The 576,716-nt window shown below is 40.9% G+C and overlaps 1 protein-coding gene across 1 annotated transcript; it reads right to left on the bottom strand.

Annotated features, from left to right (window-relative positions):
• Positions 1–76,540: 76,540 nt before the first annotated feature.
• On the bottom strand, positions 76,541–409,795 carry LOC124616405 (acetylcholine receptor subunit alpha-type acr-16-like). The gene is made up of 13 exons (XM_047144709.1): positions 409,768–409,795; positions 408,851–408,990; positions 407,401–407,445; positions 389,974–390,083; positions 383,521–383,701; positions 381,028–381,103; positions 377,772–377,966; positions 377,415–377,609; positions 375,623–375,709; positions 373,163–373,246; positions 294,578–294,687; positions 76,862–77,062; positions 76,541–76,693 (listed from the first exon to the last, which is right to left on the bottom strand). Exons 1-13 carry the CDS (start codon positions 409,793–409,795, stop codon positions 76,541–76,543), a joined length of 1,605 nt encoding a protein of 534 aa, XP_047000665.1.
• Positions 409,796–576,716: the final 166,921 nt, after the last annotated feature.

The following is a 576,716-nucleotide window of genomic DNA, read 5'->3' on the forward strand; positions in this document are numbered from 1 at the left end:
AAGAAATATTCTATTGTTCGTCGGTAACAGTCTTATCAGTTTGTGTTAACTGATCAATTGTTTATCTTTTATCTTATGCTCGGTTAGTTTCGTTGAGCAGTGAAATCTTGATTCTTAATCCTATCATTACGGTGGTTTTTTACATCATCCTTAGCGCGGATTAATAATTGCTGTTCGTAATTCCGTTGCTATGCCGTTGCTACGTCAGACTGATAACAACAGTCCAACGTAACTCCAGAGATCACTTATGTTGAAGTAACGTCCTTGTAAGACGCCGTAATGCTGATTATTATATTATTCACCCTTCACTGTCTGTTATTCCTGTCTTCACACAATCACTTGAAATGTTTAAAGGATTCAATCACTAGTATGAACATACGTAATATTATTCCTTGAATCATGTAGGCGACACATCTGATTTATCTCTTGACTAATAATTTATTAATCCTTTTGTAATTAATTGTTTGTCCCTATCACGCACACACACCGATATGTCATTCGAGATTAACTTCTCATCAGTCTAGTAATCGAGACGTTGACAACAACTTTTTATTGAACGGCGTATTGGTTTTTCTTCATGACTGTGTATTATTGTGTCCTAATCAAGACTACGAATAGTTTTCGTGTCCCTGATCCATTACTATCAAGTTCGCAACTGTTCTTCAGTCCTAATGTGAAGTTCAGTAAATCAGTATCACCAATTAAAATCACCGTCGCGTTGATATTGGTAAAGATTACTTTATTCAGCCGAATGACTGAGTATGGCTTTAGTCTCTCTCTCTCGAACTATCGAACTTTCACAACTGGTTGCTTCCAGAAGACTATCGCAAATGTAGTCTAGAACGACTCAAGAGCAACTAACTAAATATTTCCATATCCCAGTTGCATTGTAGGCGGAATGAGTTTCCTTTTCGATGCGGCTACAATTCTCTCCCATAGTAAATGGCAAGGAAAGCGTTTCCGAAGAAGAGATATTTGTTAACATCGAGTATAGATTTAAGTGCCAGGAAGTCGTTTCTGAAAGTATTTCTATGGAGTGTAGCCATGTATGGAAGTGAAACATGGACGATAAATAGTTTGGACAAGAAGAGAATAGAAGCTTTCGAAATGTGGTGCCACAGAAGAATGCTGAAGATTAGATCGGTGGATCACGTAACTAATGAGGAGGTATTGAATAGAATTGGGGAGAAGAGGAGTTTGTGGCACAACTTGACTAGAAGAAGGGACCGTTTGGTAGGACATCTTCTGAGGCATCAAGGGATCACAAATTTAGCATTGGAGGGCAGCGTGGAGGGTAAAAATCGTAGAGGGAGACCAAGAGATGAATACACTAAGCAGATTCAGAAGGATGTAGGTTGCAGTAAGTACTGGGAGATGAAGAAGCTTGCACAGGATAGAGTAGCATGGAGAGCTGCATCAAACCAGTCTCAGGACTGAAGACAACAAACACCACCACCACCAGTAAATGTTATCTTCGACCGAATTACCTCCTTGGATTTAACCTTCGTTCATATGAATTTAAATTGATTCTGTATATGTTTAAATGATAATGCATGACAACCCTTTCCTTTCATCTGCTCTTTTTGTATGTTATTCCAAGTATTTAAGTGTTGGAGTTGTTAATCAAAACATTATCAGTGTAATTAATTTTTTTATCACCAATAGTTGTTGTCACTGTCAAGGTGACTCACTTCCCTACTTTAAGTTTTCACAAAGTTTGTGAACTGGGGTTTTATGTCCTTGGGACGTTACACTATTTAACATGTTACATTCATCACTGCATCATTTTTAACGCTCTCCTTTTACACGTAATTCTGTATGCGATTAGAAAATAGGTGACACATTATAAATTACAAGATGTCCTGGTTATTGTGTGTAGCACTATATTAATCGCTAGAAAAACTACTCACAGTGCGTACGTTTCCTGCAAAAGTTCATTACAGCCTTGCCAAGGGAAGAGCAATGGTTGGCGCTCGCCGCCATCCCAGCGACAGAAATGGCGTCACCTAGGCGGGACTGTCCCGCTGCAGCCACCGGCAGCAGGCAGCAGGCAGCAGGCAGCTGGCTACTGCATATTTCGGCAGTCGCGTGCCTGCGACTTCAAAGAGCCGCAGCGGCGCCAGGTATGCCACCTCCTGCTTCTTCTGCTTCCCTCCACCCCACTCCGGCCCCAGAGCCCGGCTCTGCCGCCGTCACCGCCGAGCTCGTAGCCAAAGCCTTCCTTTGTGGCGGCGACATCACAGGCATCCCGACGAACAAGGAAAGGCCAACGCTAGTGAGCGTGCCTCGGCGAAACAAAGCTGCTCACGTCTTATCGGATTCTGCGCCCACTACCAGCCCACCAGCCTTCGGCCCCGGCTCGGAGGAAGTCTCGCTTATTAAACTACGGAATTCCCTCAGAACAGAGCCATCTACGAGTGGCAGCTGTATGCTGCTCTGGTGCAAAAAGAAGGAACTCCTCAATGAACTGGTCACTACTTTAGCTGGATGGCTCAGAACGTGCGTCTCACGATCGCCCCATAGTCAAGAACATACACTGATTAGTCATACGGATATGTCCAGCTGTTTAATACCGTGTTGGTCCACTTTGGAACGCAAAGCAGCAGTGGTTCTACGTGGTTTGTATTCGACAAGTCCTTGGTATGGTACTCAAGGTATGGAGCACCAGATGTCTACGAATGAGTCACGCGATTCCCCAACGTCAGGGGCGACAGTTTGTGAGTATGGAACTGAATGTTCCCCCAAACCATGGTAGCACGAGTCTGCCCTTGAGATACGTAGACAGTTATCCTCCTGCAAGATGCCATCACCTTCGGGAAAAATATCTACACTACTGGCCATTAAAATTGCTACACCAATAAGAAATGCAGATGATAGACGGGTATTCATTGGACAAATATATTATACTAAACCTGACATGTCATTACATTTTCACGGAATTTGGGTGCATAGATCCTGAGAAATCAGTACCGAACAACCACCTCTGACCGTAATAAAGGCCTTGATACGCCTGGGCATTCAGTCAAACAGAGCGTGGATGGCGTGTACAGGTACAGCTGCACTAGCCAAGGCTGCCTTCAAAGCATTGAAGGACGCCTACTGTGTCACATTGGTATCCATCTCCATTCCGCTGCGACTACTGAAGAGAAGCTGTCAGAAGGGCAAAATTGGGGATCAATTTTCGAAAGAAATTCACCATCCTGATGAATCTGGCAGCCTCCTCTTAGCCCTTTGGCTGCTCGTACAGTGAGTGCCCTTGATACGCTTATTCTCTACTCCATCAGCAGACACCTGTAACCAGTAAGGCAAAATTGGAGATGAATTTTCGAAAGAAATTCACCATCCTGGTTAATCTGGCAATGTCCTTTTAGTCCTTTGGCTGCTAGAACAGGTGAATGAAACTGGTGCGCTCATTATCTACTCTAACCCCAACAGCAGACATCCTGTAACCAGGTGGGAAAAATTGAGGATGAATTTTCGAAAGAAATTAGCCGCCCTGATGAATCTAGCAATGTCCTTTAGTCCCTATTGTGGTTGGGTACGAAAAACAATGGTGATGTGTAGGAGGACACCTAAAGCCTGACTATGTCATCAGCCACAAGTTGGTGGATAATTTTGCACAGTTTCTTCTTCGTGGAAGGCGACAAGTGACAAAGAGACTGGTGAACCAAAACCTCATCCATAAGCAGAATTTTATACTGAATGTTATCAGACACTCCCTATCTGTCAGACAGTACCTCCAGATATTGTCCCGAAATCTCCAGCAGAGACCAGGGCTGTTCTCTGTACAAATGATCGAAGGGCGACTCCTTAGCCTTAACAGTACACGTTTCGTGGTGGCATACGTGTTCGCACAAAATATGCTTTTCACTCAGCAGAAATTTAAACATAACAATCGTATTTACTTAATTCAATATGCACCCAGTCCTTGCATAAGTGCATAACATCTTTACAATAGTAAATTCTATGCGCCAGGACAGTTCCCTGCAATAGCCAATGGCTTTCCATTAATAGTTTATTTAGGTTGAGGATTAACTCGGTTTATTCACAAATAGTGATCCTTATTTTATTGAAAGTTTAACCAATAATCCTTAAAATCATTTCTTGAAATGTTTCTCTCATACATTTTATTTATCTTACTTACATGGCCTGTTAATCTGTTGCTGTGCAACTTACATTGCCCCCATGCAAACTCCGTCTAAAAATTTTTACATTTTCGTCGTCTATCCATTAGCTCGAGTATTTCCTGAGTCATCTGTGGTTTCTTTGTTTCTACTTTGCCTATGCATTTAGTGTCCTGTATAGCCTTAGTTATTTCCTTGTTTATTATATACCTCTTGTCTTCCACTTCTTTTTTGCAGTTAGGTTCCCGGAAAATAGGATTGTAGAATTTCACAATAGATCGGAGCTCCTACGTAACTTCATCTTATCCTTATGGGCTTGACCTGCAGACTCTTGCGTGCAGGATGACAACCTGAATCAGCAAGGTAACAAGACTCAGGTGGTGCCCAATTCGCTATAACATCAGATAAACTGCACTTTCAGTGTGTACAGGAAATCATATATCGTATAGAGGATGCTAAACGGTATCGAAATGTTTTGCACCATTTTTCAGCTAAACCTGTATTTCCTACTTATAACGTTTCGGTAGTTCTCATACGACAAGATGTAATTTATAAATAAAATGATCACATTATGAAAACTTCAACGAGTTGTTACACCTAAACGAAGCACGTGGGGTGCAAAATGTACGAAAAGTTTCAGCACTAAACCAAATGAAAAAAAGTAGTAACTGACGAAAAATTGTATTTGCTCCTGGCATAGTTTGTAGCGCTACTGGGCGAATGTCTTCCAGTGAATGTAGCATACTATTCCTTGAATGAATCCGCCCCATTTTGCCAACACGAACCAGGAAGTCTCGTGGACGGCTGCTTGTACCATTATCTGCCCACGGTTGCCTGTTCGGCCGTAGGTGCTGATCGAAGTTTCTATAAACAAAAGAGTGATTTTGACATTAATTATCGCTTAAACCTTTGGCAGACGAAAGCAATGACAAAAGCGTGTTCATGTTGAAGTTAACCGTGCTTTCTACAGTCGAAGTTTCCATACATATCGAAAAGTCATTGCGTATGTGATCGATAGTTTATTAGGTGCAATACTGCATGTCGCACTTGGCCAAGCAACGCTGCAGCTAATGCAGCCCTACCCAAAATCTATATTGACATATCCAACACATTCTTGGTGAAGGTAACTATGGCAGTGAGAGTGACTGACGAACAAAAGTTGGGTGTACACTTTCGTTGTCCTGCAGAATTTTGCTGATGTACTGGCGGAATTTCGGGGACTGCTGATTTTTTTTCCATTTCTCCTGAATAGATATTTCTGAGTGAAGCGATCGAGCACACAGCGGTTGTTTTAGTTCAGACTCACGAGAGTCGAAGGGATGCAGGTCGAAACTCTGAGGAGAAGGAGGAGGAGATTAGAGTTTAACGTCCCGTCGACAACGAGGTCATTAGAGACGGAGCGCAAGCTCGGGTGAGGGAAGGATGGGGAACGAAATCGGCCGTGCCCTTTCAAAGGAACCATCCCGGCATTTGCCTGAAGCGATTTAGGGAAATCGCGGAAAACCTAAATCAGGATGGCCGGAGACGGGATTGAACCGTCGTGCTCCCGAATGCGAGTCCAGTGTGCTAACCACTGCGCCACCTCGCTCGGTTCCGAAACTCTGAAAGAACAAACAAATTCACTGAAACCTGGTAATTAGGAAAGGCGGGACTGGGTTACAATTGTGGACGGGGCCCGAATCAATTACTATTTGTTTGCTTTGCAATTTCACTCATTTATTTTAATAAGTATTTTTTTAAAACAAGCCAATGAGGTCACAATCAGACTTTTAAGGCACGTAACCACAATAAAGGCTAAAGGCCTTTAACACCAAAATGGCAATTGTAAAAAATTTAACAAATATACTGTCAAACGGTGAATGGCATAGCTAATGTTAATTTAAAAAAAAGCAACACATCACCAAACAGGTGAGACAATTGATGGTAAATAATACAATAATAAAATAAAACACAAGGGGCAGTCAAAGACGGTGCTCCAGGAATCGACCTCTGAGTAGGTCACACCAAAAACACTTTTCCGGGCGGATAGAAAGGAAGTCAAGAGTTTTAAGATCACAAGATGGTAACTCAGACTAGTGGCAGTCTAACGAGAGACTAATGATAATCTTGGTGAGGCTACCTGACGTCCAACAAAACAAAGGCAAGATGTAAAATTACGCCAAAGCCGGAACCGGTGGTCTGGGCTCCGCCCACAGAATACTGTGCTTAGAGCGTCCGGAACAAGAAGGAATGACTCCTGTTGTGACTTGGCAAGACAGCCAAGCCACTATGAGATAGCCGAAAGGCACGCGTTTAAGCTCACGCAGGCTGGCGTGAGGTCTGGAACAGTTAAAGGAGTTGAGTCTAGTAAAAAAAGTACGTAGCTTCTGAAATACTTAACTTTAATCCATAATTTGTAAACATCGGTCTGACGGTACATGCATCACAAGATAAATAGCAAATGATAATGGCGCCTTGCTAGGTCGTAGCAAATGACGTCGCTGAAGGCTATGCTAACTATCGTCTCGGCAAATGAGAGCGTAATTTGTCAGTGAACCATCGCTAGCAAAGTCGGCTGTACAACTGGGGCGAGTGCTAGGAAGTCTCTCTAGACCTGCCGTGTGGCGGCGCTCGGTCTGCAATAACTGATAGTGGCGACACGCGGGTCCGACGTATACTACCGGGCCGCGGCCGATTTAAAGGCTACCACCTAGCAAGTGTGGTGTCTGGCGGTGACACCACAACTCCCACTAAGGCAAAAGAACGCCACCCAACCTACAATCAAGAATCTCTCAAACTTACACGCGTCACCGGACAGCGGCGGCAAGGCGAGGATATGTACACTGCTGTTACATACACTAATCCCCAGGGCAGGTAACTGGGACGTTAGCGGCGACAAGACAGAAAAATAGCGTTGGTTGAACTTAACAATGTAAGAAGCTGAAAATAGTAATTAGAAGCTCAGGAAGGCTATTCACATCCACGTTCCCCAGGTACTCCAGTAGCTGCTTCTCTCATCGGCGACACTACGAGTAGCAACACAAACCCAAGGCACTGGAGAATCGCGAGATTTCACAATGGTGGAGGTTTCTCTAAGCGAATTACAATGCACTCAACTTAAACATGCAGGATCCGGTTTCGACGAAGTCGTGCCCCCTCGTGACCACTGCCCTTGAATCTGGCAGTCGATACACGCCGCCAGCGGTCCCGGCGTGTTGTTGCTCTGTGTGGACCTCGCTGCTTCTGCGTCACCAACCGAACTCCACACTCACACCACACTGAAAAAGAACGAGGTCGCCCCAAAGATAGGGCAGCACAACTACATATCGATAAGCGCCGCTGTTGCCACTAGCGGAAAGGCAACGCTTACGAAACACAGTGGCGCCAGTGAACATGAGAAGACAAACAACGCAATCATGGCAACTAAACGATAAAGTCTGACAGAAACTTACACACGACAACAACGCGAGCTGCAGCACGGCTTATTCACCTGGATTTCTACGAAGAATGAAGCAATGGTTCTTCAGTGTCAACAGTTATCATGTAAGGTGTCAGGAAAATCCAACACCTTCCATGAAAACCCTAACATGATAAGCAAATCCAGTAGTATGTCACATAGCTCCGAATAAATCGTGACATTAAATTAACCAAAGTAATACGAGTAACAAGTGAGCAAATGGAATACCACAGACCAACACAAGAATGCCTAATGCATGTCATACCTCCTCACCGTGAGACAGACGCAGTTCCGAGGGGAGAAACGAGAACAGAAGCCGAGAGCAGAACTGTGTTAAGCTGGAAGGCCCTACGATAAGGGACGGACACGCACGTCGCCAGCTAACCGCTAGGACCACACCCCAGCCGCAAGTTTTAGCGTGAGACTTTTTCACGTCTCTGTTACGTCAGGACCACCCCCAGCCCATGTTAAAAGATTGAGCCCTCCAGAAGAACAGTATAGATCTTACGATAACACAAAAAGGGCTACCCCAGCTGCAAGTCTTAGCGTGAGACTTTTTCGCGTCTCTGTTACGTCAGGACCACCCCCCAGCCAATGTTAAAAGATAGAGCCCTCCAGAATAACAGTATAGATCTTACGATAACACTAAAAGGACCACACCAGCTGCAAGTTTTAGCGTGAGACTTTCTCGCGTCTTTGTTATGTTGCAAACTTTAAAAACATTGCCCCACCACGAGAAGTATAACGTTTCTCATTGGATGGACAGAATTTTTGTAGGCGGAGCTTAAGGTTAACATTGAGACCCTGACTGGTCAGATGAAAACACAGCCAGATAGTTTTTTTTAAACCAACTTCGGTAAATTGTAGTAAGGAGAAATTAGGAGAGAGTTGCTTCCGAGGAGGCGAGGTGAACGGAGCTGTGCTGTCCGCCGCCCCCTGATGAACACCGACAAGCTAATGAACGCACGTGATGCCACATAACAGCGCATAAAGCTTCACTCAGAACTGCAGAAGTCTCATCTGTTACACCCCCTTTTTGCGTAATACTAGTGTCGATCATCAATTAAAGCTCATGGTGTTCACATTTGCCACTTGAAGTAAAAATCTGGAACGCGATGATTTTTCTGTTATACAGTTATTGAGAAGCCACATCAGCCACAGTAATTTACGACAAGTTAGATAAGTAGTTAAAGATAATTGAGGGTCACTGTAGACTATTTTGATAGTTTTCTCTTTTGTGAAACTTAATGTAAACCTAGATTATAGATGTGATATGGCATAGGTCATCCTTCGATCCATTGTAGAACTTGGAAACCCAATCAGGGAATATTTGTTCACATTTTTGTTGAACGCAGTTGGTTTTTACCATCCTGTATTAAAACATTTCCTTTTATCAATAGTGCAATTTATAAACAATGTTTTGTGAGTAGAATAAAATTTGCAATGGTAAACTTAACTGCTTTTTCGACGTTATTTTACCAGCTAACTAAAAATAGGAAAGCATTGAACCCCTTCCACTAAATTTAGTTAGTATTAAGATTCTTTTACAGTGAGTTCAGTGGAGCTGACGCTGAAATCATTAAGTATTTGGTTATATCATCGCTAGTCTCACTGAACTCTTCTGAATTCTACATGTCATGTGTGGTCTGGCGTCTCCTTACCAGCAACAGGTCCCAGGTTAAAACTAGCCAATTCCCTAAAAAACACACTCAGAGCGTCGTTGCGCGAAAGTGGTAAGGAGACACAATATAGAACAACAGACACCACGCAGAATGTTAGAAAATGGCGACCCTGCCAGGATAGTAAAATACTGTGATTGAAGGTCGACCACATGCCTAACTAGGTCAGAAAAATATCCTGCTGAAAAATATTCATAGTAAAAAAAATTTTCTTAAAGTTATACATAGTCGAAAACAGTAGCTGCAGCGATAGATAGTAAGAAAGTATTCAATAAAAGTGAGACATTCTTGCAGAGAGAATAGCATAATTAAGTTATGAATTTTAATATTGTTAGAATTAAGTTTTCTCTCCAATGCAAGCGCACAGGTGGCGGATACATCGTTGACAAGTTGGTTCTGACCCAACAAGTAAGTGAATTGATTGTCAAGTCGTGTGAACGAAAAGTTTATGAAACGCTTGAGATCGTATGAGCGCATGTTGACTCGAAGTAGGGCGCGTGAATTGCTTTTAAAACAGAAAATAAGGGATTCGGAAAGATTATCAATGGCAGATCGAGACCTTGACCGAATTGAGGTAGAGACCCAGCATGAAAGTGGACAGAGAATAGAGGACAGTACAACAGACGATGCGGTATCGCGAGAAATAGGACTTATAACCCACGATAACGAGGATAATGTACGTCGACATAGAAAACGTAAATCAGCATACGTCAGAGGAGCAGGAAAGTAGAGAGACAGTCGATGAGGATTCTAACTTGCGTCTTGAATACGTAGAACCCATAGTACAAGTAAACAGAGCTCCCTCACCACAGATTACAAGGAATGCGAGGAGAAACGTGTCACAGCACAGTTCAATGCAATCGGTTGCGAACCAACACTTGGGCGTAAACACAGAGCGTAGGACGTCGGAAGAAAACGCAATAGGACCCACCAATCTGGCAGATTTATTACAATTAATAACGGAAACCATGACAAGAGGGAATAAAGAAATTGAGAACCAAATTAAAATTCAGAACGCAGAAACCACGAGACAAATGCGTGAGATTAAAGAACAAAACAAAAAAAATACAGTTACACCTAAGTCATATTGAAGACGAGGCAAAAGAATCTCGAGAAGTGATAGGAAACTTAATAACAGGTCACAATCAATTGAGAACAGACACTGACAAGGTACAAGCGGACGTACAAACATTGCGTAGTGACATTCAGGACGAGATCAAAACATTACGTAACAACACCCAGGGAGAAGTCAAGAAACTAGAGAAACAGATAAACGAAATTACTAGACAAGCAGCAGGTACAGCGCGTGAAGTTGGTGAAAACAGTGTGTTACACAAACGTATCACAAAAGCAGCACTGAAAAGATATGATAACCGCATAGTCAAAATAGAAGCGCAAACGAAGCGACAACTTCAGAAATTGCGAACAGAGTTGTTCCAAACCATTGAAGAGCGTAGTGAACAGGATCGAACAAGCACAGAGTCTGCAACCACATCCGTATCTGTAACAGCGCCGAAAAAACAACCAATTAACGAAGATATTACGCATTTGCGATTCCAATCACAGGCGGAAAGTAACATACGTGAAATCATACAGCCTGCACAGCAACAAACACGTTTCGAAATTCTTGATGAACAAACGTCATCACAAACACATGCGGAACCACAAACGTATATTTCAAGACAGTTTGGATCGTGCAATGAAGCGGCAAGGTTAGCCGGACAAGATACCCAACCAATACGTGATAATGGAAAGCCAGGTCGCGAAGAGTACAGTGCAATGCATTCAGCTACACGTTCACAACCGATGGAAGAAAATTTTTACGTACCACTCCAACGATACTACGCAAGGGTACGCGAAAGCTACAGTGGACAATATCCAATGGATCTACCACAACCGGAAAGATCGACGGGAGAAATTATCAGAAACAAAAGTGGCGAAGAATCGCGAATTTAATATGGAACTATGACGAAGTACGACAACGATCATTTCCTCACAGTCAGAAAATTTCAACACTTTCGAGACGGAAACTCATTACATACACGAACTTTTATTCATCAATTCCGAGTAGGATTACCAGAACACTGGACGCTAGCACACAAATTAGACTTTATATGTGCACACATGTCAGGAACAGTCGCAGAAACATGCAGAATGTTGCAGCGACATGCCGATCGTACGAAGATTTCAGAGAGAAGTTTCTCTCACGATATTGGTCCACCGAAGCACAGAACAGAGTGAAGTACGAATTATTACAGAACCCATATTTTGAAAATTCAGGAAAGAAAAGTCCCGTGAAATTTTTCGAATTGATGGCAAAGAAAAATCAATGTTTAGATGTACCATACAGTGACGGAGAGTTTATTAAATTATGCACGATGAAGCTACCATTGAAATACCAGCAATCATAAGTAGGTCGCGGAGGCAATGACGTCGAAGCATTTAAAGGTATTCTAAGGGAACTAGAGTTCATATTTTCGGAAGATGACGCAAGAAAAAAACGAAGCGCATGTGAAAACGAAAGCAAAAAGCAGTGGAATCCACAAGACACAGTACGAAGAAACAATAATTACGAACCATGTGATAACTTTGCACTAAGAAACGACAATAGATTTCAACAAAGAACCGGTTGTGGATTTAGAAGAGAATATGGCAATAACTATAATTCACCCAGGAACGGCAACAACTATTACAGAGGGAATAACGACAACCAGAACGGGTACTGGAGAACCAATAGACCGACAAATTATCAACAAAGAAACCAGTATCAACAAGCTGACCAAGAAAAGAGAATACAGATAGAAGAGGTGGAGGTAAGACCACCAAACCCCGATAAACGTTCGAATTGACAGCTAAGCGCCCATGCCAAAGAGAATGACGCACCGACCCAGGACAATTGCAGCACCTGGAACAGAGAAGTAAAAATCTTATCACGAGAAGAGAAGGAAGAAGCAAATCCGCAGGGACCAGATAAAAACGAAGACAAGAAAATAACAATATCGTGTTGGGACGAAATTAATTGGGAGAATACTGACGTGGAAGATGAATTACCAGAGGCATGCACAACAAATGTAGGAGGAAAGGACGAAGTAACGAGTATTGCAGAGCTATTTGAGATGGAAACCAGGGAAAGCGAATTCAATGAGGATAATGCGCAGTCAACAGAAGTTGAAAATAAGTTACAAGTGGCACACAACCCAACATATATAATGAAGGAAGTTATGAAGCAATAATTAGAGGATTTAGATGCGATTATGTGGAAGTAGCGACGAAGAAGGAGAAGATAGACGAGGATGAGGAAAAAGTAGAGGATGTTGAAGAAAGCGTAAATGAAGGAAGAAATAGAGAAGAGGAAATAAAAGAGAGAGAAGTATCAGTCGAAGTTTATCCTACAGAAAGTTTGAATTCACAAGAGAAATTCCTAAAAAGACTCATGTATGATTCAGTGGAGGATTCGTTGATGCAAGAAGAAGAAGAAAAGAACTAACCCTTTCAAATTCAACCAATTGTGAAGGCCATGGTAAAGCATATCCCAGTTAATATTGTAATTGATAGCGGAAGTGTACTGCGATCTCAGAAAATTTATTCATGCGGTGTAATGCGAATGAGGAATTGCCAGTTCTGAAAACACGTAAGATTAAAGTAAGAGGTCCTATTAGAAACAATGCTGCGGAAGTTACGAGACAAACAAGGTTAACTCTTTCATGCCAAGGTCAAAAGATCGAAGCCAACTTCGTGATTATACCTAAACTAACTGTAGATTTGATTATAGGTGCAGATTTTTTAAATGAGAGACGAGCAATAATAGATATGGGGAAAGGTAGCGTAGCATTCGGGAATGTCACACTTCTCTTTGAGCAAAAGCTAAAATTAGAAGAAATACCAGTTATAAACAAACAATTAAGAATGATGTGAGATAGAGAGGATGAAGAATTAGAATGCTATGCACAAAAGGGGGAATCGCCTCAACTCACGTTAGAAGTTCATAAAGAAATCGACGAAAAATTGCAAGAAGTTCAATGTATTTCGGAACACACTAAAAGAGAATTAGAGGGTATTTTACGAGATAAAGCAGAGGTATTTTTACCTAAGACTGGCAGTATTAAACACTTTCAGTACAAGTTTGAAGATTAATTTTATTACTGGTAAATAATCAGCACAATATTTCAAGATTATGTTGCAGATAAGATCGTCAGGAGAAAGAAGAATGAAGAGAGAGGAAGGTGGGAAAAAGAAAGTAGTTTCAATAATAACAAAAACTAAAATAACACCAATAGTACCATTAGAGTGAAGGGATAAAGCGTAAATAGTCTAACAGCATGAAATACTAAAATGCTATACACCACGACACTACACAAAAAATAAAAAAAAGAATTTGAGGATTTTTGTAGAAGTTAAGACTCAAAATATCTTAGAATTGTAAAATGGAAAGGGCGCCGAAATTTGTAAAGCTTTTAAGAAGGCGTGTAACAATGTAGGTACTACACATATGTTAGATGATTATAAGTAAAACTTTTTGTAAGAACCATTGTAAAAACTCCAGTAAGGACGAGATGCAACGACCCACAAGTTGCAACGAGAAAAGTATCAAGAAAGAAAAGGATGTAATTAGCAAGACACGATTCCTACAAACCAGAAGCGTCGAGAGAAGGGAAAGGACAGCAAGACCAACAGAAGGCCCTTGTATCGGAAGTGGGCCGTAAATCTGCCCGCTAAGTGGAACCCTGCTGGGACAGAACATGGAACCACACAGTGGCGGAACCCTGCAGAGACATGACAGGACACCGAACACCAGAAGGGACCGGTGCAGGGACTGACAAGCAAACACCGGACTTTCACCACTCGTAAACCCCAGGACGCCCCCACTCAGTGGAGCGAGCAAAAAACAGCCCAATGAGAAGACCGCTTGGGCAAGCCACCACTGGCAAAAAAATATTTGTAAAAGTCATACTACTGCTATTAAACAGCATGCTGATGCACGAAACTGAAGAAAACTTCCACAAAGTAAAAATGACACACCCAAACAATTTACCAGACTGTTATTAAGAGAAGAACTTCAAAGCGACTAGTTATCAACAAATATTTCCATATCCTGCTCAGAGAAGAACTAAGAAGCAAATAAGAAGCAGAGAAAAAGCAGGAAGAACAGAAGTTGAAGATTCGCAAGATTGAGACCAAGAAAGAAGATGGGTGAAGAATAGACGACATACCTTCCCAAATCCCTATCCTATTGTAAACTAGTCGTCTGCCAAGTATTACAACGAAAAACGACCGCTTTCAGCGATACATAACGATGACTTTCACGCATACAAAGCCAGTAAACCACGAGATTCTGCACTCACAGCTCCATTTCATTATGGGACCTCCACAACAGCAACACACACTTGCAAAGAAAACAACGAACGACGAATGATGTGTACATCAAATACTTGACCACATCCATCTCGCTCAAGTCCATCACCTTCATGCAAAAACATTCGCCAACCTCATGCTTAAACATTCATAGGATAGTGTGAATGTGTGAAATCAAATTATGTGATGTAGGAATTGTGCAAAAGAAACGTGTGAAAAACTGAATAAGTAAGCACACCAGACGGCTAATAAACTACAAAATAACAGTCATGGACTATGGACTTAAGTAAAAAATAGACTATCGACAAAAATAAGTCATTAGTTCTGAAATGGACTGTATATAAAAAACAAAAGTAAGGCATAATAAACACTAAAACTATATGCCACTTATTTTCTCCTCATAAAAAATAAAAGAATAACTATATTTTACTTATTTTCTCCTTATAAAAACAAAGAATAAAAAATTATCTTGTTGGATGTTTTCCTTTTTTTAACATTTGTACCATTTGTTAGGATAATATCTCAATACTTGTGTATGTATATTTCTTTGTCAAAGCAATTCTTGGAAATAATTCTTATTTGTTAGTGTAACAATGTTGAAATGAGTGTCTAGAAACAAAAACATTTTACATGTACATGATATTTACAAAATGAGTTAGGAATAGATTTTACTTAATTACTACATTTATAAAAATATTTCTAAGAAAATCGATGTGAAAGACTCCTCACTTTCGATAACAAACTTCTTAAAAAACAAGCATCACAATTAAATAAAGAAAGAAAATAATTAAAAAATAATGATTATAATAGAATAAAAATATTCTTCCCTTGTCAATATAAACATATTTTGATAATAATGTGGAAGAATATAAAAATATAGTAATACAAACTAGCATAGAACAGAATAACGTGGCTGAACAGTGGGCAACAAAATTTAGATAACGGAATAATTTTTGACTGACTTGGACAGCGATTCAATCATTGCCTAACTTCAGTGCAAAAATTAAGTTCGAAGGGTGGTGATATGTAAGGTGTCAGGCAAATCCAACACCTTCCATGAAAACCCTGACATGATAAGCAAATCCAGTAGTATGTCACATAGCTCCGAATAAATCGTGACCCGTTGTCTAGGGGTAACGTCTTTAATTCATAATCAAAAAAACGTCTTCGGTCCCGGGTTCGATCCCCGCCACTGCCTAAATTATGAAAAATAATCAGCATTGGTGGCCGAAGACTTCCGGCATAAGAAGTCAGCCTTATTCTGCCAACGGCCTTGTCAAAGAGGGCGGAGGAGCGGATAGAGGTTCAGGGCACTCTCTTGTCCTAGGGGTGGGAAATTGCCCCTAAAGGCGGAAGAATCAGCAATGATCAACGACATGAGGATGCAGAAGGCAATGGAAACCACTGCATTAAAGACAAGTAACGTGTATCCACAGGACATGTGGCCTGTAATTGAAGAAGTGTCATGATGATCTCTCCATTGGCAAAAGATTCCAGAATAGTCCCCCATTCGGATCTCTGGGAGGGGACTGCCAAGGGCGAGGTTACCATGAGAAAAAGATTCAATAATCAACGAAAGGATAACGTTCTACGAGTCGGGGCGTGGAATGTCAGAAGCTTGAACGTGGTAGGGAAACTAGAAAATCTGAAAAGGGAAATGCAAAGGCTCAATCTAGATATAGTAGGGGTCAGTGAAGTGAAATGGAAGGAAGACAAGGATTTCTCGTCAGATGAGTATCGGGTAATATCAACAGCAGCAGAAAATGGTATAACAGGTGTAGGATTCGTTATGAATAGGAAGATAGGGCAGAGTGTGTCTTACTGTGAACAGTTCAGTGACCGGGTTGTTCTAATCAGAATCGACAGCAGACCAACACCGACAACGATAGTTCAGGTATACATGCCGACGTCGCAAGCTGAAGATGAACAGATAGAGAAAGTGTATGAGGATATTGAAAGGGTAATGCAGTATGTAAAGGGGGACGAAACTCTAATAGTCATGGGCGACTGGAATGCAGTTGTAGGGGAAGGAGTAGAAGAAAAGGTTACAGGAGAATATGGGCTTGGGACAAGGAATGAAAGAGGAGAAAGACTAATTGGGTTCTGTAACAAGTTTCACCTAGTAACAGCGAATACCCTGTCCAAGAATCACAAGAGGAGGAGATATACTTGGAAAAGGCCGGGACGTACGGGAAGATTTCAATTAGATTACATCATGGTTAGACAGAGATTCCGAAATCAGATACTGGATTGTAAGGCGTACCCAGGAGCAGATATAGACTCAGATCACAATATAGTAGTCATGAAGAGTAGGCTGAAGTTCAAGACATTAGTCAGGAAGAATCAATACGCAAAGAAGTGGGATACGGAAGTACTAAGGAATGACGAGATACGTGTGAAGTTCTCTAACGCTATAGATACAGCAATAAGGAATAGCGCAGTAGGCAGTACAGTTGAAGAGGAATGGACATCTCTAAAAAGGGCCATCACAGAAGTTGGGAAGGAAAACATAGGTACAAAGAAGGTAGCTGCGAAGAAACCAGGGGTAACAGAAGAAATACTTCAGTTGATTGATGAAAGGAGAAAGTACAAACATGTTCCTGCAAAATCAGGAATACAGAAATACAAGTCGCTGAGGAATGAAATAAATAGGAAGTGCAGGGAAGCTAAGACGAAATGGCAGCAGTAAAAATGTGAAGACATCGAAAAAGGTATGATTGTTGGAAGGACAGACTCAGCATACAGGAAAGTCAAAACAATCTTTGGTGACGTTAAAAGCAGCGGTGATAACATTAAGAGTGCAACGGGAATTCCACTGTTAAATGCAGAGGAGAGAGCAGGTAGGTGGAAAGAATACATTGAAAGCCTCTATGAGGGTGAAGATTTGTCTGACGTGATAGAAGAAGAAACAGGAGTCGATTTAGAAGACATAGGGGATCCAGTATTAGAATCGGAATTTAAAAGAGCTTTGGAGGATTTACGGTCAAAGAAGGCAGAAGGGATAGATACCATTCCATCAGAATTTCTAAAATCACTGGGGGAAGTGGCAACAAAACGACTATTCACGTTGGTGTGTAGAATATATGAGTCTGGCGATATACCATCAGACTTTGGAAAAGCATCATCCACACAATTCCGAAGACGGCAAGAGCTGACAAGTGCGAGAATTATCGCACAATCAGCTTAACAGCTCATGCATCGAAGCTGCTTACAAGAATAATATACAGAGGAATGGAAAAGAAAATTGAGAATGAGCTAGGTGACGATCAGTTTGGCTTTGGGAAAAGTAAAGGGACGAGAGAGGCAATTCTGACGTTACGGCTAATAATGGAAGCAAGGCTAAAGAAAAATCAAAACACTTTCATAGGATTTGTCGACGTGGAAAAAGCGTTTGACAATATAAAATGATGCAAGCTGTTCGAGGTTCTGAAAAAAGTATGGGTAAGCTACAGGGAGAGACGGGTCATATACAATATGTACAACAACCAAGAGGGAATAATAAGAGTGGACGATCAAGAACGAAGTGCTCGTATTAAGAAGGGTGTAAGACAAGGCTGTGGCCTTTCGCCCCTACTCTTCAATCTGTACTTCGAGGAAGCAATGATGGAAATAAAAGAAAGGTTCACGAGTGGAATTAAAATACAAGGTGAAAGGATATCAATGATACGATTTGCTGATGACATTGCTATCCTGAGTGAAAGTGAAGAAGAATTAAATGATCTGCTGAACGGAATGAACAGTCTAATGAGTACACAGTATGGTTTGAGAGTAAATCGGAGAAAGACAAAGGTAATGAGACGTAGTAGAAATGAGAACAGCGAGAAACTTAACATCAGGATTGATGGTCACGAAGTCAATGAAGTTAAGGAATTCTGCTACCTAGGCAGTAAAATAACCAATGATGGACGGAGCAAGGAAGACATCAAAAACAGACTCGCTATGGCAAAAAAGGCGTTTCTGGCCAAGAGAAGTCTACTAATATCAAATACCGGCCTTGATTTGAGGAAGAAATTTCTGAGGATGTTCATCTGGAGTACAGCATTGTATGGTAGTGAAACATGGACTGTGGGAAAACCGGAACAGAAGAGAATCGAAGCATTTGAGATGTGATGCTATAGACGAATGTTGAAAATTAAGTGGACTGATAAGGTAAGGAATGAGGAGGTTCTATGCAGAATCGGAGAGGAAAGGAATATGTGGAAAACACTGATAAGGAGAAGGGACAGGATGATAGGACATCTGCTAAGACATGAGAGAATGACTTCCATAGCACTAGAGGGAGCTGTAGAGGGCAAAAACTGTAGAGGAAGACAGAGATTGGAATACATCAAGCAAATAATTGAGGATGTAGGCTGCAAGTGCAACTCTGAGATGAAGAGGTTAGCACAGGAATGGAATTCGTGGCGGGCAGCATCAAACCAGTCAGTAGACTGATGACAAAAATGAAATTTAAAAAAAAATGTAATCGAAGTAATACGAGTAACGAGTGAGCAAATGGAATACCACAGACTAACACAAGAATGCCAAAATGCATGTCATACCTTCCCACCGTGAGACAGACACAGTTCCGAGGGGAGAAACGAGAACAGAAGCCGAGAGCAGAACTGTGTTAAGCTGGAAGGCCCTACGATAAGGGACAGACACCCACGTCGCCAGCTAACCACTAGGACCACAACCCAGCTGCAAATTTTAGCGTGAGACTTTTTCACGTCTCTGTTATGCCAGGACCACCCCCCAACCCATGTTAAAAGATAGAGCCCTCCAGAAGAACAGTATAGGTCTTAAGATAACACCAGCTGTAAGTTTGAGCGTGAGACTTTTTCGCATCTCTGTTATGTTGCAAACTTTAAAAACATTGCCCAACCACGAAAAGTACAACGTTTCTTATTGGATGGACAGAATTTTTGTAGGCGGAGCTTAAGGTTAACATTGAGACCCTGATTGGGCAGATGAAAACACAGCCAGATAGTTTTTTTAAACCATCTTCGGTAAATTGTACTAAGGAGAAGTTAGGAGAGAGTTGCTTCCAAGATGGCGAGGTGAGCGGAGCTGTGCTGTCCGCCGCCCCCTGACGAACACCGACAAGGTAATGAACGCACGCGATGCCGCATAACAGCGTATAAAGCTTCACTCAGAACTGCAGAAGTCTCATCTGTTACACCCCCAGGCGCGCAGTCCAGAACCGTGCGACTGCTACGGTCGCAGGTTCGAATCCTGCCTCGGGCATGGATGTGTGTGATGTCCCTAGGTTGGTTAGGTTTAAGTAGTTCTAAGTTCTAGGGGGCTGATGACCACAGTGGTTAAGTTCCATAGTGCTCAGAGCCATTTGTTACACTCCATTTTTGCGTAATACCAGTGTGGATCGTCAATTAAAGCTCATGGTGTTCACATTTGCCACTTGATGTAAAAATCTGAAACGCGATGATTTTTCTGTTATATAGTTATTGAAAAGCCACATCAGCCACAGTAATTTACGACAAGTTAGATAAGTAATTAAAGATAATTGAGGGTCACTGTAGACCATTTTGATAGTTTTCTCTTTTGTGAAACTTGATTTAAACCTAGATTATAGATGTGATATGGCATAGGTCATCCTTCGATCCATTGTAGAACTTGGAAACCCATTCAGGGAATATTCGTTCACATTTTTATTGAGCGCAGTTGGTTTTTACCATTCTGCATTAAAACATTTCCTTTTATCAATAGTGCAATTTATAAACAATGTTTTGTGAGTAGAATAAAATTTGCAATGGTAAACTTAACTGCTTTTTCGACGTTATTCTACCAGCTAACTAAAAATAGGAAAGCATTGAACCCCTTCCACTAAATTTAGTTAGTATTAAGATTCTTTTACAGTGAGTGCAGTGGAGCTGACGCTGAAATCATTAAGTATTTGGTTATATCATCGCTAGTCTCACTGAACTCTTCTGAATTCTACATGTCATGTGTGGTCTGGCGTCTCCTTACCAGCAACAGGTCCCAGGTTAAAACTAGCCAATTCCCTAAAAAACACACTCAGAGCGTCGTTGCGCGAAAGTGGTAAGGAGACACAATATAGAACAACAGACACCACGCAGAATGTTAGAATCATACCATTTCAACTGGCCATTTCATGTTCAACAACGTTTTCGCTAGCACATGTAACCATTTTGCAATTCGTCAGAATATAATGGTTTGAGCCAAACATAGAATGAAACTTCAGGTAAACTCCAAACAGCACTCAAGTTCATATGCCCCTATTCTGTGTCCCACATAGCATATAAGTACGTAGCAATTCACAAAACCTTATCCTTCCTTTACAAACAAATGACGACATTTTGTGACCTGTGTCTTCTAGGCAGCAGCACCATCTTGAAAATTCAGTCTTACTACATCATTATTCAAATGGAACTATGATTCAGGTCTCAAACATCTTTAATGAATATATGCAGGCTGAAAATTTGTCCGACGCCAGGATTAGAACCCAGGTCTCCTGCTCACTAGGCAGATGTGCTAATCGCTACACCACCCTGGCATACTGAGTTTGCACAACTGCACGGACTGCCCTATCACCACTCCCTCCTCAGTGTAAGGCGTGAATAGAATGTGGATTAAGGAGGATGGCATGATAGGATGGTACGTGCAATTGTGCAAAGTCACTGTGCGGCGATGGCGTAGTGGTTAGCACCAGAAACCAGAGTACTGCAAAGCGGCCCATCACACGGTTGGGTGCTGAGCTGCTCCGCTCTGGGCTTCAGCAGTCTCGGACGAATCTAGCCCGTGACGTCACCGTACGGGCCGGACTAGGCCATCTGCTTGTCACCGGAGTGTGGCGGGCCGGCGTTGCCCTCTCAATTGTTCAAATCAGTCCGGCCCACGGGCTGAGACCGCACTGCTCCGCACTGGCCAATAGACTATCAGACGAAGCGAGACAGTGTCGACAGTGCGTGGGCCGGGCTGCTCCGCACAGTTTTTAAAACTGTTCTCAATAATTTTGCCTTTTAATCTCACAATTAGGAACTCATACTTCATTTTCTAGTTAGTTTATATGATTCTACACTGAAGAACCAAAGAAACTGGTACACTTGCCTAATATCGTGTGGGGCCCCTGCGAGCACGCGGAAGTGCAGCAACGCGGCGTGGCATGGACTCGGCTTACGTCTGAACTAGTGTTGGAGGGAATTGACACCATGAATCCTGCAGGGTTGTCTATAGATCCCTATGAGCACGAGTGTGTGTAGATCTCTTCTGAATAGCACGTTGCAAGGCATCCCAGATACACTCATGTTCATGTATCTGGAGTTTGGTGGCCAGTGGGAGCGTTTAAAATCGGAAGAGTGCTCCTGGAGCCACTCTGTAGCAATTCTGTACCTGTGAGGTGTCGAATTGTCCTGCTAGAATTGCGCAAGTCCGTCGGAATGCACAATGGATATTAATGGACCCAGATGATCAGACAGAATGCTTACATACGTGACACCTGTCAGAGTCGCATCAGATGTGTTATATCACTTCAATTGCACACGCCCCAAACCATTACAGAGCTTCCACCAGCTTCAACAGTCGCCTGCTGACAGGCAGGGTCTATGGATTCATGAGGTTGTCTCCATGCCCATAGCCGGCCGGGGTGGCCGAGCGGTTCTAGGTGATACTGTCTGGAACCGCGCGACCGCTACGGTCGCAGGTTCGAATCCTGCCTCGGGAATGGATGTGTGTGATGTCCTCAGATTAGTTAGGTTAAAGTAGTTCTAAGTTCTAGGGCACTGATGACCCCAGAAGTTAAGTCGGGCTAGTGCTCAGAGTCATTTTCTCCACGCCCGTACACGTCCACCCGCTCGATACAATTTGAAACGAGACTCTTCTGACCAGGCAACATGTTTTCAGTCATCAACAGTCCAATGTCGGTGTTGATGGGCCAAGGTGAGGCGTACACCTTTGCGTCCTGCAGTCATCAAGGGTACACGAGTGGGCCTTCGGCGCCGAAAGCCCATATAGATCATGTTTTGTAGAATGGTTCGCGCGCTGACACTTGTTGATGGCCCAGCACTGAAATCTGCAGCAATCTGTGGAAGGATTGCCTTCTGTCGTGTTGAACGATTCTCTTCAGTCGTTGTTAGTCTCGCTCTTGCAGGATTTTTTACCGGCCGCAGAGATGTTGGAGATTATATGTTTTACCGGATTCCTGATATTCGCGGTACACTCCTGAAATGGTCGTACGGGAAAGTCCTCACTTCATCGCTACCTCAGATATGCTGTGTCTCATCGCTCCTGCACCGATTGTAACACCACCGTCAGACTGACTTAAATCTTGATAACCTGCCATTGTAGCAGCCTGACCTGACAACTGCACCAGACACTTGTTGTCTTATATAGGTGTTGCCAACAGCAGCAGTGCATTCTGCCTGTTAACATATCTCTGTATTTGAATACACGACTTTCTCTGGCACTTCAGTGTATTTCAGGAATAGCAATTTAATAAAAACTACACGTCGTGAACGTCGCCTAACGTAGTATAATTAGAGCTCTGTTGGAAAGAACGGTTCAGTTAATATATGCAACTCGTTTATGTAACAACAACAATTACGGCTCGCTACCACATCGTAACGCTCAGTTTAATTCTTATTATAGTTATCTATTAGATTTTTTGTTAATTTTACTATTCCAAGGTTTCTGAAACTTTGTATAGTTTATGTAGTGTCTGAAGCTGAAATAAGATGAAGTCAGTTGTAAGAAATCCTACTGTGTCGTGTTACGTGTATTTGGATTGCAAAAAATCCAGTAGACTATTTTCTTATTTGGTAGCTTTAGCAAATATTTGCTGCTCTTGGAAAAAGCTATACGTTTGGCTCCATGTACGCTAATGCTTTAAATAACCATCATTTCTACAAAACTGTATGCATTGTAGCAAAAGAAAAAAATCGTAGAACTCAATACATGTGATCAAATATATAACGTATGAAATATCGCATGGAATGTAAAAGAAAGATAATTTTGACACGATTAGGTAGCAAAAGTTTGCCATGGTTACTGTAAAAGGAAGCCAAATCGATAAATGTTAAAAATCGTTTGTTTAAAGAAAAATAGAGACAATTTAGTTCGGTCAGGAAAGTACGTCGAGGAATTCACTACTGAAGAGTCAAAGATATTATTTTGGCTTTATTTGCGAACTGAGAGAGTGCCTAAAATTTGTGTCGGTAATTATCAAAGGAAGCTATTTTTACTAATGACCCTGCGTCAAAATATCAACAAACATACACGGATGTGTGTCTAGTTATCTTCCTGGTACAGCGTAGAGCTATTATCAGTTTCATCAGATGCATCTGCAGCCGTCATTCAATTGGAAATTAACTGTTTTATTGTTTAGATGTACACAGTCATACTATAACACGTCCCCTCTCTTTTCTAAAGTATCGTTATTTTTTTCTGAGCCCACTTTCCTCCCATATACATTCTTATTATTTCACGTGAATCTAGATCGTTATCAGATACAGACTATCTTCCCTTCTCAACTTATTGCGATCTTTGTGTTCTTACAAGATAAGTATTCTGTCTCAAATAGTGGAATCTTACTTTAGAGTTTAATTCAAAGGACTACACGACTGTTTCTATTAATTTACGCAGAAGCACTCGTAGAAAACTGTCATTCTGTATTTTGCAACTTGCTAGTTCTTAGATCGTTGCCGTATTTCTTCACATTGGCTACCTTATTGCCTCCCTTATGACAGTAATCGCCTGGGCTATTTTCAAGCACACGATTTAAATTTATTTAAATTTTTATAACTACGATGGCGTCAGTTGTACAACATTGTAACGTCTTCATACTTCTAAAATAGATGCTTTGTGACACAGCTGCCCCAACAAAATTAGCAGCGATGGGGCAATAAATGACGCGCGAATAGTTAATAAATTCTAGAAAATTGTTTACAAAAGTTCGTGTTTAATTTTTTGCGAATAAACAATGTGTTATTATCTGTGCATGTTTTTCTTACTATATAGAAGATAAGTGCAGAAGCTGCAAGTGGTTCGAAAAGAAATGAAAGTATATCGAGAAAACTGGAAATAAAAACTAATGGCTGGTGAATGCAGAACCGTAGAGCCTGATCCAAATCTCAAAAGTTCAATTTGGTCAGTTTTAAGCCTGTAACAGATGGTGATGGCAACGCATATTTCACGCTATTTGTGTCTCTTTAAAAAACAAGTGACATGTATTGACTAAAAACACCTTCCCCAGTTCTGCTCAGAGCAAGATTACTGTTAAGTGCGTGGCTGTATGTGCTCGAGATTTGAGATCTTATAAAGCTATTGAAGGTGAAGGATTTTTGGATCTGGCTCAGAGGTTATTCGACACTGAGGCGACTTGCGGAAAAGGGTCCGCCAAACGCACTATGCCTCACCCCATATTTGTCTCACGACACACCACGGAAAAAGCGATAAACCTTAGAAATAAAATTATACTTGAAGTAAATCGTTACTTGAACGAAGGTGAATGCTCAGCGACGACAGATATGAGGACTTGTAGCGGAAGGAGGAATAATTACCTGACACGTTTAGTTTGTTATTTTGTTAACTGGGACCTCAGATCACGCTTCTTGTTCACGATCCGGTTTCCAGACGAGCCTGAAACATTAGAAAGGAATTGCCGGGACTAATTATTTCCTTTGGTATTCACGAGAATAGTCTCATGAGTCCTCTTCAACCTTGCGTGAGAGAAAGTGGTTAGGGAGAGTAATTTACATCTATACAATTCGAACACAGTGAAGTAAAACTCCTGGATAATGCAGATGATATAGTGTTGCTGAGTGAAACTGAAGAAGAACTGAAAGAGATGTACAGATCTCTCAGGCACAGTGCCAGCAAAATCGGGCTTTTGATTAACCAAGAGAAAATCTAATATATGGAAATAGGTCGAGTCATAAAACCAAATCCTTACTTTGAAATTGACCAGCATTCTAAATTCAGAAATGTTCTGCAGTTTAAATACCGTCGATCACGTTTCAATATCATAGCAATGGATATACATGAAAGAATAGCCTCAGGGTCAAGATGTCTGTACTCACCAATCAACCCACTCAAAAGTAAAATCTTTGCCAATCACTACAAAGATGAAGATATACAACACTATTATCTGCCCCAAAGTACTGTACGGTTCAGAAAGCTGGACGCTTAAAAAGAATGAAAGAGAAAAACTGAATGTTTTTGAATGAAAAGTAATGAGAAAAATCTGGGGACCTGTGTTGGAGAATGGCGTATGGAGAATTCGAAAGAACAATGAAATTTATCAGTTAATGAAGCAACCCACTATCATCCAGAAATTCAAAAGTAGGAGACTGCAATGGGCTGGACATGTGGCCAGAATGGAAAACAACAGAGTCACGAAGAAAGCATTTGAAGGAACTCTCCAGGCAACAAGACCATTGGGCCGACCTCGTACAAGGCGGAAAGATGACATAGGGAAGGACATCGCAGCTTTAGGAATGTCAACAGGGTGGAGAGAGGCTGCGAGAGACAGAACGCGGTGGAAGCAGATCGTTGATGCAGCGCGTGGTCTACAGGGCCTATGATCGCTGAGAAGAGGGAGAGAGAGAGTCTCGAAGATGACTGACCAAGATGTCAACATTATCGCTGCTCTTCGTAGATATTCTAGACTCAATTGTTCCCGCCAGATGCTAAACACAGTGATAGGAAATGCGTTTAATATGCAGTATATGTCATCCAACTGCCTGCTATTTCATTTTATTCTGACTATAGTGAAGGAACTTGTGACAATTGCAAAACAAAGTTGCTAGCCTAGAGAGAACACTGGAGCAGATGACTCTGTCGCTGAGACACACGATTGACCATATTTGAATCGGTGAAAAGGCAGTATTCTGTATTGCTTAAAAAGTTCTCTGAGAAATGATAAACAAAGAGAAAAAAAGGAATTGACATCACGTTGATAGACGAGCTGATTTCTATTACGACGGCATATATGCTGATGTGAATTTATGTTAAACTGGTATACATTAGCCGTAAATTATTTCAGGAACTATAAAGCAGGGCCGGATGGAGTGGCCGAGCGGTTCTAGGCGCTACAGTCTGGAGCTGCGCGACCGCTACAGTCGCAGGTTCGAATCCTGCCTCGGGCATGGATGTGTATAATGTCCTTAGGTTAGTTAGGTTTAAGTAGTTCTAAGTTCTAGGGGACTGATGACGGCAGAAATTAAGTCCCATAGTGCTCAGAGCCATTTGAACCATTTTTTTTATAAAACAGGGATTTTTCTGACATTCTTCAAGGAGACGCAACAACAACTGGAAACGTAAAAATCGCCTACACTGCCTCTCCAGTTCCCATGGAACATGAGGTCCCAGAAATACTTAAGTGTTTAAGCCTTGCGAATCCGCCTGAAAATTTATGTAGTGGGAATGACAGCATGAGTTAGTTACTTTCCTATAGTTACCATTACGCCATCTGAAAATGATATCTGAATCTCAAAGGCGTGAAGTCAAGGGAGGGGTAAAGCATACGGTTTACTAACTACCAAATCAATAATTCCAAGTGACCAGTCATAAAAGTCGCTCCCTCGTCAAGTGCCGTCAACCGAACAAAAGTTAAATTCGTCTACACAAAAGACGGCTATCTTAGGTATATTCTCACATAAAGAATAGTCAAATATAAATGTGAACTGTTTGTCAGATTGTCCAAGTATAATGTGAGAGCAACTTGGGAGAAGTACTGAAACACTAGAAAATAATTCAAGTATTTTTAAGAACGGAACATTTGATTTTGTTTTCAGTAGTACTTTTACATTCTGCTTGACCTGCCAATTATATACAAACAGTCTTTGTTTTGCCACTATGAACAAAAGTATAGAAATTTGTTTTGGTGTCAGATATTGACGACAAGTCGACTTCCACACATGAATTACATAGGCACTTAAACCAGAATTGTAAATTGATCGAAAATGTGGCTTCTTATTGGAATGAAAACGCACAAATGTTTTCGACTCTCCAGAAGATTGCCAGAAAAATTTTCTGAGTACGGTCATCCTGTTGTGTTGGCAGAAGAGCCAACACCGTGTTACTAGAGGAGGCCGAAACGCACGCGTTTTAGCTCTCGCAGGCTGGCGTGGGGAGGGAAGAACTGTTGTGACTTGGCAAGACTACCAAGTCACTATGAGAGGAAGCCGAAAGGCACGCGCCTAAGCTGACGCAGGCTGGCGCGAGGTCTGGAACAGTTAAGGGAATTAATAGTAGCAAATAAAGTACGTAGTTGATGTAATACTTAACTTTAATCCATAAGTGGTGTACATCGGTCTTGATGGTACACGTTTTATAATTTCAATATTAACTGGTAATGGCGCCTTGCTAGGTCGTAGCAAATGACGTAGCTGAAGGCTATGCTAACTATCGTCTCGGCAAATGAGAGCGTATTTGTCAGTGAACCATTGCTATTCACGTCGGCTGTACAACTGGGGCGAGTGCTAGGACGTCTCTTTAGACCTGCCGTGTGGTGGCGCTCGGTCTGCAATCACTGACAGTGGCGGCACGCGGCCGATTTAAAGGCTACCACCTAGCAAATGTGGTGTCTGGCGGTGATACCACACATCCAGCTTTGCATAAATTTTACTTCTGCAGGTTTCATTCTAAGTGCACGACAGTCATTTTTGGCCCAGAGAATGTTGATACTCTTCCATTTTTTCAAAGCAACTCCAATATCAAAATGGCGAAGGAATACATTACAAAAATTGTTTCTCATACGAACCGAGAGGGGTAGTGGCGTGGTTAGCACACTGGACTCGTATTCGGATGGACGACGGTTCCCGTGTACGGCCATCCTGACTTAGGTTTTCCGTGATTTCTGTAAATTGTTTACAGCAAATGCCAGGATGGTTCGCTCGAAAGTGCATAGCCGCTTTCATTTTCCAGCCTTCCATAATACGAGCTTTGTTTCCATCTCTAATGTTAAACACTAATCTCCCCCTATCCTTCCTCCTTTTTCACACCACATTTTGTTTTATGTTGTCTCTAAATTGGTTGTCGATCATTTCATCTGTTTGTAGCTTTCATTTATGTAAACTCCTTTAAAATTAGTGTTGATTTATTGCAGCCAGAAGACTAGCCTGTTTCTTTGTGTATTATTATTGCACTGTAGACAATATGTTGAAAATTTTATCGCAGCCCAAGACAACATGTTTTGAAGTTAGTGCAATGACAATCGCTTCACATGAAGAAATTTAGCGCGACCGCTACGGTCGCAGGTTCGAATCCTGCTTCGGGCATGGATGTGTGTGATGTCCTTAGGTTAATTAGGTTTAAGTAGTTCTAAGTTCTAGGGGACTGATGACCACAGATGTTAAGTCCCATAGTGCTCAGAGCCATTTGAACCATTTTGAAGAAATTTAATTTGTGTAAGCTGTTGACATGAAATAGTACCGAGGACACAGCACAATGCCATACTCAGTTTTTCTTTAGCATGAAACAAAAAGTTCTGACACTACAATAATCACCTTCTCTGGAAAGCTAGATATTCAATAACTGCTTAACGCAGGCAACACTGAGAAGTTTTGGTCTTATTTTTGGCCATTTGTTCGCTGGTACTGAACAAACAATGCTGGTTTTGGGGAAGTTCAGGTACCGCAAGAGTCAGTACATTTCGTTTTATTAGTTAGATCGTTAGTTTTCGAATTCGGTTCTGGATGTGTCGAAACGTAATTGATATATACCGGGTGATCAAAAAGTCAGTATAAATTTGAAAACTGAATAAATCACGGAATAATGTAGATAGAGAGGTACAACTTGACACACATGCTTGGAATGACATGGAGTTTTATTAGAACCAAAAAAATACAAAGGTTCAGAAAATGTCCGACAGATGGCGCTTCATCTGATCAGAATACCAATAATTAGCATAACAAAGTAAGACAAAGCAAAGATGATGTTCTTTACAGGAAATGCTCAATATGTCCCCCATCATTCCTCAACAATAGCTGTAGTCGAGGAATAGTGTTGTGAACAGCACTGTAAAGAATGTCCGGAGTTATGGTGAGGCATTGGTGTCGGATGTTGTCTTTCAGCATCCCTAGAGATGTCGGTCGATCGCGATACACTTGCGACTTCAAGTAACCCCAAAGCCAATAATCGCACGGACTGAGGTCTGGGGACCTGGCAGGCCAAACATGACGAAAGTGGCGGCTGAGCACACAATCATCACCAAACGATGCGCGCCAAGAGATCTTTCACGCGTCTAGCAATATGGGTTGGAGCGCCATCCGGCATAAACATCGTACGTTCCAGCAAGTGTTTATCAGTCAGGCTGGGGATGATGCGATTCTGTAACACGATTGTCATGCGCAGTCACTGACGTTTTGCTGTTCAGCTCCATCTGTCTGACATTTTGTGAACTCTTTTTTTTTTTTTTTTTTTTTTTGTTATAATAAAACCCCATGTCATTCCAAGCACGTGTGTCAATTTTTACCTCTCTCTCTACATTATTCCGTGGTTCTTTACGTTTTCAAATTTATACTGACTTTTTGATCACCCGGTATAATGACCAAGAAATCTATAGAAATACTACCCACCATTTCGCTTTAAATGAAGATATTCAAAGTGTGAAAAAACGTATCTGAGCAGATGTATTAGCAAATGCCTGTGTACATTTTAGAAGTAAACAGCATTTCAAAAATATACTTCGAATGTGTTATTTAGCTTTTATTTCCTATGCATCGTGTAAAATAAATTTCTTTTAACAAAGAAAAATATTTCGGCAACATCAGTTTTGTGTAAACAGTTTCAAGGTACCTAGGAAAATCCCCGACTGAGGCGAGGTAACAGCACGTCAATTTTTTTTTTTTTTTTAATCGTTGTTGATCGTTGGGTTTGGTCGTTGCGGGCGTCACATGACATCCGTTAAAGTTCGTTTTTTGTTGATCCTTCCACTCAGTTTTTTTATTACAGAGGCCAACCAGCTCTCTGACCCAACACGCTGAGCTACCGCGCCTGCTGTAGAGTGGTGGAGGTCGGTACGCAGCGTTGGATGTATGTTCGACAGGCGGCCCGGCCCATCCAATTATAATAAATTGCTTAAGCCCGCGTTAGTCGACTTTTGGAACAATACAACAGCGATACTGCATCACATGGTTTCGAAAAGTCCTTGGTAGGTTTTCGGAAGTATGTGGCGCCATATGTTTACACACAGGTCATGCCATACCAAAAATTATGAACCGATTGCTTGCAGGCGTGGAGCTGGCGTCGGATAGCGTCCCGGTTGCGTGTTCAGATCAGGCGAAGATGGTAGTCAAATTCGTAGTCGAACAACAACGTGAGTTCAGTATGATGATTCTCAAACCACTGTCGCACGATTCTAGTATTGTCAGACCGAAAGTTATCCTGCTGGATGATGCCATAAAGCACAAAGGGACACAAGTTGTCGACAGTAATGTTCATGTAGTCTATAGCTATCGTGGTACCTTCGATTACTACCACACGTCCCATTGAGCCCTAAAGGAATGTCTTCGATTACATAATACTGCAACCACAACTCTATGTGCTTACCGCGATCCACGTCTCCAACAGCCGTTCGCCTGGCTGAGGGATTATATGGTCACGATCATCGACCACGTGTAACTAAGTCGTGTTTCATCCAAACAGGTGACAAGTTGCCATTGATCTATAGTCCGGTCTGTGATTCAGCGGCCGGCCGGTGTGGCCGAGCGGTTCTAGGAGCTTCAGTCTGGAACCGCGCAACTGCTACGGTTGCAGGTTCGAATCCTGCCACTGGCATGGATGTGTGTGTGATGTCCTTAGGTTAGTTAGGTTTAAGTAGTTCTAAGTTGTAGGGGACTGAAGACCTCAGATGTTAAGCCCCTTGGTGCTCAGAGCCATTTGAACCATTTTTTCTTTTGTGATTCAGCACCCGCAGCAAACGTAATTGACAACGTCTTTGAGAAAACATAGAAAATTGTAGCGGTCGTCCGCTGCGGAGCCCGATGTTCAACATGTGCTCTTAACGGTGCGCTCCGAAATACTAGAGGCTGCACCAACGTTATATTCTGTCTTTAGATCTGACGCAGATGGTTGCCTATGCTGCTTTACAGACCCTGCAAGGCTCCGACTTGAGCGTTCTGTGATGGGCGCGGACGTCCGTCATCTTGTCATTTATGAAGAAAACGCAAAAAGTGCCGTCACCCGTTTTCTTAGGTATTTCGCTCAGTGGAAGAACACGTGTCTTGGCTTATCCGTAGATACTCGACCGTTTCTGAGAAAACGGCGCTCAAACTTTTCGTGGTATTTTTCGAGGAACTTTACGTGTCTTTTACCGCGTAATACACTCAAACGAAATGGTAGCTCAGTGCTTAGCACTGAGAGGTTTCCTTCTTTGCCTTTTTTTTTTAGGCCTTGCGCTCAATGTTCGAAACCTGATTATTGTTTCATTTGTTTTACTGTATTTTTATTGTTTTCAGTTACCTACGAAAGTCCGAAGGAGGTTACTACACGAATGTTTCTTATCAAATTTGGGGATACAAAGGCGTTATATTAATTGCAAATTAAATATATTAGTTGCAAAATTAATTTCACAATTAAGGGGCTACAATCTTTTTAAATTTTCATGTTCTGATATTTCATTCTCATATAAATTCTTGTAGGGCTATTAATTCTTACATTTTATTCATATGTGTATTCTTCAGGAAGATTTGTTGCATTTCCTTGGATGATACTGATCTTAGACACATTCTAATCATATATTCCGAACACTTGCATCGCGTGAAGGCATGTTTGGCGCAGTGATACTTCTTAGTATGATTCTCACTCGGGAAAGAAATGTCGTTAACATTAGTGAAGATTTCGCGTGTTGGCCTTGATTTCGCGGCAAACGATGCACCACGGATCACTTTCACGAAAACTGCAGCTTGCAACAGATTGTGAATCGATATCACTACAGGGATTTCACCGGAAACAATTTGATATAACTTTCCTACTTTTTTTAATTCCTTCATCTGACATAGAACGAGTAGACGATTCTGGACAACGTTATATCAATATAAACTTCTACAGACCGGGATTATTAAATGAAAAACACAAATAAAAGTGATAATAGGGTTTCGAACACAAGTCGCAAAATTAAAAAGAAGCTGCGACGTTAATCATTGTGCCATCGTTCGTCTGAATACACCGCGCCGTAAAAGTCACGGGAAATACCTCTAAATACCTCGAAAATTTTGACGGTAATTTTTTTCAAAAATGGTCGCGAATCCATGGATAAAGTCGAGACAGGTTTTCGCTTATTTTGGCCCTTCTTCCGCTGAACAAAGTTTTAGGAAAATCGGGTTTGGCGCTTGCCGTGTTCTCCTCGTTAAAGTGATTTCACCGTTCTACATCCAATTTCCGTAGATGTTCACGTCAGCAGTACGCGAACAGACGACCAACTTTCCCATTGCCGATACGCTTCTTCCCAGACGTCAGACCTTAAGAACCTGCACCTTGACAAAAGCGTTTACGTAAGTGGATTTGCCCGTATAAGGCCCGTATCGCCTCTCGATTGAGCCTCTACTCGTCTCTGCTCCCCTTGGATGCTTTCATCACGTCACGAGCTCGAAACGCCACCAAGTGGCATTCAGTCCCGCTGTGAGCAGTGTCACAACATTTTGGCTACTAGCGTATAACCTGACGTCGCAGCGATTCCATATGGTAGCTTTTTCGGACCGCGTTTGCCGCACTTACCAAGTAAAGAACTTAGCTCCTATCGAAGTTGTCACCATGGCTGTCTATACACAGTTGCCAACGTTTTCGGAGGTCTTGGAGGCAAGCAGGGAAATTTTTCACTGCCATGCATGTAAGCACATTTGTCACCGCCCATTTAATGTCTGCGGTATTTCGATGAAACTTTCCTTTCAGTTGTTTTCTCACTCGTGGAAACAAGAAAAAATCACAAGGCCAGAGGTCGGGAGAGTATGACGAATGTGTGATGGCAATAACAAACTGTCTGGCCAGATAGTCGGTGAAAGATAAAGCAGTACGCGGACTTGCGTTGTCATGCGGTAAGAACCAGTCCTGAGAATTCCACAAATCAGGCGGTGGTGTCGAATTGCTTGTCGCAAACGTTTCAAGTCTTCAGTGTAAAGTGTTCAGTTCACTGTTTGACCTGGAGGAACATGCTCATTGGGAACTGATCCTTTACTATCAAAGAATGCGATGAACATTGTCTTTGTTCTCTAAGGTTGTTGTTTGACTTTTTTCGTGGTTGGTGATCCATGACTCCGCCGTTCAGTGCTTTGACACTTCAAGAGAAAATCATATAGGTAACACCAACTTTCGCTCCAGCAATAATATTTGACAGAAATGTGGGATCACATCTGGCTGTATCCAGTAGTTCAGCAGAGATTCTTCGTCTTTCCTCTTTCTGTTCGTCTGTTAGTGTATGAGGGACGAGTTTTGCAGTAAGTTTGCGTTTGCCTAAATCCTGGTTTAAAGTCTTATGACACACATCACTATTCAACTTAAGTTCTTTTAATATCGCACGCACAGTTACATGAAGGTCTTCTTGCAATGACTTCCTTACACCCTCCACGTTTGCATCGGTATGTGCCATAGACAGACGACCAGCTCTGTGACCCCTTGCACTGAATCTGTGCCTTCACGAAATCTTTTGCGCCACTCGAAAACACTTCCAGGAAGTGTCTCCCTTGCACATATTGCTTAATCATTGCTCTCGTTTCGCTAGGTATCTTCCCGAGCTTATCGCAAAATTTAGTGTTCACTCTTTGCTCACAATTGCATCCGTTGTATCACCGTAACTAATGTCCCAAGAACCTGAGTAGTGTGTTGTTAAGGATAGCCCTGCCACTTTGTGAATTTGCGCGGAAACATGACCAAGGTCCTGCAAAGGATTCGCACATAGGTACCAGGTAACATAAAAATAACATTTTTTCCATTTTAATACTGCAAACTCAGAAATAAAAATAAAAATAGGTAGTGGAACTTTTCTGACAAAGGAAGTATGTCTGCTGTCTTGTATGATTGTGACTTCGGTGGCCCGACGCCCTTAGCTTACAACATTTTAGTTTCGTATGCTCCTTACTGGGCAGGAGGTGCTTGCTGCAACGGTCCACAGACCTGCACTTGATAATTACAGTACTCGCCATTAAAACTGCTACACCACGAAGATGACGTGCTACAGACGCGAAATTTAACCGACAGGAAGAAGATGCTATGATATGCAAATGAGTAGCTTTTCAGAGCATTCACACAAGGTTGGCGCCGGTGGCGACACCTACAACGTGCTGATATGAGAAAAGTTTCCAACCGATTTCTCATACACAAACAGCAGTTGACCGGCGTTGCTTGATGAAAAGTTGTTGTGATGCCTTGTGTAAGGAGGAGAAATGCGTACCATCACGTTTCCGACTTTGATAAAGGTCGGATTGTAGCCTATCGCGATTGTGGTTTATCGGTATCGCGACATTGCTGCTCGCGTTGATCGAGATCCATTGACTGTTAGCAGAATATGGAATAGGTGGGTTCAGGAGGGTAATACGGAACGCCGTGCTGGATCACAATGACCTCGTATCACTAGCAGTCGAGGTGAGAGGCCTCTTATCCGGATGGCTGTAAAGGATCGTGCAGCCACGTCTCGATCCTTCAATCAACAGATGGGGACGTTTTCAAGACAACAACCATCTACACGAACAGTTCGACGACGTTTGCAGCAGCACGGACTATCAGCTGGGAGACCGTGGCTGCAGTTACCCTTGACGCTGCATCACAGACAGGAGCGCCTGCGATGGTGTACTCAACGACGAACCTGGGTGCACGAATGGCAAAACCTCATTTTTCGGATGAATCCAGGTTCTGTATACAGCATCATGATGGTCGCATCCGTGTTTGGAGACATCGCGGTGAACGCACATTGGAAGCGTGTATTCGTCATCGCCATCCTGGTGTATCATCCGGCGTGATGGTATCGTTTGCCATTGGTTACACGTCTCGGTCACCTCTTGTTCGCATTGACGGCACTTTCAACAGTGGACGCTACATTTCAGATGTGTTACGACTCGTGGCTGTACCCTTCTTTCGATCCCTGCGAAACCCTACATTTCAGCAGGATAATGCACCACCGCATGTTGCAGGTCCTGTGCGGCCTTTCTGGATACAGAAAATGTTCGACTGCTGCCCCGTCCAGTACATTCTCCAGATCTCTCACCAGTTGAACACGTCCGGTCAAGGGTGGCAGAGCAACTGGCTCGTCACAATACGTCAGTCACCACTCTTGATGAACCTGCACACGCCATCCAATCTCTGTTTGACTCGATACCCAGGCGTACAAAGGCCGTTATCACACCCAGAGGTGGGTGTTCTGGGTACTGATTTCTCAGGATCTATGCACCCAGATTGCGTGAATATGTAATCACATGTCAGTTCTAGTATAATATATTTGTCCAATGAATGTCCGTTTATCATCTGCATTTCTTCTTGGTGCAGCAATTTTAATGGCCAGTAGTGTAGGTACACCGGACGCTATACTACCGGGGTGTGGAATCCTGGTCTCTGAGAGCAGAACTTCGGCATGCTTGGAGTTATGAAGACATTTTAAGTCATCCAGCCTTGTGTTTAAGGATAACTGGAAGTGATAATTTCCTGCCCGGCTTCCTACTGCGTTAAGCGGCGTAAAATTGTAGTCTTCTTCGATGTTTTCTATCAACGTTTCTTCTCCTTTTTTGTAGTTTTCTTTGCTTCACCTTAAACGATAGTCCTGTAAAACGAAAGGTCGACAAACTACAAATATTTGAATCTTCTTATTTATTTCTGCTTGTAATAGAGATGTCATCTACTGGAAACCAGCCTGAAGTGGATAACTATCAGATCACTACTATATTCGATGTATAAAGACTAATTCATGTATAAAGATTAATTCATGTAAAAGATACAACTTCGGACGTTATAGTACAGAAATAAAAGGTACTCAATTAGTTTCTGTGTCTGATTATAATCTTTTTCCAGCCGCAGAATACAAACACCTTGATACGATATTTCAGGGTTTCATCTGGTCGCAAGCATCAGGAGTGAACACTGTATTCTAAGTACTGCCGGGTCTAATATCTACCATGAACGGCGGTCCTTTAACACGCCGCCGGCCAGAGTGGCGCTACAGTCTGGAACCGCGCAACCGCTACAGTCGCAGGTTCGAATCCTGCTTCGGGCATGGATGTGTGTGATGTCCTTAGGTTAGTTAGGTTTAAGTAGTTCCATGTTCTAGGGGACTGATGACCTCAGAAGTTAAGTCCCATAGCGCTCTGAGCCATTTTTTAACACGCCATGAATACCAACAACGCGTGCTGCCCCCTAACATAAAGTGAATGTACAGCGGTGCACTTGTGAAAGCTGGCAGAAATGATGAAGTGTTACTGGCTATGTGGGTCAATGCATTCTGCCGGCCAAATATTTGAACGTCAGGCGAAAACAGGATTCCAGATTTACTATACAGGGTAGCCTTTGTCTCTACTTACAGTATTAGCTGTTACTCCGATTTCAATCGATTCCTTTAAGACCAGTCGCACTAGCGGGACGCAGGAACCTCTATCTGTGTCTCATCGTACATCATTCTGTGTCTCTTATTTAGACAGTAGTACTTCACCACTAGAGATTTATCAGGTTATAGTTACTGTGTGTGATGGTGTTGCTCAATAGATTTGTCGTAGATGATGCGGTTTATCTGGACAATACACAAGCAAGTGATTTTGTAAACACAGGACTTCTTCAGCCCCAGATCGTCTTTAACACAGCCATGCAGTGCTCAAATGTTGGCTTTCCGACGAAACGCATTTCTATTTTACAGCTCTTTAAAATCTATCCTGTCTTTGGAGACACGCTTCCAGCATACGATAGGAGAGCAGTAGATCTACACACATCTTCTACTGGTTCCGGCGAAGGTCTATAATCCAGAGCACAAGGTATCTTCTACAAAAAAATGTTCAAATGTGTGTGAATTCCTAAGGGACCAAACGTCTTAGGTCATTGGTCCCTAGTCTTACACACGACTCAAACTAACTTAAACTAACTTACGCTAAGAATAACACACACATCCATGCCCGAGGGAGGACTCGAACCTCCGGTGGGAGGAGCCGCGCAGTCCGTAACACGACGCCTCAAACCGCGCGGCCACTCCGCGCGGCTATCTTCTACAAATCAGATATTGTGTAACACTGGTACACACACTGAAACATATCGACTTCGACATCCAGTTTCTGTAGGAAATTAATGTTTATGGTGGGAAAGGTTTTATCAAGAATTTGTGAACAAATAACCCCTCCCCCACCTATTATGGCGGTTCACCAGCTTGTTGAATCACTAGAAAAGAAATCAGATGCTTTCAGAGCACACTTTAAAGTGCTTCGATAAAAGTTTCGACAGTTTAGGTAAAATTTGCTAAAACCGTTCACAGTTGCGGTGTATCTACGAAAATGCTGTAAGTTGAGATACCGTTGTTCCTTAGATACACATTTTTTGTAATTAGGGAAATTCTTTTTGCTCACTCTACATTAACGTGTGCGTCAGACTTCAGGGCTTTGATGAACGCGACGGTAATCCTCGACAGACAGAAAATGGTGGAAAGGAAGTGACGCCTGTGGGCAAAGTGTGAACAGAATACTGCATAATATTGTCCAGTTGTGTACCATAACAATCTCCATCGTCAGCAGAGGAAAGAGAATTATACTTTGTTCACTGTCGTCTGCAGCGTCTCGAAGACAGCTCATTGACCAACTCTACTGATGCGGAAAAGAGTGAAGTTACGGCAGAGTCACGACACTGGCGTACGTAGGCGAGCACTTACCCTGAGATAGACTGCCGCGCTGGAAAACAATTGTCGTTCCGTTTCACTTTGTCGTTAAAGCATGGAAATCCTTGAGAGACCCTTCCTTTTGACATAATGTGTCGCAAGAGTCGCATGGGGCAGAAAATGGGTTGAAATGGTTCGCCACTAACATTATATTGACATTATTTGCCGGAACACCTCCAATTCATATTTTCTTACTATTGAAAATTATTATTGTACATTATGCCTCGCACTTGAGAAACAAAGATAAGGAATCAACAATGACACTACAGTGGAATCTATTCCTTACACAACACTACACGAAGTTGTCACAGTTACAGAACAGACAAGAGTCAAAACAGTCTTGACAAAATGAAACCGATTTTGTACTACTTCTGCTGTTACCAGGGATTTACATCGATGTAGCGTTAAATTTCTGCGTTACTTGAACATTTATTTTTTCAAAACTTGCAAGCGCTAGAATTTTTCATTTGTGTTAGCATGGTGTTCTAGTCGCTGTACAAATTCTTAGGGTATTTGAAATCCGTCTGACTATTAAACTTTACATTATGAGCTACCATCCCCTTCGTAACTACGCACTAGTGTTCATACAAGATTATGAACACAGTTTACGTTCTCAAGTACAGCCCCAGACAGTCAATATCACCTACTGATAATACGATCTGAGTTTTAGCTAGCAATTGGAGATGGAAAGTTACGCGAACAGCGACGAAAAAGGGAGAAGTTCTCGGAAGTAACACAATTGAGTAAGTAACAGAATTGAATAATGAACACGTTTGTGAACTGCGGACTACATATTATACGGCTTCAGAATATATTGAACTGTTCTTTATAGGTCCTATTTGTACAAGAAAGCCGGCCCTGTGACCGAGCGGTTCTAGGCGCTTCAGTCCGGAACCACGAACCTGCTACGGTCGCAGATTCGAATCCTGCCTCGGGCATGGATGTGTGTGATGTCCTTAGGTTAGTTAGGTTTAAGTAGTTCTAAGTTCTAGGGGACTGATGACCACAGATGTTAAGTCCCGTAGTGCTCAGAGCCATTTTTTGAAGCGCCTAGAACCGCTCGGCCACCGCGGCCGGCGGAGAAGGGTTTAGACCAACAAGTGTTCTGAAACAGACGCAAACACGGACAAACACCCAGTACTCGTCACGAAAAATCCGCATGTAAGAAAGAACGCGAAAAGACGTGACTTTACCTAATTTGGATGATAATCGCTAAACTCGCGGCTTGCTACGTCTCACCATTACACACAAAGTCGCTGATCGAATGCGTTAATACACTGAAGCTCCGAAGGAACCGGTATAGGCATGTGTATTCAAATACAGAGCGTGCCGTGAATATGAGGAATCTGGTAAAACATCAAATCGCCGACACCGCTGCGGCCGGAAAAAGATCCTGGAGGAACGGGACTAGCGACGACAGAACGTCGTCCGCAAATTGCTGCAGATTTCAACGCTGGGCCATCAACAAGTGTCAGCATGCGAACGATTCAACGAAATATCATCGATGTGGCCTTTCGGAGCCGAGGGGCCTCTCGTGTATCCTTGATGACTGCTCGACACAAAGTTTAAAACACTTGCTTAAAACTCTTCCGCTGGTGACCAAACTCCTCAGACACGAACATTATTGAGCTTATGTGGTATGCCTTGCAACGCGCTGTTCAGAAGAGATCTCCATCCCCTAGTACTCTTACAGACTTACGGACAGTCCTCAGGATTAATGGCGTCAGTTCCCTCCAGCTCTACTTCAGACGTTAGTCGAGGCCATGCGACGTAGTGTTGCGGCACTTCTGCGTGCTCGCGGGGGCCCTACACGATGTTAGGCAAGTGTACCAGTTTCTTTGGCTCTTCAGTGTCTCAGCCACAAGACAAATGTCTGAAGCTCTGCTTGCTTCAGTGTGCTGTTCACGGCGGGGGATGAGGCGAGAGTGCCTTCTGCTTCGGAGCCCGATGGATTCTGTCGCTTAGCTTTCTCATTGGCCGGCTCTAGTTACAGTTTTGGCCTCTTTTATAACAAACGTGAGTCCCCTTCGCAGTCAGAGGCAGCGCGTGACTGACTCTCTGTGATCAACATTGACTTACGACCGAGCGTGTTGCAGTTCCGCGATGCATTTAGTAACAGTAACAATTAACATTTACATTTTTGTTCGTCTTTATGATGATCCATCAGTAGCTAAGTATATGGAAAATTTTTTGTCTTAAACTTTTTTGTGTTGTACAAAATATACTTTTATTGTATCCTACTGTGCCTACGATTTCTCAAATAAACAAAACTTTAAAAATAATGTTACACTGAGAAATTACGAGGATATAACTTAAGATCGTATGGTTAGAAAGGAAAAAAAGGTAGTAATAAAATTGTAATATTTAACCAGCAATGTCATTCCAAATGCGAGGACATTAGTATTACACTTCGAGCCACTCAACTCTGCATGGCCTATTGTTTTCCATTCCTAGTGATGGACTGGCTCCAAGAAAGCATCTCAGGATGAATGTGTTGTCTGTTTTATATCTGTCTTCCACGAAACCCTAATTACTATTCTACTCTTTTGTAATCTAGGTCCTTGTATCGTGTTCTATGTGTTTGGTAATGCGACGCCGCTTCCCTCCTTCTCCACTCGCCCGGAGGAGACGCGACTCGGTAACGATGTTCGTCCCCTTCGGTGTGACGTGGAACGGCACCTGTAACTCTCATAAGGGCACAACTCCTCGCGTGTTTAGAAATATTGTGTTATCTGTCCGCAACAGTCTTTTCTGTTTGTGTGAAGCTGTAAACTGTATTCGTTTATTTTTATGCCCAGTTAGTTCCGTGATGAAATAAAATCTTGATTCTTGATTTCATCATTACGGTCGTTTTTCACATCTTAGTTAGCGAGGATGAAATTTTTCTGTCTACTGTTCCGTTGCTATGCCGTTGCTACGTCCAGTTATTAACAACGGTTCGACGTAACTCCAGAGATAACTAATGTTGGAGTAAATGATTTTTTTTTAATACGCCGTAATACTGGTTCAAACTAACCACTCTTCACTGTCCATTAATCATGTACTCATTTAGTCACTTTAAATGTTGAAAGAGTTAGGCGACACGTAAGATTTATCTTTTGACTCAGAATTTATTCTTCTTTCTGTAGTTAATTGTTTGTCCCTACAACACATGCACACCGATATGTCATTCAAGATTAAATTCTGTTCAGCTCAGTAATCGTGACGCTGACGACAACTTTTGACTAATCGTCGTACTTGTCTTTCTTCGTGTCTTCGTTTTATTGTGTCCTACTCAAGACTGCGAATTGTTTTTCTGTCGTTGATCCATTGCTCTCAAGGTTTGTAACTGTTCATCAGTACGAAGGCTAAGTCTGATACAACAATATTACTCAGCTGAAGTCTAACACTCGTCTTACTACACCGTCACATTGAGAAGGGTAAAGATTAACTTTCATCAGTCGACTGACTGAGCAATACTTCAGTCTCTACCTCACGAATTACCAAACTTCCAAAACTGAAACAGTCTAATAGCGTTTGCGTCGAGACAAATATCGCAAAACTACTCTAGAGCTACTCAAGAGCAACTAACTATCTAAACATTTCCACATCCGAGTTGCATTGTAGTTGCATTCAATTACCTTTTCGATGCAGCTACAACTCTCTTCCATGGTAAACGTTATCTTTGACTGAATTACTTTCTTGGATTTAATCTTCGTTCATCTGAATTTGAATTTGTTCTATAGGTATGTGATAAAGAATCTATGATAAACCTTTCCTTTTATCTCCCCTTTTTGTATGCTATTCCCAGTATTTGAATAATACAGGGTGTTACAAAAAGGTACGACCAAACTTACAGGAAACATTCCTCACACACAAAGAAACAAAATATGTTATGTGGACATGTGTCCTGAAACGCTTACTTTCCATGTTAGAGCTCATTTTATTACTTCTCTTCAAATCACATTAATCATGGAATGGAAACACACAGCAACAGAACCTACCAGCGTGACTTCAAACACTTTGTTACAGAAAATGTTCAAAATGTCCTCCGTTAGTGAGGATACATGCATCCACCCTCCGTCGCATGGAATCCCTGATGCGCTGATGCAGCCCTGGAGAATGGCGTATTGTATCACAGCCGTCCACAATACGAGCACGAAGAGACTCTACATTTGGTACCGGGGTTGCGTAGACAAGAGCTTTCAAATGCCCCCATAAATGAAAGTCAAGAGGGTTGAGGTCAGGAGAGCGTGGAGGCCATGGAATTGGTCCGCCTCTACCAATCCATCGGTCACCGAATCTGTTGTTGAGAAGCGTACGAACACTTCGACGGAAATGTGCAGGAGCTCCATCGTGCATGAACCACATGTTGTGTCGTACTTGTAAAGGCACATGTTCTAGCAGCACAGGTAGAGTATCCCGTATGAAAACATGATAACGTGCTCCATTGAGCGTAGGTGGAAGAACATGGGGCCCAATCAAGACATCACCAACAATGCCTGCCCAAACGTTCACAGAAAATCTGTGTTGATGACGTGACTGCACAATTGCGTGCGCATTCTCGTTATCCCACACATGTTGATTGTGAAAATTTACAATTTGATCACGTTGGAATGAAACCTCATCCGTAAAGAGAACATTTGCACTGAAATGAGGATTGAAACGTTGTTGGATGAACCATTCGCAGAAGTGTACCCGTGGAGGCCAATCAGCTGCTGTTAGTACCTGCACACGCTGTACATGGTACGGAAACAACTGGTTCTCCCGTAGCATTCTCCATACAGTGACGTGGTCAACGTTACCTTGTACAGCAGCAACTTCTCTGACGCTGACATTAGGGTGTCTTCCGTAATTTCACTGCAAGCGTGAAGAATAAGTCTTCTGAACACCATTAGATTACGTGGACGTTTCGGGCAAATTTTTTTCTTTAGGTACCCCCAAAGAAAATAGTGACATGGATTGAGGTCCGGACTATTTGGGGGCCAAATTCTACATCTACATCTACATCCATACTCCGCAAGCCACCGACGTTGTGTGGTGGAGGGTACCCTGAGTACCACTATCGGTTCTCCCTTCTGTTCCAGTCTCGTATTGTTCGTGGAAAGAAGGATTGTCGGTATGCTTCTGTGTGGGCTCTAATCTCTCTGATTTTATCCTCATGGTCTCTTCGCGAGAGATACGTTGGAGGGAGCAATATACTGCTTGACTCTTCGGTGAAGGTGTGTTCTCGAAACTTTAACAAAAGCCCGTACCGAGCTACTGAGCGTCTCTCCTGAAGAGTCTTCCACTGGAGTTTATCTATCATCTCCGTAACGCTTTCGCGATTACTAAATGATCCTGTAACGAAGCGCGCTGCTCTTCGTCGGATCTTCTCTATCCCTTCTATCAACCCTATCTGGTAGGGATCCCACACTGCTGAGCAGTATTCAAGCAGTGGGCGAACAAGCGTACTGTAACCTACTTCCTTTGTTTTCGGATTGCATTTCCTTAGGATTCTTCCAATGAATCTCAGTCTGGCATCTGCTTTACCGACGATCAACTTTATATGATCATTCCATTTTAAATCACTCCTAATGCGTACTCCCAGACAATTTATGGAATTAACTGCTTCCAGTTGCTGACCTGCTATTTTGTAGCTAAATGATAAGGGATCTATCTTTCTGTGTATTCGCAGCACGTTACACTTGTCTACATTGAGATTTAATTGCCATTCCCTGCACCACGCGTCAATTCGCTGCAGATCCACCTGAATTTCAGTACAATTTTCCGTTGTTACAACCTCTCGATACACCACATCATCATCTTTAAAAAGCCTCAGTGAACTTCCGATGTCATCCACATGGTCATTTATGTATATTGTGAATAGCAACGGTCCTATGACACTCCCCTGCAGCACATCTGAAATCACTCTTACTTCGGAAGACTTCTCTCCATTGAGAATGACATGCTGCGTTCTGTTATCTAGGAACTCCTCAATCCAATCACATAATTGGTCTGATAGTCCATATGCTTTTACTTTGTTCATTAAACGACTGTGGGGAACTGTATCGAACGCCTTGCGGAAGTCAAGAAACACGGCAACTACCTGGGAACCCGTGTCTATGGCCCTCTGAGTCTCGTGGACGAATAGCGCGAGCTGGGTTTCACACGCCGGATATCTCGAAAACCATGCTGATTCCTACAGAGTAGATTTCTAGTCTCCAGAAAAGTCATTATACTCGAACATAATACGTGTTCCAAAATTCTACAACTGACCGACGTTAGAGATATAGGTCTATAGTGCTGCACATCTGTTCGACGTCCCTTCTTGAAAACGGGGATGACCTGTGCGCTTTTCCAATCCTTTGGAACGCTACACTCTTCTAGAGACCTACGGTACACCGCTGCAAGGAGGGGGGCAAGTTCCTTCGCGTACTCTGTGTAAAATCGAACTGGTATCCCATCAGGTCCAGCGGCCTTTCGTCTTTTGAGAAATTTTAATTGTTTCTCTATCCCTCTGTCGTCTATTTCGATATCTACCATTTTGTCATCTGTGCGACAATCTAGAGAGGGAACTACAGTGCAGTCTTCCTCTGTGAAACAGCTTTGGAAAAAGATATTTAGTATTTCGGCCTTTAGTCTGTCATCCTCTGTTTCAGTACCATTTTGGTCACAGAGTGTCTGGACATTTTGTTTTGATCCACCTACCGCTTTGACATAAGACCAAAATTTCTTAGGATTTTCTGCCAAGTCAGTACATAGAACTTTACTTTCGAATTCATTGAACGCCTCTCGCACAGCTCTCCTCACACTACATTTCGCTTCGCGTAATTTTTGTTTGTCTGCAAGGCTTTGGCTATGTTTATGTTTGCTGTGAAGTTCCCTTTGCTTCCGCAGCAGTTTTCTAACTCGGTTGTTGTACCACGGTGACTCTTTTCCATCTCTTACGACCTTGCTTGGCACATACTCATTTAACGCATATTGTACGATGGTTTTGAACTTTGTCCACTGATCCTTAACACTATCTGTACTTGAGAGAAAACTTTTGTGTTGAGCCGTCAGGTACTCTGTAATCTGCTTTTTGTCACTTTTGCTAAACAGAAAAATCTTCCTACCTTTTCTAATATTTCTATTTACGGCTGAAATCATCGATGCAGTAACCGCTTTATGATCGCTGATTCCCTTTTTGTCCGTCATTGAAGCAACTTGGAAACCTGAGAGAGATGATCCACATGTCGAAATGCTCGTGTAAAAACTCCAACACAGTGTGTGCGGTATGTGGCCTTGCTCCATCTTGCATGAACCACTGCGTGTTGAAGGGCAAGGCAGTAGCAAGAAGCTGTGGAATGAAGCTATTGCGAAGCACGCTCAAATAGCGTTCGCTGTTCACAGTTTCTTCAGAGAAAAAGGGTCCAATAAGTCCGTGACTGGAAATTGCTACCCACGCTGTAATCCTCGGAGCATAATGCTGTCGTTCATAAAGCACTTGTGGATTTTCAGTGGCCCAAAAGCGTACATTTTGTTTGTTAACCACACCGTCTAAATGAAAATGCGCCTCGTCTGAAAACCAAACGTTGTTGAGAGTTTCATCCCTATCCTCCACCCACTGAGGAAACAGTAGTCTCTGCTGCTCGTGTTCTTCAGTGAGCTTCTGTGCACAGGTCATCTTGTATGGGTACATATGGAGGTCACTTTTAAGAATGCGTTGAACGGAGCGTCTAGATATCCCCATTGCACTGAAGCCTTTCTACACGATTTCCTGTGACTTCTCTGTACAGCAACTCGTACCGCTTCAGTATTCTCCGGCGAACAAACAGGGTTAGGCCGAGGTCGCTTCGCTTTCAATACTGTTCCTTCCTCTACAAATTTATCGTACAACCTGTGGATCGTCTTCTTGCAAGGGACTGTTGTCGAAAACGCCTCTGAGCCACAACAAGGCTTTTTTCGTTTCATGAAAAAGTACGAGGGTTATTCCAAAAGTAAGGTCCGATTGATTGCCAAATTGAAACCACAGTGAACATCAGAAATGTTTTACTTGTAACAATTAGCTACACCTTTTAGCTACTTCTCTACGTAGTCGCCGTTCTGACTTAGACTTTTGTCATAGCGTTGTACCAACTTTTCAATAGCCTCATCATAGAAGGCAGCCGCCAGTGCTTTCCGCCAATTCTCCACGCTGGCCTACACCTCGTTGTCTGTGTCAAAATGTTGTCTTCAAAGACATCTTCATTGCCCCTGCAGAATGCGGCTGAGAATTGTCGTGAAGACGAAACAGCACGACGGTTATGTAATGTTGGCTGCATAGCTTCAGGCGAAATTTCTCACCAGGCCCTCGTACTTGGCGGCAGACACTATTTTCTAGACATCTTTACGCACTCACTGCGAGCTCAGAAACGAGAAGAGCGACGTGATGCTAACTGGGGTTATACTAGAGACACTACCCAACACATCTGTGCAAAGCTTTATCGGATTTTCATAGTCTTTTCCATTTCGCGACCGATCGGACCTTACTTTTGGAATAACCCTCGTAACACAATTGCCGATCGTTGCTGTTTCGTCACTCTTCCATTGCCAGCCATTGCTGTTTACTAGTCTCCTAGCGGAAGTATCCTGAATTACACGTCATTTCGTAATTCATCTGTTTTCCAAGCTCTGCTGGTACTGCTGTGGGATATCTAATGTGCGTCGTAAATTGTGAAAGAAACAGTTGCTAACACATTTCGTGCGCCACCCTGTATGTTGTGACCTGTGCCAGCTCTTATCAATATTGCGCACGATTTGTTATTTGGTTGTTACCCAACAATGGCTTCATGTGTGGCGCCTGAGAGGGCATGCACAGCTACATCCGAGCCGTTTACAGGCATATCAGGCTCCCGGAGAGGAATCTCTGGCTGGTGGTGAAGGCTGCAGGTTCCAGCCGGCAACAGAAGGGCAGAGCCTACTCTCAGAGGGAAACATGAGTGGACGCGTCCTTAGCCGCACATAGCCATGAAGCCAGTGCAGTGGTCTCGCGAGTGTGCAGACAGGAGGCAAAGTGACTGGCTGTTCGTCGAGTGAGGGAATTGTCAGGTCATGCGGCATGACCGAAGGATTGGTTGGTGAAACACTTGCCACCTGAAACAACTCCTGATTAACAAGAAAGAGGTGAACCTGACGAGCATGTTCCAGAACAGAATGAGATTTTCACTCTGCACCGAAGTGTGCGCTGATATGAAACTTCCTGGCACATAAAAACTGTGTGCCGGACCGAGACTCGAACTCGGGACCTTTGCCTTTCGCGGGCAAGTGCTCTACCAACTGTGCTACCAAACACGACTCACGCCTCCTCCTCACAGCTTTACTTCTGCCAGTATCTCGTCTCCTACCTTCCAAACTTTACAGAAGCTCTCCTGCGAGCCTTGCAGAACTAGCACTCCTGAAAGAAAGGATATTGTGGAGGTATGGCTTAGCCACAGCCTGGGGGATGTTTCCAGAATGAGATTTTCACTCTGCAGCGGAGTGTGCGCTGATATGAAACTTGCCCGCGAAAGGCAAATGTCCCGAGTTCGAGTCTAGGTCCAGCACACAGTTTTAATCTGCCAGGAAGTTTCATGTTCCAGAACATTTCCTGTTGCTTTGCGCTTGGGTTGCGGACCTGACTTTAACTTGCAGTTCGGTCTGTTTATTGCTGGTTATCAGAACTTCTCTCCCTGTTGGTCTGCATTCGGTTTGGTACGTGCAGTCTGTTATTGGTGCCAACAGAATTGACATGAGTTGATAATTCATTGTTTTGTGTAAGATTTGAAAGGGAACTCTCCTATTTAGCATATCGAAGTTGCGAATCTGATAAATGCACCCAACAACTGTAATATCGATATAAATGTATTCTTTGTAAGTCTATTTCTGAGAGTACAGAGATTGGTCAGAGAGGTCAGTTTTACTCTGTCAGAGTTCCAGTCAGTGTGTCTTAGAAAGTCTGGCAATGTACTTGGTTTGAAATGGATAGAAGCCCGCCTGCCGTGCGTTGGAGGCAGTATTATTTAGAAAGAGTTTTCTAATAACATATTTTGATGAAAAAATATTAAACAGGATTGTGTTAATGAAGGAATTATGTAGGCCAATGTGTAAGATAATCCAGTTTTTCATATTTGTAGTTGTGTAGTTTATTATTGTTAGAACATTGCATGTGATTGAAGTTTGGTGTGTAATTTTATAATGCAAAATATAGTTTTGTCTTATAATCGAAACAACTGTAAAGGGAAGTAGTTGCACACAGGAAAACTGTTAAGATGTATTTTGTTAACTTGTCTCGTTGTGAGAACTTTATGAAAGGATATTTTGGTGTTCTGGCATAATGTAGTAACAGGTTGCATAACAGTCGAGCGTTCCGTGAGCGCAGGTGGGCAAACACATTTAATTATCAGAAAAATTCATGTCCACTGTAAGTTACAGTGATTGTCGGAAAGATTTGTAAAAATAACATATCATTTCAGGTGTTTGAAATGAGTTAAAGGTTTCAGAAACGTGGTATCTTGTAATTTTATCAGAGGATAGATGCATTACGATTTATGTTCATTTACTGTATGATTAAATTAACAGTGCTGGTACAAGTCATTGTTTACCAGACTAAAGATAGAAATTAGCAATATTCAGGGCCAACATTTTTATCTGAGTCTTTTGTTTTGCAGTGAGTCAGCATAGGTAAAATTAATAGAAAACGACTTACTCTCTCGCAGACGAATTGTTTAATGTAGTGGCTAGTCTGAATTTCGCATCGTGTAACGTGAGTGTCACATATTTCTGGGCAAATTTCAATTTCAACACAGTTCTGTCTCCCGGCATTGAGAATTACGTATTTCGATATGAAAATAAGTTTCACACCAATTTTTCAATTACCAGCCAGACACTTGCAAATACGAGTTTAGAAATAGAACATTAAACTTTCAAATTGATTCTGTGCTTTAATTAGTGCTTGTTATCACGGGGTGTAATTAAACATTATTTGATGTACCTTTAGACCGGTCCACCTTTGTGAAATGGTTATCATGTATTCTATTTATATGTTTTACAAGTATCAACCACTGCGCTATTTCACCAGCATCCTGTAGAACGCCGCATCCATTACTGTAAACTGGTGCTAGGTTTGATACGTTCCCACATTTGCTTGATTGTCAAAGGAGGCTAATTGGACAGTTGCTGCTATTTATATAAGTATTGTAAGCACTTGGGCAACTATTTTTATCTTTTTACTTAACTAGCAGAGTAGTGGCATATTTAAATAAAACTGTTATTGTACAAATTATGTTTATTTGATGGTCCAGGCCTACACTCCCCAAGTGCCAAGTTCACAGCCATTTCAATGGTAGCAGAGTGTGGTTCTCTAGGAGCTAAGCAAGTTAACAGTATCAATTAAGCATCACTTTTGACAACATTTTTGTACAAATGACACAAATATTTGTTTCAGGTACATAGCCAACAGGGAGAGGGTAGCATTGCTAACCTAGGTGCTCGGCGATGTGGTGTAGCGGCATGTCAATGGAAGTCACTGCCGGCAATGTTGGTGAGGTGGGTGCCGCTCTATGTTTTTCTTCCGGCTCTGTCTAAAGTGTTGGGGAAAATAGTCGGTTCTAGGAGTGTAGTAATCCATCGTCCTGTGTGCAGGTAAATCGAGTGCAAGTGTAGTCATTGGTATATTCATATACATCACTTGGGAGTAGTTATTATGAGGAATAGGCTGCCATGATTAATGGATTGCGGAAGAGTTGTTGTTGTTGTGATCTTCAGTCCAGAGACTGGTTTGATACAGCTCGCCGTGCTGCTCTATCCTGTGTAAGCTTCTTCATCTCCCAGTATCTCCTGCAACTTACATCCTTCTGAATCTGTTTAGTGTATTCATCTCTTGGTCTCCCTCTATGATTTTTGCCCTCCACGCTGCCCTCCAGTACTAAATTGGTGATCCCTTGATGCCTCAGAACATGTCCTACCAATCGATCCCTTCTTCTAGCCATGTTGTGCCACAAGTTTCTCTTCTCCCCAATTCTATTCAGTACCTCCTCATTAGTTATGTGATCTACCCATCTAATCTTCAGCATCCTTCTGTAGCACCACATTACGAAAGCTTCATTTCTTTTTGTCTAAACTATTTATCGTCCATGTTTCACTTCCATACATGGCTACGCTCCATATAAATACTTTCAGAAAAGACTACCTGACACTTAAATCTATACTCGATGTTAACAAATTTCTCTTCATCAAAAACGCTTTCCTTGCCATTGTCAGTCTACATTTTATATCCTCTCTACTTCGACCATCATTAGTTATTTTGCTCCCCAAATAGCAAAACTCATTTACTACTTTAAGCGTATCATTTCCTAATCCAATACCCTCAGCATCACCCGATTTAATTCGACTACATTCCATTATCCTTCCATTATTTTTCTTTTGTTGATGTTCATCTTATATCCTCCTTTCAGGACACGGTCCATTCCGTTCAACTGCTCTTACAGGTCCTTTGCTGTCTCTGACAGAATTGCAATGTCATCGGCGCACCTCAAGGTTTGCAGAAGAGTTATGGAATTGCAAATGAAGCTGAACGCTTTATAGTGCGGCGCCAATTCATCTGGTGATAAGGAGGAGCTCTCTCTCTCATGAAAGTACGTGTGACATTAACGGTGGGATGAGAACTAGTGTTAGCGAATGTGTACGCCCTGCCCTCATTCATCTGATTGTAAAAGGAAGCTAACTGGACACCTACTGGCATTAGTAATTCTATTGCAAACTTTTGGGTAACCATTTGTAACTTGCTACTTAATGAACTCTGTGTTGGTTTATTTTAATACAACTGTTATTCTGCGGATTATTTTTATTTGACAGCCTCGCCAGGTAGTGAGCTTGTGTTTCAGGCACCATGTGCCCACCCTGTGTAGAGAGGCACTGGCTTTGGTTACCAGTTCTCTTCTTGAGTTGTCTGACACCACAGCTAACAGGTCGTCAGTGTAAGCAACAATCGCATCAGTCTGTGTATCCCCGACTGTTTCTGTTAGAAGGCTCTCAATGGAACTTGGGCCCATGGATTGAACCCTCTGGGATCCTCCTTTGCGATTCTCTACATCACTTCCAGTTTACCCACCCACCATTCAACTTCTCTATTATTGCTGTAGTTAATAGTCTACTGTAAAAAATTGCCAGTACCTGCAGTTCCAGTAGCCTCGTGAACATCCTGGGTCAAGAGAGGTTATCAAATTTCCTGGCAATATACTTGTGTTTGACCTTGTATGCTAAATCGAATGCTCGGTTAGTTGTATTTTCTATCGACTTACATTGGTGAAACCCATACTAGTTAGAGATGATATTCAGGAGCCGTCTGTGGTCCTGAAACTGGCTACCCAGAGGCCGCTCCTGGACCTCTGCCCAAGCGTTGATCCAGTAAAATGCCCTATACAACTTCGGACTAGCCGGGTATTTGTCTCTGTCTTTCTAGTTGTTTAATGTACTTGCCAACTTCCAAGCTGCAGGCACTCTTCTCAGTGTTACGGCTACATTTATTATCTCATTTGAAATGGGGTAGTGAGAGGTGCTATTGTTATAAGGATTTCTAGTGAATGCCGTCCGATCATGGTGTTTTTTTAACTTTTACTATGGATAGCGCCACCTCTTCCCGTGCGAAGGGGCAGCTGATGGTCTCCGTTTTGTATTCTGTCTGTGTCAGAGTTCTTAAACTGTTGTTGTGAGAATTGTGTTGTGCGTGTCATCGGGAAGAAGCTTACAAAGCAGAAATTCCCCTGTACGTTTCCACCCTGCGTAAAGGTTCTATAATCCAGCCTACGTGTGGCTAGCACAAACGATGTTTTTACCCTCTCGGTGATCAGTTTGTACAGTTTTTTGCATAAGCTGTCGCTTAACAGTGTCTAAACATATTCATGACAATGGTGTCTCTTCGTTTGCAGCGTCAGGTCTTTGTACTGTCGCTTCGCCTCCCTAAACTCTTCGAATCGTAGAATTTTTAGCATATTGCAGCCCCGTCAGCAACTGTGATAGACTAATATTTTGAAGAATCAGCCTCAGTTGCGCAAATTTTCTGGTCTTTACCATGTTTCGGCTAAATTAATCTAGCCTTCTTCAGAAGCATAACATTACTATAACATGCCAAAGTAACGCACAGTCAACATTAAAATTAAAACCTATAGCACCGTAGTACCATGTCGAATTAAAACTACTTAACTGAAGTCCAGCCCCGGCATCTCTTTACCACGCGGTCGGTTGCCAGCGGCAACTACGTTGGCACTGACACTTGCAAAATATTGTTCGAATTGTGTTTCTCTATCTCTCCCTATCTCTCTCTCTCTCTCTCTCTCTCTCTCTCTCTCTCTCTCTCTCTCTCTAACTAGCAGTTACTGTCCTCAGTTCTCCAATCCACTTTGACAACGTTAAGTCTGTTCGAGTAGGGTATTCTACTTCTGTTCTTATCTTATACTGTTCTGGTGGCTTTATCTTGTGCCTCTTGCAATATCTCTGTCAGTCTACGTATCTTACAGTCAGTTCTGCCTTCAATCTGTGAAACCTCACACGCCGCCAGAAATTACTGCAATTCCTACCAGCCCACTTTACTAAAGAGAAACCGCTTGTTGTATGTTTGTTGTGTAGTACCTGTGCCAAATTTTGCGATTATGACGTTATGATCTCTGTGTTTAGACCCTTCACGTACCTCCAATGATGTGATGAAGCCGATGTACCTGTATTTTACACACTGAAAAAAATAAAATAAAACCGACGCACCACGAAGGAATTTCGCGAATGTGACGGCAATCGCTAGATGTGACATACATGTAAAGAGAAAAAAATTATTACAGTCTCAGAAAAATTGAATGATGTATTCAAGATAGAGAGCGTCAAAAATTGAGCAACTCAAAAACGCAATGGTTCACCTCAGGCCCATATGTATGCATTTATTCGGTCGGTATTGATAAGAGCTGTTGGATGTCGTCCTGAGGAATATTGGGCCAAATTTGTGCAACTGATACCGTACATCGTCCAAATCCCGAGCTGACTGGAAGGTCCTTCCCACAATACTCCAAACATTCTTAACTGGGGAGAGATTTGACGACGCTGATAGTGAATGTAGGATTTGGAAAGCACGAAGGCAAACAGTATAAATTTTCGAAGTATGAGAGCAGGCTTTTTTTTTTCTTTTTTTCAGAATAGTTTCATGCAGCCCGCCACAAATTCCTCTCCTGTGCAACATTTCATCTGAGAGTAGCAATTACAACCTACGATCTCATTTATTTGCTGCATGTACTGTAATCTCTGCCTTCCTCTACAGTTGCTGGATACTGCGGTAAGGAATAGCACAGCAGGCAGTTCGGTTAAAGAGGAATGGACATCTGTAAAAAGAGCAATGACAGAAAGTGGCAAAAATGTTCAAAGAAATGTGGGAAAACAAAAATAGAAGTCACTTAGAAACAAAATAAATAGGAAGGGGAGGGAAGCTAAGGCGAAATGTCTGCATGAAAAATGCGAAGAAATCGAAGAAGAAATGTTGTCAGAAGGACCCGGCGTGGTTACATGTCTGATCACCTCTTGTTCACATTGACGGCACTTTGAACAGTGGACGTTACTTTTCAGATGTGTTACGACCCGTGGCTCTACCCTTCATTCGCTCCCTGCGAAACCCTACATCTCAGCAGGATAATGCACGACCGCATGTTGCAGGTCCTGAGCGGGCCTTTCTGGATACAGAAAATGTTCGATTGCTGCCCTGGCCAGTACATTCTACAGATCTCTCACCAACTGAAAACATCTGGTCAATGGTGGCCGAGCAACTGGCTCGTCGCAATACGCCAGTCACTACTCTTGATGAACTGTGGTATAGTGTTGAAGCTGCATGGGCAGCTGTACCTGTACACGCCATCCAAGCTCTGACTGAATGCCCAGGCGTATTAAGGCCGTTATTACTGCCAGAGGTGGTTGTTCTGGGTACTGATTTCTCAGGACCTATGCACCCAAGTTGCATGAAAATGTAATCACATATCAGTTCTAGTATAATATATTTGTCCACTGAATACCTGTTTATCATCTGCATTTCTTCTTGGTGTGGCAAGTTTAATGGCAAGTAGTGTAACTGCGCGATCACAGCGCCGTATTCTGTTTGTTTACATATCACTGTAATTGAATACACATGCCTATATCAGTTTCTTTGGCGCTTCAGAGCAGGATCACCTGTACTCTGTTTAGCAACATAATACTTTCTTGTTTACTTTTTATTTGGCTGCCTCTTAATTACTTTCTTTATTTTTACTGTTGATAAAAACAATATAATACTTGTAACAAAAGAAAAATGTTGAGGCTTTCGTGGCCACTCTGATCTATTGTGTTTTGGCTTTCGTCTTGAAACCCGCGGGCGGCCTTTATTTAACGATTTGTCTGACTCTACCAGCGCGACTGACATTGATAATGCCAACCACTCGTGCTCCAGAGCCAAAATGCGTTATCTGCAGTGCTGTATCTTTATGATATGTGCTAGAAAATACGTTTTATGCTTGTATGGCCTTTAGGCATAAAACCAAGGAAAGAAAACACGTTTTGAAGAACATTCTGTTTTGATTGTAAAAGCAGTTGTAGGTTGCGGATTTTTAATTTGTTTGTTACATTTTTTGCTGTGGTGGGGCTCTATCAGATAATATTAAAATTAATTAAAGCGGCGGGTATCACGTTAAAATTAATACCAACAACATAAGTCACATGGATAGGTATACCATAACTGAATGTACTCTGGTACGACGACAAATCTTAAATATACGACTGTTTTTACAATCAACTTACTTTAAAATTACTGTAACCGTCCGCCACTACGGCATGAAACAGATTTTTATACTCTGTTTTCTTTCCTACCTCTTATTACTTTTGGTCGAGGCCGTTCTTCCAGTATGGGTGTTCACTCATAATTTCTACGCAGTAGCTTCATCTCAGGAAAAATATCACTCAGTAAGAGCGTTTGAGAAGCTGCCACATCATGGTTTCACGTCACCCTAAACAGCCATGCACTGCGTCTAGTGGTGTGGAATCTTGCGTCTCATTTAAACTGTTTTCATAATAAATAACGACTGAGCAACCAATAAGATCGAACACTACACAAAAAAATTAACAGCTTAAAAAATTGAGACTAGTTCTCCAATATGCAACTATTTTATTATCAATTCTTTTTTCTGCTCGTTTATTCACACATTCTCTTAAATTTGATGCTGTGATACTATAAACATTTACGATAGTGTAAATATGGATGCTATTAGAGGGTAATGAGTGTCAACTGATACGGTGATGTAAAACAGTCTGTCCTTTCAAGACATCAATCAAAACTAACGAACTGACGTTCAGTTATAATCAGTCTCCACATCCAAAATAAATTTGTAAGTAGTAGGCCTCCATCGGAAGACACGATGTACCCTGCGACGAGGCATAATAATCTGTTCGCATGGAGACGCCCATTAATCACTGTGACTACCATTACCCTGAACACATGGTTGAAATGAAAATAAGCAGCAAAAAATAATTGTAACATGATGGTTCCATTTTTGATTTGATTACAGATAAGCATGAAATGAAATTGTAACAAATTGCCCTATTTTATATTCAGTTGCGACTTACAAACAGTTTGATGTAACACGGTAATGTGTGGGGCAAGATATATGGGCCGATTGGTTGCAATTTTATTTCTAGCAATGATGATGAGTGGAGACAATTTGTTACGATTTTTCTATACTCTGTTGATGGAAGGGGCGATATGTTACAATGCTGCTATAACATGGCGATGAATTGGGAAATTTGTGATGTAGTAGCTGACATCCACCATCAAGTTATAACATAAAAATGTACATACAAGAAACTTATGAACGTAGCAAGTAATGGGACAGTCCTGCAGATTTATTAGTAACAAGGTGAAGCTAATGATGAGACCATCAGCGATTAACATCCACATGAGATGTGTCTCTGACAGCTTCATTTGCAACTATGCCCAAGTGAGAATACGAGTAGACAAGACCATCAGTCAGAAGGATGGTGTTCTGAGTCACTGAAACTGGTTGCCATATAATAAAATAATATAAGAACTACGGCTGCAGGTGTTTCATTTTATTACACAAGTGAACAGCCAAAGTACCAGTGACTATGGGTCACAAGGATGGATATACAAAAGCTTGACGTACCGTACCAGGTAAAGGGCCAGTCACGCAGATTTATTAGTAACAAGATCAAGCTAATGAAGACAGCATCAGCCATCAACTTCAACAAGAGATTTGTCTCTGATGGTGGCACTCCCAACTACTCCCAATGAAGAATAAGAGGAACCCGTCAGACAGAAAGCCTGAGGATGAGCTACTGAGTCCCACGAAGTGGTTGTCATACAGCATACTAACATCAAAATGACAGTTGCTGGTGTGTCACTTTGTTTTCTTTTTTTAAATTCAGTCCATCGATTGCAGAAATCCACTTTCCCATTTGTTGTCTTAAAATAATTTCGTCACCTGTGAGGTTATGACACGCAGCCCACGGAATTCATTCCTTTCCTGATTCAGAATATAATAATTAATTCAACTGAACCACACTAGTGACCAAATCCCCATACATAAAGCTGAAAGACAAGTAAGATAGAATTAAGAAGGAAACATCCTGCTGAATTTTAGTGGTAGTATCACCTACTTCTGATTCCATTATCTATCCACCCAAGTTCAAACTTTGTTGACATCACTGAGTGATCAGTCTGTTGTTTGTTGTTTGCCTCTTAGTACCGGTAATTAGATTTGAAAGCCTGATAAGGAACGCTCACTTCATCGGAAGCGTAACATGAATGTTGAAATTACAGTATATATTCGTCCACGTTACCTGTTATCTGATTATATGCTATTTTTTCACAGTTCGGTTTAAAAAAAATCATCGCAATAGTATAACTATAGGAAACCTGAAACATTAGTCAGTGCATATGTACATACTGTTCTCATACATTGCAAGCCATACCCCTTGTTTAGAGCGTCGTCATGCCACTTCCGTTTTCTTGGAAATAGAACAATTAGAGAGCATTTAAAAACATTAATCCACTAACCTTGACCCATCAGAGCTTGTTGCGTCAGGTGAAAATACCTTCATATGCACAATGGTGGGTTTTTTACATTGCTCCAGGAGGAGACCGAGTGGATACTATACCACACATAAAATACTCGTTCACTTTATTATAACATAGATAGAGGAATTACTTGACTTTGTATAGTCCATTTCCACAGGAATGTCATGGGTCTTTAGAAGTGTCTCTGAATACTAAGAAATCACTTATACAGACGAAATAGTCTCTCACTCATAGTACATTTAACTATAACTTACACGTAGACTTCTGCCAGATGGACCGCTAGAAAAAGATTCTGTCATCTTAACTGATGACAGCGGACTGGGATTTAGCAGTGCTTCGGCCATAAGTAGAAGCACAGTTGCGATGGCGTAGCGAATGTCTTACGGGTGAGCCTACACTGATGTCACATATTCGTTGATGTACCTTCCAGCGGCTGTATCCTCTGTGGTTGCGTTGCGACGTACCAACTATGCTTTGGCTCACCGTTATTAAGACAAAACCATAGAGACATTTTACAAAAGCGCTACCATATTTCGATATCACCATCACATCCCGGTAATTTTGCTGCCAATCACATTCTTTTTATCAGTTTTTTTTCTTAAGTCACATCCCTTGATCACTCAGAGAGATTTTAGGAAAACACACAAATATTTACATCTTTCAATAAAACCCAGTCTTTCACCTTTTCTTTACTCCATTTAAGCCCCAACTTTGTGACCACCTTTTGAAAATATCGTAATCTAGTTTGGTACTTTATATTTTAAAATTTTGAAAAAAACATTATTGCTTTCGATGATTTCTTATACCAGATTCCGTAAGTTTTATTTTTAATTTTTCACTAAAGCTTAACCCCAAAATTTAATTCTTAGTAGTGAATATCACTTTTTGCAAAAATATCGTATTCATATTTTCAGATTCATGGCCCTTCTTCTACATCTATATAATTTAAAGAGTATGTTGTTTGTGAAAATTTGTGACAATGAATGAATTTCGCATTTTCTAAAAAAATTTGATGGTGGCCACGATGTACCCCTCCACTCAATGTAAATATTAAGGAAAATGTGTTGGTGTTGCTAAGATGTTGTAAAATGTATTTTCTGGTTCTGTACCCTACCTATACATTAGACTTATTTAAAAAGTATGTTGTTAATAAAAATTAAACACATTTAAAGAAATTTGTTGTGGTAAGTGCAAAGTACTCTCCCACTTTGGTATTACACGTTATGGAAAATGCATATTGCTAGAGTTATAAGATGGAGTTAAAAAATGTGATTTACTGCTGAAATATTGGGCTGTGGTTGGAGCATCTAAGTATGGGAACGTTTTTTTTAAAAGCTTCTGACTGGCCTGTTTCCAAGAAAACGACTGTGGCGTGATGATGTCATAGAAATAGGGCTTGGCTTGTGACACCATGGATTCAGTAAGTACACATATATGTATGTATGCAACTAAATGTGTTCAACGACGTCAACAGAAACGTCTTGCTGTCAGCTGCCCTTATAATTTATCAACAGAAAGTAAGATATAATTAGCAAATTGGTAATAAATGCTGAACCAACAGTGTAATGAGTATGCAGTGGCTAACGACAATTTGAGCCAAACTGAGATTCGAACACGGCCTTCCTGCTTTTCCCACATGGTTTCTTGTTTCTAACGCGTTTTTACTCATATTATTTTACGTCGTTCCCTCTTCATTGTTTTCTTCTCACAGTGATTTGAATAATGAAGTTACTACACCAGTGACGGTTTTCATGCGTAGCGTAATGCACTCCTAGAATAAATACCAATTTTCGAATACTATGAGAGTTTACACCAGAAAAAATTGCTTCAGTCTGTTGTCGCGACTATAGACTAAACAAATATTTTTTTCTGTTTGTGTTGGTTACTGTTCCCACCGACAGTGTGCTCGGAATATGACTTTACATTGCTTTTGAATAAAATGTCTCTTATGTGCTGTAATTTATATTATAATACTATATCGTCCATGTACGTGAATTCCTGCATGATAAAGGGCTTAAAATATCATAAGATGATACACATGAACATTATATACATAACTTACGTAAATTCCCACAGCACTCGCAAATGGGATTCATAATGTTCTAGATGGTATGTACTAAGCATGAAAACCCTAACAGGTATAAGGGGCGTTCAAAAAGAAACAAGCCGGAGGCATAATTACAGAAACCAGTACCTGTATGTTGGAAGTATTCACCCTGGCTGTTAAGACACTCCCACTGTGACACAAGCCGGAGAATGGCTGCCTCATAAAATTCCCGGGACTGCGATGTTAACCAGTTCCGCACGTACAGCTGGACGTCGTCGTCCACACGAGTGCAGTAAAGGTTATGCCGACGTTCTTCTTTGACCAAGACAGCCCCCTTCGGATTCACGGGACGTACAGTGAATGCCCAGCGTTACTCGCCAACCTTGACCATCCTTCGCCAAGCGATCAAATAAAAACGACCATGAAATCTCACCCGTGGGGTCATTCTGCTCCACGACAATGCAAAGCCTGATAAGGCCAACACAGTCGCGGCACTGCTGCAGAAGTTCAGATGGGAGGTTCTCGGCCACCCTCCACACATTTCGGACCTCTCTCCCTGTGATTACGCCATTTTTGGTCCCCTTAAAAAGGCTCTGAGGGGAAAACGATACACCTCGGGCGACAACGTCCAGCTGTACGTGCGGAACTAGTTAACATCGGAGCACCGAGAATTTTATGAGACACCCATTCACTGCCTTGTGTCACAGTGGTACAAGTGCCTCAACAGCCAGGGTCAATACTTCTAACATACAAGTACTGATTTCTGTAATCATGCCTCCGGCTCGTTTCATTTTGAAGGCCCCTTATACAATATGTATATTACTTAAATGAGCTAAGACAAAAATTTCAACATAGCTCAGAAATGACAATGTAATATTAACTTGCTTTCTTTTCTGGTGTGTGGCGAATGTACTTCGTGCACCATTGCTATTTTCCAATTTTCCTGTACAAGTCGCGAATGTTTTGCTGGTAAGCCTCCATGTGAGCTCGAATCTATCTAATTTCTACCTTCATGGACTTTTTGCGAGATATACGTAGAAGGGAGAAGTACATTGCTTGACATAGATATAGAGAAACAGAAATAAACTCGATATTTACTACATGTGTCTAGTGTAATCTCTCCAAAATGCTAGAAATCGATTGAAAAATCCCACATACACGAGACTAAAAAACAGAATATAATTATTTGAATAAAAACTTTTGATGTAATGTGTTTTTAAAATGGATTAAAAATTATAAAATAAGTTCCCTAATCTTATACAGATTCCTAACCCCATATGTACAGTCCTGAAACTGTTTGTCGATTTTTACTAGCTATGACGATGCTTCTAAAAATTAAAACGAAAAATATGGACCTACGCGACATATAATACACTCCTGGAAATTGAAATAAGAACACCGTGAATTCATTGTCCCAGGAAGGGGAAACTTTATTGACACATTCCTGGGGTCAGATACATCACATGATCACACTGACAGAACCACAGGCACATAGACACAGGCAACAGAGCATGCACAATGTCGGCACTAGTACAGTGTATATCCACCTTTCGCAGCAATGCAGGCTGCTATTCTCCCATGGAGACGATCGTAGAGATGCTGGATGTAGTCCTGTGGAACGGCTTGCCATGCCATTTCCACCTGGCGCCGCAGTTGGACCAGCGTTCGTGCTGGACGTGCAGACCGCGTGAGACGACGCTTCATCCAGTCCCAAACATGCTCAATGGGGGACAGATCCGGAGATCTTGCTGGCCAGGGTAGTTGACTTACACCTTCTAGAGCACGTTGGGTGGCACGGGATACATGCGGACGTGCATTGTCCTGTTGGAACAGCAAGTTCCCTTGCCGGTCTAGAAATGGTAGAACGATGGGTTCGATGACGGTTTGGATGTACCGTGCACTATTCAGTGTCCCCTCGACGATCACCAGTGGTGTACGGCCAGTGTAGGAGATCGCTCCCCACACCATGATGCCGGGTGTTGGCCCTGTGTGCCTCGGTCGTATGCAGTCCTGATTGTGGCGCTCACCTGCACGGCGCCAAACACGCATACGACCATCATTGGCACCAAGGCAGAAGCGACTCTCATCGCTGAAGACGACACGTCTCCATTCGTCCCTCCATTCACGCCTGTCGCGACACCACTGGAGGCGGGCTGCACGATGTTGGGGCGTGAGCGGAAGACGGCCTAACGGTGTGCGGGACCGTAGCCCAGCTTCATGGAGACGGTTGCGAATGGTCCTCGCCGATACCCCAGGAGCAACAGTGTCCTAATTTGCTGGGAAGTGGCGGTGCGGTCCCCTACGGCACTGCGTAGGATCCTACGGTCTTGGCGTGCATCCGTGCGTCGCTGCGGTCCGGTCCCAGGTCGACGGGCACGTGCACCTTCCGCCGACCACTGGCGACAACATCGATGTACTGTGGAGACTTCACGCCCCACGTGTTGAGCAATTCGGCGGTACGTCCACCCGGCCTCCCGCATGCCCACTATACGCCCTCGCTCAAAGTCCGTCAACTGCACATACGGTTCACGTCCACGCTGTCGCGGCATGCTACCAGTGTTAAAGACTGCGATGGAGCTCCGTATGCCACAGCAAACTGGCTGACACTGACGGCGGCGGTGCACAAATGCTGCGCAGCTAGCGCCATTCGACGGCCAACAGCGCGGTTCCTGGTGTGCCCGCTGTGCCGTGCGTGTGATCATTGCTTGTACAGCCCTCTCGCAGTGTCCGGAGCAAGTATGGTGGGTCTCACACACCGGTGTCAATGTGTTCTTTTTTCCATTTCCAGGAGTGTAGTAAGGAATGTACAGAGGTACTGTCACTGAGAAAATATCACGTAACGGTTCATATCGGTTGCAGTGCAAAAAAATTGTTAATGACTCTGGTGAACAATCCATGTATGAGTATCTATTGCATACGCCCCACGTTTTTCTTTCTAAATTTTAAAAGTATTATCATAGCTATTCTAAGTTCGCAATTACAAACTTTTAGGACGATTTGTTGAAGTTAGTAATCTGTATGGGTCTACGAGGAATTACTTTATTCTTTTTACCCGTTTTAAAAACGTGCTATATTAAAATTCTTTCTTGTTTTATCAATTATTTTTGTGAATGAAATTAAGCTAATCCCCACCATAATTCGTCTGATACAATGACTTGTTTTAGTGCAACTCACAGCCGTTCACCGACAACGTTTCCCCAACGGTTTTCACTTTCAGATGAGATTAATTGTAAAAACAAGGTAACGTAACTTCGGGTCCTTTTCTGACGTTTGCGGAGGTGTTTCAAGGATCTGAAGTCGTTTTTAACTTAACTGTCAGTACAGACGTCTGTCAGGGGCGTGGCATATTGCCGTTATCAAAGAATGCTGTATTGAGCTGTATTGATCAATGATTGTAAATGCTAATGCAGCTCCCCTTCAAACATCAATTTATGCTGAGCCATTCGCCTGGAATAACATAGTAATTATCATACTGATGTATACATCAGTTCGAAATCGTAGCAGTCGCCAAAGAAGGCCGAGCCCACAGAGAAAAGACAGCACATTTTCTCAAATGTGATGAGGCAGAAGAAGTTCAGACCGCAAGAACTGCTTTGTCTTTAGTTGTGAGACACGCCAGTTTTTCCTGAATCGGTTTCCGGTAATATCGAATCACTGATTTCATTTATTCATATTTTTGACAGAAAGAAGTAGGAGTTCAAATGTGAATAATACTAACGTGAAAGGAAACGTAAAATCAGACCCGATAGCAATCCATTAAGAATGTAAGTACATATTGTACAGGTTTCTAAGAAAAGAGATTGACACGAAGTTCAAAATAGCAAACCAGGAATGCCTTGACGAGAAATTCAAAGCTGCAAAAGACCAAATTATGAGAAACATAGATACCGCACATAAGACAATCAAAGGAAGCCTGTGAGAAAAGAAAATAAGCTGTATTAAAAGCTAGGTGGCAAACCAGTACCAAGCAGGGAAGGGACGGCTCAGAGGTGGCAAGCATTATACCAATAGGTGGGCTACCCAAAGGAAATAGTCGTGAAGACAATATAATTTAAAGTGAAGAGGAATTAGATGCAGAGGAGATGTGTTATACTGAGAAAATAAATGGACAAAGCACTAAGAAGCCAAAATTTGACAGGGTTCATGGACTAGAGGATATGCCGTGGGAATCATTGAGGTCCTAGAGAGAACATTCTATGACAAAAGTATTTCATCTGGTATGCAAGACGTCCGAGAGAGATGAAATACCGTCAGACTTCAAAACCAGTGTAATAATTCCAACTCCAAAGATGGCATGTGCTGACAGATGTGTATATCAACGAACTATCAGTTTAGTAACTCATGGCGGCAAAATATTGACACGAATTTTTTACGGAATAATAGAAAAACTTCTAGAAGCCCATCGTGTGGAAGATGAATGCAGGTTCTGGAGAAATGCGGAAACACGGCAGGCAGTACTGAACCTACGATCTAACTTAGAAAATCGTTTAAAGAAAGTCAAACCACCATTTATAGCACTTTTATACGTAGCGGAGACTTTTGACAATGTTGACTGGAACACACTTTCTGAAATTCTAAAGATAGCAGGAATAATATACATGCCAGCGGAAAGCTACAAATAGCTTGTATAGAAACCAGACAGCAGTTAATAGTCGAAGAACATTTAACGGAAGCAGTAGTTAAAAATAGTTGAAAAGAGATTGAGACAGGTTTGTAGTCTATCCCCTGTGTTATTCAGTCTGTGCGTTGACCAAGCAGTGAAGGATACCAAGGAGAAATTTTTGTAAGGGAAATAAACACGAAGAAGATATAAAAACTTTGAGAATTGCCGATGATACTGTAACTCTGTGGAAGATAGCAAAGGACTTGAGAGACTACTTGAACGGATTGGATAGAGTTGCAAAAAAAATGTCATAAAATGAATCTGAGCAAAACGAATATAATGGAACGTAGTCAAATTAAGTCAGGTGATGCTGAGGGAATTAGATTATAAAATTAGTCACTAAAGGCAGTAGATAAGTTATGCTGTTTCGGAAATAAATAATGATGTAAGAAGTAGACAGGATATAAGACGGGGACTGGTGACTATAGAAGGGAAACCATTTTTGAAAAGTGTGATTTCGTTAAAATGGAATATAAATTTATCTGTTCTGAAGTCTTATTGGCAGGTACTTGTCTGGAGCGTAGCCCTGTACAAAATGATAAGAGGGCGATAAGCAGTTCAAACAAGAAGGGGCTAGAATCTCTTGAAATTCGGTGCTAAACAAGTATATTGAAGTCTCGATGCGTACATCGCGTAACTAATGAGGAGGCACTGAATAGAAGTGGGAAGAAAAGAAATTTGTGGCACAGCTTGACCGAAAGAGCGGATCAGTTGGTAGCACACATTCTCAGATACCAGTGAATCGTCAGTTAAGTACTGGAGGGAAGTGGGCTGAAAATTCTGTAGGATGACGAAGATTTGAATATAGCGAGTAGGCTAAGACAGATTTAGTCCGCGGTAGTTGTCCGGAAGTTAAGAGGTTTGCACAAGATAGACCAAAGTGTAGAGTTGCGTCAGTGTTAGGATTGAAGACGACAACAACAACAACAAGTATAAGACGAAAATGCTTTGTGACATATGCATTTAAAGGAACTTAGTATTATAACAATGAAGTCATAAAAGTAGATGACTTTTTGTGTTCTGGCCAGCTGAAGACACCGTCTAAATTGACAGAGACGTAAGTAAACGTAACAGTAAAAATGGCTTAAAGCACTTTCGATAAACTAAACAGGATTGTCAAAATCATGCGTCAGAAAAGCAAAGCTTACAAATCTGTGAGAGTGTGGCTTACTAATTTTGGCTTATGACAGTCAAACATTTAGAAAACTATTCAAAACAGAGTGATGCTCAGGGCATAAGCCTTGGGGATTACCCCGAGAGAAAAACAAAGAAATGGATCAGAGAACAGAGTGTATTGAAAGATGTAATTAGTCGTATCAGAAATGAAGCTGAAATGGAGGTGATCACAATATCCAGCCAAATTTAATCAAGAAACCCTCTTCTGGATTAAAAGGGACAATGAAAGACTGAGATAAAGACTTGATGGAAGTTAAGTAGGCGACATCAAGAAGCATGCAGAAGCAACATGAATGAGACCATGATGCATAGAAATATCAGCACTTGTATAACACTGAATACGAAGTACCTGCTATTGATTATGACGATTATAATAATGATGATGATGATGCAGTGATTTCTGGAGCGTTTATAACTGCAATGCTCTGATCAAAATAAACGACCACTCTTTCAACAGGTCTAATAATGTTAGGATAAGCAATTTCATATTTCCATCATAACTTTTAAAGCTGTCTGAATTTTATTCCGTATATGCTAAATTGTAGACGCCATCCAAAAGTGTTCTCTGTTCCGAGCATTGATCTCTGAAAGCATAACTGTCTTTGATACACTCAATAGGAATATATGTGGAAACACTTTGGCTTGCTGTAGCAGCAGCCAATCAGGGGCGAGAGCGTTGCGTTCACTGCGAATATTTAGTTTACACGAAATAGAGTGTTCTACTTCGATGCTGTCGGTCTGTGTAGGTTGGTGTGCAGAGACACTGCTATGGTTGAGTGAGATGTTAAATAAAATTGAATATCATTCCTGTTGTGATCATTTATTGTGCCATATGTGTCACACAGGGATGTTGTGAGTCATGGTCACTGAAACTATGCTTTCATCCCTTGTCTCTGTTATACGATTCTGGTATATTTTCGATAGAGTGTGCACTCTGAAATATTCACCGAACTATCATACGTAATGTTACTGATTTTCTTCCTTCACTAGAGATACACATCTTCCTGAACCAACATTACCATAAGTATACACGTTTTGAAAGCTATAGTCAGCAGTACACTATGATTATTCCTTTGCATACTTTTCGGACGAGAGTGTAAATCAGCTAGAGATCTAGAGAGCTAGAGGTTCATCCCTTTATGGTATACATGACGTGAATTCTACATGTCTTTAAATTTCAGATTCATAAAAAGAAAAGAACAGACTAAGCCAAGCATGCTCACTGCACGTAGATGACTATAAACAGGGCTGCTTACAGGTGGTTAAGGCCAGGTCATGAGTTTTCCTTTAGTAAGTTTCCCTTTTCTCTTACTAGTATTCAAGCCTGATGTTGGTTTGCAGTGGTACTCCGATCCTCTGTTCTGTGTCCCTTCCTCTTCATTTACGCGCATGTAATGTATCCCATCATTCATAATCTTGAGCATGTTTGACATCCTGGAGCGTCTCTGACGATTCCTTCCCTCAACAGATCCTTTTTACTGTTGTTCCAGTGACTTTGTTGTGGCTTAAATGTGTTCTGCTGGTTTGTCTCTCTTTATTTGGATGTATCTTCAAAGTGATCTCGTTTACTGAGCTCTGGAAATTCTATTTCTCCATATGCTCATCCTGCAGTAACAACATATCTTCAGGGCTTCTAGCTGTCTTCTCTCGTGTTTTCCAGTGGTCTGAGTTTCGCATCCGTATAGGACTACACTCCAAACAAATCCTTTCATTATCAATTTTCTGATTTCCAGGTTGATGTTCTTTCTAGAGAGTAAATTATTCCACAAATTAAATGGAATTTTAGCCTGCTGTATTATGCTCACAATTTCTTACTGGCTTCTACTATCCGCTGCGATGCTGATTTCCAAATAGGTCAAGTTCTCTGCCGCTTCTAGCTCCTCTCTTACAATTCTTATACTTAAAGTTTCATCCTCTTCTTCAGCATTGGGCACCATCACTCTAGTCTTTCGATTGTTGACTTTCATATCATTCTGATTACAGAAAATGCTTTCCATTCGGCTGAGGATCTTCTGCAGATCTCCTTTCATCTCTGCGAAAACAGATACAAGGTCTGTGAAACGTAGCATCTCTATCACCTACTCATTAATTTCGATACATACCTCAGTAGTTTTGTACACTAGGTCTATACATTCCTGGATACATGCATTGAGTATAAGTGGTGAGAGAGCATACCCTTGTTCATGCCTTTAGAAAATTTTGCTTCTTGTTCTTGATGAAAATTGCTAATCAACCTTAAGAATTTCTTATGGAAGCTACCACGCCCATGTCTTTGTACTTTAGTCCTGCTTGTTCAGCACTCTGTACTGTCCTAGAATGTGAATTATCTGTAGTGCACGCCAACTAGTATCCAGAATGCTAAACAGTTAGTTTTCAGCAAATGCCCATGAACCGTCTCCAATTTACTCTACTCGCCATTAAAGTTGCTACACCAAGAAGAAATGTAGATGATAAACGGGTATTCATTGGACAAATATATTATACTAGAACTGAAATGTGATTACATTTTCACGAAATTTGGGTGCATAGATCCTGAGAAATCAGTACCCAGAACAACCACCACCGGCCGTCATAACGGCCTTTATGCGCCTGGGCATTGAGTCAAACAGAGCTTAGACGGCGTGTACAGGTACAGCTCCCCATGCAGCTTCAACACGACACCACAGTTCATCAAGAGTAGTGATTGGCGTATTGTGACGAGCCAGTTGCTCGGCCACCATTGACCAGCCGTTTCCAGTTGGTGAGAGATCTGGAGAATGTCCTGGCCAGGGCAGCAGTCGAACATTTTCTGTATCCAGAAAGGCCCGTACAGGACCTGCAAAATGCAGTCGTACATCATCCTGCTGAAATGTAGGGTTTCGCAGGGATCGAATGAAGGGTAGAGCCACGGGTCGTAACATATCTGAAAAGTAGCGTCCACTGTCCAAAGTGCCGTCAGTGCGAACAAGAAGTGACCGAGACGTGTAACCAATGGCACTCCATACCATCACGCCGGGTGATACGCCAGTATGGCGATGACGAATACGCGCTTTCAGTGTGCGTTCACAGCGATGTCGCCAAACACGGATGCGACCATCATGATGCTGTAAACAGAACCTGGACTCATCCGAAAAAATGACGTTTTGCCATTCGTGTACCCAGGTTTGTCGTTGAGTACACCATCGCAGGCGCTCCTGTCTGTGATGCAGCGTCAAGGGTAACCGCAGACATGGTCTCCGAGCTGATTGTCCATGGTGCTGCAAACGTCGTCGAACTGGTCGTGCAGATGGTTGTTGTCTTGCAAACGTCCCCATTTGTTGACTCAGAGATCGAGACATGGCTGCACGATCCGTTAAAGCCATGTGGATAAGATGTCTGTCATCTCGACTGTTAGTGATACGAGGCCGTTGGGATCCAGCACGGCGTTCCGTGTTACCCTCCTGAACCCACCGATTCCATATTCTGCTAATAGTCATTGCATCTTGACCAACGCGAGCAGCAATGTCGAAATACGATAAACCGCAATCGCGATAGTATACAATCCGACATTTATCAGACTAGCAAACGTGATAATACGCATTTCTCCTCCTTACACGAGGCATCACAACAACGTTTCATCAGGCAAAGCCGGTCAACTGCTGTTTGTATGTGGGAAATCGGTTGGAAACTTTCCTCATGTCAGCACGTTGTAGGTGTCGCCATCTGCGCCAACGTTGTGTGAATGCTCTGAAAAGCTAATAGTTTGTAAATCACAACATCTCCTTCCTGTCGGTTAAATTTCGAGTCTGTAGCACCTCATCTTCATGGTGTAGCAATTTCAATGGCCAATAGTGTAAATTCCGACAGATTTCAGTAAAAGACTACTTCTGTTTTTCAGTTCCTGATGCCAGCACAGTGGATGGCGACCATGTTTTTGACTTCTTCGACTTCTGTCTCAGCCGCAGAATTCCCCTTTTCTTTAGAGCAGACTTGCGCTGGATAAAAACCTACGAGAATGAGTTTTAGACATCCACTGGTTATCCACAACGTTTCATTTGACGAGCGATCCATTTTTATCACATGAGAAGATTGTGCCTTGGTACAAGGCAATGGGCTCCGCTTTTCTAGCCAAGCAGCTCATTCAAATGACTGCCAGAAGATGCAGTGTTTTGATAGTTTTTATTACAATGATTTAAAAGTAAATGCTCGGTCCAGTTAAATTCGAGATATTTATGTGTGTAACTGTGTTCCAGCAACTCCTATTTAATAATATACCCACTCTCCCCCAGAATTCTCAAATTCATTTAATGGGGACTATTTGTTAATGGACTCGGATCTAGTTCTCATAGAATCCGTTTGGAGAGCTGGTATTAACTGCTGTGATTTTGGCTACCACATTTTCAAAATTCTGCCCTTACCTAGGCCAAACTATCCTTGATGACTGTTGAGGAAGGTTTACATGCGATTGACATTATTCGTGGGAATGGAATTTTTAATTCTGGAGCTTTCTGAATTTAATGAGTCTTAGGAATCAGTGTAGACATTCAACAATGGTATCAGTTTCTTTGTACACTGACCCATTCTGAGACCTTATCTATGTTCATCAAAGTTGTTGACAAAATTTCTACCACTGGTTAAATTTCTGGTGCAACAACTACGGTTATACTGATCGAATTAGCTCGGGTTACTGCATGAACTGAATAGACGGACAAATATAATGCCGCTACATTGTTGAAGAATCCACTGTCAGACTCTTCCAGCACTTTTATATTAGCTCTATAAGAACTCTTGAGGCATACACATATTATATATTTGTTGAAGTTTCTGCAATAATGGTTAGCTAACGTCTTAAAATTAAAATTGTTAATGGATGCAGTTCAGCAAGTGGGTCGCTAACTTACCAAGCACAGGATTCGAAACATTTTTAACACCTCTATTCTTCCAGTTACGGCATCTCACAAATGTTTCTCTGAGACTCTCAAATATGCTCCCGAAGACGTATAAATCTTTTTTGGCGCTCTCTCAACTATCATAAACTCAGTGAAGGTGTAACCCTTCATTATCTTGTAGATGATCGAAGAAAAACTGAAAAATATTATTGCTACCAAATTCTGGTGAGGAGAGCTAGCATGCACTGCGGTTAAAATCTGTCATGCAACTTATCGTTGCATCATATCAGCTACCAGCAATAGAAAATGTAATTTCTGAGAAGGTGATTCACTATACCTTAACTAGCTTTTCTGACTGTTCTTTAAATTATTTCAACTTAAATACTTGTACCAGATTCTTCCTTGGTTCCAGACAGACTTGAACGTCTCATTTGTCACTTTCTAGCAGACTAAGTGTGTGTGTGAAACTGGAACACGAAACCGTAACGTTCAGCTATCCTGTGCGAATGATCTACGCACTGAGCTATCCAACACGACTCGCGACCCACCCACCCACCTTCGAAATTTTCCTTCAGCGAGTTCTGGCACCTCTCTTGTGCTGTCCGAACTTTGAATTTTGGAAAACTCTCTCATGGTTGCTGGCAAAAAACCCTGACATAACAGCAAAAAATTACTAGACCACAATTTCCGTGTGACATTGTATCAAGTTATAATCATGAAAATATTGCTCTGAAACAAAAGTAACTATGTGTCATAGCTTTCTGGAAGACAGTTAACTTTTGATGATGGTGAGAAAGCTAGAATATAGTTTGTTTATTTCTGTGTATGAGAATATTACACTGAAGTGACTTCTTTTACTTAGCTACCGAATCATATTAAATCTTAATTGTCCCTAGTATACCACTGTCAGCATTCAACAGTATTTGTCAATGGTTTCCCGTTTGTCTTTCTTGTGACTGTAATACGACTACTCACTTTTTGCTTATGCGAATAGAGGCAGAGTGTTAAGTACAATTAATAACAAAAAGCAAAGTATGTTGAACTTGAATTTTGTGTAGTTCTTCAATTTAATGTTGCTAGAAACTCCATGAAGTTTCAAGCGTGAACCACTGATCAATTTTTAAATAACATATTTGATTACTGTAAAGCATTTGGAAAAAATATGCAGACAAAGTTTTCAGTTCAGGACCCAGAAATGAACTTCTTATAAAATTCGTAGTATCATAACAAAACAGTATTTTACTTACAAGGATAGATAATTAAATATTACTTCTTACATAATATGTCTCAAGTGTATTTTCGTAGTATTGTACATTATGATTACATTACATCTCTTCTCTGATTAACAATTCTTTCACCAAATATGTACAAGGGAGAACACTATGAGCAATTGGATGATGAAAGACAGTACCTTACAGATATTTGTCATGCAGACTGGTGAGATGACGAAGAGCTATGTAGAAATTGTCTATGTCATTATAAAATTGTACATAAAAGAAGCATCTCACAATTAGAAATCTCATTTACAGCCACTATTTCCCTTTTGTTTCATGGAAGGTTCACTAATGAATTTTTAGATGTTGGCAGTATCATTTCAACAAATTTGTGTTTAGTATATTGCAACAAAAAATACTAGGCATCATATAGATATACATGTTTTATTTTTCTAAGCAGATCATGTTATAGTATATAAGTACATACTTAGCTTTCATGAACTTACTTCTGTAAATTACAGTATTTCTTTGTGATTTTATTCTTATTATAACTATGTAACAATTTTTCTTTAAACTGTAATATCAACTACATCATTAACAATGACAAACATTATGATCACCTGATGACCTTTTATACTATTAAACTCAATACAAACAACAGGTCAAAACGGTAACCTGCTGAAGCACCATCAGTGTTTATGCGAAGGGAAGTTTTGTAGATTGTCATAGAGAAATAGAAAGAGGTGTTAGGAATGATTCATGATTTATAGGTATCCCTGCTCAATTGTGTATCTGAAAAGTACCCCAGCTGGAAGTTACTAAAACAGATTTCTGGACAGTAATTTGCTTTAGTGGTGGTGCATAAATTATTAACTCAGGATTGGGCAAAACCAAGAAGAAGACTTAAATTTCGACTTCAAAACACAGAATGGAACAAAAAGCATTTAACTTATGCTGCAAATTACAGGGTAATGCCAAACAAATTTTAACATCTGAACAACTACTGCAGGCACATTCAGATAAAGAAATTCATAACATAATCTATGAAGAAATTATGTGATATCCCAGTGTGAAAATGAACTGATAACATAGATTGCATATCCAAATTATTTGTCTCTCAAAACTCTTTACAGTAGATTGTGGTATACAAAAGGGAAACAACCAGTTTAGATTATTGCAGAATTTATAGCAACAGATATAACCAATATTATTTTGAAAAATTTGTATAAATTTTGAGAAAAGTAAAAATCTCTATTTTCAGTGCCATTGTGAGGTTTGCTTGCATCATTTCAGTTTATTGCAGTAAATTATTTTGGCTGTAGTCTAAAAAGCTATATATACCAACAGTGTTATATTTTTACATCAAACAACTTTTTTTATAAATTCTGTGGAGTAAAATCAACTTATCATAACAACAATACAATTTCAAATGTGTTAAACATCAATCAAGAATAAAATCGAGAAATTATTTCTTATCTGCTCTGGTATTATACATACTTTAGTTTCAAATTCAAATATTGAACATGTTACATCAGAAATAAAGCTGGTGTTATGAAATATGTGATGGACAAAGTGTTCAATTTTACCGATGAATTCTTGCAGGATAGCAGGATTTTTGGAGCTAAAACGCTCCTACAACATACGAGATGAAAGAAGATAAGTTGACAGTATTACAAAACCCCATTAGAATTCAGGTAAAATTGCAATTCCATTCTATTAAATTCAATAACAATTTTTACATGGCAATTTGTTATATTTTCCCATTTACGAAGTTGAGCATTTATTTAAGTATAAAAATTATTGAAACTGTTTAACACTTCGGTTCCTATAATATCTAGTCTCTCATCAGTTCATTTGTCTTCTGTGTTCCTGGGAAAGATCCATTAACACTAACACAATTAAAATTAAGCATAGCATTTCATAAATATGATTATGATTTGTGTCTCACCATAAAGCTTTTCACCGTAACCAATTTAGAATTCACAAACAAAATTTCACAGAAATGTGCTGATGTATTCAAAAGTATTAGTAATTTTAACATTATGTCAAATGAAATTTAACATGGAGGCTTGAGTCAACACTTTGAATCCCATTTAGCATCACACCAGACCGTCGAACACCCTTCTATATTCACAAGGGTTCTAAAAGATGTAACAGATACTAGTATACTACATATAGTTTTATGAAACAACTCTGTAGCTTTACTGTTGCCAGAGTGCAATATGCATAAACACATATATTATGCATTGTAGCATACACAGAAATGTATAATTCCTGCTTTTTGTGGTAGTTGTTCTTTCAGGGTATATACTAACACGAAAATCTATCTGGCAGTCACTGTACATGTTAAAGAATAAGAACAGGTGTTTGCACACATAGCCCTTGGCAACTTCATTCGCTACTAGAGTTAAGTGGTGTCAGCCCCTATTACTGTAACCTCTTGAGAGTTCACCAGTACTAATTAATATAAGAACATTTTTTAAAAAATCATTTCTACTCTACTTACTTTTAAGTGACTAGGACGAGATTTACAGAAATATATTGCTCTCAGTGCTACAGCTCTCAACTAAGTATATAGATTAATCTCTTGTCCTCATAAAGAGGCTAATGGTATCAGTTCGAAGAAAGGAAGTCCTTCTAGAGCTGCACGACCCTATCAAGCACGTTGTTTGCTTTCCTAGGCCCTAAATACTATGTTAGAAGTGTATGAATGTTTAGATTAATAGAGCAATAGTAAGTATAATCTTGTTTTTTAGCAAGTTGACAAGAGAAACTTTTTTACAGTAATCATATTAAGTCTCACTGTCTAGAGAGTTTTAGATTTTTATCTGTTTGCTTTAATCTTTTAATGACAGAAATCTGATATGTAGAATTTCATATTTAAATTACAAAAGTGATATGGCAAAATATGTATTTAGCATCATTTAAAGGATGTCCATCTAAATTACTTTTACTATGGAACGGCATGCAGAAGGCATAACCTCATTACTTATGTTCAGGGGTACAAAATACGCGCAACTTACAGCAAGCTCTAGAAGTTCTTTTTTTTCTACAATGCTTCTACTGAGGCAAAGAGAGCTTTCCACAGTTTGTTAATTTGTGTTTCGTAGCTCCTGTTTTTAAACCTTGATAGGAAAGTATAACATCAGAAATACAGAAAGTCTTGTTTTCACTTCTCTTGTTTTCAAAGAATAGTAAATCAGTGTCAGATAACCGCAAAGTGGAGATTTGCAAGTACTTTTCTTTGTATCGAGCACTTCGTGACTTCATAACGTAGAGAATAAAAAAGTGCGTAAAATGTTTTGTAAGTCGTTCGACAAGCTGCCTGGAAATTAACTCAAAACTCCCACGTGTAAATACCGTTCGGAAATTGTCGAATTATCACATGTGATCAAAGAAGCAATCTACCTACATTCTATAGTTCTGAAATCGGCTGCTCTTTTACACGGAAGAATTTTAGAGCGTAGGAAGGTACTAGAGGAGACTGAGCTAGATGACTATTGAGCGACAGCTACTGAGCGACGGTCTGGAGTAATGCTCTACTGCATTTAATGGCCTCAATCACATCACTTTGCATGGCATCAGTTCTCAAAATGGGACACTTGGCAAACATTTTGGCACACATTCGCGCAAATGATTTCATGCCACAGAAGTAAGACCACAGCGCAGAATACTTATCAGTAAATGCATATTTACAAAAAGAGCAATATTTTGATTCACTTCTACTAACGTTAAAAGATTCCATCCTCACGCATGTAGTTTATGTCCATGAGGGTGGGGGATCCGCCTATCACAACAAATTTTTTCGTCTATTTTGAATAAATTGCAACAACTGTCGTCACAAAATAATACTGTTGTTCAAAAATATGACTGCCCTCTACAGAAAGTCTTGCGTTGCTAATCCCTGTACGCAATTCACTGGGTTTAAAAAGTGTCTCCCCTAGAAACATCACTATCTCTGATATGACGTAGCTTGCCATTCACAGAAAGTGTGGAACCGCGGTATGTTGCAGACATCCACGACGCGTTTCTAGTTTGATGGAGTACATACATGCAGGGAACTTGTCGATTCTACAACAGGCACTCGCGTAATCTTTATAAACAAACAATACTGACAGTGGAATACAAGATTTAATTCGACGACTGCTCTCCTAGGCGGATGTATTGAGTGTACTTCGCATTTTAAAATAAACTCGGAGGTCCTGAGCAACTGAACCTGCTCTGGAATGAAGCTCCCCAGATAGTGTCACTCGGTTACAAGTTATCAGTTGGCGACCACTTCAGTTTTTAGCACGAGTGATCACTTAGCGGCTTCGACACCCTTTTTTCTCACGTCTGTTAAAAAAAATGACTGTTCCAGCCAGTCCTGCGAAAGAAAAAATTACACTACTTCATCACTTAGCCCGTCATGAAGCGAAGGTTGAGTAAAAGAAAAAGGTAATAGAAACGAAATAGCTTCCAACAGTAGCCCACGATTTTTTTAAACGTACGTTTACTCCAAGTCAATTCGCTAGTGTTTCTAAAGAAATTGAGGCCCAATACAGCGTCAAAATCACAACCGAAATCTAGAATCGAAGCTTTACGCTTCAGAGTTCATACGAAACGGTCGCGGTCGGCGAATGTTAGTGCCCCGCGATCTTTCGTATAGCGATTAATATTAGTGCAGCGCTTCTAGATTGTAAGGACGCTGGCGCATCGGAGGTACCTAACTTTCTCATGTCCTACTGGCTGGCTTGCAATGTCACGAGAGTCCACTAGCTATACCAATTTGTGAATTTGTTGGGAAGACTTGTCGGAAAGTTTCGAGATGCCTACTCCACTCGCAGTCGAACACCCGGGGCAACCTCGGCCAGCGCGGCCGCTGGGTCCGGGTGCGAGAGCGGCAACGACCCGGTGCCCCCGTCCGGGGTCGGAGGGCGACGGGCGTCAGAAAGGCGTCGCTGCCGGGCGCGGTGGAGCGGCCCCGCCACTGACGTCACCGCCCAGCAGCGCCACGCGCCGAAGTACACTTTGGTGTCACGAGAGACGGTCCAGCCGGGGCCGAACGTGACCGGTAGCCCCCGCGCCGTCTGCCGCCCAGCGGCGGAGCGAGGGCGGGGAGACAAAGAGACATGGCGAGGAGGTGAAGACAGAGAGACAGACAAGAGAGGAGGCGGCCCCGGCGCATTACGTGACGATGATGTGCGGCGCCGAGAAGAGCACGGCTATAGTCGCGATGACGGTGAAGAGCGTGAAGACGATTAGGCACAGGCGGTCGACGACCATGGCGGCGAACTTCCAGTCGTTGGTGACCTCGGCCGCCTCGTCCTCCTTGCGCAGCTTGTCGGTGATGACACGCAGCTCCTTGAGGATGAGCGTGAGCTCGCGATGCGGGCCGAGGCAGGATCCGGCGGCGCCCGCCCCGTGCAGCAGCGTGCCGCCGCCGGTGCTGCTGGAGTCGTCGCCGGCGCCCGCGCCGCCGCCGCCGCCGCGGAGGAAGGTGCCGGCCGCGGAGCCGCCGTGGTGGCGGAAGTCGTCGTCGATGTCGAGCACGTTGGCCAGCAGGCTCTTGGAGGAGCGCTCCTTCAGCTCCAGCTCGCGCAGCTGCAGCGTCTTGTTGCGCGCGCCGCCGGCCGCCGCCTCCGCCTCCATGCCAGGCCGGCTCATGCGCAGCACGCACGGCAGCCAGTGCAGGAAGATTGTCTTGATCTGTGAACACCGACACGCCAAACGTCACATCTCGAGCAGGAATCCATACGTGGGAGATTAAAAAAAGATGGGCACAAATCAACTAATTTTTGTTATAGTAAGGACAGTCCGCTGGTTGCAATGGATTTTATAGTCGAATTGACCATGGTTTCGACTCTTAAACTAAGGGAGTCTTCATCAGAATCTATATTACCTAAATAAGGAGGATACAAAGTTAGTCATGAATAAGAAAAATACAAAACAGTAATAATTAATATTCGTATATAAAGATGTACTTACATATGTAAGAAGTTGAGCATAACAGCTCTCGTCATACAATTTTATGCTCAACTTCTTACGTATGTAAGCCGAGTGGTGGCGTCGTCTTGTCGCATCCAATCTTCTGCGGACGCCGCTGCCTTCAGATCGGAGCGTTCCTGACGTATTTGGTCAATTGTGGGATTCCACGCTGCACTGAACTGAAAACCGCTATCCCTGTTTACTAAATTGTTGTGCAGACGTATCGGTTGGCACAGCACAGCCTACTCGCTTTTCTCTGGTTTCCTTTACTCTTTTCTCAATGTACAGATAGAATAACATCGGGGATAGGCCACCGCCCTGTATCTATCCTTTCCTAATTCAGAGTAATAAAAACAAAGATGTAATGAAATTTTAGATTATCAAGCACAACTCTATACTACTACACAGGTTGTTTATTTTAACTGAGGACATTGAAATACCTCGAAAGCTACACATCGGATCAAAGAAAGTTATGATTCCAATTTGCCTTGGAAGGGGACACCCAGTGACACCACACTCGACCCGCCACCCCACCCCTAGCGTGGGTGGATGGGGTAACTTTGAAATCTTTGTTGGGAAACCACATTTTTTATTGGAGACCGCAATTAAGGCAAAATCTACATACGTTTCGTGTGAACCACTGTCTTGGTTTCGCCATAGATGGCGTTGTAATCGGAGGAATAGAAATAGGTGTAGTACCGTAATTTACGATATGCTACTCAATGGCCCTTGTGTATTCGGAGGGCACGTGGGAACTCAGCTCCATGCTGCGAGGATAGGAAAGTTCAATATACAGGTCAATATTTCATAACATGTGGTTGGAAATCCCATTTGCAACGTTGTATTAATACGAGGCCGTGTAGCGAACTACGGTGTATCATAACAGGCAGTACACTGCGACCGGAGCTCACGTACGGTGTAGACGTAGAAAAGATAGCGGCTCTAAACATCATAAAACTTGCGCAGTGTTTATTGCCTGCACACCCACTTATCATTAGGAGAAAAGACGTGCAAGTGGTCGATGAATGTTGCAACCGCAGAGTTGGGGCTGCTGTTGCCTTGTATGCCGAGCGTTTTCTGGAGAAAGGTTGCTCTCGTTCGTTCTTTTACAAGGTTGTGTTTACGTCAGATGGCAGCATACAGACTGGCAAAAGACCACGAAGCAAACGTGTTGCAGGAGAAACTAATGAAGTAGCTGTACTAGCGGCAGTGCACCACAACTCACGGATGAGCGCCCGGAAATTACACCGCGATTCCGGTATATCCGCAAGTAGTATTGTCACAATACTGCATCGTTATACATAATATCCACGCCACGTGTCAGTGCATCAAGAACTCGATGGCGCCGATTTTCATAACAGGGCAGTGTTTTGTGAACGGGCACGTCAACAAATCCAAATAACCCCTACGTTCTTTGCTGAAGTATTATTTTCCGATGAGTCTAGACTCACAAACCATGGTAGCGTTAACCGGCATAACATGCATTACTGGAGTGTTGATACTCCACTGATTACGGCAAGTTGAAAAGTGACGTCCTTTGTTGGTTAACATATGGTGTGGCATCATGGGGAACAAATTCATTGATCAGTATTTTAGCGACGGCACGATGAATGGAACAGGAACTACACATACTACTGCATGATGTTTTCCAGGACATTTCGACAATGTATTTAGTTTCAGTAGGACGGTTGGCTAGTGCATTATTCAAAGCCCGGTGGATCGGCATAATGTGGCCCTATTAATTGGACCCTCTAAGTTGCCGGATTAGACGCCGCCGAATTTCTTTCTGTGAGCATATTTAGAAGATAAGGTGTACCAGCAAGTGCCACAGGGCGTGAAAATATGGTCGACCGTATCGGAAATGCTCGCGATGATATTCCGGCAGATTTGCTTCTGTCCTGCATATGGTCATTTGAAACGCAGATCACTAAGTGTACTGAAGCTGCGGTACTACATTTGAACACTCTTACTCTTATTGGGAAAGTGGAGTAGCGTTCGCCTCGAACCAAGACCACAGTGACGCGTCGAGTAGTCCCCTGTTCGATATGTCGGAGGAATACGTTGCGAATAGGGTTTCCAATTACAAGTTATCAAACACTGGCGTGTCCTGCCCTCGCAGCAAAGAGTTGGGGTCCCATGAGCCACTGGATACTCAAGGGACATTGAGTAACATGTCGTCAGTTACAGTTGTTACCCACTTCTATTACTCCAATTAGAGCGCCATCTGTGGCGAATCGAAGAAAACGCTTCAGACAAAACGTATGTAGATTTTGCCACAGAATCGTAATATGCAATAAAAACGCGGGCCGCCACTGCGGATTCCAAAATTTCTCTGTGCCACCCACGCACTGGGTGGGGTGGCGGCTCGAGTGTGGTATCATTGGATGAGACAAACGAATTAGAATTGTAACGTTTCTTGATCCAATGTGTAGTTTTCGAGATATTTCAATGTCTTCAGTTAAAATGAACACCCAGTATAAAGACAGGTCATTACTTAAGGTCATTAGGTCGTTACCAAAAATCTCGGAAAGTACTTCAGAGATTTCCTTCAAAGTTTTGCACGATCCTCTATCAAAAATACGAACGGGCATAGGCTACATATATTTACATATATAATATATAAAGGGGAAACTTTATACTAATGTTTATACAACTTTCGCTCCCTGTATTTTGCTCCTATCTTCAGAACTTCAAAGGTGTATTCAAGCCACATTATCAAAAGCTTTCTCGAAGTCTACAAATGTTATAATATCGATTTGCCTTTCCTTCTGAGAGATGGGGCAAGCTCACTGTTTCCTCACATGTGCCTCCATTGCTTTTAATAACATCTGTAGATATATAAGTTTCAAATGTGAGTCCAGCTCCGTGCAAATATCTTCAACCGATGCAATTTCAGTAACGGGAAGGTCAGCTTAAATTGGTGCGCTCTCCCATAGTGGAACTCAGGTCCACCATGCAAGTCAGTGGTACTGTTCAGCTACTAAGGGGATCATCATATTTCTGACATGATCAAAGATATAAAAATTCAAGAAAAGGCAACTATTACGTGAAGGAGCTGGTGGGGTGGAAGTGAGAAGCAAATATTATGTTGCTTGAGTGGAAAAATTTCTCGAACCGACCCATTGTCAGTGATACATTTTAATGTTAGTCACATGTGCCTTACTTTTTCTGTTAACATTCGACAAGGAAACTGCAGATTCTGTCCTGTGGCAAGTAATACCATCTAAAAACCGTTACAAACGTTAAGTAAATGAAATGTAAGAAGTCACGTGATGCACTTCTCTTTTATTGTTCATTTCAGTTGTCATGTGCTCAGTTATATATGTTCAAATGAGCACTATACTAATAATCTCCGAATATACATTTAAGGCACGTAGCATCAGATGATGACTAGAATACTGCACGGATGGTGACTCCACAAGCTTTAGTATCTATGAACAATAGTGTATAAGTACAAATGTATACTATGCTTGAAAAACTAATAGTACTTTTGAAGTAGCATTTACATAATATCAAATGGTTACAGGTACGTAAATGAGAGTGTATGCAAACAATAGTAAAGCATGTATTTTGTTTATCATGTGATAAATTAAAGTATGTAACATAACGAATTCACTATTAAGAGGAAGAAAACTGTGATAGAACCCATCAATTTATTAACATTTCATAACTGTTCAGCGCCTGTGGTTAATATGTAGAAAAGGCGTATAAAAATATTGAATTAAAGTGATGCCATTGAGTGGAAATTGATATGTGCCCTGTATTACAGTAGTTGTATATGTTCATTCTGATTTCTTCAGAGATTCTTCACTTTCAAATGATTTACTGCTAACACACTCAAAGAACTAGACTGTTTCCAGTTAATACAGAATGTATCTCAAACTACATAAAAATATTTCTGATAAATGGCAGTATACCAATAAGAAGACACAAAAATTAAGATGGTTTATTCATGTAAATTACGTACCTCTGAAATTTGTTTATCAACAAATCGCTTGTAAGGTTTTAGTGTAGGTAAGGTGCGTCAGGGTGGCTGACGAAATCAAAGAATCAAGAAACTTTATCAAGAAATACGTTAGGAAACTGATGTTCCAAGTTTGTTTTCGAAATCATGCCTTCCAGTTATATCTCTTATTGTAAGCTAAAAGTATTTTTCATTAAGAATTACACATTTGGCAAAGATTTATCATTGTTCCTCACTTTCTTGTCCTATAAATAAATAAAATTCCACAACATATTGCTCATACAGTATTGCAAACGTCTTTTCTTTCAATGATTATCTTTTATTTCAGTAACAGCAGTGATAATGATAATGTGAACTACAAATCAGAATTTTCATTGTAACGAAAGACTATAAGATGGCATCATCACTTTAATCTGATTCTGTATATGAAAACCCTGAAACTTTGACACAAGAACTCAAATTACATATTGTTTCATGTAAAATTGCTGTATTCCCTAAATGTCCACAGAAGACTCACAGATGACTACACCCCATATTTAAGTGAAAAGAAACATTAATATAACTTACTTTCTCAATGAATTTATATATTAAAGTTTGTACTTAATGAAACAATTTTTTTTATGTTTAAGAATCTCAAGACAACAAACAATATAGAGAGAAGCAACTACTTCTCTTCAAATTCTGTACACTTCATTTAAAAACGTGTTATCAGTACAAAGCAAATTTTATTTGGGTAGGATATTAAATATATATGGATGTTGGAACATCGAGTCGTCTATAAGTGAATCAGTGGTGTGGAAACAAAAATCGAGATTTCTGTTATGATGATGATAATATATGACTTTCTATAGGGTCGTACATTTCTCAATATATATATGTATATATATATATATATATATATATATATATATATATATATATATATATTGGTGAAGAACTATTCGAAATTACAAGTCACTGTAATATGGGATATCATCAGGCGACATCTTCAGCCTCCTCCACAACCAGCATTAACCTTCCCTGTATTCACCGGCTAAGGGCTACAGGCATGTAACTCCATCCCAAAAACTGACGCCTGGCACCTGCACGACACAATGTATGCACGTCTGCACTCTTCCATTCAATACCCCACCAGTTACGCCGCTCATTAATGTACCAACATTTCACATTTACAGTGGCTTTTCTCGCGTTTACAGTAATCTGTGATTTTGCAGAATTAATTACTTGAATATGTTACCTAGACAAACGCATTCCAGAAATGTCATTACTCTACGTTAATTATTTGTTGGTGCTAGAATACTTTTCCGTCAGTATATGCGCTGAAATACTATAAATATTTAAAAAAATATATGTAGCCTATTTTCATCTCAACAATTATTAGAGAATCGTGTAAAAATTTGGAGTAAATCTCTGAAGACTTTTTCCAAAGTTTTCCTAACAATTTATCCATATTAAAATATGTAGCCTTTGGAATATTGCTTGAGTGGAGACAGGTGTGATGATCGAGCAGCCAAGGAAGTATTCGACATGCTTTGGAGGCTGTTCTGTTACAACAGCGTTATGAAGATGAGAGTTTTCCTATTGGAAAACACCCCCTGGAATGTTGTTCATGAATGGCAGCGCATCAGGTGGAGTCACTAGACTGACGTACAAATTTTCAGTGAGGGTGCGTGGTATAGGCATGAGATTGTTCCTGCTGTCATACCGAATCACACCCCAGACCCTTACTCCAGGTGAAGGTCCTGTGTGTCCAGACTGAAGACAGATATGTTGTGGGTGCTAACCTGGGCTCTGTCATGTGAAAGTTCGAAATCAACTGGTCAAGAAATATCCGATATTTTGGCTAACATCGTTCCCCTTTATGTATTACGTACTTATTTATGTAACATATATATTAAAAATATGTAGCCCATGTCCATCAGAACGTTTATTTGAGAATCATGTAAGAATTTGAAGTAAATGGGCCAAGAACTTTTTAGCTTTTTCCTAATGATATTCACCTTTTACATACTATTCATTTATGCGCTGCATATATTAAAGAAATATGAAGGCTATGTCCATCTGCACCTGTATTAGAGTCTCATGTAAACATTTGAAGTAAATCAGTTAAGAACTGTTCGAGATTTTTGCTAACCTATACATGTGTGTGTGTCTGTGTGTGTGGATGGGTGTGTGTGTGTGTGTGTGTGTGTGTGTGTGTGTGTGTTTACATATATTATGTACATAATTAAAAATATTCATTCTGTATCTGTCCAATGTCTTATTAGAGCTTTGTATACAAGTTTCAAATAAATTGGTTAAGATCTTATGAGATTTTTGCTAATAAGGTTTCCCCTTTGTGTATTACACATACATTTACATGCCATATAGCATATCTCCTATGTCCATCCGAAAGTATGTCAGTGTATTATATAAAAGTGTGAACTAAATCGGTCATGACCTTTTCGAAATTTCTGCTAACAACGATTCGCCTTCATGTGTTTGACATATATCTATATACAATAAGTAATAACAACATAAAGCCTGGGTCGGTCTGCACATTTAATCGAGAACACTGTGAAACTGTGAATTGAATCAGTCAAGAAATTTTCAAGATTTTTGGATCATTGTTACAACGACCTATCTTTATATAGTGATACAACTTAGGTTTTTATATATTACATATATTTAAAATGTATAGGTTATGTATGTCCAAACGTTTGTTATAGCATCGTGTAAATATCTGAAGTCAATCGGTAAATAATTCTCGAGATTTTCGCTAACAACATTTCCCCTTGCATGGTGGATGTACATATATTTATGTATCACATATATTAAAATGTGTAGCCTACTTCCATCCGAACGTTTGTTGGAGTATCGTGCAAAAATTTGAAGTAAATCGCACAAGAACTTTTCCGAGAGTTTTGGTGATAACGTTTAACTACAGCTTGTCTCTGTATAGTAGTAAAGATGAACCAGAAACGTTGTTAGCAAAAATCTCGAGAAGACCTTGACCGATTTACTTGAAATTTCTTTCACATAGCCTAATAAAAGTTCAATAGACATATGGGTATAGAGGAACGCTAATATACAATAAGCAAATAGGAAATGTTATTGGCAGCAATCTCAAAAATATCTTGACCGACTTACTACAAATTTTTACATAAAACACTAATAGACGTCTGTCTCAGAGCTGTAGCAAACCGTATGTATTCGGTACTGAGTAACGAATACTTTGGCTGACTCGAAGTACCGAATCGTTACTCATAAATACATTTCGTTACTCGTTACCGTACTCCGCGTTCGGCTCGTATCGCTCGGCTCTTCACGCCCCTTTGCGGAAGATTTAAGGATGCACGCCCGTCGGCGCAGTAGTTACAATTTAGAGAATATAGTTACTGTTGCACAAGCCTTGTTATCGCGCAAATTTAGTTTGATTGATATAGTTTTTGGGATTGTAATATTCTGTGTTAATACTTATTGAGAGATCAGTAATTTGTATAGACCTTCTTGACGAATTTGACGTTCGTGGCTCTATGATTTAGATGGTTACTGTTATAAAATATTTTCGATCTTACCTCTTGGTCCGTGTCTGCAGATTAATCCTCGATGATCTCAGGTCCACCACCATTAATACAAACACACATTTTTTTTATTTTTTCCAGGAAATGTTTCAGTTTAATGGTTACCATTTTTTTTGGTCTCGTTGTAATTGGGGTCCTCCTTTGAAATAAATGGCAGTGTGTTTTTTATTCTATTTAGTTGATTGAATCATTGACATTATTTTCATTTCGCTGATCAGTTACTTCAAATACATACGTTATATCTTGCATTTGTAAAAAATTGTTTTTATCTTCCACATTAAATAATTTAAAACTTACTATTTATTTAATTTCATTATTACACCCACTTCTAACGTATTCAAGTATAAAAAGTACATCATAGTACCAAGATCATGTATACAGTACTGAGTAACGTTTACTTTGGCGGACATGAAGTACCGAATCGTTACTCATAATTTCGTTATTCGTTGCCGTACCGTGCTTTGCGGTCGGTTCCACTCGGCCGTTTTTGGAAGATATGCGCGCTCATCGGTGCAGTAGATGCTATTTCGACATTATGGTTCCTGCTGTACAAGCTTTATTGAGTAAATTTTGCTTCATTTGAAATATTGTTTTTGGAATATTCTCTGTTAATATTTATTGTGAGCTGAGTAATTAATATAAGCATTCTTGACGAATTTTAAATGATTTAGATGTTTATTATTTGTTACTTCACATCCCTTCAGAGGCGGATGTGGCTGTAGTGTGGGTAGCCGCAAGTTAAGTCGTGGGTGGGGGAGCGTTGACACACCACCGAATCAGAGCTGCCAACCTAGAAGCTAGGAAGTGCGCCTATACCATATAACTGCAATGATATAATGGATTCATGAATGTGCATCATACAGATTGTCATTTTCAAATGCGATACTTTTGCACTAATGTCGATATTATTCTAATTGTTAATGTCACAAAACACAGCACAACAGTCCCGAGGTTCGCAAATGTAGTCATACAACTAAGATCGGGCACACTGGTAGCAATGAGAAACAGGCGACAGTCGTCACGAAATATTCCGATTGTTGCTGAAATTCCATGAGCGAACTTCGGGCCAAGCCTTCAAGATAAAATGCGGGAACAGTACTTAGCGTTCTTACTCGTTTCCTGACTCTTGTGTCAATCAGGACGATTGTTTAACAGTTATGTATTGTTCTTTTCAGTGTAATTTACAATGAACAAGAAAAGAAGCAAACTGTGGAACTTTTCCACTAAAGTTACCGATGATAATGCAAAATGTGATCTTTGTCATACCTTATATTCCGTGAAAGGTGGCTCTGCATCAAATTTTAAAAAAAAAATCTTATAAAAAACATCGATTATCATATGAGACCATAATTACAATTTCACCAACTCCACTAGAGCTCACCAGATCCCAAGGTCGAGAATTTTCTTCTGAAATGCCAGTATCGTTTACATCAACATCTGAAGTCACTTCATTAAAACCTCAACCTCGACAACAGCAAACAACCATTGTCACCTCTATAAAAAAAACAGTGGTGCAAGAGAAAAAAATTACTGAACTATTTTTCAGTATGCTAATTAAAGATTTGCATCCTTTTTCTGTGACTGTAGATGCTGGCTTCGAAGCTTTAATTGAATACTTCGAGCTCAGCTGTAAATTACCATTAAGGTACATACTAAGCACAACATTACTGGATGCTCAGTATGTAAGAGGGAATAATAAACTAAAGATCGAACTGGGAGCTGCGTCTCACATTTCCATCACGACCGATGGTTTAGCTTCTCGGGAACAACGTCCCCTCTAGCAGTTACATTACGCTACATCGTAAACTGGGAACTGAAGTCTGCATTATTAGGATGTTTTGAATGTAATGAGCAGCAACAGCTGACTATATTAAAATGGAATTATGTAATTTATTATGTAAGTGGGAAGTACAAGACAAAATATATGTGTGTGTTACAGATAATGCCGCTAACATGAAATCAGCAATTCGGTTGGTGAGCTATGAACATCTGCCTTGTGTCGTGGATACACTTAATTTACTAGTGTGTTCCGGACTTAAGAGCATTGAAACCATTACACAAAAATCAAAACAATCGTACAACACTTCCATAGAAGTCCAGTGTCTACAAAAAAATTAACATTAATACAAGAGCAGCTCAGGCCTGGACAAAAGCCTTTAAATCTGAAAATGGACGTTGCAGCTGGGTGGAACAGCACACTGAATATGCTGGAAAGGAATTCTATTCTACAGGAACCCCATGAAGCGACACTTGGCCTTCTTCACAATCCTGTTGAAAGTCTCCTTGAAACTGAATGGTTAGCTCTACCAGAAGTTATCAAAATTTTATAGCCTTTTAAACAGTTTATAGAAGAAATGTCCTCGCAAACGAAAGTGTCTATTTCAAACAGTGCTAGCAGCCACCGATAGTGTAGCGGGGATATTTGACAGTTTGCATATTGATTTAAGTACAGAAACAGCAAAGAACTTTCTGTTTAAGTTGAAGACAGTATTTAATAACCGGTTTAAGAACTGTGCTAGACATCCAGTCCTTTCGAAAGCGGCCCTATTAGATCCAATATTTAAGATGGTTGCTTATATAGACAAATATGCTTACGAGTTCGCCAAAAGCGCATTAAAAACTGAATTCGAAACGAATATTCATTCAAGAACACCACCTGAAGCAGAGTTGCTCGAGTCTGTATCGGTCATTCCTTTTGACAAAGTGGACTCAGTTTGGAAAGAATTTGATGCTAAGGCAACGTCAAGCTCTACATCAGGTGTTACCAGCATAATTTCGATGTGGCAATACATCGAAGAAAAGTTATTAAGCAGGCATGAGTGTCCTTTGAAATGGTGACAAGCACGAACATTTCTCTGTCCTGAGCTGTCACGGTTAGCACAAAGATATTTATGTCATGGCTACTTCAGTACCGTCAGAAAAAGCATTCTCGAAGTCAGGCCAGATATTCTCTGATGGGCAGAGTTCCCTGAAGACGAAATCCATGGAAAACATTTTATTTTTAAATTTGAAGCAAAGGTTTCTGTAAGACATTTCTCTGTACATTTTCTGTTTGTTGTATAGGCTACATATTATGTTGATTATAGCACCGTTATTTCTTTCTAGTGCATTTGCAACAAATTGTCTGTAACTGTCACATTAAATAATTCACGATTTACTGGTTTTCGTTTTCATTCAGTACAAAAAATACACCAAAGTACCAAAATGTAATCGTACGAATGCGACTGGACTCCATAAAAATTATACGGTACCGTCTGTAACAAAGGTTACGAATAACGATACGTTTGTACCGAGAATTGATGTCTGTAGTAACGAATACATACGGATACACATTTTTTCTACACTTTCGCAACTCTAGTCTATACTGACATAATTAACATTTGCTTTTTATTCATAATACATAGGTTTTCTGTCAAAATCAACTGCTAGAAAGAAAATGCGGCCGTAAGTATGATAACAAGTTATATAAACCACTAGACAAATTGTTTCTCCCATATATATTCTTTCTCCTTATACATAATTTTATACAAAAACAGTGTGCATAACAATGTACTGTTTTATTTTCTTCCTCTGCATTGGTTCTACAGAAAACATGGAGCCGGCCGGTGTGGCCGAACGGTTCTAGGCGCTTCAGTCTGTAGCCGCGCGACCACTACGGTCGCAGGTTCGAATCCTGCCTCGGGCATGGATGTGTGTGATGTCCTTAGGTTAGATAGGTTTAAGTAGTTCTAAGTTCTAGGGGACTGATGACCACAGATGTTAAGTCCCATAGTGCTCAGAGCCATTTGAACCATTTTTTGAAAACAGGGAAGTGGTTTTTATGGCTTAGCGGTTTCTCATTAGAACCCAGCTCCACAATATGTATCGTCTGATACTTTGTGATCCTCCGAACTCGTAGATTAAAACTAAGTGGAATACTGTCGTTGAAGTTACTATCCTCACAGATCCAGCAGCTGGGGGGGTCTCTCCCATACGACCCACATACCAATGATCCCAATAGGTTTACCTATTCATTTTAAGCGAATTCCACTCCCAGTCATGGTTTTGTTTCCAGTACTAATTAAAACAGGTCAAATGCCACAGAGAGGGAAGGAGAGTATATGTACAGGCGAGGGAGGAAGAAAGAAATGGAAATAGAGAGGGGTAGGAGAAAATAGACAGAGAGAATGGGGACGGAGCGTAGGAGGAATATCCAGTTCCCAAACACATTTAGCAATTGTGAAAGGTTACCGGGTTCCCTAGTATGATATAATGTGCCATTATTGCGTACAACACACTTGCGGAACAATGACTTGCGTTTTGACATATCATCTGGCGTCAGCATTAAGTTGTGCTTGATCATAGCAAGTGAGCATGCGTATGAACCAGTTTGAAGGACAGCATAGCCAAGGAAAGTCTGCAACATAGTAAGTGCTTACCAATTATAATATGAATTGTACTGAGGTGTTTCTTATAGTCATGAGAGAACAGTGAATTCTTAATAGTGAACAGCACTCATAACAGTTGCATACTAGTATCACATTCCAACGTCTTTCGCTATATAAAGTGTAACAGCAGAACTTGTTTAGCACACATTGTAGCTCAGTACAACCTGATTTATCTAGAAAAACTACTAGCCCTAAAAATTCCAAATGTCACACGAAGCTGAGGGCGGGAGGACAAGAAATGTTAGACATGTTTGAACTTGCACTGTCATGGTTATTTTTAGCTCTTTTTATCGTCTCTGTGCTATCCTTAACTTGTCTCCATGTTGCTATGTCTGTCTTATACATACTGAGGTAGCCGAAGCTTATGCTTTAGACACACGTGGAACGGTTGCTTCAAGTAAATACATCGAGACGCATATTTCCGGAAATTGTAGCGATAGTGTGGCGGATTTACTTTACCTTATTTAGCCAGAGATGATGGAAGAATTTCATTGATGAAACCACCAATCTTTTCTTCAGTTCCCGCGATCAAGTGAGACAAAAAAAAAAAGATCAGCCAGTCTGATTATTGCATATCGACATTTGGTCAAACTATTATGAAGTAGTAATTTCTTCCATTTTCTGACATACCATTCTAGAATTTGAGTTCTCTTTCATCATACGTCACTTTTTATCGTAGTAATTATAGTTTTAACTGGATGTTCTACTTACTTTTTTCTGACGAGTTTGTTATCGTCAGTGACACTATAGACAGGGTAAGAGAGCCTCTAATTTCTCTCACGTAAATTTCTGTTTCACTGAAATTTGGTTTTGTGGTTCCATTTCCATAGGAAAATATATTTTCTTGTTGCTTGCACTTTTATTTATCGTGTTTCTGTATGTATTTGCATTTATGTATTTTAATTACATGTAGCTCTGATTTTTGTCACTCTCCACAACTGTAATTTCTAAGTGTGATAATTGTTTTTGTAGCATCTAGCTGCGAGTTGGCTTTCTCTGCCTGTGTCAATTCCTCTTGGTCACACTCTTCATTTAGCACGGTTGAGTCTGTACCTTGTCACGACGATTTTGGGACAGTACTCAAGCTCGTCCCTTACTTCATTTGGCATTAGTCTAGTAAAACATACACTATGTCTTACTGAAACTTTTATTATCTTTGCCGTAGTTTCCTAGATACGACGTCGGAATTAACTATCAGTGTATTTCAACATTTGATCTTCTTATTATGAGTGATTAATATAGGGTTTTTCATAGTTACTAGCAAAAACTGACAAGAGTGAATGTGTGCGCTATTAAAAGCGACAACATGCCAGGAAACATTGGTCCACAGATAAAGCCGTTTGCGAGATAGTTGTGAGCGTGTGGTGACAAGTCGCAACTGACTTCATTGACCTGACTTGATACCAGTGTATTTGAAATGTAAACACAGCGATTATATTTTCGTCTAATTAGCGTTAAATTACACCAATGGCCGCCGTGTGGGATTTACTGTTGAGCCGTTGATGTAAGACGACATTTAATGCGCCAGTATGGTTCAGGATGGCTAATTAGATAGATTGGAGCCTGTGCCTAGACCTCCGAGATCACCTGACTCAATCCTCCAGCTATTTCTGCCTTGAGCTGTCCGAAAAGTGAAGTGCAGAATATTCCCAATGATAGAAGTGAAGAACCGGAGCTGCAAATTGTACATTTTCATTAAGGTTTAGAATTTTCCAAGCCTGCTTCATAGTATTCGAAACTTAATGTGGAGAAGAGAGTAGTACTGCATAAAAATGCATTGAAGACATGTGGAACGCAGTTGTGAACCGGTCTGAGTGCACAGTAAATTATTGTAACATTTAACACGCTGAAGCAATATTGTATTCCTTGTTAACATAAGTCAGGGGAACAGCTGAAGCTCTTTCAGACAGTGGCGTAATCGAGAAGATTACATTTATAATACCTTTGTACTAAATGGGACAATGTTCCATACTAAGGTCAAGAGGAGCTCACAAATTTGCAATTATTTCTCAAAGGGTTCGTTTACGGATCCATCCTTTCGTTAATTTCGTTGCTTCTAACACAGCATATTTACTCCCATGTCAGCTTTCGCTATGTATATTTCAGCTATTTATCAATTACTGCTGGAAATAGGCCCATTCCAGAAGCCTTCATTGATTACAATTTTAAGCTTCCCACATCCAAGTTTGTTTCTTTGTGTCTACAGTCCATTTCCATTAGGTCACCCGTTTGGCTTCTTCTTTTCACAAGAAACCTAACCCAGAATCTGGTTAGTTCATCTCCCACCATTTCATCTCGTTATGAATACACTAGAGTGGTTCTTATTATGTACTTTTTAAATTTCTTGATAGTTTAACAGGCTACTTTCCAGTTGGGTTCCATTCCAAGTATGCACTATGTGAAATTTGGCCTGAGTAGGATAGTGGGAAATATGACCTTTGCCCTTCAAAATCGGAAAATCCAGAAAAAATCATCATAACAAAACTAAATCTGCATTATAATTCCATTCTTTATTTAACACAAGTAAACTGTTCACTTCAATCTATTTAACTGATTGGTAGATGGTGGGAAATTTAAAAATTAATGGTGGAAAATTAAAGAAAAGAGAAAATATACATTCAACATGGTGTAACAAACTCAATTTTGCTTTGTAACCATTCCCCTCCCCGTCCTCTCTCCTTTCAGTGACAGTGCAGTATGCTAGCAGGCATTAAAATGAAACAGTCAGTCACAATATAGCCCATAGTAATCATCTTGGCCATGCTGAAAAGTATCGTAATGATTTGACCATTTTTTGAAAAATTTTCAGAAGTGCTCGTCCAAAAAATTATATAGATGGCGTGTGTGTTTTTAGATGTAGAAATACTCCAAGTTACACCCTGAAAATCTTTTAAAAAATGGTCAAGTCTTCATCATACTTTTGAGCACAACCAAGATTATTACTATAGGGCTATATTGTGATTGACTGTTTCACTTTAATGCCATATATATATAATCTTTAAATCATGATTTTACAAGTGATGTAGCATTTTCAAATGCAAAGTTCAATATCTGTGCCATATATGATGTAAGCCACAACGAATCGTCAGATTAATTGTTTTTGGCATCTAAATTGTTTGTATATACTTGTCAAGTGTCGTAACGTTCTTTCCAAGTCTAAAAGTCTCTAAAAATACGTCACCAGAAAAGAAGAGAATCGTGTACAACGAATTTCAGAATGTTATTTTCCAACCAATAGCATGTGCATCGCGCGCACACACACACACACACACACACACACACACACACATACACACGCACACGAATTTCCGCCAAAACTGATGCCTAAGGTGTGGTTGGTAGTGCTCACTAAAGTAACTGCATGCTATTTCCAAGTCTAAAATATCTGCGTTACTTTTGTATAACAGTGTAAAACATATGTAAGTAGGCAGTTACAGTTCCTCCTAACCCTATGTGAGAATATGTCACTGGCAGTACAAAAAGGATGTATCATTTATAAAAAGTATGTAAACACACTTGCAGCAGTACTGTCAGTGTCATTGCTATGTCTAAATTGTTCTGTAAAACAAACGTTAAGCTAACATAATATGTCAGATACTGGAAGAATGCGAGAAATGTGTGACTTACACAAACATTACTGTGAACTGTCAAATTAAATGCCACAATGCTATTTCTGTGCCTAATTTATCTGCATTATTTTTACATAACAACAAAAAACACAAAAAGCATACTAAACAGTTCATTCCAGACCTAAATGAATGTAGAAGTAGAAAAACGAAGTAGTAGAAAAACGATGTATTATTTATCAAAAAAATGTATGAACCCACACACAGTATTTATATCAATAAAGAGTACCATGTCTAAATTTTTCTATAAAATTGGTGTTCAGATAAGTGTGTAAAAAATTGGAAAAGTGAAATCATCATATGACATCTAAAACGTGAGTGTAGACTCTCAAATTAAATACCACAATGACATGTCCACATTTTAATTTTTCTATTGCAGTAAAAAGCGTATGTAGTAGGCAGTTTACTCCATGGCTATTACTGGTTTTTATCACTTCTCATCTCCAACATACCTGGGTAGCAAGGTTATCTGCAGACATTGCTTTTCAGTCACTTCAACAAATGTAACTTCATAATACAAAATCTTTATAAAAAGTACTACATGACCAGAGATTACAGTGGTGGTGGAACAAGGCAGATATGAAACTTTACCAAATACTGTGGTCGATATCATAAAAAAATGCATCTTTGACATTGAAATAGAATTGTTTATCACAATAAGTAGCGTATCGGAGTACAAAAGAACTGCAGATTTCTTATCGTAATATGTAAGTGTAATTATAGGTTTCTGATCACGTGTCAAAATTCAAACTTCGCACCAAAATAAATAAAATTGTATTATTTCTCAAAATGCACAAGATTTTGAGCACAAAATACACATGACGTTACCGCTGTAAATTACTTATTTTACAAAATTTAAAAGTGCACATGGCTTGCATACTGGTACTACTGATAAAACTTGTTCAAGACCGAAGTCTTATTATTGGACCACACTTTGCAGGCACAACACACCTTCAAATTAAACATTTTCATGTCTACAGTATCTGTATTACTGATATCAATCATTGGTCACTAAATAATCTTAGTTCGATCTTCGTAATGCACATAATCATGGAAATACATGGTTTCATAACATTGGAAAACACACATTGGCACTTCTGTTCATCAACATATTGATTAAAGTGCACTTGTTAGTGAGAATGACCAGTGTAAACAATGTTAATCCCACGTCTACATTCGTCAAAACATCGTCTCTTAGACCTATATCAAAGCAAGCCAAACATTATAATAACCAAAAGACACCATGTGAACTTCAGATTTCAGTCCACTTCATTGTAATGTTCTACTGCTACACAACAGAAGCTACATGACAGTTCAAAGAAATAGCATATTGAACAATAATAATACACTGCCTTGCTTGAGTACCTCAATTGCAATAGCACTTGCCACAAAGGGCAAAGATCACAGGTTTGAATCCTGGTTCAGCATACAATTTTAATCTACCAGGGAGTTTCATATGAAGTCACACCCTGCTGGGAATGAAAATTCATTCTGGAAAGAAATCTCAACGCTGCAGTTAAACCATTACTTGGCTATACCATTTCTGCCAGGAGTCCTTGTCCCGTAAGATATGCAGGAGAACTTCGTCATAGGTTGGAAGGTAGGAGATTAGCTGCCAGAGGAAGTAATGGTATGAGGATGAGCCATGTGTCATGTTTGGAAGATCAGTAGGTAGAGCACTTACCTACAAAAGACAAAGGTACCAGTTTCGAGTTCTGGTCTGGCACACAGTTTTAATCTGCCAGGATGTTTCAGTAACACATGCAGATACACAGGAAAGCTGTGCTTTCGAAGTCACCGAAGCACTGTCACAGTCCCATGTCAGAGTACTAAGTTTATCTTGCTGTGCAAAAATCTTGCCATCTCCTGCAGACAGTGTCAGACATTCCAGTACAGCAGTAATTTAAGCCATAGCCACTGGCATCCACTGCACATATACAGTGTCAGCTTTTGGTTTTAGAATACTACTAAAATCCAGTAGTTGACACCCACATTACCTCCTCAGTATCAGCATATTGTCACAGAATACTATGTAAGATCGAGTAGCTGGCACCCAGACAAGGTGACAGCCTCTGCAACTGACACTCCCAGCAGTAAACATCCCCAGTAGCTGGCACCAACAGTGGCTGATACGCCCATTGTGTCAACAAGTCTAGACTTGTCTGACAAAGCATATATGTATTTGTGTTGACTCAGAAATTTGACATGCATAGAGATTGCATCACTGTGCTTTTGCAGATGTCAGCACTTGCACATTATGTGGTGAGACAGATCTTAAAAGTTAGGCTCTCGCTGATAGCAAGTTATGTATATTGTTGTTATCCTGTGTGAAAAAATTAACAAAATCATAACAGTTTCTGCTACTTCTGACAAACGCGCATTGAAGGCAGTAATTGATTATTAAAGTAGCGGAAACACAAGAACATTGCAAGTTTTTAAGTAAGAAGCATCTTCTTTACCTCAAACTCTTCCATTCAAGTCTAGTAAAAAAAAAAGGTCTATTGTAAAACGTTGATCTTTGCTTCAGACATTGCCTTGCTGTCTTCAGCATTCTGAAATGCATGAACTGCGAAGATGTTAAGATGTTACATCTGCAACGCTATGGGTTCAACAGTGGTTATGGAAAGGAGGAAGTTGCTGCAGATTCTTACACTGCATTTTTTTGTTCAAATGGATTAAATCCCTACATGTATGCAAATAACTTTTTAAAATTTGTAAGAAAGTTTGAGAAGAATGTCATAAATTGACTGCTGTTGACTACCATTTGTCTCAGAACAGTTAATATACATGTATGTGATATTGCACAGGCTGAAACCTTAGCACTCACTATGAACTTTGTTATGAGACAAATGAATACAAGGAGTCAGACTGACAGTCCACCTAAAATCAAACTGAATTACACAGGTTGAAAAGAGATATTTTGAAGAAATCAGAAGAGCAACATTAATTATAATGAGTTTATTTGTTTTTACACAGTAAAATAAAATGCAGTGTATATCTTTCTTCTTTCTTTTACATTTAGTGACCCTGTGTTAGGGTATTAACTTTACCTTCCCATGAAATACATTTGAAATCTACTGCTGATACTGCTAACTTATGCTGAGACTCGGTGACATCTGTGTACATATATTTGATGCAATCTCCAAGGGTGTCGTATGTCAACAGGCAGACATAAATGTACGTGTGCTTTCTCAGGCAAACTGAGACTTGCTGACAACTGTACAGTCGGGGTAATGGCAGTCACTACGTTAACTGACACTCATTACCACATGAATAGTATCCACCATGCTTTTGGGAATTTGTAGTCACCATGATTAGGGTAATGGGGAGTATAATCTATCGAGGATGTTAGCTACTTGGGACATCAGATGCTGGTGATGTCAGCTACTTGGTGCATGATCTAGTGAATATGAGTAGCTTTATATCATTAGAAGCTGATAATGAGTGTATGCAGTAAGTATTAACTTCTGGATAAGCATAAGCTGACAGTGTGTAGGTCTAGTGAATGTCAGCTAATGCAGCTTAAATTAATAGTGTGCTGTAATGGTTAATAATGTCAGCAGAAGATGCCAAAAGTTTTGTGCTGCAAGAAAGGGATAATAGCCTTGCATGCAGATGCTGTAATGTTTCGGTGACTTTGGAAGCATAGCTAACCTCGTTTCTTATGTACACAACTATGTATCATCATGAATGATGACATCGTTTTGTATTGCAGTATGAATGTCATACCTTGGTGACAAGTGCACTTTACTCTGTAAGTTAGGTCACCAGTAGTGTTCATGTAAGTTTTACAGTACTGTAGTACCAATTTTATGTATTTTCATGAATTTATGCATGATATTGCTATGTGGTACACATATTGAATTACAATCATTTCCTGGGGTCAAATTTATTTCAAGAGTGTCAATAAGTGAGCCATAGTTTACTAAGCAATTCAGACAATTTAGATGTGGAATTGTTTAATTTGAAGGTCAATTGTGCTTGCAAAGTGTAGTCCAAAAATCAAACTTTAGTTGTCAAAACGTTTTATCAGTAGTACTAGTATGCAAGCCATGTGCACTTATTAATCACGTTAAATAAGTAATTTATAGCAGTAGTGCCATGTATGATTTGTTCTTGAAATTTTGCATAACTTAAGAAATAACACATTTTTATTAATTTTGGTAGCAGTTTTCAGATGTGATGAGAGATCTGTGATTATACTTGCATATTATGACAAGAAACCTGCAGTTCATTTGCATGGAAATTCATGACTTATTATTATTTAGATGCTAAATATTCTATTTTCGAGATACTGACCATTGTCTTTGGCCTTGTTTTTCGTTCTTGTTCCACCTCCAGCATCATCTCTGGTTGTTTCATGTTGAAGGTAAATATTTTGTCTATCTCAGAAATATGTTGTTTAAGCGATACAACACATTGCCAGTGGCTTCAAAACACATTCATTTTAGTTTGGTTTGTTGTCCTGAAGTGTCACAAAATGTGACGTCTGTTGATAGTCTCACTATCCAGGTATTTTCTAGAGCAAATGTAATAAAAAAAAAAAAACAATAATAGCTGTCAAATATTTCCTAATTTCACAATATGAGTTTTGTTCTGTTATGGAACATTTCGCATCTTGAATATAATTCTGGCAATTAATTTGAGGGACTACAATCACATTTATATATGTGACACACAGATTTCATTCTTCATATAGTTGGCACTTTATTTTGGCTAAACATGAATTTTATAGACCAATTTAGTCTTGGTAATCACTGTGCTTTTATATTTTTGATAATACATTGTGTCTTTCTGCCAGTAACATACTCTCATTTGGGTCTTGTATTACGTGATAACTGCCTGTTTAGCATAGTTCACGTATTTTTACACGTTATATAAGAGTAGTAACTACAATTTATACATTGCAACAGCATTCTGGTACTTAATTTGAGAGTTCACACTCACTATTTTAGGTGTCACAAATTAATTGCACTATTTTAGTAGTTTACATACTATTTTAACTAAAAATGAGTTTCATAGAACAACTGAGATATAGTAATCACATTGACATAAGCATGGCACATGTGTTCATGTATTTTTGATAAAAAGTACATAGTGTTTGTACTACCAATGACATACGCCCATTTAGGCTAAGGAGAAACTGTTCATTGCCTGCGTAGCATCTCATATTTGGTTTGTACTCCCATATAAAAATAAGACACGTAGTCAAGACATGGAAGTAGCATAGTAGCACTTAATCTGAGCATCCGTAAGCATCTTTTAGGCATCAGTTTAGGTGGATGTATCAGAGGGTGTGTGTGTGTGTGTGTGTGTGTGTGTGTGTGTGTGTGTTTGTGTGTGTTGGTTGTTGCCTCACTGAAGTATTTTATATGTGGAAATATTGCAAGTAAATTCTGCACAAAATTTTCTGGGTAAATGCTTTTGAGAATGATGCAAAAAATGTACAGATCATTTAGGTACTGCTGTGCACAGGAAAGATGGATCAATTGTGACTGACTGTGTCATTTGAATGCCCACTATTGCATTGGGAGGGTTGGGAAGGGGAGGGTTTACAGAGTGCAACAGGGCTAGTTTCGATATCTTGCATTTGTGATTGCTGTTTTATAATCACTCTCCATCTTGGATTTTTGAATTTGCAATCACTGCCATCTTTGACTTTTAAATTTCTTACAATCTGCTATCATGGATATTTAGATTTCGTACCATTTATCATCTTGGTTTCACACTTTTTAGTTCGCTGATGATGTCATTGTCCCTACCATGTAGGCAGCCACATTGTTGCTCTCATATTAGTCAAGTGAAACATGTACCAGAGTGTCCATAGCCATACTACTCCCAGAAATGAAGTGTACTCATTTGAGGCAGCATTATCAGCACCCTCAGAATGTGAAAGGGGTCTAATTGTGTGTCCCCATTTGACTAACGTAAAGAATTGTGGATTATCCAGATTCTTGGAGCATTTAGATGCGGCAGTGGGCTGATGCGGGGTTGCATGGAAACATGAGGTCACATCTATTCGTCTTCAACATTTTCGTAGACCAGGTTTGACCACCACAAGCCAGTAATGAAGTGCTTGCAATGTTCTGTGGCATTCCACACCACTGGTGAAAGACCATTAGCAGCAAGAATAGATAATTACCAACTCACACATGGGCTACCACTTACTTCACAGTACAAATGGCTGTATTAGGAGTGGTGCCATGATGGAGAAGCATTGACTGTTGATCAGTGGTGTTGCAATTTGCTCAGTAGTGAATTACAGTTCCATACTAGCCTGAATTGCCATCGTCAGCGAGTTGAGTGGTTACCTGTTTTGGAGAGGCACAGCAGTTTTACTCCCAGCATCTTGGTGCATAGAGTCATCATGTAATGATTGAGAGAACTCTGACAACAACAACTGTATGTCACAGACATCAAGTCCCTAAGTCTGTCCCTGATAGAACGTGTTTGGGTCCAGACGTCAGGTCCTTTCCAGTGCCAACATCAGGACATTAAGGACCATTTACTCACACAACAGGTGTGGGTTGCTTATGTCAGGAGAGGATGCTACAGCGTTATGACGCCCTTCCCAGTCAATACATTCATCCAGTCCAGATGGATGCTATGTCACACTGATAAGTGGCCTCATACTGCCAAGTTAATTGTATACTTTATTCGATTTTGTAATCATTGAAACAATTTCACATATCCTTTGAACACTTGAAGTTTCATTTAATTTCCTGCTCTTCCTTTGGGTGCTCCACTGTTTTCGTCAACTGGTATACCTGGCAATCAACAGTTACATGTCAAATAAATGTAAATCGTTTTCTTTTACAATTTGATGGCGTATATATTAACTGTTAGTCAAATTTCTACACTAGCTGCATGGGAAGCAGTGATTAGTTGGGAAAATGAACGCACTCTGTCGCAGAACCTGAGAGTGTACCGAAAGCAGAAAGTTTGTATCAGTGATAGAAGCAGCTATAAAAAACATGTTTTAAGGTCACCAGAAGGTTGGGAGCATTCATTGTTCACCTGTATACCCGACTGACGTTCCTGTTAGGCAGGGTGGCAGCTCATTTTGTTATTTTTAAATCTTTACACTTCTTTGTGAGGGTGGTCCTACAGTTCCACCATTCTGGCCTGCTGGTATGACTTTGTTAAGATCTCTGTGTGTTTATCTGGTTCGATGCATGCTTCAAACTATCACAGAGCCGTTTTATGTCGTTTCTTTTTTTAATTTTGTAAAAGGGAAAGGTGTCTGCGGGTCCAGCTGATTCAACACGTGCTGCAGTCTAGCACAGAGCCGTAATGTGGGCTTCAATATATTGTAAAAGTAAAATTTTAAGGTAATCCGAAGACACCCCACGAAGGCGAAACGCGATGTTAATACAAGAATCAGCAGCAACCAAGACTGTGTCTCTTAAATGTTGTCACTGCTATTCTTACTCTTCTACATCAACAGTCCGATCTCTGATTTTCTTGTTATTGATAAAGCCTACTCGTTAGTGCCCACTTTGGTCTGTGTCTCCGTTAATGCAACTTAATCTGATCATTTTCCTTTGTCCATAGCACAGGTACTCCTATAATATCTCTCTTGACATTATTTAGTTCCGCTACCAGCCCCAACTGTCTATTTTCAGTCTTACTGCATTTCATGATGTCTATATGAACGGTTGTAAAATCAGTCAAGATAAATTGTATTAATATGACTTCTTGCAGTAAGATGTGGATGCAGACGTAACTGTCGTGCCCCATGTTTCAAATACAGTGCTTGACTTCCCTCAGTCTATTGCTTACAACAAGCATTCATTCAGGCCAGGATATCTACAATCCAAGAATTTGTACACAGGAGCAGGTCGTCCGATAACTTCAGTTATGGTACACAAGATACATATACAGTGAAGGAGAACTCTGTCCAGTTTCAGCCAGTCCCTCATCACTTCTAAAGGCTGAGAATGGTGACCTGTTCACGAGCTGAAATGCGCCGACAAAGGGTCAACCTGTCACGTGGAGTCATTGACAGTCAGTCAGTTCTCCAATATTGAAATCAGTATGGTCTGTCAAGAAGTGTGCAGACGATTACTGCGCACACCATTTTTGATCCGGCTTGGATGATTGTCCTTCTGTATCTAACCACCTAACTGAAATCTACCTGGGTTGGTGTGACGTAGGATTGTTGTGTGAAAGATTAAGGGGAACAGGATGAGGCGTGAGTGGTGGGACACGCTGTCAGATTCATCTGCTGGGCCACTCTAAGATTGAGAGGCCTTATGACCATTAATTATGCTTGTAAACCTATTGTGTTTCATATGTACTAAAAAGTTTTACGTAGTATGAATGTAGGTAATTTATCCAGTACAATCCTCTCTAGGGACATATACAGTGCGATTTTCATTAACGCTTGAAAACCTACTAAGTGAATTAAGTGGTGAGACTGGTAATTTAATATAAGACACACGGAACTTTAAGTGTCGGAAATACCCCAATAATGGATGACAAATGTTGAACATATGACGTCACCAGATGACGTACGTTGCCGCACGTGCAGCGATTGAGCTCGTCGATTCTACCCTCGCCGCTAAGGGTAGTGCTACACATTGCTCCGCTAGGCTACGCTGTTTTCCTTCTTGCATTATCCGATGTGGTACGGCAGTGCTCGTGGCAGTGGTAATACAAGACTATGATGAACTGGTTAACATGTCATGAGCTGGCACGCATGCAACTATGTTATGGTGTTGCTAATTCCAATGCGCTAGCAACAAGACGCACTTACACAGAACGTTTCCTACAGCGTGTTTTAACTTCTCAAGAACCGTTTGCCGCTGTGGATTGTCGAATGCGTGAAACTGGGATACTTTGGATAAATAGACACTGGAAGCAAAGCAGTATTGAGAGAAGGTAACACAATGGTCAGACATGTCGTGTTGTGAAATCAACGATAACTGTCAGACAAGATCTAACATAAGAAACAATTTCTACTTTGTTCGTTCTTGTTTTATGAGTTTTTATGTTAAACCTTAAGAAACGTGTTTTGTAAATACTTACAGTAGCTTACAACCTTGTTTTTTCTCGAGTGTTTAACGTAACAGTCGCTATAACTGTATTTCATGATTTTCTCATTGCATGTGGATGTTTATAATTAATTTTAGCCTTCCAGGATATCGAATGTACAGGTAATGTTGGCTCTCGTTCCCATTTAAGAGACCAAATGGAGGAAGTTACTTTGCCATGGATCAGTTGGGTCTTCAGAAGTCAATGGAATGTCTTGTGTGCAACGGGGAAGCGCTGAAAGCGCACCACAAAGCTAAAGTTCACAAGTTGTCCGTTAGAGAATATGTGCGTCATATTGAAATTTGCCAATGTTTTTGTGCAGGATAGTCACTTGGCCCTAATTTTATTTCTGTTGTTATGTTTACCGAAGAAGCTATATTTAATGAAGAAGGGATCTTCAATACCAAAAATAACATTTATTAGTCCAGTGCTAACTTTCATCAAATGTACGAGCATGTTCGTCAAGACACATTTATGGTTAATGTATGGGTGGGAATTTTAGGTGACCAAATACGAGGACTAGACTTTTTACTTGATAATGTAAATAGACAGAAATACTCAGTCTTTTTGAGGAAGGTTCTGCCAGAGCTACTTGAAGATGGTCCTCTGGAAATAAGAGCAAACATGTGGCTAGAACAAGAAGGAACTCCGCCGCACTATGCCATAGCAAAAAGAAATTTCTTTAATCAGATGTATCCAGGTACGTTGATTGGATGACGTGGACAACCTAGTGTTCGGATACTTTTGAACAGGTAGTGTACACGTGTATAAGCGATACTCGTTTCACGTAAGTCTTGTCTCAGATGCCGATATACCGTGAATGCGGAGAATTATGTTCTGTGCGCATTAGCATTTGAGATATAGTTTCATTTTAATATCCTAACTCTTGTATTTCGCCCCAGTTTTGGCCTGCATTTTCACTTCGGTAAGATAACTTCCATTATTTGAAACTAAGGATTAATCTTTTTAACTTTATGGCCCTAATGTCCTCAGCCTCGTATAATATTATGTTGATTATTTTCTAGTTATGTTTATATGCGACTGAATAACACCAATTTTATCATGGAAAATTCGTTTATCTTTTATGTTTCGAAAATGATCGTCAGCGGCCTGAAATATGTACGTATTGTTTAGGTAATTGCAAATTTGCGTTACTTACTAGACACTAGCACTTTCTGACTATGTATAAGGAAATAATGGTCCAAATTTGCACAAAAGGTTTGCAGACGCCACGCTATAATTATGTATGCTTGCTTTGCTGGTTGTATGGCTGTTCTTCTGGCTTCATCCTTTCAAAATTTCATCGCTGCACTGAGAGTATGGACACATGTTCTTTCCATATCCTGTTTTGAATGGTGTTACCAAGTGTCGTATGTTGTTGTTAACAATTGAATTATTGGCAAATATCCGGTATATATTTTATAGAAGTATACATTTCATCATTGTTAGCAGAATGTTAGTTTCTATATTCCTCTAGTCGTTTATCACTTCTTCGTTCTCTGAAACACCATTGCGAATATGTTAATTTTCTTCTACTGTGGTAAGGATTTTGTTGCTGTTTTTTCTCCTGATTGTATTCATGTCATATTCTACATAGGGGGAATAATGATTTTAATCAGACTGGAATCCATATGACCACTTTGTGTGCAGTGATCGCTGAATACAGATAATGGAGGAAAGAACAGCAAACGATAGCGAAATCCGTCGTTTTGTTACAGCAGATGTACATTTCAACTATTACTTGGTCATTTTCAGTGCATATAACAATAGGCGACACTAATGCAAAGTATCACGTAATAATTAATATTGGTTACTGTAGAGCATACTAGAATCTAACATGAATGCATGTGTTCATGTTAGAGTCTTGTATGCTCTACAGTAACAAATATTGGTTATTTCGTGACACTTTGGACTAATGTCGCCTGATGTTATATGCACTGAAGATGACTATGTAATACTTGAAATCTACATCTGCTGTAACAAAATGACAGATCTAGTCATGGATTGCTGTTCTTTTCTTCATTGCCGCCGGCCGCGGTGGTAGTGCGGTTCTGGCGCTGCAGTCCGGAACCGCGGGACTGCTACGGTCGCAGGTTCGAATCCTGCCACGGGCATGGGTGTATGTGATGTCCTTAGATTAGTTAGGTTTAAGTAGTTCTAAGTTCTGGGGGACTTATGACCTACTACGTTGAGTTCCATAGTGCTCAGAGCCATTTCTTCATTGCCGGTAACGGTTACAGTTTTCTCTGTGCTCTTCGAATGTGGAATGAATACTTTCACACTTTCAACATCTGACGTATCCTTTGTAAGTGTTTTGAAATTTCTGCTTGTCATTCCCTTACATATTGCAGCAAAACTTTGGCGGTCAACTTAACATATTCCTGCTTCTTGTGTTTGTCCCTCTAGATTGTTAGTTGCCTAAACTTGGTTTGAGGAGTTCCCACAGTTTTAAAAGGTAAATGAAGACCCTGTTTCATTGGTGTGTTGGCCGCTCTTTGTGTTGTTTAAGGTGTGTAAATCATAATATAGCATTTCCCATGTTTCTATTTGGTGTTGTCATTGTATTTGTTTGTTGTATGTATTTTTGGGTTGGGGGCCTGTGAATTTTCCTACACATTTTTTATATGTTTGCTTTGAAGCTGTGTTTAAATTTATGATTGATTCTGCGTATCAAACGTGTGTCATAGCCATTGTCTCAAACTATTTGTGTGGTTGTATGCATTTCAGTTTCATCAGTTCCCTTATTGTATATAACAAGTAACTTACTGCAGTGAGCTTCTGATCATAGAGATGGTTTGGTGTGAAATGCTTTATTGTGTCTGTGGCTGTTGGTTGTTTGCATATGTCGAACGACAGGCGAAATGTGAATGGCATGATAAGATTGGTTTTATTCAATTGCACGTAGATATAACCGAAAAATTATCAACCTAATAACTATCAGTTTATACGATTCAGATAAAGTTTTTTTGATCACACTTTTTCCATTCTGTACAAGTAGTGATCACATGCTTGTTCTGGCTGTTGTCAACACATACCGCAGAAACAGCTAGGTATACCTGACTCTTACGTTCGAATAAATATCGAGTATCAGACAGACTATAAGAAAATTTGTCGTGGCTGGGGACCTCTGTTTCAGAACCGGTGTGAGCGTGGTAGCTATCCATTTGGAGGTAAAATGAAAATTTCTGAGAGGTGAAAACATAAAACATTTGTTTACAGTTTATCCATGACTCTAAATTATTTAAAAAATAATTTGCACTATCATATATCATCAGATTGAAATATTTAAAAGATATCTTTCATCGTCATTGTCATAATTATCAGTCATTTCATATCCATAGTTAACGGTCTGCTCTAGAATTTCCTGGTCAGTGCACTCCTCACCAGTGTGCTAACATGTCTCTCAAGTACATTTCTACAGTTGTTGGCTTGCGCATTTCCCATTTTGTTACCATCGCAATATATATTACCTCTAAGTACATATTATCTACTGGCCTGATTAAATACTTCCTTTTCATCACAATAATAGTTATGTCTTCCACTTCAAACACTTCTGCGATTCGTTTCTTTGTTTTCCTCTCTTTCATAATGTTTTCTGTCATGCAATCCTCAGTTTTAAAAGGTTGCTGCAGGTAATGCCGAAGTCTCTTTGTTACGTGGCATGGCAAGACTGTTTATACACAGTGATTGTAAAGTTCCAGTTTCAGACGCACTGCAAGACCTGTTTTAAAAATTATATTGTTTCCCTAGTGCATCCGTGGAAAATTTTACCTTTTCTTCTTCTTCTTTTTTTTTGTTTTTTTGCTCATTCAGATTTGGTAGTGAGAAGTTGTCGCCATTAATAAATTCTATTTGCAATAGAGACTGAAGAAATAATTCGGTCCAGCCTACTACTTATCCTATAGTTGGTGTCTAGCGCCGATATTTATAGAAATGAAAAACTTAAGAATACCGATGCCATACAATACAACCTGCTGGTATGAAAGAAGACTTTCCTCTATGGTAGCAATGGATATAAGAGAGAGGCAGCAAGTGGACTTCAGACATTACTTACAACGTGCGCTGGCACACCAGTGACTCAATATTTGTTGGCTTAATAAAACACATACTAATGTGAATGTGTTTCGCTGTTTGAACGTTGACTATATGTTAACTATCGTAAGCCACTTTAGAGAATTGTATAAAACTGGAATACTTCGCAGAGTTAAAAGTTTGAATCTCTATCTATACAAAAAATGCAGGACAGAAATTGATATCACTGCCATCAATAAAGAAGCCTGAATAAGAAGAAGAATCCGAGAATGTAGTCCTCGCTATCTACATTTAATTTTTTAATTTTTTAGTAGCATGTGCAATACAACAATGAAAAACTAAGACAAAGTGCTCAGTATCCGTCCTGTACAAATGGATTTTATTCGATTTGCTGATAATATAGACTTCCACAGGTCTGAAGCTCCAGCCCACCACAAAATGAAAATAAACACAAACAACACTAGATTAATGATGGCAGATAGCTAGAAAAGACAAGTAAGAGTAAACAAGGTGATAGGAAAATACAATGCCAATGCTAGCAAATGAATTTTGAAACTGAGGAAATTCATTAACATATACAAGAGAAGTACAGTATCCATTAAGAAACAAATTTCAGCGACCAAATGGGTCTTGAAAAATGACAACAGCTTATTAAGAGACACCTTATTAGAAAAAAAGAAACATGGCAATGAAGACTTTCTTCAAGAAATTTTTAAGTTATAGTTGCGAAGGTGGTCAACGAGTTAAATTAACGGAAAGAAAAAAAACCACAACTCAACAATATTTATCCAGACAAAAACACAACACTTTCAATTAAAAAATAATAAATGACAAGAGACAGCAAAGGTTTCCTTCTTGGACGTACATATTCTCCAAAATAGAAAGTTATGAAAAATCTTAACACTTCTGCTAAAACATTTAGTTTTAGCTGCTTCCCCTGCAGCCTAAATTTCCAGATTTGTTACATTTAAATTGTAAGTTAAATTTTCCATATTTTCACGGTTGGTAATACTTTTAAGTAACTCCATCGGTGGCACAAAAGGGAGTAATTAGAAATACTTGTGGGATTCATATGTGTATATGACTTAAGTATCTATTTAAGCATTTGCGAATATTACAGACAAATTTAGAATCCATTCATTCACTGATCAACAACTTATATGAATTTGAGAGAAATATAGATGCTCTGAAATGCGATACTGGAAGAAAAAGAAAATATCTGAACAAGCTTGTAATGAATCTAACTTTGGATATAAAACTCTTTGGCAATCTACTAATGCACGGCTATAAAACTCTTTGGCAATCTACCTCCGTAATGCAACTAATGGGAGAGAGCGGAAGTATTGCGAGATACAGAGTAGAGCTGTTTCTCATTGTCAGTTCCTAACTTAATACAGAGGAATTCTTCAAAAAAGGTCCTGAATAGCCGCAAATTTTCTCAGATGTTGATATGTTCCCAGTTCTCCATGACTATGACGAACGGAACACGTAAGTAACTAAACGTACTCTCCCATCAGCGCACAGAACAGCTACTTGATAGAATTTTTACAAAAAATGAAATTTTCTGTCAAGGTCGAGGAATTACTTTAATTTATCTTAGAAGCTACGAATAGTGCGTAACTAGCGATGCATTATATTCGAACTTGGTCGACAACCTTCCTCAGATATTAAATACTAACAGACTTACGAGCACTAGTCTTAAACTAAAACAAATAAGCGTCTACGTTCTACTGATTGCATAAAAGGTTTAAGAAGAGCGAAGGTTACGTGGAGTCTTTTAGAGCACCTGCCGTAACCTTTCGTTGTAATTATATATTTAAGCAGACGGCCTTCTCTTTTACAGATGTAGTAGAATAAAATCACACTAACTGACAAAAATGATTATAGAAATAATAAATAAATAATAATAGATAAGAACCAGCCGTTATATGCGGCAAGAAAAAAATTGTGGAGAAACAACAAATGGAGTGCATACCTAAAAGATATAATAAACATACAGGAGAGTTCAGTTTTGGCATACAACGTGAGACTGGAAAAAGATTAATAGCTAGGCACGAGCTAATAGACGCGAATACATTTCCGCAGAACTCCTTGAGAAGGAAGTACGTGCAGAAAGTAAAAAGAAAAAACCGGCTGACAAAATTCTGATGAAATCAAAGTTCAAAAATCAAAGTAAGAGTTGCAAGACAAAACCAGTTTAAAACGTTGATAGTTTCAGTAAATAAGAACTAACGAGAAATAATATGGGCTCGTTGAACACGACTACGTGCTATCCTGAATGCTGCTTACGATATTCCATGAGATGCTATTAGATACATGGTTCGCCTTTGATCTTAGTTTCCAGTTTCATTGTTCAGTTTAGATTTTTTTTTTAGTAGCACGCTCACAGGAATATAAAATCAAAGAATGAAGGACAAAGATTTATTACAGTACAATTAACTTGTGGAATCATGAATTATTTACTGCATTCGAAATCAAATGTGTCATGAAGTTTTCGTTCGTGAATCTTTGCTGCTCGTTACACCAGAGCTTCGTCTGCATATTTACCCGTATTTCCCTATATTCTTATAACGAAGAAGAGAAACAGCGATAGCAGCAGTGTTCTGCTTGTCGGCCAATTCGATTCTGACTAGATAATCGTACAATTTTTCGGACTGTTTAAGGAGAACTTTGAAATGTGTCCACTATTATCGTACAAGACGAATGATCATTAAGTAGCGTCTCATCTTCTACTATTCGAACGTCCACTTTACAATCCAGAACTGGCACCTGCAGACACCAAGACGTCAAAGGAATTCTCAAAGCACACATCTGGCAAACGTTAAAATACGTGCGACTTCTTCGCTTCCATCAATTTCAAATGAACCATTTGCCGACAGCAGCTTGAAAAACCTTATCAAACATGTAATTTGACCAATGGAGATTCCTTTGAAAACAAATAACCGTACTTTGATTATACTAGCGTTATTATTAATGGAAAACGAGTTTATTTCTCCGGTCATTACAACTAAAGATGAAAAAAAAATTATTTTACAACTTGTAACAGAAAGTTACAGCCAAACTTTCAGTAAACATTCCTCACACACAGAGGAAGGAAATATGTTTTGTGGACATGGGTCTTACTTCGCAAGGAATAGCCCAGGAAACTGACGTCATTGTAACAGCCATTGATTCAAGAATGAGTATGAAATTTGCATGATCTAGTAGCTTACAACAAGTAGTACGGTTTGCTGTATTGAGGGAGAAGACAAGCTAATTTGTGTCAGCTGCAAGCTGTTCAACTGATACTTGCCACGTTTACGTAAGCAGTGCCCAGTGTAGTCACTGCCAGTGACAGGGACAGTGTGCACACGGCTGCTGAGCTCTGTGTTCCACATACGGCAGAGAAGTAGGTAATATGCAAAAAGCATGCCTTAGGCTTGAGTACTAGCAAAAGAGGAATATGCCTTGTGTTAGAGGTGGCCGCAGAGGAAATACACTCCTGGAAATGGAAAAAAGAACACATTGACACCGGTGTGTCAGACCCACCACACTTGCTCCGGACACTGTGAGAGGGCTGTACAAGCAATGATCACACGCACGGCACAGCGGACACACCAGGAACCGCGGTGTTGGCCGTCGAATGGCGCTAGCTGCGCAGCATTTGTGGACCGCCGCCGTCAGTGTCAGACAGTTTGCCGTGGCATACGGAGCTCCATCGCAGTCTTTAACACTGGTAGCATGCCGCGACAGCGTGGACGTGAACCGTATGTGCAGTTGACGGACTTTGAGCGAGGGCGTATAGTGGGCATGCGGGAGGCCGGGTGGACGTACCGCCGAATTGCTCAACACGTGGGGCGTGAGGTCTCCACAGTACATCGATGTTGTCGCCAGTGGTCGGCGGAAGTTGCACGTGCCCGTCGACCTGGGACCGGACCGCAGCGACGCACGGATGCACGCCAAGACCGTAGGATCCTACGCAGTGCCGTAGGGGACCGCACCGCCACTTCCCAGCAAATTAGGGACACTGTTGCTCCTGGGGTATCGGCGAGGACCATTCGCAACCGTCTCCATGAAGCTGGGCTACGGTCCCGCACACCGTTAGGCCGTCTTCCGCTCACGCCCCAACATCGTGCAGCCCGCCTCCAGTGGTGTCGCGACAGGCGTGAATGGAGGGACGAATGGAGACGTGTCGTCTTCAGCGATGAGAGTCGCTTCTGCCTTGGTGCCAATGATGGTCGTATGCGTGTTTGGCGCCGTGCAGGTGAGCGCCACAATCAGGACTGCATACGACCGAGGCACACAGGGCCAACACCCGGCATCATGGTGTGGGGAACGATCTCCTACACTGACCATACACCACTGGTAATCGTCGAGGGGACACTGAATAGTGCACGGTACATCCAAACCGTCATCGAACCCATCGTTCTACCATTCCTAGACCGGCAAGGGAACTTGCTGTTCCAACAGGACAATGCACGTCCGCATGTATCCCGTGCCACCCAACGTGCTCTAGAAGGTGTAAGTCAACTACCCTGGCCAGCAAGATCTCCGGATCTGTCCCCCATTGAGCATGTTTGGTACTGGATGAAGCGTCGTCTCACGCGGTCTGCACGTCCAGCACGAACGCTGGTCCAACTGAGGCGCCAGGTGGAAATGGCATGGCAAGCCGTTCCACAGGACTACATCCAGCATCTCTACGATCGTCTCCATGGGAGAATAGCAGCCTGCATTGCTGCGAAAGGTGGATATACACTGTACTAGTGCCGACATTGTGCATGCTCTGTTGCCTGTGTCTATGTGCCTGTGGTTTTGTCAGTGTGATAATGTGATATATCTGACCCCAGGAATGTGTCAATAAAGTTTCCCCTTCCTGGGACAATGAATTCACGGTGTTCTTATTTCAATTTCCAGGAGTGTAACAACCCGAAATTGTGGGAACGCATCGGGAGCTGGACCACTCCACTGCCCTGCCCCCAGATTAACGCAGTTGATCAGAGAATTACATAGGAAGATACCGTAGTGCAGGTGCGTTTATTATTCTTGTGGTAGCCTCGCTGTCATCTGATTGGATTAGAAAGTGAAACAATACGCCCTGTAGCCTTGCCGTGAATACCCGACGAAAGCATAATGTTCTACCAGTCGAGGCGTGGACGGTCAGAAGTTTGAAAGTGGTAGGAAACCTGGAAAAGCTGAAAAGGGAAACGCTAAGATTAAATCTAGATATATCAGAGTGCAGTGAAGTGGAATGGAAAGACGACAAGAATTTCTGGTCAGACGAGTTTAGGGTAACATCAACAGCAGCAGAAAATTGTATAGTAGTAGTAGGATTACTTATGATTAGGCAGGTAGGACAGAGGGTCAGTTTCTGTGAACAGTTCACTGATAGGGTTGTTCTCATCAGATTCGACAGAAAAACCAAAACCCACTACATTAGTTCAAGTATGGATGCCGACGTCGCGAGCAAAAGATCAAGACATAGAGAAAGCATATGAGGATATTTAACGGGTAATCAAGTATATAAAGCGAGATGAAAATTTGATAGTCATGGAATATTGGAATGTGGTTGTAGCGGAAGGAGTACAGCAAAGGGATAAGGGAGTATTTGGGCTTGGTAGTAGGAACGAGAGAGGAGAAAGACTAATTGAGTTCTGTAGTACATTTCAAGTGGTAATAGTGAATACAACCACAAGAGGAGTAGGTATACATGGAAAAGACTGTGATATACAGGAATTTTTAAGCTAGATTAAATCATGTTCTGACAGAGATTCCTAAATCAGATTTTGGATTGTGAGGCGTACCAGGGGCTGATATATACTTAGATGACAATCTGGTAATGATGAACAGTAGGTTGAAGTCTCAGACAAAACTAAGGAAGAATCAGCGTGCAAAGAAATGGGATACGGAAGTACTAAGGAATAAAGAGATAAGCTTGAAATTCTCTGAGTCTATAGATACTGCTGTGATGAATGGTTCAATACGAAGTTCAGTTGAAGAGGGAAGGACATCTCTGAAAAGTATAACCACAGAAGTTGGAGTGAAAAATGTAGGTACATGGAATGTAACTGTTAAGAAACCATCGGTAACAGAAGATATACTTCAATTTGATCTGCGAAAGAATGAATAACCAAAACGTACAGGGAAATTCAGGTACATAAAAACACAAGTCACTTAGGAATGAAATAAACAGGAAGTGCAGGGAAGCTAAGGTGACATGGCCACATCAAAAATGGGAAGAAGTCGAAAAACAAATGATTGTCGGAAGAACTTCGAAAATGGTTCAATTGGGTCTGAGCACTATGGGACTTAACATCTATGGTCATCAGTCCCCTAGAACTTAGAACTACTTAAACCTAACTAACCTAAGGACATCACACAACACCCAGTCATCACGAGGCAGAGAAAATCCCTGACCCCGCCGGGAATCGAACCCGGGAACCCAGGCGCGGGAAGCGAGAACGCTACCGCACGACCACGAGCTACGGACTCGGGAGAGCTGATCAGCACATAGAAAAGCAAAAAAAAAAACTTTTGGTGAATTTAAAAGCAAGAGCTGTAGCATTAAGATGCAGAGGAGAGAGAGGATATGTGGAAAGAGTACATTGAAGGACTCTCTGATGTATTAGAAGAAGAGACAGAGGTCGATACAGAAAAGATATAGAATCCAGTATTAGATTAAGAATGTAGAAGAGCTTTGATAGACATAAAATCAAAGTCCGGAGGGATAGATAACATTCCATCTAAATTTCGAAAATGTTTGAGGAAAGTGGTAACAAAATGATTACACACGTTGGTGTGTAGAATCTATGAGACTGGCGGTATATCATGAGGCTTTAGGAAAAACATCATCCACACAATTGCAAGACTGTAAGAACCGACAACTGTGAGGATTATCGCACAATCAGCTTAATAGCTCACGCATCCACGTTGCCGACAGGAATAATATACCGGACTGTATTAGATGACGATCAGTTTGGCTTTAGGAAAAGTAAGGCAGTTCTGACGTTGTGGTTGATAATAGAAGCAGACACGTTCATAGCATATGTGGATCTGGAAAAAGTGGTCGGCAGTGAAAAGTGGTGCAAAATCGTAGAAACCCTGAGAAGAATGCGGGTAAAACATAGGGAAGACTGGCAATGTACAAGAACCAAGAGGGAACAGTAAGAGTGGACGCCAAGAACAAAGTGCATGGATTAAAAACGGTGTAAGACAGGGGTGTAGTCTTTCGCCCCTGCTGTTCAATCCATTCGTCGAACAAATAATGACTGAAATACAAAAGAGATTCATGAGTGGGATTAACGCAGGTGTTAAGATTCGCTGATGATTTGTGTAACATCAGTGAATTGCTTCGTCTGTTGAATGGAATGAACAGTTTGGCGAGTACAGAATATGGATTGAGAGTAAACTGAAGGAAAATGAAGGTAATGAGAAGTGGCAGAAATGAGAACAGCGAGAAACTTAACATCAGGACTGGTGATCCCAAAGAATATGAACTCTTCTACGTAAGCAACAACATAACGTATGACGGACACGACAAGGAGGACACAAAAAGCACAGGCAAAAGGGGTATTCCTGGACAAGACATTTATACTAGTTTCAAAAATAGGTCCTAATTTGAGGAAGACATTTCTGAAAATTTACCTTTGGAGAAGGACACTGAATGACAGTGAGATATGTGTTGTGGGAAAATGGGAACAGAAGAGAACCGAAACATCTGAGATATGGTGCTTCACAATAATATTGAAAATTAGGTGGTCTGATAAGGTAAAGAATGAGGAGGTTCTCCGCAGAATCGACTAGGAAATGAATATTTGGAAAATACTGACGAGAAGAAAGGGTGATGGGAGACCTTTTAAGACTTCAGGAAAAATCTTCCATGATACTAGAGGGAATTGTAGAGTGGAAGAACTGTAGATAAACACAGTGACTGGGATACATCCAGTGAATAATTGAGGACGTAAGTTTCATGTGCTACTCTGAGACGAAAAGATTGGCGCAGGAGAGGAATTTGTGGTGGACGACATCAGGCCAGTCAGGAGACTGAAGACTAAAAAAAAAAGACTTGAGAAAAATTGATTTGATGATTCGTAAAGAACTATTTGCATTTAAGGTAGAGAAACTATCACTGGACAATCTACATTTTGAATGTGCTTCTAGAGAATAATTTAGATGTGCTTCTAAATAATGATTTCCTGCATTCATCATGCAGCTGACTTTGGGTCACGTACTGTCCAAAGAGTAGACCTCAGAATTATTATTTTGCAGCTACAGTACTGGCTCGTGTCTGAGAAGAGTGAAAAAGGATCCATCCTACCATTCTGAGAAGACTGAGGCACTTCAGTGCTTAAGTCAGCTGATTGCGAAACTATATGGGGTGGAATGGGAAGGGTTCTCTGCGTGGACGTTAAATCTAAATTTCTCATGCACACAGTTACTCTGGTGGTTCCTATGCCCAGGAAGAAGTTGCTCAATGAGTTTCAAGAGCATGTGAAAAGAAGTATGTGTCAATTGGTTTTACTGAATGAACAAATATTTTTGCCAGTCAGTATTGACAGTTTTGGCAGAACAGATGTCATGATACCAAAGAGAACAGTTTTAGCAAGTAAACAAGAAACCTTGAAATGGGAATACAAGGGAAAAAGAAAGAGCGTGAGAGAATTAATGTACGAGTATATGTACATAATGTGGACGTCACACTCCTCTTAAACCGGAAAGTTCAAGAAAAGTTGCCGCATCTGCCTAAGAAGGATATAAATGTGCTGTATTCGTTAATTGAGGATTTGTGCAGCTTCTGAAGAACGTCCGGATTTGCTTGCTACAAATTGAAGCGACATGAGACTCCCATTGAGTTGCTTGGCCATCAGTGAAAAACTATATAGAATTCCAGCCTGTTGTTGAACAGAGCGTTAGAAAACAGCTGAGGGCGGGAATAATACGTCCGGCATGCAGTCTCTGGTCTTTGCCTATCATCCTCATGAAATGGACAGTATATGGAGTAAAAGCTGATTGAAAATGCGTCATCACGCAAGCTTCGTCTTAAGTAATAACTCCAGAATCATACCCTCCCCAGAACAGACAAAACATTCGACCATTTAGGCAAACGCAAATATTTCAGAATGAATTCTGGCTATCTCCAAACGCCTCTCAACCCAGCAGATAATGGAAGGACTGCATATGTTGTACCATCAGGGCACTGTGACTATCAGGGGACGCATTTTGGATTATGAAACACCCCCTCAACATTCCAGAGGTGGGGATTTATTGCTGAGGGGACTGAAACCTTCCATGCATCTAGTGTATCTAGACAATATCATCGTGTTGTTCAGTGTCTAGATGTACAAGCACAATGACTAAGAACTGTACCTTTACATACACATAATGAAAATTTCAGCCCCTAATTAGGGAAATGCAAATTTGCAGAACCACATGTCAATTATTTGGGCCACATAACTACGGCTGTTGGCGTAGAACTCGATCCATAGTTATCTGATGTAGTCAAAGACTTCCTCTCTCCTCGTAACGTGAAAGAATTACAGTCTTTTCTCGGTCTGCGGAACTGTTACAACTATTTTGTACCAGAATATGCCGCTATTGACAAAATCTTTTACCAAATTGTGAAAAAAAGGTAATATTTGTGTGGACTGCTGATTGTGAAATGGCAGTGTTCGTATTAAAAGAAATTCCACCACAGTCACCTGTTTTGACATACCCTGACTTTGAGAAATCAGTTATATTCTGAAGTGACACCAGCTATTTCGAAATTAGTTGCGTTCTTAGGAAAGTACATGGGGAATTTGAGGCTCCTGTTGGGTATATATCTACGAAATTAAATGAACCAGAGCTCAACTATAGCTTAACAGAGCAGGAGCTAATAGGTCTACCAGATGAAATGAACTTTTATAAACTTTACTTATTTGGGAGATAATTTACTGTTTTGACTTATCATACTGCCTTAACGTGCTTGTTGAGCCTCAAGGACCCTAGCAGCAGAATGAGTAGGTGGGCCTTAAATTTAGTAGTTATGATTACTCAGTAAGGCACAAGCCAGGAAAACTCCAATCCTAGTGCTGATGGTTTAAGCCGGTGTATAAAGGCCAACGAGGTCCTAGTTGCTGAACTAGATAAAGAGCAGCAAGAGGACGATGGATGCAAGTAATCTGCAGCTTCTCCAGACTCTGTGTTTCTAAACAAACTCCTCTGTTATAAAAAACACCCCAATGCAAGCAGAAAGTTATTCCGAAATGTCTTAGAGAAAAATTTTCCTGCAATCACATGATAGTACACAATCAGGCAACAGTGGTAAGGAGGCAACCAACGCATGAACAGCCTAGGAATTCTGGTGGCTTATTAGTAAGAAGGAAGTCGAAAGCTATGTACGGTCTTGCTTATCATCTGCACAAAGCGCTCAGTATGTAAAACCAAAACTTCTCCCTGAGATTCTTCTAGAAGCCACTAAACCACTTGAATGGGTTGCCCTTGACTTCGTGGGACCATTCTCGATTTCACTTAAAAATAATAAATAAGTTTTACCAGTTACTGACAAGTTTTCTGTTTTTTAATTATGGCGACTCTGGCAGATATGACTGCAGAAATAGTCACATAGCTTTCATGACAAATTTTGTTGCATGGATAACTTGAAGCCATCATAACAAAGCAAGGGAGTAACTAATTGTGATGTATTTTTTACACATCTTTCGAAGTAATTAAAATCGAGAAGTGACGGACTTTTCTCTTCCTTCCAAAAAGTGTAGAGCACGTGCACAAATCTGTTCTTGAAATGCTGTCGTATTATATCAGTCAGACCGATGAGAGTTGGGTGAGAAACCTCTAGTTCATTGCTGCTTCGCATAACACAAGAAAACATGAATCAATTGGCATCATTCCATTACAGGTGATATACGGATGCAAAATGGGTTCGCCATTCAGACTAGTTAACTTGCCCCTAGCAGTTGATGAAACAGTGAAAAAACAACTATCCCGATGCTTGAGAACTGCTTGGAAACAGGTACAGAAAAACAATGACGCTGCTGTCGCTAGCCAAGTTACATGAAGTCAAAAGAATGCGAGAATTCCCAATAATCAGCCTGTGCAATGTGTTTTAGTCAAGAATCTGGCTTTAAAAAACGGCCAGAATAAAAGTTCACACCTCTCTGGGAATGTTACCATCGAATAATCTGCTTATCATCGCTAGTAAATACGTAATTACAACTGTGACATCAGGCAGTCGTAGTTCACTTTGACAGGTTGATGCCAGATATAATAGTCACACGATTAAGATAGTTATTGCTAGCTGCCAGAAGAGCTATTCTTTCTAGTGTATTTAATTATAGCTTGTGTAGTGGCAGTGCTGAGAAATGAGAGTCAAGCAGACTCACCTCTTTCTTTTGCTTGTAAAATGGAAAAAATAATCCAGTTTGGGTTCTGATCTGAGTTTTTGGATTTCTTTTGATTTCTTCATAACCTCTGAGACAAAGCCTCGTATATAAAAATAGCCTTAATGTACCCGCTTCTTTCCAATTTTTATGGACTTCAGGATAATATCAAAACCATATAGGTATAATAAAACGACCTATGATCATGTGCTCCTTGAAGTCGAAACTTAACTCGTAATCATTCATTACAACCAAATAACTGCTTAACGCAGCAGTACAATCTCGCGTTCTCGACGAGAGGAAAGTAGCCTGATTTGCCAGAAAGACTGTTTCTTCAATCCGTCGCGATTTCACATACGTATTGGATACCGTCCTCACATAGCACGTCTTCACTCTTTTAAAAATGTTTTCACTAAACCAGAACCAACAGTTCTCATATTTATATTGTGACCATTTCCGCTTTACTCATTAATATCAGACGTACAATGTAGCTAATGAGACCACTATCATTTAGAACCCTCTGACCAGGCAATAATATTACTAAGGTTCTTCTACAACCATTGATAACAGTTCTACACTACGTTCCCTCGTTTCCCACAGACGAGCAGAACAGCAGTGCAATAAATAGCAGAAACTACTAACGGTGTGCAATAGCCTTTTCGCGTTGGATTTTTCAGCGTTGAATACATTTGTTGTGCGTATGCTGCTCTTACACACAAGGTTCGCAGTGTAATAAACTCAATGCTACCACATAAATTAGCTGACTGTAAACCTTTTGATGGGCCAAAAAGCAATGGTAAAGTTTTAATTGTCGTCATGGGAGTTAAGGCGTCTTAACTTGTTGTATTAGTGGCTCATTTCATACAGAGAAGTTGGAGAACTGATAAGGATGTTAGTATACGGTTTTTCTGTACGTGTGGATTTCTGAAAAAATGTTGTATTCTGGATGCTGCGAGACTTACTGCTAGTACTAGCAGAGCGAGCGGCCAAAGATGGTGCAAGTTACGTTTGCATTATCAGCCTGCTGTAAAAATTACATCCATCGGGAGCTGGTCACAGAAGCAAGAACCGAAAGCTGCAAAATGTAATGAATTAATTGTTAAAAGTAACGGTAGCGTTGTATGTTTATTTGCTGAATAGTTTTAGAATTGGGGCTAATGGCCTTTGGAGTATCGGACCTTGAGCAGTTCAGTTGGATATCAGGTCTTGTACAGGGCAGTGGAGTTACGGCACAGAAGATTGACTGGTCAGCTGTCGTGTCGATGGTCATCGTTTAATTGCTCGATTCAGTTTGTTCAGAGGAACAGTTTCTGAATAAATTCAAGGTTGTATTTGGAGGATATTGTATGTCGAAGATTAATACTGACTACCAGTAGTCGTCAGATGGTGCAACGAATTCTGATCGTTGTAATTAAGTCATGATCAATGGGATATCTCTACAGGTAATTGTAGGTCTCACAGGATGTACGAATGGATTGATAGTTTACTACAGTGTATAATAAATGCTGTACCTAGACGACATATGATGACTGATGCTTAGGTTGCATTGCAATCAGTCGTCATACTGATTGGTTCTGCGCATATTAACTAGTGATCTAGTCTGTGCACTCCAAGAAATTTACATTTTCATAATACATGCATATATGTGTGTAATTCGGTTGTCAGCGCATTCCAAACGTGAATGGTTGCAGTTTTGTTGGTTTTATTTGAACACAGGGAAGTAATAGTTGAGTGCCATAATTTTGGATAGGTGGACTTAGAATTATTATCGAGCACAGGACTCAAATTTGTTGACTTAATTTGCAAACAGACTCCAGTATTTGCGATAGAAGAATTCCAGAATTGTGGTCGTAAAGCAGAAGCCACCTTTTAATAGCTGGTATTTTCCTAGTAATAGGCAAACCACGCCAAACTGGAGCCATTCGAGCAAATGCATGGCTACTATTACTGCTAACTTTAAGCGACAAGTTGCCAATTAAAATTGGGCATGATTGTGGGTTAGGGCAGAGCGTACACCTAAAGAGCCTAAATTTCGTTTGTATCATATAAGTTGAGGGCAAATGCGGTGGCACATAGGCTTTTTGTTCTCTTTTTTTTTTAAGTACTATTGATTCATGAAGGGTTAATTTTTTATGTCTCTCGATCGTTGTTTCGTCAATGTACTATTGAAATAAAGAGCTCAATAAAGCCTAAGTGTTCAAAAATAAATTTAGTGTCCCCGAATTCCCACTGCAAATAAATTGAACTTCCCCTTAACATTAATTGAAGTCCCAAGAGAAGAAATATAACTTAAAATTCGAAAGAAACATAACTAAAAAAGAAGGAAGCATAAGAGACGCTGAAATATAGCAAAACCTAAAGATATAATATTATATGAAAGAAAAGGTAGTAGTAGTTATCGCGTGTTAGATTTTTGCGAAAAAAGTCACAGGCATTCTTTGCTTGGTGAACTTCAGTGAAGACAAAATAATTTTATTAGGTATTTTACTTCAACCAGTAATAAAAGGAAGTTATTATATTGCCAGTATGGTAATGTGACTGATAATGGTAGTCTTTATAATAGTACTGTCATATAAAGGAAACAAAGGTAGATGTAATAACACAGGATACGGATAGAACGCTGGCTTAGCAGTGAAACATATGTCTGACTATTGACGCGATCGCTAACTGAGGCACTAGAGAATTTTTACTTTATATTTATTGTGAGTAAAAATAAATAAATAATCGATAGGTTGTTATTAACTGATCAGCGGCTTGTGTAAGCTTTAGGAAGAGATATCTGAAGATAGATAATTTCAAGCTATTGGCAGAATCGTTTCGCCTAGCCAGCGATGTACGCATAGTCTGTTGTAGCTTCGGAATGTGTTAGTAAAGCAAACTTGTGATTTAATTGTCCAAGAAATTTAGTGGTGAACATTAATATTGTCTTTACGTAAAGAGTTTGAATTAATCGAGATTACGGGGAAGCCTGAAGTCTATAGCTTACAGTATAGAGACGTAAAGAGAGAGATTACCGTTTTACTCCCTGCTTTACTTCATAGACAGATATCAGTCAACTGAAAGTCAAATATTGCTTGCATTTTATCGCTCGCTTCGTCCGCCTCCTTAGTTGAGCGTTCAGCTCGTCTGACTGCAATACAGTGCGTGTGGGTTCTATTCCGGGCTAGCCTGGACATTTTCTCCCAGTCATGAGTACTGTACGATCATTTCATTTCATCGCTCCCTACGTACAGGCAACTTAATACTATATGTGAGAATCTTTTGATGTCTCAGGTGCGTTGGCGAATACGGTTGTTAGTGGGTTATTTGACTAGAAAAGTGTGCGGAAATGGCATAATATCGTGTTCTGTGCACAGGACACACTATCAGCAAACACGTACTCGCTGCATAAGCAAAATATAGTTGCCAAAGGTGCGTGCCTCTGATTTCAGAGCACAGTAGCAACGTAACAACGATCGTGTAATATTACGGCACAGCGCAAAGTCCGCACAGAAATACGCAGGTGTCGCGTGTCACTGTAGCGCTACTGTATCCTGTCCCAGCTGAGCTCTTCTGCCGTTCTTACACAGTCTTCTGCAATCTCCAGCAGCCACCAATCCTTATTTAATTTTCGCATGTATTCCATCAATTTAACATTTTCGTTGTATCGCCCCACTTTCATTTTCATTTTAGAACAGCCTGACCTGTTGCCGGAACTGCTTAATTCAATTAACGATTAACTGAATACTTTTCGTAATAACTGTTATACAACAGAAAGAGGAATGTTCGTTGAAAAAACCAATTCCTTGTACCGCAGAGTTTTATTATCATGACGAGATACTTAACCCAATTTACCTCATTTACAATCGCATCTTTCTTAATCATGGGAATGTTTGAATAATTGTAGAAAGGTAACACATTTCCTGCTGATACCTGCCTTATTCAGATACTGAATGAAATGATAGCCACCAAGAATCAGCAGATACTGCTGTATAACTGTTTATTATTAATGTAGTATTGTTTATATTTACATCAATGCAAATCACTCAGACATATTGTTTATGTTATTAGAGCCTACGTAAGAGGTCCGTAAAGCGTGGTTCCACATTTCAGTTTATTTCATGCATGTTACCTGTAAAATTTGAAAGATATATTTCCACTGAGTAGTTTATTTTGGGGATTTATTTCCTAATATACGTACATCTCTGCTAAGGGACAGATCATGCAGCATTACTTTGGCCTATCCTGCGCTATTTGGCACCTATTTGAGAGATCAGGATACTTCACACGAGCGAAGTTTAAGCTAGCATTATCTTGTCTACTGCTCCCCATTACTCTGCACTAATGAAAGTTTGCGTTTTTTGTATATCACATCTACCTTACCTCTGTATCACTTCTTTCCAATAAATCACTTTCGTGTCTGTTATGCCTTTACATTCCCATCCCAAAGTTCACAGTCTAAACTGTCGCCCACACCCCTAGGTTGGCCGTTCTCTACAGTCCATCTCGAATGAAAAGACTGAATATAAATTCGATGTAGTGCTAACGAATCAACCATTTAACGCAAGCGCACACATACACACCCACACAGGCACACGCACAGAACACTATAGCTAAGATGCTTTTACACTTCCACATCTATGGGTTCAATATTAATGAACTCCATTCATTTGACACATCAATAAACAATTATTAAGTACTGTGTAAAAGATTTCCACATATTGTACACCTACAAAATATGCTAGAATTTGTTCCTCTGTGAAATAACATTAATATTTAATGACTCACACAGATTGTCATGTTCAATTTCAGCTACTGAGATAATTACTTGTTTCGTGGAATGTATATGTGAAAAGTGTTTAAAGTTCGAATAGCCTTGTACAAAATTTAAATTATTTATTACTTGTCTACTACTGAACTGTCTACGCAATTTGAAATGTTCTTTGAAACATATAAGTACGTCTTTGAAAACATTATGTTGACTTAAGTGTCTAAACAACATGTAGAAGATACTTCATTGTAACGTCATATACTACAGGAATCACAAAGATTAAGATTTATAATTTTTAACAAAAATCTGCATATATCCTTCTGCAATTTTTATTTGTTTCACCAATACTCAGTCAATTTCAATTCATAGCAATAACCCATCTGAAACACGCGTTTCCGGTATCTTGGTGTCACATTGAAGCTTCTTCGGTAAACAACTGAAGTCCTTACGATAAATATTTGCTTATAAATTACACTGCAGAAGTAAATGCTCTACTGAAAAGACAATTGATACTCTTATTAGGTTTTCCGTTCTGTACAACTTTAGTCTTTCATTTTTTAAAGTTCTTTTCATTCATGCATGCCAGGCACGAGATTATGATTTATGATGAACGAGTTCGGTAGCAAAATGAAAGTTTTTTCGTAGCACCGAATGGAGGAAAGTAAGTACCTACACATTAAAAATATTTTCGTATACATCTTGTATCAGGCAGAGACGGGCATTATTCGAATAAATTCCTCTTTAGGTATTGTCTGAATGAAAGCATAATTCAATAAGTTGTTGGTGAATAAAGGGATTCATCTGTGCATATACAAAAGATTATTTGCTATCTATTGTTTGTAATTTTAACTAACGATTAACATGAACAGCTACTGCGTTATCTTTGCTTACTTTTACATCATCACTCTCCCACGAATGACCATTAGTTGTTCCTGAGGCTCAAAGCTGTTGCTGTTCGATAAATAATTTAGTAATTTCTTTTTTTTTCTTTTTTTTTTCTTTTTTTTTTTTTTACAGAAGCCTGTCTCAGCGCCACACAAGAGGTGGAGAAGTCTGGAGTTATTCCCCGATTGGTTCATTGATTTTCTTTGTCACTTTGACTTCTTGCACCTCTGGCAATAAATTGTTAATTTGGTAAGTGCTTAACTATACAGTTTCATGGTTCACATTAAACTGTAGGTCCCCCTACAACTGCTTGGCTAAATCGGTTCAAAAGTACGGGACTAATAATGCACTGTGGTGTTCAGATCAACCTTTACGTTGAGCACCCTTATGCGTGCTTAACAGTATAATACATCAAACTTAAAAGTGTTTCATTGGCCAGTGGCATTAGAAGTTACATAGCCGACTTGGCCCACTGCAGCTTACTCTGCATTTGCCGATACTTCCTTCCTTTCCTCAGTCCTGCCAACATGCGGACGCACGCTTATGTTATTGGGTGTGGGCCCCGTTGATGTCATTAAGCAATTCTCCGGACTACATAAATGTGAACAAAGTAAGGACTCTGTGGTTGGTAACTGTTAACATCAACTTAGTTTAAATCTAAGGTCTCAAGATTGTGCATTCAAAACGATTCCCCATCGCCCTGACCTTACTCGATGGCAAATTTTCAAATCGAACTTTAGAAAGAAAAATGTCTCTTTTCCCCAAATAGGACTAAAAAGTTTTTAAACATAACGACACACATTCCATTAACCCACGTGAAAATAATGTAAAGACGATTGCAATTAGCAAAGTGTAACGTTGTTGAAAGAACCGTTCGGTCCTTTTATCTTATATTAACTCGTTGGTATTTGATATTGCAAGCATCTGAAAATGGTCACAGACCGAAAGTGCCAAGTAATGTAATACATGATGTGATGAAGATCAACCGGATAAAAATATTTCGAACAGTAGCAGTGAACACAAAAATGTCTTTAGCATTCAGAAAAATGTGTTATGATTAAGTGTGTGAGTTTCTTACATAAGGTTGTTCCAATTAAGAAAAGTGGTAATTGACTGTGTTCAAGCTCTTACGCTACATACCACGGAAACGCCTTTGCACAGTGAGGGGAAAATCTCTTTCTCACGATTTGAAAACAAATTTCTTACTGGTATTGCTATACACGGTCATGGGTAATTTACAATAGCTTGAAGTAGCCAACAGAAGTAGAAAAAATCGATTAACTGGTCTGAAAATGAAGCTGTAATGAAAAAAGTAAAGTTAATATATTAAATTTTTATGTACGAAGTTTTATCATTTTTGGTGTTAATATTTTTTGTTTCATTCATATTTACTGTTCAACAATGTTAACTGCATTAGCAATGCACTGTCGAAATTGACTTTTACTCTTTGTTCGTGTAATAACGTTTTGAGATTTGTTTACAAATATTGTATCTTCTTTGATAGCGATAGTTGGTTACAGTCTTGTAAGCCGAAAACTGCTTAGCAAAGCAAATTAATCACGTAGAATGTACTCAGTATTTGTGCTTATCATTTGTAATTATGAAGTTGTTCTATCAACAAGGGACGGAAGAATCAGTTAACATAATCCTTGGTATTAAGAACCGTTTCAGCTGTATTTGGTCCTTTATTACTGCACCAATACCGGTTTCGTGGCTCTAAAAGCCACATATTCAGGTGACATATGAAGAGCGTAAAGGCTCGGAATATTTTTTCCCAACATTCGTTGTCCGTCAAAACAAAACGCCGCTAAAAGACGGTATGTCATGGATTGAAAAAAAAAACCGTTTTCAGAGGTGTTTTGTTTTGACGGACAACGAAAGTTGGGAAAAAAAATTCCGAGTTTTTCCGCTCTAATGTTTTAATCATGCGTCACCTGAAGATGTGACGTTTAGCGCCACGAAACCAGTGGTGGTACAGTAATAAAGAACCAAATATAGCTCAAGTGGTTATTAATGTTCATATGTGTGTGAATTTCTAAGGGACCAAACTGCTAAGGTCATCGGTCCCTAGTCTTACACACTACTTAAACTAACTTATGCTAAGAACAACACACACACTCATGCCTGAAGGAGGACTCGAAGCCCCGGGTAGAGGGGACGGATATTAATACCCAAGATGAATACTCATAGCTGTGGTCGCCCCACCTGCAAGGTTATCTGCAGTTAAGATAAGTTTTGTGTATAAATGAGGAAGAACTGGAGCAGCAATTATTTTATGGATCTGAAATTAATTTATCATTAGTAAATTCTTTCATTCATGGATAATGACAAAATGCTCTTCTTCACGTAATTAATAGCGGTTGGGATAAATAGTTTTTATTTGTTATTCACGAAATACTGAAAATGAATTTTTATCCTTATTCGTAGTTCGTCAGGCTAATAAATTTTGCTCAATTCTGGTATCGTCATAACAACACGTTTCACAGCGATAAACAGACAGATAGCGGCGGGCAGTGGGAGTGCATTGGAGAGCCGGTATCTGCGGAAGGAGCGGCGGTCCCACGTTATTAGCCAAGCCGCGCGCCGGCCGGGCATCGGCGGTTTGATTACGTGTGGTCGGTGTGCCTGGCAGCGCGGTCGCGGCAGGCCGCAGAATGTGACGGGCGGGCTGGCCTAGCTGCCAGGGGCTGCTCTGGGTCCATGCCAGCCACTCGGCGGCGAGCCGAGCGCCCAGGAGGCGGAGAGCTAGCTGCTTCTGCCTCACGTTGCAAATCAAAGCTCAAATCCTGCGACAACTAGCTGTTTTTTTTAAATTAAGGTGCGTTTTCAAGACCAATACAAACTGCATACTTCCGACAACGTAACCAATGGGTGGTGACATTGGCGGCTACACATCACATGTTCGGCAACATTTCTGGCCAGTGTTAGCCGTCAGTGTTTGTTACAAAGTAATTCCAGGTCAGAAGTATTTACACGAACTATAGTATGATCACGAAATGGACCACAGAGCTCACATGCATTTACATCACAAAAAAAGTTGGCAAAAGAAGCGGAAATCGGACTTTGTGGTTGGATTCTTGTTTAAGTAAGCGAGTTACTTTCGAAACCATAACTCATGAACTGTGGCTCAGTTTACACCGTTTCCAGAATGTTGAAGCATGATTCTAAATGAATCTGCAATTGGCTGATGATTTGTCAAAAAAATGGTTCAAATGGCTCTGAGCACTATGGGACTTAACTTCTGAGGTCATCAGTCCCCTAGAACTTAGAACTACTTAAACCTAACTAACTAAGTACATCACACACATCCATGCCCGTGGCAGGATTCGAACCTGCGACCATAGCGGTCGCGCAATTCCAGACTGTAGAGCCTAGAACCGTTCGGCCAGATGATTTGTCAGACCAATACCAATACGAAATACAGTATACGAGTTAAAACCACACTGGCAATCATCCTTCAGTTTTTACTACAGGTGGTTCATATAGAAACCAGATGTACCTATTTCACGTGATGTAACCGTATTTACGAGGGGCGTTCAATAAGAAATGCGACACATTACGTTTTCTCTGCCAGTTTTTGCGGGACATCGTGGAATATTGCCGCTTCATTCTCTATAGGTGGCGACGCAATATGTTGCCTTTAAAATGATGTCTTAACGGAGGTGCATTGCAAGCAGAGAGTTTCGTTTAGCGGAAAACCAGAGCGTGAGAGATATTCACATGCGCTTACTGAATGTCTACAGAGACGTGGCAATGAACAAAACCATGGTGAGTCGTTGGACGAGGCTTCTATCATCATCGCAACGAGATTGTGCAAACGTGTCCGATTTGCCGCGTGCCGGCTGAATGCACACAGCTGAGGCTGCTGCAATATGGGAACGTATAGACACTTTCGATCGATGGATCGATGCACAACTGGAATTCTCTGTTGGTAGTACTGACAAACGCGCCCACCCTTTGGGGTAAAAGTGCTTGCCCCCTGCGTTCCTCACAGCCTAACAAAAGACCATAAAGAACAATGAAGGACTATCTGTTAGGAGTCGTCACAAATAGTCCGAATTATTGTCCTGCATTTTTTAAAATGTATGTAATTCATATGCTGGCTGTGATTTACATTTATTCAACAAATCTTCACAAACCCGAGTGTAAACATTGAAGAGAAAGAAAACAGGGCTCCTGTCAGTTTATTCAGTTCCCATTATTTCGAATGGGCTTGTGTCCACTCATCGTCACTTTTATGAGTACTCCAGAACCTGAATCAGTGAAAGACAAATCACTACCTTCATTTTAACTGTATAAAACAATATAACCATTCTCGACATCACCACCACGAACTACTCTCTTTGCGATTTTGGCCATTTAATAGGATCAGCTACCTTGAGGCGTACATGCCCTGTGCTTCGTTTCAGAAAACATTCAACAGCCATTCACTAGCTAGAAATTGAACTACAAGCATTCATATAGTGACTCGTCATACATTCTAAATGCCACACCAACTTGAGGCAGCAGCAGCTCATTTGATGCGATTGGCCATTCTCATCGATTGTGTCTTGATACTATGTGCTTCTAATGCTTTGGTGGAAGGACTGGAGGAATTCATTGACCCAGTTTGAAATATTGAAATTTTAATGTTAATAATTTTCGTTCTTCAGTAATACAGTGAGAGAACTATGAAGTTCGCAAATTCCATGCATCTAAGGCCACAGTAACATGGTGAATGTTGCTCTAATTTCCGTGTATCACGTAAGGGAAAAGTGTTTGTGCTACGCCTAATAATGTAGAAAATAAGAGCAACAAAAGCAGAATAAACTGGCAGCTGCAGCAAGCAAATTGCAGCCGATGATCTTAAAGAACTGCTAATTGAATGTAAAAACGTATCACGCCACCAAAGATGGATCCGAACCGGCAACAGATATGAATAAAAATGTATAAAAACGAGTGATTGCTGTATTTCTTGAAGCAATATAATCCATAGCACAGAGCTAAACAACGCGTAAAATATTTAAATTAATATTAGCACGTGATGAAGTTTCACAAAAGTTAAGAAGTCTTAAGAATCTGTGTAGAATATTATTATGGCACACTACGCAGCTCTAATGCTACGACAGTAGCAGCGAGAATATCCTTTTCTTGGATACGGTCTTTGTGTACATTTATTACTGAGTACCACAGCTCTGTTAGGTAATGAAATTCATCGTTCTGTTGTTCGCCTACTTCCACATTCATGCAGACAACACACAAGTCGACTGCTTCTTCGTACGTGTGTCACTTTCGAGTTGAAACGAGGTAATATTGTTTCATTGCTCAGATTACGTGACTTGGCACTGCATCGCTGTCGGCGTGGAAAGAGGAAGTGAGACTGAAAGTGAGTGGGAAACATTAACAATGACAGAGGTCGATACGAAGCGGCCATACGAAATATTTTCCACTTTTGGAGAACACCACCAACAACACCTCGGTCGTATATCGCCAACTTCCCGCACACGCCTATTCCATCAGCAACATTGCTCGACCGTACCACATTACTGCTGTATATTGCAGGCACATTGTATCAATGTTGATGGCAAATGTATAGCAGCCTGACTGTACATTGTTGATGGCGAAGTATTGTCGCCAGCCATAGCCGTAAAATACGGCCCATGTAAACAAGATACAGTATGCCGGCGTCTGTTTCGTGTTCTTTGTCTAAGGGATATTTCAGTGATGATCTGACATTCCTCCAGCACTAGGGGCAGGCATTCTCATAGTCCTCCATCTACATCTACACTCCGCAAGCGATGTTACAATGTGAGGTAGATACTTCTGGCTCCACGATCAACTTACCCTTTCCCCGTTCCATTCGCAACTGGTGCGTGGGAAACAAGACTTTCGAGAAACCTCCATACAAAATCTACTCTGCTTTCCTTGTAGCGGTAGCGGTAATATGGAAGTAACATGTCCCCCCCACTCTTCTTGGAATGTAAGCTCTGGGAATGTTAACAAGCAGCCTCCCATTGATGCACAATGATTCTCTTGTATCGTCTGCTACTACAGCCACAGAGCTTCCCCTTAACGATCTCGCGACGCCTAAACGAAACCGTGACAAAACGCGCCGCCCTTTATTAGCTCTTGTCCATCTCTTTCACTAATCCAGTCCAGTCAAAGTTCCAGAGCCACAGTGAATAATCTGTCGAACTAGTGATTTTATGTACGGTGTACTGGACGGCGAATGTTCCACAGAAACGAAGAAACATCGGCTGTGACCCAAGAGAGCATAATGATTCCCCTAATACTTCCAATATACGTACAAGATGTATAAGATAAGATTGGCAGCATTATAAGTCTGTTCGCTGACGATGATGTTGCGTACAGGATCTTAAAGAATTGAATAAAGACTTGAATAAAATTTCCAATTGGTGTGATGGATGGCAGGTCTCTCCAGATGTCTATAAATGCATTGTAATGCCAATAACGAAGCTAACGAACCATTAATATCTGCTTATAAGACAAGGGGTGAATACCATGAGTACATCGGATAAGAAATTAAGGGTAATACTAAGAAGTGATGTGAACTGGGACGATTAACTGAAATCAGTATAACGGAGGGTGAATCGAAGATTTCGATTTTTTGCAAAGATCCAAGCAAAATTCAATACATATGTAAAAGAAATCGTATGCAGGACGCTAGTGCAACAAATTCTAGAATAATGTTCCAGTGTTTGAGGTCCTTATCAAGTAGGCATCACAACAGATATCAAACCAATCCAGAGACGCAGTGCTAGGATCGCAAAACGTCGGTGTAGCCCATAAGAATGTATAGTAGATACGCTCGGTGAATATAAATTGGATTCTATGTAAGAAACACGATCTAGTTCTTGTGAAAAGTTATAAAATAATTTAAGGAAAACTGTATTCGAGGAAGGATGTCGGAGCATTATACTGCCACCAAACTATATCTCCCATGGATTTAATGAGAAGTACATAGCGAGCCATTCTTCCCTCGCTCAGTATACAACACTCGAATGGAACAGGAAAGAAAATCGATGATATTTCTACCATGCACCTTCCGTCATGAACTGCACAGTGGCTTGCGATGTATATACGTCGATGTAAATGTAAGCCATTTCTTTCGTACATGAATTTCATTTCCTTAAGATTTTTTCGATGAATCTCAGCCTGGTATATGATTTTCATACAATATATTTGATATGGTCATTCCACTCAAAGCCGCTCCGGGCGGTTACACCAACAGTCATTGAAAAAAGGAACTAAAGATCACAACCAGAGATGTATTTTATAAACTAACAGTTTGGGGTTTCCTTCCTTATCAGTACATATAAAGAGGTTAACAAAATTAGCCTTCTGCAAAAAGTAAATAAAAAATCCGTGCCACTAGCTTCATACATTCGGGAAAAAGGTACTCATAAACTTCTAGAAATCTTAACATACAAACGACTAACGAACCACTTGCAGCAAGGTACACCTACAGTGACAAGCTGCACCTCGTACATATTGGTCCTGAAACGCGATTAAATGGTTCAAATGGCTCTGAGCACTATGGGACTCAACATCTTAGGTCGTAAGTCCCCTAGAACTCAGAACTACTTAATCCTAACTAACCTAAGGACATCACACACACCCATGCCTGAGGCAGGATTCGAACCTGCGACCGTAGAAGTCCCGCGGTTCCGGACTGCAGCGCCAGAACCGCACGGCCACCGCGGCCGGCGAAACGCGATTAGTGACGTGCATAAGGTAAAATCATTTTCATAAATAGCTGATATTATTAGAAACAATCGGACAACTCTGCAGTTCACAATGTCACGATTTAGAGGCAGCAATATTCTCAACAGTGGCGAAAGAAGAGGACGACCACAGAAGCTGACACAAAGAGAACGAAATATGTTAATAAAAAGTTCCTAAATTGACAGCTCCTGCATTGTCTGTGCTTGTTAATGACCACTTCGGGAAGGAAGTCACACCAAGGTTTGTTCGATAAATTGAAAGTACTGCAGGTTATGGAGGTAGGGCCATACATCAGCAAGAAGAACAGAGATTGAGTGTTGAATTTGGTCTAGAACGTATAAGAAAAACATAAGTTTCTGGGATAAGGCACTGTTCAAAGATGAGAGCAATCTTAACCTATTTGTAAATGAAGGCTGATATATAGTGTGGAGATGATCAGATACTGAACTGGATCCCAAACACATTCAGTCCACAGTAAAGCATGGTGCTAGAGGAATTAATGTATGGGTATGAATGGCTACTTCTGCCGTTGGGCAACTTCTCTTTATTGAATGTAACATGGATACAGTTCAGTATTTGAATATCCTACATAAAATTATTTAAATATCCTGCAGAATAATGCAAAAAAAATGTTGATAGCCTACGTTTACCCTCAGATTACGACTTTCAGCAAGACAATTAGCCGGGCCATACAACGGAAGTTGTTTGGCTGTGATTATGGCAACATACTCCCCGTGTTCTCAGATTTTCAACACAGAGTACAGAGCTTAATCTAACTGAATATCTTTGGAGTACGTTATAAAGAAAGACCAGAAAAACATGAAATACGACATAAGACTGTTCTGAAACAATGTAAACAACAAGAATAGGAGGATATTACCCCAGAAACTATAATATAACTCAATCATTCCATACCAAAGTGACTAACAGAATGGATACATAGAAGAGAAGCGTGTACAAAGTAATATCATTTTTATAATATTTATGCACATTGCAGTTTTCTTTGTATCCATGAATACCTTTTTCCACGCTGTGTGAAGCCAGCTGGTATAGAACTTTTGTTTACTTTTTGCAGAAGGCTAGTCTGCTTAATCCTTTTACATGTACGGATTAGGGAGGAAGCCCCTTACTGTTAGTTTACCAAATAACATATCTGGTTTTGATTTTTAGTTCTAACAAATTAAATAATGAACGCCGGTTTACGAATTCGTTTTTCCATGGTTGTAGATATTTTACGTCTGTTACTGCTTCCAGTGATTTATCGCCAATAGGTGTAATCTGACGGTCGAGTAATCTTCAACTTTTTCTCCACAATACATTGCATTTATTGACGTCAAATTCAGCCGCCAATCAGTGAATCAAGCGTCGATTCGCTGCAGGTCTCCCTGCATTTCGCTATAGCCGTCTGGCTTTGCAACGTTCCTACAGACAACACCGTCGGCCGGAGATTTCGACGTTATCTACAACACAATTTACATATATTGTGAACATAATGCCCCACAACACTCCCATGAGGTACCCCAGAAGTTATTTTTGCATAATCCATGTCGATTGTGTCTCGTTAAGAGCGACGTTTTTGGTTTTTGCATGTTACCAAGCCCTGAAACCGTCAAAAACGTCGTGTGAGTTTCCGTAAGCTTATATTTTGCTAAGCAAATGACAATGTGAAATGGTGTCGTATGCCTTTCAGAAAGTCAAGGAACGTGGTATCAAACTGGGAGTGGGTGTCTACCGCGTGATGCGCTATGATCAACACCTCACCAAGCCAATGTCGTAGAGACATCGTACGACTACATCGAAAACCACGCGATGCGAGACACATCGCTTGCCAACAAGGTCTCGTGCAGGTAGAAATTGTTGGACTAGAAGCAATGACATAAATTCTCTAAGAATGCCAGCTACCCTTGCTTACTAACCAGCACATCACCAAACAGCCGTCGACTGAGGAATGCGAATCAGACGCCTGCACGCAGTATGTCAAGAAGCTGCAGCGAAGGTCTGTGTGTGTACACAGAAACACGCAGGGTGCATCACATATTTTTGCTAAAAGTTTGCAAGATGGCAGCGCATAAGAAAAACGTACTTCACGATAAGAGAATAATGGGCCTTATGTGTTTTGTTATTGACCTCACCAACTTACAGCTTATCGCAAAAACTTAAGTACAGAGCAACTGTTGAAAATGACGTTCGCCAGTCTCACTAAATGCACGACAGCGGAACATAAAACTACAATATGTGATCAAAAGTGTCCGGACACCACAAAAAACATACGTTTTTCATATTAGGTGCATTGTGCTGCCACATACTGCCAGGTACTCCATATCAGCGACCTCAGTAGTCATTACACATCGTCAGAGAGCAGTAAAGGGCCCTCCGCAGAACTCACGGACTTCGAATGTGGTCAAGTGATTGTGTGTCACCTGTGTCAAACGTCTGTACGCGAGATTCCCACACTCCTAAACATCCCTAACTCCACTGTTTTCGATGTGATAGTGAAGTGGAAACGTGAAAGGACACGTACAGCACAAAAGCGTACAGGCCGACCTCGTCTGTTGACTGACAGAGACAGCCGACAGTTGAAGGGGGTCGTAATGTGTAATAGGCAGACATATATCCAGACCATCACGCAGGAATTCCAAACTGTATCAGGATCCATTGCAAGTACTATGACAGTTAGGCGGGAGAGGAGAAATCTTGGATTTCATGGTCGAGCGGCTGCTCATAAGCCACACAACACGCCGGTAAATGCCAAATGCCGCCTCGCTTGGTGTAAGGAGGGTAAACATTGGACGACTGAACAGTGGAAAACGTTGTGTGGAGCGACGAACCACGGTACACGATGTGGCGATCCGATGGTAAGATGTGGGTAAGGCGAATGCCCGGTGAACGTCATTTGCCAGCGTGTGTAATGCCGGCAGTAAAATTCGGAGTCGGTGGTATTATGGCGTGGTCGTGTTTTTCATGGAGGGGGCTTGCACCACTTGTTTTGCGTGGCACTATCACAGCACAGGCCTACATTGATGTTTTAAGCACCTTCTTGCTTCCCACTGATGAAGAACCATTCGGGGATAGCGACTGCATATCTCAACACGATCGAGCACCTGTTCATAATGCACGGCCTGTGGAGGAGTAGTTACACGACAGTAACAATACTCTAATGGACTGGCCTGCACAGAGTCCCGACCTGAATACTATAGAACACCTTTGGGACGTTTTGGAACGCCGATTTCGTACCAGCGCCTAACTGAACGTATCCCTGCGAGAGTGGAATCTGTCAGCAAGGCTAAGGGTGAGCCAAAACCATATTGAATTGCAGCAATACCGATTGAGGGCGCTACGAACTTGTAAGTTACTTTCAGCCAGATATCTGGATACTTTTGCCGGCCGAAGTGGCCGTGCGGTTAAAGGCGCTGCAGTCTGGAACCGCAAGACCGCTACGGTCGCAGGTTCGAATCCTGCCTCGGGCATGGATGTTTGTGATGTCCTTAGGTTAGTTAGGTTTAACTAGTTCTAAGTTCTAGGGGACTAATGACCTCAGCAGTTGAGTCCCATAGTGCTCAGAGCCATTTGAACCATCTGGATACTTTTGATCACATAGTGTATGTCTCCCTCCCTCCTTCAGTAAAACTTAAGAACTACGACTTCAATACTTAGCTGCCCTTCCGTCGCTCCTAGCTTTTCGAACACCAACGACTTTATGTAACGTCATAGGAAAAAATCTACAACAGTGAGGTCTGGCGATCGCTCTGGGCATGGCAGAGGACCTCCTATTGATGTTCAAGTACTCACGAACATTAATATAAAACTGAGATGGTGGTCCATCGAGTTAAAACCACGTCCTCGAATGGACTACGAGGGGTAGGTCTCCAACACCCGTGGACATACATCTCTACCGGCAAACATTGAAACAGCACCGTTGTACCCATTTTTCTTCATTCGTGACGTGTTCCAAATAGAAGACGTACACTAATGAGGCTAAACATTGCCCAGCCTTTGCAACGCGGTACAGTAGCGATTATGCGTGACATGGATTCGACAAGTTTGTAGTATGAAGCGTTCTCGCAGTTGAGAATATGAACCACCTCCAGCTGTATAATGTGATGACGACAATGAAAATCTTTACCAGACCAGGGCTCGAACCCGGATTGCCCGCTTTACGCGAACTGTCACCTTAACCGTTGCAGCTATCCGAGCACGACTCACGGCCAGACCCAAACTTCTACATGCGGTCGTCCATGAGTCACACCTGTACTCGTACATCTCATTAATATTACTCCCGTACAGTGGAGTCATTTTCTACTTGATAACATTTCATGTCTTCCATAACACCCGTAGTCGCCACACTGCATTGTGCTTCTTCATAACGCAGGCACTGCATTTTCCGGAGGTATTTAGCACCAGGGCCGACGGCCTTGTCGCACTGGTAGCACCGGTTCCCGTCAGATCACCGAAATTAAGCGCTGTCGGACTGAGCCAATACTTGGATGGGTGACCACCCAGTCTTCCGAGCGCTGTTGGCAAGGGGGGTGCACTCAGCCCTTGTGAGGGAAACTGAGAAGCTACTTGATTGAGAAGTAGCGACTCCGGTCTCGTAAACTGACATACGGCCGGGAGAGTGATGTGCTGACCACATGCCTATCCATATCCGCATCCAGTGACGCCGTTGGGCCTTCCAAGTCCTGTTTGGACGGAGTTTAGTTTAGTTTAGTTTAGTTTAGATTTAGCATCAGACGTCTCCGTCGAATTCAGGTCAGGTGAATCTGGCAACCAAAAGATCAACATGGACTCACTATCACACTTCTCAAACCACTGTAGCACTAGTATGACCTTTCGAAACGGACTTTTGTCATGCTGGAAGACGTCAAAGCCGTCGGGAACACACCAAGCCTGAAGTGATGCAAGTGGCCCTCAGTTATGCTCACTTAGTCCACAGCTGGCATGAGGCCTTCGACTACTATCGCAGGTTCCACGGAAACCAAGGTGAATGCTCCCCATGCCCTGATACTGCATCCACCAGCCAGCGTCCGTGGCCCGGTGCATATTTAAAGCATCCGTTCGCCTTCGTGACGGCGGATCTTTGGAACCCCACTTTCAACACCATGATCGGTGTGCTATGAAGAACTAATGCGTGCGCCACCATTGTGCCCTGTCGTCCCATCTCCCAGTGACCTTCGCCTGTCCTGTTGTACATGGGGAGAAAGCCTCCGGCCTCCACGCTCCGTGATGAGGTGTGAGTGTCCAACAACTTGTCGCCTGCCGGTGGTTTCACTAGTCCTTGAACCACTTTCCACAGATGCTCAAGACAGTAGTACGAGAAAAGCTGATTCGATGAGCTTTGCCGTTTCTGAGACGCTCACTCCCAGGCGTCGGGCCATTACAATCTGTCCTTTATCAAAGTCGCGTACGACAGTGGATTGCGTGTTTTGTGACTAGTATCGTCTCTAGAATGATTCTCCGTTCGTTCGTACTCCGCTTATGTACAGTAGCTTCCTTATTGTGTCACGTGCCCGCATAATGTTGTGGTTCATCAGTGTAGTAGACTGCGCCGTATATTGCACAGTCATTTGTGGAATAAGCAAAATATCCCAGATTTGGAGGACTGTACTGTATTTATGCAGACGTAGAGGACAGAAAGCTGGGTAATTTCCAAAAGAGGAAACAATAATAAAAAATGAATGATTCAGTGGTACAAATCTCTTAATTAACAGTGAGTCTGTTGTAGGTGTTCGTAGACTCTTTATGTTTCATAAGAAACAAGTTTGTCACACCATGTTTTTGGCCCTCCTTAGAAAAAAACACATGCAATATTATGTGAGGTATGACTCATAGATAACCCCTCTTTGTATCTGATGACTGGCTGACGTATGTAATGTGTTACTCGTCACAGGAACTTGTAGACGTTCTTTATATGTATCATGTACCAGAACTAAGTTTCCAGAAAGGCAAACGAACGTTCAGAGAAAATTTTCGAAATAGGAATCACCGTATTTGTAATAAAATTAACGCCATGGATATACACTTACGAGAAACTGTATCGTTCTATGCAAAGACAAATGGTTCAAATGGCTCTAAGCACTATGGGACTTAATATCTGAGGCCATCAGTCCCCTAGACTTAGAACCACTTAAACCAAACTAACCTAAGGACAGTCTGAAGCTCATGGTCGTGCGGTAGCGTTCTCGCTTCCCGCACCCAGGTTTCCGGGTTCGATTCCCGGCGGGGTCAGGGATTTCCTCTGCCTCGTGATGACTGGGTGTTGTGTGATGTCATTAGGTTAGTTAGGTTTAAGTAGTTCTAAGTTCTAGGGGACTGATGACCATAGATGTTAAGTCCCATAGTGCTCAGAACCATTTGAGCCATTTAACCTAAGGACATCACACACATCCATGCCCGAGGCAGGATTCGAACCTGCGACCGCAGCAGCAGCGAGGTTCCGGACTGAAGCTCCTAGAACAGCTCGGCCACAGCGGCCGGCTTATGCAAACACAGCTGACCAAAGCCATCATCGAAGAGTGGTTCGATCAGTAGATATTGGGGGACGACGTTGAATCAGCGTGAGTGAAGATACATCAAAAAGCGCTCGTGAGATGCACAGTCGAATGAAAACTTGTAGAGACTACGGATAGGGAAACAATTCCGTTCCCGTCAGATATTAAGTGGACAGACAAAGAGGCCAAGCTATTTTGTTCGCTTAGTACATGATTTTGTTCAAATGGTTCAAATGGCTCTGAGTACTACGGGACTTAAAATCTGAGGTCATCAGTCCCTTAGACTTAGAACTCCTTAAACCTAACTAACCTAAGGACATCACACACATCCATGCCCGAGGCAGGATTCGAACTTGCGACCGTAGCAGCCGCGCTTCCGGACTGAAGCGCCTAGAACAGCTCGGCCAACGGGGCCGGCTGATTTTGTAATAAACGGATTGAGATAAGAGGTCGCCATCTCGAACATTAGCTATCAGCTTAATTTGTTCCATTATTGAGTTAGTTGCGTACGCCAATACAAACTAAATACACATTTTCTACCAAGAATACTGTATCCCGCACTACACATTTCAGGACCCTACACCGTCTACAAATTCTGATTGTCTTCCGAAAAAGCTCAGTGTGAATAGGCCGCTGAAGGCTCAACGTTATCAGCCGACAGCCGCGTCACCCTCAGCCGATAGGCGCCGCTGGGTACGGATATGGAGGGGCATGTAGTCAGCACACCGATCTCGCAGCTGTTGACAGTTTTCGGGACAACAGCCGTTACATCTCAGTCAAGGAGCTCGTTGATTGGCCTCTCAAGGACTGAGCGCACTCCGCATGCCGACAACGCTCAGCAGGTCCGGATGGTCACCCATCCGAGTGCTAGCCAAACCCGACTTCGGTGATATGGCGGGAACTAGTGTTACCACTGCAGTGAGGCCGTTGGCAAATTCTGACTCTAGGAATATGGTGCACTCTTGTGTAGGCAGACGTATAACTGTGTGACAGCGCAGTGTGGTCCAGCATCTCAGAAATAGCATTCGTTCAGGGGTTTGACTCAGATTGATTAGATATTTAGGCGTAACGTTGCGAAACGACAAAAAATAAGAGGAACACATAGGGGAATACTAAAGGCAGGAGTTGAAGCAAAATATAGAGCAGGAGAAGCCGTACAGAGCACTTGTGTGTATCATTCTAGAGTAATGCTCGACGTTTGAGTTCCCCACCAAGTCAGTTAAAGAAACGCATCAGAGAAGTGAAGCGTACTGACAGATTTGGTACCATTTTGCTCCACTAAGCTTTGATGGTAAACCCTGGGAAGAGTTAGGCAACCTTTTCGCCTAATGCTACTGAGGAGCTATGAGCTGAAATGAATCCAATGGCGCTTGTGTGAACTAATAAATCAGTTGTTTTGAGGCTCGAGCTTGTGATCCGCACACTGCTCACATTATAGAACAACGGTCTTCGCAGTAGACTAACCCTACATGATTCCATCTTGACTCAGACAAAAAAAATGGCTCTAAGCACTATTGGACTTAACATCTGAGGTCATCAGTCCCCTAGACCTAGAACTACTTAAATCTAACTGACGTAAGTACACCACATACATCCATGCCCAAGGCAGGATTCGAACCTGCGACCGTAGCAGCAGCGCGGTTCCGGACTGAAGGGCCTAGAACCGCTCGGTCACAGCGGGCTACTGTTGATCAAAGACATCAACAATTACGACTGCAGAGGGTATCGAGACTGGGCATGATCGGATGCACGTTGTTTCTTGCTACACCAGGTCGAGGTCAGGTACGTTTACGCAGTCATTCCGGCGACCGGAGGCTCGAAACATGAACCGTGCCATGGATGCAAGCCGATTGGGGCAATTTTGTGCCATGGAAGACATACACCTCTGATTCCATGGGGCTTGTGATAGTGATAGAAGGCACCATGACATGTACGGGCTATGTGAACATTACACTGAGGTAACAAAAGCCATGAGACACCTCCTAGTATTGAATCTGACCTCCTTTCGCCTGGCGTAGTGCAGTAACTCGACGTGACTGGGACGCAAATAGTCGTTTGAGGTCCTCTGCAGAAATATTGAGTCATGCTGCCTCTGCAGCCGTCCATAATTGCGTTACGCAGTCCACAATTTTGTGCACGACCTTACCTCTCGATTACATCCCAGAAATGTTCGATGCGATTCTTGTCGGGAGGTCTGAGTGGTCAAATCAATCGTTCGAACTGTCCACAATGTTCTGCGAACCAGGCGGGAACTACTGTGGCATAGTGACATGAGCCGGCCGCGGTGGCCGTGCGGTTCTGGCGCTGAAGTCCGGAACCGCGGGATTGCTACGGTCGCAGGTTCGAATCCTGCCTCGGGTATGGGTGTGTGTGATGTCCTTAGGTTAGTTAGGTTTAAGTAGTTCTAAGTTCTAGGGGACTTATGACCTAAGATGTTGAGTCCCATAGTGATCAGAGCCATTTGAGCCATAGTGACATGACGCATTGCCATCCATAAAATTTCCGTCATTGTTTGGAAACATAAAGTCCACGATTGGCTGCAGGTGGTCTCCAAGTAGCCGGACTTGACCATTTCCAGTCAATATCGGTTGAGTGGGACCAGAGGACCCAGTCGATTCTACGTAAATACAGCCTACAGCTTGTGTTCTTGACAACTTGGATACGGGGCTTAATGGGGTCTGCGTCATACTCGAACCGTACCATCAGCACATACCAACTGAAATCGAGACTCATCTGACCAGACCACGGTTCTTCAGTCGTCTAGGGTCCAATCGATATGGGCACGAGCTGAGGGGATGTGCTACAAGCGATATCGTGCAGTTACCAAAGGCGTCGGTCGTTTGCTGCCGTAGCCCATTAACGCCAAATTTCGCCGCACTGTTGTAATGAATACCTTCATAGTACGTCCCACATTGATTGCTGCGCTCATTTCACACAGCGCCTCTGCGGTCATTAATTGATGGTCGTTGGTTACTGCGTTGTCCATGGTGAGAAGTAATGAATGAAATTTTGTATTATCGGTACACTGTTGACACTGTGGTCTACCTCCAGCTACCAATCGACGGTCAGAGTCTGTTAGTTCCCGTCGTGTGACCATAATGACGTTTTTACACGAATCATCTGAGTAGAAATGACAAATCCACCATTGCAGTGCCCTTTTATACCAAATGGGCGCGGTACTACCGCTGTCTGTATATGTGCCTATCGCTATCCCATGTGTTTCGTCATGTTAGTGTTTTGCGGACCATGTTCATGGCATCGTGTTTAATGTCTTACCCGACGCCGATGGTATCTCACAGCGGGACGGCCGGCCGGAGTGGCCGTCGGTACTGGTCACAAAACACGAAATCCATTGTCGTACGCTACTTTGACAAAGGACAGATTGTAATGGCCCGACGCCTGGGAGTGAGCGTCTCAGAAACGGCAAAGCTCATCGGAGCAGCTTTTCTCCTGCTACTGTCTTGAGCATCTGTGGAAAGTGGTTCAAGGACTAGTGAAACCAGAAGTTGTTGGTGTTGTGACTTGGCAAGACAGCCAAGTCACTATGAGAGGAAGCCGAAAGGCAAGCGTTTAAGCTCACGCAGGCTGGCGTGAGGTCTGGAACAGGTCAGGGATATGAGACTAGCAAAAATAGTACGGATCTGTTGGAATACTTAACTTTAATCCATAATTGGTGAACATCGGTCTGACGGTACATGCATCACAAGATAAATAGCAAAAGATAATGGCGCCTTGCTAGGTCGTAGCAAATGACGTAGCTGAAGGCTATGCTAACTATCGTCTCGGCAAATGAGAGCGTAACTTGTCAGTGAACCATTGCTAGCAATGTCGGCTGTACAACTGGGGCGAGTGCTACGAAGTCTCTCTAGACCTGCCGTGTGGCGGCGCTCGGTCTGAAATCACTGACAGTGGCGACACGCGGGTCCGACATATACCAACGGACCGCGGCCAATTTAAAGGCTACCACCTAGCAAGTGTGGTGTCTGGCGGTGACACCACAGTTGGACATTCACACCTCATCACGGAGGGTGGAGGCTTTCTCGCCCTGTACAACAGGACAGGCGAAGGTCACAGGGAGATGGGACGACAGAAAAAATGGTTCAAATGGCTCTGAGCACTATGGGACTTAACTTCTAAGGTCATCAGTCCCCTAGAACTTAGAACTACTTAAACCTAACTAGCCTAAGGACATCACACACATCCACGCCTGAGGCAGGATTCGAACCTGCGACCGTAGCGGTCACGCGGTTCCAGACTGTAGCGCCTTTAACCGCTTGGCCACACCGGCCGGCGATGGGACGACAAAGTCCAATGCTGGCGCACGCGTTAGTTCTTCAGAGCACACCGATCACGATGTTGAAAGAGGGGTTCCAAGGATCCGCCGTCATGAAGGCGAACGGATGCTCGAAATATGCACCGCGCCACGGACGTTGGCTGGTGGATGCAGTATCAGGGCATGGGGAGAACTCACCTGGGTTTCCGTGGGACCTGCGATAGTAGTCGAAGGCGCTACAGTCTGGAGCCGCACGACCGCTACGGTCGCAGGTTCAAATAGTGCCTCGGGCATGGATGTGTGTGATGTCCTTAGGTTGGTTACGTTGAAGTAGTTCTAAGTTCTAGGGAACTGACTACCTTAGAAGTTAAGTCCCATAGTGTTCAGAGCCATTTGAACCATATTTGAAGGGCGGGACGACAGCCCACGACGCAAAGTCGAAATCGTGTTATACTGGTTTCAGAAGCATGAGAATAAACTCACGCTGATGTCTTGGCCACGAAATTCGTCTGATCTGAACACGACGGAATACATCTGGTAATCTGTCCGTCACCAATTCCCCACCCACAAGCCACCGGCATGTAGTTTACCGGAATTGCATGACCTGTGGGTATACAGCCGGAGCCACGTGCGTCCGCAAACCTACAGAGGACCAGTGGAGCCCACGTAACGGAGACTCTGTGCTACATGCGATCGAAAAGTGGGCCAGCGTGTTATTAAGCAGGTGATAATTATGTTTTGGCTCATCAGCACCGTCAAGTGAGCTCCCTTCATAAAAGATTCGACTGGTGAATGCGATCGCCGCGAGCTGCTGACGGGTCGATGCGTGGGCGGAACGCTGAGCGCAGCGCGCTGCGGGGACTTTGGCGTTTCGGGTGTGGCACTGGCAGGGCGGCAGCGGCAGCGGCGGCGGCGGCGGCAGCGTGCCCGTGTAATCGATAGGCCGGCGGCGCGGCGCGGCGCGGCACGACGCTGCGGCGATACCAAGAGGCGGGCCGCGGGGGAGCGGCGGCCGACCGGCCCGCCACGCCTGTTCTCACCTGCAGCCTACGCCTCGTCACACGACTCGGCTAAAATAAAATCCACTGACGGTTCCGTAACACACCCGTCCACCCGTCACAACCTGCACTCCAGAATGAGATTTTCACTCTGCAGCGGAGTGTGCGCTGATATGAAACTTCCTGGCAGATTAAAACTGTGTGCCGGACCGAGACTCGAACTCAGGACCTTTGCCTTTCGCGGGCAAGTGCTCTACCAACTGAGCTACCCAAGCACGACTCACGCCCCGTCTTCACAGCCTTACTTCTGCCAGTACCTCGTCTCCTACCTTCCAAATTTTACAGACGCTCTTCTGCGAACCTTGCAGAAGTAGCACTCCTGAAAGAAAGGATATTGCGGAGACATGGCTTAGCCACTGATTGGGTGGTGTTTCCAGAATGAGATTTTCACTCTGCAGCGGAGCGTGCGCTGATATGAAACCTCCTGCCAGATTAAAACTGTGTGTCGGACCGAGACTTGAACTCGGGAGCATTGCCATGCGTGGGCAAGTGCTCTACCAACTGAGCTATCCAAGCATGACTCACGCCCCATCATCACAGCTTTACTCCTGCCAGTACCTCGTCTCCTACCTTCCAAACTTTACAGAAGCTCTTGTGGTAGAGCACTTGGCCGCGAAAGGCAAAGGTCCCGAGTTCGAGTCTCGGTACGGTACACAGTTTTAATCTGCCAGGTAGTTTCACAACCTGCGTTCTTTGGAATTCAATTTACTACAGTCGTAAGTGTAAGAGCATTTCACCTAACTCCTATACACTATCTGATCAGTATCATTCACACTCAATTAGTGGGTAATGATGTCAGGTGTGCCCATGTACGCCTCTGCTGACCGCGCTTTCATTAAGATGTCTCAATGTTTGTGGAGGAATAGTAGCTGCCGACCGCTGTGGCCGAGCACTTCTAGGCGCTTCAGTCTGGAACCGCGCGACCACTACCGTCACAGGTTCGAATCTTGCCTCGCGCATTGATGTGTGTGATGTCCTTAGGTTAGTCGGGTTTAAGTAGTTCTAGGGGACTGATGACCTCAGATGTTAAGTCCCATAGTGCTCAGAGCCATTTGAACCAATTTGAATAGTAGCACATTCTACCTCAAGAGTCGAAACCAAAGAACTGAGTGATGTTGGACGCTGGGGTTTGGACCGAGGTCGACGTCGAAACTCATCGCAAGGGTATTCCAGTGGGTTCCGGTCGGGACTATGGACAGTCCAATCTGCAGGGTCCTCAAAATGTAATGCAGCACGTTGTTATTCTCGGCCACGTTCAGCTGGAAAAATGCGGAATTGGTTTTGTGTGTGTGTGTGTGTGTGTGTGTGTGTGTGTGTGAAATTTTATGGGACTTAACTGCTAAGGTCATCAGTCCCTAAGCTTACACACTACTTAACCTAAATTATCCTAAGGAGAAACACACCCAACCATGCCCGAGGGAGGACTCGAACCTCCACCGGGACTAGCCGCACAATCCATGACTGTAGCGCCTTAGATAGCTCGGTTAATCCCGCGCGGCGCGGAATTTGTTGTAGCACATCGTGGAATATTCTCGTTTCAGCCCATATATGCTCATAAATTAAGGATAACGTTGATATATGTTGAAACAATGCTCTGGTGGGCAGTTTGCGGGTTTAAATCACCTTGGGGTATGATAATGTAGTGCATTTGACCTGCGGACGTCACACGGTGGCGCTGGCAGCAATTCACATACATTTGGAGCATGTCAGAGTACGGTGCAGCAAGTAAGTGTGCAGACGTTTTCAGGCGGGCTAATGGTGACTGAGTGTTGAAAATGTCTCAAAGAACACATATTGATGACGTTATGAGGGGTAGAATACTAGGGCGACTCGAGGCTGTCAAACACAGCAGGTTGTAGCACGGGCCTCCATGTGCCACAAAGTGTGATGTCAAGAACAGGAATCGTGTCCAGGCGCTACAGTACGAGACGTCCACAGTGTGCAATACCACAAGAAGACCGATATCACACCATCAGTGCCCGCAGACGGCCACGGAGTACTGCGGGTAGCCTTGCTCGGGACCTTACGCAGCCAGTGGAATAGTTGTCAACAGGCACACAGTGTACAGACGACTGAACAGACAGAATTCATTCGCCTGGAGACCTGCAAGGTGCATTCCACTGACCCATGGTCAGAGGAGTGCTCGTAAAGCCTGGTGTCAAGAACACAGTACATGGTCATTGGAACAGTGGTCCCAGGTTATGTTCACGGACGAGTCCAGGTATTGTCTGAAAAATGATTCTCGCCGGGTTTTCATCTGGTGTGAACCAGAAACCAGATTCCAACCCCTTAATGTCCTTGAAAGGGATCTGTATGGAAAACGTGTCTGAAGGTGTGGGGTGGGATTATGATTGGTGCACGTACACCCCTGCATGTCTTTGACAGAGGAACCGTAACAGGTGAGGTGTATCAGGAAGTCACTTTCCACCAGTATGTCCGCTTTTTCAGGGGTGCAGTGGGTCCCACCTTCCTCCTGATGGTGATGGATGATAACGCACGGCCCCACCGAGCTGCCATCAAGGAGGAGTACCTTGAAACAGAAGATATCACGCTAATGGAGTGGTCTGCCTGTTCTCCAGACCTAAACCCCATCGAGCACGTCTGGGATGCTCTCGGTCGACGTATCGCTGCACGTCTTCAAACCCCTAGGACACTTCAGGGGCTCCGACAGGCATTCGTGTAAGAATTGGAGGCTATGCCCCAGCAGCTGCTCAACCACCTGATCCAGAGTATGCCAACCCGTTGTGCGGCCTGTGTACGTGTGCATGGTGATCATATCCCGTATTGATGTCGGGGTTCATGCGCAAGAAACAGTGACGTTTTGTAGCACATGTGTATTGGGACGGTTTTCTCAACTTATCACCAATACCGTGGACTTACAGATCTGTGTCGTATGAGTTCCCTATGTGCCTATGCTATTAGCGCCAGTTTTGTGTAGTGCCACGTTGTGTGGCACACATTCTGCAATTATCCTTAATTTATGAGCATGAGTGTAGGTTCATGAAGTTCTTAGGTGGCGGCGCTATACATAGCCATCATAGTGGCGTTTGTAACGGAGGTGCGTTCCAAGAGGAGAGCTGTGACTGAGTGTCTTTTGGCTGAAAACCAGAGCATCAGAGATATTCATAGGGATTTGCTGAAATTCTACTGAGACCTAGCTGTGAAGAAAAGCGCGTTGAGTCGTTGGGCGATGTATCTGTTACCATCACAACAACGTCACGCAAACCTGTCCGATCTCTCATGACGGCCGACTGCGTATGGCTGTCACTCCTGAAAAGTGGGATGATGCGCACACTCTCATTCGAGGTGATCGACGGATAACAGTCAAGCACATCGCTGCAAGACTAGTCGTCTCTGTTGGTAGTGCTGACACACTTCTCCAGCCGTTGGGATACTCAAGAGTGTGCGATCGCTGTGGTGATCCGACGCTACCTCTCCTCCAAAAAAAAAAAAAAAAAACTTCAAAGCCGCACCCTCAGTCGATAAGTCATGTCGAAGATCTTTGAGGCTCCGAATTGCTTATTCTGTTTAATGTCCTCCATCATGGGGCAACGATCAACTCGGAAGTGTATAGTGCTACAATCGGAAAAGTGGAGAAATGACTTAAGCGCGTTCGTGGGCACAAAAACTTCTCCTTCTCCATGACAACACAATTCCCCACACAGATCTGCACACCCGAGAGGAGCTGGCAAACCTTCATTGGACCGTTCTTCCTCATTTAGCATACAGGCCGTATCTCGCAGATTCTGACTTCCAGCTCTTTGTTCCAATAAATGAAGCACTCCACGGGAAGCAGTACATTTATGATGGGGAGATTACTGACGTAGCAAGACGTTGGCTGCGACGTCGACCAGTAGAGTGGTAGCATGCGAACGTACAGTAAGGCGGCGTAAGGTGTTCACATTGAATGGAGACAATGTTGAAAAATAGGGTCTAGTAGTCAAAAGAGTAGGGAATAAAATGTTGCACTGGTTTCCACAATAAAGCCAACCTGATTTCCAAAAGAAAATGTGTTGCATTAGTTGTAAAACTTCCCTCGTATTTCAAGAATGTTATTGTCCATAAAGTGATGCCTCACTGACACTGCTTTACGACAAGGCGGGTTGTCATTCTGACACAAACAATCATCGTCTCAGAACTGCTCCTCTACCATATGCATTACACTATGCTGTAAAATGTGTCCATAACCTTCCGCATTTCCTGAAGCGCGACAAGGGGACTACACTCTAATGATGACAAATACCCCCATACCACCTTTTCTTTATTGGTGGCACTGCACAAGAAAGAATCACTCGTTTCCAATCATCCACTGTCATGTGGCGTCGTTACTTACATCTCCTCAGGTGTCTCTTAGCACTGCCTACATAAACGTGTTGCTTATGAGGTGCTCCTGGGAAATTTCACCTCTTAACGTGCTGTCATTGTGCTAGCTGGACTGCAGGGTAGCTGAGGCTATTCCTTCGGGTTATTGCTTCACATCCACTATACTATTAGTCGACTTTGGCGGTTTTGAAGGGTTGAAATGATCCTGGTGAATTTGTTACTCGGGAGACGTACAATGATTGGCCCACGTTCGAAGTCACAGAGCTCTCGTGACCAATCCACTTTGTTGCTACTTTTTCTCTATTGACTCACCGCCTCCTTTTATACTCTAGTGACATCTAGTGTCAATTCGACATTGCATAGGGGTCTCCGGATACTTCTGATCAGACGGTGTATTTCCTATACTAGATGGGACAGTTTCTTCACGATTGGTTCTCCCACGAGGAAACCATACCACCTACTATGCGAGATCTATAAGACAGGTGAAATGCTCTCAGTCTTCAAAAAGAACTTAATAATTCCCATTTCAAAAAAGGCAGGTGATTACAGGATGGAATATTCCTGAACATTTAGTTTAGCAAGTCTTCGTTTCGGAATACTAACACGAATTATTTGTAGAATATTGAAAACAGTGGTATAATCAGATATCCGTAAAGACCAGTTGGTTTTCCAGAGAAACATATGAACACATGAAACAGTTCTGTCCCTACGAGTAATTTTGAAGACAAGAAAGGCAAACCCACGTTTATAGCCTTTTTATATTTAGAGGAAGGTTTTCACAATATGTTGTGGACTTTGCCTTTCAACATTTCACTAAGAGACTGGCGTTGTTATATGGGTTGAATAATTGTTAGTGGTACATGGAGGCCTCACACCATCACTCCGCCAGCGACGGAATCTATGTACCCCAACTGTTTACATCTAGAGTAAATTCTGTGTTCATGTTTGTGAACGTTTTCTAATTGTTTGCGCAGCTCGTATCTGAGGCGAGATATGGGTACCACCACGACATTTTACTAGATGGGTGTAAAAATTCTCCTCAAAACCGCTTTCAACTAGCCAGCTCGCCAGCACTCGTCGTTAATCCTGCAGGTGGGTTCGATCTGGGGCTGGCTCGTGCCCCCACTTTCCGGAAGCAGAGGCTTAATTGCCATACACAGGATGTTAAGAGTAGAAATGCAGATACTGTGATCATTCGTACGTTAATACATACCCACTGTAGTGTGTTTCTGTTTTTCTCTGTGTCTAATATTCTTACCACAAACTTGTTCGTATAGACAAATCGATTTGTGTCCACGCATCCATACATCAACATCTGTGACAGTAAGCATTAATGGCTTGCTCTTGCCACATGTACAGGGCAGCCAACCAAAAGACATAATATTCCTAACAGCTAAAATTATTATTTTTCATATGAAGAAAATACTTGTCTAATGTTGCTCAGTGCACTGTCGTCAGTCACAATAGAAATATCTGCAATTATACTCCTAACACCGTGTATGCATATGACACTGAACTGGTATCTCCATTGCAACAGGATACTCTGTAACTACGACTTTTGATCTGATGATGAAAGACACTGACAGTAATTTTGAAATTAAAAAAAAGCGATCGACAAACAGGAAAATAAGCTTATTTTAGATAAATAAGGATCATGAATAACTCCCTTGTGTGCAATCTTTCATTCCAAGCATTTGTCCCGACTTGCAGAGTCTGCTGGTTAATCGGATGTGGCACGTTAAGGCATGGCTGGATGCCCTTCCTGTCGCCACCCCGTACCCCTGGGAAGGAATTAGCGTACCTCAACTGTCTGCGGCTAGTGTAATCCATGGAAAAGTGCGAATGTGTTCAGATGCCTGCGAACCGAGTAAGTGAGCAGAACGTGGGGACCAGGCCGGTATTCACCTAGCAAGATGTGAAAAACCGCCTTAAAACCACATCTAGGATGGCCGGCACACCGGCGCTTGTCGTTAATCCACAGGGCGGATTCAATTCAGGGCCAGCGCGCCTACCTGAGTCCAGGAAGCAGCGCGTTAGCGCTCTCGCCTACCCTGATGGGTATCCGTTATGCGGAATATGTCACAGTAATCAGTTTATCTGATTCAATCGGCATTTTAGCCGATTTCGTCCCATTTGTATCAGTTACTTGAACTAACCGCACGAGCGGCTGTATTATAATGTGTTGTTTATCTTTCCCTCTTCTGTGTTAATTTTTGAAGGTCCCCCGTAGCTGTGAATATGTATATTTATTAATTTTTGGCAAATAGTCACCATTTACTGGTATCGTTGTTACTAAATTTGAGTATCGTGCACTTTTTGTTATTTTAACTAGATTTGACTGATTTATAAGGATGCTTTTCTCACATGATGGAAAATGACTAGCAATGCTGTGACAGTGATAAGGTATCAGCGATAGGTTACCAACGCTGCCTGATGTTGCTAGTAACGACAAACAAGCAACATTTTAAAAATTCATGTTTTTCAGGATAAATCTCAAATATAAATTCAAAAGACCGACCATTAGGGAGAACTGAAACATTAGGGGAAAAGTTATACAAAGAATTCAGGAAGTGCTGTTAGCAGAATGCTCAAACAGCTGATACGAGTGGAAAACTCTGAAAATTTCTGAAAGTTACTTTCTTAAAAAGTTATCCAGAAGAGCCATTAAAATCATATATGCCGTGAATAACTAAGGGAATGAAAATCTCACATAAGAGGAAGAGGGAACTTTATATAAATGTCAGAATAAGTCAAGATCGGACATTACTTGCATACTAATACTTACAAAATAATACTGTGATATTTTAAGGAATGTCATTAAACTGGTAAGAAGGACATCTGTCCTGGCAAAAGTTAATAAAGTAGATAGTAAGATCAAAGGTATATATGATACTGCGAAAGGGGAGACAGAAGAGCCAGTCGTTTTACAAGATACCATAACAATTAAGCTATATGACAATGTGGTGACTCATAATTTACAACATGCGAGTACTTTTAATAGTCAGTTTCTAAATGCGGCAGTAAAAATAAAATTACATGACTCAGTTGGAAAAGCAGCAGAATAGATTAAAAGCGTCACACCACAAAATTTTAATCAACTAGAATTTGCACCAACATTCTTTACTGAAATTTATAGAATTATAAAGATTCTAAAAAAATGAAAACTGATATGCATTGTCCGATTTTCAAACATAGTTTTAAAAAATCGTTCTAACCTAATAAGTAACATCCTTAGTGATATATGTAATACATCACTGACACAGGCAATTTTCTTGACAGATTACAATACACAACCGATACATCTCTACATAATAAATGTGACAAGAAGGATTTAAATAATTATCGCTCAATTTCCTTATTGACGTACTGTTTCCACAATATTCGAAAAAGAAATGTGCTCAGGCGTAGTCTCACATTTAAGTAAAAACAGTTTACTTAGTATATCACGGCTTAGATATGCTCGACAAAGAATGTTGTTTATATATTAAGTTGTATACTGTACTCCTTCACTAATAAAGTATAGGTTGATGGTGTTATTCGTCATTTTAAGGAGTTGGATTGTGTATAAAAATTCAAGTTTTATGAACCTGAAAACTTTACACACAATTGGTTTGAATCATACTTAAGAAGGAGAATGTAAAAATTTATGGTGAGTAATTCAAACTCTGTTGGGAGGATAGAAAATTTTAGTGCCTGAGTAGAAATAACAAAGCGAGTCCTAGAGAGTTCACTTTTGGATCCAGTCTTATTTCTTGTATATCTGAATGACCTTCCATTTAACATTCAACAAACAGAATGGGTACTTTCTGCAGGTACTACTTGTGTAATAATAAATCACATTAGAGAGAAAGCAACACAAGAGACTGTTGATGACATTTTACAAAGAAATATGAAGTAGTTCTTTGAAAAAGGACTATCCCTAAATTTTGAGGAAACACACTATATTCAGTTCTGTAAAAGAAATCCCAACAATTGATGTAGCACATGAGCAGGAGTTAGAAAGTAGCGTGGGTGTACATAGTCATGAAAACCTGAACTGGAAAAAGCAAATTGCTGAGATTCTCAAACAGTTAAGTTCAACTACTTTTGCTTTTCGTATAATTGCTGACCTTGGAAAAAAAGAAAGAACGAATTACCTCACGACGTATGCCGCATATTTTCACTCAATAATGTCTTATGGAATAGTTTTCACCACTTAAGAAGTAAGTAATGATTGCAGAAAAGCGAGCAGTAAGAATAATATGCGTTTAGCGAGGACCTCATATAGGTACTTCTTTAGAGAGCTAGGTATTTTAATTGTACCGTCACAATATACACTCCTGGAAATGGAAAAAAGAACACTTTGACACCGGTGTGTCAGACCCACCATACTTGCTCCGGACACTGCGAGAGGGCTGTACAAGCAATGATCACACGCACGGCACAGCGGACGCACCAGGAACCGCGGTGTTGGCCGTCGAATGGCGCTAGCTGCGCAGCATTTGTGCACCGCCGCCGTCAGTGTCAGCCAGTTTGCCGTGGCATACGGAGCTCCATCGCAGTCTTTAACACTGGTAGCATGCCGCGACAGCGTGGACGTGAACCGTATGTGCAGTTGACGGACTTTGAGCGAGGGCGTATTGTGGGCATGCGGGAGGCCGGATGGCCGTACCGCCGAATTGCTCAACACGTGGGGCGTGAGGTCTCCACAGTACATCGATGTTGTCGCCAGTGGTCGGCGGAAGGTGCACGTGCCCGTCGACCTGGGACCGGACCGCAGCGACGCACGGATGCACGCCAAGACCGTAGGATCCTATGCAGTGCCGTAGGGGACCGCACCGCCACTTCCCAGCAAATTAGGGACACTGTTGCTCCTGGGGTATCGGCGAGGACCATTCGCAACCGTCTCCATGAAGCTGGGCTACGGTCGCGCACACCGTTAGGCCGTCTTCCGCTCACGCCCCAACATCGTGCAGCCCGCCTCCAGTGGTGTCGCGACAGGCGTGAATGGAGGGACGAATGGAGACGTGTCGTCTTCAGCGATGAGAGTCGCTTCTGCCTTGGTGCCAATGATGGTCGTATGCGTGTTTGGCGCCGTGCAGGTGAGCGCCACAATCAGGACTGCATACGACCGAGGCACACAGGGCCAACACCCGGCATCATGGTGTGGGGAGCGATCTCCTACACTGGCCGTACACCACTGGTGATCGTCGAGGCGACACTGAATAGTGCACGGTACATCCAAACCGTCATCGAACCCATCGTTCTACCATTCCTAGACTGGCAAGGGAACTTGCTGTTCCAACAGGACAATGCACGTCCGCATGTATCCCGTGCCACCCAACGTGCTCTAGAAGGTGTAAGTCAACTACCCTGGCCAGCAAGATCTCCGGATCTGTCCCCCATTGAGCATGTTAGGGACTGGATGAAGCGTCGTCTCACGCGGTCTGCACGTCCAGCACGAACGCTGGTCCAACTGAGGCGCCAGGTGGAAATGGCATGGCAAGCCGTTCCACAGGACTACATCCAGCATCTCTACGATCGTCTCCATGGGAGAATAGCAGCCTGCATTGCTGCGAAAGGTGGATATACACTGTACTAGTGCCGACATTGTGCATGCTCTGTTGCCTGTGTCTATGTGCCTGTGGTTCTGTCAGTGTGATCATGTGATGTATCTGACCCCAGGAATGTGTCATTAAAGTTTCCCCTTCCTGAGACAATGAATTCACGGTGTTCTTATTTCAATTTCCAGGAGTGTATATATTTACTAATAAAATACGTCATAACTAATCAGTCCCAATTTTAACAGACCACACTGGAGGGAAAAGTGAGCTTTATCCCTCATTATTAAATTATTATTATGTCAGTGGCTCAGAAAAGAGTTCAATGTGTAGCATTAAATTTTTTTAACATTGGCCCAATAACATAAAATGTCTGTGAGGTAGTAAAACAACTTTGTAATCTAAGAAACAATCATTTCTCCTGGACAACTCCTATTCCATGGAACAATTTCTGCTTGAAAACCTATAGCCTACACAAAGAGCAACATGTTTTTGAGTGTAGGTGTATGAACGGTACTAAAAATAATATGTTCATTCATGTTAAAACTAATCATCTATACATATTCTATAAACTGACTCGTCCCACATTCCATATAAAAGTGCATCAGAAAAACTCCCAGAACGTAAATGGGAATACGTGAAAGTAAAGCGAAGCAGTTCCTGCGAAATACTGTTTAGTAAATGAGGAGAAGCGGTACTCGCGGAAGACTGTGCGACCATTCTGCTTCCACCACGGCATATCTCTCGCGGGAATCACGACAATGAGATAAGAGACATTATAGAGCGTACAGAAATACACAGACAGTCATTTATCCTAAGCTGAACGCGCTAATGGAATAACCTGTTCGTGTATTTTAAAGCGGAGAACGCCAGCCTATCTGACGGGGAGATGAGCCAAACCCGGATCGAATCCGAGCGTAAGACTGTTAGACTGGTAAGTCAGTCAGCCCGAGTGTGGTATTTAGGTAGTTTTCCGCGCTTGCTTAAATAAATGCTGGGCTGTTGGATACACTGCACCCCAGAAAATACAATACACAAACAATTAAAATACAATAATACATAGAAGAAATTTGGGCGATTGACCGACAGAAAGTGCACTCGACTTCTTTCCTTTGAGTTAATCGACGAATATGGCGGCAGGAAGAGCATTTGGCCATACAGTTAAATTAAAATAAATTTATCAGACCATGGAAAAGACGTAGAGTATATATACTGTTCCTTCGACCCCTGGTGAGAATGATACCGAGGATGCAGGAAATTTTTAAAAAATCAAAAATATATATCATAATTCCAAAAAACAGATTGATAATTTGCGTTCCAGTGACAGAGTGGGGCGAGGAAAATATTTTAAAAAATTATTACGTTTTTCTTTTTCTCATTACTTGAAGAAGTTACTACAAACCACTACTTAAATGTGTCCATACAAAAGTACGTAAGATAATTCCTACGTCATTGCAGCCTATCCTGTCCCGTCAATTCTTCATCCAAAGAATTTAATGCTGTTAGGTTCTTCCTTACACATTTCTTCCGAGCAATAAATGTATAAAATATGGGGACATACGACAGCACCATTGAAACATCTACAGAATTATTTGCTATCAATTAGAAAAATAATTGCCTAATTTTATTTATTTTGATTCCATTATAACACGTGGTATCGCATTTTGAAGGAACTCATCAAATGGAGGTGAAAATCAGTGTGTAACACGAATTACGTATTTTGTGTAAGGTGTGCCACCGAATTTTTCACAGAATATTTGTTTCTAAAGTAAAATAACTCAGTTACAAAGCAACCACTCCGTTCGTGGAAGCTTAATCAGGAATGAAAACAATCTTCTTAAAAATTTAGTCAGTCACTTTGTATAAGAAAGGTATCCATTATTCAGGAACATATATTTTAATAACTTGCCACTAGTAACAAAGATCTCACCTACTAATCTACAGTTTAAGACAAACCTTAAATGATTTATTAATGATGGATTGCTTTTACTCCATTAATGAATTACTTGGCAGAATCAGTTGATGTAACTGCTATTAACTAAATCACATAAGGCGAATGCTATACAGTATTTGAGTTCGACACAGCTCCAAAGACCCTTATGAGATTGGTTTCACGTTTAGTAACTGACAAGCAATCTTTAAACGGAATAACCAGCAAAAGGAATTAAGGAGTGATTTGGACCAGGAATTAATCTTGAGGAAGAATGAAAAAGAAAAGAACAATGAGAAGAAAGAAAAACAATAATATCCACCGATGGCATCGTAGTTATATTACAGATGGCAAAATATTTGGAAGATTAGTGGAATGGAATGGATAACATTTTGAAAAGAGAGTACAAAAGAACATCAATAAAAATAACATTAAAGTTGAATTAACTCAGGCGATGCTGAGAGAATTGCTTCAGGAAACGAGAAAGTAAAAATCTTAAACGAGATTTGGTGTTTGGGCAGAAAACTAACCGATGATGACCAAAATGAATGGTATATAAAATACACACTAGCAAAAGCGAAAAGAATTTTTCTGAAAAAGAGAAATTTTTATACATGGAATATATATTTCGATGTTGGAAAGTGCTTTCTGAAAGTTTTAAGTGTAGCGCTGTGAACAAGTGATGTGGGAACAACGAACGATAGAGACACAAGAAGAATATAACTTTTTAAATGCTCTGTTATAGAAGAAAGTTGAAGATCAGATGGATAAGTCGGATAATTAAGAAAGAGGTAACGAATCGAAATGGTAGAAAAGAAATGTACGGCAAAACTTGAGTAAAAGTAAGAACTGATTGACCACACACACGCTGATACTTCAAGGAATAGATAATTTTGTAAAGGTGGGGAATGTGGGAGTTTAAAACCGTTAGAGAAAGAGCAAGGCTTGACTACACTAAGAAGTTTCAAGGGGATGTCGATTACAGTACTTGCGTAGAGATAAAGAGACTTACATACAATGAACTGAGGTGGAACATTACAACAAACGGGTCATAAAACGGAAGATCTCAACAGCAGCAACAACAACAACAGCAAAACTTACAGTGCATAACTGTAGGGTTACTGCAGCCAAGGAAATTCATAACAAAAACAGTTTGCCGAACGTACGCAAAAACTTCGTCCAACTGAATTTACTATCAAGTTAGCATTCCACGCGTGTAACTATTAGCATCATATAGCTATATGCCCTCCACCCAGAAAAGTATATGGGGACATATTCGTATTAAAAAAAAGCGAAAACATCTAAACATATATTTTTTGCTACGTTTTCACACTTTGAGATAATAGGGTATAACATTTTGAGGAAATTCATCACACCAAGACGCAACCAGTAATAAGCAATAAATTGCTTCCACCGTGGGAAAACAGAAACTGAAAGTGTTTGGTGGGGTTGTTAGTTTGTTCATCAGATATTCATACTAGCGCCACATATTTCCGTCATACACAGTATTAAGTTCTTAACATTTCCACCTCAGATACATTCTGAAACAGAGATATTGGCAATCTATGGAATCTAGATGCGCAGTCACAAGAATCATTTGCGTTAGTTTTCACTTTTTTTTCCGTAACTGTAATAGTCACAGTAATAGAGCATGCAACTTCGTTGAATCAAATATCAAGTGGAAATATTCGATAAGGACAAGGAAAAAATTCGTAACACAAAAAAATAATTAATGTACAGTACTGAAAGTTCTGATATACATTTTTATGGGCAAAATATTGCATGATTAAAGGTTAATGCTAGCGCGAGGTAAGTAACTGCAAATGTGAAATGTTGATACACTAATGACCGGTGTAACCGCCACAATGTTGAATGCAAGCATGCAAACGTTAATGTACTGCATTGTACAGGTGCTGCCTGTCAGTTTGTGGGATGGAGTTGCAGACCTGTTGTACTTGGTCGGTCAATACAGGCAAGGTTAATGCTGGAGTTACCGTCCGATGGTGTCCCCCTTGTGCTCTGTTGGAGACAGATCTGATTATCCAACAGGCCAGTGTAACATCTTACACTCCGTAGAGCATGTTGGCTTACAACAGCGATATGATGGTCAGCGTTATCCTGTTGGAAACCACACATTGGGGTGCTTCTCGTGAATGGCAGCACAACAGGTCGAATCACCAGACTGACGTTCAAATTTCTGGTCAATGTGCTTGCGGATAACGTACTGTCATACGAAATCGCACCTGAAATCATAACTCCTGGTATGGGTCCAGTATGTCTAGCTAGCAGACAGGTTGGCTGCAGGAGCTTAACTGGCCTCCTTCTATCCAACACACGACCATCACTGGCACCGAGGCAGAACCAGCTTTCATCAGAGAACAAAAGAGACTTCCACCCGACCTACCAATGTCTTCTCGCTTGACACCAATAAAGTTTAAAATGGCGGCGATTTAGGGTCAGTGGAATGCACGCTACAGGGTGGATGGCTCGGAGCTGTCCTTGGAGAAACCAATTTGTAACAGTTCTCTGTGTGACTGTGGTGCCAACTTTTCTCAAATTGCTGCTGAAGATGTAGTGTAATACTTCAGAGCAATTTGCTGAACACGACGGTCTTCCCTCTCGGTGATGCCACGTGGCCTCCGGAGCCCGGTCTTTTTGTGACCGTACATTCTCGTGACCACCGCTGTCACAGTCATGTACAGTGGCTAATTCCTGCCAGGCCTTTCTTCAATATCGCAGATGGAATATACAGCTTCTCGTAGCCCTATTGCTCGACCTCGTTCAAACTTTGTGAGGTGTTGATAATGGCGTCTTTGTCGCTTTGAAGGCATTCTCGATTAACATCAACTCACCACGTCCAATCTTAAAGATACCTACAGCGTTAATTTAAGGCAAATCTGATTTGCATCCTCACAGTGGTGCTACTAGCTCCACTCTTACGTGAAACACGCCTACCACCTTTCGTTTATGTCGCACAGCTCCTTCTTGATGCTGCGATTTTTCTTTTCATCAGGGCATATTTCGACTCCAGAACTGGTGCTTTTGATGACACAAATCCAATTTTTATAACGTCTTCCCCAATTAAGCCTTCGTCTTCGGCTACTTTCAAAATTCTTACCGTAAACAGAAGCGCAATGATAAGAAACGAAGATACTGGTTTCAGCAGGATCTGTATTCAACTCTCCTCCCAGCCACCTAGATTTATAATTATTTTCTTTCACCATAAGGAAAATATCAAGGTGGTCTTCTTGAAAAATGCACGTCCTATAGTTCCCCAATCAGATCTTATGCTCTGCCTCTAACGATCACAGCGTCGATCTGACATTGGATGATAGTCTCCCTTTCTTCATAATTCCATAGTACAGTGAGTCTTTTGATATATATATATATATATATATATATATATATATATATATATATATATATATATATACTCCTGGAAATTGAAATAAGAACACCGTGAATTCATTATCCCAGAAAGGGGAAACTTTATTGACACATTCCTGGGGTCAGATACATCACATGATCACATTGACAGAACCACAGGCACAGAGCATGCACAATGTCGGCACTAGTACAGTGTATATCCACCTTTCGCAGCAATGCAGGCTGCTATTCTCCCATGGAGACGATCGTAGAGATGCTGGATGTAGTCCTGTGGAACGGCTTGCCATGCCATTTCCACCTGGCGCCTCAGTTGGACCAGCGTTCGTGCTGGACGTGCAGACCGCGTGAGACGACGCTTCATCCAGTCCCAAACATGCTCAATGGGGGACAGATCCGGAGATCTTGCTGGCCAGGGTAGTTGACTTACACCTTCTAGAGCACGTTGGGTGGCACGGGATACATGCGGACGTGCATTGTCCTGTTGGAACAGCAAGTTCCCTTGCCGGTCTAGGAATGGTAGAATGATGGGTTCGATGACGGTTTGGATGTACCGCGCACTATTCAGTGTCCCCTCGACGATCACCAGTGGTGTACGGCCAGTGTAGGAGATCGCTCCCCACACCATGATGCCGGGTGTTGGCCCTGTGTGCCTCGGTCGTATGCAGTCCTGATTGTGGCGCTCACCTGCACGGCGCCAAACACGCATACGACCATCATTGGCACCAAGGCAGAAGCGACTCTCATCGCTGAAGACGACACGTCTCCATTCGTCCCTCCATTCACGCCTGTCGCGACACCACTGGAGGCGGGCTGCACGATGTTGGGGCGTGAGCGGAAGACGGCCTAACGGTGTGCGCGACCGCAGCCCAGCTTCATGGAGACGGTTGCGAATGGTCCTCGCCGATACCCCAGGAGCAACAGTGTCCCTAATTTGCTGGGAAGTGGCGGTGCGGTCCCCTACGGCACCGCGTAGGATCCTACGGTCTTGGCGTGCATCCGTGCGTCGCTGCGGTCCGGTCCCAGGTCGACGGGCACGTGCACCTTCCGCCGACCACTGGCGACAACATCGATGTACTGTGGAGACCTCACGCCCCACGTGTTGAGCAATTCGGCGGTACGGCCATCCGGCCTCCCGCATGCCCACAATACGCCCTCGCTCAAAGTCCGTCAACTGCACATACGGTTCACGTCCACGCTGTGGCGGCATGCTACCAGTGTTAAAGACTACGATGGAGCTCCGTATGCCACGGCAAACTGGCTGACACTGACGGCGGCGGTGCACAAATGCTGCGCAGCCAGCGCCATTCGACGGCCAACACCGCGGTTCCTGGTGTGTCCGCTGTGCCGTGCGTGTGATCATTGCTTGTACAGCCCTCTCGCAGTGTCCGGAGCAAGTATGGTGGGTCTGACACACCGGTGTCAATGTGTTCTTTTTTCCATTTCCAGGAGTATATATATATATATATATATATATATATATATATATATATATATATATATATATCAATAACAGTTTTTAACGACTTGAGTGCTACAGTGGAGCTGATAGTCGTGGTTTAGAGACTTCAAGGTACAGGTATGCTTAAAAGCATTAGTGGCGATTCCATATCTACTGGTATACGGGTTGTCACACGACCATCTTCAATATTGTTCAAATTTTGTGTGCAGATTTGCTAAACGATTGAAGGAAGATACATTAATTTTGAGTCCAGAAATGTCAATACTTTGTGACCAGGAGCCTCTTGACACAAAGATGACAAAATGATACTTCTAAATTTCAAAAGCGGTGGTCAGGTTGGCAGTACTGATTTCCGGTGAGTAATCGTAGTGAATCTGCAAAATTTCGTAAAATGGTTTCTCTTTTTTTCTCTTTTTCTCAAGCGCAACTGTCAATAAATTTTCGTTTGATGGTTTAGAAAATCTATAAACAAAATTTGAATGAAAGCTGAGATAGTCGAATAGGGAACATCATGAAACTAGACCATTTGGCATGGAATCACACTTAGCGAACGTTTAGAAGAAGTAATGATGCAAACCTGCTTCGTTACTAGCTTTGAATTTGAAAGTGTATTTCTATAAATGTAACACGGTAAAACTAACAATGTGTCAATGTCACGTTTTGTGTCATGGTAGAGTGAGTAAAACTACGGGAAACAGGTGAAAATCTGTTACCGGACAGGAAATAGTGTTAATGCTATCGATGAAAGACACATTTTTAATAATTTTGGAGGCGAATAAGCAGTTCTTATGACACTAAACAATAAAAACAACCAAGGCTAGCTAAAGGGGGCAATCAGCACAGGAGTGATTCATAGTCACGACTTCCTCAATCTTCTTCATCATGATCATCATTATCTTCATCTTTTTCCACAGAAGACTGAATCAAATATCTTATATCTTATTGATATCCAGTATATCATCCCCATCCGCAGAGAACCTTAGCTGTTTTTAAGAAAATTTTCTCGTCAAATTGGGACAAAGCGTTAGGTTTCAATAAGAAAATCCATCTGGCTACTGCATAATATCCCAGAATAGTTTAATTAGTGTGAAAGAAGCTGTAGACTTCATATTGACAGTGTCCTCCTTTGTGGTTGTAGGAAACAACTTCTCGTAGAAGTAGCACGTAGTAGACCTTCTTAGATGAGAGAAAATTTGTTTGCTGTATCCTTGCCTTCTCTAGCCGTGTTGTCAGATTTCAGTAAGCTCAGAGATAATAATTTGCACTATCAGTATCAGTTTCATCGTAATACATCATAAAGATTTATCCTTTTGTGTTGTTATTTTTCTCTTACGCTGCTGGGTTCTCACAAAAGAATGATGTTCGTATACATTCTAATATTAAGGTCACTCCTTCCATATTTGTCTGTTAATGGAAACTATTAAGTTTGTTGTACCCCGGATTTTATTTTCTGCGATAGGATCTACAATGTTTACAAACACAGAAGAAACCAGAGATTTGATGTAATGCTGCTTGACCGTTAACCAGTGTTTTAGCTCTCTTCATTCATTAGTAACACCTCTGTGCTCTGGGTAGCCACAGTTCTGGTAATACATTTTGCAAAAAGAATAAGGCGTAGAGCTGTATTATAATGTTTAATGGAAAATGGCAGATTTTGTGGCCTGTTACCACATCCTCAGGTGTGCATAATAATTTAAGTCAATGAGATCGAGATAGAGAGACCAAATCTTGACTGGTGAAACGGCATAACCGGCCAACTGCAGATAGAAAGGGAGCTGGAAGATGTGTACACCACCCAAGCAGTCCCCACGAACAGTACCAACACGCCAGCTACATACAGCGCATCTGATGTTACTACAGGCCACAAAATCAGTCGCGTTCCATTAAAACTTATCAAATAGGTATACACGGTGTTCTTTTATCATTCACGTTTGTTGCAAACCATTTTTCCGATTTGGTAGTCAGTAACTCGAAATTATACGTTGTTACCATGCTTCTGACTCATGTTAAATTCGTTTTTTGATGGTCTCCCTAATCCAGTACAAGCAATTGATGTACTCCCATCACTATTGTCATAATACGATTTTTATTTCGCAGATGAACATGTTTTAGGTTCGTCTATCAAATTCGTGTAAAATCTTATTAATGTACAAGTAAAACAATTAAGGTTATTGGTTACAAGTTCGCTTTTTCCTTCATTCACTTCTAAAAACTCACCCTTCATAGTTTCTCTTAACATCTAGCTTGTTCGATTGTACGAGGATTTCATGGAATAGGTTACTTTGATTAGTATTTTATATTGTTTTGATATGCTTCACGGCGTTTGTTGTCTGAGTGATGTAATCCTTCTCACAAGATGAAAGTAGGAAATAAAAACTGGTAAACTGTATTACACGTGATTTTTATATTTCTTACGTCTGGCAGAAAATTACGGAATAAATTAAATTTGGAAATCCTTTACTGTTCTTGGATCAGATCGTATGTCATGGCACTTTTAATGAAATTCCCCTTTTTCAAAATCACGGTAAGTTTTATGTGAGTTGTTTCGGAAAAATAATTATATTGCATGGAATAATATTGACAGTACGCTAAAAATGATCGGAATCATCAACGCGTCACTCTTTCTAAATTGAGACTTGGAAAAAATAGTGAAGCATTCAGTGAATATTTTTTTAATGATGATTTCTGTTTTCTTTAACACAGCGGTTGTAATAAATCCGTTATTATAGGTTATCTGTCTTGAGCTGACTGCAATGTAATTAAAAAGAACTACACCAGACGCGTTTCGCTCTTATTTATAAAGCATCTTCTGTGGCATTGGTGTTTCTTTACATAGTCTGCACCTTCCCCGCTTGCTAGCAGTGACTGATGTCGACAGGCTTCATTTCACATCCACAGTTTTTGGAATTTTGCGTTATTTCCTGCGCTGCACTAATTATAATTGACTTTCTAACTGTTTGCCACTCATCACTGCTACAGTGTTTGTGCCTATTCGTTTGTTTTCCTAAGAAATACAAACGAATAGGCATAAACGTTGGAGTCAAATATACTTCAGTCTGCTGGTAATATTGACGCTAATGTTGAAGCAAGTTTACAAAAATATTTAACATTAAAACTACTTGCAGGATTTTGAGCTAATGAAAGAAAGACAAATAAATGATAACCAAGGCTAGTAATAAACCTTGGTAATCCTTTACATGCAGTTAGGTACTGAAACAGATGGGAGGAATATTAACTAATATCAGCTAAACAAGTTGCGGACATGTGAAGGTTTTAGTAGTGGTTACAGATGTCTGAAGAAAAGTTCCTTCTTCAAAGGTCCAGTGATCAGGCTGATAGAAAATTTTTGTAACGATGTTTGAATATTAAGTAAACGCTATAATCTTTTCTTTTAAAATAAAAGGTAACGATTGTATTTTGCAATTTTCATACTCTTACTGGTCCAGATAATAAAGTAAAATTTGTATTTACATTATTAAATAATTCAGATAATGTAAAGTTAGACAGTACAATTATGAAATATACAGATAACTAGAACAGGAAATAACAAGGTATTAATAAAATAGCTGAAAATACATCAATAAAAACTGAGAATATTTGAACACTATTTCAGCAGTCACAAAGGTTCTCACTCCCACACTGTATGAAGTTGAGCAAAATTTTGCTATTGCTGCGATCTGAGGTATACGCGTTTCTCGATGAGTTTTGTGGTCGATCGTAACATTGTCAAGGCGCCTCCAGAGGAGACTAATACAGTCTGCTTGTCTCGCTTGTAACTCTCTGGACGTGTTTTGATTGTAGATATTTTGAAGTTCTGCATATTTCTGAGAAATGACTCCTATCATTAATATCATTTCGATTATGAATGTCGGGTAAAAACAACAAATTGAAAAATAGAAAATATACATAATCAGGACCAGATTCAGCAGACATACGCATTATTAGCTTTACAGAATTCAGCAACGAAATAGAGGGATCTGCATCAAAATATTGTGTGAACTGTGTTGTCTCATAGTTTTTAGAGAATGATTGCACACCCATTTCACACCACTTTGTGGTGACGACAGTGTCGAGCGGAGCTTTGTACTATCAATACAATGAATACCTTAAAATGTTTGAATGTGATAAGTGAAACTAGTAACAAATGAAATAAAACGCGACCTGAGGAGATTTTATCTTGACATTAAAAGAAAACTCTTCCCAAGATGGTCACTTGGTTTCTCTAATCTGTATATGAATGCACAAATATTTATACGTAGCATCAGATTAATCAGAAACGAGGTGAAGCATGTATATTTTCGGAACGTGTATTTGGTGCGAGGTGGTTCGAGGTTCTTATGCAGCAATAGAAACATAGTTCCTTTAATCTAAAGTCAATATACAGGACTGAAAGGAGATCAATCATCGATGGTAATGTCATGTATCTTCTTTATTGGACTGCAGATACAGATTTCAACCGACAGTGCAGCTATCAGCAGTGCATTATAAGTAGTCATGTGGCTGAACATAATTATAACAGTACATAACCTAATCTATCTCAGACATGTAGAAGCATTCAACGCTTGTATGCGCCTGATTTAAATTGGAATACGTGACGTTGAAATTATGGTCAGTCTGCGTGGCTACTTATAACGCACTGAGAATAGCTGCACTGTCAGCTGAAACGTAGATCTGTAATGCAATAAAAAGACAGATGACGTTACGTCGTGTGTTGGTCTTTTTTCTGCCCTGGATTATATGGTCGTGAGCACAATCATTTTCAAGGAATCGAACATGATGAAAATCAAGACAGGTTTTCAAAGCAGATCACAGATATTTTATTCACCGGAAACTGTCCCACTGAGATAGTATTCCCTCTATAATCATCTCATTATTGATGAGGAATTATTTTCTAACAAAGGAGAAACCATAGAATACATAAATCTTGGTGATCAGGTTAAACATGACTTTACAGTTACAACGCAAAGAATAATTACTGATGACAGATACTCTCCATTTCAACTGGTCCCAAAATGCATTAAAGCACTCGTAACGCATAAGGATACAATTATATTATTTTTCATTATTGAAGATTCAGTTCGTAGAAGATGCAAATACCATACACTTATTTTTACAGTACTTTGTCTAAATCCGACTTAATGAGCTATTCGTACCGTTTAGATTTTCGATCAGTCGAGGCAGACACATTCCTCCTCACATCCAACTGAATTGCAGGATAATTATTTTCAATCGTATTTTTTCGGTTCTAATTATATTTCTCTTTAGTATGCACATTCACCCGTTGCCTGAGTGTCTTCAGTGCTTTTGTCTTTACATCATTAGTATCTCTACTGAATCCCGAATTCTCGGAATTTCTAGTTAATTTGTGCATCACTTTCCGTTTTTGAGCTATTTAGTCTATCAAGTACGTTCGACATCACTAACAAATTACGATCTGACATTCTGTTTAGACTTCCTTATGCTTTACAATTTAATATTTTATTTCTATGACAGACAGAGTAAAAAGCAGGTGTATTTCTGAGGACACAAACAAGTAGAACTATTAGTGCGGTGCATAAGTTCATAGCCTTTTTGTTTTTCATGTTGGTATTCTGGTTGCTATGTGTTTATTTGTCGACTGTCATTTTTATTTGTAGTTCACTGTTGCTGTTTGACTTTACACGTTGTCATCTTGTCATTTGGATACAGTGAGTGGAACTGTGAACACTAGAAAATGGAGTCCAAATGGAGAATTCGAAACATTTCCCCTTCTGTTTGAGTTAGATAGAGTGGTAACAGCAGCTGAGGTAGCCAAGAACATTTGCGCCTTTTATGGAGATAATGCCATTGGACAGAACACCACAAGAATATGGTTTTCTCGTTTTAAGGAGGATCTTTTCGACATTAGTGACTCTCCACGTTCAGAAAAACCTTCGGTGGTTCGATGAAGATCGTTAAAAAGCATTAATCCACAACCATCCTCGTTAGTGCAGTAGAGAAGGGGCAAATGTGATGAACTGTGATCATTTCACCATAGTGTAATACTTTCATGCATCACAAAATCACAAAAATCAGCGGGTCGCAAATGTGCATCTCTGATTACTCATCATTAATTGACTTGTGAACAACACCAACCATTCCTAGCCTTTTTTGTTACTGGTGACGATAAATGATGTCTTTAAGTTAACATAAGGGAATTAATTACGTATCTGGTAGAACAGTGACGGTGTGGTGTACTATGAACTGGTTCCCTAAGGTGTAATTATCACTCCCGATATTTGTTGTCAACAGCTGAGACGTCTTGCAGACACAGTCCAAGAACACCGATCAGGAAGACTACATGAAGGGATGCTATTCCCCGGTGACGCCCTCCCGCATTCTGCTAGACTGACAAAAAATTCTATAAGGGCGTTGGGTTTGGAAGAGACTACACACTCACCTTATTCACCTGATCTTGCAAGTTAGACTTTCACCGTTTCCGTTCTTTATCGAACAACTCCCAAGGAATTTTCTTTCCGGATGAAAATGTGCTCCGAAAATGGCTTGGGGAGTTCTTCGCCTCAAGACCACGTGATTTCTACAGTCACGGAATCGAAAAGCTGTCCCAGCGTTGGCAGACTGTTGTACATAGTGAAGGAGAATATTTTATTGATGATTAAGTATCTGCTGTGTGTGTTTCTTGTGTTTATTAAACTTATCGAAAAACGCTACGAACTTATGTACCAACCTAATACAAAGACTGCAAAACTAGGGACTGGTTACAGTAGTCGATGTGCAATGTAGAGGGAGTAGGATGAGGTACACATGGAAGAATGAAAAAAAAAAAAATCTGAGCGAAGTGAAGTAGGTTAGTTGGTAGATAAATATGAAAGACAGTAAAATTGAGGGATGAAGTGTGGAGAAATACGATATGTGAAGACCTGAAGAAGAACGACACGTCAGCAATGCTGAGGGAGGTCTTTTTTCATATTAGAGAATAGATGTTGCTATACAACTCTTATATAACAACAATTGGTATATGTAATGAAGCCATAACCTCCCAAAGAGGAATGTAATCTACTGTCATTTATATTATTGCACACACTCACCAAATTCATAAAAAGAAATTAACATCCGGGATACACGTAAGGAATCGTACAGCGCGATTCTCAGTAGTGATCGGAAGATCGCATTAATCAGAATGTAGTGTAGTGAAGACGTGTTGTAAAATCACTTTAAAAGTAGCGACGGCAGGATCTTACAACAGAAGCTATTAGTCAGAATTAGTTGCAGACTGTCAGCTCATTCACATTCTAGGAAGTGAAATGGAAATGATCGTATGGCATTGTTGGTCGGGAGGCCCCATTCAGGGGAGTTCGTCCGCCGTATTGTAAGTCCTTTTAGGTGACGCCACATCGGCGACTTCCGAGTCAATGATGATGATGATGAAGGACACACAACACCCAGCCCCTTGCCGGGAATCGAACCCGGGCCCCCTGTGTGGTAGGCGGTAATGCTACCGCTACGCTACGGTGGCGGACACAGTCTAGGAAGTAAAAATAACTCTTACCGTGGTAACAAAGCCCAATTCTGTCGATATTTTACGGAGGACATGCACAACGAAAAATTTAGTTACTCATGCTTCGAAAAACGAAGGTGGTCGACGTTCCAGTTCTGTATTGTTCATCGTGTTGCACCACGATACCGTCTGGCATAGTACAGACGCCTGTGATCATTTAAGCAAAAAGACATCAGAGAAAGGGCGCTGCAAGAAACTCCTGCAGTTAGAATTCTTACACAAAATGATGTACTCATTACGCTGACACTGCCAAAGTCTCTCCCTAGGGTTTCTGAAAGCTACATCACTGCAGCACGGCCAGGGTTGTTAATTCGTTGACAAGACGGGAAATCTGGTACAGTGATGTCATGGTGCCTCAATGGTCACAACTTGAGCTGCGATCTTGTTGTGACTTGGATGACAAAACCGCTACCGTTTCAGGAACAGTAGCGGAAAAGGATCGCATATATACCATCCGACCTAGACAAGCATCAGATAGTCATCACCAGCATCCAGATACATGGTGTATCAATGCTAGTCTACAATTAAGAAATGGGTCTGCAAGCTGCCACCGCCAGACTCTGCCTCCATTGTACGTGAGCAAGTCATTTGCACAAAATGTAAACGCTGCTGACTTGGTGCCTACCGATTCGTGAGCCACCCGCTGGCTAACTTTCAACGGCTGCTGGCAGACGACTACTGTTATTCAAGTTACCGTGGTCCTCTAGCTCTAGCTCTAGCTCTTTCTGTCAGACACCTGCTGCTCAGCTAAACCCTGTTCCTGTCCATCACCGCCTCTGTGAACATACGTTACCACTGCGAGCTGTGACCGTCTGCACTGGTTTCCACAGTTTACTTCTGGATGCCGGGAATACCTCACAATGAGCTTCCTGCTCCCCTGCTTCTGGCCCTGAGTCAGGGTCACTACGGCCAGGCCACCCCAACCCAGCCACCGCCCGCTGCTCAGGGCGATGCAGCATGCTGCCCTTGACAAGAAACTACTTGCTTATCTAAGCTTGTTCCACTGTAAAGTAAACTAAAGTCTTGTGTCATGAATGGCTGGAAGACCCCAAAGGGCAGGTTCAGCTGCCTAATTGGAAAGGTTTTCTACATCTACATCTACATCTACTTCTACATCTACATTTATACTCCGCAAGCCACCCAACGGTGTGTGGCGGAGGGCACTTTACCTCCCTTTTCTGTTCCAGTCGCGTATGGTTCGCGGGAAGAACGACTGTCTGAAAGCCTTCGTGCGTGCTCGAATCTCTCTAATTTAATATCCGTGATCTCCTCGGGAGGTCTAAGTAGGGGGAAGCAATATATTCGATACCTCATCCAGAAACGCACCCTCTCGAAACCTGGCGAGCGAGCTACACCGGGATGCAGAGCGCCACTTTTGCAGAGTCTGCCACTTGAGTTTGCTAAACATCTCCGTAACGCTATCACGGTTACCAAATAACCAAGTGACGAAACGCGCCGCTCTTCTTTGGATCTTCTCTATCTCCTCCGTCAACCCGATCTGGTACGGATCCCACACTGAAGAGGAATACTCAAGTATAGGTCGAACGAGTGTTTTGAAAGCCTCCTCCTTTGTAATGGACTACATTTTCTAAGGACTCTCCCAATGAATCTCAACCTGGTACCCGCCTTACCAAAAATTAATTTTATATGATCATTCCACTTCAAATAGTTCCGCACGCATACACCCAGATATTTTACAGAAGTAACTGCTACCAGTTTTTGTTCCGCTATCATATAATCATACAATATAGGATCCTACTATCTATGTATTCGCGATACATTACATTTGTCTATGTTAAAGGTCAATTGCCACTCCCTGCACTAAGTGCCTATCCGCTGCAGATCTTCCTGCATTTCGCTACAATTTTCTAATGCTGCAACTTCTCTGTATACTACAGCATCATCCGACACTATCTACTAGATCATTTATATATATTGTGAAAAGCAATGGTCCCATAACACTCCCCTGTGGCACGCCAGAGGTTACTTTAACGTCTGTAGACGTCTCTCCATTGATAACAACATGCTGTGTTCTGTTTGCCAAAAACTCTTCAATCCAGCCACACAGCTGGTCTGATATTCCGTAGGCTCTTACTTTGTTTATCAGGCGACAGTGCGGAACTGTATCGAACGCCTTCCGGAAGTCAAGGAAAATAGCATCTACCTGGGAGCCTGTATCTAATATTTTCTGGGTCTCATGAACAAATAAAGCGAGTTGGGTGTCACACGATCGCTGTTTCCGGAATCCATGTTGATTCTTACAGAGTAGATTCTGGGTTTCCAAAAACGACATGATACGCGAGCAAAAAACATGTTCTAAAATTCTACAACAGATCGACGTCAGAGATATAGGTCTATAGTTTTGCGCATCTGCTCGACGACCCTTCTTGAAGACTGGGACTACCTGTGCTCTTTTCTATCATTTGGAACCTTCCGTTCCTGTAGAGACTTGCGGTACACGGCTGTTAGAAGGAGGGCAAGTTCTTTCGCGTACTCTCTGTAGAATCGAATTGGTATCCCGTCAGGTCCAGTGGACTTTCCTCTGTTGAGTGATTCCAGTTGCTTTTCTATTCCTTGGACACTTATTTCGATGTCAGCCATTTTTTCGTTTGTGCGAGGATTTAGAGAAGGAACTGCAGTGCGGTCTTCCTCTGTGAAACAGCTTTGGAAAAAGGTGTTTAGTATTTCAGCTTTACGCGTGTCATCCTCTGTTTCAATGCCATCATCATCCTGGAGTGTCTGGATATGCTGTCTCGAGCCACTTACTGATTTAACGTAAGACCAGAACTTCCTAGGATTTTCTGTCAAGTCGGTACATAGAATTTTACTTTCGAATTCACTGAACGCTTCACGCATAGCCCTCCTTACGGTAACTTTGACATCGTTTAGCTTCTGTTTGTCTGAGAGATTTTGGCTGCGCTTAAACTTGGAGTGAAGCTCTCTTTGCTTTCGCAGTAGTTTCCTAACTTTTTTGTTGAACCACGGTGAGTTTTTCCCGTCCCTCACAGTTTTATTCGGCACGTACCTGTCTAAAATGCATTACGATTGCCTTGAACTTTTTCCATAAACACTCAACATTGTCAGTGTCGGAACAGAAATTTTCGTTTTGGTCTGTTAGGTAGTCTGAAATCTGCCTTCTATTACTCTTGCTAAAAAGATAAACCTTCCTCCCCTTTTTTATATCCCTATTAACTCCCATATTCAAGGATGCTGCAATGGCCTTATGATCACTGATTCCCTGTTCTGCACTTACAGAGTCGAAAAGTTCGGGTCTGTTTGTTATCAGTAGGTCCAAGATGTTATCTCCACGAGTCGGTTCTCTGTTTAATTGCTCGGATAGTGCACTCAGTATAATGTCACTCGATGCTCTGTCCCTACCACCCGTCCTAAACATCTGAGTGTCCCAGTCTATATATGGTAAATTGAAATCTCCACCTAAGACTATAACATGCTGAGAAAATTTATGTGAAATGTATTCCAAATTTTCTCTCAGTTGTTCTGCCACTAATGCTGCTGAGTCGGGAGGTCGGTAAAAGGAGCCAACTATTAACCTAGCTCGGTTGTTGAGTGTAACCTCCACCCATAATAATTCACAGGAACTATCCACTTCTACTTCACTACAGGGTAAACTACTACTAACAGCAACAAACACGCCACCACCGGTTGCATGCAATCTATCCTTTCTAAACACCGTCTGTGCCTTTGTAAAAATTTCGGCAGAATTTATCTCTAGCTTCAGCCAGCTTTCTGTACCTATAACGATTTCAGCTTAGGTGCTTTCTATCAGCGCTTGAAGTTCCGGTACTTTACCAACGCAGCTTTGACAGTTTACAATTACAATACCGATTGCTGCTTGGTCCCCGCATGTCCTGACTTTGCCCCGCACCCGTTGAGGCTGTTGCCCTTTCTGTACTTGCCGGAGGCCATCTAACCTAAAACACCGCCAAGTCCACGCCACACAACCCCTGCTACCTGTGTACCCACTTGCTGCGTGTAGTGGACTGCTGACCTATCCAGCGGAACCCGAAACCCCACCATCCTATGGCGCAAGTCGAGGAATCTGCAGCCCACACGGTCGCAGAACCGTCTCAGCCTCTGATTCAGACGCTCCACTCGGCTCTGTGCCAAAGGTCCGCAGTCAGTCCTGTCGACGATGCTGCAGATAGTGAGCTCTGCTTTCATCCCACTAGCGAGACTGGCAGTCTTCACCAAATCAGATAGCCACCGGAAGCCAGAGAGGATTACCTCCGAGCCATAGCGACACACATCATTGGTGCCGACATGAGCGACCACCTGCAGATGGGTGCACCCTGTACCCTTCATGACATCCGGAAGGCCCTTTCCACATCTGGAATGACTCTCCTCGGTATGCACACGGAGTGCACATTGGTTTTCTTCCCCTCTCTTGCTGCCATATCCCTAAGGGGCCCCATTACGAGCCTGACGTTGGATCTCCCAACTACCAGTAATCCCACCCTCTGCGACCGCCCGGATCTTGCAGACTGAGGGGCAACCTCTGGAACAGGACAAGCAGCCATGTCCGGCCGAAGATCAGTATCAGCCTGAGACAGAGCCTGAAACCGGTTCGTCAGACAAACTGGAGAGGCCTTCTGTTCAGCTCTCCGGAATGTCTTTCGCCTCCTGCCACACCTCGAGACGACCTCCCATTCTACCACAGGTGAGGGATCAGTCTCAATGTGGGCAGTATCCTGGGCAGCCACAGTCGTAGTCCGATCGGGGGATGCGTGGGACGAGCTGGCCGTCCCCGACAAACCCCCATCCGGACCGCCACAGTGATGCCCATTGGCAACAGCCTCAAGCTGTGTGACCGAAGCCAACACTGCCTGAAGCTGGGAGCGAAGGGATGCCAACTCAGCCTGCATCCGAACACAGCAGTTGCAGTCCCTATCCATGCTAAAAACTGTTGTGCAAAGATCGTCTGAATTAATCTACAGAGAGCACGAACATTTCGACACAAAATTTAAACGGTTATTAAAATACAAGATTGCCTAGTAAATGCAGTAATGCTGCTACTTGCGCACTGCTGACACACTGCTCGGCAGCGGAAGGAGACTACGTGATTTTACACTATTCAGGTACTAAAACGCGATGCTACAACTCTCAAATACTGTAAGAAGCCCGAAATTTATGAATTAAACAACGCAAGTACCAAAAACACGCAAAAAAAATTAAGAATTAAACTATGTAACAAATAAGTGAGCTCAGAGTATACGACTTGCTGCTGGCAGCTGCTTATCCAACGGCGGCAGGGAGAGCTATCCTTTGCGTCCACAGGTATCTTCTCATCATGAAGAATGAGAATTGCTACGTAAATGTAGCTGTTGCGTGTAGATGACTTAAATGGCGTATTTGAAGTGTATTGCCATGTCCGCCTTGGAGATGTTGAGGAAAGGGAGAGGGTGAAACAAAGTATCAGCACATAGCCTACCCCTCTAGAAGAGCACTAAGGAGGCTGCCAGGCTTAACATCCCCATCTGACGGACAGATCACCACCAAAAGTGTTGCATGTTCTCACTTAATGAGATACTGTGGAATGGTTTGGAATTTAATCCACGACATTGGCGCGAAGACTGGTGATCAGAGAATTTATGACACCACCCTTCCCGTCCCCTCTGCTGCAAGGGCAAGCCACCCAAACCCAGCTTACACCTTGGGAGTCGTTGGCACTTTCTATTACCAGCACGACTGTTGTGGTTTGTTAAAGAATAAAAAGGATATTTAACAATGCTGTTTCCGTTACGGAGTGTTAGAGAACCACCTGGTAATCATTTGCTGCGTCCCTGTAACCACATCTACGGAGGTGAACTACATCCCTACCCGACCACCACCAGCCCTTCTCCATAGCGTACTGTAGAAGTTGTCGAGCCCTGACCTCTACAGGTGGTGTCAGAAGTACTACTGCCATGACGACGTCACCAGATCCACCTTGCAGTATCAAAATGCAGGGGCGTGAGTGGACCACTTAGTTTTCGCTCTCCTGATTTGTGCAAAAGGAGAAAGGGTGGGAAACAAGGTTTTCATAGGAATCTAAGATGGAGTTTCAAATGGGTCAAATGGCTCTAAGCACTATGGGACTTAACATCTGTGGTCATCAATCTCCTAGACTTAGAACTACTTAAACCTGACTAACCTAAGGACATCACACACATCCATGCCCGAGGCAGGATTCGAATCTGCGACCGTAGCAGCAGCTTGGATCTGCACTGAAGCGCCTAGAGCCGCTCGGCCACAGCGGCCGGCAGATGGAGTTTGTGAAGCAGGAAGAACCTGATGTTCCACCATTATTCTGCTGAAACATTAGGGAGGATAACGCTGGCATGGATCCAGTGAGGTGGCTGCAGTGCAACCTGTTAGGCCACAGAGAACATCATACAAAAATCGATCTTCAGCAACATAAGATGGAACTCGATGAGGCACAGTTCCGAGTTGGGGGTAGCTGCTGTCATTGATGTATTGTTGCAAGAATCGCCTTTCGAGAAGGAGAAACCGATTAAACTGAACATAAAGTCATTAACACTCAATTTACATGATTGAGAGCTGCAAGGTAAAGGGAAAATTACTTTCGGTGAACGAGTGAACGTAACTAACTGATAACATTTTCTGTGTGGCAGAACCATTAAAGGAGAATGGTGAATGAGGTGCATCATGATGTTTTATACGTAATGTACTGTTCGTGTACAGGAAGCAGATAGTAAACATGTGGTTTTCACCAGCGCAGATAATTTTGGCACCAATTAAGTGAGTGTGGCAGAAGGGTTGTTAGTTGCTAATTTAGATTTTCTGCATGCAGATGATCTATGCAAATCAAATGTGGATCTTAATTATAAGCAAACTGTCTGTAAAACTGCATTACTTGCTAAATTGGAGCATTTAAATGGAAAAGGGAGGATAGCCATTGAAAAGAAATTGCTAGACTTTGAGGACTAATTGAGTCCTCTTGACTCATTGGCACAACCCTTGCAACACACCTGTGTATCGGAAACTGTATAGGGTACGCTATCATTTGCAAGTGAGAATGGAAAAATTCATTAACCTGCAATAGTTCACATAAATGCTTGACCGTGGGGAGAAACAAATGTTATCATGAACGAGAAGCCACTGGATCGTACAATGAAATATATAGTCTGCTGCAATTATCGCTACTTGAACATTAGAATGATGACAGATGCATGTCTGATACCAAATGTTATTGCGACCCTGGATAGCTTTAAAAACGTTAAAAGTATACCACAATACAACTTGAAAGTAATTATCATCAATTGGAGAAAGTGCGGAAGTGCTGGAGGACTGCATTTACAATCCCTGGGATTCATTACCAACATCAGCAAATACCATTTGGTTAAAAATATGCGCCACCCACATTTCAGCAGTTGCTACATGGACTGGTAAAGCACTTACAGCCGTAGCAATGTCTGGTGTACCTTCAAGACATTGTCGTATTTTGAAGGGTATGGAGGAACATGTGTAACAGTTGAAAGAAGTTTTTAAGAGACTGCATTTCATTTATCTGAACATAAGCATCGAGAAGTGTCAGTTTGCATTAAGGGAACTGCACTACTTAGCATAAGTGAGTACACATGATGGTGTCAAAAGACATCCCACATTGATAGGCGCACAGCAACAGTTTCTGGCATCAGAGATACATAAAGCGTTACAGTCATTTTTAGGGTTGGCTAGATATTACAGAAAATTTGTTATACGGTTTACAGTTACTGCATAACCACTTATGCATTTGTTGAAGAAGGGTAGGGAGTTACAATGGACAGCACAAGGTAAAGTTACTTTTGAAAAACTGAGGGAGGCATTAACAACTTTCGTTGTATTGATGTTTCTACATTATGACAAGGAATATATTTTATCATGTCAGCAACGAGGCGATAGTTTGTGTTCCGTGTCAACAAGTACAGGGTAAGGATAATCCAGTTGATTACACTTCATAGCAATTGAACAAAGTAGACAAAAGTTATCGTTGTTTAGACTTACACAGTGGGCATTCCAGTTGAGTGAGTTTGACTTCAAAGTGGTTCAAAAGCCAGGTAAAACGCATAGTAAGGCACATGAGCTTACCAGAAACATTGGTGTAAAAGAGATGCTGTGCTGTAACTTTGCTGAGTGGCAGGCAGCGCAAGCCATTCATATGGACTGCAGGTTATACACACCACAGCCACAATTTGCATTTATGGTTGTTTTGTATATAAGTCGATGAAACTTGGACCACATATCACAGTGTCTACCGTGCTGCAGGAAGAAGTATTATAGAAAGCAAATGATTGTGTCTTATATAGGCACAGAGGGTGCAGGACGATGGACCAGAGAGTAGCTGAGTATTATTGGTAGATGATGCAAAAGTAAGATGTGGATCAGTACATAAGAAACTGTGTGCGGATACATGTATGTCATCAGCAAGTGCCATTACAGAGGTTACCAGAAGCATTCCTACAATTTGAAATGACTGGAATGGATATTTTAGGTCCATTTAGCCACACACCATTTCTTACAGTATGTTGTGATGATCGCCATTCCAAATCAACAGGCAAACACAGTAGTGCTTGTGATGGTAAATAAATGTTGAGGTTTGCTGTTCCCAAGATGATGATCAGACAACAAGACATGAACTTCAGAGCTGATGAAGCAGTTATGTCACTTGTTATGTATAGGAACGAGCCCACTGCATCTGTAAGATAATTGGAGGACAGAATGCATTCATCAAATTATTGGTAAGCTACTGAACTATGACATCAATAGCCACCATAATGACAGGAATGTTTATTTGCCAATGTCGTAGCAGCATGGAATTCGGAAACCCAATATAGCACTTGCGTTTCACCTCACGAGGTCGTGTATGGGAGAGAAATGTCTTCGCCATTTGATGTGGTCAAACTGGGGATTGGAAGGAATGAGGAACCGATATGGAATTTCATTACAACAGTAAAGGAAGTGCAGAGGTGGGTGCAAAAAGCGAACAGAAAGGTCCTTCAGTTATGTTAACAGGCCTTTATATTTCAAAGGGTAAGACAAAGAAGTTAGTTGCACTGTACCAGCTGCCATACCAAGTGGGGGAAATTACATCATGTGTGAACGTCAAATTACAGTTCCCAACGTGGGGCTCCTTCATCATTTTAAAGGTGTCCTGGATTCACTACCACAGATAGCAGCACCAATTTCTGGAAGAAAGTAGGTCATTAGAGGAAGAATAAAAAGCCACAGACAGTCATGCATGCTGCAGACGAAATGACATAGGTAGTAAAATTGTGGAATTAGAGGGTACTTTAACATTTCATTTTAAGTGGATTTTTTGTGAATAGGGTTACATTGTTCTTGCATGTTGGAATTTTGCTTGGAATTTTACATTACGATGATCACTGTCTGCAGTTATGTTCATAGAAACTCTAGGATTCATAGGAATCATTGTTAATGGTTGTTCCTTGTTCACGTAAATTATGTGTTTTGGCTGGGAATCTTGGTCTGTTAATATGGAAAGTTGTAGGCTTGTTCAGTTTGATTTATTTTGTTAGCATTATACACGGAATGGAGTTTGTTGTTCAAATTTATTGAATGAAGCGAGTGTATGACGACATGGGGGAAAATTACATGATTTATAGTATATCCATGAGTATGGATCACAAACATTGGGTCTTCCAAAAAGGTGAGAGAGAGTGATCGCAGATTCTTTTTTCCAGGTAGTTACACCATCTGCAATGAATATGATGTGCGTTTTAGTTCTAGCAGCGCTGCATCTCTTCATTGAAGAAAGTGTAGACAAATTGTAGACTCGACAATAAAAGGAGGAGTACTTTTCTTCAAGGAGGAAGACATCGTCCTAACGGCCTGCCATTGGACATTGGGGGAACTGAGGAACGAAGTGTGGAGGCTGTAGGAAGTATTGTCAGAGCTACAATTTGAGGTTAAGAAGAAGGGACGCTGCAGAAGGTGCAAGAGAGTTATGTCTTTCCAGTGAAAGTCGTGTGAGCAGTTGCATCAAGCAGTGATCTTTGTATCATGTTTTGCAGCGATGTAAGACATGGTAATGGGGGGCAGGGGTTATTTGTCAATAATGGCACTCAGGATCACGAAGCCGACCATAAATGGGAACTGAAAGATACTCTGGCTGAGATTAACAGCGGATAGTAACACAAATGTGAGTGGTCACTACACAATTGCCAAACTGACAATGCTCCACTCTATGCAATTGCCTGACTTCCGGTAACTAGTACAAACGAACCTTATGAGTGTTTCAGAGTCCACCCCTACTCAATAAATTGGGAAGCCTTCGGGATATACATGTGAGTAAGAATGACAGCGCTGATGTTACTTTTAAAGGAAGGGGTGAGTTAAATGGCAACATTGATGGATGATACTGGGATATGTTTTGCCTGAATTGCTAAGTCCAGACTGAAGCAGATGCGTGTTGGGTTCCATTGTTCTTAGGTAAAGCAAAAGTGACAGGATGACGAAGGGATATCCTAGCCCCACTATATTATTCCAAAGGGTACGTGTAAATTGGATATTTTACATGTACAACCTGAAGCAGTGGTTGCAAGTTGTTATGAGCAACGCCAACCCACAGGCACAATATGACTAGAGCTACAAGGTAATGATTTGATAATTAACAGCATAACTTGTGTTTTCACAGCACCGACTTTCCATCGCCCAGCTACCATAACAGGGAATCACATCATTGCGAATATGACACAACTGTGATTGTACAGTCCAAACAAACCACTGAAAGTATTCACAGTCCGGAACCTACCATACCTTAATAACAATTTTGAACCCAATCTTATCCAGTCACATGCTGATCCTCACTCCTTCTCTCTTCTTAAAATCAGCAAATTCCATCACGTGACCACTTCATTTACAAGCCATAACATATTCATTTGTTAACATCATTTGACATAAATCACATCCCTCAAAATACAAGATGGCGGTAGCATTCCTCTTTTATCTATCACATGACAAGCCAGACACACCTCTTACCTGTCACATGACAAATGAGCACCCTCCACTACCACGCCTCCCCCTACCTGCCTCTATCTCTAGCCAGTCAAAGAATGCAGGATGGCAAAACTAGATCAATTGTGCTTTATGCCACACCCCCTTCCCCACTTTCCTACCAGTCACAGCAAATTATGAAAATGAGACATGTAAGTAAAATTTAGTTTTAGTAAAAAATGAGAGGAAGTTCCAAATGTTCCAGATGGTCGAGCTATATCAATTGTGCTTTATACCCCTACCCTCCTTTTGAGCCAATCACAGGTAAAACCGAAAATGATATGTATAAGTGACACCAAGGTGAGAGATATGCGTTACATCCGTTCATTTACGCTAAATAGTGTACACACATATACCTCTGTATTTATTGAGTACATAAATAAAATGATGTGTAAAACCCATCCAGTCAGAGCCTAGTATTTTAGCAGCTACGAAAATGAAAGAGTCAATTCCAATGTAGCATTATCTTGTCTGTACTGAAAAATATCTGCAGTCTTTGCCCAAAAATTACGATAGGAGTTCTTCCCAATCTAAAATACGTCACACACTTAAAAATGCCTGAACTGCATAAGATAGCTTCAAAAATATCATAAACTATGTTTTCATTACTAACTACATAAAATCGTTTATGGATTGGCATGCCAGTCCCGTCTGTGAAGTTCGTTGGAATCAAAATGATGCGTAAAACCCATCCAGTCAGAGCCTAGTATTTTAGCAGCTACGAAAATGAAAGAGTCAATTCCAATGTAGCATTATCTTGTCTGTACTGAAAAATATCTGCAGTCTTTGCCCAAAAATTACGATAGGAGTTCTTCCCAATCTAAAATACGTCACACACTTAAAAATGCCTGAACTGCATAAGATAGCTTCAAAAATATCATAAACTATGTTTTCATTACTAACTACATAAAATCGTTTATGGATTGGCATGCCAGTCCCGTCTGTGAAGTTCGTTGGAATCTATGTATGGCTGTGGAATACCAAAATGGGTGTAGATGTACTTTCCAAGTATGCTATTTCCATGCCTAAACACATGGAGATTAATAAAATATATCATGTAGTAAACATCTAAAGTTAGGTCTAAAAGACCGAAAATAGCCTGACTTGGCAAACAAAGACACACAAACAGGCATTCTGAAAGTAATTACTTAGGCATACACTTGGTATAACACCCTCAAATTAGATATTTTCCTCATCTTACGTTTCTTAGCGCCAATTTAGCAGGAACTATGATAATGTACCATTACAAAAACATAATCGATGTTAATGATCATCAATTATTACATGTAATTTAGCCTAGTATAGGTTAGGTATGAAACGAGCAGCTGCAATCGGAACTATAGCTCTAAAACGTTAACCAATCGGAACTACAGCTCTCTAAGACATTAACTGAACGCATTTCCTATATTCAAATCCTAAATAACACCAGCATGTACTACACATTCGTAATGTAAACCCCATAAACATACACACAACATAGGCAAACCCGATTATAGGAAGGAAGGAAGAAGTTGCTATTTACGATGTATCAACTTACGACTGTTTTGTTTATACACACTCAAAATGACCAAAGACAGTAACAGAGACATGATATCTGCAAAGACGATGACTGACTCGATATCTCGAAAGCAAATTGTTTGATAAATTCATTAATCATTTACCAAGTACACAAACATGCAAAAGTGCAAGTTGCTTCTGATAATATGCAACTATAATAAATTTCTTGAACTGAGTAAATTTTAACACAATTTGCAAGCACAATAGACTTTCAAATGAAAAATTTCGACATACAAATTTTTTTTATTACTTAGTGAAATGTACAAAGCTTGGGCACTGATATAACTGATAAAACATTTTGGTTAAGCATCACTCTTTACTACTGACAGTTTGGTTACTGTACCATATTTTTAACCCTCAGCTGTACAAACACACATATATTCTCTACCAGTTTCGGTCTTTTAGACCATCATCACAGGAACACTCTTAAGAGATAATTTAAAAACTACAGTGTACACATTATGGGTAGAAAATGACGATAACACAAAGGTTAAAGAGAAATATAAAAGTACTCACAAAGGTAAAAACATCAAATGGAAAAAACAATCCTATTTTTCTTAGATGTTTCGAAAGACCTCAACATTAAATAAGTATACATGACCATCTTGCATGTTTTATGACCTTAAACAGTATCAAATTGGTCTTACAATAATACACTACGAAATGTAAAACAACTACCATGAAGAATGATCCCAGTTGACTAGAGAATGACTTGGTTCACAGCATGTTCAGTAAAGAACTCAGGAATAAAATCCAAATTATATTGTAACATATTCAATGTAAGTTACCTACAGTGAATTATGTGAATACACCTAAACGTATACCCATTGATACATAAGGAACCATATCATGGACAAACAGCATATATGAACAAATTGAATCATAACACAACATATATCACGAATGCTAGTCCATTACTACCTAATATAATCCTTGGGTAGTAACCATTTTGAGTGGAACATTCTAATTAACCGTGCCCTTGGTCCCTGGAGTTACAGTAAGTAATAAGAAGTGTAATATACAAAATCTATTATACAAATTGCGATATTGTAAACACCTAGTGTTTTATGTTCTTCGATGTGGGACACCTCAGTAAAGTTCTATACTTCAATGACTAAGAGCATGATATATGGATGACATTTACAGTGGTATTGTGTAATGTCAAAAACATGGAAAAATGGTGAAATGTCAATGTAATCCTCATAGAATCACTGCAATCTGCTTTTACAAATGTTCAAATCAAAATCTCAGTGTTGGGCACTCATCCAATAGATTACAGATATGAAACTGACATAATCCTCAGTATACACTGTAGATGACATAACCACACATATAGTATAATATCACACTCAAAATTGAAAAAGTATGTTAAAATGTCAAAGTAGCCATCATACGATACACTCAAATATTCATCAACTGACATACTGTATAGATGTCAGGCACTGACATAGATACAAATAAGAACCAACCAGAACTTGGGTACACAGGTGACAAAGCATGAATTACCATACAAAGTAGGATAATGTTATATCAGAACTGTGTATGTGATATAGAATCCAGAAGTAAGGACACACATAAGATTAGCGCATCAATTCACAATAATATCAGAGACACATTAGACAAATTTAAGCACATATATATATATATATATATATATATATATATATATATATATATATATGTGTGTGTGTGTGTGTGTGTGTGTGTGTGTGTGTGTGTGTGTGTGTGTGTGTGTGTGTGTGTGTGTAGTATCACTGGAGAAACATTATGTTTCCAATGTTGACCCAATTGAATATGTTTATCATGTGATGTGGAATATGATTACAAAATAGTAAACCTATATGTTGGCCAGAAGTCAGCAAAATCGAAAACTACAGCCCAAACTCATATCAGGACTGAGACGATGATCTGAGAAACCGAAACCAGTAGAGAATGAAAGTTTATTTGTGCAGCTGATGGTTAAAGATGCAGTTCTTTAAGTAGACAAAGACCGTAAAAAGTCACCTTGCTAAAATATTATTAATTAACTAACGTTCAAATTAAATACTGTCATATCTAAATTATCAGTATGACTATTGAAATGCATGCAGATTGCTTAATGGCACTACTACAGTAAACTGTTGATTAGTGGATGGCTGCAGTTCGGTCTTTGCACCATACGTTAAACACATCTAAATACACCAAAATATGTTGCGAAAACACACATATGAAAACTACTGCAGATATATTTTACACCTCAAACTGTATTCGAAGTTAACAATGTAATTCTTTTGTCTAAAACTCGTCTCTAAAGTCGGAATTTCGATATTGCTACCAAACTATGCAAGTAAAATGGACATTAAAATTAAATATGTCTGCACCTAAATTGTCTGTGTAACTTATTAAAATACAAGCACCTCACTCACTGACTACACAGATTCACATAGAACACTATGGAAATCTAACTTGCAGCCTAAAGTATGCCAAAAATTAGCAAAGTAAACAATGGCAACATATTAAAAAGCAGATATCTCAGAAAACGTTAAGTATGGAGTATGATGACAATCCCTAAGACCAGCACAGGAAAAACTTTCTCATCTTTTGGTGTTATAGAGTGAAAAACTGCGTGATAACAAGACTGGGTGTCACGATTCTGGCCTCCAACACAAAAACACCAAAGGAAGCGCTGTGGCCACTTTCTCGATGTGTGACTCATCCACGATGGTGTTGGGTAGAATTATAGTGAAATTTGATGCCAATATGACACCATTAACGCTCTCTAATATATTGTAATATTGTTTCCTCATTAAAGTAAGTACTAAAGCGTTTTATTCCCATAGTAAAATATATTATGATATGGTTGCTTCATTTAAGTAAGTATTACAGAGAGTAAGAGAAAATGTACCGTGCTGTATAAACCAGAGAGATGTTGATGGTGACGAGAGCCACGTGGACATACTATACATAATATTTTAAATGCTGTGTGCACACATGTGAGATGAAAATTAATAACGAGGTCGTGTCGTAGATGAAGCAGACGTGGATATATCTAACCACCATTACCTTGCTTGCTATTAGGTGGAGAGAATGGTGGTCAATCATGAATGATGGTCAGTGGAGAAATATGGACAATGGAGAATGACAGTCAGTGTTCAGTTGTCAGTGTAATCACCATTCCCCTATGGGTGACAACTGTTCCCCCTTGGTGGTCAGCATTCACCGGGAGATAATAATTGGCACTTTACAGGGCGACCATCATTCCCTCTTCGATTGCCACTATTCTTCCTCTGTGGGCATCATTACCTGTAGGGACGACCAGTCCCCATAGGTGACACCGTTACCCTAGTAGATGAGCATCATCCCTTTGTGTGGCCATGAAATGGAATGGATCCCCTTTTAAGGAAAACAGTATTTCACAAATTAAAGAACCCAAATGGGTCACCATTCAACGAATGGGCGGGTCACCTTTTAAACAATGGAACACATTATGGAACAGTAAATGCTGAACAATAAATGAGGAATGGGGCCAGCTGAATGGTGATTGGTAAGTGCTGATCTGTGAAAGGTAAACTGTGAATGGTGAATGGTAAATAGTCAAATGGTAAAACAGTTGTCATTTACCATCTAGTAAAGCCATCATCAATGTTACAAAACGTATTATTAATTTCATGTGTATCAGTCTGCTCATCACTGGCATCGTAAGCTGTGATAACACTTTTTAAGAAGTTAGTACGACTTTCGGAAGTCTATAAACACATAATCTACTTCCTTGAAAGAAACAGGTAATGAAACACACGATCTGTGTTGTTCATTCTATAACATTAGAACTATAATGTACACCATGAAGTAAATTTGGAAGCGAATTAAGAGTGAGACTTGAATAGAGTGATCAGGGTTGGAGAAAAGTGTATTGGATACACAAACTCGAAAACAACGTCAGTTGTGGTTAATAACGAATTCTAGTAAGAAATACCCAACCAGATATTATAATTGTTTCCACATACTTTCAGCAGTATGAAAAAATAAGTCCTTTTTAAGGTGGTTGCATGTGTCTACTCTTCTCCAGTGAAATCAGTGTATTTGTTACTGCTCACCTAGCGATAGATAGCACTTAAATGATAAAATCATTGTCAATTAACAATGGCCAGTCTTCTGGATCAAGGTCATGTAGTATTACGTTTCTTTCAGAGTGTGCTGTTGAAATAGCTCTGTATTTAATAATCATATACAGTAGTTTGCAGAATGGAAGAGTCATACCAAGAAACTGGAAAGTAGCTCAGGTCACACGAATACATAAAAAAGGAGACCCGTAATGCGTAACCATTTAGAAGAGAAAGGCAGTCACCCAAGGGAGGATCGTGGTCACCATGTTAAATGATCACTGACCATCATTCGCTACTGACCATTGTTCTCTTCTGCCCATTATTCTCTCCATCAATCATCGTTCTCCACTGGCCATCATTCTCTCCACTTAATAATAAGCAGCCTAATGGTCATAAGATACATTCACAACTGTCTCATCTGCTATTCTAATGCATTATTACTTTTCATCAAAAAATTCTCCCTATTCATAATCATCATCCCCCTGATTTATACACCACAATACATTTTCCCTTATCTCTGTAATGTTTACATAAATGAGGCAACAGCATTATAATATGTTGTATATATTACTGAGGGAATGAAAGCCTGTAGTGCTTACTTTAACAATTAAACAACATCATAATATGCTACAGAGAGAATACAGCTTCCCACTGCGTAACACCAGAAGATGACAACATTCCCAACAATATTGCTATGCTAAATGAATTACAAGATGTAATGTGAATTGTTTATTCCGATGTTGTCACTCTTAACTTGCTAATCGTCAGTGTACTTTAGGCTGTGAGTTAGATCTGCAGTTGCGCTCTGTAGGAATTTCTCCAGCTTATAAGTGGGGTACATGTATTTTGATCAGTTAAGATGCAATTTTCTTGCAAAGTCCGGTGAGAATATCGAACTTTCGGGTTTAGAGACAAATTGTAAACATGAGGTTAACACTGGTAATTCTCTCTGAATTTCATACTTTTTCAGTTAGATTTGCGGTAGTGCTCATGTGGGTGTTTTTGCAACAAATTTTGGTGTATTTAGTTGAATTCAACGGGCAGTGCAAACATCAAATTACAGCCATTCACCAACCTACAATTTATTGAAATAGCGCCAATAAGGGAGCTATGTGTATTTTAGCAGGTTATACCGATAATTTATATGTGACAATACTTAACCTGAACGTTCATAAAGCTTGATAAGTGTGATAGAGCAACGGAATATTTGCCATTAACAAATGCTGCTTCACCCAACAGCCTTTAGCAGTAGTATCAATATGCCACCTGTGTGTATTTCAGTAAATAATTCAGTCAATTTATATGTGGAACTATTCGAGTTCATGGTTCATTTTTCTTACAAAGTGTGCCAAATTCTTCATATTTCAAGAAACAGTATAAGCTAATTTTTCTCGAATTTTCTAAGATATCTGTAATTATACTTGCATATACTGATAATCAACTATCGAGATATTGACTTTGTCATGATCTTTAGATATGTTATATCTAAAGAATTAACTTATGAGATATGGACTTGTCATGATCTTCTGAGATGTTACATCTCTGTAACCGTCTATGATCGTTTTGAGTGTGTACAAACAAAGCACTTCTTCTCCAGTCTGAGTAATACATCGTAAACAATAGCTTCTTCCTTCCTCCCTGAAACTGCGTTATTTACAGGTTGATTATAGGAAATACAGTCTGTAAATGTTTTAGAGAGCTGTATTACCGATTTGTAAACGTTTTAGAGAGCCATCTTCCAACTGCAGCAGTTAGTTTCGTTCTCAACCTCGACTAGACCCAATCATTTGTAATAACTGCTGCTCAATATCACCGATTACATTTTTCTAGTGGTACATTATTGTCACAACTCTTAAACTGGTTGTGAAAAACGTGAGGTGATAGAAGTACGCAGTATCAGATCGAACAACCTTTGCATACTTAGATACTGTCATAACTTTTACATATTTAATATAATGGTGTTACACATACCACATGCCTAGATAATTATATTTATAATGCCTATTTATTTGTGTGTCTGCCTAATATTTTACTTTCGTCTGGTTAGTTTTGATCTTTAAGGGCTAACTTTAAATCTCAACTGCCTGTTATTTTTCTTAGGTAACCCATATTGAAGCATACATGGAGTGTATCTCTTGTACTGGTTCTAATATTCCACTGTGAATTATATATAACATCCAATGAAATTCACTGATGCGACTGGCTTGCCAGTCCAAGAACGACTTAAGTCAGTCATGAAAACATATTAGACAGTATTGTTGGCGCCATTTCATGTGATTCAGATATTTTTTAACTGTGTGACATATTTTAGATTGGAAATGCTAGAAACGTGTTTTTGAACAAATGACATAGGTATATTTGAGATCAGGCATTGTGGGGCCTATGTAGTATTGGTTCTTTTATCTTAACAGCTGCTAAAATGGTCGGCTCCTATTGGAAATAGTTTTACACATCATTTTAATACTACATTTATTAAATACAGATATATGTATGTGTGTGAAATTTTACATAAATGTGATGGAAATAATGTGTATATTTGTCCTTGGCATCATTTTCACACATAATTTTAGTATCACATATTTTTACACGACTGTCACAGAAATAATGCATGTCTCTAACCTCAGCAGCATTTTGCCACAGGTATATATATGTACATAATTCTATACAAATGTCACGAAAGCTAGCCATAATTTTGATCTTAGTGTCATTTTCATACATAATTTTGAGTTACACCAGAGGCATGTATGTGTACACTATTTTATATGAATAATGTAACTTGACATCATTTTGATGTATCATTTTGTTACTTCACAGTGATTTGCTGTGATGGGATGAGATGTAAAAGTGTAACTAATCTAGTTCCACCATCTTCAACTTTTTAAATTGATTTTAGGTGTTTATTCGAACTATGTTCTAATTGGATGCATCATTTCTGTACTTTGGTATGAATAGTTGAAAAGAGGGGAGGGGATGGGGCACAGAGCGCAATTAAGCTAGTTCCACCATCTTGGATTTCTCATCAGCTGTGGATCCATGGAGGAGTCACGTGATAGATAAGGCATGGGTGTGGCTTGTTACATGATACATAAGATGAGGTGTTGTTCTCAGCCTTTTGGATTCTGAGATCAATAACCTGTGACACATGACGTACAGTAATTAAAATTTTACAACTTGAGGACTTGGTGGGTCAGAAGTACCATAGATACACTACTAACAGTAACTCACAAATGATGCAGTACTACGTAGCAGATACAGGAGCGTATACAGGTTGTAACGATCAGTGTTTAAATTTCTGGTACTGTTATGGTTCTAATTCTACTTTGTGCAATCTACAATTATTTTAGGTGGAAAACTAATCACCCACTTGAATATCTAGTGCATGAATTGGCAGTTGTTTGTAGAAGTATCATTTTTAATTATTTGTTGTGTACTATGGATGTGACCATAAGACTCTGTGTTTCAGACGCAGATGATTTTTTAATTGTGTCCTACTTGTCCTCTAGTATCGATCCTTCGTATCATATGCCCTGTGGGCTGTTCTGTCTGATAAAAGTTACAGGTTTTTAGGCAGCGTTGCCCCTGAGGAACGGCTTAGGAATAATGTAGGCAGTACTGTCAAGGGCCACCTGGACAAGGAAACACGAGCGTGGTGTGGGGGACCTCGGCTGTCCGCAGTTTTTTAGTGCCAGCAGTTAGCCTGGAACCCTTGACAGAAGCGGTAGTGTATATTATCAGCTGCCCGACCTGCCCTGTGGTATCCATTCTGCAATATGATCTAAAAAGTGCTTCATAATAGAGCTGATACTAGAACTAATTAACCTTAGAAAGTAAGAATTGGTTGTGCACTCGGCTAAGACACAGTGTGTTTTAAGCTGAACAAGAATAAATAAACACTAAGTACATTGTATCTATTTCTCAAACTATGGAAATTGTTGTCAAGACCTTTGCAGGGACGTAGACAGTCTATAATGTGGTGAATCAGATCTCACAACAAAGAGGGGAGGCACGTTGCATCACAGTTCCAATTGGCAAAGCAGCAGATCCTTGTGACCGTCTCAGCAAGAAGATATCATAGGAAGGATGGTGCAAAAAACTTCAATAGTTACGATTCTTGCACAAGATGATGTATTCATTACTATGTCACTGCAGAAGTCGTTATCCCAGGCTTCCGAAAGAAGTTACTACACCATCACAGCACTACCAGAGCTGTGAAGTTGATGACTGAGTGGGAAAGCTGGATTAAGGATGTCACGGTTCCTCAACAATCGTACCTCATGCCTCGATATTGTCATACTTAGAGGGTAATACCACCGCAGTTTCAGAAACAATAACAGGCCAAGCTTGCATATATGCCGCCAGTTCTAGATAAGCATCAGGCAGCCATCGCCAGAAGCCAGCTACTCGGGGAAGTCTACGTCAGTCAACAATTCGATATGGGTCAGTAAGCTGCTGCCAAAAGACTCTGCCTGGACTAACTGTGGCCTGCGATCCGCACTAAGTCTAAATGTTGATGACTTGGTGCTTACCAACGAGTGGGCCACTTGCTGGTCAATTTCCAACTGCTGGTGGCAGCCAACTCTAGAGGTATAACGTTCGAGTTGTTCCTCTCTGTCACTACCTGTGTGGGCAAATGGTGTTCCTGTCTGTCTTGACCTCTACAGGCACATGCCACCATTGTGAGCCACCTCCATCTTCTAGGGGTCCACAGTTAGGTTATATATGACTAGCACATAATACATCAAGCTGTGCTTCCACGACAGCTGCCTGCATTCGCTGCCCTGCTCCTGGCTCTGAACCACTGTCACGAGGGGACTGTTGACCAGGCCGCCTCACTGAGCCGCTGTCTACTGCCCCAAAAGATGCTGCATGCTGCCTGTGGCATGAGGCCATGTCCTTGTCTAAGCTAGTTTCATCGTCCAAGTCCCATCTTTACTTTGACAGGCGACGGCCACATTCTTGTACTGATAGGATTGTTGTTGTTTGCAATGGAATAAAAAGAATATTTAACATTGCTCTTCTCACGAAGGAACATCGCACAACCACATGGTAATTACCAGCCACACCACTGAAACTACATCTAGGGTGGTGAGCTATAGTCCTGCCTGACCAATAGTAGCCCATCTCCACTATCCATCCACGATGTCTACAGTTGTATCCACATAGAGGGACAGAGAAATGTGGTGCAGTGCTTAAGGAACTGCGAGAGAAGTATGGTTCAGTTGCTCACTAGGTTATCCAGATAAATGTTTTCCTTTGATTCTGTAAATACCTTAAGTGAAATTGCTGGAATAGTTCCTCTGACTAGTACTACTTCCACTGCATTAAGTCAAACATTACTTGAGATACTTATTGTTGAGCTTCCATCAATAAACTTATTCACAGTGCTATGCATCAATGTTAATTTGCAACTAACACTGCTGGAGAAGCAAACCCAAGATGCAACTGGGGAGTACGGCATACAAGGTAGAGACCGAAGAGTAAAATCAGCATTACTGTTGACAACTGCAAGCCCCATGAGTGAATGGCAAAAATGCGTTTCTAATCAAAACACACAGAGTGTGCTGGGGACGTTTGCACTATTCTGCGTACATTTCCTGTGTTAGAAGACTATAAAATAGTACTGTGTACAGTGTCCGAGATAATTGAACTGAAAACTAAATATGTTTTCAAAATTCCTCATGTAAACAAAATGTTGTAGTAATTCGCATAACAGAATTTCAAAAGTTGTTCTGGGATATTTTCCGTGTATTTTTGTTACACGGGAACTGTAGTCTCTTGTGGCTCCTCATAGATGCATCTCGACTGATTTCTTAAGCCCGTTTACCTTTCATAGTCTTCTAACACAGGAAATATTTTATAGTCTTCTAACACAGGAAATATACGCAGAATAGTGCAAACTGCCATGGCACACTCTGTGTGTTTTGATTAGAAACGCATTTTCGCCATTCACTCATGGGGCTTGCAGTTGTCAACAGTAATGCTGATTTTACTCTTCGGTCTCTACCTTGTATGCCGTACTCCCCAGTTGCATCTTGGGTTTGCTTCTCCAGCAGTGTTAGTTGCAAATTAACATTGATGCATAGCACTGTGAATAAGTTTATTGATGGAAGCTCAACAATAAGTATCTCAAGTAATGTTTGACTTAATGCAGTGGAACAGTTGCACAAAGGAAGACATCGAAGTCCTTCAGAGGTGTGCTGCTAGATTTGTTAGCAGTAGGTTCGATCAGCACTCTATTATTATGAAGATATGAAGTGAACTCAAGTAGGAATACCTAGAGGGCAGACGACATTCTTTTCGCGAAGCACTATCGATGAATGCTGGGGCTGACTGTAAAAAGATTCTGTTGCCAACGAAGTACCTTTCGCGTAAGGACCACAAAGATAAGAAGAATTATGGCTCATATGGGGACATACAGATATTCGTTTTTACCCAGTTCTGTTTACGAATGGAACAGAAAAGGAAATGACTAGTAGTGCGACTTAGTATCCTCCACCATGCACTGTGTGGTGGCTTGTGGAGTATGTAAGTAGATGTAGATGTAGAACAACACACTGTTGCAGTGGCAGCAACTTGATCACATTGCACATATTTCATCTTGGGTTGTTACATTCTCTCTGGTTTGTATAGTGCGTTTTGGCTATTCTGTATCACAGGATTTTTGATTGTTATCAAGTTACTTTCATAGAAAGTAAAGTAACTGAAGTAAAAAACCGAATGGATCATAATGACAGAAGGAGAGGCCGCATTCCATTCTGAAATATTTTTAATAGGAGGAAATAAGCAGAAGCGTCAAAGGTAAGTAATTTTTATAATTTAACCGTGTTTCACCGCAATATTCAATCAATAAGGAACACAGTGCAAAAGTCAGAAAATGAACATGGAGCTATAGTTACTTTTTTGTCTGCATTACTGAATGCTGCTGCAAATGAACTGAAACTGAATACACAGTGTTACCTTTTTATGAATTAACGTGTTACTGTAGCAAATCATGTTCACAAACAGGTGGCGTATTCGTCACATACTTTCAAAGTGCGCTGTTCTTCTTCTATAGTAGTTAGGACATTGGTATCTCATACCAACACTGGATGACATTAGGTTAAATAATAGTATGAATTACTTACATTTATCAATAATAGTGTAATTGCTACAACAATTCGTTTACATGATGAATTTTGAAGACATATTTAGTTTTCAGTTGCATTATCTCAGATATCATGTGTCCAATACCATTAAAATTGATGAATGTCTCTCTCAACATTCATAAAACAATTTTCTACCTCACATTTTATACTTTGAAGTATGTCCAAGAAATTAAAATAAATGTGTCATTAATTTTTATTTTCTTAAAGAATGATCATCAGTAACGATATGTAATATATTCTACATTATATAATGTGAGGAATAACATAAGTCTACGGATTCTGAGAAAAATCTGACGCACTTTGAGTGATATTAGGAGCATGAATTCCTAGATAATGGTACCAAAGACTAAATTTGTCTTAAAAACTCACAGTGTAAACAAATTATTGTAGAAATTAAATAATTATAGACAAATAAATACAATGTACAAAACTATATCTACATGGATACTCTGCATATCACATTTAAGTGGCTGGCTGGAGATTCATCTGTGTAATCTAATGCTAATCAGTGTTGGCATAAAACAGCAACACCCTAAGTGATACAGATCAAGAGTAATGCACTCTGAAAATGTGTGATGAAAATCTCACCTATTCATGAGTAAATCCACTTAAGGACAGATGGAGACACGTGTATTTACTTTAAGAGAGAATCTCATTTCATTTTTATGATCAATATGACGTCTCTGGCTGAAGAAATAAATTTTGAGCTAAAATTTAAATTTCACTACGATAAAATTTAAATATCACTATGATGAATCTACATGAAGTCTGCAACAGTTTCGTGGCCGAGTGGTTCTAGGCGCTTCAGTCTGGAATCGTGAGACCGCTACAGTCGCAGGTTCGAATCCTGCTTCAGGCATGGATGTGTGTGATGTCCTTAAGTTAGTTAGGTTTAAGTAGTTCTAAGTTCTAGGGGACTGATGACCTCAGATGTTAAGTCCCATAGTGCTCAGAGCCATTTGAACCACCAAGTTTCTTGAATACCTTGTATAGTTATGGTACCTCAGGATAGGTAACAAGTGCAATAAAAATACCCAAACACTCATCCTTGAGCAGTCCTACACTCAAATATCTCGTACCTTTCAAAGACAATAAGAGAGAACAAGCCTTCTTACAGTTTTTTCTCAGATGGAGAAAGCACATACAGGAATCTGAGGAAGGATACAAAAAGAATCCAAAATGATAAGCCAATACAGAGCTCAAAAATAAAACCACAGAAATAAAAATATAGAAAAACAATAAACTAGTAGCATGAAGTTTAAAGAAAGAAACTTACAAATTAGAAATAAAGACAGTTTAACAGATCCCCCTAAGAACCTTGCCAAATATGTGAATAATCACGAAGAAAAGCTTCCAAAAATATAACATATAGTTGCAATTTACTATGTGACTTACAGAAGCTGCTGGTACCCACCACTGGGGATAAAATCAGTGGCATCTCGAATAAATTTAAGGGTAAAACATCCACATGTCTAGATGTTGGAAATATGTAACTATTAAAATATTGCATTAGCAGCACAAAAGCATCCCTAACCGGCATTAAAGGTCAGTCATTCACAATTCGATTGCATTCTTGGTTACCCAAAGTATGCAGAAGTTCTCCCCATTCCAAAAACAGTGATACAGAAAAAATAGAGACTTACTTATCTGTTTCGCTACTGTCTTCTTTTTCAAGAATAATAGAAACTATTACGAAAAAAGTCTTACGAGTTGTTTAAATAAATATTAAATTCTGTGTGAAGAACAGAATTTTTTCAGGTCTGGAAACAGACAGAAGTCACTCTGACAAAACTGATAAAACTAGTTTTAGAATTCTTGGACAAAGGAGAACATGTTACAGGTGTTTTACAAGACCTCAGTAGATCATTTGACATAATTGGTCATAAAACACTTCTAGGCAAACTTGAAGCACTGTGAATAAGCGGTGTAATAAATAAATGCTTTAGGTCTTAGCAAACAGAGTGCAGAGGTTAGAGATAACTCAGGTCTCACATACCTCAAAATATTTGGTGGAATTTCTGTCAGATACAAAATACTTCAACACTGGAATCTGTCAAGAGAGTCTGTTAGTCTCAATACTATTTTTCATTTCCATGAATGATTTCCCATTGTGGACTACACAATGTAAAATAGTATTTCTTGCTGAGGGCAGCAGCACAATAACTACACATAGGATACCAGAAATGTCAGAAGTAAAAGTTGACATGGTGCTTATGGTGTCCTGCAACTGGTCAGTGAACATTAGTGGAAGTCTTGACATAAAAGAATCTAGTAACATTAACTTCTTTGTAGATAAAAGAACCTAATACAACAACACTTAAGGTACGTAATGAGATCATAGAGTGTTTAACTAACACAAAACTTCAAGGTATGTATGTTGATTAGCAACTGAAATTGGATGAGCATACCAAAGTACTCAGAAAAAGAAGTAGCACATCATGCTAAGTCCTATGAATATTAAACACATCTCATGCCTAAAAAAAACAGTCTTTGAACATACACAGTCTCTCATCAAACATGGCACAATATTTCAGTGTGCAAATGCTCAGAATGTGGAAAACGTTTTCATACTGTAAAAACTGACCGTCAGGTAAGTGAGCAAGTCACGATAGGACTGTTTAATTAATGTGGTGTTCTGAGAGCTCCAGGTGAATACATTTTTCAAACTACAGATTTTATACAGAAAAACACTGTGCAGTATGCAGCAAAAAGCTACATATGTGATCACCAAACTAGATGTAATGGTCTCTTGTACCTACAGACGAAGAATGAAGTTAAGAGCCAAACCAGTACAGTTTACAAGGAGTCAAACTTTATAATTAACTGCCAGAAGAGATGAAAAATAAAGGAGCTGTGTTAATTGAACACACATATAAAAGTATATTTAAAAATAAATATTTTACTCAGGTATACAGTTCATGCAATGACACTTATTACAGATTAATAATCAGGTTCACCAATAACAAAATAGCCAAGGAGTATCGCACAAATTTGTAAACCATACAATACGAGTTTAGTTCGCAAATTGTTATGTGCAATCTGGAAACTAATGTGTATTATCAGTGATGTTTTGTGATTTTCCCTTGTTTGAATTAGATCCTTCTTGTAATCCAGTGATAAATACTGTATATATGTCTGTCTCAAAGACTTCTTATGTATGTCTTGTTTTCTGCTATATTCTTACATTATGTACCTCTGCTATAATAATACTTGTGGGTGTATGTATAATGACAACACCCTACAATAAATTTATCTATGGATGAATGAAGAACCAAATAAAAATAAAAATAAAAAGTTGTTATCCTGTAGCAAATCACCAAAACACAGTTCCCCAATAGAATATTTTTGGAAAACACGCTTCAACTACTTGATAAAAATTTTTAATGGACTTCTCATTCATTATTTAGGGCGCACTCATTTTAAACACTTAGCTGAATTACAGGTACTAGCTAGAGTGCTCTAGACCATTACCTTATTAAAGATATCACGTAAGCTACAAACAATTAGAAGTATTACAAGTGAGAAAACTTTGTAAGTGTGTTAATAACTCTATATTTGTATCAACAGTATATACTTGTTTCAAGTTATTTTAGTTTCCAGTCTAACAGCAAGTTTTTTAACTTAGTATTTTAATCAAGTGAATTTATGTATATGTCCTCATGGTTTTCGAAAGAAGACAGAAAAGAGTTCCAGTCTCTTTGTATTATCAGGGATGTTAAAACGTGCATTACTGACTAAGGTGGGAAATATACAAGTATGAAGAATAACATAGACATACAACCCACTGAGAATAAATCAGTGCAAGAACTATAAGCTTAAACGTCAAATGTAATTTTTTGTAACACACATAACTGTGGGATATGAATGCTAAATATCATAGGATGACTGTCAGAGAAGCTTGTCAAGGATTGATTTAAACTATTATGTTCGAGTAAGGGAAATAATTATGATCCAAAAACCATCCCCATTGTAACATCTGAAACAACTGAGTAACAAATAATTTAGCTGACAGACCAATATACCGTTTGAGTACTTTTTTGTTGAAAGAATGTTAAAATTTACATCACTGAGTAAAGTGGGAAATGTGCAAATATTAAGAGAAACACCAACAGACAACTCAGGGAGAATACGTTTCAGTCAAGCGACCATCTTCAAGTCACAAGTATCACTACCTCAGGTTACAGGAAGATTCTTTGACATCCAGTACATACTTTTTATCATTTTAACATATTAATATGTCTTAGATGTTAACATACCTTCCCTTAACTTGTTGTATTGCTATGAGAAACTTGAAATTGGTAGCCTGACTGAAAGTGGGTGTCAAAAATAGATACATGCTACAGCAGTTTTCAGTGATTTCATGAAGCTATTCCACAAGTAAACTAAAGCTGTGATCAGCCATTTACAGGAAGTATTATTACAGATGTCTGCAAATGAAATTATATGATTTTTTTAACATCGCAGTCAGGTCCTTAGGATTTAACAGTATATTGGAAATTTTGTTAAATATATGTCAAACTGATTATTGGTTTATGTTCGACTACTATACTGCAAAATTAGGACACAAAATGTTACTCTAATCCTGATGAATAGTATGTTTCTCAGTGATGTCAGCTACTCCAATAGTGACATGCTTTTCACTTGAACACAGAAATGGATTTGTATGAAATTTGTGTCGACATCTTCTCTGTGGTATACTTAGTCTTTCACACGTGACAGTATAACTTGTCTAGATATGGGGAACTCAATAATTCGACTGAAATGTGGAGCAGTTTGATTCCAGTGTTTCTGTTCCTTAAGAATTATTTTAATTTCACTGATTCATTAAAGAAAAGGAATAGCTTTAGTTTACATGTGGAATGGCATCATGAAACCACTGAAAACTGCTGTAGCATGTATCTATTTCCGACACCCACTTTCAGTCATGCAACCAAATTCAAGTCCCTAATATCAGTACAACAAGTTAAAGGAAGGTTTGTTGACATCTGTGACATAATTAATATGGGGAAAATGATAATAATTATGTACTTGATGTCAAGGAACCTTCCTATAACCTGATGTAATGATACTTGTGACTTGAAGATGATCACTTGACCGAAACTTTTGTAAATAAATAAAACACATTACAGAAACTTTTGGCGATTTAGTGATACCATTCCCTAACAATATTTCAGGTGTTAGCTGCTTCTTAGTAAATACATTTACTGTGTGGGACATATACTCTACACTGACTGTGAATTTTTAAAACTATAATTCAAACTTTTAGGTTAGTGTTTTATGAGTGTTAAATTCTGTTTGAGGATTTACACATGCTTAAGACTCAAGGAGAGAGGTCAGTAGAAATTTCAAGCCTTTGTACGTCACACCTACTGTTATAGAACAAAGATGATCAGCAGAAGCGTATCCCTCTCTAACCAAAGTTTGTATGTAACATGATTGAAAACATGTAACATGAAATAAATACTTTGACTTTGGATAGAAACACAAGACAAAAAAAACATTTGTTGTTAATGGTGAAACAACAGGAAACTTACATTATTTAGACTATAAGATAAAAGGAAATAAACAAAAATAAATCAGGTTTAGTGATGGAATGGCTAACTCTATACACATTTAAATACTCTGTAATACTTTTAGTTGTAAGCAGGACAAAAATTAACGAACTAATAATCATTGGGAAACTTCTGGTATGATACAAGAATGAGAAAAAGTGTATAATTGTCTTTTCCCCATTACTACATAAAATGCAAATAGAAAATCAGCTGAAGAGGATGTAATGGGCAACAGAGTGACTGACTCCATCTTATCAGAAAATAAAGAAATTATACATAATATGATAGCCATAAACCAGTTCTGAAATATAGATGATCATCTACTCACAGCATGTAGAATAAAATCAGAAACAGGGTCATCAAGCAGGATGTCAGAAATACAGAATACAATATGAGAATTAGTTTAGGAACATGAAGGTATATAAAATTAATTTAAGCAGTACATAAAATATCTTCAATAATGAAAATTATACATACATATATGAGTTACTTTCCTAAAAACGATACTTTTGCAGTCAGCAAGAGATTTTGACATAAAAAGAACGCAAGACAGTAAAGTAGTAGGCAGCACTGAGATATCTCAAGGAGTGCTTGAAACACTTAATTCTGGACATGAACATGCAGAGGAACTGTGTCTTGATTTTAGGTGAATATGTTGCACCACACTGGACAGGTATGTACCTACTACCCTCGTTGGTATACAGTCTCTACAAAGAAATTTCTTAGCAAAAAGCGACCATTGCACATCATGTGTAGTACAATAATGCATTTGGCTATATAGAGAGAGATATTAAAGGAAACACTTTAGCTACCATAAGGGCAATGTAAGCCTTCAATGACAGCTGTAGTAGAATCTCACTGAAAGACTCCTCACAAAACCCAAGGAAATTATGGTTATATGTAAGTGCTGTCACAAGCACCCAAGTGAGAGTTCTGGAACTCATGAATAACACAGGAACTTAAATTAATAGTATCAAAAGACAAGCAGAAAATCCGAAATTCGTTTCAGCTGTTCCTGTACAAAGAAAAATTCAGTAGTACTACCCCAGTTTAACTTTTGCTTGCTGCAAAGACTTATGACACAGATATTAGTGTCAGTAGAATTGAAAAACATCTGAAATCGCTAAAACTGAAAAAAATTCCAAGGCCAATGCAAATCCTGTCGGATTCTAAATCGGATTTGCATACAAATCAACCCCTCTTGTAATCTAAGCTTACTGCAACTTCTCTAACAGAAATCTGTGCACTGTAGTTGGAAGAAAGCACAGATCGCATCTGTATAAAAGATAGGTAACATAACTCATCTACAAAACTACTATCCAGTATCTTTTTCATCGAGTTGTAGAATCTCAGAATATATTCTCCTCCTTAATAAATCCCAATTCGTCCTTTTGTCACATTATTTCCTGAATGCCATAGATGGAACCATGCAGGTAGATATTTATGAAAAGTATTTCATTCAGTACCTCACCAAAATTATTATCTAAAATGCTAACATTTGGCGTAACAAATGAAATTTCTGGTTGGAAGAGGATTTTTGTAATGGAGGCCACAGTGTATTATATTGGATCAAGCCACTGACAAACGTTGAAGATCTACATTGACCCGAGGAAAATGTTGAGGTTATTGCTATTGATTTATAAATTACAGAGTCCATCAATCAGTTGTCCTTTTTAGATTTTATTATGCAGATCCAGATTTTGGCTAATAGCTAGTCATTCTTAATGCACTATTTTCTATTGTCAATGCATGTAAGTCCCTGTTGTTCAGGTGTGAGTCCCAGTTCTTTGAATACTCAAATGCTCCAAAGATACTACAAGGTTTGCAAATGTGAAATTCAGTTCCCTGAGACTTCATTTACATGTGCTATTTAAAAAAAATGCACAAAAGTATGTGATTTTGTGCTACAGAAAGGAAAATATTTCAGGCGTTATTTCGCACAATAAAATCAACACAAATTATTTCAGTTTCACTTCAATAATTGTAAAAATAATTGTTACATAACTCAAACTAAAAATATCAAATGATCTGTGCTGTAGTTCTCAGACTAAAAACATAAGGATCCCACAGGTCCGATCACATAGAATATGTTACAGAAAAGTCAAGGTTAACATTACAAATAGAAACGGACAGTAATTATAAACAGCACCCAGTTTTGATTGAGCTACCATCACTCCATCTTTCATTGTTCTTAATACTATCATAATCGTCCCAACCAAAACAAAATCAATTTAATCACTATTATTGAAACAACTGATACCACTTTCTACATAAGTGGCTTATGTTAACAATATATGTATTTAAATATATGTTCAAATCGTAAGTTCTCACCTCAATGCATTGCAGATCACTGATAACATCCAAAGATTCTATGTTATAGAATACATTTAGAAACAATAGTACTTTTACAGAACACTACAAAAATTAATTTCATATTTATAATTCTGTATACTTGCTCTTTATTCTTTACCAGATCATATGGAAATAGTTCATACATTCTTTTTCCATGACAGTAAGTTCAACCTCTCAGCAGCAAAAATAGACAGTAAGCTAATTCTTCCAGTAAATAATAGTGTACTAGTACAAGCAACAGCGCAAGGCACACACATATACTTTTACAATTCTTTGCTACTCAACTTGGTGTCTGATAACTCTACTGAATTTTAAGTTGGTATCATTTCCTATATCAATGAAAAATAAGAATCATTGCCTTCAGATGTTCAATTTATGTGTTAAATATACACAAAAAGTCAGTCATCTTCATTTCTCTAGCTATAAGGAAAGAATCATATATTTTAGAAAGAGATACAGTATAGATTAAAAATTATAATTTTAATGTGTAGAATGTCGATACATGGTCGGATTTAAATATACTAAACAAAAATCTTGACCGATAATGATGCACTGGGGTAGCCTACATAAGTGTCCTTGTAGAAGTAGGAATGATTTCCTGTTGCCGATGGCCTGCAGGGTCAGTAATAGTGAACAATGGACAAGTATGAAGATATGATGACTTAAAACGTAAGACTGAATGGAATATGGAGTTTTCAGAAAATGAGAGAGATATCAGCAAATCAGTCATCCACCTGAAATACTTCTACTCTGAGGAATTTTGGCATATACGTGAGTTTCCTTTAGCACTGGCACAGTAACCATTACTCAAGGCCACGATGATGGTAAATATTTCGACTGGTAATACAAAGAATCTGAGCTTCCTAATCAAAATTAAGGACATGCTCAGAGCAAATTTTGCTGAATATGAGAGAAAATATAAGACAGAAACATACTCCTCCTGTACTTCAGCTGATACATGTGATGTAACGCATGTTACTGGCTGCTGGAAGGTTGTTCAGGACTGTGACAATAACCATTAGAGAGGATAATAGAAGTATAGGTATGTGCTACCTGACACACTCCATTTACTTTGGGCCTTCTGGCACACTCAGGTCACTGATCTAGTCAGTACATCGTCCTTATCAGTGATGTCATGAGTGACGTCATCGCTGTCCTCAGTGATGTCATGAAGCCACACACCTCCTCATTTCTATCTCCAGTCTATCATAGTGGAAAATTAAAACTAAGCTGTTGTAAATGTGTTACTGGAAAATTAAAAACTATTTCATCATCCCCTCCCCTTTCCCATCTCCGCAAAATACCCATATGCGCCAGTCAGTGTCAAAAATGAAAGATCCAATCCAAAAATTTAACATGGCAGAAGTAGTCCAATTACGCTAGTAGGAAATTTGAAGCCCTCACTCCTTCCCTCCTCTCTACATATCTACACCAAATCAAAACATCCAAGGGAAGGGAACTAGCGCAATTTTAGATTATGCCATGTCCCCAGTCCTCCTAGACCCAACGAATCACAATGAAGTATTAAAAATGAAACAACCAATAGGAGAACTACTTCAATTCTGCTTTATATCTCCACGACCTCCTCCATCTCTCCTTCCCAGCCAGTCAGAACATAACAAAAAATATGGAATAAGAATTACACCAAGTCTCATTATCTTCATGATATTTACGAAAAAATGTATCAAAGAAATGATATACCTGCATAGTGTACCACTTGCCTCCTCTCTCCTCCACTTCATAATTTAGTATTTTAGCAGCCATTAAAATGAGACAGCCAATTACCGTGTTGCCTCATTTGGGCTGTGTTCAAAAAATCAAACTGAATTATTTATCTAAAAATGGTCATGCCCCCTTACCTCCTCTCCAATCACAGCCCATTAGAGTGTAGTCTAAATGGGCTGTGGTCAAAAGTATCCAAACACTCTGGATTAATTGTAAAAACTACATCACACACTTCTCTCTCCTCTCCTCTCCTCCGTCTAGAGCCTAGTATTAAAATGAGACAACTACAATGTAGCTCCATCCAAACTGCCCTTGAATGTATACGTAAGGTTTGTCAAAAAGTATGTCAAAATATCTGAATCGTGTAAAAAACGACGACTTATGTTTGCATTACTGCAGTCTAAAAAATAATTTATCGACTGACACACCAGCTGCATCAGTAAATTTCCTTCGAAACTATACCTCAATCACTATGGAATGTTCAAACAAGTTTATAACACATTTTCTATATAATTATAAACCAACATTTCTGTATAAATGTAACTGCCAAATTAGTAATACATAGTTGTTAAAGACGAGTTTTACTTTAAATGCTATCCTGCAAACCCTGAAAACTCGAAGTGAAATCAAACGCTGTACTTGAGTTAAAGCCAAAGTCCAGACATATGACAATCAAGATAAATAGAATAAAAGAAACTTCACGTACAGTTAATAGGGGTAAAGCTAAGGGCAGTGTTAACATACTTCATCAAAATGTCACTGACATAAAAAATAAAGTAGATGAGCTATTAGTGTGTTTAGATGATCTCAAAAATAAGAATGAGATTGATATACTCTGTCTGTCTGAACACCATGTAACTGTGGGCATGGATAGTGTCAGTATTAGTGGGTAGAATTTAGCATCTTGCACTTGTAGATCTAGGATGGATAAAGGAGGAGTTGCCACTTTCATAAAACAAGGGTATAAATGCAACACTGTAGAAGTAAGCAAATTTTGTGTTGATCAGCACTTTGAGGTTTGTGCATGTGATCTTCAGCTAGTTAATGTAGAATTGATATTAGCAACAGTGTACAGGTCCCCATTAGGAGACTGGGAGCTGTACATAAAAAAGTTTGACTCCCTATTACGCTGTCTGTAAGACAAAGAGAATAAGTTATTATTCTGTGGTTACTGCAATGTAAACTTTCTAAGTGATTCTGATAGGAAAAGTGAACAAGAAGTGTTATTAACAACATATAACTTAGAATCAGTGATCAATTTCCCTACACGTATAGCTCAGGACAGTAGCATTCTAATAGATAATGTATTTGTACAGGAAGAGGATGTAAAACAAACACATGCTTTCCCTGTGGTAAATGGATTGTCAGACTGTGATACACAACTGAATAACTTACAAAACCTAACAGGATGTGCAGTTCAGTTACCATTAAGTAAAAGTGTGAGGTCACTCAACCCGGTATCTATAAAGCACTTCAGAGAAAGCTTAAGAAATGTTAATTGGGTATATGTATATAAGGGGCCAAATGCTAATGATAAGTTCAACATATTTCTTGATAAATTTATATCCCTCTTTGAACATTGTTTCCCAAAGAGAATTAATAAGTGTTGTACCACACACTTTTCAAAGAAACCTTGGATTACTACAGGTGTTAAAGTGTCTTCAGAAAGAAAGAGAAAGCTGTATGAGACAGCAAGAACTAGTAAAGACCAAGAAGTACAGTATAAAAATTATTGTAAAATACTGAGAAAAGTTGTAAGGAAATCAAGAAAAATGTATGTTAGACAAAATATTAACGACTTTGCCAATAAAATAAAATCAATATGGAATGCGTTAGAAGGGCGACAGGAAAAGTAACCTCTGGCGTAGGTTGTATTGCTGTTAAAGACAATGAGACCACCCTAACCAACAGTACACAAGTAGCTAATGTATTTAACAACTATTTCTTAAGTGAAGGAGAAAAAATTAGTGATAACAGTTCAAAAGAAAAAGCTGGACAATACATGGAAGAGTCCGTTTTGAAAATATTTCGTCAGATTAAATTTCATCTAACAACCTCTTGTGAAATAAGTAAAATTATTAAATCTCTGAAAAATAAATATTCTGATGGAGTAGACGACATCTCTAACAAGATATTAAAACAATGTGGAGCAGTTACATCTGATGTCCTGAGTCACATGTGTAATGCATCACTAACTTAAAGTATTTTCCCAGACATGTTAAAATATGCCATTGTCAGGCCTCTCTACAAAAAAGGCGGACACCACAGATGTCAATAATTATCGGTCAGTATCCTTGCTTACAGCATTCTCAAAAATCTTCAAGAAAGTTATGTTCTCAAGAGTGGTTAGCCAGCTCAACAGTAATGGGATACTTAGTAAGTTACAGTTCAGATTTCAGAAATGCTGTTCTACTGAGAGAGCAATATAGAATTTCACTGTCCACATAATAGAGTCTTTAAATAGTAAAATGTCACCAATACGAATTTTTTGTGACTTGCCCAAATCATCTGATTGTGTGAACCATGACATTATGTTACAAGAATTACAATTCAATGGTATAAATGGAATAGCATATGAGTGGTTTAAGTCATACCTACAGAACAGGAAGCAAAACGTTTCCTTATAAGGGTCAAGTCATTAAAATAAGTTTGGCATTTCATCTAACTGGGGTGAAATTACATTAGGTGTTCCACAGGGGTCAATCATGGGTCCCCTTTTGTTCTTGATATATGTGCACGGCCTCCCTTGCTATCTGAAACAGGGAGCTGAACTGACACTGTTTGCTGATGATACAAACATAATTATTAATCCAGCAAAAGAAAGTCCAATTGAAAATGATACAAATAAGGTCTTTGGAAAAGTTATTAATTGGTTTTCTGCAAATCGACTTGCTCTAAACTTTGAAAAAAAACACAGTACATCCAATTTTCTGATGGGAAAAGTACAGTTCCTTCAAAAAATATAACACATCAAGAAAAGTAAGTAGACAGGGAAGAGCATACTAAGTTTTTGAGTGTACATATAGATGAGAATCTTAATTGGAAAATTTATATTTTGGATCTCCTAATGCGACATGGTTCAGCAACTTTTGCGATCAGAATAATTACCAGTTTTGAGGATATAGAAATTATAAGCTAACATACTTTGCATACTTTCACTCTCTGATGTCATACGGAATAATATTTTGGGGTAACTCAGCATTTAGACAAGTCGTTTCTGAAAGTATTTGTATGGAGTGTAACCATGTATGTAAGTGAAACATGGACGATAAATAGTTTGGACAAGAAGAGAATAGAAGCTTTCGAAATGTGGTGCTACAGAAGAATGCTGAAGATTAGATGGGTAGATCACATAACTAATGAGGAGGTATTGAGCAGAATTGGGGAGAAGGGGAGTTTGTGGCACAACTTGACAAGAAGAAGGGATCGGTTGGTAGGATATGTTCTTAGGCGTCAAGGGATCACCAATTTAGTGTTGGAGGGTAGCGTGGAGGGTAAAAATCGTAGAGGGAGACCAAGAGATGAATACACTTATCAGATTCAGAAGCATGTGGGTTGCAGTAAGTACTGGAAGATGAAGAAGCTTGCACAGGATAGGGTAGCATGGAGAGCTGCATCAAACCAGTCTCAGGACTGAAGACCACAACAACAACAACAACACAAAGATAACAATGCATCATGTTAGGTCCTAGAAAAATAAATCGATGATATTTGTTAAAAAATTATTGCTTTTATTTCAAATATCTCAGGTCTACCACAGATTATATACAATAACATGTTTCAATGCTGTTTGCAGTCAGAACTATGGTGCCAAAGCTCTCTGAAAGGTTTATGGACTGTATTTCTTATACTCAGATATTAACCTTTTTACTGCTGTGGGCGTGTATACACGTCATACTGCTCGATTCTCCAGGTGTTTTAGATATCTACACACACGTATCTTGGATTTTCCTACAATGCCATGGACGTCTGAATGTGTCAGCTGCCACCTCTCGCTGCTGCCAAGTTATTTCTATATCTCGACGAATAAAAAAGTTTCCAGTAGTTCCTCACTGCGTGCTATCATTTACAGATAACTTTGACTCCAAATCATGAACCGTTAATGAGATATTACTACTGTTATGACGATGCGATTGACGATACACAAAGACATTGACGGGCGCATCACGCGCGGCCGTTCTTCAGATATAAAACCCAATAACTCGAGAACTGAATGAAATGTCCTAATGGTCTCAGTTTCAAATAAAATTTCGATATCTTATCCACATTTCGTTCGACATGATGTATGAGCTGAAATCAACCATACACCATGCGTTTTTACCTCTGTGAACTCTTTAAAATTTCGTGCAATGTTTTACTTAATTTGATGCAGCACAGTAAGTATGAAGGATAAGGCAAATAAATGTAGTATTTTATCGAGTGAAGATATGACACTATAAGAAGTGTAAAAATGAAAAAAATTCATCCTGTAGTTTTCGAAAAATCGGGGGATAAGTACATCATATCACACAAAACGGCATCTCTCAGCACTGGCACCAGCATAAGTCGAGCACTACAGCCATAACAAAAGAAATCTCAGCGCGGAATACGAGGAGCTCGTCTGTAGCAGCGAAAGAGTTAAGGGGATACGGAATCACCTATCCCCGCAATGTTAATATATGCCTACTATAGGGAACATTTTCTCACAAACTACTGGAGACAGAGAGGTAAAAATTTTACTGTATGTGCATTCATATGTTACAACAATACTGAAACAACAGTTTATTGTCAAAGTATTTTCTTACAGAGATATTGTACATTTATTTTTAAGTAAATTTTTTCCATCGCTTTTTACTAGACTATCACCCCTAAGTCTTTTGTAAATCAAGTAATTAAAAAAATCGTTGTTTCAGTATGTAATAGGGACCTATGTCACTACGTCATAAAAATTTCAGACTTCTAGGTTGACCAGTACCTGAGATAATGTTGCTAGATGAAGTAAAAAGTAAACTTACGGGAAACGGAGAAAGAAGATTAAAACATTCCTGACCCGTAGCTAATACCCCCTTCACAGTCTTCATAATCATCTTCAAGTCTTCTTTTGGCACCCCTCTGCACCTGTCTTGCTTTTTTCACTAATGTCTTGATTATATTATCAGCATGCCTTAGTCTGTGCTGATCTAAAAAGAACATAGGACGTACCGTACGGGAACCAACACACATACCCAACTTTTGAAGGACCTGGCATTTAGTTATATTTCCAAGATTGAAGGTTGCCACAGCATCATACACACCAAAATGTAGTGTATTAATTCCGACAAACACTGTTTTTGGGAGACGATGCCATATCACACTATTCAAGCACTCGTTGGGGTTATGCGTTTTTCCGTGAAGACATTTCATCAGAAGACTTCTGTCAGCCAGATCTCTGAAAATGGGCTTTATTTCTGCCATGATGGCTGATGGTAGACTGTGGTGGTGAATGTATTTCTCTCCTGTTGTTAGTCCCCTATTGTATTTACACCAGCTGTTTTCACCTTTGGGGCACAAACCATGTTGTGGATGCTCATCCGTGGATGCGGTGTGGAAATATAAAGCCCATATAGCTCTCCTCATTTCTTCAAGATTGCCTGTATTTTGCCTGATTGCAAGGCCATAGCAGTTCTGAATGTGGTCTATTATGGAATCAGTCAATCTTCCTCTGCCATCCAAGGTTTTCCCATCATCAAGTTTTTTCCCTTTCATAACTGATTTTAACCTTCTCAGCCTGGCACCCATTCTCTTCTGCACATGTCCTATACATTCAAGTTTGCTTATATTTACACTGTTCCCATATGGTTTGCTTTCCAAAACTTCTTTGAATGCTTTAAAGTCACCATCTCCCAGATATTTGACATAGCGAACATTATACCACTGTGAAGAGCGATGAAAAATTTTCTTCACCCCAGCAACCTCCATGCCACCACTACTACCATAATAATTAGCAATACAGTCATCACTGTGTTCATTTTTCAGCCTGCCTGTGCACCTACAGTATTTAGACATTATTGCAACATCAATAACCTTGCCAGTATCAACACTAGTTGCTGTTACAACACCATTGTTGGAGGTGTGGCCCCTTTTCTGCCACGTGCCATCAAACGCCACTGTGAGGTCACGACTGCCGTCATTTTCTTCCACTGCTTCTTCCACAGCAACCTGCATTGACTTCTGTGCTACATCTTCAACTGCAGATCCTAGTACATAATTGTAAGCTTCAAACTTTGAAGGTGCACTTGGAAGATTTAGAACACCACATAGCATATCACCAGCTGCTTTGCCCTTACCAATTGCTCGCAATCCATAAACTAACCTAATATTTACACTATAAAGTTCAGTTTTCTTGTATCCATTATTTACAGTTACTGAAACCGAACTTGGAAACTTACAGCTGTATTTACAAACACTGCATATTAAATTAAACTGGGCAGCCAGGCCAACATGGGATTCTACTTTCAGAGAAACGTTTCCATGACATTTTTTGCAGCACAAACTGTTTTCAAGAGCTTCACACAATATATTCGTATCAATGAGTTCAAAAACTTCATTCCCTCTATCAAGTAAATTATATTTCTCTTCCAAATCTCTTAGTTTTTTATGAGAAGCACTGTTTTCATTTGGTGTAAGTTCGTTCGGCAAATCAGTAATAAGTGGATTCACATTTTCCAACAGTGATGATGATGAACTGCTTTGCTTTGCTAATGAATCATTATTTCTTTTCTTTTCCCAGTTCACACGCTTTTTAAATACTTTTGCTTTAGCTCTAGGCATTTTCACTGCGAAAAATGAAGCACTAAATACGAAATAACTCAACAACAACTACTTTCTTATATCACACTGTTTACAAAACAGTCCCGCCACAAAGTCAAAGAGTAACTTGAGGAAACCAGAGAGAAACATTTTCGGGCAACTAGTGTATAAATAGTCGCTGGAAACCGGGATATTTGAATTCATGTCACTTTAAAGGTACTGCCAAAAAGTTCATGGTCAGCCACGAGAGACGTGTATAACTAAAGCGCAATACCCGATCTCACAAATATATAAAAATAAAATAGTTATAATTGTAGTAGAGCTATGTATGATACGTCATTTTAAAGAGGAAACATGGCAGAATATAATACGCCAATAAAAAAAAATTCGATTTTTTAACCCAAAATCCGATTCCGTATCCCCTTAAATAACACCGTCATCTAATGAAAATATGTGACTCGAAGACACACACACACACACACAACACACACACACACACACACACACACACACACACACACACACAACATAGCCAAAGGAAGGAAGAACGGAAGGGAGAAAGCGACCGATGCTAGAAGGAAGAAAGTGTTTTTATCTCTTCGATTTCTGGGAACGAACATGGTTTTTTATAACGATTTATTGCTTAAAGTGCAGATCAACATGCGTTGTTAATAAACACCCATCAGACGACCAAAGACAGTAACAGAAACAATAGCAGAGTCGATGTCTCGAAAATAAATAAAATTGTTTATTATTTATTGTATTTTTGTAAGATTTTGCAAATATTTTCCGGCCTGCTGGAGCTTTGAACAAAATATTTCCTGTCGTTTAACGTGTCTGTAAAACTTAGTAAATTACACAGGTGCTTCTCATACTATCCAAAGTCCTTATGAAAACCTGATCAAAAATAATGTTGTATTAAATACATCATTTCACTCTCTTAGCAAAAAATCGAGATAGTAATTAAATATTTCAGTACCTAAGTTGTCTGCAGTACTTAAATACATTATAGGTTACACTGTTTTCCAAAAAGCCTTTTTTTCTCTTTCTGATAAATAATATTGTGATCCTAGTTGTATTTTGAGTGGTGAACTGAAAACTGTTTTTGGTTTCTTTCTGTCAGGGATAGTTTATGAGTAATCGCAATTTTATTTCTCTTTTCAGTTTCTGATATAGTGCAGCAAAGGTGAGGTGAAATTCGACAAACAAATGCACATCTTTATGATGTTATAAGTTCATCACATTAATGGAGGGTGGGATCTAACATATAACACAGTAACCTTTGTGTATACACTTTGAAGCATTTATTTGACATGAGAAATTACAGAAAATTGACAAACAATGAGCCACTGCCTTGTAATACACATCACTTTTTTCTCTTGTATTGTGAATCTTTCTTCTCTCGAATGATATTCCAGCAATAATCTGCTAACATAGAAGGTACCCACTTCCATTCATAGCGCCTTTCTATGGTAGAAATGTCTTTATGGAATCTTTCCCCATGTTCATCCGATACGCCACTACAACTCTCTGTGAAGTAGTCCAGATGAGAGTCCATCATATGTACCTTCAAAGACATATTGCACCCCTAATACTGATATGCTTTGATCATATCCTTCACCATTGCTTTGTAGTTAGTAGCTCTTCTTCTTCTGAGGAAGTTTTCCGACACCATCTTGAAACAGTCCCATGCGGTTTTTTGTTTATCAGTTAAACATGCTTCAAAATTTGCATCTTTCTGCAGTTCCCTGATTTGTGGGTGCACAAATACACCTTCCTTTATTTTTGCAGCTGAAAGACGAGGGAATTTGGTAGCTAGATATGCGAACCCACAGCCTGTTGGGTCCATGGCCTTCACGAATTGTTTTATCAGGCCAAGTTAGATGAGAAGCGGTGGCAGTAGTATATATTCAGGAGCTACCAGACTTTCACGTTGTACATTCTTTTCGCCAACTTTCCATCTTCGCCTAGGCCATTTCTTTTTCACATAGTGAGAATTTCGGTCTCGACTATCCCACTCGCAAAGAAAACAGGCATACTTTGTGTAGCCTTGTTCCATTCCCAGTACCATAGCAATTACCTGGAAATCTGCACATATTTTCCATTTGTGTTCATTGTCTTTTCATGAATTTAGCATCCTTTGTACGAATTCGTAATTCTCTTTTGTCAAACTAGCGTAAGCTACTGGAACAGAGGGTATTTTATTTCCGTTATGGAGCAAAACACCCTTCAGACTTGTTTTCGATGCATCTATGAAGAGTCTCCACTTCTGTGAAATATAACTGAAGTTCAGCACTTTCATCAGGCCAGCAACGCCATTGCAAAATGTCAGTGCTTCGTCAGTTGAAAAACAAGAAATAATGGCATGTTCTCTGTGCCTGAACACACTGGTTTTAGTACTTTGGTGCAGTAGATTATATTCATGTAATCTTGAACCAAGCAGTTGCACCTTTTGTTTATTTAGTCCTAGATCACGTACTAAATCATTTAAAACCGCCTGTGTTAACAAATGTGGCGATGACTCACTTGTGCAGTGATATAAAGAATCATCATCTGTGATTTCTTCAGTACTACTTATTTCACTGTCACTCGGAATTTGACCTCGAGCTCTTGAAGGTACTGGAAGGTTGTCGGAATGCTGCACTGGCATTCTCGCTGAAGGCAGATCTGGGTAAACAATGTGCCTCTCCGACTTTTTGTTTGTAAAACCCCGAATTTTTGTTAGACAGAAATAACAATCAGTAACATAGTCCTTAGGCTCCCTCCACACCATGGGAACAGCAAACAATTCCACATTCTCTTTACGTTTCCACCACTGAATTAGTCTGCAGTAACATGTAGCACAACAGAAATGTGGTGCCCATTCTTTATCTTGGTCTCCTACCTCTACTCCAAAGTAATGTTTGTATGCTTTCTTTATGACTGAAGAAATTTTCTTTCTATTTCTGGCAAAAGTGAACTTCCCACAGATGTAGCAGAAGTTGTCCGGCTTATATCGACATCCACGACGACGTGGCATTTCTGCAAATTTAAAAATACCACTTTGGTAATGCACCTGTATTAAATTAATAGTAGGAAACTAGAGGAACGCCGATGTGTAAAAACAAGCAGTCGTTTTACCTTCAGCACCAGGCTCAATCAACTAAAAAATTCAACCGTGCTCGGAAATATGACAGACAGTTACTTGTCAGCCAAAACACCCACTCGTTAAGACTGACACAAATTGCTGCTAACACCACTGTTGTAAACTCGATGCACCTGCCCCTAGGAGGCATGAGGCTTTACTGCCGAGGCAGCGACCGGCTGTCGCCGTTCGAGTTAATGAAATGTTTCAGGTGGTTTAATGACATAGGTGTGGCGGGGGATAGCCTAATGATGTATGTTTCTTCCCACCTGCTGTTGCACAAGAAATTATCACGTTCTATCACTACTGGATGCGGCAACATACCCGTATTTCTCTATAACGTCTCTGTGTTTGCCACGAATTGTGAATATACATATATATATACATATTACATAAAAAGTATCCATGACAACGATATTTTGTTTACATATTTGAGTTTCCCACGGTAAAATGATGTAGAAGCACATACTTTAATATCAGAAATAGAACCCATGTCGAACAGTGTTATTAGACAACAGTAGTTCAATCGCATCACATTCACCTAAATACCTAAAAACTAATTGCACATGGTCTTGCTCCTTAGAATGCACTATGCCTAAAAACCATTGAAAGCTCCAAACTCTTTGAAAGCAAATTACATATTTCTGTGCCTGAAGTATCCGTACAAAGTTCATTAAAAGTGACACAACATTAAATTTATGTAGGGCGTTACTGAAGATACAAGATATCATGTCTAGCGACACAATATTATTAACAATACAGTATCTAAGATCTGTGTGATTTTACAGTAGTACTTAATACGCAGTAGCACCTAACTCCTAAAGTATAATGCAATTATTTTACAAAATGGTCCAAATGGCTCTGAGCACTATGGGACTGAACATCTCTGGTCATCAGTCCCCTAGAACTTAGAACTACTTAAACCTAAGGACATCACACACATCCATGCCCGAGGCAGGAGTCGAACCTGCGACCGTAGCAGTCGCGCGGTTCCGGACTGAGCGCCTGAATTATTTTACAAGGCGTCCATCATTCCCCTCCTAGGTGTCCACCATTCCCCTCCCAGAAGTCTGTCATTCCAACTAGGTTTTTACTCAGTAATACCTAATGTGTAGCACCCAGTGCCTAGCACCTAGTGGATAACGCTTGACATCTAACACCTAAATGGCTGACAGTTAATGCCTAATGACTTATGACTAGCAGATGAAAGCTAGTGTCTATTGTGTAACACCAGACAGCTAACACATAACAGATTAATGTATAACACCAGCAGGCAACAACATTATAATTCACAGTTTTAGAATAGCATTTGAGACTGACTAACACTGAACGCCTAATGACTAAAGCATACCGCTTCCAGACAAGAGCATTATAATATGCATATGCAGTTCCCCCCCCCCCCCCCCAGGAGCGAACACCCATCAGTGTAACACCTAATACTAACCCTTAATGTTTAATACCTAACATCTAATGGGTAATACATTATGACTAATGCATAATGCATAACAACTGCAGGCAACAAAATTATAATACATTAAGAGGGAATACAATTTTCTGTCTCTGGAAGCTGACATCCAACTCGTGTCAGAATACTATTTAAGACACTGTAACGCCTTATTTCTAATGCTTAATGTAGTTATTGTATAGGGTGCCCACCTTTCCCTCCTGGGCGCCCACCATTCTCCTCCTAGGAGTCCACCAGTCACCTTGTAACGTAGCAAGTTATTATGAGATGACATTCGTTGCAGTAAGGCACGCAGCCTTTTGGTACGGTGGCTGTAGGACGGCTACGTTTTTTTTCACTTTGTTCACAGAGCAGCTGACGCTGCCTGCTGTGAGAACTGCATAGAGTAACATACGGTCGATGCAAAATTCATAACCTCTACGAATCTAAATAATCCATATTAGTTATAATTCGATTTTGTTCAAATTTGGTAAACAGTCTTTTGTTATTAATGGAATGATGGTGCCAAATTTCAGATTTTTAATTATAGTTATGGAGACAATGAAAATTACCTAAAAGTCCTAAAACAGACGCTCATGTTTTAAAACCCTGTTAGGAACAATAACAAATTGACTTTCATTATTATCTGAAGCCATTACAAAGTTACCAGTGCATAAAATCAATTAATTAGAATTTTATTTTAAAAACTTTAGTTACTTTATATTACATAATACAAAAATCGCTCAAAATTATTATTTGCTTGTAATTTTGCTGTGTGAGTGCATGAGAATGATTGAGAGAGTGTATGTGGGACTTACATTAAAACTTAATATGTCATTTTATGTAAGCCCTTGTACAAATGAACCTTGTGAAAGTTATGGTGCAACCACTATTGGCTGTGTGAGCTTCCTTTTGTATAAAAGCAGCCACAATTAAAGTTAGAGGCGGAATAAGTTTATTTATCAATTTCGAGAATATTTTGAACTTCATTTTATTTTGATTAAACAAAATACTAGAAATTGAAGTTTTAATGAAATTAATTACTATCAGATTAGTGATTGGATAAGGCGAGTTTTGGCGCGAGAATGATGTGGAAGGGAGATTCTGATTGGTCGTTTAGATCAACAGCCAATCAGAATGAAGCTGTTCCCACGTGAATATAGTGAGATGGGCAGAGAGTAGAGGAGCTCGAGAAAAGTCGATAGCTAACCTGCCTAAGAATAACACCATGGTAGATGGCTCCGTAAAAAAAAGTCCATAAGATGAAGAACTAGTGAGTTCATTTCGGCTAGATCTTGTCGTGACTGAAGCGACTGGAGTTACGAACATTTTAATGAATGTTTGGTGTTTCTAAATTAAATAGTTGGAAATTTATTGGTGGGTAAACCTTCTTGTCGTAGTACCAATTCCACGTGGCATATTTCGTCCTCTGAAGGAATACTTTGGCGAGCACTTTTTACTAAGAAGACCACTGCAACGACCGAATGTTTAACTCGCGAAGAGTGGTGGACCTGTGACTATTAGATCGTGAAAATTAGTCAGGTGGGACTTGCAAAAATTCTAGTTGCTTTTCGAGTGAAAATGTGATGTACAGACAGTGAATTTAGAAGGATAAAGTTTACCATATTAAATACGGACTTGATAGCCATTTCATGAGTTTCCGTATGAATAAAAAGCAGATTCAGTATAAATTTTAAATGCTTTCTGCAAGTAGACTGCATCCTCCGAACGCCCAATTTTTTAAATGTGAACTTTCAGGAACTGACTTTCAACTCGACTTACGCGGCCTATGTGCGGTAGGTATTAAGTAGCGGTTTCATCAACGCTGCTTTACACTGTCTAGCATGTATCTTCTACTGCAGAGTGAAGGGACTTCGGAAGGAAGGAATATCGAGGTAGATGGACTTCCGACAATTCAGAGAGAAAACGAAGACGACCGACCCGCACTGCCGCAACTTCTTATACAGGGTGAAAAGTATTTAAACCGACAAACTCTGGGAGGTTGTAGGGGACATCAAAATACATATTTTTTCCTAACGTCATTTTTTCCTATGAGGAGTACTTAAACCAGTAGAGGAAGATTTCTCTGGAGGCAAATTAATTAAACCAACAAACACTTTTCCATTTTTTATGACCGAGAGACAACACATTAACACAACCCAATTTCAGTTACAGTAGATTTTCAAAAATGTCTCCATTTACACGTAAACAAAGAATACACTGTCGGATCATGTTCTGTCTGAGACGGGCAAAAACATCAGGAGTGTCCTGAATTGTTCCCCACACAAAAAAGTGGGGATCGAGCAGGCCATGGTACAGGACCACAGCTGCCAACCCACGTTTATGGGAACCATCGCTCCAGGAATCGACGCACACGACGACTGAAATGCGCCGGCGCCCCGTCATGTTGGAACCACATGCGTTGTCTTGTAGGGAGCGGGACGTCTTCCGGCAATTCTGGCAATGCTCTAGCGAGAAAATTGTAATAGTGCCTGCCATTCAATGGCCTATGAAGCAGATACAGCTCAATTAAACAGTCCCCAACAATACCGACCCACACATTAATGAAGAACCGCACTTGATGAGCGCTAGTAACTGTGGCATGATGGTTATCCTCACTCCAAACACGCCAATTGTGTATGTTGGAGATTCCATCACGCCTGAACGTTGCTTCATCGGTAAACAACACAGAGGATGGAAATGCAGGATGCATTTCACACTGTTCCAGGTACCACTGCGAAAATTGTGCTCTGGGTGGATAATCAACTGGTTCCAGGTTGTGGACACACTGGATGTGAAATGGACGTAATAATTGCTCTCGAAGGACTGTTCATACACTCGTCTTATTCGTCCTCATTTTGCGTGCAATTGCACGAGTTCTGATTGAAGGATCCCGCTCCACATGGTGCAAGACAGCTTCCTCCAATTGCAGCGTTCTTATCGTGCGACGGTGTCCTTGTCAAGGTAATCTGCTAAATGATCCGGTCTCACGTAGACATTGGTACACAGCAGCAAAGGTCGTATGATGCGGGATACGGCGATTACGATAATGTTGTTGATAAACCCGCTGTGCAGCTCGTCCGTTGTGGTGCGCTACGTAGTACGCACAAACCATATCAGCGTACTCACTCCACGTGTATCGCCCCATTAGTAAACAGAGACAATGCACTTCTACACTGGTGGATAGCAGTTCCCTAAGCGTAATACGGCCTCCACCGGTTTAAATAATCCTCATAGGAAAAAATGACATTAGGGAAAAACGTTTGTTTTGATTTCACCTACAACCTCCCAAAATTTGTCAGTATAAATACTTTTCACCCTGTATGTCCACAACTCCTTCCTATGTGTCCACCACTCTCACTATATTTCTATACAGTAACTCCTAACGCCTAATGCATATTGTCCAACATCTAACAACAAACACACAAAGGGTACCACATAACATCTAACACCTAAATGCTATCACCTATGGCCTCAAGGCAACTGTATTATAACACACTACAGAGAATATACTGTATTCCCCTCCGGTAGATGACATCTGCTGGACATATACACTGCCAGCTTTCGAGAATAATATGTGGTATTATCACTGCCCATCAGCATTCAATTGCAGTATGAAAACGATATTTGTGCAGCTTAGATTCTAAAGAGAAGTTTCCAGTATTCAGCGTGAGGTACTAGCCATGAGGCATTAGGCTTATAGTGTTCACATTCGCCATTAGCTGTTAAACATTGACCATTAGGTGTTAGTCATTATCCATTAGGCATCAGCTGTTAGGTTTTACGTGTTAGCTGTTAGGTGTTACTGGGTGAAAAACTTTGCGGAAGAGTTAGGCATTCCTGAGTTTTAAATAGGATTCTACCACCAGATTCATGTTAGCTACTGTATCATACATAGCACTGCGTGTCATTAGAAGCAGTAAGTGACATTTGCAGTTGTGTTTCAGATGATGTCAATGTTGTGTGTGTTTTAAGTAGGTGTATACTGTCTACTTAGTTGCAAAAATTTTTGATTTGCTGGCAAAGAATGGAACTTTCAGTGATTTTTAGACATGGTGCATTTTAAGCTGTAATATAGACCTCCAGGAGTGCCGATGTTTAAAAAATTTTGACCTATTTAGATGACTGTTCTGCGACAGAAATACTGTCGTCTGCTAACCTATAATTTATTTAAATAATAGTGAAATTCTTGTTGTGAAATATTTAATCTGATGCCTCAGTTTGCTTGCAATGCGTGCGAAACCTTAGATACGATACAACATTAATTTTGTTCGTATTTTCGTAGATTTTGCTTACTATGATAAGCATGTATGTACACACATCAAAAAAAGTTTAGCATCACCTCGGTTCCGAGAGTTCCGGAACCTGTGCAGAAAATTGGAATGGGGATCAACATAAACATCAATTCCGCCCTTTTTATTGTTCATGAAAACCACACATTGCTTGTTGTACCACCATGCAGTGAGACCTTCAGAGGTGGTGGTCCAGACTGCTGTACACACCAATGCCTCTAATACCCAGTAGTACGTCTTCTTTCATAGATGGATGCCTGTATTCGTCATGGCATACTATCCACAAGTTCATCAAGGCACTATTGGTCCAGATTGTCCCATTCCTCAACGGCGATTTGGCGTAGATCCCTCAGAGTGGGTGGTGGGTCACGTCGTCCATAAACAGACCTTTTCAATATATCCCAGGCATGTTTGATAGCGTTCATGTCTGGAGAACATGCTGGCCACTCTGGTCGAACGATGTTGTTATCCTGAAGTAAGTCATTCACAAGATGTGCAGGTTGATGGCGCGAATTGTCGTCCATGAAGACGAATGCCTCGCCAATATGCTGCCGATATGATTGCACTGTCGGTCGGAGGACGGCATTCACGTATCGTACAGCCGTTACGGCGCTTTCCGTGACCACCAACGGCGTAGTTCGGTCCTAATAATGCCACCTTAAAACAGCAGGGAACCTGCACCTTGCTGCACTCGCTGGACATTGTGTCTAAGGGGTTCAGCCTGATTGGGTCGCCTCCAAACACGTCTCCGACGATTGTCTAGTTGCGAGCATATGCGACACTCATCGGTGAAGAAAATGTGATGCCAATCCTGAGCGGTCCATTCAGCATGTTGTTGGGCCCATCTGTACCGCGCTGCATGGTGTCGTGGTTGCAAAGGTGGATCTCGCTACCGACATTGACACCGAAGTTGCTCATCATGCAGCCTATTGTGCACAGTTTCAGTCGTAACACGACGTCCTGTGGCTACACGAAAAGCATTATTCATCATGGTAGCGCTGGTGTCAGGGTTACTCTGAGCCATAACCCGTAGTTAGCGGTCATCCACTGCAGTAGTAGCCCTTGGGCGGCCTGAGCGAGGCATGTCATCGACAGCTCCTGTCTCTCTGTATCTCCTCCATGTCCGAACAATATCGCTTTGGTTCACTCCGAGACACCTGGACACTTCCCTTGTTGAGAGCCCTTTCTGGCACAAAGTAACAATGCGAGCGCGGTCGAACCGCGGTATTGACCGTCTAGGCATGTTTGAACTACAGACAACATTAGCCGTAGCCGAGTACCTCCTTCCTGGTGGAATGACTAGAACTGATCGGCTGTCGAACCCCCTCTGTCTAATAGGCGCTGCTCATGCATGGTTGTTTATATCTTTGGGCGTGTTTAGTGACATTTCGGAACAATCAAAGCCACTGTGTCTGTGGTGCAATATCCGCAGTCAACGTCTATCCTCAGGAGTTCTGGGAATGGGTGATGCAAAACTTTTTTTCATGTGCGTTTTTTAATAACTTATACAGACGCTTTAGAACCAGAAATATTTAGTTTCACGCCCTCATTGAACTCATAAAGTATGCAAAATTTTACATATTTTCAATAAATGATAAATAAATTTATTTACTTTCGATATATCGACTTTGTTATTATCTTTGGACATGTCACATCTCTCAGTTACTGCCTTCGATCGTCTTTTGTGTATAAACAAAGCTTGTTTTCCTGAAACTTAAGAAATACATAGCAATGAAACACCTACGTTCTTTCTAAAAAAGAGGTGAAAAAACAACTTTTGCAGAACAATTTTTTACTTCCTTCTTTCCCGATACGGTGTTTACTTTCTTTTTAGCTGTGCTGGATGTATGTTTATTTCCACATCATGTATTTTGTCATTGCAGACATTTGTTGTTGACAGCAAGCAACTCGTAATACAGTTATTGATCTTTAATGTTTTTGTAATTGTAGCTGTTGTTGGTGACAGTAAGCAATTCCTGGTGTGAAGATCGAACTTTTAACACATTTACCAGTGCAACAATCTGTTTGTGGTTGTAAGCAACGGGCCATAAGCAGCATTTGATTTTATTTCGCGTTTTCAGTGTTTGCAGAATAGCATTTTAATTAACTGATATTCGACAACTATGTATTAGTAATTTGAAACTTTGGCACAGATTAAAACTGTGACAGACTGAGACTCGAACTCAGGTCCTTTGTCTTTCACGGACAAGTGCTGCACAAAATGAGCTATTCAAGATGACTCACGACCTGTCCTCACAGCATTACTCCGGTCAGTACCTCGTTCCCTATCTTCCAAACTTCACTGAAGATCTTTTGCGAAATTTGCAAGAAGTAAAGCTGTGGAAATGGGGTGTGAGTCATGCTTGGGGAGAGCACTTGTTCGCAAGGTCCGAAACCAAGTCCCAGTCCAGAACAGAGTTTCAATGCACTAATTCACTGGTTATATTGGTTAGTGAATATTATTTTTTAATTATATATACAGAGTATGTTATATTCTTATTACAGTACGCCATAGTGGGTTGTATATAGTTTTGAATGGAATTTACTGATGTTACTGGTGAGCCAGTCCAGAAACGATTTTTGGAAGCGGATGATACAAACATAGTTCAACAATTATTATTGCAAATTCAGACATTTTGAAGTATTCTTTTTAATAAATATTTTATATACATTTGAGGGTTGCCCAGATGGGCTACAGTGTAATTCTTTCATTTTAATGCTACACTCTTACTGAAGGAGAGGACAGAGAGAGAGACACATGATGCATTTTTCTTATAAATAATTCAGATCATTCAGATTCCTTTGAGTATAGCCCAGATGCGGCTATATTGCAATTGACTCTTTCATTTCATCTGACAGGAGGAGGAGAGGAGAGAGAGAGAGATGTGAGATGCATTTTTGATGCATAATTCAGGTCGTTCGGATACTTTTGAGCACATCCCAAATGGGCCTATATTGTAACTGGCTCTACCATTTTAATGACAGATTAAAGTACCAGGACATTATTGTAGAAGAGGGGAGGGAGGTGGTACATTATGCACTATACCTGTACATAATTTTACATAAATATCACAGAAATAATCCGACTTGGTGGTGTTTCTACACATCTTTTTAGTGTTATATTGTGACTGGTTAGAAGGAAAAAGTGGAGGGGGTATGAGGTTATGAAGCACAAATGAGCTAGCTCTACTGTTGGCTTTTTCATTTTTAGTACTTCATTGTGATGTATACAGGTAAAAGAGGAAGGTCATGGAGCACAATGTAAAAGTGATCTCATTCCCCCATCTTGATTTTCTTGATTGGGTAAAGATAGGAAAAGCGCAGGGGAGGGGGAGAGAGTTTTAAATTTCCCGCTAAGGCAATAGCGCTATTTTCGCCATCTTAGATTTTTTATATTGTTTCATTTTAAACACTGCACTATGATTATCTAAAGAGAGGGGAGGGTAAAGGGGTGCATGGCTTTCCACTGTTCAGTGAGATCACGAATAGTATCTCTGGTAAGGATGATATCAGTAGATTTATGACCTCAGTACGCCAGAATGTCCAACACAAACGAAGTTTTCAGGTAGTACATGCTATACTACTGATAATCTTTTAGAGTATTTCCTGAAACAGACCTTGTCTAATTAGACCCAGGTCATCAACATGCTGACGACTGTTGCTATATACTGATTCAAGCACACATTATGATACTTATGAGTAACTGTATGCCATGGCAAAAGCTTTGATATTAATTAAATAAGTCACCCAGTAAAAGTATACCTGCTAATTTTCCATTTGTCTAAAAGTGATGACTAGCACTAACAAAAGTGATTATGAAGTTAACGATTATCAGAGCAGTCACATTAGATCTTTTAAAGTATGAGATGGAAATATGGTAAATGTTTTCTTTCCACCACTTCAGAGCAGGTTGATAAATATCGCCGTATGAGTTTGTGCCATCTATTTATCTGTGGGGAAAGAAGATACATTTTGTAAATGTGAAAGCTACAATGAAGTACATTTATCGAATCTCTGTAGCTGATCTAACTTAACAGTTTGTTTTTATGGATAATAAATATAGCTGCTATGTGCACTCTTTATAATAAATAAACGTAATTCATATAAATCAGCCACTCAATATGGATAATTAAAGACTTTATTACATCATATATATCCTAACTAATGCCTCAATATAGCTGTTAAACCACTTCATATTAGTTAGTATCACTATTGCCTTGTCTGTTAAAACTGAAGGAGTTACTTGTACTGTACTTGTATTGATATACCCAAAATTGTACTAGGATTAATGATATCTTTCTTGATACAACAGTTTTGAGTAATGACAGGAAATGTGTTCCAGTGCCAAAGATGATGTGGCTTATTAACTTCTTGTTTACAATATGTGCATGGAAAACTAAGGTAAAAGACAGCTGTTTGAATAACTGTACTGGACACTAGAGTTGAAGTGCTATAATTCCATTTTCAGTGCAACAATTCATTTGTTTAATTTAGGTTTATTCTAATGCCACATTAGAGAATGCACATTAAAGCATTCTGTTGTCCATTACCACAAAACACTTTTATATAGACTTACTTTTTTCACAGAAATCATGTATCTTTTACTTTTAAACAGATGTAAGAAGTAAATATAAAAACGAACTGACTAAGTATATAGTTGCAATTACTTTCATATTATAGAAATTGTCAGTCTGTATAGGATGTTCTGCCAAGAAGTGTAAAAGATTGTTCATTACAAGTAATTGTGCAAAAACAGTATGAAGAGTAGTACGAAGAGGAATTAGAAATTGTCAAGGATTAAGTGATAGGTAATTTCAAGAAAATCACTAAGTAGCCCACACCAATAAGAAAATGGCAAGGCGCTTTAATAATTCTTAGTGTGAGAAATATACAAGACAATCAAAAAAGTGCATTGCAATATTTGGGAAAATCAGTTGCTGCAAATATGCAATCTCTTAATGTTATTCCACTCAATTCCATATATCCATTGTTCATAACAAGTGAGCATGGATGAGTAAATCGACAGAACTGTGTATTTGAAAACACTATTATAGCTCATAAGAAAGCAGTGCCCCACAGGTCATCCATATTTCAAAAACGATATGCGAAAATTTTCTCTACAACGGCCTCAGTTCACATGTAAACTGTGTGCTTGACAACTGATTTGTAGCTACTTACATGAATGATATTAACGTTGTCTAAAGGCTTATTTTTGATGGTGATATGTATATATGTCAGATGATTTCAAAGTCCAGCATGTGCTGAAACGTAATCTTTTTGTAGTACCACTTGAAAATATCCCAAAGGCCGAAACTGAGATTCTGAAATAAATAATTCCTATAGCCAACAGACAACATGATGTCTTTTACAAAGAAGTAAACCATGACTTTTTCAAGTATACATCTAACAAACGACAAGGATGCTCCCACTGTATGAGATTTTCTAGATCATCAGAATGAGTTTCATCATTTTGTTATGTTATTTTTTAGCAGGAACAGATCAAGAATGACATATAGTGAACAACATAAGGAAATCTGAGGTTATCATATAGAAAATTCATACATGTAATGGGAGTAAAATTATTAGTATCATCGATATTAAGTACCAAAATAGAAAGAAGTTAATATCATAACTTGCCATGATGCACTTTCTTTGGTACATATACCTTTACCAAGGCTATATGGAATCTGATTTAAAGGAACTGCAAACCAATAACGTCACAAGTATATAGAGATGGCTACAGGGTTGCGGCATTTTACTTTTGTAAGTTGTGCATTGTGCCATCATAAAGGTATCGACTTCATGAAAAGTTCACCATTTATTTTACAGAAACGAGGGTTAGAACACACGTTAAATTAATAACCAAGCATATTGCAGAAGCCTATTGAGAGCCTTGCCATTCTTAGTTTCAGATGACAACACATTTGTTCCCTATTGGCATTTGTCGTTAATAATGGGTTTGAATTTAGAATGAAGGGTAAACTTCGCAGTTACTTTACTGTAAGGAAAAGTAATTTCCATGTGGAATATGTACCCTACTGCAGTGTTCAGAAAGGAGGTTTGTATTCTAGCGTAAAAGTCTTTAACTGACTGCCATTATATATCTGGCAGGGAGTAGAAAACGCCAAGCATGCAAAACTAAAGCCAAAGAATACCTTACTAACCACTCACTCTGTAATTTACATTAATATTTGGGCTTGGGGATGCAAGTGCTGTTGAATAATATTATTTATACTAAGCAGGTTTTTAATTTTTCAAGAAAAAACAGATGTAATGTGTAAAATTATGTATACCTGCTTAGTTTTAAATACCAGATAAAAACACAGCTGAATGTTTTATGAGGAAATACAGAGACCTTTTTCAAAAATAGCATCTTTTCTGGTGAGAACTTAAGTAATCTAAATGCAATTTCCTTAATTACGAATGCCTCTATGTTAGTTCTAACTGCAGTTTGTTGGAATATACAGGGTGATTCAAAAAGAATACCACAACTTTAAAAATGTGTATTTAATGAAAGAAACATAATATAACCTTCTGTTATACATCATTACAAAGAGTATTTAAAAAGGTTTTTTTTTCACTCAAAAACAAGTTCAGAGATGTTCAATATGGCCCCCTTCAGACACTCGAGCAATATCAACCCGATACTCCAACTCGTTCCACACTCTCTGTAGCATATCAGGCGTAACAGTTTGGATAGCTGCTGTTATTTCTCGTTTCAAATCATCAATGGTGGCTGGGAGAGGTGGCCGAAACATCATATCCTTAACATGCCCCCATAAGAAAAAGTCGCAGGGGGTAAGATCAGGGCTTCTTGGAGGCCAGTGATGAAGTGCTCTGTCACGGGCTGCCTGGCGGCCGATCCATCGCCTCGGGTAGTTGACGTTCAGGTAGTTACGGACAGATAAGTGCCAATGTGGTGGCGCTCCATCCTGCTGAAATATGAATTGTTGTGCTTCTTGTTCGAGCTGAGGGAACAGCCAATTCTCTAACATCTCCAGATACTGTAGTCCAGTTACAGTAGCACCTTCGAAGAAAAAGGGACCAAAAACTTTATTGGCTGAAATGGCACAGAAAACGTTCACCTTAGGCGGGTCACATTCATACTGAGTTGTTTCCCGCGGATTCTCAGTGCCCCATATACAGACATTGTGACGGTTGACTTTCCCGTTAGTGTGGAAAGTTGCTTCATCACTAAACACAATCTTTGAAACGAAAGATTCATCTGTTTCCATTTGAGCAAGGATAAAATCACAGAAATCGATTCTTTTAATCTTATCAGCTGCAGACAGTGCTTGAACCAATTTCAGACGATAAGGTTTCATAACTAACCTTTTTCGTAGGACTCTCCATACAGTTGATTGTGGAATTTGCAGCTCTCTGCTAGCTCTGCGAGTCGAATTTCCTGGGCTGCGAACAAATGCTTGCTGGGATATGGTGTTTCGGCCAACTCTCCCAGCCACCATTGATGATTTGAAACGAGAAATAACAGCAGCTATCCAAGCTGTTACGCCTGATATGCTACAGAGAGTGTAGAACGAGTTGGAGTATCGGGTTGATATTGCTCGAGCGTCTGGAGGGGGCCATATTGAACATCTCTGAACTTGTTTTTGAGTGAAAAAAACCTTTTTAAATACTCTTTGAAATGATGTATAACAGAAAATTATATTATGTTTCTTTCATTAAATACACATTTTTAAAGTTGTGGTATTCTTTTTGAATCACCCTGTACTTCACAAAAACTGCATGTATCTACTGCTTCTGCCAATTACTGCATAGTTTTAGTCTTTTTACTTGCCTGAGGGAATTAGTTCATGATGGGATATACATAACATGGTTTGTGATTGAATGAATAAATAAGTGTGACATCTGTGCTCTGAATTTCACACTGTACCTTTCGGTGTTGTGGTTTTAGCATCTTAAGGAATGGTATTATAATAATATACACTCAATTTAACATGACAAATGATAGGTGGTAGCCGGTATCTGGGTTCAAGACGTTAAAGAAGGAAGCTCTGCCAACTTATTGTCTCCCACAGTGATAGTCAAGCGAAGCCTCCCTCATTCAGTGGAAGCTTCACACCTTTAAATGTCTCTGTAAGCAGAAGTGAGACACAAAGGTTTTAATCGATTAATTAGTTTGTACTGTCGAAACTGAGAGAGAAGTCGCATATTATAATGGATTTCTCAATAATGATATTAATTGTTGCAAAATACAAATCAGCGAAACAAAAAGGAAATTCAACTACTTTTACTCTGAACTTAATGATCACTGAATTCTTTCAGAGCTGCAGTTGAAAATAGTCGTACTCAAAACACTGCCACCCTAAGATTTTCCAAACAAAGATAAAATGCAAAAAACGCGGATAGCCTACACTTTCACATTCGTAACTCTGTCACTGGACATTAACTTTGACAGTGGATGAGAGATTTTAAGCCGAAATATTTAGAAAGGGTTTAGCAATATCCTGCATAAATGCATGACTTATTATGAAGTTCAGAATCCATTAAAGGATTAAAACTGACAGCCTATAGTGGTTAGAATGGTTTCAATTAAATTATATGTTTCACGGATATTTTCAAGTTGCAAACATCTATCATGAATATGTATGTAGACTGCAGCGATAAATGAAAATTTGTACCAAGGCCAGGATTCGAACCTGTCTCTCCCGTTCATTAGGCAAAAGCACTAACCACTACACCACCACCGCACAATGGCTTTGCACAACTGCATGGGCTATCCTGCCATGCTCAATCCAAATTCCCATTAAAGGCTCAGGCCACTTCGTGTTCTCCTTAAACTTCAACAGCACTCGAATAATCTATCCAACTGTATTGGACTAGCACATCAGCATCGAACGAAATGGGCAATAATCTACTGAATTTCCCTTACGAGAAATGATTTTTATCTTTATTCCCTTACAGAATCTTAGAACCTATTCTGAGCGAAAACCGAATGAGGTACCTCAAACAGAATGAGTTCTCGATGTTAGCTGACATCAGTTCTGAAAGAATCTGTAATGCTAAATCCTGACATGACATCCTGACAACCTTGAATGACGGCAGTTACATACATGCGTGTTTGTTTTACGTAGAACATCATTAAACTCAGTACCCAATCAGCACATTTTAGCGAAAGTACGATCATATGAGTTGGGAAACAAAATTTGTAACTGCATTGAGAATTTCTTCATAGGGCAGACACAGCCTGTTACTTTGGATGAAATGTCATCGACAGATGCAGAAGTTAATGCAGGCATATCCCAAGGGACAGTGTTGCCGTTCTTTCTGTTCATTTTGAACATTAACTCTTTCAGGCCCTCTGGCTAAAATTGTGTACATTAACATTCACTGTGTCTTAGTTGCAACAGAAGTATTTCTTTCTAATGGAAACCTGAGGTACACATTTATAAAAAAGTTTAACCTTTTCACTGTGCACAAGTGCTGCCAGCTGTTGTGAATCACTATAAAAATATCATCAAGTCACTGTATCAGTGCGCTGCAGCTCGTGACCACTAGAATACATGGATGTGGTTGGTTCGCTATATTCCATTGCCTAATTTAATACTGCTATTGCCTTTTGCATGGTAATTATTGATTGATCATTTTACTGTTTATTACAATAGAGAATTTTTCGTGATTATTTACTTTAGTCCATAAAATGAAGACAAGTGTACAAAGTATGTTTGGAAAATGGGTACATATTTTCATATAAATTTTGCTCTAAATTAATTAAAAAACCACATAAGAGCAATACTACATAAATAAAAATTTTCCTTCTTCCATAAAAAATTCAGGTCTGAAATGGTTAATGTCTTGGCAGACACGAGTTATAGACATCTCAGGCATTTGCATGTGATGTACTTATCTGCAACGAAATACTAACTGGAAAAAATGCCACAAATAATCTGTGACATCGGTATAAGATTACAAAACAGAGCAAAGATTAGCAGTTTTCATAACTGTCCAGCAACGTAAAATTGTGTGTTTCACAAAAAATATGTATGTGATATCATACGACTATAGTATCAAAGAATCAAAACAGGAGTCAGTTAACTGTTACAAATACATATGAAATGGATCACAAAGGTTAAGTCCTAGGTAAATCAGATGGCATATTTCACATTATTGGTAGGATGGAAGAAAAATTCAATCAGCCTACAAAGGAGATTGCTACTCTCGAGTACTGTCCAAGTTAGTGGGGCCCATATAAACCAGTACCAATAGAGGATACTGTAAATAGAGGCTGTATATAAAAAACGTACAATAAACTTAAGGAATTTATTCTTAACACAAGAACATAACAGAATTCCCGTGAACACGGCTCCGAAAATCGTTCGCTAGGATCGAGTGAAGGAATTCCCTGTAGTGAATACTGGTTGTACAATTACTTCGAACATTCATTTAGACTCATTAATCCGTTGCCGATTGTTCTGTTTTAGAGTAATTTCCATAACAAAATGCCACAACGATGAATTCAGCGTCTGAAATGACGGATATAGACTATTTCTGTGACCTAGTGTATGGGAATAAGCAGAAGTAGCGTAAGACTTGGGGGAAGTGGGCCACCGCTCAAGGCCTCGCGGTCAGAGGGACCTTACGCCTTGAAGATTTGTGCAGCTGTCTTTAACTCATGAAAAATATTCAGCTAGCACTATTAACGCCTTGAGCGGCAATAAATACTTTACTCGTTATATGGCGACTTACTGGGGACCATAGTATTCTTTGTGTGAACTCGGAACTTCCAATCTTACAAATTATATGATGAGTTTCAAATAATGATTCCAAATTTACCCAACTTCATCAAAGATGTGAAACAGCTACTGCAATACTTAACAGAAAGTAACTTAAAAGAAATTTGCCAGAATATTTATAGCGTCATTTGAATGTTGTTAAAATTTCCAGTAAGTGTAGTCTCTGCAGAAAGAAAGTTCCGAAACTAAAACTAATAAAAAGTTATTTAAGAAGTACAATGAATCAGCAAAGACTTTCAGTCTTGGCAGCTTTCTCTACTGAAGCTGATATAGAATCTAAACTGGATAGTTGTGAACTAGTTTAGTAACGCTAAAAGTAGGAAACTTTTGTTTCATTAATGTTTAACTGTTAGTTATTACATCAAAATAAAATGTTTTCATTTTTATGGGTAAAAATTCGACAGTTCCTAAACAAAAAAAGTTTCTCTACATAAAATCCGTCTTCTTGCATCACCATAAAGCGTCGCAAAATATGTCTGGCCCACACCAAATTCTGGTATTGCCCCGCCACTGTGCGGAATCTATACATCAATTTTATGCTGAACTTTATTCTAGAGAGCAATCACTTCGTGCAAGAACTTTTGTACGATTCCATTAACGCTTGCGAGACAAACGTTCATTTAAGAAGAGATGTTACAAATGTAGAAGAGATTAGCTTGGAGAACGATTTCTTCGTACTGTGGATCAACGGCCATAAACTACCACAAGGAGACTTGCAAGACAGGAAGGCGTTAATCATAAGACGATATGGAACATTCCGCACAAAGATCTTCTATAGCCATATCGCACTGAGCAGGAGCAAGTGTTAAATCACACAAACTTTCAGCCAAAAATAATGTTCTGTCAGTGCACATTAGAGCAGTGTGCTACGTTTCTGCAGTTCATAGCATTTACCTTATTCCCCCGATGTGAACTTCAGTTACCATAAAAATCAAGTTTGAGCTTATGATATGAAGTGCTACAAGACAGACATCAAGAGAGGTGTGTAAGTTGGAATCACTCATGACCATCTGATTCACCGCTTCTTTTTCCATAACGTCTAACTGGACAAATAGATCTGCAGATTCTCAGATATAAGTTGCTTCATTTATTTGATGATGTACCCCTAGATGCCCTCCAACGAATGTGGTGTATGTGGATAGTTCGCCAGTTTCTCGATAAACAGAGTGAATTGGTCGAGGGGAATCCACTGAATGATCTGCCCCAGCCAAAGATTTGAATCCAATGTATTTTTTCCTTTGGGACACTTAAAATTGTTGATGTATTCAGTTCCTGTACCTAGTGTGGATGTTCTGTGGGAACCTCTCTAAACTGGATTTGATGAATTACGGACCACATCAGGAGTTTTCCACAGCATATGGCCAAGTATGAAATGCAGCCCCAGGTGTTGCATGGAAGCAGCCGGTGGTCACCTCGAGCCATTCTGGAAATGTGTGGTGAATGTATCATCGTGTGCCTTTCATGTAAATATGTTTGGTAAATGGGTTATTTTTGGCCATGAGTAGTAAATCCTTTTATACTTCACTAAGGAAGGACTTTTGGGCGCATGGGCGCAAATCCTTTTAAAATTTTGTAATGTTTTGATGTCAAGAACAAATCCCTAACTTTTCTGACACATGTTTATATACACCCTTTGTACAAGGATGATCTACATGATTGATCACAATCGGGAGAGCTTTGCAGCAAACCTGAACTGGTAGACGCTTGAAGTCAGTCGTCCCCTATCTCACGATAACCTCTCTACAAGGTTTCGAGAAGCAACTCTGAACGAGGAATCCAGGAATATAGTATAGTGCCTACGTGCCACTCCAGAAGAACGGTGAAAATAGGGTGACACCAATTACAACGTGAACAACGGCATTTAAGCAGTCATTTTTCCCGTGAACTAAATGCGAATGTAAGCAGCAGAGAATCTGTGGTATAACGTGAAATTCTCTCTGCCATGCACTTCATTGTGGTTTGCAGAGTATAAATGTGGGTATAGAGTACAGTTGTACCTTTCTATTCAGATCTGAATTTTACCACTCCAGCAATCAAGAAAGTGCAGTTTTTGCTGTAAACAATGTGGGAAGAATATTATAACGTGTTATTTAGCCAACTTTCACTCGAATTTGCATCAGGACATATGCTTAGAGATAAATTTTCCTTCTACTTTGTAATGTCGCAATCGTATCCTGTTTTCCTCTTAGGAGCGGTCATAATAAGTGTCATATAGCTGTCCTCAGTTGTAACGTATTCATCGGTTTTATTACACAGAGTAATCCTGAAATTCACCGACGAAAGATTGGAGGGTCTCCAGTGGCTCGTTCAGATTAACTGCATTTCATTTGATATCTTACCCTCATATATCTTTGTGTTACATTCACAATGTTTACACGGTGCTTCCACAACCGAATTTCGCGCACCGATTTCACAATACCGTTTCTACCTGGTCATGTATAAACTCCAAAATCGATTCTGGAAAACCGTTCCTAGCTACCGGTTTTCCACTTTCACAATAGATTATCTCTCCCGTGTAAACGCACGATGGTTTCGAAACGTGCCTGAATTGTCATGGTGGTTTCAAAATATTCAACTAATGTGGGCGGAATGACTTACTTGGCGCTGAATAAAAAGCAGAAATATTAGACTGAGCAGCCCGCATCTCGTGGTCGTGCGGTAGCGTTCTCGCTTCCCACGCCCGGGTTCCCGGGTTCGATTCCCGGCGGGGTCAGGGATTTTCTCTGCCTCGTGATGGCTGGGTGTTGTGTGCTGTCCTTAGGTTAGTTAGGTTTAAGTAGTTCTAAGTTCTAGGGGACTTATGACCACAGCAGTTGAGTCCCATAGTGCTCAGAGCCAGCCAGCCATTAGACTGAGCATGAAACTGTCTACCGCTAATATTTAAGTGGCTAGAAATAGCAATTTGTTAACTAATTCAGGAAGTGGAACAGCTGTTTTTCAGACGCTATATTTAACTGTTCTAGCAAACCTACTTCAGACCTTAACATGTAAACACAGCAGCGAAAAGCGGTTTCCGAAAATAGGTTTTCGTCTTTCGGAAGATGTGTCACATGTAAACGTAGTGACTGAAAATATCAGTACGAAAATGCAGACGTCGACGGTATACGCTGTGTGATTATTCCATCTATTCACGTTCTGCCTGCTATTGACACCAGTAAGCCCGCTCTAGTTTTCATCGTCAAGCTTGTACTCAGTACTTCTCCGTTCTTCTCGTGTTTGTTTTTCCGGCAGTATAGGGTATACGTGTGAGTTGTTACAGAGGAGTATGTATAGATTTACAGGCAATGAGTTGGCTGGTATGGACATCGAATATGAGTTCAGTAAATGCAGTGCAAGAGCTGCACAAAGACACTACGGTCAGATGTTCCCATAGCGACGACACTCATGCTACGGTACTTTCGCACCTGCAACTTTTGTAACTCTTCGTCACTTAAACTATCCATATTACTGTGTAGCATAGCTAATGTACAACTAAGAGCATCATGGAACAAAGATAAAAACGAGACAGATATGAGCGGTACTGATGACAAACTTGTGGACGAGAAATAAAATAGGGATTGCTTCTGTTAACAACAAGTTTGTATAAAACCTAGAAATGGTTCAAATAGCTCTGAGCACTATGGGACTGAACATCTGAGGTCATCAGGCCCCTAGATCTTAGAACTAGTTAAACCTAACTAACCTAAGGACATCACACACATCCATTCCCGAGGCAGGATTCGAACCTGCGACTGTAGCGGTCTCGCGGTTCCAGACTGAAGCGCCTAGAACTGCTCTACCACACCGGCCGGCGTATAAAACCTAGACACAGAGCCCATACAGTCGGTATTTACACTGTCGTGCAGATGTCTTCAGTACAATACAGATACAAGGATAAATAAAGGCCAGAAATCAAACTAAATTCAATTACTCTGTGCTCAGCAACAGCAACCGAAGGGTCCTTGAAGCCAAAATTCCCAGTAAATATCTCTGATCAACCTCTGAAATGATGTCTCAGGTTCTTAGGTTACAGCTGTATGTATAGGGTCTTGTAGATTTTGTGTACAGTTTGTCTGAAACGCACCTAAAACTTCGCTTTATCGCCACCATTGGGAATCACAGGTAAATCACTACTTTTTGCGAACTCATTGTAAATTCGCTTTGTCGCCACCGTTGGGAATCTCGGATAAATGATTATTCTTTCCGAACTCATTGGTAAATATTCAGGTTGAGCTTCATTCCAGCTCAATATTTGTTTGGACAGAAACGAAATTTGCGAGTAAGGCTTTCACAGTCAAAAATAACTAAGAATTTTAGCATCGTTCAACACAGGGCTCTGTGTTGACTACTACAGCAAAACACACCCAAATGTTTTCTCATGTCTATTGATTCAGAAATCTTGCCAGTTATCTAGAGATAAAAGTTGAATATACAGTTTGTACCACACTATTTTGTCACATTGACAGAGCATTCTTATAACTCAGTGTCAGGATCATTAGCAGGAAAAGTCTAGGACAAACACGAATTTCGAGGCTAGACCTATGCATGTCAGAGACGTTATTTACCAGTGGAGTGTCACTCGCATCTGTCCGCCATACACATGTCCTAATGTAAATGAAATAACATTTGAAAATACGCTATTATCCTTTGCTGGATGTTTCAGAGACTGTGGCAACAGTATGTGATTGCCTCATTAAATGATTTTTCGTGTAAAACAGACAATACTTTTAAGTTATGTGCTGTATTTTGATAAGACACAAAAACATGGTTACCTTCAAGGATGTATTATTTTTGTCAGTGCTTTTCATGGACAGAGCTGTTAGAGAGAAGTGTGAAGGAATTTTCAGCAAATGGGACAAGGTCTGTATTAAGCTAACAGTCATTGCCGAAATGGGGACTGATTACATATGGTGTCCCACAAGGTTCTTATTTTTTCAGGTATATATATTTTTGACCTTTCCTCAGTAACATTAACAGATTCCAAACCTATTCTGCTTAAGAAAATATTTTGAAATCAAGTAGCATACGAAGTACAGTTCTAGAAAGATTAGTTAAGGAAATTTCTGTGGATATTAATAAATTGTTCATAGATAATTCTTTGTCATTAAAGACAGTACATGCAGTTCACAGCTTGTAAGAGGCTTCGCCACGCCCTGCCTCCACCCAACTAGATGCCTAAAATAACCAAAAAGCAGTAGCAGAGATTGACTTTGTTAATTTCTTGGAATTAAAACTTGATAAAAAATTGAATTGAGGGGTGTACAACATAACATAACTGAAGTGCCTACACATATATTCATTTTCAGTGTGAATGTTTTTGGACACGGATGATATCAAAATCAAATGTGGTATAAGATTTCTTTTTGTATAATTACTAAGCCAAGCAAAAGTTTCCCAAGGAAAAGTGCCAGTAATACAAATGTATTATAGACAGTAACACTATCATTCAACTTAATTCAAATTGTAACCTTCCTAACTAGAGCAGGTAATTGCTCACAAACCGTGACTGATGGTATCATTATAGAAAGGTTTAATGAACAAAATTATACTTCAAAAATGAACTACCAAAGGCCTCAGCTACTTTTGTTAACTCTTAATACTCAAACGGATACAAAATCTGATTTCAGGAGAGTAGTAAGTAAGCCAAAAATTGATTTAGGACATTCGTCAAACACATCAACTGGAATGATGTATACAGTGCCCATTGCATGAATTAGAAATACACCTCCTTTGTTATTATCTTTGCCTTATCTGAATTACAGTTTTGCCCCAAAAACTAAGCCAGATGAGACCAAAGTCTATGAAAGGCACATGGATTACTCAATAAATAAATGTATCTTTTAAAACAAAAAAACTTATTCACCAATCAGGAACAGCTCTGATTTAGATTCTAATGTCACTACAAGACATACTGCAAGATACTAAATACAGTAGCAGGACATCAAAGCAAATGCAATATAAGAAAACATTAATACATCAGATAGCAATATAAAGGCATTATGGGATATATTAAGGGAGGAGATTGGTAGAACTAGACATGAAGAGGTGTATATAGCATTAAGTGTAAGTGAGACACTGGTTAAAGCTGTGTACCATACTGTAAAACATTTTGAGAAGTATTTCATAACTATTACTGAAGAGATGTGTTTGTAATATTAAGTAGATGCTGCCACAGAATATCTCAAATCATCCATTACAAATAACTTCAGTAATATGAATATAATCCTCATTATATCAATGTAAGTAATGTCCACCATAAAATTTTTAAAATCAAAAAATTCAAGTGATTATTGAAAATTATAGTAAAGTTAATTAAAGAATGTACAACAGATATTAGTAACATATTAAGTTATTTTTGCAAACATGCAAATGCTAAAGATAAGCTGTTGTTTAAGAAAGGACATAAAGAAATGCTATCAAATTTCCATAATTTCACTTTTGTCATCATTCTGGAATATTTAGAAGAGGTACATAAAATCAGCTTCTGAACTGTCTGACTACAAATAACATATTGCCAAAGTCACAGTTTGGATTTCTGAAGTGTTGTGATATTGTGAAGACTATTTACATTTAAAATTAGAATGCAATTAATTCATCAGACAAATGATTACAAGCTAGCCGTATATTTTATTATCAGTCAACTGCATCTGACTGAGTAAATCAAAGTATCATTTTAAGTAAATCAGAATATTACTGTACAACAGAAAATACTGCACAGTAGTTCAAATCCTAGATTAGATTAGATTTACTTTCATTCCAATTGATTCATAGTGAGGAGGCCCTCCATGATGTAGAAAATGTCAGAAAAACAATTATTCATGGCAAATATTTACAACTGAAACAAATAAGCTAATGTACCTTCCACAGGTCCCAAGTGGAATGATCATCAATTTTTTAATGAACACTGTATGAAAGAATCATTCTACAAACACTGATTTACTAAGATCACATTAATGCACTGAATTCAAAATTTAAAAAATGTTATTTTTATTTATAATGTAATAAACATACAACAGAACTACTATAGTTGTTGTTGTGGTCTTCAGTCCTCAGACTGGTTTGATGCAGCTCTCCATGCTACTCTATCCTGTGCAAGCTTCTTCATCTCCCAGGATCTACTGCAACCTATATTCTTATGAATATGCTTAGTGCGTTCATCTCGTGGTCTCCCTCTACGATTTTTACCCTCCACTCTGCCCTCCAGTGCTAAATTGGTGATCCCTTGATGCCTCAGAACATGTCCTACCAACCGATCCCTTCTTCTAGTCAAGTTGTACCACAAACTCCTCTTCTCCTCAATTCTATTTAATACCTCCTCATTAGTTACGTGATCTACCAATCTAATCTTCAGCATTCTTCTGCAGCACCACATTTCGAAAGGTTCTATTCTCTTCTTGTCTAAACTACACTCCTGGAAATGGAAAAAAGAACACATTGACACCGGTGTGTCAGACCCACCATACTTGCTCCGGACACTGCGAGAGGGCTGTACAAGCAATGATCACACGCACGGCACAGCGGACACACCAGGAACCGCGGTGTTGGCCGTCGAATGGCGCTAGCTGCGCAGCATTTGTGCACCGCCGCCGTCAGTGTCAGCCACTTTGCCGTGGCATACGGAGCTCCATCGCAGTCTTTAACACTGGTAGCATGCCGCGACAGCGCGGACGTGAACCGTATGTGCAGTTGACGGACTTTGAGCGAGGGCGTATAGTGGGCATGCGGGAGGCCGGGTGGACGTACCGCCGAATTGCTCAACACGTGGGGCGTGAGGTCTCCAAAGTACATCGATGTTGTCGCCAGTGGTCGGCGAAAGGTGCACGTGCCCGTCGACCTGGGACTGGACCGCAGCGACGCACGGATGCACGCGAAGACCGTAGGATCCTACGCAGTGCCGTAGGGGACTGCACCGCCACTTCCCAGCAAATTAGGGACACTGTTGCTCCTGGGGTATCGGCGAGGACCATTCGCAACCGTCTCCATGAAGCTGGGCTACGGTCCCGCACACCGTTAGGCCGTCTTCCGCTCAGGCCCCAACATCGTGCAGCCCGCCTCCAGTGGTGTCGCGACAGGCGTGAATGGAGGGACGAATGGAGACGTGTCGTCTTCAGCGATGAGAGTCGCTTCTGCCTTGGTGCCAATGATGGTCGTATGCGTGTTTGGCGCCGTGCAGGAGAGCGCCACAATCAGGACTGCATACGACCGAGGCACACAGGGCCAACACCCGGCATCGTGGTGTGGGGAGCGATCTCCTACACTGGCCGCACACCACTGGTGATCGTCGAGGGGACACTGAATAGTGCACGGTACATCCAAACCGTCATCGAACCCATCGTTCTACCATTCCTAGACCGGCAAGGGAACTTGCTGTTCCAACAGGACAATGCACGTCCGCATGTATCCCGTGCCACCCAATGTGCTCTAGAAGGTGTAAGTCAACTACTCTGGCCAGCAAGATCTCCGGATCTGTCCCCCATTGAGCATCTTTGGGACTGGATGAAGCGTCGTCTCACGCGGTCTGCACGTCCAGCACGAACGCTGGTCCAACTGAGGCGCCAGGTGGAAATGGCATGGCAAGCCGTTCCACAGGACTACATCCAGCATCTCTAAGATCGTCTCCATGGGAGAATAGCAGCCTGCATTGCTGCGAAAGGTGGATATACACTGTACTAGTGCCGACATTGTGCATGCTCTGTTGCCTGTGTCTATGTGCCTGTGGTTCTGTCAGTGTGATCATGTGATGTATCTGACCCCAGGAATGTGTCAATAAAGTTTCCCCTTCCTGGGACAATGAATTCACGGTGTTCTTATTTCAATTTCCAGGAGTGTATTTATCACACGTGTTTCACTTCCATACATGGCTACATTCCACACAAATATTTTCAGAAATGACTTCCTGACACTTAAATCAATACTCGATGTTAACAAATTTCTCTTCTTCTGAAACGCTTTCCTTGGCATTGCCAGTCTACATTTTATATCCTCTCTACTTCGACCATCATCAGTTATTTTTCTCCCCAAATAGCAAAACTCGTTTACTATTTTAAGTATCTCATTTCCTAATCTAATTCCCTCAGCATCACCCAACTTAATACGACTACATTCCATTATCTTCGTTTTAATTTTGTTGATTTTCATCTTATACACTCCTTTCAAGACACTGTCCATTCCGTTCAACTGCTCTTCCAAGTCCTATACTGTCTCTGACAGAACTACAATGCCATCGGCGAACCTCAAAGTTTTTATTTCTAGTCCATGGATTTTAATACCTACTCCAAACTCTTCTATTGTTTCCTTTACTGCTTGCTCAATATACAGATTGAATAGCATCAGGGAGAGGCTAAAACCCTGTCTCAATCCCTTCCCAACCACTGCTTCCCTTTCATGTCCCTCGACTCTTATAACTGCCATCTGCTTTCTGTACAAATTGTAAATAGCCTTTCGCTCCCTGTATTTTACCCCTGCCACCTTCAGAATTTGAAAGAGAGTATTCCAGTCAACATTGTCAAAAGATTTCTCTAAGTCTACAAATGCTAGAAGCGTAGGTTTGCCTTTCCATAATCTATTTTCTAAGATAGGTCGTAGGGTCAGTATTGCCTCACGTGTTCCAACATTTCTATGGAATCCAAACTGATCATTCTCAAGGTCGGCTTCTATCAGTTTTTCAATTCGTCTGTAAAGAATTCACGTTAGTATTTTGTAGCTGTGACTTATTAAACTGATAGTTTGGTGATTTTCACATCTGTCAACACCCACTTTCTTTGGGATTGGAATTATTATATTCTTCTGTAAGTCTGAGGGAATTTCGCCTGTCTCATATATCTCGCTCACCAGATGGTAGAGTTTTGTCAGGACTGGCTCTCCCAAGGCTGTCAGTAGTTGTAATGGAATGTTGTCTACTCCTGGGGCCTTGTTTCGTCTCAGGTCTTTCAGTGCTCTGTCAAACTCTTCACGCAGTATCATATCTCCCACTTCATCTTCATCTGCCTCCTCTTCCATTTCCATAATATTGTCCTCAAGAACATCGCCCCTGTATACACCCTCTATATACCCCTTCCACCTTTCTGCTTTCCACTCTTGGCTTAGAACTGGGTGACCATCTGAGCTCTTGATATTCATATAAGTAGTTCTATAGTACTTACTTAAAATGGACACATTACAGCACTGAAATGGTGCAGAAGTTAGATTGTATGTACACACACACACACACACACACACACACACACACACACACACACACTCACACACACATATACACACATGCACACATGCACTTATTTACAATAAACACATTACTGCACTGAAATGGTGCAGAAGTTAAAATTAGTTGGTTCTACTGAGAAACTCATAAATGGAGTAGGAGGAATTGGCCACCAATAAAACCTTTAGGCTTCTCTTAAACTGAATTTCATCGGTTGTTAAGCTTTTTATGGCTGCTTGGCAATTGATTGAAAATGTGTGTTCCTGAATAATGTACACCTTTTTGTACAAGAGTATGTGACTTTAAATCCTTGTGAAGATTAATCTTATTTCTGGTATTGATTCCATGAATTGAGCTGTTGGTTTGAAAAAGCACTAGTTAGTATCCCTAGTTCCCTTTACAGGCTTCTGCGGGATGTTCTTGAGTTCACACCATATGTAACTCTCATTGCACGTTTTTGTGCCAGGAAAACTTTAGCTTGGCTTGATCAATTACTCCAAAATATAATCCCTTACGACATTACAGAATGAACACAAGCATAGTATGCCAGCTTTTTCATTTTTATATCCCTATGTCTGACACAATTAGCATTGCAAATGGCTCTGAGCACTATGGGACTTAACATCTAAGGTCATCAGTCCCTTGAACTTAGAACTACTTAAACCTAACCAACCTAAAGACGTGACACTCATCCATGCCCGAGGCAGGATTCGAACCTGCGACTGTAGTGGTCGCATGGTTCCAGACTGAAGTGCCTAGATCTGCTCGGCCACACCGGCTGGCTTAGCATTGCTAATACAGATTTGTTAAGATGCTTCAGCAGTTCTGTAGTGTGCTACTCCCAGTTCAATTTATTATCAAGTTGTAATCCCAAGAATTTAACACTGTCGCCTTCTTCTATCTGCCTGTCTTTGTATGTTGGGCATATACTCGTTGGACACCCATTACAAGTTTTGAACTGCATCTGGTGTGTTTTTTCGAAGTTTAGTGACAATGAATTGACTAGGAACCAGTGATTAATGTCTACAAATATGTTATTAGCTGATCTTTCGAAGACTACACTTGATATGCTATTTATTGCAATGTTTGTATCATTGACAAACAAAACCTACTTGGCATGTAGTAATGTTACTGATGAAAGGTCATTGATATACACAAGAAAAAGTAAGGGCCCAAAGATGGAACCTTGTGGGACCACACATGTAATTAGTTCCCAGTTGGATGATGCCTGATAGCTTAATATATGTATCTTTCCTAATTTTCCTTTAGATATAAGATTTGAACCATTTTTCAGCATTTCCTGTTACACCATAAATTTCTAATTTACATGAAAGGATATTGTGATTTACATGTCAAATGCCTTAGACAGATCACAAAATATACCAGGTGCCAGCAATTTTTTGTTTAATGAATTAAGTACATTTTCACTGTAAGAGTAGATAGCCTTCAGAATGTCACAACCCTTTAGAAATCCGAGCTGCGACTTTGACAGTATGTTATTTGTGATAAGATGGTTATGAAGCAGACTGTACATTACCTTTTGTAAAATTTTTGAGTATGCTGGCAAAAGTGAAATTGGACAGAAATTTGATGCTATTTCTTCATCTCCGTTCTTAAACAGTCGCTTAACTTCAGCATATTTCAACTATTCTGGAAATATTCCATTGATAAAAGATTAGTTACAGGGGTAGTTTAATATGTTACTTAACTCAGAATCACATTCTTTAATTAACTTTGTTGTATTTTCATCATACCCATTACATGTTTTTGATTTTAAAGATTTTATGATGGAAATCACTTCTGCTGGGGTAGTGAGGGTCAAATTCATATTATGGAAGTTACTTGAAACATCTGGACTGAGATATTCCACAGCAGCATCTACAGAATCTTTTCAGTAACACCTGTAAAATGTTTGTTAAAAAGTTCTGCAACACTATACACACCTGTCACCAACGTATCATTTACTCTAAATGCGATTTGTCCCTCTTCATGTGGGGTTCTACCGGTCTCCTCCAATGCTATATCCCATATTGTAATTATTTTGTTATCTTTTCCTTGTAGTATATTTGCTTTGATGTCTGTATTACACCCTTTAATATTTTGCACTATTTCTTGTAATGTGCTATAGCATCAATATCAGAACTGTTTCGGATTGACAGATTCAGTATTCTTTTTGTTTTACAAGATACCTCTATTCCTTGAGTAATCCATTGCTTCTTTGTAGACTTTCTCTGACCTTGGTTAGTTTTGGGGGGCAAACATTGCACCCTATCAGTAAAAGTGTTATATTTTTCATTCATGCCCTGAGCACTGTAAACATCACTCCAATGAACGTCTCTGAGCAGTGTCCTAAAATAATCCATTTTTGGCTTATTGATTACCCTCTTGAGCTCAGATTTAACAGATTTTATATCCTGTTCAGTATTAAAATTTAACAGAAGGAACTGCATGTCATGGCCTGAGTAGCCATGGGCTATTGGTTTAGTAATACAAATTTTGTTCATTGGATTTTTCTATAAAGATATTGTCAATGGCTGTTTGTGCGCAATTGGCTACCCTAGTGGGCAACCGTATAGTGAGAATTAAGTTGAATGATAGTGTTAATAATTCCAATAAGTTCTTATTGGGAGAATCTTTAAAAAAATCTATATTTAAGACACTGGCAGTCACTATTTCTTTGTTTTTGGATGTTAAATGGGCCAGTACAGCTTCAAGATGGTTTATGGGACAGATTAAAGTTACATGCAGGTGCTCAATATCCACTTCATATTATGAAGTTTTTTTGTAACATTCTAGGTCTGTTACACATGCTTACATATGCTGTTCTAGGCAAAATTTATGAATGTCTATGTTCTTAAATTTGTGACAGCTCCTGATGAATGTGGCAAAGTTTTATACCAGAGCGTCATATGATGTTCAGAGAGGCAGATTATGTCAGCTGGGTTTGAGGATTCTAATTCATCTACGCAGATAATTAATACAGCAAATTTATTTCTCAGTCCTCAAATATTTTGATTCAATAAAGATAGCTGACATATCACAATGATTGAGTTAAAACTGGGTAGAGTTGAAATTCCTGCCAATAGTTGAAAATTCTCAACCAATAGCTGTTTATGCTCATGTAATAAGCTAGAATTGTGTTTTATCGTTTCTTTCTCAAACTGAAGGTTTGCCTCAATCCTAACCTCTCTTAAAACTTGTTTTCCTTCTGTCTTTCCTATCGTAAAAGATGGTCTTTTCAGAACCCTATAACTCATTACAGTGCCTCTCCCCTTTAACTTTCGTGCTATTTACCCAGCCAGTTTACCCTTCCCTTTCCAGTGTGAGGTGAAGGCTATGCCTAGTACAATCCCACCTATTGAGAGAATCAACAGGAACCACACAAATGTGTGATCCTGCACCCAACATAAGAAGCCATTCCAACTCCAAATTAACTCTCTTGACACAAGGGTTCAAATGAAGTCAGTCATGGCTCCCATTGATAGATACAAACTCAACATTAGTATGTTTCGATGCTGATGCAATCTTTGCCAGGTCGCACTCTATAATGTACCCAGGATATCTGTCAATATTATTACTTGGCCTACCCACTATAACCACAGTCTTCGTTAGTGAAATCTTTGCAGAGTGATCCTAAATCCTCTGCCACCTGCTCCAGACCAGCACTAGGTTTAAAAAAATTGGTGGCCTGATATTCTGATCCTACTTCATCCTGTAAAAGTTGAGCGTACACCTCTTCCATGGTAACTACCTAACAACAACACTTTCTTTCTCTTTACTGATTTCCCTACATTCTTACTCTTCAATTAGAGCTGAAAGTTTGTTGTGCCCTGTCTACATCTGCAACTGTTTGAGGTTCACCAGCTTCTGACTGAAGCAACAGGTCAAATCTATTTTCCACATTCACCATGAAGTTGTCAGACAAATTTCTAGGCCTGTTCCTCCTGTTACCTGTTGCCACTTCCCACCTCTCTTTACCCTTCTCCCTCCTTAACCTGTCAGGATCTCGCCTGTCCCTGTCTAACTCAGCCTGAAGGGCAGCAATTTTCCCCTCCTGTTCTAGTATCTTCCTATCCCTACTACATATCCTACAAAACCACTGATGATTCTCATTTACTTTCCCTATTCCCACGCCACTACAGTCACCCACATTGAACAAACTACAGCACCCGTCACACCAAAGCCCTGACCTAACGGTTCTACCGCAAGTCAAGCACTTTTCACTCATGATAAACATAATAGTTGATTATGAATAAGTCAGTTAAATTACAGATAAACATGAAAATATGATTGCACAAATTTGCCCTATACTCAACTGTATGTAAACAAAAACAACAGTGCGAAGTTTCTGAAACACCAATTTAAACTTTACGCTACGTTCCGGAAGTGTGAGTTAAATAATGAAGAGATACGCTACAGTTAAATTGCTGGAGAGAGCAAAGAACAATTAAACGAAATCCTTTAGATTTGCTGCGGCAAAACGTAAACAGAAAAAAAGACTGTAACCCGACTGTACGATTTTTTCACGTTTTCTGCTATATTACGCAAAGAAAAATTAAACCTTTAATGGTGCGCTTAAAAAGCACACTAATACACCTATTTACCACGTAATCAGTACTAAACTAAATGCTTTTATAATCTAAAATGACTTATCCCTCCGAGAACACCAAACCTAGCGCTAGTCGCCCAGCTGCCAAAGTTCTCTGGCAGGTAACTAAGGATGTCATTCCGAAAGGGATGGATGGTAAGCTGTCAGGGGTCATCCACCTGGGAACTAATCACATGTGGTTACACACAATGTTCCATCTTAAGGATCTTGGTTTTTTCATAGGTGTATCAATGACCTTTACTCTGTACAGTACCAGATGCCTTCCCACAATATTCCATCTTAAGGTCCTTGGTTTTTTCATGAGTGTATCAATGACCTTTTCTCTGTTCAGTACCAGACGCCAAGTTCATTTTCTGGCACATGACACGTATACTCCAATAAACAGCAAATAAAGTATTGTCTTACAAAGATCGGTTCCAGGAATGCTCAAGGAAATTAATAAACAATATATAAATAATTATTTCTCACAAAACCCTGAGGAAACACACCACATGCAGTATAGATTAATAAACAATCAATAAATAGTTATTTGACAATGAAAAGGAAAACACATGCCATATGCAGTATCGAACTCTTAAGAGGTTTCCCTTCAGTATAGACTTGAAGTATGCTGAGAGACAGATAGTGCTTGACAGTTTTAAGTTCTTAGTATTGCCGCTTGATAATAAATTCAACTGAGAGGCGATATCACAGAACTGCCAAAGCGCCCAAACAAATCTCTATGTGTAAAGCAAATTTTGTCACACATGGGTTATATAAAACTAAAGAAGCTAGTGTGCTTAATTTCATTCTATAGCATTAAAATTTATTTTTTGGCTTAAGTCATCAACCCAAGCTATAGTTTTCTCGGTCCAAAAACGTACAACAATAATTATTTACGCTGCGAGCTCAATAACGTCCTGCAGAGACATCTTTAGGGAACTAGGGATACTAACTACTGCACTGCAATGTATAAAAACGTATCTCTTTTTCTAACCAAAAGCTTAATCCGTGGAGCCAGTAGTAGAAATATGAATAATTCTCCCAGAGACTTATAGACACTTACATTGGTCCAGAAAGATGTCCATTATTCAGAATACACATTTTCAATAACTTGTCAGCAGCTACAAAAATTCAGCTACTAATAAATTTTAGTTTAAGACAAGCCTAAAGGATTTATTGGTGGTAAACTTATTGTACTTCACTGATGAATTTCTTAGTACAAGCAACTGATCTGTGTATGTTACTAATAATATCAAAGAATGCAAGTGTTAATACAATCTGACTTCCATATAAATCAGTGTATTAATAAGATCATTGTAAATAAGAGTCATAAAATTATTTATGTATTTGATGAATCATGACTAAAATAGCCTAAAAATTATACACCTCACTGACTGAACATTTACATGTTTTGTGACATGATTGCTATTATCTTTTAAAGGAAAAATGCATTTGAGATTATTTTTCTTATTTCGCATTCATGAGGACCATTTAACCAAGGATCTGTGGAAGTTATAGCATATTTTTCTTTGTAAATATTCGTAGTGTATTCTTGTTTTTCTGAATGTTCTACATACTGGAGGGTCTCCTCACCATATACCTATTCGAAGGAAAAATACATCTAATCTAATTTAATCTAATCTAGCAGATGAATTGCTAGTTAGGCAGAGGATGGCGCAAATGGGAATATTTTGGAGGGGATTTCTAGTTTCGGCATTTGTTCTCTAACTGACGGAAATCTCCCATAAACGGTGGTACTCTTCATTTATACGGAGTACAGTTGATATGTGCAGTGCACCTGTTCCGCCTCCGATCACAGGCAGTTCGCCTTGCGGAGAAAAAATAATGCTTTATAAGACGCCGATTCTAGTCCCAAAAATAATTACAGATCGTTCTAAGAAATAACTGTTCTGATATATAAGTGTGATAAGAAATTTTTTGCAGTGACAGCTGACAGCATAATGCATAGGCAATATATGAGAAAGTAACTTTCATTGAGTACTGGCGCATCTCCTGTTCCTAAGTCAATATCTGGATGTCGCCGAGCAAGTGGCAAAAAATGCATCGTGCGTTCACCTAGCGGCAGCCCCTGGAAGCTGTACAGATCGTCATGACATCGCGTGAGCGTAAAGGGAACCACAAGCAGAAAAATCACGCGGAAGAATTTCAGTTGAAAACAAGGAGTTTCGCGGCGACGAAGAGTGCTGCAGGTGTATCGACGTGATACAAGGAAATTAATTCACTGCCGCCTTTTCAGTGTTAGATTTATCATAAGCATTTTGTCATTTATTAAGTCACCACTATCTTTTTATCATTGTACCTGACTGGTGGGGGCACCATCGAACTGTAAGACAATGTATGGTTTAATAGTGAATGTATATTAAGCAGCTGGCAAAGGACTTCAAAGAGCAGTTGAAAGGAATGGATATAAATTTAATACAGCAAAAGTAAAGCAAGAGTAATGGATTGTAGTCGAATTAAGGAGACCTTGACGAAATGAGGGCTCATGAAATTGAAATTTGTTTCTTTATTTAATAAAATTATGTGGTTTTTTATGATTCTAAAAGTATGCACTTCATGTATATTGTCTCACTATTTTCCTGTTTAAATATCTTTTCTAAACCGGATGTGGTGTGTGCAAGCACAGTAGATGTTAAGCAAATGGACAGAAACACTTACATGCAGGCCCTATGCAACAAACTGTTATGGTAAAACTCAAGCCAATATGATAGACATTTTTCACATTCTAAGCATCTGGAAAAATGTTTCCATAGCCAAACGCCAAATTCAAATGAAAGTTTCAACAGTTGCATTTGGTAACACTTGCCTATACCGCTTTTGTTTCAGATTGCTCTCAGACATGACACATGTTTTAATGATGGATTAACAAGCAGATTAGGCACCAAAACTGGGAACTACTTGAGAAATGGGCTTCTGCGAATTGACAGGCAAAATGTCACTGAAGCTGAAGAAGCTTCTCAAGTCATGACAAAGGAGGCCAGAACAACATGAAAAGAAAAAAAACTAGAGAAGCTGAAAATGACACTCACAGTCAACAAGAATATGGAGCTGGAATGTTTTAACATTTATCATTGAGAAGAAAATGGCCTGTAAATCTTTAGCTTCAGTTTCCTATAATCACCGTTTTTGTATACTTAGGGAACATTATCTCATCGATTGTTAAACCCACAAAAACAGAATTTTGTGTTAATTATAATTTGATATTGCCCAGAAAGTCAACCAGATAATTCAACAGTGTGTTAAATACTGTAAGCTGCAGCTCTTCATATGTTCTTAAATTAATAAGAGAAGAAATAGTCTTCTAAGAATTTTTTTTAATACACAGAACAAGAAATTGGCAAATATTCCTGCTTTATGCTTTTTAACAAGTTAATAACCAAAGACGTAAAACTTGTTTCGAGCTTTTATTTTGAATAGAGTGGAAGCACACTGCATAAACAACAAAAATTGCACATAAATCAGTATGTAAGATAAAAATCAATTTTCACTCCATTATGAATTCTACAGTATTTAAATATTTGTCTTGTAGAGGTCAAGGTATACTAATTACTTAGACATAGTTTCATTTCAATATCTCTTAAAGCTTTTGTGTTATTGTATTCCCAAATATTAGTAAAATGTGCAATGACATACAGGACTCCTTAAATCAGGCGATGTAGAAGGGTTTTGATTAGGAAATGCAACATCTGAAGTAGTACATGAGTTTTGCTACTTGCGCAGCAAAATAACTCATAACGACCAGAGAGGATATAATATGCAGCCTACCAAATCGCAAGAAAAGCGTTTCTTAAACAAGAGGAATTTGTTAGGATCAATTATCATCAGTTTAAGTGTTATTAAGTATTTTGTGAAGGTATTTTGAGGGTAGCCCTGCATGAAAGTGCAATACGAACAGTAATCAGTGGAGACACGAAGAGAATAGAAACATTTAAAACAAAATGTTAAAGAATGATGAAGATTATAGATGCAGATCAGATAACTAATGAAGGGTTACTGCATCAAACTGAGGAGAAAATAAATTTGCGGCATAATTTCACCGAAGGATGGAATCAGTTGATAGGACACACCATTAGGGATTACAGAAACGTCAGTTTAGTGATAAAATTAAGGGCGAGGGGCTAAAATTGTAGGAGAAACATCAGCAGCAGCAGTATACACTTGACTTAAGACAGGTATAAATAGTGGCTTTAGATGTAACAAAGTTTATGCTCCCTTACTCTAACCACCACTGCGTCCACATGTCTGAACAGTAGACAATGTCCCTCGCAGGCTCATTTTTTAGTTACTATAAAGTTTAAGTAAGGTTGTAGCTGATCCCATTAATTTTTAAGTTACACTTAATTTTAAACATTTAGGGTTATTGTATCCGGCTTTGGCATCTGAGACAAAGATATTGATACCAGACTGGCAATGAATCAACAAACGGCGAAAATCCTGGATCGACTGATAACAAAGAACAGCACTTGTCAACAGACCAGTAAAATACACACTCCTCTGCGGAAAGAAAATTCGTTCTAAAAAAATACGGAAGTTTCATATCACTGCACACTCCACTGCAGAGTGAAAAGTTCATTTTGGAAACATCCTCCAGGCTGTGACTAAACCATGTCTTCGCAATTACCTTCCGTCCAGAACTGGTGGTCCCCAAGTTTCACAGGAGAGCTTCTGTGAAGTTTGTAAGGTGAGAGGTAAGGAACTGGCGAAATGCACGTGTGACGACTGTGTGTGAATCGAGCTCGGGTAGATCAGTTGGTAGAGCAACTGCTGCAACAGGGAAAGGTCTCAGGTTCTAATCGCGGTCGGTGAACTGTTTTAACTGTTACGTAGTTTCTAGACAAATGTTATTCCATAGTATTAAAGAGAATATGAACTGGCGTGCAAAACGTAAGGGCGATAGTAACTTTCACATGACGTGTCACTGCGAAGTAACATAGCTCAACGAAACTTGGGCAATACGTAGACAGAACTGCGACAGTACAGCAGAGAAGATAACTAAAAGAATTAGACAGACAGAAGTGACATATTTACTCAAAAAAATATTTAGACTGAAGTCTACACGATCCATGATCGTCCCCTGGACATTAAAAAAGGCGGAAAGTGATTCTTATACAGTGAGTGACGCGCTCCCATGCTAGCCACAAGGTTGGTAAGTTCCTGCGGTAAGCCGTACCATTCCCCCAGCAGCGAGGCAGGCAACTGTTGAGTGGTAGTTGGTGCACATGGTCGTACTGATCTACGGCTCCTCAACGTATCCCACCCGTTCTCAATCGCACTTAAGTCGGGGTGGCGGGCAGGATATCCATTCGCCGTATATCCTCAATTTCCAAGAGCTTCTTCATCTGCGATGTTGCATGCGGTGGCTCACTGTTATCCATAAAAATGGACTTAAAGCACCTCTTAAAATACGCACATAGGGAAGGAGTACAGCGTCACATTAAGGTTGACGGACGAGTGTATCGTGTTCACAGATCTTAAGGTCAGTACGCCCATGTAAAAACATGCCTTTCCACGCCATAACACGGAGACCAATGAAACTCTCATGTAAGACAATTGTGTGTTCTCACCTCTCTCCATATGAGGTTGCTTCTTGGTGTGTTGCTGATACAGCATCCGCAGCGACCTATATATGCTCATACCGCTAACCAAGAAGACTGCAACCTGCTTTTTGCCAAAGAACATCCAGATGTAGATACATAATGAGTGACTGTAGTATGTCATACACACAGCTGACCCAGATCACTATGACCACTGCCCACCATAAAAAAGAATGCTGCCTGATGAAGTTATGGTTATACACTGCCTTCCATAAGTTTGGAAACACCATGATGAGTATTACAACGGAGCAAGATGGAAGTGATCTATGTGAGTTATTGGTTAGAATATAGACTAGCAAGCTCAAATAACAGTTAATAATGACACGTATAATGTTGTACACTTAATTATTGTACATATACATACATATTGGAACATAGAATTGCTCCATTTTATGTAAACCGACGTTACCTGTCAATGCAGTTCTACTAAACACGTCCGGTGGCGCGAGTAGACCGCATGGCTATGTAGACGTACACTGTTTACATTTCTGTTCACTTGTAGTTGCGTTTGCATAAAGGTATAACACACCGCGAAAGTAACTCAAAACGGCCCCAAAGTCCCAGATTCATCATGAATCACGGGTAATGATAATCACTTTGCACCAAGAAGGCAGTAGTGTTCGACAAATAGCAAAGGAACTGATGATTTCTATCAGTGGAGTTATCAAAACCATACACCTGCATCGAGAAACAGGCTCCTATGGAGATCGTCCTCGCTCAGGAGCACCCAGGAAAATATCAGAACGCCAGGAAAAGTATTAGGTAGTGACCAGTAAACGTAACAGATTAAAAACTGTCCGTGAATTGATTGCTGCACTAAGCGCAGCGAGGGATGCACCCATGAGTGAGTCAACAGTGAGTCGACGCCTGGCAGACAACCTCTGAGGTTATGTAGCAACAGGGAAACCACTGTTGCGCCCTGTTAACAAGAATGAAAGGCTTCAGTGAGCCAAGACACACCAACATTGGACAGCGGGGGATTGGGAAAGAGTCTTATTCACTGATGAATCCAAGTTCGAAATATTTGGAAGTAAACGACGTCAATTTGTACGCCGTTTACCCCATGAACGCTTGAATCCTCAGTGCTTAATTCCCACTTTAAAGCATGGAGGGGGTTCTGTGGTAGCATGGTGATCCTTTGGGGGGAATAAAGTCAGAGATTTGGTGAAAGTAGATGGAAAAATGAACCAAAAGGATTATCATGCCATTCTCTAGCGACGTGCTAAAACATCTGGTTTTCGTCTGATTGGGAAAGCGTTTATCTTGCAGCAGGACAACGACGCGAAACATACGTCTCGCTTGTGTTAGAACTATGTGGAGTCTCTAGAGGTTCGTAAAATATTGGAAAACATGGAATGGCAGCCCCAATCCCCTGATTGTAGCCCAATCGAGCTGCTATGGGATGAATTGAACAGGAGGACCCGAAAACGGGAAATCATGAGTGGGTCACAATTGTGGGAGGTCCTGCAGCAAGAATGGAGACTAATTCTAACTGAAACCTTGGTAAAACTGACGCAGCGCATGCCGAGAGTGTGCAAGGCAGTGATGAAAGCAAAGGGTGGCTATTTTGAGGAATCTAAAATTTAATTGTTGCATTTTCCTGTGTATTATTTGAGATTAATAAACATTTGTAAAACAACAAAATGCATTTTTACTGTATTTCCTTTCCATTGTCTATAATTACTAGGTGTTTCCAAACTTGTGGAGAGTAGTGTATACGCGCAGCAGTACATGCCACAAATGGAGAAATCCACTGACATAAGCGACTTTGCCGGAGGATAAATATTTAGGCCCTCGAGCCTGTGAACGAAACGTAAAGACATCCGGTTTTTCGCGCACTGCTGTCCTGAACAGCTGTGGGAGCTAGTTGAACGATGGTGAAAGCAGGAGTAGATGACAAGGTACTAGTCGTCCATGCCTCATCACAGAACGTGGCTGCCGGAGTCTTGCTCTCTCTCTAATGATGGACAGACCTGACGACAGAACAGAGTCTTTTCGGAGCACACCACTCAGTAGACATAGCTGAATACGGGGCTCTATATAAACTGCCCCCTAAGTTTATCACGTCACTAAAGGAAGATAATTCAACCAATACTACCAGCGAAACGTCATGACCAGCTAAGGTAAAGTGTATTTAAGCCATGTTTCTGTTCTAACTGTGACAGGGAATTTAATTTAGCGGAGTATCTTGTCGCCATAATGCTTCCCTGACAAGGCACCCAAGTTGCCTGCTCCATCCCTCTATTTCTCTGTCGCAAACCAGTGATAATTTCTTGAAGAGGAAAGAGTTCACTCGCACAAACACAACAGTGCAGCATCTTCAGCTGGGTTCACAGTTGACCATATTATGGAATTCAAGCACTGAAGTATATGATCCTCAGAACACATTTGCTCCCCCTCTATAGATTGGAGGAAGACGATGTAAACCTTTGCATTACAATCACACCATTAGACTGAAGAATCAGTGTAATGTTGTGCTCTAACGCGAGTAATGACTGTATGATATTTCACACACGTCTTAAGATTTTGCAAGTGGGTGATGGGCATACGAACTGCTGGTCACATGGAGCATCTGACTGGGAAGTAGATCGATTTGGAAATAATGGCTACAAATAAGCACACAGAAACACAGGCCTTGATGGAATTCTGAAAAGCTAAATAAGTAATATCCTAAGTTAGTTAGTTTCATGTTCCATGGATCGTATTTCACGGTAAATCGTGATGATATGGAACGAGTCATGTCACTTTCACATCATTAAGTAATTTGAAAATATGGCTACATCTAAGTTGTCTGTCAAACCAAGGAGAATATTTTCACATTAATGCAATGTCTGAAAGTTGTTTCCAAGCAGCTATCTTCTCAGTACCTTTAAATGAGTGTAATAGGAGTCGTTTGGTATGGTGTATCTGGTATTTCAACAATGGCACTTCCGGTTAGCTCACAACAAAGAGGTCTAGGGTCTCACAGGCCAACCGCGTGCACTGGTGTCAGTTTATTGTTAGCTCCGCCAAGGTTATTCACGCGCACGCATATTTGCGGTATCTGCTTAGTTTAGTGGTGGAACAGATTTTTTCGTGCTTTGTACCTTATTTTAGTGTGTTTTAAGTGTTAAAACTGCATCATGGCTTATTCTTACGAGTCACAGGAGGAGAGAATTAGGAACTTGATTGTAGAAATAATGGCTGAAAGTGACGCTGGTGATTCTGAAGATTGAGAAATTGACTTTGAACAAATCCATGACCAAGGGTGGAAAAGTGTTTCCGGCACAGAACAAAAAACGTCGAGTGATGACTGAGAAGACAGTGATTGCGGTGCTGACAGTGATGTGTTTGACGGTAAAGACGGAACAGTATGGAACTCATGTGCTCCGCCGAAGAACTCCCTCACACGTTGTCATAACATCTTAACTCATTTACCAGGTGTGAGAGGTGCTGTGAAAAGTGCTACAAATCCTCTACAGTGTTGGGAACCGTTTTTTGATGAAAATATTATACACCTACTCGTTGACTGCACTAACAGGTACATTCAAAGCATCCAGGGAAACTTTTCAAGGAAAAGAGATGCACAACAAACTAATAAAGCTGAAATAAAGGCCTTATTGGGATTATTTAACTATGCTGGTGTAATGCGTGCCCATCGACTAAGTCTACAAGATTTGTGGCGAACAGATGGCACAGGAGCTGAAATATTTCATCTCACAATGGACATAAACAGAATTAGTTTTCTCCTTTGATGCCTCAGATTCGACGATAAGCAAACGAGAATGGAAAGGGAGATAACAGATCACGTGGCGGCGATAAGACAGGTGTTAGGTTTCGTTGTCGAAAACTTTCAGAAGACTTTTACAATTTCTGAATACGTGACAGTTGATGAAAAACTAGAAGCATTCCGTGGAAGATGCAGATTCCGACAGTACATGCCAAATAAGCCAAACAAGTATGGAGTAAAGATTTTTGCAGTAGTGGATGACAGAATGTTTTACACATTCAACAGGTGTATGTTGGGCAACAGCCTGAAGGCCCTTACAGACAGGACAATAGACTAGTTGAACTTGTTTAGAGACTTTGCCAACCAATCCTGAATACAGGCCGCTACATAACTTGCGATAATTATTTTACAAGTTACAAGCTTGCAAACACATTGATTCCAAAGAAGACGACCATCGTTGGTACCCTGAGGAAGAACAAGAGACAAGTCCCAAGGGGATTTATTAACACTAAAAACCGACAAGAAAAGTCATCTATGTTTGGGTTTCAGAAAAATTGTACCTTAGTCTCCTATGTGCCGAAACAAAATAGAGTGGTATTACTACTATCAACGACGCACCACAATGGAAATATTGACGAAAATACAGGGAATGACAAAAAACCAGAAATTATCACATTCTATAACCTTACTAACAAGGGAACCTCCCCATCGCACCCCCCTCAGATTTAGTTGTAAGTTGGCGCAGTGGATAGGCCTTGAAAAACTGAACACAGATCAATCGAGAAAACAGGAAGAAGTTGTGTGGAACTATGAAAAAAATAAGCAAAATATACAAACTGAGTAGTCCATGCTCAAGATAGGCAGTATCAGGTACAGTCTGTGCTCAGGAGCGCCGTGGTCCTGTGGTTAGCGTGAGTACCTGCCGCCTGAGAGGTCCTTGCTTCTAGTCTTTCCTCGGATGAAAATTTTACTTTCTTTATTTTCGCAAAGTTATGATCTGTCCGTTCGTTCATTGACGTCTCTGTTCACTGTAATAAGTTTAGTGTCTCTGTTTTGCGACCGCACCGCAAAACGGTGCGATTAGTAGACGAAAGGACGTGCCTTTCCAATGGGAACAGAAAACCTTTGATCGCAAGGTCATAGGTCAACCGGTTCCCTCACAGGCAAACACGCCTGATATATTCTATACGACAATGGTGACGGCATGTGCGTCACATGACAGGAATATGTTGTCGACCAACCTAACTTGTACACTTGGCGAATGGGTAAAAAGATTCTTCTACCTTGCCCGATTTAGGTTTTCTTGTGGATGTGATAATCACTCCCAAAAAGCGATGAAAACTTAAGAGTTTGTCAGATAATACACTCCTGGAAATTGAAATAAGAACACCGTGAATTCATTGTCCCAGGAAGGGGAAACTTTATTGACACATTCCTGGGGTCAGATACATCACATGATCACACTGATAGAACCACAGGCACATAGACACAGGCAACAGAGCACGCACAATGTCGGCACTAGTACAGTGTATATCCACTTTTCGCAGCAATGCAGGCTGCTATTCTCCCATGGAGACGATCGTAGAGATGCTGGATGTAGTCCTGTGGAACGGCTTGCCATGCCATTTCCACCTGACGCCTCAGTTGGACCAGCGTTCGTGCTGGACGTGCAGACCGCGTGAGACGACGCTTCATCCAGTCCCAAAGATGCTCAATGGGGGACAGATCCGGAGATCTTGCTGGCCAGGGTAGTTGACTTACACCTTCTAGAGCACGTTGGGTGGCACGGGATACATGCGGACGTGCATTGTCCTGTTGGAACAGCAAGTTCCCATGCCGGTCTAGGAATGGTAGAACGATGGGTTCGATGACGGTTTGGATGTACCGTGCACTATTCAGTGTCCCCTCGACGATCACCAGTGGTGTACGGCCAGTGTAGGAGATCGCTCCCCACACCATGATGCTGGGTGTTGGCCCTGTGTGCCTCGGTCGTATGCAGTCCTAATTGTGGCGCTCACCTGCACAGCGCCAAACACACATACGACCATCATTGGCACCAAGGCAGAAGCGACTCTCATCGTTGAAGACGACACGTCTCCATTCGTCCCTCCATTCACGCCTGTCGCGACACCACTGGAGGCGGGCTGCACGATGTTGGGGCGTGAGCGGAAGACGGCCTAACGGTGTGCGGGACCGTAGCCCAGCTTCATGGAGACGGTTGCGAATGGTCCTCGCCGATACCCCAGGAGCAACAGTGTCCCTAATTTGCTGGGAAGTGGCGGTGCAGTCCCCTACGGCACTGCGTAGGATCCTACGGTCTTCGCGTGCATCCGTGCGTCGCTGCGGTCCGGTCTCAGGTCGACGGGCACGTGCACCTTCCGCCGACCACTGGCGACAACATCGATGTACTGTGGAGACCTCACGCCCCACGTGTTGAGCAATTCGGCGGTACGTCCACCCGGCCTCCTGCATGCCCACTATACGCCCTCGCTCAAAGTCCGTCAACTGCACATACGGTTCACGTCCACGCTGTCGCGGCATGCTACCAGTGTTAAAGACTGCGATGGAGCTCCGTATGCCACGGCAAAGTGGCTGACACTGACGGCGGCGGTGCACAAATGCTGCGCAGCTAGCGCCATTCGACGGCCAACACCGCGGTTCCTGGTGTGTCCGCTGTGCCGTGCGTGTGATCATTGCTTGTACAGCCCTCTCGTAGTGTCCGGAGCAAGTATGGTGGGTCTGACACACCGGTGTCAATGTGTTCTTTTTTCCATTTCCAGGAGTGTAATCGTCTGAAAATAAAAAATTAAAATTTTCGCCCGAGGGAAGACTTGAACCAAGGACCTCCAGTTCCACATTTGCTCACGCTAACCACGAGACCATGGCGCTCCTGAGGTAACATTATCATTGAGGTTGCCTATCTTGCTCATGAACTACTCAGTTTGTATATTTTCTTATTTTTTTCATAGTTCCACACAACTTCTTCCTGTTTTCTCGATTGATCTGTGTTCAGTTTTTCAAGGCCTATCCACTGTGCCAACTTATAACTAAATGTGAGGGGGGTGCGATGTGGAGGTTCCCTTGTAAGGGTGGAGTTGACGTTATAGACGGAATGAGTGCAACGTATAATCTATCTAGAAACACAAGAAGATGGCCAATGGTTGTTTTTTATACCATCATGAACACAGCTGCGATAAATGCTGCTATTATTTTCAACTCAAATCAGAAGGAACAATTGAGAAGAGGAGAGTTTTTGAGGCAGCTTTCTCTTGCGCTTCTGAGCAATCATTTTCAGCAAAGAGTAATGTCAAAAATATTGTCATCGAAGGTATCTGAGAGAATTGGAGAGCTCTGCAGTGTGAAAATTCCTGAAGTGGAATTAACTGTGACTTCACAAGGATGGACTGCAGAAGCAAAAACAGAAAAACAAAATATATTTGTAAGAACTGCAAGAAATACATTTGCCTTGAACATTCTGTTACTGTGTGTCAAGACTGTATCGACAAAATATCTGACTGAATACATGCATTATTCTGATAACAGCTAAATTTTATGTATCTCCATTTGTGTAAATATTTTTGACAAAAATATTAAATTTATCCCTTAAATATATTTACTAAACTGATTTTTAATGATATTACTTCATTTAATAACGCTTCCCTCCATAATATACATCTAAATGCAAATTCAGAAAGATGGAAACTGCAAGGGTCTGTGAGACCAGCTGTGTGTGTACTGCCGTCCTGTTTCCAGGTGCATGCACTGCAGGGGTAAAAAGGAAGAAATAAATAAATATACACCTGTTAGCAATTTCTACCCACCACCTTTTATGGGAACATATTACAATAACAGAAATTCTCTGTGGAATAGAAGGAGTTGCCAAGCAGAAACTTTTTCAGTTTGTTTCCAAACTTCACTTTGCTGTTCCTGGCTATGTTATCAAAAACGTTAGTTGCAGCATTGCACACCCGTTTTTGGGCCAAACACAACTGTAATGTGGAGTAATGAATGTAATTTTTCCTTCTGGTGTTGTAATTATGTACATCATTGTTCCTTTTGAACTGCAGTGGATTATTTACAACAAACTTTGTGAGGCAACAAATGCAACATGCAGGAATAGTCAGAATGCTGAACTCCTTAAACAGATGAGCCAAAGCATTATGGCCACTACAAGATGATCATAACTGAGCACTAAATATTATTCTTACAGTAGTTTTTTGAGCAATGAAGACATTCTTTCTTGAAGATGGTTACCCCAGAACAGTATTCCACATGACATTACTAAATGAAAATATCCAAAATATGCCAATTTACTGATTCGTCTTTGCTTAAGGTTTGCAATGATTCTAAATGCAAATGTGGCTGAATTAAGTAGTTTTAGGAGTTCCACAACTTGTTTTTTCGTATTTAAATTCCCATCAATATGGATAGCTAAAATTTTGGTATTTCTACGATATTTATTAGTCCCTCAATATGTGTTGTACCCGTCATTAGTGTAGTACCTCTGCATCTGCAAATCCGAATAAGTTGTGTCTTTTTAAATCTGGGAGAGACCATTCTCTGAATACCAGTCAATAATACTTCAAGGAAAATCGTTTATAATTCCTTACATTTCTGTATACACACTTGGTACGATTACAACGCTAGTGGCATCTGAAAAAAGAATTATTCCGCTTGTTGTATATTACAGGAAAGATCGCTTAAATACATTGGAGTGTGCACTGATATGAAACTTCCTGGCAGATTAAAACTGTGTGTCAGACCGACACTTGAACTCGGGACTTATTCTGTCATGGGCAACAGTGTTAGCCTTACAAGTTTTGCAATAGAAATTCTGCTAAGTTTGGGAGGTAGGAGACGAGATAAAAGAGGAATGAAAGCTGTGAGGACAGGTCGTGAGTCGTCCTTGGTTAGTTCAGTCGGTAGACAACTTTCCCGTGAAAGGCAAAGGTCCCGAGTTCGAGTCTCAGTCCGACACACAATTTTAATGTGCCAAGACAGACCTTAGGTAGGTAAATAAATCTTTAGTGCTCTGCTGGGAACACTGTCAAAACCTGAAGAGCTTTTTCTTGTTTGAGAAGATGTATAATTTTCTTAATTACAATAATTTCAGATAATGTATAATTTTCTTAATTACAAATCGATAAGTTGGTGATATATTTATATGACTGAATTTTAAGACAGTTACTTTTTCAACTTACTACTAAGATTTTTCTCTTATAGAGTTTGTCCCTACACATTCTATTATCTTTGAAAAATAATTATTAAATATATTTGCTACCTGTGACTCATCGTTTATAGCTATTCCATTCAGTTCAGTAATGATATTATCGTGCTCTTTGGCTGGTTGTGCTGTCTCTCGTTTCACTGCATTTCATATGGCCTTAATTTGTTTTCGGAATTACTGATTTCTCACATTGTGTGCATGTTGCTTGATTTTTTCATGAACTTTCTTATTAATTTCGAGTGGTTTTGTAGTGTGGAACTACTGCAGTACCTCTATTTCTTCTTGGTAAGACATACCTTTCCCTTTTCCTTTCAAAAGATACTTTAATTCTTCTAGTGATCTGTGGCTGTTTACATGGCTGTTTAGTGTCCTTTCTGATTAGCTTATGTGGAAATCTATTTTCATGTAATTATATGAATTTATTGTGTAATAAATTAAATTTTCTGTTGCATTGGTTTATTATAACTTTCATCCAAATTTATCTCTTGTAAACTATGCTCAAAACATTTGTCCTGGAGGCATTAATTAATCTAACTGATTTTCAATTAGGAGTATCAATCCTGTAAGGCACTATGCTATTCATCCTAATTAATTGAGCATCATATTCAGAGAGTGCATTTGTTACTAGATAAATAATTGTTTCCTTGCCTTGAGCCTCACCAAAGAAAAGTTATCAATTAGGGTCCTACTGTCTTTACCCATCCATACCGGAAAGTTAATCACAGAGATCATATTGTAGGATCCAATAGGGTTCCCAGAACATCTTTCTATCAGAATCGTTTACAAAATCTTTACTGAAGTCACAAATGACTATTAACTGCTTGTTGCTGTCTGACATACAGCATAGTAAGGAATCCAAATTCCTCCCAACCTCAATGAAACACATATCTGTGTGTAGGTGCCAGGTGACCCTTAATGCTGCAATTACTGTTCTGAGCCAGGGTGTTCCCCACTCCACCTACTACAATAATCTGATTCTCTTTGCCAAAAGCTTTGAAAAAATTTTCTATGTTCTCTGTCACCTGGTCAAGGCTAGCATTTGGCTTCACAATACTTGTGACCTGATACATTGTTCCTAATTTGACATTTACCATCTGATCTACATCTCTCCCAATGCTACTGCCTTGGGAGGAATATAGTCATATAGCAATACATCACTTGCATAAAAAAAATTCTGACTGGTTATAATATGCAATTTTTAAATCCCTTTGTAAAAAAGTGCCACGACAGATGTAAACAATTATCATCCAATTTCCTTTCCCAGAAGATTCGAAAAAATAGTGTACTCAAGAGTGGTCTCAACTGAGGTAGAAACAATTTACTTAGTACATCACATTTTGAATGAATTGCTCGATTGAGAATGCTATTTATACATTCACTCATCAAATAGTACAGGCTTTAAATGATGAACCATCAGCAGTTGGTACTTTTGTGATCATCCTAAGGCACTTGGTTGTTTAGATCATGTTACTCCCTTATAAAAAGTCATGTTTTTTGGAACTGATATCCTTATGCAGAACTGGTCTGAATCATACTTAACAAACCCATTACAAAATGTTGCACTGAATAATTCAAACAATTTCAGAAGTGTAGAAAATTGTAGTGAGTGGGAAGAAATCACAAAGCGAGTCCCACAGGGTTCAATTTTGGATCAATTCCTATTTCTTATATATGAGAATGAGCTTCCACTTGACATTCAGGAAGCCAAATTGGTACCTTTCGCCAATGATACTAGCATTATACTAAATCCCATTACAGGGAAAGAAAGAGAAAATCTGCTAAATGATATTTTCCAAAAAATTATTAAGTGGTGCAATGAAAATGGACTCTCCAAATTTTGAAAAACTCACACTTCATTCAGTTATGTATGGCAAATAAAGTCATACCAACAATTGATATAGTACACGAATAGGAATCAGGAAATAGGGTAGAATGTTCGAAATTTTTGCCTATACATATTGATGAAAACCTGAACTGGAAGAAACATATTACTGAGCTTCTCAAATAATTCATGTGAGCTACATTTGCTCTTCCCATAATTGCTAACATTTGAAACAAACATGTCAACATTGTGTTATCTTCTGCATATTTTCACTCAATAATGCCTTACAGAATAGTTTTATTGGGTACCTTATAACTTAGAAAGGAAGTACTCATTGCATAAAAGCGAGCAGTAAGAATAATATCTGATGTTCACCCTCAGATGTCATTCAAATACTTCTTGAAGGAGCTAGGCATTCTAACTCTGCCATCACAAAACATATATTCACTGCCGAAATACATCATAAAAAATTCAACACAATTTGGGAAGAACAATGATATCCATAAATTTAGAACTAGGGGGAACAACGGCCTTTACTACTTGTTACTACGGCTGTCAGGGCTCAGAAAGGAGCGCAATACGCAACAATAAAAATCTATGTGTGACAGGTAGCAAAGCAAGTTTTAAATTTAACTTAAAACCATTTCATCCTTTATTCCACCATCAAAGGTCGAGTGCAAAACTGTTAGCCAGTAAAAAATCTTGTTTTTAAGTGTATTTGCATGAGTAAGACTAAAATAATAATGTGTTCATTAATCTTAACACTAATTATTTATACATATATGTATACTGACTGTCCCACATCATTTTGATAAAAGTATCAGTCAAATGATCTATGGAACATGAAACCAACTGCAAGTCTGAGATCCATAGCTAGGAACTGTTGACTAAAAGGGTGATCTTGTGTAAGCATTAAACAACATTAGTCTTGTAAATACAGTAATTATAACTCCACTTCGGCCATTCTCATCTGAATTTTAATGGTTGGCCTAACTGGTGTTTTAAGGTGCTAGTCTTTGTTTTCTTAAGTCCATATGCATCACTAGAGATCTCCTACTGATCTTAATGCACATAGTAAACCCAACATTCTCCTCAATATTTGGTGCATATTCTCATCCAACAGTATATCCCTGTTCTGGTCCTTCACATCCCAAGTCGTCTATCCCTGAGAGCTGTAACAGATGTACAAATCCCTTACTTGGCTAGGATTGTACTAGATAGTTTTACTCATGTATTGTTGGTAACATGCTTCTGTTCTGTGCATTATCATTTCTCATAACTTTGAAGATCCTTGTACTACATCCCCATATGTTCTTCTCCTCTGAACTTCCCAATGTCCATATTTCACTTTTATACAATGGCAGGACTCACAAGTGCACGTTCAGAAACTAAATACTCAAATCCAAGTCACTATTTGATAACAGTATAGATGTCTTCCTTTTGGTTGCAAGACTCTGTTGAATCAGAAATATTGTGAGCCATATCGACTCAGGTTCATCAGTGACTGTGATGCAAAGGAATCTGTGTCTGTATGGTTGCAAACAGTCATGTGACATTATTAAACAAATGTTTTAATTGCCATTGTAAGTATAGCACCTCACATCTCAGCTATCAAACCACTGTTGCCTTATTTGCTAAAGTCTGTAAAGTCTGATGCAAAACACACACACATACACACATACTGGAGCCTAACGCACTGTATACATAACGGGTTTTAAAAAAGAAATGAGCTGGAGGCACAATTACAGAAAACAGTACCTGTATGTTAGAGGTATTGACCCTGGCTGTTGAGACACATGTCCCACTGTGACACAAGGCAGTGAATGGCTGTCTCATAAAATTCCCGGAGCTGCAATGTAACCAGTTCCGCACGTACAGCTGGACGTCGTCGTCTGAGGTGAATCGTTTGCCCCTCAGAGTCTTCTTAAGGGGACCCAAAATGGCGTAATCACAGGGAGAGTGGTCTGGACTGTATGGAAGGTGGCCGAGAACCACCCATTTGAATTTCTATGGAGTGATGCGACTGTGTTCGCTGTATGAGGCTTTGCATTGTTATGGAGCAGAACGACCCCATGGGTGAGATTGCCTGGTCGTTTTGATTTGATCGGTTGGCGAGGGGTGGTCAAGGTTTACAAGTAATGCTGGGCATTCACTGTTGTCCTGTGCTCAAAAAAGTGAATCAGAAGTGAATCATTGTTGGTCCCCTTAAAAAGGCTCTGAGGGGGAAACGATTCATCTTGGACAACGACGTCCAGCTGTATGTGCAGAACTGGTTAACATCACAATCATTGTTGGTCCCCTTAAAAAGGCTCTGAGGGGGAAACGATTCATCTTGGACAACGACGTCCAGCTGTATGTGCAGAACTGGTTAACATCACAACCCCAGGAATTTTATGAGACAGCCATTCACCGCCTTGTGTCACAGTGGGACACGTGTCTCAACAACCAGGGTCAGTACTTTCAACATACAGGTACCGGTTTCTGTAATTATGCCTCGGGCTTGTTTCTTTTTGGACGCCCCTTTTAACTTTTATGTATACATAACTTAAACCACTGTAGCAGTAGCTGCTTCTGATGTCAGTTGTTAAACTGCTGCTAGGTAGTTTCAACAGAAGCATCTGATTGTTTAAAATGACAATGAAGAAACGTTTTTCAGAATTGCCTGTAAATGTTGCTGGAAGAAAGTGCAACTCAACACAGATCAGGGAGAAGCAGCATCTGGCATTGTTTCCTTCCTGTCGCGTGATGTAGCAGCACTGCATGCAATTTTTGCATCACTTCCACTATATAAACCACTTCCTGTTTTCGCTTTTGCATACTTTCCAGATGATGTAGTTTATGTTTTGGTGCTAGATCCTTACCTTTTTAAGCTAAGGTTATCTAAGGTCTAACGTTTAACAGTGCGATTTAGGTCATTTTACTTTACATTCAGTTAATAATATTTCGAGACTGGTTTTCATACTGTGCGTTAAAGCTTGTGTGGATTAATTTTTACACATACAAACCCCTTGAAATCGATGAAGGAACTACTGCCACAAAGTCGACTGTTTCATTCATTATTTCCCCTCATTGAGTGTCATTATATACTGGTATATACATATTTCCAATTACTCTATCAGGTGTATTTTTGCGCCTTTTGGAATAATACGAATGGCTGGTGATTTTTTATCGAAACTCAGTGCTGAGGATGTGGGCAGTGTTTCGTATGTAGGTAGCTAGTGCAGATTTCAGTATTGCATCTTATGTACAGGAGTCTACTTGGTCTTTGAAACGCTTTTTGTTCTCACAGTTTGTCCTGTGAGAAGTGATCTGTGTTGGTAAAAAGGTAATTTTATATACTACATATTCATTCTGTTTCTGCTTGATGTTGCGTGTTACTGTTTGGCTACTGTTGAAAGATATTATGATATCAGTGCTCTCGAAAATTTTTACAATTTTGATAAATATGCTATGCCTGCATATTTATTTACGCTATTTTCCGATATGCTGCTAGGTATCTGATTGTTTTCACCTGCACTGTACTTCATCTTTTTTCGACAGAGTTAATGTTCGTTTGGATGTATCTAATAGTGGCTGTATTATTTAAGCTTGCAGAAACAGTGGAAGTGACACAAAGTGTGTGTTGTGCTACGTCATCACATCAGATGAAAAATTTTCAGTCATATGACAGACGCCACTTCGATGTGGTCTGTGACTAATCGCACACTTTTTGACAACTTTACAGAAACTGCTGAAAAAATTGCCTCATTGTCATTATATCGAATTTGCGTCAGCTGGATCTACCCAACGACTAGATAACAAAAACCATAATCAGAAACAGCCAGCAGATTGCTACCATAGGTTAATTTAGGATAACTTTTATGTTGTGTTATTTTGTACTACAAATGTAAATTGCGTTACACTTAAGAAAATAAGGCACCTGATGATCTCCAAAAGTACAAAATGCACAATGCTAAGCCACATAACACGTAAAACCACTTGAATTAATAATGTGATGTATCATCATCATTTAGCTATATGGAACACCTCCATTTTAACTGTCCTTCTGAAAATCCTTTCACGCCTTTTATTATTTATTAGACCTGCAAGGTAAATAATAACGGCCATAAGCTTCATTAATAGCAATAACGATCTTAACATGAACTTGAGTTTGAAGGTCATGGTTAATGCACTTTACAGTAATCGATCTTTTCTGGAACATGTGCATGCTCTATAGCTGAAGTTTGTTGTGGCATACTTCACACTTAAAAATTCAAATCAGCTAGCAACTAGCTTTATTCCCAAGGCTTAGTCTGCAACGTAATAACTTATGGGGATGCGGTTTCTCCATAGTGAAGTTACTTTGGTGAAATATTCATTGACATTTCCCAGCAAATCTGCTTTCAGTTCCATGTGAAATAATTTAAACTCACGTGGTCTACACTTGTAATTTGTAAAGGAACTGTTTATCTGTATGACCTTTTCTCTTCATTTTTAATATGCTGACAATCACTATTTAGCTGAAAGTTGATCAGTACTCGATGGTGGTGATGATAAGTAGCATATAAATGATAGACAGCCTGACTGACTGCAGAGGTCAAGTGATTACAGTTATGGTAATAAATATTACAGCTATGTTTTACACCAACTTCAGATTGACAAGAACAGTAACAGGGCCAATAGCACAGCACCTATGATTAGACATATTAAAACTGGTAAAAGGAACTACTGATAGATACCGCTCATAACAAGGCAACAAGGACATGACTCAATTATATCTACTACTAAGTGCCCATAAATGTCCAGTGAGGAGGTAAGAAAGACAGAAAGGTAACCAGCAGCATGGAAAGAATGAAGACTGCGAAATGGGAGAGGGATACGAAAATAATTATATTGAAATATGTAAGGGAATAAAAAGTAAAACAAAGAAATTATTTCTAAACAAAAATAAATATTCATTAATTATTAATCAAAGAGTAAGAAGAAGTTTCTTTTATTGAGGAACAGAGACACTTACGATAAATTCATTGTCAAACTAACCTGAAAAATTTGCTTATCTTCATGGTCAGTTTTGGCTATGAAAAGACATATTACAACCTTCATTACATTTTTAACACTGCAATTGAGAAATCACCTGCAGTTTAATCAATAGAACAGTGTCTCATGATTTTTCATAATGTTATCTGATGTAATATCATTCATTCCAAACTCAAATTGGTTCAGTGGAACAAGTAATCGACAAAGTTGTTGTTTCTTATGTGGGCACAGTTACAGTATCAAATAAAACAGAGTTTTTGTTACAGGTGAAGTGTGATAGGTCTGTGCTATACTGTGCTATACTGTGTTGTTACAGTCATTGGCTGAGAAACAGGTATAGAACTCAAAGATCAAACTCATAATACTGTACTTCTTTGGCAGAACCAATCTAGATTAATTTATAAGATATTCACATAACTTTTGCTACACTTCATGATAATATTGCTGCATACTAAGTTATACCAAGTCTTCGTTGGTGAAATATGCTGCAATAGAGAAGACTTCAAAGGTTAGGTTTTTGTTAATTCCTCCATTTTATATCTGTTCAAAACAGTTTGATTATTTTATAGTAACATAATGAGAGGTAGGAGGCAGCCTTGTCGTACTAAGGCACTCATCGAGATTTCCTCTTAATTATTGATGTGAAAATACAATTACACCTTCTAAACATCAGAAGTATTTATGCATATTTATTACCAAAATGTATATGTCTTGACTATATATATAATTCTTGGAATAAATATGTTTTCCACATTACTTGGAACTGAATTGCTTTATAAGCATATTGGTTTCCACAAGTGCCCAGTAACTCATAAATAAATTTGCTGTTAACTAGCACAGTTCCTGACTGTCTTGAAACCATATAACTACTTCCAGATGTAAGTTTTACATTGTAGCATTGTTGTATGTCATTGCAGATATGTATCAAAATCTTGGATAAGATTCATTATAAATATTCTGAGATAGTTGAACTGGACTAGAACAATATCTGTATTGAAGCACAATGGAAAGAACATGAAAATATTTTGTGAAAAGTCGAAAAATCCAGCTGTTGCAAATGGCCACTGGAATCATTATGGTTATCGTCAACAGTGTAAGCAAGACTTCGTCTTGACATGATAGTGAATGTGATGTAATAACTTTGCATGTATTGATCATACAATGTAAACTTTCACAGCCAGTACTGACATCACTTAAAACTCACAGGCTACTAGGCCATCATTATTGCATGAAAGTTTCACCTAATGTTTCCTCTCTGGTTACATGAGACATCTTCAAAGATAAATTGGCTAACTGCATGTACTTGTAATGTCATTAGATATTACAGTATAGGCCTAACAACTGAGGCTGATAATGTTATTATAACTAGTAATCATATGAAGCACTTAATTAACAGCTGTGGTGAACAGATATCTGGTGTAGAGTTAATGAAGATGATTTCTGTTTAGTTTCCAGCCTGCAGTAAATTGGGAAATTAGTGCAAAATGTTTGAAATTACAAGCAAATAAGGATATGAACACTGTAAAAATAGCATGACCATATTCGTTTCACATGTTAATATACACATTCCATGTAAAAAATTGCACTCCCAAAATTGTCTGAAAGGAAGACTTATAAATTTTCATACATTGCTAAACACACTGTAGTAAGTGTACATCTGTTTCAGCACCCATATAAAATAAATTAAAATAGCGTAAAACAAACTACTTCTGCCTTTGGTAAAGAGGGAAGTCATTATCAGAACGTGTAACATCTGGTTTTGTGTTGACATCACTGATACATGACAGGTTTTCCCTTATTCTTGTTGTATGCTTGATGATAAAGGAAAAAGAATGTACTGAACTTGACATTATTAAAAATAAGGTGAGTATTTTTATTTGAAAAGTTCAATGTATCACATTTAAAAAAGGAATAATTTCCTTTCCTTTTAGAAATGGACGAAAATTATTTAAACTATGGAAGTAACATCTTTGAATAATGATACTCCAAGTACAGAGACAAAATATTTTATTATGATCACATTAATTTCTCTAAGAAGATGACAGGGTAGCGATTACAAAGCGTTGTAATGTTTCAATACAGTTTCATATTATTGTATTAAGAATCAAGATCACTTTTGTTTCAGAAATAATTAACCTTGTGGCATATGGGACAGTGCGTGAGCTTCAAAGCCCTTAAAGATTATCCCATATACAATTCATAAAAATCTGAATATCAGGTGTATTGTATAATGGCATGTGGAGACAGTATCGAAACTGTATAACTGCTCTCCAATAATTTTACAGCACTTTGGAATTTTTTTACCGTGATTTTGCAGACTTCTGCAATATCAGAAATAGAAAAACTGTCATCTACAAAATATTAGTTTGGACCCTTAGTACATATCTGATAGATTTCAATTGCAGTTAATTCACAACTGTATTTTTTGAGATGTTTTTACTTAAAAAATGCAGTTATTTTTAATATTTAGATACATAGATTTGCAAGTTTCAGAGGCAGTTATAACCTATCAGCAAGACAAAAATGAGATTAATTTGTACAAGACATCTTCACCATAGAGATTTAGTTATAGATGTACCAATCCAAACTTTGAGCACTTGCTGTTGTATATGAAAAGAGACATATTACACACATCAAAGAACATGATTTTACTATTAACTTAGTTTTTGAATTCGGATTATTGTTTTTCTTCCTGCTGAATATCAAAATGTGTGTTACATGTGAAAATGAACTCGATATTTTTAAGAGTAAGTTGTGATTGTTTTTCGATCGAAATGATATGTAAAATAGCCAATAATATAATTTTTGGACATCCAGTCCATCCTTTCCAGTTAGTTGGGTAAATGACAGATGAAATTAGGAAATACATGTACTACAGTGAAGCTTCCAGGAAAAATGTCAATGACACCCATGTGGATACCAAATTTTATATTGCATGATAAGTATTTCCAATAATAATTCGTTTTTTATATATCTGTTTTAGTTTAAAGACAACTATTCTAGTAAATGTACAGTCAACAAGGAGATTGGTGAGGAAAACTGTTAATGAGTTAATCAGTCACAGGTCGAAAACCTGTTTTCATTCTTACTATATATCCTCAAATATTTTAATGAAATGTGAATCCACCAATTAGATCATACTTTGTACATTATAAAACTACAGTACTTATCTTCAGCTGGAAATAGTGTTGTGATGCAAGTCATACAGTTGCAGAATTTGCCAAGAAGAACATGATCACCCTTGGAACGTTCTTCCATGGATAAATAAAGATACCATTAAAATGGAGAAGAGCAAGTGTAACAAAGAAGGGATTTTTCAGATACTTCAATAAGTCACAAAGGAGCTGTACAGGATGTGATAGCCCTATAACACTTTCACACTTCTATTGATCATAGAATAATCAAATACACAGTGACAATAGACATAAAGCAGAATATAAATCAAATAGGAGCTGTAGATTATCAGAATGAATCTAAATAGGACTTGTAAAGTTAAGATAACCAACGAGTTATAACTTTTAATGTGTGGCAGTGAGACTTGATGGACATAAAATCATCCAAAAACTGAGTGATCCAACTACAAAGATTGGTGGATTCCAGGAGACGACAAAAATACCAAAACACTGATCATATGGAAGATGGGTATCCAATGTTTGAAAAACACTTGCTCGAACCTGGTATGATTGATAGAAGTCAGGAAGTGGCATAAGTGAATGTCAAATGGCAAATGGTGATGTTACTAGAAACAACCTGTTTAGTCTTTGCTGTTATGTCGTTATGAAACACTCTCACATTTATGAAAAAAATCATAAATGACACTATGTTTTTAACAATATATGAATTTAATACACATGAAACACATCAACGACAAAATTAGACCTCAGAAAGTAATTTGTGGTGCAGCTGCATGAGGGACTGTGTACCAAATAGTAAGACCTTAAGTAGGAGACAAAATTCTGTGTTTGAAATGACAGTGTTGAGGGCATTTGACATGGGATGTTTGAGCCCTCTGAGTGAACAACAATCATATGGTTTTAGCACACTGCAGGTGTTGACCTCCTCCCTCAAATTTCTGGTTAAAAGATTGTAACTAAATCTACAGTAAATATATAGCAACACTTTGAAGTAGAATGTTTTACTACTTTCATCACTGGGATTGAAATTAGAAGGGCTGTACTCCCTCTCACTACTAATGGTAATCATTCTAAAATATTTGAATGACCTGAAACCCCTCTGTGACGCTATTCTGTTTGGCCCTCTCTACATGTAAGCAAGACTGAGGCAGGCCAGGGATATTCTAATGTTTTTTCTGGCCCTAGAGGTAGTGAGCAGTTGTGCATGTTAGTGTCATGAGTTGGGAAATATCCACTGAAACAGCCAATTAGTTTGTAAAATTGCTTGCTTGTTGTAGTTATGTTATTAACAGTTATTCAGAGTCATGACCATATTTCTATATGGCATGGTTGAGGTATACTTGTTATTATCCTTAAAGTAGTTTTCAGTGATTACAATTTATGTGTTCAAATATAGGATATCCTAGCAGTAACGATCAATATTCAGGAATATTACAGCAACGATTGTTTGAAGCAAAACGGTATAGTAAACACAGGCAATAAAATGCCTACCTTACGCGCTATGAACACTTCATCTTCGATACTGCAAAACAAATCTCTTTTACCGCCAGCTCTTTGCGTTTCATATATTAAGGAAAGGTAGCATGGATGAAGGTGTGTGTCACAGTGACGAAGATGACATGTGGTAATATCTCTTAAGGTATGCACTTTGGAGCCACGTTACCGAAATTCTTTGTTTCAAATGGTCATTCACGTGGTATTCCGGAATACTGATCATTCCCCCTGCGACGTCCTGTATATATTGTTGTGACAATCGCCCAATCGATATCCTTACCTCTTTTGATACATGTTTGTTTGGGGATCATAAATCGTAAATCTCTCAAGGACTTTGAGTCCCATTTTTTTCTTTATGATACCTGTCTTTCTTTGTGAAAATGTGATTCCTTGTGTGTGAGAGAGAAACTATTTCCATTACCCTTACCAGGGGCTTATTATATTCTGTATTTTTACCTATATTATGTGGAATGTACAGGCTTCATATTCTTCTGGTGCAAAATTATATTCAAAAGGATAAAGATTTCCAATGATCTGTGTTTCTGTCTGTGGCTTTTCCTTACATTTATGTGTTGATGCTGCATAAAAATGTATCAGAAAGACTGAACTTGTTCTAACACTTTGGTCATGATATTGTAAATAGGGTGATGACATTTAGTATCGTTTTGTGGCTACTGGTCGAAACATGTACATACCAGCACCATAAAACTTGCCACAGAAGTTGATGCAGTGGAAACTGTAAGATCGACTGTAGAATGTTCTGATCTCGAAAAGGCTCCTGGGAACAATGTTATGGAATTGAGTTATTTATTGGATAGAGGTGTAATCAGTAATGTCGACACCTGCTACAGTGCCATCCTCCTTCAACATGTAGTTTTTCACTGTGCTAACTGGCTCAGTATGTGTAACAATCCGTTGAAACATGATCCAAGAAATTTACAACAGTGTGAGATGAAATATTTAGTGTGAAATACCAAACAGACCACGTTATATCGCAGAAAAGAATGAGAATAAGGGCAGAAGAAAATTACAAATGATTTTATGCTGTTGAAGGACAGTAAGTTTGCTTATAGTTTCCTATATATTAAATGGCGAACTCTACTGCAGACTAGTTGTATAATCAGTATTGCAAAACCTTATTGAGTACCATTTTTCTTGAAATGGCGAAAATAGCCTAAGACAAGAAAAACCTGCTGAAGCCCCTAAAGTCAGTAAAACAGAACCACAACAAAGAGTTTGAGTGTGTTGTGAACAGTGGCACTGTCCATACTATGCCTCTGTGGGCTCGTTTGAACCATTTCGATTTTATGTTTGACGACACTCAGCTCATTTTGTTTATTGACCGTGTCGATGGTACTCTGGATCTATCATATTTGATATATGTTTAAGAGAGACATAAAAATTGTCGCCACTGACCAAAGTAGGTAATCTGTGGGCCATTTTGTTGATCATAGAAGTGACTAACAGAAACAAACTAAACACTCAAGGGGCACTGTTTTCATTTGACAGTAAACCACATGTTGTGACAACACAGAAGCCAAAATAGACGCCATGAAAAAAAGAAGTACAGGAAAAATTTTCGCTAAAGGAGACTCCAAATTTCAATTGCTCGAAGTGGAGCTAATATGATGAAATAAAGTTTGTTTAACATACACAGTGTTAAGGGTAAAGTATAGATATTTTACATGATGATTGATGACTGTGTACTGAACAACATTACATCAGTATTAACTTCATTTGCAAGCTAATAATTATAGCTATTACAAGTAGTATGTTTTTAGGTCTCTTAGTATCTGCAAGTATGCAATGCACAAGTAAGCTGTTAATGTTTATTTTCCCCTAGGCAGAAGGTCAGGTTTTGAAACGTCTATACTGACAAGCATAGTCCACTAGATGATGCAATTAGGCGTGTGCAGAAAACATCAGGTAGTAAATAACGTGATGAATCTGAAGGAAGACTGTTAGACATAGAGAAAAAAACTAACACTCAAAAGTGGGTTCATATTAGGTACCAACGACCACAGTAGCTGAACTACACACCTGGGGAGGTAGATCTAGACATTTTTTCATTACACTTAGCAGGTGTACCACCAATTCTTGGTGAAGTAAACTTTATTACAACAGCAATTAATATATGATCAGAAAGTATAACTTTAGACCAAACACCTTTATTTGTTTGGTCTTACTCTGTATATGAGTCGAAACTGCCATATGAGCACAATTAGAAAAAAATATTCTATACCTCACACACATTTGAATCAAGCTGCTGGAATGACAATACACTTACTGAAGGTCTTATTGGATAATTTAATTAGTAAGTGCATAAAGCTATTAATAATCTCTGGTATATGATAAGGCAGAACCAGTCACAGTTTGAAACTTACATTTTTTTTAAATTCATGCAATTTACATCAGGATATCCACTCATTGTTTAGTGTTAACTGTACTGTTGATAAATATAAAGAATAAAACAGCTAGAAATGCATCACATGAAACATATATTTCAAAAATCTAAATTTCGAATTGCTGTGGCTAACTGTATGCAAATAATTTATCAGTAAAGCAAATGTATGCATGTGAACCAATCGTTTTCAATGAAACAATGAGAACTACAATTCTTTCACGACCTAACAGAACAACATTCACTTCACAACCATTCAGATACAGCTGATATCGCTCTAGTGATTAGCAGTTTCATCAAACACTGAAATACGGAGGAAAATATGCACATGTAATACATGTGAATGTGAAGCAGCCTAAGAGTGTACAATGATTTAAACCAAGTTTAACCTTTTAATACAAACACTGATAACAGCAATCAAAGAAAAATCCAGGAAGATAGTTAACATCTATAATGTAAATCAGAAACTCAACTGTTATAAAGTGAAAATAAGACATTTGGATATGTTTCTGATACAACGAATACAGCTGGACCCTCTTGACACATATGAAATAATATGATAATAATAATTAGAGATACTTTACACATTTATGAATTCTGTTCTGCTTTCATATTTGTAAGTGTTAATAAGAGATTAGCATTGTAGAAAACTGTGCATAATTCATGAATGTAAGAAGAATTGTAGGCAGTAGATGTCTGCATATGTGGCATCAATAAATACCAAACAAATTCCCTTGTAGTTATTTTTTCCAAAACTTCTATTTGTTCAATTTCAAAACAACTCTTCTGTGACTGAGCGTAGAACTATTACTGAATCTGTTTGATATTCCAGTGGCTCAAATTTTAATGAAGCTGATGAACAGAAAATGAAGAAAAATTGCTATCAAAGGCATTAGATGAACAATTCTGACCTCACCTTCACTGTAAGACAGCAAGTTGTATCAAATTACCACTCTATACTTAATCTGTGTTAAGCTGAGAAAATTAACTATTAACAGTGTATCAGTAAATGGTAAAAATTTGGAGGAATAGCTAGTTATTGATCGATCACAAATCAGAATGTTTGTGATAATGTATTTCTATAGCTGTCATCTAATAGAAGTAAACTTACCTACAACAAAATGTCTTTGGAAAATGACATCTTAAAAATAAAGTGAGCAAAGACTGTACAGTATGACATAATAGATCCAGAAAACAAGGAGAGAAATTTATGACACATCCCAGTTTCAATGAAGGGAATGCTGGTGAAACTTTTTCTAATTCTAATAACATTAAGTGATTGATTCAGGTTGGAACAATGAACTGCCAAATTTTATCAAATAACTCGAAGTGCTGGTTTTTGAAAAGACAAGGGTTATTAGGTGTTACAATATGAAAATTAGCTTATTGGGACTGTCTAAATTAAAATTTAATTAGTTAGTTAGTTACATTCATGTTCCATGAGTCACTTTGCTCGATAAATCGTGATGCTGTGGAATGAGTCACTTTACATTCATATTGCAAATTAATTTTTACATGTATTTGTACCCTACACATCACCATATAATTATTTTTTTCCCTCGAAATGAAAACAAGATATGGAGACTGAGTTAGCTATTCCTACCCACCGCCATTTACAGTTTTCAAACATAAAAATTCTTCTACAGAATAGAAGGAGTTGTCAACGAGTGGGATGAGTCATTTTCACACTCATATTGCAAATTAATTTATGCATCTATTTGTACTCTAAACATCGCCATGTAATTATTTATTTCCCTGAACTGAAAACAAAAGATACAGGTTGAGATAGCAATTCCTACCCCCACCTTTTACACATTACAAACACAGAAATATTTCTGTGGAATAGAAGGAGTTGACAAGGAGAAACTTTTCCCATTTATTTTCAAATTTTACATTGCTGCCTGTTGAACATTTTATATCACAAGTTAAGTGGTCAAAAATTTATTTTGCAGCGTTGTGCACTCATTTCTGTGCTAAATACGGCTTTAATGTTGAGTAATGAATGTTATTCTTTCATCTAGTATTAAAAATATGTACCCCATTGCTCCTTTTGAAGTGTAGTGGATTATTAACAACAAACTTCATGAAGGAACAAATATACTGTGAAGCAATAGTCAGAATGCCCAACTTCTTAAACAGATGTCTACAAGATTATCGTGCTTTAGCACCACATATTATTCCTACAGCAGGTTTCTCGGCAATAAAGACCTTCTTTCTGAAAGATAAATTACCCCAGAACATTATTTCATATGAGATTACTGAGTGATAATAATCAATATTTGTCAACTTACTGATGTCTCTCTCTTCAAAATTTGCTATGCTCGTAAGTGCAACTGTGGCTGAACTAAGTTGTTCTAGGCATTCCAAAATGTGTTTTTTCCAATTTAAATTCTCATTAATATCAACATCTAAGAATTTTGAAGTTTCCACCCTGTGTATTTTTTCATCACAGCTTGCTACACTTTTCACCAGTACAGTACCCATAGAGGTGCAGAACTGAATATGAAATGTCTTTGTGAAATTCAGGGTGACACTATTCGCAGAAAACCAGTCAATGATACTTTTGAGAACTTTGTTCACCATTTCTTCCATTTCTGTGTGTACACTGGGAGTGATACCAACACTGGTGTCATCTGCAAAAAGGACTAATTCTGCTTGATATTCATTAGATGGTAGATCATTTACGTATATGAGAAACATGATTTCCCCCAGTCAGAATTATGTCCCTGGATTCCATTTGTTGAATTACTACTAAGCACAACTTTCTGCATTCTTTTGGTTAGATATGACATGAGCCATTGGTTGGCTGTACCATCAGTCCCACATAACTTCAATTTATCTAGAAGCATACTATGATTCACACAATTAAATGCCTTGGATATGTCACAAAAAATACCTACCAGTGCTATTTTGTTATTTAATGTTTGTAATATCTGGTGTGTGAACATATAAATGGCATTCTCAGTAGAGAAATCCTTCTGAAACCCAAACTGTGACTTGCTGAGGATAAAAGCAAGGAGCTACAAACTGAGCCATGATAGCTATGGAAAACAATGAAAACTAATTTATGTGAATCATCAGAATTATAAAAATGATAATTTCATTTATAGAATAGACAGACACTGCTATCCAACTTATCACCCACTTGGTGCATGTAAATAAATTGAAAGTATATTTGGAGCCCAATAAAAATGCAAGGACATAGACCAACAGTATTAGAATTGATAACTGGTATTTATTCCTGGGAAAAGGAACTGGTAACTGTCTAGATGAGCAACAGACTCAAATGTTTAAAAAATAATTAGCTTTTAGAGACAGAAGACATGTAGTAGGATCACAGTAACACAGTGTGAAGTCAAGTTAGATATTTGTTGTATGCAGCTGGGTTCTAAGGAAAACTGTCATCAGTAAGAATTTTGTAAGTTTATAAGTACAGGCAGCCAATGTAAGGCAACAATAAATGGAATACTCATGAAACAGCAGCTATAATTTCTATAGTATTACTCCTTTTGAAAAAGGAATAGCTTATAAAATATTTTAAAATAGTTTCATGTAAAACTTTTTTCTGCATGATAAGCTTTAACCACATACGTACAGTCTCCACTTTTGAAGAATCTAAGTACTATGTACCCTGGTAAACATCTATATGACTATTTTGACTGTGGATTCTTTGTTCTTCATCATGATTTGTATGTTTGTGATTAAATGTGAAATTCTGTGGTTTCTACAACATCTTGGAATTTTTGAATAATGGAGGTTTATTTAGTTGCTGAAATGCATCATCTGTTTAGTATTTACAATCACAAACATGTTCAACATTTGTTAAATGTATTATTGCTATTTATTGCTTTATACTTATATTTTAAAGAACATTGACAGTTCTTCTAGAATTACTGAAAACGTCCTTGCTATAAACTTCTGTCTATGAGAACTTCAAAATTTTTCGGATTTTGGATAAATGAGACCATAAACAACACATATGTATCATGAATTTATATTGCAGAGAAAGTATTGTATTACATAACTTTTGTAAAATGCTAATTTTTGAAAATACAATAACATATTCAGTAAACCTATAAAAATTCTTGTAGTGAGATAAAAGGATCTGAAAGAGGGGAGCAAAAAAGGAAGCAGCATCTTTATTGATTGATGCACCAGTGAGTGGAATATTTGAGATCAAGTTCGTGGGATGTATATATAGACATAAAAACACACAAATATGTTTGACAGTGAGGTGTTAGGGAAAAAACCAAACGGACTGTAGAGAACGATGTTGTTCGAGGACATCAAGATCAAGACATGATGCAAGTTTTTGGGACATTTGAATACTTGCAGATAGTATAGCAATGTGGTCTATCCTTCAGTAAAGGAATGAATGAAGAGCTGAAAATTAAAAATCTTCTTAATATGTAGTAGATGACTATCTACAAAGATGAGTGTTATATGTGCATCAGACATCATAATACTTCTATCAGAACCATAAACTATTCAGGTCAGTAAGTGGTGTAACAAACAAAATGGAGCAAATTCTTTACAAGTGGCAGCAATGTACTGCAAATGGTATGTAAATTAAGAAATGATTTCCACCTGGTATGAACATCAGTATTTGAAATGATCTTCACCACTATTCCTCCACTACTTCTCAACAGTTAAGATAAAGGATTAGGTATTGAATTTAGGAACTATTCTTCACATAAAAATCATCAGTGCTTGCACAAAATTCCATATACACACTGTAGTGACACTTTTAACTATATAATTTAACAATGGTACATCAGTAACAACAAAATTAAAAATAAATTCCGCTAGTATTTTTAAACCTGTTTCCATTCTCGTTTTATACAGCCTTCTTTTCATCTGATCACACACAGTAAAAAATTGAGAGGGAATTATGTGCTGAAGATATATGAATAAAAGACCATTGTATGTTTAATTTAAATGTTTTTACTGAGTGCTTTTTCTTGTCTGAGGAAAATTTGACACATAGGACTTTACAATCCTAACATATAATAAAAATAGATGTACTTATATATGTATGTGCATATGTATGTATGTTCCACACCTCCTCCCAAACAAGAAGACTGATTTCAACACAACTCTGTAAATGTATCAGTTACTGTCTAGAAAGAATCCTCAGGGGCTAGGGGTGAAGAAGAAGTGTAGCTCACAATGTATGAATATCCCAATGTTATTCATTGAATGTCTGAGAATAAGAGTACTTAGTAACATGTAATGAAGTTTACACATTATTTCAAACCTTTACAAAAATTTTCTCCCTGATAATCTCCACAAAAATGATGAAAGGTAAAAAGTTTTTCACATACTACATTTTCGTTGTTCATGCTGTAAAACTGTCATATCAAGCATGACGTTTTAATTTATTGTTCTCTACTACTAATAGCATTCATGACACATTTTGAAATCAGTATCCACATTTTCCACCGAATACACCTACAAAATTATATCGCTTTATGACACATAGTTCAGGAGATATGATGTCATAAACATTGAGCAGAGTGAAAACGAAATTCCAGGGTGAAATTCGCTAGCGATACAGGTTGGCAGAGTGTACAATTATGTGAGAAATGTATGAAATATCTATGGTATATATGTGAAATATATGTGACTTGTGTACACAGGCAAAGCCATAGGTAAAACGCTCTTCCAAAATCTTGGACTTATTTAAGCCAAAAATGGTACACATATTATTTACTATCTGGAAAGAAATGCTGTGAGGGTAAAAACCAGGAATATCCTACTGGTATTGTGGTGATAGCATGGAGAGAGAAAAGGTAGACGAACATGGACAGGATAGAGGGGGAAGGAGGAGATGGTGAGGTACAGGGAAGGAGATGGTGGGCAGAGAGGGGGGGATAAGGAGGAGATGGACAGGGACAGGGTGAGTAGCAAATGAATGAAGAATGGGAAGAGGAGATAAACAGCAAAGACGAGAAGACAGAGGGAGAAGGAACGGACAGACAGGGGAGGACGAGATGGGCAGAGGAAGAAAAGAGGGGGAGATAAAGAAATAGAGGGGAAGGAGGGGGTGGGCAGAAAGGTGGTGGAGGAGGAGATGAACAGAGAGAGGGAGTGGACTTACAGGAGAGAGGAGGAGATAGAGGGGAGGAAGATATAGACAGAGGGAGAGGAGGAGATGGATGGAGACATGGGAAGAGAAGATGGCTAGAGAGAGGGGCTAGGAGGAAATGGATAGAGAATGGAATGAGGAGGGAATATGTACAGAGGGAGGTAGATGGACAGAGAGAGGAAGAGAAGAGGATATACACACAGATGGGGAAGGAAGAGATGGGAAGGAGAAGATTAGCTTAAAGGGAGTGGGAAGGAGATATGGGGAGGGGGGGGGTGAAAAGAGGATGAGAAGCAAATGGATGGGGAGAGAAAAGAGAAGGAGATGGACAGAGACAGGGGAGGAAGGGGTGTGCGCAGAGGGGGTGGAGGAGAAGATGGACAGAGAGAGGAGGGAAATGAAATGGAAAGGGAGGAGGAAGAGATGAAACAGATAAAGGGGAGAGAAGAAGATGGACAGAGAAATGGAAGAGGAGAACATGGATAGTGAGGTAGCGAAGAGGAGATGGACAGAAAGAGAGAGAGGGGCGGATAGAGAGGAAGAGGAGATGCACAATTAATGGGTATAGGAGGAGGACAATAATAGGGGGAGGAGACTGAGCTAGAGGGGAAGGAGTTGATGGATAGAGAGGGAGGAAGGAAGGAGGAGGAGATGAACAGAGACAAGGGGAGGAGGAGATGGACAGAGAGAAGGTGCAGAAGGAGATGGACAGTGAGAAGCGAGGAGGAAATGGACAGGGAAAGGGAAGAGGAGGAGATGGGCAGAGAGAAGGGAGAGAAGAAGATGGACAGAGAAAGGCAAAGGCCGAGATGGACAGTGATGGGGGGAGGAGAAATTGAACAGAGAGAGTGGGGAAAAGGAGACAAGGAGGAGAAGATGGACTTAGAGGGGGAGGAAGAGATGGACAGAGGGAAAAGTAGCAAATGGACAGAGACGGGAAGAGCAGATGAACAGATAGAGGAAGGTGAGGAGCTGAGCAGAAAAGGAAGAAGGAGAAGGCTGACAGAAGGTGGAATAAATGCATACAGTGGCAACATTGGGTTCTCAGCTAATGCATTTATACAAGAAACAAGAATAAAAGACATTAATCTCCATTTTATGTGAATCGTTGGTAGTCATATATTTCTGGTTACAGTTACATTTGAAAGATGATAGTGACACATAAAGTGAAACTGAATAAATTGCAGACAACTGTAGTCCTAACTGATAACGATTACTCACAGAGAATGATAAATTAAATTTTATCAGAATTTCTGTGACTGACACACATAGAAATATCAGCAAAATACCAACGTTTCCATGGAATAAATTCTGGGAATATGCAAAGAGTACATTCCTGATTTATGCTGTGTCGCAAGTAACAGTTCTGATAAAATTTACGGTAGTTAGGAAAAGTAAGTTGTGCAGGCATAAGGCAACAAAGAAAGGAATCTGCCCTACAGATTCGCCTAATCAGTGAATATAAAAGGTCTCTTACTTACAAAAGCTTTATTTGTAAGCTATATACCCAATCAGACACTGGATGTGACCATTTCGGGAGATTTATCACATACAAAAGATACAAATTTAGTTGTGTAATGGAGCTATGTAAGTGAATATGACGAGAAAACCCAAACATGTTACAATAGATTTCGATAATCGGCGTTGTAAACGAAATGATTTGAAAATGGGAAGACATTTGTAGACAGTCGACAGCAAATCAGTAAACGAGTCCCTCAGTGGGATTCATAATGAGATCTGCGAAAAACTGGTGAGATAAGTTTGTACTTTTAGTTTGTGTAAACATGCTGGCTAACTGCCTAAATTTTATTCTTTCCTCGTGGATAATATTACTACGAAATACAGGTCTGGTAACTGAAGTATTCACGTAAATCAAAAGAGTCCAAAGAATTTTATGTATTTTAGTTATCCTACTTTGCACAACAATCCCTTCAGGAATTGATCCATTTTCGTTTCCGCACTATTTATTATAATTAAATGTGCAAATACATTGACATAAATGTTAAAACAAAAGAACAGGTCTTGATCTTTCAAAAGGTCAAATGGCAATGGTGATTTGTCATACGAATTCAATTACGTTTTAAGAAACTTTGATTAGTGTAATAAATAGCGACCATCTCAATGATAAAATAGCCAGGAAAGATTTGAACCAGTGTTATTTGGACAGTGTCGGAAAGTGCGGACACAACAGTAATTTGCTGATGGTGTTTCAACACAGACCATAATTTGTAAAATTTTTCCTCGAATTGATTAAGGACCTTCGATTTTAATTCATTTGAAAGGCATAAGATAGAAACTTCGGTATTCGTGTGATGACTTACATTGTGGATTTCTAGAATTATGCCATCGGGTTGCAAGCTGCAGGGTTCTTTAAATGTTTGAAAGATGTATTTAACTGCTGAGGAGCACCATTATAGTTGTCTGTGTATGGAAAGCACGCAGAGTTTCTTTTATTGTAGGCTACTAGTCACACCACCAGGATAAGTGTTACTGCAGGTGCGTTCACGATCATCACTGTTTTGGTTGGCAGGAGAGCCAACACTGGGTTACTAGAGGCCGAAAGGCACGCGTTTTAGCTCACGCAGGCTGGCGTGAGGTCTGGAACAGGACAAGGAAATTAGAATTTAGAAAAACGGACGTAGCTGGTGGAATACTTAACTTTAATCCGTTAATGAAGAACGTCGGTCTTGACGGTACATAATTCACAATATCAATAGTAACTGATAATGGCGCCTTTCTAGGTCGTAGCAAATGACGTAGCTGAAGTCTATGCTAAACTATCGTCTCGGCAAATGAGAGCGTATTTTGTCAGTGAACCATCGCTAGCAAAGTCGGTTGTACAACTGGGGCGAGTGCTAGGAAGTCTCTTTAGACCTGCCGTGTGGCGGCGCTCGGTCTGCAATCACTGATAGTGGCGACACGCGGGTCCGACGTATACTAACGGACCGCGGCCGATTTAAAGGCTACCACCTAGCAAGTGTGGTGTCTGGCAGTGACACCACAATCACATCATACCTAAGGAAATGTTCTCAAGAGATCACAATACTAAGATGTTGGCGACAAGCTGTAGGAGCAAACTCGTGGGCTATTGCAGCCTCAATTACTTTCGATCAAATTCTTCTGGTCGTATTACAATTCAAGCTTTAGACAATGACCCAGCGTTTTGGCCCCCATCGCATGCAAGTGGCCTAAAACACTCAATATTGCAAACCCTGAAGTGGGACACAAACAAAAGTGGCCAAAATGTGGCTTCATTACTTTATAACACGATACTCTTTAGAACGAAGAATAATTTTGTGGATGAAGATTGTTAAACAATTTTTTAAAAAGTTAACAATTTGTAGCAGTTTTGGAAAAGTCTGTAACTCACCAATCACTTTGTTTTGGTTAAATGTAGAAACTGGTAACAGAAAGATTTTCAAATCAAACATGACTACTCACAAAAAAGGGTGGCACTTGATTGTTTACCAAAACAAGATTATTTAACATAGCTGTGGTATGAAGCCAGCATACATGATATGGGTAAGAACAACTATCGAAATGATAACTGTTCCAGTTGGCTTCTTCTACTATCCATTATACTCACGTAAGAAACAGCTCCGAATGCCTGAGAAAACCTTTATTCACTACTAAGTACCTCTCCTATAATATTTAGGGGATTCTGATCAGTCCACAATCGCTGAGAAAATTTCATAGGTGATGCAAAGTTACTATATTAGGTTTCTCTGTTAAGTAGATGGAGCAGATGATTTGCATTCCTATATATCAAGCATGTACATAAGGCTTGTTGACTACAAACAGGTTTGGCCTCTTTAAGGATTTGCACATACATACTAGAATCAGGAATCATTAAATAGATGTAACCACAATGGACCCGAAAGGTACGAAGCACTACAAAAATAGGAAAAAATATCTGCATGCTCGTAAAATGATTTAGGAGAAAGTGATTACAAATCTCTGACAAATATAGAATTATTCATTTCGAACAGTAAATAAATAAATAAACGAACTGTCTCTCAGTTACAAATGTATGACGGATAAGGTTCTGGAGAATATGTTCTGAAGAGAAAAATTAAAACCCATAGAGGCACACTTTGTTATATAAATTATCAGAAATCTTTTTAAGAAAGCACACAATGGGTATACGTCAAATCCCAACGCTGAAGACAGACAGAACTCAAGTGAAAAGCTCTTGGCTAACGAAGAACATTACGGAATGCCTTCAAAAAGCTACTGTAGAAAAATGTTAAGAATGGGCCTCTTTTAGATCTATACATATTGTGGTCATGTGTTTGCGCTGTCAGTGCCACGAAAATTATTCCCCACACTCAACAGAACAGGGATTCAAACAGGTAACAGCAAAGTGAATAGCAACTCAACGTTCCTCGACAAAGAAAACCCAATGGACGTTGCCAAAAATCAACTGCCGTATTCAAGAAAATATCTTTGACAAAGCTATCAGTTGAAATCACTAAACCTCGGAAAGGTCTATGAGTCTGACAGAAATTGCAAGTTAAATGCTCTGTTTGAGAAGACAACTGTTTGCAGACACTGTAAAAGTGTACAGATCAACTCTACCTATTTAAAAATGCGGAAGAACTTAACTCTGTGTCTAGCAGACTATTTAAATGTCCACGCACGGATACAGAATTGATATCCGGTCTACCGCAGGTAAGTGTAACAGGCCCATCGTTTATGTTACATATTAGTAATACAGCTGAAAGTAATAGTTGCAGTCTCAGACCATCTACACATAACACTGTTGTGTATGAAGAAGTGTTAGCCGATTAAAAAAATGTAGAAATGTACCGTTAGATCGTGAAAAATATTAGCCTTTCGCACAGACAAGCAATTATCTCCTTCGGTAGTTCGGTAGTTCACTACCGTAAATAAGCATTATCCTTGACCAGACGATTACTGAATCACAACTAGATTCAGGTATCTCATACAAGAGATTTCTAGTACAAATATGTAACTAAACGAAGTGGAGGTACCTCATAAACTAAGTGTTAGATGAAACAGGTAGTGACTACGATTGACTGGTACTGTAGTCTGTTTGCGAAAGTTACAACATATTAAAAACCGAAAAGACCAACACAAGAATACTGCAAGAGAAACTGTTCATAAAGCACTAAGACGACCTGTACTAGCATAATAGTCGCGTAGTGGCTGTATATCAGGTCCCTTGGCAGATGATATCGAGCGTATGAAGAGGACAGTTCGAATATTGTTGCCAGCTTTTTTTTGTCTAGAAATAGGTAGGTGGGAAACGTTGAAAAACCTTATCTGCCAGACGCTCGAAGAAAAACATTATTTATCGCGCAAAAACGTATTTGGAAAATACTAATAACCTGCAGAAAGTATGAATATTCCTCTGTTCTCTGCGTATTCATTGACTACAGATTATGAAGATAAAATTTCGACTACCAACAGTTAACAAAGAGGAGCATAAGAAATAATTATTCCCATACACTGACTGTAAGTAGTAAGAGAGGGAATCTTAGTCTACAGTACAAAAAATGTACCACCTACCACAGACTTAGAGGATCCACGGTTAAAGATGTAGTTTCATTTGTAGATATATCTTAAAACCGTTTGTTTCGTCATAAACTTGACCCAAGTTTACGTGGAGTTCGTTATTTTATTCCGTACGTACTCTTAGCGGCAACATTATCCCACACCCATAAATCGAACAGAACAACGGTTTTTAAAATAAGCAAAAGATAGAAAGCAGACTTAGGACAAGATGTTGTTGTGCCAGATGCATGTGGCTTGTTATAATCTAGTCTCCCACACGAAATAGACTGTAAATTAAAAATCTCACATTATATGTAGACTTCTCACATAGACTAAAGGTCTCCGTGGAAGAATCACAAGGTTTTGAGTCCTTCTGACATAAACGACTATATTATCCCATAAAATGTACTGGCTTCAGTCCATAACATACATATGTTGTTTTTTTGTTTTATGGCCTCCTTTCTTCGCAGTTATACAAATTATATAGCACTTTCTTGACTGGAATAAAAGGCTTATTAATACTAAACGTATTTCGCTCTATTGTAAGGCATCTTCAGTGATCACTGTAACAACACGGATTTTTTTTTACTATTTTGTTTGCTAGGATCACCAACAGTTCTCATGCTTTCTCTTACTACTATAAAAGTATTAAATCTGTGCGTTACGCACAATTTTTTTGTTTCTAACTTCGCTCACGTTCACGTTCTGTGGTCGCACGCAGCACTTTCACTAACAGCAAATGTATTCACGTTGGTGATTTGGAAATTTGTGGTAAGGTCCCATGGGACCAAACTGCAGAGGTCATCGGTCCGTAGGCTTACGCACTACTTAATCTAACTTAAACAAACTTACGTTAAGGACAATACACACACACACCCATGCCCGCCGACAGAGGACTCGAACCTCCGACGGGGGGAATAGCGCAAAACATGGCAAGGCGCCTCTGACGTCACGGCTACCACGCCTGGCTGCGAGTTGTAAAGGTTCACAGCCATCTCCTCATTTCGTGTGCTTCGTTTTGGTATTGCGGGTTGCGTCGCTGTTTTGGTTTGTCTTGGCCATATCGGGAGTGTTTGCTATTGCTGCGTGAGTGTGTGTGTGTGTGTGTGTGTGTGTGTGTGTGTGTGTGTGCGCGCACGCCTGCGAATATATATAATTATTTTAAGGGCATGATGCATCCTTGCTTGTGTGTGTGTGTGTGTGTGTGTGTGTATGAGAGAGAGAGACAGAGAAAGAGAGAGAAAGAGGGAGAGAGAGAGTTTGTTTTTGTTGAACTTCTACGTGTGTAAATTATTGCTTTACTATGGTTCAGTGGTGGATGATCTAGGATTGGTTTATGCCTAGTTTATGTGATACTATCTGTGTGATATCTAGCGGGTGATTATTTATTTACCGTGTGTTTTATTAGCTTAAATAACGTTTGGTTGCTACTGTTCATTTGGTCATTTAATGTGTCGGTCTTTTCTTATTATTTATTTCCTTTCTACAACCTAAGACGAAAAAAACGACTTATTTCGAAGTAATTATTCGAATGGGACGGTTATCGGTAGCTGTGATGTACATTTACAGAGAAACAAATCAGTATAGTTTCATGAGATTGGATTATTTATTCAGGAAAGAGCGCTTCACCCACTGAACAAGTCGGCTAAGCTTTTGTCCACCTATGGCCCTTATGCAAGCAATATTCAGCTTGGCACAGATTGATAGAGTCCTCCTGAGGGAAGTCGTGCCAAATTTTGTCCAACTGGCGCGTTAGATCGTCAAAATCCCGAGGCGGTTGGAGGGCCTTCCCCATAATACTCCAAACATTCTCAGTTGGGGAGAGATCCGGCGACCTTAATGGCCAAGGTAGGGTTTGGCAATCAAGGAGACAGGCAATAGAAACTCTCGCCATATGCTGTCGGGCATTATCTTGCTGAAATGTAAGCACAGGAAGGCTTATCATGCGTTCAACAAAACGAAGCACAGAACATTGTCGAAGTTCCGCTGAGTGATAAGGGTGCCGTGGATGGCAGTCAAAGGACTCATATTATTAAAAGAAATGTCACAGCCGAACATCACTCTTGGATGTCAGCTCTTATGGTGGGTGATAGTCAGGCTGCTATCCAACCGTTGTCTGGGGTGTTTTAAGACACATCTTCTTTCTGGAATCTCACTGACTGGAGTAGAATTGGTCATAAGTGAAGAGTTCCGCTCCGAACTGTGCCCTCATGGCCAGCAAATAAGTATCCTGGAGACACACTGGACAGCAGTAGGAGACCATCATGACTGTCGCCCGCCATACAGCCCAATAACGAGGAGTGATTGTCTGGGATGCCATTTCTTTTCACTATAGGACCCCCTTGGGGTGCCGTCTGAGGCACCCTTTCAGCACAGTCGCACATCAACGTTATTCTGCGCCCCGTTTTGTCGCTCTTCATGGAAAGCCATTCTAGGTATACATTTCAGCAAGATTATGCCTGCACGCACACAGCGGGATTATCTTTTTGTATTCGTCCTTGCGAAAGCCTACCTACGCCAGCATGGCTACCGGATCTCTCCACAATTGAGGACGTTTGGAGCATTATGGGTAGGGCCCTAAAAGCGGATCGGCATTCTGACTATTTAACGTAGCATTTGGATAGAATTTCGCACGATATGCGCCAATTGGACAGAAATTGGCACGATAGGTCACAGTGGTACATCCGTCAACTATATTATTCACTTCCAGCCCGAATTCCTGCTTGCATAAGTGCGTTATTCACTTGCTCAATTCGTGAAGCTCTTTCTCTTGAACAAATCGTTACATCTACCGATTTTCATGCTATTAGGGTAACATCTTCATGGTGTGTCGTTGTTTGTGCCTTAAAGTGTATTACTGCTCTTTGAATTTGGAAGTTCTTTTATAGGGTAGGAGATATTTTTTCTTGAATCTGAGTACTTTCATGTGGGTTTCTATTGTGGTAGTGTGAATATTTTCGTGTCGTTGATGTTCTGCAAAAATTTGACGGCTTCTGCGACATTTCCATGTTCTAGCATGTTCTTTGTACATTATTTCAAATGTTCTGTTGGTCTGCTCTAAGTATGTAACATCACAACTGTTACACTGAAGTTGGTAAATGCCAAATTATTTGTATACATCTGGGCCATCATCCCTCTTCAGACACTTCTATATTGAGTTAATGCTTTGGTATTCTATTTTCACTCCTTATTTCTTGTGGATTTCCTAATGTCGTGTATCAGTCTGTTTATGTATTTGAGTGTGCACCAGCTTGTCTGCTGAGTTTTTGTGTTGTGTGGTGCTGGTGTTTCTTTTCTTTTTTCTGGATTTTTCCTGTTCAATTTTGTAATCTGAGATTCTTGGTAACCGTTATTTTTTGCTATCCGATTTATTACGTCTAGCTCTTTGTTATGGCTGTGTTTGTCAAGTGGCACAGTCTGAGGTGCGTACACCTGAGAGCTGCTTGTTTTTGGGACTGAGGGTGGTTAGATGATGTGTCTGTTGTATTTTTCCTGTAAATGCTGAGTAATGTTCGGTTATTCTTTGTGGTGGCTACATCTAGGAAGCTTTTTGAGCCTGCTTGTTCTTTCTCTAAAGCAAACTTTATGTTTTTGTGATTATGTTTGTAGATAGTTGTTCTATCCCATATTCTGATTCGTCTACCAAGATGAGGATGTCATCGATGAACCTCCATAACTATAGTATATTATATTTTCCTGGTACTAATTTCTGAAACATTCCCTCTTCTGTAATGATGAATTCATAGCTGTCGTGAAATGTGGGATCCCACTGGCAAACCTCTTCTTGTAAGAAGAATACTTTATTGAATTAAAAGTAGTTTTGGTCGGTAACGAGCGGTGGGAATATGCTTATCTCCAACAGGCAATCCTTCTTCTTGCAAATACAATTCGTTATTAAATTAAAAGTAGTTTTGGTCAGAAATGAAATGCAGGAATGTGCTTGTTTCTTTTATAAGTTCCTTTGCTAACTGATTGTTCCTTTGACTGGGATTGTGGAGCACATGTTTTCTACATCAAATGAACACACACTTGATGACAGAACAAAAGCTCATATGAGATGTATGTAACCTAATGCTTCAAAACTCCAGATCTAGGTAAAATTCACAAAGTAAATGCTCGTGTGGTACTGACGGTACATTATAGAAAAGCACCCGCATGCATACATCCTCACCCGACATATGTTAGAGGTACTCACACAACAGCATAAAAAACAAAACGACGTAAGGGTGAAAAGCACACAAGAACTAATGAACAACATGAAAGGCTTTTATACGGTTCAAATGGCTCTGATCACTATGGGACTTAACATCTGAGGTCATCAGTCCCCTAGAACTTACAGCTACTTAAACCTAACTAACCTAAGGACATCACACACATCCGTGCCCGAGGCAGGATTTGAACCTGCGACCGTAGCGGAAAGGCTTATATATTTCAGAAACAGTTATATTGTCTCATTTGAGATAGACAACGTGTACTCTCAATTCCAGTCAGAAAAACAATCAGGATAGTAGAACACGACCTAAATACTTAGAGCCAGTTACAAAAGTTAAAAAACAGAGATAAGTACACTCCTACATCTCTTTACCGACCAAAATTTCTTTGAATACAATAAAGCATTCTTCTTACAATAAGAAAGGTTATGAGTGGGATCCCCCATTTCAGGAAAGTTAGGAAATATCTTCATGGACAGAACAGAAGAAAGAACACTCCAGAAAATAATATCAGGAAAATAGCATATACTATAATGTTAGACAAATCAGTAAATGGGACGGAAAAACTACACAGAGACATTAACACAATACAAAAAAACGTGAAGTGCCCTTTCGAGAAAGTAAGAGCAGGTCCAGTAATCTTCCCAGATATATGCAAGACAAAACCAACACTCATTCAGCTTTTACAGGAAAAACACCACAACAGATACAATACTACATGAATCCCAAAAACAAACAGCTCTCAGATATAATTTCCAGAGACTAAACAGAGTGCCACTATGACAACACAGCTGTAATAAGGTGTTGGATATAATAATTCAGATAGCGAAAATAAGCAATAGCAAGAATTTCAAGTTAAAAATTGAATTCAAAAATCCAGAAAATCATAGGAGCAAAAAAAAAGACACCACACAAATCCATAGACACACAACATCCACCACAAACACGTGCAGACACCAACAACAAAAGCACTCCACAGCAACGACACAACACAGAAACGCCTCAGGAAAGATGTACACATGCACATATTGAAACACGCGGAACAGGGAACGTCCTAAAGAAACAAGGAATAAAACAGCGCACCAAAGAAATAACGCACTACAAAAATGTCCAAATAACTAACATGACACTAGACCCATAAAAAATCCGGCCTTTATCAACTCCAATGTAACTGTTGTGATGCTCTATACTTAGGGCAGACCAGCAGAATATTTTTTATAAGGTATAAAGAACATGAAAGAGCATGGAAATATGCCACCAGCCGTTCAACGTTTACTACCACCAACATAAAACAAAAGGCGTATGCAGCCAACAATATTAAAACATAGTACGCGAAATGGCGAGATGGCAGTGGATTTTCACTACACACTTTAGTGTTATTGACAGTATGTGCAAAAAAACTTCAAGAATGACGCAAGAAATAATAAAACCTTGCGTAACGATACTAATGTAATACTGTTTATAGTAGTAAATTCAGGCACGACAACTGTGCATGATCCTAGCAAACAAAATTATTAGAAAAGGCATATTGTTACAGTGAGCACTGAAGGTGCTTTAAAGTGAAACGCGTTTGGTCTTAATAAGATTTTTAACACAGTCGCAAAAGACGGTAGTAACCCACATAAATTAATGACATACATCAGTATAATTTTATGCAATTTAACCACGATTGCGCGAGTCTTCAATCAGCGTGTGTGTGACTACTTACGATTACACGCACAATAAATGCAAGAGCTTTTCTTTTTTATGGTGGTGACAGTTACTGAGTGCCTACCATAGCTGTTGCTGTGTGTCAGGCCTATCGATCAATAGCATTTGGCAGAATTGGTAGATGATTTTACTGCCACTTCATATTGCCCGTAAATTAGGCCTGGGCCGTTGCGGAAGAATATCATAAAACCACTGTAATCATTATAATTAGCGCCCTCAGATAGGTCTATAACGGTTGATGTGAACTCTGTCTCTACTGTCACAAAGAAGGAATCGCTCTACGAATATTATCTGCTTTGAAGTGAACTCAATACAGATCTAAAATTTGGAAATTTGGAAATTTGTTGTAAGGTCTTGTGGAACCACATTGCTGAGGTCATCGGTCCCTAAGCTTACGCACTACTTAATCTAACTTAAACTAACTTACGCTAAGGATAAAACACACATCCATGCCCGAGGGTGGACTCGAACCCCGGCGGAGGGAGCCCCACGGACCGTGACAAAACGCCTTGGACCGAGCGGATTCTAAAATACGCAGCACGCTAGACCTCATTACGATGTATTAATGTTCATATTCTATAAGCTGTCCACAAGAGACGGTTGGAGAAGAACTACGCATTTATTTCGAATTCTTTGTTCTCTGTGTCATTCAAAACATATATGGTAACAAATACGTTTGAAGTTCATTTCTTTATATTCCTGTATCTGATAAGGCATCATCTACCCTAAAATACTCTTAATTAAAAGTATAGTGGTACAGAAAATTACGTGAGTAAATGGTATATAGTAATTTTTTAGTAGATCACAGAAAAGAGATTGTTTTTCTAAATACTAGCAAAATAATAAATATTTTTCCACTTTCACCTCCGAATTACTGGCTTAACTACTATAACAAATACTCTTCGTATCTCATTCCGCCACTTTACATCATTCGATAAAATTCCACATTGTTCGTTGCTTGAACTTTAGACAGGTTGTCATTCATATCTTTCTTTTACACTTTTCTTTCGTCTTTCACCTTTCTGTTCTCCCATATTCTTATTGTAGCGTAAGGTTTGTTACTGTACCAGATTTATTGTAACGTAAATCGATAATATGCTTTCAAGCAAGACGAGTGATTGGTACTGACAGTTCCGGCGGGCAGACGGCGCTGTTGCCGAACGTGGCTCACAGCACGCGGCGCCCTGTCTGCTACACGCGTTCTCTAGCAGCAGAAATAAAAGCGAAACAAAATACAAGTCGTATTGGTACGCGTGAATTTATTTAAAGTTGATGCTTGAAATATATTAACTCGAAAACTGATAAGAGCTATTTAGTACAAGTGTCTAAGATGCTGAAACATAATAAAGTTATTCGTTAAACTTCACAACTGAAATGAAAACTATTTTCGCAAGTTGTTGAACATTAGCAGTTTTGGTTTCCATTGTTAAGTATTAGCATTATTAATTTGTTCTACTACAAGCTACAGAATAATTGGTCAGTGTATTAAGAGTTATAATCTGAAGAAATTACTCACAATATGATGATCTGGTTGTAGATCGATAGCAAACTCCCTCCTTACATTCCTGAATACGTTGTAGTTACTGTAATGGAAAAACACCACTCACATCACTGTCAGAATCTGATTTGACATTGTCTTCCTCAGCACTACTCGAACTATCACTGCTCTCTCCCAGATGTATAATTAAATTTTCGATGCATTCTTCCACAACCCCTTCGGTTTTGGCCGCCTCTCTGATGGCACTTGCAGTGCTGTTTACAATTTTAGCCCACGTCTCGCTTGTCACTTTATTGATAGCTGCTGGAAGGAGAGTTTCCACTTCAGAGATCGTGAATTTTTTATTGTTTGCAGCAATGTAATTTTTTATCTGTGCCCACACTCCTTCAATTGCATTGAAGTGACAGTGGTATGAAGGAAGCCGAAAGATTTCATGCCCGTGCCTTTTAACAATCTCGTCAATTACATGTGTTGGAAATTGAGGTTTCTTTTGTGCCACAATTTCGAGCAGTTCCGCCTTCCTTAAATCTTCTCTGAAATAAGTTGGTGCCTTATCGTGAACAACGGAATGGTAAGGCGCATTGTCCATAACAATCACTGATGGATTTGTCAGATTCGTCATAAGCGATGTCTCGAACCATTCTTGAAATACTACACTGTTCATTTCTTCATGGTAATCTCCCGTCTTTTTTGACCGAAACATTTTCAAGCAGTTTGGCACAAAACCTTTCGATGTTCCTGCATGTAAGACAATAATACGCCCTCCTTTGCCAACAGGCACTGCCATTGTCCCCTCGGACGTTCCATCATTCCAGCCTCTACGTAAAGAATGGCTGGCATTGACCCAAGTTTCATCTAACCACACTATACTTTCGAATTCCACACCCATGATCCTGCGCAGAAATCTGCACCGCCATGCAACTACATCTGTCCTTTCCATTAATATTTTGCGTCCGTTAAACAGTGAATAGCTGAAGCCTATGTCTTTCAACACTGTACGCAATGAAAATTTGCTCCCTTTAAAAAGATTGTCTTTCTGAAGCGACACCTGTAATTTAGATAGAGTGGGATGTTCCCTTCTCTTATAATAGCTGTATATATGACGACGAATAGCGTCTTTCTGAAAATCGTCCAAAGCTGTCACCTGCTTATTTCTCGGTCGCTTCTTTCCTGGTGTGTGCAGCTTTGTTGTGCCACTCTCGTCACAATCTACACTATACTGTTCTTTCCCTATCTTTACAACAGTGTTCTTACTTATTTTCAATGCTGCTGCAGTTCTCTTCACAACCTGAACAACAGGAATCAAGGGCCCACCTTTGTCCTTTTCTTTCTCAAAGTAATCCCTCACAGAGCACGAATTCACGGGCCTGGGTGTGTAGCACACTTTTCTTCCTCCGTTTCACTTCTTGTGTTGGGCTGGTACTACCCGCCGCACTAGACATTGTTTACAACGAAACATAAACAAAGGAAAACTAAAAACAACAAAAACGAAATAAACTGCAAATTCAACATCAGACAAACGACGAACGACCGCACCGCGTGCACGCGAGACACTGGTAAGTTTCATAAGCGCGCGCGACCCGGTTTCAGAGCGGCAACGTGGCCCTTGCTACCCGCTCAAAGTCAGGCCGTCATTGGCTGCCTGCCTGCGGTCGCTAGGCAACGGAAAGACGCTACCGAGCTGTCAATACCAAAGACTCGTCTCCCAGACTATAGCTATTATGTGAAAATATGGATGACTATATTGCAAAAACGACTGTCTAGTCTGACGTAAACAACGACCTGAACGTTATAAATTACTAAAATCTTAAATGATCCAATAAGTACATAATGTGGACTGAAAATAGACAACCACTCATATCATGGCTGAAGTGTTTCAACAGTGTACAAGCTTATAAATAAGAACATGAACATTGTATTTCACCGTTCGAATTCCTCTACCCAATGAGTGCTCGCGCACGTACGCCACACACACACACACACACACACACACACACACACACACATACGCACATGATTTCGTAACCCAACTCTTATTTCGCGAATGTTTCAAATTATCTAAACTAGATTTCCAACATTGACACTATGCAGAGGGCCACACAATTTTGTTTCATAGTTAATACTTTTAACTGTTACAGCAAACGAGGTACTGAAGCAAGTATTGTGTTCTTAACTGGAACGAGATACTTTTTATTAACGCCTTTCGCAGGCTCTTTAAAAGACCAGTATAGTGATATGGTGTTTGATGCTGATGGCAGTGACACTTTTTACGAAAGTGTTCTAGAAATATGTTAAAACTGAATGCTAACTGGGTCAGAATCGGCTATTTCAGTTTTAACAGTGCGAAGTGGGGCCTCTCTCTTTATATGCAGGAAGAAGTTTGGCTTATGCAATAAGCACAGAGTTTATTTAAAACAGATTTCTTGTTGTCGATCTTGATTGCATTAATTTCTTAAAATACTATTAAAAATGTATTTAAAATATAAATAACACTTAAATTTATAAATATATTTAAAATCTTGTTTTAAAAAATCAATCCAATCAAGACGGACAATAACAAATGTGTTTCAAGAAGTGATGGCGCATTTTTCCCAAAGACATTACGTCAATCTTTGTAAAATGTATTTCTTTTCGGCCCTCTATATGACGTGGACATTCGGTCAATTACGATTTTTTGTAAATGGAACTATACACTAACTTCTAAAGCACCAGAAGACGCTTAGGAAAATTATTTTAAATGTGTGCACATGCTCATGTTTAATTGAACAGACTGCTCCAAGAGAGTCCACTTGGCGATGTTCGAACAGTAAAAGGTGATAGCGGCCGCCTTGCTCTCAATTTTAGCACATTTCTAGGATATTTTTGCGAAAAGTTTCAGGGCCAACATTAACAGAAATTATATCATTCTACTCGTCATTTCCAGAGCTTTCAAATGCTGGTAAAAAGTATAATGTTCCATTTAAAAAAATCTATAGCTGCCTCAATATCGCTGTTGATAAAAAGAGCAAACGTAGAACAGAATTGACTGCCGTTCTTCGTACCATCATTCTCCGGTAACTTTGTTTCGGTATATTGTACCTGGCTCGTTCACGAAATAAAATAAGTGCTATATCTTAAGCGAATCACCCTGTATAGAAAATGAAATTTTCACTTTACAGCGGAGTGGGCGCTGAAATGAAACTTCCTGGCAAATTAAAACCACATGCCGGAGAGAGGTTCGAACGCGGGATCTCTGCCTTTCGCGGGCAAGTGCTCTAACGCCTGAGCTATTCGAAAAAGACTCACTACGCATCTTTACAGCTTAACTTCCGCCAGTGCCTCGTCTCCTACCATTCAGACTTCACAGAAGCTCTCCCGCAACACTTGTAAGACTGTCAAGGGTCCTGATTTCTAGTCTCGGTCCGCCATGCAGTTTTAATCGGCCAGACAGTTTCATTTCAGCACACACACACACACACACACACACACACACACACACACACACATATATATATATATATATATATATATATATATATATATATCGAACTCAGGAACCTTGCCAGTCTTTGCCAGTCTTACATGTGTCGCAGGAGAGCTTACAGAAGCCTGGAAGGCAGGAGACGAGGCACTGGCGGAAGTTAAGCTGTGAGGACGCGTCGTTAGTCGTTTTTGGATAGCTTATGCGGTAGAGAACTTGCCCGCGAAAGACAGAGGTTCCAAGTTCGAGTCGTGCTCCGGCATGCGGTTTTAATCTGCCAGGAAGTTTCATTTCAGCGCCCACTCCGCTGCAGAATGAAAATTTCATTGTCTATACAGGATGAGTTGCGTAAGATGTAGCACTTATTTTACCTCATGAGCGAGCCAGGCTCAGAGAGAGAGAGACTGCAGTTCCAGTAATATGTATAGCTCCTATATATATATATACAGGGTGAGTCACCTAACGTTACCGCTGGCTATATTTCGTAAACCACATCAAATACTGACGAATCGATTCCACAGACCGAACGTGAGGAGAGGGGCTAGTGTAATTGGTTAATACAAACCATAAAAAAATGCACGGAAGTGTGTTTTTTAACACAAACCTACGTTTTTTTAAATGGAAACCCGTTAGTTTTCTTAGCACATCTGAATATATAAACTAATACGTAATCAGTGCCGTTTGTTGCATTGTCAAATGTTAATTATATCCGGAGATATTGTAACCTAAAGTTGACGCTTGAGTACCACTCCTCCGCTGTTAGATCGTGTGTATCGGAGAGCACCGAATTACGTAGGGGTCCAAAGGGAACGGTGATGGACCTTAGATACAGAAGAGACTGGAACAGCACATTACGTCCACACGCTAACACCTTTTTATTGGTCTTTTTCACTGACGCACATGTACATTACCATGAGGGGTGAGGTACACGTTGGACGGGCGTTTCATAGGACGTGGAGGACGCATAAATTGGCCATCCCGTTCTCCTGATCTTACACCTCTGTACTTCTTTCTGTGGGGTACGTTAAAGGAGAATGTGTACCGTGATGTGCCTACAACCCCAGAGGATATGAAACAACGTATTGTGGCAGCCTGCGGCGACATTACACCAGATGTACTGCGGCGTGTACGACATTCATTACGCCAAAGATTGCAATTGTGTGCAGCAAATGATGGCCACCACATTGAACATCTATTGGACTGACATGCCGGGACACACTCTATTCCACTCCGTAATTGAAAACGGAAACCACGTGTGTACGTGTACCTCACCCCTCATGGTAATGTACATGTGCGTCAGTGAAAAAGACCAATAAAAATGCGTTAGCATGTGGACGTAATGTGCTGTTCCAGTCTCTTCTGTACCTAAGGTCCATCACCGTTCCCTTTGGATCCCTACGTAATTCGGTGCTCTCCGATACACACGATCTAACAGCGGAGGAGTGGTACTCAAGCGTCAACTTTAGGTTACAATATCTCCGGATGTAATTAACATTTTACAATGCAACAAACGGCACTGATTACGTATTTGTATATATGTTCAGATGTGCTAACAAAACTAACGGGGTTTCATCTTAAAAAAACGTAGGTTTGTGTTAAAAAACATACTTCCGTGCATTTTTTTATGGTTTGTATTAACCAATTACACTAGCCCCTCTCCTCACGTTCGGTCTGTGGAATCGATTCGTCAGTATTTTATGTGGTTTACGAAATATATCCAGCGGTAACGTTAGGTGACTCACCCTATATATATATATATATAACGGACTGCAGTTCCAGTAATATATGTAGTTCTGTAGTAGAAGCTTAGATGCTACGTTCAATTCGTGTTTGTGGATTTACTTATTGCTCAGTGCCTCATGTCATCAATACAATGAGCGTTCTCCTTCTTATTTATTACTCATTCCTCATATTTCACCAAAGAATTTTTCACTGTCGTACTAAAGAGATATTTTCCTATTTTTTGTGGGAAACACTTTAATGTACTACTTTCGTCACCAGATGTGAAACAAATATATACATGCAAAGGACATGTGAAAGAGATAACTACGTTTTAACACGTTAATAACTATTGATATTAAGTTCTCGCTACATATTCACAAGTTGAGTCATACAAAAGTTAGAATTCAAGCTTTAGAGGATCTTTAACACTATTCTCATCTATGAAAAACAATCTCTCACTTTTCAACATCCGAGAACACTACGTTGGTAGTTGGCTGTCGTGAGAAAGTGTACAACACACATTAACAACGACATCAAAAATCTTATTCTTTTACATATATGAGATAAATTTGTGAATTGTTGTTTGAAATCATATTTAAAAAATACAACTTAGAGCTATCATGTTACATATTTCCTATACAAAATACTGTGCCTTAAGTCTTTGCGCAGAAAAACTTACCCACGGCGACATTTCATGTGTGTCCGCATTCCTATGGTGATAGTTTAAAATGAGTATCGTCGAAACTACGGAAGACGCCACCATGAACATGATACAGTTGAAATATGTACCTGTAAAATGGGAATTCCTGTTATTATACGTTCTGGTATTTCTTGACTCCAAATAATAGTAGAATGTCAAGGTTTGTCTGTTTAATTAGACACTAGTTTTAAAAGCCAAACTACTGAGAGACTAAGGACTGCAGTTTAAGTATACTCGGAGAAGACAGTACATTTACGTCATGCCTACACACTTCTCTCAAATGTTTTATTCGAATAACGTGCATTTTACTTTCAGAAATTATCTAACAAAGTCGCATTAATAGAAAAATTTTATTGAACGATAATGGAAGGCTTCCAGAGCCTCCGGTTTATTACAGCTTATTTCACCATATACGTAAAGCCATGCATGGATAGATAATACGTAAGTATACAGTAAGACGTCAATAAATAGATAAAGTGAACTGAATGTTATACCATGAGATTGGTGCACTTTATTGGGATGTATGTCGTACAAAAGTCGTGATTTCGTTCTAGTAAAGGTGTACGTGTACATGTGTGGTCTCCAGTGGCGTGTACACAACGTACAGCTGTACTAGCAACATTCATTTTGTACGTATACCAAAAACAGTGAGAAAGAAGAGCTTGGAGTCCTGGTTTAAGTTCACATGCTCAAGCACTTTAAACAGATCCGGATAAATTGCGACGAATCTCCCGAAAGACTCCAATTTCCTCGCAAAGGCGTGGTAAGCAGTGAAAGTTACCTCACAGAAAAAAATTTGAGGAAATAAAAAAAGATGGTAAATCTTTCTTTGTTTTAGTGTGTTAGAGTGAGCTCACATTTGACACCCAGTAACCAACTGATACCACGCCTCCTTCGCAGAGAAATGGGTGAATAACTGAAAATTTTAAATAAACGATTCTTGAAGAAGTTAGTTTAAAAAGATAAATTTAACTACGAGCGATTTAATATGAAATGATAGAGATATTTATGCTCAGCTTGATTTACCTTGTTTTACTTGTGGCGCGTCCAGAGGAGCCGCCGCGTCTTGCGTTTTACTCTAGTCATGCCACATTTAAGCCAGTTAATATTTAAGTTTTCTTACTTAAAGTTAATCATTTAGTTTAGTTTATAATATATCCGTTTGTTACTTGGAGGCAGAGGGGTTCGTCATTTTTTTGTCTTTTTCATGCGGTTACTGTGCTTCGTTATCTCTTGATAATTTAGTTTTTTTTTGTTTTTTTTTTTTTTTTTTTTTTTGTTTGAGGCCAAGCGGGAAGCAGGAAGGTCAGGAAAGAATAAGGACACACAGTTGAAATGGCAGCTGTAACCAAAGTAGCTCAAATTCGCCAACTCCTTCAATCTGTAAAACAATTCGTCTATTAAACACATTATAATTAGAATTAGTTAACTGATTGTACAATCAGGATACAGGTAAGCGTTTGAATTTATCTTTTTGTAGTTTAATTTTGTTGCAGGCTGTAAATGACAGTTTTTTAAGGGCCCGGTCAGGAGCGGGGTAAGAGTTTGTGCTTTAATAAACATATTAAACACAACATTCCATTTAAGCAAAAAGGAGCTGGTACAATCATACAGAGGTAAAACATATATATGAATATGGAAAAAAAATTGTTATCACTTTAGGGACTAGGGTCATGCATAGGCATAGCAGCCACATAGTACACAACTATCATTCGGCAGTGCAGGATCAGCTGTATTCTAGTGACGTACAGACCTTGTGGAGCCGGTCGCCCGAACTCATGCGAGTGAATGGCGCTAACCGATCGAAATAATGCTTTAGAATCATAGTGTTGTATTTTAGCTATAGCTTTAGTATTTCATTAAAAACTCAGGGAACATATCTCTAACAGAAGTAAGTCAACAGAGGAGTCTTTCGTATTTCATTAAAAACTCAGGGAACATATCTCTAACAGAAGTAAATTAACAGAGCAGTCTTTATTACTCAACAATGATACGCTGGTATTTGTTGGCATAATTAGTGCGCGACCGTTTTCAGTTGGAGTGACGGAGGACACTACAGCTACATTAGTTTTGAAACGTAGTTAACACTGGCTATGTTCATTAACGCCTTACGCTTGTAAGTTAGTCGCACCAGTGTCTTGGTCACCAGTATACGCTCGGTCTTCAGTGTAGCACGGTATATATTTATTCATCTAACAATTCCTGTGGACACACTGAACCCTGAAGGACATACACATTGTTACCAACAGTTTTCAGCATGTGACTACTATCATTCACCAGCCAGTCACAACTCTAGTAGTTGTATTTACTTCTGTAATGACGGATGTGAGAGAACAATGATAAATACCTTCCCAGATAGCTCTGTATCGCGAAGGTCCCTCGGTAATTAGGTATTATTCAAATTGGTTTTAATTTTTCAATCAGGGTGTTCGGTATACCTGACCCAACATATCAACGTTACCACAAGATCCGTAGTCGCCACGTAAGCAGGGATTACAATACTTCCAACCACAGAAACACACTAGGAAGAGCAAATAAGGGTTACAGTTTGTCTCATTCCAAGAGCAGTAGGGGCTGACCTAGTAAGGGGATAGCTTCTGACGTCTGCGGTAAAGCGTCAGCGATCATGAGAGAAAAGACAGAGAGAGAGAGGAGGATTGTGACCCCTGGAACGAAAAAAAAGTTGTTCAAATATCGACGTTTCTTTTCAACAAAGCTGAGAATTATTCTTTGTATTTCCTAAATTACGTGTCCCTTTGCCACAGAACTCCAATTCCTGATGGACAAAGCGGCTACCTTTAAGAAAAGACATATTTGTTACATATGGTATACATTTCACAGTATTTCAATGTTTAATACTAGCGACTCCTGGATTGCCTTACATTCGTTTCAGTATTAACTTCAGGATTTCAGGCATTTATACGCACAAACATTCTACTGAAACAGTATACAAGAGCATCTGTGGATAACATTATGTACGACAAAGTTGCTTTCACAGTATCCTGTAACTGAGCATCAGGCCCAGATTTATTAAAGAAATGATAGATTCCCGAACTGTTGATTCATATTTTGAGAGCGTTTTGAATGGGTGGATGAAACTGTACATCAGCTTCTACGCTTTATTAAAGTTGCTTTCAACCTAACCGACATCACAAATGTCTGTGTAGATTTCGCCGTTAAATCATATTTTCGTAAAATGCGCTTTACCCTTTACTAACAACAGTACATTCGTGGAGGGTAGAAAGATCAACCCCTGCTGCCGAAGTCTTTAGCTGTTAATTTCATCGTTAATACTCATGTTTAAGAAAACAGTTTTAGGAACATAGTTAAGGGTAAAGTACAAATGCAAAGAATTTATAGAATAGAAACACACAGACCGTTTAGTTTCACATGCAAAAATGGGTTTACATATTTGACAAACAAGGTAGAAGCGTTTAAATGTGGATTCTTGCTGAATATTTGACAAAAGCCAAATAAAGTTCAGCGGCTGCTCTCACAACATTGTAACACTTTGTAAAATCTTAAACTGCCGTCTGACGTCTTCGTTCTCGCGAAGCCAAATGCTTTTAAAAAAACTCATTTTTACTCTCACAGCTCATAAACCCTGAAACGTTAAGGACGTTGTGAAGGCAGCTTTGTCCATACGTAATAACACCGAAAAGGCAAAGAAGGGTGTTGGCTGGCTTGTTTGATGCAGGCAACAACACTAAAATAAGTCATTGGTCCCAGGTAGGCAATACCTAACACAGGCATAGCATCGGACACCTGGGGTAGCGTCTCGGCTACCAGGTTATGGAACACCGTAAGGGAAAGGAGAATGGTTACGCCTGGAACAGATAAAACAGTGATTAGATTCCACCTGCCGCTCCAACAGCCAGCACACCGACATTCACAAACACTGCGCTTCTTCTACCAGTGACAAACACAAAAAGGAAGCACAAACAAGGAGCTATAAGTCTAAAACGAGGGTTGGGTTGCGTCATCGAGCACAAAATAAGAACAAAAAAGGAAACGGTTGCTGTGGAGGGTACAGTAACTGTGTGTGTGTGTTCACGGTGTGATTCACAAGGCATTACATAGCGAGTACTGGAAGGGATTTCAGCTCTACATGCATGCTTCTGTGTACCGTGATGGTGGCGGTGAAACAAAACAACATACATCGCTGCAGCTGGACTGTCTACTACATACAACCACAACTACTGAGCAATAGATAAATGCGCTAGCACAGTATAGGTTTTCTCGCCATCTCTGATCGGTGAGGGGAGGCAGGTGGAGACACAAATTAGTAGCAGCATCGGCCAACAGATGTCGTACACGTCGCTTCACGGACGCTGGCAAGGCTAAAAGAGAAAGCACGTAGTTAATGAAACTTTGTAATGAGGCGATCCTATTCTTTACTCTGTGTCTGTATCTACGTTGTGATTTTGTGACATGTATGCGTTTGTGTGACTGTGTGTGTGTGTGTGTGTGTGGGTGTGTGTGTGTGTTCGTGTTGCGTGTGTTTTGTGTGTGTGTGGCTGCTAGTGTTTGCGGAAACGTGAAGGGTTATAATTAACGGGCATAATTCAGCAGTATCAGCTCACACGTCTGAATGAATTCGCTAAATGTATTTAGTGCAAACAGCAAGAAGACAAAATATTCATAATCACTGCAAACATGCCAGTTACCAATATTAACAATGACAGCAAATTCCGAAACTGAGTATGAACGCGACTGCAGCTACCGAAACCACTACCAACGCTGTATATTTGCACTATAAACATCTAGACAATGACATTAGTCAACTTCCTACTGGATTTATATCTTGACAGACTTCATGCAAATGTAGTATCTTGTCCAAAGTTAGTGACGCGGACTGTGAGGAAACGTAACCAAAAAAAGGAAAGGTATTTAAGCAGCAGCTCTAAAATTTAATATTGTTTTTCTTCTTCATAAATATTAGAGAAAGTCGACGAAATACATGTAGATCTATCACCATGGACTCTTTTATTTATCGAAAAATATCTATGTTTATAAATGTTCTTAGGCGACTGGACTTCGTTACAGAGGTCTGGGCTCAAAATGATGTTTCTTAAGCTGCACAGCAGCCTAATCAGTACTACACGAGTTCTACCCTTCTCCTTTCACACAATTATAATAGAATGTTTTGAATAGGAAGCTGAGTTCTAACAGCGTAACTTTAAAAATTTACAAGAAACAATAATTGTCAAGCGTTTCATCTTCTATTTAGTGTGCTAAACCTTCTCTTAAATGTAGTGATCAGCTCCTTCTTCCGTATTACTTTGCTCCTGTTTGTGATACTCAGCAGCCTCATATGCGACAGTTACTCCTATACTCTGTAACATAGCATACTGTACTCCCGGACTAAAGGGTGTTGCTTTTAATTTGTCTGTCAGGGTGTTCGGTATCTGAGCCAACATCAACGTTACCACAAGATCCGTAGTCCCCAAGTATGCAGGGATTACAATATTCCAAACACAGAAACACACTAGGAAGAGCAAATAAGGGTTACAGTTTGTCTCGTCCCCAAAAAAAAAGGAGAAATGTTACTTTAGGGTTGAACTTCCGATGGCCGAGGCGTTACAGGTAGAGCAGAATCTCGGATTCTACAAGGATGCGCGAGGAAATACGATGTGTCCATTTTATAGGGCGTACTCGCACATTCGTGCCAGATGTTCATAGAAACCACCGACATCCTGGTTATGTCATCAGGTATGTGTTGTTGCACCTACACTGTTCTGCAACGGAACACATACTTGTTAGCTCGTCGTTTGTAAGTAACGTTCACAAAAATTTGCAACATTCTGAGAATGAAGACGGGTGTAAACAACTGAATCCTATAACAGGGATAAGGTTACCTATTCGTGTCGTGTCTCCCTGACAGTTGCATTAAAATGCCTGAATACAGAAGATTAAACCATTGAAGCCGATAACCTTTAATAAAGGATAGTGTGGCAGAGTTGACCTGGTGTCGCTGAGAGTTCTCAAGAGGATTACGGGAGGGGACCAAGGAAAATGTACGTATAAACTATATTTGCCTATAACTGGATTACTATACATGTTTTAGATAATTCACTTGTGCCCTATCATTACGTTCTTCATGTCTTCACAGCAATTATAGCGCAGCTCAGTCGAACTTTCGAATATTCTGTTTCATGTCATAACCCTCATCGTTGATCAGCGCGATGAGATCAGCTATCGTGGCAACTGGCGTAATGTCCTACATGCTCATGAAACGCACACTTGCTCCCACTCTATCCCTTTTCAGGAACAGGGAATTAGGCGAGGCGATCGTACTGGTCATGTAAGAGGTAATTCACGACTTAGTCAATGTTGCCAGAAATCGAGACTTACCAGTACCTATGCCTAGGAAGTAATACTGTACTTGAAACATAGTTGCAAATCATATGTTTAGTGAAAACCGAGTATGGTAGCCGAAAAGGAAATAGTTTACATAATAAGGCGAGGACTCAGTAATAATGGTGCAGTAAAAGTGTGCGATGTTAATGCATGAGAGCAGCCATCGTTTTGTGAATTACATTACGCAGTCTACCGATAACTTAAAAAACTCCATAGATAACACTAAACAACTGTTTTAACCGTTGTATAAACAGATTAGAATCGCCTTTGTGTAATACCACAGCTGAAGAAAGACATCTACTGGAAATTATCCCCAGCGACAAAGACAGGTTCCACGAATGTTTTCTGTAGTATATTAGGATTCTAGCAGTGTCTTCGAATTTGTTTGATGTCTATTGTGATGCCACCTCAGCGACGTAACGTTAATAGCTGATAGGACGTGACAGTTCGGTGCATATATTCATAGTTTTGTTGTTAGCGGAGCGCACTCCAAAGACGCGTACGCAAAGTTGTGAAAAAAGGAAAAGCTGCTCTATTTTTTTAAAAAAAGAGTCTATGTTTTGTCGTCCTTAACTTGGGAGACATTTCAGTCGTGACGCTATACCTGATCGTTTTAAAATACCTGGCAATGAAAGTCGTAGAATTTTTTGACGAACAGAGAATATCCTGATGTGTTTGCAGAATTTTGGTTATGGTTCAATCGTAGGTTACTACCAACACGCACGGGACAGAACTTTCAATAAAATATGACAGTCTGGCATTTACTTCCAAGATACCTTCTTATAAATTTGCTTCCGCTGTATACAAGAAGAAGAACCAACAGATATTACGCTGAGTGCAATAGTTTAAAAATGTACAGCGAGCGATGTTTCAGACTGTACTGCTTCGCGTCGCACAAACCTAAATGAGTTTTACTTAGTGTTATCGACCTTCGTAATGAAATGTAGACGTATATCTCTGGATTGTTTAAGTTCTTTGTCGCCGGTTTGTATTGTGCTATGTCCCACGATTCATTGTCGTATTAAGCAGGCTGTATACGGTTATATTTATTAACGAAACGAGTAGTACTTTTTCTAAACCCCGGCTGTGTATAACGCTTTTGTCTGTTTGACAATCATCGTTCAATTTTCTTATACACTATCCACTCAGCAGACGCGCTGCAATTAGCAGATAAATTTCTGGCAATGTTTGTGATTACACTTGTTGTCGAAGAGAGATTTGATACGGGTTGTGGAAGCGGACCAAGGAAAATGTAAGTATAAACTACCTTTGCTATAACTTTGATTACTATATTTATGTTTCATATAGTGCAGTTGTTGAGTAGTAATCGTTCTTTACGACTAGAATGTCCGCTAATAATCATATTTATCACGACATGTCTTCACCTTTGTCTTGAACCCAATCAATATGAGTCTACATCAACATAAAAAATGGTTCAAATGGCTCTGAGCACTATGGGACTTAACATCTATGGTCATCAGTCCCCTAGAACTTAGTACTACTTAAACGTAACTAACCTAAGGACAGCACACAACACCCAGTCATCACGAGACAGAGAAAATCCCTGACCCCGTCGGGAATCGAACCCGGGAACCCGGGCGTGGGAAGCGAGAACGCTACCGAACGACCACAAGCTGCGGACTACATCTACATCTACTCATGTGCTGCACAAGCCACTGTACAAAGCACGGCGGAGAGTTCATCGTACCAATACTGTCGACTTTCTTTCCCTTTCCATTCGTGTATTGAGAGAGAGAAGATTGCCTGCATCACTCCGTACGTGCCTTAATATCTCTCACCTTATTGTCAAGACCCCTACTCGATGTAGGACAGTAGTGCCAATACAATGGTCGCGCAGACTTCTTCGGATTTATTCCTAAGTGTTTCATGAGAATTGGTCATCTTTATTCCAAGGATTCACATTTATGTTCTCGGAGCATTCCTATTACAGTTTCGTATGGGCTATAACGACTTTTTAGGATCCTAGCAGTGTCTTCGAGTTTGCTCGACGCCTATTATGATGCCACCTCGGCGACATAATGCTAGTGGTTGACTGGACGTCGCAGTTTGGTGCATATATTCAGTTTTGCTGTTAGCGGAGCCAACGGATATGAAAGTAAAAAAAAAAAAAAAAGAAAAGAAAAGAAAGCCATGATTGTGATGACAGTCTGACCTGTGGCTTTGCCCAAGATGTAGATTAGGTTGGGAGATGACAGTTGGTTGTGAGTTAGCTAAGCCAATAAATGTGAAACTAAAAAAAAAGTGCTGCAAATGCGCAACCCCCGTGTAAAAATCGCGACTTATATCACATTATAGTCGTTACGTTGTTTATCGCATTCGTCGCATGTCTCCTATGTCACTGGTCAAAGCCGGCTACTCATATCGAATATTCCTCTCTATCCGCTCGCTTGATATATGGATTCTAAACACTGGAATACCAGAACTGGTCGTTGCAGTGGTTTGTATGCGATTTCCTTTCCAGGTATACTGCACTTCCCAAAAACCCTTCATACGAATCTAGGCCTACGTCCTACTTCTGATTTTGCGTGAGAGACCCATTTTATGTCGCTTTGTAACATTTACCGCTAAGTACTAATACGATGTGACTTGTACAAGTAGGTACCCACTAATCTTGTAATCAGATACTGTCGGGTTCTTCCTCATTGTTACAGGAAGTCTCTTTTGCAGTGATATTCCGAATAGTATCAGTCCAGTCGAGACAGTTCAGCAATATACTTTTCTGGTTAAATAATCCTGCAGATGGTGAAGGCTGTACTTCGTTTCATATGTGCAAAGCAATGTATAGAGTGACGTCAGTTTCGGTCACAAGAAACAGTTTAAGCTTTCATTATGTATATGGGTTTTATTATCCGCGGGAAAAGTCCAGTACGCAGCGCCAATCACTTTTAAGTGTCCTCTGGGTGGGCAATACTATTAATCTATATTTCCGGATGTGCAGTAATACTGAACGTGTATGGTTCATGTAATAAAATGGAACAGTCACAGCCGTCCTTACGATGTTATTTTATTTCATGGCTACCAATTTCTGTGCTTCAGTTCACCATCTTCAGGCCTTAATTGACTCTGAGTGGGTTAACTGCAATCGTATACACAGTTCATCAGTGGCCAACATCTGCAAATTGGCTTCCGCAGACTCCCTGTAACAACGATGTTATGTTTCCAACCATCAACTATTTTGTGGACACTATATCGCGGCAGTTTTAGGTAGGGAATGTTTTGAACTATGGTTGCGTAAGATGCCGCTAGAGGTCGAGCCTGAACTAACATTGCCAACCGCAGCAAATAATTGAGCTGTAGCCACTACAAAATGCCTTGTGTACTCCAATTTCCCTCGCGTTGTTGACTGATTGTTTTTTTCTATTTTGAAATGATTGAAGAGACTAAAGTGGATGCATAAAGGGATTCGACTGAGACTCTCCCCACAAGAAAAGGAACCAAAGATCCCTTCGACGTTTTTTCAGTTCTGCCTTCGTGGAAGCACACAATGGGGACGTAGGATGGCAGGCCTGGTAGAGAGAGGCGGGGCTTATTACCCACACGTCTCCCCACCCCTTAGACAGCCCAAGTTCTCGTTTGTTTACGGTCGCGTCCGACTGCCACGATGTACTGTCCGCATAGCACCAACTATGGTTTTGGTTGATAGGTTGTGCAATATTTTTGATCAGGTCAATAACGTTTTAAATAATGCATGCTGCGCTATCTGAGAAACTGTTTGTTGTCTGTGGGCATTATCGACAATTAGGGGTGAGTACAGTCTCCTGGCTTCTTCGTGTTCGATGGTGTCTTTATCTGCTAAAATATGTTCAAAACAAGAAAATATATCATTCATATTGGAGAGCATCGAAATGAACAAGTCGCTGTCGGTATCATGGAATGTTAGGGAATCTGAATATTAAATACGGAAAATTAAGCATGATTCACAACGGTTGTTACTCATTAAATACAGAGAGCAGTATCCTACAGCTGTAGAGTAAGATTTTTTTTTAATTTAATTTTTTACGAACAAACAAAAACGAATTGTAGTAATTCACCAAACATTAGCCCATCAACGCGAAAAACATTGTGATGATCATTTTTTTCGTTCAACCTCAATTTCGCTCAATAATTTCTCGTGAGTAAATTTATCACACTCCTTATATCAGATTTTCAACCACCTTTGTTTACGTTTTGCTTGCAGTAAAGTAGAGCAGTTGTCACTAGAGCAGCGTCTGATCGTTCAGCTCTTAGAACCAAGCTAAATGCAGCAAAATATTATTGCGCTTTTTATTCAGCACGTCAGAAATACTGCAGAACATAATGGCACAATAATACTGATCAAACAAATGTCACTTAAATCTTCCTTAATATTCGACTGAATTGCCATCTTTTTCTTTTTTAAAAAAAATCTAGGCTGGAATTTATCGTCTCGACGAAGAGGAGATTAGAGACAAAGTACAATACTAAAATTCTCATGAGAGACAATATATAATGGAATTCACCTTAATCAACTTACAGAAATTACTGAAAGCCAAAGCCTGAATTACTGGTCAGGTATTTACGATCAACAGTTACTGGGCCACCTCGCAGGGTGGGGATCAGAAACGTATACTACTTCTCCCCAATTGTACTCTGCACCTGCAATTTATTTAATAGTGTGAACAGCATAATTATGAAAAGAAAACCTTAGTCTTTTTACTGTATGAGAGTTGGTTTTCCTTAGAAGGACTATAATTGTTACACATGCATTTGAATTCCTGAGAACTGTGTACTGTTTTAAATATAGGCCTACTTCTGAATTTCTAACGTCAATTTTTTCTACCATACCCGTGGAAAGCTCGTAATGACTTCTGCACTCCTAAAACGAGAACTTTTCTGAAACGCAGGTGAGGATGCGGAATCTATGTCAAATCTGTTTTTGCATCTCATGTTGCAGTTACGAATATCCCTGTGCATATGAAACTGAATTTCATTATTAGCTATAACTTACATCGCGTTACTAAATAGGCTTGCACGTAAATGTAAAAATGTCATAGTCATTTGCAGTGACATTCCAAGTGTTCTTTCCAGTTGTCATTTAAGAAGTATAGGTTTCTCGGTGCATTGCTCCAGATCATTATACAATTAGAGCGCGGTGACGCAGTAGTTAAGGCTTCAGGTATGTTTAAATACTTGTTGCTGGACCTTGTCTAGTATTTCCATGTTTTTCCTAATAATTTAATATAACAACTATTGTAATTCTTGTTACAGGCGCCGTCCGCGGTGGTCTAGCGGTTCTAGGCGCTCAGTCCGGAACTGCGCGACTGCTACGGTCGCAGGTTCGAATCCTGCCTCGGGCATGGATTTGTGTGATGTCCTTAGGTTAGTTAGCTTTAAGTAGTTCTAAGTTCTAGGGGACTGATGACCTCAGATGTTAAGTCCCATAGTGCTCAGAGCCATTTTTGTTACAGGCCAGAGCTGATTACTTCCGCCAGAAATGTCAAACAGAGGAGGGCCTAAATGCCCCATCTCTAGCAACCACGATGTCATTCGTTGATATGTTTTTCCCCAAACTTTCTTTGAAAGAATAAAGGAAGGAAGATTAGACTTTACCGTCCGGTCAACAACGAGATCATTACCCAGGGTTCACAAACGCGGTTTAGGGGAGGATATCGGCCGCACCGTTTCAAAGGAAACATCCCTGCATTTGCCTTAACCGATTTAGGGAAATCACGGAAAATCGAAGTTTCGATGGCCGGACGGGGTTTGAACCGTGATCCTCCAAAAAGGGAGTCCAGTGTGCTAACCGCTGCGGCAGATTTCGTAAGAGACGCTCAAATGAACGCATGTAAGACGCCAGCATTCTCGTCGGGTGTTGAGCACAACGTGGGAAGTACTTCTGACCGTAATGTGAGGGAAACCTGAGACTTTCCTAAGGCTTCTCAGTCTCTCGCTGGAGCAACATGAAGAATAAAACTTAAGTTGTGAAGGACTATACATGGCACTGGCTTCATAAGAACTCGTGTTCAGCAGTGTTCCATACTTCCCCACACATTTCGATTCGCCCCCCCCCCCCCCCCCCCCCGGCTTGACTTATTAACGAAAATTGTGGAAACCACTCACAACACTGCGCACCGAATAGTCCAGACAAAAAGTAGATATACCTTTCAAAAGATGGGATAGAAGATTTTACTTTTTTTAACTCGTTTATATGGTTGGAAAGAATGGAAAACCAAGTTTTTCCAACAAAATTTATGTCGGCTAAGCTTTCTGTTGTCAAAAGCTTTTAAAATATTCGCATTTTTATCAGTTTTTTTAAAGAAAATCTCAGTTTCTTGTTCTTCTCCTTATTTTACTTGTATTTCCTATTTAAAAGAACAAAAACTTCTCCTACAAGTCTGATTACTACATTTTTTCTGCACCCAGCACCAAGAACGCAACAGTTCGTCAAAAAATACCAATTTTTCAAATTTTGTGCAAAGTGGCAAAAAACTATTTTTTAGTACTTTTTTCAGTTTTTGTTTATGCAGTAGAACTATATGTTACACTATGTTATATAGTGGACTTGAACGTTTCAATTTGCGGCATTCAGCTACACTGTAAGCAGTTATGTATCTATATTTCATTTTTATAGCCTTCAGTCCTCTAATTAGTGTTCTGTGGAATGCCTGTAAGTCAGCTGGTCCGCCTTCGCTAACAACTTGAGCTGAGGGACGATGTTTCAACCTTTCAATGTTTTTCTCGGGGAATGATACGTCACGACGAATAACGCACATTATAACTCCCACTGCATGGAAAATACCAGTTCGTCAAGGGTGATTAAATAAAAAATTTCCATTATCAAACACAAACTGGCAAAATCCGTCACTCCGTTGTCTTTTGTTGTTAAGCCGAAGGAATGAAAATATTTCCGATAGGGGAGCTTCAGTAAAGCCAAGGCCAGACAAAATCTGAATGAGATGTTTTAAGCAAAACTTCCTGTACAAATTTCCACCAATAGCGGTCAGGAGGGTTGCTGTAAATGAACGTCTCCTTAAAGCACTTGTGAGCGCATGAAGAAGAGAAACACACCTTTTCTTCCATTTTCTGGGAGAATGTTCGTGTTTCAAAATTATTGTCTCAAAGGGCATTTTTACAGATTCTGGTATAACAGACTCCATATCACATAAAAAGTTATCAGAGGGGGGTGGGGGCGGGGGCGGGGGGTGTCCTGTTTTACACCTTACACTACTGATCTTATATTGTCTAATGTGATATTTGCAGTTGCTTGTAAACTAAATTTCTTTCCTGTCGAGAATCTGCATTTCTTTTACTGTACAAATTTCCGTTGAATACTTGGTGCCCAGTGTTTTTGAATCAAAGAACTGCTGCCTCTGAAGCTGTTTCAGCTATCAATACATTGTTACCTTGTTTCTGGAAAAGACAAGCGTTGAAAGTTCGAACATCAAGCTGAGATCTTGATACTGCTCTAATAGACCGCCTATAGGAAACTGACGCGTATTGGTTTTCAGGTAGCCAAATATAGACTCCACCCTTCATCTATTTCTGTTGCAGTTCGCTACCTTCGTTTCTCTCCAGTACCTGAATCACGCTGAAACAGCTTTATGTAGCATAAGCTCTGATATCACCAATCTGTAACTACCAGATCATTTACGTTTTGGATCCGTTACACCACCACTTATTGGCCAAATTCATCACAACTTGCTATTTCATTAATTCGTAAAAAATAATTCGTTTGGTATGCGGCAATTTTAACTGCTTTGTTCAAAAGTTATTAGGATTTCCTTTTGCACAGAAGAGGAAATTGTCTTTGAAACTGAACAGACATTTCTCCAGCGACCGACATGCCTGTTGATTCGTTAGGAGGTCGATGGACAGCTACTATCATTCTCTCATTAACGTGCTTGTTGGAACATGTATAATTGCCAACTCTTCACTGAGCCTTTCCAAAGAAGTTCAGTCCTTTCTTTTGCACAATATGTTGATCACTCATCACTTTTTTTTTTTTCAAATGGAACAAAATTCGTCTTAGCCGCAATCATTTTCAACATCATACTACCCCAAAAATATACTGAATAGAAACCACTACCATAATGTACGAACCTTACTGTTATATGCTAATAGCTGTGAGTGTACTGTGAAAATAATCACCAAATAAAATCGCTCTGCGCGCACCAAGGAATAAATGCAATGCAATGTTGAAATTTCCTGGCAAATTAATATTGTTTGCCGGACCGAGACTCGACCTTGGAACCGTTGCCTTCAGGAACAAGTGCTCAGCTGCAGAGTCAAAATTTCATTCTGGAATTGCAATGTTGCTCAATAAATAACAATTCCTACACACTTTTTCTTATAACTGATCATGAACGTCATTCAACTATTCAACTATAAAACATGAACGGCACTTGTACGAATTAGTTAGTCTCCTATTCCACGAAAAAAAGCTTCTCGCATTCTGACCTGACTGGGTTAGTAGGTACTGAATATAATGCCAGCGATACTATATGTACTGGCCATATCGCAGACTGAGATGTTCACTTCCATTGTATAACGTAACATATTTTTCTACTATATAAACAGAAAATGAAAGAGCTCAAAATCTTGGTGTTTTGCCGTTTTGCACGTACTTTGATAAAGCGCTACTTTTTGATGAACTGCTGCGCCCCTCCCATTGGGTGCAGGAAAAATTAGTAGTAGTTAAATTTGTAGAAAATTTCGTGCTCCTTTAAAACACTAGGAGCACAAGAAATTGAGATTTCTTTCAAAAAAGCTGAAAAATATCCGAAATATTCTAAGTTATTTTACTACAGCATTTTTAGCCACATAAATTTGGTTGGCAAGCCTTGGTTTTCCAATCTTTCCAATCACGTGAACGAGTTATAAAAATACAATCTTTTACCTCACGTTTTGCAAGGTATGTACTTTTTTCCCGACAGCTTTACTTGGCTATAGCTGTTACTCGAGAAAACGAATAGTAGACCCGGCTGTAGATAGAACTGATTTGGTCACAGACTGATGGTAAGGCCATGTTCCATTTAAATTTGCTTTCGCTGTTACTTCCGCAAGCAAGCTTGAAGAGCGATCGCTGAAAATTTCTTGGTTTGCTCTTAATATCACTAAATTCTTTCACGATTAGGAGGAGATATAAATGACCGTGATGATAGCAAAGGTCATGGAATGTGTAAGTCGGTTGTGTGAAAATTTTAGTAGGGGAGACGCCATGCCGAACGATATTGTATTCAGATATTTAGAAGCAAAGCGCACATTATAAATGTCTCGTTGACTGTTTTGAGAAATGTGTAATTATGCCCTAACCGCTGCGATCTTATGAAAGATGCAAAGAAACACCACCTTTGCGAAAATTTCATTATTTTAGTTTTACATGGCTGAACATCAAAGCTAGCAGAAAAACTTCTAAGAAAAATCGTTGTGTATGTAACATTTTGTTTTGAAAGGTACTAGACAATAACGTTCATCTCGTAGCACTAAACGAATTTAAGTTGGCAGACCCATTGTCTAATTCTAGAAGTATCGCTCAGCATCTCTTCCGCTTGACTCTGGTAAGAATTTAAAATCAGATAAAGCCTTGGTAATAGCTACAGTTTATGTACTGTAGCAGAAGAGATTATTATTGGGAATCTAACGAGGCAAATGAATGGGTGTTATGCATTAGCCCAGACGACCATCTTCGATGTGTATGACGGCAACCTGAAAAGGTCCCGTTCTTACAATGTTTTGGTGAGGCACAGCTGTTTAACGGGTATGACTTCCGGTCACGGCTGGTAGTGACTAAGGGAACTCTGACGGCAAAACGGTACGTCGCAGACATCCTGCGTCCTCATGTGTTACCTCTCATACTACTGTATCTGGCACCACTTTCAACAGGTCAGTGCTTTTCCACACATGGCACTTGTCTCTATAAACTGTTTGCGTGATGTTGAGATACTCCCGTGGCCAGAAACATCCCCACATCTGTCCCCGATAAAACGTATCTGGGACCAGCTTGTACGTCAAAGACCAGTTACAAGAGATGTGGGTCATCTTGCCTTAGGAGAGGATTCAGCTTCCTTGTGACACGCTTTCCAACAGAATCAATGCGTGTATCCAGGTCAGAGAGGGTACCACGTCATACTTCTAAATGGGCTCAAACTGTCAGGTTTTGTATGTATGATTCGACATTGTAATCGCCTTACTAACATAACATACCCTCTCACGCGGCGAAGTTTGATTTCGTTTCTTCCTCCTCTTCAGGTGTTTCACTTTTTGTCAGTCAGTGTATATACTTGGTTCAAATGGCTCTGAGCACTATGGGACTTAACTTCTGAGGTCATCAGTCCCCTAGAACTTAGAACTACTTAAACCTAACCAACCCAAGGACATCACACACATCCATGCCCGAGGCAGGATTCGAACCTGCAACCGTAGCGGTCGCACGGTTCCAGACTGTAGCGCCTAGAACCGCTCGGCCACTCCGTCTGGCGGTGTATTTACTTCAGTTCTAAATATAAATAGTCAGTTTTCATCATTATCACTCTTGTTTTCGTTATATTTCTTACGGCATTGCACCAACTGTTCTGTAGCACGTAACAAAATGTTTTGATTGTTTGTTGAACTAAGAAAATGCACCACTATTTAGATCGCCATTTCATCAAATACCCTGCTCCACTCCACCTCCACAGAGGCTCTTGGAGGGGTGTAAACTGTGGATGACCCGAAGGAAAGGATTAAGTGCCACGTGGCGGATGCTGTAGAATCTGAAATTTCAGTTCCTGAATAATGAGAAGAGCTGAAGCTATGTTGTATGCAGGAGCGTCCGATATTGCTGATATCAGTAAATACTACAGTAGGTGTGACGACGCCAAGTACTGGATAATTGTATTGGATAAGTGTACTGTAATGTCAAATATACCAGAGTATTGATATCGAATGTATCGAATGCTGTTGAGGAAAATAATACCCCCTCAATACTAGCTTTACTTCAAGTTCAAATGTACATACGTAGAGCGTAAAATTTACATACCATGCTCAGTGTGTACATAAATTTTCAGCAAGACATTACAAGGAAGCACGTAACCACTACCTTGAAAAAGAGGTTCGAGTATAGTTTGTTCATGTAGTTTTCTCTTAATTCTCATATTTTGTTGTACGAGGGAATGTCAATTATTATCCGTAATTTAGTTATATCTTTGATTATTTTGGTAGTACTGTCATTTAACACTGATGACGCATGATTTGTTTATTTGTTGTTATATATTTGCAATTTTCAAGCTGCTAGGTTAGTTTCGTTGTCGCTGCCGTCCTGTTAATTATGGTTGCTCGGCTGTCTATTTGCACCAAAGAAGAGCAACGTTGAGTGATCCGTTTTTTGTGGTCGGAAGGCGTATAAGGGGCCGAAATTCGTCGAAGACTTTCGGCACAGTACGGGAATAGTGTTTTACCACAATGGAGTGTCTACGAATGGACTGAAAAATTCAGAAATGGTCCCACAAGCGTTACGCACGATGAAGGAGCCGGACGACCGTTTACCGCCACAAATGGAGAAACCATTGAGCGTTCACGTGAAATGATTCTCTTAGACAGACGATTAACTATTGACAAAGTGGCACATCATCTGCAAATTAGTCACGGTTCCGCCTACGAAATCATCCACAATAGACTTAGGTTTCATAAAGTCTGTGCAAGATGGGTCCCAAAACAACTCACACAGTTGCATAGCCGGCTGCTGTGTCCGAGAGGTTCTAGGCGCTTCAGTTCGTAACCGCGCTGCTGCTACGGTCGCAGGTTGTAATCCTGCCTCGGGCATGGATGTGTGTGATGTCCTTAGGTTAGTTAGGTTTAAGTAGTTCTAAGTTGTAGGGGACTGATGACCTCAGATGTTAAGTCCCATAGTGCTCAGAGCCATTTGAGCCATTTGAGCCTGCCTCGGACATGAAGGTGTGTGATGTCCTTAGGTTAGTTAGGTTTACGTAGTTTTAAGTCTAGGGGGCTGATGACCTCAGTTCTTAAGTCCCATAGTGCTCAGAACCATTTTTGAACAGTTGCATAAAAAACGTGCTTAGACACCTGCAAAAAACATTTGGATCGCTATGCTATCGAAGGGGACAACTTCTTAGACAGGATTATTACTGGTGACGAAACATAGATCTATCATAACGAGCCGGGAGTAAACGGCAGAGAATGGAATGGAAACATCAAAATTCGCCGTGCAAGAAAAAAGGTAAAGGGCCAACCGTCCGCAGGAAAAGTGATGCTTACGGTTTTTTGGGATGTACGAGGTCCAGTACCGGAACATTATGGGGAAAGGGACACAACAATAAACAGTGCACGTTACAATGAGATTCTTACTGCCAGGCTAAAGCCTGCAGTTCGAAATAAGTGCTGAGGATTGCTGTCAAAAAATGTTGTCTTTTTGCACGACAAATCCCGTCCGCATACTGCTGCCCACACTGCTGAAGCGCTCCAGAAACTCAAATTTGAAGTACTGGATCATCCTCCATATAGTCCCAATCTTGCCCCTTCCGACTAAGGAAAAAAACGACATTTTGTCAATGAAGTGAGTGATTATTTTGTAAAAAAGTTTTTAGACAAACTGACAACGCATGAACCTATGTTCAGTGTATGCCGCCTTTAGAATCTGAAGATGGTCATTTTATTGTCGAAACCGGTTATGACTGTGTCATAAGAATACGACAGCGTCTATAAATAAACAAAAACATTTTTTACCTTCTGACTGTCACTTGTTTGATCCTCTCAAACAGGCATTAAGGGCCCGTCGATTTGCCTCGGAGGAAGCAGTGAAAGAAGCGCTGCATTTCTGGCTCGCAGCTCAACCGAGAACCTTCTTTTATGGGGGCATCAGGAAGCTTGTACAACGATGGGCCAAGTGCGTTGAAACGCAAGGAGACTATGTAGACAAAAGATTTTCTTGCAAGTTTCCTATTTGATTACAATAAAATTTTATAACTATTCTGTGGATAATAATTGACTTACCCTCGTATATTCAAAACGAGTGGATTTTACTTCCAAAAAAGCTTATCGTAAATCAGTGTTTTTGTCTGAAAGAAATGCTTCTAATGTTGCTAAAAAAATGCTTCTAACGTTTCATTACAGGCTAATAATTGAACTTATGGGTAGCATATAATCCTTGCCAAGGCCTATTTTTGTGACTGGTATATCTGTGCTTAATTACGTACGGTTGTATTTCATATTATAGTCAAGTAGTTGAATACAACTACTGAAATATTTCCATATTTCGCTTTGTATTTTAAATTAATGCCTCGCTATTACTATGGTGTCGGTACAGTTTCAGATATTTGCATTGATACCAAATATCAGACCTAATCTGACACTGGTATGTCCCTGGTTGCGAAAACGAATATTGTGAAGAATGTGAAGGAGAAGGATATCCTTTGTCAGAGAACTTCCGTACTGGTTGAGTATCTTGAGGCAGTTTAAGATCTTTATTTGTAGCGATTAGTGCCTGCATTTCACATAATCACTACCCTTATGCTTATTATCAGGAGTTCGATGGTACTGGGTATCAAATGAAATTTATGGTTGGATCCAGGGTTTCTTGGTACAGAGAAGGCAGCATTTATCTTGAATATAGAGTCATCGACAGATGCAGAAATAACTTCAGGTGTGTGCCAGAGAATTATGTTCGGACCCGTGTTTCTCATTTCGTATATTAATGAACTTGCAGACAATTTTAATTGTAACCTCAGACTATAGTCCGGTTATATGTAATGAAATACTGTCTGAAAAAAGCTGCACAAATATTCTGTCTTGGTACGATTACAAAGTGATACAAAGACTGGCAACTTGCTTTAAATGTACAGTAATGTAAAACTGTACACTTAACAAAACGAAATAAACCTGACAGTCTGTTACTGCAAATCACTGACTCGAAAATGGAATCGTCAACTCACACAAACACCTGGGCGCCATAGTTTGTAAGAATGTGGAACGGATCGATGGCATGGGGTAAAACGTAGATAAAACGGGTGACAGATTTCGATTCATCGGTAGGATAATGGGGAAATTCGATTAGCCTATAAAGGAGATTCCTCACAAATCACACGTGCAACACTTCCTAAAACATATTTCAAAAATATTGTACTACTACCAAACAAGAGTGAGAGAGGCTAGAGAGCGTTTTAGAGATGGGCAGCATGAATTCTCAAGGGTTCGTTTGCCTGCGGGACAGTGTCACATATTGAAGATAGATACAAACTATCCCACGAAAGCCTACATACAAAATGTCCAGAACCGGCTTTGAATGAGACTAAGAATACGCTATAACCTTTTACATATCGCTACCGTGCGGATTCTGAGTATAAGATTAGACTCATTAGAGAGTGCACAGAGGCATTTAAACAGTCATTCTTCCGCGCTCTAAACGTGTACGGAACGGAAAGAAACAGTAATGACTGGTACAGTGCGACACACCCTCTGCCAAGCTCTCCACACTGGTTTTCAGAATATGGTTGTAAATGTAGCTTCGATACAAAATGTTTTAAAATTGTCCCTTATTCTTGCAGGAGATAGTTCTGGTCAAAACATCCTATAAAGATATGAATATAAAAAATAATTTGCTGGAATATGGACCACTTTACAAGGTCGGCTGTTTTCCTATTGACAATCGTTGCTTATTTCTTACTGGATATGTTTGCCTCTGAGCTGTCTGTGGTGCTCAGGCCACGAGACCACCAATTACGAACACATTCTTGGAATCTGTTCTAAGATCCGCAGTTCACAGATTGCATTTTATTCTCAGAATACAGACAAAGCAGCATTTTCTAATAACCACAATAACTTGAGGGAGGATGCAAATCAAAAAAATGGTTCAAATGGCTTTAAGCAGTATGGGTCTTAACACCTGAGGTCATCAGACCCCTAGACTTAGAACTAACTAAACCTAACTAACCTAAGGACATTACACACACCCATGCCCGAGGGAGGATTCGAACCTGCGACCGTAGCAGCAGCGCAGTTCCGGACTGAAGTGCCTAGAGCCGCTCGGCCACAGCGGCCGGCGGATGCAAATCCTCGAGCGATATTGCAGGCAAGGCATCAGATTCCCTTTAGTATTAACGTGTGGGGAGCAATTACGCTATGTGATCAAACGAATCCGGACACCTGGCTGAAAATGACCTACAAGTTCGTGGCGTCCTCCGTGGATAATGCTGGAATTCAGTGTGGTGTTGGCCCAACCGTAGCCTTGATGACAGCTTCCACTCTCGCTGGCATACGTTCAGTCAGGTGCTGGAAGGTTTCTTGGGGAATGGCAGCCCATTCTTCACGGAGTGCTGCACTAAGGAGAGGTATCGATGTCGGTCGGTGAGGTCTGGCCCGAAGTCGGCGTTCCAAAACATCCCAGAGATATTCTATAGGATTCCGGTCAGACCTCTGTGCAGGCCAGTCCATTACAGGGATGATATTGATGTGTAATCACTCCGCCACAGGCCGTGCATTATGAACAAGTGCTCGATCATGCTGAAAGATGCAATCGCCATCCCCGAATTGCTCTTCAACAGTGGGAAGCAAGAAGGTGCTTAAAACATCAACGTAAGCCTTTGCTGCAATAGTGCCACGCAAAACAACAAGGGATGCAAGCCCCTTCCATGAAAAACACGACCACACATCATAACACCACCGGCTCCGAATTTTACGTTTTACTTTTGGCACTACACACTCTGGCAGATGACGTTCACCACGCATTTGCCATACCCACACCCTGCCATTGTATCGCTACATTGTGTACCGTGATTCATCAGTGCACACAGAGTTTTTCCACTGTTCTATCGTCCAATGTTTATGCTTCTTACACCAAGCGAGGCGTCGTTTGGTATTTACCGGCGTGATGTGTGGCTTATGAGCAGCCGCTCGACCATGAAATCCAAGTTTTCTCACTTCCCGCATGGCTGTCGTAGTACTTGCAGTGGATCCTGATGGAGCTTGTAAGTCCTCTGTGATGGTCTGGATAGATGTCTGCGTATTACACATTACGAATCTCTTCCAATGTCGGCAGTCTCTGTCAGTGAACAGACGAGGTCGGTCTGTACGCTTTTGTGCTTCACGTGTCCCTTCACGTTTCCACTTCACTATCACATCGGAAACAGTGGAGCTAGGAATGTTTAGGAGTGTAGAAATAGCGCGTACAGGCGTATGACACAAGTGACACCCAATTACATGACCACGTTTGAAGTCCGTGAGTTCCGCGGAGGGCCCATTCTACTCTGTCACGATGTCCAATGACTACTGAGGTCGCTGATATGGAGCACCTGACAGTGGGTGGCAGCACAATGCACCTAATATGAAAAACGTATGTTTTTGGGGGCATTTTGATCACATAGTGTAGGTGTGACGAACTCTCGGACCATATCCTTCTCTGCTTTTTATCACCTACTGAACAACGTTACCTTAACAGAAAGACAATGTACAGGAGGTGGACAAAAATATGGAAACGCCAAAAACACAAAAACACCTAATACGGCGAAGTAAAACAGTTGACAAATCCATCACCCAACCCCCGCCATGTTTCATTGTTGGGATCTAAACTAGACCAGAATTGGAAACAATGTGAATCAAGACTCTTTCAACCAAATTACTTTCTTCCATTGCTCCGTAGTCAAGGTTTTACGGCTTCGGTACCATGTTTTCCTGTTATGAGCATTCGCATAACTGATGAATGGTTTTGGAATTCCAGAGCTCCCTGCAGATTCCTTCTTATGGAGCTCCCTTCACCTTTTTTTGGTGCTAATATGGTTCGCGAGTGCGGGATTCACTTCTGCAGTGACTTTTGCACCTGTCGGCCTCTTATTTGTCGTAACAATCTACTTCAGTGACGTCTGTCACGAACACAGCGAACACATTCGTGACGTTATTCCGCTTTCCCTGTATGTTCTATATGCTTCCTCTTGAAAGAGGAAATACTTCCGCTAGCTTGGTTACGGAAGCACCACGTATTTGAGTAACAACAATTTGCCCACTTTAGAAGTTGCTTAGCTTGGACATAATGTACTCACGACTGCACAGAACAGTGTTCTGACCACGATTAACACTTGCAGCATATAGGGGACACTGCGCAGGGGCTATTCGTGGTTAGATACAACAGCATATCCTGCAGGCTTTTCTGACATCTGCAGTTATGTTGAAGCATGCCTTTCTAGCGGTGTTTCCATATTTATCTCCAATCTCTGTTTAAAGTTTGTTTACGACGGGGCACTTCCAAATCTCTGTGTCTCGTACGACAACACAAACATCTAACGACCGACGAATGGTCCACAGGCCACCATGTAACTTTTGGTGACAAAGGTGTAACAGTTACCGGTGTTATCAAGTTAACCAGATCATCACACTATCGAAAAGCATTAACTGAAGTTAGCGATTCAGCTGCACGTCGCTGCTCAAAGAAACCAATCCAATACTTTCCTTAAGGTTACATGTGACGTATATAACAACGCCTGCGCCTGAAAACTTCAACCTACGTATTCAACAGTAAATAATATTTCCGTACAATAATTGTATAACGTGGTTGGTGGTTGTTTACTGCAAGATTATTCGTATCATTTAATAATGTAACTACACAACTCAGCGTCTCAAATCCAATACTGGCAAAATATTACTAATAAAAATTTGTCTATTCTGCTCTCCCTCAACACCTGAAGTACCGCAATAGATTTGTTCAAACTGGAATGTCCATTTACTAGTCGTCTATCTAACCATGCAAGCGTAGAATAACCAAAACAATGGGGTTCTGTTCGCAGAACTAAACGTATTGCACGTCGAGATTTTCCGATAAATAACGTAAATCTCAAATATTACGTATTTTTTGACATCTTACTTATTTCATTGGACTTCCATTTTATCATCATGTAATATCTCTCTATATTCGATGAATTATTCTGATACAATTCTACCCTTGAATGACGTTTACTAATTTTCTATCTTCATACTCGCAGAATCCACGCGAAAAGTAGTTCATACAATAGCTATGCCATGAGCGCATAAGTATTCTTTGTAGTACTCTCTCTGGTGGTTGTTAAAAAAAAAAAAAAAAGCTTCCGAGATTGTCTTCCTGCCGATTAGCCTGAGCTTGGTTTGGAAGAACTGTAATCTGATTATTGAGATTTATCACAGAAGATAACTGATACGAACTGTACGATTAAAAAGGAAATATATATATAGATTACTCCTTCATACTAAAGGTGTGTATTTGACATTTGAGAATTAATGATATTTATCGATATTTTGCGTAGTTGTTAATCAGAAGGGAACTTCCGAAAGACTGGATACGAACCAGCATTTAATAATCCAAGAGCTCCATTGCTTCTTCGGAAGGTTAAACTTCATCAAAGCCAAATATCCGCTTGATCTGAGGTTTCCCGACTGGTTATACAACGGTCCCAAAATTACGAGGCATTTTATTTGTACAGATTAGCAGACTGCCGCGAAGCATGAGCCTGCAGAGAAGAAGAATCATCGCCTGATTTCATTCTAACAAGTAAAATTTCAGAATCATTTTGAGTGACTGAGCTATGACTGTGTTTCTTGTCATGAATGATTGATTGCTCGAACGAATTGAGAGCTACAGAATTACGTAGATATGAGGAAAAATTACAGTGGCGCCAGTGTGACAGGACTCTCTTGGATTGTTATATAATATATGTATTTTTTGTTTCATGAAAACCAACGAGAACGAGAGGTAACTAATCTGAAGAGAGATTCGGTGCCCATAGTAAAAGATTGCTGATACCAAGAAACGACTTCAACTATTGGACAACACCGAGACTACAGAACAAGGCCAGAGAAATCTAATTTTTTTATCCTGTAGTTAAAATAGTTTGAAATCAATTTAGAAAGAACTTTTTTCCAGATAGTAGTTAAATTGTAGAACTGTATATTGTGTGATTTTCGTATCTGGACATTGAACTTTATGCCGTCTGTGAAGTAATTTCAAAGTTAAGTGTGTCTACGACAGTAAATTTGAAACTGTATTTAGTGATTAGAACCTGATATTGACAGTTATTTAATGGTATTGACTAGAACGGCATTTAAAATGTCATTGAATCTGCAACGAGAAGTGCAACAGCCTTCAGCTGTTTGCGCAGGAGCAGAGGCCACGGATAGCAATTCTGAGACTGTTGTGGCTAGCGGTAGCAATATAGATAATCCCGCTGGTTCAGAAAACATTCATACAACAGCTGATCAGACTGTTGTTGACGCATTAGTTGTTATTATGCAACAGTTGTCTCTATTAGCCGAAGGCCAAGCGGAGGTAAAACGAGACTTATCCGTTATACAAAATGAACTCCAAAATCAATTATCCGAAAATCAAACAGAATTACGAAATCAGTTAAGAGCAACCTTTATCGAATTAGATCAGAGATTAAATACCCAGACACAGGAAATAAAAGAACAGGCAGAAAGGACCGAACAGAATCTTATTGCTCAAATTGAGCAGGTCCGCCAACAATGCCAAGAAAACAATAGTAAATTAAAAGCGGAACTAACCGAATATGTATCCGTCAAAATTGACACGATACAAAAACAAGTAGAACTGTTTCCTCAAGTAATACAAGCTCAAGAGGACGTACAGTGTTCCGTAGCTATGATACCAGAAATTATAGAATCCCAAGATAATCTAAAGAAGCAATTTGACGAAGTGAAGGAAAAACTGGAGACAGTGGAACATAGAATGAATGTACTTGAGGGAAAGTTTTTAGAAATGACATTAGAGCGGCAAAATTTTCCTTCGGAAACCGTAGAAGAAACTGTGAAAGTAGCTTTACAGTCAATTTCAGAGTTCCGAGGAGAAGTTTTTCAACAAAGGGTTAAAGGAAGATCGAGAACAACTTGGCGAAGAATTCTCGCGTTGGAAAGAAAATATCGAAAGATCACTAAATCTCTCGCAGGAGGATTTAGAAGCACCGAGAAGTAGGAAACAAAACTTTCAATCTGTGCGTGACATTCCGTCCACGTCAAGATCCGATGTAGGCAGAACTGGAACGTCACAAGTTAGATTCGATATAACGGATAGCCACAGGGAAAAGTACGAACAGGATGATTTTTGGAATCGTAGTACCGTTGAGGAAAAGATGATTAAACAGAGACAATTTCAAATCTTTAACCCTGACAAAAAGAATGTTCATCCTGTAGTCTTTATTCGAAGTTTCAGAGGTCTATTTCCACGATCTTGGACAGAATGGCAAAAGATTAGTTTTGTATCTGGATATATACAAGGATCAGGAGCATTGTGGGCATACGAACAAACATCTTCTTGTAAATGTTACAAAGAATTTGAGCAGGCTTTTCTAGCAAAATATTGGTCTGCTGGAATACAAGAAAGACTTAGGCAGGAAGTATTATATCCTGAGCCTTTCTCATTTTCTAGAGGATCTCTAAAGAGATATTTTGAGAAATACATTAATAAATCTTTGTATTGGGATGTACCGATTCCTTTGCCGGATATACATAGAATACTCAAGTCCAGACTACCCACCAGTATAAGGAATCAGCTGTTAGATATAAATGATAAGGATATAGACTCATTATGACTACGCTTGATCATATTGATATAATTGAGGAGGACAATAAAAGGGCAAGAGAAATGTCATATCAAAGAAGAGCAATAGAAGCGAATGCGAGCTGCAACACGAATGGGAATGGCAGTAATGGTAGCAGTAACAATAATCATAACCAACTACACTCTCCGAGGAGACTTAGCAATGGACAAAATGCAAACAATAATTATTACCATAATGGAAACTTTAGTAATGGTGCAGCGAGGGGCTATTTTAGGAACAGTAGGAATTTTAATCGATATAATCCAATGTATGGCAACAGAGGACAGTTCTACCAACACCAGCAGAACAACAACAATAATTACACGAATCAAGCAAGACAACATAGACAGAATTCACCACAACAACCGATAATCACTGAAGTAGCTGAAGAGACAAATACCAATCGGACCAACAATCAGTCAAACTAAACATGACCGCATCGTGCCCAGGAGGAGCGGTCAGGGGATCTGTTAGGGGCGAAACAGTAAAATTACAATTGTTAAGATATAATGATGGTGAGCTGTTGACTGAAGAGTTAACAAAGGATTTAATAACGTGTCATAATGACAGATCGAATGTTCCGGTATCGGAAGTATTTGTTGAAATAGAGGAAGTTCCAGCGAATGTGATATTAGACACCGCCGCTTCCGCCAATGTCATCTCAGGCGCTCTTTTTCGGAGAATTATTAGGAAGAAGAAGGTACCAATTTTGCCAATACAGAACTGCAAAATCATCGGAGCTGTTGGAGCACGCTCTCCCAATGTCAAAATACAAACACGATTAGAGATGAAAATGGGAAATGTAGCAATAAAATGCACGTTCCTTGTAGTGGAGAAGTTATTAGTGGACTGTATTCTTGGTATTGGGAGTATGCAGGAGTACGATTGTCAGATTGATTTTTTGGAAGGAATAGTTAAATTTAGATTAAATGGAGAAGAGATAGCACTGGATTTAAATAGAAAGGAAATGGTGCATGAGAAATATTGTCGCGGTGCCATAATTCAATTAATTGACACTACAAACGGTCGTTGGAAGAGCTTTCAAAGGATTTGATAAAACAGGAGGACTTTAACCAAACAACAATGATAAAAGCTAGTGAATCAAATCAGCTTACCGGAGAACAAAGGCAGCAGCTTCATTATTTGTTAGAGGCATATGAAGAGATTTTTGATGAGAAACCAGGAATTATTAAAGGGTATATTTGTCACCTACAAGTGAAGCCACATGAGACTTACTGTTACACGCACTATCCGATCCCCTGGCGTTTAAAACAATCCGTTCAAAGGGAGATAAATAGAATGTTAGAATGGAACTTGATTGAGCCATCAACTAGTCCATACTGTTCTCCGCTCTTAGTCGTCCCAAAACCTGGAGGTAACGTTAGATTAGTTCTGGATGCGAGAGAGATTAATAAAATAATAGTACCTGTAGGAACTCATCCGGAAAATATGGATGAATTAATTCAAAATTTCCAGGGTGTTTCGTACTTAACTAGTGTTGATTTGAGAAGTTCGTACTGGCAGGTCCAAATGGATGAAGAATCTACGAAATATACCGCATTTATCTATGCTGGGAGAAGTTACTAATTTAGAGTTGTCCCGTTCGGACTTAATATTAGTCCCGGAATATTTATTTCAGCGTTGGATTATGTTCTTGGACCAGAATTGCGTAGTCGTATAACTGTGTTTGTTGACGACTTATTAATAGCCACGAAAACTTGGGAAGAGCATTTGCATATTTTGGAAAGGATTTTTGCTCTTTTCAAGAAAACCGGAATTACAGTAAATTTACAAAAGTCTCATTTTGCTTTACCACAAATTAAGTTCTTAGGACATATGATAGATGCGAAAGGTATCCTGCCTACCGAGAATAAGATAAGTGCAATTCGAAATTTTCCATCACCACTGAATAAAAGACAGCTGAAGGGATTTATAGGTATGGCATCGTTCTTCCGTCGTTTCATAAAGACTCAAGTCATGAATTCTGAGGCATTAAACCGGATTCTACGGAAGGATGTGCCATGGCAATGGACTGAAGAATGTGAACTAGCTTTTCGAGACATTGAAGACCAACTCGTTAACGCATCCTTATTGTATCACCCTGATATTAATTGTGAGTTCTGTCTGTCCACGGATTCATCGGATGTTCGATTAGGTGCTTGTCTCTTCCAAATAAGGAAAATAAAAGGGGTACCAACATTCTGTCCGATAGCATTTGCTAGTCGAGTGTTATCGCCCTGTGAAAGAGCTTATACGACCACAGAACTTGAAGCACTTGCGGTTATCTGAGCATTCAAGAAGTTTAACTATTATTTATATGGTTCGAAAACGATTGTATATTGTGACCATCAATCACTAACCTTTTTGCAAACATGTAAATTATTACATCCTAGACTGTCACGTTGGACAATGACACTACAACAGTACCAATTTAAAATTATTCATGTGTCTGGCAAAGAAAATATTATTACGGATGCACTGTCAAGATCCCCAGAAGGTTTAACGCCGGAAATAGAACCAGTAAATACTTCGGATTTTCCAGTATTACTGTTGCAGGACAATATTTACAAGACTTATTGTGTACATCTTTGTAGAGATATGGGAAATTTACAACGAAAAGACCCTCGATGGAAGAAGATAATTCAGCTAAGGGAACAACAAAATTCAAGGGCTAGTTTAGATCATTATAAATTAGTAAATGGAGTATTATTCTTCAGATGTGGGAAGGACAACAATCCACGGTGGTGTGTATGTATCCCGAAGGGATATGAGGAAAAATTAATTTGGTTTACCCACTTATAATGGGGACATTTCGGTGTAATTAAATGTGCCAATAAAATAGGAGCATACTGTTATTTTCCGAATATTCGGAGAAAAGTGCACCAAACAACACAAAACTGTTTACGCTGTCAAAAGGCAAAACCGGATAATAGAGGTAGTAAGCATGTTCTGCATTCAATTATTCCACGAGAGCCAAGGGCGTTAATTTCGTGTGATATCTGCGGCCCTCTCCCACGATCAAGAGGAGGAGTCAAATTCATTGTTGGATTCTTTGACGTGTTTACAAAATATGTAAAACTATATCTATTAAAGTGTGCTACTGCCAGAGCTGTTGTAGTGAGATTGGTGCGTGACTATCTTCCGCATGTAGGTTTACCGAAATCCATAATTACAGATAATGCCAGAATTTTTACTGGATTTAAATGGAAGCAAACATTAACACAACTTGGTATTCGACAAATTTTGACATCATGTTACCATCCACAAGGTAGTCCAATAGAACGAGTATTCCGAGAATTAAACCGATTTATGCGTACATACTGTCACAGTGAACTAACATCATGGGCTGATTATTTGTCAGAATTTGAACAAATATTTAATAATCTGACACATACCTCAACTAACTTTACTCCAACAGAGCTTATGTTTAGTCAGATTGAAAAGAATTTCTGGATAAACCATCTGCCAAAGTATGAAGACCAGAATTTAAAATGGGAGGAAAAGATTCGACTCGCACTTGTCAATTTAACTAAAAAGGCAATACAACGGAAACTGGCATATGATAAACGGATTCACCGGATTCAGACGTTTCATCTTGGAGAAAAGGTTTTATTGAGGCGACACATCCATTCCTCGAAACCGATGAAGAACATAAAGAAATGGAATCTTATTTATACCGGACCATATGTCATTGTAAATATACCAAATCCTAGATCATACTTGTTGGCATATACCGAATCGAAAAGAATAAAGGGGTTGTTCCTGCATAATGTTATTAAGAAATTTTTTGAAGTTTCGTAGATTTGTGATACCAAATATGGAGAAGAATTTAGAGTGGAATTTGACTATGAGTCGAATGTGTATATAAATATCAAGAAGTTTATGTTGTCTAGAGGTTAAGAGACATTGAGGTTACTCCTGTGAGAGGTTAAGAGACAGTGAGGTTACTCCTGTGATAGGTTAAGAGTCAGTGAGATTACTCCTGTGATAGGTTAAGAGACAGTGAGATTACTCCTGCGATAGTTTAGCACAAAAATTTTAAGATAGGTAGAAGAATTTGTTAATTACTAGAGTTGGTAAGTGTGGACTATGAGCAGAAGCCACAGTGATATACAATGAAAGTTCATCTACATTTCCTCAAGACACGGCACTTACGTGAGAATTGCGTGTGAAACTTGAACAGTGTGGGATATGTAGGTAAATACGCTGTGTGTATGATGTGCGCTGTTCGCGCAAGAAAACAAATGAACTGTGAAATGAAGCAACTGTCGGTAATGTCACTGTTGCAAACAATTGAAGAAACTCTCTGGTTGCGCGAGAGAAAATTATTATAATTTTTAGATTTTTCATTATGCCTTCTTTACCAGGAGAATTAATTTAAGAATTTTAATTAACATTTTAAGAATAACAGTTTGTGTGTTTCATATTATGGACATAATTGTTGAAATATATTTCCATAAATGTTCATGAGAGGATGAAGAATATTCTGCGAGTGGATGATTTGTTAAATGAACATACGTCATCATTAACGATATTTATTTGCAAGTGGATCTATAAATCAATTAATTATAAGAATAATGAAAATTTTTCAAATTATTCCTTTTGTGGAGTCAGTGTCATATGCCTACGTTTAAAATTTTTCATCAGGTGTAAACTTAAATTTTATCCATAATTTCGTAATTGATCGCAAACCTCTGACAGATTCAATGCTCTACTTCCACCTGCACTATAACAAAACGAAGATTAGATTAAAAATTTTTTTTAGAGGAATACATTCGATATGAGCTACAACAAAATTTAAATGCCCACAGTCTATTTGGCAATGTTTTGGACAATCAGCAGTTGTAATGCAAAACAACTTTGGTATTGAGGACTACAAAAAATTCGCGATTGTCAGGACTGATGGATGTTCCAGTCTAGTACAGATGGAAGAATATAAGGATCCACTCCGATTTTGAGTTCAACGATGAAATATGGACTTCGTTGCCTTAATCCACTCTCTTCCAGGGATTTATTCAGTCATAACCTTTTCTTATTCCACTTTAAACCTGTTTCATGTTCACGTCCCTGACCATCTGTTCCTGAGATCATCTTCCTGTTTGTACGCGCACATTACCAGCTTCTATCCTGTACCATAAGCCATCGCCTGTCCTCCGTGCCGCCTCCACCAAACGCTGTACGTCGCCTACCCGGTGTCCGTACCCAGTGTTCCTGTTCCATCGACTTCACGACGAGATCGCCGGCTACATCGTCGAAAGAAGAATTTTGAAAAATTTTTTTAGCAATATTGTAAATTTTTTTTGGCTATGAGGCACTTTTCCTTCGACCTAATCTATGGAACTTCTATATATTTCAAAATTACTGGATTTAGGCTTTCCTATCTTCTTTAATACCTGAGCTGGGGTCTATTCTTCCGGGTTTTCCAGGGTTTCCCTGTGAAGGCCAGTTCCCAAATGGGTAGACCTTTTTCGTAACTACACCAATCTACATCTTCCCTGGTTATGTACTCGGGATGCGGGTGTACCCCGGTACATGTAAAAGCTACAGCTTAGGTATTCTCGTAACTTATTGTCTTAACATGTTACCCATACTCTCTATAGTAAAATTCTACTAATTCAAAATATTCCTCTTTTGAATAAACAACCCAACAAATTTTTTCTGTTAGCTCGCAAAGTGTATTATCATTAACTTTGCTCGCTGCGAGGGGCAATTGTAATATCTCTTTATATTCGATGAATTATTCTGATACAATTCTACCCTAGAATGACGTTTACTAATTTTCTATCTTCATACTCGCAGAATCCATGCGAAAAGTAGTTCATACAATATCTATGCCATGAGCGCATAAGTATTCTTTGTAGTACTCTCTCTGGTGGTTGTTAAAAAAAAAAAGCTTCCGAGATTGTCTTCCTGCCGATTAGCCTGAGCTTGGTTTGAAAGAACTCTAATCTGATTATTGAGATTTATCACAGAAGATAACTGATACGAACTGTACGATTAAAAAGGAAATATATATATATAGATTACTCCTTCATACTAAAGGTGTGTATCTGACATTTGAGAATTAATGATATTTATCGATATTTTGCGTGGTGTTAATCAAAAGGGAACTTCCGAAAGACTGGATACGAACCTCCATTTAATAATCCAAGAGCTCCGTTACTTCTTCGGAAGGTTAAACTTCATCAAAGCCAAATATCAGCTTGATCTGAGGTTTCCCGACTGGTTATACAACGCTCCCAAAATTACGAGACATTTTATTTGTACAGATTAGCAGACTGCCGCGAAGCACGAGCCTGCAGAGAAGAAGAATCATCGCCTGTTTTCATTCTAACAAGTAAAATTTCAGAATCGTTTCATTCTAACAAGTAAAATTTCAGAATCATTTTGAGTGATTGAGCTATGACTGTGTTTCCTATCATGAATGATTGATTGCTCGAACGAATTGAGAGCTACAGAATTACGTAGATATGAGGAAAAATTACAATAAGTTAAGAATAGATTAATACATTATTTTATTTATCATGTTTGAGCACATACAGGCGTAACCTTTTGCAAAAATGCACTCCACAATTAATTATTATTAAAAATAAAATAATCATATAGGATGTCAGCGCGAAAACATTGGATGAAAACGGCCAGCAGCATGTCTTTCCTATACAACTGATCTTGCTTTCTCAGTAGTTTGGCTAGGGAGACATTTAAACTCACGGTTGCTTTCCACACCAATCACCAACCTGCACACAGTGCAGAGGGCGATATCTTATAAAAGTGCCGAAATCCTATAGCAGCCAGGTGTGTTGGTGCAAATCCGTTACTTTTGGAGAAGGAGGGCTGAAGTATGTGTAGGAATGTGTGGTATCCACATTGAGCAACTCCTTTACCGTCAGAAAACTTATCTCTCGTAGGACAGAATGATTCAAAACTCAACAAGTAATTAATTGTTTCTGTACAAATGTTTACTGCACTTCTTTTCTACTTTTGAGAGGAAGTATCTCCGGTCAGAATATTAAACACTTTTTCTGAACACACTGTTGATGAGCTCATTGATGGTATATATTGGTACAGTGCACCACAGTTCTGTCTTGAGGTTGAATCTCACTCTTGTGTTCTTGAATAAGTTGATGTAGTACAAACAACAGAAGCGTACACAACACCAAAGAGGTGATTCATAATATCAAACACATCAACACACCCACAACAGCCACATGCACATAATTTGACACCACATCTACGTGCACCAATATTCCCACCAGAGAAACCATCATCATCTGACAGTAATTAGAACAACAGAAAGACATTACCAGATGGCATAGAAAAGAATTTACGAGTACTCTAAACTTGATCACGTGGCAAAACTATTTCTCATTTGACAATCAGCTCCACTGACAATAACAATGGATTGCTATGGGGTCACCAGTGAGTGGTTTCTTAGCCAACATTTTCCTGAGTCACATTGACAACAAACTATTTCAAACCTTAATAAACCCAAACAATACAGAATAGTATATTGACACTGCTGTGTGGTTGGCATCAAAAAATGTTTTCTAGGTGAAACACACTGTTACATCCTGTAAGTCGCCAATGACATAAACACAGTCTATCCAAAAATAAAATTCACCATAGAAACTGACAAAATTACAAGAAGTTAAATATGCTTGCCCTCACAATACACAGACTGAACAACCAACATCAGTCCACCATACTCAGGAAAATCATCACCATCAGCACAGCCACACAAAAACCCAAGCTACCCTATAACAACCGCACAAGCTGGTTTTCAGTACATGCTGCACGGACTGACTCAGTGGAGACAACTACAGAAATAAACTCCAGGTAACCAGACAACAGCTGTGGAGAATGTATATGCCACCACCATTTTAAAATGAAATGAATCACAAAATTAAAACAGAAGTGAAAGGCCCACCTGGCACACAAAACGAAATAGCTCACCACCAACATTTAATCACAAACACACAGAACACAAATATAAACACACAGAACACAGATATAAACACACAGAAGCACACACACAAAGACTCATGAAAAAGAAGCACTCAGAGAAACAAGTGTAGGTACTCTCTCACTTACAACACTAAGCAACTCACAACTACTGCAACATGCTCCGCTCAAGGCAGAAACTATACAAATAATAATTTACTACCGTATTGTCTGATCTCAAGGACCGACGGAAGATCAAGCACTACTGGCACCAAACATACCGACGCCTACGGATGAGAACTAAAGATAAGTTATCAAGAAAAACCTGCATACGGTACTTTCGGATACAGCAGCTAGCACAGATACTGATACCTCAAAATGTATGTCTTATTATTTTATGCTTGCGGCTCATTGTAATACACTTTCCAGATGACGACCATATCAACAAAGGTCGGTGAGAATCAAAACAGTGGCGTTTGAAATCCAGAACGGCAGAATGAATCGAGAACCTATACTCTCAGTGGTATTCATACTGGAGCAATAGCGTGACACAATGTATCAGCGCCGCATTGTAAGGTTTTGAATGTAAGTTTCATTTAGAGAGACAGTGGTACCACAAATGCGTATATGAAATAAAACAAAGAGCAGTTCCGGAGACTTTATAAAAACCAGAATTCCGTAACCAAACTGCATCAAAAATTTTTACAACTACTCATGGTTTCCATCGTGATGTGCTGTTCATTTGTGAAGTTTGGAAGGTGGAAAACGATGTACACAGAACATTCTAAAATAAGTACAACGCAAGTAACCAGATACATTCTGCGCCTGCTATTGTTCATATCTGCCTGCTGAAGCATTTAGATACAAAGCTGAGCTTGAGTAGAACACCTGCACCAAAGTTTCCAACGTCTGCGGGGAACGGCGTCATCAATAGATTCAGAATCTCCTAAGTGAGTGAATCACAGAGCTATCTCTTTTTGCTAACAATCGTTTAGTAGTATTTCCAGCACACTGGGTTAATAACAGGATAGCAACTTGTCTTAAACATTTTATGTGTTTGTCAGGCCAATGGTCACTAAAAGCTTGACTTAGACACTATTAACATGTGCATTTTAAAATTTTCTCGATGAACTGAATGTTCAAACAAATATAGGACTTGAGCCGGTCGTCGTTTAATTCACCCCACGACATTTCGGCTGGGATCTGTCAGCTATTTTCAGGTGAGCCAACATCTGCACACGGCTGGAAGATACCCAGTCGAAATATCGCGGGATGAATTAAACGACGCTCACCTGAGGATGACTGGCAGTTGCCCAGTCAAAATATCGTGGGATCAGTTGAACGACGACCGGCTGTAAGCCCGAAATTTGTCTGAACAATATTAACATTGTTGGCGTGCTATCGTAGAATACACCATTCTTTCTGTCTGAATTATTGTAGAATGTATTCCTGATACGCGAAACCAGTCATCAGTTACACAAAATGAACTGAATTCCACAACCTTGGCTATTTTCTGCATCGAAAAGTCATTCAGTAGATATTAATGGTAACCTCACAATCTTGGAATCAGTTTCTGCTACTGTCTTCATACTATCACACTGGCTCTTGCGGTTTACAAAGTGGGTAATACAAAGAGAAAGCTAGACTTCGCATTATTATGGAGAGCGAAGTGGAAGGAGGAGACACGTTGCACCTTTATCATGAAATTTCCTAATAACGACAAGACGCTCCGTGTATTGTTATTCGTTCGGGGCACATGTGAAATATAGAGACTAACGTACGCTCATATATTTCGCATAATCGAGATTTAAATTGCTCCTTAAAATAACAGACGCGAAATAACAGCATTCCTTGCAACAGTATTCTCAGAAAAATATGAGATTAAGAATGAAGAACCGAAATAATGACACAAAGAACTCCTCTGTTGTAGAGGTCGACTTAAGATGAAGATTTGCTGTTTCCTGAAGTTATACAACTTCACACAATGAAGAAAGAAATGAAAGATTATGGATTAACGTCCCGTCAACGACGAGTTCTTTAGAAAAGGATCACAAACTCGGATCAAGAGAACGACGGGGAGGGAATTTGGCCGTATTTTCGGAGGATCTGTTTTGGGATTTGCTTTAAGCGATTTAAGAAAACCAAGGAAATCATAAATCTAGGTGGCCGGACGGTTATTTGAACCTCTCTCCTCTTAATATGAGTTCAGTGCGCTATCAGCTACACATTGTCTTTTGGTGACATTCAAAGACTAGTTTTATAGACAATACCATCTCTACTAAACATAAAGAATATCTTCATTTCATCCTTTGGGTGTTAATGTACACTTGCAAGACTTGAGGCACAAGAAAGCGAGGACTGAAACAGCCCCTCATTTTTGAAAGTAAATTTCTCGGGAGCGCTTTGAGAAAGTGAATCAGGGTAATGAAGATGTTCCCAATGCAGTGCAATCCGTACCAGCAGCCTAAATTTGTCTAACCGGTTCAGAATTAGATCCTAGAATATGGGGAACACATGGTTATAATGAAAAATTAAAGATTGCTGTGGATATGGAAACAGATAGCAGAAAATCCTTAAGAATATCTAAGCCGGCCGCTGTGGTCGAGCGGTTATAGGCGCTCCAGTCTGGAACCGTGCGCCTGCTACGGTCGCAGGTTCGAATCCTGCCTCGGGCATGGATGTGTGTGATGTATTAGGTTGGTTAGGTTTAAGTAGTTCTAAGTCTAGGGGACTGATGACCTCCGATGTTAAGTGCCATGGTGCTTAGAGCCATTTGAACCATTTCTTAAGAATATCTAAGAAATGGTGGGTAGATTAAAAGAAGACCTGCCAAGGCCTGAAGTGTTGCAAAGGTTGGAGCAGGGCTGGAGCGTCTCAGTTAAGACATCACCTCTCCCTTGGAAATTATCGCCTAGAAGAAGGAGATATCGAAGACGAAGGCTGTAAATGAAACATATTCTCTTTGCCTGTCTATTTTCTTTCCCTTAAGCACTAAAATCAGTTGTGATATTCCGTATGTAACCCTTTTATGTTTCAATTCATTTCTTTTTGAGGCCTCGTTAGTGTACATAACATGTGGCTAGAATTTATATAGTGCACACACTTCCTTTTGAGGTCACGGCAACCTATTGTTCAGCTGACAGCAGTCGCCCATTATGTGTAGTATTGTCTAAGGCGTCAATTAGACGAAATATTTGAGTGTTGTGGCTGCGCTGTGTGAGGTAGGGAATACTTTTTCTTTCCGTGCCGCTCCTATAGCCTTCCACAATCATAACTGGGGTATGCCGTTCCCCTTCAAACCTATATAAAAAAAACTTTGTTAATTTCATTAACTTCATATTGACTGCAAACTCCAGTTTATCAGCGAAGATTTTTCAAAAATAGTTGAAGCTACATGCGTATGATTAGTATCTAAAATATTCCATTTACCTGTAAATGTGGACGTTACATAAGAGAAACTCACGTGTGACATCCATTCTACGAGCGGTTCGAATTGATTTTTAGAAAAAGAAGTTGTTTCCAAATGATTACAAGGTTTGCCACAAGTGAATAAGTGTCTCGCAGCATGCCTTGTACATGCAACACATACTTTTGAATTTCTAAGGATTCGTCCGCATGCAGTTGTATTACCCGCAATCCATTCATCTAGGCAGTGGGCCAGCCATGATGGCATACGTAATATCAGAGCTCAGAACAATGGCTTCTCTCAGACGTAATTCGAGACGACACTAGAACGAATTGGTAAACTGTCGAGCGTGAAAATTAGCCTCATCCTCATTGATCAAATGAGCATGGTCGGTATGAAACAAAGAATAAAGAATATGTGTTGAATTACTGTGGTACGAAATTAAAAATATTATTCTCTTTCTTCTTAGCATTCCTTGTGTCAGTTTTTCACTCCTTGGTCTGCAAGTGTTAGTTTTTCTTTTGGTCTGTAACTTTTGTTTCATTGGGTTGACTTTTCGATTCTGTTTTCGAAAATGTTCTGCCCATCTCCTCATTTGTTCTTCCACTTTCGGTTACATACTAGCTACACAAACTTCTTTTACAATGACATAGAGTGAGGTGGGGTAGTGGTAATGCAAGGAGCTCGCGTTCGGGAAGACGGCTCTTCAAATAACATCCAACCATCCAGATTTAGATTTTCCGTAAGACGGCTCTTCAAACAACATCCAACCATCCAGATTTAGATTTTTCGTTGTTTCTCTAAACCATTACTGAAATGCGGCGATTGTTCCTTTGAAAAGACCACAGACACTTTCTTTCCCCAGTCGGAGCTTGTGTTACGTCGCTAATGGCCTCGTCTTAAAATGAATGCACTCGTCTTTCCTGCTGTAGTATTAAAACTTGTGATCCTATTTACGTTTTTAGAGCATTTAGTGACTTGAAAAATACTCGTCTGCACTTCACTTTACGACAGCGACACTCTTGTAATACTTTAAATCGATCATATAATTATAACTGCTTAGGTTTACGCGGCCAGGGTCAGTTAACACGAATGTTTCCTGGGAATGGTACCGCGTCATTAGGAAAAGCTATCTCTAATGAAACCAACGCCTCGGCCACGGCCATAGTGGCCTTTTCCTGGATCTACCATGATGAAGCCAACGATTCGTTCACGGTTAGAGTGAAATTGTCCTCTCTATCAGTAGACCCAGAAGAAGGCCACTACAACCTTGGCCTAAACATTGGGTGCCTTGATAGTTATTTACAATTCTACGCGGTTCGATAATTAGAAAAACTTTTTTTAACCGGGCGTAATTACTGCTTATAATGAAACATATGACGAAGTGAAACATAGTAATTATGGCGAGTGTGTTTTTTCTTATGAGTACCATAAGTAGATAGAAAGTATACTGACCAGGTTTGAAATTTATAATCTTGATACTAATTCTGACTGTTAACAGAGTTATATTTTGTTATACACCCACCAGTAACGGTTGCTAAGGCTGCCTGTTAAACTAAATCAGAAAAGACGACCGCAACAGGTAAAACTCTACATGACACTGGGGCAGAGTAAGGAATTCATGGTTACGCATCCTTTATCGGTGTTAACTTACTGTAATAATTGTTTATTGTTGTTGTTGCCTGTTACTGCGTCCTGGTGGCGATCACGATACTGTATATATGCCATAGGCGGCGCTATAATGGACCAGTTCATATATAGAACATACCGCAGCGTGCACAAGACCTTAACATACAAGGAGACCAAAGCTACTCGTCACCAACGATTTCGTCCAAATTCATAGTATACGCAAGGCTTAGCCAGAAATGAAAGTGACAGAAGTGGGAAATCCAAACGCTTTCAGAAAAATAGCATTTTTGGAGCGGGTCAGGTGAGTCGTCAGCAATTCTGTTAAGTGTCATTTCTCGGTAGCGGTTGGCGCAGCGGAAACAGTACAGAACGAGTCTCTCCGCCACAACTTTTTTATTTTCAATTCTTAAGTTACTCGTACTGCAAATAAACCGAAATAATGCTCTATATATGATATTTGTGAATATTACCTAATATTAATAGCGTGAAAAGAAGGGGCAATGGGAAATTTGGGGTTGCAAATACATTTGCAGGAAAGGATTGTACTTACACCGTCCACGAGGACTCAGAAAATAGCTTCACAAGGTGAGATCGTAATTAATTGATATAGGAATCCGTACCCTGTTAGCTTAATTTTGATATGTGAGCAGCCTTCGACAGTTGCACGCGAAGAATAGGTCCACTGCGGAGATAAACTCGGCCCATCGAAAGACGGGGATGACGTTAGCTACCATTACGAACTCATTCCTTAGTAGTTCTCTACCGAGTAATGTGAATGTTTCGAGAATATTGTGACAACACAGTAAAAATATTGTTTTTCTGTACAACCTGTAAAAATGCGGCAAGATGCCGGGAAAGTTACTGTTTCCCCTGCTTTTATGACCAAAATCACCCCAGCACGTGAAAAGCAACAATTGTAAAATAAAGTATCTAATTTTATACACACATCACAAAAAGGTTTGCAGCACCTCCGTTCCGAGAGTTCCGGAACTTGTACAGAAAATTGGAATAGAAATCAGCATAAACATCATTTACGCCCTTTTTATTGTTCATGAAAACCACGCATTGCATGTTGTACCACCATACAGTGAGGCCTTCAGAGGTGGTGGACCAGATTGCTGTACACGCCGATACCTCTAATACCCGGTAGCACGTCCTCGTGCGTTGATGCTTGCCTGTATGCGTCGTGGCGTACTATCCACAACTTCGTCAAGGCACTGCTGGTCCAGATTGTCCCACTCCTCAACGGCGATTCGGCGTAGATCACTCAGAGTGCTTGGTGGGCCATGTCGTCCATAAGCAGCCCTTTCCAATCTTTCCCAGGCATGTTCGATAGGGTTCATGTCTGGGGAACTATGTCGTTATCCTGAAGAAATTCATTCACGAGATGTGCACGGTGGGGGTGCGAATTGTCGTCCATGAAGACAAATGCTTCGCCAGTATGCTGCCGATATGGTTGCACTATCGGTCGGACGATGGCATTCACGTATCGTACAGCCATTACAGCTCCTTCCATGTCCACCAGCGGCGTATGTCGGCCCCACATAATGCCACTACAAAACAGCAGGGAACCTCCACCTTACTGCACTCGCTGGACAGTGTTTCTAAGGCGTTCAGCCTGACCGGGTTGCCTCCAAACACGTCTCCGACGATTGTCTGGTTGAATGCATATGCGCCACTCATTGGTGAAGAGAACTTGATGCCAGTCCTGAGCGGCACATTCGGCATGTTGTCGGGCCCATCTGTACCGCGCTGCATTTTGTCGTGGTTGCAAATATGGACCTCGCCATGGGCGTCGGGGGTGAAGTTGTGCATCATGCAGCCTATTGCGCACAGTTTGAGTCGTAACACGACGTCCTGTGGCATAACGAAAAGCATTATTCAACATGATGGCGTTCCTTTCAGGGTTCCGCAGGTAGCGGTCGTCCACTGCAGTAGTAGCCCTTGGGTGGCCTGACCGAGGTATGTCATCGACAGTTCCTGTCTTTCTGTATCTCCTCCATGTCCGAACCACATCGCTTTGGTTCACTCCGAGATACCTGAACACTTCCCTTGTTGAGAGCCCTTCCTGGTACAATGAAACAATGCGGACGCGATCGAACCGCGGCATTGACCGTCTAGGCATGGTTGAACTACAGACAACACGTGCCGTGTACCTTCTTCCTGGTGGAATGACTGGAATTGATCGGCTGTCGGACCCCTTCGTCTAACATGGGCTGCTCATGAATTGGTTGTTTACATCTTTGGGCGGGTTTAGTGACATCTCTGAACAGTCATATGGACTGTGTCTATGAACAGTCAAAGGGACTGTGTCTGTGATACAATATCCACAGTCAACGTCTACCTTCAGGATTTCTGGGAACCTCGATGATGCAAAAAGTTTTTTGATATATGTATACAAAGTTCTCGTATACGCCTTGCAACTCCGTTCTGGAAATCTATTTGCAATCCCAAATTTTCCTTTGCCTTTCCTCTTCATGTCTTTTATGACAGTATTAATAAATACAATATACTGAGAATTTTTTCGGTTTATTTGTAGTGTAAGTAATATAAAAATTTAAAAAAAAGTTTTCGCGGAGGGTGTCGAACCCAGGGTCATGAGCCCACTATCGTGTAATTATTCCACTACGCCCGCCGCTGCGCGGAAACCACACTACGTAAAACACTTATGTCACGCGCAGCCCGCGCCGCACAAGCTATTTCTACTAAACGCTTGGCCATCTGGAGCTCCTACTTCTGTCACTTTTCTTTCTAGCCAAGCCTTGCATGCAGCACAAATTTGGACGAAATCGGTGATGACGAAGAGGCGCGTTTCCCATGGTAGTGGAAGCCATCTGATAAAGAGGCGTGCTTTGCAAAAGCCAGGTGCTTCCGAGACTGTATAACGTTTTGTAGCAGTACTCTGCTATCTATAATTCATACCGCAACGTTAAAATATCTTAACTGGCGCCTTATAATTGCAATCGATGTCATCAACAACGCATATCACTTACTCATGTAACGATTATTTATTGACAGACCCCAGTTTCACAAATTCTGTTGTAAAGTACTCTGGGCCTCACACCGTGCAATTCCATTTGTGTTTTTTCCTGCACTATAGTCATGTTGAAGACAATAATATCAGATAGTTACTCATACTGTTCTCTCGTACTACTGTAGCTAGAGTAGGACACCCTGATTTTCTGTAAATCCATCTATGTAACACATTCAAAGAATGGCCACAGAGGTGACAGTGAGGGAGATTTTGGAGCAGCTGTGTAGTTCTCCTGTTTGTACTTAATGACAGGCAACCAACCACTGGTAAATTACTTTTGTTTTCCTTAGCCATCCGTTCGCTTTCAAACTTCCCTTTGTCATCAACACTAAAATGAACAATCTTATTGTACACAGTTTTGTTCATATAACTGTAGCCATAGAATATTCTTTTAGTCATCGGGCTTCTGAGCACCCCATTGCTCCCGTCCACAAATGTTTTCCTCTCTTGTTCCAACGGCTCGTGGTGACTGGGTGTTGTGTGATGTCCTTAGGTTAGTTAGGTTTAAGTAGTTCTGAGTTCTAGGGGACTGATGACCATAGATGTTAAGTCCCATAGTGCTCAGAGCCATTTGAACCATTTTTCTTGTTCCAACCTCTTCATCTCCGACTAGCACTTGCGTTCAACGTCTTCATTTATTTGTTGTATGTATCCAGTCTCTGTCTTCCCCTACAGTTTTCATTGTCTACAGTTCCATTAGGTAGGAAGCAAGTTATTGCTTAATATCTTAACACATATCGTATCATCCTGTCACTTCTCCTTGCTTGTGTTTCTCACACATTCTTTCCTTCTTTGGTTCTGCGGAGAACCTCATCATTACTTATTTTTTCAATCCATCTAGTTTTCAACATCCTTCTATAGCACTGCACCTGATACGCTTGGGTTCTTTTCTTTTATGGATTTCTCGAAGTCCATGAGTCACTACCACACAATGATATGCTCCAAACGTTAATCCTAAGGAATTTCTTTCTGAAATTAAGGCCAATGTTTAATACTAGCAGACTTTCTTTTGTCAGGAATGGATACTTTGGCTGTGCTAATCTACTCTTTGTTCTTTCCTTCCCTCGTCCGTCATGTGTTATTTTGCATTCAAGTTAGCAGAATTCGTCAACTTCGTCGTCCTCAGTTTTTGTGCCAGGTTTATAGCTAATCTCATTTCTGTTACTCCTCATTATTTCCTTCTTCCTTCGATGTTTTCTCAAACCATATTCTGTACGCATTAGACTATTCATTTCTTTTGACACGTCCTGTAATTCTTAACTTTTACTGAAGATAGCAGTGGCAATGTCGTCAGCGAATCTTATCGTAGGTGTCCTTGTACGATGTATTTTAATCCCGCCCTTGTACCTTCTCCCGTCATTGCTTCTTCGATGTACAGAGTGAACAGTACGGGCAAAAGACTGCATCCCTCTTAAGCCCTTTCTAATCCGACCACTTCAGTTCATATTAATCCCTCTTGGTCTTAATACATATTGCAAATCATCCGACTTTCTCTACAGCTTATTCTTGATTTTCTCAGACTTCGAATATCTTGGACCACTCTACATTGGCGAACGCTTTTCCCAGGTAGACAAATCCTACGTATGTGCCTTTATTTTTCTTAAGTCTTGTTTCTATTATCAGCCACGTCATAACTGCCTGTCTGGTATCCTTACCTTTTGGAAAGCCAGACTGCCCGTCATCTAACACATGTTCAGCTTTGTCTTCCTTTCTTTTGTGTATTATTGTTGTCAGCAGCTTTGATGCCTGAGATGTTAAGCTGATTGTACAACAATGCGATCGTATTTTTCTGCCCTTGCTATCTTCGAGACTGCGTGGATGACACTTTTCCAGATATCTGATGGTATGTCTCCAGATACATAGATTCTACATACCAACTTAAATAATCGCTTCATTTCCACTTCCTCCCAACGATTTCAGACGTCCCGAAGGAATTTTATCTATCCATTCTGCCTTATTTGTTCGCAAGACTTATAAAAGCTCTAATTAACTTTGACTCCAATAATTGACCCCTGTATTTCCTTTATCGACTCCCGTTTCTCTTCTATCTAGTCATCAGGCAAGTCCTCCGCCTCTCACAGACCTTCAATGTACTCTTCCCGCCTATCTGCTCTCTCCTCTGTGCGATTCCCATTGCATTCTTAACGTTGATTCCCTTGTTTTTAACCTCACCGAAGGTTGTTTTTACTTCTCATTATGGTGAATCAGTCTTTGCGACGACTATTTATTTTTCAATTTCTTTGAATTTTTCTTGAAACATTTCGCCTTGGGTTCGCAGCACTTCCAGTTTATCTCGTTCCTAGCTAACTTATATTTCTTTATTCCTGAATTTCCCTAAACTTTTACGACTTCTTTCTTTTGTAGAAAAACGGAAGTTTTTCTCCCGTTTTCCAATGTATCTTCAGAGCTACCTTCCTTGTACCGTTGTTTGTCCATCCATCTTCAGTAACTGCCCATTTATCTTCAACTGACCTACTCTAGTAGTCAGTATCGGAGTACCTATATCGTCAAACATCTTCAAACGTAGCCTGCCATTCCTCACTATTTCAGTACGTCACCCTTTTGCTCATTGATCCCGCGAGTCTCAATCAGAGTCTCTATCTGCTCCAGCGTGCGCCATGAAATACAATATAGGATCCGGAATCCCTGTCTGACCATGACGTATTACAGGTGGAGTCTTCCCGTATCTCCAGGCCTTTCCCAAATATACTTTCTACAATTGTGATTTTTGGACAGTATACTCCCTAATACCAACTGAAATTCATTATATAACTCAGTTTGGCCTTTCTCCTCTCTCATTCCTACTAGCAAACCGTATTTTCTCGAAGCTCTTTCACCTGTTCCTCCCCCTACTACCGCGATCCAATACCCAATGATTATTACATTATCATCTCCCTTTACACACTGATTTACCGGGTCAATATTCTCATATGCTTTCTCTATCTTTTCATCTTCTGGGACGTCAGCATGTACACCTGAAACATTGTTGTTGTCGTTGGTTCACTGTCCATCCTGATAAGAACAAACTTATCACTAAACTGTTCACAGTAACTCAATCTATGTCCTACTTTCCTATTCATAACTAATCCTAGTCCCGTTATATGATTTTCTGCTGCTTTTGATATTACCCTACAACCAACTGTACAGAAATCCTAATTTCCTTTCGATTTCACTTCACGATATCTTGACTGATTCTTGATTAATATTATGATATAGCAGGTTAGAAAATTTTGCTGGGATATTACTACCGATATGCTAACATGCTGTGTGGAATCAATCAAACGTATTGAAATCGGTGGCAAGAGGCTAAATAATTTTATGGAATGATAAGATGGCAATCGGAAGAGGAGTCATTTCAAAACCACTTCACCGATTTCAACCAAACTTGGTACACACGTACCTTACTGTCAGATGACAATCGCCGTAGCTGGCGGCGAAAAAGAAGTGTAGACCGCGACCCATGAATTCCCAAATTTTATGCATCCAGTATTTCAGAATGAGAGCACTTAGCGATTTACAACAAACATTAACGAATTTTTTATTCGCTGCCCATACCTGGAAAATAGTGAAAGTAAAAATGTCTATGACTTATAACTTTTCCGCTGTTCATGCAGTAAAAATACCATATGAGGCATGGCGCTATAATTTACCACTTCTTTACTACTAAAATTATTCGCGGAACATTTTATAGACAGTATGCACATATACCACATCTTTTCCACAAATTCGATTCGCAAGAAATTTTGCAGACAGTATTCACATAAGCTGCTGAATGTACGTAGAAAATAATGCCATTGTACATCACATGGTTCAGAAGATGTGACGTCATAATCATTAAGCACAAGGCCAGGCGATGCACAGTACGGGCGTGGACGCATCTCTATAAATAAATGCCCAGGCAACGCAGGTTTTCTCGGCTAATATATATTCACGTTGATCAGCCAGAACATTATGACCACCGAAATACTATCGATATAAACCCGCCCAGGCGAGGAACGACTGTTAGTCAGACACACGCACGGTGCGTGTAGTATCGGGGACCGTGCTGCCCGTGTGTGGAATAGAGAAAGCCCGAGATGTATCTGAAATTGACCGAGGGCAGATTGTGATAGCCTAAAGGCTTGGCACAAACATTTTGGAAACTGTAAGACCTGTCGGGTGTTCGAGAAGTGCTGTGGTGAGTGTCTTCAGCACGTGACGAAACCAAGGTGAAACCACGTAGAGACGCCATGGGGTTGGGCGAGAGCCCCTCGTCACCGATGTCGGACGTTGTACGCTGAGCAGACTGGTAAAACAGGACAGGAGGCGAACTGTGGCGGAACTAACATCAGACTTTAATTCTGGGCAGAGTGCAAGTGTGTCTGAACACAAAGTGCACCGAAAACCCCTAACGAGGGGCGTCCGCAGCCGACGTACCATACATGTGCCAACGTTAACGCCACGACATCGGACCTACGACTGGAATGGGCACGTCACCATCGGCACTGGACGTAGGCGCAGTGGCAAAGCGCTGCATGATCCGACGAATCCCGGTACCTTCTTCATCATGCCGACGGGAGGCCGTGGTCAGTCGTATTATAGGGGAACAGCTCCTTGACATCCGTACTACGGGACAGAGACAAGCTGGCGGCGGCTCTATTATGCTCTGGGAAACACTCATGTCGACATCCATGGGTCCAGTTGAGTTCGTGAAAGGCACAATGACAGCCAAGGAATATCATACATGGTTGCAGACCAGGCTCACCGCTTCATGACTATAATGTTTCCCGACGACAGTGGCAATTTCAACAAGATAATGCGCCATTTGACGAGGCCAGGTTTGTGATGGAGTGGTTGGAGGAACACAGGGGTGAGTTCCAAATGATCTGCTGGGCCCCTAACTCGCCGGATCTGAACCCGATCGAACACATCTAGGATGTGATTGAACGTGGCGTCAGAGCTCATTGTCCCTTCCCGGAATTTACGGGAATTAGGTGACTTGTGTACGCAGATGTGGTACCAACTCCCTCCAGCGACCTACTAAGGTCTCACTGATTCCGTGCCACGACGCGCCGCCGCTATTACCCGTGCCAAAGTTGGACGTACCGGCCATCACGTAGGTGGTCATAATATTCTGACTAATCAGAGAATATAAGTCATGGGATACCTCCTAACTTCGTGTCAGACCTCCTTTTTCCAGGTGTAGTGCAGCAACTCTATGTGGTACGGACTCAGTAGGTCATTGGAAGTCCCCTGCAGAAATACTGATCCATGCTGCATCTACAAGCCGTCCAGAATTGCACCAGTGTCGGCGGTGAAGGATTTTGTGCAGAGCCAGCCTCTCGATTACCTCAGATAAATAATGTTCGATGGGATTCATCAGGCCGTATTGATGGTCAAATCATTCGCTCGAATTGTTTAGAACGTTCTTCAAACAAGTCGCGAACTGTTGTGGCCCTGTGACATGGCGCACTGCCACCCATAAAAAATCAGTTGTTGTTTGGAAAGATGAAGTCCATCTACGGCTGAAAATGTTCCCCAAGTAGTTGAACGTAACCATTTCCAGTCAGTAATCGGTTCAGTTTGTCCAGAAGACCTAGTCCATTCCATGTAAGAACAGCCCACACCATCATGGAGCCACCACCAGCTTGCACAGTGACTCGTTAAAACTTGGATCTATAGGTTCGTGGGGTCTGAACCACACTCGGACCCTACCATCAGCTCTTACCAACCCATATCGGGACTCATTTGACCAGACCACAGTTTCTCAGTCGTCTACTGTGCAACCGATATACTCACGAGTCCAGCATAGTAGACGCACACAATGTCGTGCTGTTAGCATAGGCATTCGCATCGGTCGTCTGCTGCCATAGCTCACTAACGCTAAATTTCAAAGCACTATGCTAACAGATATGTTAGTCGTACAACTCACGTTGATTTCTGTCATTATTTCACCCAGTGTTGCTTGTCTGTTATCACTGAAGACTCTACGCAATCGCCGTTGCTGTCGATCGTTAAACGAAGACCGTCTGCCACTGTGCTGTCCGTGGTAAGAGTAATGCCTGAAATTTGGTATTCTCGGCACACTCTTGACACTGTGGATCGCAGAATATTGAACTCCCTAACGATTTCCGAAAAGGAGTGTCCCAAGCGTCTAGCTCTACCATTCTGCGTTCAAAGTCTGGTAATTCCCGTCTTGCCTCCACAATCACGTCGGTAACCTTGTCAAATGAATAACCTGAGTACAAATGACATCTCCGCCAACGCACTGGCCTTTTACACATTGAGTACGCGATGATATCACCAGCTCTTTCCCGCTACTTTTGTCACCTCAATCTATATATTGTTGCATCTACTATTTGGATGCTTACAGAACGAGATCATCAGCGTAGCATTAATATCACGATGGAAAAAACGCTTAAAAGAAAAATTATTATTTTATTTTCACAGATCTCATTCTGGATTGAAATCTGACTGTTCCTCGACGACGAAGTGTGACTGAGGCTAGTTTTCATTGTTTGTTGAGATTAAAGTACAGTAATTAGTTGCGTGTGTAGTGTGTAGAATACGAAGCTGTCATGGAATATATAGGATCCCCACTTTTAGAAATAAAGTTGGCGACGGGCTCATCTAGGAACTAACTGACAGAATAATATTGTTTTTCCCTTTCGTATGAGTACATTTTTTGGACATTTTCTCCTGTACAGTATATGTTTCCGCAGATACTTGATGTCCCAAGACTAGTGGATTACCTTGCGCATAACACTGATAAACCTACCTATAACAGATTTATTGAAATATTGCAAATATGTAAGAAGTCGATGGTTTCACCTAACACATTCTGAATCATTAGTAGAGGATAGGGATAATAAGCTTGTGGCACGCTGCTTACGAAGATTCTGCATTTACCAGTAACACAGATCAGCAACATAAAAATTGTTTCAAATTTATTAAGTGATTTTTATAGTGTTTTCAACCCCGATTTCGGAAAAAGTAGTGAAAAAATTCCATCACGTACAATTATTTCACAAACTGCTTGCTAGTTTTAGCTTTTTTCGATATTTCAGCACTCTAGTGAATTTGAAATTTGGTTTTTAGGATCTCCATAATCCGTTATTTAGCCTTTTTATGCTAGATAAACGTAAAATAAAGAGTACTTAGGAGAAACCAGCAGTAGTTTCATGTCAGTGCCTGTCTGTCGGGCTGCCCCTTCCCTCGCCATCATCAAGCAGTGAGCTTCTGCTATTGTCCCTCTGTTCACAGTAACTCTTCACTCTGTGATGTTCACGTGTTGTTGTTACTAGTGCTTTAAAGTAGTGACTGTTTTCTTGTGTTGTGAAGTCGTTTTATGGACAATTGACAATGGCTACCAAAGGATGTATAAACTCGCCAGATTGCTTCTGCTACGTTTGTGGTAACTATACCGTCAAAAAGCAACAAAGAAACATTTCCGATTTTGTCGAAAAACTATATTTCGCCTATTTTGGTATAAAATTAGGCGATCAAGATAAGCCTTGGGCCCAACTCAAAGTTTGTTCAGTGTGTGTTGAAGAACTGAGGCAATGGTTTCAACGTAAAAAGCAGTCCTTACGTTTTGGAATACCAAAGGTTTGGAGAGAGCCCCAAAATCATAGCGATGACTGCTAGTTTTGTTCTTGCAACGTACGAGCTTTCAATTTTAAAAACAAAAAGGATATTTCTTACCCTAACATTCAATCAGCCATTCGCCCTGTTCCTCATGGACCTGAAGTATCAGTACCCTCTCCTCCAGATTATTTGGATGATATAGATGATCACGAGCCATTGGCTCAGCAAGGTGATAGTGAAGAAGACAGAGATTGCTACGATCCTGGCACAACCAATCCCATTCCATTCCCACAATCTGAACTGAACGATTTAGTTAGAGACCTAGGCCTTTCTAAAAAATCGGCAGAGGTTTTAGGATCTAGATTGAAAGATAAACATATGTTGGCTCCGGGTACATCCTTTTCTTGGTATCGATCGAGGGAAAAGGAGTTTGTATCTTTCTTCTCTCAAGAAGGTGACCTGGTATTTTGCAGTGATGTTCCTGGACTTACGGGACGTTTCAAAATATAATATGCTCCTGATGAGTGGAGACTTTTTGCTGATTCTTCAAAAAGAAGCATTAAAGCAGAACTTCTACACAATGGTAATAAGTATTCTTCTATACCAGTTGGACACTCGGTTCACTTAAAAGAATGTTACGAAAACCTTGAACTGGTTTTAAGCAAACTCTGCTATTCAGATCACAAATGGACACTATGTGGCGATTTAAAAGTGATTTCAATGTTGCTTGATCAACAAAGTGGCTATGCAAAGTTCCCTTGCTTTCTCAGTGAATAGGACGGTAGAGACAGAAAGCAACACTGCATAAAAAAAGCTTGTCCCTTGAGAAAAACCTTATAGGTAGGGGTTAAAAATGTTGAGAGAAAAAGCCTTGTCGATCCCAAAGAGGTGTTACTTCCACCAATTCACATTAAGTTGGGGCTGATGAAACAATTTGTTAAGGCATTGCCAAAAGAAGCGGAGTGTTTCAGATATCTTTGTGGACAGTTTCCTGGTTTATCCGAGACAAAGCTAAAGAAAGGAATCTTTGTAGGACCAGACATTATAAAACTAATGACAGATAGCAACTTTGTGGACAAAAGAAAAGGCAGCATGGACATCTTTTAAATTAGTTGTTTTCGGTTTCCTAGGAAACAAAAGAGATCCAAACCACAAGACAATCGTCGCAGACATGCTCGACAACTTGAAGAAGCTGGGCTGTAACAAGAGCATTAAAGTTCATTTTCTCCACTCACATCTTGACTACTTCCCTGCAAACCTTGGTGATGTAAGTGAAGAGCAGGGCGAAAGATTCCACCAAGACATCAAAGAAATGGAAAGAAGATATTAAGCAAGATGGAACGTCAACATGATAGCGTACTACTGCTGGATGATAAAAAGTGATGATCCTCAACGAGTCCACAGCCGGAAAAGCAATAAAAGAAGCTTCAACAGAAATCGAAAGCGTTATTATAAGGACTTATGAGCTTAAATAGAAAGGAATGTGTAGTGGAAATGTAGTTTAGGACATGAATTATAAATAAAATAAAATTTTATAACGTTGGAAAAATGTGATAAATTGCTTAAATTTTGTTATTATACCCAAAAATACTTCCTTTTTTGTGAGAAAACCTGACGTGATAGAGAAAATGGATTGTATTTTTGAAATCAGCTCTGCAAAGTACATAATTGTCAGTATCAAATTTCAAACAACTTTTAAAAAATATTTTTTTTGCAGACCTGTGTAATCACTTTGGTTTATACGACCATTACCTTGGGGTACGTTATTGTACTTAAGTTGAACTCTGAGCAGATAAGTAGAGTCGATAATATTAACGGATGAGTTATTTTTTCCATATTACATACTACATTGACAGTATTAATCTGTAGCCTCCATTACTAATATTCGGCCAAGTGGATCTGCAATGATACACAGCTACAAGTTTTGCTAATTTATTTGTAGTTTGTTTGTGCGCCTTTAGAGAATTTCCATCACGTCTCAGATCTCTCTCTTTCACACACTTTTCTGTCAGACATTTGATTTAGTTTCGCATTTGCGTTAGTTTTGTATTTCCGTTTTCCGTTCTTTGGCGACATCTTGATACTTTGTCTGTCTTAGCTGAATAACATTCACTGCGGTAATAAAGCATTTTCCTCCTGTTGACTACCAAACAGAGTGCTTGAGGATGCTACGATCGGTGTAAAACCTTTTCATCGAATCCGTCATCATTAGTAGTATGAAGGTGTATCGTTGCAAACTACAGAAACAAATGTTTAATTCGAACGTTGTTCTAGAGTGCATGTATAAGCATGAGCATTGATTTTAAAATGATAATGGAGGAGAACCAACGTAAACCAATCATTAATTTTCATTTCTTTTAGGTCGACCTTAGTCAAGAGGTAACTGACTACGGTGTGGTTGTTGGCGTTGGGCTTTTAGAGCTGTGGCACCAATTGTGACGACAGTACTGCTCAGTTCACCGCCGTATACGGTAATGTTTTCATCCCGTATCTGTCACAGGCGCTTTAATCTCAGAATATTACTACATATTATGATCTCTGCGGCTTCTTTTGTTGCACTATCTTAGAAACCGTTATCCCTAGTGATAATATAAGTGTGTCGTCGAATACACTATCTTGTTCTGTCGCTCACGCGGTCTGTCCGACGTAACAATGTCCGCACTGAGAGACATGGAGGTCTGAGGCCTACATTTTCACAGGAACCTCGAATCGGCATAACTTAGCTGGGGCCGAAGACTAACTTGATGTTATACGTCTTCAGAGGCCGGAAAATCTTCTCGAGCTATCAACTACAGATTGGAAAGGCCACAAACTTTCTCCTTTCCTCCTCAGCGGCGTCACTTCAAAGATGTCATACAACTTATATCTCTAACATGTATAACATCTTTGCCGCGCGGGATTAGCCGAACGGTCTAGGCCGCTGCAGTCATGGACTGTACGGCTGGTGCCAGCGGAGGTTCGAGTCCTCCCTCGGGCATGGGTGTGTGTGTTTGTTCTTAGGATAATTTAGGTTAAGTAGTAAGATGACCTTATCAGTTAAGTCCCATAAGATTTCACACACGTTTGAACGTTTCATAACATCTTTGAATGCAGATGTAAACATTATGTACAGTGGTAAGGACATATTGCAAGTAGCAGTACGCAGACATTTTACGACTATAGTTCCTCTGTAAGTAAAATTTACTCTTACAAATTCTAGTTTTTTAATTTTTAAAGTGCTTCTTATAAAAAACAGTTTCTTTCATGAGCTTTGTAGCTAAACAATTCTCCAGCTAAAAATGTGGGTGTGAACCATCGAAACGAATAGTGATAAAAAGTAAATGAGTTAAGCAGAATGTTTTATTTATATTTCTCAACAATTACAGGCCTCATGATGCCGTTCTTTTTGGACGAAAAATTCATCCGCCAACTCTAGCTTTGATAATGGCTACAATTCGTTGAGAAGAGAGTCCACAAGTTTCTGCTCCAACTATTCCCGGGTTTTCAGTCACTACACCATACTGAGCATTCACATGTCGTGTACTTAGCATTACTTCAACAACGTGTCTCAACCTCTACAGTTAAAGCTACTCAGACGGCGGTGAATCCTAAGCCAAGTGTTTTGCGATCAGGAACTAATGGTCAGAGACGACTGTTTAAGGCATGCAAGCTTTTGAATGAGAGACACCTGTCAGACGCGAATGAGTATACTGATTCATAACAATCAACGTGGACGGTGCCACTTGCTTGAAGAACAACACACATGGGGTTTTGGTGTGTCCACTGTAGAATTTATATTTTATAACTGGTTGACGATGATAGAGCGGTACTCATTACATGGGCTTGTATTAAGTGTACGGCTCGGCTGGGTACAGTGCCAGGTAAGCAAAACCAATATATACAGAAAAGTTTCACAACACTCATTGTCCTAATTGGTAGAAATTTGGAGCCAAGTATGAAACTTCTGAGAAACGAGTCTATACATCACAGACAGCTGGTGGAATGTTCCGACGAAGAATTGTTTGTATGGCAGGAATGGAGACGATGATTCAATCGTGTCGGAGTAGATAATTAATAAGCTCCCGCTGACTTATCCATAAAAGCAGCTTTCGAAGAACAGAATGTGGCAAGTACCGGTGCATCAGAAGTTACATATCTGTCATAAACAACAGTTACTGTGAGATTAAGTTGTTCTTGTAAGATATAAGTTGTTTAGACAGTGTAAATCTAAATGTTCATTTCCGACCATTAGTTTCTACTGTATATACATACACGGAGTGCTTATTGACTGGATAATTGTGACCCAATTATTTATGAGCCCGGATTTCCATCGTGTCACAAAATGACTCAAACTTGAATATCTGGAATAGCAGTTGGTTGCGATTGTCCTCTTTTTTCCAGACAGAATTTTTAACTCTGCAGCGGAGCGTGCACAGATATGAAACTTCCTGGCAGATTGAAATCTGCACACGCCGCTGCAGAGTGAAAATTCATTCTGGAAACAGTCCTTTGGGCTGTGGCTAAGTCACATTTCCAAAGTTTCCTTTCTTCCAGGAATGCTAGTCATGTACTTGTATGTATTTCAGGACACGATTTATGACTCGTACTCTGGTGGCTCAGTTGGTAGAGCACTTACTTTCCCACTAAAGGCAAAGGTCCCGAATTCGAGACCCGGTCCGGCACATAGTTTAGATCTGCCAGTAAGTTTCCTTCTCCTCTTTGTTTTAATTGTTTGTGCTTTGTATTTCTGATGTGGAGTTTGAGTGTAAGGAATCGCTAAAACACACACAATGTCGAGTGATAGTTGAACCGAAGCGTAGATTCAATCTGGGTTCAATGGTATATGTTACCTTCAGCGCACCATAAAAGTTATATTTAAAGAAGCATACAATATTGTGTAACAATGGCAGAAGGCTGATTCAGCGTAACAAACGTTGCACCCTACTTGCCCTATATGTGGTGTTCCGCTACTGTACACACGAAACTAATTATTTCGTAATTTATACTATATACGTCAGCAATGATGACAGCATGAGGATTACGATGACGACGGAAATTGCTGCATTAAAGACACATATGGTATATCTACAGGACATGTGGCCTGTAATCTGAAAAGTGTCTTGATGATCTCTACATTGGCAAAAGATGCCGGTTTAGTCCCCAGTTCGGATTCCGGGAGGGAACTTCCAGCTGGGAATGACCATGAGGAAAAGATGAAGTCAACAACGAAAGGGTAAAATTTTGCGCGTCGGAGCGTGAAACGTCAGAAATCTGAACGTGGTAGGGAAGCTAGAAAATCTGAAAAGGGCTCGTTTTAGATATGGAGCGGTCAGTGAAGTGAAATGGAAAGATGATGAAGATTTCTAGTCAGACGAATAAAGAGTCATACCAACAGCAGCAGCAAATAGTATAACGGCAGGAGGATTCGTTATGAACAGGAAATCAGAACAGAAAGTGAGTCACTGCGACCTGTTCAGTTGATAGCAAACAAACGCCGACAACAGTAGTTGAGGTATACATGCCGACGTCGAAAGCAGAAGATGAAGAGATAGAGATATTATAATTATGACGACGATGTAAAGGGAGATGAAAATCTAATAATCGGGGGCATAGGAATGTGTTTGTAACAGAAGGAGTAGAAGGAGGAGTTACGGAAGTGTATGGGTTTGGTAGTAGGAATAACAGAGGGGAAAGACTAACTGAGCTCTGAAATAAATGTCAGCTAGTTGTAGCAGATACTCTCTTCAAGACTCACAAGAGGAGGGGGCATATTTGGGAAAGACCCAGAGATACGGACAGATTCCAGCTACATTACATCACCGCCACACAGAGATTTCAAAATCAATTATTGGATTGTAAGGCTCATGCAGGACCATATATGGACGCAGATAACAATTTAGTAACTAAGAAGAATAAACTGATATTTAAGAGAATTGTCCAGAAGAATCAGTGTGGAAGGAAGTGGGATACCGAAGTACTGAAGAACGGTAAGACACTTTGAAGTTTGTTAAAGATGGGGATACTGGGATAAAGAATTCCACAGCGGCTAATCCAGTTGAAGAGGAGAGGATCTCTCTAGAAAGAGCATTCCACTGTTGAACGCAATGGAGAGAGGAGACGGGAGAAAACAGTTCATTGAAGCTTCTATGAGGCGGCAAGAATTTTCTGACGACGTGATAGAAGAAAAAATTGGAGTTGATGTTGAAGAAATAGGTCACAGTAGTAGAGGTCAGAATTTGAAAGGGCTGTGGGGGGAGGGGGGCTTGAGTTCAAACAAAGCAGAAGAGATTTCTAAAATGACTGGGGCAAGTGGCAAGTTGAATTCTGTGTGTAGAATCTATGAGCCTATCGACACCACATCAGTCTTTCGAAAAAAATATCATTGATATAATTCCAAAGATAGCAATCAGCTTAACAGCTCATGCATCCAGATTGGTGAAAAGAATAATATACAGAAGAATGGAAAAGAAAACTGAGGAGCTGTTAGATGACTATCAGACTGGATTTAAGAGAAGTACAGGCATCAGAGAGTCAGTCGTGACGCTGCGTTGAATAATGGAAGCAAGACTTAAGAAAAATCGACACACAGTCATAGGATTTACACTCGAGGTATGAATTTAAAAAAGGCCTGAGGTCACAATTTTTCGTGTTTTTTCAGTACACGATGCATTTCAGACCCTGTGGGCCCATCTTCGTCCTAGTACGTGCTTTATCTGTTCTCTTGAATGAGATGAAATGTCTATTCCTGTCACGAAAAGGTTTGATGTTAGGTTACGAATTTCGTAAGTCAGACGAGGAAACAATGTACGAAATAGTGGGAAAGATGAATAGTGTAAACTTACCAAATAATCCAAGACAAGCGTTTTTTTACGTTTTAGCTACAGCATAAGTTTTTTCCCTCCAACGTTTTCAGACATACCACTTCATTCAAGAGGCACATTCGCAAACACATGTTTGTAAACCCTTCACAGATATTTTTGTACATGATGTGATCAAAGATGAATTTTTCATAGTGCTAAAGATATAATTATTAAACAATTGACATAAGCAGGAAACAACTGACATATGCAGGAAATAACTTTAGAACAGATCTTCAGTAATTACTGTTTCAGTAACTGTGGGAACGAGAGGCAATTTCGACCTAGAAAACTATAGCAGAGATCAAAGACATATTTATAGAATATTCTGTCAGTACTTGGAGGAGCACAGACATATTAAAATATGAAATACCCTGTGTTTATACTCCACAATAATATTTATTTTATAGATCGTTGTGACTGATTTCGGATTTCCAGACCATCCTCAGAGACTAAAGAGGTAGTCCAAAAAACATCAGTGAGAGCTTATAGCTGTACAAATACCGTTTTTATAAAGATGTATAACCTTGTACTGAAATATGTTTATACGATAACAGAAGAATAATGAAATTCATAAATAAACTATGAAAAAATATGTTACATTACTCTATGCTCAAAGATCAGAAGTACAGGAATTTACAAGTAAAAACCGGCACTCCATTGCCATTGTGCACTGGTACAAACTACTGTGCTAATACTCACTTGTGTAGTGTTTTTGACCTCCGAAAATTCAGTACCCAGGTGCATTAATGAAGGCGGTGGAATGTACTGTGCTATAGAGTACTTTTATAACGTAATTATGAGTTACACGACAAACGCGGATTTGCAGAAGACAGCGAGGATGCGAAAAGACATGTGGATAAACATTTAACTCTTTGAGATTGTGCGTTATGTAACAGTGCTTTCGGAATCATAATCAACATAAAAATATCGAAAGATCTCACAATGACAATAGATGAGCTTTTGAAGATCCTAACAGAAATGGATCAATGAACAAGCTTATTAATACGAGCAGGGACACAGTAATTTTCGTTTTACAGCCAGAAGGTTTTCACTCGAATACACTCTTTGAAATTCTGAAGGTCGCAAAGGTCGCAGGGAAAGATTATAGTTTACGCAGAAATCAGACTGCTGTTTTAAGCGTTAAAGGACACGAAAGGAAAGCAGTGATTGAGAAGGGAGTGAGATGGGGTTGTAGTTTATCCCCGACATTATTCAACATGTATCATTGGATGAGGCTTTAATCGTACAACAGTCAACTGAGAAAATTATAGTTTTTATAGTGGTGGCCACAACAAGACATACTGAAAGCATTATTGCGTGCGCCCTCTGAAAACTACTTACAAGGGAACCTCCCCATCGCACCCCCCTCAGATTTAGTTATAAGTTGGCACAGTGGATAGGCCTTGATAAACTGAACACAGATCAATTGAGAAAACAGGAAGAAGTTGTGTGGAATTACGAAAAAAATAAGCAAAATATACAAACTGAGTAGTCCATGTGGAAGATATTCTACATCTAGGCTGATGTCAGCTCAGGAGCGCCGTGGTCCCGTGGTAGCGTGAGCGGCTGCTAAACGAAAAGTCCTTGGTTCAAGTCTTCCCTCGAGTGAAAATTTTACTTTCTTTATTTTTGCATAGTTATTATCTGTCCGTCCGTTCACTGACGTCTCTGTTCACTATAATAAGTTTAGTGTCTGTGTTTTGCGACCGCACCGCAAAACCGTGCGATTAGTAGACGAAAGGACGTGCCTCTCCAATGGGAACCGAAAACATTTGATCGCACGGTCATAGGTCAACCGATTCCTCCACAGGAAAACACATCTGATATATTCTATACGACACTGGTGATGGCATGTGCGTCACATGACAGGAATATGTTGTCGACCCACCTAACTTGTACACTTGGCGAATGGGTAAAAAGATTCTTCTACCTTGTCAGATTTAGGTTTTCTTGTGGATGTGATAGTGACTCCCAAAAAAGTGATGAAAACATAAGAGTTTGTCACATAAACTGAAAATAAAAAATCGACTTTTCACTCGATGGAAGATTTGAACCAAGAACCTTTCGTTCCGCAGCTGCTCACGTTACCACGAGACCACGGCGCTCCTGCGGTCACACTCTCCATGATGTTGCCTATCTTCCCATGAACTACTAAGTTTGTATATTTTGCTTATTTTTTCACAGTTCCACACAACTTCTTCCTGTTTTCTCAATTGATCTGTTTTCAGTTTTTCAAGGCCTATCCACTGTGGCAACTTATAACTAAATCTGAGGGGGGTGCGATGGGGAGGTTCCCTTGTTAGAGCAGATGGTTCGGAACCCCAGTCATGATGAAAATATGTTAGATCTAATAGGTACAGATGGAAACTATTTCCACATTGGAACTGGCGTCAGTGACCATTAGGCAGCTATGGCAGCAGTGATTGCCTAAGAACAAAGTAGAAGGATTTACACGTTGAGAAGATTGGATGAAAAGGCTGCAGAGTCATACCTCAATGAGGAACTAGAAACGGATAGCGTGGGACAGGAGCGCAAAGAGTAGCTGTGGCTGGTTTAAAAGAATACTTGACGAAGCACTGGTTAGATATGTACCCAGGAGAACAGTTCATTAATGGTGGGACCTCCATGGTATACCGTTATTGAGACCAAACTTCTAAAGAAACAGAGACTACTGGATAATGGGTGAAAACAAAGCACAGGACTGTAGATAGAGGCGCTGAATGAAATGTATTCGGCTGTCAAGAGAGCAATGCGTGAAGCGCTTAATGGCTACTGTAGCAGAATATTTTCAAATGATATTTCACAAAACCCAAAGAGATATTCGTCTATGTAAAAGATGTTAGTGGCACGAAAGTTAGTGTCCAGTCAGTCACAGAAGAGAGGGGAACTGAAATTGAGTGTAGCGAAGCAAAAGCAGAAATACTTATCTCTGTTTTCAAATGTCCCTTTACAAGGGAAACCCAGAAGAATTGTTCCAATTTAAACCTCCTACCACGGAGAAGATGAGTGAAATAGCTATTAGTGTCAGAGAAACAGCTGAAATACCTAAAATTAAACGAAGCTCCAGGGCACGGTGGAATACTTCCCAGATTTTACACTGAATTTGCGGCTGAGTTAGCTCCTTTTTTAACTGTAATGTGTCGTAGAACTCGTACAATAAACCGTGCTCAGTACTTGGAGGGAAGCACAGGTGACACCTGTCTACAAGAAGGGTAGTAGAAGTGATCCACAAAACTACCGTCCAGAATTTTTGAAACTGATCTGTTGTAGAATATTAGAACATATTCTAACCTCAAACGTAATGAGGTATTTCGAACAGAATGACCTCGTTCATGCCAACCTGCATGGCTTCCAGAAACACTGATTAAGTGAAATCCAACTCTTTTTTTTCTCACAAGACATGTGCAAGCATGGGATCAAGATAGTCAGGTAGATGCAGTACTTCACGATTTCCGAAAAACATTTGACTCGGTACGACATGCAAGCTTATTATCAAGAGTACAATCTTATGGGGAGTCAAGAGAAGGTTGTAACTGGAGTGCCGGCCGTGGTGGCCGTGCGGTTCTGGCGCTGCAGTCTGGAACCGCGGGACTGTTACGGTCGCAGGTTCGAATCCTGCCTCGGGCATGGATGTGTGTGATGTCCTTAGGTTAGTTAGGTTTAATTAGTTCTAAGTTATAGGGGACTGATGACCTAAGATGTTAAGTCCCATACTGCTCAGAGCCATTTGAACCATTTTTGTAACTGGAGCGCCAATATTTTGATAGGGAGGACGCAGAATATTGTCAGCGACAGATGCAGAAGTAACTTCAGGTGTGCTCAAGAGAAATGTATCGGAATCCTTGCTGTTCATTTGGTATATTACTGACCGTGGGGAAAATATTAATAGTAACCTCAAGCTTTTTGTAGGTTTCGCAGTTATCTGTAATGAAGTGCCGTCTTAAAGAAGCTGCATAAATATTCAGTTGGATGTTGTTTTTCATATTTCAAAGTGGTGTAAAAGTTAGCAACTTGCTTTAGATGTTCAGAAACGTAAAATTTTACACTACACAAAACGGAAAAGCTATAACAATGAGTCACAGTTGGAATGAACCTATTCATACAAATTCATGGGTGTAGAGCTTTGTGGACATATGAAATGGCATGATCACATAGGCTCAGTCGTGGGTAAAGCAGATTGCACACTTCGCTTTATTGGTAGAATGTTCTGGAATTGCAGTCAGTCTCCAAGGGAGATTGTTTAGCAGATCACGAGTGTGACCCATCATAGATTATTAGTCAAGTGTGTTGGATCTGTACCAAATAAGACTAACATGGGATACTGAAAGTATACAGATAAGGGCAGTGCGAATAGTCATGGGTTTGTTTGACCCGTGGGAGAGTGTCACGGAGATGTCGAAGAAACTGAACTGGCAGACTCTTGAAGAAAGGCGTCAACTGTTCCGAGAAAGCCTACTTACATAGTTTTAGAAATGGTTTTAAATTATGTCTGTGGGAATATATTACGACTTCCGACGTATTGTTCCCGTAGGGATCGTGAGGACAAGGGTTAGATTAACTACAACACGCACTGAGGGGTTTAAACCATTGTTCTTTCCGCGCTCGATACGTGAAATGAGCGGAAAAAAACATAATGTCTGGTACAATGCGACGTACCCACGGCCATGCACTTCACAGTGGTTTGACGAGTATAATTTTAGATGTGTTTGTTTTCTGAGCAAGCTGTAAAGGAAAGAATCGAGAAATTTTGCAAGGGAATTAAAGCTTAAAGTTATCAAGATATTAAAGCTTAGAGATATAAAAAGTTGAGGTTATCTGGTAACATTGTAATTCTGTAAGGGACTGCATTGAACTTGGAAGAGCAGCTGAACGGTTTGGATTTTCTCTTGAAATGAGGTTATAAGACGATGGCCAACAACAGTAAAACCGGGCTAACGGAATGTAGTAGATTGAAATCGAACGATGCTGAGGGAAACTGATGGGGAAATGAGACTTTAGCATTAGTAGATTTGTTTCGTTATTTGCAAAGGAAAATAACTGATGGTGGGCGAAGTACAGAGGATATAAAATGCAGAATGGAAGTTGTAAGAAAAACATTTCTGCGAAAAAGAAGAAATTGTTAACACCTAGTATAAATTTGAGTGCTATAAAGTCTTTCCTGAAGGTATTGGTCTAGAGTGTAGCCCTGTACAGAAGTGAAGCGTGGAAAATTAGTAGTTTAGACAAGATTTGAATAGAAGATTCTGATATGTGGTACTACACAAAAATGCTGAATATTAGATAGGTAGGTCGAGTGCCTGATGAGGTGGTACCGAAACGCACTGCGGAAAATAATTTATACCTTAAATTGACTAGAAGAACGGATCTGTTGACAGAACACATCCTGAAGCATCAAGGAATTGCCAACTTGGAAACGGAGGGAAATTTGAGGGATAAAGACTGCAGAAGGAGACCAAGGCATAAATACACTAATCAGATGAAAATGGATGTAGGTTGTAGCAGTTATTCCGAGATGAAGCTCTTCACGGTATACACTAGTGTGGAGATGGGCATCAAATCAGTCTACTGACTGAATACCACAACACAATCCGAATCACCAGATTTAGAAAATTACGTCTTCTAGACAGAATCCTTTTCTACGCAAATATTCATGTAATCTCACAATATGCTCCCTAAATCCTTTGTGCACCTGGTAAGATTACATGCCACAGATTTCGTGAGAATTATTATTCTATTTCAATCTGTGTAGAACAGACACCTCTTCTTAAGAAAGGATCACAATAGTGTTCAGGGAAGACGGGAAATTCATCAGGTACTAATAAGATAAGGTTACCGTATTATTCCCATACAGCTGTCTTTGACAAGTTTGCACTGTGCGATGTCCATTGGCGTGTTGAAACTGGCTTTGATGTACTTGCGCAATATTTTGCAGTGTACGTACCTCAAAACATTGCAGCATTTCCACATAAGCATTCACTTCTTATTTTCGGAAACGTTAAGTCCGATGAGAATCTCTAATGAAACAACACACCCTTTCATCAAGTTGCTGTTGTGTAAAGGGCGCCCGTAAACTATCCGCCTAGTGAAGATAGCTCTGCTTGCTCACATAGTCATTTATAACGTCTACAGCTTTTTCAAGGATTCACTTTCTTCGTCTGTTTTAGTTTTCATTGACTGCAGGAATGTTAGACACTAAAAGAAATCATCGTTTTTAATTCCTGTCAGAAGTCGCATTTTCGCAGTGTTTATTCACAAACTGTGACTACTAGACTATAGGCGTAGAGCTTTCTCACCAGTTTTGACGTTTGAACCATATTAAATGTGCTTTGTGAAGATACATTAATGTTACATTTTTTATTGCGTCCCCACGACCCAAGGACTTTGCCGCTTTAGGATTCTTTGCATGCTTGATCGATACTTGTAGCTGTACCGAAGGTGTCACCACATCTAAGGGGTTCATTTACTGATCTGTCCTTGTAACATTAGCCAATATGGAATACCCATGTTGGTACTGAGAACAACTGGAAGCAAGGGGAATCTACGCCATTATTTTTCCATAAATCGTTATGAGTACAGCGAAAACAAGACTGTCTAGTAATAACACAATGGATTTTGTCCCGAATTTTCATGAGCAGGGCAAAAATGAGACTGCCTAATAATAACACATTGGTTTTTGGCCCGAAGTTTCATAACCAAACTAAGAATAGGAAATGGACAAAAGGGGTATTACATTTACCAGCGTAATGTCTAGGTTTGTAAAACATATTATCGCTTGGAACCAATCATAGTAATTTCACACCCAAACGAAGAGTGGAATGTGAATAAATAGGGTATCAAATACACCAGCGTGATGTCTAGTATTGGAAAGAAAAGGTTTATTTACTTGAAGGTAGTAAGGTAACTAAGAAGACTTTAATTAGTAATTTGAGGGAAAACTTTTGTCCGAGTTTTCATAGCCATATGAAGAATACTAATTGGACAAATGGGTATCATGTATTATGAACAAAACTTGAAAATTAAAAAAAAGTTTAAAAACTGTGAAGTTATATGTCTAAGAGCTAGGAATAAAATAGTTTAGACACGCATATGTCGCACCGTTGAATGAACTCAAAATCACACTACAGCAGACTGCATGGCCTACATAAACCACCAGTACCTCTACTACTCTTCAAAATTCTAAGTTAAACATCGAACTTTAATTTCTCTATATGCACCTTATTATCTGTAGATGATTTCGAGATTTCGAGCATCATTCAAAGGTGCATCAAATGTTTCTCTAATCTGTTTTATTTCTTACTTTGGGGCAAATCATTTCAGAAAATATTTGACTGTTTTCCTTTTCTCAATTTTTTTAATTTAACAGCGTTTTGTTTCATTTTTTTATCTCGATGACGCACAACACTGCTGCATGATATAACTGTGATGGCACCGTCTTTGGTCAAATATTCCCCAGGTAAACTGTTTCCATAATCTGTCTTGGGACGGAAAGCACCCACGAGGAATTTTTCATCAAAAAATCATATCAAGTGTTCTGATGGGCAGGGTCTGAAATGTTAAATCCCTTAAGTGGAAAGGCAGATTAGGAAACTTGAAAAAATTGACAGGTTGAAGTTACACATACTGATAATCAGTGAAACGTGATGACAAGAAGAGCAGGGACGAATAGGGACAATGCAGGTATAGGACTAATAATGAATAAGAAAACACGAATGAGAGTCAAATACTATGAACAGAATAGTGGACGCATTACGGTAGCCGAGATACATAGAAGAATAATTAAGACAAATATAATGAAGTTATTTAAACAATGAATAATGAGCTGTAAGAAATTATTCAGTTCATTAAGGGAGACGAAAATTTAATTTTGAGTAGCGACTAGAATCCAGTTGTAGGAAAAGGAAGAAAATGAAAAATAGTTGGAGAAGATAGACTCCGAGAAAGGAATAAAAGCGAAAACCCCAAGGTGGAATTTTGCACAAAGCGCACTTAAATCGCTTACACATTTCGTTCGATAAACATCACGAAAGAAACAACAAAACTTTTCTGTGAGTATATATGATTTCTGACTGTAATTTACTGGTGATGAATTGCACATTGAAACTGCAGGAAAGTGGGAAATTAAAGATGTGGGGTATAAGTAAGTCTTAACAACCAGAGCTTGTTGAGAGCGTCCAAGGCAGCATTAGGCAACCAATGACTGAAATAGGTGAAAGGACTGCGATAAAAAATAGTGGATAGGAGTGAAATAGTGATGGCATCAGAGGGACACCCAGGCAAAACGACAAGACCCAGTAAGAGCACAAGATATTGAATGTAACTGATGGAAGGAGAACATGTACGAATGCAGCATACGAACAAGGCAAGAGGGAATGCAGACGCCTGAAAAATGAGTTGGACTCGAAGAAAAAACTGGAAATGCGGGGATGGCTAGAGGATAAAAGTAAAGCTGTAATGTTAACGCCTATAGTCATTCGACTACTATGGAATTGTAAAAAGAAGCCCTCCTACAAGATAATTAATGAAACAGGTGGAGAAAAGAGAAGCACATGTATGAAAATCAAGAGCTCAGGTGGAAAAGGCAGCCCTAAGCAAAGAAAGGAATATTGTAAGGTAGAAGGAAAGTACAGAAAATCTGTACAAAGGAAATGAAATGGAAGATAATATTATGAAAAGGGATTAAGAAGTAAATGAAGATGAGTTAAGAAATATGATAATAAGAGAAGGAATTGACATAGCTACGAAAGACCCAAGTCGGAACAAGGCACCGGGAGTAGTCTACATTCCCTCCCAATTATTGAAATGCTGTTGAGAACCAACTATGACAAAACTGTTCTATTAAGTATGCAGACAAAATATCCTCAAACTTCTGTAAGGACATAATAATCCCAATCCCAAAGAAGGAATATTACCAAATGACGAGTCTAATATATTACGATTGCAAAATAAAAAATTTGCAAATTATTTAGTAAAATGTGGGAAGACTAGTAGATGCTACGACCTATCTTGGGAGAGAGATTTGAAAACCGTAAACATACATTTATGGTATTTGTAGGTTTAGAGAAATAGTTTGACAATGTTGACTGGAATACACTCTTTGAAATTCTGAAAGTAACAGGGAGCGAAAGGTTATCTGCATCTTGTGCGGAAGCTAGACTACAAGTTTAACAGTCGTATTACATTAAAGGAAGGGAGTTATTGAGGAGAGAGTAAGACAGTGAGCTTGCAGTTCAAGAAACCAAAGGGACTTTTGAAAGGAAATTACAGTTCAGGGAGAAGAAATAAAAACATTAAAATTTGCCAATGAGACTTAAATTCTGTCAGAGACGGCAAAGGACTTGGAAGGAACATTTATGTATGGTGTCTTGAATAGAGGTTATAAGGTGAACATCAAGAAAAGTAAATCAAGGTCAATGTGTAGTGTAACTGAATTCAATCAAGCGTTGCTGAGAGAATGAAATTAGAAAATGCAACACGAAAAGTAGTAACAGAGCTTCACTATTTGGGCAGGAAAATAACTGACGGTGACAAAAGTAGAGAGGATATAAAGTGCAAACTGAAGAAAATCCTTTCTGACAAAGAGAATTTTGTTAATATCGAAATCAAATATAAAGTTAGGAAGACTTTTTGAAGGGGCCGCTGTGGCCGAGCGGTTCTAGGCGCTTCAGTTCGTAACCCCGCTGCTGCTACGGTCGCAGGTTCGACTCCTGCCTCGGGCATGGATATGTGTGATGTCCTTATGTTAGTTAGGTTTAAGTAGTTCCAAGTCTAGGGGACTGATAACCTCAGATGTTAAGTCCCACAGTGCTCTGAGCCATTTTGAAGGTATTTATCTGGAATGTAGCCTTGTACAGAAGTGAAGCGCGTACAATAGACAGCTGAGACCAGAGAATAATAAGAGCTTTTGAAATGTGGAGCTACAAAAGAATTCTGACAATTTGACTGAGATCAGATAACTAACGAAGAGATACTTAATTGGGTAAAAAAGGAAATCTGTGGCGTACCTTGGCTAAAAAAAAAGGCATATGTTGACAGGACACATCCTGAGGCATCTAGGAACAGTGAGTTTGATAATGGAAATGAGAAGGGGATGGGGCGGAATTGTAGAGGGAGACCAACATTTGACAATAGCAGTCACGTTCAAGAGGGTATAGACTGCAGTAATTAAGCACGTATGAAGGCGCTTGCACAAGATGGATTAGCGTGGAGACCGCTTTCAAAGCAGACGTCGCACTGACGATCCCAACAACTTGTTTTATTTTAATGTCGTTTTTGTAATGATAATATACACAGATGTACACACCCAAATGGTAAGTTAAGTACAAATGTCTTAAACCCTAAGGTTCGTGAGACATAGCTCTACTACTGGGGGCGGTATGATTTTTGTCTTTATCCGCCTGCTGAGTTGACTAACCCAGCCAGTTACGGGGGAGCCAAGTGTTTAAAGTGGACTCGGAACAGCGGTGCAGTCACTCGTTCTCCACATCAACAAATCGTTTCCAGAGTCGAAAGAGGGGATAAGTGACAGCAAATCCTAAGACCGCCTAACTTTACTAGGAGACACGTTACACTAGACTACTATGGCTAGAGATTTGTTCGAATCAATATTTAAATCAAGATGCGGAATGGAACGATTACTACCTTTTACTTACTCACTGAATCCCAAGGCCTCCATAAGGGTGAAAGTGTAGAGCCTCGCTATTGTTTGGTGTTGGTACCCTCCCTGTTTTTTGTTTAAAAGCGAGCCAGTCTGCTCGGAGATTATAATAGAGGTTTATATCGCTTTTCATCGCATGTTTCGAGGGATGTCAGCTATAACACATCACTGAAAATGGAAAAGAACCTTGCAGCTTTCTCTGCACAGCTTCTCACCTGTCAGCATGATTACCCCGCAATTCACAATAAAGTGCCTGACAGAGGGTTTGGCGAACTACATTCAAGCTCTGTCTCTGCCGTTCCACTCTCGAACAGCGAGCGGGAAAATCGAAATCTGAAATCTATCCGTGGGGGGTCCTGATTTGTCTTTTTGTTGTGGTGATCATTTCTCCCTGTATAGGTGGGAGCCAATCAAATATTTGCATACTATCAGGAGAAAGTTGGTAATTGAAATTTCACTAGAAGATCCTGCCGCAACGAAAAATGCCTTTCCTTTAATGTTTTCCACCCCAATTCTCATATCCGTGGCAATATCTCTCGTATTTCATGACAGTATAAAACAAGTTGCCCTACTTTGAACTTTTTCGATGTCCTCTTGTCAACCCTATCTGATGTGGATTCCACGCCGCACACAATACTCCAGAAGAGGGCGGACAAGTGCCGCGTCAACTGTCTAGTTAATAGATCTGCTGCATTTTCTAAGGGTTCTACCAGTAAATAGCAGTCTTTGGTTACCTTTCCCCATAACATTATGTATGTGATCGTTCCAATATAAGTTATTCGTAATTGCAATCCATAAATATTTATTAAGGTATACATGCTGTGCTGCGGGACGAACGGTATGGTTGAGAATGAACACACTTTATACGCCACGATTGCAGTGTAGACACTTTTACTGCACCATGATTACCAGTTTCTACAGTCTTAAGCTGCCATCATCCGATCTAAGAGGAAAACAAGGATAATAAAGGGGGGGGGGGGGGGGGAGGGGAGGGAGACTACAATTGATATGACGGATGTATAAAATATACATTATTCCACTACCTTCTGGAACGTGCTATAAAATTATCATGTTACGTTACGCGAAATCATAGCAAAAAAGGCACTCCCCACGTATTCATGTCTTGGTAAAACTCCAGTCGATAAAATACACAAAGTTGGTAAACCCAAATAATAAAAAGCACACAGTTGTGTCCACTGTACCAACTGTGTATACTACATCGACTGCATTTTTATCCAGGCATGTGCACGTGAGGAGCGCCTTGTATGCATTGACTTCATATTATGTAGCATGGCAATTTTATAGCAAGCTTCAAAAGATACGTGTAATATTATATATTTTATATAACCGTTGTACAACTATATTCTTCCTCCATCGCCCGTATTATCTTTTGTTTCCCTTAGATCATATGATGGCAGCATAAGACTGTGGGAACCGTTCATCTTGGAGCAATAAAAGTGTCTACACTGCGATCGCGACGTATGAATTTTGTTCGTTCTCCGAAATATTTAGTTGACTTTACAGCCTTCAGCTTTGCGTGATGTATTGTGTAACCGAAATTTAGCGGATTCCTTTCAGTACTCATGTGGATGACCTCACACTGTTTACTATCTTGTCTAAATCATTTTTCGATTGATTTTGATCATCTGATGACTTTACAAGACGGTAAATGACAGCATCATCTGCAAACAGTCAAAGAGGGATGCATAGATGTCTGTCAAAACGTTTATCTAGATCAGGAACAACACAGGGCCTCTAATACTTAATTTGGGACCGCCAGGTATCACTTTTGCTTTACTCAGCTGTTACTTCTGTTTTACTCCTGATTCGATTACACATGACTGTAAAATCATTTTTACGACGAAAGTAAATTCTATTCCAGAATTACATGCGATGATTGCATATAGTACACAGTCTCTGTTTTGCGATTTTCTGACTGTTTTGCGATTTTCTGACTGCATATGCGTTAGTTATGTGCCCATTTGAATTGTGGCTTCCCTTTTAATGCACTATAGGCTGGGGAGTGGCCCAGACGTGTTGCTACTCCCACCCTGCAACCCCCACCCTGCATCTGCATATCGCAGATACTCGAAAGATGCCAACAGAAAATCACGTGTGCTTCCAAGCAGAGCTGAATATACACCTGGATACATTACAGCTACCGCGCCGCACCGGCGAATTCTGCTCACCAGTTTTTTCACGCAGAATTACCATTTCCTTCTTAGTCATGCGTAAGGAAAAACCGAACTAAAATTTTGCCTTCTTGTATCAACAGCTAATAGCAAGGAGTCCCCCAAAATGCACTGCACGCCATTACAAGTGCTACACCATGAAGCAATTTTGGCATGAAGTGTGCTTCATGCTTGGATATGCAAATCATTAGCATTTCAGTGGAACCACAGAAAGCTGGATGGAGTAACGCGCATCAAAATTTTGTATATGAGGAAAGATTGCGTAGGAGGTTTCTAATGCGTTAAGCGCATTTGAATCTTGTTTGTTCGTGAGAAGATCGTGTTACGCCACGGTTAGAAGGGAGCACTTGGAATTCGACAGCGGTAGGATTGGGTCCCATCGAGACTGTGGTCTGTCGTTCCGCGATATTGTTACGAATGTCATGAGAATATGATCGATGGCTTCAGGATAACCTTACTCAAACCTATGCAGGATCTCAGTCGCCTCGTGCGACTTGCACCCGAGAGGACAGGGTCTGCCTGCTCGGCCTGCTAGATCGTTGAGCTTCGCTCCGTATCTTAAGTGAGGAAACGGGCTTGTTTGCAGCATGTATCCACGTGGGCGCCACTGAGTACACACATGATTATCTCTGATTCGCACAGCTGCTAAGGTAGGCAGAAGCCGCGACATTTTTGACTTTTTAAGGCTAGTGGCTGTAGCTAAGGTCGAGGTCCCTGTGACATCGTACAGGATGATTTCATGATGATGTTAAAAACTTTCAGGGATGATGGAGAAAAGTAAATTTATCAGTTTGAGGTAAGGGACCTCAGTCTGGAAACAACCTGAGTCGAAAGTAATAAGCGATAATCGTTTTGATACCTCTGACAGTGGATTACATGCACCTGTACTGTTATACTAAGACTGCAGGGCAGCAAACTTGACGAGGAGACGGAATAAAACGGAAGAAAGGCTAGTAAACATGGGTTCTGAAATGCATACCGTAAGAGGTGTGAACACTTGTTCATCTTCGATACTGTGAAACACATCTTTTCCACTAAACAAGTGTCCATAACTCTTAAGGTATGCATTTCAGAGTCCATACTACCTCCTCCAAATACGGAAACCTAAGAGTTACCAGTAGAAGATGTGTCTTTCTCAGTATCGACAATGAACAGGTGCTCAATAACGCATATATCTAAACTGCTCACTGGTGGTTAGGGCATAGACCTAGTGAGGAGGAGACTTGGGTTTGAATCCCGACCTTGGTACAAATTTTCACTCGTCACTTCAGTGTGCATATAGCCATCATAGATGTTTGAGACTTGAAAAGGTCTGTGAAATCCATAGTTTCATTTAATTAAGGCAATCAACAGTTATGTAGGGGCCGGCCGATGTGGTCGAGCGGCTCTAGGCGCTTTAGTCCGGAACCGCACGACCGCTACGGTCGCAGGTTCGAATCCTGCCTCGGGCATGGACGTGTGTGATGTCCTTAGATTAGTTAGGCTTAAATAGTTCTAATTCCAGGGGTTTGATGACCTCAAATGTTAAGTCCCATAGTGCTCAGAGCCATTTGAACCATTCTACACTTTAGAGTCCATGTTTACTAGAATTTGTTTCTTGTTTTGGTCCTTAATACTACCACTGGAAGTTACCTATCCTGTATTAGCGATAACAGTACCAGTACATGTATTCCACTGTCACAGGTATCAGAACGATTTTCGTTTATAGGTTTCCACCCGGTAGTTTCCCAACCGGAGCCCCTCAGCTCAAATTGATACGTTTACCCTTCTCATCACCGCTGGAAGTTTGTGACTTCATCACGGAATCATCCTATAAAAGGTAAAGCACAATCACATATTGCCTGTGCTGTGCCGACCTACCTCGATACAAACGACGATAGACTGTCGTTCTGGTCACCATGTTCTCCATATCATTCGTCCACTGAGAACATCGTGTCGTGGGTTTCCGAGAAACTGGGACGAAATGACTGTCCAACAACTCAGTTGGACTTTGCCATAGAGATGCAGATGCATGGAATGACGACAAGTAAGCTTAGTTCTACTCGACATTCAGCAGAGTTAGAGCACTTGTTGCTGCAGCTTGTACACAACATTTCGCATCGCATATACCCCCAAATTTAATAGTAATTGCTCATACTGTACTGTATACTTACACTGAGGAAAATTCCTTTATTTGCTATCCATCCTGATAATGCTATTTTAGTGAACAATGGTGTAGTTGCGCACAGAAACAGTCCTCCGGAAAGAGCGGTCCTGAGTATCAGTTGCTGACACTTCCCTATGGCCCAAAAAGATTTCAAGTGTGCAAAAATTAGGCACCTGAGGATTTTGTACAAATTTAATTACGTATATAGGCAGTTCATCCATCCCAGGAATCCAGAATCTCCACAATTTCTGCCTGTTATCAGCATTGATACTACGAAGATATTGGTCCTGAGAATTCCAAGGCTTTTGAGAATGTTTCAAGTTTCCAGTCGGATAACAAATTGCAAAAGAAATATTCTTTATAATATATATAATATATATAAACCATTTTCTGATTGTTTGATTTACTTGTTCTCGGAAACTTCGCTTCCTCCAAATTTTATGATTCTATCTCAACGCGACGTATCACATAAATTTCATGAGTGAGTTTGCGAGTATCAAAGTATGTGTCACAAATGGCTGTACCTTTTACTCGATTTGACTTAGGAGCTTCACTTTTTTACACTACTGTGAGACCATAGACATTAGTATGTGACAGAACTTTCAACTTGACACGTCTACCCGTTCCTCAGAAAAAAAACGGATCATAATAGACGGACGGACAGACAGACAGTCGGATAAGAAATGACAAAACAACTTTTTTCATGTGGTATAAATTGAAATTATCAATTTTCGGATTTTTTTCGGCAGTTTTCCTGTGCAACCTTGCTTCTCTCCAAATTTCGTGAGTCTAGATGAACGGAAAGCACCATATAGGTCTTGATGAGAGATTTTAGGAGTATGGAAATATGTGACATAAATGGCTGTAGACTGCATTGACTTACAAGATCTAATTGTTTACACCTCCAACTGACCGTAGACCTTAGTATATGACACAAATTTTAACTTCATACGTCTACCCGTTGCTGAGGGAAGCGGTTTTTAACAGTCGGACTGACAGATGGAGAACAAAGTAATCCTATAAGGGTTATTTTTTTACCAACGGAGGCACCAGACCCTAAACACATCAGAGGCGTGAACACGTCACTCTAGAATCTTTGAATACTTTTCTGTCTGGTACTACTAAAACACTTCATTGCATGACATACAAGCATTGTACACTTCACAACAAATGAATTATGCGTGAGTAGCTACAATTATGTATTTCACTGTGTGTGCTGTAGAGGAGACTTTGTGATATCAATATGTGTGCATGAATCGGTGCGTGCGTGCGTGTGTGTGTGTGTGTGTGTGTGTGTGTGTGTGTGTGTGTGTGTGTGTGTGCGTGCATGTGCGTGTGCGTGTAGCGCAGCTAGTCCTTTTCGTCGTGGCATGGGAGGATGAGGCGCAAGCAGGCAGGCAGTGGATCTGGCTTCCCGGCTGCAGTCGCCGCTCCCTGAAACACCAGCAAACAAGACGTCAGAGTTTGTAGCCTGGGATGGGGACCCGGGCCGGTGCGAATGTGGGGGCGGGGCTGGGACTGGAGAGTGCGAGGGGAACACCTAGGCAAACCAAACAACTCAAAACAAACGGAACGGAACTTCTCATTTACAGGTTTTAACGTGTGTTCACATTTAGCAGTGAAACAAAACAACAAATCTGAACAAAACTCAACCAAACAACCATTTAACTTAGGTGAAAGAACTCTTAGTGAAAATAAAACAAAAAGTAAAGAAAAAAGAAGGTGATGCCTAAACGCGCGTATCGTCTGTCTCTCCGATACTGAAATTATTTCCGGTTAATTTTTCTCTGAGCTGTTAATAATTACTTCAGATGATTAAGTCAAAGGATATCTAATTGAATTCTCATTTTTCTGAACCGAGGCAAATTTATTGTTTCTTGATAGCAACAATTATTGAGAATCGTTTAATAACCTACATCTGTTTTTGTTGTCTTTGTAGACGACTTTTTTCTTTTGCGATTATTAACAGTAATTAAAAATTGAAATGCAAATGATGTAATCACACATCGTTCATAGTTGTTGGTAAATTTATTAATCAATTTTTTTAGTTGGTCACCGCGTAAGCCGTACGGCACCTTTAATATTTTTCATCAGTGATATGTTATTTTTGCGTTTTTTTCTGCTTTTCAAAGAAACTAGTATTATTTCTGTCAGATAATATTTTGATGCTTGCTGGTATGTGTATGAACGTTGTAAGTTTTATTATAAAAAGTTGTAAACTGTTTTCACAAGTTAGTTCTCAGTTAGGCAAGCTTTTCTTTGAGACGCACTTCGCTTATAAGCTACTAACCGAGCTGAACGTCTTCCCATCGAGGATGACTAACTGTAGTCCGCAATGTCTACAAAGATATATAGACGTATCAGGTTCGCAAAAGTCAAAGATATGCTTCTGACGTGAGAACAGTAAGTTTGCTTGAGTAAGTTATCACTTCAAATAATTATTTTTTTATACCTGACTACTCTGCCCACAAGAAAGGTTTGAAATACTGTGAAATCCTTCCGTGAGCGTGTATATACACGGTGGTCCATTGATAGTGACCGTGCCAAATATCTCACGAAATATGCGTCAAACGAAAAAACTACAAAGAACGAAACTTGTCAAGCTAGAGGGGGGAAACCAAATGGTGCTATGGTTGGCCCCGCTAGATGGCACTGTCATAGGTCAAACGGATATCAACTGCGTATATTTTTAATAGGAACCCCCATTTTTTATTACATATTCGTGTAGTACGTAAAGAAATATGAATGTCTTAGTTGGACCACTTTTTTCGCTTTGTGATAGATGGCACTGTAATAGTCATAAACATATGGGTCACAATTTAGACGAACAGTTGCTAACAGGTAGGTTTTTTAAATTAAAATACAGAACGTAGGTACGTTTTACGTTTGAACATTTTATTTCGGTTGTTCTAATGTGATACATGTACCTTTGTGAACTTATCATTTCTGAGAACGCATGCTGTTACAGCGTGATTATCTGTAAGTGCCACATTAATGCAATAAATGCTCAAAATGATGTCCGTCAACCTCAATGCATTTGGCAATACGTGTAACGACATTCCTCTCAACAGCGAGTAGTTCGCCTACCCTAATGGTCGCACATGCATTGCCCATGCGCTGATGCATGTTGTCAGGCGTTGTCGGTGGACCACGATAGCAAATATCCTTCAACTTTTCCCACAGAAAGAAATCCGGGACGTCAGATCCGGTGAATGTGCGGGCCATGGTATGGTGCTTCGACGACCAGTCCATCTGTCATGAAATATGCCATTCAATACCGCTTCAACCGCACGCGAGCTATGTGACGGACACCCATCATGTTGGAAATACATTTCCATTCTGTCATGCAGTGAAACATTTTGTAGTGAGATCGGTAGGACATTACGTAGGAAATCAGCATACATTGCACCATTTAGATTGCCATCGATAAAATGGGGGCCGCACCATACATTAACCCTGATGTTTCATTTGTCGCTACCATCGTGGATTTTCCGTTGCCCAATAGTGCATATTATGCCGGTTTACGTTACCGCTGTTGGTGAATGACGCTTCGTCGCTAAATAGAACGCATGCAAAAATTCTGTCATCGTCCCATAATTTCTCTTGTGCCAAGTGTCAGAACTGTACACGACGTTCAAAGTCGTCGTCATGCAATTCCTGGTGCATAGAAATACGGTACGGGTGCAATCGATGTTGTTGTACCATTCTCAACACCGACATTTTTGAGATTCCAGATTCTCACGCAATTTGTCTGCTACTGATGTGCGGATTAGACGTGACAGCAGCTAAAACAACTATCTGGGCATCATCATTTGTTGCAGGTCGTGGTTGACGTTTCACATGTGGCTGAACACTTCCTGTATCCTTAAATAACCTAACTATCCGGCGAACGGTACTGATACTTGATGTCGTCCAGGATACCGATCAGCATACATAGCACACGCCCGTTGGGCATTTTGATCACAATAGCCATACATCAACACGATATCCACCTTTTCCGCAATTTGGAAACGGTCCATTTTAACACGGGTAGTGTATCACGAAGCAAATACCGTCTGCACTGGCGGAATGTTACGTGATACCACGTACTTATACGTTTGTGGCTATTACAGCGCCATCTATCACAAAGCGAAAAAAGTGGTCCAACTGAAACATTCACATTTCTTTACATACTACACGAACATGTAATAAAAATGGGTGTTCCTATTTTAAAAAAAACGCAGTTTGACCTATGGCAGCGCCATCTAGCGGGCCAACCTACCGGCATCTGGTTTCGCCCTTCAAGCTAGACGAGTTTCGTTCTTTGTAGTTTTTTCGTTTAATGCTTATTTCGTGAGATATTTGGCCCGGTCACTATCAATGGACCACCCTGTATACACAGAAGAATGCTACTGATCCGTGATGCCACCTAGCAAGACCGTGTAGCGTTTGATACAATGGACTCGTGTTCTGATGGCACGGATATCAAACCCTACAAACCAATATGATGTAGGTATATCCTGCTTAAATCGCTTAATCACAGAATGGTGACTTAAGCAAGGCCACAGCCTAATTCCATAATTCGCCCCCTCGACGTTGTATTTCGTCTCTAATGACTTCGACGTCATCGGGATATTCAATTGTAACCTTCATTTGTTTCTCACCATAAACTGAAAGTTGCGAATGGTCTCTTTAGTTTTTGGTTCTCCTAAGCGTATTTTTTGCTCAGTAGATTGGATTTTAAATATGGAGATAACGTGTATATAACATAGCGGAAGCCCCACGAATTCATTTGTCTGAAAACAATGATCTCCTCCTATTATAAGAAGTATGGTCTCGTGTGTGAAATTGTAGCTGGATGTTTTCCCGTACGACGGAGAAATCCACCTTTGGTCAAAGGACCGTGACGTGCAAACTGATTTCGGGTAATTTAAATCAAACTATGACCACAATGTTCAGTGTTCGTCTAACGCATCTAAGAAACTAGCTCCAGTTATGTCTCTCACCTATGGTTTTCCACGGAACAAGTTTCTTCTCTTTCAGATGAACATGACTTTTTGGTGCCTACATTTGCCTGTTTCGATTTATAATTCAGGAACTACTATTTTTTTACTTGTTGCATGTACCGGGATACCTGCATGTTGCCACTTCGTTCATGCTTACTTCTGCTTAGACCAGTAACCACATTTTATTTTCGGAATTTTAGGAAAATACATTGTCCAGTAACGATGTATTTTTTTTACGTGAAACTCGTATTTAGTTCCTTCTCGTATGATTTTATTCATACTCCGAAGTACTGCTAGCATTGTTTCAGTTTATACATAGGGGTCAAAATTTAATGCGTGTCTCGAGTTTTTTCGGCGGTACTACATTTTCGAAAACAATGTAAAAGAGGGAAAGTTTCATCCTTATTTAGCTGCACGTAAACTGGTAATTTAAACGATTAACGCCTAATACTATATCTAGAATTCAAACTACCGCACTTATTAAAGGTTTCCAGACCTTATATTATGACTGAATTTTTTTTTTATAATAATAACTGAGTGTACTTAAACTATACTTCCTCTTCTTAAATAACGCAAGGACTGTTGACTATGAATTTTTTTGCGTCTTTTAATGTATGAAACATCGACGTTTCATTTGTTTGAAGTAATAGTTTTAAGACAAAATTTTAAAAATGACGACTTTAAGAAATTCTCTTAACAGCAAATGATTTTTATATTTAACTATCGTTTTTACATGCTGTTTTATGCAAATAAATGAAACACAGAGCTTACAAAAATAAAAATGCTACAAAAAATATACAATAAAACTTCCGACAAAAAGAAAAAAATAGAACCTAAAGTCGAAAAATAAATTTAAGGCTCACGGTGACCTGTGAAAAATTAAAATATTTGTTCGTTATATACCCAACAGACAACGTACAGTACGACATCCCATGTGCACTATTATAACGAACGCAACAGAAAAATAAACAAGTAGAACTTTCCGTTAACGGACAAGATCCTTTGAGATAGGTCTGGGAATGGTTTGGTATGGTAACTACTTTTATGAGAGCGTCATAAAATTGTGCGATTTGCGTCGGCGACTGAAGATTCACGCTTTGCTTGAAAACGCCTGTCATACGTTTTCAACACCAGCGATGATAACGTTATATCCATTGTCCCTCTGCAGTCCAAGAACAAAATTTTCTAAAAATCACATGCTATGAGGGACTTATATTAGAAAACTAAACAGACAGCTAAATAGGTATATCTACGTTTATTTTATTTTACCTATTAACGGTCTTTCTGAAGTCGGAGGCATGGTCTCGGCAACCATATTAAGGAAAAACGTTAGAGAGAGAAGAACGGTGACATCTGTGGGGAGAAAGCACTACTAAAAATCATCATCGTTACCAAGTTCAAGAATCTACTGTAAGAATATGGCAATGTTGAAAATTGTTTTGAACTTTCTAGGTTCCAAATAAATGCATTACTGGTCTGAAACGGTGGTTACTTATATCACTGATAACTGCAGACGAAAATAATTATAAAAGGTCGAAATGCAACTCTCTGAGTTTGCTTCATAAAAAAGCAACACACTGTTTCGACCGTGAAAAATGAACGCAAATTCAGATTTCAACGAATGTATTACATCTTTCAGTTGAATCTGTTCATAATTAGAACTATTCTTTCCAAACAAACAAACAAAAGTACTGTGTCGATATTTCTGCAAAATATTCAGGTGGTTAGATTTTCATGTTAAAACAAAACCAAACAACTTAAATACAGTGCATCTACCATTGTATTTTTAAGCAAACAAAAATTGTAAGGTAAATAATAAAAGGAAATAAGCGGACGGATCAGGGCCATAGGCACCGACGTCTTCCAAATTTACATACACATTTCATTTCTTCATTAAAATTAGAATAATCTTATTTTCTGTATTATTTATATGCTAATGCAAATACGTTATACATTTTCGATATTTTGTACAAGAAAGGGAAATACTGAATTTTCATGCAGGATAAACACAGAAAGCCGGTGCCTATGATAGATAGGAGACAAACCGTAGCAGCCACATACATCAGACTGCAACATACAAATACAGCTCCTGTCTGTGTTACGTTTTAAAGCGTTGTTTTTCTGGGAGCGCAAAGAAGAATGTCTCAATTATATGCCAGCACCATATCTTTACCTTTAACCGTCTTGCTGCTCTGCCGTAGAGGTTTTTGTTGAGCTCTAAAGGAACTTGTATACACTGGTTATAATTAGGACATTCTTCAAGGCTTCTAAACTGTGTGCTATTCTTAGCCTATGGTAGGGCGTGAAGAGTTACTAATGTTCATGTTGCACGTTCAACTATGGCTCTTTGTGAGTGCTTATGTTGGTCTACTATGAAAACTAATGTATATACTACTTTTACTTATCTCAGATCAAGCCATAGTGGTAGCAATAATTCGTCAACATTTATGTACACAAATATGATGCGTCTATTTCGAGTGATTCTGGAGCAACTGACTCGTGTTTCACTACTTTTGACTCCGTTCAAAACTAGCGCGAAGACAGACTGAAAATATTTTCACAAACATTTAACAGTATCAACATATTTTCAGCCACTTTTCGAAGCAACAGCCGTTGTTGCTCCTTTATATTTTGTCATTTGTTTTTTTTAGGTACAAAATAATTAAGCAGTCTTTTTATCTTACAGTTTTGTTTTAATCTTCCTGTTAGTTTGAAATTTAGAAATGCAGTTGAGTCAAGTAACTTGTAATTACATGATGGTACTTTAAAAAGGCAATAAAAAGCATACAGTTAGAGTCACAGAATGCTGGGAATTACTGCAGTTAAAGAATCTGATGCAAATAATGGAGAAAAGGCTAGTGTAGCCTAGTAGTCGAGGTCTCAGAACCATGTAACAGACCGGGGCTGGCACAGTTGTTACGGAGTACACCCGTCATACTGAAGGCACGGGGAACTACAGCTAGCGTGTCACACATTTACAATTAAATCCGGGCGTGTCTTCGAGAGTGCGCGCTCAACTAAATGTGTGCAGCTCTAACTACGCGGCAATCAAAGTTGGACAATGCAAATCTACGCTTTCAAAAAACTCTGCACAAATCGAACCACCTAGTGCGCTAAATCGTTCAGTCTTTGCAGGTGTTCAGGTGAAAAATTTTCAACATTCACCACACAAGAAATCTAATTGTTAACAATACACAGGACGCATTACCAAAATGTTTCGTTCCTCCTGGAAAAAGCTGTGAGCAACACACAAACGACGTTTGCATAGCAAGTGAGTAGATAAAAAACACACAGTGTAAAAAAAATGAAAATATACACAGAATAAACAAACACATACACATATAAATGAATATAATGAACCACTGAGGATAGAGCCATAAGAAGAGAAACAATGCTGACGGTCATAACAGCAGCATTTTAAGAATAGCTAGTAATAGTCGTAGAGTAGTAGAGACAGTAGTAGTAGTAGTAGTAGTAGTAGTAGTGAGGAATAGTGGGAGTAGTAGCAAACGTTCCGGAAGAACACAGCAGAGTAAGAACAGGATGAGAAGGTTGGACTGCACGGGATAGGGGAGTGAAGGGATCACCGAACGAGGGTGAACTATGCCATCCCCAAGACAAGGCAAGGCAGTACGGGAGAGGCAAGACAAGTGAGCGCAAAACAAGACAAGAAAAGTGCCACCCCCCTCTGTCTCGCAAGCACCAGCTGCGCCAGCTGTCCTGCTTTACCTAATAAGGGGACAGCGTCGGAGGTGGCTGGCATCGTCTCGGCCACCATGTTTAGGAATACTGTCAGAGACAGGAGGATAGTAACACCTGTAAGGGGAGAAAAGAACACAACCAGTTAAGGGGGGCCGGCATACACAAGCTAAGGCCAGTGCCTTCCCAACAATAAACTGAAACGCTCAAAGATCTCGACACTCTCGATCCACTCCTTTAGGTGCTATCATTTCCCAAGTAACCTTGTTCCGAATACAACTATATGCTTATATTTAGGTAAAATTAATTTCTACATTTAATTTTGATGATTAAGGGTATATTTTTTTTTTATTAGAAATAACTACTTCTTGTACCACAGAAGTTATCACTAAAAATGAGACTTTTATTCGTGTGTCTCCCACTGCTGCCGGGTATAGTAACCGACCCACACGTTCTATCCAGAAAACACATGAAAAAATCATTCACTGTACTAGAACTCACCCTCGTTTAAAGCGAAGCTACTTTAAGAGGAAAAATGTATTATTATTGTCAGTTTTACGAGAAACCACTATCTTCCGGTGGGATATGTGATGCTTCGTACATGACATCTACCAATAAAACAGGTTGCCGATCTTCCGGAAGGAAAGTTCTTCAAAATGTTCCCATCTAGGTAGTTAACAAATTTGGAAAAACCAAAACAAAAAATTAAACCTTACAAAAGACGGAAATTAAATAATTAATGCGTCGGATTTGAACACTTCGAAAGTACTGCACAAAATCTTTCAAAAATAAAATAAGGGATAAAATGACACATTCATGCAATTTTTTTTAGATACTGGCATTTACAGATCCATTTTATTTTAATTCTAGTGTACTTTTTCTTAAAAAATTGAATTTACATTTGTTTTAGATGACATGTTTAGGTTTTCTTAGTTGATTATACAATGTTTACAGTAACATTATAAACATAAGTTAAAAACATTTTTAAGCTCAGATTACTTACATGTTTTTTTTATTATGAAGTGACACTCAATTACATTACCTTTACTTGGCTGATGTTCCTAAACATTACACAAATTAATAAAAGTGATACTCGTAGGACAGGTCTAATCAAAGGAATTCTCATAAAATCTAAAATATTCACCTGCGCTGTAAAAGAACAACATGTAGTACAGTTTTTAACATCTTAAAGTCACTTAGATCTTCACAAACCTCTGTTGGGAATAAACGAACCTATACAATTGCAACAGATAAATGTTTACAAAGACAACTTGCATCATAGTATGAGTGTATATACGATTAAGTGTAAATGTGTTATGGTATCAGTGTATCTGTGGATTCGGCATTATCGTTTCTGTTTAGTCTGATCGACAAGGAACCAACCACCAAGAGTCTGGGCATGCAAAGCAAGCAATGGACAAAACGAAACGAAAATATAAGCATGGGATATAAATGAAAACAAAGTGCCGTCCTAATGTCCAGGCAATACAACTCAACAGAAACATAACCGCACTATAAGAAACATATTCTGAGGAACTTCCAGTATGTCAGCATTTTCATTAACAATTATGTTCCCGCCGATATCAGGCAAATGTTTGTAACATAATTATGACACCTTAATCATTACAGAACTGTGTACAGTACGCTACATACAACGGTTGATTTAAATGTTGCAAGCAATGTGTATTAGCATTGAATGAAATGGTTTGCATTTAGTTAATGCGAGAAAATTACTCTGTGAAAAGTGCAACAATTTTTTGCCATGTTACAGTTGCTCACAAATGCTAGACAATAGGAAGCTCCTGCGAGAACTTTACTGTACCTAATGTTAGTTTCTCTCCACACTCGTGTGGTAGAGTGAACCCAAGGAGTGTCATAGACGAGATCATTACACAAGGAACGATCAAATTCACCGTGTAAAACAGGGTCCGTCGCCGGATATGAACGACGAAAGTTATGTCAACGTAGGGCTCTGGACAGCAAGCATATTCTTTAACGTTCTTTTCCCCTGGCATGCCTGAAAATATAGCACAAACAAGGGAAAGGGGGGCATAGAATACAAAAAACTTTGAGAAATCATAGGTAAGAAAAAAGAAGCCAACCTTTAAACAAAAAGAGTGGCTGAAGAAGGATATAAATACGTAACAAAATGAATGAATACCTGAGCGAGAAATATTACCTAAAGATAGTTTTTCGCCTGAGTCCGGTGGCAGAGTAAAGCCAAGAACAGCCATGGAGGCGATGAGAACACATGGAACAATAAGGTTGAAAAAGTAGTACAGGGTCCGGCGCCGTATGATAATGATAAAAGTTATGTCTATATAAGGTTCGGGGCAGCAATTGTAGTAAATTTCGTTCCTTTTCCCGGGAACACCTGGAATGAAGAAATAAAGGACAGGAGCAAAGATGGAAGCTCTCTAGGAAAGAGAAGAACAAATAAATGATGCATTCAAACAAAATCAAAACAAAATATTTTAATCGTATAACTTCATATGTTATCCATTCCAATTCCAATCACTTGATTTAATAACTGAAAGTTTATGCTGCTCTTTATTTATGTACTTGATTTATAATGGGAAAAAATACAGTTTGATAAGCAATGGGGCAAGCATTTCTACACCTCTGCGCTGCCCCATCATCTGTGTTTATTTATATATGGTTTTAGGAAAGCCTTTGAAAGTTCTTGTTCATTTTGTAATAGCCTTTTTTTAAACTAGAGAAAGAATAGAAAAGGGAAATAACGGAGGTTTTGAAGCATTTTGGCAGGTTAGGTAAGGAGGGAAAGGAGGAAAAATTTTCCTACTCACAAGGGTTCGGTCTGTGATCAAGTTTTCAAACTTCTCGCCTTCCACGAGCTCTCTCGCGTCCAATACTGAACCACTACACCATTGGCGCTGCCTCGGCCAGGGCTTTCCTCAAACCAATGGAGCTGCCATATAGATTTGTTAAGCTACTTCTCGTTTGATTTAGAATCAGATTGAGCAATATATGTAGTCATAAATTAAAAACCACAAGACATATGCGAGGCTAGATGGGACGGCATCGTGTTGCACCTGTTTTGGGCGAGTAGCCATCAACAGGGGGCAATGGAAAAATTTTTCATTGTCTGTGCCCGCAGCTTTAGGAGTTTGACACCGCCCCGCCTAACCGCACTTGTACTACAAACAGCTTTGTCATTCAATACTGCTCCAGCGTTTACCTGCCATCGAACAACTGAATCAAACAAAAGCAGTATCGCTTTACAGAGCTATTTGCTATCCAATATTACCTCTCATAATGGATGTGAAAATTGCTACAAAAATTTAATTCATTTGAAAAAGATATTACTGATTTTGTGACAGCTCACAATTAAGACATACAAAATTAATTTCTTTAATGTACTGGCAATGACTTGAAAGTATCAGAGAATACTAAAGAAGAAAAGTAAGTGAAATTTCATTGTCTGAATGACTTAAACGTTAAGATGAAAATACAACAGGGCCCGTTAGCGCGCTCGCGGCGTGACGCATGCGTAAAATGAGCAGTGCGCAGCACACTCGTCGCAGTTCGAGCGACTGCCGCTTTGCGGCGCCACGTGCCTGTTTGAAGCTCCTCCTCAACCCGTTCGCAGCATGTGTAGTTACGGAGCACAGCAAGAATATACAACAAGAGAACACAATAATAATGTCACTTTCCGTGTTCCAAAGTTTCTACTAGAACAAGTGTCACGCCGAATTAGTGGTCACTAGCTTTAAATCCGTTCTCACGCAATATCTTTTTTCGCAAGCATTATACAACTGGTAGACTATAATGATACTGATGCCACGTGATTATTTTATCGCCTTGTTATAACCGAGAGGTAGAATTTCAACGCAATCATCATTGTTGTCATCTGGTACATGAACCTTCCGGAAGGATCTTTTGAACTAGGAGAGGGTAGAGGGCTCTTACTTACCTGGCAAAGAAAGCCGATGCAAGGGTCGACAAAACAGAGCCAGATCCGTCTTCATGCCACTGATTCTGATTCTTAGTTTCTAGTAGATTGTATATTTCTGACAACCGAATGTAAAATCCCATTCATCAGTATCTAACACATAAAACCTGATAGAACAATTGAGTAAGAGTATTTTAAAATAGTTGACTCGATATGAAAAAAAATTACACACACACACACACACAGTAAACAGTCTCTGATACTGCTGTGTCACTGATCGAGAGATGTTTTCAGTTGCGAGTTGTGACTCGAAGCATGTGTAATAAAATATGATGCAATACATTCGTCACATCATTTTGTTGTGAATACGCAACTGTTTTATTTTCAGTAATTCAGTAGGTACAAAACTGCGACTTTTAAGGATTCTTTAGCAATTATCTACAGATATGAGGCTACTTTATACAGTACTGCACAAAGAATACAGTAAAGTATAATTTCAGGTTTTAACCGTTAGAATACAGTAGGTAACGTCAGTAAACATAATGTTTGTGAAATTAATAATAACTATTTAGAATATACTGCTCTCCAGTTACTTAACGAAGAAAAATTACTAGAATCCAAATGTTTCTTGATAGAGAAGGTATATAAACCAAATTTTATCACCTACGGATTGACTTGAATTTTCGAAACTTGTGGTGAGTACAACAAAAGAAGAGATTAGTTAGTTGTCTCGTGCCTCGATCTTCGTATACTTCACTAAATTAATGTATATCTGTTTTTAGTACAAAGACTGTACAGTTACAACTCTCGCTCATAGACGCTACCATGCAACATGGTTTCACGGTTACCTTACTGACACTGAGACAGAAAGTAAGTAGGAAAAAAACATGTTTCTCAGCGGGCAGCAATTTTAAAATCGTTTCTGCAGTAGACTTAGCTCGTAGTAAACTACGTAACGATCCATATTTTCTTTCTCAAGTTTCCACAAGATGGAGAAAAATTCCTGCTTCTGGAACAGTTCTGCAATTATGGGTCCCTAAGTGCTGTTTAGAATCTAACTACACGCTGAGTTCGGGTTAAGTAGGATTTCAAGCAATAGAACGAGTGAAAAAGTGACAGGTCACATCAGTTAAGTGATTTCATTACTATATAGAGAGAGGGGCCCCTTTTTCGCTCGTTCGTTATCTGAAACGTAAGCATTGTAAATTTTAGTATGTTCTACATATGCGAGAATGAAAAAACTCTTCTGCTGATATTATTGAAATATGAGGTCTGGAATTTTAAGTTAGTGAAACTGAGGACTGAAAATCATCAAAAAGCTTAGAACAGACATTGTTTCACGTACTGCAAGTACGAACTGCCTTTGAAGTAAGTTTTCTGAGCAAGCAATCTGAATTTGAATTGAATTATTTTTTAATTTTTTCGTTTTCTTGTTTCGTAGAGAATGGTTGTACTCACAAAGCGGTGTTCGTAATGAAAACATTGGCTGTGTGGGGGAGCCGCACTGTCGAGTGGTACATACCTAGGAGATCCCATTCACCGTTCGTTATGAAGCTGCTGATGTCTCCGCCCGTGTCGTCTTGTAGCTGCAAATCCAGCTGTGAAAAGCAAGTCCACGCGTCAGTTCGAACAGAGGCGGTGCCATCGGTTTCTAATAGACAAATGATCTACTAGTAAGTACAAGTAGGAGTGTGAGAGAAGTTATTTCCAGTAAACATGAAAACGGATATTTGAGAAACCACGATTTTGCTATGTGTTCTTCAAAATGTTAAGGACATCCAAGGTATCCGAAAAAAAAATAATTTGTAAAAGGTGCGGTTCCTTTTCACTTAACCATTCTCATTTTTACTGTAAAAATCTACGTTGCATGTAGTTACGAGAATTTTCTCTGCATTGAAATAGTAAATGTGTTTTTCTTCCTCCATAACAGTTTTCGTCCATTTTACTCACGTGATACACACGTGGCATATGAAACGGATATTACGTCGTGATTGATGGTGGCAAATAACATTTCTTAGTTCTCTCCATCTACAACAGATAACGGATCAACAGAGGATTTGTGCGGTGGCTTGTAAAAAGTTCTTATAGCTGGTTTCGGACAAACAAATCGGTGTGATTTCTAGGGCTTTCGCGACGTTATTTCCCAGTGTGCATCCAGTGTGGCGATTTCATATTTCTGTTCACTATATTTTGACAACTGAAGGATCGGTGGTTAAGGTCTCTTCGAGTATGTTTGGAGATGGATTATAAGCTCAGATCGGTCATGGATGGGAGAGAAAATCAGTCGTATTCCGACGTTTGTCTCAATCCAACTAGGGAAACGTAGAAAACCTAAACCTCGATGGCCGGACCGAAGTATGAATCCTGCTCCTCCGGAAGTCGAAATATCAGCGAATAAGTCTGTGAAATATTGTGCCGAAGAGCGGTATCCCGAAGCCAACCGGAAAATCTGAAATATGGCTTCGACTGACACAAAAAGCATAGCAAATTTTGAAAGATTCTTGAGAATTATGGGGTTTGTAATTTTCAAGGCATATTTTACAGATGAAATACAATCTGCAGTTAAGCTTGGTCAAATACATTGTGGAAGTGCAACTTCTCACGATAATTATTAACGTCAGTGACAAAACAATCTTCATCCTCATTGTTAAAACCGTCGACAGTTTCCCCAGGGATGAAATATTTGTCATTGTCATCACTGGTAAAAATCGTCATAGCCCTCAGTGATAAAACAATCATCAAAATATCAGGGATCTTAACCATCGCAATCATCAGTGATTTAACCATCACAGATTTTTTTCATTTTTCCCCAAAATTCGTTTCCTACCTAAGCTGTAGAACTCTTGTTTCTTTTCAGACAAATCCAAGACAGCTTTGACTGGGATAAGGAGGCTCCCAATAGGAAATATTAGACAAAGAGTACTAGTTTCAGCATTTGTCTCAAACTGAGGGGAACAGCCCGAATGTCTTGTTTGCAACCGGAGGCCTTCAACTATTTGATATTTGTTCCTGCGACAGCACTGTCACAGACAAAATTTGAGGAAGGGCTAGTTTTTGTGTTTGTGTATCTGTTAATGCATGTAAGATAGTAAGGGCGAATATTGGCCGATATCTCCTGATGGGTATCTATTCTCGTCATCACCGTTACTGGTAAGAACGTCATCATCATGGCCATCACAAGAAATAAGTTGATGCAGTGGTTAGCACGGTGGACTGTTTAAATCAATGTCAGGCGAACGAAATTTCGGTCTGCTCTGGTTCCCCTAAATCGCTTAATGTAAACACCAGAATTGTTCCTTTGAAAAGCACATGTCATGCTTCCTGCCCTGACATTCCCCAATCCTAGTGCTCCATGTCTAATAAAGTCGTCATCTGCTGGTCGTTCAAACCTGATCTATCTTTTCCATCGTCATCAATTTCAGGGTTATAGCCTTCGCCATCGTCACCTAGAGGAAAATCTATCTTCACTATTGTCAGTGGCAAACTCATCATTGTCATTAAATTCAATAGCGAGACATTAGTATTCATCGTTGGGGAAGGGGAGAGGGGACTTCCGTGCCCCTTACGGTCACGACGTTGGCAGTCGTCGAAATCTCGGGTATTACTCTTACCGAAAAACAATTATCCACGTTTTATGTTATCGTCCACGGCCACTGCTGAAACATTTGCGGCTGAGAACGACACATTTCTCAGTTCAGGGCGTAACGCTACAAAGCCACATCTAGTGATACACGGTTACATGTACGTCGCCGTAGATGACGTCAAGTTTTAATGAAACTCTGCCTCATACACATTGCGATATCTTTCGTAAAGTTAGTCTATGTGTCCGTGTTCTTTGCAGAGTGCAACACTTCCCGAAGTTGAGCGGAGGAGTTACTGCACATTTACTAGTACAGGCTGAGAAAATTCTACACGTGACATGCAGTGACTATATGGAGAGTGAGTGGATTATCTCTATTAACAGTGTTTTCAGAATTAACAATGAAATGGCATTTCTGCTATGCTGTTGGGGTACCTGAAAGCCGTCATAGGTCCAGCTACCGAACTTCATCTCACACCGCTGATCATCAAAGGGGAACCACGTAATGTCTATCTTGCATGTACTCTTGAAGATGCCCGGTGGAACGTACAAGCAGCTACCGTTATTTCTGACCACAACGTTCGTTGGATACGTCCCGTCGAAACCCTCATCAGCACTTGTGGTGGAAAAGTTGAAAACAACAGAGTTACAGGCAAGAAAAGTAAGTTAACCTAGTGTGATCTCAAATTTCATTTACAAAAAAAAAAAAAAAAAAAAAAAAAAAAAAAAATTAAAAACTCAGAGAGGATTTTCTGCATAGATTGTCACAGTTAAAAGAGTAGAAAAAGAAATCAAAAATACTTTCTTCGAGAAAAAAGGCAAAATTTATAGTAGCAGTACTGTTAAACAGAACAGTTGAAGTATTTTAAATGTGTCTACTTTTATGTCGTTGTTGAAAAGATGAGAATTTGGAGAATGGTATGTGGGAGTATCACGAGAAGCCGGACTGGGAGGAGATACACTGGCGGCGTGTGCCGGCAATGTGTCTCGCACCAGCCCGCAGGGAGCACAGTGGCCCACAACAACGGCAACTGACAGACCGTACCTGGCACCGGGCACTAATGCTCGGGATTACCCCTTTGATTGATTTAGTTATTTATTAGGTCACACAAAGAGTAAATATTCTTTTTTTTACTTCCATGTAAATATTAATTATTTTAAATTAAATTTAAACACTTTAACACAGAAAGCATGTTACAGTGCAGCCCGTTGAAGGACGTTATGCTCTGGTATTTATTTTAGGTTTTTTTGTTTTTTTTCTTTTAAATAATTGTGGTTGTTTACAGGAAACATTTTTTTTTTTTTTGTTTCACAGAATATTGCAGTTAGATTCCGCAGGCATCGCCGGCTGATACCGACATTCGCGAATCGCTGAATATGGCAGACTGAGCGCGCTTTGTTTTGGCACCAGAATAACTGTCGATGAAAGGTAAGTAGAGAATACAAGCGTACCCTGAACTGTCAGACGGAATCACCGAAAGTACTTTACGATGGATGGCGATTTGCTCATCTGCCGATGCGGGTACGTCTCTCATATCTCAACCTTAATTAATAACTGGGATGTTGCGACCCCAATACTATTTATTAATGTAAAAATCTATTACCGTCTGGATAGTAAATCTTTTTTATTAGCACAAGATCGGTTACAACGCCTTATGTACCGTCATCAGATATAAAATGCTTGACTACGAATAGCACCGCCAATGTTGATCGCAGTATTTTAAGGAGCAAACTTACGATACTCCAGTTCACACTGACGCGCTATCTGCAGTCATTTTGGTGATGGGGGATACTGCATTGGAACCAGCCATACGTTAGTAAAAATACTTCGCCATCGAGACGAATTTTTTTTTTTTTTTTTTTTTGTATTTCTGATTAATAAGTTGAAATTAGCAGCTCGAGTGCAGTTTTTCGGTATAAATAACACTAGCTCTGCTTCGATATTATACATCGGTGCACCATGTCTATGAAGTAATATTAACGGTCATGAGTTTTTAGACATGTAGACTCATTTGATAGCGATGTAGAGGAAATACCGTTTAAGATAATCATGTACTTCCATCAGATACAGACGATAATTTACTATGCCATGAACACTTCATGCATTATGACTGCCTTCATATGTTTTGTGCATCATTTCTAGCATATTATCGTGACGAGCACCCCTTCATAGATATGCGTATCGCTGTATAGTATTTAATATGTTCATGCATACACTTTACGATTTATAACTCTAGAAAGAAGAAAAAAACACGATATTACTGCTGCAGAACGCTCTTGGCTCCCGGAAACCTCGACTTTTGTCGAATTCTCTATGTTTACACCAGCGGAAAGGAAAACATTAGCCACAGAAATCCATCCACCTACCAGATTGACGGATTTGTAACCCAGGCGAAGACGCACATTTCGAATGTCAGTTTGACGCACAGATAGGCGTTTAATTTAAGGATGAATTCAACGGAGGTGATCCGTTTTAGCTATCGTGTTTCTGCTCATTTCAAATTCCACTCCATTCTGCGTAGTGATTTACTCAATGGACATTCGTCACACGCAGCATATCGTATTTTCAGTAGTTACAAACACTTCGTAGCTCTACGAGTTTACGAATAAAATCTCCTGTAATACAGGACTCTCATAGACACTACTTTGTTGCCAAACGCGGCATTCTCAGTCTGTTCATTCGGCGACGCGCAATTCGCAATGTTGCAGGTTACTACGTTAATGTAATCCTTTTAATCAACTAAGAGAGTGCGGAACCAGGGCAACTGGATTCCCGTGGAACGAGCTACACTGTACAGGCGAAATGATAATGTTTATTTTACAGAAAACATAGAAAGAAAGAAAAAAACAAGAAAAGGAGTCTGACAGAAAGCAGAGAAGTTGTGGCGTATACTTAGGGTGGCCGTCAGCCAGCCAAGTATTAGAGTTATGTTTTAGTTAGAGGTTAAAGTCGTCACTGCCGAGCGTCCGCAGAGCCATCTGGTGAGAGACGAGGTCGTCCTGACCGTCTTCAATGCCTGTCAGCCTGCCAGTCCTGCGAAATATTTAGACACTTCGTTTTAATATTGTTTCAGATTAAGAACTGCTAGTTAGAAGTAGATAAGTACGTTTTAATGTGTAGTTTTTTGTTTCATGGAAAAGAGAATTCTAGTGGATTTACCTTAATTTTTCCTTAAGCACAACTGCAACAGTTAATTTAACTGTGTCTGTTATGAGAAGAACACGAAATTTATAAAATGGCAAATGAAAGGTAACGTAATTTTAAAGTTAACCTTTTTTTTTTAGTCAATACATTCTAGTTTACTATTTTGCTCAGAGAATGACAGATCGTATATGAAATTAAGCAAGTTCGAAATGTGAATGAATGCATGCCAGCTAAATGTGTTATCATATTGTTTTCATCTCTTCTTTTTTTCTGTCTCAGGGCACAAAAGGAGGTAAGTTATTTTTAATAATGGCACTATCACATTCCATTTAAGTCTGGTTGCTTTTCAATTTATTGAAATGGCGTTTAAATGACAATGGGAGAGAGAGGAAGCGTTACATACCCTGATTGTTGTTGTCTAGTCCTACCGATAGAGACAGATAGAAACCCAAGAGAGGCAAGCAGAGGTGCCGGTACGAGGTGACGGTGGCCGTTGTTGATCGCACGTGCTGTGTCCATCCTACAGCCATACTCTCACACACATTCTCGCTCGCTCAGGACACAATAGAGGTATTCTGGAAAGAAGGTACTTCCCTTCTCGGGGACCTCGCCTTCCGATTTTCTCTCTCTCTCTCTCTCTCCACCGTTCGTCGCAGCGACAGCAAGAAATTAAAATCAAGACACAAAATGAGTATTGAGAACAAGTTACAGGCAACTCCGTTTTATGTACAATAGATGAAATAAACCTTCTAGTTACAGCTGAAATCTTTGCTCCTTAGCCAAAGACCAAGAAAAGTGCAAATAATAGCTCATGCTAATAGCTACAGCTAATATGAAGCCTGTATATAGTTGATTGCGTGTGGTGGCAGAATTTAAGCAAGGATGCTATTTGTCTAAGCGGGTAAATGCTATATATATATATATAAATCGTCCTTAATGAAAGGACTTGTTGCTTTATACAGTTATCCACACATTTGCTCTCGATATTAGATAGTCGGCTGACTGATCGATTCTCCAGAATATCTCTATTGGCTTGAATACCGATTTTTTTTCATCCTGAGTTGAATTTCTCATCTCCTCAGTTCACATGTGTATATGCAAAACTTACTTGTTTCGTTCCTTACAGTACTATGTAGTATTTTCTTTTAACTTGACCCTGAAAACAACGTTCATCGTTTATATTAAATTCTCACATTTCTAAAGACAATACATTTGGATTATCTATTCATTCCATTTTCCTTTCGTTCCGTTTTAGTTTTTCAGATAGAAACATGGTTGCTAGCAAACCCTCGTTTGAATATTTGTGGCACTTCCATTTTATGGATCTAACTTTTTCTAAATATTACTGAAATGAAACAAACAGAGGACAATTGTAGCTAGCATGATACTTTTCTAGGAGATCGGGAATGTTGTCTGACTCAACAGAAAACTGAAATTCTATAGCTAAGGTCTCTAGCTTTTACAGTATTTTTGCAACTGACGTCAGATCTTGCCATTGGTCTTCGTCTTAATCCAATCGGAAAAGTGTGCAATTGTAAATAAGTCATTCCCCTACATCATTTGCATCTTCTTTACTATAAACGAAATATTAGGAATATATACAAGGTAAATCGAAAATAGTGAGCAAGTGCGATGAATCGGAATCCTCATGCAATAATAAGCAGAAAAGCAGTAACAACATGTGTCCGGAAATTATTACTTTCCGAGTTATGACACAGTCTTTATGGCTTACTGTCGCAAATGAGTGTGTTTCATCTGATTCTTGAAAAATGTATGAATTATTGTAATAAATTTCTTATGTTCACTAGGATGGAATGATTTTAGCGGACAAGAGGGATAATGTCGCAGCAGTACACTCGACAGTGTGAATCCGAATGCATCTTAATGCGCATAATAATGGTGGATGGATAGGTAGGTAAGGAACAAATTAACTCTCCCTCTCGCCTTACCTACCAAATTTCTTTACATAGTATTGCGGTCAAACCGACATATGAAGCAACATCTGTCAAAGATGAAGCCATTCCAACGCGCTGAGGACTATTCACCTGTAAGATAGAAATTGAACCATTCGAAACATTCACCAAGTGACAAGTTTAAAGAAGAGTTGCACCCGGTTTAATATGGCATTCTCGTAACTATGAAACTAAACAATTCCAAATTCATGCGGGTATAAAATTTCTTTCCGGTTCTTACCTGAGGAATCCAATCATCAGCTATTCCCACTGTTTTCGATGCGCCTTGTTCAACAATCGGCATTCGCCAAATTTCATTTTTCGAAATCTGCTGAAATCTGCTGAAGTTCGATTTTGTAGCCAAGCACACCAGGCCAAATATTAGCCAATTCGCTAAGAGACATCATGCTAATAGTTCACTGTCCAAATCAGGCTCTAGCCTTGAAAATGGCCCCATTTCGGGTCAGATATGACAATACAGCTGAAGCCATCGCTAATCGGATCCTGTAGAGCAGGAATGTTGATTGCTACGATCCACCCTCTCTTCCAAATAGTCCCATACGTTTTCTGCAGGATTACGATTGGGTGATTTAGTAGGCCAGCCGAGGTGCCATAGGGTGTTGGAGCGTTCGTCTATCAGGAACGTTTGCACGCAGGCATGTGACCACGGCGGTTGTTATCTTGGATGAGGGAGTGTCCACGGCGTACTCATCATGAAGATACAGAAGAAAGGGCAACAATTCGTCACCGAGAATATTGAAATAAACATCCTTTTTCGTGTTTGCGGTAACCTGAACGAGCGGAACGACTTCATGGTACGTGAAACACCGCTAAACTACCAGGGAGCCACCTCGGGCCACAAATACGCCTTTCACATACTGCGGCTTTGCGTCTCATTCAACTGTCGGTGCATCATCTGAAAAGAGTCGAAATCGCGACTCCTCAGATTACACTACAGGACACGTCATCTGAAGTCCTGATTCTGTCTTGTGCGCTTCACTGAAGACTTGTAGTCTTTTGTGCGGCCGTGAGCAACGGCATTGTTCATAATACTTGGTTTCAAACATCCACTGCATGAAGGATGCTTCGCAGTGTCGGCAACTAGCTGAGATGGAGTTGCATTCACTGACGGCAGCAATTTTGCCGAGTTTGAAACCGATTGTCACTGACAAGACATGACATTCGTCTCTGGTCCCTCTAGGTGACGACCTGTTTTACAACTCGTCTTACGCCGTGTTACATGCCTGCGAATTGTAACCGTTCCTTGTAGACACATTGGAAGTCCGCATAGATACATCAACAACACGAGCAATTTTATTCACGGCGTGGCCACCGGCACGTCAAACACGCGATAGCTCCTTTGTGCCAATCTGACGTGCCTCCACATGGACTTATCTGAAGCGATGATTCTTGACTGACACAAGCGTACACCACTTCAGTGTCGTGGCTTACGAATGCACCAGATTAACCAGTATGATTAATATATAGCCCAGTGTGCTTACTCTACCCGAAGGTAACCTTATTGTATGAATAAGTTGAGTGTCAACGTATTTTGGCAACACACATATTTAAAGCTATCCACTTCCTGGATTTTGCAAATTTTGAGAGTAAAGAGGCAAGCTCATTTGCACTCTTCACAGATCAAAACGAATGGATGGAAAAGGTGTGTTGGTGGCGCGCAGCATAAAACGGAAAGAAAGTCCTGGCAGAGTTCGGCGAAGTCTCGATCACTACGAGTGAGTCGTGAGTGTTGTGCGCGAGGGCTAGAGGAGTGCACGTCCGCTGCCATACCTGTTGTACATTAGCACGTCTGGCTTCCAGATGCGGTGCGGCGGTATCCTCAAGTCCTTGACGCCGCCGAACTCTGACGAGTTCCACCTGAGGTTCACGTCGTTCCACTCCTGAGGACCAACAAGAGAAACAAAACAAGGTTGCGGGTGAGGGAGCGGGCAGGAGGTTGGGGGCGGCCCGGGGCCGGCCGCCCGAAGCACGGCGCCGCTGACGCGCACGTCGACGCGGCCCCGTGACCCCGAGGCGGCCCGCGCCGGCCCGTCTAGCTTACTTGTCAGCAATAAAACTACTTCTCTACACATTTACTACAGCCGATGGTACCGTAACAACGCAAGGAAACACAGCGCAAACGAAGGAGGCTGCTCGCGGGGAAAGGGGGGGGGGGCGGTGAGCACGTGGGACAGACAGTTTACGAAGTTATGTAGAATGAATCTCTCACTACTCGGCGGAGTATGCGTTTTGAAATTTGGTGATAGATTAAAACGTTGTGCCGGACCAGAAACGCGCCCAGAACGTGGCCTTTCTGAAGCAATACAGTACTCTTACCATCCATCTAGGCGTATGCATTGACCGGGAAAGACAAAGTCCCCGGGTTCTATTCTCAGTGCAGCACAGTTTTTATCTACCAGGACGTTTCAAGACAAGTTATGTTTGTTTACTCGTGGTCATCAAGTCATTGGCGAACGAAATGGCAAGGTAACTCCCGAAGAAAAGATCGGAGGAGTACTAATAGGTTTCGGGTAGCCCACTGGCGTAAAGAGATTCCGCCCAGAAAGAGTATTAAAGAGAAAACCTCGATTTGCAACGCAATCCTGTAACAACATACGACGCCAACACGTGAATGAAGCTAGAAGTACACGACGAACGAACGAGTAAGTTATCCTCTGTAAACAACAACGAAGTGTGCAAATTGGCGAACAGTAACACGAGCACTTCGAAGGCCGCTTCAGCGTACAGTTTATGTAGCACATTAGTTGTTGTATTTCGCCAGGAGGGTAGTTTCTGGATTGTAGGTTCATGTTCCTGCAACATACCTTAAACGATGAGAGACAAAGGATACGCTCTTTGATTGTGAGTTACGTGATTTTAATGCCTTCGTAGCTATCTGGCTGTTCGACTTATTTTGCCAGCCACATTACAAGAAACGTTATCTTAGCTTTTGTCCAGCTATTCATTTTTTACATTGTATTTGAAATTTCAACTTCGATGTAACGGAACTTAGTGGAAATCTTTCACCTAAAGTCTGCTTTAATAGTTGCAATAGGAAGCCTTTAGTTATTCGTTACGCATAACTACTGGCGTTATCAGTCAATGCTGACAGCTATAGTGTTCGTTGCCTAAACCGTTTTCGTCACTTGCGTCATTCCCAGTAGTCCGCATTACGTCTTAGCCGATGGGTGCACAAGCATTTACACTCCTAGTTACCATGTACGAGGGAGTATAGTTGGGCTACAAAGTCTCACGCGACGGAGTCCTTGGACAAAAACTTCCCAGCTAACATGCCGCGTCAAATACGGATAAAATGCCAAGCTTTCGGTGACTGCCTCAATCACCGCGAATTTGACGCGGCAAGTTAATCGAGAACTTTTTATCCAGAGATTTTCTACATACGAATTTCCTATCGGACATTTAGATCCAAATGAATACTTTTGACTTTCAAATTTGTAGTAGGTTTTAAGGTTAGGTGATAACACAAGAATAAAAATCGCGAATTAGAGGAACAATACTACTGAAACCCTTTTGAAAGCGGAGGAATCTCGTATTTTTCAGCTGCAAAGTTGGTGCGGCCAACCATAGTTTTGAAATTACACCTCAGATGATATGTGGCTGAGCAGCCTATGAACTAAGTTCACAGAATTATTTTTTTCTCCCCTTTTGCGTGAACGGATGCGCTTCCTTCCGTCTCCTTGCAACCCAGCGTTCAGTTCGGTCAGCTGATTGTATTGTAATGCATTTAATTCATAGACAATAAACGTCGTCACTGTCCGCCCCCGGTAGCTGAGTGGTCAGCGCGACAGAATGTCAACCCTAAGGGCCCGGGTTCGATTCCCGGCTGGGTCGGAGATTTTCTCCGCTCGTCCTTTCATCCACATCGACGTGCAAGTCGCCGAAGTGGTGTCAAATCGAAAGACTTGCACCCGGCGAACGGTCTACCCGACGGGAGGCCCTAGTCACACGACATTTACATTTGACGTCGTCACTTTGAAAATTGCTATGAGATTAAGTTGTTGCTATACACTGATGAGTCAAAACATGTTCCACATATGAAATGTCCAAAAGGACTGAGAGCACCCATATATAAATTACTACCACTGCCCATCGCGAGAATAAACGCTGCATAGTGGCGTTACCCTCACGTAACGCGCAAGGGAGGTATACAAGCGGAGCGGAGACAAATGGGGAACCGTTGTAATGACAGTAGTTCCACAAATTGGGAAATCCACCGGCACAAGCAACTTTCACAAAGGACAGATTATTATAGTCCAGCAGGTGGGAACGAACATCACGCGAACGGCGATGCTTGTTGGCAGTTTGCGCTCTACTGTCTTGAGCATCTATGGCCCAACGACTTCGCCATTTACGACTGCAACGGCCACATGATCATCGAAATTGGACCGTAGATCAACGGAAACGTGTCGCCGGGACAGGTGAATCTTGTGTCTGGGTACACCACAAGGTCGATACGCCGTCATCGAGACGAACGGTTGCCCGATACGTGCACTGCCACACGGAAATAGGTCGATGCAAGCAATGTTATTCTATGGGGCTATTCATCTGGATTTCCATAAGTTCTGTGGCAGATAGCATGACAACTGTGGAGTACTTGAATATCAGTGCAAAACACATGCGTTCCTTAATGCCTGACGTCTACTCCCAAGGCGAAGGCATCTTCCATCAGCATAACTGTCCATGTTACAGAGCCAGAATCGCGTTACAGTGGTTTGAGAAGCACGATAGAACACTCGCTTTAGTGTCTTGGACACCCGATTTGCCTGATCTGAACCCGATGGAACACATCTGGCCGCCAGCAACTCTGCCAGAAACTACTGTCCCTAATTTGCGAGGGATGCGTGAGCTGTGCGTAGACATTTACTGCCACGTGCCTGTGGACTCTTACCGAGGATTTATCGAATGGATGTCATGCGGAATCTCTGCTGTATTGCGTTCAGAAGGTGGACTATTACTTTGTGAACCAGGTTGTCATAACGAATGGGCTCGTCAATGTTAGACGTAGGAACTCAATTTCGTATCCCTGTACAATTTTGACTCTAAATGTTCCGGACATTGCGTATATTAACAATTTTAGGGGAAACGCGATTTCGAGACAAATTTTTTGTAATGTCAGCATTGTATTTTATTTTTTCAATAGTGTTTACTTCAGATTGTGTTAGAAAGATCTCTAATTACGGTGCCTTTGAATACCAATTAGTTCATCTAAGAAGATTCTTCGAAGAACTGGCTATTGACGAATATTTACGTCTCATGTACAAGAAAGAGTGTAGCAGTCACGTCATGAAGCCTGCCCTATTGGCGCGACATGTACTTATATTTTCATGCTTACCGTTCCTTTTATTCAAGTTTCAAGGACGCAGCATCCTATCTGCCACATTACAGTAAATATCATCGGAAGCCTGTTGTCTTTTTAATTAATTGGCACTGCTGAGTTTACATGTGTAATTTACAAGTTGCATGTGCATCGCAAATTCGTTCAGTATAGTTTCTTAACAGTTCTTTTTGTGGTAACACTTTTTCATGTTGTTCGTAGGAACACTGTATTTGTATTGCAGCTTATGTTAACTCGTGGAGGTGTGTTCCGTGTATGCAGCATATGAAGGCAGTTTGTTTATTGTCATATGTGTTTCGCTTCTTTTATTTGGGAAGCATCCTCAGTGGCGATTTCCAGAGCCGGTAACTCATGTTTGTGGCCCTGGAGATGTATTCGTTTGCTTCAATACTCCAGCTGGCTGATTTCTGGCGTTCTTTCTCCCACATGTGTTGCATAGCATATATCACTTGCACTTTCCATTTTGTGATCAACATGTGTGTGTTTTCAGTGTGTTAACTTGTTTCTTTCCGCCTTGAATCTAAGGTTTGTTTAAAACTAATATAGTTCCGGAACTCGACCAACACCCTACAGTAATGAACCTAAAGACAGTCAGAAAAAGTTTTAGAACAGGGTACCAAAACCGGTTGTTCAGCTTATAAGCTCTACCATAAGCGTCACGGAGTGACAATTAATTTATCATCAGATTAATGTAGTCATTTTTGCAGATAAATTAAGTCTTCTAGGTATATCATCACATATAGTTGCTGACAGCCCTCATATACTCATTTCTTAACAAAGTTTCTGTCGTTGGCTTGGATGACGGCGAAATAAGACGAAGTAACTATGATTCTGAAGGAAAAAATGGCGCGTCTAACTGTGAATTTCAATAAATGGACAAATAAGAAGAGTACGTTATGGCATACTTTAAGAGCAAATGGTAAGCGTAAAACTGGTTGTATTTCAACCTGAAACACTGTTCATCTTGAGATCAGAGTGCTGTAAGGTGCCCGGCTCTATTCCAGCGTTTATCAGCTGCGGCCGGCAGTATTTACGATTCTGAGAATGAGTTACGTATGTGGGTATCCTTCAAAGCATTTACTTTCTTCGTGTGTTCTTACTGAAACAAATTTTAAAATGGAATGCCATTTGGACGTAAGATGTGAGCGAAATTGAATTTGATTGCAGTTCCTATCCGTGGCGGACAAGTTGGAATTCCTAAAATAGAAATCTGGTTAGCTTAATCTCTCTGTGACTGAATATATCAATACGTCCAGCGCACACTTTTAATGCAGTCCGTAGTGAAAATGTTACCATGTAAAAAATTTGAGTGAGTTGAATAAATAAGCTAACAATTGACTTAAACTCAATGTAGGCAGCATAAAATGAAATATAGTGAATAAATATTGTCGAACAACGGAAGTCTGAAAAAGCATTGCACTCCGCGAATATCAAGTAATTCCAGTATTTTCAAGCAGTGACTGAGACGTGCACGGGGATCTGATTTTCTGACAGGATGTTAGGATGCATATGTTCTGTGTGGATAGCAGCCTTCAAAGTACGTTACTTATTAAAACACTGTAATATAATCATTTGTATGGTACTCCATTGTGCCCAGTCATCGTTTATGACATCTGATATTTAAGTGGGCATAATAATTATCAATCTAACGATTAATGAAAACTACGTCAGCTGTATAATTACACATTTATTGTGCTACAACCGGTTGCACTCTTAAAACATCTGCAGGTTGCCGAGTTGTGCTAAAGTCATGATATAAATGGTCTGCTTATCGTATGCAGTGTCGAAGCATAGAACCAGAACCAATGATCAGAAACATCCTTCCGACCTCCTGGCGGAAGAAAGGCGAGCGGACACGGCATCATGCGTACAGTAAATTGCCCAGAATGTACGCAGCATACTGTGTATGCTCGCCAAAGTTCCGCGAAGCGATTGGAAGGATGTTTCTGGTCATAGTTTCTGACTTTGTGCTTCAACTCTGCATTCGGCAACCAGACAATTTATGTCAAGTCTTTAGTACGCCTCGGCAAGTTGCTAACATTCTAAGAGCGCAGCCTACACAATAAATGTGTAATTATGCAGCTGAACTGGTTTCCATTAATAATTAAAATTTGTCAGCTGTGACACTAATCAAGATTGGCTGTAATTAATATTCTTTTTGGAAAAAAAATATTCCTCAACACAATCTACTCGGCATCTAAAGGATATGATCCACCGACATTCCAGCTTCTTTTATCTTCTTCAGAAGAAAAATCGGTTTCCGAGTATCCGTAATCCACGCTTACAGCACAACTAAATTCTTCGCCCTAAGTGAAATCCTTCACTCCAAGATTATAAAATAGAAGGCATATGAAGCTGAGGATTCGACTAGAAGGGAAAAGAAAATTTTCCACGTGCGCTTTTTCTACGTTTGCGGGTGATATATTGCCGTTACAAAAACAAGTTTTTGCTTGCCAGTGTTGGTCCTTTGTGTATTAATACGCTATTTAAATGATCCGTAACATAGTATCATAAGGAATCGTCACTCTCACACTTCTTCAAATACATATATCCCATCATTTTCAAAAAACACATGCCGTCACTTTTTCTGTAGAAGAAATGAGTTTCATTTTCTTTCTGAGCGGACTGACCGTTACCAACTCGTTCTTTTAATGACACTTTTGTCTCTTGGGAATAATCGTTTAATTTACTCCCACACGCAATCACCATATGTTCTTTGAGCCTGTCCATTAGCTCTTGCCCATATGATATTAAATTGATTTTAGAACATTTTCGGTCTGAACCCATGAAAGGCGAACGCCTCATACACGGGAATTCTTCGTAAGCAGAACATCATTTAGGATATTATGCACCCACTGACTTAACTGTCAGGCCAGTCCGCATAGCTGCTTCCATGATTCGGGGAGGAACGACGGTCCGGAATCGAATCCGCCCCGTATATCGATGACGTGTGTCGGTGTGCTGATCAGCCTGGTTAGGCAGTTTCCCACAACCGCGTAGGTGAAAACTGTGCTGTTACGTACGTCCCACATCAGGTACACGATTCGAAAACCTCAGACTTTCGCGTGGATAATACGAGGTGCATTCAGGTTCTAAGGCCTCCGATTTTTTTCTCCGGACTGGAAAGAGATAGAAACATGCGCATTGTTTTAAAATGAGGCCACGTTCATTGTCAATACGTCCCAGAGATGGCAGCACCGTACGGCAGATGGAATTTTACCGCCAGCGGCGAGAATGAAAAGTGTTTTAAATACTTAAAATGGCGACGTTTCCCTTACTTGAACAGCGTGCAATCATTCGTTTTCTGAATTTGCGTGGTGTGAAAACAATTGAAATTCATCGACAGTTGAAGGAGACATGTGGTGATGGAGTTATGGATGTGTCGAAAGTGCGTTCGTGGGTGCGACAGTTTAATGAAGGCAGAACATCGTGTGACAACAAACCGAAACAACCTCGGGCTCGCACAAGCCGGTCTGACGACATGATCGAGAAAGTGGAGAGAATTGTTTTGGGGGATCGCCGAATGACTGTTGAACAGATCGCCTCCAGAGTCGGCATTTCTGTGGGTTCTGTGCACACAATCCTGCATGACAACCTGAAAATGCGAAAAGTGTCATCCAGGTGGGTGCCACGAATGCTGACGGACGACCACATGGCTGCCCGTGTGGCATGTTGCCAAGCAATGTTGACGCGCAATGACAGCATGAATGGGACTTTCCTTTCGTCGGTTGTGACAATGGATGAGACGTGGATGCCATTTTTCAATCCAGAAACAAAGCGCCAGTCAGCTCAATGGAAGCAGACAGATTCACCGCCACCAAAAAAATTTCGGGTAACCGCCAGTGCTGAAAAAATGATGGTGTCCATGTTATTTGGCGTAATCCTTACCCATTCCGTTCCAAAGGGCACTACGGTAACAGGTGCATCCTACGAAAATGTTTTGAAGAACAAATTCCTTCCTGCACTGCAACAAAAACGTCCGGGAAGGGCTGCGCGTGTGCTGTTTCACCAAGACAACGCACCCGCACATCGAGCTAACGTTACGCAACAGTTTCTTCGTGATAACAACTTTGAAGTGATTCTTCATGCTCCCTACTCACCTGACCTGGCTCCTAGTGACTTTTGGCTTTTTCCAACAATGAAAGACACTCTCCGTGGCCGCACATTCACCAGCCGTGCTGCTATTGCCTCAGCGATTTTCCAGTGGTCAAAACAGACTCCTAAAGAAGCCTTCGCCACTGCCATGGAATCATGGCGTCAGCGTTGTGAAAAATGTGTACGTCTGCAGGGCGATTACGTCGAGAAGTAACGCCAGTTTCATCGATTTTGGGTGAGTGGTTAATTAGAAAAAAAATCGGAGGCCTTAGAACTTGAATGCACCTCGTACTAGACGCAAACAGATGGGAGTATAATCGTACAATTCACGTTCAGAAGGGTAGGGGGCGGGAGGGACAGGAAGAGTGTCCGGCCACGCTCTGCCAATAACATTGCCAAATCCAGACTAACATGCTGGGCCCGTGAAGATGCGGAGTAAGCCCAGGAAAAAGAATATTGTCTTGACTGTCTAATGGGTTTTAATGCGATGATCACTTAATATGATTCCCTGAATTTTGTGGAATATTTGTTCGGAAGAAACCCCAGAAAGTCGTCCAGAACCTTATAAATCTTCGACGCTCTTGCTGTGGGGTTGGGATTCGTGTATCGGAATAGTCATCCTAATCCGATGTAAGGATCACTCAGAAAGGAAACGACAGCGTACGTAGCACAGATTATGGCTCAAGGAGGTGACGAAGAATAGTAAAAAGGAGAATGAGGACTCAGGTAACATCAATATTTTCAACGACATAGTGGTGGATGAATTCTACTATCTAGTAAACAAGATTATATAAGATGGCAGAAACAAAAGAAGAATTGTGTAGGTTCGTGCAGACAGAGATAGCTTTCTGCAATAAAAAGAACTTTATTGATAACAGATCCGGACATCCGTATGTAAAGCGGAACTGACTAGTCAGAAAAAGCCGCGCCGCCTTTATAAAAGAAGGTGGGTGTTATTGGGTTGTCAGTAGAGATAAAACCACATTTCAGAAACTTCCTGTTTCGCGTTCTCCCCATTTTTAGCGGTCCGCTTCTCACTTTCCAACTATTACACTGTTTGATAAAAGCAACATTCAGTTTTTTTTGCGGGGTGGGAGTTGAAGGGGGGGGGGCATCAGTCTTGTGACTGGTTTGATGTGGCCCGCCATGAATTCCTCTCCTGTGGCAACCTCTTCATCTCAGAGTATCACCTACAACCTACATCCTCAATCATTTGCTGGACGTATTACAATCTCTGTCTTCCTCTACAGTTTTTGCACTTTACAGCTCCCTCTAGTACCACGGAAGACATTCCCTGATGTCTTAACAGATGTCCTGTTATAGGTCCACCTGTTAGTGGATGTATGACTGCTTTATGACTGCTTGAAATCTGATGGGGACCTTTTCAGTGAAGTATCTGAATGTCTGTGGGTGAATCGCAGACCATTCTTCCTCAAGATCCGAAACCAGAGGAGATAGTGAAGTTGGACATTGGCGTCTGGAACGAAGCTGACTTCATAACTCATCCTAAATAAGTTTCATTAGGTTAAATCAGGACTGTGGGTAGGCCAGCCCATTTCAGGAATGTTATTGCCTCACAGATGTGGGGTGCTTCGTCATGCTGACGCGAACGATCATCGTCAATTGTTCCTCTGCTGTACTCAGTGCCAATGCTGTAAAATTTGTTCACATCCCACCGCATTTAGCGTATTCCTAAACGCAATAAGGGCACCACACCCGAACCACGGAAAACAACTCCATACCTTAACGCTACCTCCTCCGTTCTCCACTGTTGACGCTAGATATGATGGTAGGTAACGTTCTCCAAGCATTCGCTGAGCCCAAACCCCGATGTCGGATTGCCACAGAATACAGCCTGATTCACCTCTAAATCACTCGTTTCCAGTCATCTACTGTCCAGTGGCTTCCCACCATACACCACCTCAACCGTCGCTAAAACTGACTACAAAAAATCGTTGCTTTTGAGTAGCTGCTCGACCATAATAACCCAGTCTTTATAATTCCCTGCGCATAGCTACTGTGCTGGCCGGACTGCTAGTAGCTCTTTGGAACTCACAAATGTTTCCTTCTACCGACTTTCATGCGACTTTTTGCAACTGGCCTCCGCAATGCTCAACGATCAGTGACCCTCAGTACATGAGACCTGCCTGATCTTGGTTAAGTTGTAGTTGTTCGTTCGCGATTCTACTTTACAGTGACATCACCGACAGTCGACTTGGGTAGTGTTCAAATGTTGGTTGGTTGGTTGATTTGGGGGAAGGGACTAAATAGCGAGGTCATCGGTCCCATCTGATTAGGGAAGAATGGGAAAGGAAGTCGGGCGTGCCGTTTCAAAGGAACAATGCAGGCATTAGGCTGAAGCTATTATGGAAAAACACGGAATACCTAAATCAGGATGGCCGGATGCAGGTTTGAACCGTCGTCCTGCCGAATGCAAATCCAGTATGCTAACCACTGCGCCACCTCGCTCGGTGTTCAAATGACCCTCACAGATTAGTTATTCAGGTGGCATTCAATGGCTAGTCTACGTTCACAGTCGCTGAGCTCTACTGACAGACCCAGTCTGCTGCAACAGTGAAGAACGGAGGAGGCAGTGTTAAGGTATGGAGGTGTTTTCCGTGGTTAGGATTTGATGGCCTTATTGCGCTTACGAAGACGCTAAACGCAATACGGCATGAACAGAAATTTCAGCAATGTGCACTGCGTACAGTAGAGGGACGGTTGGGAGGCATTGACTGTTTGCTGAGCATGACAAAGCACCCCCACATCTGTGAGTCAATAACATTCCTGAAAAGAACTGACTTGCACACAGTCCTGACGTGAACCTAATGGAACACCTTTAGGATTAGTTAGGAGGTCGGCTTCGTTCCAGACCCCAGCGTCCAACTTCATTACCTCCTCTGATTTCGGCTCTTGAGGAAGCGTGGTCTGCCATTCCTCCATAGACATTCAGACACTTTACTGAAAGGGTCCCCAGCAGATTTGAACAAGTCATACACGCTGAGGGTGGACACCCCCAAATTAAATATCCACTGGGAGGCGTCTGGATGCTTTTTATCAAACAGTAATAGCAAGAAAGTGAGAACTGGATTGCTAGAATTTGCAGAGAAGGCGAAGGGAGGTATTTGAAATGTGGTGTTACCTAAGTATGTTAAAACACAATTGGACGGATAACGTACGAAATGAAGAAGTACGAAAACCAAATGGAGAGGGAAGAAGTTTACCTTATCAGATGACGACATCGATGAATAGTTATGTTGGCACCGGAAAGACCAGCAGATGGAGAAAGAGAAAAAAATGATGGACGTTTAAACACTAGAATTTTTAGAAAAGCACATATGGTAAATGATGGAAGAGACCTCAAACAAGTTGAAACCTTCAAGAAAATTCGACTAGCTATCCATGGGCCTGACTGTTCGTATCTACGAATTTCCTTCAGCTCAGTTTTTATCCGCGCAGTTGTATAAATATTTTTGAATGAAATTAACCTGTGCGTGACACTCATACGTCCGAGAAACAGCCGCAGCTGTTTGATAGTTTGAAGAAAACCGTTACAGGTAACTCTTATGGGTAGTAAGTTTGTCTAATGAATTACCCGCTGTTTTCATTACATAATTCTTCAGATGACAGAAAATTATTCAGAAAACAAACAGTTATTTACAAGGCAGATAACGACCTCCAGTTTGCAGTACATATCCGAACTGAAATACGTAGGAACTAACACCTAAAATTTTCATTGAAGTAAAGTAAAGTTGTATGGCATGATTCGGATACCCTGAAGGACAGTTCAGCCGCCTGAACTGGAAAGGTGTGCTCTATCTTTTACACCCGTAGGCACCTTTTCTTCATTAAGAGTGAGCATTGTGTGTTCAGTAAATAACACTAAGGTAATGGCATTCAAAAGGAAATTTGCAGCACGGTGCGACATAATACTGGCGGGACGATCAGTGAAACGAATGGCACACTTTCAGCTATTAGGTTGTGTTAATAGTTACGAATATGAAAACGACGCCACTAATAAACTGAATGTTTCATACAGTGACAAGATAAGGAACGGTACGAAGTGATGGCTACCCCAGCACGACAATAAGGAAGCAAATCTTGGGCATTTACTAAGAAAAAAGAAAACAGACGGCTGAAATGAAATTTTTAAGGAAAATTGAAGGATGTACAATCAGAAATCAAATGAAAAACAATATTATAAGAGAACAAAGTACGTATACACTGTGTAAATGAAAAAAATGTAGCAAAGATGCATAAAATGAGAGCAACTTATCAAGAGAATGAGGTTAAAGCTCAGGTAAACAAACTAACATGAAAGAGCGGCTTAGGATATCCGATGGACAAATAGCGTCAGTGAAGAAGGATCAGACTGTAAACCTACTCCGTGAATTGAATAAGAAGAGGCAGAAGTAATTTTGTAAAATTTTACCAGACCCACTCCTATCAGTCCATGTATGTACTACGTGATTACAAGAAAGTTACCAGAGGAAATTTCAGGACATAGTGTTCAAAGAACAAAACATATCTCTGTGTACATGTGATGCTTTTATCACCATTTGACATGCAGTGTTAAGTAATTGATGAATGTGACGAATTTACTTTCGTAAGGTCCTGTGACTCTTCAATTTCTTATAAAACCTGCCTTATCTCTTTGGCTAAAAACACAGTTCTTGCGAATATATTCGGCCTTCTTGTTGGTTGTGTTCCCGTAAGTCGTGTAATTCACAAAATTTCCCAACTTTCAACAACATTGCACTTACGAAGGATATTTCCTTCCTTGTACCGCCTATTGCAGTCGTCCTGATCATGAATAAGCTTTCAACTGAAGGATAGCTTGAAACCTAACATACTTGTCACAGTCATCAACAGAGTGTCAAAAGGTTCTATTTAATTAATGAATGCCATTTCCAGGTTTGGTATATGTAACTCCCGAAGTTCGAACATGTAACACACTCAAAAACGTTCTGTTATTAGGGCCACTGTCTTCATTTACGTCTCTTTTCTCCTAAAGACACGACTTATGTGTACAATTTTTCTAACGGAGATGCGTGCTATAAAGGTTTTTTTTTGGGGGGGGGGGGGGCAATAGTGCGCCGATGCATGCTGAAACACTGGAATGAAAGTATTGGATGTTTATCGCCGCAGTAAACGCTATCCCATGCAGTTCCTGTTTCGATTATCATCGGAAGGTCGCTTTCTCTGTCCCTTCGGCTGTGTCGGGGTGGTCACGTATTTGGTTTGTGTTGTAAAAATGCGTGAAGTATCTTCGAATCGAAAAGCGATCACGAACAAATTGTGCAAAATGGCATTAAAAGTTTTGTCCGTCCGATGTTCATGATTAGCGTTACAAGGTTCCAAAGCTGTGTTTTTCGGCTCTAAGGATAACCTCATGCTGCAGCTGCAGCCTAATAGCTGTCAGTTAAATACGCCAAGATGCAGCAACCTTGTAATCGCGGTGGCGTAGTCTGCAGGAAGAATTCAGTGACGCAGCACGGAGGAATACATTCGCGATTAAAACTGGGTTGTAAATTGTGGCTCTGCTTCACCGTGTGACTCCTTCATTGTAGAAGTTGTGGTTAAATACATGCTTAATCTCCCTGGTGACTACATCGTGTTGCAAGATGGTGCTATCTTTCTGCCATCATAGTATGTGGTCTCCATCACAATTTATCGCACTGTGTTTCGGTGCAGTTCTATTTTTTTGGAACTAGCTGCACAATACTCTAATTATCGTATAGCTTTGTGTGTTGCGTTGAACAGATAAAAGTTGAACTCAAGGCTGATGTGCTCAAATGATAGCAGCTTTTAATTTTTATTTGAAGTATTACCACTTGAAAATTAGGTGGAGAGCATTTCTGTGTTTCGTCACTTTAAACAAGCAGTCTCTCAGGAGATCAGCGGGTATCCTTAGCACTGATTAGTAATACACTGGTCTTGGTCACCAATATACTTTCTTATTCATAACTTCATTTCGTGTTTCTGGATGACCCCGTCATCAGAACTGTGGTATGAAAGATCCGATGCAAGACAAGATATTAACAGACATACACTAAAAAACCCAGTGAAGCTCAGAAACGTACCAGTCAAAGTCAATGCACAATACGCTGTCGCCTGTAAAACAAGTACATGTATTATTTAACTTCCATACTATGCTGTACATAAATGTTTTATTAATAAAATACCCACATTACACGAAGGCTGCAGATACTATATTCGAAGCTGCTAGATTGTGAAACAGCGTAGTACATAAATTCCTTCCAAAACGTTAAAACAATGTTAGATGGCAGGTCAAAATGACAAACAACTCAATAAACATGAATCTTAAAATGTAGGAGGAAAGCAGCGTGGACACTTAATGTGTGTACAAGGCAGCAGTGCCAGCGATGCCCTGTTACCAGGTAATGCTTGCAGCATCGACATCGGTCATTACAATTTCTCCACAAAAATAATTATAGTTGAAAATTCCTCTCTACAAGGCCATAGCTGCAGTACTTCAGCCTGCTGTGACTAAACCCACAAATATTGTACATGTTCACTACGCCAGTTTCAATGAAAAATGTAAATAACAGTACGTTCGAGTTACATTGTCTGCACACAATAGTGCATACCAGTCAAAATTTCAACCAATCTGCAGAGACGTTTTTTTAACGATTTCACTGTCATATACTGTTGTTTCAATAGTTGTTTGAATTTGGGGTATTGAACAGCCCCTTCTTCGCTATATGTGTGGGTTTAATCATAGCATCCTGAAGCATTGCAAATACGGCTTTTTTTGGTAAGAAGTTTTAACTACAATTACTGACAGTCTGTGCAGTGTAACTGTAATGGGCGATATCGATGTTACAAACATTACCAGTTACCAGGGCATAACTGGTTGTGCTGCCTTGTAAGCACACTTGAACTGTCTGCTCTCCTTTCCTTCCACAGTTTAAGGCTCATATTTATTGAGCTGTTTGTAATTTTGATGTGCCACTTAAAACTGCTTTTAACGTTTTGGATAAAATTTATGTACGGAGCTGTTTCGACTTGAGTCACTTCTTATGTTCAGAATGTAGCAGCTTGGAATGTAATAACTGCAGCCTTGTTCAAGGTTGCACACCTTTTATAAACAGCATAGCATGTATGTTAAAAAAAGGCAAATACTTTGAAACAAGTGTTGTATAAGTTTGCGATTGTCATAGGCGTACTGCCGCTAAGGCCACCTACTGGCAAAACTGTTTACATTGTGCCACTTCGAACTGGTTGTGTCAGTTTGGATACTGACGGTGTTTCGGAGTGGAGTAGGAGGACACAGAGGACGACACGAACTTTCTCAGCTTACTACATTGTTGCAATGTACGTATATACCTCTCCACAGCGTGATCTGTATTGTGTGTTTATACCACAGGTTTGATGATGGGATTATTCCGAAACGCGTAATGAGATGATAAATCAAATAAAAATGTATTGGTGACTAAGACGAGTGTACTGCCATTCGTTGTTCAATGTCTTCGCATTCCTCTGAGGCGCTTGAGAAGTCACAGTGCACACAGCACTTTTCGTACTGCATATATCTGTCCGTGACTAATATCAGCCCTTCAAGTGCTGTTAGCGTATAGTGTAACTTGAATCATAAATCAATACCGCTCCCACGAATTGCGACAGACGAGGGCGGGAGGATTTCACATGCCTATGATGTCGACTGAGATTACAGAGTGCGGTATGAATCTTCGTATTCCAAATAAAACACCGATTTTTGTCGACTCTCCGAAATCCGATAATAGTTTCGTATAAATATTTAGAACCAATGATATACCTGTTTCTCACGTTAAACCGATCTCTGTTGTCAGCGGAAATTGGTGTTATAATACGTAACTGTCATGTCCGGCTGACGGGGACTGAACTAAGAGAACCTAATTACAAATTCGTAAACCTTTTTAGATACGTTTAACGACATGTGCAATATAAGGGGCATCCAAGTTATGTTGTGTATTTTAATAATAAAATTTATCTTTTTATCAATATGAGTCATACTTGCCCCATAATATTTTGTGTGTGTGTGTGTGTGTGTGTGTGTGTGTGTGTGTGTGTGTGTGTGGGCGTGTGTGTGTGTGTGTGTGTGTGTGTGTGTTACTGAGTGAGTGTGTGCGCATGTTTTTGGTGGAGACCACAATACCGAGCGCCCAATAGTATGTTTTTTTCATGCGTACGGCGGCATAAGACTTTTTTTCCCTCGGACAGTTCGCCAATGGAGCAGGAAAGGGTGTTGGTGAGAGGAAAGGAACCTAAGCCTTCGAAATGCACACTACAAAGGCTCGCTATTTACATGATTGTATGAGAGATTGAGACCCAGTTGAGAATGAAGAGCTGCACGGACGTAGTGTCATTAAAGACATAGTCAATGATACTCGAAACATAGGCTTATTTTACAACATGACGCTGTTCCGAAACAACAGATATAATCAACGCGGGTAGACTCTCGTCGCCAAAACTTCAAACATGAAGCTGGCTGAGATAGGTGCAGTGTGTTCATTCGGGGATAGTTATTTCTATAAACGGAATTTCGGACATGCAGGATATCTTACTTAGAAAAGACGTTAATTAATTCCCGACAGAAAACCGCGGGAAGCAGAGGTCGTCCCTCCTTCGAAGCTTCACTAAGCGTTGCAGGCTAAGCAACTACAGGCCTATAGTTACACTACTTTCTTAACTCCCATGCAGTAGGTGTATGACTAGTCTTGAACTACAAATGCATGCCATATTGCTGCTACTTACCTCAAGTAATACACTACAGATATTTACAATACTATATACAAAGATAAACTTGCAGAACAGAAATATACATCTACAGTTTTAATCAGATATGTATTGATTATTTTTATCGCTTTGTGTTCTTTGGTTTATAGCAGAGGTATTTAAAGTTAGTTTATCTCATTTCATCTTAGATACATACACGAGTCTTCTTTAAAGTCTTTCTTAAAATAAGACTTTTAGAAACCCTTTATTTTTTACAGGGATATTTAAAATTGTCTTTCAGTTCAGAATTTTTCTTAACGCCCATCCCATGAAACGTAGTGTTTGTCAGTTCACGAAAAGGCTTCCCAATACCTGAGTAAAGTTAAATTGACGACCTATTACATTTTTTTATCAAACCGCATCAACGGATATTTTCTACGACTTTACAGAAATCAGTGTGAAAATTGAATTTTTTCTTATTAAACACATATTAATGCACCAATTTACTGTCTAAGAGGGGTATAAACGGGTTCTGCGGTGTAGTCTCTAATTTGTGAGTGAATTCACATACTAATGGTTTACACGAAGTTATTTAACCACTGATTGTCGTTAAAATGGTAATAAATAGAAAAGTGCATCTACATTGCCTAAGTATACAGGAAATTGTAACGAACGAGACATAATTACAAAATGGCGTAAGTTGAAGCAAAATATTAACAATACGACACAGAAATTATATTTGCAAATATCGGACAAGAATGTCAAGCTACGTATGTGGAATACTTGGCGTTTCTTTTAATATGTCCATGCAGGTTTCATACGCCAAACAAGTGACTTTCTTCATTCTAACGGTTATATCTCCCAAATAAGTTAAAAGAATAATTTAGGTAGCGAGGATAGAAAAAGTTGTGAATAAGCGGAACACAAACTAATGAAAATTCAGTCGTTTTTGACGTTCAGCACATATGAATTGAATTACAATTTTCGCTTTGCCTCAACTTTTTTTATCCTCTTGTTTAAAAAGTTTCGTTTTGAGTTAATTGACTTACCAGTTTTAACCATATGTTTGTTATTAGAAGCTGATTCTTCTCATCCTATTAACATGCAATGAGAAGAAAATGTGCTTATGTTAGTTTACAATTGTTACAATGCAAACACCAAAACCATACGCATAGACCTTGTGAGAGAAATGTCTGTGAATTTCAATTTGAAAAACTTCCAGAGTTTAAGACCATCTCTCACAAGCTCGACAACACTGAAGCATTGAGACTTGGCAACAAAAATTAATTTCTATTGCCAAGCCTGCATTACCAGCCTCCAAATTTTTTGTTGTTGCAAATATTGTTTTCGTAAGTGGACAGGGAAACAAATCTTTCACGTGGAAGCTCAGCGTCGATCAAAAATTTTGTATAAACATATTAAAAAACTTGTAGGCCAGTTTTAAAAATCGTTCGGCCAATAGCACAGATAGCCACATATGCACACGAAACTAAATTTTGTCTTGTTTGCAAATGAAACATAAGTTTTCAGCTTTTGTTCATTTTGAAAAAAGAGAGGCTGTTAAGGAATTGTTCAATTTTCATGAATGTTCGAGGAGTAATATCGGAGATCGTGACTGTTGCCATTTACGGTAGCTCTGAAAGGATTTAACAGTAGCATAAGCTTTAACGTTTATTGCTTCGCTTAGACAGGAAATATAGGATTTAGTTTGTTCACAATTTAACTAAGTTGTACCATCTAGTTTCGTGAGTAATAGAGGCTTATCGCATACATCCCTATACCAACACAGAACTTACCAAATTTAACCAAGCGTTTGTGGTAAGGATTTGGTTCTTTTCATCCTGTAGAGGAAAATTATTATATCGTTAAAGTTATATTGAAAAATGCAAAAAGAGAAAAGTTCTTTTCTCCACGATGGCAGACAGATGTCTGCTGAAGTACTCTAAACAGCAAAAATTACAGCATTATTTCCAAAAATTAATTTATTTATAATTTTCTGATATTTAACTCGAGTACTCTTTCAGACTAGTTTTAGACAATATGTCTTAAGTAACATGGATATATCAATACAAAATATATACAACTGATTCATCTGGTAACCAGTGCAGTTTCGTTGTCTGTCGAAAGACCACGAGAGCGACGCATTTAAGAACACAGATCTTCTATTCACTGTCAAAAATTCAGTTGTAAAACATGAAAACATCGTAACACATTTAAATTACAGCACTAATGTGCTAAATCAGTTATTTGTAATACTATGAAATAAATCATATTATGGAATTGAGAAGAACACATGATAAAAGAAAAACTAAATATTTCGGGTATACTCGATACAAAACGTAATAAGTGCTGTTGTACAATTGGCTACGAAAAGATACACAAGCGAATTTAATCAAAGCAAAGTATAATATTTTGGGCATCAAAATAATAAGTACAAATCACACAGCGTGACTTGCAGAAAGTGGGATTAGTTTTGGGACTGGGGAAACAGACACTCACCACGTCGATGATCTGCATGAGGGTCAAACCAAAACTTAGCTGTAGTGGATCGGACTCATTGGCGACGGGCCGCTCCAGGACGTTGTAGTGGTCCAGCAGGGTGTGCAGCAATCGTTTCTCGTGGGGCCCCTGGAGTGACTCTGGAAATAAACAAGCAAGGCGCCGAATTAGCCCCAAGTCGTCTGGGAAAGAGACCAAATAGATCGAAACAGCAGCGCGTCTCAATATCGCTGATGGCGTATACAAAAATGTCTTTGATTAAAAGAATCACAGCTGTGGTGGACCACCTTGCAAAAATATTTCACAGCCTGCCAAACGAAGCAAAAGATGCAATTCTGAGACACAGACGAAGTGGTTAAAATTAGTTAACAACGGAAAGCAAGGTGCTATATCGACTCTTTGCTCAGTAACTAAATATCGGTGGTAGTATTAGAATTTTTGCAATACACTGACGTTGTTAAGGGTTCTGTTTACAAGTATCAGGTGCCAGAAGATGGTGCACATAAATAGAAACCAGCAGCACATGTCAGTAAAGTTTATACAGCAGCTGATGGGGTACAAACATTTCTGTCTTCAATGATCTGCTGTGTGCCCACATCAGAACATTTATAGGCAGTATTAGGAATAATATAATTATACTAACGTAAACGTTAACTGGGAGAAGTTTGGTGAATATAGATGAAAACGTAGCGAATAGGGAAATGTAAGTTCCGGAAAGTTAGAAAAGAATGTGTCACTGTCACATTTCAGTACACTACAGCTGATTATTCTTCTTAACTATCTGATTTTCTGTCATCTGTACTCTTTCTTTTTAAGTCTCTTTCTTACTCTGGAGTCCTCAAAAGTGATCTCAGTACATCTTTCTACTTTGGCCATCTGCCGACAATCCAAGATGGTCATGGGTTTAATCATGTTACTCCCTGGCCGAATGCCTAATTTATCCATTATTTTAGTTCTGCTAATCATACCAACATTGAAACATACACACATCAAAAAAAGTTTTAAGTCGCCTCGGTTACAAGAGTTCCGTAACCTCTACAGAAAATTGGAATAGAAATCAATATAAACATCATTTTCGCCCCTTTTATTGCTCATGAAAACCACACATTGCATGTTGTACCACCATACAGCGAGAGCTTCAGAGGTGGTGGTCCAGATTGCTGTACACACCGGTACCTCTAATACCCAATAGCACTTCCTCTTGCATTGATGCATGCCTGTATTCGTCGTGGCATACCATCCGCAAGTTCATTAAGGCACTGTTGGACCAGATTGTCCCACTCTTCAACGGCGATTCGGCGTAGATCCCTCAGAGTGGTTGGTGGATCACGTCATCCATAAACAACCCTTTTCAATCATTCCCAGGCATGTTCGGCATAGCTCATGTTTGGAGAACATGCTGGCCACTCTAGTCGAGCGATGTCGCTACCCTGAAGGAAGTTATTCACAAGATGTGCACGATGGGGGCGCGAAATGTCGTCCATGAAGACGAATGCCTCGCCAATATGTTGCCGATATGGTTGCACTATCGGTCGGAGGATGGCATTCACGTATCGTACAGCCATTACAGCACCTTCCATGGCCACCAGCGGCGTAAGTCGGCCCCACATAATGTCACCAAAGAAAAAAGGGGAACCTCGCTGGACAGTGTGTCTAAGGCGTTCAGCCTGACCGGGTTGCCTCCAGACACGACTGGTTGAAGGCATATGCGGCACTCACCGGTGAAGAAACGTGATGCCAATCCTGAGCGGTCTGTTCGCAATGTTTTTGCTCCCATCTGTACCGCGCTGCGTGGTATCGTGTTGCAAAGATGGACCTCGGGAGTGAAGTTGCGCATCATGAAACCTATTGCGTGCAGCTTGAGTCGTAACACGGCGTCCGGTAGCTGCACGAAAAGCATTATTTAACTTGATGGCGTTGCTTTCAGGGTTCCTCCGAGACATAATCCGTAGGAAGCGGTCATCCACTGCAGTAGTAGCCGTTGGGCGGCCTCAGCGAGGCAGTTACTGTCTCTCTGTATCTCCTCCGACTCCGAAAAACATCACTTTGGTTCGCTCCGAGGTGCCTGGACACTTCCCTTGTTGAGACTCCTTCCTGGCACAAAGTAACAATGCGGACGCGATCGAACCGCGATATTGGCCTTCTAGGCATAGTTGAACTACAGACAACACGAGCCGTGTACCTTCTTCCTGGTGAAATGACTGGAAATGATCGGCTGTCGGACCCCCTCCATCTAATAGGCGCTGCTCATGCATGGTTGTTTACATCTTTGGGCGGATTTAGTGACGCCTCTGAACAGTCAAGGGCTGAGTCTGTGATACAATATGCACAGTCAACGTCTATCTTCAGGAGTTCTGGGAACCAGGGCGACGCGAAACGTTTTTTGATGTGTGTAATATTTCATCCATTATCTTTGTTTTCAGAATTTTCCACGCAACCGCTTTTCATACCCGCTGCCGTACACAACTGTCGAAACATTCGTTATGGTTTTGAATGAGGCCATGTAGACATTTACCAGATAATATACTGGCTTTATTGCTTCCATAACAATGGCGGACATTGTATGCCCATGACTATATTCCTTATCCGCTTCCACAACGAGCTCTCCCCGTTCACCATGTACTAGTCTGTGCAAGTTTTGTGGTACCAGGTTGCGCAAGCCATTTTACTAATTTTCTGCACACCCACCAAATTTTCTTCTCAATGTTAGTCCCTAATTGTACCATGGTAACACACAAACAGAAAGTGAAAATTCATTACGTTAGAAAAAACAACATTAATAAAAGATAATGTAAAAAAAACGTGAATCTGTCAACCAAAACATCTTACGTGTCGGGTACGATCCCATCCACTGCTTAAATTTTAAGGAGGTATCATCAACAGTGGCATCTTAAAACTTTCGGTAGGAAATGTCACCCTAGCTCTTCCGACGGCCTTGGCAGAAGAGGGCGGAGGAGCGGACAGAGGTGGCAGCGGTCTTCTTTCCGTTGGGATAGGAAACTTTCACTAAATGGAGGAAGAACCAGCAATGATCAACGGCATGAGGATGTAGAGGGCAATCCAAGCCACTGCAATGAAGACAAGTAATGTGTGTCCATAGGACATGTAGCCTGTAACTGATGAAAGTGTCTTGATGATTTCTCTACTGCCAAAAGATGCCGGATTGGTCTCCCATTCGGATATCCGGGACGGGACTGGCAAAGGGGAGGTGGCCATGAGAAATAAATGATATGACAAACGAAGGAGTGTCATTCTACAACACGGCACAGGGAATGTCAGAGCTCTGAATGTGGAAGCTACAAAACCTGGAAAAGGGAAATGAAAAGGCTCGATCTAATTATAGTGAATGCCGGTGAAATGAAATGGAAAGAAGAATTTATGGTCAAATGAGTACTGGTTCACATCAACAGCAGAAAATATTGCAACGGGAGTGAGATTCGTCATAATCAGGGACCCAAGGCAGATGGTGAGTTGTTTTGAACAGTTCAGTGACAGAATTATTATCTGCCCTCTTCTGCCAAGGCCGTCGGCAGAACTAGGGTGACATCTCCTACCGGAAGAATACAGAACAAGCCGACCCCAAAAACAATTGTTCTTGTATGAGATATATGATTATAAGGCCTATGCAGAAGAAGATATAGATGTCGATCACAATTTAGTAATGATGAACAACCAATGTGTAAAGAAGTGCAATACTGAACTGCTGAAAAGGATGTGCGTGCGAAGTTCTCTAGCCTACACATCGAAGAATTAATGTTGGAAATGAAACAAAGGATCAAGAGTGGGACTAAATTTGAGGGTGAAATGAAATCAGTCATAAGGTTCACTGAAAATGAAGCAGAATTGCGGGACTGAAGAGAAAGAACTGTCTCAGAATATGGTTGAGAGCCGAAGAAAAACGAAAGTAATGAGGAGCAGCAAAATTGTGATTATCGATAAAGTTAACTTCCGAATTTGGAACCACGAAGTTGACGGCATTAAATAATTCTGTTACCTTTGAAGCCAAAGCAGAAACGACTGAAGAAACAAGCAGGACATAAAAACTAGGTTATGACAGATAGCGAGGGCACGAAAAGTCTACTGTTGTCACACATAGGCTTTAATGTGAGGAAGAAATTTCTCAGAATGTATGTTTGAAGCACAGAATTTCGTGGTGGTGAAACGTGGACTGTGTGAAAACCGGAAACGAAGAGAACTGAAGCGCCTGAGACGTGATGCTACAGAAGAATGTTGAAAATTAGATGGACGGTTAGGAAATGAGGTCTTCCGCAGAATCGGCGAAGAAAGGAACATACGGCCAACACTAGAAGGATAAAGGGACAGGATGATAGGAGATGTGTGAAAACAGAAGAAAATAATTTCCTTGGTGCTAGAGGGAGATGTAGAGGGTAAAAAGTGTAAGGAAAGACAGGGATTTAAATGCATCCAACAAGTAATTGCGAGCTTAAAGTGCAAGTGCTGCCCTGAAATCAAGAGTTTGAAACAAGAGAGGAATTCTTTGTGGGCCACATCGAACCAACCAGAAGAGTGATACTGTGGTAATGGACACCACGTATGCGGTTCAGCTGAAGAGGAAAAAGATCAAATCGCAGTTGTTGGACACACGTGAATGAAAGGAAGGTAACTGTGAAGAAACCTTGGGTAACAGAAGAAACACTTCAACTGTTTATCGAAACAAAGAAGTGTAGAAATGTTATGTAAAAGCGGAAATACAACTGTGTAAGTCACTTAGGAATGAAATAAACAGTAAGTATAAAGAGCCTAAAGGGAAGCGGTTGCAGGCGAGGTGGTGAAATAGAAACAGAAATGGTCATAGAAAGGATAGATTCAGGAACAGAAAGGTCAAAACAATCTCCGGCGTAATGCAACGACAAACAGGGGGAGCAGCAATCTGCGGCTGTTTGCTGATGATGCTGTGGTGTAAGGGAAAGTGTCGTCGTTGAGAGACTGTAGGAGGATACAAGATGACACAGAAAACATTTCTAGATAGTTTGATAAATAGCAGTATGCTCTAAATACAGAAAAATGTGAATTAATGCCGATGAGAACGAAAAACAATCCCGTGCTACGATAATACGGCATAAGTGGTGTAACGCTTCACACAATCACGTCGATAAATTATCTAGGCAAAATGTTGCAATGCGATATGAAATAGAACGAGCATGTAGGGATGGCTGTAGAGAAGGCTTTGGTATATTGGGAGAATACCTCGTGTACAAGAATACCTCGTATACAATATGTGCGACCCATTCTTGAGTACTGCTCGAGTATATGGTATCCCCACCAGGTCGGATTAAAGGAAGACATCGAAGCAAGTCAGAGGCGGGCTGCTAGATTTGTTACCAGTAGCTTCGATCAACACGCAAGTTTTATGGAGACCCTTCGTGAAATCAAGTGGGAATCTCTGGAAGGAAGGCTACATATTTTTGGCGAAACACTACTGAGAAAATGTCGAGAACGGCATTTGAAGCTGACGGCCGAACGATTCTACTGCCGACAACGTACATTCAGCGTAACGGCCACGAAGATCAGATACTAGAAATTGGGGCCCGTACGGATGCGCATAGACAGTTGTTTTTTCCTCGCTCTATTTGCAGGTGGGGCAGGATAAGAAATGAGTAGAGGTACAAGGTACTCTCCGCCACGCACCATACGATGTCTTGCGAAGTATGAATGTAGATGTAGATGGAACGCTTCAGTCAAGATTGCAAGAGGATTTACACTGTTAAAAGTAGTGGAAAGAACTGACTGGTAGAAAGAGTTCATTTATAGGCCTCTACGAGGGGAAGGAACTATCTGATGACGGAATTGAAGGCGAATTGTAAGTCGATGTGAAAGATAATAGGGGATACAATATTAGAATCGAGCTTAACAAAGCTCTGGAAGATTTGCCATCAAATAAGGCGAAAAGCATAGACAACAAAAACGTTTAAATTCATTAAACTTTGTTTGTGACGTTTTTCCTTGGAACCGCCTGCTATGTTACAGAATACACCACTCTTTTCATTGACGGCAAATGCGTTGTGTAAAAATTTCGGGTTTGTACTTCGCAAATACATTTCAGAATCTCCACTTATCTTTTAATGTCACAGTCTTCTACTTAAATTACAAGCATTTGCACAGTGGTTTAGCAGCCTCAATGCCGTAACAAATATTACCATTAGCAGCACTGTTGGTGTCCATGCCTCTTGCAAATTGATGGAGAGTTAAATCATATGAGGTGTTGGACTCTACAGTAGCCGTGCCCTCAACAATAAGACTGAAATCTCCATTTAATATTATCTCGTTCCGAATAGAAATTACAAACATTAATAATGCGCTCAATTGTTTTATAAATTAGTGAAAATCACCAGGCGTAGCTCAGTGTTTTGTGAATATAACTATGAACTTTTTCTGCTTCTTTGTCATTAACTTCAAAAGCAGCTCACTTACAAATTTATGGCTGCCAATGTATTTAGATTTTTATTCCTTCATAATATAAGTGGCAACCCACCATCAGTTACGGTTTTCGGTGTGGTCCGTGCTCCTTGAATACGTATACATCTTAACATAAATTCGTAATACTACGTGGCCACAGCGAAACGAAACAGAACTACACAATTCACGCTTAGTAACTACAGCCAGGCGGCCATGCTGCCACACAAGAGCGATTTATCGCATACGTCTCATCAAATTGCTTGGGAATTGCGGAAGATCGATCGCTGCTGCCTGCAGTGCACTTCGATCTTTGTTAACGTATTAGAATAACGGGTCAATTATTTATCAGCTTCTAATCAGCTTGGAATCCAGGTAGCAACATTCAGATGAAACAAGGAAGAAAATCAATCAAGAACAAAATGCCTAAAAAACGAGATACATAACATTTATTCACTGTGAGTGCGATCTCTAGAATAAATTACGGCGGCACTACCAGACGAAGTACTGTCTGTTCTTTTCTAAAGAGCCACAGCGCGGCGACTGTCGATAGTCGCTGTTCCAGTAAAACTCGTAAGATGTGTATCTCATCGGAACGACATTCACTTGCTTCCGATCGCTACCAACTTTAGCTCTGATAGTATCCGTAAGTGCATATTTACATTTTATTTGAGTAACCAGTTTCAGCGCTACATTACGTATGGTTCAGGCCCCCTGACAGACGTGTAGGAAGAATTCCACTTCTGTTCCAATCAAAACAGGGGCCAGCATTCAGTGACTGGTATGTGTAGATCGTAACACAGCGATCCCGTCTTTCATGATTTGCCGGTCGGTAGTTGTCCCATTTGATCTTGTACTGTAGAAGATATCGGAGAACACGTTTCACAGTTATATTTATTATTAAATTCCATGATTAATCATAATCATGTTGTGTAGATAGTATCAACAGAAGTCGCCAGGCTGAAAGATGAAGCAGAACCCGTGATTTCTCTCGCTGTGACATACAGTGATCGAGCTGTTCGAGTCTTGTTCAAGCACAGACTATCCCGGTAGTCCCGCCGTGGCCACAGCTAGTACATTCGCCGGCCGCAGGGAGCCTGGTGGCGCTCACGCTCGCCACGGTACGGCAAAGCGCGGACCTCGTTAAGCCTGCGAGGCCGAGTGGCGCCCGCGGCTGTCTGCTCGTCACCTTATCTCCGGCTCACAGTCCAGGGAGCACGCCGCAGCCTGGCCCCGCGTAAATTAAACTTGAAGCCGGAAATTACTTGTGACCCGGCGGCTTGTTTGCGTAATTTATAAGCCCCGCCACGTCGGCGCGGCGTTTCCTAGAGCGCGCACGCGCAGCGCCGCGCTGCGGATAATTGGGCAGGTAATGGCGTGCAAAGAGCGCGCTGCACTGGTGGGCGGGGCAGCTGGGTGCCGGGGTGGGGGTAGTGCAGCGCAGTATGCGCCCAGATTAATGAGCGCAAGACGCTGACTGTTAGTGGAGCCTAATGCCTTCTACCTCCATACGGGGGAGATAACGCATTTTCCAACCTGGCAGTGTACAGACGAGCAAACGCCGCATTGTGAGGCTGTGGGACATCACTCATATTCCGGAACTCCTCATATTCGGGGAGGATTCAAACAGGATTGCTTGCTGTCTCTGGTGACGTTTCATGCTAGACGACATCTTCAACACTTTCGGCTGCACGAGTTTTAATTATCACTTCGAAACAACCAGTGTATTTGTTTGTTTGTTTGCAGGCTCATGTCTGCTGTCGTGATCGTGTATATTATTTCTGAAGTCAACATGACTTTTTCTCAACAGATAATAATCGTACAGGTGTGATTGAGGTACCGTTGGAAATGATTTTTAAATGGTTCTCACACTGCCTACAGATTTTGAGCTAAAACTTATAGTCTACGGAAAATTTTAACATAGAAGAGAGTTTTAACCATCATAGGCAAAAGGGCATCATGGATGCCCAGCTTCATATGTATATTTTGCTGAGCTAACTTATTAATCACAAATAAGAGACTCCTTTTTCATATTAACATATTACAAATAACATTTCATTCGTTTTGAAGTATTTATTAACTGCATGATTTGTACACAGCACTGTCACAGATAATAATTGTGACAACTCCAGCAGTCCATTATCTCTGCCCATATCCCTTAAATAAAATTAAAAACAAAAAGCATACGAATATTTCATGCTTACGTCAGACATCGTTTACGCTTAGTTACTGTAATGCTCTGTAAGGAATTTTGTTCAAAATCATGTCCATTGAAATGTACGAGGTGTGTGTCAAAAGTAATGAGACGGACGAGCCAGCCGCTGTGGCCGAGCGGTTCTAGGCGCTTCAGTCTGGAACCGCGTAGCTGCTACGGTCGCAGGCTCGAATCCTGCCTGGGGCATGGATGTGTGTGATATCCTTATGTTAGTTAGGTTTAAGTAGTTCAAAGTATAGGGCACTGATGGCCTCGGATTGTAAGTCCCATAGTGCTTAGAGCCATTTGAATTTTTTTTTTTTTTTACCCCTTTAGGTGGTCAAGCCGAGTTTCAGCTCCGAACAGCCACACGTGATTTCTGAGGGGACATCAGTGAAGTGGTGTTTTGGTTACGTGTTAAGAAAATGTGACAGTGGAATTCTTGAGCAAAGTTAAGCCATCAAATTTTATGTCAAACTTGGGTAATCCGCCAGTGTGACCTTTGAAAAGTTGAAACAAGCGCTTGGGGAATATTCCTTATCATGCCCGACAAGCGGATACTGTATCGTAACTACGTCTCATGTCACGTGGCCACTTCCATCAGGGAATTTTTAACCTCAAAAGGCATTCCTGTTGTTCCACAGCACCTTTATTCACCTGATCTGAGTCCTTGTGACTTCTTTCTTTTCCATAGATTGAAAAATGTCTTAAAAGGAAGTCGTTTTGGGACTCTGGGGAACATTCAGAAAAATGTGACAGACATGTTACAGGCCCTACCAGTTGAAGCCTATCAGCATTGCTGCCAAAACTGGGTACAACTCCACCAGTGTGTAGCCGCCGAGGAAAACAGCTTCGAAGGGACAATATTTTTATTTGAAAGGAATAAAACCTTTTGTAGATAAAGAATCAGACTCGTTATTTTACTCACACAACTTATACAGACAAGGACGTATCAGAAATTCGTGATTATCACTTCACGACGTTCGGTTTATTTTTAAAGACCTTTTCATTCCCACAACTAAACTTATCTCAACGAGTACACTTATTACAAATACACTCACTATTTGCAACTATAAAATTGCGAAAGTTTTACACGGGTCCCCTGTTTGTAATTAATGCTCAGCTGACTGACACCGGGAAATCGGTTGTAATACCGCAGATAAACTTGACTCCATCTGATCGAAGCACGCCTTGTCGGTTGACAAGAAGACACTTGCCCATTAAAATTGCATTTGCGATCACTATAACCAAGTCGGAGGGACAAACGCTTGAAAGAGCAGGATTGAATTTATCAAATCCCTTCTTTACACATGGACAACTGTATGTATCCTTTTCAACTGTAATTAAATCTACAAACATTCATGTAAAACCTCAAAGAAAATGAAAAATAAAAAGTATACGAAGATTACATTCTTACGTCAAAAATTGTTTACATCGACGTATTGTAATGCTCTGCAAAGAAGAAATTGTTCAAAATTATGTGCCTGGAAATGTATACCCTACAAGGATATACCATAAATTCATGATTGTTATTTCATGAGCTTCGGTTAGTTTTTAAAGATGTTTTCTCTTTATTCACACCACTTCACTTATTCAAATGATTACACTTTGTTACAAATACTGTCATTACTTAACATTATATAAGTGCGAAAATTTCACATGGGTCCCATGGTACAAAATGGAACCCCACTCCCTAGTATTGTATTTGATACAGTACTCTGTGTAGCGTCAAAGACTACTGTGTTTTGTTTACAAGAACGTAATACGTATTATCAGCAGCGAATTATTTTTCAGTCATGTCAGATTTTTTCGTTCTGATGATCGGAAGGAGTATGTATTGTTGGAGAATAATGTTTGATTATGAAGAAGAAAGACTATTTAGCTATGAGTTTAGCGATCTATACGAGCCCACTCACTGAGAAGAAATCACTTGCGGTGAAAATTGTGTGAACACCAGTCGCATTCCCATTCGTGAAAGGTGAACATTTTTTTAAGCCTGCTGTATTTATTACAACCATTAAGATATTACAACAGGAAAAAAGATTCAAATGAGTTTAGAATTCTGAGTTTTGCTTCTGCTCACCGAAAATTTGGAAAAGGGGAGCTACCATTTTTTTGCGGCAGACCCTTCGTGTATCGAAATCTGCAAATGTCCAATTATATTTTCTACAGATACACCGAACGCTACTGAGGCATGTGATTGAACAACGCAATTCTTCGCTCTGTTTGCTGTTTACTTGGCAGTGTTAGTCCATTTCATGGCTTTTCCGACATACCTCAAGAACCTGGCTTTTTTACTAGGCACTGCTAAGAGACTCTTACAGATGGCTTTCTGAAAGTAATAACTCCAGTATATAAAACATTTCAGAACTAATTATATTTGTCTCTTAGCCAACTCTTGCCATGAGGTGACATCAAAGTTTCAAACCCGAACCAGAGAAGCGCATACAACTAGTATCCAAATCAAGCTACCTCCTTAGTGACTGGACTGCACTTTGTAGGAATTTTTCCAATGAATCAGTCGGACGTCTGCACTATCTCATGGGTAGTTTTATGTGGTCTTCCCGCTTGAAATCGCTCCGCAGACATTTGCCGAGATGTTTAATGGATGGGGGTGCTTCCAGTGCTTGTTCGGCATTCGTGTCGTCTTACAATACGGGTCGTTTTGTCTGTCTATCCGCTATACGTTACAATTTTTTTTTTTTTTTTTTTTTTTTTTTTTTTTTTTTTTTTTTTTTTTTTTTTTTGAGGATCAATTGCCAATCTCTGCACCATGCACCGATCCTCTGCAGCTCGTCTTGCATTTCGCTACAATTCTCTGCGTCGTGACTTCTGTGTATGCAACTGCATCATCGTATGACCTCATGCAGCTTCCGGCGTTATACAATATGTCACGTACACAGCGTGTATCACTGTTATGGGTACAATCGAAAAGGCAAGTAGAGGACATTGAAGCAAACAACTAATCCCAATAAACGTCACCCCGATACGACGTGTTACGGCAGAGTACATGAACACCTTGCAACTGAGTTTCCGAAGATTTAAACTGCAGATATGCATTAAGGACGAACACATTACATGCGTTCCACATAGTCACCGTTCGTGAGAAGGCAGGCCGCAGCACGCCTCACTGCCGATGGCCCTACATGTTCAAAAAGTCCAGAAGTTCACCGACGCTGTCAACAGCGCTGGAAGCTTTTAAATGTCCCCACCTAAGAAAAATTCCGACAAGTTGAAATCAGGGGACGTGTCAGACCATGATATTGCCGAGCCACAAGCGATACACTTGTTGCTGAAACGTTGAAGTTCAAAAATGGTTCAAATGGCTCTCAGCACTAGGGGACTCAACATCTGAGGTCATCAGTCCCCTAGAACTTAGAACTACTTAAACCTAACTAACCTAAGGACATCACACACATCCATGCCCGAGGCAGGATTCGAACCTGCGACCGTAGCAGTCACGCGGTTCCGGACTGAAGTGCCTAGAACCGCACGGCCACCGCGGCCGGCCCAAACGTTGAAGTACTTAGGAATCCGGAAGGATGACAAAATCAACCGACGACGGTTTTTTTTGCAGCGTCTCAATTTCCGTGCTTCGGAATAGAAGAAGCCTTAGACGTTAACAGTGTAGTAACATTGGCGTGACTGCAATTGTGCACACGACGTACAGGCGAAATCATTGGTTTTCGGACGTACATTTATTAGGATTATTTGTTTGTTTCATTATCCCCTACTCGCCATTTTCGTTTGTGTCTATAATACTCAAATACTCTGCATAAATAGCGAGTAGTAGTATAACTCTCCCCTGGAAAACGCCTGAAATTCCTCTTTAAGCCTCAAGACTTCTGTCATTTAAGAACGAAGTGCTGTTCTATTTGCTACAAACTCTTCACTCCAATCAAAAAACTGGTGCCATCTCCATAAGCTCGTATTTTCTTCATTAGTTGACAGTGCAAAAACCGCATCGAACGCTTTCCGGGTGTCAAGGAACACGACACCAAGCTGTGAGCCAGTGTATACTGCCTTCCGGATTTCATAGGCCAACTGAAAGAGCTGGGTTCCACATGATTGCAGTTGCCGAAGTCAATGTTTATCCCTACAGAGAAGATATTCTGCCTCCATAAAGATCATAATAAGCGTGCATAAAACTTCTAATGTTCCACAGCCAACCTGCGTCGCTTACAGGCCTATAGTTGTGCTGCCTCCGGATCACAGAGTCCCCGTGTTCGATTCCGGGATTTTCTCCACCCGGGGACTGGGTGTTTGTGTTGTCCTTATCCTTTCATCATGATCATGAAAGTGTCGAGATTGGACTGAGTAATGATTGAGAATTTGTACGGGTGCTGATAACCGTGCATCGTCATTATATAATTGTACACGTCTGTTCAACGATCTTCTTGAAAACAGGAATGATCTGTGCATTATTCCAGTCACTAGGATACTTCATCTACATCAATATTTCGCAAGCCATCTGACGACTTGTTGTGGAGTGCATGTCTGGTACCACTAACTGATCTTCCCTTCCCTACAGCACTCGCGAATGGCGCGTGAGATGAATGATTACCAGTAAGCCTTCGCATTAGCTCTACGTTCTCGAATTTTCTCGTCGTGGCTATTTCGTTGGAGGAAGTAATATTTTGTCTGACCCTTCCTGGAAAGTACTATCTTGAAACTTAGATAGCAAACCTCTCCGTGGTTGTTGGTTGATTTGGGAGAAGGGACAACATCTCAGTGATGCACAACGCCCCTCTTGTAGCGTCTACCAATGGAGTTTGTTGGGTAACTCTGTGACGGTCTCGCGTCGACTGAAGCAAGCATTCCCTGACGAAACGCGCCGCTCTTAGGTGGATCTTCTCCCCCCCCCTCTCTCTCTCTCTCGCTCACACAGACACACGCACACACACACTCACGCACACACACACTTCCATCAGTCCTAGCTGGCACAAATCACAGTGCTTCGTCCCTCCAACGACCTACGATAGTCAGCTGAGCAGATTCTTTCGCAGCTCCATCTAGAATCATACAGGGTGATTCTAAAAGAATACCACAACTTTAGGAATTTAAAACTCTGCAACGACAAAAGGCAGAGCTAAGCACTATCTGTCGCCGAATTAAGGGAGCTATAAAGTTTCATTTAGTTGTACATTTGTTCGCTTGAGGCGCTGTTGACTAGGCGTCAGCGTCAGTTGATGCTAAGATGGCGACCGCTCAACAGAAAGCTTTTTGTGTTATTGAGTACGGCAGAAGTGAATCGACGACAGTTGTTCAGCGTACATTTCGAACGAAGTATGGTGTTAAACCTCCTGATAGGTGGTGTATTAAACGTTGGTATAAACAGTTTACAGAGAATGGGTGTTTGCGCAAAGGGAAAAGTTCTGAATGGCCGAGAACGAGTGATGAAAATGTAGCACGCATCCAGGAATGTTAGAGAATTGGCTGTTCCCTCAGCTCGAACAAGAAGCACAACAATTCATATTTCAGCAGGATGGAGCGCCACCACAGTGGCACTTATCTGTCCGTAACTACCTGAACGTCAACTACCCGAGGCGATGGATCGGCCGCCAGGCAGCCCGTGACAGAGCACTTCATCACTGGCCTCCAAGAAGCCCTGATCTTACCCCCTGCGATTTTTTCTTATGGGGGTATGTTAAGGATATGGTGTTTCGGCCACCTCTCCTAGCCACCATTGATGATTTGAAATGAGAAATAACAGCAGCTATCCAAACTGTTACGCCTGATATGCTACAGAGAGTGTGGAACGAGTTGGAGTATCGGGTTGATATTGCTCGTGTGTCTGGAGGGGGCCATGTTGAACATCTCTGAACTTGTTTTTGAGTGAAAAAAAACCTTTTTAAATACTCTTTGTAATTATGTATAACAGAAGGTTATATTATGTTTCTTTCATTAAATACACATTTTTAAAGTTGTGGTATTCTTTTTGAATCACCCTGTATAGGTAGGGGGTTGCCAGCTGTCTTGCTTTAGCCCGACGTGCTTCACTTTTTACCGTCGTGTCTGGCCAAATATATACCAGTCCGACATGTCTCGCCTTTGTTAGGATTTTAGCACTGAATTAGAGAATGCACAACAAAGGCGTGTATGTAAGTGTGTGTCTGTTTTTGGTCTTATGTAGTGTCCGATGTATTATTTCGTGCTCCGAAGGAACCTGACACTCGCCACAGCAACACTAAGGGTGTTCTCTTTCGTAAACACTCAGTGGACAAAGAAACGCAGTAAATTCAAATCCCCACAATCTAAAAAATAATGGTGTTCTGTGTAATTTAAAACTGTACCGTTAAGAATACCACGAAATTATTTCCAAGAAAAATAACGTTCTTGTTAAAGTAACTTCAAACGAGAAATGTGAATACTTTACTACATATTATTGGTATTTCTTCGTAATTCTAAAGAAAATGATCGAAGTTATTAAACTACATTTCGTTTTACATCCGAGAATAATAGCCTACTACTTTTTTATTTTGCTCAATGAAGAACTTCTGGTTTATTTTTACATAAAATCGAACTAGAAATATGACATCAATTAAGAACACTGGGCACTTAGTTACTATCATATCGCCAACATATAAATCTGTTTCATGATTTTTTTTAGGTTAAACACTTTTAAGGTTGGTTTTTCAAAAAACAGACTGCAAATGATTATTTATAAAGTATTGAAAATACCTAACTGACTCTCTCTCCATTTAAAATAAGTAAAACGACTTTTAGGACAAAAAGTCCGGCTAAATACAGGGTGGCGCACGAAATGTGTTACCAGTTGTTTCTTTAACAATTTACGACGCACATTAGATATCCCACTGGGATCTCTGCAGCAGTACCAGCAGAGTTTTCAAAAACAAATGAGTTACGAAATGACGTGTAATTCACGATACTGCCGCTAGGAGAATAGTAGGCAGCAATGGAAGACTGACGACACAGCAACGATCGGAAATTGTGTTACTTTTTCATGAAATGAAAAACCTTGTTGTGACTCAGAGGCGTTTTCGACAACAGTTTAACACACAATGGGTCTCTTGCAAGAAGACCATCCACAGGTTGTACGATAAATTTGTACAGGAAGGAACAATATTGGAAGCGAAGTGACCTCGGCCTAAGCCTGTTTGTTCGCCGGAGAATATTGAAGCGGTACGAGTTGCTGTACAGAGAAGTCCCGGGAAATCGTGTAGAAATGCAGCAGTGCAACTGGGAATATCCAGACGCTTCGTTCAACGCATTCTTAAAAGTGACCTCCATATGTACCCATACGAGATGACCTGTGCACAGAAGCTCACTGAAGAACAGAAGCAGCAGAGACTACTGTTTGCTCAGTGGGCGGAGGATAGGGAAGAAACTCTCAACAACGTTTGGTTTTCAGACGAGGCGCATTTTCATTTAGACGGTGTGGTTAACAAACAAAATGTACGTTTTTGAGCCACTGAAAACCCACAAGTGCTTCTTGAACGATAACATTATGCTCCGAGGATTACAGCGTGTGCAGAAATTTCCAGTCACGGACTTATTGGTCCCTTTTTCTTTGAAGAAACTGTGAACAGCGAGCGTTATTTGAGCATGCTTCGTAATAGCTTCATTCCACAGCTTCTTGATACTGCCTTGCCCTTCAACACGCAGTGGTTCATGCAGGATGGAGAAATGCCACATACTGCAAACACTGTGTTGGAGTTTTTACACGAGCATTTCGACATGCGGATCATTTCACTCAGGTTTCCAGGTCGCTTCATTGACGGACAAAATCGGGCCCCCAATACCTAAAGGAAAAAATTTTCCCGAAACGTCTACCTGATATAATGGAGCTCAGAAGACTTACTATTCAAGGTTGCAGTGAAATTACGGAAAACATGTGCCGTAGGGTAATCACTAACTTCATTGTTCGTTTGAAGGAAGTTAGGAAACGAAATGGTGGATATATTGAGCATGTGCTGAGTTAGAACAAATCTCCAAGGACGGCTCTTCAATGTAGTATATGTTTCTTTCAGATTGTACTGACAATAAAGTTTATATTCAAAAACAAAATGGTAACAGCCGGCCGGGGTGGCCGTGCGGTTCTAGGCGCTACAGTCTGGAACCGAGCGACCGCTACGGTCGCAGGTTCGAATCCTGCCTCGGGCATGGATGTGTGTGATGTACTTTGGTTAGTTAGGTTTACATAGTTCTACGTTCTAGGCGACTGATGACCTCAGAATTAAGTCGCATAGTGCTCAGAGCCATTTGAGCCAAAATGGTAACACATTTCGTGCGCCACCCTGTATAATTCCTAGTTTGGTTTTTCTGTTTACGGACCTGGCAACCCTTTGTAGGTATACTACCAGGTCCAGTCGCCTTTCCTCTGTTGATCACTTACAGGTATTTTTCTATTCAGAAATGACTTATTTCAGTATCTGCCATTTTGATGTTCGTGCAAGGAATGAGAGGAGAAACCTCTACATGTTACTCGTTAGTGGAAGAATTTTCCGGTACCAACAATTCTGGGACCCGCCCGTGTGGGATAAACGTGTGATGTGGCAGCAGCCCGCCCCCGCCGGCGGCTGCTAGAATCTGGGTCAGAGGCACAGCTGGTGTCGCGGCACAAACCTCTCTGTGGCGGGCTTCCGCCATCGATCGCGAGGGCCGACCAAACACAGAGCGGCCCAGCCGATGGTTGAGGCGGCGCGCAATGCCTGCCCGGCCCAGGAGACCAGGGAGTCGTGTCTCGCGGTCGATGCCGCCGGTTGGTGGCTGTACACACGTCAACTTCAGTTTAACTCGGGAGTAAACATTGCTTATAATGTTCCTCTGAGTCCTTTTTACCTCTATACTATCACGTCCTGACCAATATATACGCGTTTGTTACAGTAAGTTTGTGCTGCAGCTTCCCAGTTCGCACGTTGCTCTCTTGAGAATTTAACCGGCAGTTGCGCTATTCTTCCACCCTCTGGGATTCACAACAGGCGAAGATTAGGTTACAGCTTGTGGCGTAGAACCATACATCGCCCATACAGAGTCAAAGAGAAGTTAGCTTCATACAGAAGGTGAATCATAGCTCCTTCGTAGCAGATGTCGTTCATGTGAGCCAGCTTATGTACGCTATTGTAAAATTAATCCGACATTTGCCATATAGCAAATGGAGCAAAACTTTATCCAGTATAGCTAACAACAGTGTAAATTGCAGCCTAAAATGTACCATACCTTTAGAAATACGAAAAATCAGTAAAACTCAGCATTTAAACCTTACATGAGTCAGTAACATCTTGAGAAGCTCATGAGTGTTAGCTAACCATTCGTAAAAGATTTGACGGTATATCAAACTTTTGTGTAACAAGGAAAATTAGTTTGTCGTAAATTACTTCATTTTCATTAAATAATTTTTATTTTCATTAAAATTATGTTACATGTATTTACGGACGAACGGTAAAAACGAATGCGCGAATACTGGATTTTCTGTCACCTTCTTTGAATAACTTGCCGGCCGACGTGGCCGTGTGGTTCTAGGCGCTACAGTCTGGAGCCGAGCGACCGCTACAGGTTCGAATCCTGCCTCGGGCATGGATGTGTGTGATGTCCTTAGGTTAGTTAGGTTTAATTAGTTCTAAGTTCTAGGCGACTGATGACCTCAGACGTTAAGTCGAATAGTGCTCAGAGCCTTTTGAACCATTTTTTTGAATAACTTAAAATCGCCTGGCGTGGCGTTCTGTACCACGTGTAACCAAGAGCTAATAACTCAAATTGAACAATGTTGTAGAGTAGTGAACGAGCATTCAATCCACAGGCAATACGTGTGCATTTCTCTGCTAAAACGATAGCCGGCTATTAAAGAGTGATTGAGCTTACGTGTGAATGCCGTATTTCGTGCTCCAAAAATAGTATGGGCTTGGCTGTTGAAAGTGCATTCAAAGAGCGGCAATGTATGCGAATTTTCATTCAATGATTTCCTCTTATTTAGCAGTTAGCCAGACATGGAACCAGAAGAAAATTTCTTGCACCCCGTTGACACGAGCAACGGACCGGTTTCTACTACAGCTTTTCCGGCCGACAAACAGTTGCTCGTAGCTTCAGGGCACGTGTGTGTGCTGCAGAAAATCACCGAAAGGCGAGTGAACATTAATGAGCGAACAACAAACCGCACCGCAACAAGCTGAATTATTGATGAATGGGTAGTGTCTTCAAAAGATGCCACAAGATGAACATCAGCAAACATAAAACAAAAGTAATGAAATGTAGTTGAATTACATGAGGCGTTGCTGGAGAATCACACTAGAATGTCTGACACGCTTCTTCTTCTTTTGCTCGTGCGTTTGTTCCGCAACTGCGCAAAGTCGACATGGTTATTTACAGTTCTGGAACGGTAAAAGAAATGCCGTGTGGCTAGGGTCTCCCGTCGGGTAGACCGTTCGCCTGGTGCATGTCTTTCGAGTTGACGCCACTTCGGCGACTTGATGGGGATGAAATGATGATTGTAAGGACAACACAACACCTAGTCCCTGAGCGGAGACGTCGCGCTGACCACTCAACTACCAGGGTCGGACTCCGAAACCGTTAATTTAAGGGACCATCGGATGCCCTTCCTGCCGCCATTAGGAATAGGGCATCTAATAATAGTAGATGACTTTTACTATTTACACAGCGAAATAACTGACGATCACCAAAGTAGTGAGGATATGTCTGCAAGAAAAGAGTGAAAGATTTACATTTATTTAAGTATGTCTTTCTTTAGTGTGTATCGCATCAAGCAGGTACGGTACTTTATCATTTTTATATGCCATCTAAAGATATTCTACTCGCACCAGTGACTATAGAAAGTAATATTTTATTTAATCCTACTTTCCGTTTATGATCAGCTGCCTCTGTTTCCTGAACACTCTCTGTCTTGCTTGAAATTCACTCTGTTTCTTTGGCTGTGGGCTATTGCAAATTTTCTGCTTCCTCCGAGCAAACGGCGGTCTGAACCGTTGGAATGCTTAGGACTATAGGAGGGGGGGGGAATCAAAAGAACAAGGAGAAAATGGTGGGAGAGCAACATTCTCTGTCTCGGCGTATGTGACTTGGAGCGCGTGGGTGGAACGATCTTTCCCGTCGAATTCGTAGACGAGTGTTTTCATTGGTTACTGGAATTTCGCAGTAGAAGCTTCGAGATCTTTGTGGAAAATATGTCAGTGAAAACGGACGAACAAGGGATCATTAGGGCGCGCTTTTGCCGCGAACCGATTTGACCCATGCGTTAGCTGAATCGGTATAAATTGATCCCTGACAGTTGCAATGGGTTGGGTGCGGTCTATGTCAAACAATATCGTAACGCAGTTTCCTAAACGTCGCTACGGAAACGCCTCAGTGCTGTCACAGATCTATAGACTGCTACTGTTTTCGCCTACAGTCGTTAGCGCTTCGCAATTGAAAGCTGGCAACAGCGCTTCTGTCAGCAACATTGTTACGCTGCCTCGAGTATAGGCCTGTGATTGGCGGGAGTATGCGCCAAAAAGCGCATCCTCTCGACGTGCTTGAGGAGCGAACAGTGGACAGTTGAAGATGGGGCGAGTTGCAGTCTTGACACGTCGGAGATGCAGTGGGCCGGTGGGGACACGAGCAGCAGCTATACCACGAGGCAACGACGGTGAGACTGCTTGCTGGCGAACTGCTAGTTGGGTCGCAATCAGAGCTTGTTTGTAGTCACAGTTCCGTGTACAAAACTCCTTCCGAATTGCTGAAATCGTGTCTAGTGAAGTAGGGGATACAACCCGTCGGCTTTGGCCAATGACGTCATACATTAGTCATAGATAGTAGTGTCTTCACTTCGAGGCACAGATAACAAAACAGTTCTTTGTTCCGGATAAGCGCTATCATTGTACATTAAAATAATTGAATGTGAATCTAAAAGCGATCGCTTGGTATTCCTTAGATTATTCATCGTGTGATTCAATTAAATTAATTGGTTGTTTCTGATTGAAACGGTACATAATTTTATTCGTAATGATATTGAGGTAATTTGAAGTATTAGTTTTTTTATTGTAGAACAATTTTTAGTGTCTTATTTTCGTTTATAGGAATGGATTTGTCTGTTACAATGAATCTTGACGATTTTAGAGAAGCTATGGGCGAAGACATGTTGACCACAATTTGTTTCTTGCAAATGTGTGGTCTTATTTGTATGGAGGTGCAGCAGAGACCTGTTGTGGCGATCTATTAGGAGGGGAACGTGGTTCGAGAAATCTAAGCTCGCCCTGAGAGATATAATGAAAATCACTTACTGTTTGTGTTTAAGATATCGTGTGTGGCTCTGTGTGCATGAATGTCGTGTGAGTAAGCGTACGGTAGTGGACTGGTACTCGTTTTTTAGGGAAGTTTGTGGGGAATATGTCAAGTATAGTGGCCCGTTGGAGGGGAGGACGAGTCGCATTTTGAGAAAAGGAAGTGCAACAGGGGGGAACCTCCGGTGGGATTATGGGTGTGGGGGGCAGTAGTTTCAGGTCAGCATTATGACGATCTAGTGTTCAGTGTAGTACCAAATAGAAGTAAGGAAGTTTTGGCTAGGTTAATTGAAGATCAGGTTGCAGAGGGTTCTATTGTTATTTCAGACGGGTTTTCTTCATATAGGAATTTAGGGGATAGGGGTTATCAACATCTTGTAGTAAACCACAACACTGAATGGTTCAAATGACTCTGAGCACTATGGGACTCAACTGCTGAGGTCATTAGTCCCCTAGAACTTAGAACTAGTTAAATCTAACTAACCTAAGGACATCACAAACATCCATGCCCGAGGCAGGATTCGAACCTGCGACCGTAGCGGTCTTGCGGTTCCAGACTGCAGCGCCTTTAACCGCACGACCACTTCGGCCGGCCACAACACTGAATTCAGATCATTATCCACAGGCGCCTGCACTAACAGTATAGAGGGGTACTGGTCAGCGGTAAAATCGCTTATAGGGAAAGGGAAACGTCAGATTTCGACTCTTCAAAGCCACCTAGATGAGTATTCATTGAGACAAACTATTCCGCAGACATATTGCCCGTTTAAATGTTTTATTAAACATGTTGGCAAAATAACGTGAAAATACTACTGGCCCTTAAACATGTGAGGTACAGTTTTTCTCACTCGCATTCCTTTGTTTCTGAATATTCTTCTCAGCTCATTCATCTTTGTAATACATGCTCTCTGGCCAATTCTGACGTCATTGGTCAAAGCCGACGGGTTGTATCCCCTGCTAAACTAGATCCCTGAAATCTTTTCCACGTGTGTCTTAAGCTAAATTCTTTAAGCCGCCGTTTTAAGTTGACCAATATGTTCGATCTCTTCCTTCAATAACTGTGACTGTAGTGCGATCCACGAACGATGGTGGTTTGCGCGTGTCGAGGCATGGACCGAGATTGCATTTTTGCCAGTTCCAAGCGACAGTTGCGGCATGGGCTGTATATCGTATAAATCATGCCTCTCGCTTGCTTATGGAGAATTTGTCGCTTACCACCACAATCTGCGATGACTACTCGGAATACACGAAATAAAAATTCACAAAATAACTCGCTGCGATAACGTGTAATGTTCGCGGACAACATAGCTAGACGTATAAGGTAGGCCATTCCGGCAGTGTCCGCGAACAATTTACCCACAGTACCCTTCGCGCTGTGAGGTCACCGGGCAGAGAGCATTGAGTACGGCAGCAATGTGTTTATTAGTGGCGCGTGTTGCGAGCAGACCGAATTATGAATAGAAATACGAGTAATTGTGTAGTTGCAAACTGTAAAAATTATGGAACTAAGACTAGTGGTATAGTGTATCATCGTTTTCCCAAGAATTCCCTACAAAGGGAATGGATATCTCGGTGCAAGCGAGCTGACGAAATTATTAATGCCAGTATCTGCTCCATTTATTTTCTTCCTGAGGATTACGTGCGGGATTTAAAGAACAGACTCCTAGGGTTGCCGCAAAAGAAGAAATTTAAAGCAGATGCAGTTCCATCTCAACATTTACCCAACTGGCACGGAGGTTAACGTACAGCTGAAAACAGCAATGAACCTGACAATGAGGTAAGCAAGCTGCTGTGTTATACTGATCAATTAGATTAAGGTACTAACTAGTTAAGTGTTATCTTCTCAAATGAGTTATTTTTTAGTGAAAAAGTATCATTTTAGTACTAATTATTAATCATAAACGAAACAATTAACATGCTTTTTTGTTCCTGTAGGATGTTCGTGAGCGAGCTCTACGTCATCAGAAGAGAGATATGCGCAAGAGAGCAATTGATGCTTTGCAGTCTGTGTCCCCAAGGGAAAGGAAACTGGACCAAGACACAAATACAGTGCCCATTTGAGAACTCTCTGATTTGAAAGTGAAGGACGAAGAAATAAAAGGACTGCAATGAGAAATAGAAGTTCGTTATAAGAAAACTGCCGTGCTTGAAAGTAGCCTAAAAAATGTGAAGCAGCCCTGAAGAAAGCCAATACTGTTAGACGCGTCTTATTAAAGAAGACAGAATGAAGTGCTACAGTGAAAGAAAGCCCGTGGAAGCTACGAATTCATAGTAGAGCGCCCAAAACAATACTGATCGCTCATTGGCTGTCGGAGAATGCGTGACGTACGTGCACAGGACGAGTCTAAGCTCGACCGCCATCGTTCATGAGTCCAACTGTTACATAAATTTCTCGCTCGCTCTCCTTTTGTCCCGTGCAAATCGGTTAACGTAATTGTAAGTTTATCAGCCCAGCGAATCTCTGTGACTGAGTAATAGGAACTTCCTCTCTTGTTCTTCGCCGTCAGCAAAGCTTATCTCTATTGCAGCGTGTTGGATCACGCACAAGCTTACAAAATCCTTCCCCACGCTAATCACTTTTTTCTGTTAACTTATCGCCAAGTCTTTATTTCATAAGGGGCAGTAGCGTTTAAGAACATTATTTGATACGTAAATCAAATTTCCTTCGTGTAAAAGTAACAATCAATAAATTCAAAGGATTGAATCCAGTATTTTACTTCAAGCATCCCAGGACATTTACAGATGCATCAGGCAACAGATTAAAAAGTATATTAGACACGGTTAAACTTTGTGTCTATCTCCACAAGGCCATACTGTGCTGCCTGCGCTCGTTGCATTGGGTTAAATAAATTCGTCCTACTTTAATTAACTAGAAAGTACAACACCATCATCAGTGGATGTGTTAAAAGAACCATAGGAATTAGTGGTTAAGTGTATTACTGTGACATGTTTGTTTGTTTTCAACCACAAATACAGATTAAGATCAATGGTCTACCGTCAGACCACTACACATAAAACACTGCTCACTTCATGAGCTTTTCTGAAAAAGAGGAATTTGTTAACACTGAATATAAATTTAAACATATGGAAGTCTTTTTCTGAAGCTATTTGGACGGAGTGCAGTTTTGTACATAAGTGATATGTGGATGATCAAGAGTTCAGACAAGAAGAGAATAGAAGAATAGGTTTTGAAATGTGATGATACAGAAGAACGCTGAAGATCAAGTGAGCAGGTCGAATAGCTAAATAAGAGAAACTGAACCGAATTGGAAATAAAATAGATTCATCGCACAGTGTGACTAAAAGGAGGGGTTGGTTAATAGGACACATCAAGATGTGGCAACAAGAAACGGTCAATTTCGTAATGGATGGAGGTGTGGGGTAAAAATTGTAGAGAAAAATTAAGGCTTCACAGCAGTAAACAGTTTCTAATGGATGTAGCTTGCAGTAGTTGCTCAGAGATGAAGACACACAGAATAGAGTAGCGTGGAACAGACCAGCGGTGGAGCTGCGTCGAACCATTCTTCTAACTGAATACCAAAACAATGTATGACAACACTGTCGGTATCGAAGTCTTCACAACAAGGACGGGCGAGAAGGCGGTTTGAAAGGTAACAATCACGGGAATGGGCCAGCTAGCTGCTTGGCCGATAACAGTCTGGATCGGTTGAAGCCACCCCTAGCAGGAAAGGTCACTGCTTTTATCGCCGTATTTACTGCCTGCCTTCAGCTCCTTGGTCGTACCCTTATAACGCCCGATTCGCAGCTTCTAGTTTCAGCACTTCGCGAGCCATCGACGGCACAGCTTATAGCAGCGCCGACAGGAGGCATACGGGGCATAAGCTGCTGCTGAGCTTCATGAGAGAAAGGAGCAGTCTCACGTCGGCGGCCACAAAATTCAACGGCGCTCTGCGTTCGTATGACCATAACTGACGTGGAGAGTTGGTGGCAGCGACGATCACGCTGACAGGTTGCACCGCCGTGACAACTGAAAATTTGTGCTGGGCACGGATTTCCTTCTTATCACCAGCAGTCGCGCCAACCGTTAGGTTGTGTTAGCACGCCTTCTGATAGTGTAAGGCACGGACCTCCATTGATTGTGTTACCCTAATCATACTACGTGGAATAGCATATGGTAGTAGTGTACGGAATTTGTAGGTGGAGACATCAGTGACAATGAATAAATCTGACCTGGTTGCGTGCTTAGATACCACGTTGTCAGTCTTTAAAAGTTTTTATTTCTACTTTTTTAGTGCTTTAAAACTTCTCTTAAAGCCACAGCAAGACTTTATCGAAGACAAACATTGTATCACTCGATTTTTTTTTTTTTTTTTTTTTTTTTTTTTTTTTTTTTTTTTTTTTTTTTGTATTACGTGCCTAAGGCAAGCTGGCAAGGATAAGATGCGGGAGGGAAGTTACACTGACAAGCCAAGGGGCTACCATCACCTATTTAATATGAGCTTGGATCATATTTGAAACGCAATACAGCAGCAGTTCTGCGTGACATGGATTCGACATGTCCTTGGTAGGTTTCCGGAGGAATATGGGACCAGATATCTACGCACAGGTCACGTAATTCTAGTACGTTACGGACCGGGGGTTTGTGGGCGAGAAACTGGCGCCCGACAGCGCGTTACATCGGGTTCAGATCAGGCGAATTTTGGCGGCTGACTTCAACGTGAGTTCACGACCGTGTTCCTCAAACGACTATAGCAGGATTCTGGTCTTGATACACGTACAGCTATTGTGCTGGAATATGCCATCGACCTCGCGTAATACGATCACGATGTCTGGTTTGTGGAGTGCTCAACGACGCGGTTATCAGAACCTGTAAAAACTACCAATATTTTCACAGTCCAGTATCGCCATTTCCCGAATGATGATAAAATGATGAGGAGAATACAAACACCCAGTCCCCGTTCGCAGAAAATCCCGACACGGTTCGCGGAAGACAGCAAGCATGAAAGGATGCAGGTTGCACTACAATGTTCTTTTTAGTACCATTGCTCTTAAGCGTGCTACATTGGTGCGAGATGTACAAAATTCCTTGTAGACACGTGGTACAGTCCACGTAGTTGCAGCAGCAAATCGGCCGACTTCATTCTTGATGTTATCATGGCCCATCGGAACACGACAGCTCATTTCTGACACTCCGCCACGTCTTTACGTCGATCCGCCTTACTGCGCTGATGCCATACAACTGGCTGGCATATTACACCTTATATGAATTACGTGCAGGGTAGACGGTCACATGACCATCCAGTACCAGTTATACACCATCTACAGTGCTCTAAAATCGACCGTTGTGCTTTGACAGTGACCAACATTTTGTCGAGCTAAGTCGAAAGTAGGGGATGGTCGTGGAAAACCGAGAAGAAACCACACAAGGACTGGATAATGTACCAGACCAACGGTCGTTAGTGCACCCCGCGGAAATTGCTCAGGACGGCCTCAACCCTGTCTCTCAAGCTATCGCTCTGCGGTTTAAGCAATACTGAAAGATACAGTAAAGTAGGCAGCCTATGGTTGGAAATGCTTTTGACCCTTAGAAATTTTCGCTTAGCCTTCTTCATTGGTGTAGGAACCTGGCTTTATTGATTGTCCTGTACTAGCTGTCTCCCTACATCGCGCATTTGTAGACAGCCTATGTACAATGAATAATCTGTCTTGCCATTTCTGAAGCGTTCTGCAGGTACAACATTAGTGGAATGAGGCTGGAAACAGACGCGGTCCAAGAGGCGGAGGGGTCATAAACCCCACACCGCTCTCCAAGAAAAGAAAAACATTAGTAAAAGCTTTTATATTTTTGCAATCAATTTTTGGTCCGCCTCCGTAGCCGAATGGTTAGCGCCACTGCCCTTCGGTGCAGAAGGACCAGGGTTGAAGCGTTCGATTCATCGGACTGTTCTGAGGTAGGGAGGTCTGGAATGGTTTTCACTCAGCCGTGTTAGGCTAAATTAGGAATGCGTGAATAAAGAAGCAGCGGCCTCATCATGAGTCATTTATTGCCTATAATGGGTGGAGGGATTGGCGACTTGCTCATCACACATTTCACGATTGTAGATGCTCCTTGCACTGCTTTGTATGAAGCAGTCGGCCAGTCGGAGCAGGCCTTAAGGCCTAATCTGTGAGTGGTGTTTCGGTTACATACAGGGTGGTCATAAACAGTCTGAAAAGATTGTAAGGATGTTGCAGGGTAGCTTGTGTTCGGATGTAATTGTTAGGAAAAAAAGGCTGATACGTTGCACCGTTTCAGAGTTAATTAGCATTGACGTTAGCAAATCAAACCGTTGCGCGCGTATATCCAAACGGCCCACCAGATATAATTAGTGTCCGTTTTTCTCATAGTATAGACGATAGTTTCAGTGTGTACTGAAACAATGCATAGATATTCTACTAGGCCCCTTAACAAATGTAATAAATGAATCCTTCACATCAGGGACATTTCCAGAGCAGTTAAAACACGCAAGAGTTTGTGGCGTCGCAACTAGTGCGCGATCGCCCATTTGTCTATCAAAAGCTTTACTTCAGAATGTATGTGGGCTGCAATGTAAGCCGGTAGAGTATTATACGGTCAGTAACGGACTAGTTGTGTCCTGCAGACTGACGTCACGACCCTCTGTTGCAGCTACGCGTGTGAAAGCAGTGGAGTAGCGCTGGCAGGCCACTTACATTATACGAAACTAAAAATATTAATAACTAATAAAGGAATAACCTGAGGAACGTCATATTTGATGTACATCCTTCTGTTGTGAAAACAAACAATATGTCAAAGTCTGAGATCAAAAATAGTTGTATTTTGGAAGTTAGTAAAATTCCAAAAAAAAAAAAAAAACGTAATTGTCCGACAGTCAAGAATATAAATAAATAAAGTGATGTAATAGTTCACCTTCAGTGACTATGTACGATGAGCTGATAACACTTTCAGTGTTCATATATAAATTTGGAAAGTTTTTTCTGTAATAATAATTTCAAGAATTCTAAGTAAATATTTGTATTGTGTGTTAGGGTGCGTGTGAATGAGAATGCGTGCGTGAGACTATGTGGGACGTTCGGCATTATTAAAAAGCATTCATGTAATTCTCTACAGGAACTGGCAAGTGTTCCAACTCTGTAATGTGGGAACGAATCCACTAGTGGTTGCCCTACTAGTGAAAGTCGGATGTCCAAGTATGTATGCTTATGTATAAGACAGCCAGAACATTCGTGACTACATAATAAATTTCCAGATGTAAAGTAAAGCTTATAGTTCATTTTGTTTTGTTTATTTATTTAAAGAGTTTTGTGTTACTTAATTTGATGACGTCAATGAGCCTAGAGAAGTGGTTGGTGCTTGCTAAATTTTGGCGCGAGCCGCGCCCTAGAAGTGAGTTCTCATTGGTCCTAAGTGCTGACAGCCAATGAGAAGCGAGACGGTTGGCCGCCTAGCGATGAGATATAGTTTTGAGTGTGAGAGAGTGAGAGGGTAGTCGCGAGCTAGCTTTGATTGGAGGCGGTTATGCTGGCTGTGACTTTTCGCATTATGTGTAAGATGAAGTCTTGGGATGATTTCCGCGTTGTGGTCCAGTGTTAATGGTATCTGGTTGCGACCAGAAACTGTTTATGAAAACTTTAGATTGTTGTGATAATTCGTTCCGACGAAAATCGCGAGTGAACTTTGAATTATATAGCGTGGCGGTACTGAGTATATTCTTACTGAGTATTTTATGGCGAGCATAAACTTTAACTAAAGACAACCACTAAATATCGTGTGCAGAAGTAATTGGCCGATCATTGACTGTGTTACAAGTAATTGGTTTCGGAATTTGGGAAGGTAAAAGTTCTCGCTGTTTTAGGTATGGTGATAACTGTGAGCAGAAACTTTAGTAATTTTCGTAAATGTAGGCTGATGATCTTGCTTAACGGCAATAAAGATCTAGTGAAGATTTAAATTTGAACTTCATGTTTAAAGTACGAGTGACATCCCCTTTCCGAATCATTTCTTTAAAGTTCAAAGACAATTTTCAGCAAATTTTGCTTATAGCGGCCTCCGGCGTGTAGCTATAAGGTTACAGTTTCCTCAACACTGCTTATCTGTGATATCGTAAGTAGCTGCTGTCAGGAGTTTACGTGCGAAGATCTACCGCTGTACAGAGGTAGGTGAACAAAAATTACAAAAGAAATTGCATTGCAGCAGCAGCAACGTATAATCCGTCGCAATTGGTGCATCGCACGCACGCACGTAAAAAAAAAAAAAAAAACCGTCGCAAGTTGTACCTTTGCTTAAGAAAGGTAATGCAGAAGACATAGAAAATTACCGGCCCATTTCCCTGCAGTCACCTTTCACAAAAATAATAGAAGCAATTATGAAAGACAGATTTATGAATTACCTGAATAAATACAATATTTTCAGCGAATCGCAGTTTGGTTTCCGAAGTGGTAAAAATACGGAGTCAGCCATAGCGGAATTCTCAAAAGTTGTCCTTGATGCTCTTGATAAAGATGAGTGTTGGATGTCTCTAAGGCCTTTGGTACACAAACTGAAATATTTCATGAACAGCTGCTGCTGGCTATGTAAATGTAGTGTCAAAGAGGTCGTCTCCTCAACGCCTAGTTATTGATGTGACATTTACCTTCAATCAAGTACTAAATTGAGTACACTTCGAGAACAAAAGACGCTGTGGAGGAGAATTAGGTGTCAAAAAGTTCATGTTTCAGGACCTTGCCGTTTCGCCCATAAACAATTGCTTTGGAATGTTATTTAACTGTCGGAATGGGTACCCTCGAAGCAAATAAGAAAATCTGATCATTTCGAGAAGATGTTAGGACAGCAAATCAAATGCCAAAAATCTAATGCTTTCTGAACAAAACGTGACAATCTTTGTAAATAAAAATCAGTTGCCGCTTGTATGAAAGATCATCACCTGAGAGTAGCTTGACCGATTTGGTAGATTTTTTTGTGTGGTTTTTGTCAGGGCAAGGTTTGTAGGAAAGAAAATTTTTGGAAAATCGAACGGAAAAGTCTGAAATTACTATCAGTTGCCGCACGTATGAAATATCACCATCTAACAACGTCGCAACAGATTTGGTTGATTTTTGTCTTTGTTGTGTTCTTAAGGTTGGTATGAAAGAAAATTTTGGAAAATCCAACGGAAAAGTCGGAAATTAGAATCAGTTGTGAAAGATCATTAACTGAAAACGGTTCGATGGGTTTAGCTGACTTTTTTTTGTTGCGTGCGTAATTGTGGACGGGAACAGTAATTTGGTGTGAAAAATAAATAACTTTTTGCTTTCTATTTGACGGTCTTGCTATAACATGTTTTTGTAAGGAAAAAACAGTTTGACAGTTATATACATAAGATATATATATATATATATATATATATATATATATATATATATATATATATATATATATATATATAGGGAAAACACTGTTACCAGGAATTTCGTAAAGTTCTTGATTGAGTTACTACAAATTTTTACTTGACACTCTAATGAACGTTTGGGCAGACATAGGCCATAAAGGAAAAGAGGAAACGTAGTTACCACAAGTTATTGACTGACTGACTGACTTACTTCAAATTCTTACACGATACTCTAACATTCTGACGGACAAAAGCCGATAGGTATACATTTTTGTAATATATTATATATGTAAATATGTATGTAAAATATAAAGGGAAACGTTTTTACCAAAAATCTCGAAAAGTTCTTGATGGACTTACCTCAAATTTTTACATATAGTCTACTGAATATTCAGACGGAAATGGACATGCGGAGGAAAGAGGAAGAAGTGGACAGAGAGAGGAGACAGTAGGTTATGCACAGGGAGATGAGAGGAGGAGATGTATAGAGAGAGAGGGGGATGAGAAGGTGGGCCGAGAAAGAAGGGATAAAGAATTCAGGATATATATGCAATTCCGAAATATTTAGCAATTGCAAGGGACTGCTGGCAAATATTCTTTGATATTATATGTCTAAAAGTGGGAAACAAAATAGATTAGAGAAACAACTGACATACCTCTGAATGATGCTCGAAAATACAGCTAGGAAATGAGGAGCATCAAACGTTTCTCTACTCTGTTGTCTTTTCTCCTTATAGACAAATAGTTTCACAAAACATTAGTCATCGTTATTCAGTATTTTTAAACTTGTAGTCATCTGTGACTCATTAAAAGTGGTGGTAACGGCAGGTTAACTTTAGAGGGAGGGAGGAAAGGGGATTGCAACAAACTGTGCTCAGCCACTCCCACCCGCATCCTCCGTCTGGCTGCATGGACGGCAGCAGGTGACCGTGATTTTCTGGGACGACCTGGCTCAGGGTACGTGTGTGCTGAGCTGCAGGTCCCGCCTTATAACCACGACCTCCGCGGCTCCGTGAGGTGACCCCTCCTCCCGGCCACCGGACACAATTACCGGCGCGGGCCGCGGCGGCGTATTGTTCCAGCAGCGCCGTATTGAGGCTGCAGCCTGACCCAATATCAGCGGCCGCAGCTCTTCATCTGGCGCCCACGCAGAATGGAATAAACAGGGCCCATTGTGGCCAGTGTTGACTCGCCGCCATAATGTCGGCGCTCCCATTGTGCCGCGCCGCCCAGCTTCGGCCTTCAAATGGAGCGCACTCCGTCGCCTTCTCCCGCTCCCTGGCGAGGAAAGAAACGCGTGGCCGGCCTCTCCCTTCCCCGACAATCCCATTTCCAGCCGAGTTTGCTGGGCTTGCGCCGCAACCGCTGCTACCCTGACGGGCCAACCCGCATCGCTAGCAGCGCCCAGGGTGGTTGTGAATCATTCGCCCACCGTCGACTACGTGAAATAATTGTTATGTTTTCTGACGACTCGGAAGGGTATTATCTCCAGCAAACAGTGGTCCTATTCGAAGATGCAGGCTGCAAGATTTCTACAGGGTGTTTCCGTGAAACCGTGCAAAAATTTAACAGGACGCAGAGGATGCTCCACTGAACAGTTTGAGGTAGGGAACCAGGGATTGGAGATGCCAGCTTAAGGAGATAATATGAACGAAATCACATTACTGTGTACTTTTTTCATTACATTAGTTACAGTTAGGTGCAAATTCCATCACTGACACAATAAACCTACCTTGTGTACTGTATCTTACAAAATGTGCTGAAACTGACGGCCACCAACCTCAACGCAAGCATGACATGACAAACAAGATTCTAATACTACAATGTAGACTTTCACGGCCGGAAATGTCATGTCTATTATAATCATCCGGGCTGTTATGCCGTGGTCGGTTGATGAATTCTGTGTCAATTCCCAACGTTTCGTCCCCCTCTGCGGGAGACATCTTCAAGGGGGTCTGTAGCTCGATGGAAGGTCCAACACACACACTGGCTCGCTACTGACTGCCGCTAAATTCCGTGACGTCACGTGTTTTGGAAACGTCAGTGCAATTGGCCGCTGTCCGTCGCCGTCGATCGCCGTTGCCATCACCCAGAAGAGGACGGGTGGTGCACATCTTCTTTAACACCGGCATCCATATACCATTTAATTTCACGCCCTCCTCCTCTCGAATGAAATTATTTGGGTGTTTAGCGATTTCGATTGCCTCCCTGCAGAGCCTTTCGTAAATCTGCTTGTGACCGCTAGCACTTGCGTCTCCTCGAAACCAATATGGTGGTTCCCTGGCTGGAAAGTATGCTCCGCAACAGCTGATCGTTCCGTTTCTCCTCTTCTACAATTGCCTTTGTGCTCTTTCAAACGTTTTGAAACAGTTCTTTTTGTGGTACCCACATAAACATCTCCACAGCTGCATGGGATCCTGTACACCCCAGCTTTTTTCCAATGGTTTGCGAGCGTCCTTGGCAGGCTTAAGGTATTCCTGTATCTTCTTGGTGGGCTTGTAAATTACGGTAATATTCCGCTTCGTCAAGATGGTTGGGTGATGGCAACGGCGATCGACGGCAACGGACAGCGGCCAATTGCACTGACGTTGCCGAAAGACGTGACGTCACGCCGCGGCGCGGGAGCGCGCGGACACGGCATTTAGCGGCAGTCAGTAGCGAGCCAGTGGGTGTGTTGGACCTTCCATCGAGCTACAGACCCCCTTGAAGATGTCTCCCGCAGAGGGGGACGAAACTTTGGGAATTCACACAGAATTCATCTACCGGCCACGGCATAACAGCCCCGATAATTATAACGGACAAACAAGATTCTGATACACCCTGACAAATATCCCTGGTGTGTTTCGAATCACATCACAGACAGCTACAATTCTGGCAACTACTTCCATCTCCGTATCCACTGGGGTCTCATACACAAGTGACGTTAGGTATCCCCATAGGAAGTAATCAATGGATTCAGGTCAGGTGACCTTGCAGGCCATGGTGTAGGATCTCTCCTTCCAATCCAGCGACCAGGAAGAACTTCCTAGTAATCAGACTCTACCTCCTCGTTTCTTTGCAGGAAATAAAGAATATCCAAGTAAACAAACGGCACAATAGCGTAAACTTGTAGGCATGTTAGTTGTAAATAAGCTGGAAATGAAATGAAATGATCGTGTGGCATAATTGGCCGGGAGGCCCCATTCGGGGAGTCCGTCCGCCGTTTTGCAAGTCCTTTTTAGTTGACGCCACTTCGGCGACTTTCGAGTCAATGATGATGAAAATGCTTATGAGGGACACACAACACCCAGTCCCCTGCCGGGAATCGTACCCGGGCCCCCTGCGTGGTAATCCGTTAGATACCGCTACGCTACGGAGGCGGACAATAAGCTGAACAGCATTGCTAGACAAAGCCAAACAATGGAAAATCAAGGATGGAATGTAAGAATATTATGGAAACGAAAGTTGCTACTCACCATATAGCGGAGACGCTGAGTCGCAGATAGCCACAACAAAAAGACTGTCACAAATAAATAAAACTTTCGGCCATTAAGGCTTTCATCAACAATAGACGTAGGCACACTAACACACACACACACACATACACACACACACACACACGACCGCAGTCTCAGGCAACTGAAACCACAGAGACAGTCTTTTTCTTGTGTCTGTCTGCGACTCGCATCTCCGCTATATGGTGAGTAGGACCTTTCCTTTTCATAATAATGCTAGACAAAGTGGTAGACACATCCATATCTCCGTAAGCTGGGTTCCCCGACCCCAGGTTCTTACTTCAAATTGTTCAGTGGAGCATTGTCTATGTACTGTTACATTTTTGCACGCTCTTATGGAAGCGCCCCGTTTATAGCAACTGCCCTCCTTCAGGATATGTAATTGAGAACGGTCACGCTGTAACGGACAACATTTTGTATCTGACAAGAACCGCTTCGGCAGCGGTTACATATTGAAATGAAGGGCCTGCATGTTATGACTAAGCACTTGAAATGGCACATCGCCGGTGTTAGCTGGTCGTGAGAAGTAAATTACTGTCGTCATAATACAGCCAATGTGAAACGGCGAATTGTGCTTTAACGAATTTTTGGGTGTGGCACCTGATATGTAGAAACTCATGAGCTGTGACATTATGAGGAGCGTTCAACAAGTAACGAGACACATGTTTTTTTCAGCCATTTTCGGTAGAAAAACGCGGAATTTCTTGTGGGACATAGTGGAATACTTTTACTTCAACCCGTATAGTTTCATGAAGTTCCGATAGATAACGGCGCTGTACGTAGCAATCAAAATAGAGGAGGTGCGTTCGTAGCAGACCTGTCACTGAGTTTCTTTTGGCGGAAACCCAGAGCGTCGCAGATATTCATAGGCGCTTGTGAAACGTCTACGGAGATGTGGCAGCGAACAAAAGCACGGTGAGTCTTTGGGCGAAGCGTCTGTCATCATCACAACAAAATGGCTTGAAGCTGTCCGATCTCCCGCGTGCTGACCGGCCGCTCACGGATCGCAATCACCTCCATAACAACGCAAGGACCTCAAACAAGTCTGCGGCGCGCGAGACGAGACCACAAAAACTCACTGGACTGTTCTTTCTCGTCCGCCCTGCAGCGAGGATCCCACAGATTCCTATTTCCATCTGTTTGGGCCAATGAAGAATGCACTCAGCGGAAAGCAGTAGGTGGCTGATGGGAAGGTTATTGATGTAGCAAGACACTGGCTCCAACGTCGACCAGTAGTACGATACCATACGGGCATACAGACTCTCCCAGTAAAATGGTGTAAGACCATCGCATTGAACGGAGATCATGTTGAAAACTAGGGTTTTGTGTATTGGAATCCTGAATAAAACCAACCTGATTTCAGGAAAAAGAGCTTCGTTGCTTATTTTAAGCTCCTCGTAGCGTATTTCTTGTCGCTTCACTGCAGTGAATCAAAACAGCAGTACGGTCCAGAGTGGCAATAATGATCTGTTTGTAGTGAATTTTCCGGGGCACGATCTTACGCTATCTAATCAAAACTACCCGGACACCTATTAATGTACAATAATAAAGGGTGTGTCTACCGTTCGATTTCACGAAGGCTTAGGCCCTGCTGGAACACTTACGATGTGTCTCAAATTCTGTGGAGGAATGCAAGTCCATTTTTCCTCAAGGGCGGAAATCAGAGATAGCAGTCATGTTAGACGCTGGAATCTGGAGCGCAGTCGACATTCTGACTCACCCGAAAGGTGTTTCTTTTGGTTTACATCTGGATTCTGGCCAGCCCAGTCGATTTCATGAATGTTACTGTCCACGAACCATTGCCTAGTAACAACGTCCCTACTCGTAAAGATTTTACAGAAATATGGAATATTGTTCTCGTTCGAGTCTTCTGTGGCAGACCAACATGTCATGAGTAAGCACTTAAAAATGACACATCGCCTGAGTTAGCTGATTACGGTTCAGATGGCTCTGAGCACTATGGGACTTAACTGCTGAGGTCATCAGTCCCCTAGAACTTAGAACTACTTAAACCCAACGAACCTAAGAACAACACACACATCCATGGCCGGGGCAGGATTCGAACCTGCGACCGTAGCGGTCGCTCGGCTCCAGACTGTAGCGCCTAGTACCGCTCGGCCACTCCGGCCGGCAGCTGATTATGTCAAGTAAATTATTGTAATCATAATACAGCCCAGGTGAAATTTTTGTGTGTGGCGCCTGATATTAAGAAAGTCATGAGTTGTGATCCTATAGTAATTTTAATAGGGAATTGAGCTGTAAATTGAAATACAAACACATGCCTCCCGAATCTCTGTTGTCCTCGACATCGAGACGAGAGCGCGGCGGAAAGTCTCAACATTATTCCGTCTGTACGGTAGTAATTTTGGACCAGGTTAATTTTAAGGCAACGACTTTCAAACTAGAATTATGTGTAGTCGGCGAGATGGCGGTGCCCGTTAAAGAAGCTCCTTGGTTTGAAGGGAGACGCCAGAAGCCAGAGATCACTCATGGTTGGTATAGTTGGAGTCATGAACGATGGTGGTGAGTTTAGGGTCGTTCTGCGAACCTAAGCCACTCATTCTGCGACAGCCAATGAGCGTACAGCAGTGTTCTGAGCGCTGTGCTGTGAGTATGGTATCCCGTGCGACCATTTAACGTGATCGCAGCAAGTTACTTAATAAATTTTTATTCTATTTGTTGCGAGTTGTCATGACTGATGCTAGCGGAAAGGGACAAATTCTGCACAAGCAAGCGAATCATAATTTTCGGGATACACGCTTACATCAAGCGCAAAGCATTCGTATGCTTGTAATGCAACCGTTGCTTGGAAGCGGCAACAATGCATTTCCCGTTCTGGCCTCGACCTGCGCGAACCGCCATCGTTTGTGGATCAGAAGATTATTCGGGGGCCAGGACCAGGCAGGTAATGGCAGATCAATAGATATGGAGAGTTTCCTCACAACTCGCTGGTATGACAGGCGTAGCTTTTTGTACGAAAGGCCAATAATAGTAGCAAAATACGATAGTGCGTACACTGACTACCCGCTGTTTTCTTGTTAGCAATGAATTTTTGATATGACCTAATGCTCACTCATAATCAGACTCACTTTTGTCGGTGGCATCGAGCAGTCCACAGGTACTGTTCGTATGCATTCCAAACGATCTCGCGGACAACAAAAGACTAACTCCTCCTAAGTTACTCTTTATTGCTACCATTAGGGCCACTTCACACGAGTCACAGAGAAGCGCTTCTCTGCAGCACAACGAGTCTTCATACGGCGCTTCACAGGGCTGCGCTCCAGGAATGAGAAGCGGCTTCTTTGTCGTCGCTTTGAACTGCCGCTGCTGCCACGCCACCGTGTTTCGTTTCCGTCGTGGAGTCTGATAAGGAGGTTACTTCTCTTTTACTTCTCCTACTGAATACGAAAACTAAAAAGAGGAAATTTAGACGTAAATCCTAGGTGCCACCATTTCTCGGAGGAAGAGTAGTTTAAGGTTTGCTAAAAAGGTAATCAATTTACCCAAGCGTGTGGCGGCTAGAAATGGTAAACATATACGTGTCATCGAGGCGGGTAACTGTGGGTAGCTTTATTACAACAAAAACATTTTCGATCGCCAGATTGATCTGTGTTCAAGAATTGATTGCTTCAGAAGAAGTTAATTGGCAATAAAACTAAAATTTCCTCAAAGCTAGCTGTAGTATCAATGCTGCGAATACTTTCCTCTTTTAATCGTTGGTGCATAAGGTTTAGGAATGTCATCATTCTTACGGCGTTAGTACGGAGACAATTGTTTTTTCAAGCAGCTTTTAGGTACAGTCTCTTTAGAGCTAGAAGATACGCTTATTGTAGTTTTAGCATTATTGTTAAAGAGCGCAGAAATTTTGGTCAGTCTTTAATGTATCCCGAAAATGTGCTGAAGATTTTACAAAAACTTGCTGTGAGTCGAGACACATACAGAAGACAGTTTGAATACCTGTGTATTGCATGTCCACAGATCCAACGCAAACGGGAAGAAATGACGCCCACCAATCGTCATCTTCTCTGAAGAACGTTTACCTCCAACGTTCGGTGAAAACTTTAATTTTCTACAGTTTATCTGAATATTCCTTATACTCCCTGTTGCATATCGATGGATGTTTTCCAGCTTCACAGATAGATCTTCTGCATTGACTTCCATCTGTAACCAACAGTATGACCTACACGACTGTACTACCAAATAACAGTACTCAGCAATCGCAATACGTCACGAGCAGATTGGAGTGTGGTATACACCTTATGACGAATTTCTGTAACTAATTGCTAGATGACATGTCACACTACTTTGTAGTTCCAGGTGGCTGCTACTAGATGTCAGTAGAGTTGTACAAGTGTGATTTTGTAACTGTGGTTGTGCATAGGACATCGTGATGTGCTGTTGAAACAAGTTGGGGGTTGTGAAACCCCAACATGGCACTCTCGTCCGACACAAGAAGCAGAAGTCAAGGTAGCTATTTCGTTGCATTTTGTGCGTAAGATATGATATTTGATAGTATAAATAATAACAAATATTGTTATGGGTCGATCCTCATGAGCCAGAAGGAGACCAAGTGCGACCACTGATTGATGTTGTGCTTTGATGAGGGGCCAATTGATTCTGATGATGGAGATGAGAAAGATGCTGTTATTGTCAGTGATCACGACACATCAGAGCAAGAAAGAGATGAAGACGATGAAGATGAGGTGAATGACAGCTTTTGTCTGGGGAAAGATGAAATGTCTACATGCAGAAAAGAATTGTTCTGGTAAAGAGAAATCAGATGATGAATCATGAAAACGTTTTTTGCGTACTGAGTCTGTTGTGGTACTGTCTATACATAAAACATATTTTGTTGATCGTAACCTCAGTTATTTCGATAAAATAGCTTTGGATAATTGGTAAAATTAGGTTTTATTGTTGTCACTGCATGTTAATAAACATTAAACATAGCTATTAGTAATAACTTACAAATGACTAAAACATTAATTTCAATATTCAAAATATATAAGAAACTACAATGAGTGCACTAAAACCCATACACCACTAACGTAAGAATTCCAGGTCACACCACTGCCGGGTGAGCATGCAACATTTTACACCACTGCTTTGCCGCGGAACTGAGAAGCGTTTCTCAGTGGTTCCGTGTGAAGGTGGCCTTACTCTCTCTCGCTCGTCTGAGCTTAATATGGACTTCCTTGCTACATTCATTTAACTTTTTTGTCAATTGGTGATTGATAACGTGTGCAATTAAGAAGTAGATTTTGGGTTCTTACCATTATTATGACCGTCGTACCATCCATCCTGTATACCTACATCCCCATGTGTAGCTTCAAGGCGATTGACAAACGCTGACCTAGAGGACCGTCCGTCCTAAATGCAGTCTCCACTTTGCATCTGGTTGAAAGCTTGAACAGGGCTTGCCAGTAGTAACGCCATTTAAGAAATTTTCCTGCTTTTTCGTATATGTTTAGGAGACGTATCACTTCAGACTCGTAAACTTGGTGGTAGGATTTCTTGCTCCGATTTTCGCAGTGGAACTCCAAAGCGCTTTGCAGCACTTCCGGAATTTATTACTGCCGGCGTTGTCTCCGCGGTCGTATCAGTCAGAGGGCCGTGCAATCAGAAAATTCACTCCGGCTGTGCGCACTTTGTCACGCAGGCGTTCATAGCCGAGCATCCGCAATGTCGCGGGGTCGCGTGCGCTGGCGGTGATTTGTGACGTAATTCCGAGAAGTGATCTGCGCAGCCCCTGGCGCGCAGCGGCAGTAGCGTGGGGGATGGGCCAGAGGCTCTTTACTGCCCTTATTTATTGGCCGGGCCTTCGCTTTCACCGTCACTACGCTCCGCCGTATACAGTAGTGGCTCGTGACGATCGATTATTCTCACGCGCACTTCCCTACATTCTTTCATGGGACCGAGACTCTACCCGCGCAGAGCAAGCGAGGTAACAGGGCATGCTACCAAATGGCCGACACCGTTGCCAACCACTGCCGTCGTGCAAATTAATTGTTAAAATTTTGGCGTTGAACGAAAGTTTGATCGATTTCGTAAGCACACTGGAAAAAGTTAACATTAGAAGATATCACATTAATTCCATGCCGGCCGAAGTGGCCGTGCGGTTAAAGGCGCTGCAGTCTGGAACCGCAAGACCGCTACGGTCGCAGGTTCGAATCCTGCCTCGGGCATGGATGGTTGTGATGTCCTTAGGTTAGTTAGGTTTAACTAGTTCTAAGTTCTAGGGGACTAATGACCTCAGCAGTTGAGTCCCATAGTGCTCAGAGCCATTTGAACCATTTTTTAATTCCATGTAACATCATCTCTGTTCTTGCAGTGGTCTTATTTCGGCAAGGGAGATCGCTACAAGCTTCTGGACGGGTTTGCCACAACTATCTAAAGCCACTCACTGATAACCGAATCTCGTTAGATCTACTGAATTCCGGGAATGCTGACTGTTACAGTTCACCCGTTGTCCTGTGTAGCCCCAGCCATTCTCTAGAGGATTTAGATTTGACACTTCAGTGGGCCAGTCGAGGGGCAATACAATGCTTGAGTGTCCGTCGAACTTCCATAGTATGCGTGTAGTCCTGTGGATACGACTATTGTAATCTAGTAATAAGAGCATGCTCCGCATGAACGAGTATAAGAAACGACAACTCTTTGACACTATAAGGTTGGAACAAACATCTTAGTTCATGTTCATGCTAAACAAAATAAGTGGGCCCAAGTTATGGTTCAAGAAGCACCCCCAAAATATCATAGAATCACCTTCGGAATGAACGACGCATACCACAGACTGTTGTTTAAATGGCTCATTGGGATATCGGCACACTTCACACCTTGCGTTATTCGAAAAGAGGCGGAATTTCGACTCAGCCGACCATGTCACACGCCTCCAGGCAGAAAGTGTGTAGCTTCTGGTGTGCTGATCGATTTAAGATGTGCAGCGCTATGTCGCGCCGTGAGCAGTAACTTTTTTGCGAGATACTCAATTCTAACTGCCCATTTCATGCAGTTTCCTTCGCAACGTTCACTCAGAACGTGGCTGAGATGGGACAGCGTTCACTAACAACAGAAATTCCTCTCGGGTTTGAAACCGATTGTTACTCACAAGAGATGAACTTGTCTTTGGTCACCGTCAGTAAGAGTCTTTTTACGGTTCGTCCCGATAGCTGAGCGACGGAATGCCGCGCCAGGGATCCCAGGTTCGATTCCCTGCTGGCTCGGGGACTTTTCTCCGCTCAGGGACTGGATGTTGTTTTGTCCTCGTCATCGTGTTGCGTTGTCTTCATCATTATCTCATCCACCGGGGAGGCGACAGGAAGGGCATACGGCCACCCCTTCAATTCAGCTTCAGCTTGCCAAATCAGGCGATAATCGTGCCGACTCTGCGGGGTGCGGGACACAGGCACGAGGAAGGAGAGAGGAAGAGTCTCTTCACGACTAATTTCTTAAGCCGTATTATATGGCTGCGAGTGGTACATCACTCCGGTGTGGTCAGGTTGGACAGTTGAGTAGTACACCAGCAAATCGGGTAACGTCATTAACGATGTCATGGGCACGTCCAAACGCAACATCTCAATAATTATGCTATTCTGTCACGCCGATTAACCATACTGCGCTGATTGTACAAGGTGACGATTATTGAACTATACGAAAAAAAAAACGTAAATTGGTTACAAACTACGGCATGCACACATTTTATCCAACATGTAAACGTCACTACAGATATTCGGATTTAGGTTATGACGTGTTCGATATGCCTGCCATCATTGGCAATGACGTGGCGCAGTCGAATATCGAAATTCTGGATGCTTCGAAAAAGTGTCGTAACATCGGTGCTGTCGATGACCTCATGAATGGCTGTTTTCAGTTCAGCAGTGGCTTTGGGGTTGTTGCTGTACACCTTGTCCACCTTGTCTCCTTGAAAGGAGTAGCATGTATTCGATTCCGGAGAATATGGCGGCCAATCGAGACCCATGCCAGCGGCTTCTGTGTACCCCAGAGCCAGAGTCCGGTCCCCAAACTGCTCCAGGACCTCAAACACTCTCCTGCTTCGATGGCGTCGAGCTCCGTCGTTGATGAACCACATTGTCTCGAAATCAGGGTCACTTTTGATATGGGGATGAAATCATCTTTCAAAACCTTCACGTATCGTTCGGTAGTCACCGTGCCATTAAGGAATATCGCACCGATTATTCCGTGACTGGACACTGTACACCACACAGTCACCCGTTGAGGATGAAGAGACTTCTGCATCGCGAAATACGGAGTCTCAGACCGCCAAATGCGCCAATTTTTTCTTATCGAAGGACCACTCCAAATGCCTGCACGTACTAACTCCCATCACGCCCCGCGGACAACCATGCAGTTCGAACGTCCTATCGCAAACCGTTCACAAGTTATGACGCTTTTATTTCATATAGTGGAATAATTGTCATCCTGTATTATCTGACCAATAGGATCTGGATATATTTCACGAGCCGAAACATAGAAGGTAATCTAGAGTCTGGAGCGAAGTCGACTTTCAGATTCATCCAAAAGATGTTTCACTGAGTTCTGAAAGAGACTCAGGGCAGACAGTCCGTTTCAAGAATGTTATTTGCCCAAAAATAGGTGCCTCACAGGTACTGTTTTACGTCAGGGTCCAATGTCATACTGCTACAAACAACCATCTTCTCCGAACTGTTCCTCCTCGACTGTCGCAGTACACAAAGCTGTGCTGTGTGTTCACATCCTTCCACATTCAACATTTTCTTAAGCTCAAAAATGGGGACCACACACTACCGACAAAAAGAAACACCTGCATGCTGTAACACCATCTCCTCCTTACTTCCCTGTTGGCACTACAGAAGATGGCAGGTAACGTTGCCAAGGCTTTCGCCACCTCAAACTCATCCATCGGGTTGCCACAGGGTATAGTGTGATTCAACACTCCAAATCAATCGTTTCCCATCATCCACTGTCCAGTGGCATCGCTCTTGACGTCACCTCAAGCGTCGCTTAGCAGTAATAACAGAAATGTATGGCTTATGAGGAACTGTCCGACCTTTCTACGCCATTCTTTTTAACTCCTTATGCAGAGTCTTTGTGGTAGCTGGGCTAGTGGAAGCAGATTTCATGCGATTTGTTACAACCACGCCCCGCATTGCCCGACGGTCCCTGTCCGTCAGCACGTAATGTCTACCTGAGGTTTGGAGTGGGTGTTCATTCACGTTTCTACGCCACAATCGAATCATCTACAGTCGACTTAGCCAGTTATTGAAAGGTTTAACGTCCCTGATGGATTTGTTACTCAGATGACATCTACAACTACTCCATGTTCGTAGCCACTGAGCACCCCTGGCTGACTCTGATGTTAGTCTGATGCTGTCTACTGACAACACGGATCTGGGAAGCTGTGCTTCCCCTGGCTTTCTACCGCCCGGCATCTGGCCATGAACTGTGTTACTCGCCCTCTGAAATATATTGCCATATCAGCACGCTTGACAGTCATCTACATCTACATCTACATGGATACTATGCAAATCACATTTAAGTGCCTGGCAGAGGGTTCATCGAACCACCTTCACAATTCTCTATTATTCCAATCTCGTATAGCGCGCGGAAAGAATGAACAAAAATTGGTTCAAATGGCTCTGAGCACTATGGGACTTAACATCTGAGGTCATCAGTCCCCTAGAACTTAGAACTACTTAAACCTAACTAACCTAAGGACATCACACACACCCATGCCCGAGGCAGGATTCGAACCTGCGACTGTAGCGGTCGCGCGGTTCCAGACTGAAGCGCCTAGAGCCGCTCGGCCACTTCGGCCGGCAAGAATGAACACCTATATCTTTCTGTTCGAGCTCTGATTTCCCTTATTTTATCGTGGTGATGGTTCCTCCCTATGTAGGTCGGCGTCAACAAAATATTTTCGCATTCGGAGGAGAAAGTTGGTGATTGGAATTTCGTGAGAAGATTCCGTCGCAACGATAAACGCCTTTCCCTTAAAGATGTTAAGCCCCAATCCTGTATCACTTCTGTGCACTCTCTCCCACATTTTGCTATAATACAAAACGTGCTGGCCTTCTTTGAACTTTTTCGAGGTACTCCGTCAGTCCTATCTGGTAAGGATCCCACACCGCGCAGCAGTATTCTAAAAGAGGACGGACAAGCGTAATGTAGGCAGTCTCCATAGCAGGTCTGTTACATTTTCTAAGTGTCCTGCCAATAAAACGCAGTCTTTGGTTAGCCTTCCCCGCAACATTTTCTATGTGTTCCTTCCAATTTTAAGTTGCTCGTAATCGTAAAACCTAGGCATTTAGTTGAATTTACGGTTTTTAGATTAGACTGATTTATCGTGTAACCGAAGTTGAACGTGTTCCTTTTAGCACTCACACTTTTCGTTATTTAGGGTTAACTGTCACTTTTCGCACCATTCAGATATCTTTTCTAAATCGTTTTGCAGTTTGTTTTGATCTTCTGGTGACTTTTTTAGTCGATAAACGACAGCGTTATCTGTAAACAACCGAAGACGGATGCTCAGATTGTCTCCCAAATCGTTTATACAGGGTGTTACAAAAAGGTACGGCCAAACTTTCAGGAAACATTCCTCACACACAAAGAAAGAAAATATGTTATGTGGACATGTGTCCGGAAACGCTTACTTTCCATGTTAGAGCTCATTTTATTACTTCTCTTCAGATCACATTAATCATGGAATGGAAACACACAGCAACAGAACGTACCAGCGTGACTTCAAAAACTTTGTTAGAGGAAATGTTCAAAATGTCCTCCGTTAGCAAGGATACACGCATCCACCCTCCGTCGCATGGAATCCCTGATGCGCTGATGCAACCCTGGAGAATGGCGTATTGTATCACAGACGTCCACAATACGAGCACGAAGAGCCTCTACATTTGGTACCGGGGTTGCGTAGACGAGAGCTTTCAAATACCCCCATAAATGAAAGTCAAGAGGGTTGAGGTCAGGAGAGCGTGGAGGCCATGGAATTGGTCCGCCTCTACCAATCCATCGGTCACCGAATCTGTTGTTGAGAAGCGTACTAACACCTCCACTGAAATGTGCAGGAGCTCCATCGCGCATGAACCACATGTTGTGTCGTACTTGTAAAGGCACATGTTCTAGCAGCACAGGTAGAGTATCCCGTATGAAATCATGATAACGTGCTCCATTGAGCGTAGGTGGACGAAACTAAAATGAGCTCTAACATGGAAATTAAGCGTTTCCGGACACATGTCCACATAACATCTTTTCTTTATTTGTGTGTGAGGAATGTTTCCTGAAAGTTTGGCCATACCTTTTTGTAACACCCTGTATAGATAAGGAACAGCAATGGGCCTATAACACTATCTTGGGGGACGCCAGAAATGACTTCTGTTTTACTCGATGACTTTTCGTCAATTATTGCGAAGTGTAACCTCTCTGACAGGAAATCACAAATCCAGTCACATAACTGAGACGATATTCCCCGAGCACGCAATTTCACTGTAAGCCGCTTGTGTGGTACAGTGTCAAAAGGCTTCTGGAAATCCAGAAATACGGAATCGATCTGAAATCCCTTGTCAGCAGCACTCAACACTTCATGTGAATAAAGAGCGAGTTGTGTTTTACAGGAACGATGTTTTCCAAACCCAGGTCGACTGTGTCAATAGACCGTTTTCTTCGAGATAATTCATAGTGTTCGAGTACAATATATGTTCCGAAATCCTGCTGCATATCGACGTTAACGATATGGGCCTGTAATTTAGTGGATTACTCGTACTACCTTTCTTGAATATTGGTGTGACCTGTGCAATTTTCCAGTATTTGGGTACGGATCATTCCTCGAGTGAACGGTTGTATATGATTGTTAAGTATGGAGCTAATGCATCAGCATCCTCCGAAAGGAACCTTGTTGTGTGTCATTGTTCGCCGACTGTGGCCTCACAGTTTCTTTCATCTTTTATTTAGAGGCTTAGTACCCAATATAAATAAATTTATCAACAGAAAGCGACGTTAATGTCTTTTAAAAGTAGCGTAACATACATGTCTAAGTATTACGAAGTCTTTCTCTGAAACTATGTGCAGCTTCATATTGACTTGAAACGTAGACAGTAAACAATTCAGACGGGAGTGCTTTTGAAATGTAATGCTACAAATATATGGTGAATATTACATTGATCAAATAATTCTGAGTGAATTCTGTTAGGTTGAGTACTGCATGGTTTGCGGAAGGAAACAGCGTTATGGCCCGACCTGACTAAAAGTACACATGCTGAGGCATCAAGGAATAGTTAATTTGGTAGTATAGGGTTGTAAACATCTTCAAAAGGGCCGCAACCACTCTTCTAAATTTCGTATTGTCTTCTTCATTACGTAATAATTTTGGCACTTGGTTACTTCCAATTGATATTCGCCTGTTATCTTTTCTGATCTTCCCTTCGTTTTCCTTCAAAAAATTATTTCACTTCCGACAGGCTGTTAAAATTAGTTGCATCTAAATAAATGTAAAAATATTTCGATTTCTTTATTTGGATAACTTTCCATGATTTTTCCCTGCTCACTGATGTCTTTCAAAAGATTTTCATTACATTTTCCCCCTGTGCGGCTGGTCCTCGTTCGCCAGATTTCCATCGCTTTCCGTCTGTTATCAACAGTGTCTACTACAGGGTTATTACAAATGATTGAAGCGATTTCACAGCTCTACAATAACTTTATTATTTGAGATATTTTCACAATGCTTTGCACACACATACAAAAACTCAAAAAGTTTTTTAGGCATTCACAAATGTTCGATATGTGCCCCGTTAGTGATTCGGCAGACATCAAGCCGATAATCAAGTTCCTCCCACACTCGGCGCAGCATGTCCCCATCAATGAGTTCGAAAGCATCGTTGATTCGAGCTCGCAGTTCTGGCACGTTTCTTGGTAGAGGAGGTTTAAACACTGAATCTTTCACATAACCCCACAGAAAGAAATTGCATGGGGTTAAGTCGGGAGATCGTGGAGGCCATGACATGAATTGTTGATCACGATCTCCACCACGACCGATCCATCGGTTTTCCAATCTCCTGTTTAAGAAATGCTCCTGCTTTAGCCTTCTCCGTAAGATTTTCCAAACCGTCGGCTGTGGTACTTTTAGCTCCCTGCTTGCTTTATTCGTCGACTTCCGCGGGCTACGCATGAAACTTGCCCGCACGCGTTCAACCGTTTCTTCGCTCACTGCAGGCCGACCCGTTGATTTCCCCTTACAGAGGCATCCAGAAGCTTTAAACTGCGCATACCATCGCCGAATGGAGTTAGCAGTTGGTGGATCTTTGTTGAACTTCGTCCTGAAGTGTCGTTGCACTGTTATGATTGACTGATGTGAGTGCATTTCAAGCACGACATACGCTTTCTCGGCTCCTGTCGCCATTTTGTCTCACTGCGCTCTCGAGCGCTCTGGCGGCAGAAACCTGAAGTGCGGCTTCAGCCGAACAAAACTTTATGAGTTTTTCTACGTATCTGTAGTGTGTCGTGACCATATGTCAATGAATGGAGCTACAGTGAATTTATGAAATCGCTTCAATCATTTGTAATAGCCCTGTATTTACAGACATATGGATGTAGACAGGAGATTAACATTTTGACAAAATTTCATTTTCTGTGCTGTTGGTTCCACAGTCATAAAGAATTTGATAAAGGTTAAAAAGTCATTGTGAAACATGAATTTCTATCAGCATATAAAACGCTCAAACAATTTACGGAAATGCAGACGTCACCCGGCTACATTTCCGTAAGTTGTCTGTACGGTATAACCTTTATTCCACGCGGGCTGTCGTCAAAAATTTTAACCTTTGCTGTATTCACTACAGGCCTGATGTGCATTAGAAGCATTGTAGTACAGCCAACATATTCATTTTGGCTAGGTTCAATGGTGTATGTCCAGAAGTAATGCTGTTGTTAACAGTACCTAATAAAGGCGTTGGTAAAACAAGATTACGTTGCTTGTCGGCACTCGAAAGAATGTGTACTGACTATAATATACCTTGACATCGGCACAACAGTGGAAATAGGTGTGTAGTGAACAAAAGTATATTTTTTAATTACTGATAACAATAGACATGGGTCCGGGGAGGGGAGCAGGGGGCGGAGTTCCACAGTTACTGCTCCCTACCCCTTCCAAATATAACTTCCTCTATTCTTCACATTTAACAAGCCTCAGGTATAAAAATAATAAAAAGATACTGTTATTACTATTATTAGAACATTTCATGTAATTTGCTCACGTCAGTGCTTAGTACATCGCTTTAACATAACGTCGAAGAAATTGCATTCCAGATAAATACATCATATGAAAAGCATTTGTTCAAAAAGATAATAATAATCTGAGTTTTAAGAATTAAACAGTAAGAAACTTCCACAACTTTGACAGCTTCATAAATTATCCGTACATGTTAGGAAAATGTAGGTGTGTGCGTGTGTGTGTGGGTGTTCAAACAAAATTTTTTCAAATGTGTGTGAAATGTTATAGGACTTAACTGCTAAGGTCATCAGTCCATAAGCTTACTCACTATGTAACCTAAATTACCATAAGGACAGACATACACACTCATGCCCAAGGGAGGACTCGAACCTCTGCCAGGACCAGCCGCGCAGCGCCTTAGACATTGTGTGTGTGTGTGTGTGTGTGTGTGTGTGTGTGTGTGTGTGTGTGTGTGTGTGTGTGTTTCACATCCCCTCCTAAACCTTTACACCGATTTCAACCAAACTCGGTACACACAACCCATACTGTCTGGCAACAGTCACTGTAGGGGTACGATACATTTACGTATCACAGTTACTTCGAAAACTGCCGCATCATGTATGATGTTAAAATTTATTGCTTCCATGATACTAACTCTTTTCGCGATAAATTTCGCGTACAGTATCCTCATATGCAGCTAAATGCACCTACAAAATTATATCATGGTACCACACTTAGTTCTGGAGATCGACGTCATAAACAAAAAATGCGTGAAAAATTGTCGCAGTTTGTCTGCAGACAGTATCCACATATGTTTCTGAATGTATCTTCACAAATATATTACTGTACGACACATTGTTCAAGAGATATTACTTCGTAAACAATGAGATGCATGAAAAAGTTTTGATCAGGCATGAAGTTTTAATACATTTATTCTTTACTGTTACGATACTACTACAGTCCATTCAACTTGAATTCCTTACTATCGGTAGCCCTTTTCACAGCTTTTAGCTGCGTAGTGCAAACGGCTGTAGGCGAAAACAATCGTCGTCTATACAGCTACACTACGTAATCGAAAGTATCCGGACGCACCCAAAAACATTCGTTTTTCATATTGGATGCATTGTGCTGCCACCTACTGACAGGACTCCATATCAGCGACCTCAGTAGTCATTAGACATCATGAGAGAGCAGAATATGGCGCTCCACGGAACTCACGGACTTCGAACGTGGTCAGGTGACTTGTGTCATACGCCTGCACACGAGATTTCCGCACTCCTAAACATCCCTAGGTCCACTGTTTCCGATGTGATAGTGAACTGAAAACGTGAAGGGACACATAGAGTAGAAAAGCCTACAGGCCGACCTCATCTGCTGACTGACAGAGACCGCCAACAGTTGAAGAGGGTCATAATGTGTAATAGGTAGACATCTATCTAGACCATCACACAGGAATTCCAAACTGCGTCAGGCAGTTGTGCAAGTACTATGACAGTTAAGCGGAAGGTGCGAAAACTTGGATTTAATGATCGAGCGGCTGCTCATAAGCCACACATCACGCCAGTAAATGCCAAACGACGCCTCGCTTGGTGTAAGGAGCGTAAACATTGGACGATTGAACAGTGGAAAAACGTTGTGTGGAGTGACGAACCACGGTACACAATGTGGCGATCCGATGGCAGGGGTTGGGTATGACGAATGCCCGGTGAACGTCATCTGCCAGCGTGTGTAAGGCCAACAGTAAAATTCGGAGACGGTGGTGTTGTGGTGTGTGGTCCTGTTTTTCATGGAGGGGGCTTGCACCCCTTGTTGGTTTGCGTGGCGCTATCACAGCACAGGCCTACATTGATGTTTTAAGCATCTTCTTGCTTCCCACTGTTGAAGAGCAATTCGGGGAGGCGATAGCATCTTTCAACACGATCGAGCACCTGTTCATAGTGCACGCCTATGGCAGAGTGGTTAGACGACAATATCATCCCTTTAGTGGACTGTCCTGCACAGATTCCTGATCTGAATCCTCTAGAACACCTTTGGGATGTTTTGGAACACCGTCTTCATGCCAGGCCTCACCGACCGACATTGATACATCTCCTGAGTGCAGCACTCATTGAAGAATGGGGTGCTGTTCCCCAAGAAATCTTCCAGCGCCTGATTGAACGCATGCCTGCGCGAGTGGAAGCTGTCATCAAGGATAAGGGTGGGCCAAAACCATAATAAATTCTGGCATTACCGATGGAGGGTGCCACGAACTTGTATGTCATTTTCAGCCATGTGTCCCGATACTTTTGATCACACAGTGTATGAAGAGACGTTGACATAGAGACGTATACAAAATCGTGTTGTAGACACGCGAAGCGACTGCGCTCAGCATACAAAAACTGTCCGGGATAATACACTACAAACACAGTTCTTTGCTTTTCGTTTCTAACAGAGAATTGGCAAAATGTATATCCGGGCAATGCCGGATTTGTGAGATAGTACAGAAGTGTGCACTGAACATTATTTGTATTTCACTTATATCTGAGACTGTGATGCGACTATACAAATGGGGGAATGTTATATCTTCCTGTTCTGTCCACCTACTTTCGAGAAAGCCAGTCTTTCTGTTATTTTTCTTAGTAAGAATTTTCCCCCTTTGGTCTCGTCTTCTCTCAAATTGCTGTGGCTCGTCAGTTCCTCCTGTGTATTCAACAAACAGTGTCACTGGCAAGCTGTTACGGTCAGGCTGTGAATGGCGCATTTTCCTCGCTGGAATATTTTCTACAGTCAAGCCGGATGCCAGCCATCGTGAGCAAATTCTTAGGAAAACGAATAAAAAGTGTCTTGTGTTAAATGAAACATGTAGTTTTTCAGAAAGTTTGCAGAATGATTTTGAACTAATATATGATAAAGTCTTAACATTTCAGTAAAATTTTTCAAGGGGGCATTCGCACCCACCCTCCCAACCCCCACCCCGCAAACGAGCCTTTGTAACAACCGTGATGGAATACAAATTTTAACCTTTACAAATTATGGACACATTGTTTTTGTTTTCATTTCTTCAAAAAATGTTCAAATGTGTGTGCAATCTTATGGTACTTAACTGTTAAGGCCTTCAGTCCCCAAGCTTATACACTACTTAACGTAAATTATCCTAAGGACAAACACATACACGCATGCCCGAGGGAGGACTCGAACCTCCGCCGGGTCCAGCCGCACAGTCCATGACTGCAGCGCCTTGACCGCTCGGCTAATCCCGCGCGGCTTTCGTTTTTTATCGCAAAGAGCTGCATCAAACTATTCTCTAGGTTGAAGACTATAACACCGACAACACAAATAAATCTAAAAAAAAGTATAAAAGTAATATGTTTCCTGGGGCTATAATACACGCAGAGTCAGATTTACGTCGTACGTTTGCCTACGCTTTGCTTCACCTCTTCTTCCAGAGTGTATTGTTGTCTGCTCTCGTGAACTATCCATCGACTTCCTGCCCAGCGCAGACAGCTCGTAGATATCGACGCACGTCCGTTCGGCCTGATGATTGTCGTAAATACTAAGCTCTTTCTCCTGCCCATTTAGTACGACTGTTGTTCCCAAATCGAGCTGCTCTGCCGGCCGCTGGGGAGACCGCGCCATTCCAGATTTCCCTCCCTCTGGAGTCCGGGCAACGAATGACCGGCCGGCCAAAGCGGACGTTCGGCTCTTCCGTATTCTAGTGGGCGACGTCGCAGTAATGTCCGGCGTCGTAAACGTTTATGATAACTGTCCCGTTCGTTTTCTTGATAGAACTGAGGGCACTCTGCCCCGAAAGCCACTGATTGCCCGCCCTTCGTTGGCTGGACGGGCAATGTTAGATGCAAGGGTGCAACGGGGCGTCGGGCGTGGCTGGAGAACCGCCTCCGCTAGCCACAAGGAAATGAAATCGAGGAATGGCACGGAGGTCGAGACCAAGGAGTGTGCAGTACCTTAGCTTTCCCCGCTGAATTATGGTCAGTTTCGTTCAAATCCCTGTTATTATGAGTCCATGAAGTATCATTGGCTTACTAAGGTGTAAGAAAGGACGAAAGAAATACAGATCTTCCAGGTGAAAAGATGTGGAAAAGCATAATAAGCCATATTGGCTTTTTGAAAAAGCCATCCTAGCAGTCACTATAAGTGATTTAGGAAAGTCATTGGAAATACATATTAGAATGAATCAAGAGAATCTGAACCTGCAGCACATCAACTCATGACACTGTATTTATAAAACCTTGCGTTAAGAATTTGTTCTCGAAGCACTGTAACAGACAGTTGATATAAAATATAGCTGAGTGTCTCCTAACAAAGTATTTACTTGCTTCTGACATCTGGTAGAGAGGTAAAAAAGTTGGTAGTGCTTTAATTAGCTGCTGCAGTGCATAGAGGTCGAACATACCAACGAAAACGCCTCAGTTCGTAATATCTAGCCTATGTAGTATATCTGTTTATCTATGCAAACTCCACACGATTAATTTTAAAACCCGACTTTTCGTCCCCATCTGCGGAGGACATTTTTAAGGAGGATCGTAGTTTTGTTGAATGACTCACAGCTTCGCTCACTGGCTCATTAGCGAACCGGACATTCAACAAAGCTACGATCCTCCTTGAAATTGTCCTCCGCAGATGGGGACGAATCGTCGGGTTTTAAAGTGAAATCCCTTCGACTAAGGCATAACAGGCCGGAATATTTTATTATTTGTGACGATTCCGGCCGTGAAAGCTTACAATTTACAATTAGACTCCACACGGCCGGATCAAGTGCACTCAGCGATCACAACACCGCCCTATTCATATCGCTCGCAGCTGTTTGCTAGGTTCTTGGAGATGCCGCTTGGTATAACAAAGACGCAGAACCTTGGATTTGACTTGACTGTTTCACAGGCCTGTTTATTTTATTTTATTTATTTATTTAATCGTATGGTTAGGGCCCCCGACGGGCAGGCCGTTCGCAGGGTGCCGGTCTTTCAGTCTGATGCCACTTCGGCGCCTGCAGTCGATGAGGATGATGATGAGGACAATACAACACCCAGTCCCTGGGCGGAGAAAATTCCCCGACCCAGCCGGGAATCGAACCCGGGCCCAGAGGATTGACAATCCGTCACCCTGACCATTCAGCTACCGGGGGCGGACAGGCCTGTAATGATCAGAGAATGCTATTGGAAATGATTTTCTCAAAGAAATAATTTCAATCATATTTAATTGCCGAAGGAGCTGGGCTCCAATGATTACCAGAATTATTTCAGAACAGGCATGAAATGCTTTTCTGAGCTGCTAAAGATCATCAGGCCGCTTTCAACGATTAAAGTCTTACACTTCGCTCATCATGGTGGAAGGCGTGGTGAAAGGTTGGATTCTTTAACATTTCCAATAAAGCAAGCATATTTTATGAATAAAACTCCGGGAACGGTCTAGACTACTGTTTTCTAGTTTTATTTCGGATACGTATCGGAATTGAAACCTAAAATCTAATCTGTCTATATCTGAGTTTTTAGATTCTATTTCCATTACATCTAATCTGTTTTTATTTCGATTTTTAGATATCATTTCCGATATGAATCGATAATAAAACCTAAAAATCGAAATACAGACAGTCGACTGATTTTTATTCTAAAATATATCTCTTACTGTCTGTCTCTGACACTTCTTCACTCATTGTAGGTCTCAGCGCAGCCATTAACGGCTATGGTAATCTACAGGTATATACTGCTTAATTCGCGAAGTGGAAATAATGCTATGTTACTTTGCCAGAGGATCCAGTTACCTGAAATATGGGGAAGTGTATTTTCACGAACATTCACACGTCAGTTTCCATCTCTCGTATGCGCTGTCTTCCTTCTGAGTTGAAGAAGCTGATTTCCGTGGTTTCTAGGGGAATTACGAAATCGCAAGAACGCGACAAAAATAATCAGATACTAGCCGAGTACCTGGCATTGCCCTGGTGTGTATTTATTCCAATCTTCTATTGGTCCATCTCCTCCTCCCCCCTCCCCCCTATTGCGAGCGTGTGGTATCATGCTATGGAGGTCAGTCACCTGGGCGTCAACTGGAACATGCTAGCTGCGGACAATGCGAATATTTTGCGCACTACCTGCGTCCCTCATGCCTGATCTCTCCCTCACAGCGATGGCTGTATCGCAAGCCCAGAACCGTGCTGTAGTCTACATCTACATGCCTGGCAAAGGGTTCATTGAACCACCCTCGCAATAATTCTGTATTATTCCAATCTCGTACAGCACGCGGAAAAAACGAACACCTGTATCTTTTCGAGCGAGCTCTGATTTCCCTTATTTTACCATGATGATCGCTTCTCCCTATGTATGTCGGCGTCAACAAAATATTTTCGCAAACAAAGGAGAAAGCTCGTGATTGAAATTTCGTGAGAAGATTCCCCCGCAACAAAAAATGCCTTTGTCTTAATGATGTCCACCCCAAATCCTGCATTATTTCAGCGACATTCTCTCCCGTTTTTCGCGATAATACAAAACGTGCTGCCCTTCTTTGTACTTTCTCGATGTACTCTGTCATTCCTATTTGGTAAGGATCCCACACAGCGTAGCAGTATTCTAAAAGAGGACGGACTACCGTAGTGTAGGCAGTCTCTTCAGTAGATCTGTTACATTTTCTAAGTTTCCTGCCAATAAAACGCAGTCTTTGGTTAACCTTCCCCACAACATTTTCTATGTGTTCCTTCCAATTTAAGTTGTTCGTAAGTGTAATTCCTAGTCATTTAGTTGAATTTACTGACTTAAGATTAGACTGAGTTATCGTGTATCCTTTTAGCACTCATGTGGATGACCTCACACTTTTCGTTATTTAGGGTCAATTGCCAATTTTCGCACCATACAGATATCTTTTCTAAATCGTTTTGCAATTTGGTTTGATCTTGCGATGACTTTACCAGTCGAAACTACTAAACGACAGCATCACCTGCAAACAACTTAAGAGGGTTGCTCAAATTGTCTCCTATATCTTTTATGTAGATAAGGCACGTCAAAGTGCCTATAACACTACCTTGGGGAACGCCAGAAAATACTTCTGTTTTAGTCGATGACTTTCCGTCAATTACTACAGATGCGACCTCTTTGACAGGAAATCACGAATCCAGTCACATTACGGAGACAATATTCCATAACCACGCAATTTCACTACAAGCCGCTTATGTGGTACAGTGTCACAAAGCCTTCTGGAAATCTAGAAATACGGAATCAATTTGAAAAGGCATTTCACAGAAACGATGTTTTGTAAATCTGTGTTGACTATGTGTCGATAGACCGTTCTCTTCGAGGTAATTCATCATGTTCGAACACAATATCTGTTCCAAAATCCTGCGGCATATCGACGTTACTGATATGAGCCTGTAATTAAGTGGATTACTTCTACTACCTTTTTTGAGTATTAGTGTGAACTGGGAAACTTTCCAGTCTACGGATCTTTTGCCAAGCGAACGGCTGTATATGATTGTTAAGTATGAAGCTATTGTATCAACATACTATGAAAGGGACCTAACTGGTATACAATCTGGACCGGAAGACTTGCTTTTGTTAAGTGATTAAGTTGCTTCCCTACTCCGAGGATATCATCTTCTAAGTCACTCATGTTAGCAGCAGTCCTTGATTCGAATTCGGAAATATTCACTTCGTCTTCTGTACTGAAGGAATTTCTGAAGGTTCCGTTTAGTAACTCTGCTTTGGCAGCACTGTCATCGATAGTATATCCACAGAGAAGACACTGATTCTGTCTTGCCGCTAGCATACTTCACATGCGACCAGAACGTCTTTGGATTTTCTGCCAGGTTTGGAGACAAAGTTTCGTTGTGTAAACTGTTGCAAGCACCTCGCACTGAAGTCCGCGCTAAATTTCTAGGTTCTGTGAAAGATCGTCAATCTTGGAGATTTTGCGTCCTTTTAAATTTGGCTTTTTTTTCGTTGTTTCTGAAACAGTGTTCTGACACGTTTCCTGTTCCAAGGATCACCTAGGTCGTTTGTTAATTCATTTGGTAAAAAATCATTTATATTGTTAATTTAGAAGGAGTGGAGATTGTCTCTCACGAAGGGGCCAAGTGAATTTTTACCCGGTTTCTTGAACAGGTATATATTTCGTTTATTTCTGGAGGATTTGGGGGTTACAGTATTCAATCTCGATACAGCAACCCTGTGATAACTAATCCCTGTCACCGTTTTGACGCTTGTTATTGATGGTAAAATGCCTTGATGCCTTGGCTACCAAATTCGAATAATCTTAACGCGATGGAACACATCTGTGACCCTGTCGGATGCTAGCTCCGCGTTGGCTTGTAATTTGTGAGACTTGCTTACAGATATCTGATACCACGCTCCGTAAATGTAGAAAGGACTTGTCGAATCCATACCGCGTAGACTAGCTGTTGTACCGCGTTCCAATGGTGGACGAGCCCGTTACTACACTACTGGCCATTAAAATTGCTACACCACGAAGATGACGTGCTACAGACGCGAAAATTTAACCGACAGGAGAAGACGCTGTGATATGTAACTGAGTAGCATTTCAGAGCATTCACACAAGGTTGGCGCCGGTGGCGACATCTACAATGTGCTGACATGAGGAAAGTTTCCAGCCGACTTCTGATACACAAACAGCACTTGACCGGCGTTGGCTGCTGAAACGTTGTTGTGATGCCTCGTTTAAGGAGGAGAAATGCGTACCATCACGTTTCCGACTTTGATAAAGGTCGGATTGTAGCCTATCGCGATTGCGGTTTAACGTATCGCCACATTGCTGCTCGCGTTGGTAGAGACCCAATGACTGTTAGCAGAATATGGAATCGGTGGGTTCAGGAGGGTAATACGGAGCGCCGTGCTGGATCCCAACGGCCTCGTATCACTAGCAGTCGAGATGACAGGCATAGCTGTAACGGATCGTGCAGCCACGTCTCGATCCCTGAGTCAACAGATGGCGGCGTTTGCAAGACAACAACCATCTGCACGAACAGTTCGACGACGTTTGCGGCACCATGGACTAATCAGCTCGGAGACCATGGCTCCGGTTACCCTTGACGCTGCATCACAGACAGGAGCGCCTGCGATGGTGTACTCAACAACGAACCTGTGTGCACGAATAGCAAAACGTCATTTTTTCGGATGAATCCAGGTTCTGTTTACAGCATCATGATGGTCGCATCCGTGTTTGGCGACATCGCGGTGAACGCGCATTGGAAGGGTGTATTCGTCAACGCCATACTGGCGTATCACCCGGCGTGATGGTATGGGGTGCCATTGGTTACACGATCGGTCACCTCTTGTTCGCATTGACGGCACTTTGAACAGTGGACGTTACATTTCAGATGTGTTACAACCCGTGGCTCTACCCTTCATTCGATCCCTGCGAAACCCTACATTTCAGCAGGATAATGCACGACCGCATGTTGCAGGTCCTGTACGGGCCTTTCTGGATACAGAAAATGTTCGACTGCTGCTTTGGCCAGCACATTCTCCAGATCTCTCACCAATTGAAAACGTCTGGTCAATGGTTGCCGAGCAACTGGCTCGTCACAGCACGCCAGTCACTACTCTTGATGAACTGTGGTATCGTGTTGAAGCTGCATGGGCAGCTGTACCTGTACACGCCATCCAAGCTCTGTTTGACTCAATGCCCAGGCGTATCAAGGCCGTTATTACGGCCAGAGGTGGAGGTTCTTGGTACTGATTTCTTAAGATCTATGCACCCAAATTGCGTGAAAATGTAGTCACATGTCAGTTCTAGTATAATATGTCTATCCAATGAATACCCGTTTATCATCTGCATAACTTCTTGGCGTAGCAATTTTAATGGCCAGTAGTGTAAATACGTGCTCAGAATGTGAACGTCTACTAAAGTGTTTTATTTTTGGGGCAGAGGTCAAGACGTTTATACCCCTTCAGCTTTCCTTGTAACTGCGCCTTTGAAGCCATACTGTCTACGAAGAAGTCTGTACACAGACGTCTTTTTGCACTAGCACTAGTCGGGTCCGAAGGAGAGCAAAGGCTCGCGTTGGGCGCTGCATTAGGGCGCGACCACATCAAGGACGAAAAGGCGGCGGCCCTGGCAGTGGAGAACAAAGGCCGATCGCGGTCCAGTGAGTTGCCAGTGGCGGCCGCGCACCCTGGGCTCGCCCCACCCCGCTACGCGTCGCGTCTGCTGGCCGGCGCAGCCAAGCGGACACGCGACGCAGCGGCCATCGTAAACACTGCGCAGCGCGGCGCCACGTCGCAGGCCATCTGGCTCAAGCGCGCCTCATTTCACCCGACAGTCAGGCTGTGCGTGCGCTGCGGCGCGGGGCGGACAGGCGCGTCAGCCAGCGCGAGGTGACACAGGCCAGGGGGAGCGCTCTCAAAGTACTGTAGAGACCATATGTATTCGGTCCTGTAGTGACATACATCCGTTACAAAGTATTCGTTTCTTGTTTCTGAACATTATATACTGAAGCGCCTAATAATTGGTACAGGCATGTGTATTCAAATGCAGACACGTGTAAACAGGCAGAATACGGCTCTGCGGTCGGCAACGCCTACATAAAACAAGTGTCTGGCGCAGTTGTTAGATCGGTTACTGCTGCTACAAAGGCAGGCTATCAACATTTAAGAGAGTTTGAGCATGCTGTTATAGTGGTCGCACGAGCGATGGGACACAGCATTTCCGAGGTAGCGATGAAGTGGCGATTTTCGCGTACGACCATCCGGTAGAACATCAAATCTCCGACATAGCTGCGGCCGGAAAAAGACCCTCAAGAACGGGACCAACGACGACGGAAGAGAATCGATCAACGTGACAGAAGTGCATCCCTTTCGCATATTGCTGCAGATCTCAGTGCTGGGCCGTCAACAGTCAGCGTGCGAACCATTCAATGAAACATCATCGATAAGGGCTTTCGGAGCTGAAGGCCTTTCCGTGTACCCTCGATAACTGCACGACACAAAGCTTTACACCTCGCCTAGGACCATCGTCACCGACACTGGACTGTTGATGACTGGAAACATGTTGCCTAGTCGGACGAGTCTCGTTTCAAATTGTATTGACCGGATGGACGTGTACTGCATGTAAAAGAAGAAAATAATATTTTATGGTGAGGACAATCGTCACCGACACTGGACTGTTGATGACTGGAAACATGTTGCCTAGTCGGACGAGTCTCGTTTCAAATTGTATTGACCGGATGGACGTGTACTGCATGTAAAAGAAGAAAAAATATTTTATGGTGAGGCGACGCTGTATTGTTAAGGCCGGATTAACAATCAAAAATATTCACTACTCACACGACTAGTGGGGGCTCAATGCAAATTACTGTGTGGAGTGGTATAACGTGGCACTTTGTTACCAGTGTGACGGCAGGGCAAGCCGGTGTTAGGAAGGGTGGAAGCGGCCCGCAGAAGAGACTTATAAGGACTCACAGGTTGTCGGAACGGAGACTGCCTTGTGGACGGTCCAAAGTTACGTACTCAATGGCTAGAAGCCCCATTGCGAACCAGAACAATACTGAATTTTATTACATGCTAATACGTAATCGTGTAAGTAATACAAATTAGCCAGAAAGCTATGGTGCTTTAATGATAACTAATTATTGAACGTGAACTGTGCATTTACTTTTTTGTATCTATGATTTTTAGTTTCCTTATATATACATCATTTTTTTCTTTTTATGGAGTATTTTTAAATTTTTTGACGGGTTTGTAATGCTGTGACCCGCTTGGAGTGCGTTGTTGATGCAGATTCGGTTTCTCTAAGTTAATCTGCTCTTTCGATCTTTTTTGACATGACACACCAGTTTGTCCCATATATTTCTTAGGGCGATCATTGCATGTGCTGCAGTACACACTCGCCGACATTGGATTGTTGATGACTGGAAACATTCGGACGAGTCTCGTTTCAGATTGTATCGAGCAGATGGACGTGCGCTAGTGTGGGGCTACCTCATGAAACCACGGACCATGCATGTCAGCAGGACATGTCCGGAAGAACTGATACCATCTTCACATAGATAAGGCTTACCGGCCAATGGTCTTCTTCATTGCGAATGCACTCACATTGCCCTCACTCTTACGGAAATCGGTAGATTCACTGCCGCGAGTGATGAGTATAGTGGGCAGGGGCACTACAAATGCAGTGTGTGGACAGTAAGTTGAAAATGTGGGTCTCACGGGGAGCGTGCCAGAGGTAAATCCCTGCAGTCGCACTGTCCTCTGTCTCCTCGGTGGCTCAGACTGATAGAGCGTCTGCCAAGTAAACAGGAGATCCGAGGTTCGAGTCCCGGTCGGGGCACATATTTTCAACTGTCCCCGTTGATATTTATCAACGCCTGTCAGCAGCTAAAGGTATGGATTTCATTGTAATTTCATGCATCCATTCATGTCCATTGCGCATTCCGACGGACTTGGGAAATTCCAATGCGACACCACACACGTCCAGAATTGCTACAGAATGGCTCCAGGAACACTCTTTTGAGTTTAAACAATTTCACTGGTCGCCAAACTAGTCAGAATTAGCATTATTGAGCATATCTGGGATGCCTTGCGACGTGCTTTTCAGAAGAGATCTCCACTCCCTCGTCCTCTTCCGGATTTATGGACAGCCCTGCGGGATTTATGGTGTCAGTTTCCTCCAGCACTACTTCAGATGTTAGTCGAGTCCATGCCACGTCGTGTTGCGGCACTTCTGCGTGCTCGCAGGGGTCCTACACGATATAGGGCAGGTGTACCAGTTTCTTTAGCTCTTCAATATATACTATGCCTCAAGTCAACATCCCTTTTCCTCAACACATACAAATGATACAGCGATGAACGCGGTATCTTTATAAAGGTTTTTTAACCTGCGTCTAACACTGCGTACCTGTTTTGCGCTAAAATTACCATTTGAGGAAAATTTCAACATAAAAGAGACTTATAACTAAGAATGAACGTGATGTAAACAAACACAAACTGGACGATTGGTCAGAAGCCGTGCACGTGCACTGGTGTTGTTACGCTCTTGGAAGTAGGTCCTGTTTATGTTTTAGATGTCTTATTACTAAGTTACATTAAATGAAACTTTAAGATATTCTAATGTAGTAGCAGCCATCAACGGTTTTTTTAATCACGCATTAGCTACAGTATGCAGTTTTTATTTCAAAAATCGTGTACATTCATAGCCTCTGTACTGCTGCGCTCTGATTGTCGCGCTGTTAATACGCAGCATGAAAATGGTTGAGGCTGCTTCCCCTCAGTAAAGAAACAGGCGTGTGGGACACGGTTAAAAATTGCAGAGAAATAGGTTGTCCTTAATGTTTTTCATAAATTTACCGAAAAAAATCGAGTTTGAAATTTTCCGAGGGACTGTATTTGATACAGTTGAGATAGAAATATATACTGGGTGTTTAGCGGAATCGGTAGCGTAGCAGATTGATGATGGTGGTGCAGTTCATGGTTCACTGGTTTAAGTCTCACCTTGGTTATCCTTTATTTTTCGTTCGATTTGAAATACCTACATCTCGTACTTGTAAAATTCATCATCATTTTTTATGAATAATGCACTACTTCTTGCTTCTAATTACGTACTGCACGCGAAATTCCTGTTTCCATTTCAAATATACTTTCTTAATCATCGATATATTATGAAAGATTTTTAATAAAGGTTGCCTAAAGTAAGAAAACATAACTATTTAATTTTTGGGCCATACATGAAAGACCAAATACTCTTCATTTGGACTGTGCCCACTGTTTTACACCACAGATGTAGTCTCTCACGAACCAGAGTGATAAGTGTCGTAGAAACATGAAAATCAATTATTTTCACAGCATCGAGCACACCATATAAATGCTGCATTTTTACATTTGCCACTGTCCCATTACAATATGAACCCAACAGAATTGATTGGAATCAAGTTAAGGGATTTGTCGCGAGAATAACATGACCGTTAATCTGTTATACGTACTGGAACTAAAGTACGCAGCTTTTTCACATGTCACCGCCGATCGCTGGCGGGATATAGAGCGGCACGTCATAAAAGAAGAGAAGAAGATGCGGCGCCTGGATTCCAACAGTTCCAGAACTGAAACGTATTTCTCGGATTCGAATAAGAGAGGACTAAGAGATTACCAGACGATTGTCTGTAATCAATACATTCAGTGGTTTCAGTATTCAACAATACGGAGAAATTCCTGCTTTTGCATCGCACATAGCTCGCTCAGAAAAATTACCCTGTTAGGAATTTTTGTCACTCTTGTTTTTGATTAGAATATCATGTTAGGTGAGAACGAGAGCATTTTATGCTTTCCGTCTGGTCACCTAAGAAGCGCGCGTTAGTGATGGAGTTCTGCTGAATATTATTTCATTCTCTATAAAATTTAAAACACATTCGAAGCTATACTGTTTCTCTGCTCGTGTCTTTTTCCGTCTGAACTGCAGCTGCTCACATCATTGCAGGATAGTTGGACCAGCTGGCTGGCCAGTGCTGTCCAAATTAAATGCGGCGGTAAAGCTGTTGTCCCGCATTACCACACAGTCTATGTGCGTTTAACACTGCATAAAACATGCATTTATGATCGTACTTGGCTGTACTGGACACAGCTTGGCTTCCGCTCCACGTGAAACGAAATCCAGTGAGATTCAAGCAAACGCGGAGGAATACACGGTGTAATGTTTACATAGGGTTTATTCTTATGATGAACACAGTACATCAGTGGGCAAAAAGGCGTCGTAGATGCCAAGCTTCATATTTTACAAAGCTAACTTATGAATCACGCGTATTTTATTACAAATAACCATTTTATTTGTTTTAAAGTGCTTATTAAGTGAATAATTTGCAGGCAGCATAGTCATCGATAATAACCGTGACCACTGCTATAGTCCAGTATCTAAGCCCCTGCCCTTTAAATAAAATGAAAAATAAAAAGCACACGAATATTACATTCTTACGTCAAACATCGTTTACACCGGGGTATTGTAATGCTCTGTACGGAATTTTGTTCAGTATTATGTGCATGGAAATGTATACACAAGTTTGTAATATAAACACATATTATTATTACACACCGTTTGCTTTTCTCTTCATTCCCATAACTACGCTTATCCCAACGTATTCCAAATACCGCCATTACTTGAAACTATAAAAGTGCGAAAGTTTCGCCGAGGTCCCCAGGTTATGTAACCTATAAACGTGTTCTGCAGTTTGTCGACTGACCGACAAATAAGACCTTACGTTGCGCTCACAGTGGCACTGACAACTATCGACAGGAGCACTAAACATGATAGTAGCGAGTTATTTACTGAATTTTTATTCCATTTGCTGAGAGTTGTCAAGGTTGATGGTAGCGGTAAGCGACAAATTCTGCACAAGCAAGTGAGAGACGTAATTTGCAGAACACACATTTAAATCAAGCGCGAAGTACGTTTATGCGCGTACCGCGACTGTCGCTTAGAACCGACAACAATGCAATACCAGTCCGTTTGTCGACCTGCGCTAAATTTAGAGCAACAGGTTTAGTCGCTAAAGCGAAACGTAACCATGGAAAGAATGTTTGTTCTCCGGAAAATATTGAACGAGTCCAGGAGACTGTGGTAAGAAGTCCACAGTAATCAACTAGACGACTGTCCAAGCTAAATCTCAAACGAACGTCATGCCAAAACATGCTGAAACTGATACATATGCGAACCTGCAAAGTGAGAGTGATGCAAGCATTAAAGCCTACAGATTATGCGCAACGACAACACAACTGAAGATGGTTACTCATGCATGCCGCTGATGGTATCTGGATCCAAAGCCTTACTTCAGCTCAGAAATAGCATGATTTCACATTAGCGGGCACATGAAGTCTCGAACCACTTGCTGTTGGTCAACGCGTTGAGGAGCCTCTGCATGGTTTGAAAGTAGGCGTCTGAGTGCAGTTCAACTCAAGTGTATGTAAACTGAATTGCAGCAACCTTTCGTATCACAGAGACTGTGGTAAGAATTTTGGAAATGTTAACGGAGTTTAACCGCTAATGTAAAAAGTTAGCAGCTTTCATATTGGCTTTACATTTCCTCAATTGGAACTTTATAGTTCAATTGTATTATGGTTTGTTTCAGCAAGATTATGTCGCATATTTCACGGTTTTCATTGTTGTACATCAATGAAACTTTCAGAGAAGAACGTACAGTTTCTGCAAGCTTATCGCCTCCAGATCGCCCGATCTGTCTCTCTGTGATATTTATTTGTGGGGTTAGTTAAAGACTAATGTCTGCAGTAAAAACCCGCATACAACTGAAGAGTTCTTTCGCAATGTGACAGCGGAAATAACACCAAATGAATTAGCTAAATTTCCAGAGACATATTGAGACGTGCTGAGTTGCGTACCGAATTTCACGGTCAACTTTTTCAGCACCAATTGTGACCTGTTGACCTATTGAACATTCAGTACTTTGTATTTATAAGAATAATTTACTACTCTGTATTATATATTTACAATAAACGAGCGAAGTGTCTGTATATTTCAGACATGGGGCCTTTTTATTTTGGCGAAACTGTACCTAGGACTAATCATCTGGAGCGACCGTAACTGAAATGAGCACATAAAAGGAATAGTAGGAAAAGCAGATTCTAGGCTGAGATACATAGGAAGAATCATAAGGATATGTAATTCATTCACGATAGAACTTTGTTACAAACCACTTACTCCACCGATTCTTGGCTGGTACTCATCACTCTCATATCCTTTGCGCAATTCATTACTGGAAGAGATAGCGAAAATCCAACGAAGAGCGGCACATTTGGTCAGGGGATCGTATAGTCAGCGCGGGAGCGTTTTACAGACATGCTCAGCAAACTGCAGTAGCAGACGCCACGAGAGAGGAGTTGTGTATCTAGAAAAGAAGAGTCGAGTGACGTATTACTTCGTCCAGCCAACAGTCATGCAACGTTGGATGCAGCGGTTTTCGCCCGATCATCGAAGTTATGCAACGTCGGGTCCCCACTGGCTCAAGGACACAAGTCGCTGACGTGTCATCGTATTGAATGACTTGCACGAGGTCGTTGAGTCACACGACACCATTATCATTACTTCCCTCCCACATAACGTCTCGCGAAATGACCACAACGAGAAAATCCGAGAAGTTAGAGATAATCCGTGGGTTTACTGATAATCATTCTCTCCATACGCCATTTGCGAATGGTACATGGGAGACGGAGGTCATAATGGTACCAACAGCACCCTCTGCCACACACTGTACGGTGACTTGCGGAGTATAGATGAACACTACTGGCCATTAATATTGCTACACCACGAAGATGACGTGCCACAGACGCGAAATTTAACCGACAGGAAGAAGATGCTGTGATATGCAAATGATTTTCAGAGCATTAGCGGAATATGGAATCGGTGGGTTCGGAAAGGTCATACCAAACGCCGTGCTGCATCCCAACGGCCTCGTATCACTAGAAGTCGAGATGACAGGCATTTTATCTGCATGGCTGTAACGGATCGTGCAGCCGCGTCTCGATCCCTGAGTCAACATATGGGGGCGTTTGCAAAACAACAACCATCTGCACAAACAGTTCGACGACGTTTGCAGCAGAGAAGCATGGACTATCAGCTCGGAGACCATGGCTCCGGTTACCCTTGACGCTGCATCACAGACAGGAGCACCTGCGATGGTGTACTCAACGACGAACCTGGGTGCACGAATGGCAAAACGTCATTTTTTCGGATGAATCCAGGTTCTGCTTACAGCATCATGATGGTCGCATCCGCGTTTGGCGGCATCGCGGTGAACGCACATTGGAAGCGTGTATTTGTCATCGCCATACTGGCGTATCACCCGGCGTGATGGTAGGGGGTGCCATTGGTTACACGTCTCGGTCACCTCTTGTTCGCATTGACGGCACTTTGAACAGTGGACGTTACATTTCAGATGTGTTACGACCCGTGGCTCTAGCCTTCATTCGATCCCTGCGAAACCTTACATTTCAGCAGGATAATGTACGACTGCATATTGCAAGTCCTGTACGGGCCTTTCTGGGCACAGAAAATGTTCGACTGCTGCCCTGGCCAGCACAGTCTCCAGATCTCTCACCAATTGAAAACGTCTGGTCAATGGTGGGCGAGCAACTGGCTCGTCACAATACGTCAGTCCCTACTCTTGATGAAGCGTGGTATCGTGTTGAAGCTGCATGGGCAGCTGTACGTGTACACGCCATCCAAGCTCTGTTTGACTCAATTCCCAGGCGTATCAAGGCCGTTATTACGGCCAGAGGTGGTTGTTCTGATTTCCCAGGATCTATGCACCCAAATTGCGTGAAAATGTAATCACATGTCAGTTCTAGTATAATATGTCTGTCCAATGAATACCCGCTTATCATCTGCATTTCTTCTTGGTGTAGCAATTTTAATGGGCAGTAGTGTAGATGTAGGGCATATTTCCAGTTACGTTACAATATCTGGTGTAGGTTCGCTGCCTCCGATGACAAATCCCCTGGGTTTTTGTTTTGTATTAGGGTTGACCTTACGACGAACAAATTATAGTAAGACCAGTGTCACGTAACATGGAGAGTGAGGTATCCCGGAACAAATTCGATACGCAAATGGAAGTCACGTCGCAACAACCTGCGACAAGCCGCTAAAACGCAGCGTCACGTTTTTATTTTTTTCGGGCCGCGGAAAATTCAGCGCTTACAGCCGTGGTGCAGTGACATCGGTTCCCGTCGCTCGTAGCCCATACTCTAAAAAAAGGAGGAAAGTGGCAGGGAAAAAGCAACAGTGCGATACAGCACACTCCTTGCTCGCCGTGCCGTGGCACTGCGCTGTCATCGCTCATCGTTAGCGCGATGCGAGCACAATTTGACAGCGCGCTCGCGACCGCTTTGTTTCATAAATCAGTTGAAAAAAGCGGCGCGCCGCTGCCCCCGTGTTTTTTCGGCGGCAGTGTTTCCCTCCCATCCCATGGCCGCCCCTCCCTTTCCCTCACACCTAATCATTAGCCGAAGAGCGGTTTTGTCGGCTTTTGGCGCGCGCACTGTGTGTGCACTTGTCCGGCGGCCGGTCGACCGCATCGCGTCCTATCGATCGGGCAGAAATCGCCGCGTCGGCCGACCTGCTGAGCCCGCCGCGTTACAGACGTACGGCGTGTCCGTTAACACGCAAAGCTCTGCACCTGGCCTCGTGGGAGTACATTTCGTGACACGCTGTATGTAGCGTACTTTCGAACTCTCTTTTCAGTAGCGATGGGTAAATTACGAATTACGACTAATACATAGGGACAGAAAAATTTCGCGTAAACGACAATACGGAAACTAACATGAAATGAATGATTTTTAGTGGCGTATAGCGAAATAAGCAGTTTTTTTACGAATTTCAACGAATTTTTCTTTTTTTTTTTTTATTTCCGTGTGAAAATGTCGTAAATAGGGGAATATTGGTAGCTGGTTGTTACTGGACGTTAAAATTGTATTCTGATGCCGGCCGGTGTGGCCGAGCGGTTCTAGGCGCTACAATCGGAACCGTGCGACCGCTACGGTCGCAGGTTCGATTCCTGCCAGGGCATGGATGTGTGTGATGTCCTTAGGTTAGTTAGGTTTAAGTAGTTCTAAGTTCTAGGGGACTGATGACCTCAGATGTTAAGTCCCATAGTGCTCAGAGCCATGTTTTTGTATTCGGTTATTTTCCAACGATGAGCTACGTGTCTAATCGCAAAATTTCATTTCTCGAGAATTATCGCTTCATATGTTACGTCATACGAAAATTCTATAATTCCAGCGATCTCCATTCCACTGACATTGGCTAAAATAACACAGAATTTGAGACAAAATAACAGGAAAATTCGCATAAAATAACGCCGAAACTGGCAAAAATAACACCGAAACCCGGCAAAAACAACATCGTAGTGAGCAAAAAATGACACTGCAGTTGGAGAAAGATAAATCTAAACTTGCTAAAAATGGTCGTAAAATAAAACGTTTTCTTCCTGTCTATATTAATCTGTTACAAGAAAACATAAGGCAATGCCAGGCTTGCCTCCTTATCTCAGAGGAAAGGCAATCTCTACGTTTACATTATATGTAGAGTTAGAGAAACGTTCTGACAATGACTAGAATACAGTCTTTGAAATTCCGAAAGTAACAGGGCTAAATTACAGTGAGCGAAGGTTTATATACGGCTTGTACAGAAACTAGAGTGGACTTTTAAGAGTCAAAGAACACGAAAGGAAACAATTATTGAGAATGGAGGTTTGCAGACTATCCCTCATTTTATTCAATCTGTACGTTGCCGAAGCAGTGAAGGAAACCAAGACGAAATTTGAAAAGGGAAAGATTTCTGAAGTAGAAGACTTTGTTATGACCCACTATAAATTTAACTGTTAGGAAGTCTTTTCTGAAGGTATTTCTGCGGAGTGTAGCCCCGTGTGGAAGTGAAACGTGGATGATAAACAGTTCAGACAAGAAGAGAAGAAAACCTTTTGTAATGGTGCGCTAAGAAAGAATGCTTAAGATTAATTGGGTAGTTTGACTTACTCATGAGGAGGTATTGAGTGAAACTGGGGTAGAAATAAATTTGTGGTATAACTTAAGTAAACGAACGGAGTGGTTGGTCGGACATACTTTGAGGCGCCTAGGAGTCATGTATTTCGTAATGCAGGGTGAACATTCTGCAGGGCACCAAGGTACGAATGCAGAAATCAGGTTCAAATGTATGTAGTCTGCAGTAGTTATGCAGAGGCTTGCACTGGAGAGTTGCATCAAAGCAACCTCCCGACTGAAGAGCTCAACAATAACAACTATGTTACAACGTTCCAGTTCCAAACAAATGGTAGATTCTAGAAACCCATCAATTATTTAAGTACACTGAAACCACTGATAACAGTTCGCAATACTGTAACAATTTTTGTAAGTACTGATGGCAAATTTCTATACTTACTTTTCTAAAGTATATTATATTTGCATGATAGGCTAGGAAACGACTGAACTCAAGGACCCACAACACAGCTGCAGTTCGAAACGCGTCACAATTTCTGGAACGGTGGCACTGCTTGCGATGTGAAACGATTCAGCACTCTGCGGTGCGCCCCTTTTAGCTGTTACCGAAGAATCGAATATACTGCAGTTCCTAAGGCCCTGCCCGTGCAGAGCTGATAACGAGCCACGGCTGAAGTGCGGAACGGCTGCGAACGTTGCGGAGGTGCTGCGCGGAACCATGAGTGCGTAACAGGATGCAAGAAAGAAGTCACAGGATGTTAGTTATAGTGGCAAGGTATCAAATGTATTGAGCTGTTTAAGTTACTGGAAGTAAACCATTGTAATAAAGTACTAAATGGTTTTCTCTTTGCAGCCCAAAATTGAATGAACTGTGAAAATTCGCTTTCCTGTTGTTGAATCGCACTCTATCAAAATATTAATAAGGTCCAGCATGGAAGATAATTGTTATTTACACTGATGAGCCAAAGCATTATGACCGCCTGTTTAATATCTCGTTTGTCCCTCTTTGGAACGAAACACATCTCTGATTCTGCGTGTCAGGGATCCGACAGTTTGTCGGTAAGTTTGTTGAGCTATGTGGCATTGGAATGTCTACGCACAGGTCATGTAATTCTCGTAAATAATAGGCCGATGATTCGTGTACACGGTGATGGCACCCGATGGCGACCCAGATCGGTTCCATACAATGGTCACCGACACGTCAATATGAGTTCAGTGTAATCCTCCTCAAAGCACTGAAGCACGGTTCTGGCTCCGAGACACGGACGAATATACTGCTCAAAGATGACATTACCATCGGGGAAGACAACAAGCATGAGGACATTTAGGTGGCTCGCAGCTGTCAGCGTGTCTTCCATCACCACCACAGTTTCAAAGCAAGAGTAGGACAGTATCTGTCATAGGATAATACTGCTCCTATCAGCCTGCGTCCGTAGCGCGCTGTATGTTTCGAGTCACCATTCACCTCCACTACGGCGTTTGTGGAGACGACTAGCGAGCTACTGTAGTTGCAGACAGCCAACGACCTAGTGTAGCAAAAATGTGAGTCACCCAAAGAGCTGACACGTTTCTATTAACCGACAAGGAATCGCGATGATCCCGTGCTCACTGCAATCGCAACTGACGATGTCGCTGGACCAACATGTGAACACTTAGGAGTGGTCTGCTGCTGAGCTCCACGGTACGCTACAAAACACTTATGCGTGCACCAGCGTTGCGCTCTTTCGGTGGAGATGCCACCAGCGTTGTGCTCTTTCGGCAGAGATGCCACAGATCACCATCTATCTTATTTTACATAGAAGACAAACTTCCGAACCCCACATTTTGTGAAGGCTCGTGGATGTGCAACCATTTAGCGCCTAGTGGTAGTTTCACTGTCCCTCGACTTTTTTCGGTAGGTGCTCACGACAGTGGGAATTGAACATTCTTCCAACTTCGCCGTTTTCGGCACAGTCGTTCACAGGTTCAGCGTAATAATAATTTGCCCTTTGTCGAAGTCGCTTTTCTCAATGGAATTTGCCATTTGTAGCCCATATCTTCCCTAGGCTGATCCCTTGTACGCGTCTGCTCAGCTTACATACTTTTGTTAGCGCGTGAACGTGCCCCAACGGTACTAGGCCGCATCCAACGTCGCCGTGGACAATGATAGTAATGTTTTGGCTAATCAGTGTAAGAGGTAAGAGTCAGTAACAGTGTTACCGATGTATTAAGAGTTACGACAAATATAAAAATGGTTCAAATGGCTCTAAGCACTATCAGACTTAACATATGAGTTCATCAGTCCCCTAGACTTAGAATTACTTAAACCTAACTAACCTAAGGACATCACACACACCCATGCCCGAGGCACGATTCCAACCTGCGACCGTAGCAGCAGCGCGGTTCCGGTCTGATGCGCCTAGAACCGCTCTGCACGTTAAATATCACCAATCGCTATTATCTAGAGTACTCGCTTTTACCTTACAAAGGCATGGCACACCTAAGAACACCGACAACAGTAGGAGATTGTGATGATGATGAGTTCTTGAGGTACTCAAGTCATCAGTAGGAGAAGGATTGATAAGGAAGCTCTCTCATTTATTTTGATCTTCCTAGATAACGTTTTCTCTAGAAGCAAGATAAAAAAAATGATCGTGGAAATGTTGCTTAGCTACCAGTGGGCGGGGGGTGGGGGACGATGGGGGGGAGGGGCATTTGCCAGTCTAATTTCTTTCCCGTAACTTTGTTAGTTACGAAGGCATGAACAGCAGTATGTCTTTTTAAGTTGCTACCCTAAATTGTTTATCTCGTAGTCCGCTTCCTCTTCTCAAGATCTGTTCAGAAACGTATCACACTTTGTGCCATTCACGTAAACATGACTTTATTAGAAACGTAACACAAAACTAACGTTGACTTCCCTCTTCTAGTGCAGACTGAGATACCCAGGTTAGCGTAAATCGTTCACTTGCGTGACTTGGCAGTAAGAAAATACAAATCCAAGGAAAATGCACACTGGTTATTCAGTTAATCGTCTTCATATGAGTGCAGTGTACAGCAACGGAGAGAAGGTGGAAGTACCATTCACCTGTGGAGAACATAAGCAGGCGAACGCTAAGTGCCGTAATGTTTTCTTATACAAGGTGTTTCCATAAGAGTGTGTAAAAATGTAACAGGACATAGAGAATGCTCACTGTACAGTTTGAGATAGGGAACCTGGGGTCGGAGACGCAAGCATAAGAGATGATATGGAAGTAAACTTGTCTACCGTTTTGTCTAGCATTATTGTTTTCCAGCTTGGATACAACTAACATGGATACAAGTTTACACGTACTGTGCTGTTTATTTATAAGTAAACTCTTTATTTCCTGTGAAGAAACAAAGATGACGAGTCTGATTACCAGAAAGTCATGACGTACCTTTTACTTTGCTTTCCGTAAGGTGGCTCTGTTGTATCGTATTTACATTGTCCCATGACAGAACGTGCTATGAATCAACGACATACCCATTCATTACTCAGTGCCATTCAGAGACGTACAGTACAATATGATGGAGCAGCACCGGTACAGTATTTCCTGATCGCTGGATTGGAAGAGGAGGGCCTATTCCATGGTCTGCGAAGTCACCTGTCGATAACCCCGTGGATTATTAAAAAAAAAAATGGTTCAATTGGCTCTGAGCACAATGGGACTTAACTTCTCAGGTCATCAGTCCCCTAGAACTTAGAACTACTTAAACCTAACTTACCTAAGGACATCACACACATCCGTGCCCGAAGCAGGATTCGAACCTGCGATCGTAGCGGTCGCGCAGTTCCAGACTGTAGCGCCTAGAACCGCTCGGCCACACCGGCCGGTGTGGATTATTTGCCATGGGGGTATCTAAAGTCACTTGCCTATGAGACCACGGCGGATACGGAGATGGAATTAGTTGCCAGAATTGTATCCGCCTGTGATGTGATTCGAAACACACCAGGGGTATTTGTCAGACTGCGTCAGAATCTTACTCGCCGATGTCATGCTTGCATTGAGGTTGATGGCCGTCAGTTTCAGCAGATTTTGTAAGGTACAGTACAGATGGTACGTTCATTGTGTCAATAATGGTATTTGCAGTTAACTAAGGTAAAGAAAAAAATACATAGTAATGTGTACTCCTATTATCTCAGGATGTTGGGTTTACCGACCCCAGGTTCCCTACCTTATACAGTTCAGTGGAGCATCCTCTGTGTCTTATTAAATTTTTTGCACGCTCTTACGGAAACACCCTGTATACAATATGGGTACACGTAGTACAGTAAGGCGCGCGAGGTAGCCGCGCGGTCTGTGGCGTCTTGCCACGGTTCGCGCTGCTCCCCCCGTCGGAGGTTCGAGTCCTCCCTCGGGCATGGGTGTGTGTCCGTAGTGTAAGTTATATTAAGTAGTGTTTAAGTGTAGGGACTGATGACCTCAGCAGTTTGGTCCCATAAGACCTCACCGCAAATTTCCAAATTTTTTGTAGTACAGTACTATGCTACATTTAAATGGTATGTTGATAGACAAGTAATGATGGTGCAGTTTTAAACCGACAACTGCTTTACTGTTTGCAACGTGTCATTTAAAAGGACTACAGTACTGTAGCGCATGTACCTTTATTGTAAGAAAGCATTATTGCAGTTGCTGTTCTGCTAACTTACATTTTCCATAGATAAGTAGTACTGCTACTTTCTTTTCTCTGTGCACGCTTTTCTTACAATTGCAGCAGTGATTTCGCCAGCCTAGCATCTAAGGAACCTTTGTTAGTAAATATGTGTTTACATTAGTAACTCCAGTTTCTTTAACCCTCTGTCTTCCAGTGCAATATAAGAACACAAGAACACCGAATGAAGAACATTCAGTGGGGTTACGAATCAAAAAACAAGAGACACTATTGTTTTACAAAGCCACTTCACACGCACCATAGCAGTGTAGAACAGTGATGTGAACACCATCTCGAAAGAAGGCACTTGCGACGTCATCAAAGCGTTGGGAAAATTTGAGTTCAACTGGCACAATAACTTAAGAAGTTTAGCCTACACAAAAGGGTAACTCTCAGCCTCCCTTACTAACGTTTTCAAGTAAGTCGACAGTGTTAACAATGTTGGGCAAGGTACTATTGTCCTCTGCGCAGCTTTACGACGTTGCGATCAATGCCTGTCTCTCGAAGGAGAGATAGAGAGAACCTCGGTTTTATCGAACGTAGCGAGAAAAGCGCCTTGTATAACAAATGCCGACGAGAAGGCGTCTGTTGTTTCAGCTGCTGGCCCCGCTCAGATCCTGCAGCGACTGTACCCTGTGCCTGTGAAATTAAAGTTCCTCACTCCAGGGCGATTGTTTTCCCTGGGCTGAATTGCCGGGTCCCGTTCCCCAGAACGCGCAGCTGCCTCGCTGTTCGGCGCATGCGCAATGAATTGTGATTACGGCAGACGTCGCGGCGCGGCGAACGAAAACAGCTTCCGCGGTGCCGGCGGTCTGTGGCGCCGGGGGCCGGGGACGCCGACCGTAACCGCGCGACCCAAAGGCGCCGTCGCACGCTCTGCGCTCGTAAATACACGACCCCTCTTGAGCTTAGAGCAACACCACATCGTACTCAAAGGTTTCGAATTGATTTATCCGATTACACAAGAGGACATCGCTAACATGAGTGAAAGTAGAAACTTGGCGTAACTTTTAACATATCCATGTTGTTGTTGTGGTCTTCAGTTCTGAGACTGGTTTGATGCAGCTCTCCATGCTACTTTATCCTGTGCAACCTTCTTCATCTCCCAGCACCTACTGCAGCCTACATCCTTCTGAATCTGCTTAGTGTATTCATCTCTTGGTCTCCCTCTACGACTTTTACCCTCCACGCTGCCCTCCAATACCAAATTGGTGATCCCTTGGTGCCACAGAACATGTCCTACCAACCCATCCCTTTCTTCTAGTCAAGTTGTGCCACAAACTTCTCTTCTCCCCAATCCCATTCAATACCTCCTCATTAGTGATATGATCTACCCATCCAATCTTCAGCATTCTTCTGTAACACCACATTTCGAAAGCTTCTATTCTCTTCTTGTCCAAACTATTTATCGTCCATGTTTCACTTCCATACATGGCTACACTCCATACAAATACTTTCAGAAACGACTTCCTGACACTTAAATCTATATTCGATGTTAACAAATTTCTCTTCATCAGAAACGCTTTCCTTGCCATTGTCAGTCTACATTTTATGTCCTCTCTCCTTCGACCATCATCTGTTATTTTGCTCCCCAAATAGCAAAACTCCTTTACTACTTTAAGTGTCTCATTTCCTAATCTAATAACCTCAGCTCACCCGACGTAATTCGACTACATTCCATCATCCTCGTTTTGCTTTTGTTGATGTTCATCTTATATCCTTCTTTCAAGACACTGTCCATTCCGTTCAGCTGCTCTTCCAAGTCCTTTGCTATCTCTGACAGAACTACAATGTCATCGGCGAACCTCAACGTTTTTATTTCTTCTCCATGGACTTTAATACCTACTCCGAATTCATCTTTCGTTCCCTTTACTGCTTGCTCAATATACAGATTGAATAACATCGGGGAGAGGCTGCAACCCTGTCTCACTCCCTTCCCAACCGCTGCTTCCCTTTCATGCCCCTCGACTCCTATAACTGCCATCAGGTTACTATACAAATTGTAAAGAGCCTTACGCTCCCTGTATTTTACCCCTACCACCTTCAGATTTTGAAAGAGAGTATTCCAGTCAACATTGTCAAAAGCTTTCTCTAAGTCTACAAATGCTAGAAACGTAATTTTGCCTTTCCTTAATCTTTCTTCTAAGATAAGTCGTAGGGTCAGTATTGCCTCACGTGTTCCAACATTTCTACGGAATCCAAACTGATCTTCGCCGAGGTCGGCTTCTACCAGTTTCTCCATTCTTCTGTAAAGAATTCGCGTTAGAATTTTGCAGCTGTGACTTATTAAACTGATAGTTCGGTAATTTTCACATCTGTCAACACCTGCTTTCTTTGGGATTGGAATTATTATATTCTTCTTGAAGTCTGAGGGAATTCCTCCTGTTTCATACATCTTGCTTACCAGATGGTAGAGTTTTGTCAGGACTGGCTCTCCCCAGGCTGTCAGTAGTTCTAATGGAATGTTGTCTACTCCCGGGGCCTTGTTTCGACTCTGGTCTTTCAGTGCTCTGTCAAACTCTTCACGCAGTATCGTATCTCCCATTTCATCTTCATCTGCATCCTCTTCCATTTCCATTATATAGTACTCAACTACATCGCCATTGTATAGACCCTCCATATACTCCTTCCACCATTCTGCTTTCCCTTCTTTGCTTAGAACTGGGTTTCCATCAAAGCTCTTGATATTCATGCAAGTGGTTCTGTTTTCTCCAAAGGTCTCTTTAATTTTCCTGTAGGCAGTATCTATCTTACCCCTAGTGAGACAAGCCTCTAAATCCTTACATTTGTCCTCTAGCCATCCCTGCTTAGCCGTTTTGCACTTCCTGTCGATCTCATTTTTGAGACGCTTGTATTCCTTTTTGCTTGCTTCACTTACTGCATTTTAGTATTTTCTCCTTTCACCAATTAAATTCAGTACCTCTTCTGTTACCCAAGGATTTCTACGAGCCCTCGTCTTTTTACCTACTTGATCCTCTGCTGCCTTCCCTGTTTCATTCCTCAAAGCTACCCATTCTTCTTCTACTGTATTTCTTTCCCCCATTCCTGTCACTTGTTCCCTCATGCTGTCCCTTAAGCTCTGGTTCTTTCAGTTTATCCAGGTCCCATCTCCTTAAATTCCCACCTTTTTGCAGTTTCTTCGGTTTTAATCTACAGTTCATAACCAATAGGTTGTGGTCAAAGTCCACATATCCATAGAACAACAAATTTTTCACTTGCAGTACAACCGTACGATTATATTACGTTGGTGCGTACGTTCGTAACGTTTTTGTTTTCCTGTTGCTATGGGTTTATTTGTCGACTGTCATTTTTTATTTATTTATCGACTGTCATTGTTTACTTGTATTACCATTTTGTCACTTGGAGACAGTGAGTGAGCTATGGACGCTAGAAAATGGCTCTGAGCACTGTGGGACTTAACTTCGGAGGTCATCAGTCCCCTAGAACTTAGAACTACTTAAATATAACTAACCTAAGGACATCACACACATCCATGCCCGAGGCAGTATTCGAACCTGCGACCGTAGCTGTCGCGAGGTTCCAGAACTGCTCGTCCACTCCGGCCGGCAGACGCTAGAAAATTTTCGTCACGTGGAGACAGTGAGTGAGCTGTGGACGCTAGAAAATGGCGTGCCAAGTTGAGAAATCGCAACATTTCCGACGTAGCTTCTGTTAGAATTCAGCAGAAGGGTGAAAGCAGCGAAGGCAGCCAGAAACATTTGCACTGTGTATGAGGACAATGCCATTGGACAGAACATGGCAATAAAACGGTTTTCTCGTTTTAAGGAGTCATTAGTGACTCTCCACATTCAGGAAGACCTTCGAGGTTTGATGAGGATCGTTTAAACGCATTAATCCACGATGGTCCACGTCAGTGTACTCGGGAATAAGTTTGACGAACAGCGATCTTTCCACCATAGTGCGACATCTGCATACAGTGGGAAAGGTTCAAAATTCGGGTGTATGGATACTGCATGCTCTAAGTCAAAATAAAAATTTTAAAAAATTGGAAATTTGTGGTAAGGACTATGGGACCAAACTCCTGTGGCCATCGGTCCCTAGGCTTACGCACTACTTAACCTAATCTAACTTACGCTAAGGACAATACACACACCCATGCCCGAGGGAGGACTCGAACCTTCGACGGGGAGAGCGGCGCAAACCGCAGCAAGACGCCTCTGACCGTACGGGTACCCCGCGCGGCTCGTGAACAACACCGACAATTCTTATCTTGCATCGTTACTGGTGAGGAGAAATGGTGTCCTCATGCTAACAAAAGGAAAAGAAAGGAATGGTTCAAATAGCTCTGAGCACTATGGGGCTTAACATCTGAGGTCATCAGTCCCCTAAAACTTAGAATTACTTAAACCTAACTAACCTAACCGCGGTCGCGCGGTTCCAGACTGAAGCGCCTAGAACCGCTCGGCGACAAAGAAAGGAATGGTTGAGCCCAAACAAGACCTGCGCTCATCCACAAGAGATAATTTTATGCATTTGGTGGAACAGCGAATTGCTTCCCCGAGGTGTAGCCATCACTGCTGATATTTATTTTCAACAACTGAGCCGTCATGCAGACGCAGTCCAAGAACAAAGACCAAGAAAACTAAGTAAAGTAATGCGGCCCCACGATAACGCCCGCCCGCATTCTGCTAGACCGAAAGGGGAAAAAAAACACTATACGGGAGTTGGGTTGGGAAGTCATTCCGCACCCACCTTATTCATCAGATCTTGTCCCTCATATTTTCACCTTTCCCGCTCTCTATAGAACAACTTTCACGGAATTTCCTTTCCGGATGAAAATGCGCTCCGAACATGGATCGACGAGTTCTACGCCTCAAAAACACATGATTTCCACAGTCGCGTAATCGAAAAGTGATCCCAATGTTGACAGACTGTTGCAATTAATGAAGGAGAATATATTATTGATCACTAAAGTCTGTGTTATGTGTATCTGTTGCGTTCATTACATTATGGAAAGACGCTACGAACTTATGGACCACCAGAATACAAGGGTATATAAGCTTCTTTTACAATTCTGTTCACTGTCGAAGTTCCAGTTACCTTTCACAAACGCTCAACGTGTCCTCCACTGGAAGCACGACAGATATTCAGAAGATACAGCAAATTTGGTATTGTGGTCATCCACAACTGTAGAAATGAACAATGTCGAATAAGACCAAGAGACTTTGTATTTTGGGCAGCCAAGCCTGGATATTTCATTTTGAAGATAAAACTGCTTCATCCGTAATTACTTTATTTATAAGCACGACCAGATATTCGCAGCATTTTAGGCGCATCATTAGATCATGACTTGATTTTATTCCACCAGATGATGCAGCTAAATTGCTGTGAATACGATCGGGCTTATAAAGAAAGTACTTACAGCTGAAGCGGTTTTTTCTTCAAAATAAATAAGACCGCTTCAGATGTATGATAAATATTTCTGATCCTACTAGTTTTGCGGCCTTAGAGCCACATCTACAGGGATACAGATTTATGATTTATTCCCAACGATAAGCAGTAAATGTCGCAACATTCTTTCTGACACTGTGATAACACTGTTTACTCACTTCCTGACGGTTAAACTGTTTTATCACAATGGGACAAAGAAAGTTGGGTCATCTACTGAATAGCCGGCCGTTGTGGCCGAGCGGTTCTAGGCGCTTCAGCCTGAAACCGCGCGACCGCTACGGTCGCAGGTTCGAATCCTGCCTCGAGCATGGATGTGCATGATGTCCTTAGGTTAGTTATGTTTAAGTAGTTCTAAGTTGTAGAGTACTGATGACCTCACAAGTTAAGTCCCATAGTGTTCAGAGCCATTTGAACCATCTACTGATTAATGTTTGGAATAAAGTACAAATCTGTATCCTGAAGATGTAGCTCTAACGCTGTGAAATTAGATGGATCAAACATAAACGTTTATCATACAGCTGAATCGGTCTTATTCATCAGGCTCCAGAAGATAGCCAAACTCTGTCCATACTTTTGCGAGCGTGTCTGGAGTTAGCGTATTCCCAGCTGTTGCTGCGGGGCGTAGCAGTTCACGCAAAGGCGACGGAAAGGAGGGGAGACAGGTGGTGGGGGCAGACGGAATTTTTCAGAAACCTCTATGAAAAAATTACTTACCTTGAATTCATCCGACCTTAGACGCCAAAGGAGAATGCTATATCCGCACGTCTGTTGCGCTGTAGGAGTTGCAATGCCGTACTTTTGACAAAAATCACAACACGCTGGGTGAACTGCACCTGTTGAAACATCTTTCAGTACTGTGTTATTACCACCTCGCCCTGAATCACTTTCTGCCAGCGCCAACTGCGCCAACGGTCGAATTGGGTAGCGGCACCAGCGAAGCCCTTTGTTCAGTCACATGAGACACCAACTAGCTGGGGCCGCGGTCAACTTCTAGTTTAGATACATAATTTAAAATTCACCCCAAGTTTCTGTTGGGATTCGTGTAGACAACATTAATGGTCAATTAGTTAGAAAGTCATCGTCAGATGATAAATTTAATAAAGAAAAAAAAAAACGGCAAAAATCTTGTGAAATGAAATATGTAGAAAAAGTAAGAAATAAAATACGCTGCGCAACGCAATTAAAGGGTCTGGTTTTTTAAATACTGTAACTGTCTTCCATTATGAGGCAGAAGTTTGAAATTTGGCTGGAAGGTGCTTACAACCCCTGTCTGTCATGGCACAGAAGCATGGAGCCCTGCGCCTTAACCCTAGGGGTCCGCGATGCTTCAGACAGCACGGTGTCAATACAAGGTAAACATAGGTTAGAGCTCGGAAGTTCATGTGAGGAATAGCGTGGGCTAATGATGTCACATCGGCAAAAAATTTCACCACAATACTGTCAATGCTACCGTGGATGTGTCACACGATGGGAAGGCCGTCACACCGTCTCTTAGCATTTTACCCCCTCCTTTGACACCTCCATCATGGAGGCCAGAACCGTGACGTACAGCGTTCAACTCACGTCTTTTTATTAAGAATTCCCGAAGAAAAAATTGCAGACACAGAAATGTAATATATTTGAATATCCATCGTCATTCTATTGTTATTAAGGTGGAGTTGAAGACTGAAAAAGAAAGGTGCTACCTTCACTGAACATGCTCTGGAGGATGATATTAAATGAGGTGGTCTCCTTATAGCAAATATAGGCAGAAAACTAATATTACTTTGAATTCTGGCTATCAATAAACACCAATCACAGAATCCTTGACGGTCAAGTACAGTTCCATTATTCACCCCTGCTAAAGTTGCAGCAATCACCTTTTCATAACATCCACCGTTTATTTTGTCAATATAGTCTGTGCTAGTGCTCATTTTTACACTAAATTTTTATATTTTGAATTTTGAATGTATAGTGATCTAAGTTTTATTTGTTCATATCTCTTTGTGTGTTTATTCATGCTTGTGTTTTTCGTATATAATATATACAGGGTGAGTCACGAAGGTATGCAGATATTTTAATATGTTACTCTACAAGTTAAACTAAAGAAAAAAGTTGATAGGCCCGCAAATGTTTAGTTACGGAGTTACGGCTAATAAAAGATTTTTCCAGAACTTTAGAAACTTCGCTAATATGAAGTCATAGCAAAACTGTACCTGGTTAAAGTAAAGCTCGATTTCCATTTCTTTTGTTGTTATTAATCTGGTAACTCTAATAATACACGTCCGAAACATACATCTGCAGTAGTTTTCCAGAACATCCAGAGAAGAAAAAAAGAAATTTTGTAAAATTTTAAATTTATGAACCACTTGGCCCAATTTGTTTTTTAAATTCCAGACAATTGCACAAAGTTTTCAGCAGAAGTTGTGGATAATTTAATTTTGGAAAAATGATGGTAAGAAACTGTATGAATTGTGAGACAATCTGCTTTTATTAATACCACAGCACACGTGAATTCATGTTAAACCTGAAAAGACAAAGCTCAGTGTTAAGGGAACTGTACAGTGTACAAACGATTTCACAATACATTCACAACAAATGTTCAAAAATGTCTCCACCGAGTTCAGTGCATTTAGCTGCACGTGTATGAATAGATTTTGTTGCTCGTTTCAGTTTCAGGGGGTTGTTCTTAATTTCGTCTATTGCATTCATAATGCGAGCAAGTAATGCTTCACGTGTATTGACTTTGTTCTCATAAACTATTTACATATAAAAATTATATTTACATATAAAAATTTCAGTAAAATATTTTATTAGCCGTAATCCCGTAACCAAACATCTGCGGACCTCTGTTTATGTGAACTATTTTATTTAGTCTTACTTGTAGAATAACATGTTAAAATATTTGCCTATCTGTGTGAATCATACCGTATAGTCATAAAACATTACATGTCTTTGGAAAAACAGCCTTTGTACAGCTATGATGCTGTGTCGACTATCTAGTCTTGAGCTGTCTCAGGATGGCCTAAAATCTCAGAACTGTGTCACAACGAACTGCAAAATAAATACTATAGTGGAACATATATACCGTGTATTTCAGTTTTCAACACTGTGGCATAGAGAGCACTGCGACAGGTTACGAGCCCGTGACACCAGGACGCACTCCAAACGATCCATAATTCACCTCTGGCAGGGTTCAAGCAAAATATGACGTTAGCCGGGTCCACTGCAGGCCTTTGTTTAATTAATGACGCACGCAGCTCCCTTCACTTCTCGTTTGCTGCTTTTTTCCCCTCCAGTTACCGTATTTATTTAAGCCTTCATCAGTTGCGGACTGCCAGCAGCAAATTTGTTTGGCGCTGTACCTGTCTGCTGAAAATCGAAAAGACAGGCCAAATTGCTTTTCCATCGTGACGCGTGTTCACTGCCTGCGACGTGGATCACCTCCGCAGACTGAGTCGGCTGTGACGTAACGAACAGTGACGCAGGGCTGATTGCGTCGTCGCTTTATTAGATAGGCAGTACGCTACATACGACGTGGCAAGCGCGTTGGCGGAACGGTCATTCCGAAAGCGTGTATACCTGTAGGTCACAGGTGGCTCTTTGCCCGCATCCGATAGGTCTAGTTCCAGAGAAGCATCGCTTAGCAGAAACTCTGCCCTTTTCTCACGTGATATGCTGAGAGCCACGCATGAAGGGCATGAGACAGATCCCATTTTCCTGAATCTCTGGAAAACCGTTGACACAATGCAACGAAGGTCCGAGCAAAGGGAATAGGTTCTCAGATATGTCGGGGACTCGAAGAGTTCTTTGAGCAATTAAACTCAGTTGGTTGGTCTGGTCGGCGAGTGTTCAAAAATGGCTCTGAGCACTATGCGACTTAACTTCTGGGGTCATCAGTCGCCTAGAACTTAGAACTAATTAAACCTAACTAACCTAAAGACATCACACACATCCATGCCCGAGGCAGGATTCGAACCTGCTACCGTAGCGGTGGCGCAGCTCCAGACTGTAGCGCCTAGAACCGCACGGCCACTCCGGCCGGCACGGCGAGTGTTCATCAGAGACAAGAGTATCGTCAGGAGTGCCCCAGGGAAGTGCGATAGAACCGCTATCGTTCTCTGTGTACATAAATGATCTGGCGCACAGTGTGAATAACAGTCTGCGAGTGTTTGCTGATGATGTTGTAGTGTACTGGAAAGTGGCGTCGTTGAGGGACTGTAGAAGCGTACGGACAGAGAGAATTTTTGTTTGGTGTGATGAATGGCAGCTTTCTATAATCCTCGAAAAATGCAGGTTGATGCTTATGAGTAGGAGAAACATTCTTGTAGTGGGCGAATGCAGGTGTGCTATCTGACGCAGTCACGTCGAATTAAATAGTTAGGCGTAGCGTTGCAAAGCGATGTGAAATGGAACGAGCACGAACGTAGATAGTATGGGAGGCGAATGGTCGGCTTCGGTTCACTGGGAAATTCAAACGAAGTATAGCTCATCTGTGAAGGAGATTGCGTATAGAACACTAGTTAGACCCCATCAGGGTGGATTAAAGGAAGACATCGAAGCAATTCAGAGGCGCGCTGCTAGATTTGTTACCGATAGTTTCGATCAACTCGCGAGTGTTACGGAAATGCTCCGTTAACTCGAACTGGAATCCCTGGATGAAAGACGACGTTCTTCCCGCGAAACACCACAGAAAAATTTAGAGAAGCGGCATTTGCCCAGCTGACTACACAGAGGTTCTCCTGTCGCCAAAATACATTTCGCGTATGGACCGCGAGGAGGAGACAGGAGAAATTAGGGCTCTGCAGAGGCATATAGATAGTCGTTTTTCTCTCGCTCCGTTTGCGAGTGGATCAGGAAAGGAAATGATTAGTCGCCGTATACAATAAGATGGACTGCGGAGTATGTAGATGTAGATGAACCGTCTTCACATCCGCTATCCCATCTTTTTCGCCAACGTAGCCGTCATTCCCTAAACCATATCATAGGTAGCGTAAGGTACAGGATGAGTCCGAATGTTTCCAGATAACCCGTGTTATTTGTTTCTAAGACGTCTACCACGCAGTCCATAAACCAACATGTTATATAAAGTTTCATAAGAACAAAAACTTCCAGTGTGCAGCTTATGTTTGCTGTCAGACACACAAAAAATGGTTCAAATGGCTCTGAGCACTATGGGACTTAACATCGGTGGTCATCAGTCCCCTAGAACTTAGAACTACTTAAACCTAACTAACCTAAGGACATCACACATATCCATGCCCGAGGCAGGATTCGAACCTGCGACCGTAGCGGTCACGCGGTTCCAGACTGAAGCGCCCAGAACCGCACGGTCACACCGGCCGGCGCTTTCAGACACAGACAGGCAGTCACGTAAGATTTATGGCCACTGGGTATATGGCCACTGGGTATACATTCCAGTCATTGGCCTTTGCAACAAGAACGACAGGAAATACATTATTTATCATAAAGAACGCCTTGAGATGACTGGGTGGTGTGTCGTCTTCATCATCATCATTCATCTCCATAACGGTCGGAGGAAGGCAATGGCAAACCACCTCCACTAGGACCTTGCCCACTAAGGCGGCGCGGGTCTCCCGCGTCGTCCCCCTACACTCTGTAAAGAAGTATGGGACTTCATTTTTCAAAGAACATCGAATTTTCAGCTAATAGTTCTATTAAACGAATAAAAAGACCCAGAACGTTTAAAAACAAAAGATGAAAGAAGGTAGGAAGGAGATGCACGAAACCTGCTTTTTTTTTCCCGTACTCGCAGCTCACGACAGTGTCATCTGCTCTACGGCTTCGACATAGCAACGGGCCTCCGCATGTGGCAGATACACTCTGAGACTGTATCTACAAATGTCGTTATTTGATATTTAATACGCAAATTGCACCAAAAAGACCTGCTTTTGATAGACCATTGTGCCGTAGCACTGAAACGTATGTTTTCGTAGCATACAATAATAACAAAATACATCAACTACAGGAAACTTATTGTCTTGCTTATTGTTATTTTCATGACCTCTCGCCCAATGGGGGAGGGCGGGGGGGGGGGGGGGGGGGGCTGGCAGCGGAACAAATAACCGGCTCTTCAGCCAGTTGAACATGTCTCTACCGTAGATGGTAAAACAAAAACAAAACAAGGAGGCGTATGTACTAGGAATTAAAATTATTTTAAAAGACGAAATTAATGGGAGAATATGAGTAATATTATGCTGTCTTGATGAATTGTTTAAAACAGTGATAAAATTATGGACAGGCAACACATTTAAAAAGAAGCACTTGAAGAAACTAAGCACTTGAAAGAATATCTGAAACACTGAACGCGATAGAACATAAACTGACCATTAAAGACGGATGACTGTACACTTTCACTAAAACTGGAAAAGGACCTGCCCTGGGACACATGGCTGTAGGGGAAAGGAAGGGTGGGAACAGGGGGGGGGGGGGAATGGTGGGAAGCCTTTACCTACCGTATGTAGTTTCCTGCCATTTTATTATAAAAAATCGTACCTAAAACCACGCGTTGTCGAGAGACCCTCAAATTGTCGATGATTTAAAACAATTTATATTCATGTGCTTCTTCATGTTTCCGCGGCGAATGCACCACTGAATTTCGGATGTGCAGCCGCGTAAATTCAGCTCCTTCTTCTAACATTTCGTCTTTATACCATCGAGCTGTCTTCAGTGTGAATAGGAAAACTGACGCTCGAGCGCTCGCTGCGTACTTTTAAACTCGCGGAACGTGCTACAACGCATGCGGCCACAGATATACAGGCGCCAGACACGCTAATCAGCTTCGAAGAAATGCAATGTGTATGAATTACATCTTTGGCTGCGCAGTCGATCCACGATGGGATGTCGATGTATCACTCTGAACTGCACTGCCACGACGTCTGTATAAGTTTATCACAGAAAGTGCTGGATTCCATGACTTATCCACCCTTAAGCCCCTATCTCTATTAATTAAATTCGTCGCCAAGCACATTTCAACTGTCTACTTCACCACCGAGTCCCAGAAATATGATGTAGACGCTAAAATTTCGACGTTTTTTTAATGTCAATACTGTGTTCTGCCACACAAGATTTATTTTTCTGTAAAAGGCGGGCGTACGTGCCGTGTTCCGTATATTTTTCATGGACTGTACGAATCGTTTGTCCGTTGTACGAGAGGGCACATTCGCAGGGAAACTTGTACACCTCAGCCTTCCGGGGCGTCACATCATCTTTAATGGAACCCAAGTGTGCAGCTGTGTTCGATGGAGGACGAAAAATCACTTTGACATTGTGCTTACTGAGGATCCGTCATATTTTTGACAAAGGCTTCCCACATTCGGCAGGAAAGCCATGGATTAAAATCTTTCTGTGTCTTGTTCTGCGTTGCTTCTGGTCACCTTTAGTTTCATTTGTAGCGTCTTACGCATCTGCTGTGGAGAATCCCCGTTCGCTTCAAAAACATTCAAGTGCAGCAGCTCGTCCTGCAGACTGCTCTCGCCAGCAACTATGTGTGATCTGTGAACTAAAGTTCTGAGAACACTTATCGTCTGCGAAGGATGATGACAGCTATTTGTAAGTAAATATAAATCTGTACGTGTCAGTTTCCGATATACTGTATGTCCAATGGTGCCACCATTTTTACACCGAACAGAAATCTCAAAAAATGGAGGTCATCCATGCCTTTCAGTTTCCATTGTGAACTAGATTTGTGCACGGATAGAACTGAGATGACTTACAAATTCTTGTAATTTATCTACGTAATGGGGCAACACAACAAATGTGTCGTCAACACATCTCCAAAATACTGTAGGCCTTAAGACAGCAGATTTCAGCGCCTTTTCCTCGAAGTCCTCTATAATTGAGGCACTGAAATCTGCTATCTTAAAGCCCACAGTTATTTGCAGAAATGATGATGACAAGAAATTTTAAGTCACCGGGATTTCCCCAGGTTGGGGGGGAGGCGTTGGGTCTGCTCCCCATCACTCAGAAAACTTAAATCTGCAAAAAATCCTAGAGTAAAGTCTCGGAACCGTATCAGAATTAAACGGAATCGACCTCGACAAAAGAAAACGGTATTTCAATTCTGGTACACGGAACGGCCAGGCATAGCAAGTAAGAAAGCAGAACCATTCCGAGAAATCAATCGGAACAATGTAGGCGTAGTAGCACTGGCAGAAACAAGAAACAAAGGCAAAGAGGTAGAGGAAATACATTGAGTATGTGCATAATTACAGTGGACAGAACAATATTGGACAAAGAAGGGGTATTCATTGCGGTACATAAAAAAGGGAAACGCTGCATTCGCAAATGGGACTGTGTGAACGAATATTTGATGCGTGTGGATATGAGGCTAAAAGGATACGACGTAGCGATTATTGCAGCATATGCACCCACAAATAATGCTACTGACACCGAGGAGAATAGTTTCTTTAATGATCTGACAAATCTCCTAGATGACGTTAGTAACAAGAATGAGTTGTATGCTTCAGGAGATTTTAGTGGACTAGTGGATAAGCAGGATGCTAGCAAGGTTGTAGGAAAATTTGGGGAGGATAGAGTGTGTGATAATTAAGATAGGCCGGTAGAAATGTGTGCACAGTACAATTTTAAGAAATGGAACGGCTTGCCTCAACGCAAAGGGATCCTTAAATATACCTGGGCATAGCCTACAAGGAATTTACAAACTCTAATTGATTATGCTATAGGGAAATAACGTAATCGTACAAAGGTGGACGATTGTGCAATCTACAGGGGAGCAGAATTTGGATATGAACATTTCCTGCTCCAGTGTGCACTTTGCTTCCCCTTTCAAAATATTGGTAGGTACAGTTAGAAAACTGTAAGCACAAATTCTTCTAAATTTCGTCACTAACTTCACCCAAAGAATCGATAGCCAACTAAAAAATCGCGTGTTTCTTATATATTGCAGTAAAAGTCTACTAAGTGAAGCAGACTCTCACACATTGACTACATCAATAGAAATGGCTTAATACACACAACAAACGTACTTGAAGGAGGGAATCATTTCCCGAAACGCACCGTGCGAAAGATAAAAAAAGAAAAATCGTGATTGGTTGCAGAAGATTTTTTTATACACAAACCTATTGTTTTCGCAGTCGCAGGCTTTCAAAAATCGTTTATAATGGGTCAAATGAGATGTGTAGTTGTTGGTGCACATGTCATCCGTAGTTTCGTGTTGTTCTTGTTTGTGATGTCTACGCTTTCCACAATCGTTTCTAACTAATTCTATTTCTATTTCTAATTCTGGGAGGAGACTGTATATATAAGCTGATCAGCCAGAACATTATGACCACCGACCTACTACAGATAAACCCGTTCACGCGATAGCAGCGTCAGCTGGCAAGGGACGACTGCTAGTTAGAAACACGCACGGTGCATGTGGTATCAGTGAGCGTGCTGTTATGTGTAGAATGGGGAAGGCGCGCGATCTGAGTTTGACCAGGAACAGATTGTGATGGCGAGGGGGCTCAGCTCGAGCATTTCGGAAACTGCACGACTCGTCGAGTGTCCGGGGACTGCTGTGGTGAATGTCTTCAACACGTGGCGAAACCAAGGTGAAATCACGCCCAGACGTCGTATGCGGGTAGACTGGTTCAAAATGGTTCAAATGGCTCTGAGCACTATGGGACTCAACTGCTGAGTTAGAACTAGTTAAACCTAACTAACCTAAGGACATTACACACATCCATGCCCGAGGCAGGATTCGAACCTGCGACCGTAGCGGTCTCGCGGTTCCAGACTGCAGCGCCAGAACCGCGCGGCCACTTCGGCCGGCGCAAACTGGTAAAACAGGACAGGCGGCGAACTGTGGAGAAACTAACTTCAGGCTTTTATCCTCGGTAGAGTATAGATATGTCTGAACACACAATGAACCGTGCTCTCCTAACGACGGACCTCCACAGCCGACGACACACGCATGTGCCTATGTTAACACCACGACGTCGACAACTATGACTGGAATGGGCACGTGACCATCGGCATGGTCTGATGAATCCCGATATCTTCTTCATAATGCCGATGGGAGGGCGCGAATCGTCATCTTCCAGGGCAACAGCTCCTTGCATCTGTACTGCGGAACGGAGCCAAACTGGCGGCGGCTCCATTATGTTCTAGGAAGCATTCACGTGTGCATCCGAGGGTGCAGTGGAGCTCGTGCGAGGCGCCATGATGGCCGTGGAGTTTTGAACACTGGTTGCAGACCATGTACACCTCTTCCCGACAGCAGTGGGATTTTTAACAAGATAACGCAGCATATCACAAGGCCAGGAGTGTGATGGAGAGGCTCGAAGGACACAGCGGCGAGTTCCAGTTGACGTCCTGCCCCTCGGCTCGCCAAATCTGAACCCAAACGAACACATCTGGGATGTGACTGAACGTTGCGTCAGAGCTTCAAGATATTTCAGTGTCTTCGGTTGAAATGAACATCCGGTATGTAATTATGAGAAGGGAGCTGAGGATAGTGCAAGTGAAAAGTCAATTACTGTGCGTCATTGGGCCATTTACTGAGGAAACGTGAAGGCATTAGAAAAAACAGTTGTATTGAACAGAAGAAATACTTATTAGCTTTATAAACTCAAGATGTATTTTTATTTCAGTATAATATTATATAACAGGTTTATAGTATTTACTAGCATACCCGGCAATTGCAATGCTTTGCAATTGCTAAACATGTATGGGAACTGGATATTTGTCCTGATCTCCTTCTCCCCTGTCTCTCTGTCCACCTCTTCCTTTTCATCTATTTATCTCCTCTTCCTCTTCCCACTTTCTCTGTCCATAACATCCTTCCCCTCTCTCTGTCCATCTCCTTCTCCCCTAATCTCTCTCCACCTCCTAGTCTTCTCCCTGTCCAGCTCTTCCTTCCTCCTTTCTATGTCCATTCCCCTGCCACCGACTCTGTCCATTACCTCTTCCCGGCACCTCTCGCTGATCTTGAGTCTAGGTTGTTGTTATACAAAACGCAACGTTTATTGAGAACTGACGTCGCTTTAAATAAATGTCTTGGTATGCGGTGTATGAGAGACCTCTCCTGCTGCTGAATCTGTGAGGATGATAGCTTCGCGCCGGCCGGTGTGGCCGTGCGGTTAAAGGCGCTTCAGTCTGGAACCGCGTGACCGCTACGGTCGCAGGTTCGAATCCGGCCTCGGGCATGGATGTGTGTGATGTCCTTAGGTTAGTTAGGTTTAATTAGTTCTACGTTGTAGGCGACTGATGATCTCAGAAGTTAAGTCGCATAGTGCTCAGAGCCATTTTAACCATTTGATGATAGCTTCGCATAGTTTTAAGCTACAAACGGACAGGACTGCAAAGTTTCGGACGAATAAGGTTTTGTAGTTGTAATGTGATCATAAGCCCATAAGCATAAGCCATAAATACAGCTTTCCTCTTTATGTTTAAACTGCTTGCGAGGAAGAAAACAAAACAGCACACAGCTGTGCACACAAATTTGTTTCAAATTGTGTATAGTGAGAAAGAATACATATAGGCGAAAAAATCTCCGTCGTGGTTTAAATGCCCTGTTATCGTAGTTAAAACTTACTACATGAAGGGAAACGAAGCTGCACATTTTCGCATCACAGCATTTTATTTCTCGCAGTCGTTTCTAATACAACACCTGTACATAGTTGTTTAAAAAATTTTTAGACAACGTTCGTCTGAGTGTTTCTAAAAGGGGTGAGTAGTACTTGTAGATAAACTGACTTTGTAACGCGCTTGTTGTTCGTTGACTATAGGTATGTGTTCGAGACGCATTTTGGAATTTACGGTTAGGTATCTTCAGTAGAGTTATGATTTACTTGTCTGCCTTGCCAAAACCTACGTGTGCTCTCTTATGATAGGAGGATACAGGTTGCGCTTCCACTACACTTACGAAAAATCTAGCCAAATGATGTGGTACACTTTACACCTGATCTGGTGAGAGTATCAGATTTATCGTACGGCACCTGTGAACGATTTTTTCGTAATAATGCTTGTTTTCTAGGTGTGTAGAGGTCTACTGCTTCCATTTCATTTTCCTCGACTCTTGTAACCGCAGTCCGGGCTCGACTTCAAAACCCACGATAAAGTGTCGTCCACCGTAGGAATTTGATACGTGTTTATAACGCAACAGGAAGAAGAGGGAGAAAGGCATAGGATTCACGAGGCTACCGTCACGCGCGGTGCAGTGATTTGGGGCGTGCGAGTTGACTGATACCGCTGCTGAGTACGCTTTGCACGCAGGAGCAGCAACAATGGCATCGGCAGCGGCAGCAATAACAACCGCAACTGTGTCAACAAGCGGGGTTACCGAGCTGCTACGACAGGGCAGAGGGGAGGGGGCAGGCGGACAGCGCGTGGCGGCTCTGCGCATGCGCGCAGCCTCTCTCCGCACGCGCCACGCGTACGGCATACGCAATGCGGCGCTAGAGAGCGAGAGCGGCGCGTGTGTGCTGGCTGGCCCGGCCATAGCGCCCCCCCCCCTCCTCCCCCACAGACCCACTGCGCCAGCTACAGCTCGGCGCCCACAATGAGCTGGCCGCGCTAATCCTTCATTAGCGGCTGGCGTCTTTGTCCGGCCCCGCCAGCCCGCGGCGCCTTCAGCGTCCCGACGTCGCCACCTCACTCCCACTCCCCCAACCCCCACCCCACCTCTCCGCCTGCGCCTTTGTTATCGTCCTGGTCCGGAAGAGTGTTCGTATGAAGCTCTTCTCCAGCGCCCTGGGAACAGTGATCTTTGCGGCGGATTAAAACACTCTGAAGCAGATCGTAATTAATTTTATTCCCAATTAACTGTTGACTAAAAATGTTTTTCTGAGAGTAACATAAATAAACGTTTCGGGTGTAACTACAGGTGACCTTCCTCAGCTTAGTGATGTAAGCTACTGATCCAGTGCTGGTATGACCAAGAGCGAAGCGAGAATCTGAGCTAAACATGTATGGTCAGGGGTGGCGAATCATGTTAGTTTCACAGAGGCTTTGTTCAGACTGATACTAAAGTGCTACTCGGGAGGACGTCGGTTCAATCCCGCCTCCGGCCATCCTGATTTACGTTTCCCGTGATTTCCCTAAATCGCTCCAGGCAAATGCCGGGATGGTTCCTTTGAAAGGCCACGGCCGACTTCCTTTCCTGTCCTTCCCTAATCCGATGAGACCGATGATCTCGCTGTTTGGTCCCTTCCCCCCAAACAGCCAAACCAACTAAAGTGTTACCGTTGCTTGTGTGACGGGGCAACGTGCGAACATTTTTCTACAGGTAGTGAGGAGGACGTGGGGGAATGGGTGTGGGAGGCGTCGTTGAGAACAACTTCCCTCCAGTATGCCTCACTTGGGTACGTGTTGACATACATGTCACACCTGCTACCGTGATTTGTCGTCTTATAATGTACTTGGAAAGGACGCAGGCATACAGTGTACCAGTAATACATACTTTGCAGCCAAACATAGAAAACTTTTCATATTTTATATTGTATTAAAAAAGTCATAAAAGAATGATTTGGCTTTCAAAACAAAACAGCTGTAAGTGATGTACTGTAGGTATATGAGTAGCCAGAGGCTAACGTCAGCGCCTACAATATGTTCGTGGTTAGAATAAAAAAATAATCATATCCCATTATTTGCCGGGAGATCCCGCCCGGGGGGTAGTTCGGCCGCCTACTGCAAGTCTTGCTGTTTGTCATCACTTCTATGATTTTTCTCGTTGATGATCATGAAATTGTGAAAACAACACAAACACATAATCCAGGAGGGGAGAAATTTTCTGACCCGGCCGGGAATTGAACTCAGGACCTTTCCAGATTATGAACTCTTGACTGTGGTTAGATTATCTGTTCTTTGTTCCGTAAGTTTGTATTTAATGTTATATTCAAGCTGGTTAAAGAAAAAATAGTCCAATGTTATTATAAATGATCGAAGCTCTTTTATGTATTCACTGCAGCTATATTTCTTGATATATTGTCCCAAAACTAAAAAAGTCTTGTATTGTTGCAGCTGCATTTCGGATTTCTGCCACGAGAGCGTACCAGTGAGCAGTTAGGCAAGATGGCGGCAGGTGCCGAGAAAACGAATGTAGTGCTTGAAATGCATTCACATCAGTCTTCTGTAACAGAGCAAGGACACTTCATAACAAAGTTCAACAAACTGTCAGTTCCATTCGGCGCAGTTTGAAGCTTGAGGATGCCTCTGCAAGTGGAAATCAACGGATCGGCATGCAGTTTTTCTTTCTTCTCCCAAAAGACCTCACAGGATACGTGTATCTGGACATGCTGGAAAAATAGCACACGCGACGTCTGGAGACAGACATTGTAGGCTTCATCTGCCAACAAATCGTGTTCTACCCCACTTCCATCATCATGCTGTGAATGCTTAAACAGGAAACTGAGTAATCGATGGATAAGTTGTAGTGAGGTTGATGATCAGTAGTTGATATAATGTCCTCTACACTCTCCCGCCAAAAAACTCCGTACCGGGAGATTCCAGGAGGGCCAAGACCCCCCGCTTGCCCTTCTACCACGTAGAACATTTGACATTAATGACGAAAATGACATTACATATGTATTGAATGTGATCAATCGAGGTATTGTGCGTCTATGGTGTCTCTTGTTTAAGAGCAGATGACCGATTGTTTGTCATGATGACCGGCTGGAGGCAGTCAGCAACGAAAAAGTGTAGGTGTCCCCAATTAAAATGAAAACTGGTGTTTCAAGATATCTCAACTGTCGTCCAACTATACATAGATTTCTCTGAGTTCTGAGTAAGACCGTAATCACAGAATCATGGTATCACAAATTCTGTCTGTCTGATAAATGCAAGTATTTGTGGGGTTCTGGTTTCTGGTTTCATTCTGTACTGTAAAGCGAGAGCGAGAGAACTTTCTTGATCCGTCTTGCCTCAATTTTTAATGCCGGAAAAAGGGAAAGGTGCTAGGTTATTCATATTAGTTAGTAAGGTAGGTGATACAACTGCAAATATGGAATTCCCATCCAAATTAGCAGGTGATCGTGATGTTGGCGCCTAATAAATTAATTGCTGTCACGAAACCGATACAATAGACAAAGATTGAAACTTCATCGCCAGTCTCAAATAATAGCACACAATCAAATGGTTCAAATTGCCTTAAGCGCTATGGGACTTAACATCTGAGGTCATAAATCCCCTAGAGTGAGAACTACTTATACCTAACTGACCTAAGGGCATCCCACACATCCATGCCCGAGGCAGGATTCGAACCTGCGACCGTAGCAGCCGCGTGGCTCCGGACTGAAGCGCCTAGAACCGCTCGGCCACAGCGGCCGGCTGCACACAATCATTTGTTGCTTGAAATACAGCTGTTGTGTTTCGGCCCAGTTTAAAATTTTTTTGTTATAAATGAAACTCCTCCGGCTGTACTTAAGATTTTATATTTATTTGGCTACTAGTTGAAAAAAGGTTGAAGAGCACAAGTCAGCTACAACCTGTTAAATTAACACTATAAGTAATTTAGGAATTACGATGAGTATATAATAGTTACATGCATTACTCTACACATCATGGTGATTAATGATGGAGGGCTGAGCAATTGAGTCAAGTGTCGGAAAGGTTATCGACTAGCCACAAGATTAAAGGAATTAATTTGCTTAGCGCTTGTGTAGACAGAAACACGAGCGAAAGAGAATTGGTAGCCGCAGTTCATACTACCGCAGATTCGGACGTGATGGCTGCCATATACCAGTCATAAGCCTGCCACCTCTACTTCCGGCACGACGCTCTTGAGCAGCGGGAAGTCTGCTCCAGTGCCGCAGGCGCTGCTCCACCAGAGACAATCACGCGCCGAGCATTGCTTGTACAACGCGCGTTTTGGAAACGTCAGTGCAGACAAACCAGAACACGCCAATTAAGAAGCCGACACATAGCAGGCGTCACCAGGGGATTCAGTCTCGCTCTCCTGTGGCGCTCGTATCGGTGCCAGCGGCGTTGGCAGCGCAGGGACTAGGTTGCATCCGCCGTCACTTGCTCGCCATGCGCCACGCGAGATCCTTGTTCCCGCTGCTTATAAAGGCGCTGCTCGTGCGCAGGCCATTGCCTCGCAGTCCTGTCAGTGGTGTACTGTGAACAGGGGACAGTTAGGAAGGTGCCTCGGTGGTCACTGTGGTGGTAAGCTTCCGCGCCTTTGGGTATAGCACATCTTCCTTGAGCTATGTGACGCACTTAATGTCTCACCTAAGATGTAGCTACAAAGAAGTATTTCCAAGATACGATCCCTTCAGCTGAACGTTATTTATTTAGAAGCACGACCGGTTTCGCAGCATTTTAATTGCATTATCAAATGCAATCTGAACAAATTAATGGACAAATACTCATTTAAGGCAAGAGTAGAAAATAAAAATGAAAGGATGTATGTGATGAACATACTCACAAAATCGTCATGGATGACCCATTCTCTTTTCTCGATCGGAGCATGATTTGATTTTTTGCGTTAGTCCCGTACATCTTTCCATTTTAGCTACGTTTTCTTGTGTTAAATTAGGTTTTATCTATTAATTTGTACAGAGTGCTCCTGACGATGCAACTACAACGCTGCGAAACCGGACGTGCTTATAAATGAAGGACGTACAGCTCAAGCGGTCTTGTGTTCAAAACGATACACCCAGGGTGTGGCTGGCCTAACTACAAAGTCTGCTGTACGTGGAAGCAATTTAATTTATGAACGATCTACTATCAAATGGCTCAAAGCAATATGGGACTAAACATCTGAGGTCGTCATTCCCCTAGACTTAGAACTACTTAAACCTAACTAACTTAAGGACATCACATACATCCATAATCGAGGCAGGATTCGAACCTGCGACCGTAGCAGCAGCGCGGTCTCGGACTGAAGCGCCTAGAACCGCTCGGCCACAGCGGCCGGTGAACGACTATCACTCACTTTTTACTGATTTATTTTTAACGTACTACAAGAAATTCGCGATAATTGTTTTTCACAACTATATGTCGCTTATTACCGTAGCTTGAGCTAGAAATGTAACATACGTTGTTTGGTGCTCCCCATTTTTTATGTGAAATGTATTTAGCATCACATGATGTTTCCAGTATCTAATACATTACGTTATTACCGTTTAGTGCCATCTGCAGTATGTGGTGAATCATAATACCTGATTGTGTGGTGTTCTCATCAACGTCTGAGCTTTTTACTGCACTGCAAAATGAAACGTTTTGTATCTCATGTTCACCAATAGACTTACTGGCGAAAACAACAGTTACTGTTAAATAAAACAATGTAAGGTCAGTGCTGTATCCCTTCTGAAAATTGACTAAGACTATAAGTCCCTAATACAAATCATCTAAATATATTCACGTAGCTGTTAAAGCTAATATTGGTTCCTGTCTCGAAATTATTCGTCACAACTCTTCACCATACTGGAATGTGTAGACAGCACAGTTACGACTAACAAATACTGTATGCAGGCACTATTAAATATATAATGTTCGATCTCTGTCCTTACAAGCCACAAAACCACTTCAGTCATGAGTCTGACCACAACAATGTCCGTCACTTACAGCACCCGCGGGGAGTCTAGTTATTTTTATCAAGTCTTTGATGCAGGCAGACAGCAGTATTCCAGCTTACGTTTCTGTACACCCTACGGCATTAACGCCGGCCGCAAGCCGCATCGTTCGGAGCTCCTATCAATCGCGCCTTGTTTTCTGACTACTCGTCCGTGCGATGCTGCCCCACCCCAGACCCGGCACCTCAGAGGTTATCACAGTTAGCATCACGACGACCTCACAATTGGCTAGTATCACTACCTACCTCACAACATCATCACGACCCAATTCACGACAGACTCTTACCCACGCCACGGTACCAGATGGGGAGGATCCATTCCCCTGTTATCGTTCACAAGCTACCTTATGCTGAATGTTGCTCTTTGTATGCTGTGTAAATAAAATGTTATTATATTCACTCTGAGAGCTGATCATTTACTGCGTGAAGACTACATATCAGGGCACTAAAGTGATCAAAACATACAGTGCCCTCTTTGGAGCAGCGCCCAATGAAGCACGAGTGTGGTGAATTGAGAAGTCTTACCATTTAATGTCTACGATCGCTTATTGATAATCCTAGTCTTTTGGCAACACCGTTATTGTATTGTGCCAACATGAAATCACCCCGCTGAAGATACGTGATCGTTACTTTGAGAGTCTTGTGAGAAACTTGAGCTAAATAGAAATATGCGTGATGAGTGATGCCGAATCAAGTTAGGTTCATCTTCTCATTAGCTCGGTCCTGGACAATGACGTAAGCGGTCCTCTCCTCTGCCGGTTACCGATACTAACTCAACTGCTGAATAGCAGGAGAAGGTAACTTCATTTGTTTCTGTAGGAGTAGCGCGGTCGATAGCTTTTTAAAACTGGTAGACTCAATAAACCGAGCTGCTGTGGAGGCGTACTTGCGATAAGTTGAGCATTTGGTTCGAACGGGAAGCGGGTCCGAACGGCCGAGGCGGCTAAGGCGACCGCTCACATTAAGCAGGAGATCCTGGTTCGACTCCTGGTCCAACACAAACTTGAGCTTTCACCATAGAATTATTTCTATGCCTGATTGCGGCTGGCGTCGGTCTTTCCTCAAAGTTTGTGAGCATTTCTCAGTCAGTCCTTACAACTGGTAATTTCGTTTCATGTTTCGTTTCCCATATTACTCAGTGGAGCGAGGCTTCAAAGATTGTTGCGTCTTTTTGAGTGGGACCTCTTTGACTGTCTACCGTACAGCAAACACTTGTCTCCAAGAGATTCTACTTCATACACACGACAAAGTGGCTTAGTTCTCAACGGTCTGCCCCCGAGAAGAACTTCGTGCTGCTGTCACTGTGTGACTGAACACTTAGGCGGCGGTTTTGTATCCAGAATGAATCTTTCAGCTTTGTGAGACATTTGACAAAAGCTTAAATTTGAACAGCTATCATATAGAAAGAATTATAACGGTATAGTTCTAAGCTTTTATCAAAATAAATTGGCTTAAGTTATTCAGCAGTTCGTTTACCATCCAGCGTAGCCGTGAGCGCTAATGCGCTGCTTCCTGGACTCAGGTAGGCGCGCCAGCCCCTGATCGAATCCGCCCGCCGGTTTAACGACGAGGGACGGTGTGCTGCCCAACCTGGATGGGGTTTTTAGGTGGTTTTCCACATCCCTCTAGGTGAATACCGGGCTGGTCCCCACGTCCCGCCTCAGTTACACGACTCACAGACATTTGAAACACATCCGCACATTTCCATGACTTACACTAGATGCAGACAGATGAGGTACTCTGATTCCGTCCCGGGGGGTACGGGGTGGCGGCAGGAAGGGCATCCGGCCATCCCTTCAAATTAACATGCGAAATCCGATTTAACCACGCCAACCCCGCACTCAATGCTGGACAGCGGCGCAAGCGATAGAATTCAGCAGTTGGTTTATTGGCTAAACGGGATTGCTTTCCAGGTGGGCTTCATTTTATTGCCTGTACTGAAGCAGTAAGCACTTGCTGGTAGTGCCGAGCTGACTGTCGTTACGGAGCCTGCTGGAAGGTGAAGAAGGTATTAAGAGACTGCTGCGAGCTAAGTTTCTCGTCGAGCTGATTATTACTGCGACGAAATTAAGTTTATGTGGGAAACGAAGAGCTCCATTACGTCCAATATAGCTGCCGCAAAGTTCCGCGGAATGTTGCAGCAAATCAGGCTTGATAAGTTCTCCTGTCAGAGCTGAACATAATTGCGTGTATAATTTACCGCCAGATCCGAGCAGGAGAACTTCATTAAACTCGGGAGCATTTCTTCGTACAAGATGTCGTGTCATTTCGGAATATGGCAGTACCCTAACGGATTTAATTAGACCTGGCATCTAAATTAACATCTTGATTTCCCCTGAGAAAAGAAAAAAAAACGGCTATGTGGAGGCGTTCCTTGAATGCTATTAGAGGCACGACTGTTTCTGCTGCTGAGCTACAGAGTAATTACAATTCACAAAGTTTGTTGTTGTGAATAAGGAACATGCAAAAATGAAAGGAGGAATGCTTTGTGGTCTTTAAACTACCTAGTCAAAAACGTTTAATTTGTTTACATTTGCGACCCACGAGCCACTCCCCTCTTATGGCGTCGCATGAGGTAATTGACCGCGAACAGGTGTCGTCAACAGTGAACATGACATATGCACATATTATGAGGTCATCGCTGATCTTGAAAACATGATGTCATCAAGATGGCGGATTGTGGGAATATTAAAGTTTAAAGACGGCAGATAGTCGTAAATTTAGAAATTTAAAGATCGTGGATGATACAAAATTTTAAAAATTAAAGATGGGAAATGACAATAAATTTCATAATTGGAGGATGATAGGTGGCTGGAAATTTAAAAATTGAATATGGCAGAAAGCGGGAAATTCAAAAAATTAAAGAGAGCGAAAGAGAGACATTTAAAACTTATGAGATGACACTGGTCAGAAATACTTTTTAGCCATTCACGATGTAAGATGGCAGTGGCAAGAAATATTTTATAGCTAATGATAGCACAATATTTTTGCGTTATATTCAATTATGTACAGTATTTCCACATAAAAAATTCTATAGGTCCCCTCCTAAACACAAACACACACAAATACACACAAACATTTGACCATGCTTAAAAATACCTGAACACCCTAAATGTTCTTTGCGCCATATTTTTCCAAGAAATTTCTTAAAGGGTGTAACCTGCAGTATTTTTGACTGTTCTCAAAAGAACGAGAATGGTCTGAGTTTTTTTACGCCACATTCAACCAAAACTTATGTTAACCATGTATACTGCGTTATTTCAACGTGCACACATAAAAAAAGTTTTACATCACCTCCGTTCCGAGAGTTCCGGAACCTGTACAGAAAACTGGAATAGAGATCAACATAAACATCATATCTGCCCTTTTTATTGCACATGAAAACCACACATTGCATGCTGTACCAACATACAGCGAGACCATCTGAGGTGGTGGTCCAGATTGCTGTACACACCGGTACCTCTAATACCCAGCAGCACGTCCTCTTGCGTTAATTCATGCCTGTATTCGTCGTGGCATACTATCCACAAGTTCATAAAGGCACTGTTAATCCAGATTGTCCCACACCTCAACGGCGATTCGGCGTAGATCCCTCAGAGTGGTTGGTGGGCCATGTCGTCCATATACAGCCCTTTTCAATCTATCCCTATGTTCGATAGAATCCATGTCTGGAGAACATGCTGGTCACTCAAGTCGAGCGATGTCGTTATCCTGAAGGAAGTCATTCACAAGATGTGCACGATGGAAGCGCGAATATTCGTCCATGAAGACGAATGCCTCGCCAATATGTTGCCGATATGGTTGCACTATCGGTCGGAGGATGGCATTCACGTATCGCACAGCTGTTACGGCGCCTTCCATGACCACCAGCGACATACGTCCGACCCACGTAATGCCACCCTAAAACAGCAGGGAACCTCCACCTTGCTCTACTCGCTGGACAGTGTGTCTAAGGCGTTCAGCCTGACCAGGTTGCCTCCAAAAACGTCTCCGACAATTGTCTGGTTAAAAGCATATGCGACACTCTTCAGTGAAGAGAACGTTATGCCAGTCCTGAGCGGTCCATTCGGAGTGTGGTTGGGCCCCTCTGTACCGCGCTGCATGGTGTTGTGGTTGCAACGATGGACCTCGCCATGGACGTCGGGGGTGAAGTTGCGCATCATGCAGCGTATTTCGCCCAGCTTGAGTTCTAACACGATGTCCTGTGGCTGTATGAAAAGCATTATTCAACAAGGTGGCGTTGCTGTCAGGGTTCCTCCGAGCCATAATCCGTAACGATCATTCACTGCAGTAGTAGCCCTTGGGCGGCCAGAGCGAGGTATGTCATCGACAGTTTCAGTCTCTCTGTATCTCCTCCATGTCCGAACAACATCGCTTTGGTTCACTCCGAGACGCCTGGACACTTCCCTTGTTGAGAGCCCTTCCTGGCACAAAGTGGCAATTCGGACGCGATCGAACCACAGTACTGACCGTGTAGGCAAGTTTGAACTACAGACAACACGAGCCGTGTACCTCCTTCCTGGTGAAATGAGTGGAACAGATCGGCTGTCGGACCCCCGCCTTCTAATAGGCGCTGCTCATGGATGATTGTTTACTTCTTTGGGCTGGTTTAGTGACATCTCTTAACAGGTTGTGATACAATATCCACAGTCAACGTGTATCTTCAAGATTTCTGGGAACCGGGATGATGCAAACCTTTTATGATATGTACTTTACAGGGGGCTCAGAAGCATCAGAGCGCTCTGGCTTTCTTTGCACCATATTTGGCCAAAAAATTACTTGTAGGATGTCGCATGCATTATTTTTGACTGCTCAGAGGAGAATCAGGTTTTTTGTTGCCATGTTAAAAATTATTTTTCCAAATAATTATGTAAAGGGCGCGATTTTAACAAGAATTTGTGAAATAAATTATGTAAGAAGTGTAATTAGCTGTGTTTCAAAGTATTTTACAGAACGCTCAAAGGTATGGAAAAATTCTGAATATTTTGCACCATATTCAAAAGTATTTATCCAAAAAGTTATGTAAAGTAGAGCTTGCATACGTGGATGTTCTATTTCTTTAAGTCTTGTCTTGCTGACATCCAGTGCATTTGACTCTCTTACCTTGTCGTAATATGGTACACATGCCGCATTCCAAAAAACTCACACGTGGACTACCGCACATCGACTTACAAGTTCAAAGTGCAGTTGTCAATGGGATTTACCAAAATAAACAATGTTATTCTCATATCAATAGTCGCTTCTCACTATTCAGTCCACATTTGCATTTTTACGCATATTTCGCACGTCGAACTTAGAATGGAAAAGAATAGGCAGACACTGCCTACAAGTTGGACTTTCCAGACGTGTGTTAATGCATTAGTTTTTTATGCAAAAGTGTTAAATGTAGACTGTGTGTGTGTTTTGACTGAAAAAGATCTCTTGTACTTATCTTGCAGACATTAGATTTTTGGCGGAAAGATGAACTATAGAAACAGGTTCGACTATACCTAATTAAAATAAATTTCAAAGCGCTTGGTCTAGAATCGAAGTTAATAAATCGTAAACTAGACTTCAGGTCGAGGAACACACAGACAAAGTTGCTAGTCTTGATAACTCGATTTTGTTCAGATACTTCTAGATTACAGTGGCCAAGAGAGATTTATGTTGAATTTTCAGAATTAACAGAAATGTCTCTTGCTGTAGCACAATTTCGTGCTCCAGGGTCTATTCATCACGAAAGTTAGATGGCGAAAACTATTTATTGCTTGAAAACGTATACGTTCTGTGATGAATTTCGATTGTCACTTCAAGCATATAATAAAAATTGTTATACCTGTATTCTCTTGAATGATAATGAGTATAAAACATACTCTCCATAAGCAGTTAACCAATAACATTTATTTATGCAATGTTACTAATGAATCGGAAATTTGTTGTTGGTGACGGTGGGTTTTACTTCAACTACTGTTTTGTTTATGCAGTGTAACTAATGAATCGGAAATTTGTTGTTGGTAAAGGTGGGTTTTACTTCAACTACTGTTTTGGAAAACTTTAAAATACAAAATAAAATCAACTGCTGCTTTATGTTCCTGTTGCTTGGTGTCACCAACTAATGGCAGCCCTTACAAACATTCATAGGTCGATCCTTTGTTTACTGTTTACCTGTTTACCGTTTATCCACGTGAGCAGGAACATAAATGGAGACATTTACTTACAATTAGTTCATCTGTCAATGTCAGCAATAGCTGATGTCTGTGTATGTGTATTGATGCAATCTCGCAGCATATCACACTTCACTGACTCGGCAAATCACGTTAAGATGAGGCTTGTTTTCCTACATGCAAACGTGCTTTGTCAGACTTGCTGGCAGAACTTGTGGAAACAAACAAAATGCTCAGTTAGGAAGTTCAAACTTGCATGGGAGTCATGTTTACCATTATACATTGGGGAGAGATTCGGAAATTAACCCAGAAAATTGTGCAAAGTCTGATAACAGTACTTGTGTGCCACCATATTTCCTAATCATGCTGGCAAAATACTGGCGATTTAAATTTCCTCCTCTAGGAGGAGTTGAACAAGCTTCTTCTCCGCCTAGCGCTTCTACACAAGCGTTTACTAGCGGTCTACATTACGGAGGTCGGTATTTATAAGGTATGTACCTCTAATTAATTTACTCACGGCAGTAATTTTTCGACTACGTGAACAATAGGAAACCGTGAAGAGATGGCGATTCCGACGTATCAGGAGGCTGATGAGAAGTGAAGACAGGGATCGATACTTTTTTACAGAACTTGGTCTTTTCAAGATGTGTTATTGTTGGAAAAGTTGCTGCACCCACACACCGCTTTTGCCTTGTACTACAGAGTTGTTCTTGCTTTCCGTAAGTGGCTTAGACGTTATTTATTTAATAATCAAACGGCACTAAGTTTCCTCCAAAGTTGCGGGGAAGGGACATGAGAAGCTGAACACTTGTATTTGGGGAATATCATCAAACTGCTTTACTGCCTGTGAGAAAAACAAACTCTTATTATTCCCAGGCAGAAAATCCAAATACAATGATTGGACTGAAAAACTAAGTGCTGTTATTACAAGTAATTGAGGCTGAAGGAGCTAGCATCAGATTAGGAATGAGGAGAAAACTCTGACAATAGGCAAAATCTTTAAACCAGATTTTTTTAAATGTCTGCCGAATGTGTTAACAGAACTACATTACAAAACGGTTCTATTTAAATCTTGAATCTTAAAGCGACTTTTAAAACCTTCTCCATTGTCAGAAGGTAACAAATTCCTTCAGATAAAATGGCTACCGCATTGCCGTCTGCTGACCTAGTTTGTCGACTGGTAACTTGCTGATTACCAATTTCAATAGAAAAAAACTTAGTTTCTCTTATCAGCTGGTCTTTTTCATTTCGCTGCCCGGTCCTAATGATATACTGGGCAGTCCCTGCAGCAATTCTGCGGCACAAAAAGAGGACTTCTGCCATTTAGGCAGAGAAAGTTGGCAGCACAGGAAGAGGAGGGCGCTCATTAGCGAGAGTTCCGTCGGTTGGCAGCCCTGTCTGCCTTTTGGCAAGACCACTCATGGAACAGAAAAAAAGGCGGAATTCGAAGGCTGTAATTGCTTGCAGCCGCATCCATTCGCCTGCAGACGCTCTGAGAAGTTGTGGACGTATATTACGAAGAAAATATATGCGTCATATAAAAATAAATGGTCGTATTAGTCGTACAAAGAGTTTGGAGAAATAGACAAACACCGATTTATTGTCATTGTATTTATTTAGTATACAACACACGAAGAACCGAAGCTAAAACTCATTTCTTCGAATCGTAACCAAACTGCTTCGTTCCCTCGTGTTTTATTAGGGCAACTATTATTATAAGCGACAACGTGCAAATTTTACGTGGTTGTTTACACCACGCACGTCTGAAAAGAAGTTTTTAATATAGTAGATGCCTCTATGGTCACAGGCCTGGCACCGAACAAAAGAAAAAATCACATCAAAAGTAGGTACCGAAAGTTTTCTTTTATAGTGGGTTCAATAACTTTGAAAAATCAATTGATTGAAGCCATTGTTCCGCTGAGGCTATTATCACATGGAAATTGTTTATGTCACACTACTGGCCAATTTCTGCATAATCTTCACTAATCAAGTGCACTTGTACATATGATCGTACTGATGGAATTTGTAGATTATAACTGATGTCAAAAATATGATTCATAAATACACTACATGAATATGAAAGCACCTACTGTTTTAAGGGAACATAAAAATAAACTCAAGAAAGTGGGCTCACGCAAATTCCTTAATACAGTCGAAAATACAAATACCGTCCACCGAAAAAAAAAAAAAAATAGAAAGAACCCCACCCAAACTACTGCACGGTCAAATATCCAACGTCACCTGTCCAATGGTTTCAAATGGCTCTGAGCACTATGGGACTTAACTTCTGAGGTCATCAGTCCCCTAGAACTTAGAACTACTTAAACCTAACTAACCTAAGGACATCACACACATCCATGCCCAAGGCTGGATTCGAACCTGCGACAGTAGCGGTCGCGCGGTTTCCAGACTGTAGCGCTAGGACCGCTCGGTCACCCCGGCCGGCTTCACAATTACAGTGAGTCCTCATACATTCAAGTGCGTATATGGTAGTGATAGGATTATAACATAAACAAACCTGTTCATGGACGCTGCTGATTTATGCCTAACTCATGTCATACTTGCTGGCTAACTTTTAATATTACTGTCATTTACCACCATACTGTTTACATAGTATGTACAGCAAGCACCACTGTATTGCACGTCATTTGGATGGCCGATATTACCTGGTCAATAATTTTGATCATCATTACGTTTTAACGTCATTTTCAGTCTAATTTATTTCTTATTATCAAGTGTAGGTTAACCAGTGCCACACTAGCCTTCTATGTAGCTTACTCTATTGTGCTTTCGTTATATTAGCGCGGTTGCATGCGGCCATCCGCCGTTTATCAACTCTTAGTGTCGCTGGCAGTCATACCTCTTAGCTGTTTGGCATCCAGGTCAACATGTACGCGTGGTTCTGCGCCGCGCTCTGCTTGATACTGTAACAGTTCAAAGGTATTTGTAATTCTTCTTTGGTTTACTTTGTTAGTTCCTTAGACCTCGCTGCCGTTGTGGCTGTGCGTTGATTACCGGAATTTTCTGTTTAAGTTCCCACAGTTCCTTTTAGTTATTCTGACTACTGAATTTTTATCCAGACAGTTTCTTGCGGATGTGGCTGACGGAGAGCTTTGATAGTCGGCGCAATGAACTTCATTTGACAGCTGTTTTGCGTGAGTGTTGTTTGCGGTTTTAATTAAATTTTTGGTGCACTTTAGAACCACGCCTTATAATGTTCACAGGATAGTTATTTAATTAGCCTCCTTTTTCCTTTTAAATAATGGCTCAAATGGCTCAGAGCACTATGGGACTTAACATCTATGGTCATCAGTCCCCTAGAACTTAGAACTTCTTAAACCTAACTAACCTAAGGACATCACACACATCCATGCCCGAGGCAGGATTCGAATCTGCGACCGTAGCGGTCACGCGGTTACAGACCGAAGCGCCTAGAACCGCACGGCCACACCGGCCAGCTTTTAGATAATCTGATGATGCGTAACCACGACGAAATGACTTAGTTTTAAAGAAAAATAACTTTGCAACCGTGAGTGTTTTTTTTTTAAATAACCATGAAAACCGGTTGCTGTATCAATCAACCAACGATTGAATGGAATGAATACCGCTGTAAGCAGGTTCAAACGGATCTAAACTGCAGCAGTTACGCCGAGATAAAAAAAAAGGCCTGCTCAGGATAGACAGATTGAAAACACAACAATAAGGTGAGTTCGGCAGTGAGCTTCTGCAGGAAGGGAACTTTGCGGCACGTAAAAAGTGCGTATATTATTTTCAACTTCAGAATGCAACATAGCGATCGGTGTTGAAGATCCTCATAAACTGAATCGTCGCAATCATATGGAAGAGATGAATGCAAGGTAACTGGGATAATCAACACTTCGGTAATTAGGCTAAGGAAGAAAAAAAGAGACAAACAAATACTTTGTTTTCATTGCTCACTGATGCTAAATGTTTATAACGTTTGCTGTTTGCTCGACAGTAGTAGTACATTACGCGCATGAAATTTTAGATTACGTCCTGTAGTCGGAAAGCAATGTCATAGAATGAAGCAGGGCGGCGCAAGGATCACTATTACACTGTTTCGACTGGTGAGGTGTCAATTGCAGTTAGATTGCTGATTCAACTACCCAGATCACTGGTAATTCTATATATTATGAAACGGAAAAAGGATTCCAGGACATTCCACTTGATTAAAGAATTTATCTTCTTGGCTGTCGCTGAAGCTTAATGACGGAGTTTTGGGCTGGCTTCTCAGCAGAGACTAAATAACAGCAGTTCACAGTGATAAATAACAGACTATTCTCATCAGAGGTTCTTAATTAGACGGAAAAACGACTTTGGCAATTGGAATTCAGTGAACCGCGTTGGAAGAATCCTTTTGCGAAAGTCATATTTCTTTCTAGAGCACGCCTTTACTGTGTCCCGGCTTTTAGGTCGCTAAAAAAGTGCAGCGATAAAACTGGGAGAACGTGCAGTTTGTTTTCCACCCGAAGGCAGAAGCATCTAATGAAGTAAGATGGTCATTAGCCCACATAAATGGAGGCTACAAAATTGGGAGACTACAAAGCATGAACAGTGAAATACGAGTCTGAATGTGATGACTCCGTTTCAGAAAGTGTGCTGAGAAGAGCCTGTGGGCAGACGTGGGGAGAGCTCCGACAATAAGAAGTGACAGCCTGATTGCTTACTTCAAAATCAACCCTTGTTACAGGAATAACAGCTTGTAGTAAACACATGTCATAACTGTGAGTAGGTCTAGGATTGTCGACTGAAAACAACACGAGTGGCAGCCTCACATCATGGATGATGCTTGAGATATTATGATAAAGCTCTAAAACACGACAGCAGAAGGGAATATTCACGGGAACACATACGGCCACATCAGATGAATTCGCAATTACGAATAATGACTACCCTCGGCTGTAGATTGGCATGAATTGAATGACGACAATGAAAATTTGTGGCGGACCGGGACTCGAACCCGGATTCTTTTTTTACTATTTAGCTATCCGTGCACGACTCACAGCCAGACCCAGACTTCCATATGTGATCAACCACACGTCTACGATTCACCTGAAGTGTTTCGTAACGGCAGTGGTCGCTGCAGTGCATCGTCATTAGAATAACACAGGCACTGCAATGTAGTATTTTTCTGTCGATACCAGGCGTCTGAATTGTATGAGAATACACATAATGGATGTGCGAGTACAGATCGAAGACGTGTGGTTTAGGACATATGGCATATGGAAGTTTGTGGTAGGCCGTCATTAGTGCAGGAATAGCCAAGTGGCGCCGGCACGCTAGCTCAGCGTGTGCGGTCAGAGGGTTAGCTGCCCTCTGTAATTAGAAAACTGAGTTAATGGATCAATAACGAACTTCAACGGGCGTCAGGTGACGTCCGCCAGGAACAATTGAAACGAACAATAACGAACAAAATGTGATTAAAAAAAAAATAAAGCGGTAAGGCGACCTTTCGTGCTAAGTGGGGAATCCGGGTTCGAGTCCCGGTCAGGCAAAAATTTTCGCTGTCGTCATTCCACTCTACAGCCGATCTTAGTCATTATTATCAATTGCGAATTCATCTCGTGTGTTTCGTAACGGCTGTGTTTGCCGCAGTGCATCGTCACCAGAATAACATAGGCACTGCAATATCGTATCGGATATGGACATGTTGTTGTTACCTGATTATGCCTTTCTGTTCAAACTGTGCTCACCCTTGCCCTGCGCCTAATCATGGTCATTCTTAGCTGTATTTTCATTTTGATTATTTCCGTTTTGTTCTCTGATTTCAAATTGCATTAAAATTCACAAAACTGATGACCATGCTCTGTGGCCAAATGTTCTCTAAAGAGAAGGTTATGGCTGAGCAAATTAATCAAGCACAGCCATCGAAAGGAAGATGTAGGTTTGAAATCTGTAACTGAGAAAGCTGCATTGAATGAAAATGTATGGAAGGAATATGTACCGTGTATGTCGGAGATCTTCATATTGAATTTCCCGGTGGTGCTGCCGAGCGAGAAAACCGGGCGATATAGAGGACGTTGTTGACTTAGCCGTGACCGAGGTAGATAAGTGACGCACGTGGTGTCTTTTTCCCGTACGAGTTAGACTGGTGCAAGGGATACAACATTTACCACCGTTACGTCTTAGCAAAAGATCAGACCGGGAACCACAGAAAATTCTGGTCCTATGTAAAATCTATAAGTAAGTCTAAGGCTTCCATCAAGTCACTCGTTGACCGGTCTGGCGTGGCAATAGAAGATACAAAAACGAAAGCCGAAGTTATAAGTTCCGCGCTTAAGAAATCATTCACTTAGGTGAATCGTACAAACATATCGTCTTTCGACCATCAAACGGAGTCCCGTGTGGACGACATAGTAATAAGTAAACCACAAATAAGTCGCCAAGTACGGATGCAATCCGAATCCAATTTTGCAAGGACTACTCTACAGCATTGGCCACTCAGCTTGCATTTATCGCCAATCTCTTGCCTAGCGCATAGTTCCAAGCAACTGGGAAAACGTAGTACGTGGCTCCTGTATATAAGAGTGATGAGAGAAGGGACCCGAAAAATTACAGACCAATATCCCTAGTATCGGTCTGCTGCAGAATTCTTGGACATATTCTGAGTTCAAATATCATAAATTTCCTGCTAGCACAGATTTAGAAATGATCGCTCTTGCTATACTCTGCCCTTTGTCACATGATATCCTGAGAACTACGGATGAAGGGCATCACGCAGATTCCATATCTCTAGATCTTCGAAAAGTGTTTCATATGGTGCCCCACTGCAGACTGTTAACGAAGGTACGAGCATTTAGAACATGTCCCACATATGTGAGTGGCTCGAACGTGTTTTAAGTGATAGAACCTTGTACATTGTCCTAGACGGTGAGTGTTCATCAGAGACAAGTGTGCCGTCAGGAGTGCTCCGGGGATGAGTGATACGACCACTATTATTTTCTACATAAATGAAAGTTTTTGCGGACAAGGTGGGCAGCAAGCTTCGGTTGTTTGCTGATGATGCTGTCTGTACGGAAAGGGGTCGATGTTGAGTGACTGTGGGAGGAGACAAGATGACTTACACCAAATTTCAAGCTGGTGCGATGAATGGCAGCTACCTCTAAATTTAGAACAGTGTAAGTTAATGCGGATGAGTGGGAAAAACAAAGCCGTAGTGTTCGGATATGAGATTATTAGTGTGCTGCGTGACACAGTCACGCCGTTTAAATATCCGGGCGTAAACGCTAAATCACACTATGACAGTTTTTGCTCTATGTACCACACAATTCAACAAAACCTGACGTTTTAATTTCACAGAACGGGCATATGATTAGTGAAACTGAACAGTTCAAATTCCTAGGTGTTCAGATAGATAGTAAGCTGTCGTGGAAAGCCCACGTTCAGTATCTAGTTCAAAGACTTAATACTGCAATTTTTAGTATTCTAACGGAATCAGAAGTGAGAGATCGTTCGAAACGAAAATTAGTCTGCTTTGTTTATTTTCTTTCGCTTATGTCGTATGGTATTATATTTTGGGGTTACTCTTCCCTTTCTAAAAGGATATTTTTGGCTCAGAAATGGGAGTTCGGGCAATAGGTGCTGTAAGTTCACGAACCTCTTGTCGACCCCTATTCACGAGTCTGGGTATTTTGACATTGGCCTCTCAATATATACATATACCTTAGTGTCATTTATTGTTAACAATATTTGCTTATTCCGAAGAATAAGCAGCTTTCATTCGGTTAATACTCGGCAGAAATAAAACCTGCATTTGGATCGGAATTCCTTAATTATTGTGCGAAAAGTTGTGCAGTATACTGCTGCATCCATTTTCAATAAGCTACCGCTTGAATTCAAAAATCTTAGCAGTAATCCACGCACTTTCAAATCGGATCTGAAGATTTTCCTCATGGGTCACTCCTTCTATTCTGTCGAGGAGTTCCTTGAAAAGTTAAGCTGATTCTTATTGCATCGTTGTTTAAACTTATGGAGTGACTTTTTCTGGTTCATAAACATTAATTTTTATAAGTTGTAATTTCATGTACTGACACTTTCCATGACCTCGGAGATTTGCTCCTCAATTTGGTCCTACGGAACTTGACGTGTAAATAAAATAAAAATAAAACGTTGCAAATCGATATGAAATGCAACGAGTATGTCAGGATTGTGGTAGAGAAAACTAATGGTCGAGAATTTTATTGGAAGAATTTTTTCGAAGTACGGTTCACCTGTAGTGCAGACTGCATGTAGGACGCTACTGAGACCTATTCTTCAGTACTGCTTCAGTGTTTGGGGTCCGCAGTAGATCGGATTAAAGGAAGACTTTGAAGCAATTCAGAGACGGGCTGTTGGATCTGTTACCGGGAATTTCTGGAGTGAAGGCGACGTTATTATCGCGGCGCATTATTGAGAAAATTTAGAGAACCGGCATTTGAATCTGACTGCAGAACCCATCTATTGCCACCCGCATACAATGCACGTAAGGACGACGAAGATTAGATACGAAAAGGTAGAAGTGCTGGAAGCGGTAATATGGACACTACAGTTTTTAAGCAGTCTTGGTAGTAGTAACTTATTACATAAACACTTAAAAGATCATATACATTTCGATAATATGTCAAAGTTTATAAAACAATTCATATTGGACAACAATTTATAAATCGATTCATATTGGACAACAATTTATTGGGAGCTTTACTGAGTTTTTATTTGTCTTAGTCATTATTACGTTTTGCGTAACTCACAATCTTGAGCATTATACTTTCCTTCATGGTGCTGATGAGAAAGGTGCTACGTTTATTAGATTCATCAGATGGACAGGTTCTTCCATTTAAGTGGTGGGAGATTTGGTTCCATTCTGTGCTTATTGTTGAGAGAAACGTGAGGCAAGTAGCGGAGAAAGTTTCCTATTTGCACATTAGTGTGTAGTGGATGGTAGGTTGCGGGAAAGGATGAAATAGGTACAGTTTAGGATTGTAACTCTTAATAAACGACGATGCTACCACGCTACCTTTACTTAAGCAGTCAGCGCTAGACAGAGTGCGTCTCCAGGCACGTTATTCAGAGCAGTTAGACACCTTAGCACCACTTCATTCACTGAGCGCCTTTACCATCCTCATCATACAGTTCTTAGTATCACCCATATTTGCAATGTAATTGCTGTTGGTGCTTTGCCAAAAGAAACGAAAAGTACCTGATGAATGTGATTTCTAGAAAGAGAGAATCGAAAATAATAGAAAGAGGTTAAGCAAAAGTGAGTGAATGGCAGTGTCTCTACACATTTCCTCGAATTCTTTCAGTTTTTTCTTCATTTAGTTCCTGATAGTTTCACAAAAACTGCTTATTTAGGCTATTACAATATTCTTATGGGAAATATGTAAGAATAATTACTAGAAAACACGACTGCCTTAAGGAGACCTCCATCTTAGGATGATGATTTACAGAATGAGTCGGAAATTCACTGACAGGTTTAGCGTCCGTCTGGTGAATGTTGTAAAGTGTTGTGGCAGTTGGTACTGGCACGCATCACTGTTGTAGTAGGTAGCCCTTCTGAGCTGTATGTTCCCATATCGTCGCGAGTGAAACTGTTGTGAAGGAGAGCCCCGTGAGCACGACTGCACTCTAGCCTTCCCTCCAGCAACGCAGGTTACACGGGACAGCCTATACGCCAGGCGGAGCGACATCGCTAGCAGTTCCAGTGGGCAGCAACAGAGGTCGCCAGTGTAACACGAACTACGTTGCACGTCAGCGGTCACGGAAACAAGTTGGGAGTAGTATAGCATCACTCCTCAAGCCAGGATATAAGCCGCGTTTCGCTGCTTCCAGTGCCTTAAAGCTCAGCAGTTCCATCACAGCGCACCCACCAGCCGAGGAGCATCGACGTGTTCGCTGAAGGAATGGTCGAGCACGCCGACAGAGACGGGAAATCGGTAGTATGGCAACAACGCAAGGCATTGGCGCGAAGCAGTGTCTACGCCAGGAAGAAGATAGTCGCATTCACCAATTTGAACTTAGTCCTTGCATGGGACAGTGGCACAGGATAGGACCATTTGTGCAATAATCACATTGTAGTTGAGAATCTGTGTCACTGAATAAATCAGTGTTTAGGACACAGAGAATAGTAATTATTTTAGTGGTTCTAATATATATGCGCCTGATTCTGTGGGTTGGGCGTTGGGCTTATTTTTGCACACAGATGTCAGTGGCATCTCGCTGACTGTTGTCAACATACAGAAGTCACTGTCGATACATCGACTGGCGATGAAATGGAGCCACAACAAAAACAACATTTTTCCCATTCCGCTGAAAAGCTTATTCTCAGCAAGTCCTTAAATAATAATCTACGAGCAGAAAGAATGTTTGAACGAAAACAGACTGTTGGACACAAGCGTTGTGAGGTTTGCATTGTTCCTGATGCTGACTGTGATATGGATCTGGAGTCACACTGTGCTGCAGGATCATAAAACGTCTATATCAAATCCACTGCTACGGCATAAGAAGAAGAAATGCATTATATGCTTCTCGAAAAATTTATTTACCTCTGTATTGCTTTCGAGTGTGGGAAAGCTCCTTGGTTCTTTTTTGTGAGCTGTGTAAATTTTGGTATCATCTGATATTACTTTGTGAGAGCATTCTTGTTTTCCCGAGATCAAAATAGAGTAGACAGTCTATTACTGGTGAATACTCTGATGACTTTTGACATGATGCTGGTTTCACTTGTTCCACAGGATCTGTGAATGAAGTTTCAGTGTTGCTCTTCGAAGAATGAGTAAATTGTGATGTCTGCACGCTGCATTTAGAGCCAAGACCAAGTCGAAAATCTACTGCAACTGCCATGTGTCCAGATTAATTTAGTATGACGCGGGTCAACACTTAACCGATCACTGTTTCAAAGAGCACAGCATGTTACCAATTCGTACTGAGTTAGGCACGATTCTGTTGCGTATACTTCACGTTTTTTTAAAACAGACTTTCGTCTTACGATTATCGTGGTAAATTGAAGTTCATTTACATTAATACAGCTCATATTTTAATAGTGTTTTCCGTTAGTTTACTCAAACAACAGTAAATGTAAGAGATAAATTAACAACGATACACTCACTCAAGTTATCTCAAACAGTCTGACAACGCTCAGGTAGTTTAGTGATTCCACAGCCGCAGAAACCTCTTTGTTGGGAGGTAAAAACGGAGTAACGTCGAATTTGGTGTACATTTTCGTCTGGAAAGGGATTCTTAGTGGTTGTTATATGAGGAGAGGGGAAGGTAAATATTTTATGGCGCAAGATCAGAGAATAAAATACGTGACGGGTGACTACGAAAACAAACTACTACATACCTTTTATGTGAAATCATCATGTGCAGGAGAGTGTTACTGTGCAGTAGCAACTATTGATGCAGTTTTATTTGTCGTTTTTCTTACACTAGACCGAAAGGCATCTCAGTTGTTGATACCAAACGCCAGTGGCGATGGGTACGCCATGGGAGTAATTCGTAGTGCACAACACTCTGTGCCACTAGATGCAAAATATTGCCCTTCGCTCGAAGATATGTATTTTATTTCTTAAGAAATTAACATAAGGGCGTCATAACTCGTCACCAGTAACAAATGGTTCAAATGGCTCTGAGCACTATGGGACTTAACTGCTGAGGTCATCAGTCCCGTAGAACTTTGAACTACTTAAACCTAACTAACCTAAGGACATCACACACATCCATGCCCGAGGCAGGATTCGAACCTGCGACCGTAGCGGTCGTGCGGTTCCAGACTGTAGCGCCTAGAGCCGCTCGGCCCCTCCGGCCGGCCACCAGTAACGGTACCGCATGGACATGCTCAGTGAGCGAACAGACGACGTTACAGCGAAAATGCGGTATTATGGCCCCATTTGTATTTTATTGCTTTGAAACAGTGCATGCAGTATTTATACATCTGAACATCGCCAACTGAATGTGAATGTCGCACAAAGGTTAAATGGTCGAGACTTCATTAGGGTGGAAAATCATTCCTGCCAGAATGATGTTTCTGGAAATAAAAAATCCTTTTCTAACGTCGATATTAATAAACAATTTTATGCAAGCCAATATGAGCGCAGAAATGGGCCCAAGGTCCAGATACTGCCAGACGCCAGGCGGCCTCAAGTGTATGTTTTTCTGATCTTGATGCAGTCCCGATGTCTTTCGCGGAAATGTTTCTGGAAGCTATTGCTGTTTTTGGTCGGTTAGAAAGTGATGGAAATTATCTTTTAGGCCTGTCATAAATGCGTTTTAAAAACTAAGAAAAGAATTGGACTAGATCTCGGGAATTTGTGGTGCGTGATGTTTACCACTAGAACAGAGCAGATAACGTCTATGCACCTCGAACGGAAGACAATACTTCCTCCAGAAACTTCCGCATCCTATGGTGTTGCCAGGTCGTGCAGTTGGCCAGACTTAGAATTCTGAGGGAGCGGCCAGTTTCATTGGCACCTTAACTGAACTGCTCGGATTTAATCTCTGTGGTGGTCAGCAAGTGACAAGGTTTTAAAGACTGTATGTCTCCGGCTGTGAAGAGGACTGAGCCTCTAGCCCACTATGCCTGATAAGGCCAGTGATTTAGCAGTCAGTTTATGAAGCCTTTAGTCTCACACACTACCGCACTGACACTGTCGTGGCTTTGGATTTCTCTTTGTTCACGAATAAAAGTTGCCTGGTGTTTAATACATGTTTTTTTTTACCCAACAAGTTACAATGTGAGTACCTGGTAGTCAATATTGACTAGCCTGCTGGATGCTTTGATTATCGCCACCCCCTTTCCTCATCGTTTTATACGAAGTAATAGCAGATTATACCCAGACGAAATGCTTACCTGTTTTTCTGTTCGTAGGTGTGTATACTTTGTAGCTTCTAAGATGGCAAGAAGCTCTGCAGACATGAGAATAGCATCAATATTGTACATCACCTCATACGGTAGCACTGGGTCCTAGAAAGCACATCTCACACTAGTGAACTTCTGTGTGTAAAAACGTACAATAATGCGAGAGCTATTTTTTTTTCAAGGTCTGATCGGTCGCGGATTTAAAATCACGATGAAAATCTGATGAAGCCTTGCGCAGATGCGTTGCACAGTGTCTCTAGTCGATCACACCGTGGCGTGCTTTCACTTACGAGGGCACAGTGGGCACAGAAATATGCCTAGACCAGAAGTCTCCCACCATGTGTGAAGCACATGCCGTTATCCAGTTTCTTTATGCTGAAGAGCTCCGCATGATTTGATACAGGACATTAACGTAACTGTCAAGTTTGACAACAAAGTACGGCAATGGTGTAGGTGTTTTGAAACAGCACGTACAGACATGCATGATGCAGGCAGCGACTGTCAACCTATGTTCTTGTTCAGTGAGTGAATCAGGCGATTAGGGAAAATCGTCTACGAAGGGCAGTTCCGAACAAGCGAAGAGAAGTGTTGTCATTATGCATTTTCCTACTTCATGACGATTCTCGACCGCCCACTGCATCTGCAACAAAGAACCTCCTGCAGCATTTTCGACCGGGAGTGCTTGATCATCCAGCATAAAGCTCAGACTTGGCTCCCTCTGATTTTTATCTCTTTGCTCACATGAACAGCTGGCTGTGAGGACACACAATAAGCAGCAGACTAGCGTAGCGAATTGGCGGAAAGACCAGGTGGCTGCCTTCTATGACGAAGGTCTTGAAAAGTTGGTAACACGCTACGACAAATATCGAAGTCGCAACAGTGACTATGTAGAGAAGTAGGTGAAAGATGTACGTAAATGTTGCAGATAAAAAATTTTTGAGTTCACTGTGCTTTCCATTTCGTGAATTATGGTACTTTCGGAAAATAAATCCGTGTCAGAAGCGAACTGTTGCAATAAGCAAGGGTCGATAAACGATCCTCTAGCGAGATAAATGCCGACGTTTGAAATGTATCAACCGACTATGTAACGCTTATTAAAATATCCTGTGGTGTTAGGCGTGACCGGATGAATTTCTTGCTGAAACCGAAAGTTTAACCCCGTCTGCGGAATACATCTTATAACGGGACAACCTCCTCTAGCATTACTTTTCCTCAACAGTAGTTATCGATATCAGTATTGTTTGTCCAATTTTGGATAGGTCAGTATTAGCTGCTTTTCAGAAAACTTTCATATAATTTTATACTCAATATGTTATATTTCAAGCTAAAATTAACGCAAAGGAATTTCTTTATTTTCGATGTTACAATCGATAAGTGCTAGCTCTGAATATACAGTTAAAATAATTTCTTTATAGACATTTGAAATTACGAATTATTTGGCACACTTAAAATTTCTGTTATTAATTAAGCAATCTAGTACTATTTACTATGTTTATTTCTGGATTCATTTATGAAATAATAATCGACATTAATAGAAATTCATTTGTCAAGAAAAACTGTAAGCCCTTTTGAATATGGTTATTACCGCAGAGTGAAGGAGTAGTAATCATGTCTCTCTTGTGATCCGGCGTATTTTTGTATTTTGGGCGAACAATGTAATTTCGACTTTGTTCATTTGAAAATCCAAAGACTGTATGATTTCCTAAGATGTGACAAAATATATTAATGTAACAAAAAAATTCTGCAACAACGATCTTCAAATTTCTTTTGATCAATTCAAGCATGAGGACCTACAATGTGAGAATTTCAGCTTCAAGAACCAGGCCCTAGACAAGAAGAACTAGAGCCAACTCGACACGAAAAGCTAAGTAAGCTAGAAAGTTTATTGTAATCTTCACTCCTCTCAAATTTTTCAATAAATACTTTGCTTATTGTGGACAATAACTGGAATTAGGAAGGATGGGGGAAATAACAATCTTCAAGGGGAAATACTGCGTTTTCGAAGGTCAGTGCAAACAGCGGCTCGCTGCTGACAGTAACGTTTACTACCATATACTTTGGTCTCACATACGGTGCGAATGCCTTAGTCTTTAATGAACGGAATGCGCAGCGAAGATACGTGGGAATATTGGCAGGGGACGGAGGAAAGCAGGTGGGAAGGCTGCGCAGGGCTCTAATTAAACTCCAGTGGAGGCGGGCACACGCCACCGGCCGGCTGATTTGGAGGATGCAGCCCCGCTGTCAATGGCAACACAAGTGTGGCGCGCAGACAGCGGCGCTCTCAACTTGGCTCATTAGGGCCCGCGCATAATGAGTCCAAACGAATGAAGAAATAGTCTCGAGGAGCGGCCACTCCAGCGCCGTCACAGCCCAGCCGCCCCCTCTCTTCTTTATTATCATCATCAGCAAGCGGCGAACAGCCGGCGTCTTGCACCGTTGCAGCTGTTCGAATATCTCGTAGTATCTTTTCCTCGAGCTCGCTAATGACGGGCCGCCTTTGATAGTGTTATAACGAAATAATACTTTTGCCATTATACCGGATCCCTTCCCTTATGTCAGACTCTTAACACTTCCTCCTTCTGTATAAACCAGCGTAACTATCTTGTTATTATTCTTTTGTTTACAGCTGTACATTAGTGCACGCTCTCTCGCGAAATTCATGTACCAAATTCAGCTATAGACACACACACACACACACACACATATATATATATATGTATATATATGCGGTATGAATAATCACTCTGATGCCGAGTGCGCACTGGTTTCAAACTTCCTGGTAGATTAAAACTATACCAGACCGCAAATCGAACTGGGGCCTTTAGAGGTATGTACTGCCCTAACTACAGTTGTGACTCTCTTTCTCTCTATCTCTCTCTCTCTCTCTCTCTCTCTCTCTATATATATATATATATATATATATATATACATATATATATATATATATATATATATATATATATATAATTGGTACCTTTACATGTATCTGCTACAGCATGACAGCATGCTAGGTGTTTTTGTGCCAATCTAGCAAAAGGTATAATTTACTACCTTATGTTTTCTGAACTGTTATAACTGCGCTTGAAGTGAACTATACCTGTAAGTATAGACTTCCGTTCCGAGTCTACGTGTCCACACTCCAATACCTGACTTGCTGCCCAGAAGAAAATAAACATTAATGTATTGCTTGTGCCTTGCATACTTGGATGTGCTAACCAACCCAAAAACATAATAATCGTAGTAGGTGTAATGAAGTAAATACTGACAAAATGTTGTTCAATACACTGTCTTCAGTCATCACAAAAATGTCTGCACTTATACCCCTAATGCCCTATCAATGAAACAAGCAAATAATCCTAACAAACATACGTCTGGGAGCCAATTGTTTCCCCAATACGAAGTATGCACAAGTGCCGTAATTCCAATGTTACAACACTGTTAAAATGTAAGGCTGTGACCGGCTGGTGTGGCCGAGCGGTTCTAGGCGCTTCAGTCATGAACCGCATGACCACTACGGTCGCAGGTTCGAATCCCGTCTCGAGCATGGATGTGTGTGATGTCCTTTGGTTAGTTAGGTTTAAGTAGTTCTAACTTCTCTGGGACTGATGCCCTCATATGTTAAGACCCCTAGTGTTCAGAGCCATTTGTAAGGCTGTGATTATTTCGAAAGTCTGAAAGCGAGGAATAAATTGCAAAGTGACCAGCTGCCTTAGTTTTATTTGATCAATATTCTGGATATCTAAGTACTGGTGGATAATAATTCGACAACAAGTGTGATGGTTGTAGATCGCCAATACCATGGGCCCGCAGTCCCCCAAGTTGTAACCGATGGATTTTTTTTATGCGGAAATATTAATAAGCTTTGGTGTATTGCAGCTCTGTTGATTGTATCTATGAACCTCGGTAATATATTGTGGATGGTTTTCAATGCATTCGTCGTACACCTGGGATATTTGAATGTGTACTGACATCGATGAGGACATGTGCCGAAGTTCATATTCACTTAACAGACCCATTGACCTACGAACTGCAGAAAACTGTGGTATGTGTGGCTGACTTCAGACTCTCGTATTTAAAAGAAATAAGGTGAATGTACGAAAGCCTCTAACGTTGCATTTACATGCGGTGCATTCCGCGAGCGTAAACACAGGCTGGTTTGTAGTGAACAAAACAAAATGTCGCGAGTTAATAGACTTTGAATGTGGGATCATAATCGGTGGAAGACACATGGGTCACAGCATATCGGAGACTGCACGAGGATTCGCGTTTTGCGTGGTCATCAGTGTTTAGGGTGTGCCTTCAGCATCACAAAGACTATGTTCACAGACACGCAACAGACCGCAAAGAATGACTGTAAGTGTAACTTTTCACAACTTATAAAATGTTTCAAATGGCTCTGAGGTCATCAGTCCCCTAGAACTTAGAACTACTTTAACCTAACTAACCTAAGGACATCACACACATCCATGCCCGAGGCCGAATTCGAACCTGCGACCGTAGTGGTCGCGCTGTTCCAGACTGCAGCGCCTAGAAACACTCGCCGGCCGAAGTGGCCGTGCGGTTAAAGGCGCTGCAGTCTGGAACCGCAAGACCGCTACGGTCGCAGGTTCGAATCCTGCCTTGGGCATGGATGTTTGTGATGTCCTTAGGTTAGTTAGGTTTAACTAGTTCTAAGTTCTAGGGGACTAATGACCTCAGCAGTTGAGTCCCATAGTGCTCAGAGCCATTTGAACCATTTAGAAACACTCGGCCACTCCGGCCGGCCACAACTTATAGAGAGGATGGTACATCAATAAGTAATGTACATTGAATAAACAAAGAGTCTTCATTGTAGGGTTGTAATTATTGTTTGGTTACCAGGTAGTTAAAATATAAATAAATAATATTACAACCTTGCAACCAAGACCGTTTGTTTCTTCGCCGATTACAAATGTTTCGTGAACGATCATCCTGTCTTCTCTACAAAGATATATGGGGCTGTCGATGGTCTACTGTGAGTGAGATTTCCACTGATTTATTTGAATTTGGGGCGTCAGAACCCTTTTCAATCGGGACAGCACAGCACACAAAGGCCATCCAGAAAGTTCCAAGTCTGTTCATTACTCGCGCATAAGCGACGTCAGCGCAGTAACTACTGTGACAGCTTCAACTAACAACTGTAACGACAAATGTGCGCTTTCGACCAGTCAATCGTGAGCAGGTAGCTTTAAGCTGTGGACGTGTGGCTGCAGTGTATCAACGTTGTTGTGCCAGAAATCGCAAAGAAGTATCGTCTCTAAATGAAGTGTTCAAGTCTGCAGAAAGTTTCGAAAAAGTTTTGAAGAAAGGAAAAGACTGTGCTAAATTTCTTTTATAAACCTTTATTCCCGAACAAAAACAACATCTCGTGGACGACTACCGTGACTTCATTGAAATGGAAAACGTGGACAATTGTTTTCTGGAAAAAATCAATCCAGTGACGAAACATGGTGTTATGAATACGTACCAACCGCGAAACGACAAACTGCAGAAATTCAAGTGAAGAATCAACATTTTAACAAAGTAACCAATATTCAAAACATGACGCGTGAGTTGAACAACATCCAAAAGAAGGATTTTTCTGACAGTTTCACCTTATTGTATAAAAGTTGCGTGCGTTTTATGCAAGTGAAAGGAATTATAAAGAACATCTGAGCGTTAAAACCACCAACTTAAGTTTCACCTATGTTTTTTATTGACCCAGTCTCTAAACTTTTTTGGAGTCACCGAATTCAGCAGCCGATGACCAACGTCACATCCAGTGCCTTCCGATCAGATTTTGTTCTGTTCGATCAATGTAGAGTTGCTGCATGAATGTGAAATATAAACTTGTATTACAGTTAACAGTAATTACAAACGCTTAATAATAAGAATAACTTGATTGTGCGATATCTTACTTACACGTGGCTGGTAATGAGCAGAGAAAGGAAACTGTCCGTTATTATGAATTCTGTAATAATATGCGAAAACGGCGCGAAATCAGAAGGTACGACGCTCTCCATTTTAATGTAGTTATTTTTTCGCAGTTGTGTGGCCTACAGCGTTACTGCTTGCGATCAGATTTGTGACTTAGTGATTCCGAACCACCTCAGCAGTCTCTATGAGATTATGCAACATCATTATCAATGAGAAGAACGTCATATCTTTAATGAGGAGCCGACGTGCAGTAATACTTTTATATTTCTACAATGTAAAGTGTTGTCGACAGATGGTATATATCCCATTCAACGTCATAACAGGTTCTGTATAAGTGAAATGTTTTTGGCAATTTCAGATTTGACACTACCTCTATGAATTCCATTGAAGTCAGTTTTATTGTTTTAATGCACTTCGCCGGCCGAAGTGGCCGTGCGGTTAAAGGCGCTGCAGTCTGGAACCGCAAGACCGCTACGGTCGCAGGTTCGAATCCTGCCTCGGGCATGGATGTTTGTGATGTCCTTAGGTTAGTTCGGTTTAACTAGTTCTAAGTTCTAGGGGACTAATGACCTCAGCAGTTGAGTCCCATAGTGCTCAGAGCCATTTGAACCATTTTTGAATGCACTTCATCACGATACTTATTTATATATGGAACATATTATCACTCCCTATTTGAAGTTAACGGTGTTTTGATTTTTGATTGTACAGCTTTCCTTCCGATGGTGATGCTTGTAATTACTGAAACCAGTTGAGAAATGACGTTGCACATGTACTGCTGAAGGGTCAAGATGTTTTACTTCAAATTTCAGATAAATTGCAATGTGTGTCATATTCAAATAATAACTAAATTCATTGAACAAAGAAGCGATAATTTTTTTCTCGGGCCCTTTAGGGTGATTTATCAGGTATTATCGGCACAGGATGGTGACCATCGTTTCGCGTGATAGCGGACAAATACATAAGCGTTATATTCTCTACTCTTGACCGATGTGAACGGTCGGGATTCTTTTTGCAACAAACAAAGACTCCACCTAATTGAAGATAACAGTCTACAAGGATCATTTGAGTGATCAAATAGAAGTCTCGTATCACACAGCAGAGAGAAAGGCTTTCACGGCCTGGATTGCGTGTCAATGTTCCTCCCAGTTATATTCCACATCTTCTAATTGGACCCGTGAGGCTGTATGAATCCGTAATAGGTCCTCCCACCCCTCAAAGACGGCGGTGCTGAACTTTCGACTATAAGCGTGGATGTATCTGACTTCGTGTGTGTGTATGTAACTTAGGTAACTTGCAGGGACGTATCTACAAGTGTGACGCGTTGATATTTGCTTTACAAGAGATCGTTGAACTGACGCGTAATGTCGCTTTACGTTAGTCACTATTTCAGAATAACAACAAGGTATACACGAAACCTATAATTTTCACGTTTCCCATTGCACACTTGATGATTTATCTTTTATCGGTTGTTAACAGCCAGTTCTACAAAATGAACAAAAGTTAGCATTTGATATTATTGCAACACTAATTTCTGAGCGGTTGGTCCCGGGGGAGGTTCGAGACCTCCCTCGGGCATGGGTGTGTGTGTTTGTCCTTAGGATAATTTAGGTTAAGTAGTGTGTAAGCTTAGGGACTGATGACCTTAGCAGTTAAGTCCCATAAGATTTCACACACACATTGAGCTACAGACTGTAATATTATTGGGTACCCTTGGAAAGGCATTCACCTATCTGTATATTAAATAATCAACTTATGAGATGAGACCTATTCCTTGAAAGACATTTGTTTTATATAATTTACGTAACTGTAAAGATGCACATCTAGCGCGGACGCTAATAGATGGTTCAAGTGGCTCTGAGCACTATGGGACTTAACTTCTGTGGTCATCAGTCCTCTAGAACTTAGAACTACTTAAACCTACCTAACCTAAGGACATCACACACATCCATGCCCGAGGCAGGATTCGAACCTGTGACCGTAGCGGTCGCGCGGCTCCAGACTGTAGCGCCTAGAACCACTCGGCCACTTCGGCCGGCGCGGACGCTAATACATCGACTGCGCAGTCAAAGAAACATTTTAACAGAAGCTGAACTGAACGTTCCGCTTCTATCTAAATAAAAGATGACAGTAAAAACTTTGTAGATCTCCAGATTGTATCGTACTTCTGCTTGTAATGTGAAAGAGTAAAGTAGGTCGTCTGTAAGCCATAAAAATGAGCGGTCTTGCCAGCGTGCAGACGACATTATTAATTAATAAAATTCGAGTAATTTATGTTCGATACTGTAAACCGGCAAGTTATTGTTATGAAGGTGTTGAAGGGTGCATGAATTGTCTTGAAGGAAGGAGAAAAGTAATGACTGTGAGTTGTGACAAAAACGTGAACCAGGGAGCTAGCACAGGACAGGCTGAAATCTGATCGCACCATACAGTTAGAAAAGTACTTACGTAAGTTATACTGTTCATAAATAAGCCCTAATTGCTTGTGAGAATTGTTTGAATATATTTAGTGTTTACCAGATTTCTTATTCTATTCTTTTCCTTTATATTTTTTTTACCTCCATGTCATTTTTGTAAATATCAAACAGCCTTTACTACAGCAGAGAATAGTGCGGCATCCTGGTCGTAGACAGAAGGCCGCTCCTTGTCTTCCATACAATTCATAGCTGCCCCATTTATTAATGATTTCATTTGCAAATGCATTATTGTTCATTGTTAAAGTTACAGACTGTAATATTACTGGGTCCCTTAGGTGATTATAAATTTCATCCTGATTACGTAAAGAAATCCGGGTTGTTCTTTTCCAAATAATAGAAGCCTTTGCGTAATCAAAAACTAGCCTCCTTCTGACAACAATCAGGAGCCGACCAGAAGACGGACGTCTTCGACCGCTTTCGTGTTTCCTGTGGCAAAGCTGTGCTAAACTGGGAACACGACATTCTAGTATGAAACACAATAGATATATAATTATCAGATTAAAATTGAAGGAATTGAAATATATTTAACTCATTTATGTTTTCTTTTATCATACTAGAAGACGTATGTCTAGTGGTTGATAGTGATGGTGATGTGACGGTGATAATGATGTAAATGCTTACTATGGAGACAAAAAATTAAGTACATAAAATTATGAGCAGTATTGAAGGAAGAGTAATGGTTGCGATGAAAGCATTACTTCACGATGATTTTAACAGTGATACGATAGTACTTGTAAACGCACACGCTAGCGAAGTGATCGTTACGATGTGTTAAGAATAAGCCATTATTCCTAAAATGTATTGGGGCTTAAATTTTCTATAGGAGCGTCTTGAGGCTTCGATGCGGAGAAAGATATCGAAGAATGGTGGGAAGCCAGCCATTTATCGGTCGCAACAGGGTCGGCTGCATGTGAAAGAACCTAAGCAGAAGTATCTGCAGAAGCTACGATCGGGTGCCGGCATAAAGAGCCTCTTAAGGTGCGGCACGTATGCCCTATAGAAAAGTTCGTCGATATTTCATCGCAGCCGGCCCGGCCCGGCCCGGCCGCGCCATTCTCGGCCACATCGATCTGCGGGCGCGCTTTTCGCCGTCTCTGCAACAGACGGCCGCCTGAATGAAGGGGCGCCGGCCGATATGCCGGCTCCAGGCTCGCTCCAGCTGGACGCCGGGGCCGCCTGCCAGCTGCACGTTTATTACCCCGCAGCTGGAACAGTCGCAGATGTCCCGTGCCACTGGAATAGCTTTCTCAACGTGTACGTTGCAGTATCTGAGAACTATTATCTCTAGAGGAATAGATTTCTTCCTGTTCTTATTACTGGGTTACTGAAAAAAAAGGATGGGATTTGTGCTCTGAGAATTCCGTAAAAACGTAATCATGTGTATAGATATTTCATCTATACGATATGGTGAGCGGCTGGTCCCGGCGGGGGAAAGAACCCCTATTGTTTGGTTACACGGGAGTAACCGAACACTCATATGTAGTAAATAGCGTGTGAACGGTTTGAACTGGAACGACCACCTAAACTAATTTTAGGAAATATTATTGACACACTGGTATTTCTGTAATAGTACATGGTAATCAGGAAGTATAGCCCACCACCAAGGCGGTAATTTAAAATACTCTCGTTCGGAAGGTAATTGAGTATTGCTACTCAATCCAGGATCCGTAACGGGCAAGATTTCGAAAGAAAACAGAGAAGAATTAAAAATGAGCAGCGACTTTTGGCACGAGTTCTCTTAGTAACGGAGATGCTTATCCAGTTCCAGTTATAAGCGCTTTGAGATAGGCGTTGTGTATCTCGTAGTGTTAAAATTCTGCTAGCGTACTTTTCTAAAATAATAAATAAACGCTGAAAATACCATGAAGGCAAAATTGGAGATATCAGAGCGCAGACGGAGGGATATCAGTAGTCGTACTTTCTGTTCACCATTCGCGACTGGAAGAGAAAAGCGTTAAACTGACAGTGTTGCACAAAGTAAACTCCACCACACACCATGAGGTGGCTTGTGGAGTATCTCTGTAGCGGTGGTCAGATGTGCTGCGTAATGCATATATAATACCTCGCCAAAACGAAATCGATCGGGCAGTTGAATGAAAGGAATATTCGTTCCCGCCAGGCCGGAAATCGTATCTTCCAACTAGTAACCACATGGCTATTTAAAAGCAAAATCAGATACAGATTATTTAGTTTGACATTCTATGGCGAAATTAATTTACACCGGGGCTTTGATTTACGCACTATTTCAGGATCGCAAAGTTGCTATCATAAAATACTGTACTGTTTCTGTCAAGTCATCCCTTGCGGCGTGAGCACAAAGGGAAGTAACGCACACAGACCACGAAATTACGTTTTCACACCAGCGCGAGCAAACACAGCTAAGGCCTTTAATCGTGCGGAAACAACATTTATACAGTATTTCCCCGAGTTTTCCATTTTTGCTGGCAGGCCCGTGCTCCCCACTCCTCCGTCGCACTCCGCTGCCCTCCCCCCCTCCCCCCACCACAAGCCCCGCAGCCACATTAATATGCGAGCGTAATTACCATTCTGTGCGGGGAGGGGGCAGGCAGGAGTTGGGACGCTACTTTCAGAGTCGCTCACATTTTACGCATTATTTCATTTATAAATGAAAATTGCATTCCGCTCCTGTGACCTACCGCTGTGTGCCCCCACTCCGCTTTTTTTCGTCCATTGTGTTCTCTCTGCCTCTCTAGCATTTATTTCTCTAGTACTGCCCAGTACTCTCGGGTTTCTGCTATCACGTTTCGTGGAAATGCACGTGGCCAGCACAACATGCGTGAATTGGATCCAAGTACAGGACCAACATATGGAAAATTGGTTTTTCAAAAAATAAGTCTGAACAACTTTCCGGACACTTTGTGTGTACCTGCGGAGCTATGTTCCAGCCGGTACAGGGAAGTCCAATGGTTTTCATATTGTAGTCGATCAACTCCTTGCCTTATCACTCGTCGTGGGAAATGAGCGACATAGCAAAACTGGCGCTGGGGATTTACAGCACCGGCCAACCATCCAAGTTAAGCTTCCATCACACCTGTAAGAACCTATGTAATGTGCATTACACTAGTCATTTCATACCACAAAGAATAAGGCTGATCTAACATCGATTACGAGCGAGGAAAAACCTATTAATGCGTCTTGAAGAGTGTGTACCACCTGATCCCCAGGATAAAGGCGTATATATACACGATGTGGTGAAAAGTAGCCGGACACCCCCAAAAACATATGAAAAGTATCCGGACACCCTCAAAAACATATGTTATTCATATTAGGTGCATTTTGCTGCCACCTACTGCCAGGTACTCCATATCAGCGACCTCAGTAGTCATTAGACATCGTGAGAGAGCAGAATGGGGAGCTCCGCGGAAATCACCGACTTCGAACGTGGTCGGGTGATCGGGTGTCACTTGTGTCATACATCTGTACGGGTGATTTCCAGACTGCTAAACATCCCTAGGTCCACTAGTTCCGATGTGATAGTGCAGCGGAGACGTGAAGAGAGACGTACAGCACAAAAGCGTACAGACCGAACTCGTCTGTTGACTGACAGAGACCGCGGACAGTTGAAGAGGGTCGTAGACATCTATTCAGCCATCACACAGGAATTCCAAACTGCATCAGGATCTGCAGGCTTTCGTGGCTGTTGTCACTGAAGCTAAAATCTTCTGGGTTATTAGGCCGCGTCATGTTTCTTCTAAAATGTTCGACGTTTCGACCCCCCTTGCTGGGATCTTCCTCAGGATCATTTGGTGTCCACTACTGCTAGAACACTAGCAGTAGTGGACACCAAAAGATGTTCTTGATCACACAGTGCATCATGAGAGACTCAACTCTGTCATACTACGTCCATAGCCATCAACCAAAAGACCTGTCTGTATCTTAACAGAGTACACACCAAGTGATCTGCAAGTGCTCTGGACCGTTCAGATCATTATGGTAGCCGTAGCACAGTAGACGTAACTTGAGAATTTTTAGTCCATGATCATCGATGTTAAGGCCTGCATCTCCCCGGAAAACATGCCAAATGAGCAAGAACACTGCAATATCCGGTGTAGTGGGACGCGAAATTGAAGCGTCACCCATCCACTAGTGTCAGCCCAGTTTGCAGGTGAATATAAGTTTAATTTAGTGTTTTGCTTATGTATTTTGTAGTATTTGTAATTGTTGTGAATTATCTAGAGTTTTGTATTTATTTTTTTATATTTCATGTACGGAGAGGGCGGCGCAACGAACGGAGACAGCCTCTTAACTGCCGGGGCCAGAGAGAAAATTGCAGGCCACTATACGTCGCGGGTCGACAACCAAAGAGCAACAGAAGATCCTGAAACCGAGTTGTTGCGTCGTGCTTCTAAAAACTGAAAAAATAAGATTTTGTAATGTTTGTACAACAATGACGTCGTAGGAAGTTTAATCATGTTGTAAATGTTCAGTCCTATCTTGTCAAGGTTCAGGTTCACGTCTATATGTAGGAAGATAATAAACTAGTGGATGCTACTAAAGTTTAAATACGTGTTCCGAGAAGTTATTTTTGAAGAATTATGTTAATGGATTAATAATTGATTTGACAAGATTATTAATTTTGACAACGTTCATCGCGAGTTTGAGTCTTGAAAGTTTATTCAATGTGGTTCTAATATTTATGAAAGCAGATAACTTACATTAATATAATTTCTGAGAAGAAACAAAACGACATCTAAATTTAAAAAAGTTTGCGCAAACCAATTGGAATGAGTGACGTAATTCTGCGCATACGACTAAAATGATGATGTTTTAATTACAGTTTCGTTCAAGAACCATTAAGAGACAATTTAAAAAGAATTTAAACAATTCTGAAGTGTGTTGTAACTGACGTAGGTGACGAAGTCTGCACATGGTCATATGTCAAAAGAAAATCATTTATACAAAACTTACGTCGTTACACTACACCGGCTCGACATTGTAGCTGCACCTCGAAAGAGCGATTTTATTTTTAAGGTCAGTCGTCTGCCTAGTTTTATGCTGCCTGCCACAAATTCCCGTGACAATCTTTACATCTCAGAATAGTGCTTGCTCCAAATGTTCTCAAACTCAGTTATTTGCTGTACATATTCCAGTCTCTGTCTTTCTCCCTCTAGTCCCATGGAAGTTACTCCCAGTTATCTCTAACGTCTCAACATATCTCCCCTATCGCTATGTTCCTTCTTCTTGTTATATTTTCTATATATTCCTTCATTCATTGACTCTGCGGAGAACCTTCTCATCGCTTGTCTTATCAGCCTACTTAATTTCCAACAATCCTCTGTGTCACCACAAGTCAAACGCTTCGATTCTCTTCTCTTTCCTTTTCCGCAGGCCATGGTTCACTGCAACAAAACGCTTTGCTCCAACGTACATTTTCAGTAATTTCGTCCTCAAACAAAGTTCTGTGTTTGGTACTAACAGAATTCTTTTAGCCACGAACGCCCCTTTGCCTATACTAGTTGGCTCTTAACGTTTTCCTTGCTTCGTCTTTCATGGTTTATTTTGCTTCCAACGTAAAAAAAAGGTTCAAATGGCTCTGAGCACTATGGGACTTAACTTCTAAGGTCATCAGTCCCCTAGAACTTAGAACTACTTAAATCTAACTAACCTAAGGACATCACACACATACATGCCCGAGGCAGGATTCGAACCTGCGACCGTAGTGGTCTCGCGGTTCCAGACTGTAGCGCCTAGAACCCCATGGCCACTCCGGCCGGCCTTCCGACGTAGCCGAGTTCCTTAATTTCATCTTCTTTGTGGTTACCAATTTTGCTGTTAAGATTCTCGTTGTCTTCATTTCTAACAATTCTAATTGCTTTCGTCTTTCTTCTATTTCCTCCTATTTATTTCATTATTAAGTGATTTATATTTCTCCGTGCCTGCCTTTGCATAAATATTTTTGCACTTCCTTCTTTCGTCGATCAATTGAAGCATTTGTCCTGTTACTCAAGATCTGTTGTCAGTTACCATTCTTGGACCTTTGTTGATTTGTCGAACATTGGTGATTATTCTTATTAGAGCTGTCCAGTTCTCTTCGCCTGAGCTGCCTACTGTGGTATTCCATATCGCAGCATCCACATCTTCAGAGAACTTCATGCGCCTCCTCATTCCTCAGTACTTCACTATCCGACTTCCTTCTGCACTGGTTGTTACGGACGCATGTCTTAAACTTCAATTTACTCTTCGTCATTAATGAAATATGATCTGAGTCGGTTCTTCCCTTGCGTGCAACTCGCATTCCAATCTCTGATTTCGAAGTCCCTATCTGGCCATGAGGTACACGAGCCGGAATCTTCCAGTGTCTCCGTACCTTTTCCAATTTTACTTCCTCTTCTTCTGATTCTTCGGTGAACTTTATTGCGGATCCCAATTACCCTTTCTCGCCTCCCATTCCTACTACCAAGCCCATATTCTTCCGCAGCTCTTTCTTCTACTGCTTCCCCTGCAACCGCATTCCAACAGCCCATGACTTCCTCTACATACTGAATTATTTGTTCATTATCCTCATAAACTTTCTCTATCTCTTCACCTTTTGCTTGTGACGTGGGCAAGAATACCTGAACTACTGCTTTCGACATTGATTTGCTACTGAACCTAATGAGAACAGGCCTATCACTGAACTGGCAGTCACTCTCTGTCCTACCTTCCTACCTATAATGGGACCTACTCCCGTTATACTCTTTTATGCTAGCCTGTTTCTATTACCCTATACTCATGTTACCAGAAATCCTTGTCTTCTTTCCATGCCACGTCACTGACCTCCACTACATCTAGTTGAGCGTTTATATTTCCCTTTGCATATTTTCTAGCTTCCCTACCACGCTAAAGCTTCTGACATTCCACGCTCCTACTCGTAGAACGTTCTCCTATCGTAGGTTATACAATATTTTTCTCATGGTCACCTTCGCATTGGCAGTCCTCTCCAATAATTCCGAGTGGGAGACTAGTCCGAAATCTTTAACCAATGGAGGGATCGTCATGATATTTTTTCAGTTGTTTCCATAACCTTCTGTATTCTCATGTCGTTGATCATTACTGATTCCATGGCCCTTTATGGGCTGTTCCCTACCTGAAGGGTAAGAGAGTACCCTGAATAAGAGAGTACCCTGAACCTCTGTCCACTCCTCCACCCTGACAAGGCCATTGACAGAATAAGGGTGATTTCTTATGCCGGAATCCTTCGGCCATCATTGCTAATGATTTTTATTCAGAATTTAAGAATTAGCAGGATTGATCCCGGGCCCATGACGTTTTGATTACTAGTCAAAGACGCTACCTCTGGACCACAGCAACGCACATACGTTTCCATAAGAAGTAGCTCTGGACGTTTTAGGTCGACAGGTATGTCTTCCGCGAGTCAGTAATTGTGTTGGTGCGTGATCACAAACGGTGGCCAACTTGTATCAGGTTTTTCCGGCCGCCATGGCCGAGCGGTTCTAGGCGCTTCAGTCTGGAACCGCGCGACCGATAGTTGTAAGTTCTAGGGGACTTGTGACCTCAGATTTTAAGTCCCATAGTGCTCAGAGCCATTTGAACCATTTGTAGCAGGTTTTAAAAAAAATGGTTCAAATTGCTCTGAGCACTATGGGACTCAACTGCTGAGGTCATTAGTCCCCTAGAACTTAGAACTAGTTAAACCTAACTAACCTAAGGACATCACAAACATCCATGCCCGAGGCAGGATTCGAACCTGCGACCGGAGCGGTCTTGCGGTTCCAGACTGCAGCGCCTTTAACCGCACGGCCACTTCGGCCGGCTAGCAGGTTTTAATGCTGACTGGATGGAGTGGAGAGTGGCATTGGGTTTCATGTGTGACCGTGGAATAGAAATTGATTCGTAGTTGTGTTCTCAACAGCGTCATCCATCATGCGTTATATAGTCCACATTACACTGCATGTTTGATTACAAAATGCTTTTTAGTATTCACAACAGCTGACGCAGGAGGGCTTTTACTTTATGTGGTGCCACAGTGAAGATGATGATGATGTCCCCTACTCCTTGACAGAGCGTAGGGGAACGATGCTGGAGATCCACACCGCCGTACTAGGCAAGGTTCTAGTGGAGGTTTGCCATGGCCTTCCTCTGGCCGTAATGGGGATGAATGATGATGATGAAGACGACACAACAACACCAAGTCGTCTCGAGGCAGGCGAAAAACCCTGACCCCACCGGGAATCGAACCTGGGACCCCGTGTTCGGGAAGCGAAAACGCTACCGCGAGACCACGAGATGCGGACTCGCCACACTAAGATATAATAAATAACACGAAGATCAGATGATCAAAACCGGTATTTAAGATTGATCAGATGATCAAAACCGTTATTTAAGACTTACTTCATGAATCGACCTTGGCGGTTCTGAAATTTGACATTTTCAAATGCCTACGAACTGTTAGGGCACCAACTGCAGAACATACGCTGGAATCCGTACAGACAGGTATCTCATATGTCTGTAGCAGACATGGAAGCTATGTGAATTAAGAATTTATTATTAACGACAATGAACCAAATGTACAACTCCCACAAAAAGACACTTTCCCTGTCTCTTAACACCGCTTACTAGTCGATAATTGCACCGCGAGGTATATGTGCTGGTCAGAGCTTGTAAATGAGAAGTATCAGGAGGTGAGGCGAGCCAGAAACGGCGATATGAGAGAGATGGATGTTAGAAGGTGGTGGTGGGGTGAAGCGGTGGTAGGGTACGGGGGGGGGGGGGGGGAGCGGTATGGATGGGAAGGACTGAGGCGGTACGCCAAGCCACGCGCAGAGCGCAACGTAATTGGGACGCCGTAATTGGTGCAAGTGTGTTCAGGCAGCCCCACGCGCTTTAATTAAAATTCCCGCCGCCACTTCCGTCTTCCTCGCGGCCCTCGCCATTTTCTTTTTTCGAGTGCAGTTTACTAGAGCTCAGATGCAGCGGAAATGTCCGATAAGTGCCGGCACAATTGTTTCTGCGCATTAGAGAGCGCCGTCGCTCTCCTGTCTCCTGTTCCTCTTTCTCCTTTTGTGTGAAGCCCCCTGTCAAATTGTCACCGTCTGACTGATAGACCTGCAGCATTTAAAAAAGGGAAATCAACAAGTTGCAAACGTAAACGAAGCATATTTTTGTTAACAGCACATCATACTCTGACGCGTGCGTCTTGGGAAATCTCCGAGATACACAGAACGACTTTCGACTCAACGCTGTTGTTTGCACTGAAAGCTGATCTGCAGGGCGAACCTGAACTTCGCTTTCGGCAATGTAACTTGAGTATTTTTGTCTAAGGCAACCGTAGTCGTCGATGGTTTGTTTATTTTTATGTAAATACTAGCTGACAAACCCGGTATTGCGCTAGTATTCGTTTTGACAATTTTCTATCAGAAACGGAAACAAAAAATGAACTGTGTAGTGGAATATCGAAAAAATTCATTTCTATGTACTCACGGGAACACCTTTGAAATAGCCGGCCGCTGTCACCGAGCGGTTCTAGGCGCTTCAGTCTGGAACCGTGCGACCGCTACGGTCGCAGGATCGAATCCTGCCTCGGGCATGGATGTGTGTGTTGTCCTTACGTTAGTTAGGTTTAAGAAGTTCTAAGTTATAGGGGACTGATGACCTTAGATGTTAAGTCCCATAGTGCTCAGAGCCATTTTTGAGCCTTTCAAATTATGAATCAATAGCACAAAGAAATATGCATAATGTACAAATGTATACATACAGTATATTGGCGTCTGTACAATGTTATTTTGTAAATGTCTTTATAGCAGCGCCTCTTTACAGCTCTGTAGACGCCTGCTGTTTTCGCCTATAACCGTTTGCGCTTCGCAGTTCATAGCTATCAAAAGCGCTACCATGTGTCAGGAATTTCCGTAAGTTGAGTCGACTTTAGGAGTGTCCTACTACGGGACCTTACGGTCTCGGAAATTCATTTCGGGATGAGACTTCGCAGGTTAGTAGTAGACCTTAAAGGTGCCCACCTATAGAAGTTGTAAAGCGCACTAGTCAGAAGATTCCGAGAAAAAGGAGCCTGAAGTTTTACTCGCGGCTCATATAGCGATCAGTTTAGACACTATGGCAGCACACCGACATGGCTGCGCCTGTAGCGGCCTCGCTTGCCACCTGTGCGATGTTGGTTTGGGGCGATTTATTTTTAAATTGTTGTAAAAATTATGGCAACTTTTACATAAAGTTAACGACCTAACGTATTAGCATTTAAATCATAAATAATTTTATTTAATTTATGAAATGACTGTTCTTCCTCCTTTTCTTTGGCGTTTGTCCCGCCTACCGAAAGGGCCGCTGAGTGGATTCGCTGTCTCCATTTTGCTCGATCCTGGACCATGTCTGGATTAAGATTTACAGCCTACAGGTCACAGTGCAGAGTGTCGGCACGTCGTTGTATAGGTCGTCCCTTGGGTCTCCTTCCCATGACTTCCATTACGTATGCTGCCTTTGCAGTGATATCACTCTTTGTACGCAGCACGTGTCCAAACCATCACAGACGGCTTTCTCGCATTTCCTTCTGGATCGGTGCGACCCTGAGACGTTCCCCGATAGCGTCATTGGAGACATGATCCAGTCGAGTGATGCCACCTGTCCATCGAAGCATCTTAGTCTCAATGACCCCCAATCGTCGTTCTGTCTCTTTTGCAGCTGGTCAACACTCGGTGTCGCAGAGAGCAACAGAAAGGATGACAGTCCGGTAGATCTTTCACTTCAGACTAACCTTAATCCGACGATCGCAGGTGACGCCTCTTGTCGATATTTATGAAATGACTGCTACAGCTAATTAACATAAAGTATGAATTACAATTAATATTTACTTCTTAAAAAGTTGAATAAATTCAACTGCATTTTAATGGAGGTAAATTAAAGCTTTCGTTGTTACTGTCACGAAACTTTTATTACAAATTTGACGATATTAGCAGTCGTGGAGAGGTTAAAAATATTCGTTGAAATTTGAGGAACCGGTTTCTGTGTGGAAGAGTAGAGTATAACTGTTGCCGTATTGTTCATACAAATAGCAGGTGGTCAGGAATAGCCAGGATCCTCACGGAACTATCGATCAGCGATCCTTAGCTGCTACAGTTCGATATATACAGTTGTACCACCATCTAGAAACTCGAACTAACGTGCCAGTTCATTCGTGGTTGTCACAGAGATTGGATCGTTCAGTACTGTGAAATATTATGGGAATGTTTAAAGAATTATGATTAAAAAATGTTTGTTAATGAAGACATTGCTACTGTATCAGAAGCTGTAGGTGAAATCAGCCAAGATTCGTTATACAGTGAAATGTCGGAGATTGGATCGTTCCGTACTGTGAAATATTATGGGAATGTTTAAAGAATTATGAATTAAAAATGTTTGTTAATGAAGACATCGCTACCGTATCAGAAGCTGTAGGTGAAATCAGCCAAGATTCGTTATACAGTGAAATGTCGAATGTGAGGTTAAAATCTACGGTCGTTTATTTCGAAAACTTACTTGCTGAAAATCATTTGGTTTCATCGAAATATTCAACATCAATTTCCCGTGAAGCAGTCTAGATGGGTGAAGAAATTTACGAACGTACTATGGACAAGCTGGATGAAAAAGTACTTGTGGCTGGTGATGAACTTTCTCATGAAAATGAAAACTATGGCGAGAAAACTTTTGAAAAAGTCAAAGTCCATAGCACAACAGGTGAATGTCAACCAGAAAAAAACAAGCGAAGCAGACCATCTTTCTTTGGATTACAAAATTAAAGTTGATAATATCGCAAAGGCTCACCCCACGAGGAACCTACAAGCATTACAAAAGAGGATGCAGCCGGTTAGGAAAGAAGAAATATTTATCCCTATGGGAAGAAGGAATAACAAAAGGAGGCAATCCATTTAATAAGAATGCAACAATCAGTTCCTGGACGTATAGTCGCTATATTGAGCACGAGAAAATTATCATCAAGTGACTACTCTGAATTTACAACGATGGGCTTTAGGAGCAGCACAACAATTTACAGATTTTGAATTTAAAGCCTCTGACAGTTGGGTGCATAAATTCAAAAAGAAGCAAGGAATTCGCCATCCAAAAGTAACAAATTTTTTTTAAAAAAAAGAAAAAATGACGATCGGAGATACCTTGCCTTCTGCAGGCACTTTACGAACACAGAAATTCAAACTGATACCGAGTTTTCACAAAAAAACCTGTCATCAACACTTACCGGATAGGTAGATTATTGCAGAGTATTTACGAATTCATTTTTATCTCTATTTTTACGACTCTATGACAAAATACTTCAATTTTGGTTGTTTTCTCTTTCCAGGATCTCAGTATCAGTCGGTGAGCAACAGGACTGTAGCTGACAAAGGAAGGAAAACTATTTTCGCCAAAAGGCAAGATATGAATAGAGTGAAGCAGCCATATGCTGCTCAAAACAACAGGTAACCTTGGCCCCCAATTTCAAGAAACAGTAAACGAACATGAGCAAAAATAGAAAAATGTCGTAATAACATCTTCGAAATCTGGGAAGCTAATGACGGGACTGTATATAGACTTTCTCAACCGTTGTTTAAGGTCTTACATGGGAAAAGAACACTTTTTATTAATGATTCAGTCTTGAGGTGGTTAAACAAAGCCGGAATTACATGGCGAAATCTTTCAGGATGACAACAAATCAGAGACATGTGCAGTTGAAGTGATTCCTCCGAAATGTATTCATCTTGCCCAATCTTGTGACGTTTATTTTTATATACAGGTAAAAAAATTGATAACGAGTATACAAACCAGTGATTATCTCATTGCATATAATAGAGAAATTAATTTCCGTGAAGACTGTATAAATATCAATAAGTAATGGATCATCAAACGTCATCGCCAGTATTGAAGGAAATGAATCGGTGTGTCTCGAATGCTTCCAGGCTTTCTGATGAACGAGAAAAAAATGGTTCAAATGGCTCTGTGCACTATGGGACTTAACTTCTGAGGTCATCAGTCCCCAAGAACTTAGAACTATTTAAACCTAACTAACCTAAGGGACATCACACACATCCATGCCCGAGGCAGGATTCGAACCTGCGACCGTAGAGGTCGCGCGGTTCCAGACTGTAGCGCTTAGAACCGCTCGGCCACCCAGGCCGGCGAAAGATAAGTTTTCATGAATTTTAACTATGTTTTCCAACAGATCTTTTTTTTAAGAAAAGGTTATTAGTGTAAACAATTGTCTATCATAAATTGCGCGACATATCAAAATATTTTTCATTTTCAGTATTTTATGATAGTTATCATACTGTGCATGTGTGTAAAATTCGAACTTTACAGATAAAGACGATATTCTAAAATTTTATATAAATAGAACCCTACCCGAAAATTTGTTGCAGTGGTAATTAAAGCTTTAATTTATCTCCATTAAAATGTGTATGAAATGATTCAACTTTTTAAAAAGAAAATATTAATTGTAATTCAAATTTATCTTAATTATCTATAACAATCATTTCAGAAATAAAATAATATTTTTTGTGATTTAATTGATTCTATTTTAGGTCATTAACTTTATTTAACTTTATTTAAAGTTAATCGAAAGTTGGGTCAAACCTGGATCGCCTGCGTGGCTATCGAATTCCCTGCAGGTGCTGCGATTTCACCGTGCTGTCAGAAAGTATAAACTGACCGGTACCCGAGCTGCGTGTAAAACCTTAGACTCCTTTTTCTCGAATTCTTTTGATTGTGCGCTTTAGAACTTTTATGGATGGATATACGTGAGGTGCACTACTAACCTGCGAAGTCTCATCCCAAACTGAATTTCCGAGACCCTAAAGCCCCCTTGTTAATAGTAAAGAATAAATGTATTAAAACTTCATGCATGATGCGTCATTTTTTGACGCATCTGGGTGTTTATGATGTCATATCTATAACACTCAAACCTCCAGACGTCAGACACTCAGATCGGTACCAAAAGTTGTATGTTGGTAGAGTATCAAACAAAATTCTGATTTAGTTCGTACTATGTACTGTCGTCGAGCAGAACGGGCATAAAGAGTAGTGAAACGTAATATCCGATTAATAGACGACACGAAAAACATAATTATGAGTAAGCATGAGGAGTTGCTACCGTGGGGAAGTTGGTGGAGCGTTAGATCCTCGTGCGAAGGATCGTCGGTTCAAACCCCAATGACGGCCTTTCTTTTATTTTTTTACTGTATTATGTATGAAAGTGTTATTTGCGACAACATGTTTATGACATGCAAAAGAGTTGTTTTGAGTTTACATAAATTTTCTCTTGGCGGTAAATTTATAGTTTCACAGAATATACAACCAGAAGAGAAAAATAAAGAAAAAATTGCATCCTACTTGCGGAAGTAATAATAATAATAATAATAAAAATAATAATAATAAACCCCGTGGAGGCCCGGGAAAAGAATAGGCCTCCGGTATGTTCTGCCAGTCGTAAAAGGCGACGAAAAGAACAAACCACTAATAGGGCTAACCCCCCTTTTAGTGTGATTAGTTGGTTCAGGACATAACTAAAGAAGCCTCAGACAAGCGCCGTCATGGTCGGGGACGACGCTTGAACCCTATGCCCGCCCACAATGGTTACGACACTGCTAGCCAACTGGAAAATGATTTAAATTAAAATAGAGGTGTTTTGCAGGATATGCTTCCTGCAACCACTCTAGAAGGAAAACAAAGACAGAGGATGAGATGGTCAGATGAAGTTAACCGACACCTCATGTTCTGTTATTACCAAGCAACAAACCTAGGAACCAACACAACTGGATACAGATCACAAGTATACACAACATTTATTACCAGGTACCCAGAATTAAAATTTGTAACAGAACAACGACTAGCTGATCAGATCCGTGTAATAATCAAAAATAACAGGATACCCCAGTCAGAATTAGAAAACATCAAACAACAACTACAACAAATACTGTAACAAAATAATATGCAATCGGAAGAAGAAGAAAATACAGCAATGGACTCAAACATCCCAGAGCAAACAAACAATGAACAACACGCATCAGTTAATCAATCAGAGGAAAACGAAATCTTAAGACAGCCACCAGAACAAGCACAAATAGAACACGAAGTGACACACATGATAGATATAGAAGAAAAATTTCATCTGACATATATAGAATACAAAGACACAAATACAGACATTAGACCATTCTTGCATAGACTACCAAATAACCCACAAGTCGAAACAACAATAACAACTATAAACACAATCATACACAACAAAATAAATGAAAATACAACTATGGAAGAGTTACAACTACTGATTTATATAGGAGCACTCACTACACTAAATATACACACTAGGCAGAGATCAGAACCAACCAACACACTGAAGAAACCCACAAAACCAGCATGGCAACACAGGCTACAGATCAGAATAGAAAAACTGAGAAAAGACATTGGACAGCTAACACAATTTATAAGAAATGAAATATCAGACAAAAAACGAAGAAGGTTAGGTAAAATCTCACAACAAGAAGTGATAGAGCAGTTAGATGAAAAGAAGCAGAAATTACAAGCATTGGCCAAATGACTTAGAAGATACAAAAGAAGTGAAAATAGAGGGAAACAAAACCAAACATTCAACACAAACCAAGAGAAATTTTACCAGACAATAGGTAACACACACATTAAAATAGACAATCCACCAAACATAACAGACATGGAACACTTCTGGAGCAACATATGATCAAACCCGGTACAACATAACAGGCATGCACGGTGGATACAAGCAGAAACAAACATACACAAGATGATACCACTAATGCCTGAAGAGATAATTTTGCAACATGAAGTCACCCAAGCAATTAATTCCACTCACAATTGGAAAGCCCCTGGAAAAGATAAAATAGCAAATTTCTGGCAAAAGAAGTTCACCTCAACACTTTCACATCTAACTAAATTATTTAACAGTTACATTGCAGACCCATACACATTCCCTGATACACTTACACATGGAATAACTTATCTGAAACCTAAAGATCAAGCAGACACAGCAAACCCAGCTACATATCGCCCCATAACATGCCTACCAACAATATACAAAATATTAACTTCAGTCATTATACAGAAATTAATGACAAATACAACACAGAACAAAATTATAAATGAAGAACAAAAACGCTGTAGCAGAGGAGCACGGAGATGTAAAGAGCAACTGATAATAGATGCAGAGGTGACATACCAAGCTAAAACTAAACAAAGGTCGCTACACTACGCATACATTGATTATCAAAAAGCTTTTGATAGTGTACCCCACTCATGGTTACTACAAATATTGGAAATATACAAAGTAGATCCTAAATTGATACAGTTCCTAAACATAGTAATGAAAAATTGGAAAACCACACTTAATATCCAAACAAATTCAAATACTATCACATCACAGCCAATACAGATTAAGCGTGGAATATACCAAGGAGACTCATTAAGTCCTTTCTGGTTCTGCCTTGCTCTGATCCCACTATCCAACATGCTAAATAATACAAATTATGGATACAATATTACTGGAACATACCAACACAAAATCACACATTTGCTATACATGGATGATCTAAAACTACTGGTAGCAACAAATCAACAACTCAACCAATTACTAAAGATAACAGAAGTATTCAGCAATGATATAAATATGGCTTTTGGAACAGACAAATGTAAGAAAACTAGCATAGTCAAGGGAAAACACACAAAACAAGAAGATTACATATTGGATAACCACAGCGACTGCATGGAAGCGATGGAAAAAATAGATGCCTATAAATAACTAAGACACAGACAAAAAATAGGACTAGACAATACAAATATTAAAGAAGAACTAAAAGAAAAATATAGACAAAGGCTAACAAAAATACTGAAAACAGAATTGACAGCAAGAAACAAGACAAAAACTATAAATACTTGTGCTATACCAATATTGTCCTACTCATTTGGAGTAGTGAAATGGAGTAACACAGACCTAGAAGCACTCAATACACTTACACGATCACAATGCCACAAATATAGAATACATCACATACATTCAGCAAGAGAAAGATTCACATTAAGCAGAATGGAAGGGGGAAGGGGATTTATCGACATAAAAAACCTACATTATGGACAGGTAGACAATTTTAGAAAATTCTTTATAGAACGAGCAGAAACTAGCAAAATACACAAAGCAATCACTCACATAAATACATCAGCTACACCACTACAATTTCATAACCACCTCTACAACCCTTTAGATCACATAACGTCAACAGATACGAAGAAAGTAAATTGTAAAAAGAAAACACCACATGGCAAGCACCCGTATAATCTAACACAGCCACGCATTGATCAAGACGCATCCAACACATGGCTAAGAAAAGGCAATATATACAGTGAGACGGAAGGATTCATGATTGCAATACAGGATCAAACAATAAACACCAGATATTACAGCAAGCACATTATTAAAGATCCCAATACCACAACAGATAAATGCAGACTTTGCAAACAACAAGTAGAAACATTAGATCACATCACAAGCGGATGTACAATACTAGCAAATACAGAATACCCCAGAAGGCATGAAATGTAGCAAAAATAATACATCAACAACTTGCCATACAACATAAACTAATAAAACAACACGTTCCCACATACAAGTATGCACCACAAAATGTACTGGAGAATGATGAAAACAAATTATACTGGAACAGAACCATTATAACAGATAAAACAACACCACATAAGAAACCTGACATCATACTCACCAATAAAAAGAAGAAATTAACACAACTAATCGAAATATCTATACCCAATACAACAAATACACAGAAGAAAAGAGGAGAAAAAATTGAAAAATACATCCAACTGGCTGAGGAAGTCAAGGATATGTGCCATCAGGATAAAGTTGACACTATACCAATTATACTATCAACTACAGGAGTCATACCACACAATATCCACCAGTACATCAACACAATACAGCTACATCCAAACATATATATACAACTACAAAAATCTGTAATTATTGATACATGTTCAATGACTCGAAAGTTCCTAAATGCAATGTAACATATACCGTACAGTTAAAAGGAAGTCACGCTTGATGAAGGTCCGCGTCACTTTCCATTTCTAACCAGACCTAAGGTCTGAGAAAGGAAAGAAGATAATAATAATAAATATAATAATAACAGTAGTAGTAGTAATAAACAAAATAATAAGAACATAACGAAGCAAAAGTAGACTACCACAATAACATTGCTAAAACTCCGGAAGTATTTTTACATGTCACGAAAATGTTTTTCCATATAAGTGATTCACAGATAAACAGTTAAAAAAATTGTTACCAGTTGAGTATAAACGCGGGTCCTTTCATGCGACGACCACACACATTACCAAATCACTCGGGAAAGATTTGCGAAAGAATTACTTACAGATACGGTTTTCCTCCGCTCCATTGTTTTGGTGTCACTTTTAATTACCGTTTATGCATGATCTACTGGATGACAGCACATAGCACGAACGAAATCGGAGTTTTGGCTGATACTCTATCGACATACAATGTTTGGCACCGATCCGAGTGTCTGACATCTGGAGGCTAGGGTGTAAGAATTGTGTGTCTTACAATGATGTATTCGTGTAGGTCATTGAACACTATATGTGAATACTGTCTGCGAAATACTTTGCGAATAGTTGGTACCAAAGAAGTAAACTTTGTATGATGCAAAGACATAATATTGTGAGGATAATCAGGGGCATATTTGGTTGCTGTCTGCAAAATGCGTTGTGAGTGGAGTTAGTAGCAAAGAAGCAATTTTAAACGTAAAGCAAAATGCAGCAGTTTTTCTCACATCACTGTATTTACCATTTCATATTTCCTGAACTATGTGTGGTACCATGATATAATTTTGTAGGTGCATTTTGCGACTTACGTGGATACTATCTGCGAAATTTGGGTAGTAAAACAAACAAATCGTAATCAAATTACTGCTCTGTAATGACAGGTGCTCTACAATAATGCTAAAGATTAGATGAGAAATCGGGTAACTAGGTACTGTTGAGGTAATGGGTTCCATTGGGGAGGAATGACCCTCATGGCACAATTTGCCTAACAAAAGGGATACGTTTAACACGCATTTTGAGACATGAATGTGTAGTTAATGAGACAATGGGCGGCAATAAAGGTGAAAATGTCCTCCTGCTTAGCTGAGTGGTAACGTGCTTACCTCCCGTGCAGCGGGCTCGGGTTCGATTACCGGCCGGGTTGGAGATTTTCTCCGCTCGTGGACTGGGTGTTGTGTTGTCCTCATCATCATTTCATTCTCATCACCGGCTCGCAAGCTGCCCATTGTGGTGTCGATTGAAATAAGACTTGCACTCGGCGGCCGAACTTCACCGGACGGGGCCTCCCGGCCAACAATGCCATAAGCTCATTTCATTTCATTTCAAGGTAAAACTCTTCTACGACGTTTTCAGTTTCTTCTACACGATCGCCGATTCGACCCATCTGCTCGGATCCTCTTCAGACTCTTGTGTTGTTCACGGTTACCTGAACAGTCTTCAGTGACAACTGTCACGAAATGCTGCAGACTTTCGTGATGGAAGAAAATATTTCGGGGGAGAACGGTACGAGATCAAGAGTTGGAATCTGTAAATAGGATTCTATTAGATCTTAGTCACTGATATACGAAGAAGCATCATTGCCAGAGACCGTGAACATCGTAGATTCAGCGGCTCTGCCACAAGTGGCGGTTACTACCCCACGTGAACGCTGGCCACGCAAGTCAGCCACCTGGGGAACTGCATACGTGTCCATGTAACCAAACGTAGAGCAGATAAGAGGCAGCTCTCCTTGAGCAGCCATCTCAAACAGATTAGCGCCGGCTGTGCTAAGCAACCGTCCTGTCACTGTCCTCTGATATCACTACTCTTAAATGGAATTCATCATCTCGCCTTGCGCGGGATTAGCCGAGCGGTCTTCGGCGCTGCAGTCATGGACTGTGCGGCTGGTCCCGGCGGAGGTTCGAGTCCTCCCTCGGGCATGGGTGTGTGTGTTTGTCCTTAGGATAATTTAGGTTAAATAGTGTGTAAGCTTAGGGACTGATGACCCTAGCAGTTGAGTCCCATAAGATTTCACACACATTTAATCATCTCGCCCTGCTGTGTTGCAACTATACTTTGTGAGCAGTGCTTCAATTTCAGTTTATCAGCCTTCGGTCCTTGTCCAAACAGCCGTGTCAGTAGTGGAAAGACGATATGACAGTGTGTTTGAGGCGATTTTCGTGTCCATATTTACGATACAAATGTAAGAACAACACGCACCCAGTCCCTGAGCGGAAAAAATCGAACCGGACTCCTTCGGTTAGCAATCTGGCGTGCTCACCCATTAGCTACCGAGGCGAACATAAGCAGTGCTTACCTGTAGGTGATAGAATTGGAAATCTGTGCTCTATATAGAAAATAAACACACTGTAGAAGTAACTCATATATCAAGTTCCAGAATATATATATAAAGTTACTTCTACATCGTTTATTTTCTTGTAAACTTTAATTTTTGCCAGATAGAAGGATCCAGTACCTTAAGTTGTATGAGTTCTTTATGCCAAGTACTCTAAAAACAGCTGATTTATTGCAGTGGTTTATAGGCAAAGCACTCCAAGAATAATATAATAATTCGTATTGCAATCAGTTTAATAAATGATGGTAGAAAATTATTTATAGGTCATTGGAAAACTCAAAGCCGACTCAAGGAAGATCAGATTTGGTTCCGGAGAAATGTAGGTCCCCACGAAGCAGTAATGACCCTACAACTTAACTTAGAAGACAGTCTGAAGAAAGGCAAAGCAATATTTATAGCATTTATAGAGGTAGAGAAAAAATTTGGTAATGGCGACTGGAATACACCCGTTGATATTTTGAAGGCAGCAGGAAAAAATACGGGAAACTGAAAGTTAAGTATAACTTGTACAAAAATCAGACTGGTTCCTTTGAAAGGGCATGGCCGACTTCCTTCTCAATTCTTCCCTAGTCCAATGGGACCGATGACCCCACTGTTTGGTCCCCTCCTCCGAATAAACCAGGTGATGAAAGGGACGTAATACTTGAGAAGTGAGTGAGGCAGGGTTATGGTCCCTATGTTACTGAATCTTTTCACGGAGTAATCAGTGAAAGTAACCAAGGAGAGACTTGGAAAAAGAATTAAAGTTCAGCAGAAAACAACAAAAACTCTGAGGTTTTGAAATAACGTTCTAATTCTCTCAGAGACGGCTAAGGATTTGGAAGAGCATTAGAACAGATTGGATATTGTCTTTAAAAGAGGTTCTAAGATAGAAATGAAAGCGAGCGTTTGGCGTCACTGGCTGGGAGGCCCCTTGCGGGGCAGGTCCGGCCGCTTTGGTGCAAGTTTTCGGGGCAGGTCCGGTCGCCTTGGTGCAGATATTTTTACATTCTACGCCACATTGGGCGACCTGCGCGCCGGATAGGGATGAAATGATGATGAAGACAACACAACACTCAGACCCTGAGCGGAGAAAATCTCCGACCCAGCCGGGAATCGAACCCGGGCCCGTACGACGGCAATCCGTCACGCTGACAACATAGCTATCGGGGCGGACAGGTTCTAAGACGAACGCCAACAAAAGTAAAACAAGAGCAATGGAATGCAGTCGAATTACATCAAGCGACTCTGATGAAATTAGATTAGTAAATGAAACTCTAGAAGTAGTCAATGAGTGTTACTATTTCGGCAGCAAAATAATTTATGGTGGACAAAGCAGAGAGGATATTAAGTGCAAACTGGTAAAACCAAGGAAAAAATTTCTGATAAAGGTAATATGCTAACAACGGATTTGAATTTAAGAGTCGCGAACTCCTTTCTTAAGGTATTTCTATGGAATGTTGGCCTGTGAAACGTGGGCGATAAACAGTTCAGACCAGAAGACAATACAAGCTTTTGAAATTTTGTGCTACGGAAGTATGCTGGATGTTAGATCGGTAGTTCGAATAACTGATGCCATTGGGGGGAGGGGGAGGGGGCGGAGAAATTTAAGGTATTCCTTGACTAAACGAACGAATCGATAGAAGATATTTTGAGGCATCAACGAATAGGCAGTTTAGTAATGGAGGAAAATAATGTGTTGGGTTAAAACTATTGTGGGATTACAAGGTTTGAGAATAATTGACGAGGTGGTTTGCATGGGATCGATCAGCATCAACAGTTATGTCAAACTCTCTCCAGACTTCTGACTATAGCAGAAATACACATTAAACCAAATAAAAAAATAGCAGTGGCGTAAAATGTGTTAGGAGAGGAGAGACGGTCAGATTGAGAACGCCGCCGCCAGACGGAATGGCGGTGGTGCGAGCCGGCTGTAAATTTGGGGCGACAGGTCTGGCTGCTTGTTTATGCAGGCGGGCGGCGAGCGGGTGCGCGGCGTAATAGCGTTAGCCGTCGCCAGGTAAACAGAGCGCCACCTACCCGAGGGGGCCGGCTCGCCTCGCTGCTTGCGTAAACATAATCGTCCGACCGTGGTCGCGCGGGCCTTCTCTTGCCGTCCTCCGCTGCAGGTTTACAACCGGCCGGGGGCGTCTTACCGGGCCCCACTAAACCTCGCCCAGCTACGTTTAAGGGCTCACGTCTGCTAGAACAGCGCTACTTGTCAGCGAAGAGGGAGAAGGCCACAGAGGCAACCTTCCTCCATGTTTTAGATCGTCGATACAAAGAAACCTGGTGGCCGCCACTGGTGGATAATGTGTCAAATAACTATTAAATAATATTCAACTTTTAATGTACAGCAGTTAGAGTAAGAAACGAATTTCCCCACGACAGTATTGGTTGAACACTTCATATGAATCCCCGAAAAACACCAACGTATCCTAATTCGGATTTCGAGTACATCAAAATGACTTCAGCAATCGACGTTTTCTATTTTACAACAAAACTTTCACCAGAGAAGAGCAATTAGTGAATAGCTTGTGTGACGGCCATATCTGCATTAACGTTTGAGATCACCTCACATAACCTTGGACTCAGCCCTAGCTTTTGTAGCAGTTTTATGATAAAATGCACCGTTAAGAAAACTGAATTGATTGTAAGAGAATGGGAATCGTTGGCAAATTACGTGACACAATGTGATGAAATCGGTGAAAGGCATAGCGTGTGACGTAGGGACGCTAACGATTTGAGAGTACCCTAAGTTAACGTCAAAACACAGCTGAGCGGCACTGGGACATAGAGAATGGCGGACTTGAGAGTGAACAACGACGAATGATACGAGAGTGCAGAATAAATATTAAGATAGTTATCAAATTTTGAAATGATACTGAGAGCACAAGATGGGTGTGACTACGGAATAAGAAAATTATGGAACAAGTTCTATTTCTATCGAACGTAAGGAAAAATGTCGTGCAATCAATGGTTGTATTATACCGTATCAACTGGTGCTGAATACAAAGCCGAAATAATAAGTTGTAGCTCTAAAGGGATAATTGTAGATCTCTTGTTTCATTTATCATTTATATATGAATCAACCTCATTATCATGCACTCTTACTATCACTTCACTGCAGTCACATTACATCACATGAACAGATATTTAAAAAAATCAAATGTGTAAATAAACACAAATTAGCACTGAAAACTACAAAAAGCAGAAGAACTGAGAAGATGACACAATATAATTTGCATTTATGATAATTTTCCGGAGTGTATTTCGCGATATGTACTGACGCCCCCAAAACTATAACTAATAGCAGAGACTTTTAGAAGGCACGCAGCGTACATAGGAAAATCACAATGACCTTCCAGTTCAATCCCCATCACATAGACAGAAAAACCAAACAATATTAATTTCGTAATTTTTTAAAATCAGAGTTGCTTGCCAATTTCTGCGTTCGTTGATAGTAATCGAAGACCTGACTGCCAGTCAGTTAAAAATTCATCAAACTAAATCAATAATTTTATGTAATAAGATTCTCTTTCTCCAACCAACGGGCACCATCTATGGCTTGACTGTGTGGAGCACCATCGATTGGTGGAGGTGAATTAATTTTCAGATTCATCACTTAATTAATGTAGAACCTAGGGAAGATGGCGAAAAACCACAATCTGGGGCCGTTACTTTCGGATTTAAGTTGGAGCCACGCTGACGTGGAGGGGCAGTAGTTCTGAGAATTGGCGGCTAGAAAGGTTTCTCAACTTATGTTCGGGAGGCCGTGTCGCCCCACTGCCCTCATGCAGCACCATTAGTTTCACCTCCATGGACGCACACTATGGTACGGTACCCGAATTTACAAAACTACAGAGACAACGCTTTCCGAGTCCATTCAGTTGCCGATCCTGGATGTCTTCACATCACGGGTAGTAGTAGCGTGAGATTCACTGCAGTTTTAATGCACGAGCGTTGTCCTCCAGTATCTTGGGATCAGCGTTGTGCATAGATAGCCCGGTTTAACGTGTTTCACTATAGGTCACTTGCAACAATTATGTTGATTGCCATTGTGCAGTCACGTTGCTTCCACCATGAGCATGCGGCATTGTGATTGGTCCGATAACGATCCTGAAAGCTTCACTGTACTGCCACTGTCTTTGTGATCCATACATCGAAATTCATGACTAACGTCTAGCCTTTATTTGGTTCATTTCGGTTCTGCAGTTCTCGCTTTCTCTTGGGACTGGACACATTCATGTTGGACACATGCTTGTTTAGTCTCCATGATGTCTTGATGTATTTTCTATTTCGTTATTTGTACTATAACAAGGTGGCATCTTGCTAGGTCACTAAGAATTCTTAGTGAACTCTATAAGACATTGTGACAAAATTGCCTCTCATTTGTGCCTTATTTGTTCAACATATTCTGAGATAATTTCAGTTACTGGCTATTACTAAATTTACTACATTTCTTCTCCATAGGCATGTTACCATTTATAAACCAAGCACTATAAGAACTAACACGATTATCGACTACGGTTTTTCCAACTTCGATACACTTTGCGGTACTATTCATTCATTTTTTTGTCACAACTTACATATTTTGTTCAAATTTAAAACGTAAATAGTCATTTTTATTCAATTTTCGATTTGAGTTCAAATTAATAATCAACATTTGGCCTCAATTGACGTTACAACATTTTATTCATATGCATGTCCGCAGCCTCACCCTGTTTTGATGATAAAAACATAGTCCAAGTAGGCTGTATTCTTTTTATTATCTGTGCCGTCGACCAGTTTCAACTTTGGGCCATATTAAAGTACATATCTTAAGTTCCAGCTTCATTTTACATTGTAATACATCACTGGTACATGTGGACAGGAATAAATCTCACGTATATTTATGGTGCAAAAACAGTTCAGCATTATACAGGGTTAGGTCAATTAGCCGACACAAACAGAAAACGTATTTCTGTCCACATGTACCGGTGAAGTATGACAATGCAAAATGAAGCTGGAAGCTGAAGATACTTGCTTCAAAATGACCCAACATTGAAGCTGGCCGATCGCACAGACAATAAAAAAAATAAAGTCTACTTGGACCATGTTTTCATTCTCAAATCACACGATTATGAGTGAAGATAATGCCTAAGACGCTCTAGTCTTGTAAATACATAATCACTATCGCCTGAAAGATACAAATGTTGTAGTTATACGCTTAGGGGAATTTTTTTTTTCTTGGGAAATATTTCTTAGTGGAATATCGACTTCTAGTTTCTAAGTGAATTTAAGTCTGTGGACTAATTTTCAAAATACCCTGTGGCTGGAAGTGAAATATCAGACTTGAGTATCTATTAGTCAATTTCTATCAGAATTACATTACTGTAGTTATTATAATTTGAAAACTTAATGGCACCTGCGTGCATAGGATCGCCGAAAATTACATTCACTTATCTTTAAACTTTGGTTCACATAACTCATATGTTATTCAACGACGATTTTGAAGAAGTTTACATGATTCGTGTTGCTAATAAGCAGAGCATGATAACATAACGCTAGATTTAATAATGTAAACGAAAAATTACAGTACCAAACGCGAAATTATACTACAAAATTTAAACCTAAAATTAGAAATCGAAAGATTCTCGAAAGTTTTTTGAATTCCCGGGACCGATATCTTGCCAGTTTCGAACTCGATAAAAGGAAAAAAAATAGTAGAGCTTTTCGATTCCTGTAATGGATGAACTAGCTATATACTGAAATAAGTTTGTACAGAGCCTTAAAGCGCGAGTCCTACTCGCAGTTTGCCATTTTTTTTATTATTCCCCTTCTTCCAGTAATGGACGCTGACTATTAAAGATTTAGGTTCATTGTACTGCATGAGTTATGTGAATAATAATGCTGTGTTTAATTTAAAACCATTTTTATTTTTGGCGATGGAGCCCCATTAGATCTCTCGTTAGCTAATCATTTACTTTGCAGTCCTTAGTTGGGATCTATCTTGCCTGATTCTCCACGCATTGCGGTCCGTTGTATTTATGAAACACTTGACGGGTGATGATCCTCGATGTAACTGTTAACTGACTACGTTTGGCCTACTGTCGTCATTTCAGGATTCATGGCACGCTTGAAGAATAGTGCACCCACGCTTTCTGCTTTCTTGATGAATCGTTAATTGCGTCTTATTCATAGACAAGGAAGGTTAGGTCCCACCCATGTCGCCAGTTTAATGTCAGGATTTAACGTATGTAACCTGATGATGTGGCTTCTAAGCTACGAAACCGGTCGATGAATTAATCATTTACGAGAGGAGCCAAGCGTTTACTATTACTATTCGAGACATTTATTTAATGCTGATCTTGCATTTTCGAGCGACGTCTGATAACCTTTTACAAAACGTTTTTCTGTGTGAGGATATTAGTTACTTACGCGGTCACACATCACCAAGAATGCCGACGACCAACATTGAAGTTTGCCACTACTTTTTATTTGGAACACGTTCAAAATAATTCACCCGGAAAACTAAAGAAAACAAATTGTAATTTAAAAGGCTACATATAAGAGGAAGGTAAAGAAATTTTCTTTCGCCGATGTTGAAGTGGATCCTTTCGCTGAATATTTTTAGAATTTCCAAACCATTAAAAATAACGAGTAGCACGAAAGGGAACACAACAGTGTGCTTTCAGATATGAGTCGAGAAACTTTAACTTCGCCCCACTTACATCTCACGTATTGATTCCGGTCATAAAATTCGGATTTATGTGCAGATGTGGGCAAAGTTGTTCTCGCACAGCATCAGTGATCTGATATATAAAACGTGTAACTGTTGTCAGTACACAGTGCAGTGCATAATTCTTCATACACACCCAGGTGGCTTTTTGAGTGCTTGCTGATGCAGACGTAGATTTCCCTGAAACTATTTACGGAATACGCGGAAAACCTAAGTAAAGATTGTGTTACAGCTGTTATACTTTCAAATACTATTTGATTACCTTACCTGTAACTTAACTTTATTGCCAGTTATCATGGAGCGGGAATATTTCGAGTAATGTTACATAAGAATCTAAAACAATCACTTTCAACGTATTGCACCATGATATGACGTAATGTTAATAGATGAACATTCATGACGGTTCATGAATGTTGACATGGACAGTAGTTTCTTGTGTGAGAGACAGTAAACTTTAATATGAGTCTACTCTTCCGAGGAAGTATTTTGAGGAAGTTATAATGTGTGCAACTGGAGTTGGAGCATTAATTAATGCATGAAATTATAAAGAAGTTTGTGGAAGTTTTTCCATTTTGGTCGATGAATAAATTCAGGAGTAATATTAGATAATGTAGGATCATTAATTATTCCGAGCTGTCATCCCTATGCGGAAGAAAAAGAAAGTGGATTTCTGGAGTGAAGTTGCCGATTCTTTTGTGCTTGCAGTTTAAAAATTCCACCAGGGGAATGCCAAATAAGTTGCTGCTTTTAAAAGTCACGTGTTCTTGTGATGGATTTGCTCCCCCCCCCCTTTTTTTTTTTTTTTTTTTTTTACAACTGGTTTCTTGTTCATACCCAGCACTGTGTTACAAGAATCATGTTGTACCTCATGATTCGCAAGTTAAATAATTGGAATCTTGTTACCACTAGTGTTTAAATCGGCATATATCGTTACTTTCTCCGTGTTAGTCGCCCCTGATGCGGATGAAAAATATTGATTCACCTGATTATTCGTGGATGACACGATTCACATGCAGATCAGTGTATGATAGAAAGTGTTGCGGCCGAAAAATTCTAGCACGTGGAGAAGCTGAATAACTTAGCTGAAATGAAGTAGAGATGACATATAAAGCTAACTGGACGACATTCCCAGTCTTAGACGTCAGTCGTGCATGTATACTACGTGACAATAATTTCTAGGCATCTCACTAAAAGCACTCCATATAACAACAGGACCTACATTCGAGAGTCACCGCTTTCAACATTGATCTTGAAACTTCGTAAGCACGCTTTCGCGAGATTGATAGCGTCTTTTTTGAAGCGTCTGCTTCCCTTAATGCAGAAAAATCTGTGACCATTAGTGCTGACCTTCTTTCTATACTCTCGTCATCTCTGGCAGCTATGACGAGTGTTTTGTAAGTAGAGTCCACCAAGAAAATGAAAACAAAAATAAATGTGTGCCGGGCGCCAGCAAGCCTAGCTACTTGTCCTCTGGTACTGATCCTTCTTAGAATTTTCTGTTTGGCCTGTTCTGTCGGAGCGAACTTAAGCTTTCTAGGCGGCGGTCACCGCTGATGTACGTTTTAGGAATAGCATAGGCAGTACAGCAGAGACGCCTGGACGAGGATGCGCGAGTGCGGTGTTGGGGACCTCGGCTGTCCGTGGATTGTTATTGGGACCGTGACCTTGGCCTTGGCTTCGTAATAAAGCCGATACTTGAACGAATTCACTGTAGAGCAACGGACTGTAATGGTGAGCAGTTTCTTGGTTTAACTTCGCAATTCCGTTTGTTCATCACTATTACATTGTGATCTGCTCCTAGATGTGCCTTACAATCCAGTACCTCCGATTTCGGAATCTTTGCCTCACCATGATGTAATCTAACTGAAATCTTCCCGTATCACCCTGCCTTTTCCAAGTATACCTCCTCGTCCTGTGATTCTTGAACAGACTATTCGCTAATACTAGTTGCTGTTTATTGCAGAATTATTCTCTCTCCTCTCTTATTCTTTGCACATGCCCATATTCTCCTGTAACGTGTTCCTGTACTCCTTCCTGTACAACTGCATTCCAGTCCCCCCATGACTATTAGATTTTCATATCCCTTTACATACTGTATTACCCTTTCAATATCCACGTATACTTTCGCTATCTCTTCATATTCATCCGGCCGGAGTGACCGAGCGGTTCTAGGCGCTACAGTCTGGAACCGCGCGACCGCTACGGTTAGTTAAGTTTCAGTAGTTCTAAGTTCTAGGGGACTGATGACCTCAGAAGTCAAGTCCCGTAGTGCTGAGAGCCACATCATCTTCATTTTCAGCTTGCGACGTCGGCCCCAATACCTGAATATACCTGAACTATCGTCGTCGATGTTGGTTTGCTGTCGATTCTGATAAGAATAACCCTAACACTGAACTGTTCACAGTAACACACACTCTGTCCTACCTTCCGGTTCATAACGAATCCTTGGCCTGTTGTACCATTTTCTGCTGCTGCTGATATTACCCGATACTCATCTGACCAGAAATCCTTGTCTTCTTTCCATTTCACTCCACTGACCCCTGTTGTATCTAGAATGAGCCTTTGCATTTCTATTTTCAGATTTTCTAGCTTCCCTACCACGTTCAAGCTTCTGACATTCCATGCTGTGACTCGTAGAAAGTTATCCTTTCGTTGGTTATTCAATGTTTTTCTCATTGTCGCCTCCTCCTTGGCAGTCCCCTCCCGGAGATCCGAATGGAAGACTGTTCATGAATCTTTTGCCAATGTAGGGATCATCATGACACTTTTGCAATTACAGGTCACATGTCCTGTGGATACACGTGATGTGCCTTTAATGCAGGGATTTGTACTGCTTTCTGGATCCTCATGCCGTTGATCATTGCTAATTCTTCCGATCTTAGGGGAAGTTTCCCACCCCAAGAACAAGAGAGTGCCCTGAACCTCTGTCCGTCCCTCCTCTCTCTTTGACAAGGCCGTTGACAGAATGAGAGACACTTCTCACGCCGGAAGTCCTCGAACGCTAATGCTGATTATTAATCGTTAATGGGGGGATTTCATACATAGAAAGTCTTCACAATAAACGTTGGAAATGCCTTCAGCCAGCATCGAAGCACAAATGTACTAGTTTCACCATATTCCGCGACGTTTAGTGAAGTGTACCCTCGCCAAAGTTGCTTACTTAATATAATGGCGTCATGGTGTTCTTCAGCTGTCCGTCGTCTATTCATGTACACTCGGCTTTTAGGATACCCCTAGAAGAAAAATTCGGGTGGAGCGGGGTGGGGGGGGGGGGGGGGGTCGTTGGCGGTGCTAGGTCAGGTGACCTGCGGGCGACAAATTTACCTGGAAACGTTAGACGTGTGACATGTTGCTCCACCATGTCCAGTTGCTCCACGAATGTATTGAAGATGCCCGTATAATCTGTAGTGTCTACAGTTGTATAAAAGAAAATGGGGCTGAAATAGCGCACCACACTCTGATATTTTTGTGGTGTCATCACCAGACACCACACTTGCTAGGTGTTAGCCTTTAAATCGGCCGCGGTCCGGTAGTATACGTCGGACCCGCGTGTCGCCACTATTAGTGATTGCAGACCGAGCGCCGCCACACGGCAGGTCTAGAGAGACGTCCTAGCACTCGCCCCAGTTGTACAGCCGACTTTGCTAGCCATGGTTCACTGACAAATTACGCTCTCATTTGCCGAGACGATAGTTAGCATAGCCTTCAGCTACGTCATTTGCTACGACCTAGCAAGGCGCCATTATCATTTGCTATTTATCTTGTGATGCATGTACCGTCAGACCGATGTTCACCAATTATGGATTAAAGTTAAGTATTCCAGAAGCTCCGTACTTTTTTTACTAGACTCAATTCCTTTAACTGTTCCAGACCTCACGCCAGCCTGCGTGAGCTTAAATGCGTGCCTTTCGGCTATCTCCTAGTGGCTTGGCTGTCTTGCCAAGTCACATCAATTTTCATCTTGCAGTGCTGTTTCGTGGATTACAAGAGATTTTACACCAGCGCAGTATCTGCTCGTTTGTGTTCAAGTGGTTCAAATGGCTCTGAGGACTACGAAACTTAACATCTGAAGTCATCAATCCCCTAGAACTTGGAACTACTTAAACGTAACTAAGCTAAGGACATCACACACATCCATGCCCGAGGCAGGATTCGAGCCTGCGACCGTAGCGGTCGCGCGGTTCCAGACTGAAGCGCCTAGAACCGCTCGGTCACAACGGCCGGCCGCTCGTTTGTGTGTTGATGTAACCAAACAAATGGAACATGCCTTATCTGTAAACCAAGATACGGAGAGAAAGTTTGGACGTTTGTAACCAATGAGTCTGTCTTCCAGTGCTTTCACAATAAAAACTTGCTCTTGAACTGTTTACTGCATGTTTCTGCGAGCTAGAGACTGCGAGCGAATCACTAATTTGCTCGTTACTGCCACGTGGCCCGAACTACACACTAACAGGTTTCACAAACCGCGACCTACGAGGGTACAAATAACTAATAAGAGCCGAACAAACGCTACATTACACCGGACAAAGAACCTCATTCGCAGAAACAACAATCAGTTTACCAACAGCTGGCAATACTTCTAATTCTCTCAGAGCTACTGAGATAATTAAGGTAACTTTCCCGTTTCTACGAGCTTTCAAAGGGAAATTATTATGACTCAATGACGAAGTTCATATTGGATTGAGTCACACAGTAGCTATGAATGCCGCTACTGTCTTCAGTTTCTGACTGATTTTGTCCAACGTACTTCGCAAAAGAATAAATTCATTGTCAGGCTGTTGTTAGTGAGCCTAATTTTTCAGTTGCCTACTTGATGTTCAAGAATGGAGTCTTGATATATAGCACTTTTCTGTGCACTGAATACATTGCGTCTACCTGTGAAATTCACATATGACGTCAGCGAATGGAAGTATGCAATCTAAGCTTATCCTCTACGCCAAAAACAATAATTACACGTAGATGAAATGTTGCCGAACTGAAGAGGCTAACAAAACAGTTTATTTCCAATTCAAGCATAGGTAAAAAAACACACGAATTATGTATAAATCAGTTTTGCGTATTCTCTTCACATCGCGCTGTATTGTTGTTGTCGATGATATATTTTGCCTTGTACAGAGCTGAAAAAAGTGTTTCTCCTATGTCAAGTGTTAGACCAATTACCCAAACCAATTAATAATACTTTTAAATATCTATTTAGTGCTGTGTATGATAGAGTTGACTGTAACACTTGCATCAAAAGCAGAGTCCGGCCCCGGTAGCTGAGTGGTCAGCGCGACAGAATGTCAATCCTAAGGGCCCGGGTTCGATTCCCGGCTAGGTCGGAGATTTTCTCCGCTCAGGGACTGCTGTATGGTGAGGCAGGTGGCAGTTGACGCTAAATAACGAAAAGTGTGAGGTGATCCACATGAGTTCCAAAAGAAATCCGTTGGAATTCGATTACTCAATAAATAGTACAATTCTCAAGGCTGTCAATTCAACTAAGTACCTGGGTGTAAAAATTACGAACAACTTCAGTTGGAAAGACCACATAGGTAATATTGTGGGGAAGGCGAGCCAAAGGTTGCGTTTCATTGGCACGATACTTAGAAGATGCAACAAGTCCACTAAAGAGGCAGCTTACACTACACTCGTTCGACGTCTGTTAGAATATTGTTGCGCGGTGTGGGATCCTTACCAGGTGGGATTGACGGAGGACATCGAAAGAGTGCAAAAAGGTCAGCTTGTTTTGTATTATCACGTAATAGGGGAGAGAGTGTGACAGATATGATACGCGAGTTGGGATGGAAGTCATTAAAGCAAAGACGTTTTTCGTCGCGGCGAGATCTATTTACGAAATTTCAGTCACCAACTTTCTCTTCCGAATGCGAAAATATTTTGTTGAGCCCAACCTACATAGGTAGGAATGATCATAAAAATAAAATAAGAGAAATCAGAGCTCGAACAGAAAGATTTAGGTGTTCGGTTTTCCCGCACGCTGTTCGGGAGTGGAATGGTAGGGAGATAGTATGATTGTGGTTCGATGAACCCTCTGCCAAGCATTTAAATGTGAACTGCAGAGTAATCATGTAGATGTAGATCATCATTTCATCCCCATCGACGTGTAAGTCGCCGAAGTGGCGTCAGATCGTAAGACTTGCACCAGGCGAACGGTCTACCCGACGGGAGGCTCTAGTCACACGACATTAAATTTATCAAAAACAGAGAGAACGAATTCTTCTTCATCAGCGTAAGGAGAAAGCATGAACAGCGGTGGTCACAGGACTGAACCCTGTGGAACGCCGGTAGTAATCTGCCAACATTCATGGGAAGAATCATCTTGAGGGCTGTCAGGGATCTCTAACGCCATGAACTGTACGTTTCTTCCAAAAGAATGTTGTGATATACACAATCAAATGCTTGACACGGATCACAGAAACGGGAGGTAATAGTTTTCACTCATTACGATGAATTTTTGAGAAATTTTACTTTATAATTAATATACTGCATGTACACTTAAAAAAACATCGTTTGTTCACACTATAGACATATTTCATCATTTTTAATATCAAAGTACTGGGTGAACAGCTACTAGACAGAAAACAACCCCTCACTTAGACTGTCTTCTCCTCAGACAGCGCCGCTCCAGAGCCCCCTACGTGGAGTTAAGTGTGACATGCTCGCCGGCAGCTGCTCCGTCGTAAAGCGCGGACGGAGCATCCGAGCCGCCGCTGGCTTCATCTGGGCAGGCCACACCTCGGCGCTGCTGTCTCCCGGATCGTGACGTAAAGTTTAATGCCTCGTCTCTTCCGCCGAACCGGTCGCCAGTTCCCGGGCGAACTACCTCTGCGTTGCCGGCGACGCCTTTTACGAAGCAGCCCTTGCTTTACGGCGCCTTAACCTCGCCTGAGTGTCGCACTCGGTGTTACTCGCCAGCCACCCTTGTTTCGTGCGCTGTTTGCCGCTCGCTGGAACTCCATACAGCATTTATACAATCAGCCTACTTACTAGAATTTACCCGCACGCAGAGACCTGCATCTTTGTGCATCTGTATCATAATTACTAATTCTTGTTCTCTCTCTCTCTCTGTCTGGTGCGTTTTCTCTCTTATTTCGACAGTTATTTGTAATTTCGTGTGTGCAATATGTTGCTAGAGTCAAACCAAACGAATGTTGCACATCAAGTCTTACACACGACTCCAAATGTTGACGGAAGGCCCTGATTTGTTTTCCATTAGAAGCAAAATAATAATTAAATTTTACATACCCATTCCACAAAACGGTCTCAAACTAGACTAGAACGTTATTTGTTTCGTCTACATGTATTAACAGGGACAGCAAAACATCAGTACGCCAACAGCGACAGCATCTTTTGGCCCTCCCTAACTGCTACTGACGTTCAGTAGCGCTGCTCGGTCACTGCTACAGTCCCAGTTATTGTTCTTATTTTACTCTCGCTGTTAATGCATACGGATGAAACGAATAGCGCCGTGGACTACTCCATGATATCTTTATCGAATGAACACGTGAAATTACGCTTTAAATATAATTCTGTTTGTCACAGGAAACTGGGCTCTGCTTGGAAAGCTTGAGCAGTATTTGTGTTGGCTGAATCCAGTTACACATTGCAACAAAAGAATTACAGATATCTGCGAAACATCTGAGAAAATTTACCTGACGACGTTTACGAGAAACACCCTGTGTGTACAGGGTGATTCAGTAGCCCCTCGATATGGGTTTTATGCAGACCGCAACCCCTTCAGTGCGAGAGATTTTTATTCTCTTGCTCGCTAAGTGCAAACTATTAGTCGTATAACAAAAAATAAACAGGACTTTCTTGCAGACAAATTTTGTACTGGGATACAATTTTTACCGGATGCCACAGTTTCCGACTTATTCAGGAACAACGCGTCTGAACGTCATTTTTGTACGAGTTCTTGAATAATCCGAAAACCGCAGCATCTATATATATACTAAAAGTTGCCTACCCTATAGTCTTAGCAACAACTGTACCAGTACATGTATTGCACTGTCAGATGCATCGGAAAGGTTTTCACTTAAAAATTTTGACTCGTTCGTTACTGGTACACAGACCTTACCTCAAATTGACACATTTATTCTTCTCCAGCACGCAGAAATTTTCTAACATCATGACGGAATCACCATATATATATATATATATATATATATATATATATATATATATATATATATATATATAGAGGTGGTAGTATGGGTCAAAACAAAAAAAATATATTCAATAAACATGTGGTCTAAAATGCTTATCTAAGGAGCTATGATCACTTGCTCATCTTTGCTACTGTGAAAGAAATCTCCTGTACTGAACAAGTGCTTATAGCTCTTGATATGGATTTTAGAGCCCATTTTTACTTGACATTTTTTTCTTGTTTTGGTCTATACCGCCGCTTTTGAAAGTTGCCTACCATACAATCTTAGCAACCGCCTATAAATTTCTACTCGTTCGGTTCCGGTACATGGACCGTTCCCTCAGATTGGTACATTTATTCTTGAGGTTGTTTTTTTGATCTGTCGTTGAAACTACAAAAATGCGTGATTTTTTGACCAGACGCTTTTCGCTTTATTCAGGTAAAGTATCATCAGTGGTCTATAATTAAGTTATTTACATTTTGATTTGCTCTTCAGATCGAATAACAGTTCGTTAAGAATAGGTTGATTTGTACTTACGGTGATTTTTCGGCTGATTTATCGCTTACATCGGGAAATGCGGTCTTATAGCACATTGACGTTTTCTGATTTTGATACTGATAATTTTCGTCTAATTTTTAGATGTTGTGCAGCACTATGCGTTTCTCACACCACACACTTATGCACACCACTGTATTCTGTTTCTTTTTGTACTTCAAGTATGTGTTGTTGTTTGTGTGTTGTAGTGTTTCCAACACAACCTTTCCGCTACTTCGTATTTGACCTAAAACATTTTTTTAAAAATTAGATTGTTATATGTGTGTAATTCTGTTTCATTACTCGTATATTTCTACGTACTTATGTACTGCGTAGGAGTAGAGAGGCAATTATTTTTCATTACAATTATTATTTTTTTCTTTAGAGGAGGGGGGAAACTATGATGTTGGACATAAGTATAAAGCAATCCAACGGAGTGTGAGTTAGAGGAGAAGGTGAGGAGCGAGAAGTGAAATGAAATTGTGAGTGGGGGGGGGGGGGGGGGTAGGGTTGTGGGAGAGTGGGAGGGGATGAAGGGTGGAAAAGATTTTGTGTTAGCAGAGGAGCCAACACCGTGTTACGAGTGGGGGCCGAAATGCACGCGTTTTAGCTCACGCAGCCTGGCGTGAGGAGGGAAGAACCATACTGACGTGAGGTCTGGAACATGGCAAGGAATTAGAATTCAGAAAGCGGACGTAATTAGATTGATACTTAACTTTAATCCATTAATGATGAACGTCGCTCTTGATGGTACATGATTCACAATATTATCTATTCAGAATACGTTCTTGAAGTAATTATAGTAACTGAATATGGTGCCTTGCTAGGTCGTACCAAATGAGGTAGCTGAAGGCTATACTAAACTGTCGTCTCTGCAAATGAGAGCGTATGTAGACAGTGAACCATCGCTAGCAAAGTCGGCTGTACAACTAGAGCGAGTGCTAGGGAGTCTCTCTAGACTAGACCTGCCGTGTGGCGAGCTCGGTCTGCAATCACTGATAGTGGCGACACGCGGGTCCGACGTATACTAACGGACCGCGGCCGATTTAAAGGCTACCACCTAGCAAGTGTGGTGTCTGGCGGTGACACCACAAAAGACTCTTCCATTTTTTATGTAATTAAATTTTCTTGGAAAGAGAGGAGGTGTCTGTCATAACTGATTTTTATAATATTCATATCGTTTTCAATAATACTTGGTCTATGGTGTCCTTCTTTCAGATGATCCCCAAATGTTGAATGATTTGTACCATATTTGAATGCTCTGATGTTTTCTTTATATCTCGTGTCAAATGTCCTGCCAGTCATTCCAATGTATATCTTCTCACAATCCGTGCAACTGAGCTGATAGATACCACATTGTTGGTATCTGTGTGGTTTTGATTTTAGTTTTGGGACGTGGTTTTGTATGGAATTGTTTGTTTTGGAAGCAATGTTTATGCCTTGTCTTTTGAATATTTTTCCTATTTTGTGAGTGAATTTGTTGTGGTTTGTCATTGTATGTCATTTTCTTGTTGTAGTGCAAGTTATACGAGTTAGTGTGGTTTGGTTAGTTTTTTTCATTGTTTTATTTAGTTCGTCTACCTTTGTTTCATTGTGTCCATTTTAATGCTATTTGTTTTATAATGCCTAACTCTTTCTGGTAATTACAATTGATTAGCGGGATCCTGTTCAGCCTTTCTAACATGTATTTGGTTGCCGCTTGTCTGTGGTTCTATGGGTGGTTTGAAGGTCCATTTAAGATAATACCACTTGTGGGTTATCTGTATATGTCAAATGTGGGTTTATTATTGTCTTTTCTTATGGTTATGCCTAAAAAGTTGAGTGTGGTTTCTTGTTCTTCTCCTATTGTGAACTTTATGTTTTTGTGTACACTGTCTATGTCTTTGTGTAGCAACTATTCTTAACGAACTGTTTTTCGGTCTAAAAAGCCAATCAAAATGTAAATAACTTAATTACAGACCACTGATGATGCTTTACCTCAATAAAGTGAAAAGCGTCTGGTGAAAAAAATACGCAATTTTGTAGTTGCAAAGAGAGACCAAAAACACCCTCAAGAATTTTAAAGCAACTACGGACACTATGGCCACGCAAATGAAGAATTTGATATATTTATCCTTCTCCAGCATCCCAGAAAGTCTCTAAGATCATCCTGGAACCATCCTATCATTCCCCCCCCCCCCCCAGACACACACTGTGTGTGTGTGAAAAGTATGTGTGTACGAGAGCTTCAAAACTTCTTTGCCGATGATTTTTTAATATAAAACGAAAGAAACTACCTATGCGTCAGTCCTTATTTAGCGAATTTTAGCCAACATTTATAAAATTCTACTAGTTTCCCATCAGTCGAGTTTGTCCAGATACATAGGGAAGTACGGATTTGCCGTGGACAGCTGTATGGCGCGCCCAGCTCTCCCAGGCCACTCCCTGAGGCACTCAGAACTTGGGTAAGTTTGGGGAAATCTGGAAGTATGACAGCCGTATATACGAAAAGAATCGTGCTATGACGTCCGAGTGCTCTACTTTTGGTTCACCCTGTGCACAGCCGCACCGTCTGCAGAAGGTTTTTGGTTACTAATGCCTGCAAGGCTTTTAATATTTAATATGAACAACAAGAGTCCCATTACACTTCCCGTTTCCGTTTGAGAGATATTCGTTCAACTGATATCGACAATGATTAAAAACGGTTCCAGAGCGATTATTAGTGGCAGCTTCTGAGTGTAAGAGAAGGCAAAGCTTTGTCATAACGTTACGACTCGAGCACCTAGGGAGGTTCTCTTTTGCGAGAGACCTGTTCCTCTGTCGAGGAAGAGAAAAACTTCCACTCCCTCTGTGTTTGTAATTCAGCTCGCCCGCGACGGAGTTGTGAGCCACTTAAATTAGTTTCTCCGGTGTAAAGGTCGCGCTCGACGGGAGTTGGCCGTCCCGGCGTGGCCGTGTTTGTATTAGGGCAGATAGCGGCCGTGATGGATGGTGTTTGTCGAGCGGACCCAGCATCGTGCCCAGAGCCTCAGACCCCGCCGCTGGGACGGCGGCGACAGGGGGGCCGCGGGGTGGGCGGAAGCCGAAGGCGTATTTGCTGTGCGCTGCTCTCTGACCGCGCACTCCCTCCCCTGTCTCGCAACTAAACGATTCTTGATTACCAGTGGAGAAACTGTAGGTCAACACTTCTCGAGATAACAATGTTTCGGCTTGTACGTATCTTCTGGATCTCAGACGCATGACGGATCGATCTGTCTCCAGCTTTTGAGTATCACAGTTTTTGATCGCCTGTTTCTCTGAAATTATGAGCCATATTCGGAAGGAAAGGGCCGTTCGAAACAGCATTTATTAGTCTGCTGGTCATCGTTATATATATATGCGTGTGTGTGTGATGAACGGCTTTCATAAAGTTTAGAACTGCATCGTGCAGTACACAGTTGTACTTACTTTTGTGTTGACACTCTGTTTCCATCATGGTTCAGATGGTTCAAATGGCTCTGAGCACTATGTGACTTAACTTCTGAGGTCATCAGTCGCCTAGAACTTAGAACTAATTAAACCTAACTAACCTAAGGACATCACACACATCCATGCCCGAGGCAGAATTCGAACCTGCGACCGTAGCGGTCACGCGGTTCCAGACTGAAGCGCCTAGAACCGCACGGCCATACTGGCCGGCGGTTTCCATCATACTCTGACTCTCTGTGGGCCATCTGTACCAGAGGAGAACAACTGTATATACTCGTAAAGTCCATAAAATAATTGTACATAGTGGCTCATAAAACATTTATGATCGACTATACACGCATTATACCCCTAAAGTCACAGAGAATGTGCTTAAAAGTCTTATTTAACTTTGCCTTAGGAGATGAAAACTATTACAACAATGGGTATGAGAGAGTATGCCACAAAGGGCGCAGATTCACCACGACATAGGAACTCACGGGCGTCTATTGTCTATTGACCCCAAGTGCTGTAGTGTGCGAGTGAGACAGACGAGAACCTACGTCGCAGGGAAACCCAATATAAGGCTTTTGTGGCCGAGCAGACGTGGCAGTGTTAAATATAGCGGACCTAGGATCGGCCATAAAGAGAAACATTTATGAAAACTATTTTTAATTCTGTAGTATTGTAGGGAATCAAGCCACAGTAATTTTAATCTGCTATCCTCCATTAATTTTCATGGTAATCCCAACAAAACTTGAATATCGATATAATCTATAATAATTTAGGATTTACTATTAAAGTGAAATTAACAAGTTTTGTAACAAAGTCCTGAATGCTTAAATCTAAACGCTTTGTTCGATCTCAACGATCGACATTTAATGTAGAAGAGCATCATTAAAATGGCAAACGTTGCAAATATCAGCTCTGTGACTTTATTTGTTTAAAAGGTATAGTAAATTTAAATTATCAGTACTTACAGTTAAGCATCAGGTAATCATTTCTCTCACACAAAACACATTGAACGATGACAGCATGACACCTTCTTCAATCATTAGGTAATAGAATATTTCCAGAATGAGATTTTCACTCTGCAGCGGAGTGTGCGCTGGTATGAAACTTCCTGGCAGATTAAAACTGTGTGCCCGACCGAGACTCGAACTCGGAACCTTTGCCTTTCGCGGGCAAGTGCTCTACCATCTGAGCTACCGAATTTCATATCAGCGCACACTGCGCTGCAGAGTGAAAATCTCATTCAGGAAGCATCCCCCAGGCTGTGGCTAAGCCATGTCTCCGCAATATCCTTTCTTTCAGGGGTGCTAGTTCTGCAAGGTTCGCAGGAGAGCTTCTGTAAAGTTTGGAAGGTAGGAGACGAGATACTGGCAGAAGTAAAGCTGTGAGTACCTGGCGTGAGTCGTGCTTCGGTAGCTCAGATGGTAGAGCACTTACCCGCGAAAGGCAAAGGTCCCGAGTTCGAGTTTTGGTCGGGCACACAGTTTTAATCTGCCAGGAAGTTTCAATAGAATATTTGTTGTAAATTTTAGTTACTTTTATTTTTTATTTATTTATCAGAAAGCACCTTGGTGCAAGGCTACTGGCTGTGCCATTCAAAGTTTAGAAGGAAATTGTATTGGTTTTATGTAAAAGAATTTAACGTTTATTATGTAATGGGTACTATTGTTACTTTATTTAGAACGTGAAAGTGGTCAAGCTTTGATTATTTAAGTATGTTAAAATGTAGTATAAGCTGTAGCCAATCAGATGGACAGATTCAGGAAAGGGGCCTGCCCTAGTCAGTTGGGCGAGGATATTCGGCGCGCAGGAAACGCGGTCGGGGACGGGCAGAGGGAGTGCTGGTGCAGACGCGAAAGCGGACAGTTCTGGTCCATACACCAAAGAGGACAGTTCAGCTGGAGGCACCAAAGGGTATAGTTCGGATTGAAACGCGAAAGCGGACAGTCGGTCTTTAGGCAGCTAGGAAGTGTGTGGTATCGCTGGACTTAGTCTCTGAGCGGTGAGCAGCCGCGCGCCTGGTGTGAACTTTTCGAATAGTCAACGAGATGGAGCATCGAACTTGTAATTCACGGTGAATGATCAAACTGTGTCAAATGGATATGCGCTCGGGTGAACAGTAACTCTAATTACGACCACTTTCTCTATTGGTTTGCTTTCTGAATAAACATTACTCTAACCAAATCGCAACTGTGGTTCCCGATATTATTATTACTGTTATTCTATGTCATATTAACTTTGTATTTCGTAAAGTTTGCCATCAGCCAGACAATTCAACCAAAGGGTCACAGGGTCTAACTTAGGGAGTGTATTGCGACACCTGCGGTTCAACCCCTAGACGAGTTTGAGCCAAGACATTTCAACGAAGAGAAATCGCATGTGAGCCCGAACATCTTTGGGACGTTAGCTCGCACACTGTTCCATTTAGTATTTAGAAGCATATAACGCGTTTACTTCATCTGGCAAAATGAAAAAGCCGTTAGTCAGCATTATGAGAGAGTGGATTCTCACTTCCTGGGGCAAAATATGACCAGGTTGTTATCATCAAACAGTTGTAGAAGTACAGGGTGTCGAATGTCTTGGATAGTAGCGCGGACTGAGTACAGTGAAGGAACAAATATTGGTGGTGAAGTTAAAAGTGGCGACTATTAATTAAACAGGCTGATTTTTCTGTGAGCATATTGTGAGCTCCTTTGTAACTCGAAGCTGTGGTTTATACTCGGGTGCGGCATATATTCGAGCCAGTGTTGAAGCAGTATTTTTAGATTGTGTGTACTGATCTTTCATATTCCACAAGATTTCGGGATTGCAGCCGGATCTCATCGACTTCTTTCCACGATATTTCGGCTGACAACCTTACAGTCCAGAGCATTTCTCCCATATGTCGGGAACATTTATTCGAAAGTAGGCAGAATTTTAAAGAAACATCGTGTGAAAGCAATCTTCCGGCCACCTACAAAGACTCGTGCTCTCCTGTGCTCAGCCAAGGATGATCTGGGATTACGGAAGGCTGGAATTTATAAAATACCTTGCGAGTGTGGGAAAGCCTACATTGGTCAAACCACACGCACAGTACACGACCACTGCGTTGAACATGAGCGCCACACTCGCCTTCTACAGCCCAGTAAGTCGGCCATAGCCGAACATTGTATTTCCACAGGACATACTATGGATTATTCGGCCACGATAATCTTGGCCCCATCGAGATCCTTCTGGGATTCATTTGTGAAGGAATCCGTGGAAATACGTTTAGCGGAAAATCTCATTAATCGTGATGGCGGCTTTTTTTGAATAAGGCCTGGGAACCGTTGATTTCTTTAATTTCAACCAATAGATAACTTTTTATGGCTTCTGACATGTCGAGCGACAAGTAACTTTAATTTTAATATTGAAATTTTGCATTTTATTGTTTTGGACACGTCTGCGTGCATGTTTTACTTTTTTCACGCATTCGTTTGCGCTCCATAGATGCAGCAATATTGTAGAGGGCCTTGGAATCGACAGGTGGCGCGCATACTACGGTAACTTGCGCATGCGCGCCTGCGGCACTTTTACGTATAAATAGAGCGACTTGCACTAGCAATCTCCAGCGTCAAACACTCGCCTGAAGATGGCTGTAAGGTTGTCAGCCGAAATATCGTGGAAAGAAGTTGATGAGATCCGGCTGCAGTCCCGAAATCTTGCGGAATATTCGATACGCCGGGAAAATTTCAAGAGTCACATCATATACTGATCTTTACTACTAAACGGCTGACTCAGGACACGGTTCTAGTTACATATGACTTATCTAACGGCCTCCAGTAGCAATAAAAATTGGCTTTCAGTGTTTCGTACAGCTATTGACCGAACTTAAAAATTTAAAATGCTGTCATAATTTACTCGTTAATAGTCATAATCGTACGTTAAAGGTTTAACTGAAAAAGTCAAGTATAACCGTTCGAAACTGTGTATATGTCTTGACGATTAATAACTCAAGGCGGGCAAATTACCTAGACTGTTCATCAAGTATTTGAGAATGAGAGCACTTAGAAATTTCCAACAAACTTTAAATTTTAAATTTTATGAAACTTTTTATCGATGATGCCCTTCACAAAATGATAAAAGGAAAAAAGCTTATCGCTTACTACATTTTCGATCGAGAACGATTTTTCACCTTGCAGCGAACTGTTCGCTGATATGACACTTCCTGGCCTATTAAAACTACGTGCCGGACCAAGACTTGAACTCGGAACGTTTTATCTCTCATGGTCAGATACTCCACCAACTTAGGTTCCGAAACACGACTCACAAACCGTCCTCACAGCTATATTTCCGCCGGCACCTCATCTCCTACATTCCAAATTCCAAACTTCACAGAAGCTCTCCTGTTGAACTTATGGTCCTAACACTCTTGTAAGAAAGTATATTGCGGAGACATGGCTTAGCAATTTCGCTATTCTTGCAGTAAAATGCAGCGTTAGGCATGACATTTTAATGTATTACATCTTTACTACTAATTCCATTCGAAACAAATTTGCAATCAGTATCCACATATACCACTGAATGTCCATGCAAAATTATATAATTGCACAATACTTAGTTGCCCGCTTTCTTAGCAGAGTGGTCGGCGCAGCGGACTTTCGTCCTGGGCCTAGGGTTCAATTCCCGCTATTGCGAGGTATTCGAACCTCCAGATGTCCGACACTCAGATGGGTATCAAACGTTGTATATCGATAGAATAGAGTATCAATCAAAACTCTGATTTAGTTCGTACTATGTGCTGTCGTCCTGCGGGACCTATCACACGTTAATCAGAAGTAACACCAGTACCACGGAGCACAGGAAAAGCATAGCTGTAACTACTGCGTATAGCTTCCTTGGGTAAGTTGGCAGAGCTTTAGATCGTCGTATCGAGGGACCTGGATTCATACCCCATTGATGACAATTTTTTTACTGTATTTTCGTGTAATTGTTATAAGGGACTATTAATATTTCCACACGTGTGATTTTTTTTTATTCTACTGTTCCTATATATAGTCTGTGAAACTACAAATGATCTAGCTGGTTGATCGCGAGTTGTGTCTGTTCTGGCGCACGTGTTCGGCATGTCCGACGGAACACAACACCTGTCTATACAAGTGAACTCTATAGGTTCGCTACTTTGAACTAACGAAGCGAAAGCAGGCTGCCAAAAGAACATTGCTACGTGCTCCGAAAGTCCTTTTACATGTCAGGAAAATATTCTCCCATGTAACAGTTTCATGCGTAAATTGTTAATACAAATTGTCATTAGTGGGGTTTGAACGCGGGACCTTTGGCATGACGACCTGACGCACTACCAAGTAACC

Source organism: Schistocerca americana, chromosome 5, assembly GCF_021461395.2.
Source record: "Schistocerca americana isolate TAMUIC-IGC-003095 chromosome 5, iqSchAmer2.1, whole genome shotgun sequence".
Lineage (NCBI taxonomy): Eukaryota > Metazoa > Arthropoda > Insecta > Orthoptera > Acrididae > Schistocerca > Schistocerca americana.

Coding starts and splice junctions, on each gene's coding strand:
- LOC124616405 (XM_047144709.1), bottom strand. CDS start 409,795: ATGGATAAATTAGGCATTCGGCCAGGGA. Junction 408,991..409,767: donor ATTAGGCATTCGGCCAGGGA/GTAACATGATTA, acceptor GTTTATTTCCAG/AGTCACTCCAGGGGCCCCAC. Junction 294,688..373,162: donor TTCAGAAAGACCGTTAATAG/GTAAAATAAAAT, acceptor CCCATTTTACAG/GTACATATTTCAACTGTATC.